A 576,716-nucleotide genomic window follows, 5' to 3' on the forward strand; every position below is an offset into this window, starting at 1 on the left:
AAGCTAATGATTCAAAACAAACCTGTTGGACTTTAACATGGTGTTGTAAGACTTCTTATTTTGATTATCAAAATCATGTGATTCTGACAAGTTAAGCAATCTTACCTCATAATTCTCGACCTGTCGGCATATAGCCTTTGCCATAGTTGACTATGCCATTGGAGCAAATTCTCAACTCCCCTTTATTGTTTTAGCAATGCTAGTGTAATCACCACTCAGATTATAGCCAATACAAGGCTTTTTGATCCTTTCTTGGGGCTTTCTTCATCCTTTATTGGGAAACTCTGTTTGCCAATCTTCCCTTTTACGTTTGGGGTGTACTCCCTCAAAGGGGCCATAGTGCTGAATAATATTTTCCTGATTTAATTCTGCTGTTAAAGGAAACCACTGCTTTCCTAAATGTTTGGTCATTTACTGTGGTATATAGGTGTGAGAGGGAGAGTGGTGGGCACATTGTTGGTTGCACTCTCCTATGGTAAAAGCTCATCGAAACCATCAGTGTCGCCAGGATATCTTTTAACTTGTCAGAATGTAGGACTTGATACTTATCCCCTTCATTGTTATTCAGGAGATGGAAGACAATTTAAAATTGGTTTCCACTTTCATTTTGGTTTTGTTTATGAACCTTGGTGCCTGGGACCTTGGAAAGACTTGTGACAAAAGGTTTCAGATCTTTTGGTTTGTTAGTATATATACATTTTAATGAGGTCTTACAACCCCTGAAATTAAAGACATGGGTTAAAAGGGATTGAAAATTCAATAATTCGTAAAAACAAAGTAAAAATGTGTTAATATTGCCTAACATGAATGACCCAGTAACACAGAGACTGAAAAGGCAGGAGTAAGAGAGGAAGATTCAGAATGTGCTTGCCAGGGAGAGAACACTTGGATTTGAAGCTTTCTGATAGGAAGACTACAAGGCTATTGGGACAGTAGTTAACAGTAGTTAACAGTTATAGGATTCAGTAAAATGATTAGTTTAATGAAGGTGCTACTGGAAGACTGTTTTGGGAACATATTTATTTGCTTTGAAGTTGAAGAATCAGTGAGTTTAGAGTGCAGGTTTTGCAATTCTTGGGGAGTGATACAAGTTGAGTGAGAAGCATCCAGTGAATGCTCAGAAATTCACTGGAAGGAAGCTGTTTGCAACTGTGCCTGTCTCAAGCGTGTCAAACTAATGGCAAATCTTCACTGGTCTAAATGTCTGTAAAGATATTGCTGTGAATAAGAATTGTCTTCTTGAGTTTGTATTGAGATCTTTCCAACTTTTTTCTCTGGTGTAACATAGTTTTTTTCTTGTTTTAATAAACATTTTGTTCTTTGTATTAAAAGTTCATCAGATCACTCCGGTGAATTTGTTCCATGTTTCTAGAAAAAGCCTATTAAGCCAGATCTGAGATCTGATTTGTCATGCATTAATAGCAGCTGAGATTGTAACACAGGTCCAACCCACAACTCCGTGATCCTCAGCATAAATAGGGCAAGGAGACAGGTCCCAAATTCACCTGGCCTGAACAGGCATTGAACCCCATGCTGTTGGCATCAATCTGATCCAATTGAGCCAACCGTCCTCTCAAGTAGTCCGAGTTTCTGTGGCAGCAAACACTTTTGCATCCATGCTGTAGTCTGGGGCTATGGATAGTGATGGTAGAGATTCCAATTTCTTTGCAGCACATGGCTGATCAGGAATCTCTCCCACTTTTACTGCCTGATATTGCCGTGTGTTAGAAGGATTTACAAGTTGACATTCAAATTTTTTGGCCACGTTATGAACACATCTTCCTTGCCCATCAAATCTTGGGGTGAGACTTGAACCCAGAGCTTCAGATTCAGAGCATGGATGCTACCCATTGAACCACAGGACATCCTAATTCAAATTATTATTAAGCATTCATGGCTGGAACTTTGTTCAATGCTGCACGATAACAAATAATTATTCTACAAGGATTAATATTGGTGGTAATGCAATGCAGGATATTTCAATGTAAACAGCATTTTAAAGTAAACGGTGATGTGTTGTGTAGGCTGGGTCTGGATGGACTGCGCTTGATGCAGTGTAGCAAGAGACAGACTTCCAACAGGATGAGATGCAACACGATTTTATTAAACAGCTAACTATTTATATATCCGACTGTGGGTTGACACTATGCTGACTTGACTGGAGATCTGAGGCTAGCCTGACCAGACTTGCTGACTACCACATGGTGTTTGCCTTGACTAATGTTCACGAGCTCTGACTATCCCAGAGGCTGGATCCCGAATGAGCGGGAAAGCTGGTGCCCTCTGGCTTTATAAAGGTCGTGTCCTGTCTGGTGATTGGCTGCTGTGTTCTGTGTGTTTACTGGTCATCCTGTGTGTCAATCACTGCCTGTCTGCACTCCATCATATACATGGATGTATATTATGACAAACGGAACACTAAAAATAGTGATCCTAATTTAGTGATCACTGACAAATTGATGACCATCTAATGATGACCGTGAAGCCATTGTCAATTGTCAAAAAAACCCATCTGATTTGTTAATGTCCTGATCCTGTCTGGCCCACATATGACTCCAGATCCACAGTAACGTGGCTGACGCTTAAATGCCCTCGGGATTGAGCAATAAATGCTGACCCAGCCAGGGGCACCCATATCTCACGAAAAAATGAAAAAAAAATTATTCGAGACTGAGATTAATAGATTTTTGGACAACAATGGGATTGCAGGATATGGGAGCATGTTGGGGGGGGGGGTGCAGTTCAGTCATAATCCTGTTGAACGATGCAGCTATGCCCAAGGGACTGCCTGATTTACAGATGCTCCTATTCCTTCGATGGGATTCTTCGTTTCTGAGACTAAGTGTTGATGCCAATAGGGGTCTAGTTTGAGGGCTATGGTGACGGCAGCATTGCCAATGGCTCCAAGTAGGTATTCAGGGAGCCCAGTGGTGCAGTCCATGGTGAAGATATGGAATCTGTTGAGGAGACATTTTAGGGTGGAAGGGATGTCGGTGCTAACGCCGCTGTGCGAGCATCATGGGTTTGAGCGGGGGGGGGGGGGGGAATGGATAGTGTAACGAGGAGGTGGAGGGAAGTGGATCTGGTCAAGGTGAGGGATCTGTATTTGGAGGAAAGGTTCGCCTGTCTGGAGGAGCTAAGGGAGAGGATAGAGCTGCCGAGGGGGAGTGAGTTCAGGTATCTGCAGGTTAGCGACTTTGCGTGAAAGTTCTGGAGGGGGTTCCCTAGGTTTCCGGGATACACCCTGCTAGAGCGACTGCTGCTTCCAGATGTGGAAGGGGAGCGATAAACTGGGAATATATACAAGTGGTTGGGGGAGCAGGGAGGCGAGCGGGTGGGAAGATCAAGGAGAAATGAGAAGCAGACTTGGGAGGAGAGATCAATTGGGGAGAAGGGAGTGAGGCACTGCGAAGGGTAAACGGGACCTCCTCTTGTGCAAGGATGAGCCTGGTACAGTTTAAGGTGGTGCACAGGGTGCATATGACTCAGGCAAGAATGAGTGGGTTCCTCCAGAGGGTAGCAGATGAGTGTGAGAGGTGTGGGCGGGGGCCAGCGAATCACGCGCACATGTTTTGGGGTTGCAAAAAATTGGGAAGTTTCTGGGCGGGAGTGCTTGCAGTCTTAGCCAGGATAGTGGAGGAGGAGGTGGACCCGGACCCTTTGGTGGCGATATTTGGGGTTTCAGAGAAGCCGGAGCTCATGGAGAGGAGGAAGGCCGATGTCTTGGCCTTCGCCTCACTGATTGCACGGCGGCAAATTTTGCTTGAGTGGCGGCCAGTACCGCCACCGGGGGTTGCGGCTTGGTTGGGTACGACTTCCTGCGATTAAAGAAGATAAAGTATGAGTTTACGGGCTCAGCAGGGCAGTTTTTTAGGAAAGGTGGGGGATGCTTGTGACCGTGTTTGAGGAGCTGTTCGTCGCAGGGGAGGGGGGGCGAAAAAGAGGAAAAATCTGTACAGACTGTATAGTTGATCGTTGGGAAGTATCTTTCCCGGGGTGTTTATTTGCTGTAACCTGTTTTGATACAAGTTTGTAATAAAATACATTTTGTTAAAAAGTCTTGATGCCAATGCAGTTTCCATGCACTTTCACAACAGCAAAGTTGGCACCACAGCTGGACCGATTCTGCTACTGTTAAGGGGCCACATGGAATACAATCGATTCCAATGAGAAACGGAGCCGGGTTCACCAGTTTCACAATTAACAGTCTGGAGACTGACAAGCTGCAACCGCATATACACACAGCACTCTCCACACACACCATTTCTTTTTTTAAATTATTTTTACGGGATGTGTGCTGCGCTGGTGAGGCAAGCATTTATTGCCCATCCGAGCCAACAAGATGGCAGTAAGACGCACAGCCCCAAGTTTTGCAGACGCAGAGCTGGAGACTCACCTGGGCGCCATGGAGGAGAGGAAAAAGAGGAGAGGGCACAGTTTAGTTACAGGGGCTAGGGCACAAATCTGTAAATATTCACATGAAACACCCGCTATCACTGTTACAACCTGCCTCGGTGCTCTGTCAGATGGGTGTGAGGGGTGGGCTGGTTTGGGCTGGCCAGAGCGGACCTTGTGGGTGGCCTGGGCTCCATACCCTCCCCTCACCCCGTGCCCCTGGCCAGTTCCCCCCCCCCCCCCCCCCCAGTTGGTGAATCTGTAGACGATCAGAGCGTCCCGTGCGCGTTGGCCCTGGCACACACGTTGTACGGCCTCCCGTGCCTGCCTAGGCCCCATGTCCTGCCCACTCTCTCCTCCCCAGCATCCTCCTCGTCGGATGAGGTCTGCCGTTCCTCCTTCACTTCCAGCACATCGGCCCTCTGCTGTGCGATGTTGTGGAGGACGCAGCAGGCCACCACGATGAGGGTGACCCTCTCAGCATCATACTCCAGGGCCCCGCCAGAGCAGTCCTGGCACCTGAAGCGCATCTTCAGGATGCCGAAGCTTCGCTCGATCACCGACCTGGTCGCTTTAGCGGGGTCTCCACATCAGTCTATGGCCTCTGGACAGGCGTCAGCTGCCACGACTGCAGTGGATAACCCCTGTCACTCAGGAGCCAATCCCCCAGCCTGGGGGGGGCATCTCAAACATGTCAGAATCGTCGAGTCTGCCAGGATGAAAGTGTGGTGCACACTGCCCAGGTATCGGGCGCAGAGGTGAATGATGCGCAGCTGATGGTCACATATAAGCTACACGTTCATCGAGTGGTACCCCTTTCGGTTTGTGCAGAGCGGCCTGTCATTTGCAGATGCTCGTAGGGGCCATGCATCCCATCAATCACCCCCTGGACCTGGGGCATGTCGGTGATGGCGGCGAAACCCACTGCCCGTGCATCCTGTTGGGCATTGAAATGGACGTATTGGGCCCCGTGGGCATATTGGGCAGTGATGGCACAGATGCACCGAGGTTTGTGGGACCCCGGACAGGTCCCCACTCGGCACCAGGACGGAACCTGTCATGTAGAGGTTCAGACAACCATCACCTTGTTGGCCACCGGGAGCGGGTGTCCTCCCCCATACCCCCGTGGTGCCAGATTATCTGGCAGATATGTCGTACTGTCCCCCTGCTCTGCTGGAGTCTTCGACGGCATGCCCGGTCCAACAGTTCCTCGAATGACCGGTACACACAAGGCCTCATGCGGCGCCGCCTTGGCACCTAATCCTCCTCGGCCTGTTGGGCGGGTCGCTCTCCATCCCAGGCAGCTGAGTCCTGCTCTGCTGCTGCCTGCCCCGCTGTTGCTGCTGCAGCTTCCTCCTCCTCAAGCAGCTCCAGCTCGTACAGCCACAGGTCTGCGGCGACGACTAGCAGGACACTTTGGATTCCAATATCCATTGTCTACAGTGAGTGGCCGGCATGATGGCATGATGCGTACCCCAGTGCCCAACCATGTCCAACGGGCTACATGGTGGCCGTGGTTGGAACTGCTGACTCTACCCCCGCATGTCCCCCCGCCCTCCCATCCCCGCACCGCTGGCTCCGCCTTTGCCCGACACTGTGGGGTACCATCGGCTGCTGCCCTCGCCAGGGCTATGCACCGCAGCCCCGTAGGGGCAACTTTGGGTGGGGTGTGCAGCAAGGTGGCTATAGTAATGGCGGTCCTTGTCTGGGCACCGCCCCAGTCCCGTGGGGGGTCACCCCGGCCGCTCGGTCTGTTCTCCCGTCACACCCCCTTCCCCGGCCCTGGCAGGCTCCCCCCCACCCCAGTCAGCCTGGCAGCCCACAGTCGCTCCTCTCCATGTCCTACCTCCTCTCTCTCACTCATCAGCCATGATGCTAGTTTCATGATTTTTGAAAGCACAAGTGAACTGCGCATCCGGGAATTCGGCCCTTCGGAGGTGGAGAATCGCGAGGCCCCAGAAAATACCGAGTCAGGCCCACTAATGATATGAAAACAGTATTTACTGTACATGCCTTCCGGTACGCATTGACACCGCTATCGAGGTGACGGAAAATTGTGATTTGGCGTCAAATCAGCAGCCGCCGCGATTTTGGCGTCGGAGCCGATTCTTTGCCCAATCTTGTTTCAGTGTCAGGCAATGGAGAATCCCGCTCTTTATGTTCTTTAGAAGATTGATTTACCATTGGCAATAACCAGATGTTACTGAAGCCCTGCCTTGGAGAATTTACTGAAAAGAGAGACCATTTGAGACCGGGGCAGCACGGTAGCACAGTGGGTAGCACTGTTGCTTCACAGCTCCAGGGTCCCAGGTTTGATTCCCGGTTTGGGTCACTGTCTGTGCGGAGTCTGCCCATTCTCCCTGTGTCTGTGTGGGTATCCTCTGGGTGCTCCGCTTTCCTCCCACAAGTCCCAAAAGACGTGCTACTCTGAATTCTCCCTTTGTGCACCCAAACAGGTGCCGGAATGTGGAGACTAGGGTTTTTTTCACAGTAACTTCATTGCAATGTTAAGGTCTTGTGACAATAAAGATTATTATTATTATTCTCCTGTTATATACACGTGTAGTATTATACAGCTATCTATCTAATCTTAACTTACCCTACCAAAAATGCTTTGAATGATCAGCATGGTGGCACAGTGGCATGGTGGCACAGTGGTTAGCATTGCTGCCTCACAGCACTGGAGACCCGCGCTTGGGTCATTGTCTATGTGGAGTTTGCACATTCCCCCAGTGTCTACATGAGTTTCCTCCAGGTGCTCCGGTTTCCTCCCACAGTCAAAAGATATGCAGGTTAGGTGGGTTGGCCATGATCAATTGCCCCTTAGTATCTAAACATTGGGTGGGGTTACGGGGATACTGTGGGGGAGTAGGCTTGGGTAGAATGCTCTTTCAGAGGTTCAGTGCAGACTCGATGGGCCAAATGGCCTTCTTCTATGGGTGGCATGGTGACACAGTGGTTGGCACTGCTGCCGCTGGTCACTGTCTGTGTGGAGTTTGCACTTTCTCCCCGTGTCTGAGTGGGTTTCCTCTGGGTGCCCCAGTTCCCTTCCACAATCCAAAGATGTGCAGGTTAGGTTGCTTTCCCATGCTAAATTGTTCCTTAATGTTCAAAGATGTGCAGATTAGGTGGGGTTATCTGGATAGGGCGGGGGCTGGCCCCAGCTAGCGTGCTCTTTCAGAGGGTTGGTGCAGACTCGATGGGCCAAATGGCCTCCTTCTGCACTGTAGGAATTCTTTGGTTCTAATGTTAGTAATGAGAAATATGGGTGTAATTCCAAATGAAACAAGGGGGGGTTACGGGAATACAGATTGCAGCAACAGAGGGAGGAAAATGGTTTAAGGAATACAGATATCGCTCCATATTGAGAGTGCAGAGATGAGTGAATGACGGACTCTCCAGGTGGCTCGATCCCCTCTCTGACCTCACAGCTTTAGCCCCATACTGGACTCTTCACCATCACTGAGAATTTCCAGAAGCAAGCCATTTGCTATCGCAGTGCTTGTCTTCCATATGCGCCTCCAGCCACCCTACATTATGGAACCCGATAAATATAGCTCACTATTGCTCCAAAATACAAAAGCAAAGTGCTGGAAATCGCAAGCAGAAAATGCAGGAAATACTCAGCAGGTCAAATCGCGGCTGTGGAGAGAGAAAGAAAGTTAACCGAGTCAGCTGGTCATTCCGTTCCCTGCTGCTCTGGGTGGGTAATCTGACACAGGGTCAAAGCATCATGGCAGCTGCCTGGGAACCTTGCACACACCTGCAGCGACATCTTCTTCTGGTTGATAGCCGGATGCCCAGAGCGGAAGTCATTGCATTTATCCAGTTGTGACTAGTCATGGCTGATGTGGAGGTGTCCGGATGCTAAGTCTGTGCAGCCCTGCATCTGTGGGAAGTCAGGCACAACTGCAAGTCTGAAGGGCAGCACGATGGCGCAGTGGGTTAGCACTGCTGCCTCACGGCGCCGAGGTCCCAGGTTCAATCCCAGCTCTGGGTCACTGTCCATGTGGAGTTTGCACATTCTCCCCATGTCTGCGTGGGTTTCACCCCCACAACCCAAAGATGTGCAGGCTAGGTGGATTGGCCACGCTAAATTGCCCCTTAATTGGAAAAAATGAATTGGGTACAATAAAGTTATTTTTTAAAAACTGCAAGTCTGAGTGCCTGCTCATTTTGACTGGCAGCATCGGTGGTTGGCCTGAAGGTCCTTCTTCTTGTGTGGCTGCCGGTTAGCCTGCTGGTGCCGCTACTGGTTGGCCTGTAGGTCCTCCTTCAGGCCCTCCTGCTGGTGCTGCTGCTGGTCCTCTTGCTAGTGTTGCTGCAGGTCAGCCTCCTGGTCCTCCTGCTGGTTCTCTTGCTGGTGCTACTGCTAGTTCCCTGCTGGACCTCTTGCTGGTGTAGCTGCTGGTTCTCCTGCTGGTCCTCTTGCTGTTGCAGGTCCTCCTGCTGGTCCTCTAGCTGGTGCTGCTGCTGGTCCTCCTGCTGCTGTTGCTGCTATTATTGAAGCAGCTGGTCCTCCTGCTGGTGTTGCTGCTGTTGATGATGCTGCTGGTCCTCCTGCTGGTGTTGCTGCTGTTGTTGATGCTGCTGGTCCTCCTGGTGGTGTTGCTGCTGTTGATGATGCTGCTGGTCTTCCTGCTGGTGTTGCTGCTGTTGTTGATGCTGTTGGAGGAGCGACCGACGACACCCCCCCCCCCCCCCCCCCCACCAAGCAGGAGAGCGCAGGATGCGACGAGCGGCGGCCCGGATCAAGTAGCGGGGACCGAAGCGGGGACCGATCGACCGACCTCCACCCGGCGACCACCACGAGGCAGGAACAAAGAAGGACTCCCGACCAGGACTCTCACCCAAAACAAATTCTCCTGAAAAGAATTTTATAAAAGAGGAAAAACAAAGTGGTAAAGGAGAGAAGGGAGGGGAAAAGAAAAAGGGAAGAAACAAACAAACAAAAAAAAGGGGGGAAGAAAGGGGGGGAAAAGGAAAAAAAGAAAAAAAGAAAGGGAAGGGGGGCAAAAAATGCCAGAAGGGAGCCAAAGCAGAGGGAGAAGGGGCACCAAAGGCAGACAGGGCAATGGGCGAGCCAGTTCAGACAAGCTAATCAGCGCATGAAGCGGCGGAACGGAAGTATCGCCGCATTAAAACGAGCTGGGCAGACAGGTGCATTCTCCCCCAGGGCCAGTGGGGGGCTGGAACTGGAAGGCAGCCTTTGCCGAGGCGCTGAGGGAACATCAGTAGGTAAACAAGGCAGAGGCTAGGGCAGACATAGAGGCCGCAATGCAGGCATCAATGGCCAAGGCCCTGACGGAGGTGCAGCATGCCTGGGCAGAGCAGAGGAGAAACTGGAGGCCCAAGGGGAGAAGCTGGAAGCCCAAGAGGCGACCATTAAGGAGCTGGAGAAAGCCGAGATCGACATGAGCGACCGGATCACGGCCCTGGAGAGGGAAGTGGCGAGACTGGGCACAACACAGGGGAGCCTGAAGGGCAGAGTGGACGACCAGGAAAACCACTCGAGAAGGCAAAATGTCAAGATAGTGGGCCGACCAGAGGGGATCGAGGGTAGAAACCCCACGACATACGTGGCCGCGATGCTGGACAACTTAGTGGGGAAGGAAACCTTTCTCAACCCATCAGAAATGGACAGAGCGCACCGGCCGCTGTGCCCGAAGCCCAAGGCAGGGGACCACCCGAGAGCAATTATAGCTAAACTCCACCGGTACCAAGACAGGGAAACAATCCTGCGTTGGGCCAGGAAAAGCAGAACCTGCAAATGGGAAGGACACTCCATTAGAATTTACGAGGACATTGGGGCAGACCTAGCCAGGAGACGGGCCGAGTTCAATAGAGTGAAAGCAGCTCTTCACAAGAGCAACGTCCATTTTGGTATGCTGTACCCAGCGAAACTCTGGGTCACATACCAAGAAAGAGAATACTTCTTTACACCCCCCGCTAAGGCAAACAAGTTTGTCGGGGAACACCGGCTGGAAAACTAGCAGCGAGGGTAGAAATGAGGGGCCCCCGGCAAGGGGCAACAACACGCCGACGGGGGGGAGGGGAGGGGGGAGGCAACGCCAGGCCCCCCCGCCCCCACCTCGGCGAGCACACCCTGAACAAAGAGCAAACCACTGCCCGAGGGACCGTTTCGGGGGGAGACCAGGCCCCAGCACAAGGGAACGAGAGTAGCGGAGAAGGGAGAGCAAGCGAGAGGGGTGTTGGGTAGGATAGGGGAAGAGCGGACAGAAAACCGCAGCGGCCAGGCAGGGGAGAAGCGAGAAAGTAACTCCCGAGAGAGGGGCCACCGTACTAGCAGGAAAGCTAGCGCCGGGGGCACGCAACAAAGCAGGGCCACAGTGCGCCCCCAGCAGGGGGGAAGGAGCCAGGCAGGGGGTGGGGGGGGACCACTCAACAGAGGCGGGAGAGCAAACGGGAATAGGAACAGGGGAAAGAGGGACAAAGGAGGGGTGTACGGGAAAGGGGGAAAAAGGGAGAGACCAGGGGGGTGGGGGGCACACATGGAGGGAGAGACCGGGGAGGGGGGACACAGGGAAGGACGGACAAACAAGGCTAGAACAGGAATTGGGCTACAAAGTGCCACAACCAAGGGCTCGAAACAAGGAATCGCTGCAAGCACCCACCCAGTACAGTCTCTGGGCGAAGGGAGACCCCAGAGTGCAGGGGACATCCCGCATGGCGGACGCACATTGGGCGGCCATGTCGGGTTCCCCCTGCACAAAGGGAAACCCCGGAGCGCAGGGACCCGACCGCATGGAGAGAGCAGCGACAGCGGCCATCCTGGACAGCCCCCTAACAAAGGGAAACCCCGGAGAGCAGGGGCACGTCCACCGGGTAAGTATGGTTAATCCCACAGGAACGAGGGGGCAGAAGCCCCCCACCAGGATAGTCACACGGAACATAAGGGGACTCAATGGCCCAGTGAAGAGATCCAGAGTCCTCACCCACCTAAGAAATATGAGGGCCGACATAGTTTTCCTCCAAGAGACACATCTGAGGGAGCAGGACCGACTGCGGGTAAGAAAGAGCTGGGTGGGACAAACCTACCATTCCTGCAATGGGACAAGGGCCAGGGGGGTGGCGATCTTGATCGGCAAGAGGACGATGTTTAGGGCGACAAAGACGGTTACGGACCTGGGGGACTACGTCATGGTCAGCAGGGCCCTGGATGGAGCACCGGTAGTACTAGTTAACGTGTACGCACCCAACCGGGATGACACGAGCTTCATCAAGAAGACCATGGCAGAAATCCCTGACATCGCGACGCACTGGCTAATCATGGGGGGGGGGACTTCAACTATGTGCAGGATCCAAAGAAAACCTCAAGCATGGCAAGGGAACTCAGTCACATTATGCAGCAGATGGGAGCGGTGGACCCCTGGAGGTTCACCCACCCAGGGGAGAAGGAATTCTCCTTCTTCTCCCCAGTACACAACGTATACACCAGAATTGACTTCTTTGTGGTGGGTAAAACGGTGCTTCTGAGGATAGACAAAGTGGAATACTCCGCAATTGTGATATCAGACCACGCTCCACACTACATGGACGTGAGGCTGGAGACGGGTAGGGCCCAACGCCCCACATGGAGGTTGGACGTTGCCTTACTAGCTGACAAGGCCTTCAATGAAAGGATATCGCGGGCCATAGCAGAGTACACGGAGAACAGCCAGAACGGGGAGGTCTCACCCTCCACATTCTGGGAAGCGCTAAAGGCCGTACTAAGAGGGGAAATCATAGCTTTCAAAGCGCCAAGAGATAGGGAGGAAAGAGCGGCTGGGCAGCAGCTGGTCGACTCCATACCGGAGGTAGACCGGAAATACTCCGAGGCCCCGACTGTAGAGCTCCTGGCGGAGAGGAAACAGCTACAAATGAACTTTGACCTGCTTTCCACCAGAAAAGCAGTGCACCAACTCCGCCAGGCACGTGGGACCCTATACGAACAAGGGGACAAAGCCAGCCGCCTGTCGGCACACCAGCTGAGAAAGCAGGCAGCCACCAGAGAAATTGCACAAATCAGGGATACCAGAGGCACGTTGGAAACAGAACCAGAAAAGATTAACAAAACCTTCAAGGCCTTCTACCAAGGACTGTACACCTCAGAGCCCCCAATGGGGGAGTCTGGGATGAAACGGTTCCTTGATGGACTGGATAGTCGTGGGGGAGGGCAGAAAACGGGGCTTGGAAGCACCACTAGCACTGGGAGAGATCATGGACAGCATTAGCTCCATGCAGGCGGGGAAGGCGCCGGGACCAGACGGGTTCCCGGCGGACTTCTACAACAGATTTGTGACAACAGATGTTCACAGACTCGCTAGCTAGGGGCACACTGCCACCCACGCTAGCACAGGCCTCAATCTCGCTGATACCTAAGAAAGACAAAGACCCAACGGAATGTGGGTCATACAGACCCATATCTCTGCTGAACGCAGATGCCAAAATACTGGCCAAGATTCCAGCCAAAAGACTGTGTACGTGAGGTGGTCACAGAGGACCAGACGGGCTTCGTCAAAGGTAGACAGCTTACCTCGAACATCAGGCACCTGCTGAACGTGATAATGACCCCCTCCGGGGAGAGAACACCAGAGGTGATCGTCTCCCTAGACGCAGAAAAGGCCTTCGACAGAGTCGAATGGAAATACCTCATAGAGGTACTGGAGCGGATCGGGCTTGGAACAGGGTTCACCTCCTGGGTAAAGCTCCTATACAAGGCTCCCATGGCGAGCGTACGGACCAACAATACCAACTCCCGATACTTCCAGATGCACAGGGGCATCAGACAAGGATGCCCACTGTCCCCGCTGCTGTTCACTCTAGCGATCGAGCCACTAGCAATCGCGCTCAGAGCAGCAAAAAGCTGGAGTGGGATCCGAAGGGGAGGCAGAGAGCACAGAGTCTCACTCTATGCGGATGATCTGCTCCTCTACATTTCGGACCCACAGAGCAGCATGGACGGAATCATCGTGCTCCTGAAAGAGTTTGGAGCCTTCTCAGGCTACAAACTCAACATGAGCAAAAGTGAGATCTTCCCAGTACACCCGCAAGGGGGGGGGGGGGGGGGGGGGGGGGGGGAGCACTAAAGGGGCTTCCATTTAAACAAGCCCGACACAAATTCCGCTACCTGTGGATCCAAATAGCCCATGACTGGAAAGAGATCCACAAATGGAACCTCACCAGCCTGACGGAGGAAGTATAAAAGAATCTGCAAAGATGGAACACACTCCCACTCTCCCTCGCGGGGAGAGTCCAGATGATCAAAATGAACGTGCTGCCCATGTACCACTTCCTATTCAGAGCCATCCCGATCTACATCCCCAAGGCCTTTTTCAAAGTGCTGGACAAACTAATCATGGTGTTCGTATGGGGGGGGGGGGGGGGGGCGGGGGGGGGGGGGGGGGGGGGAATGCTAGGATCCCAAAGAGGGTCCTACAAAAAACAAAATCCATGGGGGGCTAGCCCTCCCAAACCTACAATTCTACCATTGGGCGGCGACGGCCGAGCGAATAAGGGGATGGATCAAGGAGCCAGAGGCCGAGTGGGTGCGCGCAGAAGAGGCCTCTTGCACGGGGACCTCCCTCCGGGCCCTCGCCACGGCAGCACTCCCATCCCCACCCAAAAAACACTCCAGCAGCCCGGGGGTGATAGCCACCCTCCAATCCTGGAACCAACTAAGGCAGCAATTTGGCCTGACCAAAATGTCGGACAAGGCTCCCATCTGCAACAACCATAGGTTCACACCAGCGCTGACTGACGCCACCTTCAAAAGTTGGGGGCAGGACGGAGGGACACTGACAGTCAGGGACCTATACACGGACGGCAGGATCGCAACACTGGACGAACTGACAGAGAAATTTCAGCTAGCCAGGGGGAACGAGCTAAGGTATCTGCAGCTCAAAAACTTCCTACGAAAGGAGACAAGGATGTACCCACAACCGCCACAACAGACGCTACTGGAAGAACTACTGGACGCAAGCATACTAGAGAAAGGAAACTGTAGTGACATGCATGACCGACTGATAGAAAGGGCCGACACCGTACTGAACGTAACAAGAAAGAAATGGGAGGAGGACCTGGGGATTCAGATAGGGTGGGGACTCTGGAGTGAAGCACTGCATAGGGTCAACTCAACCTCCACGTGCGCAAGGCTCAGCCTGACGCAGCTAAAAGTGGTACGTAGAGCTCACTTAACAAGAACCCATGTGAGTAGATTCTTCCCGGAGGTGCAGGATAGATGTGAACGGTGCCAAGGAGGCCCGGCCAACCACGCCCACATGTTCTGGTCTTGCCCCAGACTTGCAGGGTACTGGACAGCCTTCTTCGAGGCAATGTCCAAAGTGGTGGGGATGAGGGTGGAGCCATGCCCGAAAGTGGCGGTCTTCGGGGTTTCAGACCAGCCAGATCTATTCCTGGGGCGGAGGGCGGACGCCCTTGCCTTTTCCTCCCTGATCGCCCGCCGTAGAATCCTGTTCGGCTGGCGGTCAGCAGCACCACCCAAAGCTGCAGACTGGCTGTCCAACCTCTCAGAATCTCTCTAAATGGAGAAAATCATCCGAAGGTCAGACAACAGCTTCCACAGAACGTGGGAGCCATTCACGCAATTGTTCCGGGACCTGTTTGTGGCCAACGAACAAGCGGAAGAATAGCCAGGTAGCCAAGAATCAGGGGAAAGTCGCCAAAGCATGAGAGCGAGAGATAGACGGGAGGAGGGGGGGGGGGGGGGGGGGGGGACACACAGCTAAACCTAAGAGGAAAGAAAGGCAAATCACAGGAGGGGGAGTTGGGGGGGGGGGGGAGGGGGGGGATAGATAGGGAACAAGAGAGGAGAACCAGGTAGGTGTGTTGTAAATAATTTTGCCAGGTGTACAGAGTTGCTGCTGTTGAGCAACTGCTATGCACAATACCCTACCAGTTATTCTACTTTATTTTTTTTTTATTATTTACTATTTTCTTTTCTTTGGTATGTTTGGGTGTGCCCTTTTCTTCTATATATGTGTATAATATATGTCTCTTATCCTGAGTACATAACAGTAAATATACTTTATTCCCAACCAGCAACGAGGTCTGGGTAACCACTGTTATCTTCTTCATGACAGATCACCACAAATCTTTTTTAAATTTAACCACTACATCTCAGATTTTGATTAAAATTGCTGTACTGGATTATCTCACCTGTCAAAGTCACTGGTGTGAATGAAAATTTCCTATGCCTTATAGTTTTTGAGTTATGGGGGGATGAAAATTAGGGAAATGTTATATACATGCATGATGTATCACAGAATGATGAAATAAAACATAGAAAAGATCACAGTCAATATAATCTTTTATTTTAGACATTTATGAGAATACATATGGGTCGAACTCTGCAATAAGTTCAATGGCCCCCGTGAAGTTTCCATTATTTGGTGAGCCCCACTTCTCATGACCTCTAAATGCCAAACCTCTTTCACTTAAAAACTTTATAACAGCTACAACTCTTTTCAGTACTTCAAAATAGTATGGTTTTTCATAATAAACACCTGTAATTTAACACAAATTCACCCTTTCATTACTTTTTCATACTTGTAAGATAGTATTAGCCTAGGCTATACGGTCATAGCCTACCTTCCGTTCACCTCTTCATAAAAACAATAGGTTTAGGCTAATCTAACACTATTTCACCTTTATTACTTACCTTACTTTTCTAAATATGACATTTATTTTTGAGTAGGGGTTCTCCGACCCCCACGCGGGGTGGGAGAATTGCGGGAGTGCCAGGCGATTCACGCCACGCCGCCCTGGCACCCGCACGCGATTCTCCCACCCCCCCCCAAAACGGCATGTCGCGATTTACAACAGGCCGCTCGGAGAATCGACGCTCGCCGTTTCAAACGGTCAAGCGGCGATTCTCCGGCCCAGAGGGCCGAGCGGCCTGCCTAATCCGACCGGTTCACGCCGGCGCCAACCACACCTGGTCACTTCCGGTGTGAACAGCGTGCGACCACTGCGTGTGGGACCTGTGGGGGGGGGGGGGGGGAGGGAGGGTCGAGCACCAGGGGGGTGCTCAGGAGGGGTCTGGCCCGCGATCGTGCCCACCGATCGTCGGGCCGGCGTCTCTAAAAGACGCACTCTTTTCCCTCCCCGCCCCACAAGATCTATCCAACCCCCGGCGGGTGACGTCATTTAAGCGCCACCTGCCGTGGCATTTACGCGGTGCCGCTTTGACGCGGGTGTTAAGGCCCGGCGCACGTAATTGACGCGGCGCCGCTCCTAGCCCCCTGGGGGTGGGAGAATAGGGGGCGTGGAGCGACCTCCGACGCCGGAGTGAAACACTCCGGTTTTCAATCCGCCGTCAGCACTTTGTCTCCCTTTGGGAGAATTGCGCCCTTTATCTAGATCGCTATCACGAGTGCTATCACGTTGAAAATTCACGTTAGCATTGTGATTGCCTTTTCAATGGCTCCCCTTTTTTGTCATAAATGTTAATAGTGTTTTAAATTATTTATAATTATTTTATATTAAATATATTTAGAGTGAAAATCCTTAATTTGAAAGTTTTTCATTTACGGCTAGCCTACATGATACTTTAATAACCTTTTAATTTTTATTTTAACTATTATTTTGTATTGAATTACACTATATTATTAATATTATTTTTTTTAAAACCCCATCTCATACAGTAGACCCAAAATTTTTAAGTAATGTGGACTAAAGTCGCTTCTGGGGCCCCTCCGGGATGAGGGGCCCTAAGATTAAGCTTCATTAGTTTGATAGTAGATCCGCCCCTGGAGGGAGTGGTGTTATATTTTGCGTGACTTTCTATTAATACAAATATAAATGTCCCAGCTAACTCTTTGTTTTTGAACGCAGTAGTTCAGCTGCTGGCGATTCATTACAAATATGTTGCGGAGCAGCGAGGAACATGAGAAGCATCAATTTTTTTCCGCTGAGTGTTGACAGGATATTAGTTTTAAGGGAATATTCAGTTCTTGGCGATGTAGAGTAAATGTTCATCTCTTGCTATAGTACAGTAAGGGGATGTGGCAGTAATCCCAGACAGCAGCTGGTAATGCAATCACATCCTTCACTTGGTGACTACCCAAACATGTGGATTCCAAAGCAGAATCCTGAAAAGCACCCGATGCTTAACTTTCCACTCATTTTCTCCTTAAAATCCTGTTGTGAGGTGTGTACTGCCTTTCTGTGCCCCAAACATTCATTGAACTGTGGGGAAAACAAAGTTAGTTGATCTATTATGGTACAACAAGGAAAATGTCTGTAGTGCAGCCACGGTGTGGTTGTAAGTTATTTTTGGCTTATGAGATCACTGTAGCATTAAGCACAACATGTAGTAATTTTGTTAGATGACTATAATAATTCAAGTTTTATTTCCACAGTAACTACTCCCTGACAGCAATCAGCAACGGGGAAGCTTCAAACGTCAGAAACAGCTCACATTTTATTTGCAGTCACACTAGCCCTCATTCATATCTTATTAACTCATTCAGGAACCGCGCCGGCTTCCCAATTGGACAAACGTGTTTTACATTTGGGAGCAAGGGCCACATTCTTGTCACAAAATACCCGACGGAAGAGATGAAACCCAACTGCGTCATGTAAACAAATGCAAAACAGTTGCCAAACCTGTTTTTCACAAACACAATGCTGCTTTAATAAATCAAAGCGGTGCCAATATCTGATAAATGCTCTTGTTGGGGGGGGGAGTTGGAAATCACTGTTTCTATTTACTGTCAGTAACTGTAGCCTTCCTTTGTTGTGGTTTGCTTTTGCCCAGATTACACAGTGATTACACACTGTGCTCTGTTTGCAACCTCAATGAATCAGTCATGTTTCTACTCCAGTGTGGCCGCGGTATTGCTGTTTCCATAAACACATGGTTTGTGTAAGTTAGGGTGATTATAAAAAAGAACTCTCATTTACGTACGGCTACTCACAGTTAATAGCACTCCAGTTACTGTGTGCTGTCTTAACCCACTGAAGACTGCAAGGATTTTTTTTGACGTATCAAAGTAACGTTGCTTCAACAGAGTAAAGTACAAATTAAGAGAGGTTTTACTGCTGCTGTGTAATGCATTGGTCAGACAGCATCTGGAATACTGTGTATATCATCTAGTCGTCCAGTCATGGGAAAATTTTATTACCCTTGAGAACACACAGGGTTGAGTAACACGAATGAGTTATGAGAAAAAAAGTTAAAGTAGTTGGACTTGTTTTCCCTTTGTCAAGAGGATTAAAGGGACCTAATTGAAATTACAAGGGGAAAGGACTAGTTTCAACTCTGGGCAGCAATCAGGGGATTGAAGTGGGGAGTGAGTCATCCTGCACCCCCCCAGCTTCCCCCCACCCCCCACCCCCCACCTCCCACCTCCCACCTCAAACACCCCCAGAAAGGGGAGAGGCTCAGGAGATTTTTTAAAATAAATTTAGATTAGCCAATTATTTTTTCCAATTAAGGGGCAATTTAGCATGGCCAATCCACCTACTCTGCACATTTTTGGGTTATGGGGGCGAAACCCACGCAGACACGGGGAGAATGTGCAAACTCCACACGGACAGTGACCCAAAGCCGGGATCGAACCTGGGACCTCAGCGCCGTGAGGCGGTTGTGCTAACCACTAGGCCACCGTGCTGCCCGGCTCAGGAGATTTTAACCAGCAAACGTAATTTGCATGCCCTAAAGCCAGAAAGAAAAACATCATCACTGACAATTTGGATTCTAAATTGATGGGTGTGGGACTGTGAGAGGAGGGATCAATTCCTCTTGGTTCACAGAGTATTTCTACATTTTATTAAAAGATTATTTACCTGGACATGGATTCTTCTTGCCATCAGAGTTTGCTGACAGGGCCGCATGGTAGCACAATAGTTAGCCTCACAGCGCCATATTTAAGAACTCAGCGAACAACTCAAATGAGTATGCCACCACTGTCACAGACTTCATCAGCAAATGTGTGGATGACTGCGTGCCAAAAAAAGCAGTACGGAGGGACCAACGTCCGCTCTGGCGCTTGGAGGTGGGGCTGCTGGCAGATGAGGAGGTGGCCGAGAGGGTTCGGGGGTGTATCGAGAGGTACCTTGAGGCCAATAACAACGGGGAGGTCCGAGTGGGGACGGTCTGGGAGGCATTGAAGGCGGTGATGAGGGGGGAATTGATCTCCATCCGAACCCATAGGGAGAGGGGGGAGCAGAGGGAGAGACTGATAGGGGAGATGGTGCGGGTGGATAGGAGATATGCGGAGGGTCCAGAGGAGGGATTGCTGGGGGAGAGGCGTAGCCTTCAGGCCAGATTCGACCTATTGACTACCAGAAAGGCGGAAGCTCAGTGGAGGAAAGCACAGGGGGCGGTGTATGAGTATGGGGAGAAGGCGAACAGGATGCTGGCACACCAGCTCCGAAAGCGGGACGCGGCCAGGGAGATTGGGGGAGTGACGGATAAGGCTGGGAAGGTGGTGCGGAGGGGAGTAGATGTTAATGGGGTCTTCAGAGACTTCTATGGGGAACTGTACCAGTCGGAACCCCCGGTGGAGGGGGGTGGAATGGGGCGCTTCTTGGACAAGCTGCGATTCTCGAGGGTGGAGGAGGAGCAGGTGGAGAGACTGGGGGCGCCGATCGAGCTGGAGGAGGTGGCCAAAGGGATAGGGAGCATGCAGTCGGGGAAGGCGCCGGGGCCGGACGGGTTTCCGGCAGAATTTTATAAAAGGTATTTGGACCTGTTGGGCCCCGTGTTGGTCCGGACCTTTAACGAGGCGGGGGGGGGGGGGGGGGGGGGGGGGGGGGGGCTTTGCCCCCAACTATGTCACGGGCACTGATTTCCTTGATCCTGAAGCGGGACAAGGACCCTCTGCAGTGTGGGTCATATAGGCCGATTTCGTTGCTGAACGCCGATGCCAACCTGCTGGCAAAGATCCTGGCCACTAGAATAGAGAATTGCATGCCCGAGGTCATTCATGAGGACCAGACGGGGTTTGTGAAGGGAAGGCAGTTGAATACGAACGTGCGAAGACTCCTCAATGTCATTATGATGCCGGCCATGGAAGGGGAGGTGGAGATAGTGGTGGCATTGGATGCGGAGAAGGCCTTTGATAGGGCTGAGTGGGAGTATTTGTGGGAGGTGTTGGAGAGGTTTGGGTTTGGGGAGGGGTTTATCCGGTGGGTGAGGCTGCTCTACGAGGCCCCGATGGCGAGTGTAGCCACAAATAGGAGGAGGTCGGAGTACTTTCGGCTGTACCGGGGGATGAGACAGGGGTGCCCCCTGTCCCCCTTGCTCTTCGCGTTGGCGATTGAGCCCCTGGCCATGGCATTGAGGGAGTCAGGGAACTGGAGGGGCCTGGTGCGGGTGGGGAGGAGCATCGAGTGTCGCTGTATGCGGGCGACCTGTTGCTGTATGTGGCGGACCCGGTGGAGGGGATGCCGGAGGTGATGAGGATTCTTAGTGAATTCAGGGGTTTCTCTGGGTATAAGTTGAACCTGGGCAAGAGTGAGTTGTTTGTGGTGCATCCGGGGATCAAGAGGAGGGGATTGGTAGGCTCCCACTGAAGCCGGCAGGGAAGAGCTTCAGGTACCTAGGGGTCCAGGTGGCGGGGAGCTGGGGGGCCCTGCACAAGCTCAACCTCACAAGATTGGTGGAGCAGATGGAGGAGGAGTTTAAGAGATGGGATATGTTACCGCTGTCACTGGCGGGGAGGGTGCAGTCTGTCAAGATGACGGTGCTCCCGAGGTTTTTGTTCCTGTTCCAGTGCCTCCCCATCCTTATCCCGAAGGCCTTTTTAGGAGGGTCAACAGAAGTATCACGGGATTTGTGTGGGCGCATGGGACTCCGAGGGTGAGAAGAGTGTTCCTGGAACAGGGCAGGGATAGGGGGGGGCTGGCGTTGCCCAACCTCTGTGGGTACTATTGGGCTGCCAACGCAGCGATGGTGCGTAAGTGGGTAATGGACGAGGAAGGGGCAGCATGGAAGAGGATGGAGGCGGCGTCATGTGTGGGCACGAGCCTGGAGGCGCTGGCAACGGCGTCGTTGCACTCCCTCCAATGAGGTATAACACGAGCCCGGTGATGGCGGCTACCCTCAAAATTTGGGGGCAATGAAGACGGCATAGGGGAGAAGTGGGGGGCTCGATGGAGGCCCCGATACGGGGGAACCATCGGTTTGTCCCAGGGAGCATTGATGGCGGATTTCTGGGCTGGCACAGGGCAGGGGTTAGGAGGTTGAGGGACCTGTTTGTGGAGGGGAGGTTCGCGAGCTTAGGGGAGCTAGAGGGGAGGTTTGGGCTCCACCCGGGGAACATGTTTAGGTACATGCAGGTGAGGGCGTTTGCCAGGCAGCAGGTGGAGGGGTTCCCTTTGCTGCCCCCACGAGGGGTTGCTCTCGGGAGTGTGGGTTGGTGGAGGGAGGATTTCGGACATATACCAGGTGATGCAGGAGGTAGACGAGGCCTCGGTGGAGGAACTGAAGGGTAAATGGGAAGAGGAGCTGTGTGAGGAGATTGAGGAGGGGACGTGGGCGGATGCCCTGTAGAGAGTGAATTCCTCCTCTTCCTGTGCGAGGCTTAGCCTCATACAGTTCAAGGTGCTGCATAGGGCCCACATGACTGGGACGAGGATGAGTAGGTTTTTCGGGGGCGAGGACAGGTGTGCTAGGTGCTCGGGGAGCCCAGCGAACCACGCCCATATGTTTTGGGCGTGCCCAGCGCTGGGGGAGTTTTGGAAGGGGGTAGCAAGGACGGTGTCGAGGGTGGTGGGATCCAGGGTCAAGCCAGGCTGGGGACTCGCAATTTTTGGGGTTGCAGTGGAGCCGGGAGTGCAGGAGGCGAAAGAGGCCGGTGTTCTGGCCTTTGCGTCCCTAGTAGCCCGGCGGAGGATCTTGCTCCAATGGAAGGATGCGAGGCCCCCAAGCGTGGAGGCCTGGATCAATGATATGGTGGTGTTCATTAAATTGCAGAAGGTGATATTTGCCCTGAGGGGATCAGTACAAGGGTTCTTTAGGCGGTGGCAGCCTTTCCTGGACTTCCTGGCGGAACGGTAGGGAAATAGGCCGGCAGCAGCAGCAACCCGGGGGGGCCGGGGGGTGGGGGGTGGGGGGCGGAGGGAGGGAGGGAGTGGGGGGGGGGGGTTGGATCGGTGGGAAGGAGAACTGTACATGGGTTTGTGTGATGCGGCGGGTGTTATCTCTTTCCCTTTTGTTGTTTGGGTGTTCTTTTGTTTTTTTCTTTTGTTTGTAGTTGCTTTTGAAGTTGGGTGGTTATTGTTCTTGGGGTGTTACCGCGGTTGTTTTGTTAATAGAGTTGAGGTGTTTATATTTTATAAAAATTTCAATAAAAATTTTTTTTTTTAAAGCAGTACGTACGTTCCCCAACCGGAAACCATGGCTCAAACACGAGATTGACTCCCTACTGAAGGACAGATCTGAGGCGTTCAAGTCAGACGACTCTGATCTATACAAGAAATCCAGGTACGACCTCCGCAAAGCCATCCGAGATGCCAAGAGAGAATATCAAACCAAGCTAGAGTCACAGACAGACTCTCGGCGGTTGTGGCAAGGACTAAACAACATAACGGGCTACAAAGCGAAACCGAGCAGTATCTCTGGCAGCAGTGCACCCCTCCCCGATGAACTTAATGCATTCTATGCTCGGTTTGAGCAGGTAACCAACAATCCGCGGTCGAATGCCCCAGCAGCCCATAACTCACCCATACCCACCATCACAACTTCCGAAGTCAGATCGGCCTTCCTGAAAGTGAACCCTTGGAAGGTAACAGACCCGGACAGGATCCCTGGTCGTGCACTCAGAGCCTGCGCGGACCAGCTAGCAGAGTTATTCGCGGACGCCTTTAACCTGTCCCTACTTCACTCCGAGGTCCCCACCTGCTTCAAGAAGACCACCATTATACTGGTGCCAAAGAAGAACCAGGCAAAGTGCCTCAATGACTACCGTCCAGTGGCCCTGACTTCAGTCGTAATGAAGTGCTTCGAGAAGTTGATCATAAAGCACATCACCTCCATACTCCCAGAACACCTCGATCCACTGCAATTTGCATACCGTTGCAACCAGTCAACAGCAGACGCCATTTCCCTGGTCCTACACTCATCCCGAGAGCATCTCGACAACAAGGACTCCTACATCAGACTCCTATTTATTGACTACAGCTCCGCCTTCAACACCATAATCCCAGCCAAGCTCATATCAAAGCTCCAAAACCTAGGACTTGGCTCCCCACTCTGCAACTGGATCCTCGATTTTCTGACCAACAGACCACAGTCAGTAAGAATGAACAACAACACCTCCTCCACAATAGTCCTCAATACCGGGGCCCCGCAAGGCTGCGTACTTAGCCCCCTACTCTACTCCCTGTACACACATGACTGCGTGGCAAAATTTGGTTCCAACTCCATCTACAAGTTTGCTGACGATACGACAATAGTGGGCCGGATCTCGAATAACGACGAGTCCGAATACAGGAGGGAGATAGAGAACCTAGTGGAGTGGTGCAGCGACAACAATCTCTCCCTCAATTCCAGCAAAACTAAAGAGCTGGTCATTGACTTCAGGAAGCAAAGTACTGTACGCATCCCTGTCAGCATCAACGGGGCCAAGGTGGAGATGATTAGCAGTTTCAAATTCCAAGGGGTGCACATCTTCAAAAATCTGTCCTGGTCCACCCACGTCGACGCTACCACCAAGAAAGCACAACAGTGCCTATACTTCCTCAGGAAACTAAGGAAACTTGGCATGTCCCCATTAACCCTTACCAACTTTTACAGATGCCCCATAGAAAGCATCCTATCTGGCAGCATCACAGCCTGGTTTGGCAACTGCTCGGCCCAGGACCGCAAGAAACTTCAGAGAGTCTTGAACACCGCCCAGTCCATTACACGAACCTGCCTCCCATCCATTGACATCATCCACACCTCCCGCTGCCTGGGGAAAGCGGGCTGCATAATCAAAGACCCCTCCCACCCGGCTTACTCACTCTTCCAAGTTCTTCCATCGGGAAGGAGATACAGAAGTCTGAGAACACGCACGAACAGACTCAAAAACCGCTTCTTCCCCACTGTCACCAGTCTCCTAAATGACCCTCTTATGGATTGACTTCATTAACACTACACCCTGTATGCTTCATCCGATGCCGGTGCTTATGTAGTTATACTGTATACCTTGTGTTGCCCTATTATGTATTTTCTATTATGTATTTTCATGTATTTTCTTTTATTCCCTTTTCTTCCCATGTACTTCCCATGTCCCATGATCTGTTGAGCAGCTCACAGAAAAATATTTTTCACTGTACGTTGGTACATGTGACAACAAACAAATCCAATCCAATCCAGAGATGTGGGCTTGTTTCTGGCCTTGGGTGACTGTGCGGAGTTTGCAGGTTCTTCCCGTATCTGCGTGGGTTTCCTCCCGGTGCTCTGATTTCTTCCCACAGTCCAAAGATGTGCAGGTTAGGTGGGCTGACCATGATCAATGCACAGGGTTACAGGAATAGAGTGAGGGAGTGTACCTAGGTAAGGTGCTCTTTGAGAGGGACAGTGTATACTCGATGGGCCAAATGGTCTCCTTTTGCACTGTAGGGATTCTATGCATTCTATGCAGGATGGAGACCTTACAGGCGGCTGCTGGGCCCACAGCACATCTCAGTGGTTCTGTGAGAATGTAAAACTGCCCATATAAATCAGGCACCGCTCCTTTGAGACAGTCATGTGGGGAGGCAGATTCAATCAAGACCTTCAAAAGAGAATTAGATCATTTGTGAAAACATTTGTAGGGGTGCAGAGAGAGGTGCCAGGGGAGTTGGATAAGGTAAGTTGCTCTTCCAGAGAACCAACCACGGATATGATGCGTCAAATTGTCTCTTTCTGTCCTGTAACCATTCTATGACATTTCAACGCGAGCACAGTCTGACAACATACCTCTTTATTCACCTGAAGAAGGAGCAATGCTCTGAAAGCTGGTGTTTGAAACAAACATGTTGGACTTTAACCTGGTGTTGTAAGACTTCTTACTGTGCTCACCCCAGTCCAACGCCGGCATCTTCACATCAGAACTTAGGCGAGTAAGGTGGTGTTGGTGTGTTGGGGCGGGTGGTGTTAATGGGTCAGGAACATGGCGCAAAACCCTCTCTACTATCATGCCCATTCCAGATGGTTTGATGTTATAATCATTCCTGATAATACACTGATCCAGTAAACTTGTTCACTGAGGAAAAATATCAAGAATACGGATTTTAAATGATTAAGTACGTCGCTGAGCATCGAGTGTTAATGCAACAGATGAGGTTAGAACTACAACCCAAGGGCAGTACGGTGGCGCATGGTAGCACTGCAGTCTCACGGCGCCGAGGTCCCAAGTTTGGTCCTGGACTCGACACGTTAGCTCTTTTCTCTCCCTACAGATGCTGCCAGATTTGCTGAGATTTTCCAGCATTTTCTCTTTTGTTTCAGATTCCAGGATCCGCAGTAATTTGCTTTTATCCAGTGGTTAACATGGGGGATGCTCCAGAGGCCAGAATTAGAGCAGCACAGATATTTCAGAGTGTTCTGAGGTTGGAGGAGATTATAGAAGCAGGGAGGGAGATTCCATGGAAAGATCTGAATACAAAGATGACAATTTTAAAATCAAGGCCAGGTCGGAAGCCAATGTAGGGGAACAATGTTATGGGGAGAAATTGGACAGGCTAGAACGTTTTTCTTTGGAGCCTAGGAGACTGAGGGGTGCTCTGATAGAGGTGTATAAGATCATGAGAGCCATGGATAGGGTGAATGCACTCAGTCTTTTTCCCAGGGTTGGGGAATCGAGAACTAGAGGCCATAGGTACATTGACAATGTTTAAAAGCCATTTGGACAGGAAAGGTTTTGAAGGATATGGTCCAAATGCAGGCAGATGGGGTTAGCTTAGATGGTCTTTTTGGTCGGCATGGACCAATTTGAACTCCATGTATATTGTATGAATCTATGAAACATAGGTTCATGGAACGTGGAGCGAATCAAGACGCAGGCCATTGAGTTTTGGAATCACCACAAGTTTGTTGAAGTAGAATTTTGGAGTCCGGCCAGCAGTGCATTGGAATAAGCAAGTCTTGAGGGAACAAAAGCTACCTATCTAATACTGAATGTCAGGCAAGCTGTCTGATAATTTTGAGATAGTGGAGGAATCAAGAGAGGTGATGGTGAGGGGAGGAGCTGGGTACGCACAGCATACATGTGAAAATTGACTCCGGCCACGATTTTGTCACCCGTTGCACTCAAAGGAAGAGGAATCTACTGCAAATCAAGATCTTTTGGGAATAAAACATGGAAATCTGCTCCGTACATCAACACCCAGGAAGGCAGCTGAACAAAACAGCTGCAATGCGGAATACCACATCAAGACTTGCCAAAGGACAGTTGGCCTTCTACTCCTTTGATTGTTTATCTTCTTCACAAACCGTAAAACATCTTGAAGTCTATTGTCTCATTCTACCATCTGCACTAGTATGTGTGTGGGCCCAGGGAATGTGTGTGACATATGAACAGTGGTTGTGATTTGCCTATTTATTTTTTTATTAGAGAAGTAGTGTGAATAAACTTATCTTATTTGTGATTCAACTCAGAAAACCTGTCTGGCTAATTCTTTAAAATTTGAAAGCACAGATATTGGGGCTCCTGTAATACTGGTAGAGTATATCCTCTCTAAATTCAAAAATCCCTTTTATTTTTAAAAAAGAATTTGGAGTACCCAATTCATTTTCTCCAATTAAGGGGCAATTTCGCGTGGCCAATCCACCTACCCTGCACATCTTTGGGTTGTGGGGGTGAAACCCACGCAAACACAGGGAGAATGTGCAAACTCCACACGGACAGTGACCCAGAGCCGGGATCGAACCTGGGACCTCGGTGCCGTGAGGCAGCAGGGCTAACCCATTGTGCCATCGTTCTGCTCACAACATCCCTTTTATATTGAAACTTGGAGTGATAGGATAGGGGAGTAATTTTTATCTCTTCACACACGACTGTAGCAATAGTGTTTTAGGTGACCCAGCCAGATTTGGAAGTGAGGAGTTAATCTAGTTGTCCACTACATCCTTCCGTGTCTGTGTCCCTTGGACTTTAGGGAGCAGGATGAGCAACGTAACAGGGGATTGAACAAGGTGAGAAAAAGAAATAGCTTGAATGGAGATCAGGGTATCAAAGGTGAAGGTTGAAGGTGCTGCTGAACAGATCGGTAGCTGCGCAAATGTTGTGGTGAATGGAAAGACAGAGACTGGACTGCTGGGATTTTGAGAGGGCAAATATAAGTGACTTAGGAGAGAGCTTTTTCCAGAGGAACATACAGAGGGAAGTAGGGCAGGTAGATGTGACTGGAGCATGCAACAAGGAAATGATCAGAGACAGCCTTATCTATGCTTGAGGGGGTAGCGACATCGCATGAAATTGCAAGGTCAAAGGTGGGGGTGGGGGGGGGGGGGGGGCTGTGAAAATGGATTGAGGGGACTATGTGGAGGGAGAGATTGAGTGAACCCAGAGAAGAGAGAATGTGATGAGTTAAAGTATGAGCCAAGTACTGGAAAATGGGATTATAGAATGGTTAGGTGGTTGTTTTTGACTGGCAGACATAATGGGCAGAAGGGCCTTTTCTATGCTGTATGATTCTATGACTCTATGACTCCAAATGGTGGAACTGAGGGTTTTACAGGCAAGGATTAAGTAACCAGCCAACCAGTCTGCTGTTCCCCACCTCCCACTGCTGCAGAATAGTCACTGAAATGAAATAGGTTCCAGCCAGAGTTAGTCCTTCAGTAGAGCAGAGGTGATGAATGAAGGAACATGGAAAAAAAATCTTGTGGCATTTTCCTTATTTTCTAAATATTACTAACATTTTTTAAAGCATAATGGGCAAATGTGCTTTTATATGTAATTTTTCAACCAATTGCCCTTATGCCTTCTTATTAATATTGTATTAAATGTAAATTTTTCAACAATCCTATCTGGAAATTCAAAGTCAGCACAGTGATGCAGTATTTGCAGACTTTGACTTATTTTTCAACCTTTATGCCTGTGCTAGACGAGTGAATTATCTTCAGAGGCAATGTGTCCTTCCATAACAGATACACAGGCTGTGGAATTTGATAAGATTTGAAAACAGGCACAAGGAACATGATGTGTGCTGCCTGCTCATTTAAATGATTGTGGTGTGCAGCCAGTTACTGAGAGTACCGTTGAATTACTGCATGCCACAACATAGGTGAGGCCAGCATGTGTTTCTGCCCTACCTAAAGGGCTGTTACATCGTAGTTGGAGCAGACACTGAGAGTCCACCTTGAGTCATTGTCACTGTTGATGATGACCCCTCTGCTGCAGTTGAGAAAACGTTTAGAATTGATCATGATCTGAACGTGCCACAAGAGCTCTATCAGCAGGCAGGCAGTAGTTCACATATCAGAACATGTCTCGCTTTGGTCCTGGCTTTCAATCTGGACAACTTGAACATTTCTTTCATCTGATCTTGTGCATAGTAATACTCCGTCTCTCACTTGGAAAGAGGAGGAAGGAGAGCATACAAACATACAAATCAGAAGAAGGAGTAGGCAACTCGGCCCCTCGAGCCAGCTCTACCATTCAATAAGATCATAGCTCATCTAATTTTAACCTCAACTTTACATTCCTGCCTACCTCCGATATCCTTTACCCCCATGCTCATCAAGAATCTACTTTTGCCTAATAGATATTCAAAGGCTTTGTCGCACCCACTTTTGAGGAAGAGAATTCCAAAGTCTCACAATCCGAGAGAAAAAATGTTTCCTAATCTCCATTTTAAGTGGGTGGCCCCTTATTTTTAAACAATGGCCGTAGTACTAGATTCTCCCCACAAGAGGAAACATCTTTTCCACATCCACCCTGCCAAGTCCCCTCAGGATGTTATATGTTTTAACCAATTGGCATCTTAGGCCGGAGTTCTCGGCTGTTCGCTGGTGGTGTCGGCAGCACATCCCGCCCGGGGTTTCCCAGCGGCGTGAGGTGACTTCAGTGGAAATTCCCATTGACAGCGGCAGGAGCAGAGAATTCTGCACCAGGGAATGGCAAGCCGCCTCCAGCCGCCGAGAAACACACAGCTGAGAGGCTGGAAAATTCCGCCCTTACTCTTCTAAACTCCAGCTGTTACAAGCCCAGCCTGAACAACCTTTTCTCATAAGACAACCCACCCATTTTAGGTATTAATGAAGAAGATGCCCTGCTTTACTCCACTCAGTATTTGGAAGGAGTCAGATGTCAGTCACATTGTAGATGATTCTTCTTTTCATTTCGCAGTGGAAAGATTCCACGGTTTGGAGTAGATTTGGTTAAGAAGGGTAGTCTAGTAACCAAATCAAAGACTTTGGTCAGCTTTACAAAAGCAACATGATGTGGCTCCTGCTGTTCTCTGAAATTTCTCTCTGTTCTCTCAGAAAGATCAATGGCCAGCTCTGAACCAACATTGGCTTTCGGGATAGACATCATTAGCAAGTTTTGTAGAAAATTGGACAGTGTCCAGGCTAGGACCTTTCCAGATACACACAACAGTGAACTGTTGTGTTGCTTGTTGCAATCTGACTTGTCACCTTTGTTTGTGAACCTGGTTATGATTTGGAAATCTCTCATTTTCTGGGGAACTTTATTATCCACATACTGATGATAAGCAAGAACATGTTGGGTGGCACGGTGGCGCAGTGGTTAGCACTGCAGCCTATGGCGCTGAGGACATGGGTTCGATCCCAGCCCCGGGCCACTGTCCGTGTGGAGTTTGCACATTCTCCCCGTGTCTGCGTGGGTCTCATCCCCACAACCTGAAGACGTGCAGGGTAGGTGAATTGGCAATGCTAAATTGGCCCTTAATTGGAAAAAAAAAGATTTGGATACTCTAAAGAACAGTTCATGTTGCAGCCTCAGCTACCCCAGTTATAGAGTTCTGCTGGCAATCCATCAGTTCCAGGTGTTTTCCCAAACAATATTTTTTTTAGCATTGTTATCTTCCATAGTCGAACAGCATCTGGTTCGTCATTAATTGTCTGGTCAAAAGAAACACTCATTTATTTCATTACGCTCAGATAAGTTCATAAGTTTATAAGATATAGAAGCAGTGTTCGGCTATTTGACCCATCGAGACTGTTCCGTCATTCAATCATGGCTGCTCTCATCCTGGCCTTAACTTCATCATCCTGCCTGTTCTCCACTACCCTTCAATTCATTACCCTTCACTACCCTTCAATTCAATTCAATTCAGGGCAGCACGGTAGCATAGTGGTTAGCATCAATGCTTTACAGCTCCAGGGTCCCAGGTTCGGTTCCCGGCTGGGTCACTGTCTGTGCGGAGTCTGCACGTCCTCCCCGTGTGTGCGTGGGTTTCCTCCGGGTGCTCCGGTTTCCTCCCACAGTCCAAAGATGTGTGGGTTAGGTAGATTGGCCATGCTAAATTGCCCGTAGTGTCCTAAAAAAGTAAGGTTAAGGGGGAGTTGTTGGGTTACGGGTATAGGGTGGATATGTGAGTTTGAGTGGGGTGATCATTGCTCGGCACAACATCGAGGGCCGAAGGGCCTGTTCTGTGCTGTACTGTTCTAAATTCTAAATTCTAAATTACCAATTAAAAATCTGTCTAACTCCTCCTTAAATTTAATCACTGTCCCAGCATCCACTACACTCTGGGGTAGCGAATTCCATAGATTCAGAACCCTTTGGGAGAAGTAATTTTGCCTCAAATCTGTTTTAAATTTGCTTCCTCTTATTCTAAGACAATGACCTCTCCTTCTCGAATGCCCCACAAGAGGAAGCTTCCGCTTCACGTCTCACAAATGTCTTGTATGGTTGCAAAAACACTTGGTTACCTTTCAACTCTATTCCTTTAGCTATAAATGCCAACATTCCATTCACTTTCTTTATTACCTGCTGTACCTGCATGCTTCTTCTCTGTGACTCATGAACGAGGACTCCTAGATCCCTCTGCAATGGAGCACCCCAAAGCCTCTCACCATTTAAGTTGCCTTCCCATTTTCCGGACCAAAATGCATGATCTCACACTTATCCACATCCGGGGCAACACAGTAGCACAGTGGTTAGCACTGTTGCTGCACAGTGCCAGGGTCCCAGGTTCGATCCTCGGCTTTTGTACCCAAACAAGCGCCGGAATAAGGCGACCAGGGGCTTTTCATGGTAACTTCATTGCAGTATTAATGTAAGCCTACTTGTGACAATAAAGATTATTATTATAAATTCCATCTGCCACATTTTGGCCCACTCTCCTAACCTATCTATATCCATTTGAAAGGTTCCTCACTGCAACTTACTGTCCCACCTAGTGGTCTACACCATGGTCGATAATTCTTTGTTTGGGAGTGATATCTCTTATAGTAATGCAGGGTGGAGTGAATCTAATGAGAACAGGGTCCATCAGCACCCATGAGACTGTACGCCAACAAGCAGTCAATAGCTTCAGGGAAGAATGGGAGGAATTTGGCAACAAGGAGGAGTTGTACCACCAGGTTATTCATGAAGGCCCTGCCTGCTCAACCTTGCCCCTCGCCTGAGGTGTGGTGAACCTCAGGTTAAATCATCACCAGTCAGTTCTCCCCCTCAAAGGGGAAAGCAGCCTATGGCCATCTGGGACTATGGCAACTTAACCATCACCTATGACACCTCATCTTCAAAGTCGCTAAATGAAGTTTGTTGATCACATACTTAACTTTGACAAAATATGCTTATCTTTCCCTTTTTTTTATTCCTGCTCGATAAACAACAATTCATTGAAACATTTCTGTCATAACCTGTATCCACATTATACTTACGGTGTCAGGGATCTCATATTCCCAGACTCCTTGGGGAATATGCGCTCCCCTGGTAAGGGGGCAGAGCAACTGGCATACTCCAGCCGGCATTCACTTGGTTAGATAGCACCGGGTGACGTGTATCCAGGGCTTTGGAATAAATCATTATTGTTTCCCTCAATTCGATGTGGTATCCCCGTTCTTGCAGATACAAAGATTTCCACTAATGAAGTTCACTGTGCTAACTAGGCTTATTCTCTCACATTGCAATAGGTTTCTCTTTGTGACTCATTACATTATCACACTTAAACCCCATGTATTGGTTTGCCACAAATCTATATTTAGGACAGAACAAACTGTTTTCTGTGTAAAGTGTGGTCACAGCAAAATTCATTGCAATTATATTTTTCTATGTGTTATATGACATCAAATTATTGAGATAAGAAGTGAGAAAGGGGATTAAAACATCAAAGTGCTTGGAATATTACCAGAAAATAGACAATGATGACTACAGGAACCACTTGCCTGCACCAGGTAATATTGTCACTTCAACTTTAAGTATTGTACAGTAATGGAGGAAGTTTTTTTGTTTGAGAATTGAAAATGTATTTCAGGATATTATAACGTGTACAGTTTAAATAATACTGTAAAAAATGGAACTTTTACACTTGATATATATGCAATATATATATTGGTGCATCTTATTTACCCTGGGAAATGGATGACATTGATTTCATTTATAGACCAACCCTGTATACCCCGTGCTTCAATTGGGCCACAGAACTGTTCCCTGTGAGACACCTAATAAAACTCCTACACTACAGGAGGAGGCCATTCAGCCCACCTGCACCAACCAATGAAAGAGCATCCTGCCCAGGCCCACTCCCCCACCCTATCCCAGTAACCCCACCTAACCTTTGAACAATAAGGGGCAATTTAGCATGCCTAATCCATCCAACCTGCACATGTTTGGACTGTGGGAGGAAACTGGAGCACCTGGAGGAACCCCACCAGACACAGAGAGAAAGTGAAAACTCCACAGACAGTCACCCGAGGCCGGAATTGAACCCGGGTCTCTGGCGCTGCGAGGCAGCATTGCTAACCACTGTGCCACCGTGCCACGCTTCATTTGAAGCCTATTTCTTAATTGTAAAATTAAGGTTAATAAACTGTTTTAAAATTATTTTAATTAATTGATTGAATTAAAAGTAAAACCATTGGCTGAAACCACAGCAGATGCTTTCTGATTGAGTCTGTGAATTCAAACAAAATAGTGGCTGGAAGAGAGAGAGATTATACACACTGGTGCATATGTGATACTGGATCCCCTTATATACCCTGCCAATGGAATCAATGAATAGAGAATTGGGCAAGGTGTGTAACCCGCAAACAAATTGTTATAAGATATGCCATGTTGCCCGACAGAAGCAAGGGAGGGCAACATATGTTCAATCGGCCATGGCAGACTAGCCTACCTCTCTTCCACTAAACATGGTGATATCATCAAGATTGGGATCTTCAAGATAGAAAATGCCTTCAAATCCCCAACACCAGCTGCAAAGAATTTGTTCTTCTTGCCCTATCACAGCCAACTGTTTATGTCAGAGACTTCAACAACCATCAGATAGACTGGGGCTACAATCAGGTTGATGCTGATGGTGCAAAAGTTGCAATTTGGGCCATTCAGAATAACCTCAATCTTACCCATGACCTCAAACAGCCGGGAACTTCCAACTCTGCAAGATGGAGATATGATGGGTCAGCTCAACACATGACAACCCATTTCCAACATCATACCTAGTCTTATATAGTTTCCCACACAGCCGGCTCAGGCCAAATCTGACCCACATCAGCCTGTAACTACCTATCATCACCAGCTGAAAGAAGAAGTGGAACCTATACAAAGTCAACCAGGAGAAGTACCGTGAGGCACTGGAACTAAGTGTGCTAATGATACCAATCCACATGGATTAGACATCCAGCTGCTTCTGCAAAGCTATCTACAAAATGACCACCAAATCCATTCCACAGGGATGTCTCCCAGAGTATACTTCTGACTCAAGGAGGAATGTGCTTCTCTTCTTCAATGCTACAAGGTCCTTGCCCAAAACACTTTCATTAAAATTGGTTTTGAAAATAACCTCAAAACAGGTGACGTTTTTCTCGGTCTCATGCCAACATGTGGCACAGTCTGGCACACTGGTCACGTTGTTAAAATCCCAAGAGTCCTTCCTCTGTGAGTTACAGGCGTCATTGAATTATTATTCTGAGATAGACGGTTCAGGGTGCACATGGGCAATGACACAAACACCTGGACAAAACAGTCCAATGGGCTTCCCCAGGGGTCTGTTCTAACCCCAACCCCTTTCAAACTCTATCGCAATGATTTGTCTCCAATCCGTCTCGGAAGTTAATTTATGCGGATTATATCTGCTGTGCCTTTTAGGCCCGGGCATTTTCTGAACAATAATGCTGAAAAGCTGACTAGCCATGCAAGACATGGCACCTTCAGCCCAACAACAACAAAACAGTCTCAAGTATATTCCACCTCCACAATGCCAGCGCCAAGAGAAAAATTAATATCTCTTTGAATGGTAAGAGACTGAATCACAAATTTAACTAAGTGTCACTCTTGATTGAACACTGACATTTTAAAAAATCTGAGCAAAAATCAAAACTCAGTAAACTTGCTGGCTCTTTATGGGGTGCAGTTTCTCGAACCTTAAGCATCTCAGCTCTTGTCATTGTCTACTCGACTGCAGAGTACTGTGCACGAGTACAGTGCAACACATACCTCATCAATCTTGTCGATAACCAGCACAACACAACAATGTGCATTGTCTCAGGAGATCTGAGAAGGTGATTCAAATGGCGGTTTATTTATAACCAAAAGAAAAGGCCGCAACGTAACATACAGCACATCAGTCCCAACTGGGACTACTAGTCATGCTGGTCCCAATCCAGGCCGGCTTTTAATGGTTGATTCGATGAGCCCCAGTTGAGGGGCCTCCGCCTATCAGCAAAGGAGCTTGTACTCCATGAGCCCCACGAGGAGATCAATCGGGTCATCCCCATTGGGCGTGTAAGGGATATTACACTCAGGTACCCTCCCACCTACCCCAACTCTCAGCCCTGAGCAACATCCCACCCCCTCACCTAAGGAAGGAGATTGCAACAAGAAAGCTCCTGGAGAAGGTTGACAGCAACCCAAACCTACCGCTCCACAAGGACCTTACCAATCCACCTGCTGCTCGCCTCCCATCATGCCACCCTGCATGGCTAAGACCACCATGCCAAGGAATAACCTTGGAGGCCCTGTGGCAGCAGGAATATAACCAATAGACATCCTCATCACCCAGCTTCAACCTGCCATACCAACATTGGGCACTCCTCAATCATTTCCGTACTGGTCAAGGTCTTGGTGCAGCAAATTGCCACAAGTGGGGCTTTGCAGGGAACCTGGCAGCAGCTGTGTGCACCTCAATCAATGACTCACATCATTGAAGACTGCCCTCTTATGTCACTCAGTGGAGGACACAGAGAACTGGGGAAGCTATTTGGCTTGGTGATCACTGCACACACTGCAAAATACAGTTTGTTAGGATCACTACCAACAAAAGTTGAAAGAGCAAAAAGGAAGGAGGGAAGAGAGAACACCATTTATATTGACAGAAATACAGCTCAGCAGCTCTGCCTACACAGAACATTGGCGTCAAAGCTAAGTGTGATGTACTGAGATCTCCGGTATCTAAGTCTACAAGGCCTGAATAAAAATAGTGTCAACAGGAACTTACTCTGGTGTTCAGAAATCTAATTAAAAGCGCAGTGGGCAAGGGCAGCACGGTGGCGCAGTGTCAGGCGCCGAGATCGCAGGTTCGATCCCGGCTCTGGGTCACTGTCCGCCTGGAGTTTGCACATTCTCCCCATGTTTGCGTGGGTTTTGCCCCCACAACCCAAAGATGTGCAAGGTTAGTGGATTGAACATGCTAAATTACCCCTTAATTGGAAAAATAAATTGGGTACTCTAAATTTTTTAAAAACACAGTGGGCTACTAGATAGATTAAACATGGAATTAACAAAGTAGAAATTTAAACAAGCTGGTTGCTAAATTATCATTGAACTTGTCCCATGTAATTTCCAATTTAAATAGCAAAAACGTAGCAAAAGCAATTTGAGGGTGGACAGTTTCCAGCATCAATAATTAATTGGTAGGTTGATAAATAATTAGAAGATTATTTATCAGGCACCATCTACAGAGTTCATGAAATTCTGACAAGGATGGCTTGCGGGGGAGGGAGTGGCATAGTGGTATTGGCACTGGACAACTATCTCAGAGACCTAGCAGACTCTGGTGACACCGGTTCAAATCCCCCCATGACAGATGGCGAAATTTGAATTGAATAAATATCTGTAATTAAAAGTCTAATGATGACCATGAAACCATTGCTGATTGTCGTCTTTTAGGGAAGGAAATCTGCCATCTTTACTTGGTCTACATGTGACTCCAGATCCACAGCAATGTGGTTGACTCTTAAATGCCCCCTCAAGGAGAATTAGGGATGGGTAATAAATGCTGGCCCAGCCTGGGCTGCCCACATCCAATGAAAGAATAAAGTTCGATCATTTCTTTGGAAGATGTTCCATGTTGTGGCAGAATTTTGTATTGAAGGCACTGACTTCAATGACTTATGTATATCTTTTGCTTGACATTGGTTAATCTTATTCTGTGTACAAGATCGCCTGCTGCTATTTAAGCTTACTTCAACTATTTTGCACTTGAAGATTACCAAGTATATCAAATGGTTTGAGTATTTCATTTCTGACTGGAAAGTCAGGAATTGAAATCCCGATGCTGTCTGTCAGCTTGAGTGAAGAGTGTGTCTTTCACAGAGAATATCTTCAAGCCTGTTCAAAAGACATTTTTACTCTGGAAGCTTCCCCTCTTATGTCAGCCAATCAGGCTTGGACCAATATCAGTTTCCCTTCTGGCACAGAATGTACATTTTCATTAACTTCCTGAATCATCTTTCTGTTTTGCCATCACTACTTTGCTTGGCCCCAGTTGTCGAAAACACTGAAGTGGTCTTTAGCAGTTTCCATCTGGCTGCTGCGTTCATAGAAGAATCTCTAACTTGCAAACCATAAAATCCCTCCACAATGCTCCTTTCATAAAGATGCAGAGGATAATTGGAATGGATTGTTGTGATTTTTGTCTTTCATTTACAAACTCTCAGGCTTTCTCTGATAACTTGTGTAACAGATGCTACCTTTAGTTCATTTTAAAACAAGATATGAACCAGGATTAAATAATTATCACAAGGCCATGTTGACCAGAGAGATAGCATGCTGGCGCAACTTGAAAAGGATGATATATCAAACATTGTTGAGACATGGGTGTCATTGTTGAAGCCGCCACTTATTGCTCATCCCCAATTGCTGAGAAGCCTCTGCTGGGATCTTTTCTTCATGGTGTTTTTGTACAACAAGGCGACTCATAAGCCCCTTCAGAAGGCAATTAAGAGTTAACCAAATAGGTGTGGGACTGGAGTCACATATTGGCCAGGCTTGTAAGAAGGGGAGGTTTCTTTCCCTCAAGTGAACAAGTTAAGCTTTTACAACAATTTAGCAGCTTTACAGTCATTTTTACTGACAGGCCATTTCCTTTCCAGATATTGTTCAAACTTATTTTAATTTCTTTCCACTCCTGTGTACTTGCATGGTTGAAGCTACACTACAGAGGGTCCACAAATGCATTTGATCGCTGACTTGTCAGGTATTTGTTAACTCTGCTGTGAGTTCTAGCACTGCAGCAGGGAGGAGAGGGGACAACTCCATTAAAATTTGGTGGAGGTCCTTCTGTTTTCCAACATGGTAAGATTTAATATAGACGATGCATAGTCTGGATGTAATGAGCAGAATTGATAAGGGGGAATTGATTGATATCGGGTCTAATTTTTAGGTTGGCAAGCACCTGAGTGTTACCGTATAACACGTTCCTGATCACTCTCAAAACCCACTGCCATTTAACAATCAATTGAATGTTGATTGGCAGTGGACAAGATTTCCATCCGCCCTTGGAGAACTATCGGCCAATCTAATTGGCCAACAGCTCTCCAACCCCTCCGGACACAGTGCTGCAGGGGCCAGAAGAGGTACTACAACGCTCTGTCAGGAACTAAGCCCCGGGATTGTTCCCAAGTTAAATCCCGGCACTGTCCCCAAGGTGGGTCCCAGGGGCAGAGTGGCTGGGGATGCCCTGGGGGGGTCTTCAAATTGAGGCACCTTCCCCCTTTCCCGTCTGTGATTGAGAAAAGTTGAAAATCAGAATGCCCTCCTACCCATTCTGCCATGCAACAGGCTAAAAATCATACTAATATTCCAGGTAATAGGGCAGAGAATCCCTTCAATTGCCTCCATAATTGTCGGCGAGTGCGCTGCCAATCCACGCCTGCGCTCGCCGACTGGAATATCGGGTGAATGCAAGATGACATCGGGATGCGCGGCTGACATCAACGCACAATATTTTAGGTTTTTCAGGATCAAGTATGCACCCACCCCCGATATGTTAAATTCTGCCCATTGTGTATTTAGTTTTTTGGAAAGCTTTTGGTAAGGTCCCACACAAGAGGTTGGTAAAAACAATTGGAGCACATGGGATTGGGGGGATTGGCATGGATTGAGAACTGGCTAAAGGACAGTAAACAGAGAGTAGGAATAAATGGGTCATTTTCAGGTGGGCAGGCTGTGACCAGTGACGGCATCGCAAGGATCAGAGCTTGGGTCCCAGCTAGTTACAATGTATCAATGATTTGGATGCATTCCAAATTTGTATATGATACAAAATTAGGTAGAAGTGCAAGTTGCAAGTTGTAAAGAGGATGCAAAGAGCCTTCAAGTGGATTTGGAGAGGCTAAGAAAGTTGGCAGATGAAATACAATGTGGAGAAATGTGAGGTTATCCACTTTGATAAGATAAACAGAAATACAGAATATTTCTTTTTTTTCTTTTGATTTTTTTTCTCTGATAAATTTAGCGGACCCAATTAACTTTTTCCAATTAAGGGGCAATGTATTGTGGCCAATCCACCTAGCCTGCGCATCTTTGGGTTGTGGGGGCAAAACCCATGCAAATACGGAGAGAATGTGCAAACTCCACACGGACAGTGACCCAGAGCCGGGGTCGAACCTGGGACCTCGGCACCGTGAGGCAGCAGTGCTAACCACTGTGCCACCGTGCTGCCATACAGAATATTTTTTAAATGGTGAGAGGCTGGGAAGTGTTGAACATCAGACGGAGTTGGGTGTCCTTGTTCATGAGTTACTGAAAGGTATCTTGCAGGTACAGTGAGCAATCTAGAAGGCAAGTGTAGCTGGCCTTTATTATAAGAGAATTTGAGTATAGGAGTAAAGATGACTTAATGCAATTACATAGAAGCGAGAACACACCTGAAGTATGGTGTGCAGTTTTGATCTCCTTACCTAAAGAAAAATATACCTGCCACAGATGGATTGCAATTAAGGTTCATCTGACTATTTCCTGGGATAGAGGGATTGTCCTTTGAGGAAGGTTAAACAGACTTGGCCTTTATTCTCTGGAATTTAGAAGAACAAGAGAAGATCTCATTCAAAATTCTTACAGGACTCGACAGGGTAGATGTAGGAAAGATGCTTCCCCCTGGCTGCAGGGTGAGTCTGGAACCAGGGGTCACAGTCTCAGAATAACGGGCAGGAACTGAGCTGAGGAGGAGTTTCTTCACTCAGAGGGTGGTGAATCTTTGAAATTCTCTCCTCCGTGGGGCTGTGGAGTTCAGTTATTGAGTATGTCCAAAACTGAGATCAATAGATTTCTACATCTTAAAATCATCAAGGGATATGGGGACAGTGCAGAAAAGTGGTGTTGAAGTAGAAGAATGGCAGAACAGGCTCGATGGGCTGAATGGACTGAATGGAATGGCTGTTCCCATTTCTTATCAGGGCAAGAACAAATAATATCAAACTTTCAAGATAGAAAAGTTGTTAAAGTATGAATAAATTACTTTGTATTCACCCATATTTAATAGAAAAGCAGCTCTACTTGATTCTCTGACTCTTTCCAAGATTCTAGACCTCTAACACTTAGAATGACAAGCACAGCAGAAGCAAAAGATTACAAGCAGCAGCATATTCCTCTACACGGAACACACCTTCCTGACTTGGAGCTATATTTCTGTTCCTTCACTGTCGTTGGGTCAAAATCCTGGAACTCCCTCCCTAACAACACTGTGGGTGTATCTACACCACATGGACTGCAGTGATTCAAGAACGCAGCTCACCACCACTTTCCCAAGGGCATTTAGGAATGGGCAATAACTTCTGGCTTTGTCAGTGACACTCCCTTGCCAAGAACAAGTGAAAAAAAGTAATTGGCTGATCGGAATTAGTACTAACATTGGCAAGTCTGGAGGAAGCAAAGGAAAGATGCATGGCATTAAGGGTAAAGTAGTAGCATGGATAGAGGATTGGTTAATTAATAGAAAGCAAAGAGTTGGGATAAATGGGTGTTTCTCTGGTTGGCAATCAGTAGCTAGTGGTGTCCCTCAGGGATCCGTGTTGGGCCCACAATTGTTCACAATTTACATTGATGATTTGGAGTTGGGGACCAAGGGCAATGTGTCCAAGTTTGCAGATGACACTAAGATGAGTGGTAAAGCGAAAAGTGCAGAGGATACTGGAAGTCTGCAGAGGGATTTGGATAGGTTAAGTGAATGGGCTAGGGTCTGGCAGATGGAATATAATGTTGACAAATGTGAGGTTATCCATTTTGGTAGGAATAACAGCAAACGGGATTATTATTTAAACGATAAAATATTAAAGCATGCCGCTGTTCAGAGAGACTTGGGTGTGCTAGTGCATGAGTCACAGAAGGTTGGTTTACAAGTGCAACAGGTGATTAAGAAGGCAAATGGAATTTTGTCCTTCATTGCTAGAGGGATGGAGTTTAAGACTAGGGAGGTTATGTTGCAATTGTATAAGGTGTTAGTGCGGCCACACCTGGAGTATTGTGTTCAGTTTTGGTCTCCTTACTTGAGAAAGGACGTACTGGCGCTGGAGGGTGTGCAGAGGAGATTCACTAGGTTAATCCCAGAGCTGAAGGGGTTGGATTATGAGGAGAGGTTGAGTAGACTGGGACTGTACTCGTTGGAATTTAGAAGGATGAGGGGGGATCTTATAGAAACATTTAAAATTATGAAGGGAATAGATAGAATAGATGCGGGCAGGTTGTTTCCACTGGCGGGTGACAGCAGAACTAGGGGACATAGCCTCAAAATAAGGGGAAGTAGATTTAGGACTGAGTTTAGGAGGAACTTCTTCACCCAAAGGGTTGTGAATCTATGGAATTCCTTGCCCAGTGAAGCAGTTGAGGCTCCTTCATTACATGTTTTTAAGGTAAAGATAGATAGTTTTTTGAAGAATAAAGGGATTAAGGGTTATGGTGTTCGGGCCGGAAAGTGGAGCTGAGTCCACAAAAGATCAGCCATGATCTAATTGAATGGCGGAGCAGGCTCGAGGGGCCAGATGGCCTACTCCTGCTCCTAGTTCTTATGTTCTTATGTTCTTATGAAAGCATGAGGCTTCCAGCAGCAGGTGAGCTGAGGTGGGGGCAGAAATGGTATGGAGGTCAAACTGGACCGTTTTTGTAAAGGAGACCTTAGTTTAGTGGTCAAACTCTTGCCAGCATCAACATGTTGGGATGCAAGTCCCTGTGCAGGACTTGAGCACATGCACTCCAATGGAGTCCTGTACTCTCATATTTACTATGGGACATTAAACAAAGGCCTGGTGTGCCCTCTGAGATGGGCATTAAAGATACCACAGATACACAGAAAAAAACAGGGGATGTTTCCTGATGTCCTGACCACATTGGTCATTGATTTCCTTGCTGTGTGCAAATCGGCTGCCCCTTTCCCTGCATTGGAATACTTCAATTGCTCTTCATTGACTGTGAAATGCATTGGAACACGAAGGGTGCCATATGAAACATCCTTTCAACATCATGTTCATTCAGCAGAGCAGCTGGGTTATGGAACATGGAAGCTGATGGCGTAAGATTTCAAAGCCCGACGATCCGCAAGGTCTGAAAATGAATACTGTGTGATGTAAAAAGAAGGCAACCGGAGAGAAAAAAACCTAACCACAGTTCAGCTAGGAAGGAATTGAAGAAGAATCTTTCTTTTATTTCATGAACGCCGTGCAGCAAAGTAGGATCTGACCATAGCCACAGCAAAGCCTGTCATCTAAAGAACATGTGGAATATGTTAAAATAAAAACTGGCATTTAATTGAACCCAGTCAATTGCAAAAGCTTGTCGCCAAGACCCACTGTTGCCACATGATTGGCCTTTGAGTTCATGAAACATTGTCAATATATTCTCTATAAGTAGTTCTGCTGGTTTAGTCATTAAACATTTGTGTCCAGTGATTTTTCTGGTTGTCCCAGCTGATTTCAGTGACAAATATTGTTATGTTGTGGCAATTTATTTCAATTAGTTGTGATGTATTTATTTTGCTTGCTCCTGTTACAGTTAGCTTATGCGATACATCTCATCTAGATTTGAAAGTGATACCACTTCAGGAGTATAGAATGTCTGTTGACACTGGCTGTCAGATTGGATGAGGCTATTAGAGTGGATCCTGTTGAGTAACTATTCTTAGTTGATGTGCCAAGGTTTTAGTCTCGTGAAGGTTTTTGTTCTTAGACGTCTCTGTAAATTTTCCAATCATATGAAGCACAAAAACTAATTTAATTAAATGAAAGCAAAATGCTGGAAATCTGAAATAAAAACAGAAAATGCTGGGAAAACTCAGTGGGCTGGACTCAGTGTTGATGCCGGGCAGGATTCGTGGACTTTCCCAACAGCAGAACTGGTGCCAAACCTGGACTGATTCAGCCACAATGGAGGGCCACCAGCGCCACATGGAACACAATCTTTTCTAATGAAAAACGGTGCGGGATTCGCCGGGTCCATGATGGATACTCGGGAGGCTGGCGAGCCACAGCCACATATACACATTACATTCCCCATACACACCATCCCAGCCAACAAGATGGCACTAATTGTGCTGGAGCATGCCCATACAGCTTATGGGTCGGCTGGGCCAGAGAGCACCCAGGGGGGTGACCTGGGGGGACACCCATACAACCCATGGCCCTAAGTTCAAAGTGGGCAGTCAGCGAACGGAGAATCCTGCCCAGTAGGTCTGGCAGCATCTGTGGAGAGAGAAATGGAATTAATGTTTGACTCTTCCAATTCAATTCAAACTGCTTGAAAAGCAGCATGCTGAAAATGATGGACATACTCAGCAGGTCGGGCAGTGGGAAACAGAGGGCTGGATTCTCCAATTTGGAGACTATGTCCACACACCGGTGTGGGAACCGTGGCGTTAACTGGCTGAAAATGGCCACCGATTCCCTGTTAGGCAGTGGCCTACAGCGGCCACGCCATGCCTCATGGCGGATGCCGCTCACAGACCCGGCCCATGAAATAGTCCCCCCCTTCGGCCTGCTCATGTGCTGTGGACCGCCCCACCACAATGCGCCGAGCCCGAATAATGTCCCCCCCCACCGTGGATAGGCTCTCCCAGACTGTGGTGGCGCTGGACGGAGTTTACAGCCGCCATGCTGAGTTCCCGACAGGTGAGATCATGAGAGACCCACGCCATCAGGAACTCGGCCAGTCAGGGCATTTGGGATGGTCCTCAGGTAATGGCCTGAGGCTGTGGATAAGTTGTGCGGTGTACTCCTAGAAGGGACGGAGCATTGCGAAAGTGGCACCGCTCCCGATTCGGACAGGAATTTTGATTCTCCGGCCCGTCGTCGAATGCAATTTCGGCGACCGGAGAATCCAGCCCAGAGTTCGGTTTCGGGCTAAAGACCTTTCAGCAGAACTGGGAATAGTTCGAGATGCAATGAGATTTGAGCAAGGGTCATGTGGGACATGGGCAAAGGGAACGTCTGGGATAGGGCGGATTACAGGAGAGATTGAATGACAGAAGGGGGCCGAAGGGAATGGTGATGGGGTAAGAATGACGCAAAGAAACAAAACATGCAGCGAGAGTAGATGTGTCACTCTCTGAAAGGAAAAAATAAGAGAAAACCCAAAATATGCAAAGAAAAGGAAACAAAACCCTACCCCTAAACCAAACCCTAAACCAAACCCAAACTCAAACCCAAACCCTAACCAAAACCGCGCCCCACCTCCGCGCCAGAGTATTTGAAGGTGGGGAATAGGTCTCAAAAAATAGGTGGGCTATCCATGCCTTCACTTCCACCTCTGAGCTGTCTCCCATATTGGGCAGGCAAATGGGTCACTCTTGAGCCTCTTGATGAATTAAGTGACCAATTAATGGTCAGTTAAGGGCCTCATTCGGCCTGCACTACAATTCGATGTGCAGCAGGGGAAGGATGAGATAAGGCTATCTGGCCAACAGCTTTCACAGCGAAGGCTGCTGTCAAGTAGAAAAGGAAGGTATAGCCGTTGGTGCAACGGGTCTGGCAGTGTCTGTGGTGGTGGGGCGTCAGGGGCGGGGGGGAGGGGCTGTCCCTGCCACCATGACCATACATCCATATATCATCCCCCCCCCCCCCCCCACCCCCCCCCCCCCCCCCCCCCCCCCCCCCCCCCGCCCCCAAAGATCCTACTCTGTGCCTTTATTCCTGCTCCCTGGCCTCTAACATTAATTAAAATAAAAGGCCACTGGAAGCTTGGGATCATGCTTGTGGACTAAACAGAGGTGCTCCAAAAACCATATCAGACTAATTAAAACTGTTGGATTATTTTGTGATCCTGAGTGTACAGACCACAGAACCATGGACTCAATTCTAGCTCTGTGTAGAATTTGCCGCTCTGAGCCAAGGCAGCAATGAGAATGCTGTAAGTGACCTCAATGTCCCCAGGCTGGGGAAGCTAAAACTGAGCCAGCATTTCCTCTCTGGATTATTATCTGGTGACCAGTGCTGGAAATGTGTATATGTGGACATCTGTGGGCAGATTGCCTCAAATTATTCAAACAACATTATAAAAAAAAATAAAGATTTCCTTTGGTAGAATTTGGAGCGAAGTTATAAACATGTTGCAAAAATACACATTTACAATCTCACTGGAAATAATAAGTCAAGGAAATCTTTGGTATTTCTTCTAAAATTATGTTCCATATAGCAACTCAGGTCCATTATTCTCTCATCTCGGCTCAGATTGGGCTCACCCCTGTTTTCACCTTCTCCCCATAGTTGCAGAACTACCTTTCATCTGAGATAAGTCCAAAGAATCCCTACAGTGCAGAAGGAGGCCAATTGGCCTTTCTAGTCTACACTGACCCTCTGAAAGAGCACCCTACCTAGGCCCAATCCCCTTACCTCTCCTAGCCTACACATCTTTGGACACTAAGGGACAATTTAACATGGCCAATCCACTTAACTTGCACGTCTTTCAGGACTTGCAGGAGGAAACCGGATAACCTGGAGGAAAACCACGCAGACACGGGAAAACATGCAAACTCCGCACAGACAGTGACTCAAGCGGGAATTGAACGTCGGACACTAGTATTGTGAAGCAACTGTGCTAACCACTGTGCCACCCATATTATTATTATTTTGTCAGAGTACAATGAAAGGTCATTGGCCTGAAACATTAACTCTGTTACTCACTCCAGTGATACTGCCAGACATGCTGAGGTCTTCCAGCATTTTCTGTTTTTATTACACTTCCTTGCATCCCTGTCAACTTACATATTCCTTTTCCATCCCAACCCCACATCCTTCTACCCAACCCCAGGAAAACCCCAGGTTTGTCCCCTAAGTCACAAACCACAGCACTTACACCATTTTGCAGAGACTTGTCCAAACGCACCCTCACTTTCAAATTTCATCTTCTTGTTACACTAAAAGCATTACTTACTCACACTCTGCTCATTCTCCAGGATAAAGCCCCAATCTCCACTCACTTCGCACTTAGATAGCAGCTTTGACCATTTTGCACCTCACCTGGCCAATGGTCAGGGACAGGAGAGTGTGGCTGGAAGTGAGGCAGGTAGAGGGATCCAGAATGTAGGGTTGCAGGAGCCTTAGTCCTTGTCCTTGTCCAACAGATTCAAGATTCTTGCTCCCTGTGTGGATGAGAGTGGGGTCTACGGGGAGGATGAGCAAACTGACCACAGCACCATGGTACAGGGAGCCATTCAAGTGGGAGGAGCGAAAAGAAATGAAGTCATAATCGGGGATAGTGTAGTTAGGGGCATTGACACTGTGACCAGGATCGAGAATCCCAAAGGTTGTGTTGCCTGCCTCTTGCTCGAGTTTGGGATATGTCATCTGGGAGAGTAAAGGTCCAGTTGACATGGTCCATGTAGGTACCAACAAAATGGGTAGAACAAGGATACAGGTTCTGCTGAAGGAATATGAGCAGCTAGGGGCTAAATTAAAAAGCAGAACCAAAAAGGCAATAATCTCTGGATTACTACCTGAACCGTGAGCTAACTGGCACAGGCTCACGAAGACTAAAGAGGTAAATGTGTGGCTCAAAAGATAGTGTGGGAGAAATGGGTTTGAATTCTTGGGACATTGAACTCGTACTGGGGAAGGAGGGAGCTGTTCCGTTGGAACGGTCTTGTTGGCTTCTATCTTTATTCATTTTAAGAACCACAATATGCAAGTGCATTCCGTGCATCGAACAAATGACCACACAACCAGTATTTAGTACAATTATAGTTTATTATCAAACACAGGGTTGGTTCTATACTTAATAATTTACACGCTAATACACATTAGACATATCTAGCAGTTTAAATGACGTTTACTTAACTTCCAAGTGACCGGCTCTGTGCAGGTTAGATAAGGGGCGCAATTCTCCCCTACCCGGTGGGGCGGGGAGTCCCGGTGTAGCGGAGTGGCGCCAACCACTCCGGCGTCGGGCCTCCCCAAAGGTGTGGAACTCTCCGCACCTTTAGGGGCTAGGCCCCCGCCGGAGTGGCAACCGCTCTGCCGACTGCCGCCAAAACTGGCGCCAACGGCCTTTGGTGCTATGCCGATCGGCGTCGAGGCTGGCCGAAAGGCCTTCGCCGGTCGGCATGAGTCCGCCCATGCACCGGAGCGTCAGCGACCGCTGGCGTCACCACCGGCGCATGCCCGGTGGAGGGGGTCTCTTCCGCCTCCACCATGGTGGAGGCCGTGGCGGCGGCGGAAGAAAAAGAGTGCCCCCACGGCACTGGCCCACCCGCTGATCGGTGGGCCCCGATCGCAGGCCAGGCCACCTTGGGGGTTCCCCCCGGGGTCTGATAGCCCCGCGCCCCCCCCCAGGAACCCGGGGGGCCGCTCACGCCGCCAATCCCGCCGGCACAGAGTTGGTTTAAACCACGTCGGTGTGAGACGCCTGACAGCGGCGGGATGCACGGCGATCGGCGCAGGGCGATTCCCGCTCCCGCCGATTCCCGGGCGGCAGAGAATTCCGGCCACGGCGGGGTCGGGATGTACGCCGGCCCAGGCAATTCCCCGACGCTGCGGGGGATCGAAGAATTCCGCCCAAGGTCTTCATCTAGTTCCTCACAAGTGGCGGCTGGAGGTCGTCTGGTACGTCTAGGCTGAGTGTCATCTTTCAGATGGAGATCACGGGTCCTTGAACTTGGCTGCATGATTTGCTGCAGTTGGTACACAGAAGCCAGTCCCAAAAGAGGAAAAATGTTGGTCGCGCAGCTCTTCTTATCGTTCGACCTTTCGCATTCTTTTGGGCGGTCCCAGGTAGGGATCCAATGGATCGATAGGATTTTGATCACTCTGGGGAGTGTAGCCATCTGGAATGGCCACTTACAACAAGAAACATGGACGTTCGCAAAGCCTAAAGGGAAATGTGGACAATGTAAGATTCAGGCAGGCACAGAGCCTGAATGTATATGTGTGAGCAAAGAATCCAGACAGCATCAAAACCCCCAACCGATTAGCATTTTGATGTCCCATCTCCGTAAAACAAAGGATTGATACTCAGGTAACCAATACAAGTCCAGACATTTCGGCGCCAATTCCTGCACTCAGGAAGCATAAGCAACATCCCAGCCATCAAGGCACTCGCCCCTTTACTGGCTCAGATCGAAGACAGTGATCGAGAACTACCAATTAATGGGATCCAAACCTAAGGACCGCCCAAAAGAGCGCGAAGAAACTCCCCAAGTATAAAGAGAGACACTGCCATGTGTTCGATCTCTTTTGGACCTGGCGCTCCGGCAATGTCCATCTCCAATCGTAGCACCGCCAGAAGCAAGTTCAAGTTCAACGCTCGCTACCAGACGGATGAGCCCAGCTGAGCAGCAGTTACTTCTCCAGACCCAGTAGATCCAGATTCGAACAACAGCCACTGTTCCTCTGACCTAAGCCGGGTGCCTGAAGTTAAGTACAGGTTGTCATAGTTAGAACATAGAACATAGAACAGTACAGCACAGAACAGGCCCTTCGGCCCTCGATGTTGTGCCGAGCAATGATCACCCTACTCAAACCCATGTATCCACCCTATACCCGTAACCCAACAATCCCCCCATTAACCTTACACTACGGGCAATTTAGCATGGCCAATCCACCTAACCCGCACATCTTTGGACTGTGGGAGGAAACCGGAGCACCCGGAGGAAACCCACGCACACACAGGGAGGACGTGCAGACTCCACACAGACAGTGACCCAGCCGGGAATCGAACCTGGGACCCTGGAGCTGTGAAGCATTTATGCTAACCACCATGCTACCGTGCATGCCCTAACACCTAACACCCATACTCCTAACACCTAGTTGTTAGGTGTAGTTTAACTAGTAGTGTTTATGTTGAATGTGTAAGTTAATCTTGTGTGTAAATAAAGTACCATTGATCTTGAACTAACTAACTGGTTGTTTGGCTCATTGATCGATACCTGGTTGAATCTTGTGGCGGTATCATTTGATACCTGGTGACTCTGAAAGCAATATAATATCATTATCTGAAGAAAGAAGTGCAACCTTACTGATTGCCATATTTATAGCAGGTAAAAAGGGCAACAGGAGACATGTGAGAGGTCTCTAGCAGGTGCATGTCGCTGCATAAGTTTGAGTTTATTGTTTGCAAATACACACACGCTGTGTCTTGTCTGTGTCCACAATTCCCATCATCCTTTGTGGGCGGCCATTTTAGATGGCCACAGTCATCACCTCAATCATTTTTAATTTTTAAAATAAATTTAGTGTAACCAATTCATTTTTTCCAATTAAGGGGCAATTTAGCATGGCCAATCCACCTACACTGCACATCTTTTGGGTTGTGAGGGCGAAACTCACGCAAACATGGGGAAAATGGGCAAACTTCACACGGACAGAGACCCAGAGTCAGGATCGAACCTTGGACCTCGGCGCCATGAGGCAGCAATGCTAATCACTGCGCAACTGTGCTGCCCCGTCTTTATCTGAATCATGCTGGCGAATCGCATAACCAGGGCGGTAGATAGGGCTTTGAACTAAACAGTGGGTGGGAGGGTTCAGTTGTATGGAGAATTAGAAAATAAAAGTTAAAGGAGAAGGTGAGAGTTAATGAGGACTTTAAACATATTAAGGGCGGGGGGATTCGCAGGAGAGGTTAGTAAAGTTTCCAAAACACGTAATAGAACACAGAGTATAGAAAGTGACAGGAATCTAACTTCAGGCACAGCAGATAAGGGGTGAACTATGAGAAGGAATGCGGTCACACGGTACTGAGGGCATTGTATCCAAATGAGCTTGTAACGCACATTGAAATTGGCGGGTACGATGTTGTGGGAATCACAGAGACGTGGCTGCAAGGGGATCTGGGTGGGATCTAAATATACAAGGATATGTATCCGATCGAAAGGACAGGCAAATGGGCAAAGGGGCAGGATTGTATTGTTAGTAAGAAATTAAATTAAATCAATAGCAAGAAACGATATAGGATCGGAAGGCATAGAATCTGTGCGAGTCGAGCTGAAGAATCGAAAGATAAAATGACCCTGATGGGAGCTAGATACAGGCCCTGAGCAGTAGTCAGGATGTGGGGCAGAAAATAAATCAGGAGATAGAAAAGGCATGTAAGAAAGGCAATATTACAATAATCATGGGGGACTTCAATATGCAGGTGGACTGGGAAAATCAGGTTGGTAGCGGATCCCAAGAAAAGGAATTTGTGGAATGTCTGCAAGATGGATTTTTGGAGCGGCTTGTGGTAGAGCCCACTAGGGAACAGGCAATTCTGGTTTTGGTGGGGCAGCATGGTGGCGCAGTGGGTTAGCCCTGCTGCATCACGGCGAGAGTTTGCAGGTTTGATCCCGGCTCTGGGTCACTGTCCGTGTGGAGTTTGCACATTCTCCCCGTGTTTGCGTGGGTTTCCCCCCCACAACCCAAAGATGTGCAGGGTAGGTGAACTGGCCACACTAAATTGCCCCTTAATTGGAAAAAGTGAATTGGGTACTCTAAATTTTTTATTTATTTTTATTTTTAAAATTCTGGTTTTTGGTGATGTGTCATGAGGCAGACTTGATTAGGGAATTTAAAGTGAAGAAACCCTAAGGGCACAGTGCTTACAACTGTTCCTCAGAACTCCAGGGTCCCAGGTTCGATTCTTTTTAAAAAATAAATTTAGAGTACCCAATTATTTTTTTTCCCAATGAAGGGACAATTTAACATGGCCAATCCACCTAACCTGCGCATCTTCGGGGTGTGGGGGTGAAAACCACGCAGACATGGGGAGAATGTGCAAACACCACACAGACAGTGACCCAAGGCCGGGATTCAAATCCGGGTCCGCACCGCTGAGGTCCCAGCGCTAACCACTGCGTCACATGCCGCCCCACCAGGTTCGATTCTGGCCTTGGGTGACTGTCTGTGCGGAGTCTGCATGTTGTCCCCGTGTCTGTGTGGGTTTCCTCTGGGTGCTCCGGTTTCCTCCCACAGTCTAAAAAGGTGCCGGTTAGCTGGATTGTCCATGCTAAATTGCCTCTTTGTGTTCAAAAGGTTAGGTGGGGTTACTGTGTTACGGGGATAGGGTGGAGGTGTGGGCTTAAATAAGGTGCTCTTTCCAAGGGCCGGTACAGACTTGATAGGCCTTTGTTGCACTCTCTCACTGGCAATAATATCCTTCCTAGGGTAAGGGGACCAAAATTGCACACAGAACTCCAGGTACGATCTAACCAAGCTCCTATACAATTGAAGCAAAATTTTAATTATTACACTTCTGAATTCGGTGATTGTATAATTAGATAGAACAGATGTTTTCCTGAATGGAAGACTCTCAGAATGCTTATAGTCATGGCTAAACATACAGAAGGGTGAGCACCAAGGCTTTCAGACACTGGCCTGTAGTTTCTCGGTTTATCCCTTCTTCCCTTCTTGAATGAAAACACCAACAGTCCGGATTTAAATGTTTACTGAGTGCAGATGCTACCATTATATTCTTCAAATATTTAAATATTTAAGCTCTGGGAAATGGACTTCTTTTAATAAGGACATGGGGAGTCCACACCGGGTAAAAATAAGAATGAAGTTTTATTTATAAACGCTATATATATGTATATATATATGCATTTCCCAGTAGACCCTTGTCTGGATTCCTGCTTTGTTGTGCCTTACTGGCCGACGTTATATACACTGGATAATTTGGCTATCCCATCCCTAGTGAGGGAGCTTGTACTCCACATGGAGCATGGAGAAGACAAATATATCCACCTCTTGGGTTTCATGCAGGATATTACACTTCTGTGATAGGTTATGTGAATGGGCTAGGGTCTGGCAAATGGAATACAATGTTGACAAATGTGAGGTTATCCATTTTGGTAGGAATAACAGCAAACGGGATTATTATTTAAACAATAAAATATTAAAGCATGCTGCTGTGCAGAGAGACCTGGGTGTGCTAGTGCATGAATCACAGAAAGTTGGTTTACAGGGGCAACAGGTGATTAAGAAGGCAAATGGAATTTTGTCCTTCATTGCTAGAGGGATGGAGTTTAAGACTAGGGAGGTTATGCTGCAATTGTATAAGGTGTTAGTGAGGCCACACCTGGAGTATTGTGTTCAGTTTTGGTCTCCTTACTTGAGAAAGGACGTACTGGCACTGGAGGGTGTGCAGAGGAGATTCACGAGGTTAATCCCAGAGCTGAAGGGGTTGGATTATGAGGAGAGGTTGAGTAGACTGGGACTGTACTCGTTGGAATTTAGAAGGATGAGGGGGGATCTTATCGAAACATTTAAAATTATGAAGGGAATAGATAGGATAGATGCGGGCAGGTTGTTTCCACTGGCGGGTGACAGCAGAACTAGGGGGCATAGCCTCAGAATAAGGGGAAGTAGATTTAGGACTGAGTTTAGGAGGAACTTCTTCACCTAAAAGGTTGCGAATCTATGGAATTCCTTGTCCAGTGAAGCAGTTGAGGCTCCTTCATTAAATGTTTTTAAGGTAAAGGTAGATAGTTTTTTGAAGAAAAAAGGGATTGAGGGTTATGGTGTTCGGGCCGGAAAGTGGAGCTGAGTCCACAAAAGATCAGCCATGATCTCATTGCATGGCGGAGCAGGCCCGAGGGGCCAGATGGCCTACTCCTGCTCCTAGTTCTTATGTTCTTATATACATGTGTATAAGCTACACATGCAGAGCTCTCCCCAAGTATGCATAAATGATGTAGGAAATAGGCTGAAACCAATGCTGGATTGTTGGATAAATGCACTAAAAATATCCAGTCAGATACTATTAAAAACTCCTAACAACTGACACACTATTGCATTTGGAATAGTCTTCAGCCTATTCTGCCAGAGTGTAAAACAAATGGAGAAAAAAATCGAGCCGCGCTGGCTCATTTCTGTGATCCTTTAAAATGAGAGCAAATGACTACAGGTGCTGGATATCTGCAGAAAAATCTTGAAATATTCAGGAGAGAAGGCATTTGTGGACAGGGAAACAGAGTTAACACTTTCATTTGATGACTTTTCAACGGAACTGGAGCCAGCTAGAGATATAACAGATTTTAGAGAAAGAGGGAGGGGAGGAGTGTGGGGGAACAAAAAGGAAGGTTCGTGTGAGAATGAGCAAAGGAAAATAGAGAAACAGAATGGGTGAAAACATAAGAACATAAATACTAGGAGCACAAGGGGCCAGGAGAACAGATTGAGAGGGTTACCGTTTAGGCTGGTTGAGGAAAATTTCTGGTATTTGGGAATCCAGGTGGCACGAGGCTGGGGCAGGCTGCACAAGTTAAATTTGGCCAAGGTGGTGGAGCAAATGAAGGGAGAGTTTCGGAGATGGGATGCACTCCCCCTGTCGCTGGCAGGGAGGGTGCAGACTGTAAAGATGACAATCCTCCCTAGATTTCTGTTTGTTTTTAGTGCCTCCAGATCTTTGTCCCACAGTCCTTCTTCAAAAGAGTAAACAGAATGATCATGAGCTTTGTCTGGGCGGGAAAGGCGATGTTGGAGAGGAACTGCAGCGAGGGAGGGCTGGCTTTGCCGAGTCTGATTAATTATTACTGGGCGGCCAACATCGCTATGATAAGGAAGTGGATGGTGGGTACGGGGTCTATCTGGGAGCGGGTGGAGGCGGCTTCATCCAGGGGCTCCAGCTTGGCAGCCCTGGTCACGGCTCCTCTACCGCTGCCGCCGGCCAAGTACTCCACCAGCCCAGTAGTGGTGGCGACCCTGCGGATATGGGGCCAGTGGAGGAGACATGTAGGGGAGACGGGGGCGTTGGTTTGGGCGCCAATCTGCGACAACCATCGGTTTGCCCCCGGGAGTATGGATGGGGGGGTTTCGAGTATGGCGGCGGGCGGCGGTGGGAAGGGTGAGCGATATGTTCCTGGAAGGGAGCTTTGCGAGTTTGAAAAGCTTGGAGGAGAAATTTGGGCTGGTAAGGGGAAATGATTTTAGGTACCTACAGTTGCGAGACTTTGTTCGTAGACAGGTACCATCTTTCCCACGCCTCCCGCCAATGGGGATCCAAGACAGAATAGTATCTAGGGGGGAAGAAGGGGAGGGTAGAGTCTCTGGTATTTATAAGGCGCTCATGAGGGAGGGAGGGTCCCAGACGGAGGAACTGAAACTTAAATGGGAGGAGGAGCTAGGCGGGGAAATGGAAGACGGGCTGTGGGCAGAGGCCCTGAGTAGGGTAAATTCGACCGCGACATGCGCCAGGCTCGGGCTGATTCAATTTAAGGTCGTTCACTGGGCCCATATGACGGTGGCTCGGATGAGCAAATTCTTTGGGATAGAGGACAAATGCGCTAGGTTTGCGGGAGGACCAGCGAACCACGTTCACCTGTTTTGGGCATGCCCTAAGATTAGGGGGTACTGGGAGGGATTTACGGGCGTCATGTCCCGGGTGCTAAAAACAAGGGTGGCGATGGGTCCAGGGGTGGCAATTTCTGGGGTTTCGCAAGACCCGGGAGTCCAGGGGGAGAAAGAGGCCGATGTTTTGGCCTTTGCTTCCCTGATAGTCCGGCATTGAATACTATTGGCGTGGAGGGACTCAAAGCCCCCGAAGACTGAGTTGTGGCTTGCGGACATGTCGAGATTCCTGGGTATGGAAAAAATTAAGTTCGCCTTGAGGGGTTCTGTACAGGGGTTCGCCCGGAGGTGGCAACCATTTATTGACTTCTTTGCGGGAGAGTGAGCGTCAGCAGGGGGTGGGGTTAGAGTAAAGTAGAGTAGGAGGGATAAAATGGTGGGTAGTACCGGTGAGAGAGGAGCGGGCTTGTGCAGTATGTTACGATTGAAGTATTGAAAGTACATGGATGTTTGCACATTTTTGCCTTTTTTGCTTTCTTTCTGTTGATGTCTGTAACTGTTTACAAAGCCAAAAACTACCTCAATAAAATTGTTTATTTAAAAAAAAATACTAGGAGCAGGAGTAGGCCATTCACCTCCTCGATCCTGCTCTCCCATTCAATACGAACATGGCTGATCTTATCCTCGTCTCATCTTCACCTTCCTGCCTGCTCCCCATAACCCTTCATCCCGCTGCTAATTAAAAAACTATCTATCTCCTTCTTAAATCTCTTTAATGTTTTGGCATCCACTGCATTCTGGGGTAGAGAATTGCACAGATTCATGACACTTTGAGTGAAGTAATTCCTTCTCATTTCTGTAACCCCATGGCCTAAAACTATGAATGTCCAACAAGGGGAAACATCTGTTCTAAGCCTACCCTGTCAATCCATTGAGCACCTTATATAACATAGTTAGATCTCCTTTCATTCTTCTAAACTCCAGCGAGTAGAGACCTAAACTGCTCAATCTCTCTTCCTAAAACAAGTCCTTCATCCCCGGAATCAATCTAGTCAACCTTCTCTGAACCGACTCTAATGTATTTACATTCTTCCTCAAGTAAAGGGACCAAAACTGTGCGCAGTACTCCAGATATGGTCTCTCCAATGCCCTATACAGTTACAATAGCACCTCCCTACCTTTATACTCTATTCCATTAGCAATGAATGCCAAAATCCCATTTGCCTTTCTTATTACCTGCTGCACCTGCATGCTAACTTCTGCGATTTGTGCACAGAGACACCCAGATCCCTCTGCACCAAAGCATTTTGAAATTTCTCTCCATTTAGATAATAAATTGACTTTTTATTCCTCTGACCAAAATGGATAACCTCACAATTAGCCACGCTAAATTCCATCTGCCAAATTGTGGCTCACTCACCTAACCTATCGATATCCAATTGTAAATTTCCTATTTCCTCATTGCACCTGCTTTGATTCCTATTTTAATATGTCATCTGCAAATTTGACTCTAGTACATTTTATCCTTGCATCCAAGTCATTAATATCGATTGTAAATAGTTGTGGCCTGAGGACCAAACTCTGCAGCACAACAATTGTTACGGCTTGCCAACCAGAAAAAGACTCATTTATCCCCACTCTCTGCTTTCTGTTGGTTAGCCAATCCTCTATCCAAGCTAATATATTACACCAATGCTGTGGGATCTTACCTTGTGGATTAACTTTTTGTGCAGCACCATATCAAATGCCTTCCAGAAGTCCAGATACACCACATCTACAGGAGTCCCATTACCCACAGACTGGTAAGCTCGAGGAGATACTTCATAGATTATCATAGAATTTATAGCGCAGAAGGACGCCATTCGGCCCATCGAGTCTGCACTGGCTCTTGGAAAGAGCGCCCTACCCAAGGTCAACACCTTCACCCTATCCCCATAACCCAGTAACTCCACCCAACACTAAGGGCAATTTTGGACACTAAGGGCAATTTATCATGGCCAATCCACCTAACCTGCACATCTTTGGACTGTGGGAGGAAACCGGAGCACCCGGAGGAAACCCACGCACACACTGGGAGGATGTGCAGACTCCACACAGACAGTGACCCAAGCCGGAATCGAACCTGGGACCCTGGAGCTGTGAAGCAATTGTGCTATCCACAATGCTACCGTGCTGCCCTACTTGTTAGGGAGGAAGATGTGTTGGGCATTTTGAAAAACTTGAGGATAGACAAGTCCCCCCGGGCCTGACGGAATATATCCAAGGATTCTATGGGAAGCAAGAGATGAAATTGCAGAGCCGTTGGCAATGATCTTTTCATCCTAACTGTCAACAGGGTGGTACCAGGGGATTGGAGAGGGGCGAATGTCGTGCCCCTGTTCAAAAAAGGGAATAGGGATAACTCTGGGAATTACAGGCCAGTTAGTCTTACTGCAGTGGTAGGCAAAGTAATGGAAAGGTTACTGAGGGATAGGATTTCTCAGCATCTGCTTGATTAGGGATAGTCAGCACGGATTTGTGAGGGGTAAGTCTTGCCTCACAAGTCTTATTGAATTATTTGAGGAAGTGACCAAGCATGTGGATGAAGGTAAAGCAGTGGATGTGGTGTACATGTATTTTAATAAGGCATTTGATAAGGTTCCCCATGGTAAACTTATGCAGAAAGTAAGGAGGCATGGGATAGTGGGAAATTTGGTCAGTTGGATAACGAACTGGCTAACCGACAGAAGTCAGAGAGTGGTGGTGGATGGCAAATATTCAGCCTGGAGCCCAGTTACCAGTGGCGTACCGCAGGGATCAGCTCTGGGTCCTCTGCTGTTTGTGATTTTCATTGATGACTTGGATTAGGAAGTTGAAGGGTGGGTCAGTAAATTTGCAGATGATACGAAGATTGGTGGAGTTGTGGATAGTGAGGAGGGCGGTTGTCGGCTGCAAAGAGACATAGATAGGATGCAGAGCTGGGCTGAGAAGTGGCAGATGGAGTTTAACCCTGAAAAGTGTGAGGTTATCCATTTTGGAAGAACAAGTATGAATGCGGAATACAGAGTTAATGGTAGGGTTCTTGGCAATGTGGAGGAGCAGAGAGATCTTGGGGTCCATGTTCATAGACCTTTGAAAGTTGCCAATCAAGTGGATAGAGCTGTGAAGAAGGCCTATGGCGTGCCAGCGTTCATCAACAGAGGGATTGAATTTAAGAGCCGTGAGGTGATGATGCAGCTGTACAAAACCTTGGTAAGGCCACATTTGGAGTACTGTGTGCAGTTCTGGTTGCCTCATTTTAAGAAGGATGTGGAAGCTTTGGAAAAGGTGCAAAGGAGATTTACCAGGATGTTGCCTGGAAAGGAGAGTAGGTCTTACGAGTAAAGGCTGAGGGTGCTCGGCCTTTTCTCATTAGAACGGAGAAGGATGAGGGGCGACTTGATAGAGGTTTATAAGATGATCAGGGGAATAGATAGAGTAGACAGTCAGAGACTTTTTCCCCAGGTGGAACAAACCATTACAAGGGGACATAAATTTAAGGTGAATGGTGGAAGATATAGGGGGGATGTCAGAGGTAGGTTCTTTACTCAGAGAGTAGTGGGGGCATGGAATGCACTGCCTGTGAAAGTAGTTGAGTCGGAAACATTAGGAACCTTCAAGCAGCTATTGGATAGATACATGGATTAATGTAGAATGAGGGGGTGTAGATTAATTTGTTCTTAATCTAGGACAAAAGTTTGGCACAACATCGTGGGCCGAAAGGTCTGTTCTGTGCTGTATTTTTCTATGTTCTATGTTTTCTATTAGGTGGCATTGTAATCCAGAGACCCAAAGTGCTCAGGGGTCCCAGGTTCAAATCCTATCACTACAGATCGTGAAATTTGAATTAAATACAAATCTGGAATTAAGAGTCTAGTGACCATGAAACCATTGTCGATTGTCACAAAAAAAAACTCATCTGGTTCACTAATGTCCTTTAGGGAAGGAAATCTGCCATCCTTACCTGGCCTGGCTTATATGTGACTCCAGTGGTTTACTCAAGGGCAATAAATGCTGCCCTAATAAATACGTCCAATGATCGAATTTTAAAAATATGCAGAGTCGACCGTATTGGGAGTCGCAAATGCAATAGACCAGATTGAAGTCAGTGGACGTGAAGTGCTGCCTCCCCTGAAAAGAGTGTTTAGGGCCTGAGATGGTGAGCAGGAAGGAAGTAAAGGTGTAATTGCATGGGAAGGTGCCGTCGGAAGAGAGTGAGATGTTGGGGGTGATGGAAGAGTGGACCAGGGAATCCCGCAGAGAACTCTCCCTGTGAAATGCTGACGGGGGAGTGAGGGGAAGATGTGTTTGGGGGTATCATGCTGGAGTTGGCAGAATTGGCGGAGGATGATTCTTTTAATACGGAGACTGGTGGGGTGAAAAGTGAGGACAAAGTGGACCCTATCCTGGTTCTGGGAGGGAGGGGAAGGGGTGAGAGCCAAGGTGCGGGAGATGGCTCGGACATGGTTGAACACCCTTTCGACCACAGTGGGTGGGAAACCACGATTAAGGAAGAATGAAGATACGTCAACAGCACCATTTTGGGAAGTGGCATCATCGGAACAGATGTGACGGAGGTGAAGGAACTGAGATAGAGTCCTTACAGGATGTGGGGTGTAAAGAGCTGTAATCCAGATAGCTGTGGGAGTAAGTGGGTTTGTAATAGATTCCAGTGGACAGTCTATCCCCAGAAATTGTAAGAGAAAGGTCAAGGAAGAGAGAGACGTGTTGGAGGTGGACCATGTGAAGGTGATAGAGGGGTGGAAATTGGAAGCAAAATTAATACATTTTTCCAGGTCCAGATGGGAATGTGAGGTGGCACCTAAACAGTCGGGAATGCTCCGATAAAAGAGTTGTGGAATAGGGCTGGAGTAGAACTGGAACAAGGAATGTTCCACATACCCCAAAAAGAGACAGGTAAAACTGGGATCCATGTGGATACCCATAGCCACACCTTTTGTTTGGAGGATTAAGGACATGTTAAAGGAGAAATTGTTGAGTGAGGGGACAAGTTCAGCCAGACAGAGTGAGTGGCGGTGGATGGGGATTGTTCAGACCTCTGTCCGAGGAAGACGTGGAGAGCCCTCAGACCATCCTGATGGAGAATGGAGGTATAGAGGGATTGGACATCCATGGTAAAGAGGAGACGGTTAGGGACGGAGAACTGGAAGTTGTTGTTATGATGTGGGGCACGGAGGAATCACGGATGTAGGTTGGAAGGGACTGGACAAGAGGAGAGAGGATGGAGTCAAGATAGGAAGAAATGAGTTCAGTGGAGCAGGAAGTGGCTGACACGATGGGCCTTCCGGAATAGTCCTGTTGGTGGATTTCTGGCAGGAGGTAGAAGCGGGCTGTCCGAAGTTAGAAGATTAAGAGGTTGGATGGAAGATCTCCAGAGGAGTTGAGGTCAGTGACAATCCTGGAAACAATGGCTTGATGCTCTGTGGTGGGGTCATGGTCATGGTCCAGGGAGGGGTAGGAGGAACTGTCTGAGAGTTGGTGCTCAGCCTCTGTGAGGTAGAGGTTAGTATGCCAGACAACAATAGATTCACCCTTGATGACAAAGGCAGGGTTGTACCTGAGAGTGTGGTGTGCAGCAAGTTCAGAAGGCGATAGGTTAAAGTGGGTGTGAGGAGCAGAGGAATTGAGATGAATTAAGAGGAATAGAAGCATTGCAGCTGCAAAAGTAGGGACAATTATGGTCATAATCTGAAATTCGTAAACTCAGTGTGAAAGATTATAATGTGCCTAAAGGTGAGATTCTGCTCCTCGAGCTTTATTGAGATTCACTGAAATGGTACAGGAAGCCGAGGATAGAGGGGGCAGAGTGAGAGTAGGGCAGAGAATTAAAAACACAAGCGACTGGAAGTTTAGGATAGTTAAGGACTGAACGGATGCATTCCAGCTCCGCAATCTGCCCAAGGCACAGGAGACTGCAAGATTGTAAGGTGAGCAGTGAATACAATTTACTAAAGGCAGGATTTTCTGCACCCCCCTCCCCCCCCCACCCAGTTTTCTGTCCCCACGCTCAGCGGTGTCTTGCCATTGGCTACCAGTGCAATCTTCCGGTCCTGCCAATATCTACAGTGTTTTGTGTGGCTTGCCCGCCCCTGTCACCAGGTAACCGATGGCAGGAGTCGCCTTTGGCAGGATCCAAAGGAGTCTTTTCCACTCTCAATTTGTAGCTTGGAATAGTTGAAATAGCTAGAGAGGAATGTCAGGATTATTGCAGGTCACAAAGGTAGGAACTTAAGGTTTTGTATTGGGAAGTCTAATTTGTTTCCTATTTGATTTGACATTAGGAATCAGGTTGGGAGGCTTCTTAAGATTTTACAGCCTTCAAGTTCTTAAAGGGAAAGATGACACTGCCTTTTTCTTGCTGCTGTTGTTACTTGCTATGTTCCATGCAGATTTGCCAGATCTTTTTAGGTTCTGGAAATAACATTTGTCATCTCAAGCTGTTATGACCAATAATCAATGAGCAGGCTATTGTCCAACCAGAATGGTGTGGAAGTCTGAATCTATTAGAACACAACAAGAGATGGATAGTGGTCTTTTGCATTTACCTGCGGATATTGGTTATCTTTTGTTAAATTGCAAATTTGGAGACGTGAAGGTTGGGAGTCCATTGACTCTGTGTTTGGAGTAATCTACAATCAATGGCAAGTGTAAATTCCACAGAGGGGTGCTGTCTGTGCATGTCCATTCAAGGGGGAGGTGAAGGGGTGGGATGGGATGGGAGGGGCGAGGACCCCACTCAGGATTCAATTAGGAACATTCTGGAAGTTTAACTTGAATTAGTCTGTGTTGATGTTTCAAAGGTCACCCTTAGCAACCACCTTAGCCACCTTCCAGGTGTCACTACACAAAGTATAACTTTTTTCTCTTTACTGCTCCACATCAGCCTGGGGCTGACATGGGGCTGTTTAGCACACTGGGCTAAATCGCTGGCTTTGAAAGCAGACCAAGCAGGCCAGCAGCATGGTTCGATTCCCGTAACAGCCTCCCTGAACAGGCGCCGGAATGTGGCAACTAGGGGCTTTTCACAGTAACTTCATTGAAGTCTACTCGTGACAATAAGCAATTTTCATTTCATTTCATTTCATCAGCCTACATAATCCTATTTCTAACAGTGTGTCTCTATACAACTTCTTTATGTTTTGTTTATTCTTTGGTGTTATAATTCAGATAGCTAAGCAGTGAAGGATAAACCTATACACTTACAAGCTTTGACTTACAGAGACGCACATCCTGCACCCCCAATCTCACCAGCACAGTGTCACAAGCTGTAAATGAACACAAGTATCGATAGTATCCCTACAGTGCAGAATGAGCCATTTGGCATATCAGGTCTACACTGGCCCCCTGAAAGAGCACCCTACCTAAGCTCATTCCCCCGTTCTATCCCGCTAACCCCAACTAACCTGCACACCTTTGGACACTAAGGAGCAATTTAGCATGGCCAATCCACCTAATCCTTACATCTTAGATCTTTAGACTATGAGAGGAAACTGGAGCACACAGAGAGAAAGTGGAATGTAAGGGATTTGTGTCCTTTCCATTTCCTGTTACGTATTTCCCATCGCTGATCTTCTGTTCTATTTGCCAGTTCTCCTTCTGGGAGAAATGTCCCTTCAACCGAGCTATTATTTGTTTTTCTCCAAATGAAGTACTGATCCTTGATTTTTCTTTGATTAAGAATGAACTTAAATACAGGGCTGGATTCTTCGGTCCATCAACCTCGTGTTTCACGATGGCGCGTACATTCACAGGCAGTGGGATTCTATCGTCCTGCCGGTTGTGAATGGGATTTCCCGGGCAGCACAGTGGCACAGTGGGTCAGCACTGCTGCCTTACGGCACCGAGGTCCCAGGTTCGATCCCGGCTCTTGGTCACTGTCCGTGTGGAGTTTGCACAGTCTCCCCGTGTTTGCTTGGGTTTCGCCCCCACATCCCAAAGATGTGCAGGCTAGGTGGATTGGCCACGCTAAATTGCCCCTTAATTGGAAAAAATAATTGGGTAATCTAAATTTTTTTAAAAAAGTGAATGGGATTTTCCCATTTACGTCAGCCCACAAGATGGGAAACTCGTGGATGGGGGTTCGCTGCCAGCGGGAAAAGAGAATCCCAACAAATGGAGAATTCTGGCCATCGCATGGGTAACATTTCCCAAATGGTTCCCAACTTTAATGTTGCGTACTTGCTCTATATCTAGGCCTGATTGTCCTTGGCGCATGTATCAACTGAAAGAAACCTTTGTTAAAAACATCCTTTTACACCTTTCGATAATTAATTTTCAATGTTCTCTTCATTGTTAATACAATCCTGTCTAATTTGTGAAAAAAATGCATTACTTCTCCTGTGTAATAATTCCAACTGTGAATATTGAATCGTAGATATCACGGGACAAATTTCATAGAACATAGAACAGTACAGCACAGAACAGGCCCTTCGGCCCTCGGTGTTGTGCCGAGCATTGATCACCCTACTCAAACCCACGTATCCACCCTATACCCGTAACCCCAACAACCCTCCCCCCTAACCTTACTTTTTAGGACACTACGGACAATTTAGCATAGCCAATCCACCTAACCCGCACATCTTTGGACTGTGGGAGGAAACCGGAGCACCCGGAGGAAACCCATGCAAACACGGGGAGGATGTGCAGACTCCGCACAGACAGTGACCCAGCCGGGAACCGAACCTGGGACCCTGGAGCTGTGAAGCATTTATGCTAACCACCATGCTACCGTGCTACCCCTAAGTCTATTTCCTCTGATGTCTGGGTGAAGCATGTCGAAGGAATTAGACATCTAGGGCGACACATCCTAATTAGAATCTAAACTATTCTGTTTTAGTCACCTAGATTTGATTTGCCCGTTTATTATGCCTGCTATAATTCTGTTTTTTTATGAACATTTTATTGAGGTATTTATGGTTTATAACAACAACAGAAGGAACAATGTACATACAAATACATAGTGCAAATGCCGTCTTCCTCCCTCACAGGTCCCACCTTTACTAACACTATACTCTGAACTTAACTAAACCCCAAACCCCCCCCACCGCTTTTCTGCTGACGGTTAATTTTCCCCAAAGAAGTCGATGAACGGCTGTCACCTCCGGACAAACCCGAACATTGACCCTCTCAAGGCAAACTTGGTTTTCTCCAAACAGTGAAAGCTAGCCATGTCAGTTAGCCAGGTCTCCGACTTCGGGGGCTTTGAGTCACTCCAAGCTAATGGTATCCATCTCCGGCCTACCAGGGAAGCGGTAAGCAAAGGCCAGAATGTCTACCTCTTTCTCCTCCTGGATCCCCGGGTCTTCCGACACTCTGAAAATTGCCACCTCTTGACTCGGTGCCACCCTTGTTTTTAACACCTTGGACTTGACATCCACAAACCACTGTCAGAACCCCCTAAGCTTCAGGCATGCCCAGAACATATGGACATGGTTTGCTGGCCCTACCGCACCTTACGCACCTACCTTCTACCCCAAAGAACCTGCTCATGTGGGCCACTGTCATGTGGGCCCAGTGAACAACCTTAAACTGTATGAGGCCGAGCCTGGCGCTTGTTGTGGTCGCGTTGACTCTACTCAACACACCCGCCCAGACATCATTCTCTATATCTCCTCCTAACTCCTCTTCCTTAATCGGGTCCAAGCATTCCTGTTTCTGCTTGGCGAAGCCCTCCTGTATGAACTGCATCAGTTGCTCCATCGACCGCTGAGTCGTCGAGCCATGACTCCGGTCGTCCACCACGCTTTCTCCAGCTGCAGCCTCAGCCCAAGCCTTCTCTGTTTACCGATATCTTCCTTTGCGAGCACTTCTGGTCCGCTTCTCCAAGCACTGATATAGGATTCCTCTTCACAATTGCCTCCACCATCAATTTACCGAATCAAATCTGACAAAACATCGGGGGAAAAGGACCAAAAGGTCTGACCCGAGTGGGAGTCACCAAATGTGCGACATAGTCCTTCATAGCCACCACCAGAAGTCTATAATTCTGTTTTTAATCAAACTGCCGATGTGGATCTATAACTACATGGCTTGGCCTTTGTTAGAAATCTAATATTGTGAAATCTGGAGCTGAATGTTTAATCAGGGCTCGGGAACTGGAAATTGGGGGTGCGTTCTGGGTTTCAAACCCACACAGGGTGCTTTAGGCACACCCACAGGGATTATCAAATCTCCAGACAATTAAAGAGCAGAGACTGGGCTCATTGGCAGCAGACAGGCTCCCGAGGCTGAAGGTCCAGTGAGAGACCCTCCAGATTCAGAGATTGATAATCCTCCTGGCAAAGTGGCAGTTGCTGATATGAGGATTCAGAAACAAAGGATAGTGAAGGTAAACTTAGTTTTATATTTAAAAAGCCAGAACTGCCTGGCTAGGACCCGGAGTCAGGCAACCCCCCGCCGTTACCGGCCAACTCCCAGCGGCCATAGCTGTGGTCCTGTGACTTTTATGGGTGGAGGGCGCCCCATGCATGATTCGGTACTCCCCCTCTGAGCCCACTGGATGGGTGCTGTTGCTGTTGTTTCGCATGGCCTCCATGACCAGCTCCATTGTGTTGACCCCTGTGCTCCTTTCGGGGGTCGGCGTCTCGCTGAGAGGGTAAGAGTGAGAGCAGCTAAAGGTGGGGAGAGAATGTATCATGGCCACTCATTTTCAGACCGCTCGTTGCTCCTTCAATGACAGGTTGGTTTTCTCCCACATTTTCTGCTGATAGACCAGTGAGTAGCAAATGCAGGGAGAAACTGTGAATGGCCGAGCCGTTCCTTGTGGATTTGTCACTTTGCTGTACTTTGAACAGTGAGTCTGCGAACCAGATGGAGAAGCTTGGTGGACTGAATTGTTTTTTTCCCCAATTAAGCGCGGCCAATCCACCTAACCTGCACATCTTTGGGTTGTGGGGGTGAGACCTACGCAGACACGGGGAGAACATGCAAACTCCACACAGACAGTGACCCAGAGCTGGGATCGAACCTGGGACCTCGGCGTCATGAGGCAACGGTGCTAACCACTGTGACACCACGCCGACCCAAAGGCAAATGACCTAAAAGAATTTCAAGTGTGATTGTTGATGTAATTCCGTCAACACTGTGTCTCGAGGGCAGCACGGTGGCGCAGTGGGTTAGCCCTGCAGTCTCACGGCGCCGAGGTCCCACGTTCGATCCCGACTCTGGGTCACTGTCCGTGTGGAATTTGCACATTCTCCCCGTGTTTGCGTGGGTTTCGCCCCCACAACCCAAAGATGTGCAAAGTAGGTGGATTGAACACGCTAAATTGCCCCCTAATTGGAAAAAATGAATTGGGTACTCTAAATTTAAAAAAAAAAAATGTGCCTCGGGTGGTTACACAGAACTATTTTGTCTGATTGCCTCAGTAATGTGTTCTTATAACTGAGCAGTTTTGCCTCAAGAAATACATTAGCTGCTGAGGATTCAGAAGCACAATGGTTATTCGCTTTGGAGAATTAAAAGCTGCTATCACTTTATCATTCAGTTTTACGTAACCGTCTAGCGTTGAACTCAAATTGAAAGTAATTTGGAAATTACTTGAAAACTACAGTGACTGAAAATATTCTGCAGAATGAGGAATGAAAGCACGAAACAAGGGTATGACGTAACGGAGATGAAACAGAGTCTGGTTTTGGTGGAGTTTCGCAGGGTGTTTCCCACACTTGCAGTGCCGAGAATGACCTCCCTATTAAACAGGACTCTGCTTAATTTCTGGGCCTCAGTGAGGAACGCCTGCCAAGGCTGCACTTCGGCTCATTTCCTTCACTAACGAGCTGCGGTCACCAGTGCAGGAAGAGATCGATGGCGCCCTGATTTCTCGACACCCCATCACGGTCTCTGGACCCCCCTCCGGCACCCCAATTTAACAATTTGGGCATCATCGAGCCCCCAGCACCTCACCTCATAAGGACAAGCCACCCCTGGGCACAATCTTTGGCATGGGCAAGATGCCACCTGGGTCCCTTGGCTCTGGCAGCCTGGAAGTGCCACCTGGGCACCCTGGCATTGTCAGGGTGGCACTGCCAGACTGCCAAGGTGGCATTGCCAGGGTGCCAGGCTGGCAGTACCATAATGCCTGGGAGGCATCGGAGGGTATCATCCTAACCAGAGCCTGACCACCCAGGGGCCCCCGATCACCTGGGAGACCTTCCCAAGTGCCAATACACCTGGTCCACGCTTGTGGAAACCAGTGTTAAACGGCTCCCGCTTGGGGTCTCCAAAGCAAGGCCATTAGATCCTGTACCTCAGGTAACTCCAGCGCAGACATATTCAAGTGAGACTAACTACTCCTTGAATATGTAAATTTGGATCCCACCCTCAATGGGCAGGATCCAGATCGCAACGTCTCACAAGATCTCGTTAGATGTCACGAGGTGTAAAAAGTGTTGTAAATCCCACGAGAGACCTCTTGCAATATTTACCAGCCACTTCACGCCCCGAGTCGGGCGCAGAGAGCCATTAGATCGCACCCGCAATGTAAAGCCAGCAGAAGGCTACCAGGAAAGTGTGGTGAACTTGGCCAAGAACACACTTGGGCGGCACAGTGGTTAGCACTGCTGCCTACGGCGCTGAGGACCCGGGTTTGAATCCCGGCCCTGGGTCACTGTCCCCGTGGAGTTTGCACATTCTCCCCATGTCTGTGTGGGTTTCACCCCCACAACCCAAAGATGAGCAGGTTAGGTGGATTGGCCATGCAAAATTGCCTCTTGATTGGAAAAAAAAATAATTGGGTACTCTAAATTTAGTTTTAAAAAACACACTAAAAAAACGGCTCGGAGAGTAGCAAGCAGGGTGACAGATTAACAGCTCACAGGCCAGATCAGCACCAGTGTGGAATCAAACAAGCTTCCACTGTGTGGTTCATCGCAGAAGGTCAGTTTCAGGAGAAGAGCCAGATGCGGAACATCAGACCTATCCAATCCAGTCTTAATTTGGTTGGTGAGCCTTGCCATTAAGACTGTGTTAACTCAAAGAAGCAGAATATAAATATATAATTTTGCCACAACCTCGGTCACTTATAAATGTCACCACAGTCCCAGAGGACCAGAGGCTGCTCTCCCTTTGGAGAGCTGACTGCTGGTGTTTTAACCTAAGGGTCGCCGCACCTCAGATGAGGGGAAATGTTGAAAGGCGGGGCATTCGTGAATGACCTCAAACGGTACGGGAATCAAAGTTGCGTTGTTGATGTCACTCCGCATCACGAACCAACCGTCCAGTCAACTGAGCTAACTGACCCCCTGGCCAATTGTAGCACTATCCTAACTAAAATCAGCTCTACTTCTGGTCTGTGAGGCTTTCTGCCCTCTCCCACTATTTTGTGTCAGATCTGGCGCAGGTCGGGTGGCTTTCCACTGCAACCCCAGTTGTGTGTGTCATGTATGGAAATGAGCGAAGTATAGCCTCAAGTTGGAGGCAGGGTTCAGGTTTCCAGCATTAATTGGATGACAAAAGGAGGAAAATTCTTCCTGGAAACCAAGAGTTCTTTAAGTGCTCGGATAGACTAAAGAAGGGGAGACAGATCTTTAAGGAAAGAAATCCCCTTTATCAGTGGTACAGAGACTGCCTGCACCTCCATGGTTGTAGGGGACACCTTGAGACCTGTTTTAAAACAAAGAACAAAGAAAAGTCCAGCACAGGAACAGGCCCTTCGGCCCTCCAGGCCTGCGCCGACCATGCTGCCCGTCTAAATTAAAATCTTCGACACTTCCGGGGTCCGTATCCCTCTGTTCCCATCCTATTCATGTATTTGTCAAGATGCCCCTTAAACGTCATTATCGCCCCTACTTCCACCACCTCTTCCGGCAGTGAGTTCCAGGCACCCACTACCCTCTGTATAAAAAAACTTACCTCGTATATCTCCTCTAAACCTTGCCCCTCGCACCTTAAACCCATGCCCCCTAGTAATTGACCCCTTTACCCTGGGAAAAAGTATCTGTCTATGCCCCTCATAATTTTGTAGACCTCTATCAGGTCGCCCCTCAACCTCCTTCGTTCCAGTGAGAACAAACCAAGTTTATTCAACCTCTCCTCATAGCTAATGCCCTCCATACCAGGCAACATCCTGGTAAATCTCTTCTGCACCCTCTCTAAAGCCTCCACATCCTTCTGGTAGTGTGGCGACCAGAATTGAACACTATACTCCAAGCGTGGCCTAACTAAGGTTCTATACAGCTGCAACATGACTTGCCAATTTTGATACTTAATGCCCCGGCCAATGAAGGCAAGCATTTTGCCGGAACTTCCCTCTGCGTTCAATCAGAAAGGCCAATTTCAGTCCTCTATCGACTCCAAACATGAATAACTTGATCCTGGTGAGAGGAGTAAAAATGTCAGGCAAGAATATGCCTTGATTATTGGTGGGGGAAGGGGGTGGGTGTATAGGGATGGAAAACATTATGCTGGAACTGATGGCATTAGATAGCCCCTGAAAATAGGCACTGGGATAGCGATGTGGATTTAACTCATGCCTGCTACTTTAGGTTCAAGTATGATACCAACTCATATAAGACAAAGACCAGAAGACATAAGAGCAGAATTAGGCCACTCGGCCCATCGAGTCTGCTCCACCATTCAATCATGGCTGATAGTTTTCTTATCCCCATTCTCCTGCCTTCTCCCCATAACCCTGATCCCCTTATTGATCAAAAACCTATCTATCTCTGTTTTAAAGACACTCAGTGATTTGGCCTCCACAGTCTTCTGCGGCAAAGAGGTCCACAGATTCACCAACCCTCTGGATGAAGAAATTCCTCCTCATCTCTGTTTTGAATGATTGTCCCTTTAGTCTGAGATGGTGTCCTCTGCTTCTAGTTGTTCCTACAAGTGGAAACATTCTCTCGACATCAACTCTATCCAGGCCACGCAGTATCCTGTAAGTTCCAATAAGATATGCCTCATTCTTCTAAACTCCAACAAGTGCAGACCCAGAGTCCTCAACCGTTCCTCATAGGGCAAGTTCTTCATTCCAGGGATCATTCTTGTGAACCTTCTCTGAACCCTTTCCAAGGCCAGCACATCTTTCCTTAGATACGGGGCCAAAACTGCTCGCAATGCTCCAAATGGGGTCTGACCAGAGCCTTATATAGCCTCAGAAGTACATCCCTGGTCTTGTATTCTAGTCCTCTCGACATGAATGCTAACATTGCATTTGCCTTCCTAACTGCCAACTGAACCTGCACGTTAACCTTAAGAGAATCATGAACAAGGATTCCCAAGTCCCTTTGTACTTCTGATTTCCTAAGCATTTCACAATTTAGAAAATATAATGGCAGTTTTTGGTGAATGCTAACCACACAGTGGAGTCACTGCACACCCTAACAGGGTATAAAATAGAGAGAGGCAGTTTTTTCTTACAACTGTTTCAGAGTATCTAGGAGGGTAAAACAGGCAAAACCATCTGAAGTTGACAAATTAAATCACCTTGTCAGACCATTCACAGCACAATTGTCCAGGGGATGTTACCTCTTTTGGACAATTGCTGGGTAAATCCTTACATGGGAACTTCCAAGAGGGATTCCCCAGTGCAACTTTGGGATACCCCTTAATCCAACACTGGGAAGGTAGGAAGTTATGGCACATTGTTTCACTGCTTGGAGCCAGTGACCTACTCAATCCCATTTTTTGGCTTTATTGTATTCATACTATGTATACGAGTACGCGGATCACACACTAGGGCCACCAGCTATATATAGAACATAGAACATAGACCAGTACAGCACAGAACAGGCCCTTCAGCCCTCGATGTTGTGCCGAGCAATGATCACCCTACTCAAACCCAAGTATCCACCCTATACCCGTAACCAAACAACCCCCCCCCCCCCAACCTTACTTTTTAGGACACTACGGGCAATTTAGCATGGCCAATCCACCTAACCCGCACATCTTTGGACTGTGGGAGGAAACCGGAGCACCCGGAGGAAACCCACGCACACACGGGGAGGACGTGCAAACTCCGCACAGACAGTGACCCAGCCGGGAACCGAACCTGGGACCCTGGAGCTGTGAAGCATTTATGCTAACCACCATGCTACCGTGCTGCCCAAATATACCATATGCCCAATATATGGTCGGTGGATAGCCCTCTTTGACGTGGACACCCTTCACTTTGCCATGGTAGCTCAAATGCAGATTGCACAGCGACTGCTGCAGAATGAAGGCATCATGACAGCTCCCAGTATACCAGGCATTGATCGGAACGATTCGCTGCTGATGGTTACACAGCTGGACATTAAGGAAATCTGATCTCTGAAGGTCACAGTACATGCAAGTTGACCTGTGCCATGTTCACAATGATGTGTGTGTAATCAATGGCATCCTGAATCATGTGCAATCCTACAATCAGCGTGAAGTTGTGTCTTTATTCACCTGCTGCTCTCTGTTGAAGGGGGATGAGCCCTCTCTCTCCTTTACACACCATACAGCAAACTGTGAGGTGTTTGAACATATGCATATTCCACCTGGGAGGAATCTGGCACATAGTGGTTCATAGCCGTGGTAATCCTTATAACCACAGTATGGTCTTTAACCTGCTTGGCACTTTCAACAGGTGGCAGACCTCATGAGAAGGAAGGCTTTACTGAAGCACAGATATCTCTCTCACACATTGTCCCTAGCTGAGGTCCTGGTAGGAGGATTGCTCCCTGAACACTGATATGGTGCCCTCCTGTGAGCGCTTTTTCTCTCCTACCCCTCTCTCTTACAGGAGCTTGTCAGTCAGGACATTCATCTACTTCTACTCTTTCTAACGGGATTTCCAGTTACTGCACCCATTTTGGGAGCAAGCTTTGGCAGAAACCTTGGAGTCAGGCCGACGTCCTTGGACCAAGAACATGACACATCACTCACTGGAGACTTTAAAGAATTCTACAAAGCATTAGGGCGGCACGATGGTGAAAGTGAAAATCGCTTATTGTCACGAGTAGGCTTCAATGAAGTTACTGTGAAAAGCCCCCAGTCGCCACATTCCAGCGTCTGTTCGGGAAGGCTGGTACGGGAATCGAACCGTGCTGCTCGCCTGCTTGGTCTGCTTTAAAAGCCAGAGATTTAGTCCAGTGTGCTAAACCAGCCCCTTGTAGCACTATTGCTTCACACCGCCGTGGACCCCGGGTTCGATTCCAGCCCTGGGTCACTGTTCATGTGGAATTTGCTCATTCTCCCCATGTTCACGTGGGTTTCAAGCCCACAACCCAAAGATGTGCAGGGTAGATGGATTGGCCACGCTAAATTGCCCCTTAATTGGAAAAAAAATAATTGGGTACTTTAAATTAAAAACAAGAATTCTACAAAGCATCAAAGATTCTAGAACCTGCAGGAGTCAAACAACTAACCTGAAGATTTCAGGAGGAGAACCTATTTATCAGTTGTACTTGATGAAAAGATGGTGTTACCAGGAGTGTTCAACATGGCATTGTTAGTGTCAAATCGGCACTGAAGGAATGTTACCAAAGTGAAGGAATTTCTGGGGGAATGTGAGGCTGCAGAAGCAGACGGGTCACACGGATGGTAGTCATATGTCTGTAAAGACAGATGACAGGCTGCACTTGTTAGCACAGGAGACTAAGTGGATTAACCTAATTTCACAAAAAATAAGTGCTGCACATCTAAATCTTGTGCTGTCTACCTTTGGTTACTTGGATAGCTGTTGCATGGTAAAATTCAGCACCAGTAATAAAGTATCATTATTGTATCTATTTGTGGACGTATTTTCTAGCTAACCTCGAGATGTATTAGTGGAAAAATTGTAAAACACATAGTGACATGCTTACCAAACTGAAAATAACTCATTTATCCCGATTCTGTTTCTTGTTAGCCAATCCTCCATCCATGGTGTTATGTATTCAAGTAACACTATGGGCTGATGAAATGATACAGTGGCATCAGCAGAGTGTTTCTCAGGCTTTTAGGGAGGTCACCATCTTACCTAGAAAGTCCATCTCTTAATAAACCTTGCATTAGGTTTTTTCTGAACTTAAAGTGTGGCACCACCATTTATTTTTCTCTTTGCAGCAGCAACAAATATAGAAGAGAAAACTGGTGACGAGGATTAGTATCATAAACAATAATCCACAAAGACTTGGAGGTCTGAAGAAAACCATTGTCAACTCTCGGGCTAAAAATCATCGATGTATTCATGGCAAGTACAAAAAGAAAGTTCAGAAGTAGAGAGGCGTGGCGACTCAATCGATTGATCGCAACCAGCGTTAATGCGAAATAAGAGTTTTGAAAATTAATCGGGACACAACTGAGAGTTCCTGGAGCATATTGCTTCAACAAAAGAATCAAAGTTTCAGGCGTACTTACTGCTTGTAGTGGGTAGAAGCAGCGGCGACCGCGAACGTGGCACGGTAAATGAGCTGCAGGAATGGGAAGCTAGAAGGTTGCCAACTCTGCAACCTACTGCTTGGAAACCGATCGTCCAGGCAAGGGAAGAACTAGTTTGCTGGTGGGCTTGGTGATTGTTTGCTTTCGGAAACTAAATGGAAGGAAGAAAAGCTGATGGAGCCCAATTTGGGAATCCGGGATCTGAAAAATGGTGGGGATGTATAAGACATGGAATTCTTATGAGGAAAGGTTCCAGTTGTATCTTGTAGCAAATCAGACAGCAGAAAACCTGTATGTTGCAACTTTACTCAGCTCATTGGACGAAAAACATTAATGTTGTTACAAAACCTCGCCCACCCAGCTAAACCAGAAGAAAAAAAACCAGCAAAGGGTTAATGACCTTCTTGGAAAGACATTTCTCTCCCCAACCGCTGCTGATAGCTGAAAGATTCCACTTCCATTGTCATGCACAAAAGGAAGGAGAAAGCATTGTGCAATTCAAAGCAACACTACATAAATTAGCCAAGCACTGTGAATTTGGTCAAACACTTTACGATGTATTTCGAGACAGACTGGTTTGTGGTCCCAGAAATGAAGCGATCCAAAGGAAATTGTTGACTTAAGGTGCATTATCCCTGAAAACTGCTGTAAAAATCACCACTTCCATGGAACTTGCAGCGAAAGAGGTTTCGTTGATTGGAGTCCGAGCAAATGTTCATAAGACGGAAACTGCTAAAAGCAGGTCTGCAAATCTTTGACCATGTCATCGCTGTATTCAAGTGGGACATTCAGCAGGAGAATGTTGGAATAAGGAGAATAAATGCAAAAACTGTGGTAAAATAGGCCACATTGCCAAGGCATGTTGGTCACGCCAACCTTCGTTAGTACAAAGGAAGTGTACCAAGAAAAACACAGCCAAGTCTGGTCGGGTTTACCAGCTATTTTTTTTAAAAATAAGTTTAAAGTACCCAATTCCTTTTTTTTCTCTAATTAACGGGCATTTAGCATGGCCAATTCACCTGTGCCACACATCTTTGGGTTGTGGGGGTGTGACCCATGCAAACATGGGGAATTCAAGAAAGACAAGAATGTGCATGTTCCACACAGTCATCTACAGCCGAAATTGAACTGGGTGTCCCTGGTGCTGTGAGACAGCCGTGCTAACTACTGTGACACCGTGTCGCCCCACGATTATGACTTCCACTGCAAGTCAAACAAGATTAGGAAATCAAAAAAGAATCTGATGAAAATTTACTAAATATCTTGGCCGGGACTCTCCATCGGCTGATGCCGGGATCAGGAAATGTGACTGGGGAAAAATTGGTTCCGACGCCGAAATCTTTGATTTTGATTTGATTTATTATTGTCACATGTATTAGTATACAGTGAAAAATATTGTTTCTTGCATTTAAAAAAATAAATAAATTTAGAGTACCCAATTCATTTTTTTTCCCAATTGAGGGGCAATTTAGCGTGGCCAATCCACCTACCCTGCACATCTTTGGGTTGTGGGGGTGAAACCCACGCAAACACGGGGAGAATGTGCAAACTCCACACGGACAGTGACCCAGAGTCGGGATCGAACCTCGGGCCTCGGCGCCGTGAGGCAGCAGGGCTAACCCTCTGCGCCACCGTGCTGCCCTGTATTGTTTCTTGCATGCTGTACAAATAATTTATACCGTACATAGGGAACGAAGGAGAGACTGCAGGATATACAGTGATAGCTAGCGTGTAGAGAAAAGATCAACTTAATACAAGGTAGGTCCATTCAAAAGTCTGACGGCAGTAGGGAAGAAGCTGTTCTTGAGTCAGTTGGTACGTGACCTCAAACATTTGTATCTTTTTCCTGACGGAAGAAGGTGGAACAGAGTATGTCCAAGGTGCGTGGGGTCCTTAATTATGCTGGCTGCCTTTCCAAGGCAGCGGGAATTATAGACAGAGTCAATGGATGGGAGGCTGGTTTGCGTAATGGATTGGGCTACATTCACGACCTTTGTAGTTTCCTGCACTCTTGGGCAGAGCAGGATCCATACCAAGCTGTGCTACAACCAGAAAGAGTGCATTTGTAGGAGTTGGTGAGAGTCGTAGCTGACATACCAAATTTCCTTAGTCTTGTGAAATCACGGCGGACACTGATTTCATGTCAAATCATAATTCGCCATCGCCTTGATAGAGGCATCAATGTGTTCCAGAATGCCGCGGGGTTCTTCCAGGCACCGAGTGGAATCCTGTTCGGGATCCTACAGACCTCGTTATACAGGTGCACCGCGCTGTCTCAGAGGCTTTACATGGCCAGTTGGCGCAATAAAAGCATTTCAATGTGGACTGAGCCCACCAGGATGCCCAAACTGTGGGGTTTGCTGCCATCGCTGAAATGCGCCGGGTCCAGGGGATGATCAATGGGATGCGTGTCGCGCTACAAACGTTACAAACAGGCCACTCTACACAAACCAAAAGGATTTCCGCTCAACGAACGTGCGGCTTATATGTGACCATCAGCTGCGCATCATTCATCTCTGCGCCCGATACCTGGGCAGTGTGCACGACACCTTCATCCTGGCAGACTCGACGATTCTGACATGTTTGAGACGCCCCATTGGCTGGGAGGCTGGTTCCTGGGCGACAGGGGGTGATCCACTGGGGTCGTGGCAGATGATGTCTATCCAGCAGCCATAGAATGATGCTGAGACCCACTACGACTACCCCCATGCAGCGACCAGGGGTGTGATCGAGCAATGCTTCGGCCTCCTGAAGATGTGGTTGAGGTGCCTGAATTTCTCTGGAGGAGCCCTCCAGTATGACATTGATTGATTTAATCCAGCACTTCCACTTTTTATTTTACATTTCCAGCATCCATAGTATTTTGCATTTACTAGGATATTGGATTGGATTTGTTTATTGTCATGTGTACTGAGGTACAGTGAAAAGTATTTTCCTGCAAGCAGCTCAACAGATCATTCAGTACATGGGAAGAAAAGGGAATAAAAGAAAATACATAATAGGGCAACACAAGATATACAATGTAACTACATAAGCACTGGATCGGATGAAGCATACAGGGTGTAGTGTTAATGAAGTCAGTCCATAAGAGGGTCATTTAGGAGTCTGGTGACAGTGGGGAAGAAGCTGTTTTTGAGTCTGTTCGTGCGTGTTCTCAGACTTCTGTATCTCCTGCCCGATGGAAGCAGGATATCCTGCTCCCTGGTTGGCTCTAGAATGTAATGCTCTAAGTAACTGCCCCGAATACACTCTGATGAACTTATTTTCTAGGCTACATTTGCCAATCTGAGTTTCCCAATCTCACCCACGATTATCGCAGAACCTTTCTTACACACCCCAAATTATTTCTTCCGTCATACTCTGTCCAACAGTATGTTAGGGGGCCTATAAACTACTCCCACAAGTGGCCCCCTACCCTTACTATTTCATTTCTCTACCAAACTGATTCTATATCTTGCTCTTTCAAGTTAAAGGGCGGGATTTTCCGAAGCCGCACCGGTTGGGAGAATCACCGGCCCCGCCATTATGTCACGCGACACCGATCCGACGCCGTCCCCCCATTCTCCCAACCGTCGAGAATGGCCCCGTCGAGGTCGGCGCCATGCCAGCGGGAGAATCGGCCGAGACACTCACAACAGGGATTCTCCTGTACCCTGGATGGGCCGAAGTCCCAACGGCGTGACTCCAGGTCACGCCATCGCCGTTCACACCTGGTAAATAAGGAGGAGCAAAGAGGTGAGCGCCCCCTGTCTCGGAGTGTCTGCAGACACAGGGGTGGGGGAAGGCTTCTCTGAGAACGCTGCCGCCAATCGCAGGGGGCGGGGGGGAAGGAGGATGTCTTCATGGAAGGCTTCAGACATGCCCGGGGGATGGGGGGGGGGGGGGGGGAGAAAGGAGAAGAGGAGGAGGTCGCCTATCTGTGGGTGGCACATTTCAGCCACCCTGCCATGGCAGGACGGTGACGAGGACACATCTGCAAGGTGTCATCTCGCTGATGGACAGAGGCGACTGGCGCACCGGTGAGGAGGATGGTGTGAACTGGCCGGTGGGGCAGACAGTGACCAGGGGTTAGGCTGGCTGTGTGTCTGCAGCGAGACCAGGCCACCGGGGCACACAGGTATCCCATGCCACCTGGCTGTCGAGGTGTCCAAGAACCACCGTGTAACATGTCGTTTCTCTGCCCCCCACTACCCTCCTGCAGGTCACCATGAATGCTAACCAGACAGCGATGTTCACCGCAGTGGTTGGAGCCGCTGCACTGTAGGTGGCCATCAGGCAGCGTAGACTGCGACGGCTCAGAGTGGCTGCTGCTGCTGAGAGGATCTCACAGGCATCGGTCCACAGGTGCATCCGGACCGTGACCGACGCCTTTTACGCCATCGCTGACAAGTACATTCAATTTCCTGAGGACCGCGCACAGCAGGAAGCACGGGCATGTGGATTTGCCAATGTGGCCGGGGTACCGATTGTCCAGGGTGTCATCGATGGAGTGCATGTTCCCATGCGCCCGCCTGCAGAAAACAGGGAAGTGGTCATGAAGAGGAAGGGCACATACTTGATGAACATTCAGGTGGTCTGGGACCTCCAGATGAGGATCATGCACGTGTGCGCAAAGTACCCGGGAGTGTGCAGGACGCCTACATTCTGGCGCAGTCGTTCATCCCCGCACTGTTCGTGGGACGCCCCCACCCCCCCGGCTGAGGGGCTGGTTACTGGGCGACAGGGGTGATCCGTTGAGGTCTTGGCTGATGACGCCAATACGGAGGCCCCAGGCCAACGTGGAGACCCTATACAATGAGGCCCATTCAGCACCCACCGCACTAATTTCACATCACCTTGCGACTGCGGCACTACGGGATTGCACTACATTGATGATTGTGTAAGCGGGTATGATCAGTGCCATGTTGAAAGATGACAGCCCGCTCCACGATGAGCTGTGAGCTCAGATTCGTTAAACAAAGTCTGACTCATGGCAATAGCTGAACCCTCCACCTCGGTGTTCGTCACGGACACTCCATCACATGCCCATGTGGGGTAGTTTAAAAATTCAGTGTAACATTGACTTTAATCGTGACATTCAGAGATAGATGCCCTAGCCCCTACAATTAAACTGTGCCCTGCACCCATGCCAACTAACTATGTTTCTAGCTTATTTGCCTTACGGGTCCTACCACTACGTCTAGGTGTATCCCCAGATGGTACAGCAGGACTGCTGAGAATCCCGCCCTGCGACGTGGCTACCCATTGGCACACGTTTCCTGGGGCAGCCTGGCCCATTGAAGCCGGGCCACTCGGCAGGCATGCTGTCCTGCCTGCTGCCCACCAGATGCGCCAGGCAGGGAATGGGGGGAGGCCGGGTGTTCAAGGACCCCCCTTGCTGGAGTTACCGAGGCAGGCCCCAGAACCTCCTCCTCCCTCAGGGAGCCTGGTGGCCCCCGGCACTCACTTGGGACAGACGTGCGATTGGAGACATGCGCCGTTGCACCACCGACACCTGCCGCTGCCAGTCCTGGAGGCCCGCTGTGGCATCGACCAGGGTCCAAGCAACGGAGCCCGGGGAGTGCGACATCCCTGTCAGGGATTGTGCAACCTCTACCTGTGAGTGCACTACACCATCCAGCACGTATGCCAGGCGGCCGATGCTCTCAGCGATGGACTGCTGGGTCTGTGCCATGGCCTGTTGAGACTGGGCCAGACCCCGGAGCGCGGCGGCAATGTTCTGTTGGCTCTGTGAGATGGCTGTCTGTGAGAGGGCAGCCCTCTCCTGGGCCACGGATGACACGTGCACATGAAGCCCAACAGATTGCAGAACCTGACAGATGGCCGAAAGTGTCCCCCATGGCCTCCACCGCGGACGCCACCCGTGCAGTGTTGGCCTGGGTGGCTGCGATGAGCGGCACCAATCCCTGCTCCTGGATGCAGACTGGAAGCTGGCCGTCATCCTGTTGTTCAGTCTTTGGGTCTCCATATGCATCGTGTCTCTGGGTGGGTCCAGTAATTCCAGGAACCCGGGAACCGTCAAGGCGGCAGCAGGGTGCTGGGCCTGGGCTGCCCTCCAACCACCACCTGCTGTCCCGGCCCGGCTGTGTGGTGCACACCAGTCCGTGACCCGGGAGCCTCACCACTTACGTGCCCAACCAAGGTGAGTGTATCTGGGATGGTGGATGTTGTGGGTAACAGCAGTGCCGCAAAATCGAGGTCCTCATCTGTCCAGAGGTCTGGTGTGTCCTGGGCCGAAGCAAGGCTCCCGCGGTCCATGTCATGTTCCGTGCCCGGTACTCCAGTGTTCCGGACTGAGAGGATGGCCCTTCTGTACGTCTTCCTACCACCCTCTGGTGTGCGTCCCTGGGTGCGACTGAGTTTCCGGATGGACGGCTGGGTCTTGCCCGAGACGACCCTGGACGATCGGCCCTTTGCAACATAATGATGTGGGGTTCGTTAGACACGCTGGGCCAGGTTACGGTGGTGGAGGGGGCACTGTGAGGGGGGAGAGGCTCGGGGGTGGAGATGACAGAGTGTGAGGGGGGAGGGGTGGAATGGGCAGGGTGTGAGGGGGGAGGGGTTCGGGGTGGAGTGAGCAGAGTGTGAGGGGGGAGGGGTTCGGGGTGGAGTGAGCAGAGTGTGAGGGGGGCAGAGTGAGAGAGGGGAGGGATGATGGGCTGAGGTGGGGGGAGGGGGTAGCCATGCAGTGTTGTCTCACTTGCTTCTGCGCCTCCGACCTGGCATGGTGCTACCACCCGGATGGCGGATCCCCCAGCGAAGTCCAGGGCCCTCTGCTCATGAGCGGTTAGGGGATGCAGCACAGGTGATCCCCCTCCGGTTCTCAGACGCTCACGGTGGTTGTAAAGCACCACAATTAGGCGGTAATCATCAGGGCGTGCAGATATGGGCTACATTAATGTTGGGTGGGGGGACAGTTGGAGCCACGCCATGGCATCTCTCAAGGGGATCGCTCTGCTCACGTGGGTCGTGTACAATGCTGTGCCCCCTGAGCATGTCCGGGGGGCGGGGGGGGGGGGGGGGGGGGGGGGGGGGGTTGGGTTGGGTTGGGTGTGACCTGGGGGGCACCCTCGTGGCACCTACCCTGGCAGCCCTCGTGAGGTCATGGAGCTTCTTCCAACACTGCTCCCGGGAGCAGGGGGTGTCCCCCACAGGGCTGACCGCGGTGCCAACCTCCCGCCAGCTGCGCCTAACAGTGCTTGGCGGTTGGCGATGCCCACATATTGGGCAGAGGATGGCCCTGCGTTCTTCCACAGCGTTCACAGTGGCGCGGGGACTCTGTTGCATTATCGGAGAATCCCACCCAAGGTCTTCACTGAACACTGAACTAATGCACCTACCCAGCTAACCACTGTGCCGCCTCTGCCATCCTTAATTGAGTTACTATGCCATCTTTTCCAAGCTTCCCATCATTGCCTTGACGGGTGCAACAGTCAAGTTGGACACCATGAAGGATAAAGTAGCCAGCTTAATTGACACCTCATCCACAAACATTCACTCCTTCCATCACCAATGCACTGTAGCAGTGTGTGCCACCTACAAAATACACTGGAGGAATTCATCAAGGCACCTTAGACAGCATCTTCCAAACCTACAGCCAATGCTATCTGGAAGGACAAGAGCCGCAGACACATGGGAACACCACCATCTGGAGGTTCCCCTCCAAGCCACTCATCATCCTGTTATGGGAGCGGCATTTTCAGAACCCTAAAATGTATCATGGAGTTCAACCAACCTCTCCCTTTAATGTATTGTTGCTTTTGAAGCACACGGTTTGGTCTCCAGGTGTGGTATTAAACTCATGGACACGTGGGTTTTTAAACACAAAACAATGTTTATTCCATGAATTCAACTTAACCGTTTTAAATAAACATTGGATCCCTTAATACCCCTTACTTCAAAGATAACCCTGAAAATAATACACTAAATAATCCCTCAAAATGCTCCTTCAAACCTCCAAAAGACTTAACACCTTTAAACAGAAACACATCAGGTTAAAGACATTACTATTACGAGTTTAAAATCACCCAAATGATTCGGAGATAGTCTTTCATGGCAGAGATCACAGCAGATCCAGCTCACTGCAAACACAGACACACCCAAGCTCCTTTTCTCAAAACTGAAACTAAAACTCCCAAAAAGCAGAAGTGATCTCAGCTCAGCTCCCCCCTCTGACATCACTTCAGTAATATAAGTTGCCTCATTTCTTAAAGGTACATTGCTTAAACATTCATTTCTTAAAGGTACTCTCACATGACAATCCCGACTCGGAAATATACCACCATTCTTTTCACTGTCGCTGGGTCAAAATCTTCCTCCTCCCCAAATCTCCCTCCCCAACAGCGCTATGGGTGTTCATACATCACATGAACGGCAGCAATTCAAGGAGGCATTTCACCACCAACAAACTCAAAGACAATTAGGGGCAGGCAATAATAGCCAGCCTAGTCAGCAAAGTCCATATTCCTTGAATGAATAAAAAAATGTCAAAATCTCTTCAACTTCAGTTTCCAGCCTGGGTCACGTTTCACCCATGTCTGTCATGCCCATCAGATCATAAATATTTATCTCTAACTGCACTCTTTTATTAAAAATGTTAGATGCATTCAGATACAGGGTCTTAAAACTTGTTTTAAATAGCTGTTTTCTGGCTCATCTGCTGGTGTACTCGTACGATTGTATATCCTGTCACACTGGAATCTACATAAATTGTTGCCCAGCTCCATTAATTTGTTTCTCTTTATTATACATCCTCTTGATGATTGGCCCCCCTTCCCCATTTAGTTTGAAGCTCTCTCTCTACATGGTATCTTTAATGTATTAAAACATCCCAAGGCACGTCATAGGAGCATTACCATGCAAAATTTGGCACGAGCCATATAAGCAGATGTTAGGATGTGACTAAAAGCCTGATCAAAGATTTAGATTTTAAGGAGCAACTTAAAAAGAAAAGAAAGGTAGTGAGATGGAGGGGTACATGAAGTGAACTCTAGAGATTAGGTCTACACAACCGAAAGCATGGGTGTTCAAGGGTGGAAGAAGGAAATTGGACACGCACAAGAGACCCAGAATTGGAGGAATACAGATAGTCTCATCTGAAGATTATTTATTGGGCAAGTGACTGAAACATGCCTCTGGAATTGCATTACAATAAGAGAGATGATAGGGCAGCACGGTGGCTCAGTGGATTAGTCCTGTAGCCTCACGGCACCGAGGTCCCAGGTTCGATCCGGCTCTGGGTCACTGTCCGTGTGGAGTTTGCACATTCTCCCAGTGTTTGCGTGGGTTTCGCCACCACAACCCAAATATGTGCAGGCTAGGTGGATTCGCCACGCTAAATTGCCCCTTAATTGGAAAAAATGAATTGGGTACTCTTAAATTTAAGAAAAAAAAATTAAAAGAGAGATGATGGGATGAGGAAAGTTAATTCAAAAAACAAAAACAGAGAAGCCCAGATTTTGTCCTTCTCTGCATACCAACCCATAATTTTGCACTCGGAGTGGACAATCGATTGTAAGCCAGCAAACAAGCAGGAAGGCACCCAACCTGCAAGTCATTATCAAGTCATTCTGTTAATGTTCATAAATTGCACAAGCTTTCTTTGCAAGATGAGATACCATCGAAAAGTATGTGTTAAAATAATACATTGCAATCATACTTTGAAATTTTTAAATTACCTATAAACTTGTACATTGCTGGTCCTTTAAAAGTATTTCCTCTTAAATGCTAGGAATACCTTTTCCAAGGCATTACTTCTTAAGGGCCACCAAAATTGCTGCTTTGGATTTTATTTTCCCTGTTCGCGTTTCTGCTCTCCTTTCTTGGCTAGTTTTTCTTCCAGTGGACCAATGTACAAAGTTCCTCATTTGACAGTCAAGACTCCATACACTATGTAGAGCATCTATTGCTAACACATTATCAGCCATGATGTTGGACAGTGTCAACCAATAACGGCTCTGAACCAGTGCTAACCACTGCACCACCACGCTGCCCCCAGCAGCTCCTTTCTTGCCCAATCTTTCGAATCAATTTGGGCAAGACTGTCCAATGCAGCGGGTCCCCGAGGTCTTATGTTGAGGGCTGGATGTAAGGAAGGTAAGGAAGCTATGCCCCCTTTTTAAAATAACGGCATAAAGATCCATCCAGAGAGAAGGCCCGCTTGTATGGTAAGTGGGGGATGACAGCATAATTGCACAGTGGTTAGCACAGTTGCTTCACAGCTTCAGGGTCCCAGGTTCAATTCCCGGCTTGGGTCACTGTCTGTGCAGAGTCTGCACGTTCCCCTCGTGTTTGCTCCTGTTTTCTCCTACTGTCCAAAGATGTGCAGTTTAGGTGGATTGGCCATGCTAAATTTCCCTAAGTGTCCAAAAATGGTTAGGTGGAGTTACGAGGATAGGGTGGAGGTGTGGGGCTAGGTAGGGAACTCTTTCTAAAGGCAGAATGGCCTCTTTCTGCACTGTAAATTCTATGATTTTATAATTTCAGGTCAGGAGTGGTAGGGAGTTGAGTGGGAGATAGAGGGAATCAGTAGTTTAATTACCCAGGAATCAGAAATGGTTTTAATGGTTCAAACTTTCCTGCACAACCATATTCTGATAAGTCAGTTGGAACCATCCGAAGCTTGAAGTTTATATTGTACTTTTGGATGGCTCCGATTGCAAGGCAATTGCCCAACAGACATTTGAACTTCCAGGGGAGTTCCCCAGTTATGATGCCCCAGAGCTCCGTTACAAGCCAAAGTATTTTCTGGCAAGTTTATTTACTCAGACACAAAAGCAAACAAAGTCTATTTAAAAAGAGTCTGCAGCAGAGATACGACCAAAAATACAGGAATTGTTGCTGATAAAAGCAGTGATTTCTCTAGAAGCATGCAGGATGGTAGTTGTGCACTATTTATAAGCAATTAATCCCATCAATTAATCCCAGTAGGTTCTTTCCTCAAAGAGTGGTTAGGGTGTGGAACGTTCTCCCAGCTATGGTCGTGGAGTCGAACACTTAAGGAACTTTCAAGGGGTTATTGGATTGGCATATGGAGTGCACTAGAATGATTGGGAGTAGGCTGATTTGATCTTAGTTTCAGACTAGTTCGGCACACATCGTGGGCCGAAGGGCCTGTACTGTGCTGTACCGTTCTATGTTCTATATACACAGCAGTGCAATATCCAGACACAATTCATGGTGGAGTTTCCCCCCACAACCCAATGATGTGCAGGGTAGATGAATTGGCCACGCTAAATTGACCCTTAGTTGGAAAAAAATAATTGGTTACTTTAAAAATTTTTTTTTTTTTTTTTTAAATACTTGCATTTTGGCCAGGAATAGTCGTCACTATATGCAGCCTATTTTGGTCAAGCAAGAGTAATCATGGCGCGACACCACTGTTTATTCAGCCTGTGAATAACATCATTGAAAATTTTGTTCTGGTAGAATCTGAAGCAGACAAACCTAGAAGAAAATTAAATCAAATGGGCACACAGCTATTATAAAAAAGGTAAGGATGAGACCAATTGTTATTTTAGAATTGGAAAGGACTGAGCTCCATCCAGAGTTCAAAAATATGACATTTAAAGATAGAAGGGAAGAGAATTGATAAACTTAGAATAAAACCCTTGGCCTGCATTATTTTTCATATACACACATTTTCATTCGAAAATAGAATAGTGCCAGAGAGCTGAGGTGAGCTAATGTCATTTCTATATTTAAAAAGGGTGTTGTCAGAAGTCCACAAAAGTATAAACCAGTGCCCTGGAGCCAAGACCATTTGATCAAATATACAGATATCATCCTGGCCAATTTATAAACATAACTATTTTTTAAACTGGACAAAGGCTTTAACGACTGAATATATGATGGGCAAGGACTGAAACAAAAGGAACTCTCTGGCATTCAGAACAGCTGTCACCTTGTTGTTATTTCTAAAGAAGCGCTAATGTCCCTGTGACCGCAGAGATAAAATCCCAAGAAACAGTACAGCAGCAATTTAGATTTATAACAAACCTTACATTTCTAACTTCAAATAAACCATTGTTTGCAGCAAACTACCCAGCCTTCAGAACAGTTATCACGACACGACACAACCCTGCCATGGCAATCTCTGCATGACTTGCCAGATCATCGACATGGGTACCACCATTACACGCGAGAACACCACCCACCAGGTACGCGGTACATACTTGTGCGACTCGGCCAATGTTGTCTATCTCATACGCTGCAGGAATGGCTGTCCTGAAGCATGGTACATTGGCGAGACCATGCAGACGGTGCGACAACGGATGAACAGACATCGCGCGACAACCCAACAGGCAGTAATGTTCCCTTCCAGTCAGGGAAACTTCAGCAGTCAAGGGAATTCAGCATCTGATCGCCGGGTAAGCATTCTCCAAGTCGGCCTTCAGGACGCGTGACAACACAGAATCGGCGAACAGAAACTTATAGCCAAGTTCCGCACACATGAGTATGGCCTCAACCGGGACCTTGGATTCATGTTGTATTACATTCACGCACCCCCCTCCCCCTCCCCCCTCCCAAACCTGGTCTGGGCTTGCGAAATCCTACCAACCATCCTGGTTTGAGACAATTTACACTTCTTTATCCTGGGATTACCCCTCTCTCTGGATATGCAAAGACTTAATTACCTGCAAATTCTCACATTCAAAGCATCGTCTTGAATCTTTGACTTTGTATATGTGTTCCTGGAACCTAACTCTTCATTCGCCCGAGGAAGGAGCTGCTCTCCGAAAGCTAGTGATTTGAAACAAACCGGTTGGACTTTAACCTGATGTTGTAAGACTTCTTACTGTGCTCACCCCAGCATCTCCACATCATTATAATTCTACGGTTAGGCCCTGGCCAACAGAGACAATCAGTCTACGAGGACAAAGGACCCTGAAACCGGTTTTTTAAATCAATGGCTGAAACAATTAACCACCTCAAGAATATAGACAAAGGAATATACATTCTTTCTCCAAATCCAAGTGAAGAAGTGATCTCCAGGTGAGAGAACTTGTTCCTTTGCCCTGTGGAGCTGCACAGCCCAGACTGTCATCGCCAATTAGCCAAGTAACAGCTCAGAATAAGGCTCCATACAGGTGAAGGTCTGGCTCCATCTACACTTTCTACTCTGGCTTCGGACCTGTACCAGTGCCTACATCTCATCACAAAAGTAATCGCTGCTGGAAAAGTGTATTATCTAGCATCAGTCTGCTGACTTTGAAATAATACATTGAAATCCATGAAACAATGGTTTCTGTAATTTGATTTGTAGTCGGATGAAAATTCAGAATTAAATAACAGTTCTGATAGACAGAACTTTACCCATGAGTTTCAATATGGCAGAATTATTTGCGATAGGAGTTTAATGGGCTGAATGGCTTGGGTCTCATTTTCTGCATTTCAGCTTTATTACTTAAAAAAGATACTGCTTCTATGAGTTGGCAATAAAGGCACATTTTGTCCAAATCAAGATCAGCAAGCACCATTTTTGAATGATTCTCACACCTGTTTCTACTGGAATTCCCAGTCATTTAAGGTACTAGAGTGAAATCACTCAGCTATCATTTATGAAGGAAACTTTTTTTGGATTCTCCAAATATAAAAAGGTTTTATGGCCTGCTGCATCATGTACATTTAAAGGCTAGAATTCAATGAGCCTTTTTAATTACTTTCTGTCCCCGGTCATGACACTTTGAATGGGTTGTGTGCTTTGACCTCTGTCTCTAGCTTTTCACATTTATAAAGTACCCTATTCCACCCTTTTTAGGCTTCAATTTGATGACTTCACATTTGCCTACTATCGAAATCCATTTGCCAGCTTTTCCCATTCAATTAATTTCATCAACATCTCTTTGCAATCTGATTCCAGCCACTAGACTGGTTACAATGCCATCTTTGTGCCATCTGCAAATTTGGATGTGGTTTTGGTAACCAAAGCTACTTGTTATCTTCCAAAGCCAAATTGACAATAACTGCTGATGGTTTGTAAATTTAATGCTTCAAGTTAAAATAAATCAACCAGAGAGGCTTAACTTCAGTGGTTAGCATTGTTGCCTCACGGCGCCAGGGTCCCAGGAACGATCCCGGCTCTGGGTCACTGTGTGGAGTTTGCACATTCTCGCCGTGTTTGTGTGGGTTTTGTCCCCACAACCCAAAGATGTGCAGGGTGGGTGGATTGGCCACTCTTCTGAAGTCAACCAACAAAACAGAAGAAAGGAAAGAAACTGAGGGACAAAGCAAAAAAAAAAAGGCCACTCCTGTTAGGGGCACTGCCTGAACATAACAAAGATCAAGGAAAACTTAAAAACATCAAATAAGAGTATAATTAAAGGAGTCAATAAAGCACCCAACCCCTGTGGTGCCCACAGGGCATGGAAGGCCTCGTTGGTGGCTGTGGGCACCACATGCTCCCTTTCCAGAGGCACTCGGCCGCAGGCTAAATTGACTCATAATAGGAAAAAATGAATTGGGTACTAATTTATTTAGAAAAAAAAGGAATGGCTTAACTTTCTTTTCCTTTTGAATTTAGATTTGCATGTACAAAGTATGGCAATCTGAAGCATTGTGCTTGGTGTACAATAGACAACATTCAAATCTTTATGCTCTGCAGTTCAAGTGTCGCCCTTGGCTTGGTGGTAGCACACTTGCACTTAAACGTCATAAGGTGTGTGTTTAAAGACCCAAGTACATAATCTAGATTTCAATGCAGTACTGAACGAGTGCTTTATAACGAAGCTGATCCCAGGGATGTCTGAAATCCTCTCTGATGTATGTAAAAGTACCCATGGCACTCTGTCGGAAAGTAGGCCAGGTAGAAATTTGGGCCTTTTGTTTTGGAGCTAGCCTTGGCCACAAACCAAAACACACACAGGTCTGAAGCTCCCATGAGAAAAATCAATTATAGGCCTCTAACAATGGCCCTCGGCAAAGCTCTGGGAGAAAGGTTGACTGAATGCCATTACAGTGGTTAGCACTGTTGCTTCACAGTGCCAGGGACCAGGGTTCGATTCACGGCTTGGATCAAGGTATGTGCGTAATCTGCATATTCCCCCCCCCCCTCTGCGTAGGTTTCCTCCAAGTCTCGAAAGACGTGCTTGTCAGGTGAATTGGACATTCTGAATTCTCCCTCAATGTCCTTGACCAGGTGCCAGAGTGAGATGACTAGGGGATTTTCACAGTAACTTAATTGCAGTGTTAATGTAAGCCTACTTATGACACAAATAAAAAGATTATAATACACTCGATTTTTTTGGCAATGGGGTGGTGGGTGTTGGGATAGAAACACTCCTGGTTGCCCTGCTTGCAGGGAAAAGCTAAATGAAAATACACATTTAAAAATTCACCTGCAGTGTGATGTGATAAAATAATCTTTTAGTGGGGCCTGATGCAGAAACAGGAAACCCAGACCAACAAGTCTAAACTCCCTGTTTGGCACGATTTCAAACCAAACTGCTTAACTTGGTAAATCGTGTGAGTAACAGTTAATACAACATGCAACATGACTCAAAACAGTACTGCAATATTTGATCACAGGGTCCCAGGTTCGATTCCCAGTGTCTGCGTGGGTTTCCTTCAGGTGCTCCGGTTTCCTCCCACAAGTCCTAAAAAACGTGCTGTTAGGTAATTTGGATATTCTGAATTCTCCCTCAGTGTACCCGAATAGGCGCTGGAGTGTGGCGACTAGTGAATTTTCACAGTAACTTCATTGCAGTGTTAATGCAATAATAAACTTGTGACAATAATAGATTATTATTAGTGCTTTTAGCTGATTTTCTAAAGCATATTATTAATTATCCTGAACGAAGACCAGATGATATTACTTGGTATCAAGATCTCCTAACCTGTAAAAAATTCCCAGAACCCTTTTATAAAACTGATTACGTATAGAACAACAATCACTTGAAGGTAAGCTACTTAAAGATTCACCATAGTCCCAGATGACCATAGGCTGTTTTCCCCTTTGAGGGGGGGGGGGGGGGGGGGGGGGGGGGGGGGGAGAAGAGCTGACTGGTGGTGATTTATCCTGAAGATCACAACACCTCAGGCGAGGGGCAAGGTTGAGAATGTGCGCCTTCATGAATAATTTCAGATGGTACTTACTTAAAAGACAGTTTCCCATGTGAAAGGATGAAATGAGGAGATGCCATTTGATATTGTCCCAACAGCCTCAGCTTTGAGTTACATAAATTTAGTTAACTTTGGATAACCAGTTTGAAAACCCCATATTCAAGCAGAATGGAATTATGGTAGTATTTAATGATCTAAATCTATTTACTTTAATAAAAGGAATTAAACATTCTCTTTGTTTTCCATATTTATTCTGGAATTTAAGAGAACTAAAGGATAACATTACTCAGTCAGTCCCCAAAGTCTTGGATCATTTGCAGAATGAGAATGCCAAAACTTTTGTAATGGCCATAAATTGTTCTAAATATCTAGCTCTAGTCAAACTATTTCTGAAAAATTGCAGGAAAAAATCCAGGAGACTGTAGTGTTTCCAACCAATACAATTGGATATGCATGGAAGTGTGCAGAGAAAAAAAACATTCACCCAGGTGTAGGAGACAACTCCAGCTTAAGACCAAAGACACAGGAGCAGAATTAGGCTATTTGGCCCATCGGGTCTGCTCTGCCATTCAATCATAGCTGAAATTCCCATTCTCCTTATAATCCCTGATCCTCCTATTAATCAAGAAATTGATTAATTGTTCTTTCATCATATGCTTTATCCCTATTTATCCCCATGGAGACTGGTCTTCATTGGCAATTTAGCAGAGGGGGAAATTCAAAATTGCGAAGTAGTAAACCAACGCAATTTACTGAAGAGATTTCCATTACAAAATAAGTGTTTGTAGAGTTGTTCCAGATTTTGAAATTAGGGAATGGTCTGAGAACCAGATTCAAACTTTTCTATGTTTGGAAGCTACGACAACAGGGAGTCCCTGTCCTTGCCTGTGGCAGGGTCACTTTACTCAAAAGGATAAACAATGCTACTGTGTTTCAATAGTACACAGCAACAGTTGTTGCTAACTGCGGGTAAAAGGATAAATACTAACAAAATTCAAAACATATGAAAAGTGAACCAACTGAAAAGAGAACCAACACTTTAAAATAATTCAAGCTCATGGAAATAAATAATTGAGTTGAAACAAGGCACCCTCAAAAGAAAAATGTTTTTCTTGGAGGTGTGCAAATGGGCAAGTGAAGGAATTGATGCACTATAACTCACCTGCCCAATAAGCATTACAGGTTTGTTTGTAGTGGATGACTACTGAACCAACAACCAAATTAGAGGCAGTGAATGAACATAAACAAGGCTGCCAGTGTGCACTGTATTTAAGTGATAAAAATTGTTAGCAAATATTATTTAAATCATTAAGTATTTTAAAAATTAAACAACAGTTGCCCAATTCCTACAACTTTACCATTAAGCCAATTCCACACCAGCTTGACTACATCATTCTATAGTCACAGATCACAGCACACGCTCTTCGATAGTTGCAATTCCCACAAGAATAGATGTACAATGTTGCATCCAACTTAATGAAAATAACTTGTTATGAGTAAATTATCCAATTGTACCCAATGCTTACACAAAGTAATTAGCAAATTGGGCGACATAAGCCATACACGGTCTTTAGGCTTGAGAGTTATGCTCCGAGATTACTATTTTTCAGTCTGCATATATCCTGTATTTAACAGAACTAGCTTCTGCTGTTGGAGGTGCAGGTGTCCGCTGAAAATGGATACACCCTTTTTAAAAACAAGCACAATTGAGCAACTGAATCTTCAGATACACATCATTTCAATTCATATTTTATTGTGCTTCAGAATTATTAATTTTTTTAAACTGATGGCATACTTACCACCTGCTAAGGTTAAATATAAGATCAGTACAGGAAGAGTACCATTAGTACATACAATATTTAGCAACACAAGGATAAGTTAATTATTCATCAGGTACTCCACAAATATTGTGGAACAGTTACCATTAAAAAAAAATCAATCTATTCAGAACAAGCAATCCTTAAGAAGCATGAAATCTCCATTTAGAAGTAAAGGAAACAATTTGTGCAAAGATTTGTTTCGCCAACTTGGGTTCCTCTTGACCATAAACATTCCAGAAGTAGGGACATGACAGCATAGAAGGACAGCAATGAGAAAAGTGATAAAATAGATAAAACAATTCTAGAAATAAATCGATACTCCCTGTCTGTGCATAACGTAGTACAAAAATTTATATAGTCCAAGTTTGACAAAAAAAAGACAAACCTGTATCCATTGCAACTGTTGCTAAAGTGAATTTAAATTCTATCACACGGTTGTTAAGAGTAGCAAAACACATTTTTTTGTTTTTTTTTAAACTTAGTTTTTTTCAAGGTTTATATTTTAATGTACAGTATCATGCAATGGCACTTTTTTTATAAAACATTAAAACCTTACTGTAGTAGTCTGCCTGCAGTCAGTACACTATTGACTGCTTTCCTAGCTCTCCTTTCCTCCAAAATAACCTCATTCACAAACCAAATACAAAGATAAGCAATGATTCGAAAACCTACTTTGCAATCCCTGTATTAAAGTTTATTTCTTTTAATTGTCCGTTGTTGCAACTCCGTACACTTCCAACCCTGTAATTCATTAGACAACTGCCACAATTTTACTGCAAAAAAAGTTACGGAGTAATCTTTAAAAACCATTAGTGATCTTCATGGTTGTCTCTGATATAGCAGCTAATCACTGATAGGTTCCTTTTGAAGGGTCAACGATCAAAAACAAGTTTCTCAAAATTAACAATTCCATTTTGAAGTTGATGGTCTTGAAAGTTTTTAAAAATTGTGTCACACACATGCAAACTCCAGAAACAACGCTTTGTTTTGAAAATTGCTGGACCCATAATTCTTCTGCAATGAAGTTGAATCTTCCCTATTGTATTCCTTCAGTTCAGATTAGCTGCAGCACAATACAACAGAAACTATTTCATATTGACCCATGCAAGATTTTTCCCGCTTCATCTACAAAGCCTTAACTGGGCCTCATCTTTCAGCCTCCATGGCAACATTAACCTTCTGTTCTGAGGTGGTTTGTTGGGACATTGCTGCTGGCCAGCCAGTATGTGGAGTTGGTGATGCTGGAGTCCACATGCCCTGCTGACTTGGGGGCGACATGGGCCAGCCTGAGTTGAAGTTTACAGGAGGAGGAGATGTTGCCATCGAGGCAATTGGGCTGCTACTGTTGAAGCTTTCTGAAGCTTTCAGCCTTGAGAACATCGTAAGTGCATCTGGAAAATTAGGAGGCGTTGCAGGTGTATTAGCTGGAGTGCACATCTGGAAAAATATAAGACAAAAGTCAAGACACACCTCAACTAATGACAATTTAGCAACTTCAATGATCAAACAATAAAGTAATTTCAATAGTACAGTAGAGTCAGTCCGCTGCAATTAAACTTTTCACATCTGTGCCATTTATGGGCAGCAATCACTTGGTTTGAGGACCCTGCTAGGGTAGGAAAAGGGGAAAGCAAACAATGGAGGAAGTCCATGCCCATTGTACACAACTTGGGAAAGTCAATCTGGCCACGCATTGTGTCAGAAATTGGATGCTCTTTAATTAACATAGCTATAGCTGGACAAAAACAAATCACTTATAGCAATAAGTTGTTCCAAATAAAATATTATTGAAGAGAGAAATGATGGTTGTTGACATTACTTGACTGAAACTGGAGCGAACTCGAACTTAAACTACTCTGCAATGACGTGCATGTCTCTCCCCCAGCCCCCACATGCTGGAAGTGAGGTAATTAGGAATTTTTATTTTTATTTTAAGAATACCCAATTCTTTTTTTTTTCCAAATTAAGGGGCATTTTAGCATGGTCAATCAACCTAGCATGCTCATCTTTGGGTTGTGGGGGCAAGACCCACGCACACGCAGGGAGAATGTGAAAACTCCACATGGACAGTAACCCGGCTCCGTAAGGCAGCAGTGTTAATCAGGAAATTCTAATACGTGGAGCAACATTCAAACTTCAGGACTGAACTTGACCAATGGTTCAGAATTGTACTTATCTATGGCAGCTGATACACACAGAAGGGCTATCCCAGGTCAATACTGAATTAGCTGGAGAGCTCAACAGCCTGAAATATTTGTGGGAAGCTACATCAGAAAGACATCAACTGGAGGGTAAAAGAGACACTGGGAACTTAGACAACAGACTGCCAGTTTGCCAACTAAATTACATTCATACTTTCCCGTTGGGCTGTAGGCATGCACATGGTCCTATTTCACACATACTGGTAATGAACAGAATGCTGGGATAGGTTAGATTAACGATACGAGAAATATTTATCTAAAACGCTGAGACTTGCTGTCCTATCATTCACAGATTAACTCCATCACCGATCCAAAGAGGACTTCATAACATGCTGTCGCTTTTATTTTTTTGAGGCAGGGATTTTGGTTTACATCTATGAATGGTTGCCAATGACTCGGTAACAAAAGAATTGCTCACAAATAGACTTCAGTACTATTTTTCCTTTCAAGAGGGGAGAATGGTATGCGCAAAGGAATCTTGAGTATCCATGGAAATTCAGACAGGTTTTCAGAAATATGAAAGATACTACACGAGAACCATTTTAGAAAGTGTAATTGAAATTACAATTACATAAAATAGTTTGCGATGTGGCTCTAGGGCTCCGTAAGTAAATGCATCGCCTGGAGATGCAATGAACAATATAGATCAAGATCATCCAAGATTTGATCCCTTGCATGTGTTAACTATTTAGGGGATAGAAAGAAAAGGATGGCCATGAATTGCTTACCAGAGTTTCTAATTTTGAGCTTCATCCAGACACCAAAGGTTTAAAATGTGCTGCAGGTGACATTTCCTACAATCAAATAGTCTCATGATACACTTGCTCTAACGTTTTTTTCCGAATTACATTCAGAAACAAGCCATTTCACTCAGTCAATGTTGGTATTTATTCAATTGATAAACAGTTGCACTAATCCCATGTGCCTGTCCCGTTTACATAACCCTTCCTTCAGCAACTTATCCACAAATGTTAACAAGGTCTCTGCCTTAATCAGTAACTTCAGCAGTGTGTTAGACTCCCCGATGTAAATGGCCACTGGGCCCTATGAAACTATTCTCAAGAAAGGGTCAGAAGTGAAAGTATTTCCCATTTGCAGTCAGAAAACTGGGGGTTGGGGTGAGGTAGGATCACTTTGAATTGAATGAAGTATATGCCTTGAAACTTGAAAGATGTAAAGTGTTCTCTTACTGTGAAAATTCCACCCCAACAGACTCTTGCTTTGGAAATTTTGCTTCACAATAAACATTTTTTGTGGCATATACAACACTAAGATAGATCAGTTGTTTGCTTGTGACAATTCACAAGACTGTCATGAAGTTTTCAGCTCATAAAAAAGTTTGAAAATGGGCATCAATACCAAAATAAACTGCTCTGTGAGAAATGAATGTCGAACCATTAATTAATTCTGTAGTAATTCAATAGTGTACAGCTCATTCCCAGTTTGGATATGAAGATTTATGTTTGACTAAAGATGCCACATGCATGAGTCATCTTCCCATGAAAGAAAACAACAATCATGAAGATTTTGTCCTATAAAATGTCCAAATCTACAAAGTAATTCCGCTTACATAAAGTTATATTTTTATTTTGCTTGTCACGGGAGTATAGACATACAATTGCAACGTAAAATGGATATTTGTGGCTTTGCCAAACCCTTTGCTTGCCAATCTACTGAGCTGTGAAATTATTCAATAAGCCAAATGTAGTGTTGTATTGCGTACAGGTGATCCAGGGCAATCTTGGCTCTGTCCCAAAGCCACCTGGAACAATTTTGAAATTTGTGCGAAATATGCTTCCTTGAACAGTTTACTTGTTTCAATCCTTTTACTAAAAACATATAGTCAGTTACTACCCACATTCAGTATGGATAAAGTATTTTGTATAATTTAATTAGAATGTTAAGGTAACAACTAGCTCCATTTCTTAAAAAGAGAAAAGTAGCAACATAAATATAGGATGCAACACATACAATATATTCCCTGAAAACACTGACTGCAGTTAGAACTTCAGCGATCTGAACTTTGTATCTAGTAAATTTATATTGCAGAAGAACCTAAAGAAATTGAAGTAAGTTTGTATATACTTGGGCTTATTCACAAGCAAAGTCGCCAGTGTGAAAATAACGTTTATTATGTTAAATAAGTCATCTTGGAATACACAATGTTTTGGCTAGGACAATATAATTATTTGATGCATCGGGTTTTAGTGTCTTAACAAGTGTTATGAAACATTTGGTGCATAAATTTGCAATTCCAACAGATGCCTCGCAGTTTTGTTTTGTCTGGAAACCACTTTTCACATCCAGCTCAAGTACAGTACAATATGTTCAGTGTAAAATTCACACCAACCCAGTATGACAAATATCACACCATAATCTCTCCTTGTTGCTGGGGCAACAACTGGAAAACTGGTTGTGATCTGGACATTGTACCTATATTTACTTTTTATAGTGCAGTGTATTATTTCAGGCTTGTTTTTAGTTAGATTGCTGTACGGATGGAAGTAACAGTCCAGTGAAAGATTTTTAAAGAACTTGGAACAGCATTATTGTTTTAACAAGATGCCCATCCTTCCCCTCTCCAAATACGTTTAATAATTCTTAAAATTAGCTTCTGTGTTCAAATTTCTACATGGATTCAGATTGGCCAAACATCAAAAATGGGTCTTACAACCTCAGCAGTTTTGAAAAGCTCTACTCCCATGTTATTGTTAAATGCAGGGTATTGCTGAACAGAAAATAAGTCCAAGCAACTGTAGCTACAGTTATCAATGCCCCTCTAACATCTGGAGAAAAAATCTGAATGCATTATGCATCACAGAAAAAAAAAATTCATACATGCACACTTCGGGCACAGCTGAAGTGCCAACCGAAGTGGGACGTTTATTTAACCACAGTTAAAAGCAGCGTTGAAAATGACTGTGTCTGAGGAAATTTTGTTCTGGTTAGGGACCCCCACCCCAGACATCATATCCAGATTGTCTCGCTAGTGGAATCCCACTCAAAGAGGAATGGTGAGACAAAAGAGAAACTTTAAATGTGCAGTAAAAACTTTTTTTTTTGCTATTGCTGGAGGTCACAATTTAGCAACCAAATCAATTAAAATGTTAAAAATAAGGAACCCAATGTAAATTTTTGAATTTTACATTTTGAATTTATGGATTCACATTTATTTACAAACACATCTGCTACAGATGGCCAAACAGCTCAGCCGGGGTGGATTGAAAATGTCATCCATAGCCAACTGCATTCACTGAACTTAATCCAGCAGTTGCTGGCTAGGTTACAAGGTGGAGTAGTGAGAGAACTGGTGCAACTGGTTTCTTTTCAGTCACTGATATAGTAGTTTGGAGGTGGCGAAGGTTGTAATCCACAAAATGAAAAAAAAAGTGATGTAAACACCAGCCATTTAAAAAAATGGAATTAAGTTTCCATTGTCGCGATAAACTGTAAACTATTTACAGGACTCGGCTCTAAGATATTGCACCTCACATGATGCACGGTTTTCCCCCCACAGCACAACAAAGCCAGCAATTATGAATGAAGGAATGAAGTGTGGTGACATTGCTTTTTTGAAACAAAAGCAGACAAAAAAACTAAAGGATAATCAACAGAAAGCCTTTGCACTGAAGAAATGGCATATGCTGGAGCATGGCACCATTGGTCCTGGCAGCACTTTGGTATCTTTCCATGTGCTTATTTTCACCTACATGGTCTAAACAGAAATGGGCGGAATTGGCTGGGAAAATAATAATAAGTATAATGCAGAGTTGCTATTAGATCCAGAAACTTGTGGCGAGGAAGAGATACCCAGTTAGTTGCAAATGACCTCAAACTGCTGGAGCCTTTGTGCTGCTCTGTGAAAATGGCAGGTCACGGTGAACCTCCCAATGTGCTAAGAAAATGCTGCATTAATTACCAGTTAAATTTACCACAGAAAGTTAGGGCTGGTACTTAAGGCCACAAGGACCAGTTTAAGTATGATATTTAGGTTTCTACGGTGCTATCCAACATCCCTGGCCATGAAAGGGAATAACTGTGTTGGCAGAGTCTCAATCCTACTGACAACAAATTAATCTCAAGAAACTGAACAAATTCAATTAATTTTATTTTTGTACTTTTTCTTTCTGTCAGAAGGGAGAAGGAAAAGGTCCAAAGGATTTGCTGCAAGACATCCCATCCCAGCAAATTCTAGGGCAATGCATTGTCCAAACATTAGCAAGGGAGCAGGCATCACAGGCAAGTCTGATTGCTTTTTTTCAGCTCCAATAAACACTTCCTTCAGGGAAACCTTTTCTGATTTTATCCTCCCTGGGTTTATCAATGTCACTTCCGACAGTGTTATCTTATTCTGAACTAAATGAGCTAATCCCACTCTCAGGATTAAACCTGGTCTTTATTGTTCTGGATGGTTCAGTTGCTGACTGATCAAAAGAATGCTTCATTTAGCTAAAAATTAACTATCTGGCATTGATATTTTTTGTTTTATAAATGTTTTTTATTCAGTTTTCATGTTTTATATTGAACAAATTACAAATTGTTAGAGAGAAAAAGAAAAAAGAACACGCAAAAATTAACATATATATTTACAGGTAAGCATCTTCGTAATAATAACTGTGGCCTCCCCCCCTTTAGCCGGCATACATATTTTACATTCCCCAATATGGCCGAGGCACATGTTTATTGGCATTTATTTAGTTTGGTTTTGGGCCTTAGCTAGCCATCAAACCCCCGTAACAAACCCGTAGCCCCCCCCTCCCGGCTACCTTCCCCCGATTCCCGTCCATTTTCCCCTGATTCTTGGCCACCCGACTATTCTTCCTCTTGTACGTTGGCCACAAACAGGTCCCGGAACAGTTGCATGAATGGCTCCCACGTTCTGTGGAAGCCGTCGTCCGACCCTCGGATGGCGAATTTGATTTTCTCCATTTGGAGAGATTCCGAGAGGTCGGCCAGCCAGTCTGCAGCTCTGGGCGGTGCTGCTGACCGCCAGCCAAACAGGATTCTACGGAGGGCGATCAGGGAGGCAAAGGCAAGGGCGTCCGCCTCCTCCCCAGGAATAGATCTGGCTGGTCTGAAACCCCAAAGACCGCCACTATCGGGCATGGCTCCACCCTCACGCCCACCACTTTGGACATAGCCTCGAAGAAGGCTGTCCAGTACTCCACAAGTCTGGGGCAAGACCAGAACATGTGGGCGTGGTTGGCCGGGCCTCTTTGGCACCGTTCGCATCTGTCCTCCACCTCCGGGAAGAACCTGCTTGGCATTGATATTTTAAACTGATCAATTTTGAAATGGTCTGTTAGGCCCATAACTTCCAGGTTCCTCAGCTTCACATTGAGAGGGCACACGATTGACGTGCTGGGGAATCCCTCCAGGAAGTTCACACGTTCGGGCCTACCCAGCAATTACCCAAAATACTACTGGACAATTGCACTGGGCTGGGAACCATCCGACAAAGCAATTTAAAATCGATAACTTCTGCCAGTTTTACACTGAAAGAATTAGCTGGGGGGAAAAAACTAACTCCAGAATAATCATTAAAAAAAACCCAGATTCAGCCTTGCATGCAATACCCCTGACACACGACCTCCCAGAAGGCCTTCTCCCTACTCCCACCCAGTCCAACCCAAGTAACCGTTGAAACCTGCCATCTCTCTTTAAATCATCCCTTTAAACATCTCCTTTATGGCAGCTAGTGCTGCAAAAAGGAGCATTCCTTTCTCTGCGCCCGTTACTCCAAACCGATGCAGCTGAGGGCACACTTCACTGCTCCCGCCTTATCCAGCCGGTGTGAAAAAGGTTGGGCAAGACAGGGGCTTCGGAATATCAACATTGGTAAGTTAATCAAAAGTGACAATCCGCCCGAGATTGTCACTGTGGAGGAAGTTATCGGCCTTAATTTCAGTATAAAAATGTAAATGACAGCAGATGCTGGGAATTCAAAACAAAAACAAACTTCTGGAAAGACTAACCATTCAATGAAAGGTTATCAACATCAACTCTATTTCTCTTTCTCTACAGAAGTTGCTTGACCTGAATATTTCCAGCATGATGTGCAAAGGAAAAGGATGGAAGTATTTTCAAATGAAGTGCAGGATGTATTGGTGGATTAATATGGAAATTGCCCATATGCAGCCAGAGCTGGATCACATTCAGATGTGAGCAGACAAGTGGCAATAAACATTCACGCCACACAAAGTGCCAGCCAATGACCATCTCCAACACAAGATAATCCAACCATCTCCTCATGACATTCAATTATATTACGAGCACGGAATCCCCCACTATCAAATTCCTGGCATGTCAGGGGTGCGATGAAATACTCTCCACTTGTCTGGACAAGTGCAATTCCAACACGACTCAAAAAGCTCAACACCATCCATGATAAAGTAGGCTGCTTGACTAGCAGCCATCCACCACCACGCCAAGCCTCCTTGACAGCACCTTCCAAACCCACAATCTCTACCACCTAGGACAAGGGCAGCAAATGTATTGGAACACCACCACCAGCAAGTTCCCGTCCAAGTTACACACCATCCTGACTTCAATCGATATCACTATTTCCTCACTGTTGCCAAGTCAAAACCTGGTACTCCCTTCCGAACAGTACTATACCTAAACTGTATAGACTTGTGTTGTTCAAAGTGGCATCACACCATCATCTTCTTGAAGATAATTACAGATGGCTAACAAATGCTGACCTTGCTAGCAACATGCATCTCATGAAAAAAATGTAAAGTCAAGTAAACATACACATCTTAGTACAGGGATTTGAATTGAAGCAAGCCATGGGGCAAATAATCCTGAACAGCGCACTCTAAAGGTTCTTTATATATTAAACAAGGGTAACGTAGCCTATTCTAGGCCCCACAATCCCCAAATACTTCATGGTGGACTGAGCTACTGAGATGCCTTTGTGTGCAACGGAGACTAATAAATTCCTTCACACTATTAACATTTGCAGGGTGTTAGGCATGCCTATAAATGGATGAATAAAACATTAGGGCCCAGATAAGTATCTTTACAAATATAGGCACCACAAAGCTTGAATCCCAAGGCACCACAGCCAAGGATAAATGCAACCTGACACTCCTTCAAGTTCTCATTCTTCCCATACTTGCCCAGTGCTTCCCGATGTGCCCATTTGAAGTTTACTATCTAAAATAGGGTAAATGTGCTGGTGCTTGCAACATTAGTGAGTATTGCAGACTGCTCAAAGGTGCCGGCTTCTTCTGCAGCAGTAGAACCATGTATTGTTGCTTGTGTGATACCCATCGAAAAGGAAAAGGTTTACAGTGCTGGCTGCGTAACATCCAAGAGAATGAAATGGCCTCAGGGACAGTACATGAATTAATAGGATAAGAAAAACTGAATAATACAGAACTTCTAAATTAAAGTGGGAAATCTAGGATCTAATGGGATAAAATGAAACCAGGAAAATGATTGGAACAATGGGTGCTCAGTGAAAGATGTTTCAGGTACAGGCTAGGGAGCCAAAACAGTGCTCCTTGGATGACGAATGATGAAACAACAAAAAAAAAAGAGGGTGCATGATGCATGTTAGATGAATTATTTAAGTGAGAACCAGGTGAAGTGGAATACATTGAGAGGGGAGAAGAGGGAAATAAGCCTAGCAAAGACAAAGATGAGAATTGAACAGTAGTTGACATAAAAGGAGACCCAAAATTTCCCACCAGCATGTAAGCAAATAAGAGCAGGAAATAAGAGTTGGAGTGGGTCCTATGCTGGGGCTGGTTTAGCACAGTGGGCTAAATAGAAGGCTTGTAATGCAGAACGAGGCAGCAGCGCAGCTTCAATTCCCGTACTGGCCTCCCCGAACAGGCGCCAGAATGTGGTGACTAGGGGCTTTTCACAGCAACTTCGTTCAAGCCTACTTGTGACAATAAGCGATTATTATTATTACAGACAAAGATGGCGGTAAACGCTTAGTGGCAGAGTGCAGGGTTAGAACAAGTTCTTTGCTTACTAAGAGGAATCCAGCAAAATATCAGCCGCATAGGGAATGGATAATGTAAAAATTGAAAAAGCATTGGAAAGACTGACCATGCTTAAAGTAAATAAGACACACGGCCTGGGATGGCTTGCATTCCATGTTGTCAAAGGAAGTGGGGATGGAGATATCGGAAGGACTTGTCTGAATCTTTCCTAAATATGGTGGAGATGTCAGAGGATTGGAGAATGGCAATAGGGTGCAAGGATAGTCCTAGCAAATGCGGGCCAGTCAGTTTATCAATCGGTAATCCATAATGCACCTGCTTTTTTCTGGGTTGGGTGGTAGGTAGTCGTGGTGCTCCCCAAGGGTCAGTGCTAGGACCACTGCCTTTATTGCAAAATATAAATGACTTGGGCTTATTAAAATACAGAGTAATATTTCCTGATGACACCAAATAGTGAGGAAAATGAGAACCACAGAACACAGATGGGTGAGCAGAATGGGCAGATGTAAATGCAATACAGAGATGTCCGAGGTGATCGGCAGAAGTGACAGGGAGAGGGGAGGGATTTAATTGTATAATTCTAAAGAATGTGCAGCTACAGAGGGGCCCAGTACGCATGTACATTAATCTTTGAAGGATGCAGGACATATTTAGAGAGTGATTAGCAAAGCATACCTGGGATCCTAGGTTTCACACATGGAGTCACAGTGAGTTCTACCGAAAAGAAAGAAACTTGTCAACTCATCATCTCTGTACCGACCATCAAACACCGATCTATTCTAATCCCATTTTCCAGTATTTGGTCCATAGTCTTGTATGCTATGGCATTTCAAGTGCTCATCTTCTTAAACGTGGAGGGCTCCTGCCACTACAACCCGTTCCGGTAGTGAGTTCCAGATTCCCACCGTCCTCTGAGTGAAAAGGATTTTGCTCAAATCCCTCTAATGCTCCTGCCCATATGCCCCATGGTTATTGACCCCTCTACAAAGGGGGAAAGCTCATTCCTATGTCCCTCATAATTTTATACACCTCAATCAGATTTCCCCCCCCCTCTGCTCAGAATATTAGGTTGGAAAGGTTGGAATTGCTCTTCTTGAAGTCAAGTAGATTGTGGGGAGCTTTGATAGATGTGTGTAAGTGTAGATAAGGTAGACCAGGAAAGATTATTTCCACTAAAACACGACAACTGTCACTGACCCGGAACTCGCTTCCCTCGGGTGTGGGGATGATCAGACTTCAAAAGGAAGCTGGAAAGACACTTGAGGGAAATAACTGGCAGGGCTATGGGGATGAACACGAGGAGTGGGATCGACTGGATTGCTCTGTGGGGAGTCAGTATGGACCCAAATGATTTATTTCTGTCATGCAAATGACTGTGACAACAAAGATTTTCAAGCCCAGAGAACCTGCACATTCTCACATTCTTCAGGCCCCCTGTGCTAATCATTTCCAGCAAGGTTTTTTCCAGGCTCTTTTTGGGAGAAGCCTAGTTATAGATTCGGGTAAGCAAGTTGTTACAAACTGTGCTGCAGAATGGGAAGTAAAATGCTGTAAGCTGGCCTGAGTGGGAAGAAAACCCTTTGGCATGCAGACATCGCCAATGTACTTGGTACAAGGTCATGGTGGAAATTCTTACCATAGTTAAATTGCTGTGCTCTTCTGTATTATCAGTCAGGTCCTCTGCCTTGTGGAAGCAATACAACACTTTGTACCTGTACCTTGTTCAGCTCACCTGCTTAGAGTCAAACAGTGCAATTTCCTCTCCAATTGCAATATGTAACTTTTATGCCATATTTGCCTGCATAATATGGTTTAAAAGTAATGCACTGGCTGTAAAGCCAGCCTTAAGAAAATGCAATTCAATATATTTCTGTCACATTTCTTCAGCGCCACCTCTACTAACCAATCAATATACTGGGGCTTTTGGATACGGAACAGGGAGAACAATTTAGAACAGTCAAACATTCAGCCATTAAAAAATAACATTTGTGTTAAACAGCTGGCGTTTTTAAGGCCCTACAGAAGCTTCCCCAAATAGTGAGCCCCAAATAACAAGTGTAATATGCATGAGGAGTTTGTTGTGAATACATAATTACAATTGATCTGAAAAATTTTGTGGGTTTAAGCATTTGCAAAGATTTCCGACTCAGCCTGAAAATGGTGTACGAAAGCCAAGCTTTTTCACTTGCATGCTGATTATTTATAATGTTACAAATATGGCTGCAGGCTTTTAGGTCCATTCTATACTTAGTACAAAACAAAGTCAGTAGGTACACTAAAACCCTTGGGACAGCTTCCTGGATACACATACAGAAAGCCATTATTTGACAAGATTTTTACAATATTGTTTCATACTGAATTTCCAACTGTCTCCATTATTTTACTTTTATAACTAACTTGTGGTAAACACCACAGATCTTTCCTTTTAAGATGTTGAATTCACAAGTCAAAACTTGTATGATACTGTCTGCATGGCTATCTTACGTTCCCAACTGCCTCCTTCTGCCCTGGAAGCTACTCACTATGTTTCCCCTGTGTGCAGTCTTGTCTCTGGATTGTTTGTGTCCTAGATACTTATGTTGGTTTCATAGATAAACTATTGTTACATTCTTTACATGTGCTCCCCCACCCCACCCACTTATGATTTCTACCCTCGAGTTTGCTTTTATCTCTGATGTGAAGAGAGAATAAATACATTTTCAAATTAAACCAATGACGTCTGTGCAAAAGGCATCACCTCCAGTTTGAAGGATAACACAAGGATCTTTGAAATTACAAAATGTACAAATTTATTTATAAAAAACAAACATGCCTGGACCTGTGTTATAAACAAAAAGTGGTAAATTAGGAAAATAAATCCTTTGTGCCAATTTGGTTGACTTAAACCTGTATTATTGGAGGTATATACCCCTACATCATTCACGCTTTATTCTCTGGAATGCATTTCCTCTACCAACTAGTTTAGTGCTGCTGCTGGTTTAAAATGTCTGCCACCACACTCCAATAGGATCCAACATTTAAACACAAGGCCTGATGTTACATCCTCAAAAATATGCTTTCATAAAGCAAAGACACAACACTCTGTTATCCAACGTTACACGCTACTTTGAACAACCATACACCATCTTTATTTACAATAGTAAAAATGTTCAACAGACTTGGTTGTATTGCTACAATCGGGATAAGTATGACCCTTATACAATTGCAACATTGCATGTTACCAAACTATACAAAGAATCTATGGTTCTAATGAACCAACTGGTGACTTAAATGCCAGTTTGATCTCCTTCAATTTAACATGTGTCCTCTACAGGTTCACCTAAAAATGTTGCAATCCTTATAAATCTGGATTTACAAGTAGCACACATTGCTTCATGTTATTCATACTTGATTACTTTTCTAGAAAATGTGCACCTTTCCTTGCCACTGTTGTTGCCATACTCACTGTCCAAGGACCTCAAGCAAAACTTAATGATTGCCACACAAAAACCTAATTTTGTGTAAGTGGATGTTCACATATAAAGGGTATTTAACACCAGCTAAATCTTCCTGTTTCTTTTTTTAAAATAAATTTAGTGTACCCAATCATTTTTCCAATTAAGGGGCAATTTAGCATGGCCAATCCACCTAGCTTGCACGTTTTTGGGTTGTGGGGGCGAAACCCACGCAGACACGGGGAGAATGTGCAAACTCCACACGGACAGTGACCCAGTAATCTTCCTGTTTCTAATGACTTAAATTGCTTTAAAGAACTGAATATTTTTATTGTTAAACTGAGGACTACTTCATCTAGTTTACTCTGCAGATAACTGAAGCATATGATTTGAAGAATCCACATTTAATCCACAACTTATTTGGAATTGACCAGGACAGTGATACGAGTGCCACAATCAGCCCAGCCCAGTGCCCTGGGATAAGGAAATATTTTGTGGACATGGTATGCAGCTTGGCGGTTACCACGCCCACCGCCACCCCCCAGTAATCAAGTATCAAGTGAATGTGCACATGCAAGACTGATTACTTAACCAAGAGACCAGAAAAACGTCACTGGATTGTACACTAACAAGGAGTCAATGTTTTCAGATGAACGACAGGAGAAAATAGGAAATGGAGAAAATAAAACCCTCAATGCCTTCCCCTGTGAAGAGTAAATGAGCGTAGTCATTTTGAATCTCTACAGTGCAGGAGTCCATTCAGTCCATTGAGTCTGCACCAACCCTCCGAAAGAGCACTCTATCTAGGCCCATAACCCCACGTGCATTGCGCAATCCACCTAACCGGTAGATCTTTGGACACGAAAGGACAATTTAACATGGCCAATCCACCTAACCTGCACATCTAATAATAATAATCTTTATTGTCACAAGTAGGCTTGCATTAACACTGCAGTGATGTTACTGTACAAAGCCCCAGTCGCCACATTCCAGCGCCTTTTCAGGTACACAGGGGGAGAATTCCGAACGTCCAATTCACCTAACAGCACATTTTTCGGGACCTGTGGGAGGAAACCGGAGCTCCCGGATGAAACGCAGAAACGTGGAGAACGTTCAGACTCTGCACAGACAGTGACCCAAGCCGGGAATCGAGCCTGGGACCTTGGAGCTGTGAAGCAACAGTACTAACCACTGTGCCACCGTGCTGCCCAGTCCATCTTTGGACCGAGGGGGGAAAACGGAGCACCCGGAGGAAACCCTCGCAGACAAAGGGAGAACATACAAACTCCACACACAGTGACTCAAAACTGGAATAAAAATCCGGGTCCTGGCACTGTGAAACAGCAGTGCTAACCACTGTGCCATGACTGCAACCTCCCAAATACGTGAACATGGGTGTAAGAGACCAGCAATGTTAGCTCAATACCTCATATACATGCTTCAGTGAAGGACTCAAAACTTTACTGAATCTTTGGGAAAGTGAGTATACAGTTCACTGTGTATCCCATGTCGAACAAGCAAAGTGAATTTTCAAATGAATTCTGAAGAAGCAAAACACACTAGAGTTTCACTAAAACTAACACTCATATTTCATGTTAATGCAGCTTCAGTCCAAACTGTCGGACAAAGATAAAAATTTGAATCTTCAGTTTTTTTCTAAATATAAATTCCATGACACGCAAATTTGTTTTCTTTTGAATGTTAGGCTTCTAAATATAAAAAAAGGAGAGGTTAAAAAATCAAAAATGAAAGTTTTTGATTAGAATAAATTATATTGCCCATCCAGAAGATAGACAATTAATTTTTTTCTTTAAAAAAAATGGTCTCTGTCACTTCATTTCCCCCTTCTCCATATACACTGTTCACCTTCTAAACTTTTTTCCAACAATATTTACATTTAAAAATTAATCAGTCAAAACTAAACCCAAACATCTGGCTTTTTGTAAATACAGAGTCCTTTGTATGTAGAAATGTCTCCATAAGTATTATTTGTTTATAGTAAGTTTCTACTTTATGAAGAAACCCATCTTTGGCCACAATTTTGATGATATATTTTTATGTCAATGAAAAGCAGCAGATGTCAATGTGTTTTGCTTTTTCACAGCAAGAAATCTGAATGGTAATCACATCATTTTTTTCATTTTGTCAGCCTTGCAGTTAATACACTAATGTCTAATTTCCAGCAATCTCAGACTCCTCTGGCAGATGAGACTAGGTTGCTTGAGGTCTGGCTTTATCTGATGCAACTGAAATGGCAGGCCACATCTGGTTCTCCAATAAGCACGCTATCACTTCCAAATCTAATGCCTCTATTCATAGAAATCAGAGTTTTCCATACCCAAACTCCAAGGAGAACAAAATTCAAAAACTCTCTACATTCTGCAGAAATTCTAAGACCTGGACAATCTCTCAATCACAGGAAGTTTCTAATTTTACCTAGCTCCTCCAAGCTCTTGCGTAACAGCCATCACACATTTTAAGACTCCACTTTACTAGAAGGCATCAATGCGTTTTGACCATTTGCACAGGAAAAGTTATTGAAACTAACTGCACTGTAAAGCATTATACTTAGACTAGCTTTGCACACACTATAAAGAATACAAAATGGAAGAATTGGCAATCATGTCTTTTTATTCCTTTGAAAAGTGAACTGTTAAAATGACAAAGTAATGGAATCAATGTCCACCTATTCTTACAACAATAGGTTGTTCCAGAAGCAAACTTCAAAACCTGGAACTGCCATTTCAGAGGGAATCCATTTTAGTTCAACTTCCTGACAAATGGGAAATGCCTGTGTTTACATGGAGGACTGTGAGAATTGTCATGTGGGGGATGGGAGAGAAACGGCTGGTAGGAAATAAACATGGCATCACAACACAGACATGCTGAGATTTGGGGTGATTAAAAACTTACTGCCCCCCCCCCCCCCACATCTTTTCATGCTGCAATTGACTTAAATCGTTAAGGCAAAAACATTGTTGCTTTTTCACTTTCTCTGGACACAATAGCTTGTGCATAGCTGCTAATGGTCTCTTAAAAGCTGCAAGTGGTGATTCAATAGAAATGAGGGCATGGCACATTTCAGGGACCCCATTTGTAGAATGTGAAGGAATACAATTCATGAGATTCCTCCTTTTAAGATTTTATAATGTATAAAAGTATTTTAGAAAGCACAATAATGCCAAAACATTTTACTAGAACTGTGAAGACTTTTTGTTTGAAATTCCCTTCTTCCACTGTTTAGAAAGTGAGTGTAATTTGGAAATATAGCAATGTGTACTTTAGTATGGGAAGAAAAAACAGGGTTTGTTCAAAATATCTCATTTTCTCCACAAGCTGAAACAAGATTTGTGCGGTAGTGATGTACATCATTTTTACATAGATAGCCATTGATAAGATGTACAACCCACCCCTCAAATAACTGCCTCAGTGCACACCAGACTTTCAAAACACACCAGTAGTTTTTCCTTCCAAACGAATTCATACAACTAAAGAAATGTCAAAAACTTTCTACTAGAGTGCAAATGAATGCAATATTAAACATAGATAAGGACTTTGCCACATGTTTGCGTATAACCGTGTTTTTTACGTTAAAATAGATTAGATTAAAAATGGCTGCGCCATAATCTGCGACTTTCTAAATACAATCTGCATGGCTAATAAAAACAGCCTCTTCATACTACTTCACTTCATTTGTAAGCACGTTTGAAGATTATATGGAAATATGTATTTAATTGCTGAACCACCAAAATGAATAACATTTTACGAAAATTAAAGTTATATATACACAGGCAGAATACAACATTTAAAAACGGGCACAATAGGCTATCAACTGACATCTAATATTTTATGGCACCAGATTAAGCCAAACATAACGACAAACCCTGCCACACACACACCGTCCCTTTCAAAAAAAACATACCCCAAAAGGGTGGCGTTAACTACACATGAAGTAGGTGCAGCAACAACTTGAAAATATTTAATTCTGAGGCTGAAATTAGTGTGCAGGAGGCTGAAAAAGGGGGGGGGGGGGGGGGGGGAAGAGAGAAAGAGAAGCAGTAGCTTGCAGAGAAAAATAAATAAGTGCATTTCTGGTGATCTTCATGAGGTTTAAACGTGGCGAGCGGAAACCATAACATTACGATCACAACATTAGACGGTGACAAACTCTTGCCACCAAACGCATTGACCGTCGATGGAGAAATGTGCGTGTGTGGGGGGAATGCGAGTAAAACATTGAGCATATTCCAATGGGGGAAAATGTGCATTTCGATAAGGAAGGAAATAAACACATTTAATGAACCCCACAAGGGGTGGGGGAAGAGGAATCTTTGCTAATACAGCCTCCCTCCCCGGTGTAGTGGCTGAGGGAGACCAGGCAGTCAGTGGGAGGCTGTAATCCGGCTTTTTGCTGTGCTGGGTCGGACATGATGAGCCGGCTCTGCCTCTGTTTATTTTCTGTCCGATCCCAACATGGCGGCGCCGGCCGGCCCCGGGGGAGGGAGAGGTAAACGCCGACCCTGGACTCCTCTCCCCTTCAGCACCCCCCACAAAACGCTTACCATCTGATGGTGATGATTGTACGGGACGTTGGCTTCCTGGAAGAAGGCGCTCAGGGCCGTCTACATGGAGAGAGAGAGAGAGAGAGAGACACAGGGTCAGTGAGGGGCTTGTGGGAGCTAGGTTTGAATCACATACCCTCCCTCATTATCACCCTCGGCCTTACCTCGAACTGCCAGTGCGCCGCCTGTAAGAGCTGCTTGGCCTGGTCGGCCGCACAGCCTGCGGTCAGCACGAACTGATTGATCATCACTTGGTGCTTCAGCTCGTCCATATTAACGGACATGGTGCCCGCGCTGCTCTGTCAATGTCTGTATTTGATAACAGTGCGTGTGGGGAGGGTGAGTGTCTGTCGGTCGAGCCGGCCTGTCTATCCCGCGGCTCCACTTGTTGTTGTTTTTCTCCCCGGGCCCGGCTCTAACGTGCTCCCACACACCATGGGCTCCCAAACACCAATACAAATATTTACCAAGGCGCTCAGACAGCCCGGCCCCGCCCCTCCGCCTGACTGACTGACAGTAACGTCACCCCAGTCCCACCCCCTCCGCCTGATTGACAGGTAACGTCACTCCAGTCTCCCCCCCCCCCCCCGACTGACAGGAAATGTCATCCTCCCGCTCCCTCCGCCTGATTGGCGAACCTTGATTGGCGGCCCACCCGCAGACTTCCACCTGATTGGTGGCCATGCCTTGATGGTCCCCGCCCCTCCATCTGATTGACAGTATTATTATGTGTCTTGCTCCTCCACCAAGCTGAGGAAAACGTCACCGCGGTCTCGCCACTCCGCCTGACTGATATCGGCCCGGCCCCGCCTCCCGACGGGCTGTGACCTGTCCAAGCAACCCACCCTCACCACTTGACTGACAGTTGACATCACCTGAGCACGCTGTCTGATTGGCGGCGGGTCCACTGGATTGCCCTCGACGTTACCACGCCGGCTCGGCCTGACTGGCAGTTAACGTCTCCCAGGCTCCGCCCCTCAGACTGACTGACAGTTAACGTCTCCCTGGCATCGCCCCTCGGGCCTGATTGACAGCGATGACGCCAACACCCGTTCTCCCAGCCACTTAAAATTAAAAATAACGCATTTCCCAACTCGCCCATCCTCCACACGATAAATCGTGCTCTTGCATGTCATGGAAATATGCTCGCTTCCCCTCCCTATTTCGCTGCTAGGTTTTTGCAAAACTTTTTTTATGATATGCCCCGGAGGAGAATGCCTGTGCTCCAAGGTGACGGCTGCCGTTTCCCCGGTAATTGCGCCAAAGCCGGGGGCGGGGGGGTGTTGGGGGGGCAGCTCGGTGACCGGCGGAGGCGGGACAGACTTTAATACAAATTGACCCATTGGGGATCGCGCGACAGAGTGGCGGTTAGTGAAGAGTGACACGTGAGTTAGTCACTCGGGCTCCCGGCATTCCGCTCGCCTCCTGCGGCATTCCCAGCTCGAGATGGGGGGGGGGTGACGCATGTTGATTGGCAGAAATCCGGATTCAATCAGGAGCCGAGTTGTGTGGGTATCTGACCATAAAAGGCAGCCTTCGAATGGAGAAAGTAAACACCGAAGCTGCACCAATGAGGAAAGCCGGGGGCGGGACCAGGACCAGGACGCTGGGCGGGACGAGGACGGTGGGTGGGGCCTAGATTAGGGGGCGGGGCCGAAGCTGGTTATTTTGATGAAAGCTGTGGCCACATGAACCGACTGTTACTGCACGGGTTGGATGTTGATTTGCAACCAGGGACGGTGTGGTAACATTAACTGAAACGCACTGTTGCAATAGTATTGCTGTTTGCTATGACAACTCAATCTGGTCTAACCTTCATCAGATTCCTAAAATACCTACATCATTGCACTCATCCCCCCACACTAATGTTGTAAACATTGCTGCATACACTTTCACAACCTCTGTATAAGGAACGGCTGCTGCTTGTGATCACACGGCAGGTGCTGATCCAGCTCAGTTTCCAACTTACTCTGAATATAATTCCTTTGACCTTGTACTGTGTATCCTGCACAGCTTGGCTTAGCTTTTGACGTGCTGACATTGCCTTTGGAATTGCATTGCCACTTTCATATAGTCTTTGTTCAACTTCTGTAGGACACTTAGATTTTGGAACTATAGAAATTTGACAAGACCTTATAGCATCCTGGCAATCTACATTGCTGTTATCCATTTATAAAACTATAAGAATTGCAAATCCAAATTGACAGTGCAACAGGCCAGAATCACTCGAGGGAGGGGATGGAAAGAGCCAAATATTTGGAAATCACCTGGGAAACCAACTAAAGCAATCTCGAAATGCACGGTAGCACAGTGGTTAGTACTGTTGCTTCACAGCGCCAGGGTCCCAGGTTCGATATCCGACTTGGGTCACTGTCTGTGCGGAGTCTGGCTGTGTGTGTTTCCTCCGGGTGCTCTGGTTTACTCACACAGTCCAAAGATATGCAAGTTAGGTGGATTGGGCATGCTAAATTGCCCCTTAGTGTCCAAAGGTCATGTGGGGATGCGGGGAGCAGGCCTAGGTAGGGTGCTCTTTCAGAGGGTTGGTGCAGACCGGATGGGCGAAATGCACTAGAAATTCTATGGTTCTATATAATCGGTTCTTTTTTAACTAGCAGATGCCTATGGCAGAGAGACCTGTAAAATCTCATAAACGTTGCAATGAGCATTTGAATGTAAATTATGCCTTGACTAAACTAGAGTGAGTACAAGGAAATTTAACCCAAATCCAAATTGGTTTTCCAATTTTGCCATCATTCGTATCATATAATTGAAAGCCAGACATTTGAGACTTTTGGATTTTGATGGTCTCACAAACTTGGAAGAAAATTCCCGATGTGTTTTGTGTGCTATAAATATTAATTACAGCCATGTTATTGCCATGTTGTTTTTGAAATCATAATATAATATTAATATGGCTGTAGTTCATGGTGCTCCTTTTCGGTGAAAACTGGACCTGGTCATTCGGAGAGCCGTTTGAATAGCCCTTGAGGATCTGAGTCACATCTGTTGAGAAATGTATTAATCGAAAGGTTTTGAAATATACATTTTCCTTGGCTCACCCTGGCAACTGTCTGAAACAGTATCAGACTGTTTTCAACCTCAGTGTTATATTTGACCCCAAAATGAACATCGGACCATATTTCCTTTCAGCGTATCTTCACATACACTTGTTTCCTTTTTGGGAATAGTGGGGGAAGTGGTGGAAGGATTCCCGAGCTGATCATCAGCCCATTGAACCGCGTTATGAACGCTCCTTCCATGGCCAACAAGTCCTGGTGTTAAACTTGAACCTGGAACTTCTGGTCCAGACATAGGGGGCCTACCCACTGTACCATAAGACCTCTATCTGACCAAATATCCATGCTATCACTAAGACCTCCGATTACCATTTAAGAAAAATTGCCCAATGCCGCTCTGCTTCAACTTATCTGCTGAGAAAAATCATTCATGCCGTTGATACATCTAGACTTGACGATTATCATGTACACTTGATTGGACTCCAACATTGTATCTTCCATAAATTAGAGGTCAATCAAAACATTGCTGCAGAGGTCCTTACTTGCACAAAATCTCATTAGCCCATTATCCTTGAAATCGCTGACCTATGCTATTCCCAGTCAAACATGATCTTGATTTTACGATTCATAGAATCCCTATAGTGCAGAAGGAGGCCATTTGGTCCATCGAGTCTGCACTGATCCTCTGAACGAGCACCGTACCTAGGCCCACTTCCCTGTCCTATCCCCATAACCCCAGTGAACCAGCACATCTTTGGACACTAAGAGGAAATTTATCATGGCCAATCCTCCTAACCTGCACATCTTTGTGACTGTGGGAGGAAACCGGAGCACTCGGAGGAAACCCACCCAGACACAGGGAAGAAAGTGTAAACTCCACACAGTCACTCAAGGCTGGAATTTAACCCGTGTTCTTGGTGCTGTGAGGCTGCAATGCTAGCCACTGTGCTGTCGTGCCGCTAAATAAAAGTAAAAACAATGGCATCCAACATGCCACCCAAAATTCTCATTCTTGTTTTCAAATTCGCCTTGACCTCACCCGTCCCTACCTCACAACCCTCCAAAATATTTACCCGGATCTAATTCTAACCTCTTGAGCATCCGGTTTGAATCTCTCCACCATTGATGGCTGTGCCTTCAGCTGCCTAGGCCTTCAGCTCTGGAATTCCCTACCTATTTATCTACCTACCTACCTGCCTTTCTTTCCTTTTTGAGAGGTTCCTTAAAACCTACTGATATGACCTTATGTGGCTCAGTGTCAAATTTTGTTTTATCTTGCTGCTATGAAGTGCTTTGGGATGTTTATTTATATTAAAGATGTGTTTTAAATATACATTGTTGTTATTATTGCTGAATCAATTGTGCATACATAATGACGAGTGCCAGTAGCTTCACTGTTATTTTGATGACAAATTGGGATCCTTGATTATTTTCCTAAAACATTCAATAAAATACAAATTCGTCCTACTTAATGGGCAGCACGGTAGCACAAGTGGATAGCACTGTGGCTTCACAACGCCAGGGTCCCAGGTTTGATTCCCTGCTGGGTCACTGTCTGAGCGGAGTCTGCACATTCTTCCCGTGTCTGCGTGGGTTTCCTCTGGTTTCCTCCCACAGTCTAAAGACGTGCAGGTTAGGTGGATTGGCCATGAAGAGAACATATGATTTAAAAAAATAAATTTAGTGTACGCAATTATGTTTTTCCAATTAAGGTGACCAATCCACCTAACCAGCACATTTTTGGGTTGTGAGGCTGAAACCCACGCAGGCATGGGGAGCATGTGCAAACACCACAAAGACAGTGACCCGGGGCTGGGATTGAACCCAGGTCCTGTGCCGTAGGCAGCAGTGCTAACCACTACACCACCGTGCCGCCCAAGGGAACATATGATTTTGAGGACTTCCACAAATGACGTGTACTGCAGGGCATAAACTATTTAACTGTCATTTATAATGTACAATATTATGGGTTTGCATCATGATAAGTTTATCTTAGCTTGCTTGTACCTTGTTCCTGGTATTACTGGTACCTCCTTCTGGATCCATTTCTTGGTTCAGCTTCACTTTTTATTGGCCTAATAAAATTAAGTCTAATCCAGCAGAACAATAATTATCCAAATTGATGAATAGGGAAACGCTTGTAATTTCTTATGAACTTTACTTCGGTAGCTTTTTAAAATAAGGTTTATTTTACTTCCAAATAAGTTTGGCCAAGGTGTGGCAGTGCACACAATGCAGTATGAGCAAAACGGTATCTTAAATGAATCCTTCATTGAGAAAGCCGGTCCTGTGAAAAAAAATGTTTACAGTCACATTTAATGATTCAGCAAATAGTTTCTGTGAGTAGCTGAGGCACGTGGATGAGGGCATTTTGTGTGTTTTCCAGTGACTCCTACTGGATGTGTTGCTACAGCATCCGGTCAGAGGAGTTGTGAGCTCCTGTCAACCCTTAATCAGCTTAATCTGACTAGCAAAATGCGACGGCTCAGATAAAAGGAAGGTTGAGCTGCTGGAGGACACCCAGAGAACTACAATCCGGCAGGGGCTGGGAACATACAGCCTTGTTCGCAGGAACAGGACGTGGAGGGCTGCAGTGCATCCTGGAGGTTGAAGTCTTTTCCGGTGGAGGCCGGGCCCCCGGGGGGGGGGGGGTGGTCACAAATCGCGGGCAGGAACTACAGCTCCCATATGTACTTGCGCTGCAAACTCAATCCCCATAGGAGCCCACGGCGGAACTGCAATTCCCGTAGGACCCCGCGTGCTCACCCTCCGGAGAGGGACTTCCGGCTGAGAAAGTTTGCGACGGTTTTATGACGGAACAGAAAATGTTCTTTTGTTGGGTTTTTTTCACCCTGGGAAGATGAATTAGTCTTTGTTTGACGAGGGCTTGGTGTTTTTGAAGAGGGAGCGGCCTCCTCGGGACAGTTTTATTAGAGTGTGGGTTTGTGAGGATTGAAGCGGCGGCGGGGGCCTGTGTGCGAGAGGGAAAGGCTTCACCCCTGGCCGGCCCGGTTTGGCTCGGCCTTTACTCTTCTTGCCTGCCTGCAGGCCACCACCCTCGCCCAGGGCTTCACTCACAGGGTCATCATGGGCTCGGTGCTCAGCCGGAGAATCGCAGGAGTCGAGGACATCGACATCCAGGCCAACTCGGCCTACAGATACCCACCGAAATCCGGTAAGGGCACCACCCGCCTGGGGACCATCTATCGCCCCATCCCAATCGGAATCACCCCGAATGATCCATTACCATCTGTCTGTGCGTGTGAACCTGTGCGAGCATTTCCAAAGAGGCAGCAGACATGTCTCTCTCCCCAGCATGTCATTTAATATTTTTGCTTGAGAAATTACGTTTGAGTGGTTGGATAGAGGCAGATGGCTACCAAGTGACAGATGGAGTATAGTATGGGGTCAGTATGAGGTTATTCAATTTGATAACAAGAATAGAGAAGCAGAAAGGTGTGGAATGTGCAAGGGATGATATACAGAGGGACTTGGATGTACCTGTATAAGAGGACAAAGTTAGTGTGCAGGCACAGCAAGCAATTCGGAAGGCAAATGGCATGTTAGTCTTTAGGTCAAGGCAGTTGAAGTGCAGGAACAAATATGTCTTGCTGCAATTGTGGAGGGCTTTGGTGAGACAGCACCTCCAAATCTGGCTTCATTCCTGATGTGAACTCTGTTCCCCTCTCAACAGATGCTGCCAGACCTGAGTATTTCTGTTTTAATTTCAGATTTCTGGCATCTGCAATATTTTGCTTTTATTCTGTAATACTGTGTGCTGTTTTATGTCTCCCTATCTAAGGAAGGATCTTCTTGCATTGGAGGCAGTACAGCAATGGTTCACACAAATGGTTCCTGGGGTCAGTGTGCTGTGCTTTGTGATGAGAAGCTGAGCAAATTGGGTCTGTACTCTGGAGTTTAGAAGATTGAGAGGTGATGTTATTGAAGCATACGGGTTTAGTAGGGTTGATACTGAAAGAACACAATGTAGATGCTGGAAATAATGAAATAAGCAGCAGGTTTGCCAGCATCTGTGGGGCGAAAAGTAAAGTTAACATTTCAGTTCTGTGACCTGCCATCAGAAGCCTGGCTGGGGGAATCTGGAACACAATGGGCATAGTTTCAGGAGTAAATCATTTAGCGCTGAGATGAGGAGAAATGTCTTCACTCGGATGGTTGTGAACCTTTGAAATTGTCTACCCCAGAGAGTTGTGTTTATTCCATAGTTGAATATACAAGGCTGTGGGCAGCACAAGTGGATAGCACTGTGCCTCACAGTGCCAGGGTTCCAGGTTCAATTCCTGGCTTGGGTCACTATCTGTGCGGCGTCTGCAAGTTCTCCCCGTGTCTGCGTGGGTTTCCCCCAGGTGCTCCGGTTTCCTGCCACAGTCCAAAGATGTGCAGGTTAGATGGATTGGCCATGATAAATTGCCCTTAGTGACCAAAAAGGTTAGGAGGGGTTATTTGGTTACGGGGATAGGGGGGAAGTGAGGGTTTAAGTGGGTCGGTGCAGACTCGATGGGCCGAATGGCCTCCTTCTGCACTGTATTTTCTATGTTCTATATTCTCTGTTCTAGATGCAGTTTCAGATATAGGGATGGAGTGTTTTGGGGACTAGGTATCAAAGTGGAGTTGAGTTAGGAGATCAGTTATGTTTGTATTGACTAGTGGAGCAGGCTGGACAGGCCATATGGCCTACCTCTCATATTTCTTACTTCTTATTCACTGTTTATTTTGTATTGGCTCAGTTGGGATTGATATCGAATTTGGTTATTTCAGCAATTGCATTGCTCCAGTATCCACAAAATTTTCTTCTTAATGTTCCTGTGTTAGTGACCAAATCATATTTTTCATTTTTGATCCTTCTGGATAGAGATTTTAAATATGATCACTCTGAATAAGACTGTGCAGTCTTAACCCCAATTCTGTGTGGGGATTTTGCTGATCATTCTGGTGACTTAGTATCCTGTTCAGGTTATTGAAATAATTGCCTTTAAACCAGCATAACAGGGTGCAGAATCCTGACTGGATTTAATGACAATACTGGCAGCAATTTTTGAAGGTGCTGTTGAAAATACCACTTCTCAGATATACCCTTAATAAAGTGATGGTCAGTTAACTGAATGGAACCTTGAATAGTGCTTTTGGCAGTTGTGTAAATGCAGAAAGTAGAGTTAACTTTAAAGTTAGTGTCTATACATGACACGTCATTTATCTACATTAATTTTATACCTGGTATCTGGAAAATAATATTCATTCGTATCTCGCATCTGTAAACATGTTTTAGATATTGCTGCAAGGGTTGATACAATTTTGGTTAAGCACAACAAAATCTCAAATAAGAACTGGTAACTTATGACCTATTTTCTCTGATCTTCTGATCCCAAGTGCTCTCCATCATGATAATTACTTCCTTCCATCTCCAAAACATTTCTTGCATCAGCCCACTTACTTTGAAATGCTTGTACATGCTTTTTAGCATCTCATAGACTTGAGTACTCTCACTCTCTGGATTGACCATACATCCTCCACAAACTTGAGCTGATATTGGTATACAAACCCGTACTAATTCTGGCATGTCTTGATGCTGTGTATATTCATCATATACATTTATGATCTGGAAGACAAAACTGAGGGCACTGCTGCTAAGTTTGCAGATGATACAAAGTTATGTAGAGGTACAGGTTGTGTTGAGGAAGCAGAGAGGCTGCAGAAGGACCCGGACAGGCTAGGAGAGTGAGCAAAGAAGTGGCAGATGGAATACAATGTAGAAAAGCGTGAGGTTATGCACTTTGGTCGAAAACAAAAGGCATAGTTTTTTTCTAAAAGGGAAAGGGCTTTGGAAATCAGAAGCACATGGAGACTTGGGATTCTCTAGTTCAGGATTCTCTTAAGGTTAATATGCAGGCTCAGTTGGCAGTTAGGAAGGCAAATGCAATGTTAGCATACTGTTGAAGACTCTGGTCAGACCCCCATTTGGAATATTGTGAACAGTTTTGGGCCCCGTATCTTAGTAAGGATCTGTTGGCCTTGGAGAGGGTCCAGAGGAGGTTCACAAGAATGATTCCCAGAATGAAGGACTTGTCATATGAGGAGTAGTTGAGGACTCTGGGTCTGTACCCAATGGAGTTTAGAAGGATGAGGAGGGGATCTTATTGAAACTTACAGTATGCTGAGAGGCCTAGATAGAGTGGACGTGGAGAATTTGTTTCCACTAGTAGGAGAAACTAGAACCGAGAGCACAGCCTCAGACTGAAGGGATGATCCTTGAAAACAGAGATGAGGAATTTCTTCAGCAAGAGGGTGGTGAATCTGTGGAATTTATTGCTGCAGAAGGCTGTGGAGGGCAAGTCACTGAGTGTCTTTCAGACAGAGATAGATAGGTTCTTGATTAAAAAGGGGTTTTGGGGAGAATGGAGATGACAAACATAACAGCCATGATTGAATGGTGGAGCAGACTCGATGGGCCGAATGACCAAATTCTGCTCTTGTGTCGTATGGTCTTATGATGCATCGGACATAAATATTTTCTTCTCATGTTTGTCTCCTTTTGTCTCTCTCCTTCCTTTCTCTGATAAGTTTCTCCACCCTGCAACCCTTGCTGCCAACCAATAATCCATTCATCTGACTCCAACCTCTTGGGTATCTCTTACTCTCTCCCACCATCTCCCCCAACATTTGCAGCTATGCCTTCAGCCACCCAAGTCATCATTATTGGTTGTCTCCCTAATCTCCTCTGCCACGTCCTTCTTCCTAAAATGCACCTCTTCAACCAAATGTTTAGTCCTCTCTTTTAATTTTTCTCTGGGTCAGTGTCCATTTTTCTCCTGCTTCCTCTGTTACGGAACTTGAGACATTTTCCCGTCTTAAAAGATTGTGTATACCTGCAAGTTGTAGTACTGAGTAGATGGGGGAATATTTTGTATTCATTGCATATAAATGTAATTGAGTACGCAAGCAAGTTTTGATTGATAAAGTGAAGTGTGGGGCGTGCAGTGGTTAGCACTGCTGCCTCACGGCGCTGAGGACCTGGGTTCGATCCTGGCCCTGGGTCACTGTCCGTGTGGAGTTTGCACATACTCCCTGTGTTTGTGTGGGTCTCAACCCCACAACCCAAAGATGTGCAGGCTTGGTGAATTGGCCACGGTAAACTGCCCCTTAATTGGAAAAAGAAAGAATTGGGTACTCTAAATTTATAAGAGAAAGTGAAGTGTGTGTGTGTGTACTCCTAAACACTGGTACCTCAGACTCAACATGATCAACTAGTCATTAAGGTATGCCCTTGTTATGGAAGAAAGGTTTGATGATTTTGAACTTGTAATGAATTTTGAAGTGCTAAAATGCATTTATGATGTACCCCTGAGTTCCACAGACCAGATAAATCCTAGGTTTCACCCTCGGCTCTGCTTAATTAGCTGGTTTCAATGGATGGTGATTGAGACTTTGCTATGTTGGAGGCAGTGGTGATGTTTGAGTTTCTGTTGCTTTCAGGGATGAGAAAATCATTCAGGTCTTCGCCTCTTCATCGCTCTCCAGTGCCTCCGACTGAAATGCATGTATGTGAGGATAGTTTGGCACCCTTGGAACCAGACCTGACTAGGAATCAATATCGTCAGAAGATAAAGCAGATAAATGAAAAATAATCATAAATGCTAGGAAGGATACCATAGTCATTGAAAGCATGTATAACGTGTCAGAACTGTACATTTTAAATGGAATTATTAGTACAAAGTTGCAGTCAGCATTTCTAGCTGTGCTTGATATTTAAATGGGATATTTTGTTAACTAATTTCCTCAGCTTTTGGTGAGTCACAGCAAGTGAAGGTCTCTGAATACTGGGTTGGTATCCAGCATCATATTTGGAAATGCAGGGGGCGGGGGGGGGGGGGGGGGGGGGGGGGGGGGTGCGGGGAGCTCCCATTGCATCTGGATGGGCTTCCTGGTAGGAAGTTTGAGTCCAGTAATTCACGTAAGACTCTTTGCAATGGAAATAACCCACACCATGATCTGCTGGTTTGAAAAAAGCTGTGGAGGAAATGTGTCTCTTCATGTACTGCTTCCGCTCTGACGAGTAAGAATAATTCTGGATAAGATGTCAAACATTAAAGTATTTCCAGTATTTTCTATTTTTCTTACATAACCGCGCATGCACTTGAACCTGATTGGCTTACAAGCTGGACAATTGGGGAATCTACCAATGCCCATGCAGTAAGCACATTTAAAAACTACAGCCAATAAATACCTACCGCTTAATGAGGGCAGGAACCAGTGAAACTACCAGCAGTTTTTATCAGTAACTCGTGGGCATAATACTAAAAATAACATTCCTCACATAATCATATCAGAATTGATAAACATAGCCGTGGTGCTGTCACCTTTATGCTTGCAATCTAGCCAGTAGTTTTTGTGTCAGGTCATGTTGTAGCCATCTAAGATGGCCACCTGCAAAGGACCATGGGATTATGGCCAACCCAGGATTCAGACAGATACAGAGCTTCTGTGTATTTGAAATGCAGGTAGCTAGACCTGATCGAAACCCCGGCTTGTTTGCATTTTAGTGGCCTGTTCCCCAGAACAATAGGACTCCAATCAAGAAACCGGTACAGCCACAGACTGATCGGCACCACTCCCTTTACTCAGAGAGTCCAACTGACAAGGTCAATGACCGCTAAGGACCCGCCCAGCCACCAAGGCACCCGCCTCTTTATTGGCAAAAATCAAAGGCAGTGATCGAAGCCTGTCAAATTATTGGGTTCAAGATTAAGGACCGCCCCAAAGAGCGTGAAACTCGGAAGGATAAAAAGGGACACAGCCATGTGTTCAGTCTCTTTTGGACCCGGCCTGTGCCAGCCTGTTTAATCCGGCCTTCCAGTCCAATTGCAGCATAGTGACAAGAAAGCCAAGATCAAGACCAAAGATCACTACCTGACGGATGAGCCCAGCAGGGGCAGAGCCACTTCTTCAAACCAGCCACGTGATCAAGATAAAGGCCATATCCACTTGCACAGTGCCGGTTGCCTGAAGTTAAATAAAGGTTAATGTAGTTGATAGGTGTAGTTTAACTTGTAGTATATTGTGCTTGCATGTCGAAGTAACCCTGTGTTTAAATAAACTATCTTTGAACTTGAACTGACTAACTGGTTGTGTGGTCACTTGACTGATATACGGGGAAAGCCTTGTGGTTCAGGAAGAGAAATAGAAACACCCACAGTATTGGCGAAGCTGTTGGGACATAACATCATATCATAAAAAGAGCCTCAGTATCATATTGGCGACTCTAAAGAGTAACATTATTATATTCCACTAAATTGGCAACAGTGTGGCCCTATCCCCAAAGCCAGGAGCAACATTATAGTGTTACAAATACAGCAGTTTTAATTCCTTTTTTTAAAGCCTTTTACAAAAGAAACCTCTGCCCTATTGCGCAAAGGTTTCTAATCCTACAATATGCATATACAACCAAGTGGCATTATCAGTGGGATCTTAATTAATTTACATTTTTATAATTTTGCTGTAGGGGCTGGTTTAGCTCACTCGGCTAAATCGCTGGCTTTTAAAGCAGACCAGCAGCACGGTTCAATTCCCGTACCAGCCTCCCCGGACAGGCGCCGGAATGTGGCGACTAGGGGCTTTTCACAGTAACTTCATTGAAGCCTACTCGTGACAATAAGCAATTTTCATTTCATTTCATTAGTGTTTTGTATTTTAAATTTTCCTCCCTCCGCTGTAGAAGTGGATTGCTTTTATTCGTCTTTCAACCACCGAGTTTGTCCATGCATAATTGGTCCTTGCTATCCATAGCATTTTGGCTTTCTGTTTATTAGACCTTTTTTTTGCATTTTTTTTGGGTGTTTCACATTTATTCTTTCATTGTGGATTCTATTTCAAAAAGAAAAGTGCTTGACTGGGGTTTTACTTGCTTGCCCAAGCCCATCTTCTGTGCTGTATGATACACGTGATGTACGCTTAGCAGACTTGGCATGCTCCCCCACTTCGAGCCCACTCCCAAGGAGCAGGTGGATGTGCTGCATCCATGTTTTTTTAAAATGTGGTTTGGGGCCATAAACGCAGCCTGTTTTCCAGCTCAATGTAAGCAGAACCACATGACAGCTGCTGAGATACTGTAAAATTGATGAAATGTGTTATATGTATTTTAAAAGTCGGCTATCTTAGAAGTAAACAATAAAATATTTATTTTTTAATCTGCCTTCTCTTCAGGCTCTAGTTTCCATCACTAAGAACAGAATAGAATCCCTACAGCGCAGAAGGAGGCCATTTGGCCCATGAGTCTGCACTAACTCTCTGAAAGAGCACCCTACCTAGGGTCAGGCCCCTACCCTATCCCTGTAACCCAGTAACTCCACCAAACCTTTTGGACACTAAGGGGCACTTTAGCATGGCCAATCCACCTAATCTGCACAATTTTGGACTGTGGAAGGAAACTGGAGCACCCGGAGGAAACCCACGCGGACAAGGGGAGAAAGTGCAAACTGCACACAGTCACCCGAGGCCAGAATTGAACTACTCTTCAATTTGCATTTTCTAGTTAGCTTTTTAATTCTTTAGTTTTGCTCAGTGTAACTTTAGAGTTGCACAGCCCCATATCATTTATCAGAAACGTCCCAAACAGTGCACTTTAAAATTTATCTTGCAGTTCAAATTGAGGCACGATCAATTGGACAAAGACGATAGTTGAATCCAACAGAGGCTTTATTGCTATAAGATGTGTGGCCTCCCACAGTAGCTGGTTAAATGGCTGCTAGCTGGAGTACACGCATATTTATACAGCAGGCAGGCACGACCATGTAGTACAGGTACTACCGTACATCACCTAATACAGGTGCAACAGTGGTTTACCACATTCACCCCCTATTAAAATTGAGTCCGGCGGGGTTGGTGGAGAACTATATACAACAATGAGTTAATATTTACAGTGTTTGATCAAAAAAAATGTCTTTTAAAGTCTGGTGCCAGTTAGAGATTTAACCGGTTCGGTGCCTTAATGTTCCGCTGAGAGCGACGTAGTGGTGTCGGCGATATCGGTGCTGCCCTGATGTTCGGTGACTCTGGGAGCGTGCCAAAATCCTCTTCATCCTCGGGCGTGGGCAGGGGAAGGACGGATGGTTCTGGTGGGGTTAATGCTCGGAGCGCCGGGGGAGGGGAGGGGGGCGCCGGCCCAGAGAGGTGGGTGTGTGTGGAACCTGCTGGTGCCAGGTCCCTGAGGGAGACAGTATCTTGGCGGCCGTCGGGGTACGCCACGTAGGCACACTGGGGGTTGGCATGGAGCAATTGCACCCTTTCCACCAACGGGTTCGCCTTGTGGAGTCGGACGTGCCTACGGAGCAGGACTGGTCCTGGAGCTGCGAGCCAAGTCGGGAGCGACACCCCAGATGTGGATTTCCTGGGGAAGGCTAAAAGATGTTCATGGGGTGTGTTGTTAGTACCGGTGCACAGCAGTGACTGAACGGAGTGGAGTGCATCAGGGAGGACCTCCTGCCAGCGAGAGGCTGGGAGATTCCTGAACCGTAGGGCCAGTTGGACGGCCCTCCATACTGTCCCGTTCTCCCTCTCTACTTGCCCGTTTCTCCGAGGGTTATAGCTGGTCGTCCTGCTGGAGGCGATACCCCTGCTGAGCAGGAACTGACGCAGCTCATCGCTCATGAATGAGGATCCCCTGTCACTGTGGATATAGGCGGGGAAACCGAACAGAGCGATTACAGTGTTTAGGGCTTTGATGACGGTGGCAGACGTCATATCGGGGCATGGGATGGCGAAGCGGAACCTGGCGTACTCACCGACCACACTGAGAATATACGTGTTTCAGTCGGTGGAGGGGAGGGGCCTATTGAAATCCACGCTGAGGCGTTCAAAGGGGCGGGAGGCCTTCACCAGGCGCGCACGGTCCGGCTGGTAGAAGTGCGGCTTGCACTCCGCACAGACCTGGCAGTCCCTTGTGATTGTCCGTACTTCCTCGACGGAGTAGGGCAGATTTTGTGCCTCAATGAAGTGGTACAACCGTGTGACTCCCTGGTGACAAAGGTTGTCGTGCAGAACCCGGAGTCGATCTACTTGTGCGCTGGCACATGTACCTCGGGATAGGGCATCTGGGGGCTTGTTGAGTTTGCTGGGGCGATACAAAATCTCATAATTGTAGGTGGAGAGCGCGGTCCTCCACCGCAAGATATTAGCGTTTTTGATCTTGCCCCGCTGTGTGTTATTGAACATGAAGGCTACCGACCGTTGGTCAGTGAGGAGAGTGAATCTCCTGCCGGCCAGGTAATTACTCCAAAGCCGCACAGCTTCAACGATAGGTTGGGCCTCTTTTTCGACGGATGAGTGCCGAATTTCTGATGCTTGAAGGCTGCGGGAAAAGAATGCCACGGGTCTGCCTGCCTGATTGAGGGTGGTAGCTAGGGCGACGTCCGATTCGTCGCTCTCTACTTGAAAGGGCAGTGTCTCGTCTACTGCATGCATCCCAGCCTTGGCTATATTGGCTCTGATACGGGCGAAGACCTGTTGCGCCTCGGCCGTCAGGGGAAAGTGGGTGGACTGAATGAGTGGGCGGTCCTTGTCCACATAATTCGGGAACCACTGGGCGTAGTACGAGAAGAACCCCAGGCAGCGTTTGAGGGCCTTGGGGCAGTGAGGGAGGGGAAGCTCCATGATGGGGTGCATGCGGTCGGAACCGCGCCCCAGAACTCCGTTCTGGACCAGATAGCCGAGTAGACCCCCAGAACCGGTCCCAATGTCCCAAAAATCTGAACCCTTCCCTCCTGCACCATCTCTCAAGCCACACATTCATCCTGAGAGAAGTAGTTCCTCCTCACAGTTTTAAATCTGAGGCAGCACGGTAGCATTGTGGATAGCCCAATTGCTTCACAGCTCCAGGGTCCCAGGTTCGATTCCGGCTTGGGTCACTGTCTGTGCGGAGTCTGCACATCCTCCCCGTGTGTGCATGGGGTTCCTCCGGGTGCTCCGGTTTCCTCCCACAGTCCAAAGATGTGCAGGTTAGGTGGATTGGCCATGCTAAATTGCCCTTAGTGTCCAAAATTGCCCTTGGTGTTGGGTGGGGTTACTGGGCTATGGGGATAGGGTGGAGGTGTTGACCTTGGGTAGGGTGCTCTTTCCAAGAGCCGGTTCAGACTCGATGGGCTGAATGGCCTCCTTCTGCACTGTAAATTCTATGAAATCTACTGCCTCTCAATCTATATCTGTGACAACTCATTCAAGACTGCCCACATGGAGGCACATTTGGTTTATGTTTACTATATCAGTCCCTCTTAGAATTTTATATACCTTGATCAGATCCCCTCTCATTCTTCTAAACTCTGGCGAATATGAGCCCAAACTGTTCCAGCTCTCCTCTTGCGTCAACCATTTCATCCCCGGAATCAATCACCTCTGAACTGCCTCCAACACCACCACATCCTTCCTCAAAGAAGGAGACCAACACTGGACACAATACTGCAGATGTGGTCTCAGCAACACCCTATACAATTGCAACAACGCTTCTCTACATTTGTACTCCAGTCCCTTTGCAATGAACGCTAAAATTCAATTTGTCTTTATTGCATGCTGAACCTGAATACAGACTTTCTGCGAGTCAGGAACAAAGACATCCAGTTCCCTCTGCCCAGGCGCATTTTGAATCTGCTTTCCATTTAGTTAATTTGCCTTTCTATTTTTTCGCCCAAAATGGATAACCTCACACTTATCCACATTAAACTCCATCTGCCAAATTTTGGCCGATTCTCCTACTCTATATCTGTCTTTAAACTCTATAACTCCTCTTCACGGCCTGCTTTCACACCCTTTTCAACATCAGCTGCCAATTTTGCTGTTACATTCTGTCCCTGCTTCTGGATCATTTATATAGATTGCAAACAGTTGAGGCCTGAGGACCGACCCTCTGCTTTCTGTCAGTTAACCAATCCTCAATTCAATCCCCTGCAACCATACCTTCTAGATCAGATTTTTATGCGGCACCTTGTCAAACGCCTTCTGAAAGTCTAGATATAACACATCCTCAGGTTCCCCATTATCTGCCTTGCTGGTTACATCCTCAGAGCTCTTGCAAATTTGTCAAGCATGACTTGCCCTCCATAGAATCATGCTTTCCAAATCTTCAGTCATCACCTTCTGTAGGAATCTACTGTGCGGTTTAAGTGTAGTCTCGTATACACTTCAAAACTCAGTAGAATTTAAGTTACACTTCTCGGATGCAAAATAAAAATCTTTTATTGTGTCTTTTGATTATCATTGAGAGACTAAGATCTTCTTGTGGTTCCAAATCAGATGTTCTCAAAGAGCCCTTGCCAGCAAAAGACTTTAGGAGAAATAATTGGCTTTGTGGTTTACAATAGATTTAACTTTCAAAAATACAGCAACGGTTCTTTGCTTAAAGCAAATCAGCTTGCGCGAACTTCAAGAGTTAGAGTGGAAAAATGAAAATACGAAATAAGGATAACGAGCAGTTAAGTGAAAAGTATAGAGTGATCCTGGATAGAAAATGACTTCCCGAACCTCTATGTTTAAGGAGAATGTTATCAGTCTGACTCCATCTGTTCCTACCTCTGCAATGTGCTGGTTGACTTGGATGGGTCTCAAATGATTTGATTGGATGGTTGGTTGTTAATCGTCAATGTGCAACATATATTCGGATGTGTTACATTTGTAGATGTTTGTGTGTATTGGAATGTGATATATCCTTTTAATCAATTCTGGTTTTCACTGGTTTATTGCTGACTGCTTTTATCTGAATTCTGAACAATGGTGTGTTCATGTAGTCATGGCGACCTTCGGTATGGCTGCATAGCTTTTGCTATTAGAACAATGGTCAGTTTCTGATATCAGTAAAATGTTGTATAAGCTTTAGCTAGCTTTATTGAATGTTTCAGATTCTGTGTTTTGCCTCTGCAAATTCTGCAAGCGGTGTGTATTTGTAATCTAAGTAATGCTTGAAGTTATATGATGAAATCTATTTTAAAATGGATTTTAAACTGGGCTTTAGTATTTGCATTAAAATAGCTAAATCGATTACCCTGTTTCCTATCAGATATAGCCAGTTTCCTTCACCTTCTTAATAATTGATTCCAGCAACTTCCCCGTAAAGTGACCAAACTAACCGGTCTATAGAACATAGAACATAGAACGATACAGCGCAGTACAGGCCCTTCGGCCCACGATGTTGCACCGACATGGGAAGTCAAAAACTAAAGGCCATCTAACCTACACTATGCCATTATCATCCATATGCTTATCCAATAAACTTTTAAATGCCCTCCATGTTGGCGAGTTCACATTGTATCCCACTATAGTATCCCACTTTTTGCCCCCTCCCTTTTTGAATAGGGGAGTCACGTTAATGTGTATCCAATCCACCAGGACCATTCCAGAATCCAGATAGTTTTGAAATATCATAATCAATGCATCCATTATCTCTGCTGCCACCTCTATTAATACCCTAGGGTACAGGCCATCAGGTCCCGGAGGTTTATCTGCCTTTAATCCAATTAGTTTATTTAATACCTTCTCCCTAACGATATGCCGTTGATATCCTCCTGCAGTGTACGACTATCCTCCTCACTATTTACCAGCCTACCAATTTTTGTTTCATCTGCAATTGTCTTGATTGTAACCCCTACATACAAGTCCAAACTATTACTGTTATGAAATAATAGACCTAGTATATTGTTTCTTGTGGTGAGATGAAGATTTATATTGTTGAAAAAAGGGGTTGGCATTGAAGAATAGCGAAAGAGATTCTAAGATCTGCTCCGTGATGTTTTAAGTATTTCTTGATACATTTTTGGAAAATGTGACAAGTAATGTTTTATTGGATCTGTGCCCCCTTCATCCCTCCTTCCATAAACCAAATCTGTAAATCTCAATACAGCAGCTCCAGCTGGGACATTAATTGCAGATTCTGTCCCATCTACTAATGATGTGGGATTTTACCATGTGGACCAAGAAATACCAAACCTCAGATTCCAGTGGCATTCAGCTTTACCACAAATCAGTGTAATGTGTAGTTACAATGATGTAACTAGTTCACATTCTGAATTTCCCTGTAAATTTAAAGCATAATGCATTCCTACTAGACTTTACAGCATCTATTTTTTGTTGAAGGTTTGGCATAAATTCAAGGCTCAATCAGACAAAAATAGATGTTGAGCCAAAAGAGAAATTGGGAAGCTTGGCCAAAGCCTGAGTCAAAAAGGTGCATTTTATAGTGAATGTTAAAGGAGGTGAGGGAGTGAAGAGAAGATGGGGTTCAGTGGCAGGTTAACATACATAGAATTACACAGCACAGAAACAGGCCAGTTGGCGTAACACAGTCGAAGGCGTAGCCACCAATGAAGGGATTAAGAGATAAGATTTGGACAAGAGGAAGAGGAGCAGAATGTTGTGGGATAGGAGTCAAAGTAAGGTTACAGGAAGTTGCAAAGATATGGAGAGTGAGGCCACGAAGAAACTTAAACATGGGGACGAGAACTTTAAATTGAGGTACTTGGAGCCTAGGTCAATGAGGGCAGGAGAGAAGATTGAGTATGTCACTGTGCAGGATAGGATTCCAATGGCAGAGTTGTAGGTAAGCTGAAGTTTAAAATGCGGAAGATGGGGGGGTCAGTCAGTCAGGAGACTTATGGAATACTTGTCTGAAGGTAACGAGCATCAAAATGTGTTGCCGATGGACTGTTGTAGAGGCATAGGTGTAGTGGGAAGTTTTGTGATGATGAAGATACAGGGCTAGTTCACCTCTGGATTGAATTGGGTGACCAGGTTGCCAACTGTATGATTTAACTTGAGTCATGGTTGAAGAATGGGATGAAATCCATGTTGAATGTATTGAGTTTGTGATGGCTTTGGTCTTGCCAATATTGAGTTGGAGGAATTTGTAGTTCATGCAAGACTGGATGTTGGACGAGCAGTTAGACCGTACCGGTGCAGTGTGCAGGTTGAACGGAGTGATGGGAAAGGTACAGTTGGGTGTTGCCTGTCTCTGTGTGGAAGCTGACCCCATGCCTTCAAAGGATGACATCAAGGCGCAACATAGAAATATAGAAAGCAGGAGTAGGCCATTTGGCACTTCAATCCTGCTCCGCCATTCATTACGACCATGGCTGATCATCCAACTCAGTAACCTGTTCCCACTTTCCCCCTGTGTCCTTTGATCCCTTGAGCCCCAAGTGATATATCTAACTTCTTCTTGAAAACATACAATGCTTTGGTCTCAACTGCGTTCTGTGGTAGAGAATTCTACCACTGTGGTAGAGAATAAAGGCTCGCCACTCCCTGGGTGAAGAGATTTCTCAGCTCAGTCCTAATGGTCCACCCATATCCCTAGACTGTGACCCCGAGTTCTGGACTCCCTCACCATTGGGAACATCCTCCTTGCATCTACCCTGTCTAATCCTGTTAGAATTTGATAGGTTTTTGTGAGATCCCTCACTCATTCTTCTAAACTCCAGTGAATATAATCCTAACCGATTTAGCCTCTCCTCATAAATCAGTCCCGCAATCCCAGGAATCAGTCTGGTAAACTTTATTTGCACTCCATCCACAGCAAGAGCATCCTTGCTCTGATAAGGAGACAAAAAATGCACAAAATATTCCAGTTGTGGTCTTACCAAGGCACTGTATAATTGCAGCAAGACATCCTCTCGTGTGAAGGCCATCATATAATTTGCCGTCTTCACTATCTGCATGCCTACTTCAGCGATTGGTGTACCAAGACACCCAGGTCTTGTTGCACATTCCCCTCTCTCAGTCTATAGTCATTCAGATAATATCCTGCCTTTCTGTTTTTTTACCATCAAAATGGATAACCTCACAATGTCCACAATGCACTGCATCTGCCAAGCATTTGCCCACTCGCTCAACTTGTCCAAATCATGTTGGAGCATCTCTCCTCACAGGTCACTCTCCCACCCAGCTTTGTGTCATCTGTAAATTTAGAGATATCACATTTAGTTCCCTCATCTAAATCATTAACATACATTGTGAATAGTTGAGATCCTAGCACTGATTGTGGTGCTACCCCACTAGTCATTGTCTGCCATTTGGAAGAAGGTCAGTTTATTCCTACTTCTTTTTCCTCGTCTACCAACCAGTTTTCTATCCATCTCAATCCTATATGCTTTAATTTTACACCCTAATCTCTCATGTGAGACCTTCTCAAAAGCATTCTGAAAGTCCAGATAAACCACATCCACTGCATCCTCCTAATCAACTCTACTCCTTACATCCTCGAAGAATTCCAATACATTTGTTGAGCCTGATTTCTCTTTCTTAAATGCTGACTGTCCGATCCTGCCACTGTTTTCAAATGCTCTACTATTAAATATTTTATAAAGGACTCTTGCATTTTCCGACTACCCACATCAGGCTGACTGGTCTATAGTTCCCTGTTTTCTCTCTACCTTCCTTTTTAAATAGTGCGGTTACATTAACTGCCCTCCAATCTGTAGGAACTGTTCCAGAGTCTATAGTATCTTGGAAAATGACCATCAATACATCCACTATTTCTAGGGCCACTTCCTTAAGAACTCTGGGATGTAGATGATCAGGCCCTGGGGATTTATCAGCCTTCAATCTCATCAATTTCTCATTTCCCATTAATACTTATTTCCTTCAGTTCCTCCCTCTCACTAAACCCTGCGTTCCCCAACATTTCTGGTATGTTATTTGTGTCCTCATGTATGAAGACATGAGGACAAAGTATCTATTTAGTTGGCCAACCATTTTTGTTCCCCATTATAAATTCTGACTGTACTTCGTGAAGGGCTGTTGAATGGGGTGATGAATCCCTCGAGAGCTCTGGTACCTGACGGTGGTGTCCATGGATGCGGAGAAAGCATTTGATCAGGTGGAGTGGCGGTACTTGTTCGAAGTTTTGGGAAAGTTTGGGGTTGGGTCGAGATTTGTGACATGGGAAGGGCAGCACGGTGGCCTAGTGGTTAGCACAGCTGCCTCACGGCGCTGAGGTCCCAGGTTCGATCCCGGCTCTGGGTCACTGTCCGTGTGGAGTTTGCACATTCTCCCCGTGTGTGTGTGGGTTTCACCCCCCACAACCCAAAAATGTGCAGGTTAGGTGGATTGGCCGCACTAAATTGCCCCTTAATTGGAAAGATAATTGGGTAAACTAAATTTATAAAAAAAAAAATTAAAAAAATTGTGACATGGGTGTGGTTTCTGTATGTGGCACCAAGAGCGAGGGTGAGGACGAATGATATGAGCTCAGAAACCTTTGACTTACACAGGGGTATGAGGCAGGGGTGCCCGCTGTCGCCGCTGCTGTTTGCGCTGGCCATAGAGCCGTTTGCGATGGCTCTCAGGGGGTCGGCAGAGTGGCAGGGGATAATGAGGGGACAGAGGGAGCATCGGGTGTCGCTCTATGCCGATGACCTCCTGCTGTAGGTTTTGGATCCGTTTGAGAGTACGGGAAAGATTATGGGCCTGTTGGGGCGATTTGGAGGGTTCTCGGGATACAAACTGAATGTAGGGAGAAGCGAGGTATTCCCGGTGAATGAGCTGGCATAGCGGGCTAATTTAGGGGGATGCCATTTATGGTAGTGAGGGACAGCTTTTGGTACTTGGGGATTCAGGTAGTGAGGGAATGGACGGGGCTCCATAAATGGAACTTACCGAAGCTGGTGATGGAGGCCAGGGAGGATCTTAAGAGGTGGGATACACTGTGCTTAACGTTGGCGGGAAGGGCCCAAGTGGTGAAAATGAATATTCTGCCGAGGTTCGTCTTTATCTTTCAGGCTCTCCCAATCTTTATACCAAAGGCCTTTTTTCGGAAAGTTGGCGCAACCATCTCTGACTTTGTATGGGCGGGGGAGGTGCCGAGGGTGGGGAGGACCCTGCTACAGAGGCAGAAGCAGGAGGGGGGGTTTGGCGTGCCAAACTTGCTTCATTGTTATTGGGTGGCGAATGTGGACAATGTGCGGTGGTGGTGAGAAGGAGAAGGGGTAGAGTGGGTTAGGATGGAGGAGGACACTGTTTGCACATTCTCCCCGTGTTTGCGTGGGTTTCGCCCCCACAACCCAAAAATATGCAAAGTAGGTGGATTGGCCACACTACATTGCCCCTTAATTGGAAAAAATAATTGGGCAATCTAAATTTAAAAAAAAAAGAAGATGAGGGATTTGTATTTGGACGAAGGGTTCACCAATCTGGAGGAGCTAAGGGAGAGGGTAGAGCTGCCGAGGGGTAGTGAGTTCAGGTATCTACAGGTTAGGGACTATGCACGAAAGGTCTGGAAGGGGCTCCCTGGATTGCCGGGATACACCCTGCTGTTGTGATTGCGGCTTCCGGATGTAGAAGGGGAGGGAAGAATTGGGATAAAATATATAATGCCTGGGGGAGCAGGGAGGGGGAAAGGGAGGTGAAGATCAAGGAGAAATGGGAAGTGGAGTTGGGAGGAGAGATGAATTGGGGAGTATGGAGTGAGGCACTGTGAAGGGTAAATGGGACCTTTTGTGCAAGGATTAGCCTGATAAGGTGTAGGGTGGTGCACAGGGTGCATATGACTCGGGCAAGAAATGAGTGGGTTCTTTCAGGGGGTAGCAGATGAGTGTGAAAGGTGTGGGCGGGGGCCAGCGAATCATGGGCACATGTTTTGGGATTGTGAAAAATTGGGAAGATTCTGGGCGGGAGGATTCTTAGCCAGGATAGTGGAGGAGAGAGTGGCGATATTTGGGGTTTCAGAGATGCCGGAGCTCATGGAGAGAAAGAAGGCCGATGCCATGACCTTTGCCTCTCTGATTGCACGGTGGCGAATTTTGTTTGAGTGGCGGTCGGCATCGCCACCGGGGGTAGCAGCATGGTTGGGTGACCTGAAATGAAAAATGAAAATCGCTTATTGTCACGAGTAGGCTTCAATGAAGTTACTGTGAAAATCCCCCTAGTCGCCACATTCCGGCGCCTGTCCAGGGAGGCTGGTACGGGAATCGAACCGTGCTGCTGGCCTGCTTGGTGCTTGGTCTGCTTTAAAAGCCAGCAATTTAGCCCAGTGAGCTAAATCGACTTCCTGCAGTTAGAGAAGATAAAGTATGAGTTAAGGAGCTCAGCAGGGAGTTTGAGAAAAGGTGGGGGATGTTTGTGACTGTGTTTGAGGAGCTGTTCATCACAGTGGTGGGGGAGGTGAAAAAGGAGGAAAATGTGTACTAACTGTACAGTTGATTGCTGGGAAGAATGTTTCCTGGGGTGTTTATTTGCTGTAACCTACTTTGATACAAGTTTGAATAAAATGCGTTTATAAAAAAAAAAATTCTGACTGTAAGATCCATCATTTGTCTTCAATTTTGTTCTCTTCATGTGCCTATAGAAGCTTTCGCAGTCAGTTTTTATGTTCCCCACAAGCATTCTTTATTTTCCTCTTCCTAATCAATCCCTTTGTCCTCCTATGCTTAATTCTAAATTATTCTTAATCCTGAGATTTGTTTTTTTCAGGCCAATTTGTATGCCTCTTCCTTGGATCTAATACTATCTAATTTTCCTTGTGAGCCATGGTTTGTCCACCTTTCTCATCTTATTTTTGCACCAGATAGGAATGAACCATTGAAGTTCACCCATGTGCTTCTTGAATGTTTTCCATTGCCTATCTCCCGCCATCCCTTGAAGTAATGTTCCCCACAGTGGCACAATGGTTAGCAGTGCTGCGACGCAGTGCCAGTGACTCGGTTTTGATTCTGGCCTTGGATGACTGTGTGGAGCTTGTATGTTCTCTCCGTGTCTGCGTGGGTTTCCCCCAGGTACTCCGGTTTCCTCCAAAGATGTGCAGGTTAGGTGGGATTACACAGATAGGGCGGGGTAGGCCTAGGTAGAGTGCTCTTTCGGAGGGTCGGTGCTGATTTTTTGGGCCAATTGGCCTCCTGTACTATACGGATTCTATGGGAGGTGGGGCTAAGGATAGATCCTTGGGAGACTCTGGTATGTATGGTGCAAAGACGCGAAGAGAAGCCAAATAAAAACTGCAAATGCTGGAAATACTCAGAAAGTCAGGTCGTATCTGTGGAAATAGGATTATGTTAATGTTTTGCGTTGCTTCAGTTAATGTTATTAGTCATGGAAATGTCATTTATGGATTTAATTATGGCTGTTTCAGTGTAGTGATAGGACATAAATGATGGGGGAGATTCAAACAAAATGCAAGGAGCAGCTGCAATCATTTAGGATACATTCCAAAATATATATCAGAATGAAATAAGGCAGAATTTCAATTGCCAAGTGCTATTTTTCACAAGTAACGCTTTGGATTTGCTAAGCAATTAGACCCCGTAGTACAATAATATACAATTTTCTCACAGCTTCCCCCTTATAAAAAAGACCCTGTACATGCACACTATCATCTTGTCTCTTTCCTCCCCCTCATCACCCTCAAAAAAAAACCCTTGGGAGCAGATACTATCGTGTACTCTCTACAGCCTGACTAAGATCAACTAACTCACAAATAGTACCAGGAAATGCTGGGTATTCTCACCAGGTCAGGTAATGTACAAGGTTTTGAACCTGACACCTTCCTGGTTTATACTGCTGAGCTGCTTTTCTGGATAAACACTATGCTATTTGGGGAGCACCGTTGGTGTTTTGAGCAACTAGGAACATACCAGCCTGCTCCCTTTGCTGTTTATTTTAAACGGCAATTCATCAAATTTTACATCAAAATCTCGAACTTGGGAAGTAATGATTGGCTGAATTGTTTTCAGTACCACAGCACGAGGAATTTTAATAAGCTGCAGTTTAATTATTAACGAGGAATTTTTCAATAACATCTGATGAAAATGACCATTGAAGGACGCAAACCGGTAATAACTAGCATTGAGCTAAAGGAGAAATGTGTTTCTCCTGCCTGGAAGCCGCCTTTCACTTTTTGTTCTATTGATCTGAAAGTGATCCTTCAACATCTACTTGGTATAATTTGGTTGTATTACTTTTTACAATTGAAGATGGGAGATTGTGTGTCAAATGAAATGGAGAAAAGCACTGGAGGTGAGATATTTTCTTGTTTTTGGGTCTTAGAATCAGATTCTATGGTAATTTAGGGACAGAAGCAGTCGGGCTTGTCAGTTCAACCACCACCGTTGTTTTCCATTGTAACTAATTAAAGCTCTATATTTTATTATAATTCCCCTCCCCATCCATGAAAGTGCTATAAAATATTTGCAGGTCACTGACTTGTGCATGTCTTCCTTTGCATCCCTTTTTGTCTGAATGCTTTTTCACAACCATTTCTGCTAGCTTAAAAAATTGACCTGTATTGATCATTAAAATACATTTCAGAAAGGTGAATCCAATGAACACAAACCTGCATCTGAAAAATGTTGCAAGTATACAGTACTGTATTTTTTTTTTTTTTTTCTTTTTTTTAAATTTAGAATACCCAATTCATTTTTCCAATTAAGGGGCAATTTAGTGAGGCCAATCCACCTACTCTGCACATCTTTTGGGTTGTGGGGGCGAAACCCACGCAGACACGGGGAGAATGTGCAAACTCCACACAGACAGTGACCCAGAGCCGGGATTCGAACCTGGGACCTCGGCGCCGTGAGGCAACAGGGCTAACCCACTGCGCCACCGTGCTGCCCTCACAGTACTGTATTTAAAAAAAACTTGATGTTACATGAAGCAGCCCATTTTACTGAGGAAAGCAAGTTAGATCTAGTAATGTGCACGTGTGTAATAATACGCAGTCTGGGCTGGGCTGTTTTGATTGGTTAGATGTTTTGTTTTTTTTAAATAATTTTTATTGAGATTTTTGAAAAATATATGACAGAACAATAATAACAATAATAAACACCCCTCCCGGCACCCATAACAACGCATATAATGAACCCCCCCACCCCCCAAACCCAATAAACAACAAAATAAATTAACAATAAATTAAATTAACATAAACAATCCCCCCCCGCCCCGGGTTGCTGCTGCCGCTGACCTAGTTCCCTATCTTTGAGCCAGAAAGTCGAGGAAAGGCTGCGCCTAAAGAACCCTTGTACTGACCCCCTCAGGGTGAATTTGACCTTCTCCAGCTTAATGAATCCCGCCATGTCATTGATCCAGGTCTCCACGCTTGGGGATCTCGCATCTTTCCATTGCAACAAGATCCTCCGCTGGGCTACTAGGGGCGCAAAGGCCAAAACACTTACCTCTTTCGCCTCCTGCACTCCTGGCTCCACCCCAACCCCAAATATCGCGAGTCTCCAGCCTGGCTTGACCCTGGACCCTACCACCCTCGACACCGTCCTCGCCACCCCCTGCCAGAATTCCCCCAGTGCCGGGCATGCCCAAAACATATGGGCATGGTTCGCTGGGCTCCCTGAACATCTAATGCACCTGTCCTCACCCCCAAAAACCCTGCTCATCCTCGTCCCGGACATATGAGCCCTGTACAGTACCTTGAACTGGATGAGGCTAAGCCTCGCACATGAAGAGGAGTTCACCCTCTCCAGGGCGTCCGCCCATGTCCCCTCCTCAATCTGCTCCCCCAGCTCCACTTCCCACTTAGCCTTCAGCTCCTCTACCGACGCCTCCTCCAACTCCTGCATCACCTGGTAGATGTCAGACACCTTCCTATCCCCGACCCACACCCCCGAAAGCATCCTATCCCTTACCCCCGCGGGGGCAGCGAAGGGAACCCCTCCACCTGCCGCCTAGCAAACGCCTTGACCTGAAGGTACCTGAACATATTCCCCGGGGGTGCTCAAACTTCTCCAGCTCACCCAGTCTCGCAAACCTCCCGTCAATGAACAGGTCTCCCAACTTCCTTATGCCCGCCCTGTGCCACCCCAAGAACCCGCCATCAATGTTCCCTGGGACAAACCGGTGGTTCCCCCGCAGCGGGGCCTCCACCGAGCCCCCCACTTCCCCCCCCCGTGTCACCTCCACTGCCCCCAGATCTTGAGGGCAGCCGCCACCACCGGGCTCGTAGTGTACCTCGTTGCAGGGAGCGGCAACGGCGCCGTTACCAGTGCCTTCAGGTTCGTGCCTCCACAGGACGCCATCTCCATCCGTTTCCATGCTGCCCCCTCCCCCTCCATTACCCACTTGCGTACCATCGAGACACTAGCCGCCCAATAGTACCCAGAGAGGTTGGGCAGCGCCAGCCCCCCTCAATCCCTGCCCAGCTCCAAAAAGACCCTCCTCACCCTCGGAGTCCTGTGCGCCCAAACAATTCCCATGATGTTGCTATTCACCCTCCTAAAAAAGGCCCTCGGAATGAAAATGGGGAGGCACTGAAACAAAAACAAAAACCTCGGGAGCACCGTCATTTTAATGGACTGTACTCTACCCGCCAACGACAGCGGCAGCATGTCCCACCTTTTAAACTCCTCCTCCATCTGTTCCACCAACCTAGTAAAATTAAGCTTATGCAAAGTCCCCCAACTCCTAGCCACCTGAACCTCCAGGTACCTAAAACTCCTCACTGCCCTTTTTAGCGGGAGCCTACCAATCCCCTCTTCCTGATCTCCCGGGTGTACAACAAACAGCTCACTCTTGCCCAGGTTCAACTTATAGCCCGAGAAACTCCCAAACTCAGCAAGAATCTCCATCACCTCCGGCATTCGCCCCCACCGGGTCTGCTACATACAGCAGCAAGTCATCTGCATAAAGCGACACTCGGTGCTCCTCCCCACCCTGCACCAGACCCCTCCACCTCCACGACTCCCTGAGCACCATGGCCAGAGGCTCAATTGCCAACGCAAAAGCAAGGAGGACGGGGGACACCCCTGCCTCGTCCCACTGTAGAGCCTGAAGTACTCGGACCTCCTCCCATTTGTCGCTACACTCGCCATCGGGGCCTCGTACAGCAACCTCAACCATTTAATAAGCCCCTCCCCAAACCCGAACCTCCCTAACACCTCCCACAAGTACCCCCACTCAACCCTATCAAAGGCCTTCCCCGCATCCAATGCCACCACAATCTCCGCCTCTCCTCCTACCGCCGGCATCATTATCACATTTAGCAGCCTTCGCACGTTAGTGTTCAGCTGCCTCCCCTTCACAAAACCCGTCTGATCTTCATGTATCACCCCCGGCACACAGTCCTCTATTCTAGTGGCCAAGATCTTCGCCAGCAACTTGGCGTCCATATTCAGCAGTGAAATTGGCCTATATGATCCACACTGCAAGGGGTCCTTATCTCGCTTCAGGATCAGGGAAATCAGCGCCCGTGACATCGTCGGGGGCAAAACTCTCTCCCCCCCCCTCCCATGCCTCGTTAAAGGCCCGAACCAACAGGGGGCCCAACAGGTCCGTGTATTTTTTATAAAATTCAACCGGGAACCCATCCGGTCCCGGCGCCTTCCCCGATTGCATGTGGCCAATCCCTCTAACCAGCTCCTCCAACTCGATCGGCGATTGGCTAGATGTTGATCTAGTCAAACTTTGTACCTATGGGGTGATAGTTGAGTAGAAAGATATTGTAGCATTTTACTCCAGCACCAGGGGGCAGTATTGGGAAGAGGTGGGAAGGCCTATCGGGGATTGGAAAGCATCTTGTGGGGGTGGGGGGTTAGGGGGGTTTTGATGTCTGGCATGGGTGGATGAATTACGGCATGAGAGCTGGGATGAATATGATAAGAGAGGGATGAAAAGGGTGGGGCTGGTGTGGCTTGAGCAGGATGGCATGGGAAGGATGGAGTAGGACGGGAATTTAAAGAAGTGCTGTTGTGGAAATGATATGAATTTCACCACAAACGTTTTCAGGTTTCGGGTCTCTGCACTATCAGAAGCCAGGTTTCCCTGGGTACATGAACGAGTAAGATTTCAAGCTCAGTTATTTTTCTGGGTTAGTGATCGCGGCCAGGGCAGCTACACGGGTGTGGAATATCTATTGACCACTGCCAAGCAAGGTGTTGGAGGCAGGAGGTGGGACACAACTTGTGACAAGACTTGGAATAAGCCAGTGCATTTCACCGCAAACAAATGTTATTTACTCGTCAAATGAAAGAGCAAATTATATCTGGAGTCCGTTCAGAAAAGACGATCCATGAACTGCAGCAAATAAGAATGACCAAAATTGCAGCAACATGTCCGGTTAGAAGCACGGTGAAATCTCCAGCAAAATGCAGAGTAGAGGATAGCTATAATATAGCAATATAAACGTTATTGTCGCAAGTAGGCTTACATTAACACTACAATTAAGTTACTGCTCTAGTCGCCACATTCCGGCACCTGTTCGGGTACATGGAGGGAGAATTCAGAATGTCCAAATCACCTAACAGCATGGTTTTTGGGACTTGTGGGAGGAAATCGGAGCACCAGGAGGAAACCCATGCAGACATGGGGAGAATGTGCAGACTCCGCACAGACAGTGACCCAAGCCGGGAATCAAACCTGGGACCCTGGCGCTGTGAAGCAACAGTGTTTTTGTGCCGCATACAAATCTGCATACAAAAAAAGCTGCATACAAATCATCCATGAATTCATCGCTAACAGTGTGATTTATAGTGGAATTCCCCTATCATGAAGTGGGCGGCACGGTAGCACAGTGTGCAGGTTAGATGGATTGGCCATGCTAAATTGCCTTGGTATCCAAAAATGTTAGGTGGGATGGAGGTGTGGGCTTGGGTGGGGTGCTTTTTCCGGGGGCCATGCCGACTCGATGGGCTGAATGGCCTCCTTCTGCACTGTAAATTATATGATCTGTATTGTGGCTAGCAAATGTCAGTTGTGTGTAGCATCGAGGATCTGACTAAGGAAAATTAGAAACAGCTTGGATTTCCACAGCATGTCCATGGATATTGAATGAGGATAGGGAAAAGCTGTGATTTGAATAACTTGGCAGAACCTTTGTTAAGTGTGAAATGTTAGGGTAAACCTGGTAGTGCCCACATGCCAATATAAGTGAATGACTTCAGGAGGAATACGTTTGGAAAAGAAAGAAATACTCCAAATTGCAGTATAAAATTGGTAGAACGCAAGATGTTTTAAAGGTTTCAAGTCAGGAGTGTTGCTGCTGAATGCATAAACTCTTGATAAATTTTTAAAAAATTTAGGGTACCCAATTATTTTTTTCCAATTAACGGGCAATTTAACATGGGCTATCCACCTACCCTGCTCGTCTTTGGGTTTTGGGGCCGAAACCTATGCAAAAGCGGGGAGAATGTGCAATCTCCACACGGATGTGACCCAGAGCCGGGATTGAACCTGGGACCTCGGCACCGTGAGGCAGTTGTACTAACCACGGTGCCACCGTGCTGCCCTGACTCTTGATAAACCTGATCTACAACTCTGCTGCCAGCATCCTAACCTTGTCTGATGCTCCTCCTTGTTTTCAAATTCTTCCCTGCCCTCCCCCTCCCTATCTCTGAATCCTCAGCCAGCTCTTCAATCCTCAATACTGGTCTTTTGCATAATCCCCAAATTTAGCCAATCCTCCATTGGTGGTTATGGCTTCCATCGCATTGGGACTCTCTGCCTCTCCTGGTGCTCCTTAAAATCTACCTCTTGACAAAGCTTTTGGGCACCTCCTAATGTCACCTTATTGATGCTATTTCAAATGTTTTTGACCACTCCTATGAAACTCCTTGGGGCGTTTTAATACATTAATGACACTAAATGGAAGCAATTTTTGTTGTCAATGTCAGCGAACAGCTTTAGTGGTAAAAATGGCATTGATTGGAAGATCCATTGCTGACTTTTCAGTGCTGTGACCTAAAACTTGTACAGCAAAACCTTTGAATTTTTACTCCTAATGTGTTGACTAGAGCTGAAATCCAAGTAATGATGTGTGGGTCATCTTGGTCTCCCTGATAATGACAGTTTTTGTTCGTTAAGTATAAAAAAAGGACAGTCACCTGACATGCACAAAATCAGTTTGTTCCATTCTACTTATTGTTGCATTTTCTAGTTTTTTAACAAGTTGCTACGTATCAACATAAATATCTAGCACCTTGTTAATATAGCTCAGTATTTTATTCCCCATATAATATTTAACCATTTACTGTAAGAAACATTTTAAGAGGCTGAAGTAGAAGAAAATGCCTCCCTACCCCCCCCCCCCCCCCCCCCCCCCCCCCCCAACAGCCCCACTCTTGCACACTACTATACTGAGCTGGTGAATGCAGCTCATAACAGATCGTTAATTAAAAGCACATGGAAATAGGGAATTGGATTTGAAATCCCGATGGCATTTACAAACGAGATTATGATTGTTTACTGGCAATATTTCAAGTTTTCAACAGCTCGTTCATTGAATTGCAAAATGAAAAAAACCCATTGGTAAAACATGATAAATGCTGAATCAATGATGCACCATCAAAATCTATTGGTTTTCAACGTGGTAAATTTGGATTAAGTTGATGTTTTAACCATTTAAATTCTGAAGATTTTTGAATGGGTTTCACAGAAGCGCACATCAGAATAATGCTGCCTGCTATTAAATAGAGTTACAGAGCAGCACGGTGGTGCAGTGGTTAGCATTGCTGCCTCACTGGACCAAGGCTCCAGGTTCGATCCTGGCTCTGGGTCACTGTCTGTGTGGAGTTTGCACATTCTCGCCATGTTTGTGTGGGTTTTTTTCCCCACAACCAAAAGATATGCAGGGTAGGTGGATTGCCCATGCTAAAATTGCCTCTTAATTGGAAAAAATGAATTGGGTACTCTAAATTCATAAAAAAAAGAAAAATAGGGTTATAAATATATCTGTGAACAGAAATTTGTACCTCCTATTTCGGTCAACAGGTTTGAATTATTTCTGTAAATATTAAAAATCCCAAATTGATGAAGGATGAAGTTGATTACTCAAAGTAAACAGTGCAGAAATGTTTTTAAATTAGTATTCCGTAAAAGAAATACCTTGCAGCAAGTGCGAAAATGCAGAAACGTGACCTTGGGTTCCCTGGTGGGCCCCTTAATGGTTCTGTTTGAAAAGCTATGATTATGGATAAGGATTACTGTGGTCCTGATTTATGTTTTTTTTTCCTTGAATTAATTGTACAGTAGTGCTTGGCTGAAATATTCTAATCTATATTTCGCATCCGTTTATTGCAGTATTCCAGCATGGGCTGATTTAACTCAGTTGGCTGGACACTGATTCATGGTGCAGAGCGTGGCCGGCAGCACAGATTCAATTCCCGTACTGGCTGAGGTTATTCATGAAGGCCCGACTTGCTAACCTTGCTCCTCGCCTGAGGTGTGGTGATCCTTAGGATAAATCACCACCAGTCAGCTCTCGCCCTCAAAGAGGAAAGCAACCTGTGGCCACTTGGGACTATGTCGACTTTAGTTTCTTTACTTTACTTTTTTTTATTTTTTTTTATTTTTTTAATTTTTTAAAATAAATTTAGATTACCCAATTATTTTTTCTATTAAGTGGCAATTTAGAGTGGCCAATCCACCTACTCTGCACATTTTTGGGTTGTGGGGGCGAAACCCACGCAGACACGGGGAGAATGTGCAAACTCCACACGGACAGTGACCCAGAGCCGGGATCGAACCTGGGACCTCAGCTCCGCGAGGCGGTTGTGCTAACCACTAGGCCACCGTGCTGCCCTTGTTTCTTTACTTTATTGCAGTAATCTAGTCATGATCATTATGGTGTTCAGGCCGGAAAGTGGATCTGAGTACACAAAAGATCAGCCATGATCTCATTGAATGGTGGAGCAGGCTCGAGTTGCCAGATGGCCTACTCCTGCTCCTAGTTCTTATGTTCTTATGTTATCTTCTTATGATCTCTCACTCTATTCAAGCACACAGACCAATATATAATTGATATTTGCGTTAATCAAATTGAACTTGAAATTTGTTTCCCATTCACAGTAATTTTATGAAGTATCAATATATGTATTATATTGGTAGCTAAGCAGATATAGTGTGGATATGTTACTTACGTTTTATGGTACAGGAAGAAGAAGCCTAGCTGACTTAGAGCTATCCAACCTAATTCCACTTTCAAGCATCTCGTCTGTCGGTTTCAGCACATCAAAGTCCACATCCAAGCTTTTGTTTTAAATGTAATGATGGTTTCTGCCCTTCCTATCCTTTTCAGGCAGAGTTCAATGGTCTTAGTACAACACCCGGGGATCCCTACTATGCACTTTTTTTTCAGTCTGAAACACAGCCATTCACCACTATGATAAAAGCAAAATTCTATAGATGCTGGAAATTTCTGAAGTCACATTCAACTCAACTGTTAACTCTATCCACAAATGCTGCTGTATTTTCAGCACTTTGTTTTCATCACTGTTTATTGCTACTTGCTGTTTCCTGTCTTTCAGACAACTTTGTGTCCGTTCTTCCGCTGTCCCTTTTATCCCATGCACTTCAGCTTTGCTGGTACGCCGATAATATGGAACTTCATCAAACATCGTTTTCATGTCCATGTATATATGGTAACTGTATTACTCTCTGTTACCTCATCAAAACAACTCCGCTAAAGTTAGTTGAACATGATTTAGCTTTGACAACCCTTGTTGGATTTCCTTAATGTATCCACATTTGTCCAATTTATTAGTTTTGTTTTTCCTGGATTATCATTTCTAAAAGCTTTCCCATCACCCAAGCTAAACTGACTGGCCTGTAGTTGCTAGGTTTTTCATGGCACTCTTTTGTGAGCAAGGGTGTAACATTTGTGCTTCTCCAGTCCTTTGGAACAACCCCTGTATCTCCTTACCACGATGAGTGGAAAGTCTTAGTTTAAAGGCTGGAGTTTTGCTTCAGTTTGCAAAAATGTGGCAGCTGTTGTTTGTGTTCAGCAGATGCTTTCAAATCTGTGCAGTAATGTGTAAAATGTTTACAATCAATTCCCAGCGTTATTGGAACTTCCCTGAAACTGCCAGTTATTTTCCATGACAAGAATGTTATTTTGTGTTTTTAAATAACAGTGATAGTTTTTGTGGAATTTCTCCCACCCTCCCACCTACCCAAAGCTTTGGTCCGGACTGTAACTTGTTTATATAACCTCATGTTGCTTTTAACTGTAGCATTGAAACTGTTGCATGGTGGTTAGAATCAATGCTTCACAGCTCCAGGGTCCCAGGTTCGATTCCCGGCTGGGTCACTGTCTGTGTGGAGTCTGCACGTCCTCCCCGTGTGTGCGTGGGTTTCCTCCGGGTGCTCCGGTTTCCTCCCACAGTCCAAAGATGTGCTGGTTAGGTGGATTGGCCATGCTAAATTGCCCGTAGTGTAAGGTTAATGGGGGGGATTGTTGGGTTACGGGTATACGGGTCACGTGGGTTTAAGTAGGGTGATCATTGCTCGGCACAACATCGAGGGCCGAAGGGCCTGTTCTGTGCTGTACTGTTCTATGTTCTATGTTGCTTCAATACCTTTATGCTGCTCAGTGACAAATTGCAGAATGAAATGGACATAAGCTGAATGTTTTGCTGGTTGGAGGGCCATCTGGCAGAGCTAGTCTAACATGCATAACATTTTGCTGGATGTGAAAGAGCAGCCAAAGTGAAGCAAGCCCAAAATGTAACTTAAAAATTTGAATCCAGCTCTGGCCATTGTGCTGCCATTCAGTGATTGACAAGAACTGAGTGTACCGCCAGCTGTTTGGACTTATTAAAAATCATCTCTTTGGAGGTCAAAAACTAATGTACATTATACTGTGTATGTGTGGAATTCTTTCTCACAATTCTCAGTGATGTAACCGAGTTGTGTAATTGTTGCTGCTGTTCATGGGATTTGTTATTCATTCCTGATTATTCATGCCTTTGAGACATTTAATTTTATTTCTCCTTCCTCCTCTGTGTAGAGCTCAACAGTCCAAGAGAAATCTTATCCTATGATTTGACCAACATGTTTTGTATTACCTTCAGTTCCATCCCAGACCATAAATTATTATTTTTTATAATGCACTCTGGAGCCATTGGGTATCAGTTTTAATTTGTAGATTCAATGTCTGCAGAACCTAGAAGTTTTTCTAGGAGAACACCTGACAAAATTTAAAAAATAAATTGAGTACCCAATTATTTTTTCTTTTCCAATAAAGGGGCAATTTAACGTGGCCAATCCACCTAACTTGCACATCTTTGGTTTGTGGGGATGAAACCCACGCAGGCATGGGTAGAATGTGCAAACTCCACATGGACAGTGACCCAGGGCTGGGATTCGAACCCGGGTCCTCAGCGCTGCAGTCCCAGTACTTTCCATTGCGCCATATGCTGCCCAAAGTTTGCTGACAAAAGTTATGGATTTATTTAACTCCAGGTCAATTTCAAGACTGTTCAGTGGTTATATATTATTATGATGATGAGGTGAACAGTTTAAAAAAAAAATAAAAAATCCTAAATCCTCTATCCAAGTTCAGGGATTTGTCATAAATTTGGCATTGGTGCGGGGACTTTTGTTTAATTACCTCAGCGGGAAGACACAGTAGAGAATGTGCCTAGCACATTCACTGACACTAGTCGTTCCACTATTGTAATTAATGGATTAGATATGTGAAGGAGGGTGACAGATGAATATTCCCAAACGCAAGACCAGTTATCAAATCTGAATTAACACAGTACTAGTAAATTAAAAAATATGATGCAGTTTATTTACTTGGCTACTTAAATATATTTTATATACCGTATGTATTAAATTTGGAGATGTGCATGTACAATCTGCTGGTGTTTTAACAACATAATATCACAATTTAATAGTGCCTTCCTGCATTTAAGACCTGCATAGCAACTTCTTAACATTTCTCGGAAATGTTAAGCAGAGAAATGGGGTATTGATCAAATTTGCAAGGCAAAGCACTCCTAATTATTGGCTTCCATAACCCATTGAAAAAGTTAAAATGTTGCTAAAACTGTGAACTGTGGCTAAAAGAGATGACTTGGAAAATGTCATACGTTGGAGACTGATTGCTGCACGTGGGCATTTGTTGGCTGAGTGCAAAGTTGGGCTCCCAAACGCTGGATAAGGTCTCGATACAGAGTGGAGGATATATTTGGATGTTTGTGGGAAGGGACGCCGTGGGTGTTGAAGGAGGCAAAACATGTTTTTGAAACCAAATTTCGAAGAAATTCTGGATTTTTTAATGCGGTGTAAAAATGTACTGTATATTTATAGGAGGATGGAATAGTTGTTGACAAAATAAGTTTATTTCACTGGAATATTTTGGATCGAACAGTCTAACGGAGAGGAAAGTTTTACACAATACATTTGGTAAATTAAAGTCTAAAATAGTTAATTAGAAAGGAGAAAAACTGAAACCCCAAATGAGGAGTAAGGGTAGCTAATTAAAGGAAAGAAAAGCAAGCAGGATGTAAATGACAGGAATGTGATTATAAAGATCAATTGTGTGAAAATAAGCGATTTTCATTTCATTTAATTTCATTGCATTTCATTGTGTGTAGTAAGTAAGCTGACTATTTTATGACTGTAGCAGTGTACAGTGTGATAGCCAATGTGTTCTTTTGCTTTGAAGGTGCAGCTGCATTTAGGTTTGTTCATGATCTTAAAAGACCGCAAAGTATAAGTATTGCAGATGAACAGACTGACTTTAAACTGGTGCAATGGTTATTTGGTAAGGGATATTTACCCAAGAGGCTGCTTTTTGGCTTCATCGCCAAGGGTGGAAAGAATTCTGAAATTTCTTTCTTGATACTTTTGATATGGTGAAATGTGGTTTCTGAAATTATGCTCCTGTGAATGATACTCCCAAAAAATTTTATGGGTTCATTTAATCCTTGTTTCCATAACTGTCTTGGGGACTTTCAGTGAGGGGACCAATTTATATCATTGTGTAGTTCGTTTGATCCAATTATTTCTGAATTATGTTAAATATTAGCGTATCCCCATTTTCAAATATTGAAAGAACTGTTTTACAGTATTGTTTGTAACTAGATTACTATTTGATATTGCAGGGAATTACTTTGCAAGTCATTTCTTCATGGGCGGTGAGAAGTTTGATACACCACATCCTGAGGGATACCTGTTCGGTGAGAATATGGATTTGAATTTCTTGGGAAACCGCCCTGTGCAGGTATATTGCATCTTCTATTATAGCCATTAAAGTGATTCAACAAACTAACCGTGTCAAACAAGAACTCAGTAAATGTACAGATCTTTGTGCTCACAGGAGGACATTGTTGTTTAAAAACACTTCTCATATGTTTTGGTCCTGTCCACAGCTGGAGGATTACTGGAAGGAAGTTTTAAGGTAATCTTTAAAGTGGTGCACGTGAAACTGGACCCGGGCCCTCGGGAGGCCATACTCACCAGCCGGAGTTGGAAACGGGTGCGGAGGCAGATGTTAAAGCCTTTGCCTCGTTGATCGCCCGAAGGCGAATCCTGTTAGGGTGGAGATCAACCTGTCCGCCCTGGCGTGACGGGGGGACCTGCTGGAATTCTTACCGCTTGAAAAAGTCAAATTTGAACTGAGGGGAAGGAGGGAGGGGTTCAACAATTTATGGGCGTTATTCATTATGCACTTTCGAGAATTGGATCACATCGAACATTAGGGGGATTGAGGGCTGGGCGGGTTCTGGGGGAGAGGGACTGTATGTGTTAATGGTGACTACGGGTGATTCTTGATTTCTTTTTGTCATTTGTTTATGTTAACATGTGTGCCAATGTCGGGTTTGGTGGGAGGATGGGATTGTTGTTATTGATATGGGGATTGACATTACATTTGTTCCTGATTATTGTTTATTGTTGGGTGTGAATTTGGGAGAAAATGTGAAAAAGGAGAACAAAAAATATTTTTAAAAAAAAAGCACTTCTCTTTCCCTCTTCTCCCACGCCTCTAAGATTAAATTCCATCCTTCTCGTTTCATTCTAAATACAGATAAATGCAGGTTCATAGCCAATAACTGAAGCTTGCAATTATGTAGTGCCTTTATTATAGTAATACATTGCATGGTACTCAGCGACAATTGGAAACAAACATCGAGCAATTGTGGGAGCAGGAATAATTGATGCGAGAGGTTTTGTGGAAATTACCGGACTTGGGCCAAGGAAACTGAAAACTCCATGACTGAAGATGGAACAGATGATGATGATGAAAAGTAGGCCCGAGCACAAGAAAAGTGGAATGTATGGGGACATGGATCTAGAGGGGGATGCAAAGATACGGAAGGAAGAGGCCATGGAAGAACTTGTGAATGGCGAGAATGATTTTCAGATTGATGTGTTGAAGGAGAGCTGATTAACTCAACAGGACAGGGTAATTTGAAGTTACCATCAGGAAAGAGCATCGGTAAGAGTTTTTGGACAAGATGTGATTTGTTCAGGATGGACTTTAAGCCAAGATGAAAGTCTAAGTGATAAAGTCATGGATAAGTCTTAATAATAGTAATATTTATTAGTGTCACAACAGGCAACGCTGCACTGAAGTTACTGTGAAAATCCTCTGGTCGCCCACACTAAGGTGCCTGTTCGGGTACACGGAGGGAGAATTCAGAATGCCCAATTCACCTAACAAGCACGCCTTTTGGGACTTGTGGGAGGAAACCGGAGCACCCGGACGAAACCCAGGCAGACACTGGGGGAACATGCAGACTCCGCACAGACAGTGACCCAAGCCGGGAATCGAACCCGGGTCCTTGGCACTGTGAAGCAACAGTGCTAATCACTGTCTTTTAGTGGCATCAATGAGCGAGGGAGAAATTAAGATAGATTATGCTTGGAGATGGTTTTGGTGATTAGAATGGGATTGAACAAGGTACCATGATTACTTGTTATTGGGCTTAGCCCTAATCAGCTGTCAGGGACATGAATGAAGTTGTGGACAAGGGTTGATTTTGGCACACGTTGAATGGGGTGGTTTTAATTGATTAAGTTTTTGCTATCCAGCATGTCATCAGGATGTTTGTGAAATCATATCTGCATATCTGCAAATGACGCCGCCAAGGGACAGCATTACAACAGAGAAAAGGCAAAACTCAGGAATGATGAACTGGGTGGAATTAAAATCTTTAATGGAAGATGTGCAAGCAGCATAGAAACAGTTAGAAGTTGAAAGAACCTGATCAGCTACCTCAGGAACTTTCATGTTGTGGAAACAGATGTGCGGCAGCAAATGAATAGCGGCAGTGCCTGACAATTTTGTGACTAGGTGAATGAATGTAAATGGTATGAGCAATTCCTAAAGTTATTTTGTAATAATTACTTAGTTTGAACCCTGTAACTTTCAGAATGATTGGGTACTTTGTACAGACATATAGTAACAAAACTGACTCACTTCCTGTACAGAGAGAAGCAGAGGCACTTCAGCTGCTTAGTCTAACATTTGTTTTTGCCTCCTTTGTTCCCAGTTACTTTTTAAACTGTGGGTCCTTTAATTCAAGGCAAAATAGTGTAGCTTGAGAAGGAGAATGTGACTTCCTACGAAATCTGCTTGGAGCCAAACCCGCGTACTAATTCTACTCCGATACATCCATGTGACCTGCTTGTTATGGAAACTAACTCAAATCAAAATTTACTGAAAGGTTAAACACCTTGACACAAAGACAACTGATTTTGCTATGTACATATTCAGACTTTAAGTCAGAGAGATTTTGGGAAGACCCACGGCAGGTGTTGGTATGCCAGACAGATAAAAAGGACAGCGTGGTTGTGAGAATGGAATCCCTGTTCAAAGAACAAAGCTTGTGGAGAATTGAAGACTGAAGGAGTTGCCAGAGTGCCATGCTTCTGGAATTCCATTGAATTATGCTCAGTAGTTTGAGTAAAAAAGACTTTGTTTAGAAGGACACTGGCGATTCACCCTGGTGGGGCAGGGAGAAGAATTTGAGACATAAAACAGCCCAGTGTAATGTATAAACATGGCTTAGGGTTTTTGATTATGTTAACCATTGAACCAGGAATACCTTTTCTGTAGTTTGTGTATTAGCTGCTGAATAACTAATGTTTAGTAAATGTTGATTTTAGCTTGTTTATTGCAATACAAGTTGTAAAACGTGGAATCTTGTCATGTGATCCTTTGGTTTGGTCACTGGGAAATTCATATTTTTTTTTTTGGTCTCGATGGGGATCTTAACAACATTTTGAATACTCTGTCTCTGAGTTTGAGTTTTGCATGTCTGCTGCCAACTAAAGCAGAAAGTGTTGGCAAACTTGTGTAAATGACTGACATGATGAATGAGCCTTCCATTCTTATTTTCAGACAAGTGTAGAATGCCAGTCGTGTCTGAAGGACGTTTTTGTTTTGGTTTTGCTCTGTGATTGAATTTCAGATGTTTATACTCTGAGTCATCATGGAAACACATTAGAAAATTCTTTAAAAGGAGGGATAGTATCAGCAGTTTGTTGTCTGGCAACATTTATTTTGTATACAATATTTTTCAACCTGTTTGTTCATTTTAATGCATTGAAACAGTTGAAGTCCATTGAGGATGGGTTTCTGTTGTTGGAAATAGGAACAACTAGGTTATTAATAGAACTCCAGTGTTTTGGCACCTATCACTACCTTTTGCGAGTCAAGTAAAGTTGGAATAGACAACTTTTAGGTAGACTGAAGTTCTCTTCAACTTTAAAAAACAATCTTTAATCTTTACTGTCACAAGTAGGCTGGCATTAACACTGCAATGAAGTTACTGTGAAAAGCCCCTAATCGCCACATTCCAGCTTCTGTTCGGGTACAGAGAGGGAGAATTCAGAATGTCCAAATGACCTAACAGCACGTCTTTTGGGACTTGTGGGAGGAAACCAGAGAACCCGGAGGAAACCCACGCAGACACTGGGAGAACGTGCAGACTCCGCACAGACAGTGACCCAAGTTCGCAATCGAACATGGGACCCTGGTGCTGTGAAGTAACAGTGCTACCCACTGTGTTACCGTGCTGATTAATGCTAGCGTAGTCTTACCAGTCTTTCTCTGCTACTTCACAAAATGTCCACCCAGAATATGAGTGTTGACCAACCATTCAACTGTAGAAACATCATTGTACATCTATAAACACTTTTTTTTAACCATGAGTCATTGGATAGCAATCAGGAGTAGAATCCCAACAGCGCCGCCCCCCCCCCAAAAAAAACCCCTTTAGCTCAGGTTAAGTCAATTCTAGTAATTTTACTGCTGGTTCAGCTAGCTCAACACACACCAGTGATTTTACTCCGACTAGCTAATTTGTGTAGTTCGGTTCTGAAGTAAGGTCTTTGCCAACTGAGACATTGGAACATCTGGAGTCAGCACTGCTTTGTACATTCTAAGTGGACAGTTTAAATAGCCAGAGGGAGAATCCAAGGTTTAGCTTGTTGAACTCTTCTCTGAGTCAGTCGGTTCTGGGTTAAAGTCCCAGCCCAGTGACCTGGAACACAAAATGTAGGCTGGTACTGCAGTGCTGAGGGAATTCTGAACTTTCTGAGGTGTTCTCTTTCTCACAGGAGATGTTAATCTGAGGCCCCACTTACCTCTTCAGTTGGGCATGTAAGATCCATGGCATTATTTCGGAGGATAGACAGGAATTCTTACCAAAATATATCACTTAATCAACATCATCAAAACAGGTTAACTGTTCATTACATGTCTGTTTGTGGCACCTTGCTGTGTCCAAATTGAATGCTACTTTTGTTTACAGCGGTGACTCCAGTTCTTAAGCATTTCATTGGCTGTAAAGTGAGCATTTCTTTCAGAATTTGTGCAATTTGATTTAACAAAATTATATATGTAACATTTTGGACTTGGTCAAAGTGGTGAAATATAGTGAAATGCTAACAATTTTCAGCTTGTAAACAATTTTCATTTTGAGGTAAATGCATCATTGTCAATTCATTGCACTGGGGATAATTACGTGTATTTTTCATGCTGATGCTCAAACAGAGAGTTCTGTTTCTTGTCCCATTTACAATGGAAAAGCTGCTGAATGGCAGCAAAACAATTAATATGAATGAGTCTGTTGCGCTCTGTGGCACCATATGTGTTCACATTCCACCATTCCTCGTAAGGAATTACACAGTTCTATCGATTTCTTTATATCCCTTCTCTGAGTCTCATATATTTCAAACAAAATCTTTGACTGAATAATATTGTGACACACTTGTAGACTAAAAACAACTGAAGGAACTGGATACTGCAAAGACTGTGTGCCCTGACAACAGCCTAGCACAGAGGTGGGCAAACTACGGCCCGCGGGCCGCATGCGGCCCGACAAAGGTTTTTATGCGGCCTGCCAACGAGGTGCCCGGAATCATAACCGGCATTTTTGAAAAGCCGGCGGGGAAAAGCCGCTGAAGTAAATGCGCTTATTCAATAAGCGCATTTACTTCAGCGGCTTTTCCCCAGTGGCTTTTCAAAAATGCCAGTTATGATTCCGGGCACCTCATTGGCGGGCCGCATAAAAGCGCGCGTAGTGGGGTGGATGAGTGGGGCTGTCTCATTGGTCGGTTTAGTTGGGTGTGCGACCAATAGGAGTCCAGGTTACAAACAATAAGCCTTATTATTGTTTGTAACCTGGACTCCTATTGGTCGCACACCCAACTAAACCGACCAATAAGGCAGCCCCACTCATCCACCCCACAACGCGCGTTTTTATCGTTGACTCGGCTAGGCTGTGCTTCTGTCAGTGTTAAGGATCAGCACAAGCAACTTGACACCTGATTTCAACAAACGGGTAAATGACTGCAGTCAGATGCATCATTCTCATTGACATTGTTCTGTCACTGAGTTACTTTGTTTTTCAAATAAGTGTGCTTTTTTTTCTTTAAAGACCTTTTATTTTGGCTATTTAAAATATTAATTATTTTACTTAATATACTATGCGGCCCTTTAAAATTGTGAATTTCTGAATGTGGCCCTTGCACGGAAAAGTTTGCCCACCCCAGGCCTAGCAGTAAAACCAAGGACTTGTGCTGCAGAACTAATTGCACCGAAGTGTTTCCAGGATCACTACAATGTTTGCAACTACCTGGCACAAAACACAGGACAAAGACAATCCTATTTTAAAATAAATTTAGAGTACCCAATTCATTTTTACCAATTAAGGGGCAATTTAGTTACGCCAATCCACCTAACCTGCAAATTTTTGGGTTGTGGGGGCGAAATCCACGCAAACACTGGGAGAATGAGCAAACTCCACACGGGCAGTGACCTAGGGCCAGGATCGAACCTTGGACCTTGGCGCCGTGAGGCAGCAAAGCTAACCACTGCGCCACCATGCTGCCCCAAAGATAATCCTACCAACTCTCCCATCAACATACTTTTGATCATCAGCAAAGTGATGGAAGGCGTTGTGGACAGTGCTATCAAGTGGACTTGCACTGCAATCACCAGCTTAGTTTTGGTTCCGATAGGGTCACTTGACTCCTGACCTCATTTTAGCCTTGTCCAAGCATGGACAAAAGAGCTGAGCTTGAGGTGAGGTGAGAGTGAGTACCCTTGACGTTAAGGTAGTATTTAACTAATTGTGGCAACAAATCAATGGGTGGAATTGGGCGAAAACGCTCTGCTAGTTGGACTCGTACCAAGCAGAAAGGAAGGCGATTGTGGTTTTTGGATGTAAATCCTCTCAATCGTACAACATTGTTTTAGGAGTTTGATATCATAGATATCATAGAATTTACAGTGCAGAAGGAGGCCATTCGGCCCATCAAGTCTGCACCAGCCCTTGGAAAGAAGACCCTACTTAAGCCCACACTCCATCCTATCCCCATAACCCAGTAACCCCATCTAACCTTTTTGGACACGAAGGGCAATTTATCATGGCTGATCAACTTAACCTGCGCATCTTTGGACTGTGGGAAGAAACTGGAGCACCTGGAGGAAACCCACGCAAACACGGGGAGAACGTGCAGACTCCGCACAGACAGTGCAGCAACTCACCAAGCCTCCTTTGGCAACAGCTCCTAAATCTATGACCTCGGCCATCAGAGAAGGACATGGGCAGCAGATGCAGGGGAACACCACCACCTGCACGTTCCACTTCAAACCCCACAGTATCCTGACTTGGAAGTATAACCTTCACCGTCACTGGATCAAAAACTCCCTTTCTAACACTCTTGCTACACATGGGTGAAGTGGACTATAGCGTTCAAGAAAGTGGCTCACACCTTCTCAAAAACAGTTAGAGCTAGGCAACAAATGCTGACCTTGTAAGTGATGTCCGCATCCCACAAAACACATTCCTAACTGAGTGTTTGAAGGGTTGGTTTTTAATTGGCTGTCCTTGTGCTCTTTGGTGCCTTCTTTTATAGAATTCAATTTAATAGAATCATATCGCACAAAAGGAATCTACTATTGTCTATGCCAGCTCATTCAAAGAGCTATAATTTGTACCACATCCCTACTCCTTCACCTTAGTAATTCAGAATTTTCTGTTACAAAGATTTATCTATCCAATTTTCTTTTGAAAGTTATCGTTGAATCTGTTTCCACTGTCTTTTCAAGCTGTGCATTCCAGATCATAATTTAAAAAAATTAATTTAGCGGACCCAATTTTGTTGTTCCAATGAAGGGGCAATTTAGCATGGCCAATCCACCTACCCTGCACATCTTTGGGTAGTGGGGGGGAGACCTGCGCAGACACCACACTGACAGTGGGGCCAGGATCAAGCCCGGGTCCTGGGTACTGTGAAGCAGCAGTGCTAACCACTGTGCCACCCTGCCACCCTCAGATCGTCATAGTTTTTTAGTAAAAATATTTTTCATTCTCCTTTTGCACATTTTCTCCCAAATTTACACCCAACAATAATCAGTAACGAATGCAATGACAGGATCTGCCTTCGGGCGATCAATGAGGCAAAGGCTACAACATCTGCCTCTGCGCCCGTTTCCAACCCCGGCTGGTCCGACACCCCGAATATGGCCTCCCACAGGCCTGGGTCCAGTTTCACGTGCACCACTTTAAAAACCTCTTTCCAGTAATCCTCCAGCTTTGGACAGGACCAAAACTTATGAATGTGGTTTGCGGGGCCCTCCCTGCAACATTCACACACATCTTCTACCCCCTCAAAGAGCCAGCTCATCCTCGCCCTTGTAAGGTGCGCTCTGTACACCACCTTCAGCTGTGTCAGCCCAAACTCGCACACGATGTGGAGGCGTTCACCCTCTGTGTTAAAGTTAATAGTAATTTTTTTAAGTCTCCGGTCAACGGCGGGCCGCCTACTGCCACCGAGAATCATACGGCGGTGATGGCAGAGAATCACCCCCAATGTCATGAACTATATATCACACAGCAGTTAGTGGTCAAGAAACGGACCCCTCTGGGGCAATAGTCTATGTATGCTTCCTGCTGGCCTGAAAAATCAACCTCTTTTTAAAAATGGTCTTGATTTTTATGTTTGGTGTTAAACTATAGGGTATGGATATTGATGTGACATTTTTTTTAAATCTTAGTTTCCATACGTGACACCAGCTGCTCATGAACCTGTGAAAACTTTACGCAGTTTGGTTAATATTCGAAAAGACTCTCTTCGCTTGGTCAGGTAAAAAAAAATTAATGCAAAATTTCTAAAATATGATTGTTTCATTTCTTCGTAGTCTAGTTTGATTATATCTATGCTGACTATTTTGTGTTGTAAAACAAATAATTACATTGTTTCTGCCAGATTATTGAGCAAATTGTCATAAAATCGTAATCATTGACTTCTTTTCAAATTACATATTCCTCCCCACCCCTCATTTTCCATATACAGATCATTTAACTGCAGCATCCTAGTTTTCAAGTAGGCATCTGCCTGTATAACTGGACAGTACAGTTTAATTATAAGTTGCTTTCCTTGCTAAACTGACCATCTGTTCGTGGAAAATTGCCTATTTGAGCTCATATTTAGTGTACTGTGGAAAGTTATTTTATTAATAACATTTTCTACCCAAACAAGTCAGGAGTAGAGATAAAGGGCAAATATAAGGCATGCAAAAGACCTTCGGAAGCCATATTACAACAACATTGATATTGAAGGCATGGACTTGAAGGGGCTGGTTTAGCTCACTCAGCTAAATCGCTGGCTTTTAAAGCCAAGCAGGCCAGCAGCACGGTTCGATTCCCGTACCAGCCTCCCTGGACAGGCGCCGGAATGTGGCGACTAGGGGCTTTTCACAGTAACTTCATTGAAGCCTACTCGTGACAATAAGCGATTTTCATTTTTCATTTTTTTCATTGTGGAGGGAGGGAATTACTAGTCCAGGAGGAGCGAAAAATGCATTTGACGCCTGAACTGCAAGCTAGGAAAATGGCTAGATTCGTAGAGATTCTTCCCCCCAAATAAGCTGGTGCTTCTGGAGTCCACATGCCAAAATCTATTAGTTATCCTTCAAATTCAAAAGGGGCTGGTTTAGCCCACTGGGCTAAATCGCTGGCTTTTAAAGCAGGCCAGCAGCACGGTTTGATTCCCGTACCAGCCTCCCCAAACAGGCGCCGGAATGTGGCGACTAGGGGCGTTTCACAGTAACTTCATTGAAGCCTACTCGTGACAATAAGCGATTTTCATTTTCATTTCATTTTTCAAATTCCATTATCAGTTAACAATCAGTAATCTTTATTAGAGTCACAAGTAGGCAATTAAGTTACTGTGAAAATCCCCGGGTTGCCACACTACGGCGTTTGTTCGGGTACACTAAGGGAGAATTCAGAATGTCCAATTCACCCAACAAGCATGTCTTTTGGGACTTGTGGGAGGAAACTACAGCACTCTGAGGAAACCCACGCAGACACGGAGAGAACATGCAGACTCTGCGCAGATGGTGACCCAAGCCGGGAATCAAACCCGGGTCTCTGGTTCTGTGAAGCAACAGTGCTAACCACTGTGCTGGCATGCCGCCCATCAGTTTTCTAATTCACCATAATCAGATTTAAGATCTATATTTGCTCTGATTTCCTGCTGATCTACCATTATAGTATCTGGTAGATACATTTTTCAGCTCGCCCTAAGCCAAAGAAAGACCTCTGCTTTCTTTTTGATTATTGGTTTGTTTTCTTCTTCCGTTTATTTTGACTTTATTCTGTTTCTGATTTAAAGTTGGTTGATAATTAAAGCCAAATCACTGTTTCAGTTATTGTAGTGGTTTCCTTTGAATTAAAATTCAGATTGTGTAAGGTAATTGAATCAAGACCTGTAAGAAAGATATGCCAGTAAAATTAGCAAGAATCATAATTGCTGAAAAAAGAGACATGCTAGCGAAGCTTTTTGTCTTGCACTCATCAGGACAGCTTAGAAGATAAACCGTTAACAGGAATACCAATTTATACTGCACGAGAGAAAAGTGCTGATTGGTTGGCAAGTGGACTCTGGTAGAGGAATAGCAGTGCAGAATTCAGCAAAGTATAGTTAGCTGCAAAGTTTTTGTTCAGCTTCAAACCAGGCTGGTCTAGTCGAGCCAAGGCATTGCCCTGGGGAATGACCCATGGAACGGCTTTTGTTTTGTTGGAAAAGGCATAATGCATGGATATGCTCCTTCTGTCTACGTAAATGCATAAATGAGACACACTGAGCCCAAGTGATAATTGCTGAAAAAAAGACATGTTGAAGCTTTTCGTCTTTCTCTTCAGGACACTTGGCAAGAGTACTAATATAAGGGGGAAACCACAAATTATACTGTATAAAAAGAGTGCTGATTGGTTGGCAAGTGGACTTTGATTGGTGGAGGCCTTAACATAGTTTCCCACAGGAACGCCGGGCTGGACAGTCACCTGAAGGCAGCTCATAGTGGACTTTGAAGCCTGTATTTCCATTTTGGAATCCGAAGAGACCATGTCACGCATGTCGATGTCGAAACATCCTTGGGGGTGTCACAACGGCTGGTCCGTTATTGGTTTGGGATGATCGAGGACAGGTCACACATAATGCACCTTATGAAAAAGCGGTCCCTGCAACTGAAGGTGATCCAGATGCCGTTTCATCAGTTGATCGCAAACTTGAACGTGGTAGGAAACCGGCCCTGTCCAACGGAAGACAGTCCCCGAGAGCCAGCGAGTGCTGTCCGTGAAGTTGCGGATGAATACTGCATCGCCAGATGTGAATTGCTGGGGCGGTTGACGCTGAACAGGGTTATGTCCTTGCAGCTCCTGGTTATGGCACACCGTTGCGCTGATATCGGGAAAGAGAAAGCCAAGGCAGGTACGAGGACATCGGCCCGTGAGCATCTCAACCAGGGCAACCCTAGTCACTTCCTGTGACATGATCCGATAGGAGAAGAGGGAACGAGCCAGCCTCGTATCCATTGAACCCAAAGTCTGCTTCCGGAGGTCCGGTTTAAACATCTGCATGGCTCGCTCTGCATAACTATTCGATGCTGGGTGGGACGGAGCAGTATGCACCCGTCGGATCCTGTTGGCCTTCAGGTACGCAGAGAACTCGTCACTTGTGAAAGAAGCACCATAAACCTCCATGAGTGCCATGCGTCAAGAAAGAGATATGCATGACTGCTCAACGGTTAAACAGGTGGTGGTCGCTGTCATTTTGTGGGCATCTAAGCTCTTGGAATGGGCGTCTAATACAAAAAGAACCATTGAGTCCAAGAACGGACCAGCGAAGTTGGCGTGCATTCAAGCCCAAAGGCGACCCGGCCACTTCCATGGGTGAAGCAGCATGGCCGAAGGGAGCTTTTAATTCTCCTGACAGACTGAACACTGCTGAGCCATTTTCTCTGACGGTATCCAAGCCCGACCACCAGACTTCGCACGGCAACATCTTCATTTTATTGTGAAGGTCTTTCAAGACTGGCTCTCGACTCTTTACCGGGATAACAACCCACGTGCCCCAAAGTAGAACACCGTCTTTCACACTCCATTCAGACAACTTTGAGGAGAAGGCCAGTAACTGGCTCGGCAGCTGTTGATGCTGACCACCATGTACCACTAGATGCAGCACCAAGAATGGAGTCCTGTCTGCTTCCAGTCGCGGACACTCAGTGCAGTGACCGGCAGGGAGACCATGGAATTCAATGTGGCAACCTCTTCATCCGATTGGACTGGAGGCCGCAGCATCGGCCAGCAAGGGTTGGCAGCTCAGTGCATCAACATTTGCAATGTGGGTACCCATCTATGTTCGAATGTGTACTGCAAAGCAGCCTGCAACAGGGCCCAGCACTGGATTCATGCAGAGGCAATGGGTAGAGATAGCTTTGTCTTCGTGGAAAAGACCTAGCAAGGGTCTATGGTCTGTAACAACAAAAATAGTGGCTCTAAACTTATTAATGACAATTTTTCACCCCGGAGACCACTGCCAGATGGGCCCCCCCCACATCTATGCGTGTTTGCATTCGGCTGCCGCTAAGAGTACAAGAGGCAAAAGCGATCAACCTCTACCAACCATCCGATGGGCCAGGATGGCCTCAATTCCATAAGGTGATGTATCACACATGATGATCAAAGGTTTGGCTGTATCATAGTAGGTTAGCACCCCTGAAGACGACAGTTGTCTTTTGACATGCCGTCAAGCACTTACTGGGCAGCACTTCACACCCAGGCCTGGTGTTCTTAAGGAGCAGATGCAAAAGAGCCAGTAAGGCCACGAGGATTCGGGACAATTCTTTCATAGTAATTAACCAACCCCAAAAACTAGCTAGGTTTTGTGACGTCCTTTGGTTTGGAGGCCATCCGGATGGCCCGCACTTTCTCAGCAACTGGGTGTAAGCCGCCCTGGTGTACCTGATACCCGAAGTAGGCCATCTCCTTTGCGCGGAACACACAGTTCACATGGCGCAGGCAGATGCCATATTCTGAGAAGCGCTTCAACACTGCCTCAAGGTTCTCCAAATGTTCCTGCTCGATAGCCCCCGTGACCCGTATGTCATCCAAATAACAGTGAGGCGCGGTAAGCCCTGTAGGATATTTGCCATGACTCACTGGAAGATCGCAAATGCCAATGACACCTGAAAGGCAGCTGGGTGTACTTGTAGAGTCTCCTGTGTGTATTTATTGTAACGTACTTATGGAGGACCCATTGAGTTTGAGCTGCACATTACTCATACCTAGCTTTGTGAATGAGCATCCACCAGACAACCTAGCATACAAGTCTTTGATGCACTCCAGCCTGGAAGCAGTATTGACTGTCAGTTTATAATCTCCACACAAACGGTTTCATGACAGGCACCACTGGTGCTGTTCAATCCGCAAAGCCTACATGCAGATAAATGTCAACTCTCCAACCAGTCGAGTTTGGTTTCTACCTTCTCAACCAAGTTTTGGGGATGCCCAGATGTAGCTGCCTGAGCCTCTGGGTCAACCTGGATCTTGGCTGTGACCCCTTTAATGGTCCCCAAGCTGGGCTGGAAGACTTCAGGGTATCTGCTGCTCACCTCGCACAGGCCACCTGAGACCACTTGGGGCATGTGCTGCCAGTCCCAGCACAAAGTGTGTAATCAATCTTGGCCCAACAGGCTAGGGCTAGGGCTATTTCCTTGAATGATGATGAGAAGGAGGCGAGTTGACTGGTGCACATAAACCACCAGAGTCAACGTCGCCTAAACAATATTCGACTGCTACGCTGTATACGCAGCCAACCGAGCCGTTGTGTCTGCCGAGGCCAAAGTCCGCATGCTGCACTTCATGCGGTCAAAAGTGCTCCGTGCCACAGCAGAAACCACCACCCCAGAAATCTGACTCCATGTTTAATAAATGGCCGTTCATCTGTATGGAACCCGATGGGCGCCACATGGGGCTCCGCCACATGATTCAACTGCATCGCGGCCTCTTCGTCCAACTCATCCAGATGAAAACTTCAGTCCCAAGACAGACGCCTACCCCTGCTGGGAGCCAGGACCGCTGAGGCCCTCTCTGCCGGCAGTTAGGCCTGAGCCTCAGCGGCCGCACGTCGCGCAAGCCTCTCATCACCCTCCAAAGAATCCGTGGACGCTTCCCACTGTGATGGCTGGGCCTGCGATCATAGACCAGAGTCTCCTTGGTGGTCAGATCAGGTGTGGGGTGTTGTGCAGGAGGGACTGGTCCCTTGGGCATTCGTCTGGGCTATATTCCTATATGACTCTCTCTTTGACTTCCATCCCATCCTCGCCGCTAATTTAATGAGGTCATGGAGAGTCCACACTGGTGCCGAACTAGCAGACTTTATATGACCCTTAATGAAGGAGCTTGTACTCCTCATCGGACACGAGGAAGACAATTGTTCCCATCCTGTAAGTTCTGTGCGGTAGGTTATGACACGGTATTCTGCTTGTGATCTCTCAAAGCAGTTTGCAATTGCTTTTGAAATGCAGTTGTTTTGTGCTCATTTGTAATAGGCTTTTTGTACACCGCAAGGTTCCATAAAGCAACAGGCAAGATAAACAACCAGATAATCTGTTCTGGTGGTTGTGGCTGAGGGAGATTTGTTGACTACAAATTGGGGAGAAGTTGTCTATTTCAAAAAATGACATTTCATCCCTTCTAGCCACATGATTGTGTTTCTAGGATCATGTTTAATGATGAGTAGACCTTAAGACATAGGAGCAGAAGCTCTGCCATTCAATGAGATCACAGCTGATTTGATATAATCCTCAACACTTTCCTGCCGTATCCCCATAATACTTGATTCCTTTATCTGTCCATCCCAACCTTGAACATAATAACCCTGTATAGCCCTCTGTGGCAAAGAATTCCACAAATTCACTACACTCGGAGTGAACAGTGAAGAAATTCCTCCTTATCTCTGTCTTAAATGGGTGATGCATACTCTGATATTATGCTCTCTGGTCAAACATCCTCCCAGCATCTACCCTGTTAAGCCCCCTTTTTGTCTTTTTGATCTTTTTGTCTCAATAAGGTTGCCTCTCATTCTTCTAAACTCCAATAAGTACAGGCCCAATCTATTCAACCTTCTTATAAGAAAATCTCTCCATACTCTGGATCAACCTCGTAAGCCTTCTCTGGACTGTCTCCAATGCCAGTATATCTCCCCTTAGACAAGAGGACCAAAACTGCTCACAGTATTCCAGGTGTGTTCTAACTGATACCGTGTATAGTTCTGGCAAGGCTTCCCCATTTTTATCCTCCATCCTCTTTCAAATCCATGCCAACATTCCATTTGCCTTCCCTATGACTTGCTGAATATGCATGCTAGCTTTGTGATTTAAGCACAAATACCTCCAAATTTATCTGATCTGCAGTCTTTCTCCATTTAAATAATATCCAGCTTTTTCATTCTTCCTACCGAAGTGCATAACTTCACATTTTCCTACATTGTTTTATCTGCCAAGTTTTTGCCCACTCACTTAACCTGTCTATATCCCTCTGTAGACTCTGTGTCATCCTCACCACTTGCCTTCCCATGTCTTTTTGCTATCTGCAAACTTGGCAATAGTACATTAATATATATTGTAAATAATTGTGGCCTCAGTACGGTTCCCTGTGGCACTCCACTAGTTACAGGTTGCCACCCTGAAAATGCCCCTCTTATCCTAACTCTCTGTTTTCTATCAGTTAGCCAATCCTCTATACATGCTAATATACTATCCCCAACACCATGGACTCTTATTAAGTAGCTTCTGAGGTTTCTATTAGTCCATTGTCAATTTCTTAATTATGGACGGGAGTATGTACAAAACTTGTTTTTCAGCTTTGATCAAGTGACTTTATATATGCTTCAAGGTAACATAGCCAGCTACAGAATGAGTTGTGGACATTTATTTCATGGCTATACTGCAAATAGAGAGGTGAAAATTTACTTTTCCAAAATTATGATTGTACAGTTCAAGTATACTGTGATGCTAATGCTCTCTTGCTGCAGGTGGTTGAGGGTAGATGGGACGGTATTTTATAAATAAAATTTAATTTAATTTTTTTCCCTCTAAACAAAAGTGTTTTGAGGTCAGCACAGGGCACTTAAATTTTGTCAGTTAATCCTTATCTAATTACAATGAACCGAAGTTGTTAATATCTGATAGTGTATGTATAAATGTGTTTATCCTCCTGCAGGTATAAAGATGAAGTTGACAGTCCGAATGAAGAGAATGCAAAGCCGAAAGTGCTATACAGTGTGGAGTTCACCTTTGATGCTGATGCACGTGTTGCTATAACAATTTACTGCCAGGCAACAGAGGAATTTCAGAGTGGTATGGCAGTGTAAGTTAATAACTCTTTCTAATTTTCAAATATCAGTCAAACATCTACAATCTAATGTATTTAAACATTTAAGTATGAAAAACTATTTCAATGTGTGTAAACTATGAGTTAGTGATATTTAATATATCACAATCCACTTTAAATTTAATTGGCACAATCCTATGCTTTACATTTATATGGCATCTTGACCTAAAAAAATACCCCAAGGCAGTTCAGAGACGTAATTTGATAAATAACAGTTGTGGAAATTTGTATTAGAAAGGGTGACCAGAAACTTGGTCAGAGAGGTGGGATTTGAGGAGAATCTTTTGAAAGATATAAAGAGAAGTAGAGTGGCAGAGAACTTAAGGTGAGAATGATAAAGCTTCAGGCCAGAGGGGCAATATAAAAATGCTTATAGTTTCATTACGATTCATTTCTTCAAAAAGTACCTTGGTATGTAAGACACAATTAATTGTCAAAGATAAGGAACCCAGAGACCTGGGTTCGATTTCGCCTTTGGGTGACTATGTTGAGTTTGCACGTTCTCTCTGTGTCTGTGTGGGTTTCCTCCGGGTGCTCCGGTTTCCTCTCTCAGTTCAAAGATGTGCAGGTTAGATGGATTGGCCATAATTGATGCGCGGGGTTACGGAGACAAGGCAGGCCAGACCCAATGGGCTGAATTGCCTTCTGCGCGATATGGATTCTATAAACGCATTAGTAACCGGACACAATATGCCATGTGTGATCTAACCAAGAATTGTTGTACCTCCGTGTTATTTATACGCTGCACTTCTGTCGGTTCCTTCTGTTCATTTTAAAAAATTCTTTGGGCAACAAATAATTTTTACAATACAGTCCACTCCTGTCATTCACGACCCCCCTCTATCGCAAATTTGTATAACCATGCATATGTAGTTGTCGATGTAATCGGAGTTTGTGGCCCCAAAACGTCACTTATCCGCAATTTAAAATATTGAACTCTCACCGTTTGCACGTTGTTTTCATGGAGAAAGCGTGCACTGTGCATGCACAAGTTCACTGTTCATAATGGCCATAATTTACGGCAACAGCCCCGCCAAACGGCCAGCTTTTGTTGCATTTATGTTAATTACTAGTTAAATTTGAGAATTTTACTGAGAACCATAGAATCCCTACAGTGTGAAAGGAGGCTATTTAGTCCATCGAGTCTGCACCAAGCCTCTGAAAGAGCACTCTCCCTAGTCTCACTCCCATGCCCTGTCCCCATAACCCCATCTAACCCACACATTTTTGGACACTAAGGGGCAATTTACCTAACCTGCACATCTTTGGACTGTGGGAGGAAACTCGCACCTGGAGGAACCCATGCAGACACTGGGAGAAAGTGCAAACTCCACACTGACAGGCTCACAAGGCCGGAATTGAACCCGGGTCCCTGGCACGGTGAAGCAGCAGTGCTAACCACTCAGTATTCTGAAAGGATTGACAGATTGGGACAGGAGGCGGAGTTGCTTCATTGGTTAAAGATGACAGCACGGCTGTATTAAGAAATGATATTGGCATTAAGAGCCAAAATGTTGAATCGATCTGGGTGGAAATAAAAAGAAGGGAAAAATCTCGGTGGCAGGCGTATTTTACAGGCCACCGAGCAATACTTCCAAAATGGGGCGTAGTATAAACCAAGAAATAAGGGGTTGTGAGGAGGGCATGACTGTAATCATGGCTGATTTTTAACATGCATATTGACTGGATTAATCAAATTGACAAGGGTAACCTCGAGGGAGATGTGGAGAAATATGTTATGGAGCCACCCAGGGAGCAGGCTATTTTAGACTTCGTATTATGTTATGAAGAAGGATTGATAAATTGTCTTGTTGTTAAAGATCCTATTGGAAGGAGTGATCACAGCATGCTAGAATTTCAAATTCAAATTGAGCGAGAGAAGACGGGGTGCCATTTTAGAGTTTTAGTGCTGGGAAGAAGTAATTAGACCAGTCTGGGCAAAGAGTTGGCCCAAGTAGACTGGGCACAAATAATTGAGGCTAGGACAGTTGAGGAACAATGGCAGATGTTCAGGGCAATATTAAATACCTCTCAATGAAAGTATACTCCTGGCACAAAGATGAATTGTAAAAGGGAGAAAAATGTTAAAAACATTCCATGGCTGAACAAAGTCAAAGAGAACACAAAGGCAAAAAAACTGGGGCATAGCATACTGCAAAAGCTAGTGGTAAGCTGGAAGACTGGGAGAACTTTAATGTTCAGCAAAAGGTTACTAAAATCGGAAGAGTTCAGATGAACTATGAAAGGAAACTAGCAGAAGACATAAACACTGATACCAAAAGCTTCTATAAGTATATAATGAGGAAGAGAATAACTAAAGTAAATGTTTAGTAGACTATCGGTTAATTAATAATGTGGAACACAGATGGTGGAGGCACTGAACCAATATTTTGCCTCTGTCTTCACTGTAGAGGAGAATAAATATTTTTCAAAACCTGTAGTTAATACAGAGGAACGTGGTGCAATAACGATCACTAGGAAGATGGTATTGAATAAACTAATGGGATGAAAGGCAAATGAGTCTTTGGGACCTGATGTCCTGTACCCTAGGGTATTAAAAGGAGATGGCAACAGAGATATTGGATGCATTGGTTATGATACTTCAAAATTCCCTGTATTCTGGAAAGGTCCAGGTGGATTGTAAGCATGCTAATGTGACACTCCTATTCAAAAAGAGAGGCAAAAGTTATGAAACTATACACCGGTTAGCTTGACTTCTATGGGCCGCACGGAGGTGCAGTGGTTTGCACTGCTGCCACACAGCGCTGAGAGCCCGGGTTCGATCCCTCCCCTGGGTCATTGTCCGTGTGGGGCAATCTAGAACGTGAGGTTACGGATATAGGTCGAGAGGCAGTAGATTTAAAACAGTTGAGGAGGAACTACTCGCAGAGGGTGGTAAATTTGTGGAACTCGCTGCCCCATGGTGCGGTGGAGTCTGTATCCTTAAATGGTTTCAGTAAGGAGATAGATATATTTTCTGATTTAAAACAAATGTGTGAAAGGAATATGGGCAATAGGTGAGGATATGGATTTGAGACCAGGAAGAGATCAGCCGTTATCTGATTGAATGGCGGAGCAGACTCAAAGGGCTGAATTGCCTTCTTCTGCCCTTAATTCCTATGTTACTATGTAACCACTGTGCCACCGGCCACCTCAAATAATGTGCTGGGTCTTGAAGGCTCTTCCTTTTTTTTAAGTATGTTTTTAAAAAATAAATTTATATTATTTGTTTTCAATTAAGGGGCAATTTAGCATGGCCAATTCATCTACCGCACACATTTATTTGGGCTGTGGGGGTGAAACCCACTCAAACACAGGGAGAATGTGCAAACTGCACATGGACAGTGACCCGGGGCCGGGACCGAACCTAGTCCTCGGCGCCGGAGGGCAGTCCTAACCACTGCGCCATCGTGCCGACCCTGTGAATGCTCTTCGTACTGAACTCATTTTCTAAGGTGCACAGACACTTAGCATGTTTTAAAAGCAGTTCAAATTAAGAATTGTTTAGTGAGAAGCTGGGAAGTGTACACCAATTAAGCTGTCAAGTTTGGTACTGTTTTTATGCCATCTTCAGTGATATTAAATCAGATACTCACAGTTGGAGGAGGACTAGATACTGTCAGCTATATTAATCACCAAATCACTTTAAAACTACAACAGGTTAGCTGTCTCTAAATTGAGAAATGCTTTTTAATGGAAAGAAAACAAAAATAAGCTACAAGTTAAAATCAGATTATAGTTACCACACAATACAGGGATGATATTCGAGTCCGGGAAACGTCTTGTCCTGGTCCAACGAATATATTTCAAACTGTCTTTACAAATGTTTTCTGCACTGCCTTGATTCTAGGACTTTGAGGCTGTTAGATGTAAAACCTGGCCTTCAGGCTTGGTGGCTGGAAACTGGCTTATCTGCTTCTGCCTGCTGGATGTTAACTGGCCTCCCTTGCTTCTGAGATTCCTCCTTGATTGTGCCTTCTGTTTGTTTGGCTGTCTGCCGCTATCAACCTTCTTGACTCCAGGCGTTAACATATGCATACTTCATTGATCCCCCCAACAGTCCTTTTAAACTGTTTCTACTCCTAACCCATTCACATCTGATTCTAATCTAAACTGTCTTCTAATCTCGTTACTGAGGGAGATGCAGCTCAGTGGGGTCTTACTCGCTACTGCTGTATCCAGGCAGATTTCTATCTGTTTCTGAACTTCTCTTATCCTATTATGTTTTGTTAACTTCGTTTTACTGCTGTTGCCTGGAAAATTCATGACATGGGTAAGGAGTAAGCAGCATGATAGTCGAAAGTCAAGAAATGAATGGTAGAAAAACTGAATGATGGCAGGGGGAGGAGATGGAAGGGGAATAAAGGAGAGAGAAATTATTGGCTCGGGTGTGAGATGACAGTCAAAATGTGTATGCAAATCGACAAGAAATTCAGATCATGTGAGATTAAAATTCATGGGATAGCAGCAGTTCACAGACCATTCAGCAGCATAAAACAGGATGTGAATTGGCAAGAATAAATTAGTGCTATCCGAGTGTAGAGTGAGAAGTGGACGGAATATAGAATAAATGTACAGAGAATAATTTCAGTAGAATGTTTTGGCTAAGGTAGCTCTGCAGCCATCAAAGAACAGAATTTAGTTTTGGAGAGTGTATTTTGGTCCAGAACCAGTAACGGCAGCACAGTAAAGCTGAGAAACCAGCAATGTACTCAAGTGCAGTTTTGAAGCTCTATATTAAGAAATTAACATAGAAAAATACAGCACAGAACAGGCCCTTCGGCCCACGATGTTGTGCGAACTTTTGTCCTAGATTAGGAACAAATCAATCTACACCCCAGCATTCTACCGTAATCCGCTTGAAGGTCCCTAATGTTTCTGACTCAGCTACTTCCACAGGCAGTGCATTCCATACCCCCACTACTCTCTGGGTAAAGAACCTACCTCTGACATCCCTGTATCTTCCGCCATTCACCTTAAATTCATGTCCCCTTGTAATAGTTTGTTCTACCCGGGGAAAAAGTCTCTGACTGTCTACTCTATTCCCCATATCTTATAAACCTCTTGTCAAGTCGCCCCTCATCCTTCTCCGTTCTAGTGAGAAAAGGCCTAGCACCCTCAACCTTTCCTCGTAAGACCTACTCTCCATTCCAGGCAACATCCTGGTAAATCTCCTTTGCACCTTTTCCAAACCTTCCACATCCTTCCTACAATGAGGCGACCAGAACTGCACACAGTACTCCAAATGTGGCCGTACCAAAGTTTTGTACAGCTGCATCATCACCTCACGGCTCTTAAATTCAATCCCTCTGCTAATGAACGCTAGCACAACATAGGCCTTCTGCACAGCTCTATCCACTTGAGTGGCAACTTTCAAAGATCTATGAACATTGACCCCAAGATCTCTCTGTTCCTCCACATTGCCAAGAAACCTACCGTTAACCTTGTATTCCGCATTCATATTTGTCCTTCCAAAATGGACAAACTCACACTTTTCAGGGTTAAATTCCATCTGCCATTTCTCAGCCCAGCTCTGCATCCTATCTATGTCTCTTTGCAGTCGCCAACAGCCCTCCTCACTATCCACAACTCCACCAATCTTCGTATCGTTCTCCAATTCAATGACCCACCCTTCAACTCCCTCATCCAAGTCATTCATGAAAATCACAAACAGCAGAGGACCCAGAACTAATCCCTGCAGTACGCCACTGGTAACTGGGCTCCAGGCTGAATCTTTGCCATCCACCACCACTCTCTGACTTCTATCGGTTAGCCAGTTCGTTATCCAACTGGCCAAATTCCCCACTATTCCAAGCCTCCTTACTTTCTGCATAAGCCTACCATGGGGAACCTTATCAAATGCCTTACTAAAATCAATGTACACTACATCCACTGCTTTACCTTCATCCACGTGCTTGGTCACCTCCTCAAAAAATTCAATAAGACTTGTGAGGCAAGACCCACCCCTCACAAATCCGTGCTGACTATCCCTAATCAAGCAGATGCTGAAAAATCCTATCCCTCAGTACCCTTTCCATTACTTTGCCTACCACCGAAGTAAGACTAACTGTCCTGTAATTCCCAGGGTTATCCCTATTCCCTTTTTTGAACAGGGGCACGACATTCGCCACTCTCCAATCCCCTGGTACCACCCCTGTTGACAGTGAGGACAAAAAGATCATTGCCAGCGGCTCTGCAATTTCATCTCTTGCTTCCCATAGAATCCTTGGATATATCCCGCCAGGCCCGGGGGTCTTGTCTATCCTCAAGTTTTTTGAAATGCCCAACACATCTTCCTTCCTAACAAGTATCTCCTCGAGCTTACCCGTCTGTTTCACACTGTCCTCTCCAACACTATGGCCCCTCTCATTCGTAAATACTGAAGAAAAGTACTCGTTCAAGACCTCTCCTATCTCTTCAGACTCAATACACAATCTCCCGCTTCTGTCCTTGATCGGACCTACCCTTGCTCTAGTCATTCTCATATTTCTCACATATGTGTAAAAGGCCTTGGGGTTTTTCTTGATCCTACCCGCCAAAGATTTTTCATGCCCTCTCTTAGCTCTCCTAATCCCTTTCTTCAGTTAAGAAAGTTATTAGTTTACCTTAATATTGAAAAAATTTAGTGGCTGTGCAGAGCCATGGCAGCGAAGGTGTGCGATTGTTATCCAACAGAATAGTCTTGTCACAAAATCAAACCATTCCTAACTATTTAAAATATTCTGTGGAGTTGCATATTGGGAATGAAGGTGCCGGACTGGAAAATGTGAGATTTTTCGACCAGGATATGCAAATATAATTTAGATCTTATTTTAAAATTACCCATTTTACCCTTATTTTTGCATACTATGGCAAAAAAAAGTTGCAATTGGGATGTAGAGTTGATTGCAGCATAGGAATTTTGCTGTAGTAAAGGTTGAGCAGCTGGGAGATGGAAACAGATATGCTGAGCCCCATTGCTGAGTCAAAATCCTGGACCCCCCCCAACCTTTATGTAGGGTGTACCTACTGGTGTGTGTCCCACTGTGGGTGTACCAGCATCTCGGGGACTGCAGGAGTTCAAAAAGGCAGCTCACCCACCACTTTCTCAAGGAAAATTAGGGATGGACAACAATTGCCGACCTAACCAGTGGCACTCAAGTTCCGAGAATTATAATTTTTTTAATTACTGGAAGGTGGGCAGTAATGTGACAAGTTTTAAGTGTGTGTTACTAAAATGTGGGATGTACGTTATGTGTAGATGCAACTGGTGCACTAGATTTTAAGGTCTTGCACCTGTGTATTGTTTTATGGTCCAAGTGGTTTGATTAAGAGTCCTGTCTGCTCATTACTGGAGATCTAATTTCTGTTCCTTAATAATTTTGGTGTTAACATTGAATATTGTGAAGAAGTGAGTCCCCTCAAACTTGCTGGGTTGAATACAAAGAACAATATAGCACAGGAACAGGCCCTTTGGCCTTCCAAGCCTGTACCGGGCATGATACCAACCTTGGCCAAAACCCTCAGCACTTCCTTCTGCCGTAGCCCTCAACACTCATCCTATCCATGTAATGGACCATGTTCTGTTGAATTGATACTCCCTTTTGTAATATAAATAAAACTCAAGAATAAGAGGGAGAGCAAAGAAACATGTTCAAATGTTTACTTGCTGGGAATTCATGTCCTAAGAACATAAGAAATAGGATTGGGTTGCACCATGTAGTCTTCTCTGCCATTCAGGACAATCGTTGCTTGTCTTCTGCCTCAACTGCACTTTCTTTCATACTCTCCATATTCCTTGATTCTCTGAGAGGTCGAAGGTTTGTCTATCGCAACCTTAAATATACTCAACAGTGGAGTACCCGCAACCTTCAGAGGGTGACAGTACCAATAATTCATAACCCTCTGAGTAAGTAAATTTATCAAGATCAACACCTTATCCTGAGACTGTGTTCCTGTGTTCTAGATTCCCCTTTTTTATCCACCCTGTCAAGCCCTCAGAATCTTCTATGCTTCAGTAAAATCTCCTCATTCTTCTGAGCTACATTACTACTATATTCAACACAATTTATTCAACTGTCATCGTAGGACCATCCTCTCATCCCAAGACCTAATTCAAACTGTCTCAGCAGAATCTCAATCCTAGTTCTATCTACTATTGTTGGCTGGTATGTGGGACATGACAATTGGATCCTTCCCACGATAACTCAAATTCGTCTTCAACTGCGAGGAACTGTCCTTGGCTATTCGGACACACTACCACATTCCTGTTCACCCCCCCCCAAAAAAACCTGGCTCCTGCACCGTGCTGATATAGTGAGTTTGTCCATCCACCTGCATTTTTTGCTCTTATCCACTCACATAGCAAGTATCACGTATGTGTTGGTTAAAGTTAAGGCCGGAGGCTCCTCCGTCACTGCATGCTTGAAAACGATACTTGCCTGCCTCACAATCACACCCTTCTGTTCCTGACCATGAACAACTCTCAAATTCTCCCTAACCCAAGGGTTATGACTGCTTCCTGGAACATTGTGTCGCGATAACCTGAAACTCCAGCTCAACATCTCTCAGCCAAACTTGTTCAAGCTGCAGACATACGCCGCAGAAACAGTTGTCTGAAATCGAAACCCTCTCCACAAACTTCCACATGTTGTACTTGCTGCACACTGCCTGCCCTGCCATTCCTCTCTATCCTTATTTATTTATTTCTTAGTTAACCAGTTCTAATTTAGTAAAGTAATAGCAAGTTCTAGTCTCCTAACTTAGAAACAAAATAAAACACTGACCAACGACTGATTGCAGAACAAAAAGAATAAAAATCCCCACCTCCCCCCTCTACACCAAATTCCCACTTCGACTAAATTTCTGACTTCATTCATTTTGTGAAGCACTTTGTTCTCGATCACTGTGTTCCATATTCTGTACATAAGCTCTCTATATAAGTAGACAATGTTTGCTAATGACTCGCACCTAAGTTACAATTGCTAAGTTTAGCTTTCTGCTACAGTAATTTAGCATTTATTCAGGCAACCACTTCCAGCTGTTACATAGTTAACTGCCGCTGACAGTTTCTTTGTAACTAGATATCGTAACTATCTTACAGTTTATTTTGCAGTTTCAAGTATTAAATCTCAACTTCTAAATTACTGCTTGAAATACTTTGCAAAGCGATCCCATTCACGCACAATTCCTACTTTAACACTCAATTGTGAAGCCTTCTGTTCCCTGACCAATGTGCTTTACATTGTATAGTTGCTGTTTGGTTTCTTACATTTACCAGTAACAGTAACTTATTCAAAACCGATGTGGGGCAGCACGGTGGCGCAGTGGTTAGCACTGCTGCCTCACTGCGCCGAGGACCCAGGTTCGATCCTGGCCCTGGGTCACTGACCGTGTGGAATTTGCACATTCTCCCCGTGTCTGCGTTGGGTCTTACCCCCACACCCCAAAGATGTGCAGTGGGTGGATTGGCCAAGCTAAATTGTCCCTTAATTGGAAAAAATATAATTGGGAACTCTAAATTTATAAAAACAAATTCAAAACCAATGCTGAGAGAACTGTTTAACAGTCTGTTAATGAAATGAATTTGGTAAGTCGAAGATTTGACCTTATTCTGTGCTTATTTTTATGAATTCAGGTGGGAGTAGTCTCTGTTCCATTTGCGTTGCAGGGTCTAGTAAGCAATTACTTTGGTACTCTGATCTAGAATCTGGCTTCTGCATAGCTTTACTTGTTCAGTTTGACTTTTGCTTTGCGGCATGGAGTGTAAATGTTGACTGAGGTACAAGGGAAATTTGGAGAAACTTGGGTTTGTTAGTGTTGAAAGGAACTGATGGTGAAATAAATTGCTGAGGGGTTATGTTTTTATATTCTATATTAAAAAGGTATGACAGCATTGTTGCATCATAGCGCCAGGACTCAGGTTGATTCCGGCCTTGGATGACTGTCTGTGTGGAGTGTGTACATTCTTCCTGTCTCTGCGTGGGCTTCCTCCGGTTGCTCCAGCTTCCTCCCACAGTCCAAAGATGTGCAGGTTAGGTGGATTGACCATGCTAAATTGCCCCTTAGTGTCCAAAGATGTGTAGGTTAGATGGGTTTCGGGAATAGGGCGTTGGATAGGGGCAGTAAATAGCATAAATGCAACAAATGCTGGCCGTTCAGAGGGGCTGTTACAATTGGGTCTAGATAACATGCTCTTTGGAGGGTCGGTGCAAACTCGGATGAGATGGCTTCCTTCTGCACTGTAGGCATTCTATGAAGTATTATTCATTAAACTAATTTTTATAACATCTATTTATTTTTATCACCGGTTAGTTGAATAATGTTAGATTTCAATGCCTCAAAGTGTATTCCACAGAGTCCTTGGTGCAGCATAGAAAGTTGAAATGTATGTTCCTGTTAATTTGCATATGTTATTATGCTGGCACTAACAGATCTTGATGTTTTAAATTTGGATTCATCTGCCAATGAATTAGCAATTCCAAGATCAATCATTTATATGCTACCAAAAATCCAGATGGGCAGAGTAAGAAATTATAAGAAATATAACGTATAAGCACAAATAGGACACAATTGCCTACACTTTGAAGAAATTGTCCCAAGTAGCTTTTTTATTATGTAGCTTTTTACTTTCTCAACTACATTTGAGTTTATTTTTGTTCTTTGGTCTAACAAATTGTGTGAAACACTTTGCTTCAATGTTGTCCAATCCATGAGCCCTTTTATTTAAAGGAACAACTTTGGGTGGCACGGTGGTGCAGAGGTTAGCATTGCTGCTTCACGGCATCGAGGACCCGGGTTCGACCCCGGCTCCGAGTCACTGACGGTGTGGAGTTTGCACTGTCTGTGTGGGTCTCACCCCCGCAATCCAATGATGTGCAGGGTTGGTGGAGTGGACACTCTAATTTGCCCCTTAATTGGAAAAAAATTGAATTGGGTACATTAAATTTGCACAAGAAAAAGAAATGAACTTTGTGGGCTTAGATCTTTGGTCCCGATGAAAATTTAAATTAAAGAGGAAGTCTTAACATTGGTTTCATTTTAAAATGGTCACATTTTGATAAACGTATGATAAACGTGATTGTTTTGTGTACCCTCCTGCAGTTGATCTTTTTGAATACTTGAACAGAGACATAGAAACAAGTCATCCCATCCCTCAAGCATTTTTCATCATTCAGTCAGATTATGGATGATCTGTACTGCAAATCCACTGTCCTACCTTTTGCACCACACCCCTTAATTAAAAAAAAAAATTTTTTAATTGAAATTTTTACAAAATATAAACAACTCAACTCTATTAACAAAACAACCATGGTAACACCCCAAGAACAAACCCCCCCCCCCCCCCGTGTTGCTGCTGCTGCCGGCCTATTTCCCTACCGTTCCGCCAGGAAGTCCAGGAAAGGCTGCCACCGCCTAAAGAACCCTTGTACTGATCCCCTCAGGGCAAATTTCACCTACTCCAATTTAATGAACCCCGCCATATCATTGATCCAGGCCTCCACGCTTGGGGGCATCGCATCCTTCCACTGAAGAAGAATCCTCCGCCGGGCTACTAGGGACGCAAAGGCCAGAACACCGGCCTCTTTCGCTTCCTGCACTCCCGGCTCCACTGCAACCACAAATATTGCGAGTCCCCAGCCTGGCTTGACCCTGGATCCCACCACCCTCGATACCATCCTTGCTACCCCCTTCCAAAACTCCCCCAGCGCTGGGCACGCCCAAAACGTATGGGCGTGGTTCGCTGGGCTCCCCGAGCACCTAGCACACCTGTCCTCGCCCCCGAAAAACCTACTCATCCTTGTCCCAGTCATGTGGGTTCTATGCAGCACCTTGAACTGTATGAGGCTAAGCCTCACACAGGAAGAGGAGGAATTCACTCTCTCCAGGGCATCCATCCACGTCCCCTCCTCAATCTCCTCACCCAGCTCCTCTTCCCATTTACCCTTCAGTTCCTCCACCGAGGCCTCGTTAACCTCCTGTATCACCTGGTATATGTCCGAAATCCTTACTCCTCCAACCCACACCCTCGAGAGCAACCGATCCCGAACCCCTCGTGGGGGCAGCAAGGGGAATCTCTCCACCTGCTGCCTGGCAAACGCCCTCACCTGCATGTACCTAAACATGTTCCCCGGGGGGAGCCCAAACGTCCCCTCTAACTCCCCCAAGCTCGCGAACCTCCCCTCCACAAACAGGTCCCTCAACCTCCTAACCCCTGCCCTGTGCCAGCCCAGGAATCCGCCATCAATGCTCCCTGGGACAAACCGATGGTTCTCCCGTATCGGGGCCTCCATCGTGCCCCCCACTTCTCCCCTATGCCGACTCCATTGCCCCCAAATTTTGAGGGTAGCCGCCACCACCGGGCTCGTGGTATACCTCGTTGGAGGGAGCGGCAACGGCACCGTTACCAGTGCCTCCAGGCTCGTGCCCACACATGACGCCGCCTCCATCCTCTTCCATGCTGCCCCTTCCTCGTCCATTACCCACTTACGCACCATCGCTCCGTTGGCAGCCCAATAGTACCCACAGAGGTTGGGCAATGCCAGCCCCCCCCCTATCCCTGCCTCGTTCCAGGAACACTCCTCTCACCCTTGGAGTCCCATGCGCCCACACAAATCCCGTGATACTCCTGTTGACCCTCCTAAAAAAGGCCTTCGGGATAGGGATGGGGAGGCACTGGAACAGGAACAAAAACCTCGGGAGCACCGTCATCTTAACGGACTGCACCCTCCCTGCCAGTGACAGCGGTAACATATCCCACCTCTTAAACTCCTCCTCCATCTGCCCCACCAACCTTGTGAGGTTGAGGACACCCCTTAATTTCTTGACCGAACAAAACTTTATCCATTTTCTTGTTGAAAGCACCAATTAATCTCCTTCAGTGTTCATAGCCTATGGGGATAAAATGTAGATTTTCACTACTCCGTAACAAAATGTACTTCCTGATTTCCCTCTTAAATGGCCTGCCTCATGGCGCAGTCGCTAGCACTGCTGCCTCATGGCGCCGTGTGGAGTTTGCATATTCTCCCCATGTTTGTGTGGGTTTTGCCCCCACTCCAAAGCTGAGCAGGGTAGGTGGATTGGCCACGCTAAATTACCCCTTAATTGGAAAAAATGAATTGGTACTCTAAATTTATATTTAAAAAGAAAGGTATGCCTCTAATTTTAAGATTGTACCCCAGCAGAGAAAATCTTCTTTGTCTATCAAATCTTTATATTATTTTAAATACCTCAAATGGATCTCACATTCACTGTCTAAACCTGATGGAATACAAGTAAATGTAGACAGCTGTTCTCATATTTTAACTATCCAAGCATCAGCAGAATTCTGGTGAATTCCCATCAAGGTCACTCTACTCTTCCTGAGATCTGGTCAAAAATATCCAGAGTACTTCAGGTAAGGCCTAAGCCAGGCTCTAGTCAACTTTAGCATAACTTCCTCCTCTTTATATTCCAATCCAACACTAGAACACGAAGCAACACATGAATTAGTGTAGGCCATTAATCCTTTCAAGTCTGTAAGATCCTATAATATCGTGGCTGATCTAATTGAGGCCTCAGCTCCACCTTCCTGTCTACCCGTCATAACCCTCAACACCTTGGTTGATCAAAAATCTCTCTAACTCCGCGATGAATTTATTTAATGCCCCAGCCTCTACTGCACTCTGGCGAAGAGAATTCTAAAGAGTAATGACCCTCTGAGAGGAAGGAAAATCACCTCATTACACTCCTAAATGGGAGACTACTGTTGCTGAATTATGTTTTTGTTTCCTGTAACCCTTTGTTACTGGAACACTGTGTACTCTGAGCTTTGCTATTATTCCCTTTTTCGTGTCTTTAGTTTTTTGTTGTTTTTTTTGGTGACCTCTTTTCTTTCTGCCACCCCGGCCCCACTTTATTGGCTTCAAGTCTTTTCTGTATCCAATTTATTCTTTCCAATAGGAACCTGATCCCAGTGATAACACTAGTGATTGGATGAAACAATACTTGAAAGCTTTCTCAAAGATGGGTTTAAGAAGAGTCTTGAATGGGAAGGAGTTGGCAGAGAGGCAGAGGTGTTCGGGCAGAAGGTCTAAGCAGCTGGAGCCATTACTGGAAAGAAGGGAATATGAGGGATCCTTCAGAATTTCTAGGAACAGAGGGATCTGGGATGATTGTAGAGTGAATGGAGAATTCAGAGTTGCGCGGGTGACTCCAGAGCTAAAAACGGAATAAAAATAAAAATTAAGAATACCCAATTCATTTTTTCCAATTAAGGGGCAATTTACCGTGGCCAATCCACCCACCCTGCATATCTTATGGGGCTAAACCCACGCAAACACGGAGAATGTGCAAACTCCACACCAACAGTGACCCAGAGCCGGGATTGAACCTGGGACCGTGGCACCGTGAGGCAGCAGTGCTAACCACTGCACCATAAAAAGGAATTTAAGCACGGTGGTAATTTTAATCAGCAATTGAAGAAAAATGGAAATCCAGCCAGAAGAGCATTTGAGCAGTTGAGACTGGAAGTAACAAAGGTACAGATGAAATATTCAGTAGGAGATGGGTTGATGCAGGGGTGGAGGCAAACAATGTTACTGAATAATGGGTAGTTGGTCTTTGTGATGCAGAACACAGGGGTCAGACCTCAGTTGGGGTTGAATAGGATGGTCAGATTGTGAAGTATCTAGTTCAACCTGAGATAGTGAAGGAGAGCAATGGCATTTATGGACACTAATATTCTAACTTTGGTTCTTAATATTTCTTTCTCCTCTTCTCCCATTTCTTACCTCTTTTTCATCATCTGTCTGGCTCAGAGCACACGTATATGACCGCATCCAAGCCTATCTGTCCTGCTCTTGATCTGGATGTTGGATAAGGAGCAGCCTTAGTTGATTTGCCCACTCTTAACGTGTCGGAAATGCAATCAGCCACTTCCCCTCTTCCACGGCTTTTATTCTGCACCTCCTAACAGAGTTCAGTAGATAACACTCACTAGCCACAGGCATGGCAACAGCTCCTTAATTTGTCATTTGTTCTAATTTTAGTTGAAAAATTGATACACTTTCCAGGCAAATGTATTGCACATATATATTTACTTCGTAACATCTATCACCATTATGTACAAAGCTTTGCAGATTTTTTATTTCACCAGTTTAAAACTATGCCATGGAATCCTGTCTCAATGGCCTCATGTGGACCTAAAAATCTCGGATGCCAGTTTTCAGCCAGTTCAGTTTACTCGCGTGACACCTAAAAATGTTTTTTTAATTTTAAAGTACATAATTAATTTTTTTCCAATTAAGGGGCAATGGCCAATCCACCTACCTACACATCTTTGGGTTGTGGGGGCGAAACCCACGCAAACACAGGGAGAATGTGCAAACTCCACATGGACAGCGACCCAGAACCGTGATCGGACCCGGGACCTCGATGCCGTGAGACAGCAGTGCTAACCACTGTGCCACCGTGCTGTCCGCATCGAGGAATGGTTGAGTGCACTGTAAGCACCAAAGTCTACAGACTCGGATATCATCCTGGAAATCTGATCAAAAATTTTTGACCTCAAATGTTCAGTCCAAAGATGTGTAAGTTAGGTGGAATCGCCGTGATAGAATTGCGCTTAGTGTCTAGGGGTGTGCAGGTTAGGTGGGATTATGGGGAAAGGGTGGGGGAGTGGGCCTAAGTCGGGGTGCTCTTTCAGAGGGTCGGTGCAGACTTGATGGGCCAAATGGCATTCTTCTGCATTGTAGGGATTCTATGGTAAACTAATCCTCTCTCCACAGATGCTGACAGACCTGCTGACTTTTTCCAGCACCTGTTTTTATTTCAGAAGTCCAGCATCCACAATATTCTCCTTTTCATGCAGTGCTGAAGACTTGTGCTCCAGAATTAGCTAAGCTGTTCCAGTCCAGCTACAATACTAGCATCTATCCGCCAATGTGGAAAATTGCTCAGATATGGTCTACCTATAAAAAGCAGGGCAATTACAATCTGGCCCCATAAGCCTACTCTCAAGTGTCAGCAAAGTGATGAAGGGTGTTATCAACAGTGCTATTAAGTAGCACTGACACAGTAATAACCTGCTCACTGCTCAGTTTGGGTTCAGCCAGGATAACTCAGTTTTAGACCTCATTACACCCTTTGAATTCAGTGATGAGGTGGGAGTGACTGCCCTTAGCATCAAGACAACAATGACTGACTGACTGTAGCATCAAGGAAGCCGAGTAAAATTGAAGTTCGGGGAGTGGGATGGTGGTGGTGGTGGTGAGCTCTCCTTTGGTTGGAGTTATAATAATAATGGCTTATTGTCACAAGTTGGCTTCAATGAAGTTACTGTGAAAAGCCCCTACCTAGCAAAAAGGAAGGTGGTTGTGGTTGTTGGAGGCTCGTCACCTGCAGGTATTCCTCAGAACAGTGTCCTAGGCCCAGCCATCTTCAGTTATTTGATGAAGACTTTCCTTCCATCAAAAGGTCAGAGCAGGCTCAGGGGCCATATTATCTGCTCCTATTTCCTGTGTTCTTATTGGATGTGGGAATATTTGCTGCTGATTGCAGTGTTTGGTCCAATTCATAACTCCTCAGATAAAGCCGTCCATGCCTGTATGCAGCAAGACCTGGACAACATTCAGACTTGGGTTGATATACAGCAAGTAACATTCGCACTTCACTGCACCCCATGTGTCAAGTAAAGATTATCTCCAAAAAGAAAATTAACCATTACCCCATGTTGTTCAATGGTATTGACATCGCTGAATCCTCTACCATCAACATCCTGAGGGTTACTGACCGGACTGGCGCATACATACTGTAGCTACAAGAGCAAGTCAAAGACTTGTACATCTCTGATGTTAATCATTTCACCATCAGTAGTTGCGCTTTCAATTACCAAGGCCCTAACTTCTGGAATTTTCTCCCTGAACCCCTCGGGCTCTTTCTCCTCCTTCATGAAGCTCTTCAAAACTACCTATCTTTGTGACTTGGTGCTGAATTTTGTTTGGTAATGCCCCTGTGAAATGCTTTGGGACATGTTACTGTGTTAAAGATATATAATTGTAAGTGGTTTCTGTGGTATTAACATCTGACTTATTTTATCCATGTTACATACCTTATTAGCAGATAACCAATAAGGAATGAAGGACGTAAGAGAAGAGACGCAAAGCAATTAAAACAACACTTGTGGGCTCTTTTTTGTTTCACCATTTTATCATCATATTGGCAAAAAGATTAAAATATGCATGGGCCATGCAAATATTGAGCTCACATGCTTCATGACTGACTGCTGCTTCTTTCAGGAACACAAGAATATAGGAACAGGGATAGGCCTTTCAGCCCATTGAGCCTGCTCTGCAACTCAATGCAATCATGGTTGATCATCCACTTCAATGCTTTTCCCCCACAATCTCCAATATCCCTTTATGTCATTTAGAAATCTGTCAATCTCTGCTTTAAACGCATGCAATGACTGAACTGCCACAACCCTGTGAGATAGATAATTCCAAACCTTCTTAGTAAAACAATTTCTTCTCATTTTAGCTCTAAGTGGCATCCCCATTTTTTTCTAATTAAGGGGCAATTTGGCATGGCTAATCCACCTACCCTGCACATCTTTTGGGTTGTGGGGCTGAATCTCATGCAGACACAAGAGAATATGCAAACTCCACACAGACAGTGACCTAGGGCCAGGATCGAACCCAGGTCACAGCGCCATAGGCAGCAGTGCTAACCACAGCGCCACCCTGCCGCCCTCTCATCGGACAGTCCTGATATCCCAGTAGCAAGTCTAGCGATGTTGCACTCCCTCTATGGCAGCAATATCCCTCCTAAGGCAAGGGGACCAAAACTGCACACACTATTTTAGGTGCGGTCTAATCAAGGTTCTGAAGCAAGACTTTGCTACTCCTGTAGGCAAACCCTCTTGTGATAACGGCTAACGTACTATTAGCCTTCCTAATTTCTTGCTGCACCTGCATGTTAGCTTTCAGTGACTTACTGACAAAGATACCCAGGTCCCTTTGTGCATCTACACTTCCTAATCTCTTACCATTTAATTGAGTCAGGCTTGGTGAATCTTCTGATGACTGAGGAGCCCAATTCTGCTACCAATGTGGATAACCTCACATTTTTACTCGTGATGTTCCATCTGTTGTCTTTTCTTACCCTTTATGTGAACCACAATCTGTTTCTTATATTGACCAAATGACCACACAACCAGTATGTTAGCTCAAAAACACAGTTTATTAATAAAACAAGACTTGTATCTCTATGCAATACTACACGCGGCTCCGTACTAAACTACACATAACGACTAAGATGACCTTTACTTCGAGTAACTTCGAGTGACCGGCACTGTGCGAGATAATCCTTTATCCGGGTCCACGTGTTCGGTTGGAAATTTGTTGGGTTTGTCTCAGCTGGGCTCATCCTTCAGGAATGGTCGCGGGTCCTTGAACTTGGTTGTTCTGCTGCAGTTGGTCACGCACAGGCCGGTCCCAAAAGAGACAGATCTCTAGTGCGCAGGGCTTTTTATCCTTCGTCTCTTTTGCGCCCTTTTGGGCGGTCCTTACTCCAGGTCCAATGGATCGATAGGGTTTTCAATCACCCTCAGCGATCTTAGCCAATTAGGGAATTAGGGGGCGGATACCTCGATAGCTGGGCGGGTCCCATTGTCCCAGGCACGTAGGCCTTTCCAAAGAAGAGGGGGGGGGGGCGGCGCCGGTTAGTTTTCTACTGTTGTAATGCCTTGATTCAAACTCTATTGTCCTGGGGGAATTGGTGATCGACTCTTAATGGATACAAGTTTCAGCCAAGTCTGGTTTCTTTGCACAATACACAGAGGCTGTGTGCCTGTCTGTGTCCCAAATTGACCACAATTTCCATGGTCCTTTGCAGGTGTCCATTTTACATGGCTACATTCTGTCCTCTTGATCCTGAACGTGAAGCGTGGTGGGTCACAGTCTTGATCCCATAGTCTACCTTATCAAGCCGGCCACTGGTCAGTCAGTTCAGGGCCTACTCTACTCTGTCCTAAATGTATTGCACAATTTTACCTAATTCATTAATATTACATACATTCATTAAACAATTCACTATAACTGGCTATTTTATATCCAAATTAAATTCATATAAATTAATTAAACTTAAATTCATACTAAACAGTTGATTGCTAACTAAACTTTCTATGCTACACTCGTGCTGCTGTTTTTACCTAAAGAACTTATCTATAACACAAAATCTACAAAACCTAAACAGCAGCACCACATTCTTTCTTCTTATCACATTTCATCGGTACAGAGGTATAAAGAGTCCATTTAGCAGCGGTTATCACAGTTTTGGAAGTTGTACATTCTTAGTAGAGTTCTATTGGATTCCAAAGAGGGGGGCTCGAACTGTGTATATATGGGGCCCGGAGGCGTTTGCCTTCAATTTACGGAGTTTGATTGTGAGGACTACATTATAGATTCCTGCAATCAGGAATTTGCAGGTCTCCATTGAGTGAGTTCCATTTTGCAATCTCTTCCCACCAGGTGGGGGGGTTCGGTCTCTATCTCCAACAGTTGTTGTGTGGTATCCTCACTGTCTGTGGGGTGGTGTTGCTCAGGGCTGGCTTGGGTCTAATTATGTGTATTGCCAAAATCCATTTAATGGTTGTCCCGGGACAATTTTGTCCTGATTCTTATTGTGTTCCCTGCAATTTTATTCAAACATCAATTTCGGGGCACTCTTCATAGTAAGTTCCCACCAATCTTCTGTTCCGGTTGTGCTAATGTAACATTTTGATGTGGATCTGTTGGGCTTTCTGTAAATTGTCCGTTGGTTATTGCACCCAATATGACACTTGTGTTCTTACACACCCAAAGGGTGCCACTCTCAAATTCCCCTGCACCTGGGGGATGGTACCACAGACCGCCGGGCTGTGGAATGTCTTGGGTATCTTGTGCTTGGAGCCCGGTAAGTGCGGCACTTATCCAGACAGAGATCATGGGTGTTGGGTTCATCCTGCGGTGTCTGGTTTCTGTGTAATCTGACGGAAATAAGCATAGTATCATGTCAGTTTTGTTGGTTAATATCTGTGTATGTTAGCCTCTCTCTCTCTCTCTCACTCTCTCTCTGAGTTCCAATTTCCCTTTATGATTGTCGCCATGTGTGACTCCCCCATTTTGTTTAAAAAAAAAAGATTTGAAGAGGTACTAATGCCTAAATGTGAAGACGTCTCAATGCAAGTATTCAAGTGTCTCACAGATTGTGTGGTTGATGCGAGGGGCTAGGAAGGAGCTGGGGTTGTACAACGAGATCATAACTTGCTGGCTGACTGCATACTGTATGTAAACCATTCCAGAGAGCATGATGAGAAACGTGGGGTGTGTGTGGGCCTCTGCAGGAGAAGAATGGGTAGGATCCCCAGGTAGGGCGGGTATTAGTGCCGTTACTCCACTACCTGGGTGACTGGGATGAACAGGAAGAATTTGTAGTCGTATTCTAGTGCCTTCTGCCATTGGTCAGTAGACCGTGTCTGACGGTTGAATCAGAGGAGTAATTACGACTGTATAACTGAGTGTTGCGCCGACATGGATTAAAACCATGTGTTGGAGAGAAGAGGAGGTTAAAGACAAGAAGACGGGCAGGCTCCATCAGAAATTTTGACACCTTAATTCTTGGGTAGTGTCCGTTTCTCATCATCTGGACACTCTCATATTTGCATCCATCAGTTCCGTTAAATCATTTCCCAGAAGGGGCCCATTGCTTAAATCATCACCTTCTCCTGGTTGCCAGACTTGTGTCTGCAGATTCCGGGCGGTAGCCGCTTAGGTCTGTGGATGGTCCGATTCGTCATGTCTTACCAACCTGTAGGAATTGTCATGGTGCCAAAAGGGAGCATCAGGGTTGTCGTGTGGTGGTGGGTCATCGCGAACTGGTGTACTGGAAGTGGATGCAATGTTGCTGTGAGTGGGCGTCGGAAGAGTCGTTGGGCGGGAATGGTCGTACAAGGGGTCGAGAAAATCCAAGGCGTCGTTTCGGGGGCTGGGGTAGCTGATGGCGGGGAGGTCGCTAGGGATGGTAGTCAAATCTGGGAGGCTCTCATCAGAGTCAAGTTTGAGGTTGAAACCTGTGATTATGGGCAGAGTCGAGGGAAGAGTGTCGTCCTGGGGGGGGGATTGGAGTGGGCATCGGGCTGAGTCGTCAGTGGGCAGAGTGTCATCCCTCCCATCACCAAGGCTGTGGTGGGTGTGGCTACGTTGTGATCCATATAGTTTGAGTTGGTTGGTGTGGAACAACCAGTCTTGGGGTACGCTATCTTGTACACAGAGTGGCTTACTTTGTCAGAGATGGAGTAGGGACCTGCGAATTTAGGGGCTAGGAAGGAGCTGGAGTTGTACAACGAGATCGTAACTTGCTTGGCGACATCATACTCTATAGGGTGAGCCTTTTTGTCAAAGCTGGCTTTACTCTGCTTTTTCTTAGCGCCTTGGTGGACAGCAGCAGCTAGTTAGCCAATCCTTAATCCATGCCAGTATATTACCTTCTATTCCATGTGCTTTAATTTTGCTAAGCAACCTCCTGTGGGGGACTTTATCAAAAGCCTTCTGAAAATCCAAGTATACGACATCCACTTCATCCCTTTTATCAGTTATTTTCATAACATCCCAAAACTCTCCCAACAAGTTCATCAATATGATTTCCCTTTCATAAGTTCATGCCAAATTTATCCATCTATGCCAAATCGGATCATTATCCAAGTGTCCATTTAGCACATATTTTATACTAGCTTCTAGCATTTTCCCTCCTCCTGATGTCAGGCTAACAGGTTTGTAGTTCGATGTTTACTCTCTCCCTCCGTTCTTAAATAATGAGCTGACATTTGCTACCTTCCAATCTGCAGGAACTGTTCCAGAATCTAGAGAATTTTCAATGATTACCAATGCGTCCTCTTTTTTTAACACTCTGGGATATCCCAGTCCCAGAAATTTATCAATCTTCAGACCCATGAATATCTCCAATAGAATCTTCTTACTAATACTAATTTCCTTCTGTTCTTCATTCACCCACACCCCTTGGATCTCTAATTCTGGGAGATTTCTTGCATCTCCCTCGGGGAAGACAGGCACAAAATAATCACTTTTCCACCATTTCACTCTTCACCATTATAAATTCTCCTGACTCTGCCTACACGTGATCTTAACCAAACGTTTCCTTTTTACATAGTTACAGCAGCGTTTGTAGTTTGTTCTTTTTTGCTAATTAACATTTATATCCTATTCTTTATCAGTTTCTTGGTCCTCCTTTATTGTATTCCAAGATGTTACCAACCCTTGGGTTTATTACTGTTTCTGGCAACTTTATAGGCCTTCTAATCTTATGCATTCCTGAACTTTGTTAGCCATAGTTGACTGACTTTTCTTTTTGGTTTTTTTGTGCCTTCAAGGAATGCATAATTGTTGTAAACTATGTAATAATTTTTTTAATGACCTTTACCTATGTCCATTACCTATGTACCATCACACACTTTAATGTATTTTCCCAATCCACTTCAGTCAATTTCCCCCTCATACATTCATGTTTTCCTTTATCAGATGTAACACCCTGGCTTCAGATTAAACTACCTAACTTTCAAACATCATGTAAAATTCTATCATTTTATTACCACTCATCCCTGAAGATTTTTTTACAACAGGATTATTGATTATTGACCGTTATATGATACTAGATCTGAAATAGCTGTTCTCTAGTCAGTTCCTCAACATACTGTTCTAGAAAACAATCTCTAACATATTCCAGAAACTCGTCCTCTAAGAGTCCACAGCATTAGTGGTCATTTAGCTTACGCAGTCTATATGCAGATTGGAATCACCCATTATTACTGTATTACCCATGCTACATGCTTCTCTAATCTCCTGATTAACCATGCACCACATTATCACTACTGTTTGATGGCTTCTAAACAACTCTTACCAATATTTGCTGCCCCTTGCTGTTTCTTAGCTCCACTCAAATGGATTCCACATTTTGTTCTGACCTGAGGTCCTCTGTTCCCATCCCTTATTATCAGTGCAACACCACCTCCTTTCCCTTTTTCCTTTTCCTTCCTAAATGTTGAATAACTTTTGAATATTCAGTTCTGTGTCTTGTTCACCCTGTAGCCATGTTACCATAATAGCAATGAGATCCACTATTTGAGCTTTTAAATCATCTACCTTGTTGTAAATGGCGTGTGCATTCGGAGAGTGTGCCGTCAACTTTGTCTTTTTAACATTCTGCATTCAGAGCCTAGACGATGCTAATCTTTCTTTTTCCTATCTTCTAATTTCGCTGGCTACTTTTCTACTTGTTACCAGCTTTACTTCCTTCCAATTTTAGCTCAAGTTCCCACCCGCCCGACAAGCGAGTTTAAACCCTCCACAACAGCACGAGCAAACCTCCTTGCGAGGGTATTAGTCCCATTTCTGTAAAGGTGTAACCTGTCCATCTTGTTTCCATGATGTGGAGATGCCGGCGTTGGACTGGGGTGAGCACAGTAAGAAGTCTTACAACACCAGGTTAAAGTCCAACAGGTTTGATTCAAACACGAGCTTTCGGAGCGCAGCTCCTTCCTTGGGTGAATGGTGAGGACTTTCTTGTACAGGTTGCACCTGCCCCAGAACCGGTCTGAGTGCCTGAGAAATCTGATGCTCTCCCTTCTGTACCTGTTCTCCAGCCATGTGATCAATCCTCCTGTTCCTATGCTCACTTGCACGTGACACAGAGTAGTTCTGAGGTTACTGCGCTCAACGTCTTGCTTTTAAATTTCCTTCCTAATTCCCTAAAGTATGTTTACAAGACCTGAACCTCCTTCCTACCTATTTTGTTGGAACCAATATAGACCTGACCTCCTGCTGATGACCATCCCCCAGAAGAATGTCCTGTAGCTGCTCGGTGACATCCTTGACCCTGGCACCGGGAGACAACACACTATCCTGGAGTCATGCTTGTTTGATCCCATGACTATTGGATTTCCTATCACTTTTGCTCTTGCACTCTTCTTCCTCCCTTTCTGTGCAGCTGAGCTAGCCATGGTGCCACAACTTGGCTCTGTCTGGTCCCCTCTGAGGAATCATTAACCTCACCATTATCCAAAATGGAAAACTGATTAGTCCATTACAACAATGATTGCACTTCAAACCTACTTGATTAGCTGTGAAGTGCTATGGGCTGTCCTAATGGTTGAGAAACGTGCTACAGAAATGCAATAATTGCAATAACAATTACATATTGTCAGCTCACTTTATGGCAACACTCATCTGAGCGCAAGCTTGTTGCATCTCTGGTACTTAAATAAATACTGAATTACTTGTTTTTATGGAAATTATTCATCAAAATAAAATAATTTAAGGTCAAGCACGGTAGCACAGTGGTCAGTACTGCTGCCTCACAGCTTCAAGGACCCGGGTTTAATTCCGGCCTCGGGTGACTGTGTGTGGAGTTGGCACTTTCTCCCCGTGTCTGTATGGGTTTCCTCCGGGTGCTCCTGTTTCCTCCCACAGTCCAAAGATGTGCATGTTAGGTGGATTGGCCATGCTAAATTGCCCCTTGGTTCCAAAAGGTTAGGTGGGGTTACTTGGTTATCGGAGTAGGGTGGAGGCTTGGGCTTAAGTCGAGTGCTTTTTCCAAGGGCCAAATTTACCTCCTTTTGCACTGTAGGGATTCTATGAAAGTTTTATGATCATCTTTTACAGTTTTTTTTGTTTCTGTTTTTGTGACTATTTATTTTGAATCGTATTTATTTGCAGAAAGCTACATATCTAATGTCAGTAAGTAGCCCCTTAAAAAGATGCTGCAAATTTATATTCTTGGGGGGGTTTGGATGTGCTTGTCAGATGATCCCAGCTCCGGGATACTCGGTACTGACAGTACACAGCTGTGTCCATCTGGCATTGTGCTTTTCAAACTGGGATATATCTCAGTTGCTATCTGGGGATAGAAAGAATACTCGCCAGCAGAAACTCCTGTTGAGCTGAATGCTACCTTTTTAAATTCAATGCTGTTTAGCACAAACATGGAAGATTGCTTATGCTCAAAAGTTCAGTATTCAGTTTGAAGTTATTCAGTGATAACACTGGATGTTTATATCTTTGGGTTATTAGGTAGGAGAAAGCTGTTATTATGTTTTTATAGCTGTGCTTTTTTGTTTGTTTTAGATATACATCAAAGCATCCTTACATGCATTCCGAGACCATCCATTACAAGCGAGGGGTGAGCCAGCAGTTCTCACTTCCTTCTTTTAAGATTGACTTCTCCGAATGGAAAGAAGATGAGGTAAATACTCCTTTTTGATTATCTTTCCTCTTAATCAGGATTTCCGTTACTTTATTTATTTTCTCCCCAAACCCCTTTCTCTTCTGAAAAACCCATGGTTCTAAGAGTTTGGTTTCATGCCTCACTTCATGCAGGCGTGCTTCACTTGTGAGCCAGGACTAAGTGCTGTGAGCTGCACTCCAGCAGTACAAGTCATCACTCAAAGTCAGAAACCTCCAGTTCAGTCATTCAGCTCCTGAAGAACGAGTAGCGTTTGGAATTAAATGCTAGTTTTGTCAGTGATGCACCTATCCCACAAATGAATGTTTAAAAGAAATTCCCATGATTGACACAGAATTGCAGGACACGATTTTATGCTTCAGGCTTTTCCTGAAATGAACCCACTAAAATCAACACTGACTAAACATTATTTAACAGGCAATCAATACACGAAGGGCTGGATTCTCTTGTCCCTGAGCCGCGTGTTTCTCGATGACATGAGCTATTCCTGCCGCTTGTCAATGGGATTTCCCATTGAAGGTACCCGACACCGCCGGGAAGTCTAACACAACCAATATACTTTGATACGTTTCTACTTTACGCTGCACACCCAGTAGTTACATAGCCTTGAAGATTGTAAGGACAATTCCTGTTGATTCCCTTATTTCCCATTTCTTTGTCGGTATCATGTATCTTCACCTCAAGGACTGCAGCGGTTCAAGAAGACAACTCGCCCACCACCTTTTAAAGGGCAACTGGGGATGGGCAATAAATGCTGGCTGAATCCAGTGACGCCCATATCGCGTAAACAAATAAAAAATAAATTAAAAATACATTTTTCTGTCTATTACGAGCGACAAGGTACTGGCATGGATAGAAGATTGACTGACTGGCAGAAGGCAGAGAGTGGGGTTAAAGGGGTCCTTTTCAGGATGGCACTGTTAGAGAGTGGTGTTCTGCAGGCGTCGTGTTGGGACCACAGCTATTCACAAATGTACATTAATGATCTATACATAGGAACTGTGGGTATTGTTGCTACGTTTGTGGATGGTGCAAAGATATGTAGAGGGACAGGTTGCGTTGAGGAAGAAAGGCTACCGAAGGATCTGGGCAGGCTAGGAGAGTAAGGAAAGAAGTGGCAGATGGAATATTATGTGGAAAAGTGTGAGGTTATGCATTTTGGGAGGAAGAATAGGCATAAGACTATTTTCTAAATGGGAAAAGACTTCAGAAATCAGAAGAACAAAGGGACTTGGGAGCCCTAGTTCAGGATTCTCTTAAGGCTAACAAGCAGGTTCAGTTGGCAGTTTGGAAGGCAAATGCAATGTTAGCATTCATATCGAGAGGGCTGGAATGCAAGAGCATGTTGAGGTTATATAATGCTCTGGTCAGATCCCATTTGGAATATTGTGAGCAGTTTTGGGCCCCGTATCTAAGGAAGGATGTGTTTTCCTTGGAGACAGTCCAGAGGAGGTTCACAAGAATGATCCGCGAAATGAAGGACTCTGTAGTTGAGGACTCTGGGTCTGTACTCGATGGAGTTTAGAAGGATGAGTGGAGGATCTCATTTAAACTTACAGGATACTGAGAGGCCTAGATAGAGTGAAAGTGTAGAGGATGTTTCCAGTAGAAGGTGAAACTAGAACCTGAGGGCACAGCTCAGACTGAAGGGATGATCTCTTAAATCGGAGATGAGGAATTTCTTCAGCCAGAGGGTGGTGAATTTGTGGAACTCATTGCCGCAGAATCATAGAATCATAGATGTTACAGTGCAGAAGGAGGCCATTTGGCCCATCGGGTCTGCACTGGCCTTTGGAAAGAGCACCCTACGCCTCCACCCTATACCAGTAACCCCACCCAACCTTTTGGAAACTAGGGGGAAATTTAGCATGGCCAATCTGGCTAACCTGCACAGCTTTGGACTGTGGGAGGAAACTGGAGCACTCGGAGGAAACCCTTGCAGACACGGGGAGAAAGTGCAAACTCCACACAGTCACCCGAGGCCGGAATTAAACCTGGGACCCTGGAGCTGTGACGCAGTAATGCTAACCACTGTGCCACCATGCAGCCCCAGAAGGCTGTGGAGGCCAAGTCATTGAGTGTCTTGAAGACAGAGATAGATAGGGTCTTGATTAATAAGGGGATAAGGGGTTAACGGGAGAAGGCAGTAGAATGGGGATGAGAAACATATCTGCCATGATTGAATGGCGGAGCAGACTAGCTGGGCTGAATGGGCTAATTCTGCTCCTATGTTCTTATCTTTCTGATCTATGGATATTTAATGGATATATACCTTTAAGTGGAGCAGAAGAAGTTAGGAACTCAAAGGTTGCAAAATAGTACACTGCTATGAAGATTTAGATTTTGATAAGAACATGGGGACATTTTGGCACCCAAGAACATAGAACATAGAACAGTACAGCACAGAACAGGCCCTTCAGCCCTCAATGTTGTGCCGAGCAATGATCACCCTACTTAAACCCACGTAACCCGTATACCCGTAACCCAACAATCCCCCCATTAACCTTACACTACGGGCAATTTAGCATGGCCAATCCATCTAACCCGCACATCTTTGGACTGTGGGAGGAAACCGGAGCACCCGGAGGAAACCCACGCACACACAGGGAGGACGTGCAGACTCCACACAGACAGTGACCCAGCCGGGAATCGAACCTGGGACCCTGGAGCTGTGAAGCATTGATGCTAACCACCATGCTACCGTGAGGCCCGAAGAGATTGGAGGATTTGGTTCGATTAGTTGGCTGGTAGCCAATGGATTGGCCAAAGACTGTATTCTGCCCAGCAACAGACCGTGATTGGGTCCTACTAGGTGGGATGTTTTCAGAGATATTAGGAAGGAAACAGAACCCCCTAATGCCGAGATTTTCTCTCTTTTGCTCCAAAAAAGGTTTCTTGTTTGCTGTGTCTGAATATGCAACAAAGTATTGAGATCCTGATATTTTCGAGGAATTAATAATTAATTTCAATTGTGTTGCGACTTCAGTTAAGGGGACTGGAATTTACTACACTCTACCCCATAGCGCCATAACCAGCTTAAGTTCCAAACTATCTCCAGCTTTTCAGCAGGCTCTCTTCTCCCTGCCATGCCAGGGCAAGTCTTCCAGTGTCTTTAGGAAGTTGTTTCATTCACCCGTCTCCTCCAAAAGGCTGCATGCTGAGTCAGTAGGAACTTCCAATAGATTTTTGTTGGGTAAGAGTGCCAGAGCAGATGGCTGAACAGCTGCTAAACTGAGTTGAAATACTGATTTGCGCTGATTTGATGGAATGAAGGAACACACCAAGGCTGAATGTCCTACTCTTGTTCATATGAAGACTGACAAGCATGGAGGAATAAACAAGCTGGATATGGGTAGGCAGGGCACAATTTCAAAAATTTGCACATGACCCAAAACTTGGAACTGTTGTGAACCGTGAGGAGTATACTAATAGACTTCAAGTGGACGTATGTGAGTGGAATGCGCAGAGAGGTGGGAGACAAAATTTAATGCAGAGAAATGTGTAGTAAGGCATTTTGCAAGGAAGCGAGGAGAGGCAACATCAAGGGGGAAATTCCAAAGTAGGTGTAGGAGCAGAGTGACCAGAGTGCTGAAGGTGGTAGGGCAGGTTGAAAAATCAGTTAATAAGCTTTATGGAATTCTGGGTTTTATAAATAAAGGCGAAGAGTACAAGGAGGTATGTGAACCTTTATAAAACACTGGCTCAGCCTCAACTGGATTATTGTGTCCAAGTCTGTGCCCTGCTCATTTGGAAGGAAGTGAAGACTTTAGCAAAGGTACTGAAAGAAACGGACACCAAACATGGCGGAAGAGTATGCCGATACACTTACAGAACCAAACCTGGAAGGACAGACGCAGATATCAGAAAATCCTCTTGGAGGGCAGCACGGTGGCACAGTGAATTAGCCCAGTTGCCTCACGGCGCCGAGGTCCCGAGTTTGATCCCGGCTCTGGGTCACTGTCCATGTGGAGTTCGCACATTCTCCCCGTGTTTGCATGGGTTTTGCCCCACAACCCAAAAGATGTGCAGGGTAGGTGGATTGGCCACGCTAAAATTGCCCCATAATTAGAAAAAATGATTTGGGCACTCTTAAAAATTAAAAAAGAAAATCCTCTTGGGGAATATGGTCTCTCTCAGTACATGCAGAGAATAGTTGAGAATGAAGAATGAATGTGGAGAAAGCGTTTAAGCAGAAAGTGGATCCGAAATCCTGTCCCAGTCTAGTGTATCTGGATCAAATGGTGGTACCCATTCTTTACAAGGCCTTTCAGTTCTCGCAAACTGAAGACCCCCCCCCCCCCCCCGGTCTTTGAATTCTGGGCTGATCGTCTTAGAACATAGAACAGTACAGCACAGAACAGGCCCTTCGGCCCTCAATGTTGTGCCGAGCCATGATCACCCTACTCAAACCCACGTATCCACCCTATACCCGTAACCCAACAACTCCCCCTTAACCTTACCTTACCTTAGAATGCAACCCTTAACCTCTTCTGAACACAAGTCAGTTTGAAGAGACAAATTAGCTTGCACACAGAACTGAAGACTTCAGTTCAATGCAGTTGAGAAGGGAGAATATCCCATTTTACAAAAACAATTAAAGGGAAAAAATGAATAAATGGAGAAGACCAGAAGATGCGCAAAGTGGCCCATTATCTAGAAAATGAATGATAACTGCAGAGCTTCACCATTTTCTGGAATTCATATAGTTTTTACATTGATTATTGATTTTAAAAAAAATAGATTTATGAGAGATGTTCCAGGGATTCAAGACTTAAATTATATGGCTAGATTGGCGAAACTGGGAATGTTCCCCTGAGAGCAGAGACGATGAAGAAGATTTGCAAGAGGTTTTCAAAAGAATCGTCTGGACAGAGCAGATGAAGAGAAGCTTCTTATTGACAGAAAGGTCAATAACCAGAAGTCACCAATATATGGTGTTTGGCCAAAGAACATGAGAATGCAACTTATTTTTAAGTGGCAAGTGGTTAGGATCTAGAATGTACGAACCGAGTGGGTGGTGGAGGGAGGGCCAGTTGTGGCTTTCAGAAGAGAATTGGATAATGATCTGAAGAGAAGAAATGCTGGGCCATGGGGAAAAGGCGAGGATGTGGGACTAGGCGAGTTGGTCTTTGAAAGCTGGCACAGACACAGCGGGCTGAAGGGCATGTGCTGTAACCATTTTATGACGATAAATACAATGGGAAAACAAATTTATTAATGTGCAGAGTAAATTAATCAGGAGAATGTCTAAATGTTTCACAACTGCCCCATATTTGCCAGACCGTTCTACTAGAAGATGTATATTTTAGGAGAACAGACCAAAAAGCATAATAAAATATTGTTTTTAAGCAGAGATTGTTCTCCTTAGACCAGTGGAGACAAAGAGGAGATTTAAACATTTTTTTTCCCTTTAATTGTTTTTGTAAAATGGGATATTCTCCCTTCTCAACTGCATGTAGTAGAATGCAAGTACTGTATCTGGTCTTCATTGTGATATAAAGTTTCCGGTGTATTGCAACACCCATTGTAAGTGCAGGATAAAAATTTATCTCCTGAGCAATTGATTTGAAAGTGCTTCATGAAATATACTTGTCAGTCATGTCAGGTCTACATAACAGGCCAACGGATAACGCAAATCGCATTTCAATGAACAAAATTGTTGCTTTTGTGTTTGTAACTGAGCAGAGATATTCTTTCTGTGGGATCTTGAACTTGATAAATAGAGGTATGCCGTACAAGAGCAAGGAAGTTACATAAAACCTTTATACATCACCAATTCATTTCCAGCTGGAATATTGTGTCCAGTACTGGGCATTGCACATTCGGAAGGATGTGAAGTCTTTGGGTAGGGTACAGATGAGATGTACAAAAATGATTTGAGGGATGAGGTATACAGTAACATGGAAAGACTGAGAAGCAGAGATTGTTCTCCTTAGACCAGTGGAGACAAAGAGGAGATTTAAAAGTGTTTAAAATCATGAAAGGTTTAGATATCATGGAATCCCTCAAGTGCAGAAGGAGGCCATTCGCCCCATCAAATCTGTATCGAGCCTCTGAAAGAGCACCCCCCTGGACACGAAAGGACAATTTAGCATGGCCAAAGGGTGGCATGTGGCGCAGTGGTTAGCACTGGGACTGCGGCGCTGAGGACCCTGGTTCGAATCTCGGCCCTGGGTCACATTCCGTGTGTATTCACCTAACCTGCACATCTTTGGACTGTGGGAGGAAACTCACGCAGACATGGGAGAATGTACAAACTCTGCGTAGACACCTAAGGCTGGAGTTGAACCCCGGCGCTGTGATGCTGCAGAGCTAACCACTGTATCGCCCTAATAGATAGGGAGAGATAGGTGAAAAAGAAGCTGCTGAATGGCCAATATCCGAAGGACAGAGATTTAAGGTGATTGGCAAAAGAACCAGAATATGAAGAGAGCCTTTTTGCTCAATGCGTGGTTAGAATTTAGACTTAGCTCTGCAAGTTTTTAAGGCAGTTCTGGAGGAAGAACAGAGGAGTTGAACTAACACTCATTGCTCCCCTGTTTGCTGCCCTGAGCCAGCTGTCTCTGCTGCAGGCACTTTCCCTGCCGATCCCCAAGGGCACTCTACCGCTTTTTGATAGGTGCTGGTTGTTATCTCCTTGCCTTTCTCTCCCCTCCCTAGGCCTGTCTCTGTGAGTGCACCTTAATGCCAACTGCCACAGCAGCCTTGCATGCATTTTCTATCTCTTTTTCCATCTCTCACTCTGTACTTTAAGCAAAACATGTACAATCAGTCTCCAGGTCTGAGCCGCGCTCATTGAAAGGCATCCCCGATTGACAAATCAACCTGGTCAATACTTTTCCTGACTCTGATGTGGTTTATAATAATCTTTATTAGTGTTACGAATAGGCTTACATTAACACTGCAATGAAATTACTGTGAAATCCCCTAGTCGCCACACTCAGGCGCCTGCTCGGGTACACTGAGGGAGAATTAGTAGATGAACTAATGGCACAGATCATCGTGAATGATTATGATGTGGTAGGCATCACAGAGACATGGCTGCAGGGGGTTCAGGACTGGCAGTTAAACATCCAAGGATATACAACCTATCGAAAAGACAGGGAGGTGGGCCGAGGGGGTGGGGTTGCCTTGTTAGTTAAGAACAAAATTAAATCTATGGCACTAAACGACATAGGGTCGGATGATGTGGAGTCTGTGTGGGTAGAATTGAGGAACCACAAAGGCAAAAAAACCATAATGGGAGTTATGGACAGACCGCCTAACAGTGGTCAGGACCAGGGGCGCAACATGTACCGGGAAATAGAAAAGGCATGTCAGAAAGGCAAGGTCACAGTGATCATGGGGGACTTCAATATGCAGGTGGATTGGGTAAATAATGTAGCCAGTGGATCCAAAGAAAAGGAATTCATGGAATGCTTACAAGATGGCTTTTTGGAACAGCTTGTCATGGAGCCCACAAGGGAGCAGGCTATTCTGGACCTAGTGCTATGTAATGAACCAGACTTTATTAAAGATCTTAAAGTAAGGGAACACTTAGGAAGCAGCGATCATAATATGGTTGAGTTCAGTCTGCAGTTTGAAAGAGAGAAGGCAAAATCGGATGTAATGGTGTTACAGTTAAATAAAGGTAATTACGAGGGCATGAGAGAGGAACTGGTGAAAATCAACTGGAAGCAGACCCTAGCAGGGAAGACAGTAGAGCAAAAATGGCAGGAGTTTGTATGCATAATTGAGGACACTGTACAGAGGTTCATCCCCAAGAAAAGAAAGATTATCCAGGGAGGGATTAGACAGCCATGGCTGACAAAGGAGGTCAGGAAATGTATCAAAGAAAAAGAGAGATCCTATAAAGTGGCCAAAAGCACCGGGAAATCAGAAGATTGGGAAGGCTACAAAAACAAACAGAGGTTAACAAAGAGACAAATAAGGAAGGAGAGGATCAAATATGAAGGCAGGCTAGCCAGTAATATAAGAAATGATAGTAAAAGTTTCTTTCAATACATAAGAAACAAACGTCAGGCCAAAGTAGACATTGGGCCAATTCAAACTGATTCTGGAAGGCTAGTGATGGGAGATGAGGAAATGGCTGGAGAACTTAATAAGTACTTTGCGTCTGTCTTCACAGTGGAAGACGTTAGTAATATCCCAAAAATTATAAAGGGTCAGGGGGCTGAGTTGAGTATGGTTGCCATTACAAAAGAGATGGTGCTAAAAAAGCTAAAAGGTCTTAAAATTGACAAATCTCCTGGCCCCGATGGGCTACATCCTAGAGTTCTGAGGGAGGTGGCTGAAGAAATAGCGGAAGCGTTGGTTGAGATCTTTCAAAAATCACTGGAGTCAGGGAAAGTCCCGGACGATTGGAAGATCGCTGTTGTAACCCCCTTGTTCAAGAAAGGATCAAGACAAAAGATGGAAAATTATAGGCCAATTAGCCTAACCTCGGTTGTTGGTAAAATTCTAGAATCGATCGTTAAGGATGAGATTTCTAATTTCTTGGAAGAGCAGGGTCGGATTAGAACAAGTCAACATGGATTTAGTAAGGGGAGGTCGTGCCTGACGAACCTGTTAGAATTCTTTGAGGAGGTGACAAGTAGGTTAGACCAGGGAAACCCAGTGGATGTGGTCTATCTGGATTTCCAAAAGGCCTTTGATAAGGTGCCACACAGGAGGCTGCTGAGTAAGGTGAGGGCCCATGGTGTTCGAGGTGAGCTACTGGCATGGGTTGAGGATTGGCTGTCTGACAGAAGGCAGAGAGTTGGGATAAAAGGTTCTTTTTCGGAATGGCAGCCGGTGACCAGCGGTGTCCCACAGGGTTCAGTGTTGGGGCCGCAGCTGTTCACCATATATATTAATGATCTGGATGAAGGGACTGGGGGCATTCTAGCGAAGTTTGCTGATGATACGAAGTTAGGTGGTCAGGCAGGTAGTGCTGAGGAAGTGGGGAGGCTGCAGAAGGATCTAGACAGTTTGGGAGAGTGGTGCAGGAAATGGCTGATGCATTTCAACGTGAGAAAATGTGAGGTCTTGCACTTTGGAAAAAAGAATCCAAGCATAGACTACTTTCTAAACGGTGAGAAAATTCATAATGCCAAAGTACAAAGGGATCTGGGAGTGCTAGTCGAGGATTCCCTAAAGGTAAACATGCAGGTTGAATCCGTGATTAAGAAAGCGAATGCTATGTTGTCATTTATCTCAAGAGGGTTGGAATATAAAAGCAGCGATGTGCTACTGAGCCTTTATAAGGCTCTGGTTAGGCCCCATTTGGAGTACTGTGTCCAGTTTTGGGCCCCACATCTCAGGAAGGACATACTGGCACTGGAGCGTGTCCAGCGGAGATTCACACGGATGATCCCTGGAATGGCGGGTCTAGCATATGAGGAACGGCTGGCGTTCCTGGGATTGTATTCATTGGAGTTCAGAAGGTTAAGGGGAGATCTAATAGAAACTTACAAGATAATACATGGCTTAGAAAGGATGGACGCAAAGAAACTGTTTCCGTTAGGCGAGGAGTCGAGGACCCGTGGGCACAGCCTTAGAATTAGAGGGGGTAAATTCAAAACAGAAATGCGGAGACATTTCTTCAGCCAGAGAGTGGTGGGCCTGTGGAATTCATTGCCGCAGAGTGCAGTGGAGGCCGGGACGCTAAATGGCTTCAAGGCAGAGATAGATAAATTCTTGATGTCGCGAGGAATTAAGGGCTATGGGGAGAATGCTGGGAGGTGGAGTTGAAATGCCCATCAGCCATGATTGAATGGCGGAGTGGACTCGATGGGCCGAATGGCCTTACTTCCACTCCTATGTCTTATGGTCTTATGGTCTTATGGAATTCAGAATGCCCAAATCACCTATTAGCTTGCTTTTCGCATTATCAAGCGAGTCATTTTTTTCCTACACGTAGTCTGGTTATTTTGGCTGAACCCCTTGAAACTTTCTTATCAATTCCAAGAGGGCTACAAATCCTGGCGGAGGCTCATTGCTCTAGTGAGGAAAGCCAAAGATCATTTAAGACCCTTTAATCATGTAAATTAGGGACCTATCACCCATTAAAGAACTGTGTGATCATCATTGGATTCTATAGCATATGCCTGCACAGACAGTCAAGGGTAAGTTTTTCTTTCTTTTGGGGAGGAAAAGACACATGCCTGAGGAGCCAGGCATGGCCTACTGCTCTCCAAACTCCAAGGATGTTACAACACTGCCACATGTCTCTTACCGTCTCTTTTCTTTCCCCCACTTCCCACTCTAGCTGAGGACTGCCACCAGCGAGATAGGTAGCCTAAAATAGGTCCAGGCCAGTTCATCCCCAAGTTATTCAAGTAAAGCCCGAAGACTGATTTCTGTCAAACGCAGGCTCTCGTTCTTTGGGGAATGTAGCCCTTGTAGTATTGAGACTAATTTCTACACTGCTGTTATTTTTATCACGGGCTATATGCAACAGCAGGAAACTGAGGCCAGAGCACATGGCTCCAGTATGGGAGGTAGCTGTGTCCAAAATGGCCTCCTCTGATTTTTATCTGCTAACCAAATAGTGTTCTTCATGGATTTTATACAGAAGGAGTTTGGCTTTAGCATTCATTTACAATAAAGAATCCAGGCTAATTTCTCCACACTGAATGATTTAGAGTGATTTAGTAGAAAGTACTGGGACAGTTCAGTTAAGATCTGTTTTGCAGCTGGTAGTGGGATGCATACAGAAAATTCAAAATCCGATCACTGTTTGGGAGAAATATAATATAAGAAAGGCAGTTGTTTTGTCAAAAAAAAACACAGGGTTAGGGATTGCATCTTACAAATGAAAGCACTTGACAAAGAGAGGGAACAGACTTGAGAGAAGCTATACAAATTAAATATTTCATTCAAAATGCTGAAGCCCCACCATGAATAAGCTTTGCAAAGTAATATAAAGTTTAGAGACATTAATGGCTGCTGTAAAAAGGTTTAACTTTAATAGAAGATAGATTGTTGGGACTTGAAATAAAAATAGAAAACACAAATATTCAGTTGATTGGCCAGTGTCTGTAAAAAGAACAGGCCTCAGAACTTAACTGTTGACCTAGGTCAAGAGTTCTGATTTTTTTCTAATCCTTAGATAGCACAATTTATGATCTGAAAATAATGCACTTTTAATTTCAGCACAACACTCTCACTGACTCTAATGTAGTCTTTTGTCAAATGTCTGATGCATGATAGTACTAACAATGAGAAACTATTTTCAAACTGAACCTTGTGCTGTGCAATCCCACAAAGGAGTAGTTACCTTCAAAATGATAGCCCTGGCAATGCTATGTCACCGTACTATATGCTTTAAACTTTTGTTTGAGCACAAGTATAGCTAACCCTGAAAGTGGTCAACTTCAAAGTAGCTCGCTAAAATGTTTTGAATAGCTTTGTATTACATATAAAAAAAACTATCCTTTGAGCTGGTCACATGGCATGATTTCATTGTCAAGAGTGGACTTATAACAAGGTTCTGATTATTTTTTGAGTACTGTTGTGTGTTCCATGCAGGCAATTAATGTTTCACAGCAAATTACATAAAAGCTAGAAGTTATTAAATGCCTTCACTGGATTGATGCCTTAACTAGTGTAATTAAAATGCAAGTACCGGAAATATTTGAAATTGTACAATGTAGATTGTTTAAGTTTTTCAAAAGAACTCTCAGATGTCACAAAAGTAGTAAAACACTACAAACTATTATTAGCAGTTGAACATATCTGAATCTAGACATAGGGCCCGGACTTTCCTTTTGGGTTTTCAAGACACGATCTGTGCCTTTTTGTGGTTTCCAAAATGCGCACCACACGCATGACTGACTTTCCCCTGGATTTTATTTTTTTCAAAACTGTTACAACAGTTTACAAGCCACAATGCAATGTGGGAGGAAGGTGGGTGAGGAGGCAGGCTGGTTCAAAGGCCTGAGTCAGTCCTCCAGGATAGCAGCCCAGGTCCAACATTGTTCTTGTGCCCCCTAAGCCTTCTTTCCCCATGTCTTTCTATGCCGCTATGTATCCTCCTTAACCACTCAACCCATATCCACTATGTCCAGTCCTCTGGGACCATGGGTGCTGGTGAAATGAATTAAACCTGTAACAATCTAATGAAACTCTTATTCTAACTTCTCTTACTGATATTTAAAAAAAAACTTTAGTTGCATGGAAAAAAAAATACCGTGAAGTGGACAGTAATTGTGCAAACAAAAAACATGTATTCAGAAACCACATCAAAAGCAGATTGTTATTTCAACTTCTTAAAATGGTTGCTTCCTGAGCAGCTGTGTCAACAGAGCTGCATACTGCAGTCACATTTGGAACTCAACAAAGCATTCAATGGCACAGCTATCAAAACATTAGCTTTCTGCTCCAGACCCTCTGAAATTGAAAGGCCAGGTGGTTAGATTTTTTAAACCTGCAACAGTCAGACAATTTCTTGGAAAGTAAAATGTATCTGGCCATTTAAATTTCAGCATAAAATATGACAGTTAATCAGAACATTTTTGTACAGTTTGAATGTATTATGACATTTTCTCTATTGGGAAAAGTACTGTAATGCATGTCAATACTAGCATAATTGTGGTCAATATAATTGTCAATGCATCCTTGTCAGACAGAACGTATGATCAATTACTGCATTTAAAAAATATATCTATATTACAATGCAACATCTATAGCGACATCTTAAAGTATCAAAATATTTAACATTTAGCTTTCAGAATGCTCCAGATTCCTTCACGGGCTTCCTGCAATAGCAACAAACTCCCCAAGGAGCTGTTTCTGAAACCTGCAGCAACACATGAAAATAGCATGGGGAAGGAAATTCAGTGACCATGATATTGCGCACCTAAGGCCTTTCCGACCCGTGAAAAGGCCAGATAGAAATAGCGTGGTGTTATAAGGGTTGTAAGGGTAGAGGAAGTTTGTTTTTGCAGTCAAAGTAAACGCAATTTCAGGTTTCCCGACTCCTGCCTTCATTGAAGTTGAAAATCTGTCCCATGGTGTTTCAAGAAGACCACAATGGGGAAGCACTTTCAGTAAATAATTGCTTCTAATTGGTTGCGTATTTTTAAGGTATCTTTGTTTTCAAAGGAAATCAAAGCTGAGGGACTCCTTCATAGAACGACAAGATTTATACTTTTTTTGGAAACATGTCCTTTTGATGTCAGGCAAAAGACCTGGTAAAGCTAACATTCATACTATCTTGTGGAAATTTCCAAAAGAATCACTACTTGACTGATCTCTGTGGGATGCCATTGTCTTCAGGGCACTGCCGCAAACTTCACTTCCTAGCTGCCCGCTCCATCGCTCACCACGACAACTCTGAGGCGAGACCAGTTTGTTCACATCCTCTGTTGTATTTGACCCAAAATGAGCTATAGACTGCATATCTGCTGCATCACCAAGGCAACCTATTCAACCTCTAATATCAACCCTGCCTGAGGTTATCTTCTGCTCAAAATCTCATCCGTGCCACAGTAACTTCTGGACCTGATTGTAGTGCTCTCCCTGCCAAAGTCCCTGTGTTGGCTCCTCATCTGGTAATGGTTCAATTAAAAAATTCATATCCTTGTAATTAAATATCTCCATAGCTTAACACTTTCTTTTCTCTATAACACCTCCACCATTACAGTTCTGTGACATCTCTGCATTCCCTGAATTGTGGCCTGATGTGTACTCCCAATTCTCATTGCTCCTTCATAGGCTGTGCCTTCTGCTGCCTAGGCCCTAAGCGTTGGAATTCCCTCCCAACGCCTCTGTCTCTCTACTTCTCTTTCCTGCATTAAGATGTTCCTTAAAAGATACTATCAAAGATACTCTGACCAAACTCTTTGTCATCTGTCCTAATTTCTCCTTTGGTGGCTTGGTGTCAAATTTTGTTTTGATTACTGCGCTGAGAAGCTTCTTGTGATGGTTGTACATTGATACAGGTGTGTTCTGAACTTCAATATCAGACTTCTTTATAAATAATGGATGTTCAAAAATGGATATGTACATTGCAGTTAAATTGTAATTATGCTTCAATGTCATGTTTGTGCTTCCTCTCTAAATATTTTAAAAGAAATGTATCTAAACTTTTCATCTTGCAGTCATTAGGATAGCTCTCACGAAATTACCAAATTGTAACAGAGGAACAACAATTTATACTGCAGGAGACTAGAGTGCTTCGAGTGATAAACCAGCTTTATTCCCTACGCTTTTGTTTAGATAAAAAAGTGCAACGTGTGCACATGTTCCTTTGTTTCGAACAGCCATTCCCTGGTTCATTCCCCAGAGCAATGCCTTGACCAATCAGAGTCAATCTGCCTGGTTTGAATTTGAACAAAGTTGGGGAGCTAATTGTTTTATGTTGCATTCTCCATGGCAACGTCTCCACCAACCTGAGTCGACTTCTCAACCGATAGATTTATTTTGACCATGTAAGCAGAGAGAAAATGAGGTTGTCTGACTGATAGGGCTCTAAACGGGCAAAATAAGTTGTGAGGAACTGAAGCTCCATCTAATGGTTTAGTTGGGGATCTATGCTAACTGACTTAATATTGGGAAATCCTATTTATATGCCACATAGGAGACTGACAGGAATGTTAATGCACAAAAAAAGTAATGTCGAACAATCTTGATGGGTTTTTTTGAAAAGCAAAATGATGTTAATTTGTTTCATATGTCTTGGAACCTATTTCAATTGCTATAATATTTAATTTGTGAACTCACTATTGGAAAAGATCATAGAGGCAGCACCATTTTAAAAAGTACTGGGATGTGCACTTGAAGGTTACAGACCAAAAACCAAAAGTGGGATTAGACTGTATGGCTCCTTGTCGCTTGCATATGTGATGGACCAAATGGTATTCTCCTGTGCTCTGTTTCTATGATTCTGTTTATATCATAATCCATTGTTTTAGACTTTGCAGTGTAGGTAAAGAGAAGCAATATCATTTTAAGAAAGTAAATACATTCAATCTATTTCTATCTGTTGTTGTAAGACTGATAACTATTTCTATCTGAGCATCATAGAATTGTGATTTATGGCTTTTGTCTTTGTAAAATGTTTGACAAGAACATCCATCTTTTTTTTAATAGTATGTTCATTCCGAAATGAATGTGAGTTTGACACGATTTCTGGTATACACTGAATTTTTTTCATCCTGTCTAGAACCGCGCATTTAAAAAATATAATTGCAGGGAGCTGTAACACATTTGTTCTGCATCCACTGTCAGCATTTATTTTCCTCAAATCTTTGCTCAACGAATTGCAATAAGCTCTGTGCTATAACTCTCGGAAGAACTACAATATACAGAGTTTTGACCATGTGATCTTTACTTCTTTGTATTTGTTGACAACTTGATATAAATGTTTATATAATTTGTTGAAGTACTTATAATTTCAATTGAAAACTGAGCAGGTATAAAAGCATAATTGCCCTTTTATATTAAAAATAGACTTCTGTCAACTTTTATGTGCTACATTCAAAACAATGGAGTATTCAGAATCTCTACAATATTCTTGACCTTTTAAACTATAATGGTCTTGACTTTCTGTAATGTTGGTTGCCCAATCTGTTTCCATCAGTTGTTTAGAAAGACTTTGTTTTGCTGAAAATAGTTTACCATGCAGAGCAAAGAACACTGGCTACAAACACATATATCCTAGAGGCAGAGTGCAATTTCTGTTTATGGCAAACTAGCAGTCATCTATTTAAATTATTTTTGTGTCTGTTATCTTGCTCACTCACAGTCACATGAATTACATGTTGCAATCCTGTAACTTTAACTGAAAAGGCTTGATCAGATTTTGGCCCAATTTGGAATTAAATTACTTGCGCCATTTTTGTTAAATATCGGGCATTTTGAGACATGTCAAATCTACATGGACAGCCTCATGTTGGGCACCTATTTATTGTCCACATTTTTTTGTTATAAACCAGACAACAGGAGTGAGCTTTAGAAGGCACATTGGGTCTGTGCTCTCTTTCCTGTGGTATTGAGACGGGGATCCACAATTAATTGCAATTGTTACGCCAACATTCTCTCTTTATCCGTGCTTGAGCTTAAACATTGAATATTGGTTGTTTACTGCATGATTAGAACATTGGATTTAAGCTCCCTAATACATCATTGGCTCTATTGACACTGAGCTCCACAGCCGGTGCAGTTCACGTACTAATAAATTTATAAAAAGCTGGGTGAGAATAACCAAGCCCAAGCCCTCCTAAATAACTCTGGATGAGTTTTCATTGATTCATTGCTGCAACACATAATTTAACATTCTGTTTATAATATTGTGTAAGAATGTACATATCTGTCACTTTCATTGTTCGTAATAAAGTATTAGCAGAGGTTTTTCTTTAAGTTTCAAATCTATCCTGCAGGTTAAATTTCTATGAATTGTTTCACATTTAATTCATTTTGGGTTATTAATTTAGACTTTGTGAGGAAAACAAAGACCGTTTTAAGGGATTTATGTCTGTATTGGTAAACATTAGAAATAAGGCATAGTTTTAAGTGTGTTTAATTTAATATTTCTGTTCGTAGAAAACTTATAGTCAGAAATCTATGCGTAGGGTTGGTTAAGTTCCAACTGTGTTTCTCTTGTGTTTAATGAGGGCTATGGTGTGAATGGTAAATAAAACAGAGGCATGCAGTATTGCTGAGCAACTGGGGTCTTGTAAGGTAGAGTTTAGTTTTAGCTGAATTTGTGGCCAATAGAATCTCTGGGGTGAACATTTGTTAACTCTGCCAGAAGAAAGACTGGACAGGATGGTGTTATGCATCAAAGAATATATCCCTGCTGGTAAAGAGTCTCCTGAAATGTAGTGACATCAGCAGAATGTTTGCGAAGGCTTTGCAGTTCACCTTAAATTGTTCGAGCAACATCTCTTAATAAAACCTCGCATCATGTTTGAAAGAATCCAGAGTGTGGGCACCTCCTGTACCTTTTGTGGCGAACAAAGACATATTAGTGTTGGGTGGGGTTACTGGGTTATGGGGATAGGGTGGAGTTGTTGACCATGGGTAGGGTGCTCTTTCCAAGAGCCGGTGAAGACTCGATGGGCTGAATGGCCTCCTTCTGCACTGTAAATTCTATGATTCTATGATAACAAAGGAGAGCTGCAAAGAAGCAGACTTCCTAAAGTACAAGTTACAGTCCAGACAATCATGGAATTTTGCCAGAAAGAATATTTAAGGTACCTGAAGTTAGGAGAATAGAGACCAAGGTATTTATCAGACGAATTCAACAAAGAATAAACCCAAGTGTCCCGAATTAAAAAGACAATTGCAGTAACCAGATTTAAAGTGGGATAACAAAGGAAAAACAAATGCCTGATGCCATTTTAATACAGTCTGGGAATCGAGAATGAAAGCAATTGTGAGCAGTTTGCACTGCAGTCGAGACGAAGACATCCTAAAGGGGCTGATGTGAAATCCCGGACTGAATTTGCTGTTAAAAGTGGAGCGAAAGCTTTGTTTAAAAATATCATTTGTGGAGCCTGGTTAGCAGGTTTCGATGGGCCTACGAGGCGAGCGAGGGGAGGGGGTGATTGATGCTAGGAGATGTTTTTTTCGAGAGGAAATGCGTTTTTGGGGGGGGGGGAAGGGGTTCGATGTTAATAAAGGATAGGGGCGGGTCAGGCTCATGGGGCAGGGCGCGGTGGTGTGACAATGCTGGATAAGAAAGGTGGGGGGGGGGGTGAGAGACACCCCGTTAGGGCAATAACGTGGAACGTGAGGGGCTTAGGAGGTCTGGTCAAGAGGTCAAGGGTGCTTGCGCATCTTAAAAGTTTGAAAGCCGATGTAGCAATGCTGCAGGAGACTCAATTGAGGGTGAAGGACCAGGTGAGATTTAAAAAGGGCTGGGTTAGTCAGGTGTTGCACTCTGGATTTGATGGGAGGGCTCGAGGGGTAGCGGAAATGTTCAGCAAAAGAGTACATTTCCAGATGGAGAATGTGGTGGCAGATCAGTGGGGTAGATATGTGATTGTGACGGGTGCTGGAGGGGAGGTTAGTGGCGCAGTTAAGTGTATGCGGCCCCAATTGGGACGATGTGGGATTCGCAAAGAAGGTATTTGAGACCATCTCTGGCTTGGACACGCACACACGAACTGATAGTGTGGGGGGGGGGACTGGAACTTGGTGCGGGAGCCAAGGTTGGAATGGCCACGGCCAAGCTCGCTGGTCCCATCGGGGGGGGGTGAAGGCGCTGGCTGGGCTAATGGTGGAAATGGGAGGTGTGGACCCTTGGAAGTTTCTGCACCCGAGGGAAAGGGAGTATTCATTTTTCTCAGCAGTCCATAAGGTATACTCGCGGATCGACTTTTCATGGTGGGGAAGGCTTTGCTGGCTGGGGTTAAGGTATCGGAATACTCGGCAATTGCAGTATCCGATCATGTTCCGCATTTGGTGGATATGGTACTGGAGAGGCGCAGAGGCCGGGGTGGAAATTAGATGTGGGACTTTTGGGGACCAAGTGTTCTGTGACAAAATTAAAAAGGTAATTGAGGAGTATGTAGGTTTAAACTGTCCGGGTGAGGTGTCGAAGGCGGTCGTCTGGGAGGCTCTAAAGGCGGTGGTGAGGGGGGAGGTGATCTCGTTTAAGGCCAGGGTGGACAAAGAGGAGAGGTTGGAGCGGCAGAAAGTAATAGATGAGATGTTGGAGGTAGATGGGAGTTATGCAGAGGATGGGGACCCAACAAAGTTGGAAAAGAGGAAGGAACTACAGGCGAGCTTTGACCGACTATCTACCAGGAAGGCGGTGCGCCAACTAAGACGAGCAAGGGGTGCAGTTTACGAATATGGAGATAAGGCGGGGCATCTGTTAGCAGGTCAGCTCCGGAGGGAAGCAGCGGCAAGGGAAATTGTGCAGGTGAGGGATAGGGCAGGGAAGTTGGTGGTGGCTCCGGATCTGATTAACAAGGTTTTTGGGGAATTTTATGAGGTTGTACAGGTCAGAGCCACCTGGGGGAGACCGTGAGATGCAGGAATTTCTGGATGGGTTGGAGTACCTGAGGTTAGGGGAGGGGAACAGGGCTACATTAGAAGGAGCGATAGTGGAGCAGGAGATAAAGGATGCGATTGGGAGGATGCAATCGGGGAAGGTGGCAGGTGGCGGATGGGTTTCCGGTGAAATATCATAAAAAAACTCAAGGGTAAGCTGGCACCCCTGATGGTGGGGATGTTTGAAGAGGCGATAGGGAAGGGGGTATTGCCACAAACTTTGGGGCAGGCATCGATTTCCCTGTTGCTAAAGAAAGATAATGATCCGACGGAGTGTGGGTCATATAGGCCCATATCACTTCTGAATGTGGACGCAAAAGTATTAGACATAGAACATAGAACAGTACAGCACAGAACAGGCCCTTCGGCCCTCGATGTTGTGCCGAGCAATGATCACCCTACTCAAACCCACGTATCCACCCTATACCCGTAACCCAACAACCTCCCCTTAACCTTACATTTTTTAGGACACTATGGGCAATTTTAGCATGGCCAATCCACCTAACCCGCACATCTTTGGACTGTGGGAGGAAACCGGAGCACCCGGAGGAAGCCCACGCACACACTGGGAGGACGTGCAGACTCCACACAGACAGTGACCCAGCCGGGAATTGAACCTGGGACCCAGGAGCTGTGAAGCATTTATGCTAACCACCATGCTACCGTGCTGCCCCCCTATTGGCGAAGGTACTGGCGGGTAGGCTGGAGGAGTGCCTCCTGAAGGTGATAGGTGAAGATCAGACGGGGTTCGTGAGAGGGAGGCAGCTCTTTTCAAACATTAGAAGGGTATTGAACGACGTTATGGCATCGGCAGAGGGGAAGGAAACAGAGGTGGTTGTGGCATTGGACGCTGAGAAGGTGTTTGACCGGGTAGAATGGGGGTACGTGATGGCAGTTCTGGAGCAGTTTGGAATTGGACCAAGATTTGTGAACTGGGTAAAGCTACTATATAAGGAGCCGAGGGTGAGTGTCATCACAAACAACATCAGCTCGAGATACTTTTCCCTCCACCGTGGGACTAGGCACGGATGTCCTATGTCCCCCCCTCTGTTTGCACTCGCGATTGAGCCGTTGGCCATAGCATTAAGAAGTTCGGGGGTATGGAAAGGAATAGTGCGGGGGGGGGGGGGTGTGGATAGAGCATAGGGTGTCCTTATATGCAGATGACTTGATGTTATACGTGTCAGAATGGAGTGTGTCGATGGGGGGGGGGGGGGGAACATTGGAGCTGCTTTGAGTGTTTGGGTCATTCTTGGGGTACAAACTAAATCCAGACAAGAGTGAGTATTTTGTGGTATCTTGGCCGGGGGTGGGAGCAGGGATGGGGGGGCTGCCATTCCGTTGGGCAGGGAATCACTTTATGTACCTGGGGTGCATGTTGCCCAGGAGTGGGGCAGGGAGGGGTTTCCACAGGTACAACATTTCTAGTTGGGTGGGGAGAGTGGAAGCTGATCTGGCCATGTGGGGTGGCCTCCCTCAGTCACTGGCGGGTTGTGTACAGGCGGTTAAAATGAAAGTGTGGCCGCGATTTCTGTTTATTTTTCAGTGCCTGCTGATTTTCCTGCCAAAGGCTTTTTTCAGAGAGATGGAGGGAAGGATTACGTCGTTCATATGGGGAGGGAAGGTGGCCAGAGTTAGAAAGCTGCTGCTACAGAGAGGAAGGCAGGCAGGGGGTTTGGGTCTTCCAAACCTGATGTATTTACTACTGGGCGGCGAATGTGGAGAAGGTGTGGAGCTGGGTTAGAGGGGTTGATTCCCAGTGGGTCAGAATAGAGGAGAGTTTGTGCAGGGGGTCAGGATTGAAAGCACAAGCAACAGCGCCGCTCCTGATAGCACCGGGGAGGTACTTGAGGAGTCCGGTAATAATAGCTTCATTGAGAATTTGGAGGCAGTTTCGCCAACACTTCGGGTTGGGGGGGCAGGGTCAAGGGACATGCTGATTCAGGGGAACCACAGATTTGAGCCAGGGAGGTGGGATGGAAATTTTTGGAAATGGGAGGAGAAGGAGATTAAGACACTAAAAGATTTGTTTCTTAGAGGCCGGTTTGCGGGACTGAAGGAGCTGGAAGCGAAGTATGGGCTGGAGCATGGGGAAATATTTAGATACATGCAGGTTTGAGATTTTGCCAGAAAGGAGAGAGTGAATGCCTCCACCTCGTGCGTGAGGTTGGGGCTGATACAGCTGTCGGTGGGAATACAGAGCACACCTCACGTGGACAAAGATTCTTTGAAGGAGTAGAAGATATGTGTGAACATTGAGGGGATGCCCCCGCTAATCATGTTCATATGTTTTGGTCCTATCCAACGGTCGAGGATTATTGGAAGGATGTTTTTAGGGTAATTTCTAAAGTGGTGCACGTGAAACTGGACCCGGTCCCCCCGGGAAGTCATATTCGGGGTGTCGGAGTGTCGAGGCAGATGTTGTAGACTTCGCCTCGTTGATCACCCGAAGGTGGATCCTGATGGGTTTGAGAGCAATCTCTCCACCCTGTGCCCTGGCGTGGCGGAGGGACCTGTTGGAAGTCTTGACTCTTGAGAAGGTTAAGTTTGAACTGAGAGGAAGGATGGAGGGGTTCTACAATTCATGGGCATTATTTATTATGCACTTTCAAGAACTGGATAACATCGAACATTAGTTTGGGGGGGGGGGGGTGGGGGGAGGGGGCCGGTGTGTGTTAATAGTGGCTATGGCTGATTCCTGATTCCTTTTTGTCATTTGTTTATGTGAACATGCAGGCGAATGTTTGGGGTTTGGTGGGAGGATGGGATCGTTGTTATGATATGGGTATTGACATATTTGCTACTGATTATTGTTTGTTGTTGGTGGGGGTAAATTTGGGAGAAAATGTGAAATGTGAAAAAGGAGGAGAATAAAAATTATTAAAACAAAAAAGGAAAATATAATTTGGATAACCTGGTCTAGATTTCTGAAAGCAAACCACTGAGGGAAAATATTGAGAGAAGATTTTAAAGCATGTTTTTGGAAGCGGAGTTTGGAATCCATCATCTGATTATATGGGGGGGATTCGGAGAAGAATCCACAGTCACTAACTTGGGTTCAGAATGGAGTGCGTGTATTTGACCACCGTCATCTTGAGTACTTAAAGGGACTTTGTATTGATGAGACCGTTGCAGCTTAAGATGTACTTTGTAATCCATGCTAATTTTAAAATCTGTACGTATTTGTTAAGATAAGGGTGGGGAGGGAAGAAGTATTGTAGCATAATCCAATTTCTTAATGTTTTATTGTTAAAATTAACTAGCGGTCCTGTGATCCTGTTCCTCCACGTTTTAGAACAAAATTAAAAGTTACGTTTATTTGAGTCAGGATTCCATTCTGGAATCTTCCTGTCCAGTTATAACATCAACTGGGATCATAAATTCAAAAGTGAATAGTTGCATTTTAAAGGATACTCTTTGCACCTGGAAAAATGAAAGTGCTGAAAATATTCAGAACGTCTGGCAGCATCTATGGAGAACAGAGTTAATGTTCCAGACCATGACCTTTCATCAGAAGCTTATAGTGAAAGATCACAACTTGAAACATTAACTCTGTTTTGCTCTCCACAGATGCTCCTATTGATTATTTCCAGCATCTTCAGTGTTTATTTCAGACTTCCAATGTCAGTATTTTGTCTTTGCACCAATAATAGTGGCCCATTCCTGCCCTCGCTGAATGAACTGTTGCTATAATTACACAATTATTAATTGCAGTTGAACAAACCTGTTTATAATTATATTCTTGACTATTCTTCTAAAGACTTTTGGACCAGTCTACAGATTTTTAAACGACAGCCTGGAATTTATGGAGTTTTCGGCATTGAACTGTCAATGTTTGCCATCGTAACCCTCTGATCTGATCAGTCTCGGGATTCGATGCAAGCACACATTAGCATTAGAGCCCTGAATTTGTCATATATTATTTACTGCTCTGACATATGTTGCATGATAGACGCTCTCCCTCCAGATCCAGCAATCAGTGAGATCAGTTGAGCTGGTAAGAACTCCCCCTTTTACACTCTGATATCACTGTTGAGCTTTGTTCACTGAGGTGTTTTTAAACAGATCTGAGTAATAATTATGGCTGAACAGCTAATCTGGCCCTGAAAAAGTAATTCTACATTTTCTTCCAATGCTTTTATTATGATTAATTCCGAGATTTTATAAATAATTTTGGATTAATTTATTTTATTTACAGTTTGTTTATAATATTTCAGCTACCAAAGCCCCCATTGTTAAGTCCCAATCTGTATTTTACTGTCTGTAAATTTTGTAACTGGAAAAGTGATTTGATTATTAGTGTGCTTCATTTCCTAGTGAGATTAGAGATGAGAGAAATACAGCACAGAACAGGCCCTTCGGCCCACGATGTTGCGCCGAACTTTTGTCCTAGGTTAATCATAGAATTTTGGACAATTTTTCATGGCCAATCCACCCAACCTGCACATCTTTGGACTGTGGGAGGAAACCGGAGTACCCGGAGGAAACCCACGCAGTCACGGGGAGGATGTGCAGACTCCACACAGACAGTGACCCAAGTCGAAATCGAACTTGGGACCCTGGAGCTGTGAAGCAATTGTGCTATCCACAATGCTACCGTGCTGCCCTTAAGAAGTTAACCTACACTCCCTTATTCTACCCTAATCCAAGTACCTATCCAATAGCCGCTTGAAGGTCCATAAATTTTCCGACTCAACTACTACCACAGGCAGTGCATTCCATGCCCCCACTACTCTCTGGGTAAAGAACCTACCTCTGACATCCCCTCTATATCTTCCACCATTTATCTTAAATTTATGTCCCCTTGTAATGGTGTGTTCCACCCGGGGAAAAAGTCTCTGACTGTCTACTCTATCTATTCCCCTGATCATCTTATAAACCTCTATCAAGTCCCCTCATCCTTCTCCGTTCTAATGAGAAAAGGCCTAGCACCCTCAACCTTTCCTCGTATGACCTACTCTCCATTCCAGGCAACATCCTGGTAAATCTCCTTTGCACCTTTTCCAAAGCTTCCACATCCTTCCTAAAATGAGGTGACCAGAACTGCACACAGTACTCCAAATGTGGCCTGACCAAGGTTTTGTACAGCTGCATCATCACCTCACGGCTCTTAAATTCAATCCCTCTGCTAATGAACGCTAGCACACCATAGGCCTTCTTCACAGCTCTATCCACTTGAGTGACCTGAGAATTGCTTACTGCAACTGGCCACTTGGGCAGCTTGATAACATAATTGCAGCTCTGCACTGGGAATCCCCATTAAACTACTTTAGAGAGTTAAAAATCTAATTGCAGAGATCACTGGGTCTCTCGGCTCTGCTTTCTTCCAGGTCAGCGGTGAATGCCCTTGCTTTGCTACTGACTGCGAAATCCAGGCCAATCATAGAATTTACAGTGCAGATGGAGGCCACTTGGCTCATCAAGTCTGCACCAGCCCTTGGAAAGAGCACCCCATCCAACCCCACACCTCCACCCCATCCTCGGACACGCAGTAACCACACCCAAGAGACACCAAGAGGAATATTATCATGGCCAATCAACCGAAACTGCACATCTTTGGACTGTGGGAGGAAACCGGAGCACCCGGAGGAAACCCACGCAGACACGGGGAGAACATGCGCAGAGGCAGTGACCCAAGCTGGGAATTGAACCTGATAACCTGGAGCTGTGAAGCAACTGTGCTAATCACTGTGCTACGTGCTGCCCCATGGAACTTCATTATAAAACCCAAGGAGAAAGTACACCAGAAGAAATGGAGACCGTGGGGACGGTTTCCTGCTTGCGTTGCTCCCGGCACATATCCCACTCTGCCAGGAAAATAGGCACTTTCCCGGGCCAATATGCTCCCGACCCACTGCAGCTGACGTAATCTGGTTCATGCTTTTGCTGGGCCTGAACTAGATTAGCATACTTAAATCAGCATTTAAATATGCTCGACGCGATTCTCCGAACCCGCCACTGCTGCCAGTGAGAACGGAGAATTTGGGGCTTAACCAAAACTCCATTCACTGCAGCTGGACTGGTGACTCCCCTGGTGTGAACAGACTGAGAATTATACAGCACCTCAAAACAACGGAAAGTGCTTCACAAAATAATTGCTTTGAAGTCACATGACAATTGCTGTGTAGACTATTTTTAAAGAATATCTCTATAGAGTATTGTTTTCTTTTGTAAATTTAGAGTACCCAATTCATTTTTTTCAATTAAGAGACAATTTAGTGTGTCCAATCCACCTAACCTGCACATCATTGGGTTGTGGGGGTGAAACTCACGAAAACACAGGGAGAATGTGCAAACTCCACATGGACAGTGACCCAGAGCCGGGATTGAACCTGGGACCTCGGCACCGTGAGGCAGCAGTGCTAACCACTGCTGTATAAAAAGTATCATTCATGCATAATTATGCTGTTTCTATCCAAATGAAATGTGCAGCATGTACAAACACTGGAGAACAAGTAGAATTATTTTTGTAAGTTCCAATGTTTTAATTTTATACACTGTTTCCGAAATGTGTGATGAAGCTGTGAAAGTACATTTCCTTTTATAAGTACAGGATGTTCTCTTTGGAATTGTCAAAAAATCTGAAACTTATTCCAAACATTATTGATCTTTGGCCTTAAGTTAATTCGTAAATAATTAAAACTGCATTTCCAGTGATAATGAACTTCCTGACTTGGAGCATTTTTATTTGCTTGACTGCAATTAAAAAAATAATATATAGTAAGGTTGCCGTGTAAAGTAAATTGAGTTTTGCTGTGAAATTTAGAAAGAAGTTTTCATTTGCATGTAAAATTTCAGAGTGTGCTAAAACTATTGGAACATTTGATATGTTTTAAGGGTACAGGTAATTCTTTTGATTACTGATAATTGCTTCACCAGGCTCAAAATTGCATCCTCTTTTAGCCTCTTCACTGAGCAACTTCATTTGCCCAGGTTTTAAGGGAGTAATGACTCTAACTGTCAGCTTTCGCTGCCATTGCTCCTCTGAAACTGTCAGCAGATTTTGCAGTCCATGCAATGCACAGTTAAAATTGGAAATCCAGAAGTTGCTGTTATTAATTCTACACTTCTCGATGTTATTAATTCTACACAGTGGGGTACACTGTTATATCTTCCAAAACTGCAATTAATTAGAAATTAATGAACTTGTGCTCTGAGGGCAACTTTCCTAGGGATTTTACAGTGAGACCATGTCGAGTGAAGCATAATTAGGTTCTTAGCGGCATACTAAGTTCAAAATTTCTGCTCAATACCCTCACTAGCTCTGAAAGAGTATGCTTAAATTTGTTGGTTCGGATTGCCTCCATTATGACCAAAAATTTCACATTTCTGAAATCATTTTTTTTTAAGGAAAACTTGATATTTTAGCTTTTTTATCCCACCAATATATCCCAATCAGTTCACTACCTGTAAAATTTGAAAGTTAGAAAGTAATAAATGTTTTTTGTTTTACCCCCTGTTGTCTGTGGGAATATTTCAATGTGACTGGTTGCTTATCCTGCTTAATGGCATCACTGTTGGTGGATGCCTCGTCATCCACTTAACCTGACACTAGAAACAAATGTCAGGAAAGACAAAGTCTGCATCAAGGAGATTGCCAGATCCTGGTGGGCAACTAGGCCAGCAGTGGGCACCTTTACTTCACTGCTGATAGCAACATCCAGTCCACTGATTTAAGGTTCCATCTTGAATTTCTTCTGTCTCTCTCAAATTTGTTGTTTCTGTCATCCTCCCTAAATCTCTAAATGGGGCTGGTTTAGCTCACTCGGCTAAATTGCTGGCTTTTAAAGCAGACCAAGCAGGCCATCACGGTTCGATTCCCGTACCAGCCTCCCCGGACAGGCGCCGGAATGTGGCGACTGGGGTCTTTTCACAGTAACTTCATTAAAGCCTACTCGTGACAATAAGCGATTTTCATTTTTCATTTTCAAATCTCTTCCCTTATCTAAGCAATCCAACCTGTATTTGCCTCGACCACTTTCCAGTTTCCACATTCTCACCTCGCAGAGTAAAGAGAAAAATACCTTTTTGTTTCAGAGTCCATTTAGGATTTTATTTTGTAAAATTTATGACTCTAAGCTTTGCAACATTAACTTCTATCTGCGATTTGATTTTTATTTATCTAATTCATTCCGTTTTCCCAACATCCCAAAAGCTTTAGGTTATTGAACAAATTATCAATGTGTTTCATCTTAGTATAATTTGCAAATTTTCATATCGACGACCTCTTGATGACTAAATCAAAATTATTAATCTACGTTGAACTGGCATTTGAACTGAATCTTGAAGGGCATCTCTTCCAATTCCAACCACTCTGATTTCCCTAATTAACAAGCTTTAATAATAGAATTCCTACAGTGCAGAAGGAGACCATTCCGGTTTGCACCGATCTTCTGAAAGAGCACCCTACACAGGCCCACTCCCCTCCCTTATCCCCATAACCTCATCTAACCTTTCGACCTGAAGGGGAAACTTAGTGTGGCCAATCTGCCGAACCTGTGCATCTTTGGGTAGTGGGAGGAAACCGGAGCACCGGGATGGAACCCACTTGGGGACAAGTGCAAACTCCACACAGTCGCTCAAGGTCAGAATTGAACCCGGGTCCCTGAAGCTGTGAGGCAGCAGTGCTAACCCACATGTGGTATCTTGTTGACATTTATCTTGTCAAAAACTTTCTTATGTGGCATATGAGTATAATGTGGGAAAATGTGACGGTGATCACTATTGGTAGGTAGAACAGAAAAGCAGAATATTTTTTCAACGATGAGGAAAGTTGGAATTCAGACAGATTTGTGTGTCCTCGTACATAAACAAAGTTAGCATGCAGGTGCAACAAACCATTAGAAGTCAAATAGTCGGGCTGCACGGCGGCGCAGTGGTTAGCATTGCTGCCTCATGGTGTTGAGGACCCGGGTTCGATCTCTACCCCAGGTCACTGTGGAGGAGTTTGCACATGCTCCCTGAGTCTGTTTTCATTAGAACGCCGGAGTTTGAGGTGGACATGATAGAGGTTTACAAGATTATGAGGGGCATGGATAGAGTAGATGGGCAGGCACGCTTTCCCAGGGTGGAGGGGTCAGTCACTGGGGGGCATAAGTTTAAGGTCCGTGGGGCAAAGTTTAGAGGAGATGTGCAAGGCAGGTTTTTTTACACAGAGGGTGGTGAGTGCCTGGAAAGTGCAGCCGGGGGAGTTTGTGGAAGCAGATTCTTTAACAGCGTTCAAAAGGCATCTTGGCAAATACATGGATAGGATGGGTTCAGAGGGATACTGCACTCGGAAGTGCTGAGGGTTTTGGTCAAGGGTGGTATCATGACCGGTACAGGCTTGGAGGGGCAAAGAGCCTATTCCTGCGCTGTACTGTTCTTTGTTCTGCATGGGTCTCACCCCCACAACCCAAAAAGATGTGCAGGGAAGGTGGATTGGTCACGTTAAATTGCCTCTTAATTGGAAAATAAAATTTGGTACTCTAAATTTATTTTGAAAAAGGAAGTCAAATTGCATTGTGGCCTTTATTGTAAGGGGCCTGGAGTGCACGTGTGATGATGCCTTGCTGCAATTGTAAGGTCTTTAGAACCACACCTGGACTGTTTCCATATTTAAAGAAAGATTTATTTGCATTGGAGATAGGAAAGCAAAAATTTATGTGATTGATCACTGAGATGAGGTGTCCTCATTTGAAGAGAGTCGAGAATTATCACAATTTAATCATTCAGCAACCACTATGCTGAGATGTTGAGTTTAATCAGAGATTACCAAGAAATGAAAATACTAGTTACAAAGCAAAAACATAGAACTGGCAAGTTGCAAGTACCGGTCCAGTCAGGCAGGCTGTCTGGCATGGATAGACAGCTTGCTCTTTTTCCACTTCTCTTACTGGTGCCCCAAGTTTTCTCGAACCACTCGGGTGTGTTGAACGAAGTTGTCTTTCAGAGTCCTGCACTGATCCTATCTAAAGTGTCTCACTTTATATCATTTACAGAGGTGGCTGCCTGGATGGGTTATTGTTGAGATATTTTTATCTTCTAAAGATTTACTTCATTTTAATATATCCTACAAGACGTAGAGTTTTTTGGCTAAACCCTGGTTTGAAAATCCCGCTTTTATTGCCATTCATCTGCCATTAGGGTTTTAAACCTTTGCATGTACCTCAGGCCTTCATCAATCACTCTTAGCTCATCTTTCCCCTGGTGTATGTCAAACTGTTCATTCTGATCAGATTCACCTTCGCAGTAACGTTCCATCTCCGGCATCAAATTAACTCCCAAATGATTTTGTTGTTGATATCTATTCCACTATTAGTTAGTTATATCTAAGACTGTTCGTAAGGCATGTAACAAATCGTTCATAATGGTTGAAAAAGCGCAGTGAAAAGTATTTCCTGCATACAGCCCAGGCAGATCATTCCATACATGAAAAAACCTCCGACATACATAAATGCACAATGTTAATAAAAAGATGTAAACATCGGGTGATGCATAGGGAGTGTAGTGATACACAGTAGAGAAGATGTGTGGAGAGATCAGTTCAGTCCATAAGAGGGTCATTCAGGAATCTGGTAAAAGTGGGCAAGAAGCTGTTTTTGAATCTATTAGTGTATGTGTTTTGTATCTTCTGACCGATGGAAGAGAGAATAACCAGGGTGGGAGGGGTCTTTGATTATGCTGCCCGCTTTCCCAAGGCAGCGGAGACGCAGGCTGAGTCAATGGATAGAGGCGGATTCACATGATGGACTGGGCTGTGTTCATGACTCTCTGTAGTTTCTTAAGACTTGGGCCAAGCAGTTGCTATATCAATCTGTGAAGCAGCCAGATAGGATTATTTCAATGATGCAGCAGTAAAAATTGGTAAAAGTGGACTGGACTGGTGGCAATTGGCCGAAACAATTACCTGGTGGCCTTCAACATTGACAAAACGTGAGGTATTTGTCCACACAAATGACAAAGACCATTTATTTTAAAGACAGTTCCCAGGAGCAGTCCCATAGTCGAATAAGCTAACAAAAGAAATAGTCACAGCCCCACCAGTTTGGATGGATCTTCAAGATTCATCTTTGCATTAATTATTTCCATTTCTAAGTTTTCATTATCCGGGCAACTATGGAGCAGCAAGGTAGCACAGTGGGTAGCACAGTTGCTTCACAGCTCCAGGGTCGCAGGTTCGATTCCCGGCTTGGGTCACTGTCTGTGTGGAGTTTGCACGTTCTCCCTTGCCTGCGTGGGTTTCCTCCGGGTGCTCCAATTTCCGCCCACTAGTCCTGAAAGACGTGATGTTGGTAATTTGGACATTCTGAATTCTCCCTCAGTGTACCCGAACAGGTGCCGTAGTGTGGCGACTGGAGGCTTTTCTCAGTCACTTCATTGCAGTGTTAATGTAAGTCTACTTGTGACAATAATAATAAAGATTATTATTATGCTGGCTCACTCAGATCAGCTGGAAATTTTCAAGGCGATCTCTCAGCCTATCAATAATATAAGCTAACTGGTCTGTAATTCCCTGGTTTCCCCCGTCACGTTTTTTTAAGTAGCAAAATGACGTGTGATTTTTGAGTTGAAAGGTACAATTCCTGAACGAGAAAATTTTGCAGGTTTATGGTTCGGCCACCTGCGAAGTTCTCACCAACTTTCTTTCAAACCCTGGGCTGTATTATTAGATGAAATAGGACGGGAAGGGGCTTTTGTGGAGAATAAACCATGTGTGGGCCAAATGACCTGTTTGTGTGCTGTAAATACTGTCTGGAATTCTCCATCTGTTGGGATTCCCTGTTCCACTCCCGGCAGCACATCCCCACTGCAGGTTTCTAGGTGGCAGAGGGTGGCTTCAATGGGAAATCCTGTTGGCAAGCGGCGGGAAGATAGAATCAGGAAATTGGAACCTGGTAAAGTGATAGGAGGGCATCGAAAGAGTCGCAGATGTCACTGAGGGGGAGACATGATAGTCAAGGCAGGAAAAAAGCGAAGCTGCTCAGCAAGGCTCATCCGTCTGGCAGCGAGCGTTGAACTTGAACCTGCTTCTGGTGGTGCTGCAATTGGAAGTAGAGGTTGCTGGGGTGCCAGGTCCAAGAAAGGCCGAACACATGGTAGACTCTCTTCTTATGCTTGGGGGTTTTCGCGCTCTTTTGGGTGGTCCTTCAGTTTGGACCCCATGAATTGAATGATCCCTGATCGCTATGTTCGAATCGAACCAATAAATGGGTGGGTGCCTTGATGGCTGGGCGTGTCCCAAGCGGTCATTGACCCTGTTGTTTATGCTACCCTAGTACAGGGAGTGGTGCCAAAATGTCTGAGACTGTACCGGTCGCTCGAGTAACCAGTCCTTTGCCTGGTGCAGATGGGCCATCAAATGCTAATCGGTTGGGGGTTTCGATACCGTCTGGATTCCTCACTCGCAAATATACATTTCAGGCTCTGAGCCTGCCTGAATCTCGCATTGTCCCTTTTTCCCGAACTTTGCGACCTTCACTGTTCGTGGTTGTAAGTAGCCATCCCAGATGACTACAGGTGGAAAGTCGAGGAAAGATCACCAGAGGAGATTAGGTCAGTGATTTTTTTTTGGAAACTATGCTTGATGGTGGAGATCACTGTCTGGGTGAAGTTGGAGGAAGTGTCGGTGAGTTGGTGTCCAGGCTCTGCAAGGTAGAGGTCATCTTTCTAGACAACAACAGCAATGCCCTTGTCAGCAGGATGTTAGCAACCTGAGAGAATGGAATACAGCAAGTTCAGAGGGAGACTGGTTGTTAGACTGAGCAAGTGGTGCAGAGAAATTGAGACAGCCGTGTCACATGTGCAGTTCTCAATGAAAAGATTAAGAGTGGGGAAGAGCCAGAGAAGAGGGGTTTCAGGTGGAGGGAGAATACTGAAGAAGGGCGAAAGGGACAACTGGTCGGGAAAGGATTCCTTTCCAAAGAAGTGGGCATGGAGGTGAAGGCTACAGAAGAAGAGCTCAAGTCATGGTGACCTCAAAATGCATTAAAGTGAGATGCCTGGGAAAAGGACAAATGGTTCCACGTCATCGAGCGGAAGGCTAGAGAGTATTGGTAATACTCATTCAGTTCATTATCCCTTATCAGGTTGTAGAAGCATAGTGCTGGTCATTGAAGTGATTTCTACTTCCACAGGCGAATGAATTCATGAATTTCAGCAAGCATCTTAATTGAACAAAATTAAGTAAAAAGCCGAGCACAGTTTTGTATGATAGTTATCTATTTGTGCATTTATCCAACGATGGCCCTTTGTCCAATCTGACTAACTCTAAGAATAATTATCCCACTAGTCTTGTTATGAAAATAAAACCTTTAGCAGATTCCTGTAAAACAAAACTTGCATATTAACCTATTCCTTTACCTGTTTTAAGTTGATTATATATACATTTCTATTCTAACCCTATTTCTAATTTCTAACCGTGTGTTGTCCTATGTTGAAAGGTTGACTAGATTGGGCCTGTAAATTTATAAGATTCTGAGGGGACTTGTTAGATCCTGAGAGGGTATTTTCCCATGGCTGGGGAGTGAAATCAAGAGAGTACACTCTCAGCATAAGGGGCTGATCATTTAACACTGAGACGAGAAGGAATTTCTTCACTGAAGGCTTTAATGCTCAGTTTTGCAGCATATTCATAGATATCATAGAATATACAGTGCAGAAGGAGGCCATTCAGCCCATCGAGTCTGCACCGGCTCTTGGAAAGAGCATCCTACCCAAGGTCAACACCGTTACCATATCCCCATAACCCAGTAACCCCACCCAACACTAAGGGCAATTTTGGACACTAAGGGCAATTTATCATGGCCAACCCACCTAACCTGCACATCTTTGGACTGTGGGAGGAAACCGGAGCACTCGGAGGAAACCCACGTACACATGGGGAGGATGTGCAGACTCCACACAGACAGTGACCCAAGCCAGAATCGAACATGGGACCCTGGAGCTGTGAAGCAATTGTGCTTTCCACAAGGCTACCGTGCTGCGTGAATTTGATCGATTTTTGAATTCCTGGGGAATTCAGGGCTGTGAGGATCAGGCAGCAAAGTGAAACAGATCAACGATCAGCCGTAGCCTTAATGCATGTTGGAATAGGCTTGAGGGGCATATACATTTGATCTTGTGTTTTATAAAGTCCGTCATCACTATAATTCTGTCACACTTTATACTTCCTCAAAGAACTGAGAGGTTTGCCAAACACAATTGCCTGTACTTCTATCTATTTTTAAACTCCAGATATTGCATAACTTTGTCCTTAACATTTTTCATATCGCAGGGTTTAAATCAATTGGCCTGTAATTATCCAGATTTGTCCTCACCATCGGACTTTTGTGCTTTAGCAACCTTTAATCTAACTAATTTATACATAATTTTCTTTTCATGAAACAGAATACTGCCCATCTTAACTAAAAGATAAATTGTTTTCTTTGCAAAATACATACTAAATGTAAAAAGTAAAATACTGTGGACGCTGGAATCTGAAATAACACAGGAAATGCTGGAAATACTGAGGTCTGGCATCATCTGTGGAGAGAGAAACATAGTAAATGTTTCAGGTCCATGAAACGGGCATTTTCATGGATTTGTTTCTGATTTCCAGCATCAGCACTATTTTGATTTTGTATTACCCTCAATATATACTTTTTAAAAATGAATTTAGGGGACCCAATTCATTTTTTTTCCAATTAAGGGGCAATTTAGCATGGCCAATCCACCTAACCTGCACACCTTTTGGGTTGTGGGGGCAAAACCCACGCAAACACTGGGAGAATGTGCAAACACCACACGGTCAGTGACCTAGAGCAGGTATCGAACCTGGGATCTTGATGTCGTGAGGTAGCAGTGCTACCCACTGTGTAACCGTGCTGCCCTTCTCTTAATATATATTTAACAATCAGGGAAGGGGGCAATAGCACGAGAAGGAAGCCTTCTTCGAGTCAAATAGCAAAGAAAACAGCAATTTGTTCAGTAGATGAATTTTTGAACATTGTGCAATCCAGGCTGAATTGCTGAGAAATGAAAAACATAGTACAATGGTGGTACGTTTACATTGGTAATTTCCATTTGTATATCAGTACGCACATTTATTATGTAAAATATAACTGTCAGGAAACAAGGTTTTGTATGATTCTTAATATTTCTTCATAAAAATACACCTTGCTGTTGCTCTGCAGTCCTGCACGCCAGTGTTTCCGTCCACCTCAACTGAGGTGGACAGATATTCTTATCGGTCTTTCTCAAATTTGTCCTAGTCTATTTTGGCTTTCTGTTTAGCTGACCGCTTGACACATGTTAAATTTCAAAGTCCTAGGGTTAACTTTTAACAGTGAAAATATAAGGACAACACTTTTATAAATTAATTTGCAATAATATACAGGCTGTTTCCTGTGGTATCACTCATAGATAGAGGACATTTTAGCTGGTTCAGAAGAATTTATCATGCCATCTCTAGAGCAAACATTGGCAGATGTTGCAATATTATCTACGGAATTCAGTAGACTGGAGATGTTACAGCATTACCCATTTATTTCAATGTCATAAGTGTTTACAATCAGTCAAACTGAAAAAGAAACTTCAGTGAATATGTTAGATAGATGTTTTGACATTTTCAATTTTGCAGGACTTTTAAAAGTTTTGTTTGAAACTTAAAATGATTTTTATCTTGGTTTTTGACTGTTCTTTTGTTTTACCTTTTAGATAAACTTTGATCTAGAGAAAGGAGTTTTTCCTTTAGTCATTCGGGCAGTAGTTGATGAAGTGGATGGTAAGTAGCACTCTTTGATATGGTGGAATTCTAAATTTTTAGATTGGGGTAACATTAGATTTTTTAAAAAATGCATCTGTGGAAGGATGTAACTTAACAGGTTTTCAAATATATACTTCCTGAAGAACGTTGAGATAGTGTGGCAGTAGATTGACGTATTGTGCTCTTCTATTACGTTTCGGGTTTAGGTCTGCATTGGTGAGTTCCTCATGCTAGCCGAGTTATTTAAATTTGAGTAACTATTAAGTATATATTATTTCCACCCGTTATCGTTTGTGTTAACACAATTCGTCCATTATAAACATTGGACAGTGAATTATCTTTTGAGACTTTGACATAAAAAGTGAATAGCTATTGTCTTGAGTCCAGATCATAGATCATAGATCATAGATCATAAAACATAGAACATAGAACAGTACAGCACAGTACAGGCCCTTCAGCCCCCAATGTTGTGCTGACCATTTATCTTAATCTAAGATCAACCTAACCTATAGCCCTTCAATTTAGATCCTAAAACTATTCTGGATTGTAACATTGCATTGCTATCTTGAGTACATTTGAACCGACAGCCTTCTGACTAGAGGACAGAGTGTTAACATTGACATTTAAATATTACTTACAACCCCATGAGCCCTTTTAGTGTACACAAATCCTTTTGTGTGGTACCATATTGAATGCATTTTGAAAATATACTAGATCCACAGCTTTTCCTTTATCTAGCTATCCTACTTGCTGCATCTTCAGAAAACACCTGTATATTTGCCAAACCCAATTTCCCTTTTATAAAATCATTTTGACTTCACCTAATATTATGATTTTCACAGTCGTCTGCTATCACTTGCTTAAATAATGGATTCTAGCATTTTCCTTCCTTATTTGAATAATGCATTTGCTACATTCCAAAATACCTGGGAATGTTTCAGAATCTAAGGCGTTTTGGAATATCAATGCATTCACCATCGCTTCTAAAACTCTTAGGATGTATGCATCAGGCCCAGTCAATTTGTTCAGAAAATCCCATTAATTTTTAAATCCAGTACTTTTCCTTTAGTAATATTAATTGCTTTAAGTTCCTCACTCTCATCCAACCTTTGGTTGGCTTCCACTATTTTTTGAAATTTTGTTTTGTCTTCTATTTTTAAAAGTAAATTGAGAGTACCCAATAATTGTTTTCCAATTAAGGAGCAATTTAGCGTGGCCAGCCCACCTACTCTGCACATCTGTTTGGGATGTGGGGATGGAACCCATGCAGACACGGGGAGAAAGTGCAAACTCTATGTCATGATATGCAGATAATGATATACAGACAAGCAGCTAATGAACACAGAGAACACAGGGGCCTCACGGTAGCATGGTGGTTAGCATCAATGCTTCACAGCTCCAGGGTCCCAGGTTCGATTCCCGGCTGGGTCACTGTCTGTGTGGAGTCTGCACGTCCTCCCCGTGTGTGCGTGGGTTTCCTCCGGGTGCTCCGGTTTCCTCCCACAGTCCAAAGATGTGCGGGTTAGGTGGATTGGCAATGCTAAATTGCCCGTAGTGTAAGGTTAATGGGGGGATTGTTGGGTTATGGGTATACGGGTTACGTGGGTTTAAGTAGGGTGATCATTGTTCGGCACAACATCGAGGGCCGAAGGGCCTGTTCTGTGCTGTACTGTTCTAATTCTAAAAAACAGGACATGACCAATGAGCAGGCAGGACACTCGAGTGGTATCTCACTATAAAAGGCACGAAGCACTCACACTCCGCCTCTTTCCACTGATGAACATCTACAGAGTGAGTCAGGGTGTATGTACAGTATCACACCTCCAGCACGTGGCTAAGAGCTAGTCTGGTTCAGTCAGACAGAGTAACCACACTTAGGTTAGCAGAGAGTCGAACTCAAAGAGAACTGTGCAAACTGTGCTACTAGTTCAGTAAATCAGATTGAACTAACTTTAAGGTCTGGAGTATCGTTTGGTTAAAGCTGCATCCAGTTGCAGACTGTTATCCCAGAGTACATAATGCATCACTTTACATGGACAGTGATCCAGGTCCGGGATCGAATCCGGGTCCTCCGTGCTGTGAGGCGGCAGTGTTAACCACTGCACCACCGTGCAGTCCTGTTTCGTCGTCTTTTGTAAATGCAAATGGAAAATATCTTTTTAATGTCTCTGCCATTTCCTTATTCCCCATTTCTCATCTCCGCTTCTGTTGCTACTTTATCTTTTGCTGCTCTTTTTAAAAATATATTTGTAGAAGCTCTTAAAATCTGTTGTTCTATTTCTTGCTGACATATTCTCATTTTCTTTTTTCTTCCTCCCTCTGTCACTTTTTGTTCAGCCTTTGCTGGCATCTAAAACTCCCTATCCTCAGGCTAACTATTCTTGACAGCATCAATTATGTTCCTTTAATACTGTACACAACCTCTTGGCTAGCAATAAATGGGCCACTTTTTCCATGGTGATTTTATTTTTCGATTGATAGTATATCTGTTGAGAATGAGGAAATGCTTATTTCAATGCTTGCCATTACTATTGTACAGACATTGTTTAATCTGCTTTCCTAATCTACCTGAGTCAATTTGCATCTCATGCAATCATAATTGGCTTTATTTAAATTTAATACTGTAGTTTCAGACTCCATTAATCAATTTGAAATTCTATCTTATGATAGCTCTTCCTTGGCAATTCTTTATTATAAGATTATTAATTAACCCTGTGTTATCACACAAGACCAAATCTGAAATACTCAGTTGCCTGTTTGGTTCCACGATGTAGTGATCGAGGAAACTGTTTTGAATTCCATGAACTTGTTCTCCAAACTGCTTTTGCCAATTTGATTTGTTCAGTCGACATGAAGATTAAAGACCCCCATGATTGTTGCATTGCCTATGTTGCCTCTTCATGATGTCCAGCAGTAAACCCACTGTCTGTTCAAAATGTCACCTGGAATATTTAGTACACAGTCTCGTAATAGAATACCTCTCTTCCTCTCTTCAGTAGTAGCAAGAGTTGAGCATTTTCCACTGACCTTTCTTGTTCCCCCCTCCTCTTACTGAGGTGCAGATCGACAGATGCCAGGAGCCCAAATGTTTATGGTGAATGTCAGATGATTCTTCAACTGTGGCTGGGGGAAAAATTATAATGATGCATTATCCCCTCTGCAAACAACCATGGATATATACATCCAGAAAGGTTTGCTGCACAAGGAACTTTGGAATCTTGCCCCACCTTGCTCATGCAAGGTCACTGAATTCACTTGCAACATCAATGGTGCTACCCCAACAGAAACCAGCTAATTCAGTACAAACCAGGGATTGAATCGAAGGTCTTGCTGCATAGTATGGCAAATCTATCTATACAGGCTGTTGGGAACGTCAAACCATATGTCTGGTTTAAAACCATGTTCATCCTTGTTTAATGATCATGAATCATTCATTCTTATGAACACAAATGTCAGTTCCAGCTAGTTTAAAGTTTTATTATAAGAACATAAGAACTAGGAGCAGGAGTAGGCCATCTGGCCCCTCGAACCTGCTCCGCCATTCAATTAGATCATGGCTGATCTTTTGTGGACTCAGCTCCACTTTCCGGCCCGAACACCATAACCCTTAATCCCTTTATTCTTCAAAAAACTATCTATCTTTACCTTAAAAACATGTAATGAAGGAGCCTCAACTGCTTCACTGGGCAAGGAATTCCATAGATTCACAACCCTTTGGGTGAAGAAGTTCCTCCTCTTCACCCAAGTAGCGTCTGTTGTGTCTGTTGTGGCGGTTGTGGGTACATCCTTGTCTCCTTTCGTAGGAAGTTTTTGAGCTGCAGATACCTTAGCTCGTTCCCCCTGGCTAGCTGAAATTTCTCTGTCAGTTCGTCCAGTGTTGCGATCCTGCCGTCCGTGTATAGGTCCCTGACTGTCAGTGTCCCTCCGTCCTGCCCCCAACTTTTGAAGGTGGCATCAGTCAGCGCTGGTGTGAACCTATGGTTGTTGCAGAAGGGAGCTTTGTCCGACATTTTGGTCAGGCCAAATTGCTGCCTTAGTTGGTTCCAGGATTGGAGGGTGGCTATCACCACCGGGCTGCTGGAGTGTTTTTTGGGTGGGAATGGGAGTGCTGCCGTGGCGAGGGCCCGGGGGGAGATCCCCATGCAGGAGGCCTCCTCCGCGCGCACCCACTCGGCTTCTGGCTCCTTGAGCCATCCCCTTATTCGCTCAGCCGTCGCCGCCAGTGGTAGAATTGTAGGTTTGGGAGGGCTAGCCCCCCCCTGGATTTTGTTTTTTGTAGGACCTTCTTTGGGATCCTAGCATCCCCCCCCCCCCCCCCCCCCCCCCCCCAATACGAACGCCATGATTAGTTTGTCCAGCGCTTTGAAAAAGGCCTTGGGGATGTAGATCGGAATGGATCTAAACAGGAAGAGGAACCTGGGCAGTACATTGATTTTGATCGTCTGGACTCTCCCCGCGAGGGAGAGTGGGAGTGTGTTCCATCTTTGCAGGTCCTTTTTTACTTCCTCCGTCAGGCTGGTGAGGTTCCATTTGTGGATCCCTTTCCAGTCACGGGCTATTTGGATCCCCAGGTAGCGGAATTTGTGTCGGGCTTGTTTAAACGGCAGCCCCTTTAGTGCTGCCCACCCTACTTGTGGATGTACTGGGAAGATCTCGCTTTTGCTCATGTTGAGTTTGTAGCCCGAGAAGGCTCCAAACTCTTTCAGGAGCGCAATGCTGCTCTGTGGGTCTGAAATGTAGAGGAGCAGGTCATCTGCATAGAGTGAGACTCTGCTCTCTGCCTCCCCTTCGGATCCCCCTCCAGCTTTTTGCTGCTCTGAGCATGATTGCTAGTGGTTCGATCGCTAGGGCGAACAGCAGCGGGGACAGTGGGCATCCTTGTCTGGTGCCCCTGTGCAGTTGGAGGTATTCGGAGTTGGTATTGTTGGTTCGTACGCTCGCCATGGGAGCGTTGTATAGGAGCTTTACCCAGGAGGTGAACCCTGTTCCAAGCCCGAACCGCTCCAGTATCTTTGAGATATTTCCATTCGACTCTGTCGAAGGCCTTTTCTGCGTCTAGGGAGACGATCACCTCTTGTGTTCTCTCCCTGGAGGGGGTCATTATCACGTTCAGCAGGCGCCCGATGTTCGAGGTAAGCTGTCTACCTTTGACGAAGCCCGTCTGGTCCTCTGTGACCACCTCAGGTACACAGTCATCTAGCCTTTTGGCTAGGAATTTGGCCAGTATTTTGGAGTCTGCGTTCAGCAGTGAGATGGGTCTGTATGACCCACATTCTGTTGGGTCTTTGTCTTTCTTATGTGTCAGCGAGATTGAGGCCTGTGCTAGCGTGGGTGGCAGTGTGCCCCTAGCTAGCGAGTCTGTGAACATCTACCGTGGATTCTTTTGTAGAAGTCTGCCGGGAATCCATCCCCGCCTGCATGGAGCTAATGCTGTCCATGATCTCTCCCAGTGCTAGTGGTGCTTCCAAGCCCCGTTTTCTGCCCTCCCCCATGACTGGAATGTCCAGTCCATCAAGGAACCGTTTCATCCCAGACTCCCGCCTTGGGGGCTCTGAGGTGTACAATTCTTGGTAGAAGGCGTTGAAGGTTTTGTTAATCTTTTCTGGTTCTGTTTCTAACGTGCCTCTGGTACCCCTGATTTGTGCAATTTCTCTGGTGGCTGCCTGCTTTCTCAGCTGGTGTGCCAACATGCGGCTGGCTTTGTCTCCGTGTTCGTACAGGGTCTCACACGCCTGGCGGAGTTGGTGCACTGCTTTCCTGGTGGAGAGCAGGTCAAAGTTCCTTTGTAGCTTTTTCCTCTCCGCCAGGAGCTCTACGGTCAGGGCCTCGGAGTATTTACGGTCTACCTCCAGTATAGAGTCGACCAGCTGCTGCCTAGCCACCCTTTCCTCCCTATCTCTTCGCGCTTTGAAAGCGATGATTTCCCCTCTTAGTACGGCCTTTAGCGCTTTCCCAGAACGTGGAGGGTGAAACCTCCCCGTTTTGGTTGTTCTCCGTGTACTCTGCTATGGCCCGCGCTATCCTTTCTTTGAAGGCCTTGTCAGCTAGTAAGGAATTGTCCAACCTCCATGTGGGGCGTTGGGCCCTGCCCGTCTCTAGCCGCACGTCCATGTCTGTGTCCCCCCCCCGGGATTTCTGCCATGGTCGTCTTGTTGAAGCTCGTGTCGTCCCAGTTGGGTGCGTTCACGTTAACTAGTATTACCGGTGCCCCATCCAGGGCCCCGCTGACCATGACGTACCGCGCCCCCGGGTCCGTAACCGTCTTTGTCACCCTGAACATCGTCCTCTTGCCGATCAATATCGCCACCCCCCCTGGCTCTTGTCGAATGGTAGGTTTGTCCCACCCAGCCCTTTCTTGCCCGCAGTCGGTCCTGCTCTCTCAGGTGTGTCTCTTGGAGGAAGACTATGTCGGCCCTCATATTTCTGAGGTGGGTGAGGACTCTGGATCTCTTCACTGGGCTGTTAAGTCCCCTTACGTTCCAGATGACTATCCTGGTGGGGGGGCTTCTGCCCCCTCGCTCCTGCGGGATTAACCATAGTTATCTGGTGGACGCGCCCCTGGTCTCCGGGGTTTCCCTTTGTTAGGGGGCCGTCCAGGATGGCCGCTGTCGCTGCTCTCTCCATGCGGTTGGGTCCCTGCGCTCCGGGGTTTCCCTTTGTCCCGGGGGCACCCGCCATGGCCGCTTACTGTGCGTCCGCCACGAGGGTAGTCCCCTGCACTCTGGGGTCTCCCTTCGCCCAGAGACCGTACTGGGTGGGTGCTTTCAGCGGTTCCTTGTTTCGAGCCCTTGGTTGTGGCACTTTGTAGCCCTGTTCCTTTTCTCGCCTCGTTTGTCCCTCCTTCCCTGCATCCCCCCTCCCCGGTCCCTTGCTCACTGTGTACCTCCCGCCCCGGTCTCTCCCTTTTCCCTCCTCCCCCGTATACCCCTCCTTTGTCCCTCTTTCCCCTGTTCCTTTCCCCGTTTGCTGCCCCGACTCTGATGGGTGGTTCTCCCCCCCCCATCCCCTGCCTGGCGCCTTCCCCCCTGTTGGGGGCGCGCTGCGGCCCTGCTTTGTTGCGTGCCCCCGGCACTAGCTTTCCTGCTAGTACGGTGGCCTCCCTCTCGAGAGTTACTGTCTCGCTTCTCCCCTGGATCCATAGAACCTCTAAATGAATTCCTGAGTTATGCCGAAGGCTATAGTCATGATTGATTTCAATAGCTATTATCATAGTGGAGGTGTAAAAAGTTCAAGGTAACTTGAGAAGTTCTAGAAAGCTGGTATCATTGGAATAGGCGTAGGCCAGTTTCACCTTGAGCTTGTTCCACCATTTGATGAGATCCTGGCAGAGCTGCGGTTTCACTCCGATACCATAGTGCCTTTGATTTGCCAAAATATTTCAATCCTAGATTTAAAATTAAAAATTGATTTTGCATTAATTGCTGTTTGCAGAGTTCCAAACTTCTACCGCCCTTTGTGTGAAGACGTGTTTCCTCATTTAATTTCTGAAAGGTCAATCTCTAATTTTTAGACTTTGCGCAAGGTTCCCTAACCAGTGGACGTTCCTATGTACCCTATTTGTTCCCCTCAATATAAACCTTGATCAAGTTATCGGGTGGCACCTTGGCACAGTGGTTAGCATTGCTGCCTCACAGCGCCAGGGACCTGGGTTCAGTTCCGAAGTTAGGTGACTGTCTGTTGAGTTTGCACTTTCTCCCTGTGTCTGCGTGGGTTTCCTCCGCGTGCCAAAGTCCAAAGATGTGCAGGTTAGATGGATTGGCCATGATATTGCCCAAAAGGTTAGGGGGGGATTGGACTTGGGTAGGGTGCTCTATCGGAGCAAGGGCTGGTGCAGACTCGATGGACCGACTGGCCTCCTTCTGCACTGAAGGGATTCCATAATTCTATGATACTCCTTAACCTTTTGAATTGCAGGAAATGGAGCTCAAGTTTGTGTAATCTCGCTATGTAATTTAACCCTTGGAGACCAGCTATCATTCTGGTAAATCTACACTCGACACACTCTAATTCTAGACTCCCGCTGAGTCCAATTCATCCTTCCTGAGGTGTGGTGTCCAGAACTACTTCAGGTGGCCGAACCAAGGCTTTGTATAATTGTAGCAGGACTTCTACCTTACCTTGTATTCTAGTCCCCTAGGAATAAAGTCCTTGGGTAGCACAGTGGTTAGTACTTTGGCTTCACAGCGCTGGCGTCCCACATTTGATTCCCGGCTGGGTCATTGTATGTTGGGAGTCTGCACATTCCTCCCGTGTCTGTGTGGGTTTCCTCCGGGTGCTCTGGTTTCCTCCCACTAGTCCCGAAAGGCGCGCTGTTGGGTCATTTGGACATTCTGAATTCTCTCTCTGTGTACCCGAACAGGCGCCGGAATATTACAACTCGGGGATTTTCACAGTAACTTCATTGCAATGCAAGCCTACTTGTGACAATAAAGATTATTATTACAAATAACAAAGAAAGAACAAAGAAAAATTACAGCACAGGAACAGGCCCTTCAGCTCTCCAAGCCTGCGCCGATCCAGATCCTCTATCTAAAACTGTTGCCTATTTCTAAGGATCTGTATCCCTCTGCTCCCTTCCCATTCATGTATCTGTCTAGATACATCTTAAATGATGCTATCGTGCCCGCCTCGACCACCTCCGCCGGCAATGTTGTCCAGGCACCCACCACCCTCTGCGTAAAGAACTTTCCACGTATATCTCCCTTAAACTTTTCCCCTCTCACCTTGAACTTGTGACCCCTTGTAATTGAGTCCCCCACTCTGGGAAAAAGTTTCTTTCGATCCATCCTGTCTATACCTCTCATTATTTTGTAGACCTCAATGACGTCCCCCCTCAACCTCCATCTTTCTAATGAAAATAATCCTTATCTACTCGACCTCTCTTCATAGCTAGCGCCCTCCACACCAGGCAACATCCTCGTGAACCTTCTCTGCAACTTCTCCAAAGCATCCACATCCTTTTGGTAATGTGGCGACCAGAACTGTATGCAGTATTCCAAATGTGGCCGAACCGAAGTCTTGTACAACTGTAACATGACCTGCCAACTCTTGTACTCAATACCCCTTCCGATGAAGGAAAGCATGCCGTATGCCTTCTTGACCACTCTATCGACCTGCGCAGCAACCTTCAGGGTACAATGGAACTGAACACCCAGATCTCTCTGTACATCAATTTTCCCCAGGGCAATTTCATTTACTGTATAGTTCGCTTTTGAATTGGTTCTTCCAAAATGCATCACCCAAAATGCATCACCTCGCATTTGCCTGGATTGAGCTCCATCTGCCATTTCTCCGCCCAACTCTCCAATCTATCTATAATCTGCTGTATTCTCTGACAGTCCCCTCGCTATCTGCAACTCCACCAATCTTGGTATCATCTGCAAACGTGCTAATCAGACCACCTATACCTTCCTCTAGATCATTTATGTATATTACAAACAACAGTGGGACCAGCACGGATCCCTGTGGAACACCACTGGTCACAGTTCTCCATTTTCAGAAACTCCCTTCCACAACTACTCTCTGTCTCCTGTTGCCCAGCCAGTTCTTTATCCATCTAGCTAGTACACCCTGGACCCCATGAGACGTCATTTTCTCCATCAGCCTACCATGGGGAACCTTATCAAATGCCTTACTGAAGTCCATGTATATGACATCTATTGCCCCTCCCTCATCAATCAACTTTGTCACTTCCTCAAAGAATTCTATTAAGTTGGTAAGACATGACCTTCCCTGCACAAAACCAAGTTGCCTATCACTTATGAGCCCATTTTCTTCCAAATGGGAATAGACCCTATCCCTCAGTATCTTCTCCAGCAGCTTCCCTACCACTGACGTCAGGCTCACCGGTCTATATTACCTGGATTATCCCTGCTACCCTTCTTAAACAAGAGGACAATATTAGCAATTCTCCAGTCCTCCGGTACCTCACCCGTGGTCAAGGATGTTGCAAAGATAACTGTTAAGGCCCCAGCTTCCCTCAGTAACCTGGGATAGATCCCATCCGAACCTGGGAACTTGTCCACCTTAATGCCTTTTAGAATACCCAACACATCCTCCCTCCTTATGCCGACTTGACCTAGAGTAATTAAACATCTATCCCTAACCTCAACATCCGTCATGTCCCTCTCCTCGGTGAATACCGATGCAAAATACTAGTTAAGAATCTCACCCGATTTCTCTGACTCCACGCATAACTTTCTTCCTTTGTCCTTGTGTGGACCAACCCTTTCTCTAGTTACCCTCTTTCTCCTTATATATGAATAAAAGGCTTTGGGATTTTCCTTAACCATGTTTGGTAAAGATATTTCATGGCCCCTTTTAGCCCTCTTGATTCCTCGTTTCAGATTGGTCCTACATTCCTGATATTCTTCCAAAGCTTCGTCTGTCTTCAGTCGCCTAGACCTTATGTATGCTTCCTTTTTCCTCTTAGCTAGTCTCACAATTTCACCTGTCATCCATGGTTCCCTAATCTTGCATTTTATCCCTCATTTTCACAGGGACATGTCTGCCCTGCACTCTAATCAACCTCTCTTTAAAAGCCTCCCACATATCAAATGTAGATTTACCTTCAAACAGCTGCTCCCAATCCACATTCTCCAGCTCCTGCTGAATTTTGGCCTTCCCCCAATTTAGCACTACAGTATTATTATTAAGTCAAGCTTTTGATTAGCCTTTTCGATTATTCCCTCCACCAGTTCATGACATTGTTGTATCTGTCCAATTCAGATACTTTTGACCAGTTTACTTAAAGGTTTTACCTAGCTGTCTTTTAATAGCGCGGAGAACAAAGGTCAAACACAAGTATAAATTCAACAATCTTTATTAAACACACAATTAACCCAGAAATGAACCCAAAATATATAATATGCGAAACACCCAAGATTCGGTCCTACTACCCACAAAGATGGCTTGATTGAACTATGGGTCTGATTCTTGAGACCCTCTAGTAGTCCATCGTCACAAAGGTGACTATCACTGCAGCTTCTTCCTGCCTTCCTTCTATGATGTCTCTCTTATCTCTGCCTGCAGTCTTCGCTGCTGATGTATCTCGGGTGCCTGTTTTTATCCCCCTCCCTTTGCACTTTCCTCTGGCTTTCTGCCAATGATGCCTTGCGAGGTGGTCTCAGCACCCAATGGTCTGGTTGATGACCGTTTGACAGGACACCTGAGCCCGCCCTGGTGGTGTGGTCTGCACATAACCTGTTCCCATACAAGGTAAGCAGAAACTCTTTGAGTGCCCGAGAGTCTAGCTTAATCTAGGCTGTGGACAATAGACCAGTGCATATCTATAGGGTGCGATGGTCTCTTGATAGATGATTGACAGGGCAGGTCCAGACATGCCCAGGCAGCCTGTCTGAGTTTGTATATTCAAGCTCGACCATGTCTGAATTCCTAGCAGGCCATATGCTGGAGGTGACCGTACTTTAATTTAAAGTGTCCATTTTTTGTTTGATTTAGGATATCCAATTTTAATTGGGCTCAAAAGTAGGCCCGATAGGTGATCACAACATTCTAATGATCTATGTATCTGGAATTTCAATTCATTTTCCATTGTCTCTAGCTTTCCACCACTTTGAAATTGCTCTCTTATTTTATTTTTAGCCAAAGTGGATGACCTCACATTTGTCTACATTGAAATCTATTTGTCATAGTTTTGCCCACTTGGTCTGTCGGTAGTGCTGTAATTTTATATATATTCCAGAGACACAGCAAAAACTGCTGCCATTTTTTGTGCCACTGGCAAACTTGGATATGTGGCTTTCTATCCCATTGTCTGAGTCATTAATGAATACAGTGAATAATTGAGGTCCCATCACAGATCCTTGCGGGATTGTCAGGCTGGCCACTCCATGTTCTGAATGACTTGTCACTGCATTGTGTGCTTCTTCCATTCAACCTTCCCGTTTGCCGATCCTGATCCATTATTTGAGGTGATGCTCCTGTTCTTGCACTTGCCCAATGTTTACATTACCATCGTTCCAAGTTTACATTGTTCCGATCACTGAGAGATGGCAATGGGCAGTAATCTCCTCGGTGTACCTAATCACGGTATGTCTTGAGGTCCTCCTCAGAGGTGAGCTGTTTCTAAGATGTTCAGTGCTTTGACAGTGTTTTGGGTTCACCTTGCCAGAACACACCAAGTCTTGAAAAAAATGAAAATTGCTTATTGTTACAAGTAGGCTTCAAATGAAGTTACTGTGAAAAGCCCCTAGTCACCACATTCCGGCGCCTGTCCGGGGAGGCTGGTACGGGAATTGAACCGTGCTGCTGGCTTGCCTTGGTCTGCTTTAAAAGACAGCAATTTAGCCCAGTGTGCTAAACCAGCCTCTAAAATCGCCTATTGTCACAAGTAGGCTTCAAATGAAGTTACTGTGAAAAGCCCCTAGTCGCCACATTCTGGCGCCTGTTCGGGGAGGCTGATACAGGGAGGCTTGCTCGCAACACTGCGGCTGTTGACCTCTCCAGTGACTTCCAACCATGCCTCCTTTGTTTTCCTGTCTGGCTTGTTCCTGCCATTCTCAGGAAACAAAATATGGTGGCTAGCTCGCACCACCCCTGTCATAACCACCGACGAGATGCAAATGAATCTTAGGGCTGTCCTGACAGGCCAGACTCTCATGGCACCCACAATACTGCATGTCTCTTCCTGCATCCACTTTGAAAACTGACGAGGACACTTCAGTGGGTCTTGTCACTTCCAGTTCCCACTTAATCCTCACACCACCGCAAGTAAATGATCGGATATCGGGAGGTGACTCTAATCGGTGCCTCCTGCAAAATACTTTCAATTGATCGGTGCATTCTAATCTCTACCGGGATCAGGACCCGGAAATGCTTCTGACATGGGGTGTTGCCAGGATCAGGAAAATCCAGTCCAATAAATTCCATGTTTTGTCCTCAACAGCTCAATCCGATCCTTAAAACAGCACATTTGTTTTTTTTTTTGTTTTTTTTAATTTAAAATTTTTTTTAAATTTTATTTTTATTTTTATTTTTTAAATTTAGATTACCCAATTATTTTTTCCAATTAAGGGGCAATTTAGCGTAGCCAATCCACCTACTCTGCACATTTTTGGGTTGTGGGGGTGAAACCCACGCAGACACGGGGAGAATATGCAAACTCCACACGGACAGTGACCCAGAGCCGGGATCGAACCTGGGACCTCAGCGCCGCGAGGCGGTTGTGCTAACCACTAGGCCACCGTGCTACAGCACATTTGTAAATGAATCAGTACAAAACTTGTCAGCAAATTAATCTATTGTGCATGAAGCGCCTAAAGTTAGTTTGTTTTCTTCCCTTTCATTAATTTTCAAACTTTTATTCATACTACTTCTTCCACTTGAGCCTTCACTCCATTTACTTGTTTAAAGTCCCTGTAACTGTGCTTTTTATCCTTTCCTCTAGAAGGCCAATTCCCAACAGCACTGTTCCTTCCTGTCCCAATAACGGTGCCAGTGCCCCATGAAATGTAACCTCTTACCAACACCACTTCAACTACATATTCACCTCCCTAATCCATACACCAATTTGCATATAGCTCAGGTAATAATTCAAAGATTACAAACCATTTTACTCCTCCATTTTCATTGCAAGGAATTCTAAGGGGCTAGAGTGTAGGACTAGCTGGGTTGTTTGTGCTGAACGTCAGCATGAGTACCATATGGCCCTTGTTTGCCCCCATCTACCTTCTCTCCCATCTACCGTCCCTGCCTCCCAATCTTCCCTCCCACCCCCCCATAAGACCCTAAGACATGAGGAGCAGAATTAGGCCACTCGGCCACTTAGGCCACATAAACAAATAACAAAAAGTAATCGGGAATCGCCCATAGTCACCATTAACACATACAGTCCCCCTCCTCCCAACCCCCTAATGTTCGATGTAGTCCAATTCTCGAAAGTGCATAATGAATAACGCCCATGAATTGTAGAACCCTTCCATCCTTCCCCTTAGATCAAATTTGACCTTTTCAAGCGTTAAGAATTCCAGCAGGACCCCTGCCACGCCAGGGCACAGGGCGAGAGGTTGATCTCCATCCTAACAGGATCCGCCTATGTGCGATCAATGAGGCGAAGGCTACATCATCTGCCTCCACACCCGTTTCCAACCTTGGCAGGTCCGACACCCCGAATATGGCTTCCCGAGGGCCTGGCTCCAGTTTCTGTGCACCACTTTAGAGATCACCTCCTTTCTGGCAAAGTCTCGAACCTGCATGTATCTAAATATTTCTCCCTTCTCCAGCCCATACTTCGCACCCAGCTCCTTCACTCCTGCAAACCGACCCCAAGAAACAAATCTTTTAGTGTTGTAATTCCTTTTTCCTCCCACCTCTGAAAATTTCCATCCCTCTTCCCTGGCTCAAATCTATGGTTCCCCCGAATCGTCATTTCCCTTGACCCTGCCCCCAACCCTAAGTGGGGCGAAATTACCTCCAAATTCTCAACAAAGCAATTACTACCGGACTCCTTGAGTATTTCCCCAGGGCCGTCGGGAGCGGCGATTTGCTGGCACCTTCAATACCGACTCCCTACACAAACTCTCCTCCATTGTGACCCACGGGGAGTCAACCCCTCTGACCCAGCTCTGTACCTCTCCACATTTACCGCCCAGTAATAATACATCAGGTTTGGAACACCCAAACCCCCTGCCTGCCTTCCTCTCTGTAGTAGCACCTTTCTAACTCTGGCCACCTTCCCTCCCCATATAAACGAGGTCATTACCCCTTCAATCTCTCTAAAAAATGCCTTTGTTAGCAAAATTGGCAGGCATTGGAAAATAAGCCAGAAATCGCGGCAACACGTTCATTTTAACCGCCTGTACCTGACTCGCCAATGACAGAGGGAGACCATCCCACCTTGCCAGATCAGCTTTCCCTCCCCCCACCTAACTAGAAATGTTGTACCGATGGAGACCCCCCCTCCCTCTCCCCCCAATCCTGAGCAACCTGCGCCCCCAGGTATCTAAGCGAGTCTCTGCCCGAGGGAATGGCAGCCCTCCCCACCCCTGCCCCCACCTCCGGCTGAGGCACCACAAAGTATTCACTCTTCTCTAGATTTAATTTGGACCCCGAGAAAGACGCAAACAACCAAAGCAACTCCAGTATTCCCCCTATTGACACACTCTGTTCCGACACATATAATAACAAGTCATCGGCAAATAAGGACACCCTATCTTCTAGACCTCCCCCCCTGCACTATTCCTTTCCATACCCCCGAATTTCTTAACGCGATGGCCAATTGCTCAATCGTGAGTGCAAACAGCAGGAGGGTATAGGATGTCCTGTCTAGTCCCACGGTGGAGAGAAAAGTAATCCGAGATGACGTTATTTGTGCGGACACTCTCCCTCCCGCCCCCCGCTCTCCCATGTGCCCTTCCGCCCCCCCATCTCTTCCCTCGCCCCCCCCCCATCTTCCCTCCCATCATCTCTTCCCTCGCCCCGTCTCCTCCCTCGCCCCCGTCTCCTCCCTCGCCCCCGTCTCCTCCCTCGCCCCCGTCTCCTCCCTCGCCCCCGTCTCCACCCTCGCCCCCGTCTCCTCCCTCGCCCCCGTCTCCTCCCTCGCCCCCATCTCCTCCCTCGCCCCCCCATCTCCTCCCTCGCCCCCCCATCTCCTCCCTCGCCCACCCATCTCCTCCCTCGTCCGCCCATCTCCTCCCTCGTCCGCCCATCTCCTCCCTCGTCCGCCCCACCTCTTCCTTCATTCCCCCCTTATCAAATAAACAGAGTAACAAATATTTCAAATGTTCTATCCCATCTTGTAAATAAGAAGTATCTTCACTATATCTTGATGAAAGTAAATGCTGAACTTTAAATTTAAACTCATGTGCAATAATCCCCAAACAGGCGCCGGAATGTGGCGACTAGGGGCTTTTCACAGTAACTTCATTTGAAGCTTACTCGTGACAATAAGCGATTTTGATTTCATTTCATTTTCAATAATTCTGGGCCAACATCATCTACTTAATGCAACAAATAGCTGAGCTATGCAAACTTGGAGAGTCTAAGGTCATTTGTCAATGCTGATTTAGTTGATCCTAGCTGCGGTGTTCCAGTACATTTCCATGCACTGTCCTCTGCTGGAATTGTGCATGTAGAGTTTGATGGGTTGTATTACACTTGGCTGTGATAAAAGTGCTTACGGACAATTGTTGCTTATTTTCTTGCATGAACGTTAAATCGATCAGGAAAGGCGATGAGGGCAGAAAACTGACAAAAAAGTAGAGATTTTTTCAAATGCCATGTTTCGAGATGTCTGAATGAATTCAAGATTTACTGATTTTAAATTACAGCTGATAGTCTTCCCAAATATATTCTATATTCATTTCACTAGTGAAACTGACTTTAGATTTAGTTTGCAAACATAATTGTGATTGGATTGACTTCAAAAAGAATTAAATATAAATTAGTTTAATTGATAAATTTTGGATTAACACTCCTAAAAAGGAAATGCTTTTTTGCAAATTTTAAAATTGCTACTTGTTATAATTCAGTGAACATCGCAATAAATGTGATTTAATTTTCTATTTCAGAATACTCTGGGCATGCGCATATTCTTTTGGCTGCAATGGAAAAAGTAAGTAATAATGGCAGTGTATTCAACATCGACCCAGTCAGTCTGAATTTACTGTATTCGTAATAATTCCATCAAGTGGATCAAGAACTGATTTCATATTTAGAAGGTTTCAAGTTATATTTATTCCAAGAAATTCTACCTGAAGCATTGCATATTATAAGGGTCCTCCCTGATGATTCCCATATTTCCCCTTTATTTTTGTTTGCCATTATCATTTTGATCCATGCGTGCTTAATGGACATGTATCGTTAAGTCGAGCCGCAGAGACAATGAGGAATTCAAAAAGTTGCAACATAGTATCGTGGAGCTAGTTTTTGAGCAGCAGAAATCAGACTTTGTGGCACCTGAGAGATGGGGTGGAACTGGGTTCGATTGTTTGGCTGGTGGCCAATGAATTGGCCAAAATGCTGTATTCTGCCGGTAACAATAAGGTAAAGTCGCCATAGTCCCAGATGACCATAGGCTGGTCTATGGCATCCCTCCTCTGAGGGGGATAGCTGACTGGTGGTGATTTAACCTGAGGATCACCACAACTTCGGCGAGGGGCAAGGTTGAGAAGGTGGGGCCTTAACGAATAACCTCAGCCAGTACAGGAATTGAACCCACGTTGCTGGCCTTGCTCTGCAACACAAACCAACTGTCTAGCTAAATGAGCTAAACCGGCCCCAACACCCAATAACAGATAGTGATTGGGTTCTATCTGAGTGGGATGCTTTCCCACCTTTTACTTATTATTTTACCCCACTGTGTGCATGTGTATAGAGGGTGGGATGAGTTTAAATGGGATGGGTTTAGGAATTGGATAATAGTCACCCGTTGAATTTGCTGTATATTTAATTACAATTATTGTTATTAATAAATTTAAACTTAACTTAATTATGTTTAAATTTACAAACCTGGTGACTGCAGTTAATGGGCAGCCAAGGGCCAAAGACTTTGGGTGTTTTTCTAAGAAATATGAATTAATTTCAATAGTGTTGTGACCCTTGGTCAAGTGGGCCGCACGCTAGCCCAGGGGAGCATAACACAATAAACAGTATTTTTTCACCCTAAAGGAGGCGTGTCATTCATGGTAGCTTTCATTAATTTGCACAATTTTAGATTTTGGGGTCATAACATAATTTGGGGACTCAGACCCGTGATCTTTGGAACGGTTGACTGTGACGTTTGGGTTAAATTAAAAAAGAGACGCCAGGTTTGTAGTGATATAACAGGATGGCTGTGGAAACTGCCAAGGGCTTTTTTCAGGGATGCAACTTGTCTTTGGTTTATTTGAAAGGGCTTTGTAAAGGCAAGTTAGTCGAATTGGCAGGTGAATTAAAAATAGCGGTATCAGCTAAAGCCAGGAAGGTAGAGATAACTGAAGTGATTATTCAGCATTTATGAAAGAAATACAAAAACACGGTCTGGGTCAGGGTAACCATCAGTAGAATTAGCTAAAATCCAATTACAAATGAAACAATCAGTGTTGCAGCAAAAATAAAAAGAAATTGAGATGCAGCCAAAAGAAGCTTTTCAAATGGAAATTGGAATGAGGAGGTTGGAATTAGAGAGACAGGAAAAAAAAGCAAAAGAGAGAGAGTTCCAGCTTAAGGCACTGGAAATTAATAGGGAGCTGCCGACTGCTAAAAGGGATCCAGTGGCGCCATGTTTAAATTGATACAGACCCTCCCAAAGTTTGACAAGAAGGATGTACAAAACCTTTTTGGAGCATTTGAGAAAATAGCAATAGAATTATGATGAGGTAAAAAAAGGCTATTCTGGGTGCACATGAATTGGTTCCCAAGACATATGGGCAAAAATTTAAGGAGACAGCAGGGCAGACGTATGCTGAATTTGAAAGGGTTAAGCAGAACAATTTTGATAGATGGGTACGAGCACTTAGAGTTTAAACTACTTACGAGGCTCCGAGAGAGGTCATTCTCTTAAGAGGAATTTAAGAATTTCTTACCCTCTATGATGAGAACCCATGTTGAAGATCAAAGGATGACAACAGCATAAATTATGGCTGACGATTATGAGCTGATCCATTAATTTAGTCCTTTGTTTCATCGCCTCCATAATTTTGAAAACGATAGGAAATGGGGTAGTGAAAAGCAAATAAAAGTGGAGAATACAACAGGACAGACTGTAGCTTAAACTGAACTTGGGAGATGTACAGGGTTTTGTGTAAGGGGACGATCAGCCCATTTTCATCAACTGATGTAGCCAAACCCATAACTATTTTAAGGGACACAGGTGCTATGCAAGCTCTCTTACTGGAGAAAGGTTTGGTTTTCCCATCAGAAAGTTAAATGAAAACTCAGGTATTCGTGAATGAGATAAGCGGAGGTTATATCCCAGTTCCATTGTATAAAGTGCAATTGGTGTGTGATTTAGTCAGGTCCAGTAGTTATCGGAGTGGTTAAGAAGTTACCAGTGGATGGAGTAGGCTTACTTTTGGGGAATGATTTGGCAGCGGTGAAGGTTGTAGCTTCACGCATGATTACAGAGAGTCTGAGGGAAGATAAAAGAGACAGAATGGTTACAGGAACAAATTCCTGATATTTTTCCATCATGTGTGGTGACCAGGGCAATGACTAAACAAAGTTCAATACCGAAGATTAAAATCATGCCGCAATCTGATGGTAGAGTAGCCAAAACTATTCTTGAGAATAACGGTAATTCTGATTTAAATGTTTGGTAGGACTTCCTTAATTGGGTCCCAGGAAGCAGATCCAGAGACACATAGACTAACACAGTCAACTCTTTCAGAAGTTGAAGCTGAGGGGGTTCCAGAGTGCAATTACATTAAGAACTGAGTTCTGATGAAGGAGTGGAGACATCCTCATAGACCTGGGGACGAGGAATAGATTGTTGTTCATCAGATAGCGGTACAGCCCAAACATCGTAGGGAAGTACTGCGGGTAGCGCATGAGATACCAATGAAGGACATGTGGAAATTCGGAAAACTCGGGCTTCAGTCGACAAACATTTTTCCTTGCCAGGACTGCACAAAGATGTAATGCAGTCCTGTCGACCCTGTCATATCTGTCAGATTATAGGTAAACCACAGCATGTGATTAAACCCGCACCGTTAATACCCATATCAGAGTTTGAAGAACCATTTAGCCGGGTATTAGTAGATTGCGTAGGACCGTTGCCTAAAACAAAGGCAGGGCATCAGTACATTCTTAGTCGTGGATATGATTACTCATTTTCTGGAAGCTATACCTTTAAGAACCATTACAGCTAAGGTAGCGGAAAAATTGACATAGCTTTTCAAACGAAGTACAATCTGACCAGGGTTTCAACCTCATGTCTAAGATTTTCTAGGACATAGTTTGCAGTTTGGGTATCAAACAGTTAAAATCAACCGCTTATCATCCACAAACTCGGGGAGCTTTGGAGCGATATCATCAAACTCTCAAAATCATGATTAGGGCCTATTGCCATGGTGGTAAGGAGGGTGTGTAAGGTAACTTACTTAATCAGTATTCCAGACTGTATGAAGAAGAACTGATTGTGCCATAAAGAAATATGATTTTAGGGAGGAGAATGGACAGGGAGAAGTGTGTCAGATGGTACAAGAAGTGGAAGAAGACTAATGGGAAGAATGAGACAGGAGAAGAGATAAACAGTACACAGAATGCCCCCACCCCCCAGTAGGGCGATTTACAAATATAGACATATTAGGACAATTAGAGGCCCAGTTCGCCTATTTGGAAGAAAGACAGCTGAAAGATCTAATAAGGATACTGAAAAAATATAGGCAAACTTGTAGGGAGACAGCAGGGTGCACTCTGTTAACTAGTCACAATATAGACATTGGAAACTCTGAGCCAATAATGCAACACCCATATCGGCTGAAGACATGAAAGCCGATACTCCAGGAGTAATTGGAGCTCGGTATGTCTGTTCTTGGCCTGCTGCAATGTTCCAGTGAAGCGCAACGCAAACTGGAGAAACAACGTCTCATCTTCCGGTTAGGCACGCTACAGCCTTCTGGCCTGAACATCGAATTCAACAACTTTAGATGATCAGCCCCACCTCGACCCATTTGTTTTCATTTCATTTTAACTGTCTTTTACCATTTCTATCTTTCTTAATATACATTTAATTCCCCCCCCCCCCCCCCCCCCAATCTTATCCACCTTTCCTGCACCTTTCTCCTCTTTGCTTCCCCCTTCCCCTCCCCCACACCTACAGTTCATCCTCTGATGTTAGTTTCCCTGCTGTTTGACCTTTCACATCTTTTGTCCTCTCTGGGGACTGCCATTAACACTCTTTCCTCTTTGTATCTGTGGCCATTAGCACCCGATTTCCCTGGGTTTCTGTGGCTATGACTCATCTTTCATTCTCACTCCACAGTATAAATATTTCCCACTTTCTCTGTCTGTTAGCTTTGACAAAGAGTCATCAGACTCGAAACGTTAGCTCTTTTCTCTCCCTACAGATGCTGCCAGACTCGCTGAGATTTTCCAGCATTTTCCCTTTCGTTTCAGATTCCAGCATCAGCAGTAATTTGCTTTTCTCTCACTGGTAGTATTCGTGCCTTAGGTGGATGCAGCCACGCATTTCTGCTTAGATTACTGGAAAATGAATGCCATCACCAAAACAGATTCATATCCAATTCCAAGATTGGAGGACTGCATTGATAGAATATATAGTGTCTCCTTCCTGTCAACTCAGTGCGAGGGAGATATTTGCTTTTCTAATGCCCCAAGAGTTGTTTCAATGCAGGGTACTGCTGCTTGGACTTAAAATTGCACCAGCAACATTCTAACGGCTTGTGTCCCAAGAAATGGCTTGAGTGCCGAACTGGGTGGTCTACTTGAATGATGGGCAGCACGGTAGCACAAGTGGATAGCACTGTGGCTTCACAGCGCCAGGGTCCCAGGTTCGATTCCCTGCTGGGTCACTGTCTGTGCGGAGTCTGCACGTTCTCCCCGTGTTTGCGTGGGTTTCCTCCGGGTGCTCCGGTTTCCTCCCACAGTCCAAAGACGTGCAGGTTAGGTGGATTGGTTATGATAAATTGCCCTTAGTGAACAAAAAGATTAGGAGAGGTTATTGGGTTACAGGATGGAAGTGAGGGCTTAAGTGGGTCGGTGCAGTCTTGATGGGCCAAATGGCCCACTTCTGCTCTGTATGTTCTGTATTCTATGTAGTAGGGGTACAGTGGAAAGAACAAATGGAGGTGCTATTCAAGCAACTGGAGTTGACCAGGCTAGTAATCAGTTGGGCGAAAAGCTAGTTTGCCAAGGTCGCATATTTAGGCCATGTGGTGGGACAGGGGCAAGTGGTTCCCAGAATGGCCAAAGTAAGGGCATTGACGGACTTCCTGTTCCCAAAACAAAATGGGGAATTGAGGTTCCTGGAATTGAGGCTACTGGAAATTTATACCAAACTTCACTACTATAGTGCCACTGTTGACAAATGTGCTGGGGAAGCAAGTGGAAATATTGTGGTCTGCAGACTGCCAAGCGGTGTTTGAGAGGTTGAGGGCCATCTTAAGCAAACTGGTGTTATCTGCCTCAGATTTTTCCAGACCATTTAAAATGGCCACTGATGTCAGTGACCTGGCATAGGGGCAGTGCTACTACAAGACAACAATGCAGAAATTTAGCATCCATTAGATATTTTTGAAAAAAACCCTAAATCTGTGCCAAAGAAAGTATTCCATCATTGAAAAAGAAGCTGTAGCGTTGTTGCTAGTCCTTTAGCATTTTCAAGTATATGTCCGGCATGACAATAAACAATACTTAGTTTATACGGACCATAATTCGCTTATGTTTATAGAAAAGTTTAAAACCCGGAACGCAAGGTTATTACATTGGAGTTTACTATTTTTACAGTTATATGATATTGTACACATCCCGGAAAGGACAATGTGATTGTGGATACTTTGTCAGGGGCTTAGGGGCTGTCTAGTTGCATGTAGAGACGAGGAAGATAATTTATATAATAGGGTTGGATTGGTGTTTGTGATTTTTGTCTTCCATACCTCATAATGAAACATCCGTGCTCTGATGTTTCTTCCCTTTTAGGGAGAGAGGTATGCAAGGGTTCTTCCTGGTGATTCCCGTGCTTCCTCTGGTTCTTTTTGCCGTTATCATTTTGAGCCATGATGCTTAATGTTTAACAGAGAGAATGAGGATTTCAAAACGTTTCAAGATAGTATCTGGTGCTAGTTTTCGAGAAGCGAAACTCAGACTTTTGGCACCCACGAAACGGGGTGGGATTCAGTTCGATTGGTTGGTTGGTGGCCAGTGAATTGGCTAAAGGGCTGTATTCTACCATGTAACAGATGGTGATTGGGTCCTACTTGAGTGGGATGATTTCCAGAGGAAAGCAGAATTGGAGACCTGGACAGTCAAGAGAAAAGGATCTGCTCTCTTGTTCCAGAAAAGCTGCTTGCTGTATTTCTGAAACTGCAGAGACCTGAATGAATCTCTGGTGAAAACCATTACAGACTGGAAACCGAAATCTCGAGCTGAAAGCCTTCAAGGAAGGTCTGCTAGAAGCAACCATATAAAACAAAGACTCATCTTTTCACTTTTACTTATTTTGTACCCCCTCTTCTCCCTGCTGTGTTTGCCTGTCTTGTGTGTGTTTCTGTGTGTGTATATACATAGAGGGTAGGACGAGTTTAAGTGGTGGGATTAGGAATTGGATAATAGTTAACCTGCATATTTAAATCTAGTTATTATTATTAGTGAACTTAATTGTGTTTAAATTTACAAACCTGGCAGACATCCAGTTGCGGCGATGGAGTGCTAAGCAGCACGTTCGGTAGCTCCCGCTATTTTTGGACTTTCGGGCTCTTTTCGGGCCCGCAACGGCGCTGATTCGACCTTTCCCCAGGTGGGAACGCAGTCTCTGTGCTTGGCGGCCGGTGGATGGGCTGGACTAGAAGTGGAGCAACCAGAAAATCGACTTTACAGCAGAAGAAGGTGCGAGGCAGAAAGGACAAGATGGCGGCGGGCGGGGAACCAGCAGCGTGGCAGCAGTAGGCGTGGGAGCAGCAGGAGCTGCTGCTGCGCTCCTTCCAGGAATTAAAAGCTGAGATCCTGGAGCCGTTTAAGGCATCGCTGGACAGGCTCGGGGCGACTCATACGGCTCAGGCTGCGGAGATTCGGGAGTTGCAGCAGAAGGCTTCGGAGAATGAGGACGAACTCGTGAAGGTGGAGTCGCACGAGGTGCTTCACAAGAAATGGTTGGCAAGGATGGAGGAGATGGAGAACCGCTCCCGCCGGAAGAACCTGTGGATTTTGGACCTCCTGGAGGGGCAGGAAGGTTCGGATTTGGGGGCCTACGTGGTCCTGATGCTGAACTCGTTGATAGGTGCGGGGTCAGTCCGGGGACCTCTGGAGCTGGAGGGTGCCCATTGGGTGCTGCTGCGGAAGCCCAGGCCGATCGAGCCGCCCAGGGCGGTGCTGGTCCGCTTTCAACGCTTGGTCGACCGTGAGTGTGTGCTTCGTTGGGCGAAGAGGGAGAGGAGTAGCAAGTGGGAGAATACGGAGATCAGGATCTACCAGGACTGGAGTGCGGAGGTGGCGCAGAGAAGGGCTGAGTTTAACCGGGCGAAGGCAGTGCTCCACAAGAAGGGGGTCAAGTTTGGCCTGTTACAGCCGGCATGCCTGTGGGTCACTTATAAAGACCACCAACTTTATTTTGACTCCCTGGAGGAGGCCTGGACTTTTGTCCAGGCAGAGAAGCTGGACTTCAACTGAGGACTGGGGGCTGGGGAACGTTGTACACAGCCCGGAGGCTTTGTCCTCCTTGATATCCTTTCGCTTTATCGGTTCTATTGGACGATGTTTTTTGCTGTTCTGCTTTTTCTTTTCTGCTTTTCGGGACTGTTATCTGTTTACTTGGGTGTTTTTTATTTTTATTTTATTATTTCACTGGTTGAGAGTTTGGGTGGGGTTCGCGGCCCTGTTGAGTCATGTGCCTGTCTTCGCGCGTTTTGGGTCGGGGGGCGGGGCTTGGGATGGAGGCGCGGGCTTTTCTCCCGCGCTGGAGAAGCAGGGGGCGGGGTCGACATTGGGGGAATAGTTGTGTGATACTGGGGAGGGCCATTGGGGTGGCGGGAGCAGCCGGGGTCAGCAGGAGTCGGCTGACTTACGGAAGTACAATGGAAGGAGTTACGCAGCTAGGGGGGGCCCTAGCTTGAGGGGGGGGGGGGGGGGGGGGGGTAACCGGTGTTGCTGCTGGAATGGCCAAGGTGCTGGAGCGGGTAGAGGGGGTCGGGATGGGGGTCTGTCGCTGTGGGGAACGGGCTGAGCGGGGGTGCCGTTGGCACATGGTGGATTACGGAAGGGTGATGGCTAGTCGACGGGGGAGGGGGGGTAGGTGGCCCTCCGATCCTGCTGATCACCTGGAATGTTAGGGGACTGAATGGGCCGGTCAAACGGTCCCGCGTGTTCGCGTGCCTGAGGGGGCTGAAGGAGGATCTGGCCATGCTTCAGGAGACGCACCTGAAGGTGGCGGATCAGGTTAGGTTGAGGAAAGGGTGGGTGGGCCAAGTGTTTCATTCAGGGCTGGATTCAAAAGGGGGGGGGGGGGGGTGGAGATCCTGGTGGGGAAGAGGGTGTCGTTTGAGACATCGAGTGTGGTGGCAGACAGCGGCGGGAGGTACGTGATGGTGAGTGGCAAGCTACAAGGGGAGCGGGTGGTGCTGGTCAATGTATACACCCCGAATTGGGATGATCTGGGTTTCATGCGGCGCATGTTGGGCCGGATTCCAGATTTGGAGGCGGGGGCCTGATAATGGGGGGGGATTTTAACAGTGCTGGATCCACCACTGGATCGATCCAGTTCCGGGACGGGTAGGAGGCCTGCGGCAGCTAAGGTGCTGAGGGGGTTTATGGACCAGATGGGAGGGGTGGATCCATGGAGGTTCGTGAGGCCGAGGGCCAGGGAATTTTCATACTTCTCCCATGTGCATAAGGCCTATTCCCGGATCGATTTTTTCGTTATGAGTAGGGCGCTGATTGCGAGGTTAGTAGATGCTGAGTATTTGGCGATAGCCATTTCTGACCATGCCCCGCATTGGGTGGACCTCGAGCTGGGGGAGAGGAGAGGGACCAGCGCCCGTTGTGGCGCTTGGAGGTGGGGCTGCTGGCGGACGAGGATGTGAGGGGGCGGGTTCGAGGATGTATCGAGAGGTATCTAGAGGCCAACGATAATGGGGAGGTCCGAGTGGGGACGGTCTGGGAGGCGCTGAAGACGGTGGTTCGGGGGGAGTTGATCTCCATTCGGGCCCATAGGGAGAGAGGGGAGCAGAGCGAGAGGGAGAGATTGATGGGGGAGATGGTGAGGGTGGACAGGAGGTACGCGGAGGCCCCGGAGGAGGGATTGCTAAGGGAGTGGCACAGCCTCCAGGCTGAGTTCGACTTGTTGACCACTAGAAAGGCGGAGGCTCAATGGAGAAAGGCACAGGGTGCGGTGTATGAGTATGGGGAGAAGGCGAGCAGGATGCTGGCACACCAGCTTCGTAAGTGGGATGCGGCTAGGGAGATTGGTGGAGTTAAGGATCGGGGAGGAAATGTGGTGCGGAGGGGGGTAGACATTAATGGGGTCTTCAGGGACTTTTATGAGGGACTATATCGGTCTGAACCTCCGGCGGAGGAGGGTTGATGGGGCGCTTTTTGGACCGGCTGAGATTCCCGAGGGTGGAGGAGGGACGGGTGGAGGGTCTGGGGGCGCCGGTTGAGCTTGAGGAGCTGGTCAAAGGGATAGTGAACATGCAGTCGGGGAAGGCGCTGGGGCCGGATGGGTTCCCGGTTGAATTTTACAAGACGTATGCAGACCTGCTGGGCCCCTGTTGGTTTGGACCTTTAACGAGGCAAGGGAAGGGGGGGTTTTGCCCCCGACGAGGTCTCGGGTGCTGATCTCCTTGAATCTTAAGCGAAAGAAGGATCCCCTGCAGTGTGGGTCATACAGGCCGATCTCACTTTTGAATGTGGCGCCAAGTTGTTGGCAAAGATCTTAGCCACAAGGATAGAAGATTGTGTGCCGCAGGTTATCCACGAGGATCAAACTGGGTTTGTGAAGGGGAGGCAGCTGAACACTAATATACTGAGTCTCTTAAACGTTATCATGATGCCGGTGGTAGAAGGGGAGGCAGAGATAGTGGTGACCCAGGATGCGGAGAAGGCCTTTGATAGGGGGTACTTGTGGGAGGTGCTGGAAAGGTTCGGGTTTGGGGAGGGGTTTGTCAGTTGGATGAGGCTGTTGTATGAGGCCCCGATGGTGAGCGTGGCCACGAATAAGAGGAGGTCGGAGTATTTTCGGTTACACCGAATGTCGAGGCAGGGGTGTCCCCTGTCCTCCCTACTTTTTGCGCTGGCAATTGAGCCCCTGGCTATGGCGCTGAGGGAGTCGGGGAATTGGAGGGGGCTGGTCCAGGGTGGGGAGGAGCACCGAGTGTCGCTCTATGCGGACGACCTTTTATTGTATGTGGCGGACCCGGTGGGGGGGGGAATGCCGGTGGTGATGGGGATTCTCCGGGAATTTGGGGATTTCTCAGGGTGTAAGCTCAACTTTGGGAAGAGCGAGCTGTTTGTGGTACACCCGGGGGACCAGGAGGGGGGGATTGGGAGGCTCCCACTGAAATGGGCGGAGAGGAGCTTCAGGTACTTGGGGGTTCAGGTGGCCAGGAGCTGGGGGGCCTTGCACAAGCTTAACCTCACAAGGCTGGTGGAGCAAATAGAGGAGGAGTTTAAGAAGTGGGACATGTTGCCGCTGTCTCTGGCGGGTAGGGTGCAATCAGTCAAGATTACGGTGCTCCCGAGATTTCTGTTCCTGTTCCACTGCCTCCCCATCCTTATCCCGAAGGCCTTTTTCAGGCGGGTTAACAGGAGCATTACGGGGTTTGTGTGGGCACACGGACTCCGAGTGTGCGACGGGTGTTTTTGGAGCTGGGCAGGTATAGGGGGGGAGGGGGGGGGGGGGGGGGCTGGCGCTGCCCAACCTCTGTGGGTATTATTGGGCTGCCAATGCAGCGATGGTGCGTAAGTGGGTAATGGACGGGGAAGGGGCAGCATGGAAGAGGATGGAGATGGCATCCTGTGTGGGCACGAGCCTGGAAGCGCTGGTAACGGCGCCGCTGCCGCTCCCCCCAACGAGGTATACCACGAGCCCGGTGGTGGTGGCTACCCTCAAAATTTGGGGGCAATGGAGGCGGCACAGGGGGGAGGTGGGGGCTTCGATGGGGTCCCTGATACGGGGGAACCACCGGTTTGTTCCGGGGAGAATTGATGGCGGGTTCCTGAGTTGGCACAGGGCAGGTGTCAGGAGGCTGGGGGAACCAGTTCATAGACGGGAAGTTTGCGAGCTTGGGTGAGCTAGAAGGGAAGTTTGGGCTCCCCCGGGGAACACCTTTAGGTACATGCAGGTAAGGGCGTTTGTCAGGCGGCAGGTGGCGGGGTTCCCTCTGTTGCCTCCGTGTGGGGTCCATGACAAGGTGCTCTCGGGGGTGTGGGTTGGAGAGGGGAGGATCTCTGAAACGTACCAGGTGATGCAGGAGGTAGACGAGGCCTCGGTGGAGGAGCTGAAAGATAAATGGGAGGAGGAGCTGGGCGAGGAGATTGAGAGGGAACGTGGGCGGATGCCCAGAAAGGGTGAACTCCTCCTCTTCGTGTGCGAGGCTTAGCCTCATACAGTTTAAGGTACTGCATGGGGCTCATATGACCGGGACAAGGATGAGTCGGTTTTTTGGGAGCGAGGACAGGTATATTAGGTGCTCAGGGAGCCCAGCAAACCATGTCCATATGGTTCCATTTGGGGAATTTTGGAAGGATGTAGCAAGGACGGTATCGAGGGTGGTAGGATCCAGGGTTGATCTCCTGGCAGAGCGATTTAAAAAAGAGGTCAGCAGTATTTGTTCTTTGCCAATGACGGGCGTTAATTTATTTTTTCTCTTTTGTATATACGGCGGGGGGGGGGGGGTCTGTTCTTTTTGTTCTTAGTATTTTTTGTTGTTTTTTTTGTGAAAATGTGAAAATTTGAATAAAAATTATTTTAAAAAAAATAAATAAAATTACAAACCTGGTGACTGCAGTTATTGGGCAGCCAAGGGCCAAAGACTGGATGTTTTTCTGAGAAATATTTATTAATTTCAATTGTGTTGAGATCCCAGGTCAAATGGGGCTGGAATTGACCATACACTAGCCTACACTATAAACAGTATTTTTTCACACTAGAGAAGGCTTATCATCAATGATAACTTTCATTAATTTGCACTCTTTTGGATGTGCAACTGCTGTTTCTGTGTCTTACTTTATAATATTACGGATTGAAACAATATTTGGAAAAAACTAAAATTTATTTTGCCAATTTTCGTATTTATTTTCTAAATTAGTGATGATGACTCCAGTTGTTTTGATATATAAACTGAGCTCCTCAAAAATGGTTGTCGCAATATCAATCGAAATAGTAAATTGTATGAAGCAATATATTATTCCAGGTGATAATGTTGGAAGTCAAAATTAATCGTGATTTAAAAATATACTGATAATCAGGGCATTGAATATAAAAATTGGCAAGTCATGTTGCAGCTGTACAGGACCTTTGTTATCCTCATTTGGGATATTGCATATAATTCTGGTCGCCACTCTACCAGAAGGATGTCGATGCTTTGTGGAGGGTACAGAAGCGGTTTACTAAGATGTTGCCTGGTAAGAAGAACATTAGTTATGAGGAGAGGTTCGATAAACACTGTCTGTTCTCATTGGAATGACGGAGGTTGAGAGGCAACCTGATAGAGGTCTACATGATTATGACTGGCATGGACAATGGACAGAGTGGATAGTCAGATGCTCTTTCCTGGGGTAGGAGAATCAAGTATTAGGGGACATAGGTTTAAAGGGGAAATGTTTTTGGAACTGGGTTATGGGGATAGGGTGGAGGTATGGGCTTGGGTAGGGTGCTCTTTCCAAGAGCCGGTGCAGACTCGATGGACCAAATGGCCTCCTGCACTGTAAATTCTATGAAATCTGAGACGTGCGAGGCAGGTGTTTTACCCAGGTTGGTAAATATATGGAATACGCTGCCTGGGGAGGTGGTGGGAGCAGGTACGACAGCGGCATTTAAGGGGCATTTGGACAAATATATGAATAGGGTGGGAATGGAAGGATACAGACTGGAATGTACCTGATTCCAGTGCAGGCAGTTTTAGTTTAGACAGGTACCATGGTCGGCGCAGGCTTGGAGGGCCGAAGGGCCTTTTTCTGTGCTGTATTATTCTTTGTTCTTTATCAGGAACCTATAGAAATAGTGGATAAAGTAGAAAATGGTAAATTAATAAGTAAAATTGGGCTGCATTATTTTGAATAATTCATGTTCGGACATTTGTGGCAAAACAATCACAAATGCATATAAAGATTAAACAATGACACAACTGAAATAATGGAGGTTATTTATTCTGGATCCTTGCATGATGTATCTGACGTTGTAAAATTCTGCTTACATGGCTTTGCATTTATTATCGCATCAAAATTCCAGACTTGGTTGAAGGCCTGCAGTATTTTGTTTCAAGTAATAAACCGTAAACCAGTTTCAGTAGAATCTGGTACATAAAAAGCTCCAGTACGATTATATCCACAGTAATTGTTTCCAGAATGTGAAGAAACATGATGCAATATTTTAAAAACTATTTTCATTTCTGGCTAAGGTATGGTGCACATTTGAGGAATTTGTAGATAATGTTTTCTGTACTGTTGAGAGCAGAATAATTGTTGACGGGCTCTTTATTAGCCTAATGCACCTCACTAAAATTTAATTGAGCACTTTGGTGTGTGTATTACAAAATAAAAGTAGCCATGATGTGAAGATGCCGGCGTTGGACTGGGGTGAGCACAGTAAGAAGTCTTACAACACCAGGTTAAAGTCCAACAGGTTTGTTTCAAACACGAGCTTTCGGAGCACGGCTCCTTCTTCACCTGAAGAAGGAGCCGTGCTCCGAAAGCTCGCGTTTGAAACAAACCTGTTGGACTTTAACCTGGTGTTGTAAGACTTCTTACTGTAAAATAAAAGTAGACAGTGATAGCTCTAAAACTGCGGACAAGTCTGTCCGTGTAGTAGTTATATCATGTTAGCTGATCACGTACACAGCGTAATTATTTTTCAGAATTAATCTCAAAACCTTTCTGCAGTAATCCACGGGAGGCAGGAGTTCCGTCACCACACCAGTATTTATTTACAATAACGATATTACAGGAGCAGCTACAAACAGTGCTGCTAGCAGTCCAGTCAACTTAAGACTGCTCACAAAGCCTACACAGGTGATTATATGGGCCCCCTCAATGAGCTATCATTGAGGGAGCTCATACTCCAATTGGCCAACCAATAAAGCCAATTGGAGTTCATTACACTTTCAATATTACATTTTATATCGTGCATTCATGTACAACACACCATCGCTGTCTCTCCCATAAGTATTTTCATTTGTAATCTACATCTGGGTTTCACTACCAGTTTCCAAGACAAAATGGTGCTTGTTTTCTGTGAAAATAATGGAGGACCACTTTACAACCATTTATTTTTCCATATGTACCTGATTCCACCTGATTTTCAAGCCAAAGTTCAATTCACTGTGAATTTAAAATCCAAGTTACAATATATAGTTTGAGCTGTAAGGTGACAAAACGTCACACCCGCAATCACAAAATGCATTGGTTTGGGTGGCAGAGAGTTTGTTACTAGTCACCCTTTCTTTATAAAGTTATTCTGCCGTTATTAGTTACAAGTTTGCTGAGAAACACAGCATTCGGCAGGCAGCTGCTTTCAGCAGAGTTCAGCAGGGAACATACTTCAGTTCAGCAATGTTTTGTTAAAAGTATAAATATTTCTGGAATTCCATTTGGAATAGTGATGTTTCAGACAAAGGTTGGAATGGTTTGATTCTGACAATATTTGAAATTGACTACTTTAAAGGAAACCTTATGAAGCATGATCTTAAGTGAGAACATATTTTGTTATTTTTCTTCCATGTGGTTTCTTTTGTTAAAATTACATCAGATGTTTACTACTAACATTACCACCCATTGAATAATTTTCTTAAGGGTGAATTACAGAACGTTAAATTTGAGCTGCAATGCCTTGATTTAAATTAATCTCTTCCATACAAATTTGAAGGCCACTTATCAAAAGTGGTGATGGGAGAAGGTCATGTGATTCCATTTTGTAACTGATCATGGAAAACTTGTGAGAATTTTATTTACACATTTTGCTATTTGTGGGTGACAATGATGAGGTTGCTTTTCTCATTCAGGAAATTTCATTTCCCAAGCTTATCTTAGTATTGATTCACAGTGTGCTGAAGACTTACTATAGGTGATCAACATAAAAACATTTAAAGAAAAAATAAATTTGGGTGGTGAGCAGCTTTCCTCGTTTTTAAATGGGCTTTCAAAAGTGGTCAAATGCTGAAAGAAAAGCAGCATCTATTAATGCTATACTGACAGTTTAATTATTTGCATTGACAGTCAGTGCTATTATAGAAAACACAAACCAGGCTGTCCCTCTTTGTTCTACCCCGACCCCTTCAGTCCTGCAAAAAAGGGTAATGACCTGAAAAATAACCATGGCTGGAATCTTCCGAGGAATGGTAAAAAAGATAGGATTGCCCCTCCGTTCCTACTTTCCCATGCCATGACCGAGCTTCACATTTAAGGCTGGGTCTTCTGATCGTGGCTGCTTCAGAAACGTGAAGCGGTTTTCCCACTGAACTGCTTCCTCAGGTGTAGTATCTTCGGGGGAACACCAGCCGAACCCTATTTTAATGGCGCGAGCTGTTGTAGCCTGGTAAGTGTTCGCTAAAGCACTGAAAAGGTCTGGGACAAAAAAAGAGCTTTTCAGTCAGTGAGTGAGTATTTGAATGGACAAGTGAATGCGTAGTTGTCTAAGTGGGCAGGTGGGAGGTGGATTGGGAGGGGCCGTCACATTAGGAGCAGGAATATGTGGTTGAGGGGGAGTTTGGGATTTGTGGGGGAGGGGAGAGTTGGGTGGTGGGGGCTAGTCAGGGCAGGGGGGCTGAGGGGAGGGAGTCAGTGGTGGGGAATCAGTTGTACAGTTACCCAGGAGTTAGAGTAGGAGTTCTCTGTTTTTCTGGGGAACTATCCAGATAATTAATTTAGAACTGTTCAAAGTCTTCAAATCTAGCTTGAAGTTGGAGGGTTATAGAGGGCAGTGGAACTGACCATTGAATTTCAAACATTCCATGTAATTTCTAAGAGTCATTGCATCGGAACTTAGGCAGGATCCCAAACAGCATCTCGAGGGTACATCTGGTCTCTGACTATCTGAAGACTGCAAAATCTAGGTCCATGTTTATAGTAACTACAACATTAGAAAATTTGATTCTGTGAGATTGTGTTTGTTTCATTTCATTAGACAGATTTAAGTATTTATGTGTTATGAAGTTATGCAGTAATATTTTGATCAATGCAGTTTTTTTGTATATTTTTAACTCCGGAAGTACATAACATTTGAATGATGAGTTGCAGCTTGGTTCCAGGTTAGCCCTCGTGTTAGAGTTTTGCGTTCAAGCCCTACTGTAGAACTTTAGCACATATCTCGAATGAAACAACAGGGGAATCCCTGGCAGGGTTGTATTATTAGCCATGTTAATTTGCAAAAGCGGTCTCGAATAGATTTCTAATTGGTCCACTTGGAAGACAGGGCGCCCCTTCCCTTTCCAACCCCCCCCCCTCCCCCCTACCAAATCAATTTAACCATGTTGTGTAATATAATCCAGTTAGTATCCGATAAAGGCCCCAAAACGTGCAGTAATGCTATGGCTTTCAGAGAACATACAAGGCTCACATTCCGGGTTAGGAGCATTCGCTCTCAGCACACAATATTCATGCTACCTACTTCAGAGAAGTTACAGTTCACACAATGTATTTCAGAGATTGCACAGTACTCATACTGCTGAGTTCAGATGGCAAGGGGTGAGGGATGGAAAGAGTTCAACTTGAAAATTGTGATGTAGCGGGACTGGAAACCAATAACTAACAAGCACAATATGATGGCTATAAGAGCTACAACTTAACTCCTTCTTAAAAAACATCTAATGTTTTGGCCTCAACTGCTTTCTGTGGCAGTGAATTTCACAGGCTCACCACTCTCTGGGTGAAGAAATTTCTCCTCAGTCATAAAAGGTTTACCCTGTATCCTTAGTCTATGACCCCTGGTTCTGGGCACCCCCACCATTGGGAACATCCTTCCTGCATCTACCTTGTCTAGTCCTATTAGAATTTGATAGGTTTCTATGAGAGCCCTCCTTCATTCTTCTGAACTCCAGTGAACACAATCCAACCAACCTAATCTCTCCTCGAACGTCAGTCCCCCCCATCCCAGGAATCAGTCTGGTAGACCTTCTCTGCACTCCCTCTAGAGCAGTGGTTCTCAACCTTTTTTAACCCATGGACCCCTTTTCCTCTTAATTTTTTTGTGGACCCCCATAGCCATTCCACAGAAAAAAAGCTTCTTATATTTTACACTAACAAAAAAGTAAAGGAATTGTATCAAATATTAAAGAAATAGTAAATGATTATGCTTTATTTTGAAGGAAAACTAATTTATTGCAAATAAACATATTTAACAATTAAATTCTATAGAGCATTATGTACACTAGTAAATAATTCATAATAATTCATAATAAACCATTTTAAGATAGGCCTAAGTGAGTAATTAACATCCTTCCCCAGGTGAGGAGACCAAAACTACACACACTATTCCAGCTGTGCCCTCACCAAGGCCTTGTATAATTGCAGCAAGGCATCCCTGATCCTCTCTCTATGAAGGCCCACATACCATTTGCTGCCTTTACCGCCTGCTGCACCTGCATGCTTAGTTTCAGTGACTGGTGTACAAGGACAGCCAGGTCTCATTGCACATTTCTCCCTCTCATGCCATAGCCATTCAGATAATAATCCGCCTTCCTATTTTTGCTACCAAAGTGGATAACTTCATATTTATCCACATTATAGTGCATCTGCCATGCATTTGTCTAATCACTCAGTATTTCTCCCAATCTATAAATTCTATGAAATCACACTGAAGCATCTCTGCAACCTCCTCACAGCTCATTCTCCTAACCAGCTTTGTGTCATGTGCAAATTTTCAGATATTACATTTAGTTCCCTCATCTAAATCAGTAATATATATTGTGAGTAGCTGGGGGACAAGCACTGATCCCTGCGGTACGCCACTTGTCGCCGCCTGCAAGTTGTAAAAAGACCAGTTTATTCTTACTCTTTGTTTCCTGTCTGCCAATCGGTTTTCTATCCATCTCAATGCACTACCCCCGATCACAAGCGCTTTAATTTTAAATGCTAATGTCTTATGTGGGACTTTGTTGACAGCCTCCTGAAAGTCCAAATAAATCTCATCCACCGGCACCCCTCATCAACTCTACTAGTTACATCCTCAAAACATTCCAGTAAATTTGTCAAGCTTAATTTCCCTTTAATAAATCCATGCTGACTCTGTCCGATTCTACCACTGTTTTCCATGTGCTTTGGTATAAAATCTTTTGACAGTGGACTCTAGAATTTTCCCCACTACCAGCATCAGGCTGACTAGTCTATAATATAATTTCCTGTTTTCTCTTTACCTCCCTTTTTAAACAGTGGAGTTACATTAGCTACCTTCCAATCAGTAGGAATATTCCAGAGCCTGTAGAATCTTGGAAGATGACCACCAATGCATCCACTCTTTCTAGGGCTACTTCCTTAAGTACTCTGGGAGGTAGATTATTATGCCTTGGGGATTTATCAGCCACCAGTCCCATTAATTTCTCCAACACCTTCTGTACTAATACTGATTTCATTTCAGTTCCTCCTCCTCACTAAATCCTGTGTTCCCCAACATTTCTGTTGTTTAAAAAAAACCCAAAGAATATTACAGCACAGGAACAGGCACTTCAGCCCAACATGCCTCCACCGATCCAGATTCCTTATTTAGACCTACTCCTTATTGCTCAAAGGATCTGTATCCCTCCACTTCTCGCCCGTTCATGTGTCTTATCAAGATGCATCTTAAACGTTGCTATCGTGCCTGCCTCCACTGCCACCATTCTCTGCGTGAAAAACTGTACCTGCATATCCCCCCTAAACTTTCCCCCTGTCCTCTTGAACCTGTGCCCCCTTGTAATTGAGTCTTCCACCCTGGGAAAAAGCTTCTGACTATTCACCCTGTCTATACTTCTCATAATTTTGTCGTCCTCAATCAGGTCTCACCTCAGTCTCCATCTTTCCAACGAAAACAATCCAAGCTTATTCAACCTCTCCTCATAGTTAACACCCTCTAGCCCAAGCAACATCCTGGTAAACCGTCTTTGCACTCTCTCCAAAGCATCAAGTCCTTCTGGTAGTGTGGCGACCAGAACTGCATGCAGTCTTCCAAATGTGGCCTAACTTAAAGTTTTATACGGTTTCCTCCCACAGTCCAAAGATGTGCAGGTTGGGTGGATTGGCCATGATAAATTGCCCTTAGTGTCCAAAATTCTATGATTAACCTAGGACAAAAGTTCGGCACAATATCGTGGGCCGAAGGGCCTGTTCTGTGCTGTATTTCTCTATCTATCTATCTACAACTGTAACATGACCTGCCAACTCTTGTCTCAATGCCCCAGCCGATGCGTTCCTGCCCACCGTATCCACCTACATGGCCACTTTCATGGAACTATGGACCTGAACGCCCAGATTCCTCTGTATGTCATTGCTCCTAAGGGTTCTGCCATTTACTGTATAATTCTCACCTGAATTGGATCTTCCAAATTGCATCACCTCGCATTTGTCTGGATTGAACTCCCATCTGCCATTTCTCTGCCCTCTCTCCAATCTGTCTATATTCTGCTGTTTCCTCTAACAGTCCCCTTCACTATCTGAAACTCCACCTACCTTAGTGACACTTGCAAATTTACGAATCAGACCATCTACATTCTCGTCCAGATCATTTATATAGTGGTCCGAGCACTGATCCATGTGGAACACCACTAGTTACGGATCTCCATTCTGAAAACTCCCTTCCACTGCTATCGGTGTCGTCTGTTGCCAAGTCAGTTTGTTATCCATGTAACTAGCACACCCCGAAGCACATGCGACTTTACCTTGTGTACCAGTCTACCATGTGGGACCTTCTCAAACGCCTTACTATAGTCCATGTCGACGACATCCACAGCCTTTGCCTCGTAAATTAATTTTGTCACCTCCTCAAAAAATTCTATCAAGTTGGTAAGACATGACCGTCCCCACACAAAACCATGTTGCCTATCAAGTCCATCCGCTTCTCAATGTGAATAAATCCTATCCCTCAGTGTCTTCTCCAACAGCTTCCCCACCACTGACGTTGGGCTCACCGGCCTATACTTACCTAGATTATCCCTGCTTCCCTTCGTAAACAAAGGGTCAATATTGTCTATTCTCCAGTCCTCTGGAACTTTGCGTGGTCAAAGATGATGGAAATATATCTGTCAACGCACCAGCTATTTCCTCTCTTGCCTCCCACAGTAACCTGGGATATATTACATCCAGCTCAGGAGACTTGGTGTACCTTACTGCATTTTACGATATCTAACACTTCCTCCTTTATCATGCTGACATGTCCCAGAGTATTCATACAGCCATCCCTAACCTCAACATCAGTCATGTCCCCCACCTTGGTGAATACCGATGCAAAGCACTCATTGAGGATCTCACCCACTTCCTATGACTCCATGCATAACCTCCCTCCTTGTGCTTGAGTGGGCCTACACTTTCCCTAGCTACCCTCTTGCTCCTTGTATATGTATAAAAGGCCTTGGAATTTTCCTTGACCCTGCTTGCCAATGACAATTCATGGTCCTCCTAACTCCCTGTTTGAATTTGTTTCTACTTTCCCTATATTCTTCAAAAGCTTTGTCTGTTTTTAGTTGCCTAGACCTTGTGTATGCTTCCTTTTTCTTTTTAATTAGTCTCACTCTTTCCCCTGTCATCCACGGTTCTCTAATCCTGCCATTTAATAATAATCTTTATGATTGTCATAAGTAGGCTTATATTAACACTGCAATGAAGTTACTGTGGAAAGTCCCATGTCACCACATTCTGGCGCATGTTCGGGTACACAGAGGGAGAATTCAGAATGTCCAATTCACCTAACAAGCATGTCTTTCGGGACTTGTGGGAAGAAACCGGAGCACCCGGAGGAAACCTACGCATCCACGGGGAGAACGTACAGACTGCGCACCGACAGTGACCCAAGCGGGAATCGAACCTGGGACCTGGCGCTGTAAAGCAACAGTGCTAAACACTGTGCTACCATGTCGCCCCATTTCTGTCCTTCGTTTTCGCAGGGACATGCCTGTCCTGCACTCTAATCAGTTGGTCTTTAAAAGACTCCCACAAATCAAATGTGGATTTACCCTCAAACAGTCGCTCCCAATCCACATTCTCCAGCTCTTGCCGAATTCTATTGTAGTTGGCTGTCCCCTAATTTAGAACCCTCACTCGAGGACCAGTCTTGTCTTTATCCATGAGTATTCTAAAACGTGCGGAATTCTGATCACTATTCAAAAGATTTTCCAGGGTGGCACGGTGGTGCAGTGGTTAGTACTGCTGCCTCATGGCGCTTAGGATCCGGGTTCGATTCGGCCCCGTGTGTGGAGTTTGCACATTCTTCCCAAGTCTGCATTGGTCTCACCCCCACAACCCAAAGATGTGCAGGGTAGGTGGACTGGCAACGCTACATTGCCCCTTAATTGGGGAAAAAAATTAATTCGGTACTCTCAATTTATTTATTTTTAAATTCGAAAATTTTTCCCTTCCTGAAACTTTGGTCACGTGGCTGGGCTCATTCCCCAATAGCAGGTCCAATAAAGCCCCTTCTCTGGTTGGACTATCAACATACTGTTTCCTTTCTGGACACATCTAACAATTTGCTCTCCATCCGAACCCCTGGAACTAAGGGAGTCCCAGTCCCAGTGGAGGAAATTAAAATAACCCACCACAACAATTCTGCTATTTTGACACCTTTCCATATCTGTTCCTCTGTATCAAGCTGGCTGTTGGGAGGCCTGTAGTTCAATTCCAACCTTGTGATTGCACCCTTCCTATTTGTGAGCTCTACCCACAATGCCTCACTGCAGAATCCCTCCATGATGTCCTCCCTCATCCCAGCTGTGATATGTTCCATAACCAGTAATGCAAGCCCCCCCCCCCCCCCCCCCACCAACTTTCTGCTATCCCCTCTGTCTTGTCTAAAACATCAATACCTGGAACGTTAAGCTGCCAGTCCTGTCCCTTCTTCAACCATGTCTCCGTAATAGCAGCAATATCATAATTCCCCTAATTATGATATTACTGCTATTACGGAGCTCCATACTAACTTAAACCCTTCCGAACCACATTAGCAAACTTCCTGGCCAGGAGGATATTTGTGCCCCTCCAGTTCAGGTGCAACATGTCCTCCTTGTACAGGTCCCAACTATCCTGGAAGACATCCCAATGATCTACATGTCTGATCTCTCCCCCCGGCACCAGCTCTTTAGCCACGTGTTCAACTGTAGTATCTCTCTGTTCCTAGCCTTACTAGCCTGTTGGATGGGGAGTAACCCTGAAATGACTACCCTAGAGGTCCTACTTTTTAGCGTACTACCTAACTTCCTGTAATGTCGCTCATCCCCAGATGGGGGATCTCACAACTAGATTACCAATTATTCCTTTCTCATTTCACAATACCCAATCTAGGACTGTTCTCTAGTTGGTTCCTCAATGTGTTGATCCAGAAATCCATCCTGTATATACTCCAGGAATTCCTCCTCTACAATATTGTGACTAATTTGATTTGCTCAATCAATGCCCACACCTACTCTGATTGTGTGTCATCAAGATGTGCTCTCTCCCACTGCTCGGTCGCAAAGCTCACTGATTCATTCCTGATGTATGGTTAGGTGGATTCTTGAGCTGAAGTCATCTACCTGAGTCATTGCAGATTTCTCTCAAAGACATCGACTTTAGAACATAGAACTGTACAGCATAGTACAGGTCCTTCAGCCCACGATGTTGTGCCGAACTAGATTAGAAACTAAGATCAAATCAACCTACTCCCAATCATCTAGTGCACTCCATATGCCTATCCAATAACCGTTTGAATGTTCCTAAAGTGTCCGACTCCAGTACCATAGCTGGGAGTGCGTTCCACGCCCCAACCACTCTGAGTAAAGAACCTACCTCTGACATCCCTCCTATATCTTCCACCATGAACCTTAAAATTATGCCTCTTTGTAACAGCTACATCCGCCCGCGGAAAAAGTCGCTGAACGTCCACTCTATTTTTCCCTCTCATCATCTTATACACCTCAGTTAAGTCACCGCTCATCCTCCTTTGCTCCAATGAGAAAAGCCCTAGCTCTCTCAACCTTTCTTCATAAGACCTACCCTCCAATCCAGGCAGCATCCTGGTAAATCTCATTTGCACCCTTTCCAATGCTTCCTCATCATTGATGTAATGAGGTGACCAGGACTGCACACAATACTCCAAATGTGGTCTAACCAAGGTCTTGTACAGTTGCAGCATAACCTCACGGCTCTTAAACTCAATCCTCTGTTAATAAATGCTAACACACTGTAGGCTTTCTTCACGGCTCTATCCACTTGGGTGGCAACTTTCAGAGATCTCTGGACATGAACTCTGAGATCTCTCTGCTCCTCCACGTTCTTCAGAACCCTGCCTGTAACCCTGTAATCTGCATTCAAATATGTCCTCCCAAAATGAATCACCTCACAATTATCAGGGTTAAACTCCATCTGCCACTTTTCAGCCCAACTCTGCATCCTATCAATGTCTCTTTGCAGCCTACAACAGCCCTCCACATTATCCACTACTCCACCAATTTTGGTGTCATCAGCAAATTTACTAACCCAACATGCCTCCTTACTTTCTGCAAGAGCCGACCATGGGGCACTTTATCAAACGCCTTACTAAAATCCATGTATACTGTTGCTAACTGTTGCTTTTACTTAATTGCTCTGTTTAATAACCTTTGTTTTAGAGTCGCCAGGTATCTTTCTGATACCACCACGAGGTTCAAAGCCAAGTGCTGATCAATAACTCAATACACCAGTTAGTAAGTTTCAAATCAAAACACATTTATTATACACACAGTCAATCACTATTCATGCATAAAACTCTACTTACTAGACTATCACTACAACTAAAGGCCTATACTTAGCTTTCAAATGGCCCACCAAGTCAGAGGAACAATGGCCGTTGTCCGGTTCTGAGTCTGCAGGCTTCAAGCTGGTATGGAATAGTAGCTAGGAGTGCCTATCTCGTAGCGTGCGTTGACTGCAGACTTATTTGGTTGGTGCAGCTGCTAGGCAGGTTGAGAGTCACGGTCAAGAGTTCTTTGAGAGCTGCCAAGAGATCCTGCCAAGAGAGTGAACTGAACTTGGGGACTCTACTTTATAGTCCCCAAGGGTTTTGCGCCCTTGTGGGCGGGTTCCGGACTTGGTCCCAATCGATTGGACCATGTCCCAATCGTTTTTATCGCTTTCCTCCAATACCGGAGGTGTTCCCTGATCGTTGGGAGGGCCCTATGTGTCCGTTGGCCTGCCTTTGTCCTAGCTCTCACTGGCGCCGGGGAGTCTGTCTTGGTCCCGATTGATTCAATGTTTCTAATTGTTCCTGGGGATTGCTCATTAGTATGTAGATGGCTATTGGTTTCGGTTCTGTCTGGGTTCTGCAAGTCTTAATACACAGGAAACCTTGCACCTGCTTGTTTTCCTGTGGCTGGCCAATTTCCCTGTATTCTTTGCGGGCATCCATTTTGGAATCGGGAAGTGGCCACGCCAGGTGGCTACAATACGACATCAACTGCTGTACCTTCATCTATGTACTTAGTTACCTCCTCAAAGAATACAATCAAACTTGTGAGGCAAGGCTTACCCCTCACAAATCCGTGCTGACTCTCCTGGATTAAGCTGTATCTTTCTAAATGATCATAAATCCTATCTCTCAGGACCCTTTCCAATAATTTACCTATGACCGAAGTGAGACTAACCGGTCTATAATTCCCAGGATTATACCTATTCCCTTTCTTGAACAATGGGACAACATTCACCTCTCTCCAGTTTTCTGGCACTATTCCTGTAGACAGTGAGGAGCTAAAGATCAAAGCCAAAGGCTCTGCAATCTCATCCCTCGCCTCCCAAAGAATCCTAGGATATATCCCATCAGGCCCAGGGGATTTATCTATCCGAGGGCTTTTCAAAATTTCTAACACATCTTCCTTCCGAATATCTACCTCCTCCAGCCTACCAGCCTGTATTACACTATCCTGCTCAACAACATGGCCCCTCTCCTTTGTGAACAGTGAAGAAAAGCATTCATTTAGAGCCTCTCCTATATCTTCAGACTCCATGCACACGTTCCCACTACTGTCCTTGACCGGCCCTAACTTCACCTTTAGCCTTGGGGTTTTCCTTGATCCTACTCGATAAAGACTTCTCATGCCTCCTCCTAGCTCTCCTGAGCCCTTTCTTGAGCTCCTTCCTAGCTATCTTGTATCCCTCAAGTATCCTCACTGAACCTTGTTTTCTCATCCTGACATCAGCCCCCTTCTTCCTCTTGACAAGACATTCAACCTCTTTTGTAAACCATGGTTCACTCACACGACCATTTCCTCCCTGCCTGACAAGGGCATACATATCAAGGACTTGCTCCTTGAACAAGCTCAATTGTGCCTATCCCTGACAGTTCCTGATTCCATCTTATGCTCCCCAGTTCTTGCCTAATCGCATCATAATTACCCTTCCCCCAGTTATAAACCTTGCCCTGCCGTATGTTCCTATCCCTCTCCATTGCTATAGTGAAAGTTATCAAATTGTGGTCACTATCTCCAAAGTGCTCTCCCACAACCAAATGGCCCGGTTCATTACCCAGCACCAAATCCAATGTGGCCTCGCCTCTTGTCGGTCTATCCACATATTGTGTGAGGAAACCCTCTTGCACACACTGGATAAAAACAGCCCCATCCAAACTATTCAAATTATAGTGATTCCAATCAATACTTGGAAAGTTAAAGTCACCCATGACAACTACCCTGTGACTACCACACCTATCCAAAATCTGCATTGCAATCTTTTCCTCCACATCTCTGTTACTGTTTGGGAGCCTATAGAAAACTCCTAACAAAGTGACCGCTCCTTTCCTATTTCTAACTTCAGCCCGCACTACCTCAGTAGACAGATCCTCCTCAAACTGCCTTTCTGTAGCCATTATACTATCCTTGATTAACAATGTTACTCCTCCACCTCTTTTACCAACTTCCCTAATCTTACTGAAATATCTAAATCCCGGAACCTCCAACAACCAGTCCTGTCACTGTTCTGTCCACATCTCTGTAATGGCCACAGCATCGTAGTCCCAGGTACCAATCCATGCTTCAAACTCACCAACCTTTTCCTGATGCTCCTCACATTGAAGTAGACACACTTCAAACCACCTTCATGCCTGCAGGTCCACTCTTGTGACCTTGGTACCTTCCTCAGTACTGCACTACCCTCAACTTCCTGAACTCCAGAACTAAAGATGTGTTCTCTCCCACTGCTCGTGCACAAAGTTCACTGATTCAATCCTGATGTATGGTTAGGTGGATTCTTTCGCTGAAGTCACCTACAAGAGTCATTGCAAATTTCTCTCAAAGACATTGACTTTCTGCAGATCGTGGAGGTAATTGCTTGTAGCCTTGTTACTTGGAGGTATGTTGCTGCTTTGGGGATGTGAAAAGAAAAGGGCTTGGGGACTTTATGATGTTGAAATCTTCAGCTGTTCGGGCATGGGTTGCTGCCTTTCTGCTACTGCTGTTTCTGCAGTTGTGTCTTTAGGCAGATAGCACTTACATTTTAATTAGCGAGGCCAACAAGGCAGCTGTACTCTTGGATTTCTCACCGCTTCCTTGCAAATATGGTGTTGGCTTAAGTAAATTAGCCACGACCTCGACATTAAGACTATTACTATTTTGGTTTCAAAAAGACCCATGGTTGGGTTCATGATATTGGTAGTGACACCGCTAGTTTGGAATGTGTCCATTTGATACAGTGCAGCAGGTTTTGAATGCACGGATCAAGAGTCAGGTGACCCTCGGCAGCCTTCATTTACAACAGGGGTGGGCAAACTTTTCCGTGCAAGGGCTGCATTCAGAAATTCACAATTCACAAAGGGCCGCATAGTATATTAAGTAAAATAATTACTTCACCCGGTTATGATTCTGGGCGCCTCATATAGAACATAGAACAGTACAGCACAGATCACCCTACTCAAGTCAACGTATCCACCCTATGCCAGTAAGTAACCCAACAGCCCCCCCCCCCCCCACCCATTAACCTTTAAAAAAAAAATGTTTTTTTTTTTTAATGACTTGGTGGGCCGCAGAAATACCTTTGGCGGGCCGCATGCGGCCCGCGGGCCGTAGTTTGCCCACCCCTGATTTACAACCAATCATCCATTTTAAAAAATCAAGTCAGCTCCAGAAGAGTCCACCCTTAAATGTAGTTAATGTTTTAAATGTTATGAATATGGCATGCATTTCCCAGACATGACAACTGGAATAGTTGAATCCAGCAAATGCCATATTAATGTGTGTAATATAATGAATGTGGATAGCACTACAGAATATATTATCATTTTTAAGGGATATACCCATAGTTTTTCTAGTCTCTTCATGTAACTGAAATCTTTCATCCCTAGTAGAATTCTAGTAAATTTTCTCTGCTCCCTAAAACGTTGACATCTTTCTTAAAGTGCGGTGCCAAGTGTTTATAAAGGTTTAGTTTGCCTTCCTTGCTTTTGCACTCTGTTTTTATGAATAAAACTAATGATCCTACAAGCTATTTAACTTCCTTCTTCCTACCGAAAGCTCTCTGCACCTCTACCTTCTCCTTCTAGCTTTCTCCTTCAAACCCAGCTTTTTGAGTAAGCAACCTGTCCTAATCCCTGTTATGTACCTCAGTGTCTGATTTTGTTTCATAACACCCCTGTAAAATCTCTTTTGATGTTTTACAACATTAGAGGCACTATCCAAATGCAAGTTGTTGTATACATGCTCACTCAGTGTGCCAACAGCTGCTTACTCTCATTACTAGTATGGGTGTCAATTCTGATTGTCAGTCCTTCATGGCACAAATGAATGACCTACCACAGTTGATTACAAACGAGCATGTTTTCAGCTTTTTGTTTCCTGCTGTAGTAAGTTTTTGGTTTCATTTACTAAAAAGGCTTGTTTCTGCTATGAAGGGATTGGTTTTCTTTCATGTGGAAGAAATGGATAGATTGTTGTTTAATCAATGTAGACGAACAGAATCATCTGGGATTGTATTGTTGACCTGGAAATTCTACTCCAAAAGGTTAATATTGTTGATTTCAATACGAAAACAATTCTAAGCAGGAATTTGAAACAAATCAAAATTCTTCGAAAAGCTGTGTTTTTTCCCCCACAGCACAAACAGTAACTTAAGATTTAGGATCTGCTAGGGGGGTGTGTGCGGATAAGATTTGTATAAAACAGACTAAATTTGCTATTCATTTTTCTGCCTGAATCTGCAGCTCTTAAGGATAATTGGCCTATTACAGACTCTTGTTGCATGCAGGTTTCATGTACTTGTAATCGCTGAAGATGGAAATATTGATTACAGGGGTCTAGGTTTGTATATAGGAACTGCTGTTTGACTTTTAAGAGAGGTGGTTGGAAATCAACATGAAACACAAATGAAATTGCCTTGTAGCTTGATAGTACGATATTTATGGGCTTCTAAAACAATAAAATGCATTCAAGTATTGAAATACTGCAGAAACAAGTTGAGGGTGATATCTCAGTACTGATAATTTTAATTTATCCCATATCAATTTCTTTTCATTGGAATGTGGATTGTTTACATGGGCAGTCACTAATTTGTTACGTTTTGATGCTTAATTAGCAAATTGCTCCCCTTTCTCCCTCTCCCCACTCCACTCTTCACCCCAAACAAAATCATACGCATGTAATTGTTTGACTGTCTATAAAAATAGAGTTTAGTTTACAGCAATGTTGAATAGACCTTCACTTTAAAATGTAAATGTTTTTGCTTCAAAGATTGCATGCAACATCTGGTTAGTAAAGTGTTTTGCTTGGAACTGTGTGGCCTGGGTCTTAACCCTTTGAATCATGCCTATAAAGCAACCAGCTTGAGAGTATGAATTGTTCTTTGTTGCTGTATAGTGACTGCTTTGTGTGCAGTGTTTCATGTGCTACTCTGCCATAATTCTCTGGATGATAAAAATATAGCTGTCTCCAGAAGTTTCTTGAAATAGAATTATTCTGAAACAAAGGTGATGGGGCGGTGAAATATTTTGACTGTAATAACCTACAGTTTGCTTAGTGATTAGTCAGAGGCAGGAAGCATATCAGTACTGATAAAGGAAGAGATATGTCAGTACTGATAAATGAAAGGTTGCACGAAATTCAATACACCATACAAATAAAGCTAAAAGCAGAATGAGAACTTGCGCAACAACTGATGACCAAGCTGCCAAATCAACGTGGCCTGTGGTGAAGTACTGTGCAGCACAATAATTAAAGAACAAAATTATTAAAGTAAGTGATTAAAGAATAATCGTAGTAGGATGCAAACTTGTCCCATGATTTGCCACGTAATCAGTTTGGCTTTCTTTTTGATTGCGTGAAGGACGGTCAATTTCTCAGAGGTAAAAGAAAACCAATGGAGAATGGATCACCTCCCACCACTCCAGGATATCACCTGGAGAATATCTTGCACTACTCCAGTTGATGCTTTGTGAACCAGATTCTCTACTCAACCTTTTAGTTGGATAATTAATTTGCCAATAATTGCAGCAGCTCTGACATCTTTATGCATTAGGAATAGACCAAGCCTCGCATTGAGTCTGCTCTGCCCTTCTATATGATCATGACGAAATAGGACTTCGCTGTAACATGTAAATGTTTTTGCTTCAAAGTGAAGCCACTTTCCTGCCTGCTACCCATACGCCTCTAGTACCTGAGGGATCAAGTCTTAAATATGCACAACAATGGAACATCATGGGCCTCTGAGGTAGAGAATATTGAAGATTCACGACCCTTGAGTGCAGAAATTTCCCCTCACTTTAGTCCGAAGTGACTGACTCCTCCTCTGGGACTGTGCCCATGTGTTTCCAATACCCAAGCCAATGGAATCTACCTCTGTGTCTACCCTGTCAAACCCACATGTTTCAGTGAAATCGCGTCTCATTCTTCTAAAGTCCAGAGAATGTAGGCCCAATTTACGCAGATTCTAATCATCCACCCTCTTATCCCAGGAACTAATCTAGTGAACGCTTGCTTGCTGTATCAACTCTTAAGTATGGTATTTGCTGTGGTCTCGCCAAAGCTCTGTACAATTGTAGCAAGATTTCTTTATGCTTGAGCTTCAACCCCATTGCAATAAAGACTAACATGCCATTTGCCGCCTTAGTTGCTTTTTAAAAATTCAGTCATGGTATGTGGTTTCCCTTGTCTGGGTCACCATTTATTGTCCATCCCTCATTGCTCTTGAATTAAGTGGCTGGCTAGATCATTTCAGAAGCTACCATGTTCCTGAGGATCTGAAGTCACATGTACGCCAGACTCGGTAGAATGGCAGATTTCATTCTCTTAAAGGGCATTAGTGAACCAGATGGGTTTTTGCAACAATCGACAATGGTTTTATGGTCATCATTAGACTTCTAAGGGCAGCATGGTGGCGCAGTGGGTTTGCCCTGTAGCCTCACGGCGCCGAGGTCCCAGGTTCGATCCCGGCTCTGGGTCACTGTCCATGTTGAGTTTGCACATTCTCCCCGTGCCTGCGTGGGTTTCGCCCCCACAACCCAAAGATGTGCAGGCTAGGTGGATTGGCCACACTTAATTGCCCCTTAATTGGAAAAAATGAATTGGTACTCCTAAATTTATTTTTAAAAATCAAATCATTAGACTTCTAAATTCCAGATTTTGATTGGATTCAAATTGCCCCTTAATTGGAAAAAATGAATTGGTACTCCTAAATTTATTTTAAAAAATCAAATCATTAGACTTCTAAATTCCAGATTTTGATTGGATTCAAATTTCACCACCTGCAGTAGTGGGATCCGAACCCCGGTCCCCATAACATTCACACTGGCCTCTCGATTGCTGGTCCAGTGACAATACCACTACACCACCACCTCCGCAAAGAGGTACATCTTGCTGTACCTGTGCAAACGTTGTGAACCTTGTACGACTCCACCTATGCCCACGAATGTCAATATTTACAAGTTTCACCCCTTAGTCTGCTTTCTATTCTTATGACCAAAGTTAATAACCTCTCACACTTCCACACATGAATCGTCTGCCAACTTGATTTCCTTGTAACTACTTCATGTCCTCTCCACAGCTTCCATTTCCACCTAGCTTTGTATCAATAGCAAACTTAGAACATAGAACAATACAGCACAGAACAGGCCCTTCGGCCCTCGATGTTATGCCGAGCAATGATCACCCTACTCAAACCCACGTATCCACCCTATACCCGTAACCCAACAACCCCCCCCCCCTTAACCTTACTTTTTTAGGACACTACGGGCAATTTAGCATGGCCAATCCACTTAACCCGCACATCTTTGGACTGTGGGAGGAAACCGGAGCACCCGGAGGAAACCCACGCGCACACGGGGAGGACGTGCAGACTCCGCACAGACAGTGACCCAGCCGGGAACCGAACCTGGGACCCTTGAACTGTGAAGCATTTATGCTAACTACCGTGCTGCCCACTTGAATACATTACTCTCTGTTTCTTTGTTTCCTTATTACTGAATCCTTGCCGCGCCACGTGGGTTACAGCCTGCCAACTTGTAAAATGCCCAGCTAATTCTGACCCTTTTTTTCCTGTCCATTGGCCAATCCTCTGTCCATTCTATTACATTGCTCCCAACTCCATGGGCTTAATTTTCCCCTTTGAGGCGGGACTTGTGAGCTGGGAGAGTTCCCAACGTTGTGATCTTGCCTCCTGTTCAGCATAACTCTCCACACTATTTTTGTGGCAGGGACTGGCTGAAATCAGGATAGTTGCCTCTCAAAGAGGCCTAAGGCAGGTATGGAGGCCAGCGATACCAATGCGGGCAGGTTAGAAGTCAGCAAGATGGAATATAGAAACATAGGACTTGGGAGCAGCAGTGCACCATTTGGCCCTTTGAGCCTGATCTCTTTCCGTAACCCCCCTCCCCCCAATTCAATAAGACCATGGCTGATCTGATTGTGATCCCAACTCCACTTTCTATAACACTTGATTCCCTTATTTATCAATAATCTATCTCTGCCTTGAATAAATTCACAAGAGAATTCCACATTCTAACAATCCTCGGAGAGAATAAAATTTTCCTCATCTTCATCTTTTAACTGAGTCATAGAATTAGAACATAGAATTTACAGTGCAGAAGGAAGCCATTTGGCCCATCGAGTCTGCACCGGTCCTTGTAAAGAGCACCCCAGTTAAGCCCCACACTTCCACCCTATCCCTGTAACCCCACCTAACCTTTTTTTTGGACACTAAGGGCAATTTAGCATGGCCAGTCCACCTAACCTACACATCTTTGGACTGTAGGAGGAAACCGGAGCACCCGGAACAAACCTACGCAGGCACGGGGAGAATGTTCTGCCTCCGCACTGACAGTGATCCAAACCGGGAATCGAACCTGGAACCCTGGCGCTGTGAAGCAACCGTGCTGCCCTGGTCCTCTTATTCTTAAACTGAGTCTCCGAGTTCTCATCTTCTCACAACTGGGAACATACCCCCGGTATCCACCCAACCAAGTCCCCTCAGGATCTAATATGTTTAAATCAGATCACCTCTTATTCTTCTAAACTCCAATGGGTACAGACCTAATCTGTTCAATCTTTCCTCATAAAATAAGCCCTTGAGTCGAGTGAATCTTCTCTCAACTGTTTCTCATGCAATTATTTTTTTCCAAATAAATGAAAATCACTTATTGTCACAAGTAGACTTCAAATGAAGTTACTGTGAAAAGGCCCTAGGAGACCAAAACTCTGTGCACGTTCCCATTGGCCTCACCAATGTCATATACAGCAGTAAACTTTTCTATTTGTATGTTCCGTTCCCCTTGCAACAAATGCCAACATTCCATTTGTCTTCCTAATCATTTGCTGTACCTGCACACTAACTGCTTGTGTTTTGTGTATCAGGCCACCCAGATCTCTCTGCACCACTAAGTTCTGCAATCTCTCATCATTCAAATGGTATACTGCTTTTCTACCTGCCAAAGTAGACAAGTTTGCTTTTTCTCAGATTATAATCCATCTGCCGAATTTATACCCACTCATGTAATCTGTCTTTTTATCTTTGCAAATTCTCTACATCCTCTTGACAACTCACTTTCCAACTATCTTAGTGCCATTGCCAAATTTAGCTACCATACATTTGAGCCTTTCATCTAAGTCATTGATATATAGATCATATAGAATTTACATAGAACATAGATAGAACATAGAACAGTACAGCACAGAACAGGCCCTTCGGCCCTCAATGTTGTGCCGAGCCATGATCACCCTACTCAAACCCACGTATCCACCCTATACCCATAACCCAACAACCCCCCCCCCCCTTAACCTTACTTTTATTAGGACACTACGGGCAATTTAGCATGGCCAATCCACCTAACCCGCACATCTTTGGACTGTGGGAGGAAACCGGAGCACCCGGAGGAAACCCACGCACACAGGGGGAGGACGTGCAGACTCCACACAGACAGTGACCCAAGCCGGAATCGAACCTGGGACCCTGGAGCTGTGAAGCGATTGTGCTATCCACAATGCTACCGTGCTGCCCACTGATATAGCTTGTAAGTAGTTGAGGCGCAGCACTGTTCCCTGTGACACTGCACTGTTGCAGCTTGTCAACCTGAAAAGGGCCCATTTGGCCCTACTTTCTGTTTCCTATGAGTTAACCATCCTCCTTTCATGCTAATATGTTACCACCTGCACCATGAGCTCTTGCTTTGTGATGTGGCACCTTATCAAATGCATTTTGGAAATCTACATTCACTGCATCTACTGGTTCCCCTTTATCCACCTTCTACTTTCTCAAAAAACTCTTATTAATTATTTGAACATTATTTCCATTTCCCAAAGCTATGTTGTGTCAGTCTGATTACTTTGATTTTCTGCGTATCCAGCCACAGCCTCCTTAATAATGGATTCTAGCAATGAATGGATTCCAACAATTTCATGTGAACAGATCTTCGGCTAACTGGCCTGTAGTTTCCTACTTTAAATTCCTATTTAAATACTTATCGAACTCTTAATTTTTTTTGTGATGGCCTCATTTCTTTAATAAAGGTGTTATTAGCTATTTTCCAAATCACTGGGACACTTCCAACATCTATGGAATTTTAGAAGATTATAAGCAACGCATCTACTATCCCTGCAGCCATTTCTTTTAAGACCCTAGGATGCAGGACATCTGGTCCTGGGGATTTGTCAGCCTTCCTGTCTAATAGTTATCCCAGCACTTTCCTTAGTTGTGGTAATTGTTTTGAGTTCCTTCCTCATTACCCCTTGATCAAGTGAAGTTTTCTAAGTGTTCTACAATGAAGGCAGACACAAAATGCCTGTTCAAATCTTCTGCCATTATCAATTCCTCAGGCACTCTGGAGGACCAGCATTTGCTTTAGTTATTAAATATTAAGAATAACCACTAATTGTCACAATTAGGCTTCAATGAAGTTACTGTGAAAAGCCCCAAGCAGTAAGTGCTGGGAAGACTCCAGTCTGGCAGCATCTGAGAAGAGTGAAATTAATGTTTGGAATCCAATATGACTCTGCAGAACTCAATCTAGATTTTGTTCACTAGTTTTATGGGTGGCACAGTAGCACAATGGTTAGCACTGTTGCTTCAGAGCACCAGGGACCCGCGTTCGATTCCAGGCATGGGTCATTTGCTGTGCGGAGTCTGCACGTTCTCCCCGTGTCTGCGTGGGTTTCCTCTGGGCGCTCCAGTTTCCTCCCACATGTCCCAAAAGATGCGCTTGTTAGGTGAATTGGACATTCTGAATTCTCCCTAGTGTACCCAAGCAGGCACTGGAGTGCGACGACTAGGGGATTTTCACAGTACTTCATTGCAGTGTTAATGTAAGCCTACTTCTGACACTAATAAAGATTATTATTATTTAGTTACTCTTTTCCTATTTAAATACTTATCGAACTCTTAATATTTTTTTTGTGAGGGCCACGAAGAGTCCAGAACGAGTTTGTTGAGTCAAACAGAAAGTAACTTTATTTACAACAATATGTACACAGTATCAGCAGTTCACTACTGGTTCCCTCTCTATCCGGTACCACACTGGCCAGCTCTATTTATTGATTGCCCCGCCACCCGCTTGTTGGAGGAGCTCGTATTCCTCAAGTAGCATGGGTAACCTCTTGTCCACAGCCAATAGGATCCGGGAAGGTTATAAAACTTTTATATTACTAGCCAGCTAACTTTTCATTCATCTTTCACCCTCTTTTTGTTTTAGTCATTCGTTGTTGGTTCTTAAAATATGACCAATCTCCTGTACTGCCACTAGCCTTAGATTTATGTAATTTTTCTTTCAATCCTTCACTTCCTACTTTCAGCCACAGATAGAACATAGAACATTACAGCGCAGTACGGGCCCTTCGGCCCTCGATGTTCCGCCGACCTGTGAAACCATCTGAAGCCTATCTGACCTACACTATTCCATTTTCATCCATATGTCTATCCAGTGACCACTTAAATGCCCTTAAAGTTGGCGAATCTACTACTGTTGCAGGCAGGGCGTTCCACACCCCTACTACTCTCTGAGTAAAGAAACTGCCTCTGACATCTGTCCTATATCTACCACCCCTCAATTTAAAGCTATGTCCCCTCGTGTTGGTCATCACCATCCGAGGAAAAAGACTCTCACTGTCCACCCTATCAAACCCTCTGACTATCTTATATGTCTCTATTAAGTCACCTCTCAGCCTTCTCCTCTCTAACGAAAACAACCTCAAGTCCCTGAGCCTTTCCTCGTAAGACCTTCCCTCCACACCAGGCAACATCCTAGTAAATCTCCTCTGAACCCTTTCCAAAGCTTCCACATCCTTCCTATAATGTGGTGACCAGAACTGCACGCAGTACTCCAGGAGCGGCCGCACCAGAGTTATGTACAGCTGCAGCATGACCTTGTGGCTCCGAAACTCAATCCCCCTACTGATAAAGGCTAGCACACCATATGCCTTCGTAACAGCCCTATTAACCTGGGTGGCAACTTTCAGGCATTTATGTACCTGGATGCCGAGATCTCTCTGTTCACCTACACTACCAAGAATTTTGCCATTAGCCCAGTACTCTGCATTCCTGTTACTCCTTCCAAAGTGAACCACCTCACACTTTTCTGCATTAAACTCCCATCTGCCACCTCTCAGCCCAGCTCTGCAGCTTATCTATGTCCCTCTAACCTATAACATCCATTAGCACTATCCACAACTCCACCGATCTTTGTGTCACCTGCAAATTTACTAACCCATCCTTCTACACCCTCTTCCAGATCATTTATAAAAATGACAAACAGCAGTGGCCCCAAAACAGATCCTTGCGGTACACCATTAGTAACTGAACTCCAGGATGAACATTTGCCATCAGGAATCTTCCTTCTTACTGGAATAAATCTTTGCTGAGAGTTATTAAAAGTGAGCCTGCACAGTCATGACAATGGAGAGCCGTTTATTTGTGACGCATCTGCCGATATGTGAAGGATGGCTGAACTCTGGCTGGAGTGAGCAGTGCCCTTGTCAGTGCATGTGTGTGTTGGTGGATCTGTATATTTTTGTATGCTTTCGTATTAATTCAAGGGATATGGGCATCGCTGGCTAGGCCAGCCTTTATTGCCCATCCATAATTGCCCTCGAGAAGCTGGTGGTAAACCGTCACCATGAGCTGTTGCATCCGTATGGTGTAGGTAGACTCACAATGCCTCTGGGGAGGGAATTCCAGGAGCTTGACACAGTGAAGGATCAGTGGTACATTTTCATGCCAGGATGGTGAGTTGTTTGGGGAACTTCTAAATGGTGATGTTCCCATGTGTCTGCTGCCCTTGTCCTACTCGATGCTAGTGGTTGGGGTTTGGCAGGTGCTCTCAGAATCCTTGGTGAGTTCCTGCAGAGCTTCCTCTAGATGGTATTCACTGTTGCCACTCTGTATCAGTAGTGGAGGGAGTAAATATTTGTGTATGGGGTGCCAATTAAGAGGGCTGCTTTGTCCTGGATGCTACCCATCTTCTTGAATGTTGCTGCACTCATCCAGGCAAGTGAAGAGTATTCCATTGCACTCCTGACTCGTGCCTTGTGGACAAGCTTTAGGGAGACAGGAAGTTTAGTTACTCACCACGGGATTCCCAACCCCTGACTTCCTCTTGTAGTCATCATATTTATATGGCTAGTCCAGTTCAATTTCTTGCCAATGATAACCCCCAGGATATTGATAGTGTGGGGTTCAGCTCTGATTATGCCATTGAATGTCAAGGGGTGATGGTTAAATCCTCTGTCATTGGAGATGGCTTTTGGCTGGCACTTTTGTGGCATGTGTGTTACTTTCCACTTGTCCGCCAGCCTGGATGTTATCCAGAAATTGCTGCATTGGACATGGTCTGCTTCTGTATGCTGAAAATTGTGATTAGCCAACTTATAACCTGGTGATTGAAGGAAGGTAATTGATTAAGCAGCTGAAGATGATTGGTCTAAGGTCACGACCCTGAGGAGTACTGTGGTGATGCCCTGAAGCTGTGTTGATTGACGTCCAACAACCACAATCATCTTCCTTTGTGCCAAGTATAACTCCAACCAGCAAGGAGTTTCCCCCCTGATTTCCATTGACTCCAATTTTGCTAGGGCTCCTTGATGCCATACTCAATCAAATGCTGCCTTTATGTCAGGGCAGCTTCTCACCTCACCTCTGGAATTAGGCTCTTTTGTCCATTGATGGGACTCTTATTTTTCTCTTCTAATAAGAATTGGTAGTCTGGTTGGTGAGATTCAAAAATATGACTTTATTGTAAGGCACTTGACTGGTATACGAAATGGCCTTTTGGCGATTACAAAATGAATAAAACAACTGGCAGCTTGCCGATTACACTTGAATATGACGCTAGCCATTTGGTGATTACAAAAGAATAAAACCTTAGAAAATAAATATCAAAAAAGACAGATAGCATGGAAGCACACTGCAAAGCATAAGCACAAAATAAATCACTAAACGCAAACAAAACGGATGAATGATTCAAGAATTCAGGAACAAAAAACCCATGAGGTCCTATTTTTAAGGGAACTCTTAACCATGGTTTAACCCCTCCTTTGCGTTCATTGGCTTCTAATCTTTAGCTGGGACCGCCCGGTTTCTTCAAATGAATGTATGTTACTTGGTGGATAACCTGTTAATCAAACTTTGGACAATACTTGAGATTGATTGGAGCCTATCAAAGCTAGCTTAGTGTTTGTGTGTGCAGCCTTAGGATAAGCATTGAGTTACTATTCAGGTATTTCTCACACTTTGCCATCTTTTATAGCTTGCCGGAAATGAAACTCACTAAAAATTGATTTGTTGGTTACACAAGGAACACTTCTCAGTTTTGAATATGATGGTTAATTCATTATGTGAGAAATGACTGCGTTCCCACATTCAGGGCTAGTCTTAATATTTAGCTTATTGGTTATATGCATTCAATTAGTCTCTATATGAATACAATTAAACTCTTATCTCCCTTGTATGAACAAGGCTGTAATGGTGTCAGGAGTGGAGTGACCCTGGCGGAACCCAAACTGAGCATTCATGAGGTTATTGCTGACTAAGTGCCAATTGATCGCACTATAGATGACTCCTTCCAGTACTTTATTAATGGTTAAGATTAAATTGATGGAGTGGTAATTTGCCGATTTGGATTTGTTTTGCTTTTGTGTACAGGACACACCTCTGGACAGTTTTCCACATTGCCAGGTAGATACCATTGTTTGTAGCTGTACTGGAGCTGCTTGGCTGGGTGACATGACAAATTCTGGAGCACAGGTCTTCAGTACTATTGCTGAATAATGCAAGGGCCCATAGCTTTTGCAGTATCCAGTGCTTCAGTTCGTTTATTGATATCACATGTAGTCGAATCAATTAGCTGAAGGTCTGGCATCTGTGATACTGGCAAACCTCTGGAGGAGACCAAGATGGGTCATCCACTCGGGCTTTGGTTGCAAATGTTTCAGCCTTATTTTTGTGCAGTGATGTGCTGGACGTCCCCATCATTGAGGATGAATTATTGTGGAGCCTCCTCCAGTAAGTTGTTTAATTGTCTGCTACCATTCATGTCTGGATGTGAAGGATTACAGAGCTTAGATCTGGTTGTTGGTTATGAAATGTTCAGCTTTATCACTTACTGCTTATGCTGTTTGGCATGCGAGTAGTCCTGTGTTGGGACGGCACGGTAGCACAGTGGTTAGCGTGGTTGCTTCACCAACACCAGAGTCCCCAGGTTCGATTCTGTCCTGTGCAGAGTCTGCAACGTTCCTCCCCGTGTTGCATGGGTTTCCTCCGGGTGCTCCGGTTTCCACCCACAAGTCCCGAAAGACGTTTTTTTCGGTGAATTGGATATTCTGAATTCTCCCTCAGTGTACTCGAACAGGTGCCGTAGTGTGGGGACTATGGGATTTTCACAGTAACGTCATTGCAGTTTTAATGTAAGCCTACTTGTGACAATAATAAAGGTTATAATTATTGTAGCTTCAACCGGGTGACACCCAAATTTTAGGGATGCCTGTAGCCGCTCCTGGCCTGCTCCCCTGCACTCTTGGTTGAACCAGAGTACCAACATCAGGAAGTTTATGTAACCCTTCGGTGTGTTATATGAAATATCTATTCTTCAGTTCCAGCTCTATATCTAGCTGTCTGTAATTTCTCTTGCTAAGTGTGTACATGTGTCTGCAGACTTGTCTGGGAAGAGACAAGTTTACGTTGTTGATATTGTGAATCGTCCTACATGACTAATCATATGTACGAAATGATTTTATACACTAGATTTTTCAGAACTGGCATTAATATGTTTTCTTTCCTAGCTTGCTGATGACTTTATTCATTTATTTTACAGCATGTCGATGGAAGTTTTTCTGTGAAGCCATTGAAGCAAAAGCAGATTGTAAGTAACCTGTAAACATCATTGTATCAGAATAGTGACGAGCAAGGTTATTAAACTATTTGAGTTAATTTAAGTGCAGTTAACATAGAAACAAGGAGCAGGAATAAGGCCATTCGACCCTTCGAGCTTGCTCCACCATTCATATGGTCATGACTGATCCTCTATTTTAATGCCATTATTCCTGCTTTCTCCCCATGCCCCTTGATGCCATTAACATCTTTAAAAAAATATATCTCTTTCTTTAATACATGAAGTGATTTAGCCTCCACAGCCTTCTGGGGTAGTGAATCCCACAAGTTCACTGCCCTATGAGTGAAGAAATGTTTCCTTATCTCAGTCCTAAATGCTTCCTTATTTTCTGGGCCAAAACATGCTGAACAAGAAAACACTCCTGAATATAATTCAGAAACTCTTCACCTCTTCCTAAACTTTACACTGTTACTATTGGTCTATATTAGGGTAGGTTATGTCATCCATTATCACTAATCTATAGTTTTTGCACCTCTCTGTAACTTCCCTGGAAATTTACTCTTTCTTTCACAGTAGTGGTAACTTATTGAATAGACTCAGTAGTGAATTGGTACCTCTCCTGTTTCTTAATTCTAACTAAAATAGATTCTGTCCTTTACTCCGGAGTAGAGCCTGGGGTGTCTTTATATCCCGATTGCTTTCTCTATGGCAGCACCTCAGCCAATCAGAGCCAACTTTTCAGCCAATCACTACACTTTTCTCCTGGAGTATAAATTGTTGTGATTATTTGAAATTTGGCATTTCTGCATTTGTCCTGATGATTGCAAAATAAAAACTTGGGCAACATGCCTCTCTTTTCAGCAATATTCAAGTTGTCTACTACCAAGCGACTGTTAATACAAAAATTAGGTGATTCAGACAGAGCAGAGCAAGTATCTTCTGATTAACCATTTGCTTGCACGGTGTTGCTGCTGGCCATCTGATTTCCTGCCTCTTCCCATCCTGCCTGCCTCCATTCTGCAAGTCCATTGGCAAACCCTGCCAATGTTGCTGCAGTGGAGAACTGGTTCCTGCCTGTGTGCAGTGCCCATGACAGCTCACCTCTGGCCCAATGCATGGCTTTCCATTTCATTAATGAATCATGCCAGTTGGACGCAGAAAGCGATGGGGGGGGTTCCCACCCCAGATTGAAAATCAAGCTCGTACTGTTTTTCACACTCCGAGCCATATTCCATTGTAAGCCCAGTTTCAAAGCATAATTTGGAAAAACACTGAAAAGGCACCTGTATGAAGCACTGTTAGCACATGCATCGGATATCACAGTTTGGATTGTGATTTGGGTTCAGATTTCAAAATTCCTCAACCATTGGTGTTAATTAGTCAGCACCATGAGGTGTGTGAAGAATAGGAAAGAAGTTGTATTATGAAATTACCTGTAATTTACCCAATTCTCCTTTCTAGAAATCTAAATGCAGATGGAAATAATTGCAATTTTTCCTAAGCTTAGTGACTGCTAATAAAAGTTATACTTGTTTGACTAAAAATAGTAGATCAAGAATTAATTAATTGTGAATTTATTACAAATGATACAAGAAAATAGCCATTGAATAATGCGACTTTTAAAATATTTTTAATTACTAGAATAAAATAAAGCAAATTATCAAACAGTTAAATTTAATGGTAGTGGTAGCATGAAAACTATAGCGATGAGGGCAGCAGGGTAGCATGGTGGTTAGAATAAATGCTTCACAGCTCCAGGGTCCCAGGTTCGATTCCCGGCTGGGTCACTGTCTGTGTGGAGTCTGCACGTCCTCCCCCTGTGTGCGTGGGTTTCCTCCGGGTGCTCCGGTTTCCTCCCACAGTCCAAAGATGTGCGGGTTAGGTGGATTGGCCATGCTAAATTGCCCGTAGTGTCCTACAAAAAGTAAGGTTAAGGGGGGGTTGTTGGGTTACGGGTATAGGGTGGATACGTGGGTTTGAGTAGGGTGATCATGGCTCGGCACAACATTGAGGGCCGAAGGGCCTGTTCTGTGCTGTACTGTTCTATGTTCTATGTTCTATGAATGTGGAGAGGCTGTCAGTCCAAATTGTCCTTTTGGCATAATTCAGGGGAAAAAATACTGGATAAAGCAATTATATGGAGATTCAAATTTAAGAAAGCAGTGGAGAATCCATAGAATCCCAAAGTGCAGAAGGCCATTCGGCCCATTGAGTCTGCACCGACCTTCCGAAAGAGCATCCTACCTCAGCCCACTGTCCTGCCCTAACCAGGTAACGCACATTTTTTGGACACAGCATTGCCAATCCATCTAACCTGCTCATCTTTGGATTCCATTAATAAGTCTTTTTTATTCAATTGCTCAGACAACACTTCTTTAAAATATTGTTTCTGGCTGTGGAACTGATGACAAATTCCATTGCAGCAGTTGGGAGTATTATTCACAGTGCCAGTTGGGTAATATTATTATTGGTGTCTGCCACCTGTGGGAGACTTGTAGTAGGCAGGGCCGGCTCAAGGCACCAGCAACTCGGGCAGTCGCCCGGGGCGCCATGTGCTAGGGGGCGCCAGAGACTCGGGTCCCGCGCATGCGCAGTTGGGCAGGTGCCAACCAGCGCATGCGCGGTGGCCGCCCTCCCCCAGGGCAGCCCTCCCCGCTCGGTCCGCCCTCCCCGCTCGGTCTTGCCCCCCCCCCCCCTCGGGTCCGCCCCCCCCCCCCCGGCCTGGCCCCGCCCCCCCAGGCCCGCCCCCCCCCCTCGGGTCCGCCCCCCCCCCTCAGGTCCGCCCCCCCCCCCCCCCCCCCGCCCCCCCAAGGGCGCCGAAGTTCAGCTTGCCCGGGGCGCCAGCAACCCTAGGGCCGGCGCTGGTAGTAGGGAACAAAATAGTACATTGAGACTAAATTTCTAAGCTTCTATTGTCTTTAGTTTCTTTAACGTCAACAGACTTCCTCTGGTCAGAGGAATGCTGAATGTGTTATTGGCGGACCACATCTTGGGTCCCACAAACTTTTTTTTCAGTGCTTTTGTGGGACATTGTCTCTGTCACACAATATTCTCTCTGTAACACACTTCACAACCATTGGCTACTGAAGACCATACTGTGCGTTTTGAATACCCGATGTGTACTAAGAACTAATAAAAATGTACAACTAGACAGGAAATTTCAAGTTCCAGTTTGCAAAGTTGGGGATCTTGGCAATATCAAAGGTTACCATGATCTTCATTATGTTTGGGGACGTTTATTCGCCAAACCACAGTGAAATGCTGTGATTTTTTACTATGAGTAGGGCACAGAGGCAGGCCGAAGTATGCCTCAGCTGGAATGAAGATCAAACCCCATGCCGTCAGCATAACCTGACCTGCACGCTAGCCACCTAGCCTGCTGACATAACAGGCTCCTCCACTATGGGAATGGCAAATCCCAAACCTCTGTTGCTTTGTAGTTCCAAATAATTCAATCCATGGGTCTTTCACATCACTGTGCCATATAATCCCGACAGTGCAGAAGGAGGCCATTCTGCATATCAAGCCTGCACGGAGCCTCTGAAAGAGCGCCCTACCTATGCCCACGCCGCCACCCTATCCCATAGCCCAGTAACACCACTTAACCTTTTGGACACTTGAGGGCTATTTTCGCATGGCCAATCCTCCTAAGCTGCAAATTTTTGGACTACAGGAGGAAACCCAGGCAGACACTGGGAGAACATATAAACTCACAAAGATAGTCACCCAATGCCAGAATTGAACCCGGGTCCTTTGCGCTGTGAGGCACCAGTGTTAGCCACCGTGCCGCCCAAATTTGTGCATGAATTTGAGAATGTTTTAGTGTTCAGAATACACGTCATCTGGATTTCCGGTGGCAGCTATGAAGGAGTAGGTCACACATTTGGTGGCTCCCGCTCGGGTTGGACCTTTGAACCTTTTTCCCTGATTTTCTGTCGGACTTGATTTGGTAAATTGATGGTGGAGGCAATTAGGAAGAGGAATCCTACATCAGTGCATGGAGAGGCGGACCAGAAGTGCTCGCAAATGAAGAAATAAGCAAACCGAGAAGGCTTGGGCTGAGGCTGCAGCGGGAGAAAACATGGTGGACGACCGGAGTCCTGGCTTGACCACCCAGCGGTCGACAGAGCAGCTGATGCAGTTCATACAGGAGGGCTTCGCCAAGCAGAAACAGGAATGTTTGGACCCGATTAAGGAATCGATTGCGCGGCTGGAACTGAGACTGGCTGCTCAAGACCAGGCGATCCAGAAAGTGGAGAAGGTACTGACTGAGCAGGAGGAACATCAAACAGCAGTGGAATTGGAGGTGGGGGATGCTGAGAGACCAGCAGAAAAGGCTTCTGGAGAAGGTGCAGGACCGAGAGAATAGGTCCCGCCGGCAGAACTTGAGAATCATTGGTCTCCCGGAAGGGTCCGAAGGAGCGGACGCTGGGGCATACATAGCGGGCATGTTCAAGAAGTTACTGGGGAATGGGACGTTGTCCCGACCCTTGGAGGTGGACAGGGCTCACAGAGCGCTCATGAGGATGCCGCGTGTGGGGTACCCCCTGAGAGCAATGGTGGTGAGATTCCACAGATACCTGGACAAGGAGTGTATTTTACGGTGGGCCAGGCAGACACGGAGCTGTAAGTGGGAAAACAGCATCCTGTGTATACACCAGGATCTGAGTGTGGATGTGGCCAGGAGAAGAGCAGGGTTCAACCAGATAAAGTCGACCCTTTCCAAGAAAAAGGTTAAGTTCGGACTGCTGTATCCTGTCTGTCTTTGAGTCATGTATGAGGAGCAACATTTTGACTTTGAGTCGCCCGAAGAAGCGATGGACTTTGCTAGAAGGAAAGGGCTGGTGGCGGACTGAGGTCTTTGAACTTTGCTGCAGCGCTCATGTTAAAAAGTTTCTTGCTTTTTGGACATTATTTGTAATGCCTTCTGTATTGGCTTGGGGCCTGCTGCAGAGCTGTGTGAGTTAAAGTTTGCATTTCACTGATGGGGGATGGAGGTGTAAATGTTAGATGTTGGATCTTCTGTTTGATTTCTTTTGTGTTTCTTTCGGGCATTTGTGTTGGGATTCTTTTTCTTTTGCATGTGTGTGACCGAGGGGGAGGAAGGGAGGGAACAATAGGTGGGAAAATGTCTGGTGACATGGATGGGGGTCACCAAGCTAGCTGGGCGGGCTAGCTCACGGAAGCGCAGTGGGGGGTGAGCAGATGTTATGCTTGTTGAAGGGGGGTGGTTTGCATAGTGCCGTTACGGGGGGGGGGGAGCAATGTTCTGCTGGTGGGGGAGGGACTTTTGCTGATGGACAAAAGGGTTGGGGCTGCCTGGGGGGGGGCCTGCGGATGTGTGGGGTGCAGGCTGGAGACTGGCCCAAGAAAGGTGATGGCTGATTGGGGGGGGGGGGGTGTAGGTGGGTGCTAATAAAATCTGATCAAATGGAACGTAAGAGGGTTAAATGGGCCGGTTCACAGGGCACGTGAATTCGCGCATTTGAGGGGACTGAAGGCAGACGTGGCAATGTTACAGGAGGCGCACCTTAGAGTAACTGATTAGATTAGATTAAGGAAGGGACGGGTCGGACATGCCTTTCACTCAGGGCTGGACTCTTGAGACGAGAGGGGTCTCGATTCTGATTAACAAGCGAGTGTCATTCGAGGCGGGAAGAATAGTTGCGGATGTGGGATGCCGTTAGATTATGGTTAGTGGGAAGCTGGAGGGGCTGTCGGTGGTACTCGTGAATGTGTAAGCGCCAAATTGGGTTGATGTGGTGTTCATCAAAGGATGCTGGGGAAGATCCAGGACCTGGATTCGCACAAGTTGGTCATGGGTGGGGGGCACTTTAACGCAGTCATTGACCCAGGGCTAGACCGCTCGAGGCCAGGCAGGGCGCCAGCAATGGCAAAGGAGCTAAAGGGGTTTATGGAGCAAATGGGGGGGGGGGGGGACCCATGGAGATTTGGGCAGCCGAGAGTGAACCCATGGAGATTTGGGCAGCCGAGAGTGAACCCATGGAGATTTGGGCAGCCGAGAGTGAAGGAGTTCTCCTTCTACTCGCATATTTTTTACTTTCTTTTACTTTGATGTTGAGATGCCCGCGTTGGACTGGGGTGGGCACAGTAAGAAGTCTTACAACACCAGGTTAAAGTCCAGCATGTTTGTTTCAAACACTAGCTTCCTCAGGTGAATGAAGAGGGTTGTTCCAGAAACATATATATAGACAAATTCAAAGATGCCAGACAATGCTTAGAAAGCGAGCATTTGCAGGTAATTGAATCTTTACAGATCCAGAGATAGGGGTAACCCCAGGTTAAAGAGGTGTGAATTGTCTCAAGCCAGGACAGTTGGTAAGATTTCGCAAGCCCAGGTCAGATGGTGGGGGATGAATGTAATGCGACATGAATCCCAGGTCCCGGTTGAGGCCGAACTCATGTGTGCGGAACATGGCTATAAGTTTCTGCTCAGCGATTCTGTGTTGTCGCGCGTCCTGAAAGCCGCTTTGGAGAACGCTTACCCGGAGATCAGAGGCTGAATGCCCTTGACTGCTGAAGTGTTCCCCGACTGCAAGGGAACATTCCTGCCTGCCGATTGTCGCGCGATGTCCGTTCATTCGTTGTCGCAGTGTCTGCATGGTCTCGCCAATGTACCACGCTTTGGGACATCCTTTCCTGCAGCGTATGAGGTAGACAACGTAGGCCAAGTCGCACGAGTATGTACTGAGTACCTGGTGGGTGGTGTTCTCGCGTGTAATGGTGGTATCCGTGTCAATGATCTGCACGTCTTGCAGAGATTGCCATGGCAGGGTTGTGTGGTGTTGTGGTCGCTGTTCTGAAGGCTGGGTAGTTTGCTGAAGCAATAGTTTGTTTGAGGTTGTGCAGTTGTTTGAAGGCAAGTAGTGTGGGTGTGGGGATGACCTTGGCAAATGTTCATCTTCATCGATGACGTGCTGCAGGCTGCGAAGAAGATGTCGTAGTTTCTCACTCCGGGAAAGTACTGGATGACGAAGGGTACTCTGTCGGTTGTGTCCTGTGTTTGTCTTCTGAGGAGGTCGGTGCGGTTTTTTGCTGTGGAGTGTTGGAACTGTCGATTGATGAGTCGAGCGCCATATCCCAATCGTACGAGGGCATCTTTCAGCGTCTGTAGATATCTGTTACGCTCCTCCTCGTCTGAGCAGATCCTATGTATATGGAGGGCTTGTCCATAGGGGATGGCTTCTTTAATGTGTTTAGGGTAGAAGCTGGAGAAATGGAGCATCGTGAGGTTATCCCTCGGTCTTAAAAAACCATCGTACAAGGTACGCCAAGCTTTTGACGCGACACGACGGACTTCCTGCAACAACTCAGCACTCATGGACCAGTTGAACCAGGAACATTCCTCGCCACAATGGACGTCTCGGCACTCTACACCAACATACCCCATGACGACGGCATTGCTGCAACAGCCTCAGTACTCAACACCGACAACTGCCAATCCCCAGACGCAATTCTGCAACTCATCCGCTTCATTCTGGATCACAACGTCTTCACCTTCGACAACAAGTTTGTCATCCAGATGCACGGAACAGCCGTGGGGACCAGATTCGCACCTCAATATGCCAACATCTTCATGCACGAGTTTGAACAGACCTCCTCACCGCAGCAGGACCTTCACCGACGTTATACACCAGATACATCGATGACATTTTTTCCTTTGGATCCACGGCGAAGAATCACCTGAACGACTACACAATGACATCAATAAGTTCCATCCCACCATCAGGCTCACCATGGACTACTCTCCAAAATCGTTTGCAGTTCTTGGATACACTCACACTCCATCAAGGATGGTCACCTCAGCACTTCGCTTTACCGCAAGCCCACGGATAATCTCAACGATGCTCCACTTCCCCAGCTTCCAACCCTAAACACATTAAAAGAAGCCATCCCCTATGGACAAGCCCTCCCTATACACAGGATCTGCGCAGACGAAGTGGAGCGTAACAGACATCTGCAAACGCTGAAAGGTGCCTCGTACGAACGGGATATGGCGCTCGACTCATCGATCGACAGTTCCAACGCGCCACAGCAAAAATCGCAACCGACCTCCTCAGAAGACAAACACAGGACACAACCGACAGTACCCTTCGTCGTCCAGTACTTCCCGGAGCGGAGAAACTACGACATCTTCTTCGCAGCCTCCAACACGACATCAATGAAGATTAACATCTTGCCAAGGTCATCCCCACACCCCCATTACTGGCCTTCAACAACCGCGCAACCTCAAACAAACCATTGTTAGCAACAATTACACAGCCTTCAGAACAGCGACCACGACACCACACAACCCTGCCAGGGCAATCTCTGCAAGACATGCCAGATCATCGACACCATTACACGTGGTAATACCACCCACCAGGTACGCAGCACATACTCGTGCGACTCAACCAATGTAGTCTACCTCTTACGCTGCAGGAAAGGATGTCCCGAAGTGTGGTACATTGGCGAGACCATGCAGACACTGCGACAACGAATGAACAGGCATCGTGCAACAATCACCAGGCAGGAATGTTCCCTTCCAGTCGGGGAACACTTCAGCAGTCAAGGGCATTCAGCCTCTGATCTCCGGTAAGCGTTTTCAGACACGCGACAACGCAGAATTGCCGAGCAAAAAACTTATAGCTAAGTTCCGCACGCATGAGTTGTGGCCTCAACAGGGATCTTGGATTCATGTCGCATTACATCCACCCCCCCACCATCAGGCACTGGACTTGCAAAATCCTACCAACTGTTCAGGCTTGAGAGAATTTACACCTCTTCAACCTGTGATTATCCCTCTCCCTGCATCTGTAATGATTTGATCACCTGCAAATGCCTGCATTCCAAGCATTGTCCAGCATCTCTGACTTTGTCTATATAAATGTTTCTGGAACATACCTCGCCATTCACCCGAGGAAGGAGCCGCGCTCCGAAAGCTCGTGTTTGAATCAAACCTGTTGGACTTTAACCTGGTGTTGTAAGACTTCTTATTATCCTTTTAAGTAACTCTCCGCAATCTATCAAGGTCAACTCATGCCTCATATCCTCATAGTTCCCTTTATTAAGATTCAGCACCCGAGTCTCCGAATCAACTACTTCGCTCTCCATCTTGATAAAAAATTCTATCATGTTATAGTTACTCATCCCCAAGGGGTCTCGTACAGCCAGATTGGCAATGATACCCTTCTCATTACACAGTATCCAGTCTAAGATGGACTGCTCTCTAGTTGGTTCCTCCACATATTGGTCAAGAAACCATCTCGTATACACCCCAGGAATTCCTCCTCTACGGCATTGTGGCTAATTTGATTTGCCCAATCTATGTGAAGATTAAAATCACCCATGATCACCGATATTCCCTTCTTACATGCATCGCTAATTTCTTGTTTAATGCCATTCCCAACCTCACCGGTGCAGTTTGGAGGTCTATATATGACATCCACTCATGTTTTTTGTCCCTTGGTATTTCTCAACTCTACCCATACGGATTCCACATTGTCAGAGCTAATATCCCTTCTCACTATTGTGTTAATTTCCTCTTTAACAGCAGTGCCACATCATCACCTTTTCTTTTATGCCTGTCCTTCCTAAATACTGAATACTGTTCATCCTGCAGCCATGTCTTCGTAATCCCAATTATATCATGGGGCAGCAGGGTAGCATGGTGGTTAGCATAAATGCTTCACAGCTCCAGGGTCCCAGGTTCGATTCCCGGCTGGGTCACTGTCTGTGTAGAGTCTGCACGTCCTCCCCCCTGTGTGCGTGGGTTTCCTCCGGGTGCTCCGGTTTCCTCCCACAGTCCAAGATGTGCGGGTTAGGTGGATTGGCCATGCTAAATTGTCCGTAGTGTCCTAATAAAAGTAGGGTTAAGGGGGAGGTTGTTGGGTTACGGGTATAGGGTGGATACGTGGGTTTGAGTAGGGTGATCATGGCTCGGCACAACATTGAGGGCCGAAGGGCCTGTTCTGTGCTGTACTGTTCTATGTTCTATCACACCCATTTATATCTATCTGCGTGCCTGATATCTATTGGAGAGAGCAGAGAAGAGTGATGGTGATGAATCCGCAATTTAGGAACATAAGTAATGAAAATAAACTCCAAACTGAGTTTATTTTATCTCTCAAAGTGGTGAATGCAGTTTGCTTGATTGATTGCATTCTCAACCGGCACATTGGTTCTTCAATAAATGAACTGTAATTCTGAACTAGTACTAACTTTAATAAATCTACAATGGTAGAAAAGTAATATCAATACGATAATATCTAATGCAGGCTACAAAATAAATACCTAAACCGTAGTGTTAAATAAAAATGAAACAATTTGAACAGTTTAATTTTAACATTTTCATTATGTTTTGATTATGCCCTAATTTAATAATAATAAACTTTATTGTCGCAAGTAGGCTTCCATTAACACTGTGATGAAGCTACTGTGAAAAGTCCCTAGTCGCCACACTCCGGCGCCTGTTCTGGGACACAAAGGGAGAATTCAGAATGCCCAAATTACCTTACAGCATGTCTTTCGGGACTTGTGGGAGGAAACCGGCGTACCCGGAGGAAACCCACGCAGACACAGGGAGAATGTGCAGACTCCGCACAGGTAATGCCCAAGCCAGAAATTGAACCTGGGGCCCTGGAGCCATGAATCAACTGTGCTAACCACTGTGCTACCGTACCGCCCTAATGCATTTTTGGTAACCATTGATAGCTTACAGAAACTAGTTTGCTTTGAAGTTATAAACTTGCAAGGCCCCAATTTAAAGCACAAATGGTTGGAGAAGTTAGTGTTTCAGGATACTCTTCTCTTTCTCGCCATGCTTGCACTTGTACAAAGTTAAATTGTACTGGTTCAATAAAACTCAAAAGTCTCACTCATATTTGTTTTTAAAACTGATGGGATATTATTCGGCCATCCTAAACCCTTCTTTAATCATGGAAGGTAGGAACAGGAGATAAGGTTCAATTCCGGCCTTGGGTGACTGTGTAGAGTTTGCACATTCTCCCTGTGTCTGCCTGGATTTCTTCCAGGTACTCTGGTTTCCACCCACAGTCCAAAGGTGTGCAGTTTAGGTGGATTAGCCATGCTAAATTGTCCCTTTGTGTCCAAAGATGTGCGGGTTAGTTGGAGTTGCAGGGATTGGGCAGGGGAATAGGCCTGATGGGGTGCTCTTTTAGCAGGGTTGGTGCAGACTCATTGGGCTGAATGGTCTCCTCCTGCACTGTACGGATTATATGGCTTGTATAACCATTCAACTTGATCAGCATGATCTTTATCTCCGCTCCATTTACTTACTGTTGTTCCCATGTTCTTTAACACCATCACCTAACAATAATCTATCCATTTGCACTTTCTCACCGTGTCTTCGTTGGTTTCCTCTGGGTCCTCTGATTTTCTTCCACAGTCCAAAGATATGCAGGATAGGTGGATTGGCCATGCTAAATTGGCCCCAGATGGGGGTTTGGGCCTAGGTAGGGTGCTGTTTCAGAGGGTTGGTGCAGATTTGATGGGCTGAATGGCCTCCTTTTGCACTGTAGGGATTATGTGATCCCCAGCCTTGAAAATTTTGATTGTCCCAGCACCAGGGCACCAGCATTAACTTTGTACATATTGAGACTCTTCTGGTTTTGAGAGGCTGAATGAAACCTGGTGTGATTCTGCCATCTGCTGTTAAAACCTGTAAATGCGCATGATAATTCCGAAAAAGCAAATGCCACTTGTGCCATCACTAAACATGTTTGCCATTTATCATGAATGAGGCCCCCTCTTTTAAATTATATTGACATATATTGCTTATAATCATATTGCAATCAATATCCAAACTTTTGTCGAGTGGGAAAATAACCTAACTCTGGTAGTTATGCTAATATTTTACATTTTTGTAGAAATTTTCCACAAAACAAAAAGTGCAGGTAACACTCAACAGTCCAGGTAGCATCTGCGATTAGAACAGCCAAATTACATTTCAGTTTTTAACTATTCATCAGAACTAGTAACAATTACAGATAAAGTACATTCATAGGACAGTAAAAGGAAGGGGATGAAAAACAGTTGCTCAGACATACACTAAATTACTTAAATGCAGAACACGAGCTAGTTAGACAGCGGATATGATCAACATCAGGCAACAGAAAGAAGCAGAAGGCCATAAGATATAGGAGCAGAAAGACCATTCTGCCCATCAAGTCTACTCCACCATTCGATCATGGCTGGTATGTTTTTCATCCCCATTCTCCTGACTTCTCCGCATAACCCCTGATCCCCTTATTAATCTATCTCTGTCTTAAAGACACTCAGTGACTTGGCCTCCACAGACTTCTGCGGCAATGAGTCCATCAAATTCACCACCCTCTGGCTGAAGGAATTTCTCGTCATCTCTGTTTGAAAGGATCGTCCCTTCAGTCTGAAACTGTGCCGTTGGATTCTGGTTTCTTTACTAGTGGAAACATCCTCTCCGCATCCATTCTATCCAGGTCTCTCGGTATTCTGGAAGTTACATTGAGATCCCTCCTCATCCTTCTAAACTCCATTGAGTATGGACTCAGAGTCCTCAACCGCTCATGTGACAAATCCTTCATTCTGAGATAATTTTTTTAGTTTTGGATTTGTTATATTGTCAGTGGGAGGCTAAGTATGCAACCTTGTGGGACCCTGGTATTGAGGACTATCACGGAGGAGGAGTTGTTTATCCTTACAGATTGTGGTCTATGGGCCAGGAAGTAGAGGATCCAGTTGCAGAGGGAGGAGCCAAGTCCTAGGTGTTGGAGTTTTAATATGAGCTTTGCTGGGATTATGATGTTGAAGAAGGAGCTGTAGTCAATGAGTCAACCTTCTCAGGACCCCCTCCAAGGCCAGCACATCCTTTCTTAGATATGGGGTCCGCAACTTCTCACATATTTCAGATGGGATCTGACCAGAGCGTTATGCAGCATCAACAGTATGTCCCTGCTTTTGTACTATAGCCCTCTCAATATGATACTAACATTGTATTTGCCTTCCTAACTGCCAACTGAACGTGCATGTTAACCTTAAGAGAATCCTGAACTAGGACTCGTGGACCCTTTGAGCTTCTGATTTCCAAAGCCGTTTCCCATTTAGAAAATAGTCCATATCCCATTATTTCTCCTGCCAAATGCACAACCTCACTTTTTTCTATATTGTATTCCTCCTGACGCTTCTTTTCTCACTTTTCTAGCCTATCCAGGTCCTTCTGCAGCCTCTCTGCTTCCTAAACACAACCTGTCCCTCTACATATCCTTTTTAAGAAATCTCTTTACTGGCATTTTCAAAATTACATACATTGCTATTCGTTTTCATTTATTGTACAGTCACAAAGGTATCTTCTTCGGTTTCTCTAATTACAGTCTGTCGCCCTCTGGCTCAGCATACAGCCCCCCTCCCCCTTTTTCACTGCTGCTCCCCATTCTTTCTTGCTGGGTTTTGCTACCTCACCTTGCTCCCTCACTTTCTTCTTTCTATCTTGCCCTAGCTATTTCTCCCTGGCTACTGGCTATTTATTTATTTATTCATGTGTTAGCCACAAACAGGTCTCGGAACAGTCGGGTGAATGGCTCCATGTTTTTTGGAAGCCATCTTCCAACCTACGGATGGCCAGTTTGATTTTCTCCATTTGGAGAAATTCAGATAGGTCGGACAGCCAGTCTGCAGCTTTAGGTGGTGTTGAACACCTAAATTGACCTCTTAAAGAACAAAGAAAAGTACAGCACAGGAACAGGCCCTACTGCCCTCCAAGCCTATGCCGACCATGCTGCCCGCCAAAACTAAAATCTTCTGCACTTCCTGGGTCCGTATGCCTCTATTCAAATCCTATTTGTGTATTTGTCAAGATGCCCCTTAACTGAGCCCTCCGCAAAGTCCTCATCGTTAATCTGCACTCACTTTCCTCCTTTAACCTTGGTTTTCTAATTTTCGATACAACTGAACCCTCCACCCTACTATTTTACATTAAAGCCCTATCCATAGCCCTAGTTATGCGATTCACCAGGTCCCTGGTCCCAGCTTGATTCAGGTGAAGACCGTCCCATCAGAACAGTTTCCTCTTTCCCCTGTACTGGTGCCAATGTCCCATGAATTCAAACCCATTTCTCCAACACCAACCTTTGAGCCACACAACTGACATGGAAGCAGCAAAGAATGTGCAGCTATCTGGTTGGATGGGACCAATGTGAAATGGGAACAGGAGAAACGTGCGAAGTGAATGAAATTGAAGTCTGACTATTAAAGTCAATAGTAAGGTTAGAAGACTTCAAAACGTATGCTAGGAAGATGCTGTTCCTTGACATTGGAACAGTGTTGAAAGTGAGAGATTGTAGGAGCAGTGAATAAAAATGGCAAGTTTCAGGCAACTCTGGGTAGCATTTATAGACAGAAGTTTTTTTTCAAAACTAGTTGCCTAACCTCCCCTTCTGTGGCTCGTGTCAATTTTTATTTGATAATTGTTCTTGGCAGAGTTTAACATTATGTAAATTCTAGTTGTTGTTGTTGTAGTAGGGTTCTGGACAATGTTGTGAGAGTGTTAATGGATAGGAGGTGTATTCTGTGTTGTTTTCATTCAAGAGATGTGGGCACTGCCGGCTCAGCCAACATTTATTGCCCATCCCTAATTCCCTTTGAGAAGGTGGTCATGAGCTGCTTACTTGAACCCTGCAGTCCAAGTAGTGTAGCAACACGCACAGTATTGTTAGGGAGGGAGTTCCAGGATCTTGACCCGGTCATATATTTCCATTTTGCAGCAGAAGGTGCTGGAATGGTGGAAGAGTAACCACTATCAACATTCTGGGAGTTAACATTGACCAGATACTGAACTAGATTTGCCATATAAATACTGTGGCTACAGCGCAGATCAAGGCTAGGAACTCTGCAGTGAGTAATTTACTTCCTGACTCTCCAAAGTCTGTCCACCATCTACAAGGCACAAGTCAGCAGTGTGATGGAACCTTCCCCACTTGCCTGGATGATTGCAGCCCAACAACCCTCAAGAAGCTCAACACCATTCAGGACAAAACAGCTTAATTGGCACTCCATCCACAAACATTCACCCCTCGACCTCTGGTGTACAGCAACAACAGTATGTGCCAACTACATCAGTGTTTTTCAAACTTTATTTCCGGAACCCATTTTTACCAACTGGACAACCTTCGCGACCCATGCCAGGCAACCTTTAATGTGACAAGTGAGCCTGCTTGGTCCTCATGATCTCGCCTGCTTTGAAACGAAATGAAATGAAAATTGCTTATTGTCACAAGTAGGCTTCAAATGAAGTTACTGTGAAAAGCCCCTAGTCACCACATTCCGGCGCCTGTTCGGGGAGGCTGGTACGGGAATTGAACCATGCTGCTTGTCTGCCCTGGTCTGCTTTCAAAGCTAGCGATTTAGCCCTGTGCTAAACCATTTGTCATTCAGTGTTACATTTCTGCTAAGGACTTCAGCTGATGATTTAAGCTCTCGCTGAATTAGAAAAAAATTAGGAGATTTGTCCTCAAACACGCCATGCTTTAAATGCCTCTGAAGGTTTGAGGGTTTTAAACTCTCATCTCCAGTACTACCCTGCATGTAACACACTTGGGCTTTGCATCCTGATTTGCACTGGCACAATTAACAAAGCCATACCTCAAGAAATCATCTTTATACTGCTTTGTTCCTGATTTCAGGCTTTTGTTGTTTAAAACGATCCATCTTCAGTTCTTCACAGTCCTGTTGCCTTGCTTGCTCACAGCCAGAAAATGGATGAATCTCTCCTGCATCATTCTATTTAAAAGCTGGCCATGGTCAGCATTCTCAATTTAAAAGCGATCGTGGTGTCCCCGATCGCGGCAGAAGCTTCCGACACCTGCTCGTGACACACCCGCGGGTTTCGACTCGCAGTTTGAAAAACCCTGATCTACATATAGAACATAGAACAGTACAGCACAGAACAGGCCCTTCGGCCCTCGATGTTGTGCCGAGCAATGATCACCCTACTTTAAACCCACGTAACCTGGATACCCGTAACCCAACAATCCCTCCATTAACCTTACACTACGGGCAATTTAGCATGGCCAATCCACCTAACCCGCACATCTTTGGACTGCGGGAGGAAACCGGAGCACCCGGAGGAAACTCACGCACACACAGGGAGGACGTGCAGACTCCACACAGACAGTGACCCAGACAGATATGATGCATTGTAGCAACTCACCAAGGTTCCATAGACAACAAACTGAAATGGCCTTTGTCATAATATACACCAATATAGCATGGTGCAGACACACACACTGATGGACATACACTAGGACCAATCAACATGCACAAACACTGCAGCCAATCACCAGTTAGAACACACTCACTATAAAGACAGAGGGCATCACTTTTCCCGCTCATTCGGGATGCAGCCTTTCAGAAGCACAAGAGCTTATAGTTTACAGCACAGACTCTCACCACGTGCTGAGTGATTAGACTGGTTAGGATAGGCACAGGTCTTTAGTTAATCTAACATCGTGTTAACCCACAGTAAGAGTATGTTCAACAGTCTATAGTTTAATAAAATAGTGTTGTACTATTTTAAGTGTTGGTGACCTGAATGTGTTTCACGGATTCAGAGCACCCTACACATCAGCCTCGATAGCCGATTGACCACCTCCTATATTGTAATGAATCTATGGCTCTGTAACATTTTGCATAACTTTTGGGACTCTGCCAGAATTCAATTCAAAAGTCGCAGAATATTTCACTCCAGGAAATAAGTACATCTCTGATTTCATCTCATCAATTGCCTTTCTGTTGGTCTTTCCTGTAGGTTGACCGAGTCAGCTATCTGTTACAAGAAATATACGGCATTGAAAATAAGAATAACCAAGAAACAAAGGTACCTATTTCCTGATATCTTCCACTCGACTTTGTATTTCATAACTGCACTGGATGAAGTTCAGTATTAGATTTTTAATATTATGAAGTCTAAGCTCTCTTTTTCTAGTTTCAGTGGGTATTTTTTATTTAAAACCCCTCTTTTCAGTATTTACAAAAATCGAAGTGCAGTTAGCAATAACCAAAGTTACATTCTCCACAGTAAGTGATTGTTTAAAAAGCCTAAAGCATATCAGTTTTTTGTTAAGTAGGATCCAAGAGTAAATTTATTGATTGTTTTGTTCGATATTGATTGGGGAGGGGTGGTTATACATTTGCCTCTTGTGTCCTGGTAGAGCATGTGATAGTACTTGTTAAATTGCATAGGGTGACATTTAATGCCCCTGCCTCTTTCCTGTACCATATAATGTGGCAGAAAGGCTCAGGCAGGAGACCCTGTTGCCTTCCCGACTCCCCACAATTAAGTCTGGGTCAGGAAAGCTCGAGGACTGGCTCCCATCCAGATGTTGAGACACATAATTCACAACTAAAGGACTCGCCAGCAGGGGCCATGCCATGTGGGCAAATTGCCAGGTAAACCCTGACCAGCATACTGGCAGCCTGGTCAAGGGTGTCTTCTGTACACTGACTATCCCCCTAACAAAACGGGGACCTGCCTGACTAGCCCTGGTGAGTCTGCTCCACTCATGTGCACTATGGGGTTCCAGAATCACAGCCACAAGCAGTAGATCCAGCTTGCTGTTTCAGCTGACAAAGTGTAATTGGGAAGAATTCAGGGAATGCCCTTGGCGAGCAAAACATGCTTGATAAATGATTAAATATTTAGCTGTGAAACAGTGTGAAAGCAATGATTTGCTTTTGTACAGTATTTGTAAAATATCTTTCTTTGCAGCCTTCGGATGATGAGAACAGTGACAACAGCAATGAGTGCGTTGTGTGCTTGTCTGACCTCCGTGATACTTTAATCCTTCCCTGCAGACATCTGTGCTTATGCAGTACCTGTGCAGATACACTACGGTACCAGGCTAATAACTGCCCTATCTGCAGATTGCGTAAGTATGACAGCATGTTTACAATCACAAAGCAAACATTGTTGAAGGTCAATGAACAAGAATTTACAAATAACATTTAGTATGCTTATTTTTATGTTTTTAAAGCTGCTCCAGGTAAAGTGTCTCAAATCAGGCAACCTCAGAACCTCGTCTGTTCTGCATTTTGGAACTTGTTAGTTTGCAAAAAAGAACCTAATTCAAAGACTAGGGTACACATGAAATCAAGAGAATAAGGTCCCTTAGAATATATCCTGAAGTGTTTTTTATCCATGTGAGTTTCTAGAACACTTTCCTGCCAAGGAACGACACCTATTGATGCTAACGAATCTGGATCTGATATATTGATTTCATTTTCAGATACACTTCTTACTTGTAATGTAGGCTGATGAATTCTCATTCTCTGCTTCGTTTTAACTTTTATAGTCTTCTCTTCAATGGCACTGCTATTTTTATCCTTGTGGGAAAATATGCTCCCGTGTAGAATATATAGTTAAATATTCTACCTCATTGGACTCTGCAGGAATCTTTGCTTTTCCTGGACAGAGTGATCCATTTTATTGGCCAGTAAGATCGACTATGCGAGTTGGGGCTTGGGGTTGGGTCAGGCGGATCGGGCTGAACTGGGTTAGATGGAGGGGGTTAAGGGACCACTTGGAGCATGGAAAATGTCAGGCGCTTGAAGCGGACAACTGCCTGGCACGCCATCATGTCAATGTAGCAACTCCCTAAACCAGTAAGCTTTTTCTCTCATTTCATAGGACTTAAAATTCTAGCATGGCCCATTTAAAACAATTGTCCCATTCTTGGATAACTGGAAGAAAATTTTGTAAAGTATTTCTAAAACTAGAATTTAACAGATGTTTGTCCCAAGTAATGTATAACATCCCGAATTTGTGCACTGTTACATCTGGTATCCCCAACAATCTATCACTGGCCCCTACTATTTCTCAAATGCATGCTGTCCTTCGGCATCATCATCTGAAAACTCGTTTTCACATGTATGCTGACAGCACTGCATTCTACCTTGTCACCATCTCTCTCAATTCCTCCACTGTTGTATATTATCACGCTGTTTCCCCAACATCCAGACCCCCACAAGCAGAAATTTCGGCAATTAGCCATTTGGGAAGTGCAAAGCCATTAACTTTGGTCATCTTGATGACTCCGTTCCTTAGCTGCAGATTTCATTCCTCTCCGTGGTTTCTGCCTGAGGCAGCCCAACTGTTCATAACCTAGTCATCTGACTTTCTGACCATGTATCATTTTTATCTCCCTTACATCGCCTGACTTTACCCCTGCCTGAATCATAGAACATAGAACAATACAGCACAGAACAGGCCTTTTGGGCCCACAATGTTGTGCTGAACTTTTGTCCTAGATTAAGAACAAATTAATCTACCGTACTCCATGTACCTATCCAATGGCCGCTTGAAGGTCCCTAATGTTTCCGACTCAACTACTTCCACAGGCAGTGCATTCATGCCCCCACTACTCTCTGGGTAAAGAACCTACCTTTGACATCCTCCCTATATCTTACTCCATTCACCTTAAATTTATGTCCCCTTGTAATAGTTTGTTCCACCCGGGGAAAAAGTCACTGACTGTCTACTCTATTTATTCCCCTGATCATCTTATAAACCTCTATAAAGTCATCCCTCACCCTTCTCCGTTCTGAAGAGAAAAGGCCTAGCACCCTCAACCTTTCCTCGTAAGACCTATTCTCCATTCCAGGCAACATCCTGGCAAATCTCCTTTGCACCTTTTTCAAAGCTTCCACATCCTTCCTAAAATGAGGCGACCAGAACTGCACACACTACTCCAAATGTGGCCTTACCAAAGTTTTGTACAGCTGCATCATCACCTCAAGGCTCTTAAATTCAATTCCTCTGCTAATGAATGCGAGCACACCATAAGCCTTCTTCACAGCTCTAGTGGCAACTTTCAAAGGTCTATGAACATAGACCCCAAGAACTCTCTGCTCCTCCACATTGCCAAGAACCCTACAATTAACCCTGTATTCCGCATTCATATTTCTCCTTCCAAAAAGGACAACCTCACACTTTTCAGGGTTAAACTCCATCTGCCACTTCTCAGCCCAGCTCTGCATCCTATCTATGTCTCTTTGCAGCCGACAACAGCCCTCCTCACTAACCGCAACTCCACCAATCTTCGTATCGTCTGCAAATTTACTGACCCACCCTTCAACTCCCTCATCCAAGTCATTAATGAAAATCACAAACAACAGAGGACCCAGAATTGATCCCTGCGGTACGCCACTGGTAACTGGGCTCCAGTCTGAATATTTGCCATCCACCACCACTCTGACTTCTATCGGTTAGCCAGTTCGTTCAGCAACTGGCCAAATTTCCCACTATCCCATGCCTCCTTACTTTCTGCATAAGCCTACCATGGGGAACCTTATCAAATGCCTTACTAAAATCCATGTACACTGCATCCACTGCTTTACCTTCATCCACGTGCTTGGTCACCTCCTCAAAGAATTCAGTAAGACTTGTGAGGCAAGACCTACCCCTCACAAATCCGTGCTGACTATCCCTAATCAAGCATTGTCTTTCCAGATGCTGAGAAATCCTATCCCTCAGTACCCTTTCCATTACTTTGCCTACCACCGACGTAAGACTAACTGGCCTGTAATTCCCAGGGTTATCCCTGTTCCCTTTTTTTTGAACAGGAGCACGACATTTGCCCAATCCCCTGGTACCACCCCAGTTGACAGTGAGGACGAAAAGATCATTGCCAACGGCTGTGCAATTTCGTCTCTTGCTTCCCATAGAATCCTTGGATATATCCCGTCGGGCCAGGGGGACTTGTCTATCCTCAAGTTTCTCAAAATGCCCAACACATCTTCCTTCCTAACAAGTATCTCCTCGAGCTTACCAGTCTGTTTCACACTGTCCTCTCCAACAATACTCATTTGTAAATACTGAAGAAAAGTACTCGTTCAAGACCTCTCCTATCTCTTCAGACTTAACACACAATCTCCCGCTACTGTCCTTGATCGGACCTACCCTTGCTCTAGTCATTCTCATATTTCTCACATATGTGTAAAAGACCATGGGTTTTCCTTGATCCTACCCGCCAAAGATTTTTCGTGCCCTCTCTTAGCTCTCTTAATCCCTTTCTTCAGTTCCCTCCTGGCTATCTTGTATCCCTCCAGCGCCCTGTCTGAACCTTGTTTCCTCAGCCTTACATAAGTATCCGTCTTCCTCTTAACAAGACATTCAACCTCTCTTGCCAACTATGGTTCCCTCACTCGACCATCTCTTCCCTGCTTGACAGCCATGCATATCAAGGACACATAGTATCTTTTCCTTGAACATGTTCCACATTTCAATTTTGTCCTTCCCTGACAGCCTATGTTCCCAATTTATGCACTTCAGTTCTTGTCTGACAGCATTGTATTTACCCTTCCCCCAATTGTAAACCTTGCCCTGTTGCACGCACTTATCCCTCGCCATTACTAAAGTGAAAGTCACAGAATTGTGGTCACTATCTCCAAAATGCTCCCCCACTAACAAATCTGGCCTGGTTCATTACCAAGTACCAAATCCAATATGGCTTCTCCTCTGGTCGGATAATCTACATACTGTGTTAGAAAAGCTTCCTGGACACACTGCACAAACACCACCCCATCCAAACAATTTGATCTAAAGAGTTTCCACTCAATATTTGGGACGTTGAAGTCACCCATGACTACCACCCTGTGACTTCTGCACCTTTCCAAAATCTGTTTCACAGTCTGTTCCTCCACATCTCTGCCTCTATTGGGGGGCCAATAGAAAACTCCCAACAGGGTGACTGCTCCTTTCCTATTTCCGACTTCAACCCATACTACCTCAGTAGGCAGATCCTCCTCGAACTGCCTTTCTGCAGCTGTTATACTATCTCTAATTAACAATGCCACCTCCCACCTCTTTTACCACCCTCCCGTATCTTATTGAAACATCTATAACCAGGAACCTCCAACAACCATTTCTGCCCCTTGTCTATCCAAGTTTCTGTGATGGCCACCACATCGTAGTCCCAAGTACCGATCCATGCCTTAACTTCACCCACCTTATTCCTGATGCTTCTTGCGTTGAAGTATACACACTTCACCCCATTTCAGTGCCTGCAAGTGCTCTCCTTTGTCAGTGTTACCTTCACCACTGCCTCACTACATGCGTTTACGTCCTGAACATTGGCTGCCTGGACCACAAATCGGGTTCCCATTCCCCTGCCAAATTAGTTTAAACCCTCCCGAAGAGTACCAGAAAATCTCCCTCCCAGGATATTGGTGCCCCTCTGGTTCGGATGCAACCCATCCTGCTTGTACAGGTCCCACCTTCTCCAGAATGTGCTCCAACTATCCAAAAACTGAAGCCCTCCCTCCTGCACCATTCCCGCAGCCATGTGTTCAACTGTACTCTCTCCCTATTCCTAGCCTCGCTATCACGTGGCACCGGCAACAAACTGTAGATGACAATTCTGTCCTGGCTTTTAACTTCCAGCCTAACTCCCTAAACTAGTTTATTACATCCATACCCCTTTTCCTACCTACGTCATTGGTACCAATGTGCACCACGACTTCTGGATGTTCACCCTCCCTCTTAAGGATCCTGAAGACACGATCCGAGACATCCCTGGCACCTGGGAGGCAACAAACCAACTGAGAGTCTCGCCCGTGCCCACAGAACTGCCTGTCTGTACCTCTAACTATTGAGTCCCCTATAACTAGTGCTCTCCTAATCTCCCCCCCTTCCCATCTGGGCCCCAGAACCGGACCTCGTGCCAGAGACCCGGTCACTGCAGCCTCCCCCTGCTGGGTAATCCCCCCCAACAGTATCCAAAGTGATATACTTATTGTTGAGAGGAACAACCACAGGGGATCCCTGCACTGACTGCTTCCTCCTCTTCCCACCTCTAACTGTTACCCAGCTACCTTTGTTCTCAGCTGTAATTATGTCCCTGTAGCTTCTATCTATCGCCCCTCAGCTCCCCAAATGATCCTCAGTTCATCCAGCTCCAGCTGTAGTTCCCTAACACGGTCTGTGAGGAGCTGAAGTTGGCTGCACTTCCCGTAGGTGAAGTCAGTAAGGACACCGGTGGTCTCCCTTACCTCGAACATTCTGCAGGAGAAACATTCCACTGCCCTGCTGCTGAATACCCTTTCTATATTTTTGTTACCTCTGGGCTTGTCTATTCTAGGCCAGCCTCCCAGATAGTGCTTGCCATAAACTTGAGGTCATCCTAAAATTTGTTGTACATGTCCGTACTTGTGCCAAGGCCCCTACACCCATCACTGCTAAACTCTCAGACCTGCATTGAATCCTTCTCAAGTGATTGATCTTAAAATTATCATCTTTGTTTTCAAATCTCTCCTTGTCCTCACCCCGCCCTATCACTGCAATCTCCTCCAGCCCCACAACCCTCTGTAATCTAATTCTGGTTCCTTGAACATCCCAAATTTTAATTGCTCACCCAATATTGGCTGTGCCGAGGCCCAACCTCTAATTCCATCCTTACACCTCTATCTCTCTACCTCACTTTCCTCCCTTAAGCCATTCCTTAAAACCTACCTCTTTGACAACATTTCTACAACCTACCTCTTTGACCAAAGATTTTAACTATCTGCCCTAATATGGCCTTGGTGTCAAATTTTGCTTTAATGCTCCTGTAAAACAATTTGAGATGCTTTAATATGTTAATGGTGCAATATAAATGTATGTTGTTCGAGGGGTTTTATATACCCAATCTACATTTCACTATATGGATCAGATGTTTAGCTAACTCTGCCATTATTAACCAGTATTTGGTAGATACAACTACTAACTAGCCCAAGTGGCCAGCTTTCACGTACGAGCCAAGGCAATGAGCATTTATCAGATATTTGCATGTGAAGAAGGGTGATGTGGGGGAAGGGGAGGGCAGGCAGCATAATAGTCAAGCAAGATTTGTATCCAGCATCTGCACAAATGTGTTTTCCAGCAGGGTTTCCTGGATTGCATAAAGGTATAGAAATCTTATTCCTTTTTGAACTTCTCTCAATTTATGGGCACTGAAGCCAAAAGCTGTACCTTCACTACGGCCCTGGCAGAGATATAGTAACATTGTTAAGAACAGGCATTGCACCTGCATTCTTCCTGCAGTCTTCTTGTTGGGTGTGGCTGAGTAATTTGCCACGCACAGTCATTTTCTTTGCATTTATGATCTTCAATACTATTCCACTATAAAAATATTTACCTGCTTTAAATGTACAAAAAAGCAGGTAAACTATGCATTGGGTGTATCGGGCAGAATAACTTAAATAGGCAATTTGACACCGATGACGCCGGCCGCGCATGGGCAGGTTGGACAACGCCAACCCGCGCATGCGCAGTTGGTGTCTTTTCCCTCAGCCGCCCCGCAAGACGTGGCAGCTTGATCTTGCGGGGCGGCGGAGGGAAAAGCGTGCGTCTGTTACGGACGAACGGCCCGCGATCGGTGCCCACCGATCGTGGGCCTATGCCCCCCCTTGGCACGGCCGTGGTACTGCCGTGCCAATCGGGCCCCCAGATGCCCCAAAACGGGCATTTGGTGCTCGTTTCACAACGGCAGTGAGCAGGTGTGTTTGCTGCCGTGTTGAAATGGGCGTGAAGGCCCGGCCGCTCAGCCCATCGGCCTCGGAGAATCGCCGCTCGCCGGTTATTACGGCGAGCGGCGATTCGTGGTGTGGGTTGGGCGTGGGGGGGGGGGGGAATAGCGTGAGGGCGTGAAAAATGTCGGGAGGCCCTCCCAATATTCTCCCACCCAGCGTGGGGGGCGGAGAATCGCGCCCAAAATCTCTGTACGTGTGAATTTTGATGTCAGCCAGGTTTCTTTGCTAGAATTCATGAAAAACGTCTCTTCCTAGCATTTCGAGCATTGTTGCAGATCCGAGCTGTGAGGAAAAAACCCGGGGCCTTGTCACCGGTTTCATTTAGTCCTGTCTTGGCACAGACGATGGACCATGATGACCATTCAGTAAGTCCATCAGTTGTTTACTTAATCATCTTTACTTTAAACTTGCCACCAGAGGAACAAATGGTTGAAAATAAAAGGGTGGAATAAGCTTAGCATATGTTTTACATCAATTTTTTTCTCTGCTTGCAAAAGTAAAACTCTTGGATCAGTTTCTTGGCAAATAATTACCTTAAAAGTTAGGTCTTACCTTTTTATACTTCAGGTGTTTTTGTTTGCCTCTTTTTCCTCTCTTATTTGCAAAGATTTTGAGAGCAATTATTTGCTAACATGGCTCTTCTAAACCTTTTAGGCATCTGAGCACATCCCTCCCGGATTTGAGCCAGTTTCCTTACTGGAAGCTTTAAATGGACTTCGATCACTTTCTCCATCCATCCCTTCTGCTCCCCTATATGAAGAAATCAACTATTCTGGAATTGGGGATGGCTTGTCTCCATCTGGCAGGCAGCTGTCAGCAATAGACAAGATGGTAGATAATTGTCCCCAAAAGCCCAAACTGAGCAAATCCTCAGAAAGGTAAGTCCAACAACAACCCTCTCATCAATTTGATCTTGTTTATCATGAGGAAATTCTAAATCTCTCTTAACAGTTTTAATGAGTTCAACTGGTTTATGGAACTTACATGCACCTATTTTGGCATTCTGAACCTCTGTGGTGCGTTCCTCCTTTCAATGTTATATCATTTTCATGTGGAAACATTTTGTAAATGAGACTATTGCTGATATTAATCATTGTTTATGATTTGTGAAAATTATTTGAAAGCAAGACCTCGGGCAATTTTTAAGTCTTAAAGTAAAAATTAAATTTTTTTGTTGATTAAAAAAAATCTTGGCTGAGATTTTAAAATGATGGATGGCCCTCCTGGTGACAAGCAGTGTAAATGGTGACAGGATCACATCCAACTTTGTTACCAGGTTAGAAATTGGAGCAAGTAGCATCAGTGACGAGAGAAATAAAATTGTATGTTTAAATCAAAAACCTGAATTTTATCATACTTTTTTTTGTATATATTTGTGTATAAGGAAAATAGACGGAATAAATTACGCAACATACCAAAAAAAAAGCAGAGAAGATTGTGTGCGTAGCTCTGCACTGGCCAAATTGACCTGATGGCATTTCAAAAAATATTTACACCCAGATCTACATTGTTTACATTTGATAATGAAGGGTCTCTAATTTAAAATTATATGATAATTTAGCAGTCTGCGGTCACCATCTTCTCCGATACAAGAAGAGGACGAAGAAAAGCTTTCAGAAGATTCCGATGTTCTTTTACAAAAGAATGGGCCACAACGGCCAAATGAATCAAGCTCACAAGAAGTAAGTTACTATGGGAAGCTGTTGGGATCAGCGAAAAGAAAAATTAACTTAAATGGCGTTATTTAGCCAAGGAATTTTTTTTTATATAAATAATTTTTATTGAAATATTTACAAAATACAAAACATAAACATCTTAACTCTATTAACATACAACCACGGTAACACCCCATAAACAATGCCCCCCAGCTTCAAGAGCAACTTCCAGATCCAGGCCTCCACGCTTGGGGGCCTCGCATCCTTCCATTGGAGCAAGATCCTCCGCCGGGCTACGAGGGACGCAAAGGCCAGAACCCCGGCCTCTATCGCCTCCTGCACTCCCGGCTCCACTGCAACCCCAAAAATTGCGAGTCCCCAGCCTGGCTCGACCCTGGATCCCACCACCCTTGACACCGTCTTTGCTACCCCCTTCTAGAACTCCCCCCACCGCTGGGCACGCCCAAAACATATGGGCGTGGTTCGCTGGGCTCCCCGAGCACCTAGCACACCTGTCCTCGCCCCCGAAAAACCTACTCATCCTTGTCCCAGTCATGTGGGCCCTATGCAGCACCTTGAACTGTATGAGGCTAAGCCTCGCACAGGAAGAGGAGGAATTCACTCTCCAGGGCATCCGCCCACGTCCCCTCCTCAATCTCCTCCCCCAGCTCCTCTTCCCACTTCCCCTTCGGTTCCTCCACCAAGGCCTCGTCTACCTCCTGCATTACCCGGTATATGTCCGAGATCCTCCCTCCTCCGACCCACACCCCCGAGAACACAGTATCCCGCACCCCTCGTGCAAGGGGAATCCCTCCACCTGCTGCCTGGCAAACGCCCTCACCTGGATGTACCTAAACATGTTCCCCGGGGGGAGCCCAAACTTCCCCTCTAACTCCCCCAAGCTCGCGAACCTCCCCTCCACAAACAGGTTCCTCAACCTCCTAACCCCTGCCCTGTGCCAACCCAGAAATCCACCATCAATGCTCCCTGGGACGAACCGATGGTTCCCCCGTATCGGGGCCTCCATCGAGCCCCCCATTTCTCCCCTGTGCCGTCTCCATTGCCCCCAAATTTTGAGGGTAGCCGCCACCACCGGGCTAGTGGTATACCTCGTTGGAGGGAGCGGCAACGGCGCCGTTACTAGCACTTCCAGGCTCGTGCCCACACAAGACGCCGCCTCCATCCTCTTCCACGCCGCCCCTCTTCGTCCATTACCCACTTACGCACCATCGCTGCGTTGGCCGCCCAGTAGTACCCACAGAGGTTAGGCAACGTCAGCCCCCCCCCGTATCCCTGCCTCGTTCCAGGAACACTCTTCGAACCCTCGGAGTCCCATGCGCCCACACAAATCCCGTGATACTGCTGTTGACCCTCCTGAAAAAGGCCTTCGGGATAAGGATGGGGAGGCACTGGAACAGGAACAAAAACCTCGGGAGCACCGTCATCTTGACGGACTGCACCCTCCCCGCCAGTGACAGCGGTAACATATCCCATCTCTTAAACTCCTCCTCCATCTGCTCCACCAATCTTGTGAGGTTGAGCTTGTGCAGGGCCCCCCAGCTCCCCGCCACCTGGACCCCTAGGTACCTGAAACTCTTCCCTGCCTGCTTCAATGGGAGCCTACCAATCCCCTCCTCTTGATCCCCCCGGATGCACCACAAACACCTCACTCTTGCCCAGGTTCAGCTTATACCCCGAGAAACCCCCGAATTCCCTAAGAATCCTCATCACCTCCGGCATCCCCCCCCCACCGGGTTCGCCACATACAGCAACCGGTCGTCCGCGTACAGCGACACTCGATGCTCCTCCCCACCCCGCACCAGGCCCCTCCAGTTCCCTGACTCCCTCAGTGCCGTGGCCAGTGGCTCAATAGCCAACGCGAAGAGCAAGGGGGACAGGGGGCACCCCTGTCTCGTCCCCCGATGCAGCCGAAAGTACTCCGACCTCCTCCTATTCGTGGCTATACTTGTCATCAGGGCCTCGTAGAGCAGCCTCACCCACCGGATAAACCCCTCCCCAAACCCAAACCTCTCCAACACCTCCCACAAGTACTCCCACTCAACCCTATCGAAGGCCTTCTCCGCGTCCAACGCCACCACTATCTCCGCCTCCCCTTCCACAGCCGGCATCATAATGACATTGAGGAGCCTTCGCACGTTTGTGTTCAGCTGCCTTCCCTTCACAAACCCCGTCTGGTCCTCATGTATGACCCCCGGCACACAATCCTCTATTCTAGTGGCCAGGATCTTTGCCAGCAGCTTAGCATCGGCGTTCAGCAGCGAAATCGGCCTATATGATCCACACTGCAGAGGGTCCTTGTCAGGATCAAGGAAATCAGCGCCCGTGACATAGTTGGGGGCAGAGCCCCCCCTCCCTTGCCTCGTTAAAGGTCCGGACCAACAGGGGGCCCAACAGGTCCAAATACTTTTTATAGAATTCAGCCGGAAACCCGTCCGGCCCCGGTGCCTTCCCCGACTGCATGCTCCCTATCCCTTTGACCACCTCCTCCAACTCAATCATAGAACATAGAACAGTACAGCACAGAACAGGCCCTTCGGCCCTCAATGTTGTGCCGAGCCATGATCACCCTACTCAAACCCACGTATCCACCCTATACCCGTAACCCAACAACCCCCCCCTAACCTTACTTTTATTAGGACACTACAGGCAATTTAGCATGGCCACCTAACCCGCACATCTTTGGACTGTGGGAGGAAACCGGAGCACCCGGAGGAAACCCACGCACACGGGGAGGACGTGCAGACTCCACACAGACAGTGACCCAGCCGGGAATCGAACTTGGGACCCTGGAGCTGTGAAGCATTTATGCTAACCACCATGTTACCCTGCTGCCCCAATCGGCGCCCCTAGTCCCTCCACCTGCTCCTCTTCCACCCTCGGGAATCGCAACTTGTCCAGGAAGCGCCCCATTCCACCCTCCTCCACCGGGGGTTCAGACCGGTACTGTTCCCCATAGAAGTCCCTGAAGACCCCATTGACATCTACCCCCCCTCCGCACCACCTTCCCAGCTCTATCCATCACTCCCCCAATCTCCCTGGCCGTGTCTCGCTTCCGGAGCTGGTGCGCCAGCATCCTGCTCGCCTTCTCCCCGTGTTCATACACCGCCCCCTGTGCTTTCCTCCACTGGGCTTCCGCCTTTCTGGTCGTCAGTAGGTCAAATCTGGCCTGAAGGCTACGCCACTCTCCCAGCAATCCCTCCTCTGGGGCCTCCGCATATCTCCTATCCACCTGCACCATCTCCCCTATCAGTCTTTCCCTTTCCCTCTGCTCCCCCCTCTCCCTATGGGTTCGGATGGAGATCAATTCCCCCCTCATCACCGCCTTCAATTCCTCCCAGACCGTTCCCACCCGAACCTCCCCGTTATCATTGGCCTCGAGGTATCTCTCAATACACTCCCGGACCCTTCGGCCACCTCCTCATCTGCCAGCAGCCCCACCTCCATGCGCCAGAGCGGACGTTGGTTCCTCTCTTCCCCCAGCCCGAGGTCCATACAGTGCGGGGCATGATCCGAAATGGCAATGGCGGAGTATTCCACTTCCTCCACCCTCGACACCAGCCCCCTGCTCAGGACAAAAAAATCAATCCTCGAGTAGGCCTTATGTACATGGGAGAAAAACGAGTATTCCCTGGCCCTTGGCCTCGCAAACCTCCAAGGGTCCACCCCCCCCCCCCCCCCCCAAAAAAAATCTGGTCCATAAATCCCCTCAACACCTTAGCCGCCGCCGACCTCCTACCCGTCCGGGACTTGGATCGATCCAATGGGGGGGTCCAGTACTGTGGTAAAGTCTCCCCCCATGATCAGGCCCCCCGCCTCCAGGTCCGGAATGCGGCCCAACATACGCCGCATGAACCCCGCATCGTCCCAATTTGGGGCATAAACATTCACCAACACTACCCGCTCCCCCTGCAGCTTGCCACTCACCATCACGTACCTCCCGCCACTGTCAGCCACCACCTTCAACGCCTCAAACGACACCTTCTTCCCCACCAGGATCGCCACCCCCTTACTGTTAGCCAAGGAATTTTTGATTATTATTAGAGAATTAAGAAAAAGTATAATTCCATGACTGAATTTGCAAACTTTTAAATTAATTAATTTGCGTTCTTTAACACTCAGTCACAGGTTGCAACTAGGTCGTGAAACAGTTGGTGATTGCACCTGGCATGTAATTAACTGAGCATTGCAAATCAGTAAGTGGGAGAAATTTCCTATTTCAAGTTCTCAATGAATAAAAGGAACCTGAGCTAATTGTAATGTTTTCAAGTTAAAATTATTATTCAACTTCAACTTCATTCTTCCTTCCTTACCCCATCCAAAAATAAATGTTAGGACTTCCGTGACGGAATTCCAATATAATGGTAATAGCAATATATAATAGCAATACCATGAAAAAAATGTTTTCATTTGGTCTCGGGATGTTACGTTGCTGACAAGGCCAAGAATTTGTTGCCTGTCCCTAAATGTCCACTTCAAAGGACAGTTGAAACTACATTTCTGCGGGTCTGGAGTCACAGGTGGGCCACACCAGGGAAGGGTGGCACATTTCCTCCCCTGAAGGACATTAGTCAACCAAGATGAGATTATCTGGCAGTCCAGTAGTTTCATGATTATTATTAATGAGAATAGCATTTTGTTCCAGATTTGTTAATTAAGTATATTTAAATTCCATGAGCTGCCATAGTGGGATTTGAATTCCTATTTCTGGAGCATTAGTCTGGACCTCTGGATTTCTAGCCCAGTAAGCTAAACACTGTGCTACTGTCCTCTTCAAGGATAATTAATGTTGAATGGTAAGGTGAGATAGTTTCCTGGAATTATGCTGATATAGGCCTGGGGCGGGATTCTCCGCCACTCCACAGTTCTGCCCCGATCGGCCAGTGGGATTCTCCGTTACGTCAGCCCCATGCCGTCGGGAAACCCCCCGGGCGCCGGCATAACTGAGAATCACGCCGACAGCGAATCCCTCCCCTGGATTTTGTGGTCAGCGACAGTAGGAATTGGGACTCCCCACTTGTAGAAGTACATTTTAAGTAACAGAGAAGTTGTTTGCCAGCATTTTGATATCTAAGTAGGCTCCTCAATTGAGGCCATAGGAGTGGAATTTAAAGACAAAATTGAGGTAATCACTTTGCTTTGAGTGCACTTTAGGCCCCCGAAACAGTCAGGAAGAGATAGAAGAGCAGATTTGTGTGTAAATCTCAGAAGTGTTAGTAGGGGACTTCAATTTTCCCAATGTTGATTGGGATAGACAAAGTGTGAAAGGCTTAGAGCAGAATTCTTAAAGTGCATCCAAGAGCACTTGTGTGGCATGGTAGCACAGTGGTTAGCACTGTTGCTTCACAGCGCCATAGTCGCAGGTTCGATTCCCACTTGGGTCACTGTCTGTGCGGAATATGCGCGCTCTCCCGGTGTCTGCGTGGGTTTCCTCTGGGTGCTCCGCTTTCCTCCCACAGTCCAAAGATGTGCAGGTTAGGTGGATTGACCATGCTAAATTGCCCTTAGTGTCCAAAAAGATTAAATAGGGTTACTGGGTTATGGGAATAGGGTGGAGGTGTGGGCTTAGGTGCAGACTCGATGGGCCGAATGGCCTCCTTCTGCATTGTGAATTCTATGGAAGAGAGCTTTTTGAGTCAGCATGTAGAAAGTCCTACAAGAGAGGGTTGGTATTGGATTAAATTTTCGGGAATGAAACCAGGCAGGTGGTCGAAGTGTCAGTGGGGGAGTATATTGGTGATAGTGACCATAACAGAACATAGAACATACAGTGCAGAAGGAGGCCATTCAGCCCATCGAGTCTGCACCGACCCACTTAAGCCCTCACTTCCACCCTATCCCCGTAACCTAATAATCCCTCCTAACGTTTTTGGTCATTAAGGGCAATTTATCATGGCCAATCCACCTACCGTGCACGTCTTTGGGCTGTGGGAGGAAACCGGAGCACCGGGCGGGAACCCACGCAGACACGGGGAGAACGTGCAGACTCCGCCCAGTGACCCAGCGGGGAACCGAACCTGGGACCCTGGCGCTGTGAAGCCACAGTGCTATCCACTTGAGCTACCGTGCCGCTCCTTGTTAAGATTTAAGGTAGTTGGATCTAAAATTGGTTTCGACGCAGAGGGTGATGGTCAAGGATTATTTTTATGTCTAGACGCCTGTGTCCAGTATTGGACCACAGGTCATTGCTGGGTCCCTTGCTGATTGCAGTGTACATTAATGACTAGACGTGAATGTGGGAGGTACGACCAATAAGTTCGTAGATGATGTGACAATTGGTGGTGTGGCAACGAGTGAGGAGGAAAGCTTTAGATTACAGGATGATATAGATGGGCAGAACAATGGCAAAACGAAAATAACCCTGAAAAGTGTGAGGTAATGCATTTTGGGAGGACGAACAAGGCAAGGGAATACACAATGAACGGTAGGATGTTAGGAAGTGCAGAGGACCAGAGAAATCTTGCCGTGCATGTCCAAAGATTCCTGAAGGGCAGATAAGGTGGTTAAGAAGGCATATGGGATACTTGCCATTACTAACTGAGGTATGGAATATAAGAACAAAGAACAATACAGCACAGGAACAGGCCCTTCGACCCTCCAAGCCTGTGGCGACCGTGTACCTGCTTAAACTAAAATCGTATGCACTTACGGAGTCCGTATCCTTCCATTCCCACCCTATTCAAATATTTGTCCAAATGCCCCTTAAATGCCGCTGTCGTACCTGCTCCCACCACCTCCCCAGGCACCGCATTCCATGTATTTACCAACTTTTGTAAAACACTTGCCTCGCACATCTCTTCTAAACTTTTCCCCATGCACTTTAAACCTAAGCCCCACAGTACTTGACCCTCCTACCCGAAGAAAGAGCATCTGACTATCCACTCTGTCCATGCCACTCTTTCAGGTCGCCTCTCAACCTCTGTCATTCCAGTGAGACCGGACCTAGTTTCTCTAATCTCTCCTCGTAGCTAATGCCCTCCAAACCAGGCAACATCCTAGTAAACAGCTTCTGTATCCTCTCCAAAGCATCTACATCCTTCTGGTAGTGTGGTGACCAGAATTGTACACAATATTCCAAATGAGGCCTAACTAAAGTCCTGTACACCTGCAACATGACTTGCCAAGTGTTTTTTAAAAACATTTTATTGAGGCATTTATGATTTTATAACAATAACAGAAGAAACAGTGTACATACAAATGCAAACATAGTGCAAAGGCCATCTTCCTCCCTCACAGGTTCCACCTTTCTTACAACCTAATCTAAACGAAACTAAAGCCCAACACCCCCCCCCCCCCCCCCCCCCCACCCCCTTCTGCTGACAGTTAATTTTCCCCAAAGAAGTCGACGAACAGCTGCCACCTCCGGACGAACCCTGACATTGACCCTCTCAGGGCGAACTTGATTGTCTCCAAACAGAGAAAGCTAGCCATGTCAGTGAGCCAGGTCTCTGGCTTCGGGGGCTTTGAGTCTCCCCAAGCTAATAGCATCCGTCTCCGGGCTACCAGAGAGGCAAAGGCCAGAATGTCTGCCTCTTTCTCCTCCTGGATTCCCAGATCTTCTAACACCCTGAAAATCGCCACCTCTGGACTCGCTGCCACCCTTGGTTTGTAAAACCTTGGACATGACATCGCAAACCCCTGCCAGAATCCCCTAAGCTTCGGGCATGCCCAGAACATAAGAAAGTGGTTCTTTGGACCTCCTGCACATCTTGCACAACTGTCTTCTACCCCAAAGAACCTGCTCATCCAGGTCACTTTCATGTGTGCCCGGTGTATGACCTTAAACTGTATCAGGCTGAGCCTGGCACATGTTGTGGACGTGTTGACTCTACTCAAGGCATCGGCCTAGAGACCATCCTCTATCTCTCCTCCTAACTCCTCTTCCCATTTGTGTTTCAGCTCCTCGGTCTGCGTCTACTCTGACCCCATGAGTTCCTTATAAATGTCCGAAGCCCTCCCTCTCCCACCCTCATTCTGGAAACTACCCTGTCCTGTATTCCCTGTAGGAGCGGGAAGGTAGAGACCTGCCTGCGTAGGAAATCTCACGCCTGCAGGTACCTAAACTCATTTCCACCCGTCAATTCAAATTTCTCCTGGACTTCCGGTGGCAGCTATGGAGGAGTAAGTCGCACATTTGGTGGCTCCCACTCTGGTCAGACTTTTGGACCTTTCCCCTGGACTTTTTTCCGGTTTTAAATGGAAAATTTGTAGGCTGAGGCAATTGGGCACTGTTTCATCCCATCGGTTTCTGGAGAAAAGGACCAGAAGTGCACGAAAGGGCAGAAACAAGAAGTCAGTAACAAGCTGTGTTGAAGCTGCAACGGGGGACAGTATGGCCGAGGGACGGACCCCTAGGGTGGCAGCACAGCGACCAACGGACCCAGTGATGCAGGCCATTCAGGATGGCTTCGGCAGGCAGAAGCGGGAATGCTTGGAACCGATCAAAGAATCAATTGATCGTCTGGAGAGCAGAGTGGACACCCAGGACTGGGCGATTGAGAAGGTGGAGAAGGTGCTGCTGGTACAAGAGGAGCACCAAACAGCAGTGGAGCTGGAGGTGGGGATGCTTCGGGAACAGCAGAAAAGGCTCCTGGAGAAGGTGGAGGACCTTGAAGACTGGACCCGTCGGCAGAACCTAAGAATAGCTGAGCTCCCGGAGGGAACAGATGCTGGAGCATACGTGGCAGGTATGTTCGCAAAGCTGCAGGGGAGGGGGCATTCTCCAGACCGCTGGAGGTGGACAGGGTGTACCAGGAAGCCGCGGGCGGGGGTCCCTCCGAGGGCAATGGTAGTGAGATTCCACATGTTCCTGGACAAACAATGTATTCTTCGGTGTGCCAAGCGAACGCGGAGTTGTAAGTGGGATAACAGCATCCTGCGGGTGTACCAGGACCTGAACGTGGAGGTGGCGAGGAAGAGGGCAGGCTTCAACCAAGTCAAGGCTTTTTTCTTTTAAGAATCAGGTGAGGTTTGGTATGCTGCATCCGGCACGTCTTTGGGTTACGCATGAGGACCAACGTCACTATTTTGAGTCGCCCGATGAGGCACTGGACTTTGCAAAAAGAAAAAGACTGGTGGGAGTTTGAGAACTTTCGGACTTAGTGACAATATGTTGGCCTATATTGGACCCTTTTTCCTTTTCTGTTTTTCTGTGGGGGTTTTTGTTTGTTTTTCTTTTCTACCCCTTGGCTTCTGGTGGGGTTGGTTTTTCCGGTTGTTAAATTGGGCTGTGCCTTCTTGTATTATTTTGTGCCATTTTTTTTGGAGCTCTGTTTAGGGGAAAAGGAAAGGGCGGGGGGGGGGGAGTCAATTTTCCGTTTCGTTTTTGGTTCTTTGTCTGGGCAGATGTTGGCAATGTTCCTCTTGTGTTTTATCTTGTGCATTTTTATTGATGTGTACTTTTGTGGGATGGAGACGTGCCTGTCTGGGTTTTGGTGGTTGGTGCCTTTGTTTTTTGTGTTTTCTTGCTGCTGGGTGTTTGTTTGGGGATTGTTGGATGAGGGAATTTGTTTACAGGAGCGGGAGGAGGTGGAAGACTTCTTGGCGCTGGAGGCGGGGGTCACCAAGCTAGCTGGGTGAGCTAGCTCACGGAAGCACAGTGGGGGGTGTGAATACGCTTAGTTTACTAGTTGGGTTAGGTTTCAAAGTAGTATTGCTGGGGGGGTGGGGGGGGGGGGCGGTAGGGGGAGCTTGGGTTCAGCTGACATGGGTAGGACTTTGATGGAAGGTCACTGAGGGGGTCGGGGGTGGGGGCCGCCACGGGGCGGGCCGGAGGAAGTGCAGCGCATGGGCTAGAGGCGGGACCAAGAAAGGGGATGGCTGACCAGCAGATGAGGGGGGCACCTGGAGACAGGGATTCCCCCTCTCCCCACTGCTGTTTGTGCTGGCGATAGAGCTGCTCGCAATTGCTCTGAGGGCCTCAAGGGGTTGGGCCGTGGGGGGGTGGAGCGGGGGGAGCACAGAGTCTCGCTGTACACAGATGATTTACTGTTGAAAGCCTCAGACCCAATGGAGGGGACCGAGGAAATTATGGGCCGGTGCAGACTTGATGGGCCGAATGGCCTCCTTCTGCACTGTACATTCTATGAAAAAGAGCAAGTTGTTTGTGGTTCAGGCGAGAGGTCAGGAGAGGCGATTGGGGGAACTGCCGTTCAAAGTGGTAGGGGACAGTTTCATGTACCTGAGTATCCAAGTGGTGAAGGATTGGGACAGGCTAAATAAATTGAACTTGGCCCAGTTGGTGGACCAGATCAAGGAGGATTTCTGGAGATGGGATGCGTTCCCGTTGTCTCTGGCGGGTAGGGTGCAGTTGGTAAAAATGATGGTCCTCCCGAGGTTCCTATTCGTCTTCCAATGCCTCCCCATCTTCATCCCGTGGCCCTTTTTTAAGCGGATCAATAAGATTATCGTGGGCTTTGTGTGGGGGGGGGGACAAGCCCCCGCGGGTGAAGAGGGCAATGCTCGAGCGGAGTTGGGGGGATGGAGGGCTAGCGCTGCCGAATTTCAGCAATTTTTACTTGGCGACTAATATAGCTATGGTGAGGAGGTGGCTGGTGGGGGGTGAGCCGGCATGGGTGCGCATGGAGGCGGCTTCTTGTAAGGGCACAAGTTTGGGGGCGTTGGTAATGGCGCCTCTGCCGTTCCCGCTGGTGCAGTACTCCGCCAGTCCAGTGGTGGTGGCGGCCTGAGAGTCTGGGGGAAGTGGAGGAGACATGTGGGTGCAGAGGGGGCATCGGTGTGGTCCCCATTCTGCGATTACCATCTTTTTTCGCCAGGGAGGATGGACGGTGTTTTCCGAATTTGGCGGAGAGCGGGGATTGAGAGGATGGGGGATTGTTCTTGGAAGGAAGCTTCCCGAGTATGAGGGCGCTGGAGGAGAAGTTTGCATTGGCTGGGGGAAATGAATTCCGATATTTACAGGTACGGGACTTTCTGCGGAAGCAGGTACCACCCTTCACACTCCTGCCGCAAAGGGGGATTCGGGATAGGGTGGCCTCTAGAGGATGCAACGGAGAGGGGAGCGTTTCGGACATGTATAAAGAGCTTATGGGTTCGGAGGAGATACAGACCGAGGAGCTGAAGCGAAAGTGGGAGGAGGAGCTGGGGAGGGGGGGGGGGGGGGGGGGGGGGGGGGGAGGGAAGAGATAGAGGAGGGCCTCTGGGCGGACGCATTAGGAAGGGTCAATGCTACCGCAACTTGTGCCAGGCTCAGCCTGATCCAATTTAAGGTTGTTCACCGGGCTCACATGACAGTGGCCTGGGTGAGCAGATTCTTTGGAGGATAGGTGTGCAGGGGGTGCCAGCGAACCATGTCCACGTGTTCTGGGCATGTCCAAGGTTGAAGGGATTTTGGCAGGGGTGTCCACAGTATTAAATATGAGGATGGCAATGAGTCCAGAGGTGGCGATTTTTGGGGTATCGCAGGACCCGGGAATCCACGAGGAGAAAGAGGCGGGGGTTCTGGCCTTTGCTTCCCTGGTAGCCCGGAGGCGCATATTGCTGGCATGGAGGGACTCAAAGCCCCCGAAATCCGAGACCTGACTTTCAGACGTGGCAGGCTTCCTCTGCCTGGAAAAAATAAAGTTCGCCATGAGAGGGTTTCTGCTGGGGTTCGGCCGGAGGTGGCAACCATTCATCGACTTCCTTGCAGAGAACTAATCGTCAGCAGAAAGGCGGGGAGGGGGTTAGGTTGGCTAAGGTTAGGGGGGTAAGTAATGGCAAGACCTGTGGGAGAGGGAGGTGGAATTTACACCATGTTTATATTTTCCTTGTTATGTATATTGTTGATTTTGTTGCTGTTAAAATGCCAAAGAAATACCTCAACAATATGTTTATTAAAAAATTCAAATTTCCCCTCCAACTCCCTCAGGCTGGGAAAGCTTCCCTCTATAAACAGATCTCCCATCCTCTCGATCCCTGCTCTTTGCCATCTCCGAAACCCTCTATCCATCCTCCCCGGGGAAAACCGATGGTTAGCGCAGATTGGGGACCACACTGATGGTCAGCGCAAACAGCAATGGAGAGAGGGGGCATCCCTGCCTCATCCCCCAGTGCAGCCTAAAATAGCCCGATGTCAACCTGTTCATCCGTACGCTCACCACAGGCGCCTGTTAAAGAAGCCTAACCCAGTCGCTGAAGCCCCGTCCAAACCCAAACGCCCCAGCACTTCCCACAGATAGCTCCATTCCACCTGATCAAATGCCTTTCCGCGTCCGTTGCGACCACTACCTCCACGTTCCTACCATCTGGGGGCATGATGATCACATTCAGCAGCCTTCTAATGTTGGCTGCCAGCTGCTTGCCCTCAACGAATCCTGTCTGGTCCTCCCCAATGACGTATGGAACGCAGTCTTCGATCCTAGAGGACAAGATTTTGGCCAACAGTTTGACGTCCACATTTAATAAGGAAATCGGTCTGTAGGACCTACATAGCTCCAGGTCCTTCTCTCGCTTAAAGATCAATGAGATAGTGTCCTGTGACATCGTCAGGGGAAGCGCCCCTCGCTCCCATGGCTCCTAAATGTCCTCGTCAATAGCAACGTAACATTCCAGAGAACTTTTTATAAAACTCCACTGGGTGCAAGTCCAGTCCCGGTGCTTTTCCCTCTGCATGGCCTTCAGCCCTTCTGCTATTTCTTCCATCCCGATCGTGGGCACCAGCCCCTCGACCAACCATTTGGCAACCTTCAGGAACTTTAAGAATTGCCTCAAACCCTCCGGCCCAGCTGGGGGTTCCGACTCATACAGCCTGCCATAAAACTCCCTGAACGCCCTATTAACCCCTCCTGAATCTCCGACCAGGTTCCCATCCCTGTCCCTTACTTTCCCAATCTGCCTGGCTGCCTCCCGCTTTCTGAGCTGCTGTGTAAGCATTCTGCTGGCCTTCTCTCCATATTCATATACCGCCCCCCTCACCTTCCTAAGCTGCTCCACCTCCTTCCCTGTAGTTAAGAAGCCAAATTCCGCCTGTAGCCTCCGTCGTTCCCTTGAAAGTCCTGCCTCTGGGGTCTCCGCATATCTCCTGTCGACCTGTAGTATTTCCCTTATCAGTCGGTCCATCCCTGCTCTGTCTATCTTCTCCCTGTGGGCCTGTATTGAGATCAGCTCCCCTCTGACCACTGCCTTCAGCGCCTCCCAGACCTTTGCAGGCAAGACTTCCCCCGTATCATTAACTTCCAGATAGTTCTGTATACATTTGCCCACCCGCCTGCACACCTCCTCATCCGCTAACAGTCCAACATCTAATCTCCAATGCGGGCGTTGGCCACCCTCCTTGCTCACCTGTAGGTCCACCCAGTGCGGGCATGATCCGAGACCATGATCGTTGAGTACTCTGTCCACTACCCCCGTCAGTAAAGCCCTGTTCAAGATTAAAAAGTCGATCTGGGAGTACACTTTATGCAAGCGTGAGCAAAAGGAGAACTCCTTCACTCTTGGCCGCCCAAACCTCTCCATGGCCCCCCCCCCCCCCCCCGGATCTGCTCCATAAACCCCTCTAGCACCATTGCCATTGCTGGCACCCTGCCTGTCCTTGAGCTCAACTGGTCTAGCCTTGGGTCAATGACTGTGTTGAAGTCATCCGTTCCCCAAATGACCAAAGCATGCAAATCCAGGTCCGGGATCTTCCCCAACATTCTCTTTATGAACTCCACATCATCCCAATTTGGCACGCATACATTCACGAGCTGGCAGCCCTTCCAGCTTCCCACTAACCATGATGTAACGGCCTCCCGCATTCGCAATTATTCTTCCGGCCTCGAATGACACTCACTTATTAATCAGGATCGCGACCCCTCTAGTCTAGAATTTAGTTTAGTCTAGAATCCAGCCCCAAGTGAAATACCTGCCCGACTCTCCCCCCCCCCCCCCCCCCCCCCCCCCCCCCCCCTCTCTCTCTCTCTCTCTTCTCCCCTCCCCCCCCGGAGCTTGGCCACATGTATGCAAAAGTAAACTATCCCAGCCCAGTTAACCGAAAGAAACACAAAGAAAAGCAAAAACCCCACATCGAAAATTCACACCTCCATTCCCCATCAGTACAAATGCTAACTTTAACTTGCACAAATATGTGGTAGCCCCTGGATCAATACAGAAGACATTACAGATATAGTCCAAAAACAAAAAGTTTTTTAACGTGAACGCTGCAGCAAAGTTTAAACACCTCAGTCCACTGCCTGCCCTTTCTTTCTGGCGAAGTCCATCGCTTCCTCGGGCGACTCAAAGTAGAAATGTTGCTCTGATAAGTGACCCAAAGATGACCCGGACACAGCAGTCGAAACTTCACCTTCTTCTTGAAAAGGGTCGACTTTATTTGGTTGAACCCGGCCCTTCTGGCTACGTCCCCGCTCAGATCTCAGATCTCAGACAGGGGTTGGTTTAGCTCACTCAGCTAAATCGCTGGCTTTTAAAGCAGACCAAGCAGGCCAGCAGCACGGTTCGATTCCCGTACCAGCCTCCCCGGACAGGCGCCGGAATGTGGCGACTAGGGGCTTTTCACAGTAACTTCATTGAAGCCTACTCGTGACAATAAGCGATTTTTCATTTTTTCATTTCATCGTGGTCGAAAAGCAGGATGTTGTTCTCCCATTTGCAGCTCCATGTCTGCCTGGCCCACCGTAAAATATGCTCCTTGTCCAGGTACCTGTGGAATCTCACCACCATCACCCTCAGGGCGGGCGGGGGGGGGGGGGGGTGGGCGTCACCTACACGTGGCTTCCTCACTAGCGCTCTGTGAGCCCTGTCCACCTCCAAGGGTCAGGTGAACGTCCCATCCCCCATTAGCTTCTCGAACAAGCCTGCTACATATGCCCCTGCATCCACTCCTTCGGACCCCTCCGGGAGACCAACGATCCTCAGGTTCTGCCGGCGGACCTATTCTCTAGGTCCTCCACCTTCTCCTGGAGCCTTTTCTGCTGGTCTCTCAGCATCCCCACGTCCACCTCCATTGCTCAGTTTGCTTGTTTGGTGTTACTCCTGCCAAAGTCAGTGCCTTCTCCACTTTGTGGATTGTCCGATCTTGAGCATCCAGTCAATGTTCCAGCCGAGCGATCGATTCCTTAATCGGGTCCAAGCATTCCTGTTTCTGCTTGGCGAAGCCCACTTGTATGAACTGCATCAATTGCTTCGTCGACCGCTGGGTCGTCGAGCCAAGACTCCGGTCATCTGCCATGCTTTCTCCCGCTGCAGCTTCAACCCAGGCCTTCTCTGTTCGTCTATTTCTTCCTTTTCCGAGCACTCCTGGTCAGCCTCTCCATGCACTGATGTGGGATTCCTCCTCACAATTACATCCACCATAAATTTCCGAGTAAGATCTAAAGGTCCGACCCGTGCAGGAGTCACCAAATGTGCAACCTACTCCTTCATGGCTGCCACCAGAAGTTCGTGACTTGCCAATTTTTATATTCAATGCCCCGACCGATGAAGGCCAGCATGCCGTATGCCTTCTTGACCACCTTATCCACATGCATTGCCACTTCCAGTGTCTACCTGCCAGTACTCGCAAGAGTTCTACCATTTATTGTGTAATTCCTACATGCATTAGACATTCCAAAGTGCATTACCTTAGACTTGTCTGGATTAAACTCCATCTGTCATTTCTCCACTCAAGACCCCAACCAGTTTATATCCTGCTGTATCCTCTGACAATCCTCTTCACTATCCGCAGCTCCACCAATTTTTGTGTTGGCTGCGAACTTACTAATCAGACCAGCTTCATTTTCTTCCAAATCATTTATATACACCACGGACAACAAAGGCCCCGGAACTGATCCCTGTGGAACGCCACTAGTCACAGCCTTTCATTCAGAAAAGCACCCTTCCACTGCTACCCTCTGTCTTCTGTGCACAAGTTAGTTCTGTATCCAACATGCCAGCTCTCCTCTGATCCCATGTGACTTCACCTTTTGTACCAGTCTACCATGAGGTACCTTATCAAAGGCTTTACTGAAGTCCATGTATACAACATCTACTGCCTTTCCCTCATCTATCATCTTTGTCACTTCCTCGAAAAACTCAAATCAAATTAGTGAGGCGTGATCTCCCCTTCACAAAACCACGCTGCTGTCCATTTGATTTTTGATTTGATTTATTATTGTCACATGTATTAGTATACAATTAAAAGTATTGTTTCTTGCATGCTGTACAAACAATGCAAACCGCACATAGGGAAGGAAGGCGAGACTGCAGAATATAATGTTACAGTTATAGCAAGGTATAGAGAAAAGATGAATTTAATACGAGGTAGGTCCATTCAAAAGTCTGATGGCAGTAGGGAAGAAACTGGGCGCGATTCTCCGCTCCCACGCTGGGTGGGAGAATTGCAGGAGGGCCGCTCTGGCACCCCCCGCGATTCCCCCCCCCCCCCAAACGCGACACGCGTTTTTCCCGTTTTTCACAGCGAACCGCGATTCTCCGGCCCGGATGGGCCGAGCGGCCTGCCGTTCTCGACCTGTTCACGCTGTTCACGCCGGCAGCAACCACACCTGGTCACTGCCGGTGTGAACATGGCGCAAAAGGTGAGTATTGGACCTGTGGGGGGGGGGCAGAGAGGGGATCGAGCACCACGGCCGTGCTCGGGAGGGGACTGGCCCGCGATCGGTGCCCACCGATTGTCGGGCCGGCGTCTCCAAGAGACGCACTCTTTCCCCTCTGCAGCCCCGCAAGATCAAGCCGCCACGTCTTGCGGGGCAGCGGAGGGGAAGACGGCATGCGCGGGTTGGAGCCGGCCAACCTGCGCATGCGCGGCTGATGTCATTAGGCGCCGCCGGCCACGTCATTCTCGGCGCTGCCTTGACGCCAGCGTCAAGGCCCAGCGGCCGAGATTTACAAAAGGCCGCTCCTAGCTCCCCGGGAGGGGGGGGAGAATAGGGGCGAGGAGCGGCCTCCGACGCCGTCGTGAAACACTCTGGGTTTCACGACAGCGTCGGGCGTTGCGGGGAATTCTGCCCACTGTTCTTGAGTCGGTTGGTACGTAACTTCAAACTTTGGTATCTTTTTCCTGACGGAAGAAGTCCATCACTAATAAGTCAATTTGTTTCCAAATGTGAGTAAATTCTGTCTGAGAATCTTTTCCAATAATTTCCCCACCACTGACGTAAAGCTCACAGGCCTTTAATTTCCTGGATTATCCCTGCTGCACTTCTTAAACAATGGAATAACATTGCCTGCTCTCCAATCCTCTGGAACTTCACCTGTAGCCAGTGGGGATACAAAGATTACTGTCAAGGCCCCATAAATTTCCCCTTTTGCCTCCCTCGATATTCTGGGGTAGATCCCATCAGGCCCTGGGGATTTATTTACTTTAATGCTTTTTAAGATGCCCAACACCACCTCTTTATTAATGTCAACTTGGTTGAATAAGGTTATGATGGTGATGTATAAAACTCTCCTTCGGCCACAGGTAGAATACTGTGTGCAATTGTGGTTGCCTCACTATAGGAAGGATGTAATTGCATGAGAGAGGGTGCAGAGGAAATTCACAGGATGTTGCCTGGGAACATTTCAGCTCCAAAGAGAGGCTGATTGGTGGGATTGTTTTCCTAGGAGCGGAGAAGACTGAGGGAGGACCTGATTGAGGTGGAAAAAATTATGAGGAATATAGATAGGGTAGATAGGAAGGAACTGTCCCTTTAGTAGAGGGGTCAATAACCAGGGGTCATAGATTTTAGGTGAGGGGCAGTGGATTTAGAGGGATTTTGGGAAAAAGCTTTTTCACCCAGAAGGTTGCTGCCTGAAAGGGTGGCGAGGTGGGAACCCATACAACATTAAAGAAGCATTTAGATAAGCATTTGAAACACCATAGCATACGAGGCTATGAACCAAGTACTGGAAAATGGGATTAGAATGTGTGGGTGCTTGATGGCCGGCACAGACACAATGGACTGAAGGGCCTCTTTCTGTGCTCAAAACTCTGACTTTACTTGCTATACCTGCATTCTAGCCTTTACGCTTCGAGTCCTCTGTATCTCAGAGTTCTACATTCTCTCACCATTTAGATAATACGCTTCTCTTTAATTCTTTCTCTCAAAATGGACCGATTCACATTTTCCCATATTGTACTCCCTTTGCCAGATCTTCCCCACTTGCTTAACCTATCTATATCTTTTTGTAGCCCCCTTCTGTCCTCTTCACAACTTACTTTCCTACCTATATTTTATGTCATCAAGTTTGGCAACCATCCCTTCATCCAAGTCATTTATATAAATTGTAAATAGTTGAAGTCCCAGCAGTGGCCCCTGTGACGCACTGCTCGTTACATTTTGCCAACCAGAAAAATACCCATTTAAGCTTACACTCGGCTTCCTGTGAGCCAGCAAATCTTCTACCCATGCCAATATTTTACCCCTTATACCGTGAGCTTTTATTTTTTGCAATAACCTATGATCTGGCACTTTATCAAATGCCTTCTGGAAATCTAATTACAGTACATCCCTTTATCCACAGCACATGTTATTTCCTCAAAAAACTCCGATATGTTGGTGAAACATGATTTCCTTTTCTCTAAGCCATGTTGACTTCGGCCTGATTACCGTGAACTTATCCAAGTGCCCTGCTGTAGCTTCTTTAGTAATAGCTTTGAATGTTTTCCCTACGACAGATGTTAGGCTAACTGTCCTCTAGTTTTCCACTTTCTGTCTCCCTCCGTTTTTGAATCATGGAGTTATATTTGCTATCTTTCAATCAAGTGAGACCATCCCTGAATCTAGGAAGCTTAGAAAATTAAAATCAATGCATCAACTGTCTCTCTAGCCACCTCTTTTGAGACCCTAGGATGAAGTCCATCAGCACCCGGGGCTCTTGTAAGCCCACAACTCCAATAATTTACTCAGTACCATTTATCTGATGACTGTAATTTTCCTGAGTTCCTCCTTCCCTCACATTTCCTGATTTAGAGCTGCTTCTGGGATTTACACGTATCCTCTAGTGAAGACTGATGCAAATCCTTATATTCTGTCCAAACTTCTGACCCTGCACGTATCTTTACACAATTATATTATTTTTCTTTAAGTTTGATACTATCTTCTAATTTTTCTAATTAACCGCAGATAGCCCATGGATTTTTTCTTTTTTTTTTCTAAATTTAAAGTGCCCAATTCATTTCCTTTTCAATTAAGGGGCAATGTAGCCTGGCCAATCCACCTACCTTGCACATCTTTGGGTTGTGGGGGTGAGACCCACGCAAACACGGGAGAAAATGTGCAAACTCCACACAGACAGTGACCTGGGGCTGGGATCGGACCCTTGTCCTCGGCGCCATGAGGCAGCACTGCTAACCACTGCACCACCGTGCCGCACCCCCCCCCCCCCCCCCCCCCCCCCCCCGCCCATGGACTTTTTCTTACTCATTGAAATGTATCTATTCTGTATATTCTGAAATATCCCCTTTAATGTTTGTCATTTCATTTCTATTGACCTATCCCTTAACCTAATTTGGCAATTCACTTTATCCAGCTGTGCTTTCATGCCCTCATAATTGCTCTTTGTGAAGTTTGCAAACATAGTCTCGGACCCACTCCTCTCTCCCTCAAACTGAATTCACTCATATTATGGACATTGTTACCTCGGGCCGCCTTCACTGTGAGATCATTAATTATTCCCATCTCATTGCAAAATACCAGATCTGGTATAGCCTGCCCCCTGGTTGGTTCCAGAACATGCTGTTCTAAGAAACTATCCTGGAAACATTCTATGAACCCTTCTGGCACCACCTCTGGCCTGCCCTGCTCAAAATCTCAACATTACCCAACTGCACATGGACAGAAAAGGCTGCACTCCCCGGCTCACCAGGTCTGATTCCCTGAGACCCAAGCTCCTGTCTCCTGGGGTGACAGCTCGCGGTGGAGCGGGAGGGAAGGATTTGAATTGGGATGGGGGGGGGGGGGGGGGGGGGGGGGGGGGGTCGGTTTCTACGGGGTTCACTTGTTTGCAATAACTCCCCAATCGTACATCACCTCAGGTTCTAGAGACTCAGCCATATAGTTAAAAGGTGAATTGGTGAACTTGGGGACATAGCCTCAAAATAAAGGGAAGTAGATTTAGGACTGAGTTTAGGAGGAACTTCTTCACCCAAAGGGTTGTGAATCTATGGAATTCCTTGCCCAGTGAAGCAGTTGAGGCTCCTTCATTACATGTTTTTAAGGTAAAGATAGATAGTTTTTTGAAGAATAAAGGGATTAAGGGTTATGGTGTTCGGGCCGTAAAGTGGAGCTGAGTCAACAAAAGATCAGCCATGATCTCATTGAATGGCGGAGCAGGCTCGAGGGGCCAGATGGCCTACTCCTGCTCCTAGCTCTTATTTCTTATGGTACATTATATCTGTGATTTTTGAAAAGGGTGGATATAACCCTTAACTCATGGACAGTCACCACAGGCTTTTTGCTCTTAAACAGAAATAATTTAGTGCGGAAAGTGAGTGAAAGTTACTTCAGATTTTATGGTGTTGGAACGTTTAGAATAGTCACTTTGTGTTTAATCAAATAAAGTACGTGCAAGCTTCCGTTTAATGTCAGAATATATACCATGGGCGGTGCGGTGGCACAGTGATTAGCACTGCTGCCTCACAGCACCAGGGACTGGGGCTCAATTCCGACCTTGGTGAGGATGACTGTCTGTGTAGAGTTTGGACGTTCTCCCCGTGTCTGTGTAGCTTTACTCCGGGTGCTCCGGTTTCCTTCCACAGTCCAAAGATATGCAGGTGAGGTGGATTGACCATGCTAAATGGCCTCTTAGTGTCCAAAAGGTCAGGTGGAGTTATTGAGTTACGGGGATAGGTGCTCTTTCAGAGAATCGGTGCAGGCTCGATGGGCCGAATGGCCTCCTACACTGTAATGATTCTATGATATTTCACAAAGAATGTTCAAAGATTTGCTTATGGCATTATTGTCGTGAGGTTAGAAAAGGTTGGGAATGTGATATTCAGCAAATTCTGTTGAAGCTCTGACTTGTCAACTATATGATAACCAACACGAGTTTCTGTTTTTTTTTTAAAGAGTACTACGCTTGCAGAATCCCCAGAAAAATGCACACAAAATGAAGGTGAGATTGACAGAACAACACCAGCAACAATGTGCGTGAATGTTTATACGTTGTATATCATAGCACTTTTAATATAATAAAACTTGTAAGTAGCATAGAAGCAGACCATCGTGGTTGTATCTGTGTCTCCACTTTGAAAGACCAATCAAACTGTCTCAATCCCCATCTCTTCTAATGGCTGCAAATATTTCCCCTTCAAGTATTTTTGCAATAATTTTTGCGAGATTTTTATTGCTTCCAGCACCCTTTCTGGCAGCGCAATCAACAGCATCATATCGCACTGCATACACAATGTCATGTTGCCTCTTTCTTTCTAATTATCTCCTAAATCTGTATGTATCCTCTTGTTCAAGGGGCTGAATGGCCACCAACTAATTTGTATGTTTTGTATATATCATATCATTCCTTCTGCCAATGGAAATTAGCAAGTAATGCATCTCCTGACCACCGCCCCTCTCCCCCAAAGCCTGCCCATCATCTACAAGGCCCAAGTTAGGTGAGTGATGGAATACTCACTCTATCCTTGCCTAGATGAGTGCAGCTCCAACAACACTCAAGAACATAGAATCCCTACAGTGCAAAAGGAGGCCATTCAGCCCATCCAGTCTGCACCAACCCTCAAGGAGCACCCCACCTAGGCCCACTGCCCCCACCCTATCCCCATAAGCCCACTTAACCTGTACATCTTTGGACATTAAGGGGCAATTTAGCATGGCCAATCCACCTCGCTTTCCCAGCACCTTCTTTAAAACTGATCCCTCTGTATTTTCTCAGAGTGACTAACATGAGCCACAGCAAGTGATGTATTTTCACATAAAATCACTATTACTACTTTTAAAGGATCTTCATTGTGTCATTTGTATTTTAACTTTTCACCTTTGTGTTCTTGAACCTTATTTTAAAAAATAAATTTAGAGTACCCATTTCTTATTTTTTTAAATTAAGGGGCAATTTAGTGTGGCTAATTCACCTACCCTGTACATCTTTGGGTTGTGGGGGGTGAGACCCCGCAGACACGGGGAGAACGTGCAAACTCCATTCCGGTCAAACCCAGGTCCTCAGCGCTGTGAGGCAGCCAGTGCGCCACTGTGCCACTCCTGAATCATAGTTTTAAGCGCACTCACCCGCACACACACTTTTCTCTTCAGTCAGCTAAATCTCTCTCTGATTTCAACCTTCTCTGCAGGAAAGCGCTTCACCTGCACTTGTCACTTTACCTAATGCAAGATACTTTGTGTGACCACTGTACCACAATGCCAATTTGCTTTTATGTAATGCTCAGAACATTGATTTAATTCACTGAGCATTACTATATAGATCATATTTTTAAAATGTCCTTTATCTGATAATCTTGTCTCCTTGTGTTTCTGATTATGCTTGGAGGGGCCTTCTATCGTTGCACGAGTCTTACAAACCATGCGATAACCATAAACCGTTGGGATGCCAGTATTGATTCATTCTAAACAGGTCTCTGCATGGCAGCCACTTCAGTTTTTTACTTTAACTCTGAAAATGTATGAGTCGGGAAGCTTGGAATGTGGCCACGAATAGCAAACATTTACATCTGTTAAATTAAATCCCCTCGTACAGTAAAATACTCCAATCCTGTTTTGCTTAGCCGTGACCAATAATAGACCTTTAAAGGAGTTGATGCCACCAAATTATGCTTACCCCAGAATCATTGTTCCCACCATGTACCTAAGAGTACCGACAGCTCCAAAATGCTAATGAGTTCTCTAATGAACTACTTTTACAGAATGTAGGAGGCCTGACATAATAATGACCTACAGTAAATTGTAATTCTTTTTTGAAAGCTATACCATGAAGAGTCTGGCTTTAAAGTTCTAGGGACAATTTAAAAAAAAAAAAAAAAATTGCATCATTTCTGTTTTTTAAATAAAAGTAAAGACAGGGGAGATCAATTTTGACTTTGGACCTTGTAAATAAATGAAAATGGGGACAGAAGTCTAACAGACAATGTTACTTATTTTGTATTATCGGCCAAAGACTCCCAAAATTACTCCCAAAATGTCAGAACTTGGTTTTCAGTGTTGCTGTATGGATCTAGACTGGTTTACAGTGATTCCTATCTCTTTATTTTCTTCCAGTTGAGCGAACTAGCTCTGAGGAAATCGTACAGGATGACAACAATGAGCACGGTAGCCATGCTATAGAAGATGGCGATACTCCTCTCGAGCTGACTCTACCAGGTACTTGCCCTTTATCTTTTACTAATTATATTTCTTCCATATATACTCTGGATTTAAGATTTTGCTTTACTTATGTATTGGGACTGAATGAGTGGTACCCCTACGATCTTTACCATGTCTCTTTATCAAACATGAAATACTTTTACAGCCTAAGTGAATGGATGTATTTCGTAAGTGATCATGTAAAGTAGGTTGTTGTAACAGCAATTTCTTGCGTATAACAATCGCTGTAACAGCAATTTTTTTTTTTTTTCATATAATGATTGCTGTATTTCATTACATGTGTTATTGGAGATGTTCATGAGAGATATTCCAAAGTTCCATAAAAGTGCAAGTCTCGGTCTTTCTCACATTCTCCCTCTGTCATATTTCTCTCTCTTCCTCCCAAGTTATCCAATCAGCCATACAAAGTCGAAAGGTCTTATTGTTGACCTCTGGTCTGTGGTAATGATGCTGCAATTGGCCACAGTCTCCTTGGGTTAAAGAGAGGAAAATCAGTAAGGGCTCCAACCATTGTCCAGCAATCCACGTAGAATCAGTACTGTGCTTGACAATAGTGCCTCTCCCTCCTCTGATTGAATAGCCTGCTAACACTCACTGTGATGGGCTGTGGGAGGGTAACTGGTAGCTGAGGCACAGTCACATCTGCAAAGCACCAATACTGTCCAGAAGAAATAAATAGTTGGGAAATTGACAAGTCTGGCCTCAGCTTGCTGATCTTCCAGTGATCACTGAACAAATGCAGTGGTATGAGAAATCTCAATAAACAGTTACTGGCTGCTGTGGTAATCCTGTTTTATGTTATTTTATCCTTTAACAACACCTATACCCCCAACAGCTGTAAAATATGTTAAATGCTTCTATGATTTCTTGAATGCCGTCAGCCTAAAAATCTGTAATAGAAAACTCTTTCCTATCTAAGATGCAATCTTTCTGGCTTCCACAAATGCTACTGTGCTGTGTCCTTTCGTGTATGCATTGTTACATTAAGCCTTTGATCAAAAGTTTATTATTTAGTTCCATGTATGATATGTTGGTTTAAAGAAAGAATCAGACAATCTTAATTCCACAGTTGGTAGACATGAAATGCCCTACCAGAAATAGTGCTGGAAGCGGAATTCAAAATAGCTTTTCAAGGGAGAATGGGTAAATATTTGATGAAGCAAAATGTACAAGAGTATAAGTAAAGGTCACCATATTGGAAATGCATCTAAGTGAATATTACTTAGCGAATTGGCTGAGGCACAATTGACCTCTTCGAGCCCAGTAAAAGTCTATGATTCTACAACCTTTACTAGTTCTTGCTCTCTCTCACTAACTCTCTCTCTTTCACTCTCTCTCTCTCTTGCTCTCCCTCCCCCAAGTGAGAATCTAGAGTACTTTGTAAAAGATTTAAGGACCCTACTTCATTGCTTTATGGAAGAAATTCTACATTTAATTGTCCTGAGATTGTTTCTAAACTTTTAATTCATTCTGTGATCATTTTAATTTGTGTCTAAGTGTTACGTCTGGCTAACCAATAGAAATAATCTTTCACATTTACTTTATTTACAACTCGATCTTCTAATTAATATATCTGGAATTTCTTCAATCTTCAGTACAAGTTAGCTCTTCCCTCTTATTAGACTTACCCCAGTCTCCTGTTACCCACTTGGTGCTAATTTACTTACGAAAGGTTTTTCCTCTCCTCTTACACCTCTTATCTGTTCATTTTTCCTCATTTGTTTTCTTGGCCTTCCTAATATTTCTTTTTGCAGATTTTCTACAAATGTTTTACATTTATTCTTTGTTTTTATTTTTTTTATCTGATCTGTGAAGAGATGAATGTTTTTTTTTGTTCAAATTTGGCCATATCTTACTTTCAATCCTGTAACTCCAACCTTGATACAGTAGGATTTCCTTTCCAAGGCACATTTAATTTGTATGCTTTTCATTTCTTTTATCTTTCATTGCTTATCAATGTTTCTTTGCGTGAATATTTTCTTTTAATCTGAGGAAGATCACTTTTTACCTTGATATATTTTACAGTTTGGATGAAAACTGTTGGAACGTTTTAATTGGAAGTAAATTGGAAAATCTCATCACTTTCTGCCACCACCTATTTTATTTCTGTTAACTGTTCATCACAAATCCATATTACATAGAATATACACAGAAACAGACCATTCAACCCAACCAGTCCACGCTGGCATTTATACTCCACTCTCATCCTTCCTCATCCAGCTCCATCGGTATAAATTTGTGTACCCCTTCCCCCCTCAAATATTTGCATAGCTTCCCCTTAAATAATATTTGCCTCAGTTACTCAATGTGGTAGTGAACGCCGCATTCCTATTGTGTCGGATGTACAGATATAAAATTTCTAGCTCCACGATCCGGACCTTTAAGAATGGTTGCGAGGACATTGGATTTTCGGTCTGGATGGGTTAGGAGATTAGGATCAGCGTGGATAACGTGGGACAAACTGAGGAGGATGCAGTTTTCAGAGGGGGTTTAGGCGGAAGATCTGCCTCGGGAGTCCAACGCTGTGCCCGTAGTTTAAATATAAAGAATAAAATATGGAACAGCTCACCAGCCCCCTCCCCCTAGTGTTTTTAGTGTTTCCACGCAAGCCTTGTCACTGAACAGGGGCACTTTTAAGAGAATGTTTGACGTCATCAGTAGTTTGCGTGGGCAAATGGGCAGTCTTTGGTTTGGTGAAACCTCCAAAGCCTATGGACTCAGCTTGAATCCACCACATAAAAACTGGCAACGAGATAGGTGAACAGTGTTTGTGGGCACCCGAAGAAATAATAAATAATTGAAATCGGCGCTTCATGAAAACTGGTGATGGGGAGCTAAACAATATTTGGTGTCACCGGAGGAACCGAAAAATCTGAACTGAACAACCTTGGGCAGAAGCCCGCCCTGTGCTCCACCCAAAACGGACTCGGTAGCTGTGTGTAGCAAGTACCCTGCAACAACAAATTTAGAGCTGGGGTTACAAAACACAAAAGGAAACAGATTGAGCTCAGGTTGTGCAGCAGATCTAAAAGTCCCAACATTCCTGAGCATAATTGGGGAGAGGTGACATTTAGCCTCCTGAGGAGTCTAGTATAACCAGAAAAGCCAACACAAAAACATACCAAGAAATAGTGAAACTTTTGAGAGCCAATATTCACCTAAACCTTCAGTCATCACAGAAAGGATTAGGATTTATATACGCAACCAAGAAGGAGGTGAATCGGCTGCACAGTTTGTAGCTACCCTGAAAAGACTGATTGAACACTGCATTTGGGGATGTGTTATTGATGCCATTGAAGATGGATATTAGTCTGTGGTTTAAGGAGCGAAGCTACTCAAAAGTGTACCAAAGAGAACCTGACCTTAAAGAAAGCCTTGGAAGTTGCTGTATCCATGGAATTAGCAGCCAAAAAAGCTCAACAGTTGAGTTCAAGCAGAAGAATTCACAAGGCGGTGGTTTTTAAAATTAATTTAGAGTACCCAATTTTTTCCCCCCAATTAAGGGGCAATTTAGCTTGGCCAATCCACCTAACCTGCACATCTTTGTTTTGTGGGGGTGAAACCCACGCAGACACTGGGAGAATGTGCAGACTCCACACGGAGAGTGACCCGGGGCCAGGATTGAACCCGGGTCCTCAGCGCCTTAGTCAGCAGTGCTAACCACTGCGGCGGCTGAAGCTTCGATGCAAACGTCGACTCTCACTTGCCATATATGTGCAAACGCCAGGCACTCAGCAACAGATTGTTGGTGCGAAGACAGCATGTCCAGAAATTGTGACCGAAATAGCCACGTTGCACATGCTTGTTGGAAAAAGAAGCAAGTTTCAGTTGAAAGTTGCAGGAAGCAAGAGTTGAATAAAACAAATGGTAAGCTGAATCAAGGAAAAATTGTCCACGTGGTACGAATAAGTTTGTGAGAAGGAACTCGAATCAGAGTCCAAATACAGCTGTCACTAAATGTACTGGCTATTGGTGTCGCAACAAACTGACATTGGGTCGCAACTTTTTAAAAATTCATTTACGGGTTGTGGACGTCGCTGGTTAGGCCAACATTTATTGCCTATCTCTAGTTGCCCTTCAGAAGGTGATGATGAGCTGCCTTCTTGAACCTCTACAGCCCCTGAGGTGTAGTTACACCCACAGTGCTGTGAGGGAGGGAGTTCCAGAATTTTGCTCCAGCAACAGTGAAGGAACGGTGATACGTTTCAAAGTCAGGGGGGTGAGTGACCTGGAGGGGAACCTCTGGGTGCTGTGTTTCAGATACTGATGCTCTTGTCCTTCTAGATAGTAGCAGCCATGGGTTTGGAAGGTGTTGTCTAAGGGAACTCTGGTGAGTTACTGCAGTGCATCTTGTAGATGGTACAGACGGCGGCCACTGTTCATCGGTGGTGGAGAGTTTAAAATGTTTGTGGAAGGGAGAGCAATCAAGTGGGATGCTTTGACCTGGATGGCATCCAGCCTCTTGAGTGGTGTTGAAGCTGCACTCAACCAGGCAAGTAGAGACTATTCCATTACACAACTGGCTTTTGGTGGCTAAGCTTTGGGGGGTCAGGAGGTGGGTTACTCGCCTTGGGTTCCTAGCCTTTGACCTGCCCTGGTAGCCATAATATTAATATGGCAAGTCCAGTTTAGTTTCTGATCAATGGTAAGCCCCCAGGTTGATTGTGGGGAATTCAGCAAAGGTAATGCCATTGAATGTCAAGGGACGATGGTTAGATCCTCTCTTGTAGGTGAAGGTCATTGCCTGGCATTGTGTGATGTGTGATTGTCTGACTGAATGTAACTTACCACTTGTCAGCCCAAGCCTGGATATTGTCCAGGTCTTGCTGCATTTGGACATAGACTGCTTCATTATCTGAAGAGTTGCAAATGGTGCTGAACATTGTGCTGTCATCCGCAAACATCCCCAATTCTGATCTTATGATGGAAGGGAAGTAATTGATGAAACAGCTGAAGATGATTGGGCCTAGGACACCACCCTGAGGAACTCCTGCAGTGATGTCCTGGAGCTGAGGTGATTGACCTCCAACCATTAAAGATCTTCCTTCAGTTGGTGAAGATGGAGTTGGACACTGAGGCAGCTATCTCACTGGTGCCAGAGACACCATATCTCCTATATATTGCTCTGCATCCCTGAAAGGTAATGTTAAAATGTACACTGGAGAAGTGGTTCCGTTGAGGGGCCGTATTGATATGACAGTGCAATTAAATGACCAGACGGCAGATTTGTCCATGCACATAGTCAAATAGTCAAAGGGAATTATTCAACACCAATGGGAAGAACTTGGCCGGAAAAGATTAGATTAAATTGGGCCGAAGTAAATCTCAGAAGCATTCAGAACAAAGTCAATGAATTAACAGCGTAAATAGAAACAAAAGGGCATGATTTGGTGGCGATTACTGAAACATGGTTACTGGGAGACCAGGTCAGGGAATTAAATATTCAAGAGTACGCAGTATTTTGGAAAGTTAGGCAGAAAGGAAAAGGAGGTAGCGTAGCCCTGTTGGTGAGGAAAGGGATCAGTGCTGGAATGAGAAATGACATGAGCATTGGAGATCAAGATGTCGAATCGGTCTAGAGAGAAATAAGAAATAGCAACGGGAAGAAGTTTTTGGTAGGAGTAATCTATAGGTCCCCAAACAGTAGTTCCACAGTGGGGCATGATATAAACAGAAATACTGGGGGCTTGTAAGAAAGGGACAGCAATAATCATGGGTGATTTTAATAGGCAATAGACAGGAAGAATCAAATTGGCAAAGGTAGCCTGGTAGTATTAGAGATTGTTTTTGGAACAGTATGTTGGGAACCAACCAGGGAGCAGCCAACTCTGGATTTGGTATTGTGTAATGAGGAGGGATTAATTAATTACCTCATGGTTAAGGATTCTCTTGGGATTAGTGGCCATAGTCTGGTAGAATTCAAAATTCAGTTTGGGGGTGAGAAAGCGGAGTCCACACTTGCATTCTTGAATTAAACAAAGGAAATTACATAGGCTTGAGGACAGATTTGGCCTGAGTAGAAGGGCAGGAAGTCTAAAAGGTCGGACAGCTAATGAGCAGTGGCAGTTGTTTAAGGAGATACTCGACTCCTCACAACTAAAATATACCCCAGTGAGTAAGAAAGATGGTAAGAGCATCCATAGCTAAACAAGGAGGTCAAGGACAATATAAGGACAAAAACTAAGTTATACCGTGTTGCAAAGGCCAGTCGCAGGCTGCAAGATTTGGAAACCTTCAAGCATGAACAAAGTGTTACTAAAAATGTAATAAAAAGAGCTAAATAAATTATGAAAGAAAGCCAGCACAAAATATCAAAAAGGATAGCAAATTCTTCTGTAAGCACATAAAAGGGAAGAGAGTAGCTAAAGTAAATGATGGTCCCTTGGAAGATTAAACCGGAGAGTTAATAGTGGGGAACAGAAATGGCAAAGATGCTAAAGCAATACTTTGTCTTGGTTTTCATGGTGGAGGACACTAGCACCATTCCTATAGGAATGGGCAGTTCAGAAGTAATAGAAAGGGAGGAACCTGGAACAATCAGCATCAATAGGGAATCTGTACTCAACAAACGAATGGATTGAGGGCAGACATGTGCCCCAGGCCTGATGGCCTATATCCTAGGGCGTTAAAGGAAGTGGCAGCGTAGATAGTGGATCCATTGGTTTATATTCCAAAATTCCCTGGATATGGGAAAGGTTGCAGTGGATTGGAAAAATGCCAACGTAACACCCTTATTCAAAAGGGAGTGAGGCAGAATGTGGGAAATTACAGATCAGTTAGTTTAACATGCGTTGTTGGGAAATTGTTAGAAGCAATTATCATGGAACTAATATCAGGATATTTGGAAAGTCAAAACGCTATCCGTCAGAGTCAGCATGGTTTTATGAAGGGCAAATCATGTTTGACTAATTTGCTAGAGTTCTTTAACTGGAGTTAAGGCCAGGATTAGATTAGCCATGATCGAGTGGCAGAGCAGACTTGATGGGCCAAATAGTCTTATGCTACTCCTATATTTTATGACTGATTCCAAATCAGGCCTACCCAAAATCTTGCAGAAACATGCCATTGTCTTTGATGGTGAATTGAGAAGAATGAAGGATCTCTCACTAAAGCTGAAGATCAAGGAAGAAAGTCAGGTGAGATGTTTAAAGGCTAAGGCTTAAGAAGATTCACGCAATGCTGGTCCGAGACAATGCAAGAGCTCCAATGCGACTGCTTGGAGTCAGTGGACTGATTCATATTCAAGAACTCAGTGGCCAACCTGGACAAGCATGCCACCACAGTCACAGACTTCATCAGTAAATGTGGTGAAGATTGCGTCCCAAAGAAGGTAGTACGTGCGTTCCCCAACCGGAAACTACTCCCTACTGAAGTCCAGGTTTGAGGCGTTCAAGACCGGCAACCCTGACGTATACAAAGGGACGCCAAGACACCATACCACACTAAGCTAGAGTTACAGACGAACGGCACTGACTCTTGTCGGTTGTGGCAAGGCTTAAAGAATATAACGGCTACAAAGCCGAGTAGCATCTCCAGCAACAGAGCACTCCTCCCTAATAAACTCAATGCATTCTATACTTGTTTCGAGCAGGAAGCCAACAAACTGTTGTCAACTGCCCCAAGAGATCAACACCCATACCTACCATCACAGCCGTAGAAGTCTGAACGGCTTTCTCGAAAGTGAACCCATGGAAAGCAATGGGTCCTGACGAAGTCCCGGTTGTGCACTCAGATCCTATGGGGACCAATTGGCTGATGTGCTTGCAGACACCTTCAACCCCTCCCTACTCCATTAGGAGGATCCCACCTGCTTCAAAAAACCAACCATCATACCGGTCCAAAGAAGAACCTGGCAATGTGCCTTAACGACTATAATCCCATGGCCTTGACATCTATCATTATGAAGTGTTTTGAGAGGTTTGCCATGGAATAGTAGAATCCCTACAGTGTCAAAGAAGGCTGTTCGCTCATCGAGTCTAAACTGGCCCTTCGAATGAGCACTCCACCCATGTTCTCTTCCCCCGTCCAAACCGCCCTATCCCCATAACCTCATAACCTAACCACATCCCTGGACATCTGAGGGGCAATTTATCATGGCCAATCTACCTAACCTGCACATCTTTGGACTGTGGGAGGAAACCGGAACACTCGGAAGAAACCCACGCAGACACGAGGAGACCGTGCAAACTTCACACAGTTGCCCAAAGCCAGAATTGAATCGGGGTCCCTGGTGCTGTGAGGCAGCAGTGATAACCACTGTGCCACTCTGCCACCGCATATGATGTGTCATGAAACACATGGGGCAGCACGTTAGCATGGTGGTTAGCATAAATGCTTCACAGCTCCAGGGTCCCAGGTTCGGTTCCCGGCTGGGTCACTGTCTGTGCGGAGTCTGCACGTCTTCCCCGTGTGTGCGTGGGTTTCCTCCGGGTGCTCCGGTTTCCTCCCACAGTTCAAAGATGTGCGGGTTAGGTGGATTGGCCATGCTAAATCGCCTGGTGTCCTAAAACGTAAGGTGGGGGTTGTTGGGTTACGGGTATAGGGTGGATAAGTGGGTTTGAGTAGGGTGATCATTGCTCGGCACATCGAGGGCCGAAGGGCCTGTTCTGTGCTGTACTGTTCTATGTTCTACATCAACTCCATACTTCCAGAATACCTTGATCCATTACAATTTAGTTAAGTGGGGTTACTAGGTTCCGGGGATAGGGTGGAGGTGTGGGCTAAGGTAGGATGCTCTTTCCAAGTACTGGTGCAGACTCGATGGGCTGAATGGCCTCCTTCTGCACAGTAAATTCTGTGTGTGTGTGTGTGTGTGTGTGTGTGTGTGTGTGTGTGTGTGTGTGTGTGTGTGTGTGTGTGTGTGTGTGGAGCTTGCACATTCTTCCCGTGTTTGCATACTGCCACAATCAATGAATTTGCATACTGCCACAATCAGTCCACAGCAGACACTATCTCCTTGGGCCTGGAGCATCTCGACAACAAGGACTCCGATGTCAGATTCCTATTCATTGACTACAGAGTCACCTCAACACCATAATCCCAGGCAAGCTCATATCCAAATTTCAAAACCTAGGACTTGGCTCCTCCCTCTGCAACTGGATCCTCAACTTCTTTTTTTTTCCCTTAAGTTTAAAGTACCCAATTATTATTTTATTCCAGTATAGGGGCAATTTAGCATGACAAATTCACCTACCCTGCACATCTTTGGGTTGTGGGGTTGAGACCCATGCAAACACGGGAAGAATGTGCAAGCTCCACACACACACAGTAACCCAGGACTGGGATCGAACCCGGGTCCTAAGCACTGAGGCAGCAATGCTGACCACTACGTCACGGTGCCAGCCGAATCCTCAACTTCTTGACTCATGGACCACAATCAGGCAGGATAAACGACATCACCTCCACGGTAGTCCACAATGCTGGGGGTCACCTCCATGGTAGTCCACAATACTGGGGGCCCACCCAAGGCTGCGTACATATCCTCCTACTTAGAACATAGAACAGTACATAGAACAGTACAGCACAGAACAGGCCCTTCGGCCCTCAATGTTGTGCCGAGCCATGATCACCCTACTCAAACCCACGTATCCACCCCATACCCGTAACCCAACAACCCCCCCCCCCTTAACCTTACTTTTATTAGGACACTATGGGCAATTTAGCATGGCCAATCCACCTAACCCGCACATCTTTGGACTGTGGGAGGAAACCGGAGCACCCGGAGGAAACCCACGCACACGGGGAGGACGTGCAGACTCCACACAGACAGTGACCCAGCCGGGAATCGAACCTGGGACCCTGGAGCTGTGAAGCATTTATGCTAACCACCATGCTACCCTGCTGCCCTTAAATGACCGCGGCAGGACTCGAACCTGCAATCTTCTGATGTCGTCATCAAATTCACCGAAGTCAGACGACTTATCCATTAGGCCACGAGGCCACTGTATACAGTGTATACTGTACTCCTTATACACACACGACTGTGAGATAAAATTCGGAACCAATCCATTTACAAGTTTGCTGATGACACAACCAGAGTGGGTCGGATCTCAGACAATGATGAGTCACAGTACAGGAGGGAGATAGAGAACCTAGAGGCAACAATCTCTTCTTCAATGTCAGCAAAACTAAGGAGAGTTGGTCATCTACTTCAGGAGAGTCATTCACACCCCTGTCTGTATCACTGGTGCCCAGGTGGAGATGATTGACAGCTTCAAGTTCCTACGTGCAGGAATCAGTACTGGGCCACCCACATCGACGCTACGACCAAGAAAACACAACAGCGCCGCTACGTGCTCAGGAAACTAAGGAAATTTGGCATGTCCACATTGACTCTCACATCATAGAAAGCATCCTATATTGCTGCATCACAGCTTGGTTTGGCAATTGCTCGGCCCAAGACTGTAAGAAACTACAGAGAGTTGCAAACACAGCTCAGTCCATCATGCAAACCCGCCTCCCATCCATTGACTCTGTCCACACCTCCCGCTGTCTTGGCAAAGCAGGCAATATAATCAAAGATCCCTCCCAGCCGGGTTATTCTCTCTTCCAACCTCTTCCGTCAGGCAAGTGATACAAAATTCTGAGAACATGCACTAACAGATTCAAAAACAGCTTCTTCCCCACAATTACGAGACTCCCGAATGACCGGCCCTCTTATGGACTGAACTGATCTCTCTAAGTAACTTCTGTACTATTGTAGCACTATACTCCTTATGCTTCACTCTATGTCTATGTATTTACATTGTGTATTTATCATATGTCCTATATTTTTCATGTATGGTACGATCTATCTCAATTGTATGCAGTACAATGCTTTTCACTGTACCTCTGTAGATGTGACAATCAATCTAAATCTAAAGGCTAGGTCAGTGCTGTACATAATCAGACCTAAGGTAGAGGCAGAATTTGAATGGCTGATCAAAACCAGAGTCCTTGAATCTGGTAATGTGAGTGATTGGGCTATACCGATCATACCCGTGATGAAAAAAGATGAATCAGAACTTTTTTGTGGTGATTTTAAAGTCACCATTAATCCTGCATTGTGTGCAGAGCAGTATCTGCCCCCGATTGATGACTATTTGTTGGGTTGGCTGGAAGCCAAGATTTTGGTAAAACTGGTTTAGACTCGATGAGCGAACAGCCTTCTTTGGCACTGTAGGATTCTACGATTCCATGGCCAACCTCTCAAAACACTTGCTAATGATAGATGCCAAGGCCATGGGATTATAGTCGTTAAGGTACATTGCCTGGTTTATCTTTGGACCAGAATGATGGTGGCCTTTTTGAAGCAGGTGGGATCCTCCTAATGGAGTGAAGCATGTCTTCAAATGAATGTGGATCAGGATTCACAACCGTTTTTGACGATAAAAAGGGTTATTTCAAGAAAAAAGATTACCATTTGACATTACTCCAGTGCCATTGTTGTTCCAACAAACCAATGGATAAAATCTTAAGTGAATTAAATGAAGTCCTGTGTTACCTGGATGACATCTTGGTGGCTGGAAAGAATGAGGAAGAATATAATAATCTTTATTAGTGTCACAAGTTGGCTGTGGGAGGAAATCCATGCAGACACGATGAGAACATGTAGACGCCACACAGACACTGACCCAAGCTACGAATCGAACCTGGGTCTCCGGTGCTGTGAAGCAACTGTGCTACAACACCTCTGCCACACTCCAGAGATTAGAAGATTATGGATTAAGAGTCTGAAAAAAACAATTGTGAATTTTTCCTATCTTCAATTGAATATCTGGGCCATGTTATTGATGTCAAGGGACTGCATAAGTCGCTTTCAAGGCACCAACTGCTCAGAATGTTAACCAACTTTGGTCTTTCTTTGGTTTAATAAATTACATCGGAAGGTTTCTCCCTAATCTGGCAACTATTTTAAACCCTTTCACAATCTACCGTGTCAAAATAAAAAGTGGAAAAGGGATCGATGTCAGAAAGCATTCGTGCAAGCTAAAGAGGCTTACTCAAATCAGAAGGCTTGACACATTTTGATCAAAATTTACCCCGCAACTGAAATGTGATCCCTCACTTTAAGGGACTGGGGAGGTTGTTTCCCACAAAATGTCCACAAGTGAAGAAAAGCCGATAGCCCTCAAGTTGAGGATGTAGCATAAAGAGGAATGATGCTCAGATAGAGAAAGGAACCCTCGGAATCATTGGAATAAAACTGTTCTACCAATTCCTATATAGTTGGAAAATCACTTTATTGACAGACCATCATCCAGTAACAATGTTTTTTGGACCTCATACCGGGATTCCATCACTGCCAGCCAGCAGAACGCAGAGGTGGGTATTGCTCTTGTCAGCACACACTTTATGTATCATCAGTCAAACCTTCATGGGAATGCAAATGGACTCTCCTGACTACCCTTACCAAATATTTCACTGATAAAGTTTGTGTGGAATTCCACCCAGGACTTTAGGCAGATTGTCTCTTCTGGGGAATGAGAGTCGTCATTATTATTCACCATTATTCAGAAATTATGTATTAAACCATTACACGAAGGCCACTGAGATGTTGTAAGGAGGAAGGAGATCGACAGGAGCTATTTTTAGTCACCGAGGCTAGATGTCGAAATCAAGGAGAAGACTGGAATGTACCAGTCTTGCGCAAAAGTGTGGAACCTGCTGCCATTCGCCTCTTTGCACCTGTTGATTACTTCAGACCATTTGAAGCACACATTTTTCTCATTGTAGTCTATGCCCATTCGAAATGCCATCATGAAGTCAACGTCGGAGAAACCAATTGAGATTTGAAATTTTCAGCAGATTTGTTTACCCTGAACAACTGGTGAGCAATAATGGACCGCAGTTCATATCTCGAAGAGTTCATAAACTACTTGAAAGAGAATGGAATTCAACGCTTTGGTACCGCTCCTTATCACATGGCCACAAATGGGCTGGCAAAACGTTTTGTACAGACGATGAAACATTTGTTAACCGTAACCAGCGAACAAGGTATATTGTTTAAACGTTTGAATCAATTCCTGCTCGGGTATAGGAATGCAGTGCATTCAACAACCAAGTTTCTCCAGCATTGCTAATGGTTAAACATCAACTATGTACAGCATTCGATTTGGTAAAGTGGATTCCCGCTATCATCATAGCACAGACAGGACCAATCTCCTACACTACAAATCCGCCAGAAGTAGAGCTGAAAAGTCCATATCCATATGTGCCAAAAAACGACCTGGGCCTTCCTGAGAATCAATTAGGGAAACCACACTTCATTTGCGAATCAAGCACCGAGCCAATCTCCAATCACTCCGTCGACTCCAGTTAAGATAATGACTGACGACATTCCTACCAAGCTAAAGACACCAGGAGGTTGCAGCAAGTACTAAAAGCAGACGCCTGATGTTCGTCAGAAACACACACACAATGGCGGCCATGGAACGTCTGATGTATTGATTGTTGTTGATTGATTGTTCATGGTGCTAATTGATAATGTTATACTGTTTATTGTGTCAGGGACCTTTGATTTAAAGGGGGAGGAAATGCTGTGACTTCAGTGCTTTTTGTGTTTCCTCACAAGTGGCCCTGGAACTGAACAGGGACACTTTAAGAGCTCGCTTGAGCGATGTTATCTCTCATTGGCGTGGGCAAATGGGTCGTCTAACATCGTAGCCTATAGTGTTAATATCTTCCCAATAAAGCTCTATGTTTTGGTTCAACCTCCAAGGCCTGCAAACTTAATCTTGAATCCACCACACCTGCTCTCCCCCCCCCCCCCCCCCCCCGCGCACACACACTCCCCATGCCATACCTATGCCACCTCATGCCTCTACCCTCCACATAACCCCCCCATACACTCCATGCCACTCTATGTCCCTGCGTCCACTCGCATGGCTCATTACAGCATCTCTACCAATGTAGTGCAACTCATGCCTTCCCCATGACCTCACCCTTTGCATTTGCACCTATCGTAACAACTCACCTGGCATCTATCCTGGACAGGCATAAGGACCAATGCAGAGATTAGATAGAATAAAGTTCTATCAAATAAAATTGAAGCTTCACTATATTGGAAAAAAAACTTCTCATAACCCAATTACTACATTTACATCCCTTCAACTACAAAAAGCTTTATAAGAAAGTGCACCAATACCTGACAACAACAAGCAGTGGAATTTATAGTCCAACATGAAAGAGCTTATTACTATTTGTATCTGCCAATCAGATGGTGAATTGATAAGCGCCCTTCTGTGATAATGGATGGTTGTGAAATTAAGCATGCGGCGCTAATCCAATAGTAGAAACCCTCAAGCTTCTGTCAACAGACAAAATAAAATAGCAAGCATTAAATTTTTCATGTTTTCAGGGCTTTTATATGCTTTGACAGCTTGACAACGCCCTCTAACAGATAATTTTTGTAGGTTCTTATGTTTCCAATGAATTTGATAGCAATGGGTTAAAGCACATTTTGCAAACATTTGTGCATACCGTTAACAATTTCAAGGTGTACCTGACCTCCCCAAAGTGCAGCTTATCTCCCCCAAAGATCTGCCGGGACGATATCCAAAGGGGTACCCTAACTATCCAAACGAGTCCATAAAGCTCAGACCTGCTCTTACTGGGTTTGATTCCTGCCGTGGGTGACTGTGTGGAGTTTGAACGTTCTCCTCGTGTCTGCGTGAATTTCCTCCGGGTGCTCCAGTTTCTTCCCACAGTCCAAAGAATGTATAGGTCATGTGGAGTTGTGGGGAGTGGGTCTAGATAGAGTGCTCTTTTGGAAAGTCAGTGCAGACTCAATGGTCCGAATGGTCTCCTTCTGCACTGTAGGGTTTCTATGGGTACCTGGCCTAATCTAAATACTGTGGGTTTCACACTCCTGGCCTATCAAAATCACACTTCAATGGAGGCAGCTGATAATTTAAATGGCCAGCTGCCCCCATAAACTGCATATATGCAAACCCTGCCCCGACTTCAATCACTCTCTCAAAAATGAGAAGAGCCTCTCTGCCGTGGCGAAAATCTGGGCTACTGTGTCTCCTCAATTAAAATCTTTCACAAAGGCACGTATTGGGTCACCCCTTGGCTTTCTCTTTTCAAATGTAAAGAGTCTAGCCTGTTCATTCTTTCCTGATAATTAAAAACACGCATTTTTGGTATCATCCTTGTAAATCTTTTTTACACCCTCCCTAGTTCCATTATATTTCTTTTTTCACTACGGTGACCAAACTGCCTGCTTTACTTGTGGCCTAACTTAAGGTTTACTACAATTTATCTACTTTTTAATTCTCTAGAAATAAACTCCCAATGTGCTTTCTTTATGGTCTTATTAACCTGCATCATGACTTTGTGATTTGTGTGATATCTTTTCATTTTCTTAGTAAAATGTTAAACCCCACACCTCTGTTGAAACTCATTTGCCATTTATATGCCCGTTCTGTGCGTTTAGTTTCTTGCAGTTCTTCTCTGTGTTGACTATTCCCCCAAATTTATGTTTTTCAATCCAAAGTCTAAAATGTTGATGTGAATTGTGAACAACCGTAGCCCCAGTGCTGCTGCTTGTGGGACCTGTTTCCCACTTGCTGCCATTCTGAATAGCTACCCTTTAACCCTACTCTCTGCCTTCTGTTTTGCAATCAACTTGCTACCCATTATAGAACATAGAACAGTACAGCACAGAACAGGCCCTTCGGCCCTCAATGTTGTGCCGAGCCATGATCACCCTACTCAAACCCACGTATCCACCCTATACCCGTAACCCAACAATCCCCCCTTAACCTTACTTTTATTAGGACATTAAGGGGCAATTTAGCATGGCCAATCCACCTAACCCGCACATCTTTGGACTGTGGGAGGAAACCGGAGCACCCGGAGGAAACCCACGCACACAGGGGGAGGACGTGCAGACTCCACACAGACAGTGACCCAGCCGGGAATCGAACCTGGGACCCTGGAGCTGTGAAGCATTTATGCTAACCACCATGCTACCCTGCTGCCCCTATGCTACTTGTTTCCTGACCCTGCATGCTCTGGCCTTATTTATTATCCGTTATCTTATCAAAAGCCTCTAGGAAATCTGGATGTAATACATCCACTATAATACATTGTGACTTTAAATAGAAATTAAACATCTTCCATTCGTCTTGATTCTGCAAATTTAAACTCCAGGAGCTGAAGAAATTAATTGCCCTTAATAAAAATGAAAGCAAGAATTACACAATCTTTCCTCCTTGGGAAACTTCTTAGAACAGAAACCTTTACTGTGACAGTTTAAATAGTTCTGTTCCTCCCACCAGCTAACTGTGGCCAATTGACTGATTTCAACATAACATTCAGAGAGACACATTAAGCACAACTATCCTTGTACTGCATGATTTTTAATGTTTCTGCACACTGAAAATTCAGGATAACAGCATGAAACTTAGCATATCAGAAAAACGTTCATTACGTTTAAGTTTGCAAATATTCCCAAGATAATGGCTGGTAATACATTTCATCCAGATTTCCTAACCTGTGAAGTCTGTATCGTGGTAAGCAATTTATTTGCATAATTTCAGTTGGCCCAATTTGCACAATAGCTGAATTGAAAATATAAAACTGTGATGTTGCAAGCTTTAGTGAAACCAAATCCTCTGATGTTTTGTCCCTATATTCAACTGCTTTCCAACAAATTTTTTAAAAATGTTTATTTTTACACATCATTTATGAAGACTTTTTATGTTCCATTTTTGTGTGTTCTTTGTTGACTTACCTCCATGACCTATCTAATATATCCTTACCTTTCTATCCATAATTTTGCTGATTTGGGCAGCTCTGGGTCCTGATTCCTGCTCAATTGGTATAGAAGAGTAATTCTGGTATGTTAACACTCTTTACTGTTTTCCCTTTGTATGAATTTGAGTGCAAGTCAGTTATTGTGTTTTCACTTGTGTGCATAAAAACGGTTAAAATAAATTCGAGCTGTCCTTCTTGGGTGACCCTTTCCAGGCGATAACGTCACAGCCTCCCCAGCCCCCTAACTTCTTCCAGCTCTGAAACCTTGTCACTTTGCAGTTTGTACTCTTTGCCTTGTCTAAATGCAGCTCTTTCAGAAGGCCAACCTGCTGTTGCTATGGTACTCTTCAATCCCCCTCCTGATCACTCAGCTCCCCTATTAATACTCCCCTTCCACTGCCACCCATCATAAACTCCCAATTGTCCGAAATGTAGCTGTCCCCAGTTTCACTGGTCCATCATTTCCATTTTTGTTGCCTTATGTTATTTCTGTCTCCAATGCAATAGTAAAATCTTGTCTCCAAATCCCTCCATGACTTTGCTGCTCCCCCTCTCTCATGCATCAGCATTGGCTGAAAGAGCCATAGTCAATTTGGCCCTACTCTCCAACAATCCTTCACAACACCCTCTAATCTTTCAACCTAACCTTCCACTTCCCCCTCGCATAGTCTTTGTGGATTAGACACCTTTTGAGATGGAGTCCCTGCTTGCAGTCCTCTCCTAAGTTTCTGATTAGCCGGTTCCAGGGTTCCGGGTTCGATTCCCGCTTGTCTGTGCAAAGTCTGCATGTTCCCCCCGTGTCTGCATGGGTTTCCTCTCGGTGCTCCGGTTTCCTCCCACAAGTCCTGAAAGACGTGCTTGTTAGGTGGATTGGACATTCTGAATTCTCCCTCGGTGTTCCCAAACAGGCACCGGAGTGTGGCGACTCGGGGATTTTACCGTAAGCCTACTTGTAACGCTAATAAAGATTATTATTATTTCCTGTTCCTTGCATGGGAAGGGCAGAAGTTGTTGATTACTGCTGTGCTTCGTTTCAAAGCAGTGACATTGCTGCTCAACCAGTGCTAATAAACTTCAAAGCCACAACCTGTCCATCACCAAGACCACCTTTGCTACATCACTCGATTACCCCCTCTTGCCACAGAAACCTGTTATCCATGAGGTTGGCAATTTTAATCTTCATTATTGCAGTGGGCAATTAGGGATGGACAATAAATGCAGGCAAGCCAATGATGCCATAAAGAAATAAAAGTCATACATCACCTCCTCACTTCACCCTGCTGATAGAGAACCTACAGGAGTCTTGGCCCACCTCTATAGAATTCCTTCCTGAATTTCCACTTGTCTTTCCAATATTTATAAACCTCAACAAAAATCGTCTCTTACACCGTGAATTATAGTCTATTTCCTTTATCTACCTTTTTTTCTCTTTTTCCCCCAACCCCCCTCTTTCCAACAGCCCCTCAAACCCCCCCCCCCCCCCCCCCCACCCAACCTAAAAGCCCATTGGGACATTTTCTACATTGAAAGGGAACCCATATTCTGTGCTATCTGTAACTTCAGCATATTTGAAGCATTTGTTTTTTGATTTTCGCTTGATAATCCAATCAAAATTTTTAAGACAATGTCCTAAAGATACATTGTATGTGATGCACATTTTGAACTGAGTTGCCACAAACAGCACTCTGTATGCTGCAGTACCCAAAATACACGTTCTGCTATTCCAAATTATGCCTCCATTGAAACCAAACTGTAAACAATGAAGGCCAGCACTGGTTAAAAAATACAATGGACTAATGTCTGCTGATACTTACGAAATAAAATTTTTGTGAATTAATAGATTTTCTTCTTTCATTCTGTTGGAAGTGGAGAGCAGAAAATTAGTACCCAGAAGATGAGAAATTCTTAGTTTGTCTTTAAAAGGCTTCACCAATTACACTTCAAAAAAACATCAAAATTTCTGTTTGCTTACCATACTCAGTGGGTTTATTTTAACAAACGATGCCAAACCTATCCAGAGTTTAATTGAGCCATAGGGATAGGCACCCTCTCCGTTTTGATCCTAGCTTTGCACTAGTTGATTATTTTGAGTTGAGGTGCAATAAAATTTGACATTTAACTTCATGAAAGCCAAAATCAGCCTGTTACTCAGAAACTCCTGCTCGAAGGATGGGCTTGTGTAGAAGCAAAGACAGAATGAGTTTGTGTGTGATGGCCTCCATGATCAAATCGTTTGGCTGGTATTCATTGTCCACATAAATGAATGAAGAATGGCCGCCTGGGATGGACATTGGAGTGTTATTAGCTGCTGTGTGACTGCCCATTCATGAGAGGTCCATTGGTGACTTTGCAGTTGGAGTTCAGCACACAAAGGCCCCTATATAACTGTAGCTCATCAGAGGAATACTGCTGATTTTGATGTAAACACTCCAGCACAAGGAGGGTCATCAGTACCTGTGTAACTGCCACAGGGACCTGTGTAACTATGGTGCACTAGTGCCTGAGTGATTGTACCCCTGTACTAGAACTTGTGCAAATACCATCAGGATAGATGGGTCACTATTGAATGTTTAGCAGCAATACCCTGGTCCAGAGGTGTGCTGCCTGTGAAAATTTACCCAGTGTGGAAGAACCGTCAATGCCTCTGAAACTATCGCAGGAGGGGGTGAACTTGGCAATGTAAAGAAAACTGAGTCATTTTGTTTTCTGACTGCTGTATGCTGCTCGTTACAGGTTCAGTCATTTCTGAATAATTTATATAATCTCCTGATTCTGAAAAGCTCATATTTTTGATTATTAACTTACGATGTTCTTGGCTACACTGAAGAACTTGTGTCCTGTATCTTAGAATAGATTTTGTTTGAGGTACTTTACACTTCCACCTGGGGAGACATCTCACGTTCTACAGGTCTCTTCTATGCTCTCTCTGTGTTCTGGTCAATGTTCAGTTCAGCCTCTGAAGACAAGGCCAGCATTTTCCTGACACAGGGTAAGTCCTGACCTCAGGACCAAGTAGTAGGTGAGGAGGAGTCAGTGGATGTGATTTATTTTTACTTTCAGAAGACTTTCGACAAGGTCCCTCTTAAGAGATTGTTTAAAGTAACGTGCATGGAATTGGGGGTAGTGTATTGGGATGGATAGAAAACTGGTTGATATCAGGAAACAAAAGAGTAGGAATAAACTGGTCTTTCCAAATGGCAGGTGGAGTACTAGGCCTATGTTATTAATAATATATATTAATGATTTAGATGAGGGAACTAAATGTAATATCTCCAAATTTGTAGACCGTTGGATGGGAGAGTGAGGTGTGAGGAGGATGCACAGATGCTTCAGTTTGATTTAGAAAAGTCGAGTGAGTGGGCAAATGCATAGCAGGTGCAGTATTATGTGGATAAATGTGAGGTTATTCACTTTGGTAGCCAAAACAGGAAGGCAGTTTATTGTCTGATGAGGTACAGATTGAGAGGGGAGAATACGCAACAAACTTAGTCCTTGTATAGCAGCACGGTAGCACAGTGGTTAGCGCAGTGCTTCACAGTGTCGGGGACCCGGTTCGATTCCTGGCTTGGGTCACTGTCTGTGCGGGGTCTGCACGTTCTTCCCCCTGTCTGCGTGGGTTTCCTCCGGGTGCGCTGCTTTCCTCCACAAGCCCCGAAAAACGTACTTCTTAGGTGAATTGGACACTGAATTCTCCCTCAGTGTACCCGAACAGGCGCTGTAGTGTGGCGACTAGGGGATTTTCACAGTAACCTCATTGCAGTGTTAATGTAAGCCTACTTTCGACAGTAATAAAGATTATTATTATACACCAGTCGCTGAAGGTAAACATGCAGGTGTAGCAGGTAGTAAAGAAGGCAAATGGTATACAATAAAAACAGAAAATGCTGTAAAATCTCAGCAGGTATGAAAGCATCTGTGGAGAGAGAACAGAGTCAACATTTGAGTCAAAGCTGACAAAGAGTCATCCAGACTCGAAATGTTAGCTCTCTTCTCTCTGCAGATGCTGTCAGACCAGATGAGATTTTCCAGCATTTTTTCCTGTTGTTTAAGCTTCCAGCATTTGCAATAATTTACTTTTGACTTGAGGCAAGTGTTAAGTTGGCCTTCGTGGTGAGAGAATTCAAGCCCAGGAACAGGGATACTTTGCTGAAATTATACAGGACCTTGCTGAGGCCATGCCTGGAATATTGTGTGCAGTTTTGGTCTCTTTATCTGAGGAAGGATGTTCTTGCTATAGAGAGAATGCAGCAAAGGTTTACCAGACTGATTCCTGGGATGGGAGGACTGGCATATGAGTATAGAGTCGGTGAGGGTAATATTAGCTGGAGTTTAGAAGAATGAGGGGGAATCTCATAGATACCAATACATTTCTAATGGGATTACACCGGATAAATGCAGGAAGGATGTTCCGAATGATGGAACATTGTGGGCGGGATTCTCTGTCGGCTGACTCCAGAATCGGGAGACACAATTGGGCGGAGAATCGGTTTTGACTCCGAAATCGTGGCGGGTGCCAGTTTCACTCCAAAACGCAGTTCTCCGTGCCTCGATGGCGACGTCAATGCGTTCCACTCCTCACGTATAGTAAACGCCGCTTGCATATTATCAGTAGGCCTGACCCGGTATTTTTCAGGGCCTCTCCAATTCTCCGCCTCCACTGGGGCGAATTTCCAACGGCGAGGTTCCTTTGTGCTTTCAAAAATCATCAAACAGGTGCTGTGGCTGCTTGAGGGGGAGAGATGGGGGTATGGAAAGTGTCCACATTAGTGTGCTGACAGTTGTGCCGCTGGCTGGGGGGAGTAGCAAGGGATGGCCAAGAACTGGGCTGTGGGGTTGGGCAGATGGGTCATTGTTGCAGCCTGCAAGGCAGCCATACAGCTGCGCACGCCGCTGACTGCCCACTGTGAACTTAGTGCCATGGTTGTATGGGTTTCCCCCAGGCCGCTCTCCCCCTGGTACCCTCTGGCCCCAGCCAACCCATCAACAGGATGGGCATGCTCCAGCGCAACCAGTGCCATCTGGTTGGCTGGAATGGTGTGTGTGGGGAGAGAAGTGTGTATGTACGGCTGCAGCTTATCAGGTTCCTAAGTGTTTATCGTGAATCTGGCACCATTTCTCATCGGAATCGATTGTGTTCTAGGTGGTGCCGTTGCTAGCCCCTCAACAGTCGCTGAATCGGTCCAGGTGTGGCGCCAGTTTTGCAGTCGCAGAGCTCTGCGATTCCTGCCCGAGCGTCAAAACGTAATCTCAGGAACAGAGAGTTCCGCCATGTTTTTTTTAAAGAAGGAGTTAGACATAGCTTTTGGGGCTAAGTGGATCAAAGGATATGGAGGGAAAGTGAGAACAGGTAACTGAGTTCGATGATCCGCCATGGTTGTAATGAATGGCGGAACAGGCTTGAAGGGCCAAATGGCCTACTCCTCCTATTTTCAAAGTTTCTGCATCGTGTACTCACAGACCCCATGGGCAGCCACTGGGAACCTGGCAGCAGCTAATTAAGAGTTCTCTGTTATCAAATGAAAGACAGTGAACTCGCTTCCCTTGTTGCTCGCCCAATCATTGGACCAGCAGCTCTGCAGCCTCAGCAGTAACATCCAAGAGAGGGGGCCGCTAACAAGGGTATACCTCCATTTGCAGGCACCCTTGAGCGAGAGATGACATATTACTTTTCCATCAGGACAAGGTATGCAGACCCTGGCAATCAGAGGGATAACCTCTCCAGTGGCAGCACTGGAGCTGCAGTGGCGGCCATTGTCGGTGGGGCTCTCCTTGAGCCATGGAACCTCCAGGAACAAAGACCCTGCTCTGAAGTCACTAAACGGTCACTTCCATACAGCTGCCAGCCTCTCCACATTGCAGGGTTTTAGGGTTGCTGCTCCAGGAAATTGGCCACCTACCTCCGACTGGTGGGCGGCCAAGTCCTTGCCAATAAAAGTGCCTAGTGGTGGGACAACATTGAGGAATCACCAACCGGCTCCCCAACATTTTACCAACCCACCCTCCTCCCAGCCTATCGCCCTGGGGAAATTAGTAAAATCCAGACCCTGGTGGTAGAATTTGAGGTGGTGTACAGTCCATATTAGCAATTACCTATTATTGCATTAAAGAGATCCAGTAAGTGGGGCATGAATGAACTACTGGCTAATTTGTACAGTGGGTTTGTAAGTATGAAATTGTGGCTCTGAAGACTTTTATATAATAATTACACATCTATTGAACATGACCTGTGATCAATTTGTTATTTCTCAACTATTAGTTTACCATTGTGCAGGACTATTCAGATTTATAAATTAATGAACAACTTTGCATATAAATACTATTAAAGAAATTGAATTTCAATAGTGAAACTTCAGAAATCGATTGCCATTTCTATCAATCGCCTTTTTATGATTTGCAAATTGTGATTGACTGTTAAAATTTTGACAATTTCTGACATAATTAAAGGAATACTCTAGGGGCCATTGGAAAAACTACCGTACTTTATGGTTGTAATTGTCATGTTTTTTTTGCAAACATCTTTTATTTGTTCCAAATGCAAACAATCATTTTTATTTTGTCACCATTTATTCTCCATGTATCAAGCTGTGGTACTATTTTCCATTCCTTCTCTCAAATTTGCAATTGACTTTAAGTATGACTAGCAATGATATACAGTGCTGCGGTGCTGTGTAAATGCTTGATTGTCTCGTGCTGAGCCTATTGTTCACCTTGTGCTGAAACAATGAAAATGTGCATCATCATTCAAAGTATACCCAAGTAACAGCCAATCATATAGTTTCTGGTGCTGCCCCCTAAAGGGGGCAGCACCAGAACATTCTATAAATGTTCAAGAAATGGAGTACCTTGTGATTTCTATCTCCAGCTTCTACTCTTGAATGAGCAAACCCATTCCTTATCACCCCCCAACCCCAACCAAAAGACTTCTGATGTCAGTCAGAAATTAAAAGCAAATTCAATTTGTTTAGTCATGAATGTTTTAGCTGTCTCAGAATATTTTCAATATATTTACACACAAATACTTAAATGAAATGAAAATAGCAGCACAGCTGTGGTTACTAACTACAGGAACAGTATTAGGTTATTTCCCCCTTGACATTGCCTTTGAATAATTTATTTAAGAGGCTTACTCAAAGATGCATCTCAACTAAGTATAATCAATTTTTTAAGTGAGTTAAATGATGAGAGTAAGATTGATTATTTTGCGGGCAGATGACAAGTTTGTTTTAAAGAGGTACTATCTTCATGAAAAAATGTTTTGAATCTTTTTTTGTTCTCAAATATGAAGTAATATAAGTCATATTGTCATGCTTGCTTACCCATGATAAATTGGTAACTAGCTCTTTATCGTCCCAAAGAGAACAAATATTTGTCAAGCATGTAAATCAAAACCATGGCCCTATATGTTATTGAATGTGAAGCATCATAGCCACTTGGCTAAATTATAGTCGCTTAAAATGTGAGATGTTTCTCAGTTGTGTATTTTTCTGCAGGAACCTCAGACTCGACTGAAAGCCTGAAAAGCCAGAGCACCAACAGTTCATCTCAGCCTCTTCTTGCTGCCTCCAATTCTGTTCATATAGAGGATGAGAACCAGGTTCCTTGAGATTTTGAACCAACAACAGAATGACCAATTGCATGTGCCATGTAAGCTCTACTGTCCCTGTGTCACAGACTTGTCTTCATGATGTACTTAACTGTCTTCTTTTGAACTAGCTCGCCATGCTTCATGTTATAATTTGACATTTGCAACATAGATCTTTAGGGGGCATGTGACTCAAACTTGTTTCTTCTTGTGTACTCATTGACTTTAGCAGTTTGACTAATCTATTTCAAACAATGTTCATACTTCTAATTTGTAATGGTTATCATTCTGTTCCATCTTTAAAAGCACATTCTGCAGCAACAAAAATCACTGGTTAGGCACTTTAATCTTAATTACTTTCTACGAATTGCAGAGAAAACCAAGACCGTTCAGGTTTTCATTTTTTTAAACAAAACAATATTAACACTTGGTAGGTTAGCTGAGAAATTAAATTATACAAAATTAAAGTATCATATCCAAGACATTTATTTATTCATGACTCATGATTCATGTCATGTCATGATTCATGACACTAAACCTATATTGAAGCTGTTTTGAGATTTTTGCAACATAGGAACTAACATTTAATGATGCATGATTGGTTTAAAGAAACTTACATTTATTAAAGAGTACCACAAATGTCCTACATTTGTACTTTGGACAGTATCTACTTTTATCACCTGTGCAGAATGATTTTTTTTCTCTCGCTCAAGTTCCTTTTAAAAATTTTGTAAGTTTCCAAACGTGCTGTACTGTTTGGCTTTATTCTTCCGTGTATGTTTGTGAACTGTCTGAAGCCCAATGAACTCATGGAAACTAAACCATGTTTTAGGAAATTGTGTACTATAGGACCAATATTTCAGGCCATTGAAATGTGTACAGGTGATTATTTTCCATTGCAACTTGTAAAGTATCTAATTTCTTCTGACTGACTCCCTCCACACATTAAAAGTGTTGAGCATAATCTGCAGTAGTATCATAATGCATAGGTTTGGATACCTTGTTTATCTGACTACTATTGTGGTATTTCCTGCACTAACCTACACATGAGTGTGGCAGTGAAGTACTAAGGATTTGCAGCAAATATGGCCCATCGGTTTGCTGAATTTTGGAGCAGCTAAAGCTTTAGCCTTCAGTATGCCATTGCTTGGGTTTTACATTGCACCAAACTATTCTAATTGCATGAAATTTTACTCTATCCTGTAATCTAATTTTCCCCAAAATTGTTTCTTTAATAAGTGATGACATTTAATTATGTCAGTTTAACTTGGCCTTTTTGATTAAAATCTTCACACAGCTGCATAGATGTAACTGCTGAGATTTCATGCTATTGCTACTATGCATACAAGCGTTGAATTTCTCCTTAAAATAGTTCTACACTAATTGTTGTTGGTTGATTCCCTTTTGTATGCTCATTCTATTCCTTAACCATTTAACCAGTTTTCATTAGATTTTTATGAAGAACAACCTTGATATCAAAACAAATGGTAAAAATATGCAAGTGAATTTGAGGGCAGAAAAATAATTTGTCATAGCAAAAATGTTTTAATGTTTTTATTCAGTGTACACCTCCAATAGCTTAAATATGCTGACTCCGATTGTACCATAGTCTCTTCACAACTCCATTCAGCTCTACAAAAGGGAAATGGTTAGCATGTGTGTAAGGTTCATCCACACTCCGCAAAATGTGTGTGTTACCTTTTGCCATATTCACATCATTCTTGAATATTACAATTTTTGGTCATGCTTAATACTATTCAGGTGACGTTAATACGCTTTATTCATTCAGCTCCATCTGCTGACATGGTGTCTTTACTCTGTGCCTTGTACCTGATCTTATGATGAAAGTATTTCTTTAAAAATAATTTGTCATTTGATCTGGTGATTGTGATTCAGCAAAATCTGGAAGTTTAAACTGTTTTGGATGAAAATACAAATTTTCTATATGCTGTACTGTAAATAGTTGCTTAGTTGAATGTATTGTGAAATGACATTGAAAACACACACGGACAGCATAAAGTGGGTTATCCTGCAGAATCACATTGGAGTCTTGTCTATTGTAGATTTTAATATTTAGTCGTTCATTTCCATAGAGCTTCATTGCTGCATTGATTAAAGAATGAATCAAGTGCACCCTTTTAAAAGATTGAAAAATGTCACTGTAATTTCATATAAATGTGATTTTGCATTTGTTTGTAGTATAATGTATTGTAATAAAACGTAGTAAGCAACACAAACAGGTTTTTAAGTCTATATTTTAACTACATGTTGAAAAGTATTAGGTGGGTTATCCCTAAAACGCAGCACCCGATCAAGGTAAATGCAGAGCATTTCAGCATTTAAATAATATGTTGCACTTTTTAATCACCTTAGTAAACTCCATGACCAAATAATGGCAATGGGTAGAGTGGATAAACCTTCTAACTTGGGGAGAGAGCTGCAGAATTGTTGTGGCTGGATAATTTTGCTGTTTGAATACTTAACCTATCCTAAATCACTTTATGGTTCCTTTGGTTTTAATCCAGCAGGTTTGTTTGCACTTGTACAATTGTACCGGTGAAACTAAATCCACATAAACAGGCTTTAAATGTAAAAAATAATGAAGTGTGAAACACTGAAGGTAGTTGAACTGCTTTATGATGTCACAGGAAGTTGCTGTGACATCAGTACAGTTATTCTGACATAACCAGTTGTATCTTTGCAATAGAATGTGGGATCCCAAATATTAACATCCACTGTTAAAATACATGGAGGCTAGGATTTTCCCTTAACCAGCCGAAATCCCCCAAATATTTTTGGTCTAATCATAACAGAGATAAATAAGCAGGAGCCAAATAGCTGTTATAATTTTCCATGGCATCCTATTACCAACCCACTCCTTAATGAACAGGAAAAAGTACATTGAAAACAGAGGTAAGGAATTGCTGGATTTTGTTGTATGCTTTTGAGGTTCAACCTTTCTTCCTTATACTCCTGCCCATGCTGTCCTAAAAGTAAAACACCACTTGTAGATATTTGCTGTCATACCTTTGTGAGATTTTTCAAGCTAACATCTCAGAAGTATGGGGGAAAACCACAACAGAAACACTCTGTGAATAGGTAAGTACAGTGCAAGATCCATATTGGACTGGTTTCTGCATGGATGATTGGTCTATTATCAGCTGCTGCTGGTTATATCTGGATGTGTTTGCATTGCTTATAAAATATTTCAGAGTGAAATGTTCCTTGGCAAGTGCATGATTTTAAAAACATTGCAACAATTCCTAGTGGAGCCATGACTTGCCTGTTGCAATGCATCCTGTACCTTTAGGGGTGGTGGTGACGTAGTGGTATTGTCCCTAGACTGGTAAGCCAGAGACCCAGAGTAATGCTCTGGGGACCCAGGTTCAAATCCTGTAGGTGGTGAAATTTGAATTCAATAAAAATTCGGAATTAAAAATGTCTCATGAAGCCATTGTCGATTTTTGGAGAAACCCATCTGTCCCATCGGGAAGGAAATCTGCCGTCCTTGCCTGGTCTGGCCTACATGTGACTCCAGACCCACAGCAATGTGGTTGACTCTTAACCACCCCCTCAAAGGCAGTTATGGTTGGGCAATAAATGGCGGCACAGCCTGTGACAAATTTTAAAAAAATGTAGGTGCTGAATATAAGTGACTGTGAAAGAATTGGTACGGATTTTGTTTAGAGTTATATGCATTCTGCAATACAGTGCAGCTGCACGTTGGATATGTGCTGGCTGAGAAATTCCTGCTTATGTGGTTAAAAATGGCTAAAGATTTAATTTGCAGGAGCCACTGGTTTAGGGTGTGAGGATTTGTGTACATTTTATACATTGCTACATCTGCTTTCATTTTAAATGCAGCCAACTGTATTTCCAAGTACTATTCAGTTCAGAAATTGGCCCAGGAAATCATGTTGAAAGAATGGGCGATCCGATTGTGAAGATCTATTCCAGAGAATGATCCTTTCAAATTGCTGAAACGTGTAGCAGGTGACTTTTGAATCTATGTTTCCCAAAGCTCTCTGCCACTGGGGATTTCCTCACCTTATTTATGGATCTGTTGTAGACTAATGGCTGAAGATTGATTGCCACGTTTAGTCACCAATTCCCCTCATGTGACTGCTAGGATGATAGAAGGCAAATTATATGGACCTTGGTATAATGTCACCTTGCAATTCCTGTGCTCCTGTTCACAATGCCTTGGGAAATAATCTGGTGATTTACAATATAAAAAAGGAATCTTAACTATGCAATACATGAGTATTTTGCTAGGGAATAAAATGGGAAGATCCAAAGATGTGCGGGTTAGGTGGATTGGCCATGCTAAATTGCCCGTAGTGTAAGGTTAATGGGGGGATTGTTGGGTTACGTGGGTTTAAGTAGGGTGATCATTGCTCGGCACAACATCGAGGGCTGAAGGGCCTGTTCTGTGCTGTACTGTTCTATGTTCTATGTTCTATGTAGAGCACCAGATCTTGAGCTGGTGTAGGAGTAAAACATATTTTACTCCATGTAGTATCCTATTTAGCACATTTGTATCTAGGTTTTTTCTTTATAATATTTTAATGGACTGTGATAGTGACCTCATAATGGTTCATTATTGAATAGTGTGAGAAGCTACTAAAAGATTTAGAGTTACAACTCTGTGAGTAAGAAAGTTTCATGTTAATGTTGGTCACAAGGGGAGTTGTTTATTGCTGAGAATGCGAGAAACTAATAGTCCTTGCACAATTCAAATACGTTTTTTGCCTAGTAATTAAATTCAGCATTGCACGAGTTGTATTTATCCTGGTACTTTACCCCTCCAACAAATAGCTACTTGCGTCTTGTGAACATATCCAGAATGAAGAAAAGTGTTCGAGCCGGTTTGGTAAAAACAATCAAGAGGTTTCTTGCTTTCATCTCTGGAAGATATAGAGAATACAATGTGGAGAAATTAGGGTATAGTTATCCATATACCATGCAGCTGTTCTTCTTTGAGCAGAAAAGGTTAAAGGGGGATTTCATAGAAGCATTCAACCTCTTGGCAGATATGATGAAGTTGGCAGGAGAATCAGTTTGTAAAAGAATACTGATTTTAGATCATTGTCAAAAGCACAAACAGGTTTTTTTCCCATTATTCAGTGGGTTATGATCTGGAGAGGAGTGCCTGAAATGGTAGTGGAAGTGAATTCAGTGGAAATTTTGGAAAATCTTTGGATAAACATTTGAAGGGGCGAAGATTGTGCAGGGCAATGGGAAAGAGCGGAGGACTGTGACTAAATGAATAGCTCTTTGAGAGCACTGGGGTGAATGACCTTCTTTAGTGATATCAGATTCCATGAGGCTACATTACATTGGGTAGCAAATGGTGATGATGATGTGATTAATTTTCACCTTATTGCGTTTAGTGGAGGATGCACCACCAGATTCATGTATGTATGATTGCTGTATATAGCCAGTGCAGCTGTTGAGTGGCTGCACACCTCACCAAAGGTGCTAAATTCATTTGAGGCTTGAAACAGAGATGTATTCTGGCTGAAGCAGATGCTGCAACTACTTGTGGAAAAGTGCCTGAGCGGAAATAACAATCAATTATAGCTAAGAGAGGGCAGCACGGTGGCGCAGTGGGTTAGCCCTGCTGCCTCACAACACCGAGGTCCCAGGTTCGATCCCGGCTCTGGGTCACTGTCTGTGTGGAGTTTGCACATTCTCCCCGTGTCTGCGTTTTCACCAAAACAGCCCAAAGATATGCTGGCTCGGTGGATTGGACACGCTAAATTGCCTCTTAATTGGAAAAAGTGAATTGGGTACTCTGAATTTATATTAAACTAAACTATGGCCAAGAGGAGAGATAACGTACTCCAAAGTTCTCTGACATTACCTTGGATGCCATAGTTGTGGAGGAGGTGAGATGCGATCTGTCCACAAGATTCCCCTCAGACAGACTTGCTAAATGAAGCGGCATCAGATAGTTGGATGGTCAACATTAGGGGTCTAGCCCCATGGACCTGAATGCTGTGTCTCAAAGTTCAATAGCATCATGAGTGGTCATAGTTGCGCTTGCATCTTCAAATACCATAAACCACCAACTGCAGCACAAACCCCAGGAACTTCTCAACTCGAATGACTGCAAGGAGCTTGCAGGAGTTGAGTAGCAATTTACATAGGGTTATTCTCAGATCTTGGAATCCATTCTTTCCACTAGTATTATTGCAATTGCAGAGCCAATCATGACACAGCATCTGATGGCCGATGCCTCAGCTTCTATCACAGCAGCCTGGGGGAGTTGCTGTGGCTCCCTGGAGCATGAACCTATTTTCCTCTGAGGATGACAGCATTTGTCCTCCCACCATCGTCACTCTGCCAGTAATCTCGCTCTCAACCTATCGGTCCAGTCTCCTGCTAAGAGGGTGCAGACAAAGCCAGGGATTCTAGGACCAGAGGTTCTCCAGTGTATTCCGCAAGGCCATCTTACCCACTGAATTAGTACTCTTCCACCATAAATACTATAGCCATAAGAGTAACACTATGACGAGCAACGGCACATGAATAACAAACACTGAAGGAATGCACAAGGTGGTTTAGTTGACGATGATGCAATATGGCATAATTTCATTTATAAATTTGATTTGGAATGTTTTTCTTGTTGGCTTTTATTTTTGCATTGTGCCCAAACATGAAATTGAGTATAATTGGGAAGAATTGGACTCATAGTGAATTGGAGTTGCGTTTACCGGTATCACAGTTGGGCGAGGCAATCGCAAAGAACCTGGCTAGAAAGTGGCAATATTGGTTGCCTCTTCGCTTTTCCTTCCTCCAGTTCTTCCTCTTCCCTTTCCACCTCCTTTTCTTCCTTCTCCTCTTGTTCCACAGTTGGCTGCCATTTACCTGTTGGCAAAGGCTGTCACTTCATGATGGTGAGGTTGTGCAACACACAACAGGCCACCAGGAAATTTACCTGTACTCTTAAAGTATGCAGGGCTTCAGCAGTGTGGTGCAGGTACTGTAAGCATTGTTTCAGCACACCAATCACTTACACTCATGCTATCCTCAATATCATCCTGGACCTTGGGGAAGTCTACAATCTTTGTGAATCCGTCTGCTCCCTCTGCCCAATTCTGGCAAGAGGGAGATTGAAATATATTCCAGCATGCTACCGTCAGGGGCCTCACGGTAGCATGGTGGTTAGCATCAATGCTTCACAGCTCCAGCTCCAGGGTCCCAGGTTCGATTCCCGGCTGGGTCACTGTCTGTGTGGAGTCTGCACGTTCTCCCCGTGTGTGCGTGGGTTTCCTCCGGGTGCTCCGGTTTCCTCCCACAGTCCAAAGATGTGCAGGTTAGGTGGATTGGCCATGCTAAATTGCCCGTAGTGTAAGTTACGTGGGTTTAAGTAGGGTGATCATTGCTCGGCACAACATCGAGGGCCGAAGGGCCTGTTCTGTGCTGTACTGTTCTATAAAAGCAAATTACTGCAGATGCTGGAATCTGAAACCAAAAGAGAAAATGCTTGCAAATTGCAGCAGGTCTGGCCGCATCTGTAAGGAGAGAAAAGAGCCAACATTTCAAGTCCAGGTGGCCCTTTGTCAAAGCTCTTTTCTCTCCTTACAGATCTGCCAGACTTGCTGAGATTTTTTCAGCATTTTCTCTTTTGGTTTGAAATGTATTCCGGCCTCCTGGAACAAAGGGTCTGAATCATCTCCCTTGGGCAACAGTGGACAACAAACGGAAAAATGTTACAAATATCACCTGCTCCAGCCTCAAAGGAACTTTACATATTAAAGTTTATGGCTGAGGTCACCTTTTTATAGTCCGTGCAATGCTGTCCTCTCCCTCCCCTCAGAATGCAGTTGTGGCCACATCAGTTGGCAGATTTCAGTGAGAGCAGCCTTACTGAAGTGGAGAGTTCTGACACACTGTTCCTCGCTGAGGTTCAGTTCAGAGAATTGCTCCCTTAACACCCTGGGTGGATATGGACTTCTCTTAAGAGCCCTTTGTCCCCCTCCTCCAGCCGCTTACAGTAACAACTTGCATTGAAATAGTACCTTTTGAGGCAGCACGGTGGCACAGTGGTTAGCATTGCTGCATCACGGCGCCGAGGTCCCAAGTTCGATCCCGGCTCTGGGTCACTGTCTATGTGGAGTTTGCACATTCTCCCCATGTTTGCGTGGGTTTCGTCCCCACAACCCAAAGTGGATTGGCCATGCTAATTTGCCCCTAAATTGGAAAAAAAATGAATTGGGTACTGTAAAAAATTTTTTTTTAAAGAAATAGCACCTTTAACATAAAATATGCCCCACGGTGCTTTACAGGAGAGTTGTCAAACCTGATTTAGATGCTGAGCCATATATGGAGCTATTAGGACAGCTAGCCAAAAGCTTGGTCCAAGAGGGAAGTTTTAAGAAGGATCTTAAAGAAAAGTGGAGAGGATTAGGGAGGGAATTCCAGAGCTCAAGGCACAGCTACAAATAATGGAGCGATTAAAATCAGAAATGCTCAACAGAGCAGAATTGGCAGATTGCAGATATCTTGGAGAGTCGTAGGGCTAGAGGACATACAGCAATAGAGGAATTTGAGAACCAGCGTTCAAATTTTAAAACCGAAGAATTCCTTAACTGGGAACACACGAGAGATGGGTAAACGAGACCTGGTGCAAGGTAGGATATGGAGTTTTCAGTGCCTTCAAGTTTATGGGGCATAGAACAAGGGAAGCCAAGAGGGCATGGGATTGTCCAACTCTAGTGGTAACAAAGACACTACGTAGCACTTTGGCAGCCGGTGAACTCGGGTAAGGGCGGAGCCACTTGATATTTGTTGCGATTTCCAAGGAATTGCCGCAAAGCCCAACAAGAGAAAACTGCTGGACAAGATTTCACTTTTTATTAATTTTGCTCTAGCAGACATCAATATAATTCTAATTTTTTAATACATTAAGGATATTTTGAACAGAGGTAAATTTCACTTTAAAATAGTCAATGCAACAAGGATATATCTCACCAAGTTACAAGCACTCTCATTGCTTCCAGTACAAATGTGGGATCATATACAATCTCTGTCTGTTCAATTCAATCTCTACTCTGTGGGGGGGGGGGGGGGGGGGGGGGGGTCTCTCTGCACACTTAATTATTTCAGCCTTGTGTCGCATTCACTAGCAGCCATATTCCAGCTGAAGTTCCCGGACATGATTAACACTGACAAGGTGCACAAAAACAAAAAAATCTCTCACCTGGGTTCCAACAGTCCTGATGGAACAGACCCCCCCCCCCCCTCCCCCGAGGTTCCCTTATCTAACTGCTTTAGACAATTTACTGGGCTCTAATGAGATAGCAGCAATTATCTTGTCCAACCCACAGTCCCTTGCCCTTCCTGTCTTCACATCTCAGTTCTTTCCAACTGTGTGACACGCACACCATAACACAATCCCTGTTCTGCTCAGCGACCTGCTTGAACTCCAGGATCTGTTCATAAAATGCCAAACAGAAAACTTCCATTTCGAGAGATCCTTGCTTGTTTTTCTTTCACGTGTGTGTGTGTGTGTGTTCTGAACTCCCAAACAGAAAACACAGGTTGACCCAACCCCGCTACACATGGGAATGGGAATCTCTTGAGATTTGATGTTACAATCTGGAAACCAATCGGCCCTCTTTCAGAATACTCTCCAGTTCACCTGATCTTAAAGGGGCATTGCACAGAAAGAAAATACATTAATGGTTTTCCCAAAGCACATGGGTGGTCATATGTTACAGAGATGGTAGTAGGTTTTCTTAACGATGGGCTAAGTATGTGATATTTGTTGCGATTTCCAAATCTTATCTCAAAATTGATGTCGAACAAAGAACAAAGAAAATTACAGCACAGGAACAGGCCCTTCGGCCCTCCCAGCCTGCGCCGATCCAGATCCTTTATCTAAACCTGTCTCCTATTTTCCAAGGTCTACTTCCCTCTGTTGCCGCCCGTTCATATACCTGTCTAGATGCCTCTTAAATGATGCTATCGTGCCCGCCTCTACCACCTCCGCTGGTAAAGCGTTCCAGGCACCCACCACCCTCTGCGTAAAAAACTTTCCACGCACATCTCCCTTAAACCTTCCCCCTCTCACCTTGAAATCGTGACCCCTTGTAACTGACATCCCCACTCTTGGAAAAAGCTTGTTGCTGTCCACCCTGTCCATACCTCTCATAATTTTGTATACCTCAATCAGGTCCCCCCTCAACCTCCGTCTTTCCAACGAAAACAATCCTAATCTACTCAACCTTTCTTCATAGCTAGGCTATGTTGCAAAGAATCTGGTTGAGCTTCAGGCAGTTGCCATGGAGAGAGAATGATATTTGTGGTGGGAACCAAGGACAATGGGTGGGTTTCTCCGTCCCGCCAGGCCAAATTTCTGCTTCAGTACGCCCCGGGATTCACTGTTCCGCCGGCTGGTCAGTGGGGTTTCCCATTGTGGGGCAGCCCCACATAGAACATAGAACAGTACAGCACAGAACAGGCCCTTCGGCCCTCGATGTTGTGCCGAGCCATGATCACCCTACTCAAACCCACGTATCCACCCTATACCCGTAACCCAACAACCCCCCCCTTAACCTTACATTTTAGGACACTACGGGCAATTTAGCATGGCCAATCCACCTAACCCGCACATCTTTGGACTGTGGGAGGAAACCGGAGCACCCGGAGGAAACCCACGCACACACGGGGAGGACGTGCAGACTCCACACAGACAGTGACCCAGCCGGGAATCGAACCTGGGACCCTGGAGCTGTGAAGCATTTATGCTAACCACCATGCTACCGTGTTGCCCCACGCCATTAGGAAATCCCCAGGCTGCCAACAAAATGGAGCATCCTGACGGCGGAGAATTCAGCCCAATAGCTTCTGTCTTCCCAATACTTTGTTGGAGAAGCTTTCAGCTGATCCAGTACTAGATGTTGGACAGCAGCTTAGAAACAGTGGAGGTCAAGAGAACTAGCACTGAAATAGAGCTGGGTATCATCAGTTACATACAGTCGGTGCACTATAAATGGGTAATATTTAGGGGGGGGCCCTAGCTTGGGGGGGAAGAGGGGGGGATGGGGAGAGTTGGGGGGTGGGGGGAAGAGGGGGGGATGGGAAGAGGGGGGGAAGAGGGGGGATGGGGAGAGGTGGGGGGGATGGGGAGAGGTGGGGGGAAGAGGGGGGGATGGGGAGAGTTGGGGGGGAAGGGGGAAGAGGGGGGATGGGAGAGTTGGGGGGCGGGGGAAGGGGGGGGATACCGGGTTGCTACTGGAATGGCCAAGAAGGAGCTGGAGCGTGCAGAGGGGATCAGGATGGCGGTCTGTCACTGTGGGGAACGGGCTGAGCAGGGGGCGCGGGCACGTGGCAGACTACGGAAGGGTGATGGCTAGTCGACGGGGGAGGGGGGCAGGTGGCCCTCAGATCCGGCTGATCACCTGGAATGTGAGGGGACTGAATGGGCCAGTCAAACGGTCCCGCGTGTTCGCGCACCTGAGGGGGCTAAAGGCAGACGTGGCCATGCTTCAGGAGACGCACCTGAAGGTGGCGGATCAGGTCAGGTTGAGGAAAGGGTGGGTGGGCCAAGTGTTTCATTCGGGGCTGGATGCAAAAAACCGGGGGGGGTGGCGATCCTGGTGGGGAAGAGGGAGTCGTTTGAGGCGTTGAGTGTGGTGGCAGACAGCGGTGGGAGGTACGTGATGGTGAGCGGCAAGCTGCAAGGGGAGCGGGTGGTGCTGGTCAATGTATATGCCCCGAATTGGGATGATGCGCGTTTCATGCCGCGCGTGTTGGGCCGGATTCCAGATTTGGAGGTGGGGTGTCTGATAATGGGGGGGATTTCAACACGGTGCTGGATCCGCCACTGGATCGATCCAGTTCTAGGACGGGTAGGAGGCCTGCGGCGGCTAAGGTGCTGAGGGGGTTTATGGACCAGATGGGAGGGGTGGATCCTTGGAGGTTCGCGAGGCCGAGGGCCAGGGAATTTTCATACTTCTCCCATGTGCATAAGGCCTACTCCCAGATCGACTTCTTTGTTTTGAGTAGGGTGCTGATTGCGGGGGTAGTAGATGCTGAGTACTCGGCGATAACCATTTCTGACCATGCCCCGCATTGGGTGGACCTCGAGCTGGGGGAGGAGAGGGACAGTACCCGTTGTGGCGCTTGGAGGTGGGGCTGCTGGCGGACGAGGATGTGAGGGGGCGGGTTCGAGGATGCATCGAGAGGTACCTGGAGGCCAACGATAATGGGGAGGTCCGAGTGGGGACGGTCTGAGAGGCGCTGAAGGTGGTGGTTTGGGGGGAGTTGATCTCCATTCGGGCCCACAGGGAGAGGGGAGCAGAGAGAAAGGGAGAAATTGGTGGGGGAGATGGTGAGGGTGGACAGGAGGTACGCGGAGGCCCCGGAGGAGGGATTGAGGGAGCGGCGTAGCCTTCGTGCTGAGTTCGACTTGTTGACCACCAGAAAGGCGGAGGCTCAATGGAGAAAGGCTCAGGGTGCGGTGTACTAGTCTGGGGAGAAGGCGAGTAGGATGCTGGCACACCAGCTCCGAAAGCGGGATGCGGCTAGGGAGATTGGTGGAGTTAAGGACCGGGGAGTAATGTGGTGCGGAGGGGGGTAGACATTAATGGGGTCTTCAGGGACTTTTAGGAGAGACTATATCGGTCCGAACCTCCGGCGGAGAAGGGGGGGATGGGGCGCTTTTTGGACCGGCTGAGATTCTCAAGGGTGGAGGAGGGACGGGTGGAGGGACTGGGGGCGCCAGTTGAGCTGGAGGAGCTGGTTAAAGGGATAGGGAACATGCAGTCGGGGAAGGCGCCGGGGCCGGATGGGTCCCCGGTTGAATTTTACAAGGCGTATGCAGACCTGTTGGGCCCCCTGTTGGTTAGGACCTTCAACGAGGCGAGAGAGGGGGGGACTTTGCCCCTGACGATGTCTCGGGCGCTGCTCTCCTTGATCCTTAAGCGAGACAAGGATCCCCTGCAGTGTGGGTCATACAGGCCGATCTCACTCTGAATGTGGATGCCAAGTTGTTGGCAATGATCTTAGCCACGAGGATAGAAGATTGTGTGCCGCAGGTTATCCGCGAGGATCAAACGGGGTTTGTGAAGGGGAGGCAGCTGAACACTAATATACGGAGGCTCTTGAACGTTATTATGATGCCGGCGGTGGAATGGGAGGCGGAGATAGTGGTGGCGCTAGATGCGGAGAAGGCCTTTGATAGGGTCGAGTGGGAGGTGCTGGAAAGGTTCGGGTTTGGGGAGGGGTTTGTCAGTTGGTTGAGGCTGTTGTATGAGGCCCCGATGGCGAGTGTGGCCATGAATAAGAGGAGGTCGGAGTATTTTCGACTATACTGAGGGACGAGACAGGGGTGTCCCCTGTCCCCCCTACTTTTTGCGCTGGCAATTGAACCCCTGGCTATGGCGCTGAGGGAGTCGGGGGATTGGAGGGGGCTGGTCCGGGGTGGGGAGGAGCACCGAGTGTCGCTCTATGCGGATGACCTATTGTTGTGTGTGGTGGACCCGGTGGGGGGAATGCCGGTGGTGATGGGAATTCTCCAGGAATTTGGGGGTTTCTCAGGGTATAAGCTTAACTTTGGGAAAAGCGAGCTGTTTGTGGTACACCCGGGGGACCAGGAGGCTCCCACTGAAAAGGACGGAGAGGAGCTTCAGGAACTTGGGGGTTCAGGTGGCCAGGAGCTGGGGGGCCTTGCATAAGCTAAACCTCACAGGGCTGGTGGAGCAAATGGATGACGGGTTTAAGAGGTGGGACATGCTGCCGCTGTCTTTGGCGGGTAGGGTGCAGTCAATCAAGATGATGGTGCTCCAGAGGTTTCTGTTCCTGTTCCAGTGCCTCCCCATCCTTATCCCGAAGGCCTTTTTCAGGCGTGTTAACAGGAGCATTACGGGGTTTGTGTGGGCACACGGGACTCCAAGGGTGAGACGGGTGTTCTTGGAGCGGGGCAGGGATGGGGGGGGGGGGGGGGGGCTGGCGTTGCCCAACCTCTGTGGGTATTATTGGGCTGCTAACGCAGCGATGGTGCGTAAGTGGGTAATGGACGGGGAGGGGGTGGTATGGAAGAGGCGGGAGATGGCATCCTGTGTGGGTACGAGCCTGGAAGCGCTTGCAACGGCGCCGCTGCCGCTCCCTCCGACGAGGTATACCACGAGCCCGGTGGTGGCAGCTACCCTCGAGATTTGGGGGCAATGGAGGCGGCACAGGGGGGAGGTGGGGGCCTCGATGGGGTCCCCAATACGGGGGACCACCGGTTTGTTCCGGGGAGAATTGATGGCGGGTTCCTGAGTTGGCACAGGGCAGGTGTCAGGAGGCTGGGGGACCTGTTCATATGACCGGGACAAGGATGAGCCGGTTTTTTGGGACCGAGGACAGGTGTATTAGGTGCTCGGGGAGCCCAGCAAACCATGTCCACATGTTCTGGGCATGCCCAGCGGTGGGGGAATTTTGGAAGGGTGCAGCAAGGACGGTATCGAGGGTGGTAGGATCCAGGGTCAATCCAGGCTGGGGACTCGCAATATTTGGGGTTGCAGTGGAGCTGGGAGTGCAGGAAGCGAAAGAGGCCGGTGTTCTGGCCTTTGCGTACCTAGTAGCCCGGCGGAGGATTCTTCTTCAATGGAAGGATGCGAGGCCCCCAGGCGTGGAGGCCTGGGTCAACGATATGGCGGGGTTTATTAAATTGGAGAGGGTGACATTTGCCCTAAGGGGGTCAGTGCAGGGGTTTTTCAGGAGATGGCAACCATTCCTGGATCTCCTGGCAGAACGGTAAAAACAAAAGGTCAGCAGTAGCAGCAACCGGGGGTGGGGGGGGGTTGTCTCTTTGTTTTTGTTTTGGGTTGAATATCTGTTTTTTGCCAATGACGGGCGTTAATTTATTGTTTCTCTTTTGTATTTACGGTGGGGGGGGGGGTTGTTCTGTTTTTTTTTGTCCTTAGAATTTTCTGTTATTGTTTTCTTTTTTTGTGAAAATGTGAAAATTCGAATAAAAATTATTTTAAAAAACAAAAAACCAAATGGGTAATATTGAGCTCCGAGCATTTGACCAATGAATGTCAGGTGCTAGATATAACATGCTGGAGAGGTTGACCTATATTTTTACTTTTTGTTGGCAAGTATTGCCTTGTGCAAGTTCACAAACCACACAAAATTCTGATCTGTCCCCTTCTAAACCATGAAGAAAAGCCTTGAGCAAACAACTGAATGAATTCAATAATGATATCTACTTTGTGAAAAAGGCTTAAGGTACACTGCATAGCTTGTTTGTTAGGATTAATTTAAAGAAGGGAGTCCATATTTCTGTGTGATTGTATGTAATTAATCCAAGTGAATCCAATACAAAGATTTGCAGTTCATAATCTAAATAAGATTCAAAAACTCCAAATCTCAAGGTGTTATCAGTAATGAACAGAGGGGAGAGATAGACGCACATTTTATGTGAGGTGATGCTTTTTCTTTAATCCTTTATTCCTTTATGTCTTTTCATTTTTTCCATTGATTCTTTTCATTTAATACCACTGAATCACCATTTTACAGGATTAGAATTGATGTGGGAAAAAAGTTGAACTATATATAGATCTAATTATTATTTTGGAATCTTTGTGCAAGACCTCTGGCGAGTTTTAACTTTACCACGAAGGTAGTACCAGGTGGAACTCTTTAACATGACGATGGAAAAGACAAACAAAATGACTTGATAGCGTCTGTTTATTTTTTTTAATTGGCCTCCTCAGAGATACAAAGTATGATTGCACATTTTCTATCTCCTAAAAGATACCTTCTGTCAGTCAAAAGGTGATCAGGGGGGGCAGCACGGTGGCGCAGTGGTTTGCATTGCTGTCTCACAGTGCCCAAGTCCCAGGTTTGATCCCGGCTCTGGGTCACTGTCTGTGTGAAGTTTGCGCATTCTCCCCGTGTTTGTGTGGGTTTCGCCCCCACAACCCAAAGATGTGCAGGTTAGGTGGATTGGCTATGCTAAATTGCCCTTAATTGGAAAACAAATAATAATTGGCTTCTCTAAATTTATTTTTTAAAAAGGTGATTAGAGGGGCAAAAAGAGACCCTAATGAAAGCTGAGCTGCAGACAACAGTTACTCGTCAGAGGAGCAATAACAACCTTAAAAGATGCAAATGGATGCAAAATAGGTGCATGACATTTCCTCTTAGCATTCAGAGGCAAGGAATGAACATGGAGTTATCCCGGCATAATGTAAAAGGTGAAATACGTAGATGGGCTAAAAGAGCTGAAAAACATCCACAGTGTCATGAATTTGCCTAGCAACAGCAATAAAACAAATTTAACAAAACATAATGGGATGCATTCTGCCAAGAGCAGCAGTAGCCAGAATTCCAAAGGACAGATGAGACGCGACTCTCCCAATAACGAGATTATCAGGACATTTTAGATAAGAATCCGATGTGACTAGTTTGAGTGGAAACAGTTTACCTAGGCGATTGAGAAGATCAATGAGGTGGAATTTGATAGGGGCAGACAGCCAAATACACAAAAGGCAGAATCAAAGTACAACCAAAGTATAATTGCTAGCAGACTCCGAAGCAAGAGAGGCCTGTTGACATCTCGCAGGCTCAGAAGCAATTAAGCCAGTTTCCATAGCCTGAAGTTCAAGTTGACGTTCAGGCCACCAAACCTGAAGTTCAAGTTTTACTTCTAGCAGCCTTGACGTCTTCGAGCCAAGGCAGTGCAGAAAACCTTTGTAAAGGCAGTTTGGCTATCTTCGCTGGACCAGGACAAGACGTTTCCCAGACTTGAGTATCATCCCTTGTGTAACAACTATAAGCTGCTTGGAGTTATTTAATTTGGATGTTGTTTGGGGAAATGGGGATGTCTTAAGGAGCTCAGGGGTTGAAAACATATTTTGGAACAAGGGGTATGTTCTACATAAACTGTGTGTAAAGTAACTTCAAACTTTGGGACGCTCAGAGGGTCCACACTAAATATTCAGATGTGTTTGAGCTTTTTTGAGATGGTTGCCCTCCCTTTAATCAAAGGCCAATCAGTTTAACATCAGTAATTTTTAAAACTTTGTATAAAGTATATATACTTTATAAAGTATATAAAGACAATATACTTTAATTGTCTATAGTAGAGTAGTCCTGTTCATGTGTATGTGTCTTTACTTTAATAAATAGTCTTTAACAATTGTTACACAATGACTGGGCTACCAATTCTCACTGGGGTTTCACTTGTCTCTTCATGCCATTACAAAAACAAATTATACATCCCCACGAACCGGTGTTCCAAGTTGGAAGGTTAAGTTCACCTTGAGTGGGGCAATTGAAGGGTTCCATAAGAGATGGGGTCTATTTATTCTTCACTTTGAAGAGTAGGCCAACGTCCGCTGCTGAGGGGAGGGGGGAGTTTGGAAGGTTGGTATGGATGGGAGAGTTATTTTTCGAGTCATGTGTATTGGCTAGTAGGGGTTCTTCTGTTCTTTTTGCTTTGTGTTTTTTATATATAAAATGTTAAAAACTGAATACAAATATTTTTTTAAAATGGCATTATAGAGTACAAGAGCAAGGAGGTTATGTTGAACTTGTACGAAACACTCATTAGACCTCAGCTGGAATATTGTGTACAGTTCTGGGTGTCACACTGTAGGAAGGTAATGAACGTATTGGAGAGAATTCAGAAGTGGTTTTACAAGAATGGTTCCATGGATGAGAAACTCCTGTTAGGAGGATAGATTGGAGACGTTGGTACTGTTCGCCTTGGAGGGAAGGAGGCTCAGAGGAGATGTTCAAAATCACGAGGGGGCTGGACAAAGTCATTCTGGAGAAACTACCCACTCGTAAAGGATGAAATGAAATGAAAATCGCTTATTGTCACAAGTAGACTTCAAATGAAGTTACTGTGAAAAGCCCCTAGTCACCACATTCCGGCACCTGTTCGGGGAGGCTGGTACAGGAATTGAAGAATAAGAGGGCCTGGATTTAATGTGATTTGCTAAAGAAGCAAATGTGACGTGAGAGAAAACTTTTTCACACGAGTGGCTCAGGTCTGGAACACACTGGCTAGAAGTGTGGTGGAGGCAGGTTCATCCGAGGCATTCAAGAGGGCATAAGACGATTACTTGACTAGAAACCATGTGCAGGGGTAAGGGGGGGGGTGGGGAAGGCAGGGGAATGGTACTAAGTCATGATGTTCATTTGGAGAGCCAGTACAGACACGATGGGCTAAATGGCCTCCTGCGCTGTAACAATTTGGTGATATGACTGCAGGAGAATGATGCGAGTGAAACCTGGACATGCAATTAATTAATTAATTTTGTCCAGAAAAGTGACTCCGGGGCCATCCAGTGTACACAAAGTGAGTTCAAAACAAAATGTAAAAAATTTTCCCCCCTTATTACAAGAGAGAAGTCGGGGAGGAGGCTAAAGTATCCAAATGGTGTTCAATGCAAGGAGAAAGAAGTATGTAACATTCCAGTGATTACTTTGTGGAAGTCCTCACCAAGGAGGTTGCATATAGAACAGTACAGCACAGAACAGGCCCTTCGGCCCTCGATGTTGTGCCGAGCAATGATCACCCTACTTAAACCCACGTAACCCGTATACCCGTAACCCAACAATCCCCCCATTAACCTTACACTACGGGCAATTTAGCATGGCCAATCCACCTAACCCGCACATCTTTGGACTGTGGGAGGAAACCGGAGCACCCGGAGGAAACCCACGCACACACGGGGAGGACGTGCAGACTCCACACAGACAGTGACCCAGCCGGGAATCGAACCTGGGACCCTGGAGCTGTGAAGCATTGATGCTAACCACCATGCTACCGTGAGGCCCCATATGCTCTAGCATGCAATATCCTGTGGTCTTGGGTGTTTGCTGTTCATAAATAGGGCATCTGGATTGCTCAACAGCTGAAAAATAGTAAGTTCCTCAGATAGATTAAGCAGACCGCAGGGTATTTGCAGAGACAAATGTAACTTACTGATGGTCATGTCAACAGTATCAATTATTACCCAGGGAGGCTAATTCTAATGGATTGGGATCTGGAAAATGGAGCTTCCCCACTGACTGGGTAACAAATCACTCTCTTTCCCATTGATTATAAAGTGAGTATGAATACGTCAAGCCAACAAACAAGACATGGAATCATGAGGAATTAATACACAAATTACATCTAATGACTATATACATTTGAAAACGATTGTGAAAATAATTGTGAAAAATGTCACTGGGTGGAATTTAGTGTTTGATTTAAAATAACAATTTAGTAATTTCTCTCTTCCAACATGCACCTGATTTGACAAAGGTTGTCAGAAAAATTAATCAGTAAAGTTTAAGAAATCTTTATGGTTAGTGCCACATAGAAATAGAGTGAGCACCAATAAATTCTTTGCATCCTTGATGAGAGAGTTTTGGATAGAAAGAGCAAGTGTCCAGCCTTCCTTTAGGGGTAGCACAAGTGGATAGCACTGTGGCTTCATAGCGCCAGGATCCCAGGTTCGATTCCCTGCTGGGTGGGTCACTGTCTATGGGGAGTCTGCACGTTCTCCCCTGTCTGCGTGGGTTTCCTCCGGATGCTCCAGTTTCCTCCCACAGTCCAAAGATGTGCAGGTTAGGTGGATTGGCCATGATAAATTGCCCTTGGTGACCAAAAAGGTTAGGAGGGGTTATTGGGTTACGGGGATAGGGTGGAAGTGAGGGCTTCAGTGGGTCGGTGCAGACTCGATGGGCTGAATGGCCTCCTCCTGCACTGTATGTTCTATGTTCTAGTCAACTACTATCCAAAGTGTGTAAAATACTTGGATCACTTCAAAGACTGGAAGAGCCCTATACGGTAAATCTCACCCCCACAAATAATGATTTACCAGGTGAGCAAATAATCCTAGCTTCAATACTTGGAGATAATAGGGCACAAACTAATTTTTTTTTAAATTCCTGCAATTTTCCATCCGTCATTTGAAGTTAGTTCAAACTATTAATTCCCCAATAAGCAGTCAAAGCTGTCATTATGCCAATCAAAGCGTCATTACATCATCCATGCCAGCTGTTACCAAGGCAACTGTGAGCTGGAGGTAATGCCATGGTGTCTTTTTTCTTCCATGGCAAGACTTCTTGGCCTATTTACCAGGGGCCTGCATTTAGCAGACTACTATAAATCTCCACATTAAGATCCAATAGTATCATTTATGAAATATTGTGGGCTGGATTCTCGTTTCTGAGACTAAGTGTTACATAGAATATTTACATAGAATTTACAGTGCAGAAGGAGGCCATTCGGCCCATCGAGTCTGCACCGGCTCCTGGAAAGAGCACCCTACCCAAGGTTAACACCTCCACCCGATCCCCATAACCCAGTAACCCCACCCAACACTAAGGGCAATTTTGGACACTAAGGGCAATTTATCATGGCCAATCCACCTATCCTGCACATCTTTGGACTGTGGGAGGAAATCGGAGACCCGGAGGAAACCCACGCACACACTGGGAGGATGTGCAGACTCCGCACAGACAGTGACCCAAGCCGGAATCGAACCTGGGACCCTGGAGCTGTGAAGCGATTGTGCTATCCACAATGCTACCATGCTGCCCCAAGTGTTGACGGCAACAGAGAGTCTGTGGACTTTCGTGTCAGAAAGTCTGCACCACACCTGCTCCGATTCTGCTACCGGTGAGAAGCTAGCACCGGCACCGCATGGAACATCATCGAATTCCTTGGAAAATGGTGGGGGATTCGCCGGATATTCGCCGGATCTATGATGGACACTCGCAGGGCTGACAAACTGTAGCCGTGATTAAATCCCCCCCCCCCCACACACACATACACACACATTAGCGATGCCAAAAAGATGGGACAGGTTGTGCTGAAGCGCCCATACAGCTGATGGGCTGGCTGGGACCGGGGTTCACATAAACAACCCAGGATACCAGGTTTAAAGCGACCTGTCAGCAGCGTGGGCGACTACATGGCTGCCTTGCTGGTTGCAGTAATGGTGTTGCGTACCTATCCACCCCAACCCCACAGCCCACCTCCTGGTCACCCCCACTACCCCTCCTCCCACCCCCCGGCAGAAGCCCCCCAGCCAGTGGCACGACTGTCGGTGAAGAATGGCGGTGCTGGACACTGTCCATACATTCTCTCTCACTCTCACTCTCTCTCTCTCTCTCTCTCTCAGCAGCCATCACGCCAGGTTCACGATGTTTGAGAGCACACGTGGACCTCGCCGTCGGGAACTCGGCCCATTGGAGGTGGAGAATCGCGGGTGGGCCAACTAATGATATGTGAACGGTGTTTAAACTACGCACAATATGCGTCACATTGATGCCGTTTTCGAGGAGATGAAGCATTGTGATTCGGCGTTATACTGGCGTCTGCCACGATTTCAGCGTCGGGAGTTATTCACCGCCCGATCGCATGCCCAGATTTCGGCGTCGGCGAACAGAATTCTTTTAGAAATGTTTGATTATCTTAAAACTACCTTGTGTTGAGAATTTCACAGCAGCTTGGGGGTCTCATTGCAGTATAATTTGGATAAGTGTGAAGTTATTCATTTTGGAAGCAAAAACAGGAAGACAGATTACTACCTGAATGATTGTAAACAGCGCCGGCCCTAGGGTTGCTGGCGCCCCGGGCAAGCTGAACTTCGGCGCCCTTGGGGGGGGGGTGGGGGGGTGGGGGGGCCATGGGGGGTGGGCATGGGGGGGGGGGGGCCGAGGAGGGGCGGGGCCGAGGGGGGGGGGCGGGGGGCGGGGCCGAGGAGGGGCGGGGGGGCGGACCCGAGGGGGGGGCGGACCCGAGGAGGGGGCGGGGGGGCGAACCCGAGGAGGGGGCGGGGGGGCGGACCCGAGGAGGGCGGACCCGGGGGGGGCGGACCCGAGGGGGGGCGGACCCGGGGGGGGCGGACCCGAGGAGGGCAGACCCGGGGGGGGCGGACCTGAAGGGGGGGGACCCGAGGGGGGGCGGACCCGAATGGGGGCCTGGGGGGGCGGACCCGAGGGGGGGGCGGACCCGAGGGGGGGGCGGACCCGAGGGCGGAGCGGGGGGACGGACCCGTGGGGGTGGGCGGACCCGAGGAGGGAGAGGACCGAGCGGGGGGGGCAGGGGGGCGGGGCCGCCCTGGGGGAGGGCGGCCACCGCGCATGCGCTGGTTGGCACCGGCCCAACTGCGCATGCGCGGGACCCAAGTCTGGCACATGGCGCCCCGGGCGACTGCCTGAGTTGCCGGTGCCTTGAGCCGGCCCTGATTGTAAATTGGGAACGAGGAGTATGCAGCGGGACCTGGGTGTCCTTGTGCACCATTCGCTGAAGGTAAGCATGCAGGTGCAGCAGAAAGGTAAAGAAGGCTAATGGTATGTGGGCCTTCATTGCAAAAAGCTTCGAGTATAGAGGCAGGGATGTGGTTGCCGCAATTGTACGAGGCCTTGGTGAGGCCACACCTAGAGTATTGTGTGCAGTTTTGGGTGTCTCTGAGGAAATTTGTTCTTGCTCTCGAGGGAGTGCAGCGAAGGTTTACCAGACTGATTCCAGGGATGGCGGGACTGTCACATGAGGAGAGATTGACTAGGTTAGGATTGTTCTCGCTGGAGTTCAGAAGAATGAGGGGGGATCTCATAGAGACTTATAAAATTCTACAGGACCAGACAGGGTAGATGCAGGGAAGATGTTATGTTACCAATGATGGGTCTGTCCAGAACCAGGGGTCACAGTCTGAGGATTCAGGGTGAACCATTTTGGTCAGAGATGAGGAGACACTTCTTCACACAAAGAGTGGTGAGTCTGTGTAATTCATTACCACAGGAAGTAGTTGATACTAAAACTTTGAATGGATTCAAGAGGCGGCTGGATCTAGCACTTGGGAAGAATGGGATCAAAGGCTATGGGGAGAAAGCAGGATTAGGCTATTGAGTTGGATGATCAGCCATGATTGTGATGAATGGCAGAGCAGGCTCGAAGGACCAAAAGGCCTCTTCGTGCTCCTACCTTCTATGTATAGAACATAGAACAGTACAGCACAGAACAGGCCCTTCGGCCCTCAATGTTGTGCCGAGCCATGATCACCCTACTCAAACCCACGTATCCACCCTATACCCGTAACCCAACAACCCCCCCTTAACCTTACTTTTATTAGGACACGATGGGCAATTTAGCATGGCCAATTCACCTATCTTTGTCTCCGTATAGGCTGAGGATTTGAAGAACCAGTCGAACGTAACGTTCAGAACAACCACTGAGATGATGGAGTGGAGATATTGCTCTTAAGGTTTTCATATAAGCTATGTTCCCATCTCGCCTGCTGTTTAAAAATCTGGAAATCCCTTTGACGTGGATGTTGGAAAATGCGTGATTGCTGATTTGGTCCCTCATTACCTGAAGCCATTTGTTTGTTAAATGCAAACTGTCAGGTTTATTTTGCTGCACCCTGTGAGATATATTTCAGAAATCTGTAAAACTATTTTAATTCATGATTCTTATTATGGCTTCTGTTTTATAGCAGCAATCTCTATTCCATAACCATCAAAGTTAATTCGGGAACAAGAACGCAAAATATTTTCTCAAATATGAAAGCTCACCTTCACAAATAGCTTTGTCAATGTGTGTATGTCAATAATATAAATTTAGAGAGAGAGAGATGTACACATACACCATATGTACAATTTCAAAGGTTTCTATTGGTGATTCATTACATAAACAATGTAAAACATAATGGCAATATTTATGCTTTAAATTGTTAGATATATTAGATGGTGTGGTATGAAGAGGCAAGAGGGGCCTCACGGTAGCATGGTGGTTAGCATCAATGCTTCACAGCTCCAGGGTCCCAGGTTCGATTCCCGGCTGGGTCACTGTCTGTGTGGAGTCTGCACGTCCTCCCTGTGTGTGCGTGGATTTCCTCCGGGTGCTCCGGTTTCCTCCCACAGTCCAAAGATGTGCGGGTTAGGTGGATTGGCCATGCTAAATTGCCCGTAGTGTAAGGTTAATGGGGGGATTGTTGGGTTACGGGTATACGGGTTACGTGGGTTTAAGTAGGGTGATCATTGCTCGGCACAACATCGAGGGCCGAAGGGCCTGTTCTGTGCTGTATGTTCTATGTTCTATGAGTTCAGCTTTTTCACCGACACACCTTTAATGGTTCAAACTCACTCTGCACAGAACTCTACAGATCACCAGATCCAGAGGCCACCTAAAGCCCCTTTACATATCAGTGTCAATCATTGAACACTTAACATAAATGAGACAACTAATTGCAATGTATCTTAACCCATTACTTAACAGTCTCCACTTCCTTGGAGAAAAAAAACAATAGGTGAAAACAAAATTTCAAGAAACTAAAATTTCAAGAAACGAAAACACACACCTGATTCCCCCCCTTTTTTTTGAGTGGAAAAAAAACCTCACAGAAGCAGGCGCCCTTCATTCACAATATCTAAAAGTTTCTGTGAACTAGCCCCTCTTTTCGTAAAACAGTCTGACAGTTGATAGCTACTGTCAACCCATTTAATTTTTGTTATTTCCCCTCTGTCCACCATCTGCTTCAAAGTTGCGATGTCTATCCGTAACCTCTTTTTATTGACACTTTTTGTAGAGTGCACATTTTCCCACAGGGATTTATTGTCAATGTGACAGTCAATAGGTATATTACCCAAATCCCCTAATCCCCAAATTTCTGTCAATATCTGACTTATATAAAGGGCCATATCCACCGCTTCCACGAAACTTAACATCTCAGCAGCTAAAGTGCTTTTGACCACTCTCCTTATTTTCTTCGTTTCCCACACAAGAGGGCAACATTTACCATTGTTCCCCAAAAGAAAAATTATAAAACCTCCTGCGCTTGAAACTCCATCATATAAATTTGCATAAGACGCATCACTATAAACTATGAGTTTCAAATGCCTACGGTCACCTAAAACCGGGAACTTCAAAACACACTCCTGCATTTTTAGTTTGGCCAATACTTTATTCGCTCTTATTATGTCTTCCACTTTGGGATCATTCAGTTTTGTACTCAACTCTAAGACATCAATACTCACGTCCGGTCTAGTCTGTCTACCTAACCAGTTCAGTTGCCCATTTAAACTTCGCAGTTGCTCTTTTTCTATCTTCGAAACCATTGCGTCTTTTTGTGAAACCCGGCCACGACTAATTGCTATTGGGCTGATGCTTTCCAAATAAGATTGCTGACGTAAAGTTGCCCCTAACTTAGTCTGTCCGATTTCCAAACCAATATATTTAAATGCACCGGAAGCCTGACTTCCAACCCTGAATTCTGTCCTCAAACCAGAGATTACAATAGCTTCAAAATCACTAGTCCCACCCCACAAAAAATCATCGACATGCATCATAAAGATGCCAGCAAGATTTCCTTTATAGTGCCAGTAAAACATTGCAGGATCTGCTTTCAACTGGCAACAGCCTAACTTTAACAAGACTGACCTCACCGAAAAGTACCACACTCTAGATGCATCATTTAATCCATATACACATTTGTTCAACTTCCGCAGTACCCCTTCTGTGTTGGCTGCTTCTTTAGGAGGACGGAGAAAAATGTCTCTCTGGAGCTGATGTCCCTACAAAAAGGCAGCTTTTATATCTGTAGATTTGCATTCCCATGCCTTTGTGGCTAATAAAGCCAAGATGATCTTTAAAATAACCTTTCCTGCTGTAGGTGAATCTACCCTTAAGTCCTGATCATCTAAGTTTTCTTCAAATCCCCTTGCCACAAGCCTGGCTTTTGCCTTATAAGTTCCATCTGGAAGAACCTTTTCTGTACAAATCCATCTGTGGGATAGAGCTTTTTGTCCCCTATCCGGTACTTCCGTGTATACCCCAAATTCACTCCAACTATGCAATTCTTGCTGTTTAGCATCTTTGATAACTTTTTCATCTAATTTATTTGAAGCTACCAAAATCTCACGTGCATGTGGGCTTCTACTGCTATTAGTATTTGTAGTCTTACTCCTGTTCCAAGATCTTGATAAACTACGTCCCCTCTCCTGCCTGGTGTCTCGTTCTGTACTGCTACTGCTTGATCTTTCTCTTCTGTAGCGAGATGTCCTTTCAATAGTTCTCGACCTTTTCCTGCGAACCTGTTCACTATCCGATGTACCATCTGAATTGGCACTACGTTTCTGTGCCCTCCATTTTTGAACTTTGTTTTCCCAATCCCATTGTCTTAACTTCCTCCCCTGAATGCTGTATATTCAACCAATGTTTATACTTTCCGGTGACCTGCCCTGCTCTACTAATAACAGTTGCATCCTTCCATTGACTAGACCCTTCAGGCAAGTATGTCACTTTTGTACCAATCTTTGGCAGTTGCCCTTTCGGAAAAATGGCCTGATTTAATTTATCAGATGTGTTGTGTTCCTCTACAGAAACCCTGCCTATATCAGTTAACTGGTCCTCATAGTTGTGTAACACATGCGTACCAGATGACTCTGGTTCCTCATCATGTCCGTCTGCTCTGTCTAAATTAGAACATTTGTAATCGGTACCCATTATCCTTGATGAATGTACCCTAACAGTTTGATTACCATGTTGCAAAATAAATGTTTTGCCAACTATGCCTATGATCTTCCCTGGGCCTTTCCATTCATTAGAATTGTCTCTCTTATAGTATACCATGTCTCCTTGCTGAAAAACGGCATCTGATGGCCGTACATTATGTCTTAAAGCTCTGTGAATTCTTTCAGAGACTTCTGCTTCCAAAAAAGCTTTTCTACTGCTATGTAACGCGTTTAAATGTTCAGCAAAACCTGAGCTAATTGTAGTCCCTTCCCAAGCTGGAGGCTGGTCATTCAAAATAGAGGGAATTTTAGGATTTCTACTAACCACTAATTGATAAGGACTATAGCCCCCAACCATCTGCAATGAATTCTTTGCATGTACCGCCCATGCTAAAGCTGAATTTAGCGTGCAGTGTGGTCAGTCTCCCAAAATTTTCCGAAGCATGTCATCGATAACAGCATGATTTGTTTCACAGACACCATTACTGAATGGACTTTCTGCAGCCGTGTTCATAACTCTGATATTCATGTTTTCACACATATCCCTAAACTCATCATTAGCAAATTCTCCCCCATTGTCCGTAAAGAATTTTGCTGGTGGACCCATTCCTGTCCACAATTTGATCCAGAATTACTCTCTTTTCTTTACTTCGTACAATCGTTGACTGACTAAATCTGGTTGCTAAATCTACAAAATGCAAATTAAATATATTATTTGCTTTATCCCAGATCTTAAGGTCCATGGCCACAATGTCATTAACATCCCTGACCAAAGGTAGGGTTACTATCGGTCACGCTGGTGTCCTTCTGTACTTCCTGAAAACTTCACAGCGATCACTAACCTGTTCTATCAGTTTAGTATAGTCGTCATCCCTTACCCCTGCATGCTTTAATAAATTTTTCAGCCTCCGAGGAGACGGATGTGCAAATTGCCTATGCAGTTTTACTACAACAAGCTTTTTATCATCTAAAGTCCCATTATCAACTGCCATTAACACATCCTTAACCACTCTACTTGAAATATTATTTGTCAGTAATGGAATAAAATAGTGTCCCGACTGTGTAAATTGTAAGTCCACCGTCTTTCCAAAAACTGTTGCCTTATCCTGTTCCAGATCCAGCTTAATGTGTGCTTTCTTCATCGACGGTCTACTCAGAAGTAAAGGTATCTCACTTGATACAACATCCGTGCTAATGAAATGGTTCATTCCAGCAATATTGCAAGGGATCACCACTCTTTCCAGTGACTTCAGAGTATTATCGTTCCCCAAACCTGAAACTTGTGAAACTTTTAAATTCCTTAACCTTGTTACGATTTTCAGCATCCAAGGAGTCCAGATAACATTTTAACCAGTCAATCCCACACACAGTAGATGTGCAGCCACTGTCCAATACAGCACAGTTAAAGGATTCTGCAACCAACACTCTCATTACTGGCGTAAAACAGCTTGTTAATAGGACAATGCCTTCTTTCTGGTCACTATCTTTTTCCTCTTCTGACTCTTCCATGTCATGTGTCGCTTCAAATACTCTATCATAACAGGTTGGACAGTTGAAAGGATAATGGTATTGAGAGTCACATCGAAAACATCGATTTATCATGCCCTGTGCATTTCTGGGGTTCATCCTCCTATTGTAGGTTCTAACTGGGTTTCTGTCTTCATAATTTCCTTGTCTCGGTCTTCTTTTATAGTCTTGAGGCCTGTTTGTAGCCATACGATTTTGCCATCCTGTTAGTAATGTATCTTCCATATTCTGCCTTATAGCAGGCTGACCTATTTGGGTCATCAGAGCCATTGGAATCGAATGTTTCCCCAGAAGTTTTTTTAAAGCTGTTGTCATCTGTTCGAATAAGGTATCGTTATCCGTAAACTGAACTCCTGTCAAAACCAGGAGCCTATCCATGTTGCTCCCTCTAGCACAGTCAAGTAATTTAAAGGTCAACACAGACTGTGGAAATTCCAGCCTGTGTTTCTGCAGCCTTTTATATAGTCTGCCAAATTCCATTATATAGTCTTCCATAGATAAATCCTCCATTTTCCGGAATGTATCAAAATCCGACCATGCTTCATACGCACTTAACAAGTCGTCTTTCTTCTAAATCTTATCCATATAAAGTAATAAAGTCGCCAGACCTTCTTCTGAGTCTAACTCTTCCAACTCCAGCTCAGAAAGCACTTTGTTTCGGATTTTACTGCCATATGGTAAAGAAAGAGCCAATGCCATACCTTGTTTTCTCTTTCCTAAAGCAGTCACCTTAGTCCACATAACTACTGCACTTCTCCATTGGTCGTATGATTCCCTTTCAGAGAATAAGGGAGGATAATCATAACCAGCCATCTTCGTTCTGGGTTCAGCCATGTTTCCCTTTTTGTTTTCACTCCTTTGTTTGATCTGGAAAAATTGTATCTTTCAAGTCTTCACATTTACACATTCTCTGCTACCAATTGTTAGATGTGCTAGATGCTGTGGTATGAAGAGGCAAGAGTTCAGCTCCTTTTTCACCAACACACCTTTCATGGTTCAAACTCACTCTGCACAGAACTCTACAGATCACCAGATCCAGAGGCCACTTGAAGCCCCTTTACATATCCGTGTCAATCATTGAACACTTAACATAAATGAGACAACTAATTGCAATGTCTCTTAACCCATTACTTAACATAAATTTGTAGATATTTATGTTCAAAATAACCTAGAAGGCTTCACTTCCAGTCTGTTGAATAAGTCCCCTGGTCTGTTCACTTATTCTTAGCCTAGCCAAACAGATACACTGAAGCGCACAGCCAGCTGACAATGCAGAGTAAAAGAATAGAGTAAAAATATTAACAGGAGTCCAATGCTAACTCCAGTGGTATGATATGTATTGTCTCAGATGTAACCACACCACCCCATCCATCTTCACATTCCAGAATTTCAACATTGCAAAGTAAGTAATTCCTCTTATGTATGATTCTGTTTTCCTAGCGCTGCAAGTTCCTCATCTGACTAACATATCCAACAGATGCTTATTAGAAAAAGCTATTTTCCTGCTGCTCCATTTTTTATCCTTTATTTTTTTTCTTTCCTTTCTAATAGTTGCTCTTAGCCCAATGCTCCTTTTGGGGCAGCACGGTAGCACAAGTGGATAGCATTCACAGCGCCAGGGTCCCAGGTTCCATTCCCCGCTGGGTCACTGTCTGTGCGGAGTCTGCACGTTCTTCCCGTGTCTGTGTGGGTTTCCTCTGGGTGCTCCGGTTTCCTCCCACAGTCCAGAGACATGCAGGTTAGGTGGATTGGCCATGATAAATTGCCCTTAGTGTCTAAAAAATTTAGGAGGGGTTATTGGGTTACCGGGATAGAGTGGAAATGAGGGTTTAAGTGGGTCAGTGCAGACTCGATGGGCCGAATGGCCTCCTTCTGCACTGCATGTTCTATGTTCCCCCACTGTGGTCGACTATGCAAATCTGTAAGTCGGGGAAGCGAGATTACTGAGGCGCCATTACAGTGTGATATGTAGTCTACATCCCTCCATTCGTACAGGATTGCTATGCTTAAGGATTTATGATGTGGAGATGCCAGCGTTGGACTGGGGTGAGCACAGTAAGTAGTCTGACAACACCAGGTTAAAGTCCAACATGTTTGTTTCAAACACTAGCTTTCGGAGCACTGCTCCATCCACACCCGAGTGTTGTAAGACTACTTAAGGATTTAGGCACCTTCAACCTGGAATCCTGTTTGATCTCCATCTCTTCTGAAGATGTGACTGATGGCAATTGCTGTGCTTCACTCCTGCAAGCCTCATAGGCATTCTTCCGGTGTGAATTTAAGCAGTGCGTGTATGTCAGCTATTTGACTGAACAGTATCACAGTTGAACGCAGTAGTACCCCATGCAGACATTCCAGCCGAGTTCACTGGCTAGCAGTTTAGAAATGGGCACCCTGGCTGATTCCTTTTCTCTTTCGCACCAGCTGACTCAGACTGAGTAAAGCCTTGCCTGGTATAATATTAAACCTTTCTGGGTTACTACCAAGAAAAGCCTTCACCTGTTAGAAAGCTTAATCTTTGGTACAATCGGCAAAACAGTGAAGAACCGTACACACTTTGGTATTTTTGGAATATAATAACTGGAGATTATTGAGGGAACATTAAACTTGTCAGTTCTTTTGTTAATGCGTGAATGACACAATCTTTTCAGGTCACGCTAACCTTTCTCATGGGGGAGTGGGAAGTGTCTTTTTCTGGTCTGAGCCTCAGATGAGTTCCTAATTTACTGTCTAATTATTTATCATTCAGACTCCGATAAACTCCTACAGATGGAATCTTTTATTCAGTGTATGCTTCCAAGAAGCCTGGTGATAAATCTACTCAGTCTGTCATCACCACCACTCTCACATTTTAGTCTGATGCTGCAGTTATGATACGCTTTATAGTAATAATGCTCATTTTCTTAGCATAACACCATGACACCTATTTCTAATAGTCACCTCCTTCTCACTTTAAAAAAAAACATATTTATTACAAACATGTATCAAAGCAGGTTACAGCAAATAAACACCTCGGGAAATATACTTCCCAACAATCAATTATACAGTCTGTACAGATTCCCCCCCCCCCCCCCCCCCCCCACCCCCTGCAATGAACAGATCCTCAAACACGGTCACAAACATCCCCCACCTTTTCTCAAACTCCCCTGCTGAGTCCCTTAACTCATACTTTATCTTCTCTAACCGCAGGAAGTCGTACAGATCACCCACCCGTGCCGCTACCCGCGGTGACGATGCCGACCGCCACTCCAACAAAATTTGCCGCTGTGCAACCAGTGAGGTGATGGCCACAAAATCAGCCTTCCTCCTCTCCATGAGCTCCGGCTTCTCTGAAACCCCAAATATCGCCACCAAAGGGTCCGGGTCCACTCCCTTCTCCACTATCCTGGCTAAGACCTCGAACACTCCCACCCAGAAACTTCCCAATTTTTCAAAACCCCAAAACATATGCACATGATTCGTTGGCCCCCGCCCACACCTCTAACACTCATCTGCGACCCCCTGAAAGAACCCACTCATTCTCACCCGAGCCATATGCACCCTGTGCACCACCTTACACTGTACCAGGCTCATCTTGCACAAGAGGTCCCGTTTACCCTTTGCAGTGCCTCATTCCCTACGCCCCAATTGATCTCTCCTCCCAACTCCACTTCCCATTTCTCCTTGATCTTCACCACCCGCTCCCCTCCCTGCTCCCCCAGCCACTTGTATATCTCCGCAATTTTTCCCTCCCCTTCACATCCGGAAGCAGCAGTCCCTACAGCAGGATGTATCCGGCAACCTAGGGAACCCCCTCCAGACCTTTCGTGCAAAATCACTAACCTGCAGATACCTTAAGTCACTACCCCTCGCAGCTCTACCCTCTCCCTTATTTCCTCCAGACTGGTGAACCCTTCCTCCAAATACAAATCCCTCACCTTGACCAGCCCTACTTCCCTCCACCTCCTGTACACACTTTCCATCCCCTCTGGCTCAAACCCATGATTCTCGCATCCCTTCCATCCTAAAATGCCTCCTCAGCTAATTCCATATCTTCACCGTGGACTGCACCACTGGGCTCCCTGATACCTACTCAGAGCCATTGGGAAATCTGGTGTCACCATAGCCCTCAAACTAGACCCCTTACAAGATTCTTCCTCCATCCTAACCCACTCTACTCCTTCTCCTTCCCACCACCTTGTCCACATTCTCTGCCCAATAATAATGAAGCAAGTTTGGCAACGCCAACCCTACCTGCTGCCTCTGCCTCTGTAGCAGGGTCCTCCCACCCTCGGCACCTTCCCCGCACATACAAAGGTCTTTGGTATAAAGAACGGGAGAGCCTGAAAGATTATCAAGAACCTCGGCAGAATATTCATTTTCACCACTTGGACCCTCCCTGCCAATGTTAAGTACAATGTATCCCACCTCCTAAGATCCTCCCAGGCCTCCACCACCAGCTTTGTTAAGTTCCGCGTATGGACTCCCGTCCATTCCCTCGCTACCTGAATCCCCAAGTACCTAAACCTATTCTCGCTACCATAAATGACATCTCCCCTAAATTAGCCCGCTGTGCCAGCTCATTCACCGGGAACACCTCGCTTTTCCCTACATTCAGCTTGTACCCCGAGAACCCTCCAAACCTCCCCAGCATGCCTATATTCCTTCCCATACTCTCCAACGGATCCGAAACATACAGCAAGAGGTCATCGGCATAGAGCGACACCTGATGCTCCCTCTGTCCTCTCATAATCCCCCGCCACTCCGCCAACCCCCTGAGAGACATCGGCAACAGTGCTATGGCCAGCGCAAACAGCAGCGGCGACAGCGGGCACCCCTGCCTCGTACCCCTGTGTAAATCAAAGCTTTGTGAGCGCATTTCATTGGTGCCATAGCAACTGCACCCATGCCACAAATCTCGGACCAAACCCATACCTTCCCAAAACTTCGAACAAGTACCGCCACTCCACCTGATCAAATGCCTTCTCTGCGTCGAAGGACACCACCACCTCCGGTACCAGAGCCCCCGACGGATTCATCACCACATTCAATTGCCATCTTATATTACTCGTGAGCTGCCTGTCCTTCACGAAGCCTGTTTGATCTTCTGCAACCACTCCTGGGACACAATCCTCCATCCTCCCCGCCAACTTAGCCAGTACTTTCACATGGGTGTTCAATAGTGATATGGGTCTATACGACCCACATTCCACCAGATCCTTCCCTTTTAGGGGGATTAGTGTGATTACTGCTGCGTCATCGTCTCTGGCAACTCCCCCTTCTCCAGTGCTTCATTAAACATCCCCAACTGATGTGCCAGGCCCGTCGCAAATTTCTTATGGAATTCTGATGGGTACCCATCCGGCCCAGGGGCCTACCCCGACTTCATACCCCTGATACTATCCAGCACCTATCTCAGCTCCAGGGGCTCCTCCAATGCCTGCCTGCCTATTTGCTTCCTCCATCTGGGGAAATTCCAGCTCATCCAGAAACCACCCCATGTCCCCATCCTCTCCTCCCAGGTCCACCTCATAAAGTCCCTGGTAATACTCTCTAACTGCCTCATTTATCTTCCCTGGCTCTGACACCACATCCCAAGCACCAGTCCGTAACGTCAATATTTGCCTGGATGCAGCCTGCCTCCCCAGCTGGTGCGCCAGCATGAGGCTCGCCTTCTCCCCATATTCGAATTGCACCCCTCTTGCCCTACGCAGTTGCCCTACCACACTCCCCGTTGTCAGCCTGTTAACTGCCCCTGCAACATTTTCCTCCTCGCCAATCCCTCCACGGTGGGCACCCTCGAATATTCTCTGTCCACCTCCACTATCTTGCACCCTGGATGGTCATGTTCCGCCCTCCTTTCCTTATCCACACGAACCGTAACCAAAATATTTTCTCCCCGGATCACTGCCTTCAGTGCTTCCCAAAAAATGCCTGCCGACACCGCCCCATCATGATTCAACTCCACATAATCCTTAATCGCTGACCGCCCCTTATCACAAAAACCTCCATCCGCCAACAACCCCGAGTCAAACTTCCACACCGGCCTCTGCTCCCGTCCCGTTCTGAACCGAATCTCCAGCCAATGGGGTGCATAGTCCGAGATAACTATCCCCACATACGCTGCCCTCTCCACCCCAACCAAAATCTCCCGACTCACTACAAAGTAATCAATCCTCGAATACACCTTATAAAAATAATTTTTATTGTAATTTTTTGAAAAATGTATAACAACAGAACAATAATAATAACAATAATAAACACCCCCCGGACACGTAACAACGCATATCACGAAACCCGCCGCCCCCCCCCCCCCCCCTCAAACCCAATGAACAAAATAAATTGAAAATAACTTAAATTAACATAAACAATGTCCCCCTGAAACCCTCCCCCACTTTCCCCCCCTCCCCCCCTCCCCCCCCACCCCCGGTTATTGCTGCCGCCCTAGTTCCCTATCGTTGAGCCAGAAAGTCGAGGAAAGGCTGCCGCCGCCAAAAGAACCCTTGTATTGACCCCCTCAGGGCGAATTTGACCTTCTCCAGCTTAATGAATCCCACCATGTCATTGATCCAGGTCTCCACGCTCTGAGGTCTCTCATCTTTCCATTGCAACAAGATCCTCCGCCAGGCTACTAGGGACGCAAAGGCCAAAACACCGGCCTCTTTCGCCTCCTGCACTCCCGCCTCCACCCCAACCCCAAATATCGCGAGTCCCCAGCCTGGCTTGACCCTAGACCCTACTACCCTCGACACCATCCTCGCCACCCCCTGCCAAAATTCCCCCAGTGCTGGGCATGCCCAAAACATATAGGCATGGTTCGCTGGGCTCCCCGAACACCTAATGCACCTGTCCTCATCCCCAAAAACCTGCTCATCCTCGTCCCGGACATATGAGCCCTGTGCAGTACCTTGAACTGGATGAGGCTAAGCCTCGCACATGAAGAGGAGGAGTTCACCCTCTCCAGGGCGTTCGCCCATGTCCCCTCCTCAATCTGCTCCCCCAGCTCCACTTCCCACTTAGCCTTCAGCTCCTCTACCGACGCCTCCTCCACCTCGTGCATCACCTGGTAGATGTCAGACACCTTCCCATCCCCGACCCACACCCCCGAAAGCACCCTATCCCTTACCCCCCGCGGGGGCAGCAAAGGGAACCCCTCCACCTGAACATATTCCCTGGGGGAGCTCAAACTTCTCCTCCAGCTCACCCAGGCTCGCAAACCTCCAAACTCTCCCAACGTCCTTATGCCCGCCCTGTGCCACCCCAGGAACCCGCCATCAATGTTCCCTGGGACAAACCAGTGGTTCCCCCACAGCGGGGCCTCCACCGAGGCCCTCCACTTCCCCCCTGTGTTGCCTCCACTGCCCCCAAATCTTGAGGGTAGCCGCCACCATCGGGCTCGTAGTGTACCTCGTTGGAGGGAGTGGCAACGGCGCCGTTACCAGTGCCTTCAGGCTCGTGCCTCCACAGGACCCCATTTCCATCCGTTTCCATGCTGCCCCCTCCCCATCCATTACCCAATTGCGTACCATCGAGACATTAGCCGCCCAATAGTACCCAGAGAGGTTGGGCAGCGCCAGCCCCCCTCTATCCCTGCCCCGCTCCAAAAATACCCTTCTCACCCTCGGAGTCCTGTGCGCCCAAACAAATCCCGTGATGCTGCTGTTCACCCTCCTAAAAAAGGCCCTCGGAATAAAAATGGGGAGGCACTGGAACAAAAACAAAAACCTCGGGAGCACTGTCATTTTAACGGACTGTACTCTACCCGCCAACGACAGCGGCAGCATGTCCCACCTTTTAAACTCCTCCTCCATCTGCTCCACCAACCTAGTAAAATAAAGCTCATGCAAAGTCCCCCAACTCCTAGCCACCTGAACCCCCAGGTACCTAAAACTCCTCCCTGCCCTTTTTAGCGGGAGCCTACCAATCCCCTCCTCCTGATCTCCCGGGTGTACAACAAACAGCTCGCTTTTGCCCAGGTTCAACTTGTAGCCCGAGAAACTCCCAAACTCAGCAAGAATATCCATCATCTCCGGCATTCCCCCCACCGGGTCTGCTACATACAGCAACAAGTCATCTGCATAAAGCGACACTCGGTGCTCCTCCCCACCCTGCACCAGACCCCTCCACCTCCCCGACTCACTGAGCGCCATGGCCAGAGGCTCAATTGCCAGCGCAAAAAGCAAGGGGGACAGGGGGCACCCCTGCCTCATCCCACGGTAGAGCCTGAAGTACTCGGACCTCCTCCCATTTGTCGCTACACTCGCCATCGGGGCCTCGTACAGCAACCTCACCCATTTAATAAACCCCTCCCCAAACCCGAACCTCTCTAACACCTCCCACAAGTACCCCCACTCAACCCTATCTAAGGCCTTCTCCGCATCTAATACATAGAACATAGAACACTACAGCGCAGTACGGGCCCTTCGGCCCTCGATGTTGCGCCGACCTGTGAAACCATCTGAAGCCTATCTGACCTACACTATTCCATTGTCATCCATATGTCTATCCAGTGACCACTTAAATGCCCTTAAAGTTGGCGAGTCTACTACTGTTGCAGGCAGGGCGTTCCACACCCCTACTACTCTCTGAGTAAAGAAACTGCCTCTGATATCTGTCCTATATCTATCACCCCTCAATTTAAATCTATGTCCCCTCGTGTTGGTCATCACCATCCGAGGAAAAAGACTCTCACTGTCCACCCTATCTAACCCTCTGACTATCTTATATGTCTCTATTAAGTCACCTCTCAGCCTTCTCCTCTCTAACGAAAACAACCTCAATTCCCTGAGCCTTTCCTCGTAAGACCTTCCCTCCATACCAGGCAACATCCTAGTAAATCTCCTCTGAACCCTTTCCAAAGCTTCCACATCCTTCCTATAATGTGGTGACCAGAACTGCACGCAGTACTCCAGGTGCGGCCGCACCAGAGTTATGTACAGCTGCAGCATGACCTTGTGGTTCCGAAACTCAATCCCCCTGCTTATAAAGGCTAGCACACCATATGCCTTCTTAACAGCCCTATTAACCTAGGTGGCAACTTTCAGGGATTTATGTACCTGGATGCCGAGATCTCTCTGTTCATCTACACTACCAAGAATCTTGCCATTAGCCCAGTACTCTGCATTCCTGTTACTCCTTCCAAAGTGAACCACCTCACACTTTTCCGCATTAAACTCCATCTGCCACCTCTCAGCCCAGCTCTGCAGCTTATCTATGTCTCTCTGTATCCTATAACATCCTTCAGCACTATCCACAACTCCACCGACCTTCGTGTCATCTGCAAATTTACTAACCCATCCTTCTACACCCTCTTCCAGGTCATTTATAAAAATGACAAACGGCAGTGGCCCCAAAACAGATCCTTGCGGTACACCACTAGTAACTGAACTCCAGGATGAACATTTGCCATCAACCACCACCCTCTGTCTTCTTTCAGCTAGCCAATTACTGATCCAAACCGCTAAATCACCTTCAATTCCATACTTCCTTATTTTCTGCAATAGCCTACCGTGGTGAACCTTATCAAACGCCTTACTGAAATCCATATACACCACATCAACAGCTTTACCCTGATCCACCTGTTTGGTCACCTTCTCAAAAAACCCAATAAGGTTTGTGAGGCATGACCTACCCTTCAGAAAACCGTGTTGACTATCGCTAATCAACTTGTTCTTTTCAAGATGATTATAAACCCTATCTCTTATAACCTTTTCCAACATTTTACCCACAACCGAAGTAAGGCTCACAGGTCTATAATTACCAGGGTTGTCTCTACTCCCCTTCTTGAACAAGGGGACAACATTTGCTATCCTCCAGTCTTCCGGCACTATTCCTGTCGACAAAGACGACATAAAGATCAAGAACAAAGGCTCTGCAATCTCCTCCCTGGCTTCCCAGAGAATCCTAGGATAAATCCCATCTGGCCCAGGGGACTTATCTATTTTGACATTTTCCAAAATTGCTAACACCTCCTCCTTTTGAACCTCAATTCCATCTAGCCTGGTCGACTGAACCTGAGTGTTCTCCTCAACAACATTGTCTTTCTCCAGTGTAAACACTGACGAAAAATATCCATTTAACGCTTCCCCTATCTCCTCTGATTCCACACACAACTTTCCACTACTATCCTTGATTGGCCCTAATCTTACTCTAGTCATTCTTTTGTTCCTGATATACCTATAGAAAGCCTTAGGGTTTTCCTTGATCCTATACCACCACAATCTCCGCCTCTCCTGCCGCCGGCATCATTATCACATTTAGCAGCCTTCGCACGTTAGTGTTCAGCTGCCTCCCCTTCACAAAACCCGTCTGATCTTCATGTATCACCCCCGGCACACAGTCCTCTATTCTAGTGGCCAAGATCTTCGCCAGCAACTTGGCGTCTACATTCAGCAGTGAAATTGGCCTGTATGATCCGCACTGCAAGGGGCCCTCGGCCAAAGCGGGCGCTGGTCCCGCACCTCCCCCATCTCCAGATCCACCCAATGCAGAGCTTGGTCCGAAATCGCTATAGCCGAATATTCGGCATCCTCCACCCTCGGGACCAGCCCCCTACTCAGGACAAAAAAAATCAATACGGGAATAAACCCTGTGCACGTGGGAGAAAAAAGAGTACTCCCGAGCCCTCGGCCTCCCAAACCTCCAGGGATCCACCCCTCCCATCTGGTCCATAAACCCCCTCAACACCTTGGCCGCCGCCGGCCTCCTGCCTGTCCTAGAACTAGAATGATCCAGTGAGGGATCCAGCACCGTATTGAAGTCCCCCCCCCATGATCAGGCCCCCCGCCTCCAGGTCAGGAATGCGGCCCAACATACGCCTCATGAAACCAGCATCATCCCAATTTGGGGCATATACATTTACCAACACCACCCTCTCCCCCTGCAGCTTACCGTTCACCATCACATATCTGCCGCCACTATCAGCCACCACCTCAGACGCCTCAAACGCCACCCTCTTCCCCACCAGGATCGCCACCCCCCGGTTCTTCGCGTCGAGCCCTGAATGGAAAACATGCCCCATCCACCCCTTCCTCAGACGAACCTGGTCCGCCACCTTCAGGTGAGTCTCCTGAAGCATAACCACGTCCGCCTTCAGCCTCTTCAGATGCGAAAACACCCGGGCCCGCTTAACCGGCCCATTCAGCCCCCTCACGTTCCACGTGACCCGCCCCACTCCCCCGCCGACTAGCCATAGCCCATCGACTGCTCGCCCCTGGCCAGCACCCGCCATTCGGCCCGTTTCCCATGGCGATAGAACCTCACCCCGACCCCCCCCTGACCCGCACCAGCTCCTCCCTGGCCAATCCAGCAGCAACCCGTATCCCGCCCCCCCCCCCCCCCCCCTCCCCCCCCAAGGCTAGGACCCCCTCCTAGCCGTGACGGTCCCTCCATAGTACTCCCGTGAGCCAGCTGACTACTGCTGACCCCGGCAGCTCCCGCCCTAACTCCGACCCCTCCCGATATGGGGTCACCCCCCCCCCCCCCCCCCCCCCCCCCCCCGGTCAACAGCTCCTTGGCACCGCTCCAGCGCGGGAAAACGGTACTGATATCCATGCCCCTTGCCACCAGCTCCACCCCCCTTGTCCTGCAGCGCAGGAAACCAGAGGAAAGCCCGCGCTTTCCCACTGCCCCACCCCACCCCCTCAACGCAGCTACCAAATAGCAGTCCCAACGCATCCACCAACCCCATACAAACAAAAAAAACAACCACAGACCCCAACACCCCCCTTAAAACACAAAACCATAACCAACACCATCCGAAAGCAGAAAAAAACCCAGAATAGAATACACCTTATAGACGTGTAAAAAGAAGGAATACTCCCTCTCCCTGGGTTCTGAAAACGCCATGGGTCCATCATACCCATCCTCTCAATAAACCCCCCCAGTTCCCCTGCCATTTATACCCTACCCATCGACCTGGAGCTCGACCTATCCATTCTCGGCTCCAGGACACAGTTAAAATCTCCTCCCGTGATCAACTGGTGCGTGGCCAAATCCGGGATTGCTGCAATCCCCTCATAAAACCCACATCATCACAATTTGGGGCATACACAATTACCAAGACTACCGGTGCCCCTTCCAATACCCCACTCACAATCATATATCTCCCACCCAGATCCCTCACCTCCTTCGCACTCACCAATCCCATTTTTTTGCTCATTAAAATCGCCACACCCCTCCATTTCAAATCAAGCCCTGAGTGAAAAACCTGCCTGACCCAGCACTTCCTTAACCTAATCTGGTCCTTCACACAGAGGTGTGTCTCCTGCAGAAACACATATCCACAGCTTTTAAGCTCTTGAGTTGCACGAACACCTGAGACCTTTTAACCGGCCCATTCAGTCCCCGTACGTTCCACTTTATCAACCTTGCCAGAGGCTTGTGCCTCCAATCCCCTCTACAGTCCGTCATTTTCCCCACTTAACTCCTGCCCCCTTAATTCCACCCTATACCTAGCCCATCCCAGATGGCCCCTTTCTCCGCCCCTGACCATGCCATCTCTCGCCCCCTGCCATGTCGCAGCAACCTACCCCCTCCCATCGGCCACCCTTCTCGGCCTTCTCCCCCACCACCTCACTTCTGTTCACCAGCATAACCTGCTAGCACGACCGACCCTGCCAAAAGGCACCTCCCAATGGTGCCTCTTCCCTTCCCTCCCCTCCCACACCCCCACTCCTCAGCTCAAGAAGAAGGCCTCCTGCTGGCCTTACCCTCCCCCACCCAAACAAGGACTTCTCCTGAACTCCAGGTAGCCTTCTCCAAAAGCAAACAAACACATGTTAAACACAAACAGTCCCATAAAACAGGAGGGGGATGGGAACATCCATCCCCACATAAACTTTTCACCCCTCCAACTCCTTCCAATCTCAACATTGAACAGCAAACCCCCCCTCCCCCAATAAAAAGATGAAAATCCCCCAATCCCTACACCCACTTCAAACATGCCTCCGACCATTACATAGTGCCAGCACCCCGGTTCCCAAGCATTGTTCACTCCGTTCTCCCCCAGTTTATGCTCCTTAATGAAGTCTTCGGCCGCTTCTGGGGTCTCGAAATAATGCTCCGAACGTCACCCATAATTTCGCCGGGTGGAGCACCCCAAACCTGATCTGCCGCCGGTACAGCACTGCCTTGGCCTTGTTGAAACCTGCCGCTGTTTTTCCAACTCGGCTACGATGTCCTGATAAATTCAGACGTTAATCCCCTCCCAGTCGCAGCTACATTTCCCCCTGGCCCACCGCAGAATTTAATCTTTCTCCACAAATTTGTGGAGTCTCGCAATCACTGCTCACGGCGGCTCCCCAGCTCTAAGCTTCTGCCTCAGTTACCTATGTGCCCGGTCCACTTCAAGCGCTTTATCTAGCACCCCTTCTGCTGCCAGCCCAGCCAGCATCTTCAAGACCTGCGTTGTGGCATTCACACCTTCCACTCCTTCAGGCGGGCCCACTATTTGCAGGTTCTGTCTTCTCGAGGTATTCTCCTGCTCTCAACCTTTGCTCTCAACGTTTTACAGAAGTCTCCTGGGACCTCCACCTCCAGAGTCACTACACGATCACTGTGGTCTGAGATCACTCCTTCAATCTCCTGAATCTGTGACCCCTGCACCTCCAAACACCTCTTCACCTGTTCCAGAGAAATCTTCAGGGGTGCCACAGCTTCTGCAGTGGCCTTTGCCTGATCCTCACAAATTTTGTTCCTCTGTTTATGGAATTCCTTCTTGATAAAAGCCATCAGCTCCTGTATTTGGGGCCTTGCAGCTTGCCCCTCCCGTGCCTGCGTGCTGGAAGGCTGTTGCTGCAGCACAAGATTGTTTCAATTTTCAGCCAAATCTCTCTGTTTTCTGCCGGGTCTGGTGACCAGCAGACCACCAGAGGGTAAACTGCTCCTCTAACATTCACCTACGCCTTTTCATCAAAACTCCACCCAGTTCTGTGTAAAAAGAGCTCTTTTCTGTGACTTTAAGCAGTCGCAGCCCTGTATGTGACCACTCCATAGTCACAACCGGAAGTCTCCGTCACCTCCCTTTCACAACTGCTGTTCTGTTGGGCCATGTTAGGTGTTTGGATGTCTTTATGTTAATTAGATTTAGATTTATTGTCGCGTGTGCCGCGAACAGTGAAAAGTATTGTTCTGCGAAAAATCGAGGCAGATCGTTCCATACATGAAAATCATAGGACATACGATTAATAGGCAATGTAAATACACAGACAGAGACATTGGGTGAAGCATACAAAGTACAGTGCTACAACGGTAGAGAAGCTACATTGAGAGATCAGGAGCGAAATTCTCCGACCCCCCGCAGGGTCGGAGAATCGCCCGGGGCCGCCGAAAATCCTGCCCTCGCCGTGGCAGAAATCCTCCGCCACCCGGGAATTGGCGGGGGTGGGAATCGCACTGCGTTGAGCGGAAAGCCCCCTGCTGCGATTCTCCGGCCCGCAATGGGCCAAAGACCCACCGCTGGGAGGCCTCTCCAGCCGCCGTGGTATGAACCACCTCTGGTGGCGGTGGGATTGGTGGTGCGAGCGGGCCCCCGGGTTCCTGGGGGGGTCCACACGGTGGCCAGGCCCGCGATCGGGGCCCACCAATCGGCAGGCGGGCCAGTGCCGTGGGGGCACTCTTTCTCTTCCGCCGCCACGGCCTCCACCATGGCGGAGGCGGAAGGGAATCCCGCAGCACGCATGCGCCAGTGGTGACATCAGCGGCAGCTGGCTGCTGACGTCACCACCGGCGCATGCGCAAACCGACGAAGGCCTTTCGGCCAGCCCCGGCGCCGGGTGGCAAAGGCCGTTGTGCCGGTCTTGGCGCCAGTCGGCGTGGCGCCAACTGCTCCGGTGCGGGCCTAGCCCCCAAAGGTGCGGAGAATACCGCACCTTTGGGGAGGCCCGACGCCGGAGTGGTTGGCGCCACTCTGCTACGCCGGGACCCCCCACCCCGCCGTTGAGGTGAGAATGCTGCCCCAGTTCAGTCCACACGAGGGTCATTCGGGAGTCTGGTAACACGGAGAAGTATCTGTTTTTGGATCTGTTAGTACGTGTTCTCAGACTTTTGTATCTTCTGCCTGATGGAAGAGGTTGGATGAGAGATGACCCTGGTGGGTGGTTTTCCCCTAAAGGTGGAAAGATGTGGTTGTGGTAATGTCACTGGACTTGTAGTCCAAAAGCCCAGGCTAATGATTCGGGAACATATTCAAATCCCACTACGGGCAGCTGGTGGCATTAAAAATCCATTAATAAATCAATCTTGAATTGAAAACTAGCGTCAATAATGAAGACTGTGAAACTATCAGACATTTTTTAAAAAATCATTCAAGGGATATAGGTTCCGCTAGCTGGGACAGCATTTATTGTTCATCCCTAATTTCCCTTGAGAAGGTGGTGGTGAGCTGCCTTCTTTACCGCTGCAATCCATGTGGTGTAAGTGCTAAAAGTAAATTACTGCGGATGCTGGAATCTGAAACAAAAACAGAAAAACATGGACAATCTCAGCAGGTCTGACAGATTCTGTGGAGAGAGAAGGGAGTTAACATTTTGAGTCTGGATCACTTTTTGTCAAAGCGCTTTGACAAAGAGTCATCCAGACTTGTAATGTTAGCCCCCTTCTCTCTCCACAGATGCTGTCACACACACAGTGCTGTTAAGGCGGGAGCTCCAAGATTTTGACACAACTACAGCTAAGGAACGATCATATATTTCCAAATTAGGATGGTGAGTGACTTGAAGGGGAACTACCAGGTGGTCGTGTTCCCATGTATATGCTGCCCTTGTCCTTCAAGATTGTAGTGGTTGTGGACTTGGAAAATGTTGTCTAAGGAGCCTTGGAGAGTCCCTGCAGTGAATATTGTAGATTGGTGCACACTGCTGCTACTATGTGTTGGTCGTGGAGGAAGTGAATGTTTATGGAAGGGAAACCGATTTAGCAGGGCAGCTTTGTGCTGAATGGTGTCAAGCTTCTTGAGTTTTGTTGAATCTGTACTCATCCAGGCAAGTGGAGAGGATTCCATCACACTCCTGACTTGTGCCTTGTAGATGTTGTACAAGCTTTGAGGAGTGGAGATGAGTTACTCACTGCAGGATTCCTAGCCTTTGACTTGCTCTTGTAGCCACAGTATTTATGTGGCTAGTCCAGTTGAGTTTATCGGATATTGTACATTTTGAAGCCTTCGGCGGGGGCTGGGGGCATGAGTTGGTTTCTGGATGGGCTGGAGTATATGAGGGTGCATGAGGCAAGGGTGTAGGGGCAGGGGGCCCCAATTGGAGTGGGGGAGGTGATGGATTGTGTGGGGTCGATGTAATCGGGGAAGACCCCGGGCCCAGACGGGATCCCAGCGGAGATTTACTCGAGGTTTTGGTTGGAGCTGGGGCCCCTGTTGTACAACGAGTCAGTGGAGAGCTTCCTCCCACGCTGTCTCCGGTTTCTGTCTCGCTTATTTTAAAGAAAGACCAAGTGCTGGAAAAATGTGGGTTGTACCGCCCGATATTGTTGTTAAATATTGATGCAAAGCTATTGCCGAATGTGCTGGTTGTGTGGATAGAGACCAGTTTGCTTGGTGTGATAGTGGAGGGTCAGGTGATGTTTGTGAAGGGGTGGCAGCTATCGCCAATGTTCTGATGCTATTCAATGTGGTGATAATGCCCTCCATGGGCCGGGAGGTGAAGGTGATTGTGTCAATGGACATAGAGAAGGCGTTTGACCATGTGGGCTGGGCGTACCTCTTCGAGATGCTGGGGCGGTTCTGGTTCGGGCAGGGATTGACTAGGTGAGATTGTTCTAAAGGGCTCCTAAGGCAAGTGTATGGACCAACAGTATCCATTCGGAGTATTTTGGATTGTACCGGGGGACAACTGGGGTGCCAGCTCTCCCTTCATTCTCAGCCTTAGCAATTGAATCATTGCCAATGGTACTTGGGGTTTGAGGGGGTAGTGGAGCATTGAGGGGCAGGAGCACCAAGTCTCTTTATATGTTGATGACCTCTTGTTATATATTGTGAACCCGGTTGAAGGTTTCAACAGGATTATGGGGATTTTGCGGGAGTTCAGTCTTTTTTCGGGGATAAGCTCAACATGGGGAAAAGTGAGGTATTCCCGATCAACGCCCGGGGGCAGGGTTGGAGTTTAAGGAGGTTGCCGTTTCGGTTGGCAAGGGGTGAGCTTTCTGTATGTTGTGATACATGTGGCACAGAGCTGGACCCGACTGCACAAGTTGAATCTGGCAAAGTTGGGGGAGGGAATGAAGGAGGACTTTAGGAGGTGGGATGTCGTTGGCTGGAAGGCCAATGGACGGTAAAGATGGTGTTGTTGCTGAAGTTTCTGTTTGTGTTTCAGAATCTCCGATTTTCATGCCCAAGACTTCTTAATAGGGTGCATAAGATGATACTGAGTTTTGTGTGGGCGGGTAAGCTTCCCGGACTATATAGAACATAGAACAATACAGCGCAGTACAGGCCCTTCGGCCCTCGATGTTGCACCGACATGGGAAGTCAAAAACTAAAGGCCATCTAACCTACACTATGCCATTATCATCCATATGCTTATCCAATAAACTTTTAAATGCCCTCAATGTTGGCGAGTTCACTACTGTTGCAGGTAGGGCATTCCACGGCCTCACCACTCTTTGTGTAAAAAACCTACCTCTGACCTCTGTCCTATATCTATTACCCCTCAATTTAAGGCTATGTCCCCTCGCGCTAGCCACCTCCATCCACGGGAGAAGGCTCTCACTGTCCACCCTATCTAACCCTCTGATCATTTTGTATGCCTCTATTAAGTCACCTCTTAACCTTCTTCTCTCTAACGAAAACAACCTCAAGTCCATCAGCCTTTTCTCATAAGATTTTCCCTCCATACCAGGCAACATCCTGGTAAATCTCCTCTGCACCCGTTCCAAAGCTTCCACGTCCTTCCTATAATGAGGCGACCAGAACTGTACGCAATACTCCAAATGCGGCCGTACCAGAGTTTTGTACAACTGCAACATGACCTCATGGCTCCGGAACTCAATCCCTCTACCAATAAAGGCCAACACACCATAGGCCCTCTTCACAACCCTATCAACCTGGGTGGCAACTTTCAGGGATCTATGTACATGGACACCGAGATCCCTCTGCTCATCCACACTACCAAGAATTTTACCATTAGCCAAATATTCCGCATTCCTGTTATTCTTTCCAAAGTGAATCACCTCACACTTCTCCACATTAAACTCCATTTGCCACCTCTCAGCCCAGCTCTGCAGCTTATCTATGTCCCTCTGTAACCTGCAACATCCTTCCGCACTGTCTACAACTCCACCGACTTTAGTGTCGTCTGCAAATTTACTCACCCAACCTTCTGTGCCCTCCTCTAGGTCATTTATAAAAATGACAAACAGCAACGGCCCCAGAACAGATCCTTGTGGTTCGCCACTCGTAACTGAACTCCATTCTGAACATTTGCCATCAACCACCACCCTCTGTCTTCTTTCAACGAGCCAATTTCTGATCCACATCTCTAAATCACCCTCAATCCCCAGCCTCCGTATTTTCTGCAATAGCCGACCGTGGGGAACCTTATCAAACACTTTACTGAAATCCATATACACCACATCAACTGCTCTACCCTCGTCTACCTGTTCAGTCACCTTCTCAAAGAACTCGATAAGGTTTGTGAGGCATGACCTACCCTTCACAAAACCATGCTGACTATCCCTAATCATATTATTCCTTTCTAGATGATTATAAATCGTATCTCTTATAATCCTCTCCAAGACTTTACCCACAACAGACGTGAGGCTCACCGGCCTATAGTTACCGGGGTTATCTCTACTCCCCTTCTTGAACAAAGGGACCACATTTGCTATCCTCCAGTCCTCTGGCACTATTCCTGTAGCCAATGATGACAAAAATCAAAGCCAAAGGCTCAGCAATCTCTTCCCTGGCTTCCCAGAGAATCCTAGGATAAATCCCATCAGGGCCCGGGGACTTATCTATTTTCACCTTGTCCAGAATTGCCAACACTTCTTCCCTACACACCTCAATGCCATCTATTCTAATAGCCTGGGTCTCAGCATTCTCCTCCACAACATTATCTTTTTCCTGAGTGAATACTGACGAAAAGTATTAATTTAGTATCTCGCTTATCTCCTCAGCCTCCACACACAACTTCCCACCACTGTCCTTGACTGGCCCTACTCTTACCCTAGTCATTCTTTTATTCCTGACATACCTATAGAAAGCTTTTGGGTTTTCCATGATCCTACCTGCCAAAGACTTCTCATGTCCCCTCCTTGCTCATCTTAGCTCTCACTTTAGATCCTTCCTCGCTTCCTTGTAACTATCAAGCGCCCCAACTGAAACTTCACGCCTCATCTTCACATAGGCCTCCTTCTTCCTCTTAACAAGAGATTCCACTTCTTTGGTAAACCACGGTTCCCTCGCTCGACCCCTTCCTCATTGCCTGACTGGTACGTACTTATCAAGAACACGCAATAGCTGTTCCTTGAACAAGCTCCACATATCCAGTGTGCCCAACCCTTGCCGTCTACTTCTCCAACCTACACATCCTAAGTCATGTCTAATGGCATCATAATTGCCCTTCCCCCAGCTATAACTCTTGCCCTGCGGGGTATACTTATCCCTTTCCATCACTAATGTAAAGGTCACCGAATTGTGGTCACTGTCTCCAAAGTGCTCACCTACCTCCAGATCTAACACCTGGCCTGGTTCATTACCCAAAACCAAATCCAATGTGGCCTCGCCTCTTGTTGGCCTGTCAACATATTGTGTCAGGAAACCCTCCTGCACACATTGTACAAAGAACGACCCATCTAATGTACTCGAACTATATCTTTTCCAGTCAATATTTGGAAAGTTAAAGTCTCCCATAACAACTACCCTGTTACTTTCGCTCTTTTCCAGAATCATCTTCGCCATCCTTTCCTCTACATCCCTAGAACTATTAGGTGGCCTATAGAAAACTCCCAACAGGGTGACCTCTCCTTTCCTGTTTCTAACCTCAGCCCATACTACCTCGGAAGAAGAGTCCCCATCTAACATCCTTTCCGCCACCGTAATACTGTCCTTGACTAGCAGCGCCACACCTCCCCCTCTTTTGCCCCCTTCTCTGAGCTTACTAAAACCCGGAACCGGCAACAACCATTCCTGTCCCTGCTCAATCAATGTCTCTGAAATGGCCACAACATCGAAGTCCCAGGTACCAACCCATGCTGCCAGTTCCCCTGCCTTATTTCGTATACTCCAGGTATTGAAGTAGACACACTTCAAACCACCTACCTGAACACTGGCACCCTCCTGCGAAGTCAAATCTGTGCTCCTGACCTCTATACTCTCAATCTCCCGTACCCCAAAACTACAATCCAGGTTCCCATGCCCCTGCTAAATTAGTTTAAACCCCCCCAAAGAGCACTAACAAATCTCCCCCCCCCCAGGATATTGGTGCCCCTCAGGTTCAGATGTAGACCATCCTGTCTATAGAAGTCCCACCTTCCCCAGAAAGAGCCCCAGTTATCCAGAAATCTGAATCCCTCCCGCCTGCACCATCCCTGTAGCCACGTGTTTAATTGCTCTCTCTCCCTATTCCTCGTCTCACTAGCACGTGGCACGGGCAACAACCCAGAGATAACAACTCTGTTTGTTCTCGCTCTGAGCTTCCATCCTAGCTCTCTAAAGGCCTGCCTGACATCCTTGTCCCCTTTCCTACCTATGTCGTTAGTGCCAATGTGGACTCCCCCTTAAGGACCCGGAAAACACGATCCGAGACATCACGTACCCTTGCACCTGGGAGGCAACATACCAAACGTGAGTCTATCTCGCTCCCACAAAATCTTCTATCTGTGCCCCTGACTATTGAGTCCCCAATTACTAATGCTCTGCTCCTCTCCCCCCTTCCCTTCTGAGCAACAGGGACAGACTCCGTGCCAGAGGCCCGTATCCCATGGCTTACCCCTGGTAAGTCGTCCCCCCCACAAGTATCCAAAATGGTATACTTGTTACTCAGGGGAACGACCGCAGGGGGTCCCTGCACTGACTGCTTCTTCCCAGTCCCTCTTACAGTTACCCATCTATCTCCAGTCTTTTGTGTAAGTACTTCCCTGAAACTCCTATCTATGACCCCCTCTGCCTTCCGAATGATCCGAAGTTCATCCAACTCCAGCTCCAGTTCCCTAACTCGGTCTTGGAGGAGCTGGAGATGGCTGCACTTCCTGCAGGTAAAATCAGCAGGGACACTAACGGCATCCCTCACCTCAAACATCCTGCAGGAGGAACATTGCACTGCCTTCCCTGCCATCCCTCTAAGTTCCAACCAAGTTCTGGTTAACAAATATAAAATAAATAAAAAATAATAATATAATATAGCACTTACCTGCTCACACCAATGGGTCTTATTATTAGGTTAGAGGAGGAGGGCTGGTGGGAGACACTACACGTGTAGTGTCTCGGGTTTCCTCTCCACCAGAATTTATTGGCTAGGGGGAAAAAAAAAACCTTCCCAGAAGTCCCCGGGTCATACTTCCGGTTCCCGCCTTATATTAAAAGAAAAACAGGATCGGTACCGGCTGGCTCCCCCTCTCGTGCTCTTTTGAAAGTCCCGGCTGGATCTCCCTCTCGCGCTCTTTTGAAAGTCCCGGCTGGCTCACCTCTCGCGCTCTTTTGAAAGTCCTGGCTGGCTCTCCCTCTCGCGCTCTTTTGAAAGTGTTTCTGGATAGGGATAGGCGGGCGGGGGGCTGCCGATGCCAAATCTGCAGGATTATTATTGGGCGGTGAACATACCTGGTTCAGAAGCGGGGGGAGGGGGGGGGTGGGGGGTGGAGGAGAGGTCGGTGCGAGGATGGTTGGAGGAGGCTTTGTGTAAGGGGAGTTTGAGGGCGCTATTGTTGGCACCTCTTCCATTTTTGCCAGCCAGGTACTCCACATGCCCGGTGCTAGTATCAGCATTGAGGGTATGGAATCAATGTCGGCAGCACTGAGGATGAAAGGCCTGTGAGTGTCGATTTGTGGCAACCATAGGTTTGTTCTGGCGGTGTTGGATGTGAGGTTTCAGAGGTGAATAGGATATTTCTGGGACCTGTTTGTGGGGGTAAGTCTACGGAATTAGAGTAGCTTGAGGAGGTTTACTGGCTACCGATGGGGATTGGATTCAAGTACCTGTAGGTGAGGGACGTCTTGAAGAAGGAATTGGGCTTGTTCCTGCAGTTGCCACCTCCAGCGCTACAGGACAAGTTTCTGTCCAAGGAGGAGATAGGCGAGGGCAATGTGTCAGATGTATATAGGGAGCTGATGGAAAGGGAGGGTGCCCCGGTGGAGGAGGTCCAGCGCAAGTGGGAGGAGGAGTTGAGAGGGGCGATGCAGGCTGGGGCGTGCAGTGAGGCACTGCGGAGGATAAACTCATCCTCTTCTTGTGCAAGATTGATTCCCATACAGTTTAAATTGGTGCATAGGCCTCATATGACAGGATATAGATGAACCGTTTTGTTTCCGGGGTGGAGGAAAGGTGTGGGTGGTGAGCAGGGGGACCAGCAAACCATGTCCACATGTTTTGGGCTTGCCTGAGGTTGGAGGGGTTCTGGCAGGAGTTTGCCAACTTAATGCCAAAGATGTCAGCCGCAAGGTTTTGGAAAGTGGCATCATCAGAACAGATGTGATGGAGGCGAAGGAACTGCGAGAGTGGGATGGGGTCCTTAGAATATGTCGGGTGTGAAGAGCTGTAGTCAAGGTAGCTGTGGGAGTCAGTGGGTTTGTAATAGTTTTTAGATGACAGTCTATCCCCAGAAATTGAAATAGAATGATCAAGGAAGGAAAGTGTCGGAGATGTACCATGTGATAGAGAGGTGGAAATAGGAAGCAAAATTAATACATTTTGCCAGGTCCAGAAGGGAACAAGAAGCAGGACTGAAACAGTTGCTGGTATACTGGTAAAAGAGTTGTGGGATGGGGCCAGAGTAGGACTGGAACAGTGAATGTTCCACATACCCCATAAAGAGACGGGGCAAAATTAGGGCCCCTATGGATACCCATACCACACCTTTTTGGTTTGGAAGAAATGAGGCAAGTTAAAAGAGAAATTGTTCAGTGAGAGGGCAAGTTCAGCTAGATGGAGGAGAGTGATGGTGGATGGGGATTGATCGGGCCTCTGTTCAAGGAAGAATGAAGTGCCTTCAAACCATCTTGGTAGGGAATGGAGTGATTGGACATCCATGGTGACGAGGAGGCGGTTAGAGCTGAGGAACTGGAAGTTGTTGACCAGGAAGAACAGAGCTGAAGGTTCTGGGAGAACGAACAGCTACTTTAAAGCACAGAGAGAAAGTAATTACTGATGCAAGTAATGTAAGTTTTCATAGTCCCAAATGATCATCTCTTTGAGGGGGAGAGCTGACTGGTGGTGATTTAACATGAGGATCACCACACCTCCGGCAAGGGGCAAGATTGAATAACCTCAGCTGGTACAGGAATTGAACCTGGGCTGTCAGTTTCACTCTGCATCATGATCCAGCTGTCCAGCCAACTGAGCTAAACCAGCCCCCAAATTACTGAAGCGCTATATTGAATTCAAAATCAGAGTTGTTCATTTTTAAAGAGAAAGGCATGAATGGAATTGAATTGAATATAATTTGCAGATTAGAAGAAATGAAGAATGGTGAAGATCAGGCAACCTCAGAGCAGAATTCTGAAGTTAGCTACAAGATCGGGAAAGATAACACACTCTTATTATACCAGGCTCAGAAATGAAACCAATTTGCCTATATGCACTCAGGAAGGTTTCACATCCTTTATTTTCAAAGATAAAGAAACAGATTGACTCGATGCTAAGAGAAGGAGCCATTTCACCTGTAAAAGAGCCAATGAGCCAGTGATCTGGGATGGTGCTGATTCCAAAGCCAAACGATTCCATAAGAATATGTGTTGATCTCGCACCGCTTAATAGGTCGGTGAAAAGAGAAGTCAATTCAATGATACCAGTAAATGAGAGTTTAGCTAAATTAAGGAAGAGCTCAATATTCTCCAAATTAGACGCTAACAATGGATTCTGACAAATATCACTAGAAGAGGAGTCCAACCTTCTCATGATGTTCACAACACCATGTGGATGATTCTGTTTTAAGAGGTAACCCTTTGGAAAAACATCATCCTTAGTAATATATCAAAAAACCATGTTACAGGGCTCACAAGGAGCTGTTTGCCACATGGATAATGTGTTGATACATGGACCCACTCATGTAGAATGTGGCATGCGAGTGAGATCAATGCTGAAAACACTACAAGAGGCAGGATTGGCACTCAACAGGAAGTGTGAATTTTCACTTGATTATTGGCCACACAGTGAGTGAATGAAGAATTAAGGTTGATCCATTGAGGGTCAGAGTCATAAGAGAATTTCCAGCCCTTAGGAAGATCATGAATTTACAAAGATTCATTAGATTGCTGATTCTAAAAGACTTACCAGAAACAGAAGAAATAATTGCGGCTTGTAGGAAAGATGCTGGCTAATTATAATCTGCATATAGACTGGACAAATCACATTAGCAAAGGTAGAAGATGAGGTTGGAGTTTTCAGGCCTGTTTCTTTGAACAGCAGATGCTACAGCTAACCAGATAGCAGGCCATTCTAGATCTGGTATTGTACAATGAGACATGATTAATTAAGGGCAGCACAGTAGCACAAGTGGATAGCACTATGGCTTCACAGCGCCAGGGTCCCAGGTTCGATTCCCCGCTGGGTCACTGTCTCTGCGGAGTCTGCACGTTCTCCCCGTGTCTGTGTGGGTTTCTTCCGGGAGCTCCGGTTTCCTCCCACAGTCAAAGACGTGCAGGTTAGGTGGATTGGCCATGATAAATTGCCCATAGTGATCAAAAGGTTAGGAGGGGTTATTGGGCTACAGGGATAGGGTGGAAGTGAAGATTTAAGTGGGTCGGTGCAGATTCGATGGGCTGAATGGCCTCATTCTGCACTGTATGTTCTATGTATGTCTGTGTAATAACTTCATAGTGAAGGTGGCTGTGATCTTAATATGATTGAATTACACAGCCAGTTTGAAGGTGAGAAGACTGGGCCTAGGGCTACTGTTATGAACTTAAATAAAGGCAATTATGAAGACTGAGCTAGCAAAGCAAACTTGGAAATTAAGTTAAAAGCAAATTATTGTGATTGCTGGAATCTGAAACAAAAACAGAAAATACTGGACGTCTCAGAAGGTCTGACAGCATCTGTGGAGCGAGAAGGGAGCTAACGTTTTGAGTCTGGATGAGTTTTTGTCAAAGCCTTGGCTCACCATCTTCTCAAGGGCAATTCAGGATGAGCAATAGATGTTGGCCTCACCAGCAACGCCCGCATCCTGTAAAAGAAGAAAGAGAAATAAAGTAAATTAGCACGGGCAAGACAAATGTAATGCATATGCACAACAACTGTTTATAAATATGAGAAAAGCCAATAAAAAGATTTTCAAAAAATAATAATAAAGAGAATCGAAAATTTTTCCCAGTTCTGATATAAACATTTGAAACTTGAAACATTTATTCTGGTTCACTTTCCACAGATACTCAATATTACCAATATTTTCTGTTTTTATGTAACACATAGAAATGATTGAGATACACGTCTCATGTTTAAGTGAATTTTTGACCAATAATAATCATATGACCATGGTATTCATTCCAACAATTTACTGGATAATTGCAGTGTATTCTCTGAGATGATTTGCCTGCTAACCACGTGACCAGGTGGTTATAATCTGATTATTATAATTGGGTGACACTCAATGATTTAGTACCTACTGACCTATTGTGTTGGGTACCAGGCTTGTGGAAGTGCAGGTCATTGGAGTGACTGTGTACTGGGATTCCTATGTTCCATTTACGTTGTTCTGATATAAACGAGACATGAGTAAGTTTAAGAACTGTACATTTGTAACTTTGGTCAATGGTCAACTCAGATTGATCAATGATCAACCTTACAATGATCAATTCTTTCAGCCAATTTCTGGAAAATCATTCATCCGGGTGCTCTGGTTTTCCCCCCACCCCCACTAGTCCCGAAAGATTTGCTGTTAGATAATGTGGACATTCTGAATTCTCCCTTAGTGTACCCGAACAGGCGCCGGAATGTGGTGACGTGGGGCCTTTCACTGTAACTCCATTGTAGTGTAACCCTACTCGTCTCAATAAAGATTATTATTATTATTAATTGGTCTCAATAGTCCAAATTGGATAGGAACTGGGGAATGTGATTTGGGAGTGGCTATTTGAGGGCAAATCCATGTGGGAGGCTTTTAAAAGTAGTTGATTGACGAGCAGGACAGGCATGTCCTCGCAAAAATGAAGTTTGAAATGTCACGTTTCGGGAACCATGGATGATGGAAATTGCAAGCAAAGGAAAAAGGAAAATAAAATGACAAGTCTAGGCATCTAAAACCTGATAAAGCTCTTGAGGAGTTCAAGAAAGTAGGAAGGAACTTAAAAATGGAATTAGGAAGGCTAAAAGGGTCATGAAATGTCTTTAGCAAACATGGTCAAGGAGAGTCCCAAGGCTTTTTATAAGAACATAAGAACTAGGAGCAGGAGTAGGCCATTTGGCCCCTCGAGACTGCTCCACCATTCAAAGAGATCACGGCTGATCTTTTGTGGACTCAGCTCCACTTTCCGGCCCGAACACCATAACCCTTAATCCCTTTATTCTTCAAAAAACTATCTCTATCTTAAAACCATTTAATGAAGGAGCCTCGACTGCTTCACTGGGCAAGGAATTCCATAGATTCACAGCCCTTTGGGTGAAGAAGTTCCTCCTAAACTCAGTCCTAAATCTACTTCCCCTTATTTTGAGGCTATGCCCCCTAGTTCTGCTTTCACCCGCCAGTGGAAACAACCTGCCCGCATCTATCCTATGTACTCGCTTCATAATTTTATATGTTTCTCTAAGATCCCCCCTCATCCTTCTAAATTCCAATGAGTACAGTCCCAGTCTACTCAACCTCTCCTCGTTCAGCTCTGGGATTAACCTAGTGAATCTCCTCTGCACACCCTCCAGCGCCAGTACATGCTTTCTCAGATAAGGAGACCAAAACTGAACACAATACTCCAGGTGTGGCCTCACTAACACTTTATACAATTGCAGCATAATGTCCCTAGTCTTAAACTGCATCCCTCTAGCAATGAAGGACAAAATTCCATTTGCCTTCTTAATCACCTGTTGCACCTGTAAACCATGTATGGTTTATGCATGTATTGGGAGCAAGAGGGTAACAAGAGAAAGAGTAGGCACACTTAAGGACAATGGAGGGAAGTTATGCGTTGAACCACAAGAGATGGGTGAAATCCTTGATGAGCACTTTGTACCGGTATTCACCAGCGAGAGGGACATGATGGATGTCGAATTCAGGGATAGGTGTGAGAACATTAATATATCAAAGGATGAAGTGTTGAGTATCCTAAATTGCATTAAGGCAGACATGTCCCCCGGGCCAGTTGGGATCTATCCCAAGATACTGAGGGAGGCAAGGGGAGAAATGGCAGGGGTCTTAACAGATATCTTCACATCCTCTTTGACCACAGGCGAGGTTCCAGAGGACTGGAGAATAGCCAACGTTGTTCCCTTGTTTAAGAAAGGAATCAAGGATAATCCATGAAATTATAGGCCGGTGAGCCCGACATCAGTGGTGGGGAAGCTTTTGGAAAAGATACAGAGGGACAGGATATATGCACATTTGGAGGAAAATGGACTAGTTAGTGACAGGCTGCATTGTTTTGTATGGGGAAGTTCATGTCTCATCAACTTGATTGAGTTTTTTGAAGGGGTGACAAAGGAAATTGATGAGGGAAGGACTATTGATGTGGTTTATGTGGACTTTAGTAAGGCTTTAACAAGGTCCCACATGGCAGACTGGTACAAAACTAAAATCACATGGAATTCAGGGTGGGCTGGCTAGATGGACACAGATTGGCTTGGTTATAGAAGACAGAGAGTAGCAGTGTGAGAGTATTTTTCAGAATAGGGATCAGTGCTAGGACCTCTTGTTTTTTGTAGTATATATATGTAAATGATCTGGAGGAAAATATGGGTGCTCTGATGAGTAAGTTGTGGATGACATGAAGATTGGCGGAGTTGCTGATTGTGCCGAGGATTGTTAGAGGATACAAGAGGATATAGATAGATTGGAGATTTAGGCACAGAAATGACAGGTGGAGTTTAATTGGGACAAAATGTGAGATGATGCATTTTGGAGGATCAAATCTAGCTATGAATTATACTGTAGAACCCTTAGGAACATTAGCATACAGAGGGATCTGGGCGTGCAGGTCACAGTTCTCTAAAAGTGGCAACACAGGTGGCCAAGGTGATTAAGAAGGCATATGGTATGCTTGCTTTCATCAGCTGGGGCATTGAGTACAAGAGTTGGGAAACCATATTGCAGCTATATAAAACTTTGGCGAGGCTGCATTTGGAGTATTGCATGCAGTTCTGGTCACCATATTATCAGAAGAATCGGAAGCTTTGGAGAGAGTGTAAAGAAGGTTCACCAGGATGCTGCCTGGTCTCGAGGGTGTTGGCTATGAGGTGAGGTTGAATAAACCAGGATTGTTTTCACTGGAAAGACAGAGGCTGAGAGGAGATCTGACAGAGGTCTTCAAAATTGACAGGCATAGACATGGTGGATAGTCAGAGACTTTTTCCAAGGCTGAAAGTGTCAATTACAAGGGGGCACAGGTTCAAGGTGAAAGGGGGAAAGTTTAAGGGAGATGTGCAGGCTAAGTCTTTCATGCAGAGAGTGGTGGGTAGAAGCAGGTACTTTAGCAACATTTAAGAGGCATCTGGATGGGTACATGAACAGGGAAGAAATAGAGGGATATAGAAACATAGAATTTACAGTTCCAAAGGAAGCCATTTGGCTCATTGAGTGTACCGGCTCTTGGAAAGAACACCCTACTTAAGCCCACACCTCCACCCTATCCCCATAACCCAGTAACCCCAATTAACCTTTTTGGACACTAAGGGCAATTTATCATGGGCAATCCAACTAACCTGCACATCTTTGGACTGTGGGAGGAAACCGGAGCACCAGGAGTAAACCCACCAAGTCATGGGGAGAACGTGCAGACTCCGCACAGACATTGACCCAAGCCGGGAATCTAACCTGGGACCCTGGAGCTGTGAAACAATTGTGCTATGCACAGAGAGGTGTTGCTGAAACCCTTTGTCTGATTGATGAACAATGCTATGGTGGTGATGCGAGTGGTATGTTCGATTAACAGATTTCCACTGTCAATCCAGAAATACATTCTGCCTACCGCATAATTGAACGTGTATTTCAGTGCCGGTGTGGTGCCAGTATGTTCCAATGATTGGCTGATTGAATCGAACAACATATTCCTCCAGTTGTACATAATAGGCCCAGAACGCACTCAAACAGTCCGCGCTTGTAAAACCCAAAACAAAATGTCTACAATTCGATGCGATTCCTTGATTGGGCAACACTTGCTGAACAATGCTGAGTGCGCTAATAGGTACCATAATAACCAACTTTGATAATCAGTCCAGTTTCTAATGTGGCTCATTTACATTTGCTGGAAGGGGCAGACATTCATAGACATGATCACTGCAAACAAGAGGAATATGTTCAAATCTTGCACCTTTTAGAATTATTTGCGACCATGGATAGCCTATTATTCCACAGTGACCGATATGGAGATAGCAACCAAAGTCAACTTGCCACCCAATCCGCACTCCCTTTCCACTGTAGTATAAATTATTCTGATTATTTGAAATTTGGCACTCTTGCATTTGTGCTGATTGCAGGATGAAAAGCTTTCACAAGTCTATTTTTCCAGCAATATTCGAGTTCTGTATTACCAATCAACTATTTAGAACAATTCATTCATTAGAATCCTTTGGATGTACATAAATTGGTCGGTTTCTGGTCTGGATGTGCTTTGATTCTGTGTTTGTTCAGAATAAGGCTTCTCTTGCTAACCACATAATCAATAATACCATGGAACTAATGCAGAGCCATAACCAACCAATGTGATATACCATGCGCAGCCAGGATAACGTAGGGAGACGTATGTAAATGCAAAATTATTTTGACAAAGCTGCAATTAAAGCTCTTGCCCAAATTATTTGCTCCTTATTCCGATCGAAAGTGCATGGGAAGTGTTTGTTGGCCTGTGGAAAATCAGGTGTCTCCTGTCCAACCCCTGGCTCTCGGTTAGATGTGGGACATGCTGTACCAGGGCATCCCGTGTTAGGAGAGGGAGCAGTGCCAGGGGTAGGGGATGCCTAAATTTCCTCATTCCCCTCCTCCTGCCCCAATGAAAAGAAACTTTAACCTGCTTGCTTCTCTTCACACTCTGTGGTGACTCCCTTCTTCAGGCCTGAGTTAAAATTGCAGATTTGCAGAAGGTGTCAACCTGTCTTGGGAAAGTGGCTTAGCTGCCCATCTAATCGCACACATACAAGTCCTGCTGGACAAGATCCAGGAGGCTGGAGGATTATTAATTACCTGGAAAATTTTAACTGTCCAGCCATCAGGATTTCATCAGCTGAGTAGGGTTAAATATCACCCTGCTAATTGTTGTTTCTCTTCCCTAATCTATGGGTGCACAAGGCAGACTTTCGCCTGTCCCCAGAACAGTGTCTTTTTAACCCCGGGACAGGTCATAGGCCCATCACCAGAGGCTTATAGCGTGAGGCGTGCTACTCCACATCAAGTGTGGCGGTCCAGGAATCTCTCCTGCTCTTACCAGCTGCCATGTTAGAAGGACTTGCAGGTTGATGCCCACCCTTGTCGGCCATGTTATGAACGCACCTTCTTTGGCCATCAAGTCCTGGGGTGGGACACGAAACTGGAGCTTCTGGCTCAGAGGCAGGGATGCTAATCACTGTGCACCACAAGAACTCATTCCCCCCCCCCCCCCCCCCCCCCATCCCCACTTCCCCCTAATTGCTAAATACTAAATAATAAGTGCTCGGATGCTGAACATTACATTTTGTTTCCAGAAGGTGGCAGCCTAGACAGTCCATGTGTTATTCTGCAGTTGCTTTTCTTGCAAACAGGAAACCTTTCAAATGGCAACGAAAATGAGGATTTCAGCATCCATCCATCCATATGTTATTTTAGATAATTTGTTTTAAAAAAATATTTTTGAAATGTAACATGCTGGTTACTCTGGCATAAACTTTGAAAATGGTAAATAAAAATAAAAAATGCTTTGACACACCACTGGTTTCCTGAAGTAATTGCTGCAAACGCCTTTTCATTTGGGAATTAATCTAGACCGAATCGACACGTGGCTTTTTTCTTCCAAAATAAAGAATAGAAAAAACATTGTAATGGACCCCACTGACCCTTGAACTTATCGCTTTAGTTCCAATAAGATCTGCATCTGTTTTAGCAGCTGATCATTTTGATGGCCCCTCGGCAAACTTAACTGTAAAGAGAAAGAAAACGGAGCCACTACCATATTGTAATGTTTTGTCTCAAATATTGTGCAGATTTGTGGAAAAGAGGCTTCGATCGTAAAAGCTAGACTGACATCGCAAATGTATCGATGAACATGAAAAGTTGGCAGGCACAGCATGTTTTACCAAAGCAACTTTGATGAAAGATCCACACACAAAATGTTAATCAGTCTTTTCTATTTACAACCTCTGACCAATCTGTTGTGTAATTCCAACCTCAGAGTCTCGAGTATTTTAAGTTTATTTCTCTTTTTGTCACATTCTGCAAGTATTTGGGAAAAGTTTCTTTAAAATTAAAAAAAACACTCTCCTTCATTAATTTCACTGCTATATTTGAGTAGAGCTAGCTGTCTATTTTGTTAAGAGGCTCCCATACCTTGTGTGTTATTCCTGAAGTGTGTCTGATATCTGCCAAATGCATGCGTCTGTTCTTTTCTATTAGAACTTGAGACCATCCCAAACACATCCCATTTTGTATATCAAAATTTATAATAATAAACAAGTAAAATCCCATTTTATATTTGAAACATCTGCCATTCGTAACCCCACACAATGAAGTCCGAACCTGAACAGTAGGGCAGCATGGTAGCAGACGTGGCTCGCACTGTGGCTTCACAGCGCCAGGGTCCCAGGTTTGATTCCCACTGGATCACTGTCTGTGCAGAGTCTGCACGTTCTCCCCGTGTCTGCGTGGGTTTCCTCCGGGTGCTCCGGTTTCCTCCCACAATCCAAAGATGTGCAGGTTAGGTGGATTGGACATGCTAAATTGCTCTTCGTGTCCAAAAAGGTTCGGAAGGGTTATTGGGTTAAGGGGTGGGTTGGCGCAGACTCGATGGGCCAAATGGCCTCCTTCTGCACTGTATGTTCTATGTTCTTATCCTTTGACAAACATCAGTGATGATGTTGAGATGCCGGTGTTGGACTGGGGTGAGCACAGTAAGAAGTCTTACAATACCAGGTTAAAGTCCAACCGGTTTGTTTCAAACACTAGCTTTCGGAGCACTGCTCCTTCCTCAGGTGAATGAAGAGGAAAGAGCAGTGCTCCGAAAGTTAGTGTTTGAAACAAATCTGTTGAACATCAGTGAGCAATGCCAAGAGAGATCATTCATAATGGATTAAATCATCCTGATGTAACTACCCAGTTGTGCCTCAGTTAATGACACACTTGTCTTTGGGCTACTCAGTGCTGGGTTCCAGCACCAATCCAGAACTGGATTGTGTGGGGTTACGAACTGGAGCACAACAATCAACGTTATTGCTTCCAGTGTAATACTAAGGGAATGCTGCACTGGCTGAAGTGTTGTCTTTCAGTTGAGACTATAGTCTGCCTGTTGAATGGATATTTCAAAAAATTCCATGGCACTATTTTGAAAATAGAAGGAATAGGGGTTATCTCTGATGATCATTATCATATTGTTTGTGAGAGCTGGATGCTGGAGCTGCACTCATCCAGGCAAGTGGAGAGTATTCCATTACACTCCTGGCATGTGCCTTGTAGATGGTGGACAGGCTTTGGGGAGTAAGGAGGTGCCACAGGATTCCCAGCCTCTGACCTGCTCTTGCAGCCACAGTATTAATATGGCTCGTCCAGCTCAGGATGTTGATCGTGGGGAATTCAGTTATGGTAATGCGATTGAATGGCAAGGGGAGTTGGCGAAATTCTCTCTTGTAGGAGATGGTTACTTGTATGGTGCTAATGATATTTATTGATATGAATCATCTTGAAACATTTATCTGGTGGTTGTGAGAAGCAAGTATTTCTTTTCTTTCGACATTTGATTGTGCATTTGACTTGTCTGCTGCAGGTGAGTCTGATCGAGAATATGAGGGTCATGTAAGTTCATTTAATTTGGGGAGTGTAGTGATTAGTTGGATAATGTGTATTTTTGGGGGATGGGGGGTGATATCAGGCACAGTTGGTTTGCCTGGTAATGTGGAGAGGGAAGGGGATGGATGCCAGAGGGAGAGTTTGTCGATGGTGTGAATTTGGTTGGGAGTGTCTAAAGGGGAACCCATGCCAAGGAGAGATGAATGTGCCGCACAATGGAGAGGGGGCAGTTCATTTGAGAGATGGTGTGCGTGTCCCTGGGCGAGGGATGGCAGCTCGGGTTGTCTGGCTGGCTGGAAGTGTGCAGTTTGGCGACGCTCCCTCACTTTGCTGCTCTGCCTCGCGTCATTGGGAGCAGTGAAAGGTGAAACCTGGAAACGGGCGGCCAATCAGCTGACCGGGATCTGTTTAAAGGCTTTTATAAAGTGAGTGAGCAGCCGTGTGAAAGGAGAGGTGACACTAACAGCGACCCTGCAAAACTGTGCAGATGTGACACCCATTTGATCAAACCATATAGGGGGACTGAAGGGGGCTGCAAACCAGGAGGCTTTTGATGCCAACTCAAACCCCTCCCCAGGCAATAAGAAGCATTTTTATTATTATTGAAAGAAACAAATTGAAGAGCATTTACTCCGAAGACCTTTCTCCTGGGGAGCTTGTGTTTTTACTCGAGGATTTCAGAGCACAGTAGTGCCAGGTGAGGATCTGAACACTTGTTCTGAAGGCAACAGGTTCTCGGCAAGAAAGAATAACTGAGAGCAGACTGCAAACTCCAGGCGGCTTGGGGAGACAGTGTATCTCGGGCATTGTGAGTGATTGAGTAAATGTTAAGGGGATGCTTTACAAAGATCAGTGCTGTTAAAGGAATGAAATATTAATTATTTTAACACAATCCCCACTAGTCTCCCCCCCCCCCCCCCCGCCCCCGCTGCAGTTAGAGACGGGGTGTAATTTTCTGCTACTTTTTAATCCGAGAGAAAATATTCGATGCATTTGAAATTTGGATGAAGAATGAAATTCCAGTCCATTGCCTCGCAATTAGCGAATTTACTGCAAAGTTTAGCAGCTTTATTTAATCTTGCTTTACACTGGTTCTTTTTTGAACGCTGTGGTGAATAATTTTATTTTGCATGTTTATAATTCTGCATGATTTTCTTTCCTTCATTTTTTCCGCTCAATCACTAACGAATCCTTTCGATTTCACAGTTTTAAACAGGGAGCGAGTGAGTGAAATCACTCGCTTCTATTTCAGAGCCCGACTGTGAACGATGCCTGTACTGACCACACCAGAAATCGCCACCAAATTTAAGGAGAATTGGATGATGCTTCATCCGGAGGACCAGGAGAATGTGAACGGGGCCGTGAACCTGGACGACAGCCTGACCAGTCTCCAGTGGCTGCAGGATTTCTCCATCCTGAGCGCCAACCTGGAGAAGCCCCCCAGTGCTCAGCATCACTGCAGGCAGCATGTGCCCGGCTCGGATGCCCCTGCCTCCCCCCCAGCCGGCGACACGGCTGCCACCGGGATGCCACTCGGCCTGGGCAAGCCCACCTCGGCGGTGACCGGCACCAAAACCTTGGTCCAGGCTCACCATCCTTCCCAGAGCCCGGTCGAGGATGTAGACTACAAGACGAATCCCCATGTCAAACCGCCCTACTCCTACGCCACTCTCATCTGCATGGCTATGCAAGCCAGCAAGAAGAGTAAAATTACCTTGTCCGCTATCTACAACTGGATCACCGATAATTTCTGCTATTACAGGCACGCAGACCCGAGCTGGCAGGTATGTTGGGCAGTGAGCGACTCTTCAGACTTGATTTTTCCTGTTTACTTGAATTGGTTCAACTTTTCATAATAGACTGTTTAACATATAACCATTATTTTCTGGTTAGTGTAATTATAAAAGTACGTTTTACAGCATATTTATACACTATATATATTTATAAACTATTTATATTTCATTATATACACTTTTTAATACTATTTAGATACATATTTATACACCATATATACACAATTCTACATTATATTTATATACCACATACATATTTCTATACTGTTTATACTAATTATATACCTATTCATATACTATTTAAATACATATTCATATATTATACTATTATATACACAATTCTACACTATATACTATTATTTACATATTTTTATACGAATTATATACACATTTCTATACTATTTACTATGCATTATTTATATGCTATTTTCTATGTCCACATTTGCAATGTGAATTATAATGGGTTGAAGGTGGCAGTAACAGGTGTATGATGAGAATGGTGTGATTCTGTGGACATTCAGCTTGCTGCTTCACCCTCCTTTCAAGCTTAACTGAGGCGGTCCAAAATTCATATTGGGTAAAAGTCACAGGGCAGAACTCAAGTCAGTGTGCTGCTGCTGCTGTTTCTCACCACCGCTAACCGTGACTGCTAAATTCTTCAAAAATGTGAATATTAATAAACACACGTTGCTGAGGAAACCCACTGGGCAGTTAGTGGCTGCAGATCGTGGTCTCCTCGGCTCCCTGGCTCAGTGCACAAACATATCGGGGTTTTTTCTCAGTATTGTGTATGTAAAATGATATGGAATTTTGCTGAAAACTGCGAAGGATCAAATGCAGAAATTGGTTCTTTTGGTGTAGGCAAGTCACCTGATGTGACACACTGATGTGTTGCTCAGTGTTAAGTGTTTTTTTTGGAATAGTTTTTGTGCTTGTTTTGACTGATGAATGTGAAAGAGTCACATTAGCATACTTGGCACCCTTTCCTTAGGGAAAGTCAGTAAGGGGGGGGGGGGGGGGGGGAGGAGAGAGAATCTCAGCATGTAATGCGATGACATCATGGTGTTTGTCTAACTTTACTGATTGGTCCAATAGCAGGACTATGTCACCCTTAGTTCCCCCATTCGTGGTTGAAATAAAATGTGAAACGAAGATTTATGCTACATTATCCAACTGATTAAAACATAAACAGTGTGATCTTCCCTGAAGAATATTGATTGGGAAAGGACGTTGACCAGTGCATTGTATACTGCTGCTGCTAGAATGGGTTGAGCAAATAACTGGTAAATGGAGGCAAAAATTGGTTTAATTGGAATTATCTTTGGCAACACAGTTGTATATGCTGTATAGTTCTAGCCTCTTAAATATACCAGGGGGAAGAAAATTAAAGACATCAATATAATATAGTCAGTGGTAAGTTCAATGCAGAATTCAAGAAAAAACCTTCTTTACCCAGGGAATAGTTGGAACGTGGAACTTGCTACCAGAAAGAATGGTTGAGGCAGATGGAATAGATGCATTTCAGGGAAATTGAGATACACACAGGAGAGGGAAGGAAATAGAATGATGGAATAATACAGCACTGAAGGAGACCATTGAGCCCATCAAACTTGTGCTGGCTCTTTGGTACAGCTATCAGATTAGATCAGTCCCCCTGCCATTTCCTCATTGCTGTGCAATATTTTCCCCTTCAAGTACTGCCCCAATTCCTTTTTGAAGGTTAGTATTGAATCTGCTTCCACCTTGCATCCAAGCAATGCATTCCAGATCACTGCAATTTTTCCCTCCTGCCCCCTCTTTTATTTTTTGCCGATTACTTTCAACCTATCTTCTGATTACTGTGCCTTGTCCTACTGGCAATAATTTCTTCACATTTACTCAGGCACAGCCCTTAATGATTTTGAACACCTTGATTAAATCTCCCATTCCACTTCTCAGCTCTGAGGACAACCCCGATATTTAGCCTCCCCGTCTAACAGCTATAGATTACTTACAGTACAAATGGAGGCCATTGAGCCCATGCCAGCTCTCTCTGGAGTCATCCAGTCAATCCCAAATTCATTTCCCTCGTGTCCATCCAATTTCATTTTGGAATCATTGATCATCTCCACTTCCACCACATTCTGAATCATCAAGGTCTAGGTTAATACCACTTGCCGCATAAATTTTCTTCACCCCCGCCCTCGCACATCTCTTACCCGAAACATTAAACCTGTGCCCACTTGTCCTTATACCATCATTAATGGGTGCTATTTCACTTAGTCTCCTCAGTACCATCTCTAGACTTTGACTTCCCTGAATGGCACAGTATTCGCACTGCTACTTTACAGTGCCGGAGACCCGGGTTCGCTTCCGACTTGGGTCACCGTCTGTTTGGAGTTTGCACGTTCTCCCCGTGTCTGTATGGGTTTCCTCTGGATGATGTGGTTCCACCCACAGTCCAAAGATATGCAGGTTAGGTGGATTGGCCATACTCATTTGCCCCTAAGTGTCCAAAGGTTAGATGGAGTACGGGGGTAGAGTGGGGGAGTGGGCCTGGGTGGGGTGCTCTTTTGGAGGGTCGGTGCTGACTTGATGGGCTGAATGGCCTCCTTTTGCACAGTATGGATCCTATGAATTGGATAAGATACTGCAGCTACGACCCACCCAGGTTTTATGAATGTTTAGCAAAGCCTTCTTTCATGTGTTCTCTATGCTTCATTTGTTAGAACCAAGGATCCCGTATGCCTCTTTAACAGCCTTATCAACTTGTCCTCAAAGATTTATCTATGCACTGTCCCAGGTCTCCCTATCCCTGCACAGCCTTTAAAATTATATAATTTAGTTTATATTGTTTCTCCTTAATCTTCCTACCAAAATAAATTACTTCACTTTTCACTATGTTATATTTCAACTGCTACCTATCTGCCCATTTCACCAGTCTATGACCTTTTGAAGTGTGTTAGTACCCTCCCCATTGTTTGCTGCATCCCCAAGTTTCAAGTCAACTGCAGATTTTGAAATGATGTCCTGCATGCCCCAGCTAGATCATTAATATACATCAAAAGATTCTTCCACACTGACCCCAAGAGAATGCCACAGCACACATCCCTCTGGTCTGAAAAACAACCATTCCCCACTATTCTCTGCTCTCTGTCTCTGAGCCAATTTCAAATCCAGCTATCATTTTCCCTTCATTTCCATGGGCTGCAGTTTTGCAAGAAGTCTATTCTGCGGTATTTCATTAATCTTTTCAAAGCCCATATATACAACATCAACCACACTACCCTCATCAGCCCTCTCTTATTTCATCAAAGAACTCGATCAAGTTAATGAATAGAGTTTCGATGTTAGGGTTAAATGAAGCAAAGCGGGAAGGGGTAGGTGTGGAACATAAATTAACAGAGACCATGTGGACAAGATGGCTTGTTTCTTTGCTACGCATTCTATTTGATTCAATGGAATATTTGTTTCTTCTCCTCTCACTCAGATTAATGCATTGTTGACACAAGGAGTTTTTGAAAAATAAATTTAGCGTACCCAATTCTTTTTTTTACCAATTCAAGGGGCAATTTAGCATGGCATATCCACCTATCCTGCACATCTTTGGGTTGTGGGGGTGAGACCCGCACAGACACAGGGAGAATGTTCAAACTCCGCATGGACAGTGACCCGGGCTGGGATCGAACCCAGGTCCTTGACACCATGAGGTAGCAGTGCTAACCACTGCACCACTGTGCAGCTTGTGACACAAGGAGTTTTAATGTTGATCTGTACTCAATTTCCATGTAGGTTTTGCAAACCTTACAGACAAAAAGGTAAAATTAATTCTCTTCCCTGTTACATTGGGCATGCTGTTTTGAAGCTCAAGTCATGAACAGGAGGAATATCGTCGGATGCACTTGGGACATGGACAAGGTGGATAGGGAGCAGCTGTTCTCCTTAGTTGAAGGGTCAGTTAAGAGGGGACGTATGTTCAAGGTGAGAGGCAGGAGGTTTAGGGGGGGATGTGAGGAAAATCCATTTTACCCAGAGGGTGGGGACAGTATGAAATGCAGTGCCTGGGAGGGTTGGTCGAGGCAGGTTGCCTCAAATCCTGGATGGGCACTTGGCACATCATAACATTCAAGGCTATGGGCAAAGTGCTGGCAGATAGGTTTAGGTAGGCAGGTCTGGTGTTTTTCATGTAGCAGTGCAGACTCGATGGGCCGAAGGGCCTCTTCGGCACTGGATTTTCTGTGATTCTGTACAATATAATGACAAGATGTACTGAATATAAACTGTAGATAAGGGGCTCCACATCATCTAAACTCAGAGTCTAGCAGCTAATAACAAATGTAAATGGTCATAAAAACTGTCCGTTAATCATTTGTGTGTGTATTAACTTCTTATGATTTAGTACTCCCATTTCTAACTTTAATTTCTTGCACCTTCCAGTCACACAATAGTAATGGAGCTTATGGACTGTAAAGTGATATGGAGAGTTTTCCTTTCACATAATGGCAAGCTACCCATACCTAGAACATAGGCAATTTCACCTCTAATTGTTTCCCAATCACAGGTTGTTTTGTTTCAGGTTAGAGAGGAACAGGAAATAATTATCCTGAAAATGATCTATTTTCCTTTCCTCTTGTTCAAAATGTACCTTACTTGTTCTTCTGACTCAGCTCAAGACTCTTTGGATTAAGAGAGTAGACAACCCGCTCCCCCCCCCCCCCCCACCCCCCCACCCCCAGGCCTCTGCCAGCATCACTCCTTAGCGACCAACTAGAAATACAGCATTATACAAAGGACTGCTTGACTGTCAATGGTAGACCATCCAAGATTTAACTTAAAATCGAACTTCGTACGGTTCACGATTAGAAAACTTTGACTTAATATTCAAAAAATATTTAGAACTGAGAAAAGTATTCTCGTTGTTTCTCACTGAACTGGAGGAGGAGAATATTGTAATTTCAAGCAGTTTGGATTTGATCCAGATTTTACTTTATGGACCGTAATTTCACCTATCTTTAATTGAGAGGTTCGTATTATGAAGAGCTAGTTGCTAAGAAATCATGTTTGGAGTTTCCTGTTTGATCTCTTATGTTTTGCCAGAACTTTAATTTTATTGAATTTGCTTCCCGTCTGTAATTTATGCGTCAATGCTCAAACATCAACCCTCATTGTGTGCATGTGTGAAGAGGGCATCACTGACTGAAGTAGAAATTTATAACATTCAGAGGATAAGAAGGTTCAGTTCTGTTTTCCTCCCAAGATGTTCATTAAATATATAATTTTTCTAGAGTAATATTTTAATAATCTGAAGCTCTGATTGTCTAAATAGAAATGATCAGAAATATTAAAACAGCAATCCAAATCCAAAATCTTGGCAGCTGGGCTTGCTGGAAGATGATTTAACAATCTGAAACAGCGTGGAGAAGCAGCATTATTATGCATATGTATCCATAACTGGACTTCTTCCAAGGCTGCAGTTGTGATTTTGCATCTTAACTTTGCTTCTCTTGTAGCCTGCTAGCTGGATGGGTACCATTAGTTCTGAACGCCAAACAGTGCAACTCTTCACACCATTTCATTTTTCCGGTGACCATTGTAACATAGAATTTACAGTACAGAAGGAGGCCATTCAGCCCAACAGGCCCTTGGAAAGAGCACCCTACACCAAGCGCATGCCTCCACCCTATCCACGTAACCCCACCTAACCTCTTGGAGACTAAGCCACAATTTAGCATGGCCAATCCACCTAACCTGCACATCTTTGGACTGTGGGAGGAAACTGGAGCACCTGGAGGAAATCCATGCAGACATGGGGAGAACTTGCAAACTCCGCACAGTCACCAAAGGCTGGAATTGAACCCAGGTCCCTGGACCTGTAAGGTAGCAGTGCTAACCACTGTGCCACATTATGTTTTTTTGTGGGGCGAAGGACTAGAAGAATAATGAGGATTAATCCTAATGGGAAGTGCATTGTACTTTAATGGAGAAAGTTTCTTAAAGGCTTGGAACAATACAATTGACCAGTAAAACTTACAATAAAGACATACAACCAACACAGATCTATTCTGGATTATTTCAAATGATTCTGCCTAAGTGCAAGTGATGCTTTTTTTTTTAGATTTTCTAAGCATATTCCTCCCCCACCACCCACAACAATTTTCTCCCTCCGTTTTCTTGCTTGGTGAGGTATCACTCCATTAACATTGGTTTCCGGGATGCGATCTGAGGGGGATGGGTGGAAGTTATTAGAATGATTTAAATTTGGGGGCTTGTTGTTGAATCTAAAACCCAAATGATCAGAAAGCCGAGATTGTACAAACTGCAGCCTGGGATTCTTGTCTTTAAACCAAAAGCAGCTGAGTTTTATTTGTAATTTTCTGCTGGTTTGTCCTGTTAGAATTTTGTACACACAAAGGTTTAGAAATGGTTGTTCATTACATTATTGACTCAACGATGGATAAAACCTACACACCACCAATAAAGTCTATTAATATCAACAATTCCAAAATTGTGAAAATGAATGGGAACATGGATTTAAACTTTATGATGCTATCCGGTGCACCTATGTAGCAATTGAAGACAAACAGCTTCAGTAAATCCAATGTACTTGACTTGTAATCTGTTTTGAGTTTGTGTTATCATAGAGTCATCTACAGCACAGAAACAGGCCATTCAGCCCATCAAGTCTATGCCGGCAGTCTGCAGAGCAATCCACTTCCCTCACATGCCCAACCAATTTTCCAATTTGCTTTTGAAATCATTGATTGCTTCTGCCGCTACCGCCATAATGGGCAGCTCATTCCAGATCATTACCATTCATTGTGTAAAAATGTTCTTCCTCACATTCCTCCTCCATCTCTTGCCCAAACCTTTAAATCTGTGTCTCCTAGCCCTGTACTGTCAGCTAATGGGAACAGCCTTTCCTCATCTACCTTATCCAAACCAGACATTATCTTGCTACATCTCTGTACAGTCTCCACAATCTCCTTTGCCCCAAAGAGATCAACCCCAGCTTTACCAATCGAACTTTGTCGATCAAATCCCCATCCCCGGAACAATTCTGGTAAATCGCCCTCTCACAGACCCTCACATCTGTGCTGACCAGAACTGGATGCAATAATCTATTTGGGACCTAATCAGAGCTTTATAAATGTTCTGAATAACTTCCCTACTTTTGTACTGAATATCTCCATTTAGGAAGTCCAAAATCCCATTTGCTTTGCTGACTACTCCCTCAATAGGTCTTGCGTAGGAACCCCCAGGTGCCTTTGTTCCTGTATGCTCATTAAAATGTGTCTTTAAATCTCTAAGGCATCTCCTTATCCCTGGTGCTAAAATGCAACACCTCACACTTCTCATTGACTACCTGCCTGCCCATTCGGCCAGCCTATCAATGCTATCATCCTCTCACCACCTGCTGCATCGTAGGGATTCTATGATTTGCCACACCTCCAAGTTTGGTATCATCAGCAAATTTTGAAATTGTACTCCTTCATTATGAATATCTAGCACGGTATGGGACAATTGGGCGTGGCCGTTTTGGCGCGGCCGTTTGGACGCAGCCGTTTGGGCGCCATGGGACAATTGGGCGCAGCCAATTTGGCGCGGCCGTTTGGGCGCAGACGACAGACATTTTTTTAGTTTTTGGCTATTATGGCCAAAACGTCCGGCGCCAAAACAGCCGGCGCCAAAACGGCCGGCGCCATAACGGCCGCGCCACAACGGCCGCGCCCAAATGGCTGCGCCAAAACGTACCTAATCCTATCTAGCATCATGTTCACAATCTTAAAGATGGCACGATGGCACAGTGGTTAGCACCGCTGCCTCACAGCGCCAGGGACCCAGGTTCAATTCTGGCCTTGGGCGACTGTCTGCATGGAGTTTGTACGCTCTCCCCGTGTCTGCGTGGGTTTCCTCCGGGTGCTCCGGTTTCCTCCCACAGTCCAAAGATGTGCAGGTTCGGTGGATTGGCCATGATAAATTGACTCTTAATGTCCTGATGTACAGATTAGGTGGGGTTACGGGAATAGGGCGGGGGAGTGGACCAGTTTCTTTCAGAGGGTCGGTGCAAACATGTTGGGCCGAATGCCATCCTTCAGCTCTGTAGCGATTCGATTCTATGACAGAATCCCCATAGACACCGATAACTTTCTAATAAGAAAGGAATCCCTCCATGCCAATGTAAAGAAAACTATGAGATGGGATTTCACTGTTTTAAACTATTGCCCAAGCCAGCTAAAATCAACATAATTCAACCATTAAGTAACAGATGAAGGATATTTCAAATAAAAAGGTAAATTTTGCTTTGGTACAACAAAGATACATGTCACAGTTACAAGCACCCATATTACATCCCACACAAATGTGGGACCACATGCAAACTTACAATCTTTCCAACGTCTATAAGACCCCTCACATTCCACACAACCAGTTGGGCCCTTGAGCTACAATCCTATCTGAAGTCCTTGTGCATGATGACCACAGACAAGGTACAAGAAAAGGTTACTGCATATCTGATGTCACAGAATCCCCAGAGACTCCATTCTCTGAACCCAAATCCATTATCTCACACTTCTCCAGACTGAATTCCATTTGCCACTTTTCTGCCCATCTAACCAGTCCATTGATATCTGTCTGTTGTCTTCAGATTGCATCCTCACGATCAATCATGTGGCCAGATTTCATAAAATTTGTAGCCCCTACATTTGAGTCTAAATCATTGATATATACCACAAACAGTATGGAACGCAGTACTGAACCATGCAGAGCTCCATTGGAAACACATAAACACACTCATTGACCATTACTCTTTGCTTCTTGCCATGGAACCAACTTTGGATCCAACTTTCCCTCAGCTCCCATGGACTTTTACTTTTCTGACTCATCTGCCTTGTGTGACATTGTCAAAAGAAAAACCTTGCTCAAACCTGCCTAGACTATGTCAAATACATTATCCTTGTGACCTTTTTACCACCTCAAAAAATTAATCAAGTTCTTTAGGCATGACCTGCCCTTACCAAATCCATGCTGATTGTCCTTGATAAATAAATAATGACATTTTAAATAAATAGATGCTTTTTTAAAAATAATGATTAATACTGCTGCTCAGATTTTTTCTAATAATTTGCTCACCACTGGGGTGAGGGAGTCTGGTCTGTAATTACCTGATCAAACTATTTATGCCAATGAAACAATGGTACAATGTTAGCAATCCTCCAGTCCTCTACACCAGGCTTATGGCCAGAGAGGACTAGAAAATAATGATTAGAGCCTCCACTATTTCCTCCCTTGCTTCTCATGACAACCTGGTGAATCGTCCATTTTCAAAGATGCCAGGCCCCTTTGTATTTCTCTCTATGTTTATCCCTTTATATGTTTTGCACTTCTCTTAACTAGAATGCCTGCATTATGCTCCTATTTTGTGAAGGCAGATGTAAACTATTCATGAAGAAACATGCCTGTCTTTTCCCAAACAGGGGCTGGTTTAGCTCACTCAGCTAAATTGCTGGCTTTTAAAGCAGACCAAGCAGGCCAGCAGCACGGTTCGATTCCCGTACCAGCCTCCCCGGACAGGCGCCGGAATGTGGCGACTAGGGGCTTTTCACAGTAACTTCATTGAAGCCTACTCGTGACAATAAGCGATTTTCATTTCATTTTTCATTTCAAATACCTTTTTGATCTCTAATAGTTCCATGCTGATTCTTCATGTTTTTAGAAAACATCTTTCATGTATTCAATTCACAGTATTTAAAAAACCCTGCAAAATTAATGGCTACTAATTATTTTAAATGCTGATACAAATATTTCTAAACTAAGTGATTTGGAGTGTCGATGTATAATTGGATGAATTTCGAACTATTCATTGTACAGAGAGTATTTTGTGAGTTTCATTTGGTCCAGCGATAAACAGTATCAAACAAGATATTCTACCAAGAGCAAGGACTGGTGGGACCCAGGGAAGGATTTACTTTGTTATTATGCCAGAAAAGATCTGGTTCAGCAGAAGGGTGCTGGCAGCTCACTCACGAGTTGGGTTTGCTGTCGGATGCTAATTCATTAGCGTTTCTGTTCATGTTCTGCACCACTTATTGTGATTCCGACAGTTCAATTATTCTTTGGCTATGGAAAAAAATTGATATCAGGTGGTAGGAATTTGGGCGATGAGTCTCTTATAGGACAGCTGACAGCTAACCAATTCTATTGAGAAGGATTGTATTGAGCAGTGTAACAAGATACAGTAACATGACACCTGGTTTGGTAATGTATCTTGCCAATGACAGAAGACAAGGATTCCACTACCAGGGTCATTGTCTTTCTTTTACAGTGACATAATTCCAGCTACCCTTTGCAATAATGATGTCCAAACAATGAAACAAATGGCTAAAGGCCCTGCATAAAACATGTGATGGATCCCGGTAGGAGACACAAACCTAGTCTAAAATAATTGTGATCAGGATATGACACAACGCTTTAGATCCCCGCCCCACTTTTTTTTTTGCCTTGAGGTTTAAACTGGCCCATGGCTGGCATAATGTTTCTTCTCGTAGTAGAACAAAGAATGTCAGCAGCATGCCATAACTTGTGATACATAAAGTTCACTAGGTGCAGGGGCACAGCTGATTAAGATTGAATTTAATAATACAACAGGAAGTGCAAGCATCATCCTGTCAAGTCAAGATACCGCGCAGTACAGGCCCTTCGGCCCGCGATATTGCGCCGACCTGTGAAACCCCTCTAAAGCCCATCTACACTATCCCCTTATTTTCCATATGCCTATCCAATGACCATTTGAATGCGTTTAGTGTTGGCGAGTCCACTACTATTGCAGGCAGGGCATTCCACGCCCTTACTACTCTCTGAGTAAAGAATCTACCTCTGACATCTGTCCTATATCTATCTCCCCTCAATTTAAAGCTATGTCCCCTCGTGCTGGACATCACCATCTGAGGAAAAAGGCTCTCACTGTCCACCCTATCTAATCCTCTGATCATCTTGTATGCCTCAATTAAGTCACCTCTTAACCTCCTTCTCTCTAACAAAAACAGCCTCAAGTCCTCAGCCTTTCCTCGTAAGATCTTCCCTCCATACCAGGCAACATCCTTGTAAATCTCCTCTGTACCCTTTCCAATGCTTCCACAGCCTTCCTATAATGCGGCGACCAGAACTACACGCAATACTCCAAATGTGGCCGCACCAGAGTTTTGTACAACTGCAACATGACCTCAGGGCTCCGAAACTCAATTCCTCTACCAATAAAAGCTAACACACTGTAACATGCCTTCTTAACAATCCTCTCAACCTGGGTGGCAACTTTCAGGGATCTATAGACATGGACACCGAGATCTCTCTGCTCATCCACACTACCAAGAATCTTACCATTAGCCCAGTACTCTGTCTTCCTGTTATTCCTTCCAAAATGAATCACCTCACACTTTTCTGCATTAAACTCCATTTGCCACCTGTCAGCCCAGCTCTGCAGCTTATCTATGTCCCTCTGTAACTTGTAACATCCTTCTGCAGTGTCCACAACTCCACCGACTTTAGTGTCATCTGCAAATTTACTCACCTATCCTTCTACGCCCTCCTCCAGGTCATTTATAAAAATGACAAACAGCAGCGGCCCCAAAACAGATCTTTGTGGTACACCACTAGTAACTGGACACCAGTCTGAACATTTCCCATCAACCACCACCCTTTGTCTTCTTCCAGCTAGCAGATTTCTGATCCAAACTGCTAAATCACCCTGAATCCCATGCCTCCGTATTTTCTGCAATAGCCTACCGTGGGGAACCTTATCAAACGCTTTACTCAAATCCATATACAAGACATCAACTGCTTTAATCTCATCCACCTGTTTGGTCACCTTCTCGAAGAACTCAATAAGGTTTGTGAGGCACGGCCTACCCTTCACAAAACCATGTTGACTATCTCTAATCAAATTATTCCTTTCCAGATGATTATACATCCTATCTCTTATAAACCTTTCCAAGACTTTGCCCACAACAGAAGTAAGGCTCACTGGTCTATAGTTACCGGGGTTATCTGTACTCCCCTTCTTGAACAAGGGGACAACATTTGCTATCCTCCAGTCTTCTGGCACTATTCCTGAAGACAAAGATGACTTAAAGATCAAAGCCAAAGGCTCAGCAATCTCCTCCCTAGCTTCCCAGAGAATCCTAGGATAAATCCCATCCGGCCCAGGGGACTTATCTATTTTCACACTTTCCAGAATCGTTAACACCTCCTCCTTATGTACCTCAAGCCCTTCTAGTCTAGTAGCCTGTAGCTCAGTATTCTCCTCGACATCATTGTCTTTTTCCTGTGTGAATACGGACGACAAATATTAATTTAGCACCTCTCCTATCTCCTCGGACTCTACGCACAACTTCCCACTAATGTCCTTGACTGGCCCTACTCTTACCTTAGTCATTCTTTTATTCCTGACAGAAAGGTTGAAGAATGGTGAATTGTCTTTCACCATCAAGTGTTAATCGTCCTGACTATTTCCAGTTCTAATTTGGATTATCAAATGGCGCCCAAACGTATCCCTCATCGATTAATCTTTAATTTGCTGTTGACTTTTGTTCATAGACAAAAATGTTGTATAATTTTGCGTTTTACCTTGAACTGCATAGAACGTTTTGATCTTTAAATTGCAGATAGTCCGTACAATGACCACAATGTACTGACTGTGCAAACACCTGCCATTGTATCACACTTGTCACCTCCATACCTATCTGTTACTGATTTCTGCTCCAGTTGTAAACATATCAAATCACATCACTGTTTCTGGATTATCCCATTCATTCAAAGACAGATGTTAGGAGACTGACGAAGATTGGGTGATATAAAGTGATGTTATAGTGGAAATGAAGTGTCAGGGCAGGATTAAAGTCATGGTGGAATGCTGTATAAAACGTAATATTTTATTTTAAACCTGATGACGCAGACTGTTGCACATGTGTAGTATTTCTGACAGTGACTGATATACCAAGATGCAATTGTCAGGGTTAGGATTTGTGAATACATTTGCCACAAAACATCTCCCCATTTATGTGTGCTGTATTATGAAAGCACTTATGAGTTTTAGCGATTTCAATATTTTAGAACATAGAACATAGAACAGTACAGCACAGAACAGGCCCTTTGGCCCTCAATGTTGTGCCGAGCCATGATCACCCCACTCAAACCCATGTATCCACACTATACCCGTAACCCAACAACCCCCCCCCTTAACCTTACTTTTTATTAGGACACTACGGGCAATTTAGCATGGCCAATCCACCTAACCCGCACATCTTTGGACTGTGGGAGGAAACCGGAGCACCCGGAGGAAACCCACGCACACAGGGGGAGGACGTGCAGACTCCACACAGACAGTGACCCAGCCGGGAATCGAACCTGGGACCCTGGAGCTGTGAAGCATTTATGCTAACCACCATGCTACCCTGCTGCCCCTAAGAGTTACTTTTCTTTTTCTAGCATCTGTAATCAGGGGGAGACGGTGGTCTTGTGGTAATGTTTCTGGACTCGCATTCCAGAGGCTTAGGCTAATGCTGTAGGGACTTGGATTCAAATCCCACCATAGCAGCTGGTGACATTTAAATTCAATTAATTAAAAATACTGGAATTGAAAGCTAGTGTCCGTGATGGTGACCATGAAACTCTCATTGATTGTTGTAAAAACCCATCTGGTTCACTAATGTCCTTGAGGGAAGGAAATCTGCCGTCCTTACCTGGTCTGGCCTACATGTGACTACAGACCCATAGTAACGTGGTTGACTCTTAACTGCCCATCTGAAATGGCCTAGCAAGCCACTCCAATCAAGGGCAATTAGGAAGGGCAACAAACTTTGGCCTCACCAGTGACACCCACATTTTATGGATAGTCAGAAACTTTTTCCCAGGGTAGTGGGGTCAATTACTAGGGGGCATAGGTTTAAGGTTTAGAGGAGATGTACAATGCAAGTTTTTTTTACACAGAGGGTAGTGGGTGCCTGGAACTCGCTGCCGGAGGTGGTGGTGGAAGCAGGGAAGATTGTGATGTTTAAGGGGCATCTTGACAAATACATGAATAGGATGGGAATAGAGGGATACGGACCCCGGAAGTGTAGAAGCTTTTAGTTTAGATGGGCAGCATGGTCGGTGCAGGCTTGGAGGGCCGAAGGGCCTGTTCCTGTGCTGTATTTTTCCCTGTTCTTCGTTATGAAAGAATAAGTTAAAATTAAGCATGTTTCAGATTCTACTGGTGCAGTGTTATTGTGCAGAATACTACAGGAATTAGATGGCCTCAAGCACACAGTGGCACAGAATCACAGAATCTTTACAGTGCAAAAGGAGGCTATTCGATGCATCAGATCTTCCACTACCTCACTGAAAGAGCATTCTTCCTATCCCTCTCGCCAGCATTATCCCCGTAATCGTGCACATTCTTTCTTTCCAGATAGCAATCCAATTTTCTTTTGGCTGCCTTGATCAAACCTGCCTCCACCACCATCTCAGGAAGTTTATCCCAGACTTCACCACCCTCTGGGTGAAAAATAAAATCCTCACTTCTCTTTTACTTCTTTTGCCAATTTTGAATCTGTGCCCTCTCGACCTTGATGATCTCTCAGTGATTTGTGGACCTGTGCGCCCAGATTTCTCTGCTTGTCCATACTCCTAAGGGTACTGCCATTTACTGTAAAATTCCCACCTGTATTGGACTTTCCAAAATGCATTACCTCACATTTGCTGCTTTAGGGCAGCAGGGTAGCATGGTGGTTAGCATAAATGCTTCACAGCTCCAGGGTCCCAGGTTCGATTCCTGGCTGGGTCACTGTCTGTGTGGAGTCTGCACGTCGTCCCCCTGTGTGCGTGGGTTTCCTCCGGGTGCTCCGGTTTCCTCCCACAGTCCAAAGATGTGCGGGTTAGGTGGATTGGCCATGCTAAATTGCCCGTAGTGTCCTAATAAAAGTAAGGTTAATGGGGAGGTTGTTGGGTTACGGGTATAGGGTGGATACGTGGGTTTGAGTAGGGTGGTCATGGCTCGGCACAACATTGAGGGCCGAAGGGCCTGTTCTGTGCTGTACTATGTTCTATGTTCTATGTTCTATCTGCCATTTTTCCACCCAAGTCTCTAACCATTAATCGATATACTGCTATACAGAGTACAGTGGTTAGCACAGTTGCTTCACAGCTCCAGGGTCCCAGGTTCGATTCCCAGTTTAGGTCACAGTCTGTGCAGAGTTTGCACTTTCTCCCCGTGTGTGCGTGGGTTTCCACCGGGTGCTCTGGTTTCGTCCCACAGTCCAAAGATGTGCAGGTTAGGTGGATTGGCCATGCTAAATTGCCCTTAGTGACCAAAAGGGATGGGCGGGGTTACTGGGTTACAGGGTTGGGTGGAGATGTGTCTTAGATTAGGGTGCTCTTTCGATGGGCCGGTGCAGACTCGATGGACCGAATAGCTTCCTTCTGCACTCCAAATTCTATAATTCACAGCTCCAGGATCCTAGGTTTGATTCCTGGTTTGGGTCAGTGTCTGTGTGGAGTCTGCACGTTCTCCCTGTGGCTGCGTGGGTTTCCTCCGGGTGCTCCGGTTTCCTCCCACATGTCCCGAAAGGCGCGCTGTTAGATGAATTGTACATTCTGAATTCTCCCTCTGTGTACTCGAGTGCCTGAGTGTGGTGACGAGGGGCTTTTCACAGTAACTTCATTGCAGTGTTAATGTAAGCCTACTTGTGACAATAAAGATTATTATTATTATATATTCCACCCGCAACTTCACCAATCTTTGTGTCCTTTTCCTCCAAATCATTTATATATACTATGAACAACAAAGGTCCCAGCACTAATCCGTATGGAACACCGCTACTCACAGATCAAGATCATGAATACTTCTCTCAAATATCCTCTGAGCTTCCTTTTCTACAAGGAAAACAGTCTCAAACTCTCCAATCTTTCCTCCTCGCTACAGTTCTTTATCCCTGGAATCATTCTTGTGAATATCCTCTGTATTTTCTCCAAAGCCATAGGCATTTCTCCATTGACTCATTTTCAAAGTGCACTGACATGTAAGTAAAGTCCCAGATGACCATAGGCTGCTTTCCCCTTTGAGGGGGAGAGCTGATTGGTGATGGTTTTACCTGAGGATCATCACCCCTCATGCGAGGGGGAATGTTGAGAAAGCGGGGCCTTCATAAATAACCTCAGCTGGTATGGGAATTCAACGCACGCTGTTGGCCTCACTCAGCTGGTGGATGTCGGGATGTTAATCCAGAGAGTAACCAATCTTTCATGTACCTTGCACAAGTGGCCGTACCCCTGCCGGCTAACTGGAAACTCAGGTGTTTTCATTGGGAGCATCAGAGTAAAATCTGTCCCCTAGACACCTTACACCTTCTAACACAGGTACTGGGTTGTGGAATATTAGCAACACTGCCTAATTCTTGCTATCATTTGAAGTGGCTGAAAGGCAGAGTTTCTCAAATGTTGATGAGACGATACAATTTGTCAACATATCACAGGAGTGATTATAATGATGCTGTTTAGATTGAACAGAATCCATGCGTAGCACAGTGGTTAGCACAGGTGCTTCACAGTGCCGGGGTACCAGGTTTGATTCCCGGCTTGGGTCACTGTCTGTGCGGTGTCTGCATGTTCTCCCTGTGTCTGTGTGGGTTTCCTCCGGGTGCTCCGGTTTCCTCCCACAAGTCCCGAAAGACGTGCTGTTAGTCTGCACGTTCTCCCTGTATCTGCGTGGGTTTCCTCCGGGCTCTTGGTTTCCTTCCACATGTCCTGAAAGGCGTGCAGTTAGGTCATTTGGACATTCTGAATTCTCCCTCAGTGTACCTGAACAGGTGCCAAAGTGTGGTGACTAGGGGCTTTTCACAGTAACTTAATTGCTGTGTTAATGTAAGCCTACTTGTGACACTAATAAAGTACATTAAATTGTGATCCGAAATTTGAATTTCAAGATTACAGTAAGTTATGGCTGAAACTCTGGTGAGCCTCCAATTCTCTGGTACCTCTGCTTTAATCTGCAATCACCTTTTCCAGTCAAAATGCCCTAGTTCTTCATCAGGTCAGCATTTTTACCATCGATATATTCTGATCTGTTTCCCTAATTATATCAAACCACGTTATGCTGCGATCACTGATGGTGTTCGCGAGATGATCTTCTCCTGTAATACTCACCACTTCGAATACCATAGAATCCCTACAGTGCAGAAGGAGGCCATTTAGCCCATAGAGTCTGCACCGACCCTCTGAAAGAGCACCCTACCTAGCCCCACTTCACAGTCCCAACCCATAACCCCACCTAACCATTTGAACACTAAAGGGGCAATTTAGCATGGCCAATCTACCTCACCTGCACATCTTTGGACTGTGGGAGAAAACTGGAGCACCCAGACGAAACCCACGCAGACACGAGGAGAACGTGCAAACTCCACCACAGACAGTGATCCAAAGTCAGAATTGAAACCACGACCCCGGCGTTGAGGCAGCAGTTCTAACCACCGTGCCATCCCACACTATTTCCGAGAACCAGATCCAACACTGCCCCCCCCCCCCCCCCCCCACCTTGTTGGATTGGCAATATATAGATCAATAACACGTATCACATTCATATATCAGAAGTTCCTCTTCTTTGCTATCTTTAGCTCTAGCTCTATATTTCTCCCCAGTCTCTTGTAAGATAATTAAAGTTGCCTAGTATCATTGCTCCAATTTCGTTACTGCCCTTTAAAATTTGCTGACAGGTTTGCTCATCTTTAGCCTTCTCCTGTTTGGAGTTCTGTAAAAAAAAGTCACAACAATATACAACAGCTTCTTCGAGTCAATAGATTTAGTCCTAGGATGATCAAGTAAACCCTTTCATTTGGAACTGTAACATCCTTGATCGATATTGCCACAATTCCTCCTCTGTTTCCTTCTCTAGTATTCCTGAATACCTGATAACCAAAAATATGAATAACTCACTCCTGTCTATTGCTTGAGTAACTTCATTGCAGTGTTAATGTAAGCCTACTTGTGACAATAAAGAATATTATGTTCCATGCGGGGGCTAGATCTACCTTTAACATGGTTTCCTAGCTTTCCTGGAACTTGCCAGGTAAGATGAGTTGAGAGGACCGTGAGATTTAATGGGGCTGAGCAATTGTTAAATTTTGCGACATGACAGTTCCTTCCTTATTTTAGTGAGAGGACTTTGCTCACAGGACCTGGTATGAATGTGTGCTCTCGCTGTTTTGGAGACGAGTTCTGCTAGCTTGGAGTTTTCTGCCTTTGATCTTCACTTCCGAGCGGTTGGCCTTCTCAGCAGCATGGGAGTTGCTTATGCAGCTCTACCGTGGACCCCTGACAAGAAAGAAGCATAGAGGCAGGATCAGGACCACCATCCGAATCCTTCCCTTCCAGACGACAAACACAGAACTCCAGCTCGCAGGAGGAGATGGCCCCAAGTCAGGGTTTGCACGTAGAGGATTAGTTTTCTGGACATGACTGAGCACCAGTGTCTCCGGAACCTCCAGGTTTCTTGTGGTTGCTGACATATAAAACCTCCAGGAAGAAGACCTTTTTGTACAATAGATGAGTCCTCATTACCAGTGGTGGCAAGGCCCTTAAATTCTTCATCTCCGTCTCCTTCCCAGTATTTGTTGGAGACATTTGTCCAGTCACTCAATCTGCTGCCTGTAAACATAAAAACACAGAAAATAGGTGCAGGAGTATGTCATTCGGCCCTTCGAGCCTGTACCACCACTCAATATGATCATGGCTGATCATGCAAATTCAGTATCCCACTCCTGCTTTCTCCCCATACCCCTGGATCCCTTTAGCCACAGGGACCACATCCAGCTCCCTCTTGACTGTATCCAACAAACTGGCCCCAACAGCTTTCTGTGCTAGAGAATTCCACAAGTTCACAACTCTCTGAGAGACGTTCTTCCTGATCTCAGTCCTGAATGGTTTGCCCTTATTCTTAGGCTGTGAACCCTAGTTCTTGGCGTCCTCAACATCGGGAACATTCTTCCCACATCTAGCCTGTCCAGTCCCATCAGGATTTTATATATTTCTATGGGGCCCCGTTTCATTGTTCTAAACTCCAGTGAGTACAATCCCAGTCGATCCAGTCTTTCTTCATATGTCAGTGCTGCCATCCCGAGAATTAGTCTGTGAACCTTCGCTGGACACCCTCAATAGCAAGAATGTCCTTCCTCAAACTCGGAGACCAAAACTGCACACAATACTCAAGGTGTGGCCTCACCAAGGCCCTGTATAACTGCAGCAAGACATCCCTACTCCTATACTCAAATCCCCTCGCAATGAAGGCCAACATGCCATTAGCTTTCCTCACCACCTGCTGTACCTGCATGCCAACCTTCAGTGACTGTTCCACCATGACACCCACATGTTATGGCCCAGGGTTTAGAGAACCCCAAAGTGTATCATAGAGATCACCTGACCCACGACCTTTACTAGATTGTGGTATGGGGAGTACACGGCCCACTCTACAGGAGTGGTGCAGCAGAAATGGAAAAGTAATTTTTAAAGCAAAACAATGTTTATTCTATGAACTCAGTTAACCTTTTTAAAACAAACAGTGAACATCTTAGCAACCATCAATTCAAATACAACCCCCAAAGAATACAACACTCTAATTAATCCTTAAACTTTCCTTTTAACATCCATAACACAAAAATCCTTTTTACAGAAGCACATCAGGTTTAAATTCTCTACTGAGAACAGTTATTACTCTGAATTCACCAAATGATAAAGCGATAGTCTTTAGATGACAGAGAGATCAAAATTACACCTTCTTTGGCTAGCTTCAGCTTCAACACTAAAAGAAAACCAAAAACACAGACACACCCAAGCTTAACTGTGTCACTCTCCAACTTAATGAATAATTCTACTATATTACGGTCACTCTTCCCTAAAGGATCTCGCACCACGACTTTGCTAATTAATCCTCTCTCATTGCACAATACACAGTCTAGGGTGGTTTGCTTTCTAGTTGGTTCCTCGACATATTGGTCAAGAAAATCATCCCTTATACATTCCAGGAAATCCTCCTCCATCGCATTGCTACCAGTTTGATTAGCCTAATCAAAATGCAGATTGAAGTCACCCATAATAGCTTCTGTACCCTTACTGCATGCATCTCTAATTTCCTGTTTGATGCCATCCCCAACCTCACATCTACTGTTTGGTGGTCTGTACACAACTCCCCCTAATGTTTTTTGCCCTTTGGTGTTCCGCAGTTCCAGCCTTACAGATTCTGCATTGTCCAGGCTAATATCCTTCCTTACTATTGTGTTACTCTCCTCTTTAACTAGTAACGCAGAAGCAAGTGCTTCTTCCAGGGGACGGATGTCAGGACTGGCTCTCATGTCCATTTTTTTTTAAAATGGGCAATTTAGCATGACCAATCTACCTACCCTGCACATCTTTGGGTTATGGATGTGAGACCCACACAGATACTGGGAAAATGTGCAAACTCCAGGCGGACAGTGACCCGGGGTCAGAATCGAACCAGGGTCCTTGGTGCCGGGAGATAGCAATGCTAACCTCTGCGCCATCGTACCGTCCTTGTAACATTTATCCATACTGTTATTGATGAGGCTAGCCAGGATGAGAACGGTGGCTGGGCTCCTACAGGTTCAGGGGCTTATATAGAGTGAACACATGTGGCAAACAAGATACCCTCAGAACAGCTGTCGAGAAATATAATTGAATTTCCTGGATACATTCTCTCCACACACTTCAAATTCTTAAATATCTCTGTCAAGATTCTCTTCTGTCGTGAGTTGTGCGTAGACAAGCTTTCCAGGTAGCTCTGCTCACCATCTTCAGGAATCCACCTCGCTGCTTCTCATCCATAAATAGGTTCATCCTGGTGGACCATAACCCTGTCAGAATGAGCCATAGCAACACTCCAGTATTGTATCATCAGTGGGAATGCATCCTTTTGCTGATGGGGTTAAACAATTTCTTGTTACTCTGATCAGTCTGATCTTCCTTCATGAAAAATAATTATATATTACAGGAAAGATATAGCCGGCCCCTTGTCCCAATATCATCTTCTGTAGCTTGGCTTCAAAATTGTTGATTGGCATTGAGTTTTTTAAGTGCTTTGCTATGTTTAAGGTGCTGTATAAATGTAAGTTGTTGTTGCATTGTGCTGTGGTCAGCGTAAAGTCGCTGAAGAATCCTACCACCAGCCCTCCTCGTCCTCCCCGAGAGTGGTGCAGGAAAGGATCATAAAGCTGATCCCTAGTGTCAAGAGAATTGAGATAGGGAGGGAGGGTTAGCAAAGGTCAGACTCTCCAGCCTAGAAATGTTGCACGTAAAGTGTTATACAGAATGGAAAATCTTAATCCACAGCAGCATTTTAGTTCAAACTAAAGAGTTGTTGTTAGCATACATAGATACATAGAAGATAGGAGCAGGAGGAGGCCTTTTGGCCCTTCGATTTTTGCCATTCATCACGATCATGGCTGATCATCCAACTCAATAGCCTAATCCTGCTTTCTCCCCATAGCCTTTGATCCCATTCTCCCAAGTGCTATATCCAGCCACCTCTTGCAGCAATGCTGTTACAGTGTTCTATATGTTCATTGAAAAATGAGCCCCCATTTAAAGCCCCTCCCCTGCCAACGCCACCCTTGTGCTGAACTAGAGTGAAGGAGAATAAAATTCGTACAGTTATCTACTGCCCGATGCTCGTTATACTTGTGCCATGTACATTTTAACAGGTGTATTGTGAATTTGCACCAGAATGATAGAATTCAAACGTTGGCAACCAATTATTTAATTTGGACCTGACTCTGTTTTAACTTTTGGCAACCCCATTGGTTCTTGCTTCCAACCTTATCAGCAGCTCCAAGCGCAAAGGAATAGCAGGCCTAGAAGAAGATTTAAAAATTAAGTTAAAATTTAATTTTTAACACATTTCTCGGAGGGCGTGAAGGGTGGGGGGGGGGGGAGAGAGAAAATAGGATCGAATTTTTTCAGGCCAGGAAAGGAAATCTGGGGGCCTCAGAAATCCCACACCTCAGGCATTTGCAACGGCCATCCCATCTCCCCACCCCTCCTACCACCTCCCCCCAACCCAGCATTTGGCTGATGGTTGAGGGCCATTCCTGACAGACAGTGGCTATGACCTCCTTTTATGCTCGTTTTATAGGATTAAGGTTTAACTGGCTGAAATGAGGCTTAGAAATTGTAATGTACAAAGCTTTCAGACCTTCACCCCCTGGCCTCACCTTATCTGACTTAAAAATCAGGCTACAATGTGCCACTAATGTCTCGTGTGCTGAGAGGAGCACATTCAGTTCAGTCATAACAGCCATTTATTTAACTTTGTTCCATTTTTGCCGTAGTAGTTTGATGCAAGTGTTTTTCAATACTTCGGTCACTAGCCTCATGTTGGTAACTAAGATGCAAAACATAAACGATTGCACAAAAATAAGTAATAATCATTGTCGGTTTTCATTTAAATTCTTTGGGATGTGGGCGTCGCTGGCAAGGCCAGCATTTGTTGTCCATCTGAATTGCCCTTGAACTGAGTGGCTTGCCACACCATTTCAGAGGGCAGTTAAGAGTCAACTGCATTGCTGTGGGTATGGAGTCACGTGTCGGCCAGACCAGAAGAGGATGGCAGATTTCCTTTCCTAAAAGGACATTGGTGAAGCAGAGGGGTTTCTACCAACAATGGTCTCAAGGTCGCCATTACTGAGACTAACTTTCATTTCCACATGCCTGACACTTGTGTGCTGCGATTGTTACTTGCCACTTGTCAGCCCAAGCCTAGGTATTGTCCAGGTCTTTAGTAGTTAGAAGTAGATATATAAAACTTGCAAAATAGGAGCAGGAGTAGACCATTTGGTCCCTCGAGCCTGCTCTGCAATTAAATAAGATCATGGCTGATCTGATTGTAACCTCAACCCCACATTCGCCTTCCCTCAATAACCTTTGACTCCCTTGTTAGCCGAGAATCTATCCACTTCTGCCATAAAATTATGCAATGGCCTGCCCAGTTAAAGTAAAGATCGGATTAATTAATAAACTGGATTCACTGCAAGCTCAAATTGTTCTTTGATTGCAACAGAACACTGTCCTCACCCATTGTTATCCATTGCTGCTTCTTCCCAGTTCCCCAGGGAGATCTTTTTTGCCTCTCCAGGTTCTTATCTGGAGCTTTTCAATTGTTCCGGCTCAGTCTCTCCCACACAACATGAACAATAATTCCCAGTATTCGGATAATAGCCTATTTCAGACAGATCTGGATTCATCTGCATGGTGGGAGCCCACTGTCTAAAATAAATCTGCACCAGACGTACCTCTCCTGACGGGAGCCGGCACAGGTGTTTAATGGCTGGCACAGACACGATGGGCTGAAGGGCCTCGTTCTGTGCTGTAAAACTCTAACTCTCTGATTAAGGGTCTTGTCCATGTCTCCTCGGTGTTTGAGATCAATTTGTGTGTTGAAGCAGCAGTGCTAACCACTGTTCCACCCTAGCTGTGTTCTGATGGAAAGTATCTGGAGAAGATTACTTAGAATGAGAAGCGATTTAGGTTGCATACAAGGTTGGGATTATTTTGGATTTTGGCAGAAAGCGCCAAGAATTGGCGTGCAGTTTGGAAGCATATTTTGCGCTCAATATGTCTTCGTCATTGCATTGACACAGAATCTGTAGTTTCACGTCAATGTAAGACATCTGACTTCAGACTGGTTTCATTTGCGAGGCACAACAGGAAACCAATTTGAAGCTGGGTTCTCAAAGCTCGATAATTGTAAAACTGGAAAGCAAAATTCCTAAACAGTAAATTTTGACAAAAATAAATGACCTGTTATTGATATCAAAATATTAGCAGAATTTGGATGTCAACTTAGCATGTGCTGAAGTTTACTTTGAGTGGTGTCGAGCCAACGGTTTCTTAAAGATGGCAACCGAGACAACAGACATTACCTGTAGCAGAACAGTTACATCCATAAAAGATATTTTGGGGCAGCAGGGTAGCATGGTGGTTAGCATAAATGCTTCACAGCTCCAGGGTCCCAGGTTCGATTCCTGGCTGGGTCACTGTCTGTGTGGAGTCTGCACGTCCTCCCCCTGTGTGCGTGGGTTTCCTCCGGGTGCTCCGGTTTCCTCCCACAGTCCAAAGATGTGCGGGTTAGGTGGATTGGCCATGCTAAATTGCCCGTAGTGTCCTAATAAAAGTAAGGTTAAGGGGGGGGTTGTTGGGTTACGGGTATAGGGTGGATACGTGGGTTTGAGTAGGGTGATCATGGCTCGGCACAACATTGAGGGCCGAAGGGCCTGTTCTGTGCTGTACTGTTCTATATGGCAGGCTAAATAATGTTTGCAAATTCTTCAACAATCCTGACACACAACAGACTTATTATTCTGATGTTGCATCGGTGTTAGTAAGATTATAATGATTGAAATTTCAATATATTTAGATCATACAGTACCTCAAAGTGATGCTGATCACGAACGTGCACCAAGTTCTTTCATTCAACACTCTCCGTACCCACACAACTGTATTGGCACGTGGTCTGGCAACATCTTCATTTTTACATATTCTTTTTGTTTACAAATCCCTTCATCAGCGCTCCTCTCTATAACCTCCTTAAGCTCTGGAACCCTACAAGATCTCTCCATTCACACCGTCTGAAAGCCAACACATTAAACAGTACAATACTCCCTCTCACTCCAGCTCTGAAATACTTAACCTGAAATTTGAACTCAAATACTCGGGTGTGGCCTGAAACCACTATCTTCTAACTCCGAGGCAAGTATGCTAAGACTGAGCTGAATAGATGGTAGTGTGATTGTTCCAAACAGAACCTTGTATTCACTTCCAGAGCATTCCCAATAGGTTATATTTATTCTTTAAACAATAACATTGAAATTAATTTTGTTGAAGTTATGCAAATTATGTATCATTTACCTCCAAAATGAATAGGGTATTCTTGATAGTGGGAAGATTCAAAAATATTGTAATTAGATCATTACAACACTAAAGATGTTTAAGAGATTTGCCGCTAGTACAAAGTATGAAACAATTATGATGGTGAAAAAGATTGTGAGTAAAAGGGTTGCTTGGAGATGTGAGTATCTGTGTGTGTGTGTGAATGTTTATATGTCTGTGTGTGTTTGTGTGTGTGTGTCAGTGTGAGTGCCATGTCTGTGTGTCTTTGTGTGTGTGTGTCAGTGTGAGTGCCATGTCTGTGGTGTGTCTGTGTCGTGTGTTTGTGCGTGCCATGTATGTGTTGTGCACATGTTAGCAGAATGGACAGGCAGGTGTTAGCTGCAATATGTATAATTAGGCAATAGTGCATTTTAAAGAAAAAGTAACAAATTGAAGCTTCCATCTAATGGAAGAGCTGGGAAGGCTAGAGATCTGCAGAGAAATCTAAGGGATTAAGTGTTGGGAATAATAACAGAACTATTTGTAGAATTTTGGTTTCACAAACAAGAACATAAAGTACAGAAGTGAAGATACAATATCAATTTATACAGAATGTTGGTTAGTCTACAGAGAAAGAAGTTCATGCTGTTTTGGGGTTCCCATTGTAGAAAGAAGATCGAAGTCATAGAGAGCGATTAGCCAGGGTGACTCCAAGAGTGGAAAGAAAGCGTTGATATTATCATAGAATTTACAGTGCAGAAGGAGGCCATTCGGCCCAGCGAGTCTGCACCGGCTCTTGGAAAGAGCACCCTACCCAAGTTTAACACCTCCACCCTATCCCCATAACCCAGTACCCCCACCCAACACCAAGGGCAATTTTGGACACTAAGGGCAATTTATCATGGCCAATCCACCTAACCTGCACATCTTTGGACTGTGGGAGGAAACCGGAGCTCCCGGAGGAAACCCACGCACACACGGGGAGGATGTGCAGACTCCACACAGACAGTGACCCAAGCCGGAATCGAACCTGGGACCCTGGAGCTGTGAAGCAATTGCGCTATCCACAATGCTACCGTGCTGCCCACAATGCTACCGTGCAGCCCTTTTGTGAGAGTCATAGAGTTATAGAGGGCCACTGCTCGAGCAGAAATGACTGGGGTGGTTTCAGAATGTTTTGAAATAGTTTTAATAGTGCAATTGAGAAACTCCTAAGCTGGGAGAATCGCGTGCTTTACCACAGGGAATATTTCACCTAGGAACAGTTGCCTCTTTTGAGGGAAAAATAAATAAATACTTGAAGGAAAGGAAGAAAAAAACAATGTTGTAAGAGAACAGAATAGTACGATTAATTTTGGATTGCTTTAGCTAAGAAATAACGAGTATGGAAGGAGTGCAGCAAAGAATTGATGCCTGGGGATGACGAGATTGACATATGAGGAGAGATTGAATCGGTTAGGATTATATTCGCTGGAGTTTAAAAGAATGAGGGGGGATCTCATAGAAACCTATAAAATTCTAACAGGACTAGACAGAGTAGTGCAGGAATGTTCCCGATAGTGAGGGTGTCCCAAACCAAGGGTCACAGTCTAAGGATATGGGGTAGACCATTTAGGACTGAGATGAGGAGAAATTTATTCACCTAGAGAGTGGTGACTCTGTGGACTTTTCTACCACAGAATATAATTGAGGCCATACATTGTATTTTTCAAGAAGGAGTTATATACAGCACTTGGGGCAAAGGGGGAAAAGAAGGAACAGGTTATTGAGTTGGATGATCATCCATAATCATAATGAATGGTGGAGCTGGTTCGAAGGGCCGAATGGCCTCAATCTGCTCCTATTTTCTATATTTCTATGAGTGGCTTTCAATTTCAATGGTTCAATGATCTAAATACTTTTTAAAAAAATTTTTTATTACATTTTTAACATTTTAAATATACAACATAACAAAAATAATACAACAAAAACCCCCAAACTTCCCCCACCTCCTTTCTCCAACACCACAGCTGAATTTAATATTGAAGACTAGATTATTCCTGCAAACCTAGGGTTAAAGTATTATTGTAAAGAAGTAGTTTGTTAGCACAGTGGGCTAAACAGCTGGCTAGTAATACAGAACAAGGCCAGCAGCACGGGTTCAATTCCTGTACCCGCCTCCCTGAACAGGCGCCGGAATGTGGCGACTAGGGGCTTTTCACAGTAACTTCATTGAAGCCTACTTGTGGCAATAAGCGTGTATTATTATTACATTGATGTACCTTTGGTACAACTTTTTTTATAGGCCTTTTTAAGTAACAATAATTGATTTAATACTATGGTATAGATGATTGTTATTTGAGTAACTTATTTTTTCCATCTTATTTACAGAATTCAATTCGTCACAACCTTTCTTTAAATAAGTGCTTCATGAAAGTGCCAAGACAGAAGGATGAACCTGGTAAAGGAGGTTTTTGGCAGATCGATCCACAGTATGCTGATATGTTTGTTAATGGGGTGTTCAAAAGGAGACGGATGCCTGCAACTCATTTCAGCACCCTGAAACAAAGCAAACTACCATCTGTGTCTACATCTGAAGTCTCATTAAATCCATCAACTCCCTCTTTTCTCTCTTACTCTGGGCCTGGACATACACCTATGCGGTACATGGAAAATTCTCATGGTAATCACATTTTCAACTCCTCGGACAACCAACGAACTGCAAGCAAACGCAAGCAAGCCTTGCCAAAGCGAACAATGAAGATGGCCAGGACTTCCAAGTCTCCACTACTGGCTCACGATGATCGAGAATCTGAATCGCTCAAGGGAGACTTTGACTGGGCCTCCGTCTTTGATGACGTGTTCAATGCAAACGGGAGCAATTTTGAGGACCTAGACATCAATGCAGCATTGAACTCACTGGGTACAGAGCTGGATCTTACTGTCCAAGGAAGGCACATTAGCCCACAGTCTAAATGGTGCTCCATGGGAATGGATCAGGTTCTTGCAGAAACTACTAGCCAGACTTCCCAGTTTGAAGATTTTACTTTCTTCTCAGATGCTCAAAGGCATCCATGGGAGGAGATGAAGGAAGAGTTCCAAGTGACCCCATTGGATATAGATCAAGGCTTCAACTTCTATGAAGGATTCTTCAATGAACTGCATCAGTGGGAAAGAGGAGACACCTTTCTGTGACAAGACTATGTTCCCCAAATGATCAATCTTGAACCATTTGCTACATTAGCATTAATGCTCTTGATTATTGGAAATGTATAGCTTACATGAAGTTCCTTTATAACTGTTGAAGAATGACCCATTTGTTATTTTTTATTGTTTATAATTTTTACACTGGAATACCATTTAAGAGATTTCTGTCATGGTTAAAAGTAAACAGTCTGAAATTCTTAATAGTTTAAGATCATACCATTTGATTATACAACAGATTGTACCACTAGAGGTGCACAATGCTGCAATATTTCGAAGGGATGTATCGTCAAAAGCTATTTGCCATTTCAGATTCTTTCTTTGTTCAAAACCGAAAATTGCTCAATTGCACTTGACACTTTGGAAGACCATGTTGCTGAGGTGAAAATATTAAGCCAATAGTCAAGTCAAGCAAGTGTACAGCAAGCAGAACTATGATGGCATTATTTGAATACTGTCGATTAGGAGCTAGCTAATTCTTAACTGGAATTGTTCGTAAGAGCTAGTTGATCCAAAAATTGTACATTGAAGTATATTGCACTTAAAAACTTTACTCCTAAAAATGACTAATCCCAACTTGTGTAAAATTGATTTCCATTTCTATTCACTTGCAGTTGCAGTGTTTTGCCATATGAACTTGAATTGGAAAAACAGGGCTAAACTAGAGGTCATTTCAAGTTAATTTCCCGCTTTTTCTTGACTTGGCTATTGAATGAATGTTAGGCCTTGGTTCAATGGCTTCATAGAATCAACACTCTTTACAGGATGTAAGGCACAGTTTTGACCATATATTTTTCCATAAAGTACTTATTTTACTCCGATGTATTAGTTTTAAAAGTGTAGTTTTGTGGAATTGATTTGGTGACTAACCCGAGTTAAATTCTCAAACAGAAGGGACGTGGGTAAGATTTGATACAAATATTTTTTGGAACTGCCCTTAATCATGACATACTCAAAGCCCAAATGATTGGGCACCAAAAAGGGCAATTGTGCTTGCTACATATCTTACAGTGAAGCAAGCATCTTGGGCTGTCTCCATTAGCATGGATCTTTACAGCAACAAAATAAACTGTAATCAAGTCATCTTGATTCTATGCAGAACTCCTTTCCTCATTGTGCTGGAACTGCTGCCTTTGCAATGAAGCTATGAAGGGTTTTCATCCTTTGCAAAGAGCTGCTATGTAATTCCGAAGATGAAGTGAACAATGTCCACTGAACTGTGTAACTTTGCCAATCTCTCTAACTCGTGAATGCAGACTAGAGAAAAACTCATCAATCTTTGAGCTGAATGGATAAGTAGTCACTGTTAGATGCTTGTTTTGTAAGAAGAAACGTGTGTTTGCTTGGGGTCATTCTGTTAACTGACCAATGGAGCAAATCACCCATGTTGTGCAATCTCCCATTTTCTATTCTGGTTAAATGCTATTTGCCTCACTGCAATAAAAATTGTGGGGTTTAAAGCACATATTCTGGAGTTTTATTTTAACAACTATTGTCCTTCATTTTCCTGGTTGGAAACAAATGCTATTTTGGAATATCAGCATCACGAAGAACATCTGATAAAAAAATTAGAGAAGATAGATAAGCCATAATAATAGATAGATTATATAATATAAACCAAAAGTGTGGGATGGAAACTTGAAATTGTTTGATGTGGATTAGCGTGATTGATCCAGGTCTGAATCCATCATAGCACTAGAATTCCCCACCGAAATACTCTCCGAATGATCTCATGTGATGGTTATTTTACCTAGAGTTGTTAGTGTTTGTGCGATAGGTTTTTTAAAAAAAATTTAGATTACCCAATTATTTTTTCCAATTAAGGGGCAATTTAGCGTGGCCAATCCACCTACTCTGCACATTTTTGGGTTGTGGGGGCGAAACCCACGCAGACACGGGGAGAAGTGTAGCATGGGGGCAGCAGGGTAGCATGGTGGTTAGCATAAATGCTTCACAGCTCCAGGGTCCCAGGTTCGATTCCCGGCTGGGTCACTGTCTGTGTGGAGTCTGCACGTCCTCCCACTGTGTGCGTGGGTTTCCTCCGGGTGCTCCGGTTTCCTCCCACAGTCCAAAGATGTGCGGGTTAGGTGGATTGGCCATGCTAAATTGCCCGTAGTGTCCTAATAAAAGTAAGGCTAAGGGGGGGTTGTTGGGTTACGGGTATAGGGTGGATGCGTGGGTTTGAGTAGGGTGATCATGGCTCGGCACAACATTGAGGGCCGAAGGGCCTGTTCTGTGCTGTACTGTGTTCTGTGTTCTGTGTTCTGTGAATGTGCAAACTCCACACGGACAGTGACCCAGAGCCGGGTTCGAACCTGGGACCTCAGCGCCGTGAGACGGTTGTGCTAACCACTAGGCCACCGTGCTGCCCTTTTGTGTGATAGGTTTGATCATCACAATGAAGTACTATGTCAAACAGAAAGGATATGAGTGTGATTTGGAACAATGATATTTGGAACTGTATATAGCCATGAGAAAGCCAAATGGATGTGGGAAAGGTCAACTATATTTGCTGTGTATCTTAGACTCCAGCAAATATCTTGGGTTGTCTCCTTTTAAATGAGGTCTGCTACCATGTGTGATTACTCAGATTTGCACAATCCTACATGATGGCGAGATGATTTTGAGCTGGACCTTGGTTACAATTCTCATTAGGTGGCATTGTCAGTGTTTAACAGCTAGCCATTTGAATAGACTTTGAGAAAATGCTCTTTTCAGATCCAATGTATCATATCTCACGCTAAGTCCAGGAGTGCTGGGATTCTTCGAAATGTTGTTACTTTAACTCAACTTCCTCAGCAATGGCACACAGATTTTAGCCCAGCACTGAAAAAAATCAGCAATTCTTCTGAAAGTTAAACGCAGAATATATTGGCAAGGATAACATTAGGATAGAGGTTACTACTGCTATATGATGTACCGGCTCAAATAGTGCAACCACTGTGATTTCTTGCACTGACTGTGAACACTGCGATGTATTTGACTTTTCCCTTGAAAATTGCATGAAGTACGGGTTTGAGACTCTTAATAAAAAATGACTTAGGAGTATTAGCCCAGTTATTTAAATACAGACTTTGATCTCTTTAAAGCAAAACATTCAAAGCATCTTAGGGAGACTGCATGAATTGTATAGTCTCAGTCCTTTACTAAAGAAGTCAGAGTGAGTGAGTTGCACAAAAATATGGGTTACATTCCTCTTTGAAGGGGGAACTTTGAATTAATCAGGGAAGAAAGAATTTTGAGCACAAAGGGAACATAATTTTTTGTGAAATGGGTTAACTCACCGGAGGCAGGAGATCAAACTCGGGACTTTCTTGCTCTGTATAGTTCACCATGGGAGCAAATTGGAGACGGTCTTCAAGATGTGACATTTTCCACGGAGTCGCTTGGGGAGCAAGTCTTATCATTTTTCCTCCAATTTTAGAGGTAGTCAAACATTAAATACCTGCATTGTTATGTACTCTCCTTGCACAATTATATTCTTTTATTGGATAAAATGTCCTAGGTTGGGACTGATATGTACTTGCAATAAAGACAATGATGGCCTAAAGCTATTAGCAGAATATTAAAAAAAATCTGAACTCAAAACATTACCTCAGGCACACTACTGTATTATTTTCAATAGACCATTTCTAAATTTGCAACAAGTTAATTGGACTCTATTTTACCAAATAAAGTGACGAGCCTTCCAAGTGTCTATGTATATGTATTAAATTACAGATATACTATCCATTTTCACTTCCTCATTAATTGCATTCAAATTAGCCCATAACTTGTCTGGTGAAAACGCAGTTAAGTAAACAAAAAGTCTGATCCTTCCTCAAATAAAGTCATTCTTTTAGATATTAAAATTAATCTATTCTCTAATTATTAGGTTGAATGGAAACTACATTGAATTAAATTAGGGGATGGTAATGAAATTTAAATATGGAAGCAATCAGTTAGAAACTGTAGTCATTGGAGCAAATCTAATCCATTAGAAGAACAAATAGAATTTTGTTAGACAGCTTTTTAAGGGCAGATCTTGGTCTTTTATTAATTTTATGCATTGCTCAGTTAATGATTTAATTAATCCGGGAGGAGCGGGTTAGTTTGGTAGGCTGTAATAACCAAAAAGAAAAGGACGGTGAACTTATTATCTTAATATATTTCACTAACTTCTACAATAACTTCAGCTCTCTCCTAAACCCCTGCTGTTCAAAATTTTAGATTTGCCTTAGGTATTTGTCAAAGTTTAGCAGCATTGCTTGCACCCAAAAGTGAGATGAGAGAGGGACCCCCATATACCATGGGGCAGCACGGTAGCACAGTGGTCAGCACAGCTGGTTCACAGCTCCAGGATCCCAGGTTCGATTCCCGGCTGGGTCACTGTCTGTTCGGAGTCTGCACGTCCTCCCCGTGTGTGCGTGGGTTTCCTCCGGGTGCTCCGTTTTCCTCCCACAGTCCAAAGATGTGCAGGTTAGGTGGACTGGCCATGCTAAATTGCCCTTAGTGTCCATAAAAGGTGGGGTTACTGCTTAACAGGGATAGGGTGGAGGTGTGGGCTTGGTGGGGTGCTCTTTCCATGGGCCAAATGGCCTCCTTTTGCACTGTAGATCCTATGATCCCCATTGTTTATTCGGTCTAGTGCAATGGGGTGTTGGACATCATGGTTGAGGATGCAGATGTTAGATTGTCACACATGGAGAAAACATTCCTGCCCATCCCGGTCCACAGACCTAAATACACTCATCTCATAATCCAATGTTCCTTGTCCTCTACTTGGATGAGTTTCAGGAGGCCTGGCTGACATTAATTCCAAAAAATAAAACCCGAAAAATGGAATTTAGAGAATTTAATTTCTCAACCAGCCTGCTGGGAGCGGATTGGTTATCTGCCCCTGACCGGTCTTAAAGTTAAGAGTTGGTAGGACTCAGTGTGAAACTTCGAAGAATTTTTGCTTCCCATCCAGTTCAAACCCTTCAGAAAATGCTGGAAAATCTCAGCAGGTCTGGCAGCATCTGTAGGGAGAGAAAAGAGCTAATGTTTCGAGTCCAGATGACCCTTTGTCAGAGCGTTGACAAAGGGTCATCTAGACTTGAAACATTTGCTCTTTTCTCTCCTTACAGATGCTGCCAGACCTGCTGAGATTTTCCAGCTTTTTCTCTTTTGGTTTCAGATTCCAGCATCCACAGTAATTTGATTTTATCCAGTTCAAGCCCTTACCTGTTACTGGGGTTAAAATTAAACCCCCGGGTCTCTTACATCACAGGAATTTACAATCTTCTGTACTTTAGCTGGGCTGTTGTCCGAACCCACGGCCTTTGCAATATCGACCGGGCTCAGCTGTTTCATGATGCTGTATGGCTGAATTGGCTGAAGACTGACATCTGTGATTCTGGGGATCTCTAGAGGAGACTGAGATGGATCATCCACTTGGCGCTTCTGGCTGAAAACCATCGAAAACGCTTAAGCTTTGTTTTTTTTTGTACTGACATCCTATATCATTGAGAATCGAGGTGTTCATAGAACTTCCTCCTCCAGTTTAATTGCCCTCAGCCATTTCATCCACACACTGCATTTAGCCCCTGAATTGATGGTAATTGCACAATTACATGATGGGGGGGGGGGGGGGGCGGAGAAGAGCGAATGTGGAGGGAGGTGGGTGGGGTGTCATAATATCCTAATAGTTGGACTTGGATATAGTTCCCTTCACAAGTTTTTCTATGTGAACTACTCAAGTCTTTGTTGGACAGAATTGAGGAACATTTTGGTTGGACAAGGTCAATGTTTAACTTTGAAGCCACTTTATATGACTGAAGTGGATATAATTCCTGTTTTCCTTTATTTCTATGTGTTTACAGTTATAACATTTGCAAGTTGTTACCCTTCCCTAATGGATGGACAGCGTTGTGCCCTGTTCCTACTTTCATTGGACTCTTATTGCAATCCCAGACCAGACCCCAACAGTGGTTAGGATACTGGACAGAAACCTCAATATTTTATTTTAATTTTGTCAGATTCTCTCCAGGAGTGATTTCACAAAGAAATGGTGTTATGGTATATTAAAACACCCTATTACTAACACAGTATTAAAATATCTTTAACATCACACACAAAAAATAGCTTAAAATTAGTTACCCCTTAAACAATGCTAAGCAATACAGTGACACAATAATCCTTAATTGCTATCTTTATTCCCACTCAAACAACAACAAAAACCATTTCAACTCTCAGTCCACTCTTATACCATTAAACCATGAGTATTTGCCTTAAAGAGATGTTCTTTGAGAAATAAAGATCTTTTGACACTGCTTTAAAGAAAATACCTGATTCCTGTCTGAGGCATGCAGTAACTCTGGCTGTATGTCTTCAGAAGATGTTTCCCAGCTTGTTTCGGCCCCCCTTTTTCTCAGACAAATCTGCATTGCTTTAAAGACTGTTAAGCTCTTTTAACTGAACTGCAGCGAGAGCAAAGCTGTTTGACCTCTGGTCACAGCTTCATTCAGTTCAGGACTGAGCTGCTTTCTGTAGAGATGCATGATGCCTTGGCTCCACCAAGCAACAACACCATCTTTCCAAGTTGAAATCTAATGAACTCCACAGGGAATACCCTTAATCAAAACAAAACAAAACAAAACAAAGCCCAAGACTTCTACGATGGTGAAATTGCATCCCTGGCTCCCAAAGTATACTAGCCTTTCAAACTAGAAGTTCTTTTAAACCATGACTGCAGCAGTCAAACACACTCTAACTCAGGCTTTTAATCCTTACTGCACCAAATACAAAGAAGAACAAAGAACGTTTCGGCAAAGGAACAGGCCCTTTGGCCCTCCAAGCCTGCACCAATCATGATGCCTGTCTAAACTAAAATTGTATCCCTCTTACCATCCTTTCCATGTATTTGTCTTAAACGCCACTACCTTATCTGCTTCCAGCACATCCCCTGGCAGTGCGTTCCAGGCACCCACTACCCTCTGTCTAAAAAAACTTGCCTCGCACATCTCCACTAAACTTTCCCCTTGCACCTGAAACCTATGTCCCCAAGTAATTGACTTGTCCACCCTGGGAAAAAGCATTGGACTCCACTCTGTCCACGCCACTCATAATTTTGTAAACCTCCAACAGGTCGCCTCTCAACCTCCATCGTTCCTGTGAAAACAATCCGTGTTTATCCAACCTCATAGCTAATACCTCCCAGACGAGGCAATATCCTGCTAAACCCCTTCTGTACTGTCTCAAAAGTGTCCACATCCTTCTGGTAGTATGGCAACCGGAGTTGTACACAATATTCCAAATGTGGCCTTACCAAGGTTCTATACAGCTGTTGCGTGACCTGCCAATTTTTATGCTCAATGCCCCGGCCAATGAAGGCAAGCATGAATATACCCTTTTGACTGCATTAATAACCTGCATTGCCACTTTCAATGATCTGTGGACCTGTATGCCTAGATATCTCTGCCTGTCAATACTCTTAAGGGTTCTGCCATTTACTGTATAATTCCCACCTCTTGTTCCAAAATACATTACCTCACATTTATCCGGATTAAACTCCATCTGCCATTTCTCTGCCCAAGTCTCAAACCGATCTGTATCCTCTGACAATCCTCTTCACTGCCAGCAGCTCCAACATCCTTGTATCTTCCGCAAACTTACTAATCATTTTCCTCCAAATCATTTCTATATACCATGAACAACAAAGGTCCCAGCACTGATCCAGGCCGAACACCACTGGTCACAGCCTTCCATTCAGAATAATAATAATACCTATACTACAATACATCTGAAATTCTTACATTCATCACAGGCTATAGAGTGACGCTAAGAATGAGTTAACCGCCCACACTGTGGCTACACATTAAGCCTCTTGAGCTCTGGATTTTCCAGCTGGTATATTGTGTGAAATAGTGGTAGCCTCTCAGCAGCAGGCCTGGCCACCACCAGAGCTGTAGACTCTGCTCAATGGGACATTGTGTTAATAATTGGCCACAACCGGAGCAGTTTCCATTGCTGGGTTGGGGGAGGGGATTTCTCCCTCCTTTCCACAATCTATTCAGCCCTGCCTCATAGTTTCCATTTGTTTTTGGGGGTTGATGACTGGGAATGGAGGTGCCCTTGTGCATCCCTACTCATGTCAACAGCATTCACCTGGTAAAAGGGTTGCCAAGTTTTCTGTCTTGGATGGCCTCCTATTGGCCCAATCTTTCTTTCTTTTAAAAAAATTTAAAGTCGGCCCAATTCATTTTTTTCCAATCAAGGGATAATTTAACGTGGCCAATCCACCTACTCTGAACATCTTCACGTTGTGGAGGTGAGACCCACGCAGACATGGGGAGAATGTGCAAACTCCACATGGACAGTGACCCGGGACCAGTGTGCCACCGTGTTGCCCAAGGCCCAATCTTTCTTAATGGGGTGGGGCTCCAAAATGCAGCCATTTATTTGGCCGGTTCCTCCAAAATATCCCTGGCATTTGTGAGCTCCCAATCTGCATTTCATGCCAACGGGATTGGGACCCAGGAATGAAACTTCTGCTTCTGGAATCTGATGCTCTTTATGCTCCTTATGGCTGAAAGAGGTGGGGACAGGCAGCACGGAGATTGTCAATCCCAGCTCTCCCACTCAGTTATTCTGGTTTATGACTGGTGTATCGAAGTCCAGCCCTGTACCTTTCTGCCTTACAGCATAAACCACTGAGCAAATCTGACCCCACATCAATGTTCCACATCAAAGGTAACTACGTAAAATAAGAGCTCACGGTGTAGGCGGTGATATGTGAGCAGATAGAAGATTGGTTAGCTAACAGGAAACAGAGAGTAGACATGAGTGGGTCATTTTTGCATTGCCAGATGAGAAGAGTGGAGTGCGATAGCCATCAGTGCTGGAGACTCAAAGAACAAAAGATATTGCAGTACAGGAACAGGCTCTTCGCCTCACCAAGTCTGTGCCAATCCTGATTCCTTATTTAGACCTACTACTTATTGCCTTCATTCCCCTCCCGTTCATGTGTCTATCAGGATACATCTTAAACGTTGCTATCATGCCTGCCTCCACCACCTCCACTGACGAGGTATTCCAGGCACCCATCATCGGTGAAAATCTTTCCCTGAAAATCTCCCTTAAACCTTCCCCCCTCTCACCTTGCACCTGTGCCCCTTGTAATTGAGTCTTCCACCCTGGGATAAAGCTTCTCACTATTCATCCTGTCTATACCTCTCATAATTTTGTAGACCTCAATCAGATTACCCATCAGCCTCCGTCCTTCCAACGAAAAAAAATCCAAGTTTATTCAATCTCTCCTTTTAGCTAACACCCTCGCGACTAGGCAACATCCTGTAAACCTTCTTTGCACTCTCTCCAAAGCATCAATGTCCTTCTGGTAGTGTGGCGACCAGAACTGCATCCAGTATTCCAAATGTGAGCTAACTAAAGTTTTATACAACTATAAAATGCCCTGTCAACTCTTGTATTCAATGTCCCGGCCGATGATGGTAAGCATGCCGTATGCCTTCTCAACTACTTACAATTCATACCAATTACTTGGATGACAGGATTGAGTGTATGATTGCTAAATTTTCTGAAGACAGAAAGATAAGTTGAGGATGGTGGCACAGTGGTTAGCACCGCTGCCTCACAGCGCCAGCGACCCAGGTTCAATTCCGAACTTGGGTGACTGTCTGTGTGGAATTTGCAATTTTCCCCCATGTCTGCGTGGGTTTCCTCTGGGTGCTCTGGTTTCCTCCCACAGTCCAAAGATGTGCCGGGTAGGTGGAGTTATGGAGACAGGGTATGGGTGTTGTCTAAGGTAGGGTGCTGTTTCAAAGGGTAGGTGCAGACTGCCTGGGCTGAATGGCCTTGTTCTGTGCTTTAGGAATTCTATGGTTCTATGTCGTATGTTGTGAAGAGGACATAAGGAGTCCGCAAAGGGACAGAGACAAGTTAAGTCAGTGGCAAAGATTTGGCAGATGGTATGTAATGTGGGAAAATGTGAACTTGTCGACTTTGACAGGAAGAATAGTAAAGCAGCAAATTATTTAAATAGAGAGATTGCAGAACTCTGAGGTATAGAGGGATCTGGGTGTCCTGGTACATAAATAACAAAAGTCAGTATGTAGATATAGCATGTGATTAAGAAGGCAATTTGAATGCTGCTTTTTATTGTAAGGGAAATGGAAAATGGAAATAGGGAAGTTTCACTCCAGTTGTACAGCGTGTTGGTGAGGCCACCTCTGATGTACTGTGTACAGTTTTGGTCTTATTATTTGGAAGCTGTTCAGAGTTCAACTGATACCTGGGATGGAAAGTGTATCCAATGGGGAAAGGTTGGACAAGTTTGGGCCTGTATCTATTGGAGTTTATATAAATGAGAGGTGATCGTATTGACCCATATAATATCCTGAGGGGACTTTATAGGGTGGATGCTGAAAGTATAAATGTACAAAAGGAGGTTTGGGGTGAGAGACAGTGGGGTTAGGGTGAAGCAAGAGGTTCATGGCTATGCCATTTGTAGATTGAATATGATCACAGATGGTAGGATGTGGGTGAACTGGGATTTGAGAAGGTGTGTTAGGCAAGAACAGAATATCATCCTTTGATGGCTTCAGCAATGCCATTGATGGTAACTTCGGTGACATCCCCTCCAGTTGACCCCTGCCCCATTTCCACCATTGGGAGGAGCTCATGCAGCCATGCCTGAACCCTGGCAGTTTGTGGCTGTTTCTGCCTCCAGCTAAACACCACCTTGTCCTGAAAAAGAGGGGACAATGTATCAGTGAGTGTGTTGCAATGTGTTTGGGTTATATTCTTGTCAGAGTTGAATAACTGCCACTTTGTATGAGATATGAGCGTGAGGCTTGCGAAGGAGACACATTCTGAGTGAGTGAGACATATCCAGAGTGGGAATGGGAACTTGGTAATTTGGTGCAGTGAGGTAATTTGGCACGGAGTGGGAGAAGGTGCTTTTTCCCCACCATTTTGTTTCCTTTCTTCTGGCTTGTAACTGTTAATCTGCAGGGAGAGAACCAGAGCGCATCCTGGGAAGGTAAGTCATTCTTATTTCCTTTTCAAATTGTGTGTGGAGGGAAAACTGTAAGTGACATCACAGTAAAGCTGTGACCTGATTGGCTGGTTGGGAATCTGTTAAATTTGAAAAAAAAAAATAATATTGCAAAAAACATCTAATTGATTAACTAGATAATGGAGTAACTAAACCTGAGACCAGTGAACGATATTTAGCATTTGATTTTACAGTAAAAGTCATCTAGCGTTAGGACGATATAGTTAATTGTAACTCAATCTAACAATATTACAAGTGTTTATTTTAAATTAATTAATTAGTACTTAAATGTCACTTAGCGGGGTGCAGTGCTCCAACTGTGAGATGTGGCAGATCTGTGGCGCTTCCAGCGTTCCGGTCGACTACATCTGCAGCAAGTGTAACCAATGGCAGCTCCTCGCAGACCGCGTGGTTCAGTTGGAGCAGCAATTGGATGCACTTAGGAGCATGCAGGTGGCGGAAAGCATCATAGATAGGAGTTATAGAGATGTGGTCACACCCAAGGTGCAGGCAGAGAGATGGGTGACCACCAGAAGGGGCAGGCAGTCAGTGCAGGAATTCCCTGTGGTTGTCCTCCTCTCGAACAGGTATACCACATTTGATACAGCTGCAGGTAGGAAAACAGCAGCAGCCAGAGCAGTGGCACCATGACTGGCTCTGATGTTCAGCAGGGAGGGTCAAAGCGCAGAAGAGCAATAGTCATAGGGGACTCTATAGTCAGGGGCACAGATAGGCGCTTCTGTGGACGTGAGAAAGACTCCAGGATGGTATGTTGCCTCCCTGGTGCCAGGGTCCAGGATGTCTCAGAACGAGTAGCGGGCATCCTGAAGGGGGAGGGCAAACAGGCAGAGGTCATTGTATATATTGGTACTAATGGCATAGGCAGGAAGGGGCATGAGGTCCTGCAGCAGAAGTTCAGGGAGCTAGGCTGTAAGTTAAAAGACAGGACCTCTAGGGTTGTAATCTCGTGATTACTCCCTGTGCCACGTGCCAGTGAGGCTAGAAATAGGAAGATAGAGCAGCTAAACATGTGGCTAAACAGCTGGTGTAGAATCATAGAATCATGGAATTTACAGTGCAGAAGGAGGCCATTCGGCCCATCGAGTCTGCACCGGCTCTTGGAAAGAGCACCCTACCCAAGCCCACACCTCCATCCTATCCCCATAACCCAGTAACCCCACCCAACACTGAGGGCAATTTTGGACACTAAGGGCAATTTAGCGTGGCCAATCCATTTAACCTGCACATCTTTGGACTGTGGGAAGAAACGGAGCACCCGGAGGAAACCGGCGCACACACTGGGAGAACGTGCAGACTCCGCACAGAAAGTGACCCAAGCCGGGAATCGAACCTTGGACCCTGGAGCTGTATAGCAATTGTGGTACCCACTATGCTACCGTGCTGCCCTGAGGGGGATGTAGGAGGGAGGGTTTCCGTTATCTGGACCACTGGGAGCTCTTCCGGGGCAGGTGTGACCTGTATAAGAAGTACGGGTTGCATCTAAACTGGAGAGGCATAAATATCCTGGCCGCGAGGTTTGCTAGGGTCACACTGGAGGGTTTAAACTAGTATGGCAGGGGGGTGGGTACCGGAGCAATAGGTCAGAAAGAGAAAGCATTGAGGGTGAACTAGGGAATAGGGCCACTATGGCTCTGAGGAAGAGCAGACAGGGAGATGTTGCTGAAAACAGTGGGACTGGTGGCCTGAAGTGCATATGTTTTAATGCAAGAAGTATAACGGGTAAGGCAGATGAACTTAGAGCTTGGATTAATACTTGGAACTAAGATGTTGTTGCCATTACAGAGCCCCGGTTGAGGGAAGGCAGGCTTGGCAGCTGAACGTTCCAGGATTTAGATGTTTCAGGCGGGATAGAGGGGGATGTAAAAGGGGTGGCAGAGTTGTGCTCTTGGTTAGGGAGGACACCTCAGAGGGCAGTGAGGCTATATGGAGAGAGATCAGGAATAAGAAGGGTGCAGTCACAATGTTGGGAGTTTACCACAGGCCTCCCAACAGCCAGTGCGACGTAGAGGAGCAGATAGGTAAACAGATTTTGGAAAGGAGTAAAAGCAACAGGGTTGTTGTGATGGGAGACTTCAACTTCCCCAATATTGACTGGGACCCACTGAGTGCTAGGGGCTTGGACGGGGCACAGTTTGTAAGGAGCATCCAGGAGGGCTTCTTAAAGCAATATGTAGATAGTCCAACTAGGGAAGGGAGTGTACTGGACCTGGTATTGGGCAATGAGCCCGGCCAGGTGGTAGAAATTTCAGGAGGGGAGCATTTCGGGAACAATGACCACAATTCAGTAAGTTTTAAAGTGCTGGTGGACAAGGATAAGAGTGGTCGTAGGGGGAATGTGCTAAATTGGGGGAAGGCTAATTATAACAATATTAGGCAGGAACTGAAGTACCTAGATTGGGGGTGGATGTTTGAGTGTAAATCAACATCTGACATGTGGGAGGCTTTCAAATGTCAGTTGAAAGGAATTCAGGACTGGCATGTTCCTGTGCGGAAGAAGGATTAATATGCCAAATTTCGGGAACCTTGGATAACGAGAGATATTGTGGGTTTCGTCAAAAATAAAAGGCATTTGTCAGGGCTAGAAGGATGGGAACAGACGAAGCCTTTGTGGAATATAAGGAAAGTAGGAAGGAACCTAAGCAAGGAATCAGGAGGACTAAAAGGGGTCACGAAAAGTAATTGGCAAATAGGGTTCAGGAGAATCCCAAGGCTTTTTACACGTACATAAAAAGCAAGAAGGTAGCCAGGGAAAGGGTTGGCCCAAAGAAGGACAGGCGAGGGAATCTATGTGTAGAGCCAGAGAATATGGGCGAGGTACTAAATTAATCCTTTGCATCAGGATTCACCAAAGAGAGGGAATTGGTGGATGTTGAGTCTGGAGAAGGATGTGTAGATAGCCTGGGTCACATTGAAATTCAAAAAGACGAGGTGTTGAGCGTCTTGAAAAATATTAAGGTAGTTAAGTCCCCAGGGCCTGATGGGATCTACCCCAGAATACTGACAGAGGCTAGAGAGGAAATTGCTGAGGTCTTGACAGAAATCTTCAGGTGATGTCCCGGAGGGCTGGAGAATAGACAATGTTGGTCCTTTGTTGAAGAAGGGTAGCAAGGATAATCCAGGGAACTACAGGCCAGTGAGCCTTAAGTCAGTGGTAGGGCAATTACTGGAGAGAATTCTTCGAGACAGGATCTACTTCCATTTGGAAGCAAATGGACATATTAGCGAGAGTCAGCACGGTTTTGTGAAGAGGAGGTTGTGTCTCACTAACTTGACAGAGTTTTTTGGAGAGGTCACAAAGATGATTGATGCAGGTAGGGTAGTGGATGTTGTCCATATGGACTTCAGTAAGGCCTTTGACAAGGTTCCTCATGCCAGACTGGTTCAAAAGGTGATGTCACACGGGATCAGGGGTGAGCTGGCAAGGTGGATACAGAACTGGCAAGGTCATAGAAGGCAGAGAGTAGCAATTTTCTGATTGGAGGACTGTGACTAGTGGTGTTACGCAGGGATCAGTGCTGGGACCTTTGCTGTTCGTAGTATGTATAAATGATTTGGAGGAAAATATAACTGGTCTGATTAGTAAGCTTGCAGACGACACAAAGGTTGGTGGAATTGCGGTAGTGATGAGGACTGTCGGAGGATACAGCAGAATTTAGACTTGGACGGAGAGATGGCAGATGGAGTTTAATCCGGACAAATGTGAGGTAATGCATTTTGGAAGGTCTAATGCAGGTAGGGAATATACAGTGAATGGTAGAACCCTCAAGAGTATTGACAGAGGACTTCCGGTGGCGGCGATGTCCGAGTGAGCCGCACATTCGGTGGGCTCTCACTCCGGCCGGGCTGAACAGCTGATTCCCCACGATAGCGGGACCACGGGGGCGGCAGAAAGGCTGCCGTGAAAGAAGAGGAGAGCGGGCTGCAGCAGATGGAAGTGTGGGAGGCCAGCAGGTGAGGAAGAAAGAGAGAGAGAGAGACGGAGGCAAGGAGGAAGCTGACCTGAAGGGTAAGATGGCGGACCCACGGACCTTCCTTCCTCCAGGACAAAGGGAAAAAAAAGTTTGGAGTTGCTGAGGAGGGACAGCGTGGACCCACTTCAGATGCCCAGGAGGTAAAATTCAAGGAGCTGGGCGAAGGAAAGCGGCAGCGAAGGCGCTGAGGAGCGGGCTGCGGCACATGGAACAGCGGGATTCCAGAAGGCAGAAGAAGAAGGAGAAAAAGGGACAGAGACAAGGACCTGAAGAAAATTACCTGGGACCTAAGATGGCGGACACACGGACCCCGGACTCAGCAATCCAGCTGGCGCTGGATAACACGCTCCAGGTAATGAAGTCCAGTTTTGAAGCGCTGAAGCGGGACAGCTTGGACCCAATCCAGAAAGCGGTGGATCAGCTGAACCAGAGGCTGGACGCCCAGGATGTTAAAGTTAAGGAGCTGGGAGAGGCGGTGGAGGAGCAGGCGGATGCGCAAACGGTTGCAGCGCTAGAAGTGGACGGCCTGAAAGAGCGGCAGAGAAGACTGCTGGACAGAGTGGAGGATCTGGAGAATAGAGTCCGCAGGAACAATCTGAGGATGGTCGGCTTCCCGGAGGGGGCGGAAGGAGCTGATGCTGCAGCGTTTGTAGCAGACCTGCTGAAGCAGCTGATGGGGGCCGAAGCCTTTCCGCGACCGCTAGAGCTGGAGGGGGCACACAGAGTGCAGGCAAGGCAGGGGCGGCCGGGCGGACCCCCCCCCCCCCCCCCGCCCGATGGTGATTAGGTTCTACAGGTTCGTGGACAAGGAGCGGGTGCTGCAGTGGGCAAAGAGCGCCAGGAGCAGCACGTGGAACAACAGTGTTCTCCGCATTTATCAGGACCTAAGCCAGGAGGTGGCTCAGCGGCGAGCAGCCTTTAAGAATGTCAAGGAGGTGCTGTTCAAGAAGCACGTGACGTTTGGTCTCCTGTTCCCAGCCCGGCTATGGGTCACGCACCAGGGTCAACACCACTACTTCTCCGAGCCCGAAGAAGCGATGGAGTTTGTGAGGGACCTGGGGCTGGTCCCGAAAGGAGGCCCCAAGGACGCGAGTTAGGGCCCGAGGATTTCTGTGGGAAGGAACGCCGAATGTGCCTGGACTGCTGCTCAACGGTTTGCTGGGCCAAGGGGGCCAAGCGGAACATTTGAGACTCTTTCCTTTGTTCATGGACATTTATGTGCTTTTTCTCTTTTTTCTGTGGTTTTTTTCTTTTTTTTCCTGTTTGGGCTTTTTGTGCAGCTCGCGGAAGACACTGGAGCCGGCTTGCCCCAGTGGGTGGGGAGGAGGACGGGGAAACAAGGGGAATGGGGCAGGAAGGCGCCGGAGTGTTGAGTCACCGGGCCAGCAGATTGGCTAGTCAAGGAAGTCAGATGGGGGGGGGGATGTTACAGCCAGTAGATGGCAGGGGTGGGGGTATCGGGGGATGGGGTTAGGGGAGGGGGGGGTTGTTCTGCTGATGGGAGAGGGACTTGAAATAGGCACTGGAAAGGAGGTCGAGGGTGGAGGCAGCCAAAGGGCGGGCCAGGAATGGCGCGACGCACGGGTCAGGGGCCGGCCCGAGAAAGGCTATGGCTGACCAGCGGGGTGGGGGGGTGGGATGTGCCCCCCGACCAGGCTGATCACCTGGAACGTCAAGGAACTGAATGGGCCGGTTAAGAGGGCGCGGGTGTTCGCGCACTTGCGGGCCCTGAGGGCGGACGTAATTATGTTGCAGGAGACACATCTGAAAGTGTCAGACCAGATCAGGCTAAGGAAGGGCTGGATTAGCCAGGTCTTCCACTCGGACTTGGACTCGAAGTCCAGAGGGGTGGCAATCATGATCAACAAGCGCGTGCAATTTGAGGCAGAGGGCATATCTGCAGACAGGGGGGGCAGATACCTGATGGTACGGGGCAGACTGGAGGGGAGAAGAGTGGTGCTGGTGAATATATATGCCCCGAACTGGGATGACGTGGACTTCATTAAAAGAGTGCTGGGGAAGATCCCGGACTTGGATTCTCGCAGGCAAATAATGGGAGGGGACTTTAACATGGTCCTTGACCCGACTTTGGATCGGTCGTGTCCCAGAACGGGTAGACTCTCAGCAATGGCAAGGGAGCTGAAAGGGTTTATGGAGCAAATGGGGGCAGTGGACCCCTGGAGAGAGGGACAGCCAACAGGAAGGGGCTACTCGTTTTACCCGCACGTCCATAAAGTATATTCTAGGATAGATTTCTTTGTACTAAGCAGGGACTGTATGGGGGAGGTAAAGAACACGGAATACTCAGCAATTACCATTTCAGACCATGCCCCGCATTGGGTGGACCTGCAGTTCGGGGGAGCGAGCTATCAACGCCCGCAATGGAGGCTAGATGTGGGACTGCTGTCGGAGGAGGGGATCTGCGAGAGGCTTCGGAAATGTATAAAAAATTACCTGCAGGTGAATGACACTGGGGAGGTCTCAGCGGTGACCGTGTGGGAGGCGCTAAAGGCAGTAGTGCGGGGGGAGCTGATTTCAATTGGGGCCCACAGAGCCAAGGCAGGCCGGGCAGAGATGGATAGATTGGTCAGGGAAATGGGTCGGATAGATGAAGAGCACGTGGAGTCCCCGGGGGAGGTTTTACTCAGGGAGAGGCAGAGGCTACAGGCGGAACTGGGGGCACTATCCACGAGCAGGGCCGTGGAACAGCTTAGGAAGGCGAGGGGAGTGGTGTACGAGCATGGGGAAAAGGCTAGCAGACTGTTAGCGCAGCAACTCAGGAGGAGGGAGGCGGCCAGGGAAATAGGTAGAGTGAGGGACGAGGGGGGGCGCAAAGTGGAGGATCCGGCAGAATTGAATAGGGTATTCCGGGACTTCTATCGTAAGCTGTATACTTCGGAGCCGCCGGAAGAACCGGAGGGGATGAAAAGGTTTCTGGACGGGTTAACATTCCCAACAGTTGGGGGGGGGGGGGGGGGGGGGGGGGCGCGAGTGGAAGAGCTGGGGGCCCCGATTAGAGTAGAGGAGGTATTGGGGGGCCTAAAGGCCATGCAGTCGGGGAAGTCCCCGGGGCCGGATGGATACCCAGTAGAGTTTTATAGGAAGTTCTCTGAGCTGGTGGGCCCGGTCTTGGCGAGGGTTTTCAATGAGGCAAGGGACAGAGGGACCCTGCCGCCGACAATGTCACAAGCCACCATATCTCTGATATTGAAGCAGGGTAAAGACCCGGAGGTGTGCGGGTCCTACAGGCCAATCTCCCTGATTAATGTAGACGCCAAGCTCCTGGCAAAGGTACTGGCGGGTAGAATGGAGGACTGTGTACCGGAGGTGATTGGGGAGGATCAAACGGGGTTTGTGAAAGGTTGGCAGCTGGCGGCCAATCTGAGGAGATTGCTCAATGTGATAATGATGCCCCCGGCGGGTAGAGAGGTGGAGGTAGTGGTGGCAATGGACGCCGAGAAGGCCTTTGACCGGGTGGAGGGGGACTATCTATGGGAGGTGCTCGGACGGTTTGGGTTCGGGGAGGGATTGGTGGATTGGATCAAATTATTATATCAGGCCCCGAGGGCCAGCGTCAGGACCAACAGAGAAGTGTCGGAGTACTTTAGGTTGTACCGAGGGACCAGGCAGGGCTGCCCGCTCTCCCCGCTGCTGTTTGCGCTGGCCATAGAGCCGCTGGCGATTGCGCTGAGAGCCGCAGAGGGTTGGAAGGGGATGGTGAGGGGCGGGGTGAACATAGGGTTTCTCTTTATGCAGACGACCTGCTCCTGTACGTGTCGGACCCAGTGGCCGGGATGGGAACTATACTGGGAATGCTGAGGGAGTTCGGCCAGTTCTCAGGATACAAATTAAATACGGTCAAGAGTGAAATGTTTGTGGTCCAGGCAAGGGGCCAGGAGAACAGATTGAGAGGGCTACCGTTTAGGCTAGTTGAGGAAAATTTCCGGTATTTGGGAATCCAGGTGGCACGAGACTGGGGCAGGCTGCATAAGTTAATTTGGCCAGGGTGGTGGAGCAAATGAAGGGAGAGTTTCGGAGATGGGATGCACTCCCGCTGTCGCTGGCAGGGAGGGTGCAGACTGTAAAGATGACAATCCTCCCTCGATTTTAGTTTATTTTTCAGTGCCTCCCGATCTTTATCCCACAGTCCTTCTTCAAAAGAGTTAACGGGCTGATCATGAGCTTTGTCTGGGCGGGAAAGTCTCCGCGGGTGAAGAAGGCGATGTTGGAGAGGAACCGCAGCGAGGGAGGGCTGGCTTTGCCGAGTCTGGTCAATTATTACTGGGCGGCCAACATCGCTATGATAAGGAAGTGGATGGTGGGTACGGGGTCTATTTGGGAGCGGGTGGAGGCGGCTTCGTGCAGGGGCTCCAGTTTGGAAGCCCTGGTCACGGCTCCTCTACCGCTGCCGCCGGCCAAGTACACCACCAGCCCGGTAGTGGTGGCTACCCTGCGGATATGGGGCCAGTGGAGGAGGCATGTGGGGGAGATGGGGGCGTCTGTCTGGGCGCCAATCTGCGACAACCATCGGTTTGCCCCCGGCAGTATGGATGGGGGGTTCCGAGTATGGCGGCGAGCAGAGGCGGGAAGGGTGGGTGATATGTTCCTGGAAGGGAGCTTCGCGAGTTTGAGGAGCTTGGAGGAGAAATTTGGGTTGGTAAGGGGAAATGATTTTAGATACCTACAGTTGCGGGACTTTGTTCGTAGACAGGTCCCATCTTTCCCGTGCCTCCCGCCAATGGGGATCCTAGACAGAATAGTCTCTGGGAGGGACGAAGGGGAGGGTAGAGTCTCGGGTATTTATAAGGTGCTCATGAGGGAGGAAGGGTCCCAGACAGAGGAACTGAAACTTAATTGGGAGGAGGAGATAGGCGGGGAAATGGAGGATGGGCTGTGGGCAGAGGCCCTGAGTAGGGTAAACTCGACCGCGACATGTGCTAGGCTCGGGCTGATCCAATTTAAGGTCGTTCACCGGGCCCATATGACGGTGGCTCGGATGAGCAAATTTTTCGGTATAGAAGACAAATGCGCTAGGTGCGCGGGAGGACCAGCGAACCATGTTCACATGTTTTGGGCATGCTCTGAGCTGAGGGGGTACTGGGAGGGATTTGCGGGGGTCATGTCCCAGGTGCTAAAAACAAGGGTGGTGATGAGTCCAGGGGTGGCAATTTTTGGGGTTTCGGAAGACCCGGGCGTCCAGGGGGAGAAAGAGGCCGATGTGCTGGCCTTTGCTTCCCAGATAGCCCGGCGACGAATATTATTGGTGTGGAGGGACTCAAAGCCCCCGAAGACTGAGTGGTGGCTTGCGGACATGTCGAGTTTCCTGGGGATGGAAAAAATTAAGTTCGCCTTGAGGGGATCTGTGCAGGGGTTCACCCGGAGGTGGCAACCATTTATTGACTTCTTTGCGGGAGAGTGAGCATCAGCAGGGGGGTGGGGGGAGGGTAGAGTAGAGTAGGAGGGAAAATATGGCGGGTAGTACCGGTGGGAGGGGAGCGGGCTTGTGCAATATGTTACGGTGGAAGTATTGAAAGTACGTGGATGTTTGCACATTTTTGCCTTTTTTGCTTCCTTTCTGATGATGTCTGTAACTGTTTATAAAGCCAAAAACTACCTCAATAAAATTGTTTATTAAAAAAAAAGAGTATTGACAGAGAGATCTAGGTGTACAGGTCCACAGGTCACTGAAAGGGGCAACACAGGTGGAGAAGGTAATCAAGAAGGCAGGCGGCATGCTTGCCTTTATTGGCCGGGGCATTGAGTATAGGAATTGGCAAGTCATGTTGCAGCTGTATAGAACCTTAGTTAGGCCACACTTGGAGTATCGTGTTCAATTCTGTTCGTCACACTACCAGAAGGATGTGGAGGCTTTAGAGAGGGTGCAGAAGAGATTTACCAGGATGTTTCCTGGTATGGAGGGCATTAGCTATGAGGAGCGGTTGAATAAACTCGGTTTGTTCTCACTAGAATGACGGAGTTTGAGGGGCAACCTTATAGAGGTCTACAAAATTATGAGGGGCATAGACAGAGTGGATAGTCATCGGCTTTTTCCCAGGGTAGAGGGGTCAATTACTAGGGGACATAGGTTCAAGGTGTGAGGGGCAAGGTATAGAGGAGATGTATGAGGCAAGTTTTTTACACAGAGGGTAGTGGGTGCCTGGAACTCGCTGCCGGAGGAGGTGGTGGATGCAGGGACGATAGTGACATTTAAGGGGCATATTGACAAATACATGAATAGGATGGGAATAGAGGGATATGGACCCAGGAAGTGTAGAAGATTTTAGTTTAGATAGGCAGCATGGTCGGCACAGGCTTGGAGGAGTGATGGGCCTGTTCCTGTCTGTACTTTTCTTTGTTCTTTGTTCTTTGAGTGTGCGTGGAGAATATCAATGTTAGATGTGAATCTAGATGGACAGAGGTTGTGTGCAAGCATGTGATGAGGATGTGGTGAATGAAGCAGTGTGTGAGGCTAGTGGTGCAGTTGGTAGAATTCAGAATGTAAGGATACATTCACTCAGCTCGACCACTAATGTGAGGCCAGTAAGCTTCTGCGGCACAACATTCAGGTCATGAAAGCAGGGCGCTGGCATTGACCACCTGCCTTCTGAACATTTGGCTGAAGGGTCGCCTGGTCCCCCTGGGGGAAGAGAACCTCTCTCTCCTGCTGACCAATTGCAGCTACTCCATGGCATCTGAGAACCTGGGAGCCATAAACTGTTGCTCCATTTCTGCTCTTTCCTGGAGATCGTCAAATCTTCTCCTCGCGTTTTCAGCCTCTCTTGCAGCCTGAATGCTTGTCCCCTTTAAGAAGTGCAGTCTGGCTTGAAGTGTAGTGCGCAAACATGGACCCCCTGCTGAGATGTGAAGAATGTTGCAATGTCGCAGCTATGGGAAGGAGCAGGCAGCGTGTTGTTCTGTATCACTCCAATCGAGCGTGGGGTAATTGTGCATCGCAATCCCTGTGCCCGATTTCAGGCGTTTTCTGGGGTTTTACCAATACCAGGAGAGGGTAATAACAATGTCAGAAGTTTACATAAACTGACTCCATTACAAATGTGGACATTTACATTTCAGAAAAATTGGTACGCACATGCAAGTTCTTTCTTTCATTATAGATGCTGCAATGGTAACCTGTTCCCTCTGAGAAAAGGAATACTTCCTGCATAATGACCTGACCTTGTGCTTATTTATAGTATGGGAATGTGCTCCATTCCCAGCAACACTGTTCATTATTTTAATACACCTCAGTTTGTACCTGAAAAAATAGTTTTATCATTTATGAAAAGAAGGGAAGCATTGGTATGTGTAATTGAAAATGTTTGGTTCGATCCCTGCCTCGGGTCACTGTCCGTGTGGAGTTTGCACATTCTCCCCGTGTCTGCGTGGGTTTCACCAAAACAGCCCAAAGATATGCAGGGTAGGTGGATTGGCCACGCAAAATTGCCCCTCAATTGGAAAAAAATAATTGGGTATTCTAAATTTATAAATAAAAAGTAATTGAAAATGTTTTTTGCAGAAGATACTGAAAGAACAACCTCCAGAAAGGAGTAAATCTCAGAGCAGAGTTGAATAGAGTTTTAATAATAGTTTGTATCTGAAATATAAACATGCCTTTTTTTAAGATGCTGATTAACCTGTGCTTTTCTAACAATTTGTATTTTTGATTCGGCAGCGTCTATGATGAAAGGACTGTAAATGTTGGTTAGAAAAGCCAACCAATTCTTGGACTTCATTCTGATCTTTTCTGCTTAAGTTTCCCCAGTTACCTAAAACACGTCATTTGCTTGTATACCTTTTATGTGGGTATTTGGAGTTAATTCAGGGACGCTTTGGAATTCAGTGTCAGCGATAGAAATCATAGAACGTTATCATAGAATTTACAGTGCAGAAGGGGGCCATTCGGCCCATCAAGTCTGCACCGGCTCTTGGAAAGAGCACCCTACTTAAGCCCATGCCCTATCCCCGTAACCTAGTAACCCCACCTAACCTTTTTGGACACGAAGGGCAATTTAGCCTGACCGATCCACCTAACCTGCACATATTTGGACTGTGGGAGGAAACCAGGGCACCCGGAGGAAACCCATGCAGACACGGGGAGAAAGTGCAGATTCAGCACAGATAGTAACCCAAGCCGGGATTCAAACCTGGGACCCTGGAGCTGTGAAGCAACTGTACTAACCACTGTGCTACTGTGCTGCCCAAATGTATTTCACGTCTTCAGATTTCCTTGAATATTCAAATTATTAAACTCTCTCGATGTAAATTTAATGGCACAGTTCTATAGAGTATGCATGACCTTAAGATATGGGAGTTGAATTAGGCCATTTGGCCCATCGACTCTGCTCCGCCATTCGATTATGGTTGATATGGTTCTCACCCCTATTCTCCTGCCTTCTCCCCATAACCCCTGATCCCCTTATTAATAAAGAACCTATTTATCTCTGCCTTAAAGACTCTCAGTCACTTGGCCTCCACAGTCTTCTGTGGGTATGACGTCCACAGATTCACCACCCTCTGGCTGAAGAAATTCCTCCTCATCTCAGTTCATCCCTGCAGTCTGAGGCAATGCCCTCGGGTTCTAGTCTCTCCTACTAATGGAAACATCTTCTCCACATCCACTCTATCTATGCCTCTCTGAACAGAGGGACCTGGGGGTTTAGACAGAGACGGGTGGTTTCTATTAGTTGACGGTACAAGGACTGGGGGTGGGGGGGGGGGCAGATTTTAGATTTTAGACAGGAAATACAGGGGGATTGAGAGGAAGAGCATTTTCAGCCAGTGAATGGTAATAACCTGGAACTTGATGCTCGTGAAGGTGATGGAAGGTGAGGTAACAATTTCAAAATGAAATTGGATGGGAACATGAAGGAAATAAACTTGCAGGGGTATGAGGCTAGAATGGGCAATGGGACTGACTGGATTGCTCTTCCAGGAGCTGGCATAGGCTCAATGGGCTAAATGGCCTCCGTCTGTGACCTAAATGATTCCATATCCCTGACAGATTTCTGAAATCAATGTCCTGACTTCTGCTGTTATTCCCCTTTTCATTATTGAAAACAATTTCACCAAATAGATATTTATTTCAAACAAGAATACCTGCCTATTAATGGTGCCTGTATTACTACAATTAACAGGCTCGTGTTTCAAAATACCCACTTCTGTTCCGCTGCCGACAAAACTGATGATCCCACCCAGGCCCATTTTGTGCAAGGGGAAAGAGCGACCAGCGTTAATACTACATCCCTTCAAGAATGAATTCCCTGGCCAGTCTAACCAAGTGTGTCAGTAATTGTAAACAGACTTGACCTCTTAAATATCACCGATAAATGATTTACAGAGATATCAGCTATTCAGTCATTGAGCATGAGATTTTCAAATGGGTGAAACTTCTCTAAGGCTCGTGAAAACAATTTCTCCAAGGTTCTACAAATAATTACTACAATTTAATGTGACATTTATTATTACAGCACTACTTTAAATCTCCATGCCCAAGCTATGCAAGCTAGTGTCACCTGTACCAAACAGGGAGCAACTGTGCCCCATAAAGATAGTCACAATTTGCAGCACTGATAGCCCATCTCTTTTGAGTACAATGCATCAATTATAAAGTGAAGTATATTAACAGGAATGCCTCTTCCACTTCCATGCTTTTGCAATAACACTATAAACTGTCATCGTGTTGTGGGGTTCAGATGGGTGGAGGGCACAAATTATAACATAGAACCATAGAATCCCCTAGAAAGAGGCCATTTGGCCCATCGAATCTGCTTCGGCCCTCTGAAAGAGCATCTTACACAGGCATTAGGCCCAGTCCTCCACCCTATCCACATAAGCCCACCTAACCTTTGGACACTAAAGGGCAATTTTATCATGGCCAATCCACCTGACCTGCACAGCTCTGGACTGTGCAAGGAAACCGGAGGAAACCCACACAGACAGGGGGAGAACTTAGAAACTCCACACAGGCAGCCACCCAAGGCCAGAATTGAACCCAGGTCCCTGATGCTGTGAGGCAGCAGTGCTGCCCCATGGGGTATGATGTCAGTGCAGTCACTGAGACATGGGGCGCGATTCAGTGGCCTCATTGCGCTCGACTGAGAGTGCAATGAGATCGATGAATAGTGGGAGGGGCTAAAAGCGAGGACCATGCCGGACACCAAACTGGTCCATTCCCTTAGGTGAAATCAGGATCCTGCCATAGCGTGGCGAGAAACCAGTTCAGCCCTATTTCCATACAATTAATGGGAGCCACCACATATCCAATGCCCTCCCATGATTCAGCAGCCTCCCCAGCAAGTGGTAATGCTGGCTCCGATTAGTACTCCTTTTAACAGGAGCAGGGACCAGCACCTGATCCAGGTAATGTCATGTGCAGGTGTCAGGTGTATAGGGTCTGGGGTCCAGTGAGCAGGGACCCCCGCTCTGGCCGGGTGTGCGTGGGCAGGACATTCCAGATGTGGGGGAGGGGATGGATCAAATGGGAATGTAAGGTCCGGGGTGGGAGCCACCGCTGTTTGTCAGTCTCACACCCCTTCGCAATTCCTTACAGGTATTGAACGGTATGGACGATATTTTGGACACCACGGAACTTGCCCCAGCCATGCTGCTGGCAGGCCAGGTGGCAAGGCAACAGAAACAGCGGCAGCAGCAGTGTCAACAGAGGCACGAGGCAGTGGCCCTTGTGTACGGCCCCACCCCATACCCTGAGGATGCCGCTCCCCATCAGGCCAGGATGAGACCCAGAGGGGGGAGGCCCACGAGGACTCAGGGTGTACAAGCATGCTGATCCTTTGAGCAAATAACAAACAGCTCGTGCCGCAGGAGACTCTGCCTCAACAAGCAGATGGTGCAGCACAGGACTCGGTGCCACGTGGAGGAGGAGGACACCTGCTGTCCGTGGCCATCAACGTCACTGCAGCCCTGAGTTTTTATGCATCGGGATTCTTCCAGGACTCAAGCGGGGACATGTGTGTCATCTCTCAGGCTGCAGCCCACATGTGCATCTGGCAGGTCACGGATAACCCGTTTGTCCAGGCAGAAAATTATCTACACTTTGACAAGCCCATCAAGATGCCTAGGCAGCAGGATTCCCCTCCATCCCTGGGGGTGGGCCTACCCAGGACTCTCATGCCTGGGGAGACGGGGAAAGGGTTTGGTGGTCGACCCACATTGTGGAAGAAGGTGACAAAGGCGTCATACTGATTGTGGTGAAGAAATTTTAATGTATCACATATAAGTGTCTACCACTAGCCCATTCTCCCAATGGTGCCACCCCACTCTTCCCACCAACCCCTCGCCCCCTCACCCCCACTACTCCCCCAATGCACACTCCCCCTCCCCCCCTTGCTGCCTACCTACCCCCGTCTTACCACAGTTCTCCCAAGTGCCCTCTCAGTGATCTTCCTTGCTCTATCGCTGCGTGTAGATATTTCCCCAGGATGCACATCGAAGATGGAGGCAGCTTGGTGCATACCACATCCCATGGCCTTCGATGCCCATGGCAGGCGTACTCTAGAGCAGGGGTGGGCAAACTACGGCCCGTGGGCCGCATGCGGCCCGCCAAAGGTATTTCTGCGGCCCACCAAGTCATTAAAAAAAAAAAAAAAAATTTTTTTTAAAAAGAAAATTCTTTTTTTTTTTTTTTAATTTTTTTTTAAGGTTAATGGGGGTGGGCTGTTGGGTTACTTACTGGTATAGGGTGGATACGTTGACTTGAGTAGGGTGATCATTGCTCGGCACAACGTCGAGGGCCGAAGGGCCTGTTCTGTGCTGTACTGTTCTATGTTCTATATGAGGCGCCCAGAATCATAACCGGGTGAAGTAATTATTTTACTTAATATACTATGCGGCCCTTTGTGAATTGTGAATTTCTGAATGTGGCCCTTGCACGGAAAAGTTTGCCCACCCCTGCTCTAGAGGCTCTTGAGCTGCAGGGTCCACATAATTGAAGGTGACATATGCACAGCCGTGCCACCCTGTGCCATGTGCTGATTGCGAGACACAGCGTCATCAGCGGGATGGAACTTAAGGGAGATGGTGGCCACCATCGCCACTCCATGGGACAGGTCCGGTTGACAACCAGTGCTCCCTCCTCCTGGTAGTTGCTCACAGGGCCCTGGGGTTCACCTTGGGATGGCAGGGCAGCTGGATTGAGCCCTGCCTGCCCCTGCGTCATTGGTCAAGGGGTGTTTTTCTGACTGGCAGACTGTGTCAAGTGGGGTCCCGCGGGGATCAGTGTTGGGCCCCTTGCGTTTGTGGTTTATATAAATGATTTAGACATGAATGTAGAAAGGGTGATCAGTAAAGCTTATGATATGAAAATTTGTGTGGTGGTAGTGAGGAGGATAGCCTTCGATTACAGGAGGGTATAGATGGGCTGGTCAGTGGCAAATGGAATTCAGTCCGGATGAGTGTGAGGTGATGCACTTGGGCAGGACAAACAAGACAAGAGAATACATGATAAATGCAGGACCCTGGGAAGCACCAAGGATCAGAGGGACACCGATCCCTTAAGGTAGCAGAGCAGGTGGATACAGTGGTTAAGAAGGCATTTGATATTTACATAGATAGAATTTACAGTGCAGAAGGAGGCCATTTGGCCCATCGAGTCTGCACCGGCTCTTAGAAAGAGCACCCTATCCCCTACCCAAGGTCAACACCTCCACCCTATCCCCATAACTCAGTAACCCCACCCAACACTAACGGCAATTTTGGACACTAAGGGCAATTTATCATGGCCAATCCACCTAACCCGCACATCTTTGGACTGTGGGAGGAAACCGGAGCACCCGGAGGAAATCCACGCACACACGGGAAGGATGTGCAGACTCCGCACAGACAGTGACCCAAGCCGGAATCGAACCTGGGACCCTAGAGCTGTGAAGCAATTGTGCTATCCACAATGCTACCATGCTGCCTTTATTAGCTGAGGCATAGAGTTTAAGAGCAGGGAGGTTGTGCTGGCATTGTACAAAATGTTGGTTAGGCCACAGCTAGAGCATTGTGTGCAGTTCTGGAATCCACAGTATAGGAGGGATTTGATAGCACTGGAAAGGGTGTTTACCAGGATATTCCTTGGAGAGTTTTAGTTATGAAGAGAGATTGAATAGACAGGGGTTGTTTTCCTTGGAGCAGAGAAGACTGAGGGGTAATTGTGATGTATAAAATTAAGAGGGGCACAGATAGAGTAGACAGGAAGAAACTTTTCCCCGTGGCGGACAAATCAATGGCCAGGGAACATAGATTTTCAATAAAGAGGGGATGTGAGGGAAAATCTGCTCATCCAGAGAGTGGTGGGAGTCTGCAGCTTACTGCCTGAATATATGGTGGAGGCAGAGATTCTCATAACGTTTTGAGAAGCATTTAGAGGTGCACTTGCCATACCAAGGCTATGGGCCAAATGCTGGAAAATGGGATTAGAATAGTTAGGGTTGTTTTTGATCAGTGCAGACGTGATGGGCCGAGAGACCTTTTCTGTGCTGTATGACTAACACATTAAAGAAGCCATCCCCTATGGACAAGCCCTCTGTATACACAGGATCTGCTCAGACAAGGAGGAGCGTAACAGACATCTACAAACGCTGAAAGATACCCTCGTACGAACGGGATATAGCACTCGACTCATCGATCGAGAGTTCCAACGCGCCACAGCAAAAAACCGCACCGACCTCCTCAGAAGGCAAACACAGGACACAACTGACAGAGTACCCTTCGTCGTTCAGTACTTCCCCGGAGCGGAGAAACTACGACATCTTCTTCGCAGCCTTCAACATGTCATCGATGAAGATGAACATCTTGCCAAGGTCATCTCCACACCCCCACTACTTGCCTTCAAACAACCGCACAACCCCAAACAGACCATTGTTTGCAGCAAACTGCTCAGCCTTCAGAACAACGACCAAGACACCTCACAACTCTGCCATGGCAATCTCTGCAAGACGTGCCAGGTCATTGACATGGGTACCACCATTACACGTGAGAACACCACCCACCAGGTACGGGGTACATACTCGTGCGACTCAGCCAACGTTGTCTACCTCATACGCTGCAGGAAGGATGTCGCGAAGCGTGGTACATTGGCGAGACCATGCAGACACTGCAACAACAGATATCGCGCGACAATCGCCAGGCAGGAATGTTCCCTTCCAGTCAGAGAACACTTCAGCAACACTTCAGCCTCTGATCTCCGGGTAAGCGTTCTCCAAGGCGGCCTTCACACCGAGCGACAACACAGAATCGCAGAGCAGAAACTTATAGCCAAGTTCCGCATGCATGAGTACAGCCTCAACCGGGATCTTGGATTCATGTCGCATTACATTCATTCCCCACCATCTGGCCTGGACTTGCAAAATCCTACCAAATGTCCTGGCTTGAGAGAATTTACAGCTCTTTAACCTCTGATGATCCCTCTCTCCAGTTGCTCTGTCTGGATCTGTAAAGACTTAATTACCTGCAAGGACTCGCATTCAAAGTATTGTCTTGCATTATTGACTTTGTCTATATATATGTTTCTGGAACCCACCTCTTCATTCACCTGAGGAAGGAGCTGCGCTCCGAAAGCTAATGATTCAAAACAAACCTGTTGGACTTTAACCTGGTGTTGTAAGAATTCTTACTGTGCTCACCCCAGTCCAACGCTGGCATGCCCACAGTATGATTTTGTGACTCTATAACTCTATGAGTTACCCTGAACCAAATCTCAAGTATTTTATTTTTTAAAATTAAATTTAGAGTGCCCAATTAATTTTTTCCAATTAAGGGTCAATTTAGCGTGGCCAATCCACCTAGCCTGCACATCTTTGGGTTGTGGGGGCGAAACCCACACAAACACGGGGAGGATGTGCAAACTCCACGCAGACAGTGACCCAGAGTCGGGATCGAACCTAGGGCCTCGGCGCCGTGAGGCATCAGTGCTAACCACTGTGCCACCGTGCTGCCCCCAAGTATTTTCTGAACTTAATTTGAGTGCCTGAATTGGATTTTACAACTAACCAATGACTGAAACTCTTGATTGACACAAGTCCGAGGTAGGGTTGTGCAAACTCAATGGACCGAATAGCCTCCTTCTGCACTGTGGGGATTCATAGAACATAGAACAGTACAGCACAGAACAGACCCTTCGGCCCTCGATGTTGTGCCGAGCAATGATCACCCTACGTATCCACCCTATACCCGTAACCCAACAACCCCCCCCTTAACCTTACTTTTTTAGGACACTACGGGCAATTTAGCATGGCCAATCCACCTAACCCGCACATCTTTGGACTGTGGGAGGAAACCGGAGCACCCGGAGGAAAACCACGCACACACGGGGAGGACGTGCAGACTCCGCACAGACAGTGACCCAGCCGGGAACTGAACCTGGGACCCTGGAGCTGTGAAGCATTTATGCTAACCACCATGCTACCGTGCTGCCCCTATGATTCTATGGATTAAACCTCTAATATCCCTAATATATTCGCACAAAATGTGTGAAATGATCAGCAGCGTTTGTGAAGAAAAACACAGATTTATTTCAGGCTGGTGACCTTACTTCAGAGCTGGAAAACGTTAGAGGTGTAGGAAGCTTTAAACAAGGACAGAGATGGGGGTGGGGGTGGAGGGCAGGAAAGATTAAATGTCAAAAGGGACGATAGTACAAGGTAATAGGAAGGTGCTGATACGATCAGTAAAGAAACAGGAAATTGGTCTAGAGGAGGTGTAAATGAGAAGAACCAAATGATCAACCAACAGCTGCTATTCAAGAAAATGGAAGAAATCTGAAACTGTTGAATTCAGTGTTGAGTAAATGACCCAATCACAGGATGAGGTGTTGTTCTGCTGAGCTCCATTGGAACAGTATAGGAGACCAAGGATAGAGAGGTCACTGTGGGAGTGCAAGGGAGACAGGTAGCTGTTACATCGGCTGTCTGAACAGAGATTTTCTTTCGAAAAGTGATCACTCAATCTGCATGTGGCCTCCCTCTTATAAATGAATCTGGTGGGGCGGCACAGTGGCGGAGTGGTTAGCACTGCTGCTTCATGCTGCTGAGGGCCCGGGTTCAATCCTTGCCCCGGGTCACTGTCCGAATGGAGTTTGCACATTCTCCCAGTGTATGCGTGGGTTTCACCCCCACAACCCAAATATATGCAGGCTAGGTGAATTAGCCACACTAAATTGCCCCTGAATTGTAAACATTTAAAAACAATTAAGGTATCTACATCATGAGCAGAGAGGAAGATTAGCCATTCCATTTTCAATCGGTGCTGGTTTAGCACAATGGGCTAAACAGCTGTCTTGTAATGCAGAACAATGCCAGAAGCTCAGGTTCCTCCAAAGGTGGACCATGAATGGCAATTGTTGAGTGGATATTGGAAGCAAAGTTGATGATGAAATGTTCCAGTTCAGGAAAGAAGAGTTGAGAGCAGGAAGCAGCCTCAATATAAACTGGGAGAAGAGGTGAGGGAGCAGACCTGGAACAAAATGTAAAAGTGTTCCACGTATGTGCCAATGTAACAGGCAGCCAAGACAGGTCTCAATAGCGACATCTTTGATTTGAAGGAATTGCATTGAGTTAAAGGAAAAGTTTAATGTGAGAACTAGCTTTAAGGGTCCTTCCTGTTGATCTCCATTTTCTCCTTTCTTTTGTTTCTATCATTTTGATCCATGGATGCGTAATGGACATAAAGCTTTAAGTTGAGCAGGGGGAATTCAAAAGTTCTAAAAAAGAACACTGTTCTAGCTTTCAACAGCAAAACTCAGACTTTTCAGCACCCGAGAGATTGGTTGGCCAAAAGGCCGCATGCTGCTCGGTAACAGGCAGTGATTGGGTCCTGACTGAGTGGGATGATTTTCAGAGAGCCGGGGGAAGGACAGTTGGTCCCTGGATGCTCAGACGAAAGGACCTGTTCTGCCTCCCCCTTGTTTTTCTCCAGAAAAGCTGCATAGACTGCTGTATTTCTGAAACTGCAGAGTCTTGAATGAATCTCCAGTAAAAATCATTATAGACTGGAATCAGAAACCTTGAACTGAAAGCTTGGACTGAAGAAAGATGTGCTGGACAACAACCATCTGAAACAAAGACTTTAAACTCTTTTACTTATTATTTTACCCCTCTCTTCTCCTCTCTGTGTTTGTCTGTCATCATGTGTGTGTGTAGAGGGTGGGACGAGTTTAAGTGGGGGGGGGGGTTAAGAGTTGGATAATAGTTAACCTATTGTATTTGCTGCATTTTTAATTATAGTTATTGTTATTGATAACATAAATTGTGTTTAACTTTACAAACTTGTTGTCTGTAGTTATTGGGAGCTAAGTGCAAATAACTTTGGGTGTTTTCCAAGGATTATTTATTAATTTCAATTGTGTCGCAATTCCGGGTCCAGTGAGGCTGGAATTGACCACGCACTAGTCCTGGGGGTCATAACAAAGCTAAGGCAGGTAGAGGAAGATGCTGGTGGATGAGTACTGTTTGGGCCTCTGTTCAAGAAAGAAGCAGAGAGCCCACAGGCCAACCTTGTGAAGGATGGAGGAGGAAGGAGCAAGGGAGGGGAAGAGGACATCTCTCGCTGACCTCCATTTTTATCTGTTTTCCTCTACCATGGGATCACCTGGTTTAATTTGTGGCAGGGATACATTAAGCATGAGGCAATAATCAATGTGGTTCATAGATCATAGAATTTACAGTGCGGAAGGAGGTCATTCGGCCCAGAGAGTCTGCACCGGCCCTTGGAAAGAGCACCCCACCCAAGCCCGCACCACCACCCTATCCCCATACCCCAGTAACCCCACTTAACCTTTTTTGGACACTAAGGGCAATTTAGCACGGCCAATCCACCTAACCCGCACATCTTTGGACTGTGGGAGGAAACCGGAGCACCTGGAGCAAACCCACGCACACACGGGGAGAACGTGCAGAGTCTGCACTGACAGTGGCCCAGCGGGGAATTGAACCTGGGATCCTGGAGCTGTGAAGCAGCTGTGCTAACCACTATGCTACCGTGCTGCCCATGGTTGTGTGGAGTAAATGATACCAAACAGTTGGCCTTTTCCTGTTCAGCATTTTCCACCAGAATGCAACACTTTAAGCAGGAGTGGACTTTCAGTGGGACTGCTGCTAATCCTCATTCCAGATTTAATATAACAGTGGGGATTATCATGGCAACCCAGAATGAACTTGGCCTGACTCTACGATATCCTACCTCTGACCTCTGATCTCATTGGCAGAGCCATCAGTCACCATGTTCCTGAAGTCTGAGGCTTTCCCCCGCCTAAAACCTTTCTGCTGAATGGCTGAATGTACAGTAATATTTTTGATTTGATCCTTTTCTGTCCAGTGTCTATAGATGGTCCAGATTGATGACAGGAAGTTTTGTTCCATGAAAGTTGCCATGTAAATAAAAGCTGTTTTAACTAAAATCATCAGTGTTGCCTACGATTACAGTCTGATCACATCAAAGGACTGATCCTGCAATTATCGATAGATGGAATCAAACCATGGGATCACTCTTTCAATTCGATTACTCAGGTATTTTCCAGCATTTCAAACTTTTTATATCCCCAGTCTGTGCGATATTCCACAACATGGGCGAAATTCTCTGCAGACCATCGTAACGCCGATTTCCGGCGAGCAAAATTGGTGTAGATGACTCCGGCGTGGGGGCCTTCTTTTAGGCGGCTATTCTCAGTTCCTGGAGGGGCCAGCAGCGGACTGACGCGATACGCGTCAGTTTCACCAGCTGCGGAAGTGGTGAGACCCGGCGTTTTTGGTGGGGGAGGAGGAGGAGGAGGAGGAGAGAGACAACCCGGCGTTTGGGGGGGGAGGAGAAGAGAGACAGACCGGCATTTTGGGGGGGGGGAGGAGGAGGAGAGAGACAGCCCGGCATTTGGGGGGGGGGGGAGGAGGAGAGAGACAGACCGCCATTTTGGAGGGGGGGGGAGGAGGAGAGAGACAGACCGGCATTTGGGGGGGGGAGGAGGAGGAGAGAGACAGACCGGCATTTGGGGGGGGGGGGGAGAGAGAGACAGACCGGCATTTGGGGGGGGGGGGGGGGAGAGAGAGAGACCGGCATTGGGGGGGTGGGGAGGAGGAGGAGAGAGACAGACCGGCATTTTGGGGGGGGGGGGGGGAGGAGGAGAGAGACAGACCGGCATTTGGGGGGGGGGGGGGAGGAGAGAGACAGACCGGCATTTGGGGGGGGGGGAGAGAGAGACAGACCGGCATTTGGGGGGGGAGGAGGAGGAGAGAGACAGACCGGCATTTGGGGGGGGGGGGGGAGAGAGAGAGAGACCGGCATTGGGGGGGGGGGGGAGGAGGAGGAGGAGAGAGACAGACCGGCATTTGGGGGGGGGGGGGAGAGAGAGAGAGAGACCGGCATTGGGGGGAGAGGAGGAGGAGAGAGACAGGACCGGCATTTGGGGGGGGGGGGGGAGGAGGAGAGAGACAGACCCGGCATTTGGGGGGGGGGGAGGAGAGAGACAGACCCGGCATTTGGGGGGGGGGGGAGAGACAGACCGGCATTCGGGGGGGGGGGGGAGGAGAGAGACAGACCCGGCATTTGGGGGGGGGGAGAGAGAGACAGACCGGCATTTGGGGGGGGGAGAGAGAGACAGACCGGCATTGGGGGGGGGAGGAGGAGGAGAGAGACAGACCGGCATTTGGGGGGGGGGGGGGAGAGAGAGAGACAGACCGGCATTGGGGGGGGGGGGGAGGAGGAGGAGAGAGACAGACCGGCATTTGGGGGGGGGGAGGAGGAGAGAGACAGACCCGGCATTTGGGGGGGGGGGGGAGGAGAGAGACAGACCCGGCATTTGGGGGGGGGGAGGAGAGAGGGACAGACCGGCATTTGGGGGGGGGGGGGGGAGGAGAGAGAGACAGACCCGGCGTTGGGGGGTTTGCGGCGTTGAGTTGAGAGGAGAGGGGGGGAGGGGGTTTGCGGCGTTGAGTTGAGGGGGGGGGGTTTGCGGCGTTGAGTTGAGAGGGGGGGTTGCGGTGTTGAGTTGAGAGGGGGGGGGAGGGGGTTTGCGGCGTTGAGTTGAGAGGGGGGGTTTGCGGCGTTGAGTTGAGAGGCGGGGGTTGCGGTGTTGAGTTGAGAGAGGGGGGGCGGCGTTGGAGGGGGGGCGGCGTTGGAGGGGGGTAGGGGTGGTGAAGGGGGTAGGGGTGGTGAGGGGGGGGTTGGGGTAGGGGCAGCGGCGTGCAGAGGAGGGAGGCGACGGATGCCCGGAGCCAACGCACCGTCGCCCCCCCTCTGCACGCAGCTGCCCCTACCCCAACCCCATCCCCTCACCACCCCTACCCCCCTCCCCACCACCCCTACCCCCCTCCAACGCCGCACCCCCCCCACTAACGACGCACCCCCCCCACTAACGGAGGAGGAGAGAGGGGGGGGTGGGTACCGGCCTTCAGAGGGAGGGGGGGTGTGGGTACCGGCCTTCAGAGGGAGGGGGACGGGGTGTGGGTACCGGCGTTGAGGGGGGGGGGACCCGGCGTTGAGGGGGGGGACCCGGCGTTGAGAGGGGGGGGTTGCGGCGATGAGGTGGGGGTTGCGGCGTTGAGGGTGGGGTTTGCGGCGTTGCGAGAGATGGGGGGGGCGGCGTTGGAGGGGAGTAGGGGTGGTGGGGAGGGGGGGTAGGGGTGGTGGGGAGGGGGGTAGGGGTGGTGGGGAGGGGGGTAGGGGCGTTGAAGGGAGGTAGGGGTGGTGAGGGGGGGTGGTTGGGGTAGGGGGCAGCGGCGTACAGAGGGGGGGGCGACGGTGCGTTGGCCCCGGGCATCTGTCGCCCCCCCCTCTCTGCACGCCGCTGCCCCCCCCATTCCGCAACACCCCCCAGATGCCGCAACCCCCCACCCCCCCCCCCGATGCCGCAACCCCCCCGATGCCGCAACCCCCCCCCATGCCGCAACCCCCCCCGATGCCGAAAACCCCCCCCCGATGCCGCAACCTCCCCCCCGATGCCGCAACCCCCCCCGATGCCGCAACCCCCCCCCCCGATGCCGCAACCCCCCCCCGATGCCGCAACCCCCCTCGATGCCGGAACCCCCCCCGATGCCGCAACCCCCCCCCATGCCGCAACCCCCCCCCCCGACACTGAACAGCGTCAACCATCATCAATGGTTGACGCCGTTTTAAAGCTACTGTGATTTTCGTCGACGTGACCCGTGGCCACGTCGGCGGGACTTCGGCCCATCCGGGCCGGAGATTTGTGGAAACAAAAATATAATGAAATCCCGCCGGCGCCAGCTGTTTTCAGAGGCTGCCGGCGGGATTTGCACAGCGCCGGTTTTTGGCCGGTCAGAGAATTAAAAACCCTGCGGGAGCGGGATTAACGCCACTGCCGGCCGATTCTCCGACCCTGCGTGGGGTCGGAGAATTTCGCCCCAGATTACATATTAAAGTAAAGTCACCATAGTCCCACATAACCCTTTGAGGGGGAGAGCTGACCTGTAGTGATTTAACCTGAGGATCACCACACCTCAAGTGAGGGGCAAGGTTGAGAAGGCGGGGCCACCGTGAATAACTTCAGCCAGTATGGGAATTGAACCCACGCTGTTGACCTTGCTATGCATCACAAACCAGCTATCAACCAAATGAAGTGTTAGCACTGCTGCCTCAGAGCGCCAGGGATGGGTTCAATTCCGACCTTGGGTGACTGTGTGGCGTTTGCATGTTCTCCCTGTGCCTGCATGGGTTTCCTCCGGGTGCTCCAGATGGGCGTGGCATGGTAGCACAGTGGTTAGCATGGTTACTTCACAGCTTCAGGGTGCCAGGTTCGATTCCCGGTTTTGGTCACTGTCTGTGCGGAGTCTGCACATTCTCCGTGTGTCTGCGTGGGTTTTCTCCGGGTGCTCCGATTTCCTCCCACAGTCCAAAGTCGTGCTGTTAGGTAAATTGGATGTTCTGATTTCTCCCTCAGTGTACACGAACAGGTGCTGGAGTGTGGCGACTAGGGGCTTTTCACAGTGACTTTATTACAGTTAATGTAAGCCTACTTGTGACGATAAAGATTATTATTATTATTTTTCCTCCCACTATCCAAAGATGTGCAGGTTGGATTGCAGGTGGATTGGATATGCTAAAACTTGTTCCGTGGCATCCAAAGATGTGTGAGTTAGGTGGGATTGTGGGAATAGGGTAGGGGAGTGGGCCGAGGTAGAGTGCTCTTTCAGAGGGTCAGTGCAGGCTTGATGGGTCGATTGGCCTCCTTCCGCACTGTAGGGATTCTATGGAATCCTTATTGAGCTTTATTTTTCTTTACACTATGATGGAGTTAACAATGATGAATGTTTAACCTTTACCAATGTATTTTGATTAATTATTAAGCAATACAAATTATGTTTTCCAACTGCTCTTCAGTCTATAATATATAACACATTTGTTGTCGGTATATTCAGTAACTGCATTGTTATGAATGGATAATGGGGAAAAGCAACTGCAATATTATTATGGAGAAAATAAATGTATTCATTTCAACTCGCATAAGCCCAGTTAGATAAATGTATTACAGAACAAAGGACTCGGAGTGTAGAAAGGCACCAGATGTGACAGTGCATTCCAGAAAGTATGAGGGCTGCACAAGAGAGATGAGCTGGTATCACTCGACTGGGTTCCTTTCTGTGAGTGAAATATTAATGGGGACTCGCTAACATCGAGAAGAGGGAGAGAGAAGCAAACAAGTGATTAAAAAGTCCATTGTATAATAACAAGGCACAGTTAATGTCAATTTTTTTTTAGTTAAATACAAATTGAAGAAAATAGCTTGCTTTTCTACAATGTTAATCAAGTAGAAGTTATGTTCACTAATCAATAAATATATACAAAACTCATCAGCTTAAAATATTAATTGATCCGATTCTATTCAAAACCTCCTGTGTCTTTTCAACATTCCCAGTTGCTTTCATTTCAGCGTTCCAGTGGAGTGATTTTCTTACTTTAATTTCTGTTGATATAAACAAGCGTTGTTGTTGGGTACAAGGTAACTTAAATGCAACAGAATGATCTGTAAGAGGATACAAAGCGAATGGTTTCTAATAGTAATCTTCCCCCAGTATCACTGAGCATCTAATACACTCTTGGTTAATGAGAATATTTACACAGTAGAGTAGCATCACCAGCTGAGTCACCTCTGACCCCGCGTTTGGAACAAAGTTCATCTGAAATGAGATCATACAATGCTTTCAACTGGGAGCTTCAAAAAAAGATTTCCCCGACTAGAAATAATTATGCACCAGAATGTGTTCTTTCTTACTCACCATGTAAAAGTGTTTTTGTGAGATCTGACTATAATTAAATGCTTGAAAAAGATATCTCGGTTTGAACCGATTCGAGTCTGAAGTGAAGGTGTTTTCTAAACGAAATTGCTATTGTGTTGTATGGCAGTCAACCCATTATTGCCTTTTCAGAATTTGGAACCACTAAGTGGCTCAAAAATTGAACAATCCAGCCCAAGTTTCACACAAATTCTTGTCTTGATCATAGATAAGTGCCAAAAAAATGGCCAAGATATGGATTGTTAATGTAGGCAATCTGGTTATAATATTCTTCAATTAACTCTTTAAGGTTCAGTGGGCAAAGATTCCTAAAATGGGTGCCAATTATAACGCAGTGGGTAGCCTCTCGCCGCTCAGACAGAAGGTTCTGGCTTCAAAGTTCCATTCCAGGACTTAAGCAAAATCAAATCAAAATTGACACTCTAGTCAGTACAGAGGGAGTGCTGCGCTGTTAAGGCTTTCACTGAGAGTTTAACTCGAGGCTTCGTCCGCCCTCTCCGCTGGAAGTAAGAAGATCCATTGGCACTATTTAGGAGAAAAGTGGGATTGTTATCCCTGATGTCCTGGCCAATATTTGCCCCAAAATCAAGGTCGCGTTAAACATTACCTGGTCAAATTCCTGTTTATGGGGGTTTGATGTGGCAGACTGGCTGCCGTGTTTCCTATATTATAAAAGTGATTATACTTCAAGTTCGCCATCAAGAACAAACTTGTCAACCGACTCTCCGAGCTCTCAGTCGGCATCAACGAGCGCCTCATGACTCTCCGTCTACAACGTGCAAAGAACCAGCAGGCAAATGTCGTGAGTGTCTACGCCTCAACTCTTGATGCCAATGACAAGTCCAAAGAAGTATGGTGTCCACCATGGACACCATACTCTCCAACATTCCTAAGGAAGATACGATCACCCTCAGGGACTTTAACGCCAGGGTTGGAAAGGACACCCAACTCTGGAAAGGAACTATTGGAAAGGAGGGAGTTGGGAGTTGCAACTCCAATGGGATTCTCCTGCTCACCAAATGCACGGAACACCAGGTTGTCATCACTAACACAATATTTTGGCAAAAAGACAAGTTCAAGACTTCCGGGAGACATTCATGATCAAAGCACAGGCACGTGATTGACTTTGTCATCAATCATGTGACCAAAAAGATGCCAAATTATCACCAAAAAGATGACCAGTGCAGATGACCTCTGGACAGATCACCAGCTCATCGATTCCTATATGTCCATCAATATACACCAGAAGAAGCAGAAGATGAAGAAATAGCTCAGAAAAAAGATCAGCATTGAGTGGCTTCAAGAACCAAGCATATTAGTGAACTTCCAACAATGTCTTCTCCATAGCATTTGTTCTGATAGAGTGGAGTAAAACTGGAAAGAGATGAAGACAGCCATAATCTCAAGCTGTGAAGAAACCATCGCTACAAGACCAGGAAACACCAAGACTGATTGGATGAGAATGACCACATCATCCAAATCCTCATCGATAAGAAGAGGAAAGCTCTCCGCACCTGGCAAAATGACATAGCCTGCAAGGCAAAGAGGAGAACACATCAATAAGCCAAGGTGGCAGTACAAAGAAGAACTAGGGAAATCAGGAACTAATGGTGGACTGAGAAAGCTAAGGAGCTGCAACTCCTCGCTGACCAGCACGACATCTGGGGTTTCTTCAGTGCCACCAAGGCAATATATGGATTCAACACCCTTGACCTCAAACCGGAGTAATGATAGATCCCTTTTGAAACACAGAGAAAGCATTGGCCTTTTGGTGGTGAGAATACTTCAAAGAACTCCTAAACTGCGATACAATCACAGATGAGGATGTGTTTGAGGATCGCCAAAGACACTTCAAAAGTCTAGTCCTTCATTGGCTGTAAAGCATTTTGAGATTGTGTGATGTTGTGAAAGGTGCTACATAAATGCAAGTCTTTATTTTAAAAAAAAAGTCCTTTGTATCAGAATGTGATTTCTGCAATGTGATTTAACTCGGTTTTGTTTTGGATTCTAAATACTTGTGTACACATGGCAGGCAGAGGTTATTGAATGGCCCATCCTTTGAAATGCACGTTAACAAACTGATTCTAAATGGTACTTGCTTTTAAACATTGCCACTCGGAAGATGATATTAACAGGTGAGCAATTTATCATTGCAAATCAACCAGCAGATTGTTAGAATATAAAAGCTAACTTTACGATGTTTCACCACTCTGATGGTGTTTTATCTTCCTTTTGTACATCACGTCAGTGGTTGCTATATGAGAGTCAGATTACACTGATGCACTGCAACTGTCAGTGAGCCTAGTCTGTATAGGTAGAACGATAACTGCATGCTAGAAGTAAAAAATATAAAGAGAAAATGGTGGAAATGTGCAGCAGACCATTCAGCATCCGGATGGGAAAGGAAAGGTTAATGATCAGATGTGATCTTCACCTTTTGTGTAATTATGCAAAATGTTAGAACTTAAATGAAATTTAATTTGTGGCCAGAGTTGTAAAAGGAAGGCTCTGGGTTATATTACAGCTTTCTCCCTCGAGATCGCTCAATATAATTTACCCTGCAGAAAACTTACTGGCAGCATGGAGTTTCTATTTATTTATTCAGCAGGATATGGAATAACATGGGGGGGAAGGTTTCCTTTGTGAACAGCATGTAGCAAATTCAGAAACCGCAAAAACCTGTCCTTTATAAAAAAAATGTCTCTGTGATTTTACCACGTTTTGCAATGTGAGGAAATCTTCTCCTAAATTTGGAATTAAGCATCACCCTTTTAATTTTACAAAATCTCGACTATGGTTAGCCATATTCACGAGTGTTTGACCTTTCACTGGAGAACAATGGAGGTTTTTTAAGTTGCACTTTCTCATGAATAATAAGAACAGATGACCATAGGCTGCTCTCCCCTTTGAGGGACTTTTAAATAATAATAATAATCTTTATTGTCACAAGTAGGCTTACATTGCACTGAAGTTACTGTGAAAAGCTCCTAGTCGCCACATTCTGGCACCTGTTTGGGTACACAGAGCGAGAATTCAGAATGTCCAAATTACCTTCCAACTTGTGGGACTTGTGGGAGGAACCCAGAGCACCAGAGGAAACCCACGCAGACACGGGGAGAACGTGCAGACCCCGCACAGACAGTGACCCATGCCGGGAATCGAGCCTGGAAACCTGGCGCTGTGAAGCCACAGTGCTAACCACTGTGCTACCATGCTGCCGTAGCCTCAGGATCAACACCACAAGCGAGGGGCAAGGTTGAGAAGGTGGGCCTTCATGGAGAACCTCAGCTGCTACGGGAATTGAACTGTGCTGTTGGTCTCGCTATGCATCGTGAACCAGCCGCCAACCAACTGACCTAACCAACCTCTCCGAATAATATATACGGGTAGTTTATAGCAGAGTTTGCTGGTGATGGAATTACTTTTCTCTTTTTGCTGTGGCGCTTTCCAGAAAACTCTTTCTTTATTTAAATAGAGTTGCTCTCTGGGCCCCAGACTGTTATTCAGCCTGAGATGGGGAGGTTCAAGACAGCCTCTTCTTCCCGAAAATTTTTATTACATTGCAATGTGAACAGATTGGCGTGGTCTTACAGCTAAATTTCAAAACTGAAGTGGGAGATAACTTTGAACATATTTCAGTGGCAGGTTGGCTGTGGGGAGTCGGGGGGGGGGGGGGGGGGGGGGGGGGGTTGTGCTGGTATAACAGGAGAGTGGTTGGCAAGAACAGGACAGGTGATCAAACTCTGCTCCTGCCAGGCATGTCATGAACTTGAAAACGAACTTTCTAAACTCCCTTTTACATTCCATGAACTGAGAAAGGGCGTAAGGAAGTGACTCGCTGGCTTTTGGAAGGTGCATATTGGGTTGTATTCTCTGACAGCTCAGGCCTTATGACAGTATGGTGGATTAAGGTGTGGCTCCCGAGGGTGTGCGGGGAGTTCGGATGCGCAATGTTGACACTGATGTAGGAGGATTTTGGGGGAAGAAAATTTTACATTTTTAAAAGAAAATTTATTCAGATTTTCGGAAAAGTAACATTATGTTGCAAAGTGTGTAATCCATTACATTGCTTTAATGTTGCCGGTTTATTTTGGTTGTATGCTCTAATTTCAGTGCTGAAACCCACCTGAAAATGATCAACCATCCGCTGATCGATAGATATATGAACTAGAAACAAGTCATTTACTGCTGTTCAGTGCAGCTCCAGTCTCACAGATATTTCAAGATTTACATGTGGATAGTCCATAATGAACCAATGATAATAAAATTGGACTATAATATTCCACCATCGATGTTCTCAGAACAATGTATATTGGATTCTAGCAAAGTAATAGAGTTACAATGGCTTATTTTTATTGAATGTTTAAACAGCATTGATGTAAGGTGATCAATCAGCAAATTCTGCTTTATAATCATGTTCAATTAGAGCTTATTAAGTGTTATTATTTGCCGTTATGCTTGTTGCTGAGAATGATGTGTTTCTTCCAGGAGGTGACAGTCAGCAGTTGGATCCCATTGCAACAGAATAGGTTTTGAGCTCCTGTTTTATTGTGTAAAATGTAGAAAGACCCCACACTGTTTGGATGGCGGAGAGTTTGAAAAGATGAACTCAACATCTCATACAGCTGAGTTCAGTTTTAACCAGACCATGTTTGCCCAAATGGATGATGTTGCCATTGGGATTTCCTCTCGCAATAATCTTTGTCGGTTTCCATGAGAAACACATCTTTGGTGGAATGACAGCTAATCTCCAACCCCTTCCATGTATCTGATATAAGAACATAAGAACATAAGAACTAGGAGCAGGAGTAGGCCACCTGGCCCCTCGAGCCTGCTCCGCCATTCAATGAGATCATGGCTGATCTTTTGTGGACTCAGCTCCACTTTCCGGCCCGAACACCATAACCCTTAATCCCTTTATTCTTCAAAAAACTATCTATCTTTACCTTAAAAACATTTAATGAAGGAGCCTCAACTGCTTCACTGGGCAAGGAATTCCATAGATTCACAACCCTTTGGGTTAAGAAGTTCCTCCTAAACTCAGTCCTAAATCTACTTCCCCTTATTTTGAGGCTATGTCCCCTAGTTCTGCTTTCACCCGCCAGTAGAAACAAACTGCCCGCATCTATCCTATCTATTCCCTTCATAATTTTAAATGTTTCTATAAGATCCCCCCTCATCCTTCTAAATTCCAACGAGTACAGTCCCAGTCTACTCAACCTCTCCTCATAATCCAACCCCTTCAGCTCTGGGATTAACCTCGTGAATCTCCTCTGCACACCCTCCAGCGCCAGTATGTCCTTTCTCAAGTAAGGAGACCAAAACTGAACACAATACTCCAGGTGTGGCCTCACTAACACCTTATACAATTGCAACATAACCTCCCTAGTCTTAAACTCCATCCCTCTAGCAATGAAGGACAACATTCCATTTGCCTTCTTAATCACCTGTTGCACCTGTACACCAACTTTCTGTGACTCATGCACTAGCGCACCCAGGTCTCTCTGCACAGCGGCATGCTTTAATATTTTATCGTTTAAATAATAATCCCGTTTGCTGTTATTCCTACCAAAATGGATAACCTCACATTTGTCAACATTGTATTCCATCTGCCAGACCCTAGCCCATTCACTTAACCTATCCGAATCCCTCTGCAGACTTCCAGTATCCTCTGCACTTTTCGCTTTACCACTCATCTTAGTGTCATCTGCAAACCTGGACACATTGCCCTTGGTCCCCAAGTGAGTACATTCACATATTGCAATGTGTTTGCTACATTTAAATCCACAGCAGTATGTAATAATTTCCTTGCACACCTTAATGAGCTCTGTCTGTGCTCAAATCTGCCTGTAAAATGAAGCAGTTAAATTAGCTTCCTTTGCTTGATGTGCTCGTTGACAAATCTGCAAATAGTTTATCTGATACTTTTCACCTAAAACCTACCTTTACTGGTCAATACACATATTTCCAAACGCTATAAGATTGATCTTATCAACAACCTCATAAACAGTGCCTGAGCCATTTGCTCGCCATATACCAAGGAACTGCTCATCGACTTCAGGAAGCAATGCACGATACCCCCCACCCCCGGTCTACATCAATGGCTCTGAAGTAGAGATGGTCGATAGCTTTAAGTTCCTGGGGGTCACCATCACCAACAGTCTGTCCTCGTCCACTCACGTTGATGCAACAGTCAAGAAAGCCCAACAACGTCTCTACTTCCTACGGAAACTACAGAAATTTGGCATGTTTGCATCGACTCTCACATCCTTCGACAGATAGCATAGAGAGCATCCGATCTGGCTGCATTACAGCTTGGTATGTCATCTGCTCTGTCCAAGATCGCAAGAAACTGCAGAGAGTGGTGAACTCAGCCCAACGCATCACACAAGCCTGCCACCATCCCATTGATTCTGTATCCACCTCCCGCTGCCTCAGAAAGGCAAACAGCATTGTCAGAGACCACGCTCACCCAGGCTTTGCCCTCTTCCAGACCCTTCCATCAGGCAGAAGATACAGAAGTCTGAAGACTCGTACATCCAGACATAGGAACAGCTTCTTCCCTACAGCTACAAGACTCCTCAACGACACTCCCTTGGACTAATCTGTTCCCTGTAAGAATGCCTTATGCTGCTCTTGTTTGGCCTCCTGTTTCGCACTGTAACCAGTCACTATTTGTTGATGTACCATTGTCAATGTACTCTGTCGATTATTCTTTTGTCTACTATGTAAGTACTGTGTACGTTCCCTTGGCCACAGAAAAATACTTTTCACTGTACTTCAGTACATGTGACAATAAATATCAATCAATCAGTCAATATGGGTTTGATGCTGAAATATGGAGCACCAAAGCCATCCTGCGGGATAATGGCTACCCTGATCAAATCATCTTTTGTTGTATATCACACACACTCCTGAACGGGCTCAAGGCCACCACTTTTGGCCCTGAAGAGAGCCCAGTGTACCCTGGAAGGACAAGGTATCTCAAAAGAATTTGAGCAACAGGTGAAGCCAAACGTACCATTCTGCTACTATGCAGCAGCAACATGAGTGGTATTCGCCACCAACAGGATGCTACCGTCAAGCCAAAAAGACGTTCTTCCCATGACACAAATGAGTAATGTGGTAGATGAATTTCAGTGCCAGGTATGTAGGCTGTATGTCCCAACATCCCTTTGACTGTTTCCAATACACAAAATACAGATCGTGCCCAACCAGCCCGTGCTTGCAAAATTCAAAACAGAGTGTCTAACATTAGATGTGATTCTGTGATTGGACAGCACTTGCTAAACATTCCTGGTAACCATTTTAAGATTATCAGTCAGAACCACAGTGCGGTTCCCTTATGCATGCTTGAAGCTACTTATATTCAGAGTTAACAGCCTGGTTTGAATTCAAACAAAGGTTTGGCAATTAACTGTTCTCTGGTATGTTCTCCATGGCAATAAAAGTCCACTCACCAACCAATCAGCACTCTCTTCAAATGCAGTATAAATAATTGCTCCCTTTACAGTTGGTCATCTTGCGATTCTGTGCTGATGAGTACAAGATGAAAAGCTTTGACAATGTGTCTCTTTTTCAGTAATTCTCAAGTTTTGTACTAGCAAATGACTATTAAGAGTGTAATGGGGAATTTCTATTTTGTAGTTTCGAGTATAATTTACCAACTGAATAGTGTTTAGACATTGTAGATTTAGTTTGTTTATTACAGGAGAAGTCTTAAAACATTGAATCTTGTGCGATCCTTTCATTCTCATGGTCATGTCTTGGACCATGTATGATTCTTCAGTCAGCACAGGCGATATTGTCTGCAAACTCCAGGTTGTTAGCCAATGGGATAGCAAAGTTTTCATCCAGCATTGCCTTTCTCATGATGAAATCAGTAACCACAGGGAAGAGGAATGGGGAGAGGATGCAGCCTTACCGTACTCCTGTGATGATGTTGAAGGAGTCCGTGGTGTCTGTGCTCGTCTTGGCACAGCAAGTGGAGTCACAGTATAAGGCTTTGAAGAGGTTATACTACTCTGGGATGCTATACCGTCTTACGATATACCTGAGTGACTGCTGATGCTGTCAAAAGCCTTTTTGAAATCAACAAAGTTGATAATAAGTGACTTTGCTGTTTCTGAGCATAATGGTCTGCTTGTTGCAAGATCTGCCAACACGGAAACCTGTCTACTTTTCATCCTCTGCTCTCAATCTGTTTGGGAGCACTATGCTGAAGACCTTGCCAAGTATTGACTGCAATGTTATATGCTCCAAAGACCGACCAACAGTCTTGAGATTAGCGACGCCAGGGTTGGTCTGCACATTAGTTGTGAGAATGTCAAGACAATGACAATCGGATGGCAACAAGGCCCACACGTCCCACCTCATCTACATCGGACAACAGAACATTAAGGGCATCAACCGCTTCCCTATTGGGAAGCAAAGGCTCTGGAGAGGCTGATGTAAAGTTCGACGTATACGAAGAATCAGCAAAGTAGCATTCCTCTTCTGTGGGCTTTATACAGTCTGAGGATCGAAGACCATCACTATGGGGGGCACAGTAGCACAGTGGTTAACACAGTTGCTTCACAGCTCCAGGGTCCCAAGTTCGATTCCCGGCTTGGGTCACTGTCTGTGCGGAGTCTGCACATTCTCTGCGTGGGTTTCCTCAGGGTACTCCAGTTTCCTCTCACAGTCCAAAGATGTGCAGGTTAGGTGGATTAGCCGTGCTAAATTGCCCTTAGTGTCCAAAAAGGTGGGGTGGGGTTACTGGGTTACGGGGATAGTGTGGAGGTGTGGGCTTAGGTAGGTTGCTCTTTCCAAGGGTCGGTGCAGACTTGATGGGACAAATAGCCTCCCGCTGCACTGTAAATTCTATGAACACTGCTATGAAGCTACAATCTAAATATTCACAGTTGTACTAACTGCAATCAATACCAGTGTGATATGACAGGCAACAGCAAAGATGTCACGTAAATTGGATGTCTTTCACTGAATTGCCTACATAAGATACTGGGCATCACTTATTGTCACAAGTAGGCTTCAAATGAAGTTACTGTGAAAAGCCCCTAGTCACCACATTCCGGCGCCTGTTCGTGGTGATACAACTTCACTGAGGAAGTGTTGCAGACTGGTCAGAGGCGTCTGTGGGGTATCATGATGGTGAGACAACGGAAGCCGACAGGACATGCCCTTTGCCTTCTGAATGTATGCAGTACCAGAGTGGCAGTAAAATGGACACCACCAGGCAAAAGAGGACGGTGTCGACCAAGGAGGACCTGATGAAGCACATTTAAGGAGAATCTTCAAGAGCAGGACACCCCTGGGACTGGAAGTGGTTGATGTCCTAAAGAGATTGTGATGGACCAGGGCCAGTGGCGGAGTCTTGTTGTCCATTGTCCCCTTTGGGACCAGAAGACTAAGTCTAAGTGAATAAGATCCTTTTCAAATACAGAGGTTGAAAACGAATACATTGGGATTTGCTAGAGTTTTTGTTTACTCATTTATAAGTTAAAATGGCTAAGTCTAATGCTGAAGCATTCCTCAAGATAAATGATCTGTCTGTGAAGACCTTGCTACCATTAACAAAGGTTAATTTGAAGGCTGTAACTGGAAAATTTAAAATATATTTAAAGCTAGGCATTAAAAAGGCAGAAATTGCTCAACTATTGGCTTAACATCTGATCCTTAAGGATATTTTGCATCAGCCTTTAGGTGGAAGATACATTGAACATCCCATTATTACCAAAGAATACGGGGAAGGAATTAAATATCATCACCATCACTAGAAAATCTAATGGGGCTAAAGGCAGATACGTCCCTGACCCTATTGTCTTGCATCCTAGGATCCTAAAAGAAGTAGCTATAGGGATCGCGGCTGAATTGGTTGTAATTTTTCAAAAATCCTTGAATTTTGGAGCAAGTACAGCTAATGTACTTTATTCAAAATGACTTTATTCAAAAAGGGAGGGAGGCAACAAGTGGGTAACTATAGGCCGATTAGCCTAACATTTATTGTTGGAAAAGTGTTGGAATCAATTATTAAGAAGTAAAGCAGCAATTTTGAAAATCATAATCTAATCAAGCAGAGTCAGCATGGCATCATGAAAGGGAAATTGTGTCTGACTAATTTATTAGAGTTTTGAGGAAGTCTCAACCAGAGTGGATAGAGGGGAACCAGTAGACCACAGATAATGGACCTGGGTGGTCCTTGATGATGAGTTGGCTTTAACTCCTGGTTTTGATCAGAAAGGAATATTTGCAGAGTACCTAAATTTAGTGAGGAAGCAGTTGAAATGTATTTTGTCTTGTTTAAGAAAATTGCGACATAGTGTCTAGGAGAGGTCTGGACAATTTTATGACTAAGTCCTTTGGTTGGAAAAGCAGCGGAGGTTTATTAGACTCTTCCCGATGAATTGTCAATAGATGACGATACAATTAAGACTGCCATGTTTATAAGAATCTTTATTGTCACAAGTAGGCTTACGTGATTGATATGTGAGTTCATTCCAGAAGTTCATAGGCAAAAATTTGGAAATCTGAGGATATTGAATCGGATGTCTATGGAATTTACTAGAGAAATGGAAATGGTATTTTTCATAGAATCCCAACAGTGCAGAAGGAGGCCATTCATCCCATCGAGCCTGTACCAACCCTCTGAAAGAGTACCCTACCTCAGCCCACTCCCTCGCTCGACCCTGTAACCCCACCAAATCTGCACAACTCTGGATACTAAAGGGAAATTTAACACGACTAGCCCACCGAACCTGCACATCTTTGGACTGTGGGAGGAAACCGGAGCAACCGGAGGAAACACACCCAGACACGGGGAGAATGTGTAAACTCCACATGAGACAATCCCCCAAGGCCGGAATTGAAACTGGGCCCCTGGTGCTGTGAGGCAGCAGTGCTAACCACTGTGCCCCCATGTCTCGCTCTGTGATTTTAACTCAGTAATTAACTTCTTTAATAAAAACATCTTTATTAAAAATAAGTTAACAACTCCACTAAAATACTGCAGCACAAACAACATTTGTTAACATTGCAAAATGTAATTTCTAGGTTTATATTCCCAGGTATGTCAATGAAAGTGTATCCTAGCCTTGTTATTAAAACATAAGCTTGATGGGAGAGGCTTATTAATAGAGGAGTTCAGTTGCATACTTATTTATAGTTAATGTGGAGAGATTGAACAAATATAGTTTATCCAATATATAAAGGAGCTTCAAGCTGTAGAATAAGATGCAGACATTTTGAATAAACATGTAGATAATTACAACTATTATAGTTTTCTCTTATAAATGGATTGATTATTTAAATGAATGCAATCATTTAAATGTTACTTCTGTTGTTCGAACATTCCCCCCCCCCAGTAATTACAAAAAGAAGAAATAGGTTAGCACCCGGCATATTCAACAAATACATGTACACATTCCTCCCCTCCACCGAACCAACCCCCCCCCCCCCCCCCCCCCCCCCCCCTCAGGGTTGCTGTTGCTGTTGCTGCCAGCCAATTTTCCTACCATTCTGCCAGGAAGTCCAGGAAAGGCTGCCACCGTCTAAAAATCCCCTGTACTGATCCCCTCAGGGCAAATTTCACCCTCTCCAATTTAATGAACCCCGCCATATCATTCATCCAGGCCTTCACGCTTGGGGGCCTCGCATCCTTCCACGGAAGCAAAATCCTCCGCCGGGCTACTAGGGTCGCAAAGGCCAGAACACCGGCCTCTTTCGCCTCCTGCACTCCCGGCTCCACTGCTACCCCAAATATCGTGAGCCCCCAGCCTGGCTCAACCCTGGATCCTATCACACACGACACCGTGTTTGCTACCCCATTCCAAAATCCCCCCAGCGCTGGGCATGCCCAGAACATATGGGCATGATTCGCTGGGTTCCCCGAGCACCTAGCACACCTGTCTTCGCCCCCGAAGAACCTGCTTATCCTCGTCCCGGTCATATGAGCCCCATGTAGCACCTTGAACTGTATGAGGCTAAGCCTCACACAGGAAGAGGAGGAATGCACCCTTTCCAGGGCATCTGCCCACGTCCCCATCTCAATCTCCTCACCCAGCTCCTCTTCCCATTTACCCTTCAGCTCCTCCACCGAGGCCTCGTCTACCTCCTGCATTACGTGGTACATGCCCAAAATCCTCCCTCCTCCAACCCACACCCCCGAGAGCACCCTGTCCCTTACCCCACGTGGGGACAACAGAGGGAACCCCTCCACTTGCCGCCTGGCAAACGCCCTAACCTGCATGTACCTAAACATGTTCCCCGGGGGGAGCCTAAACTTCCCCTCTAACTCACCCAGGCTCACAAACCTCCCATCTACAAACAGGTCCCCCAACCTCCTAATACCTACCCTGTGCCAGCTAAGAAACTCAATGCTCCCTGGAACAAACCGGTGATTCCCCCGTATCGGGGACTCCATCGAGCCCCCCACCTCCCCCCTATGCCGTCTCCATTGCCCCCAAATTTTGATGGTAGCCGCCACCACCTGGCTCGTGGTAAACCTCATTGGAGGGAGCGGCAACGGCACCCTTACCAGCGCCTCCAGGCTCGTGTCCACACAGGACGCCATCTCCATCCTCTTCCATGCTGCCCCTTCCCGTCCATTACCCACTTACACACCATCACTGCATTGGCAGCCCAATAGTACCCACAGAGGTTGGGCAGCGCCAGCCCCCCCTCCCCCCCCCCCCCCCCCCCCCCCCCCCCCCATCCCTGCCCCGCTCCAAAAACACCCTTCTCACCCTCGGAGTCCCATGCGCCCATACAAATCCCGTAATACTCGTGCTGACCCTCCTAAAAAAGGCCTTCGGGATAAGGATGGGGAGGTACTGGAACAGGAACAAAAACCTCGGGAGCACCGTCATCTTGACTGACTGCACCCTGCCCGCCAGCGACAGCGGCAACATGTCCCATCTTTTAAACTCCTCCTCCATTTTCTCCACCAGCCTTGTGAGGTTAAGTCTGTGTAGGGCCCCCCAGCTCCTAGCCACCTGGACTCCCAGATACCTAAAGCTCCCCCCTGCCCTTTTCAGTGGGAGCCTACCAATCCCCTCCTCCTCATCCCCTGGGTGCACGACGAACAACTCACTCTTACCCAGGTTGAGCTTGTACCCTGAAAAGCTCCCAAACCAAAGGTCACATTCTTGACATATATGGTACAGACCTGGTTTAGCCATTCAGCTATTGGTATATCTAGTGGGACTACATTGGATACATATCCTCTGTCCAAACTGCTTACTATGCTTGGATTATCCCTGAATGATAACTTGCTGCTTCTTCTCTTCACTTCTGACCAAAGATGACCAAGGGAGAGAGATTCAAGGAACTAGTCAGTAGTGAAATGAAAAAAATGAAAATCGCTTATTGTCACGAGTAGGCTTCAATGAAGTTACTGTGAAAAGCCCCTAGTCGCCACATTCCCGTACCAGCCTCCTGGACAGGCGCCGCAATGTGGCGACTAGGGGATTTTCACAGTAACTTCATTGAAGCCTACTCGTGACAATAAGCGATTTTCATTTTTTTCATTTCACTACTGACTAGTTCCTTGAATCTCTCTCCCTTGGTCATCTCCAAGCCATGCCTCCCCCGTTCTGCCCCACCACTGCCCTAGCCAATAACGTGCATCTTTCTTTAGTTTCTCTATCTCGCCATGTTTTCTCTGAGCTCATCTTCTCCACGGGGCCCACCTTCTGTGCTCCTAACTCTATTCCCAATAAATTGTTGACATATTTTGTGGAGGAAATACATTTGTTAGATTGATCTAGAAGTAGCACGACAGGGCTCTGGTGTTCAAGTCGATTGTAAGATTTCACCATGTCCAGGGTCTTACTGACTATACCTATATCATCTGCCACTACCTCATGAATTGTAAAGACATCCACTCCATTATGTGCAACTTGTAATCATAATAATTGCTTATTGTCACAAGTAGACTTCAGCGAAGTTACTGTGAAAAGCCCCTAGTCGCCACATTCCGACACATGTTCGGGGAGGCCGGTACAGAAATTGTACAGGCCTTGTTCTGCATTACAACCCAGCTGTTTAGCCCACTGTGCTAAACCAGCCCTTATGCGACAACCAGCAATCAACATGCAGTTATGTGCTTGCTTTCCTGGCAGATGCATTTATATTGAGTTAATCCACCATCTCCCCATAGTTTGATATTGTAGAACCAATGAAAGGTTGCATGCTCAATAACTGGTGTGCGTGGAAACTACCAGATCTGAAGATGCGTGAGTTATAATTTTCCAAAGTTTGCTGGATTCAGGAATTGCACCTTTGGAAGATTGGAAATGTCACTCCATTATTGAAGAAAGGAACAGGGAGAAAACAGGAAATTACAGATCTGTCGGTTTATATATGTTTCATATTTTCATAGATCATACAGTGCAGAAGGAGGCCATTCAGCCCATCGAGTCTGCACCGACCCACTTAAGCCCTCAGTTCCTCCCTATCCCCGTAACCCAATAACTCCTCCTAACCTTTTTGGACATTAAGGGCAATTTAACATGGCCAATCCACCTAACCTGCACTTTGGACTGTGGGAGTAAACCGGAGCACCCGGAGAAATCCATGCAGACATGGGGAGAACGTGCAGATTCCGCACAGTGTCCCAGCGTTGAATCGAACCTGGGACCCTGGCGCTGGGAAACCACAGTGCTATCCACTTGTGCTACTGTGCTGCCCCATGATTTAATCAATCATGGGGAAGTTACTGAGCCCTGTTATGTTTGCATGCCAGCTCCCCGGGGTCCCTCGTCTGGCAAGCAGTGTCTGATCGAGAAACCCAGCTCAGCACAGGAGGTGTCCGTTGACTGCCGCCGTCCTTGTAGCAGACCTCCCTCCATCCTGACCTCCCCCACCTGCCATCATTCACCTGTGGCCTGGATCGTTTGGTGTTTTCTGGGCATTGGGTAGGTGCATTGCCAGAAGAAGCCATCTTCTCTCCAGTGGCGCTGTCAAACAATGAGGTGTTGCCAGTCTCAAAGCTTTCAGGGGCAGGATTTCTACCACCATAACCCTTGGGGGGGGGGGGGGGGTGCAGCACGGTGACACAGTGGTTAGCACTGCTGCCTCACAGCGCCAGGAACCCGGGTTCAGTTCTGAACTTGGGTGACTGTCTGTGTGGTGTTTGCACGTTTCCTCTTACAGTCCAAAGATGTGCAGGTTAGGTGGATTGGCCATGAACTATGCGCGGGGTTACAGGGATGGGGCGGGGCAGTGGGCCGAGGTAGAGTTTGGAGGGTTGGTCAAACTCGATAGGCTGAATGGCTTCCTTTAGCACTGTAGGGATTCTATTTTATGGATTCTTCTTCAGATCTGATCCTGGGGAAGACCCACTGCTACCCAATGATTGGCACTTAATATGAAGGCGTGTCTTCCCAAATGTCAGCAACACGGGTCTTGCTGGATCTCCAGTCAGGAGCTAAGACTAATGTCGCCGACATTAAGTTCTACCCAAAATGACTTCGCAGATTGACAATTATCAATTAGTCGAAGACAATCCTCACAGATTTGTTAAGGTTAGGTCTAATTAATGTAATGTGAATATTTTAATAAACTGACTCAGGAAGGATTGCTTTTGGATGGTGTTGATAGACAGTTCCAGAAGTAATTTGAGAAAGTTCTGCACAATAGGTTCGAAGCAAAAACAAGAGCACAGGCATTGTAGCTGGGTTACCTTGTGACATGGGTCAGAGTTTGGGTCAGAGGTCAGATTATCAAAAGAAGACTGGGCAGGATTCTCCGTCGGCGGGGACCTCCGTTTCGCCGGCAGCACACTCACGTCCGCAGATTTCCCGACAGCATGGAGGTGCCCACAATGGGAAACTCCATTGGCCGGTTGCTGAGATGGACATCCTGCTGCTGGCGGGGGGAGGTGCCGCACCAGAATACGGGTGCGGCGGGATGGAGAATAGCGCCCATGATGTTTTAATGTGCTCATTTGAACTATTTGGAAGCTACGTTCTCCATTCCCAATATTAATTAAATTCAAGTAAGGGATGAGATCCTACCCGTTTAGCAGGACTCATTTTCTAATACCAGTCTCTAGTCATAAGATTCATTTCTGGTTAACCAAACTGAGATTTATTTGATGTAATGGCCAACTGACAGCAGTAAATATTATCAACATTACTGAAGTATGATTCACTTACTCCTCAGTGAATGTTATCAAACCATGTTCGAACTGAGCCCAACCTCCCAAAAAGGGAGCATTTAATATATTCGATGCTAATCTTTGGAAAAAGGTACGAGTGCCATCATTCTTTTGTACAATTTACGTATTTGTTTTCAGTTCTCAGGTTTGCAAACGTGCAAACTCCACTCAGATAGTCACCCAAGTTCGGAATTGAATCAGGAAAGGATGAAATAAACCAAGAATGAAAATAAGAATAAATTAGCAATGAGATTAGCAAGGAATATAGAACAAAGAGAACAAAGAACAAATAAAATTACAGCACAGGAACAGGCCCTTCAGCCCTCCCAGTCTGCGCCGATCCAGATCCTTTATCTAAACCTGTCTCCTATTTTCCAAGGTCTACTTCCCTATGTTGCCGCCCGTTCATATACCTGTCTAGATGCCTCTTAAATGATGCTATCATGCCCGCCTTTACCACCTCCGCTGGTAAAGCGTTCCAGGCACCCACCACCCTCTGCGTAAAAAACTTTCCACGCACATCTCCCTTAAACCTTACCCCTCTCACCTTGAAATCGTGACCCCTTGTAACTGACACCCCCACCCCCATAAAGATCACTAACATTCCTATTTCTATTTGTTACGTGTAAACTGTGAATGTTTCTCTCGCAGTATTAATATGTAGTGAGCATCAGTTGCAGCTACATTCGTTATTCCCACTATTTGTACAGCATCATTCGGATTAAACTTGGCATCTCTGGGGTAGAATTTACTGTTTTTTTTGGGTGGTAAATTGGGGCAGAGGACGAAATACCTGTGATACATTCCAGCCACTCAGTTTAAACAGTAATTAAAATTAACAAATGAATTAATTCATTTGTTTCTCGATTAACCAATACAACTGGCAGATAGAATTTGGGTGGGCACTTTGGCACTCGAAGCCTACATAATTAATTTTTAAGATAGGCCAATCAATGGGCAAATTGTGCTGTTAAAGTTATTTAATTATGCAAAAAAGGGCACACTAGTTTTGGCACTCTGATTGCCATTGTCATGTATTAATGGATAAAGCTTGTAGTGGCACACAAGGCCGGTGCTAGGAATTGCGGGCCCAATTAGAAAAGTGATGGCGGGGCCCCTACTCTACAAAAGTAAAAATTTATGTATGTTTATATTTCGTGTAGTATGCTTGTCTTTAACCAAAAAAAACATAAAATGCTTGATATACTAAAATTTTGAAACTTACTTACCCGGGCGGAAGGATTTGGCGGCGCAGGGCTGAAGGATTTGTCGACGGTAATGCGGTGCGTTCCCCAAAAGTAAAAACTACCCTATAGTTCCTCTTAGAATACAGAAAAGGCTTCAAACGGTAACTCTGTCGCCGCTGGCGCGGGGCCCCCTTAAGGTGCGGGGCCCAATTTGATGAAATTGGTCAAATAGGCTTAAAACCGGCCCTGGTGGCACATACTAGAACCAGTTGCAGCAGCAAATGAGTAGCAGTACCAAATTTCATTAAAGGATCCACTGAAGGCTGCTTCAAAATAGCTTGGGAAGTTTGGCCTGAATGAGCAAGAGTTCTCCTAGGGGCCCCCAGAAGATTAGTGGCCTGCTACCAGCCCATCCTTGCTCTCTCCTCCACTGGGGGCTTCGTTCCACCATCGCCCCATGCCAACAGGCCCAGCCTCCTCCACTGCCCTCAATCCATGCAGGAGCTGGCCAATCTTCAACCTTCCAAAAGCACCAGGCCGAAGCTGACCCGTTTGATGCACACAGCCTGTTAGTTAGATTCAAAATGATTTGGGCCTCTCGATGGTGACTTTGGGAGTTTCCTGCTGATCCACCAATAAGCTTGCATCTGCATTGGGCTGAAATTTCTACTTGCTTCTTATGCTTCAGTTCCGAGCTCAAATACTTTCACAGTATGATTTCTAACACAGCAATAAATCGAGACAAATTTCCCAACTATTTCAATCATGATGAAACCTGAAAAGTTGCTCGACTATTTGGCTTGTTTAGATAACCGTGTGACCTGGATTTAATGTGGGCGATGGGAAGAGAATGTGCGATAACAGAAGTGGGCGGCGAGTCTGAATGCTTGGGAGACATGGAAACCTGGCCCGTTTTAACAGCTGGGCCTCATTTGCATAAAGCTTCCCAGGTTTCAACCCAATCAACATGTGAGCGACCATTTACATAACACAGTCTCCATTGAGACACCCAGCAGTACTGAAACAGTTATTGCTCATTTTCAAGGTAGATTACAGTCAGTCAAGGGGCAAGTCAGTCAGCACAGACACGATGGGCTAAAGTGGCATCTTTCTGTGCCGTTAGCCTTCTATGATTTTATAAGTCTCAGGAAGCATCAACTGATGATAAATTGTCTCTTAATGATAGCCTAGAGAGGCACAAGGTGGCTCTTAGATTCACTGATGTCTCCTCGGAGTCAATGCTACCTGTAGTGAGGCCAAGGAGAGATATATTTCCTCCCAAATGGGAAAGCAAAATCTAGGCCCAGATTTCTGCTGAGTCAGGAAACATTAAAAAATGGCGGGCAGGATCTGAATACAGATGCCCTTCCCCCATTTCTGGCAAATCTTATTGCCAGCAGGGCAAAGGGAATGGGGCATGAATCACAAAGGCATTCAAAATAAGTGCTGAGTTCAAACTGACCCCAAATTAGCTGATCCAATGGCCTTAACCTGCAGTATGGAAACCACAGTTATATATAGGAGCCATAAATGCTCATGAAAGGCAGATTTATGGTACGGTTAAGTGTCATGATCCGAAATGACTTAATCCCCAGACCGTTAAAAATTGAAAACAAAAACATGCTGCAGCTTTCAGTTGGAGTAAAAAAAAACGTACCACTGCTGGAGTGCATTGATTGACAAGCCATCTGTATAGCTTATTAGTCCTCTATTACTATAGTTTACATAGATTTCATTATTGATATTTCTCAAGGGTTGCTATTAGAGCTTAGCATATTATAAATACTTGGCTGAGTTTCAAAAGCTCCAAAACCACTAATCGCAGCAGAGGGCTGAATTCACAGTTTGACTGAATGTTCTAGACTATGGAAGGATTAACTGTCTAAAGTGTCTTTGATGTGATTAGTGAATAAGAGTTTTTTTGTTTTTGCAATAGATTGACCATTAACTTTTTGGAATGGGTTCCATGAATGAGAGGTTTTTCAAAATCAAGTGTGCATGAGTATGAACTCTCTGTTTGAACTTTTTTCCCCATCTCACATGTCCCCTGATGTCTGCCCATAATGGAAACAGGATGCATGACTATCAAAAGGGTATAGGTGGACTTGGGGTATGAAGGGGTATGGAGATGGCATGGGCACATTAGCGGGTATGAGGGCTAAGGGCTACAGGTCCTATCAACCTTCAAATACAACTGGATCAAAATCTCAGAGACCTGAGGTGGCCTTCTAGCTGTGCATTTGGGGTTGTAATATCCAGCTGATTGTTTCCTTGTGAACTGCATTCACTTTAATCACTTTGGTATGCACAGTGTTTTCAAAATAACTTTTGTATCTGCCTCCTCCTCATCCACTTCTCCCCTCCAATAAGGTGCAGCCAATTAATTCTCATGTAGCTTTTACCTTGCTTCGCTAAAAGTCATTCAGTGCTCACAAAAAGAACACTGACTACACATCACAGCCCACAAGACCTGAGGGTTTATTTTTCCAGCTTTATTCACATAGCGGCTCCATCATATATGACAATTGTGCCAATTCATTCCCCGTTAGAGCTCCCCTAGTGATACGGTTGCTGAGATCCATGGGCGCGATTCTCCGCAAATGCGGCGAATCGTAAAGGCTGCCGTGAAACTGGCCGTGTTTCACGGCAGCCTCGCGCACCCTCCCGGGACCCGATTCTCCCCCCTGGTCGGGGCTAGCAGCGGGGCCCCGTGAAGCATGGCATCGCGGCCTTAGCGACCGTCGCTAAGTCCGCATGCCAAGCGTCACGCCGGCTGACGCGCACAATGATGTCAGCCGCGCATGCGCGGGTTGGACGGCTCCAACCCGCGCATGCGCGGGGCCGTCATCTCCCTCGGCCACCCTGCGGACTGATCCTGCGGGGTGGCGGAGGGAGAAAGAGTGCGTCTGTTATGGACGCACTGCCCGCGATCGGTGCCCACCGATCGCGGGCCCATGCCCCCCTTGGCACGGCAGTGGTACGGCCGCGCCAATCGGGGCCCTCGATGCCCAGAACGGGCATGTTGCGGCTGTTTTTACGACAGCAGAAAGTAGGTGTGTTTGCTGCCGTAAAAACGGCCGTAAAGGCCTGGGCACTCGGCCCATCGGCCTGGGGAGAATCGCTGTTCGCCGTAAAAAACGGCGACCAGCGATTCGTGTCGTGGGGCAGCCGTGGGGGGGAGAATAGCAGGAGGGCGTGACAAATGTCGGGGACGCCTTCCCGCTATTCTCCGACCCGTCGTGGGCAGCGGAGAATCGCGCCCCATGTTTTCCTGTGCAGCTGCAGTTATGATAGCAGTGGTGCCTGTTGTTTACTTTACCTCTTGGCAGTCAGAACCTCATCATTGCAATAAGCTGCCAGAATGACCTTTGCTGCCATATGGAAATTGGGAAGGGTGAGCCTATTTTAACCCCTTCTCTGACCCTAATCTTAGAGCCATAGAATTCCGACAGTGCAGAAGGAGCCCAATCGGCCATCAAGTCTGCCCGGGCACTTTGAAAGAGCACCCCACCCAGGCCCACCCTAGCCCTATTGCTGTGACCCCGCCTAGCCTGCACACTAAGGCACAATTTAGCATGGCTAATCCACCTAAACTGCACATCTTTGAACCCTGGGAGGAAACCGGAGCATACGGAGGAACCCAGGCTGACGCAGGAAGAATGGTGCAAATTCCACACAGACAGTCACCCAAGGACGGAATTGAACCTGGGCGCTGTGAGGCAGCAGTGCAAACCACTGTGCCATGTTCCACCCCTGCTGATTGAGGTTGGGGATGGGACTGGAGGTCAAAATCTAAGTCACTGGAGATTTTTATTATTAAACCCTGAGTCTAAAATACTAACACTAGGATAAGGAGCTTCATTTAGTTCTGTAAAGGCTCAGACATGTTCAAAACAAATGTCCGTGCACAGCAACTATATCTTATGATCTATAAGACATATTTTTTACATGTTGCCTATATGATTTTACCGTCATCGTAGGTCATTTGGCAGCATTAGAGTCATAGGGCTGGATTCTCCGATCTTGCGGCTATGTCCGGAGGATGCGTCTGGTCTTACGACCAAAACGGCGGTGCCGTCACCGCACTGAAGCTCTGTCTGGTGGAGGGCTAGCAGCCGCATCATGTAAAGCACTTACTTGCCGATACGGATGCAGAATGGCCGGGTCCATGGCCGCTCATGCGCACAACATGGCACAGGCCGCGCACGGACCCTGCCTGCCGAAAACTGCCCCCTATAACTCCCATCGCCAGCCCCGGACCACCCCTCACCAGTCCCCCCAGACCCCTCCGAAGCACCCCCGCCAGCGGAACGGCTCCCCTCCCCCCCGACTGTGGCGGCACTGAGCACAGTCTGCAGTCGCCACGCCCGGTTTACGGAAATTGAGAGGACACACGATTGATGCTATCGGGAAGTCGGCCCATCGGGGGTGGAGCATAAGGGGAGGGCCTCAGGTTATGTTCTGAGGCTGTCCCAATGGCTTGCAGTGTACTCCTCGAGTCCACCGGTTTTGAGGGGCAGAGCATTGGAGATTGGATTGGATTGGATTTGTTTATTGTCACGTGTACCGAGGTACAGTGAAAAGTATTTTTCTGCGAGCAGCTCAACAGATCATTAAGTACATGGGAAAAAAAGGAAATAAAAGAAAATACATAATAGGGCAACACAAGGTATACAATGTAACTACAGAAGCACCGGCATCGGATGAAGCATACAGGGTGTAGTGTTAATGAGGTCAGTCCATAAGGGGGTCATTTAGGAGTCTGGTAACCGCGGGGAAGAAGCTGTTTTTGAGTCTGTTCTTGCGTGTTAGAACATAGAACATAGAACAGTACAGCACAGAACAGGCCCTTCGGTTCTGTTCTCCGACTTCTGTATCTCCTGCCCATGGAAGAAGTTGGAAGAGTGAGTAAGCCGGGTGGGAGGGGCCTTTGATTATGCTGCCCGCTTTCCCCAGGCAGCGGGAGGTGTAGATGGAGTCAATGGATGGGAGGCAGGTTTGTGTGATGGACTGGGCTGTGTTCACGACTCTCTGAAGTTCCGTGCGGTCCTGGGCCGAGCAGTTGCCATACCAGGCTGTGATGCAGCCCGATAGGATGCTTTCAATGGTGCATCTGTAAAAGTTGGTAAGGTTTAATGTGGACATGCCAAATTTCCTTAGTTTCCTGAGGAAGTATAGGCGCTGTTGTGCTTTAGAACATAGAACATAGAACAGTACAGCACAGAACAGGCCCTTCGGCCCTCAATGTTGTGCCGAGCCATGATCACCCTACTCAAACCCACGTATCCACCCTATACCCATAACCCAACAACCCCCCCCTTAACCTTACTTTTATTAGGACACTACGGGCAATTTAGCATGGCCAATCCACCTAACCCGCACATCTTTGGACTGTGGGAGGAAACCGGAGCACCCGGAGGAAACCCACGCACACAGGGGGAGGACGTGCAGACTCCACACAGACAGTGACCCAGCCGGGAATCGAACCTGGGACCCTGGAGCTGTGAAGCATTTATGCTAACCACCATGCTACCCTGCTGCCCCTTTCTTGGTGGTAGCGTTGACGTGGGTGGACCAGGACAGACTTTTGGAAATGTGCACCCCTAGGGATTTGAAACTGCTAGCCATCTCCACCTCGGCCCCGTTGATGCTGACAGTGGTGTGTACAGTACTTTTCTTCCTGAAGTCAATGACCAGCTCTTTAGTTTTGCTGGTATTGAGGGAGAGATTGTTGTCGCTACACCACTCTACTAGGTTCTCAATTTCCCTCCTGTATTCTGACTCGTCGTTATTCGAGATCCGGCTCACTTTGGTCGTATCGTCAGCAAACTTTAGATGGAGTTGTCACGCAGTCGTGTGTGTACAGGAAGTAGAGTAGGGGGCTAAGTATGCAGCCTTGTGGGGCCCTGGTACTGAGGACTACTATGGAGGAGGTGTTGTTGTTCATGCTTACTGATTGTGGTCTGTTGGTCAGAAAATTGAGGATCCCGTTGCAGAGTGGAGAGCCAAGTCCTAGGTTTTGGAGCTTTGATGTAAGCTTGGCTGGGATTATGGTGTTGAAGTCGGAGTTGTAGTCAATAAATAGGAGTCTGATGTAGGAGTCCTTGTTTTCGAGATGCTCTAGGGATGAGTGTCGGCCAGGGAAATGGCGTCTGATGTGGAGCGGTTGCGATGGTATGCGAATTGCAGTGGATCAAGGCGTTTTGCAAGTATGGGGGTGATGCGCTTCATGATCAACCTCTCGAAGTACTTCATTATGACTGAAGTCAGGGCCACCGGATGGAGTCATTGAGACACTTTGCCTGGTTCTTCGTTGGCACCGGTATGATGATGGTCTTCTTGAAGCAGGTGGGGACCTCGGAGTGGAGAAGGGACAGGTTAAAGATGTCCGCGAACACCTCTGCCAGCTGGTCCGTGCAGGCTCTGAGTGCCCGACCAGGGATCCTGTCCGGGCCCGTTACCTTCTGAGGGTTCACTTTCAGGATGGCAGATCTGACTTCGGAAGCTGTGATGGTGGGTATGGGTGAGTTATGGGTGAGTGCTGGAGCACTCGACAGTGGATTGTTGGTTACCTGCTGGAACCGAGCATAGAATGCATGAGTTCATCGGGGAGGGGTGCGCTGCTGCCAGAGATACTGCTCGGCTTCGCTTTGTAGCCCGTTATGTTGTTTAGTCCTTTCCACAATCGGCGAGAGTCTGTCTGTGACTCTAGCTTGGTGTGATAGTCTCTCTTGGCATCTCGGATGGCTTTGCAGAGGTCGTACCTGGATTTCTTGCAAAAACGATGCTGTCCCCGATTTCGGCGTAAAAATGGATTCTCAGGCCAATCGCGACTTTGGCGTCGGCAATCGGAGAATTCGGCCTCCAGAATTTTGCAAGACAGAAAGCGGGTCTTCAGCCCATCACGTCCCTGCTGACCATCAGCACCTAACTATTCTAATCCCATTTTCCTTGTTCTCAGTGGTAGCTCTCGTGTCTTTATGTCAGAAGTTTAGAGGCTCTAACCTCACTCAAGAAATTGTTGTACTGAGAAGATACTGTTTGCGCATAAAAAGTGAAAACAAGGCCTCGTCCTGATACCTGTTTGGATCTTAGATATTGTTTGAAGAAGAGTGGTAGAGTTGACCTGTTGGATCTCATCAACATTTGTCCTTCAACCAGATTATCTGGCCATCTATCTGACTTCTATTTGTGGGAAGGTTCTGTGTCCAAATTGGCCACTCTTTTATAATGTTGGCTCCATTTTTAAAAGTATTTCAGTGGTTATGAAACGTTTGCTGAGCCTTGTGGATGTGCAAAATGCAAACTGACTGCATGTTGGTTCTTATTTTCATCAGCCACATTTTCAAAGGTGACATTGAACCAATCACCACTGGGAAACACAACGGACCCAACATTGTCTAAAAAGAGAAATGCAGTATTAACATTTAGGCTGTGGACCCTTCGTCAGAACCAGTAATTCAAAATGTGCCAGGTCTGTTGACTCTTCAGTGTCCCTTTGGGTTATTTCTGTGGTTACTACCAAAAGGAGGGATGAAATGAATCTCCCCCATTCTCCCTCTCCAGGTCTGACTGTAACACGGTTTTGTTTTTGTGAATTTAGAGAGGATGTACTTTGCCAATATGGTGGGGCTCCCAGTTTACATTTTCAGTTTGTAAATAATTAGAAAGTGTTCTGAGTTTAGAAAAGAACAAGATAAGTTTATTGAAACTATTTCCCGAACGAAAAAAGTAAATCATACGTAACACAAACTTCCCTGGGCCCACAAACATACCAGTGCAGGTGGCAGAATTAGAGGATAGCTGAAAGATTGTTTTACAGTTCGTGAAGAAGATAAAACAATAGAATGTACGGTTCATGGAGATTCCATGTTCCGGCTGTTTCAGTTAGTTATCTTCCTGGATATGGAGTGGATTACCACATTTTATTCCTAAAAGAGTGGCGTGAACCACTCCGGTGTCGGGCCGCCCCAAAGGTGTGGCACCCTCCGCACCTTCAGGGGCTAGGCCTGTCCCGCAGTGGTTGGTGCCCGGCCAGCCGGCGGGATAGGGGCCTGACGCCATGCCAACCGGCGCCGAAGGGCCTCCGGCTGCCGGCACGAGGTTGGCGCATGCGCGGGAGCGCCAGTGCTTGCTGGCATCATCCCTGGTCATGCGCACAGGGATTTACTTCCGCACCGGGAATGGCGGATGACCACGGCCTCCGGTGTGGAAGGAATAGAGTGCCCCTACGGCACAGGCCTGCCTGCAGATCGGTGGGCCCCGACCATGGGCCAGGCCACTGTGGGGGCACGTCCCAGGGCCAGATCCCCCCGCGACCCCCCAAGAACCCCGGAGCCAGCCCTCGCTGCCAGGTCCAGCCGGTAAAGGACCAACTGTAAATTACGCCAGCGGGCTGGACTTCGGCCCATCGCGGGCCGGAGAATACGGACACCCCGAGGGCCCATTGAGTCGCGCCGGACCCTGCCATTCTCCGAGGCGGGCGGCACGACTCACACCGGGCCAGTATTTTGGGGGGGCGGGAGAATGGCAGGGGCGGGATTCACGCAGACCCCCGGTGATTCTACCACTTGACGGGGGTCGGAGAATCCTGCCCATTGTCTTGATCGCTCTGGCTTGATAAATAGATATGTAGGGCCGGATTCTCCCATTTGGTGGCAGAGCGTCCATGCCATTGGAAAGGCCTTCATGTTTCACGACGGCGTGAACAGGCCATTGGGAGTACCGATTCTGTCCCTGACAGGTGGCCAGCATGGTGCTGGAGCGCTCCAGCTCCCATCCCGGCTCGAACTGTGCGCTGCGGGATCCGTGCATGCGCAGTGGTCGCCCACACGCGCCGGCCCCGATGCAACATGGCGTGGGAGTTCAGGGGCCGGCGCGGAAGAAAATAGGCCCGGGAGGGAGAGGCCGGCCCACCGGTCAGTGGGCCCCAATCGCGGGCCAGGCCCCATCGGAGGCCCCCCACGGGGTCGGAGCCCCCCTCCCTCCCCCCACAGGCCGTCCCCCTGAACCAGTACGCAAAGCTCCCGCTGGCTGCGACCAGGTGTGGACGGCGCCGGCGGGACTCTGCCTTTTTAGAGCGACCGCTCGGCCTATCCAGGCCGGAGAATCGGTGGCCTGGCCGCATACAGCAGCCCGCGACTGGCGCCGTGCCAAATGCGCCGCCGGCAATGGCGCCGATTCTCCGCTCCGCAGAGAATTGTGTGCCGTCGTCGGGGTGGCATGGCCCGGTTGCGGGGATTCTCCGGCCCAGCCCCGGGATGGGAGAATCCCGCCCGTAAAGTACTTTGCTGGCTATATACTCCAGAGAATTTCTATTCGTCCATGTCTACTGAAGCCATTGTTTGAGAATAGGTGATTACATTCAGAAGTGTAACGCCAACGGGGCATGGGGTCTTTCACATGCCCACTGGGTTGTGTCTTTTATTCCCATCTGGAAGGAACTTTTTAAAATCCTTTTCTGATCCTGGTTTCCTTTTAATGCCTGTGCTGTTGGTTGTTTTCAAAACTGGTGTTGAACTGAAACCCCACTGCTGCAGGCTGCTGTTTGAACTGACCCAGGTACACTCATTGATGCAGTGTACTTTATGGAATACCCCGTGATGTCCTATTGATGGACTTGACTAGCAGTCAATCCCCTCTTCTGAAAATCTAGGGAAATTTCAGTTTTCAATTGGGATTAGTAGAGCTTTCCAGAAGATTCTGGAGCCAAAGGCAGGTTCAATTTTTACTTTTAGTTTCATTCTGAGAAGGAGATGGGCAGAAGCCTGTTGAATATCTCTCCCAGAAAGGGTGGAACTTCTCTCTGTGATATCTCAGCTGGAGTCAGCAGGCCTGGACACTCTATCAGTCCTGTGCAGGTTTAACTCCTCTTTAATATTGAAAATATTCTCTATCCAACCAGGCTCATGAAGGTTTAACCCCTGGTTTAAATGCTGCAAGCCTTCTTTCCAGCAGGCCTGTGCAAGGTAAACTTCTGTGAGAGTGGCTGGGAAAAGCTCAGGCTGACAGCTCTCCTATGAATTCCCAAAAGGGTCCTGAACTCCAGGCCCCTTTCTCTCTGTACCACAGTCAGAACAAAAGACCAGACAAGCAGCTGAAGATCAGAGTGGATGGTGAACCTGCTATAAATCAAGTAGAGAATTCCAGTACTATCTCAGTCAGACTGAGAGTCAATCTGGTGGAGGCCTGTACAAGTGAAGGTGACCCTCTAAAGGAATCCCTGCAGCCCGCGAGGTCTAATTGAAGGCAGATTCCATACGAGCAAACCACCTGATGATTTCAAGATCATCACTACAAAGACTACCACCTCAGGAGAAAAGGTTCATCCCAACCCTTTTAATCCCTGTTATTTTGAACCTTTCCTATCCCCTCCACCATGTGTCTGCTTCGTGTGTGTCTGGATGGAGGGTGGGATGGGGTTTGGGGAATATTCAGATTAGGAGACCATTTTTCTATCATTTCCATTACATGTTTATCTCTTCCCTTATTATAAATAAAGTTTTCTTCAATGCTTTACTTATAAATATGGTGCATGTGAGTCATTGGAGCCGTCAAGGGTCAAAGTTCTCAGGAAAATATATGAATTATTAGTTAATTCACTTATGTTGGGACTCCAGAGCCTTTGGGGCTAGAATTGACTATGCACTCAGCCAGGGCATCGCAACATCCCACTTGGTGGAATGCAAGCTTTATATTGTAGCCGTTTGGGCAGTCTCTGTTGTCTTTAGAGGGTTTCAATTCTTTTTAAATCCAGCCAGACAGAGAAAATGAGAAATTGTGGGCAAAATTCTCCATTGGCTGGTTGCCAAAATCGGGAAACGTGATTGAACGGAGATTAGGTTCGGACGCCAAAATCGCGGTGGCCGCCGATTTGACGGCAAATCACAATTCTCCGTCACCTTGCCAGCGGCATCAATGCGTTCTGAGACGCACTTACAGGAAACACTGTTTGCATATCATTAGCGGGCCTGACCCAGTATTCTCCGGGGCCTCTGCGATTCTCCGCAATTCCTCCACTGAAGGGCTGAGTTCCCGATGGCGAGGTTCACTTGTGCTTTTACAAGTCGTGAAACCAGTGTCGTGGCTGCTGAGGGAGAGAGAGGGGTACGGAAAGTATCCAAAATTGCCATAGTTTGCTGACAGTTGTGCCACTGGCCCTGAGGGCTTCTGCCAGGGCCGGAGAGAGTGGCAGGGATGGTCAGAAGGTAGGCTGTACGGTCGGGGTGGACGAGCAGGGAACACCATTGCCACAGCCATGCAGCTGCGTACGGCGCTGACAGCCCACTGTGAACGTAGGGTCACGGGTCATATGGGTGTCCCCCCAGGGCACACCCCCCCGCCCCAAGGTGCCCTCTGGCATCAACTGACCCATCAGCCGTAAGGGCACACTCCAGCACAACCAGTGCCATGTTGTTAGCTGTGTTGTGTGTGTGGGGAGATTGTAATGCCAGCACGGTAGCATAGTGGTTAGCACTGTGGCTTCACAGCGCAAGGGTCCCAGGTTCAATTCCCAGCTGGGTCACTGTCTGTGCGAAGTCTGCACGTTCTCCCCGTGTCTGCATGGGTTTCCACCAGCTGCTCTGGTTTCCTCTCACAATCCAGAGATGTGCAGGTTAGGTGGTTTGGCCATGCTAAATTGCCTCTTAGTGTCCAAAGGGGCTGGTTTAGCACAGTGGGCACCGTTTTTCATTGGAACCAGTTTTGTTCCATGTGGCGCCTTAATAGTAACGGAATCGGTCCAGATACGGCACCAGTTTTGCTGCTGTGAAAGTTTTTTAAAAACGCACATTCCAATAACACTATGACATGGTCCACATGAAATGAAACACCTTCAAAGTTTTCATTCTGTACATTTATCATGGAGCCACTGGTAAGAGATTAGAGATTCATGCTTTTTTTCAACTTCAATATGCTTCTTTATAAATCATTTATTCAGAGCCACCTCTTTAACATGACTAGAATGATCCGAATTCCTTTCAAATTCTTTGCTTCATGAAGAGGAACATCCCTCCCCCACCCTCACCCCCCACAATGTATTTCACCACACAGCGTGAGCAGCGCTCACAGAATTGACACCGTATAGGTCCTTGCTAATACAAGAATATCCAGAGATCTATGCCAGGGGCGAGCACCCTACCACTTCACCAGCTGGCTGTTTGCTTATTCTGAGGTAGTAAAGCAGTTTGCTATTCATTGTGGGTTTGACTGTTTCAACCTGGAAGTGTCACTTCAAATTAATATGCAATTTGACACCGGCGAGAAATGAATGGAGGTGAAACGGCTTCTGCTCCAGCCGTGCGAGACGGGCTGAGGGCAAATCAACAGCTGGCTTTTCACCAAGTCCAATGTTCTTTATGCTGAGGTTTACAGAACGATAGTTCAAGCTCTCCTCCTGCTCTCACTGTTGCTTGTACTTGATTTGGAATTTTAAACCTGGGCAATGTGTTCCACGTCAATGGAATACAGAGAGGGCGGAATTTTTCCAAAATTTGGCCATGTGTCAATTTCGGTGAAAAATCCGGCGTGAATCGTGCCGGCCCTGGCAGCGCGATCCGGACAGCAATTTTTAGGCACTTTCGAAAAACTATTCCCCCACGTGAAAAACGCCATGCTTCTGGCACAAAGCATCTGATTCAACCACTCCAGGTACTTTAATCAAGGCAGTGTTGCATTTAAACAGCTCCACAGCACTTGTTCACAATCAAGCCAGGAGGATGGCAGTGAAGAAGACTGCTCCCCTCTTCATGGCAGAAGCCCCCACCCGTATGCTTGATGCCACGGAGGAGGAAAGGGCAACAACTCACCCTCAGGCTGGCCAGAGACCCTCCAGTAAGATCACAAACCCGCCCTGGGAGATGGTGGCTGCACTGATGAGTGCCAATGCCCTCCACAAGAGGTCAGGGGTTCAATGCCACAAGATGAACGAGTTACTCTGATCTGCCAGGGCAAGTGTTCCCTGTATCCTCACCTTGATTTCACCCCTCGGAATGTAACCTTGATTCCACATGCTGCCCCCTCACAGGGCTCCAGCACCGGACCTTCCACAAACTTCCTCACACCGGCCGGTCGCAACCCCTCCCTGCTCACACATCATGCCCACACACACCAGGTTTCATCGCTATCTGACCCGCCAGGCGGCCATGCTAACACCATCTATTTGTGTTCCTGTAGGGGAAGCTTTCTCACAAGCACCACGAGCGAGGGAAGATGGGCGGTGGGATGCCAGAGCTGAAGATCCGCAGTCAATTTGAGGAGAGAGCCCTGGAGCTCACAGAGGAGAAACAGCAGTGGGTCTTTGCTGAGAGCGAGATGGGCCTGTGAGAGAAAATAAGGAGCCATTACACCTTCATCCAGAAGGCCAAACTCAAGTGCGTTTTGTGTATCCCAGATCATTGCCCTGCCCACATGCTAATACCATGTCCTTTTCCTTTCAGGAACATTACCACTGCCCACCCTTGACATAACCTCGGAGGAGATGTCAGAGAAAGAAGAAAGAGAAAGAGAAAGAACGGAAGAAGTGTCACGCCTTTAGCCCATACCATCCACTAGCACAGGGTCACACACTTCACTGGCAACCTTAGCAGGCAGATTTCTGGGTCACTATTTGGTGAGCACCACACTGCGTTTGATACACATCAGGTGGTGGCAGGAACGCCCCACGGATTGGACAGTTGGAGATCTGTTGGATCTAGGACTCAGCTGTGCTCCAGCCAGGTGCCATGGCTCTGGACATGTTCATCCCTCTGCTACCTAAGATGCAAAGGCAAAGCCACATATACCAGGAGGGGATGTCAGCGACACCCCTGCGACTGCAAGGCCAAATGGAGGACTCCCAATGTCTTCTGTCACAGGAGATGGTGCCGGCAACCCAGGCCAACACTGTAAAGACAGTGTTCTCAGTTGAAAGCCTGGGGCTCAAAGTCTGGGCCGAGCTTTGTGAGTGTGCCGTCACGGAATCCGCCTCCTGAATGATTGTTACCTAAGTGTCAAAATATATGGTGGGAAAAGCCTGCAGTGGAGTCAACAGTCTACACACCACATTACCCACCTGACTTGAGACTTAGTTAAAAAATGAGAAAATTCCGCCCACTAACTCCAGATTCAGTCTACATTTGCAATATAACTGAGTGTTGATTCAATGGTTACCATGGCATTAAAACGAAAAAAGGAGCAAGGCAGACCTTTGATTATTTGTTAACCTTCTTGTTACATAACCAGTTTGTCATGATATGCAAACAGGGGCTGGCTTAGCACGCTGGGCTAAATCGCTGGCTTTTAAAGCAGACCAAGGCAGGCCAGCAGCACGGTTCAATTCCTGTACCAGCCTCCCCGAACAGGTGCTGGAATGTGGCGACTAGGGGCTTTCCACAGTAACTTCATTGAAACCTACTCATGACAATAAGCGATTTTCATTTTCATTTTTCATTCACATGCAACCAATGAACACTCAGAATAGGACACAACCAATGGGCAGTCAGGACACTCAGAGTTGGCATCACCACAAACGGACATGGCATAAACACTATAAAAGGGATGAGGCACTCACACCCTGCCTCTTTCCACAGATAGACATCTAGAGAGTTAGACAGGGTTGATCAGCAGCATCACACCCCAGCACGTGGCTTAGAGCAAGCTGGTAGAGTTAGACTGAGTTACTACAGTTAGATTAGCAGAGAGTCGAACTCATTTGAGAACTGTGTTAATAGTTTCATAAACACATTGAACTAATTTCAGAGTCTGGAGCATCCTTTAGTTAAGACTGAATCAAGCAGCAGCCTGTGTCATCTGAAGCAACATAACACAACATGATACCAGGAGGGACTGTTCAATCTATTTAGTTCAACTCAGCAAGATCCGTGACAACCAGCTACTGAATAAAAATTAAAATTGCTTATTGTCACAGGTAGGCTTCAAATGAAGTTACTGTGAAAAGCCCCTAGTCACCACATTCCAGCACCTGTTCGGGAAGGCTGGTACGGAAATTGAACCATGCTGCTGGCCTGCCTTGGTCTGCTTTCAAAGCCAGCGATTTAGCCATGTGCTAAACCAGCCCCTATAAAATACAGGCATAATAGACAAGACTCAGGCTCCTCATCAGCTCAGGACCTCCGGCAATCTTAGTGCCAACTGGCGATCATTCAAGCAGAAATTTCAACTATACGTGGAAGCATCCGACCTCAATGGCGCGACCGATGCTCGGACGATAGCTCTTCTACTCACCACTGCGGGTGACCATGCGATAGAGATCTTCAACTCCTTTCACTTTTTTGAAGGGCAGGACAAAACAGATTACCAAACCATCCTGGACAAATTTGACAGCCGCTGCAAGATGAACACCAACAAAATCTTCGAGCGCTACATCTTCAAGCAGAGGATGCAAGGTAAAGACAAATCCTTTAACTCCGATCTAACTAATCTCAGACTGCTAGTGCAATCCTGCAACTTTGGTGACATCACTGACTCCATGATCAGAGACCAAATTGTTTTTGGAGCCAACTCTGATCCTCTGTGAGAGCAATTGTTGAAAATCAAGCACGTGACACTGCCAGTCGCGATTGAAACGTGTACTGTGCATGAGCACGCTAAAAATCGCTATTCACAGTACAAAACGGCAGAAAGTGAAAAACAAGCCTCCCACGGGGTGGAGAGTGTTCAGGCCATCTCCCGGATGCAGTGCCTCCATGTTGACGAAAGTGGTCGTTTTGCACGCTCTTCTGGGGCCCAACGCAATGCTATCGGGAACACAAAGCGGCCGAAAACCGCAGTGCACAGGTGCAGACGTCCGAGAACCGCACCGGGCATGCGCAACGACGCACTGAGCGTCATGCCAATGTCATGACGTGTGCAAACTGCGGCACCGCCCATTTTAAAAAAAAAACTGCCTTGCAAGAGGCAAACGATGTTTAAACTGTGGGAAACCAAACCACTATGCAGCCCTGTGCAGATCTGCACCACCAGTCAGGAGTCAGCACTCCCAATTCCGATAGCGGCGCATCAGAAGTGTGCAACACCGAATGCATGACTCTGATCCAGGCAGTGCGACGGATCCAGATGATGAATACCTGGACAGAACTTACCGAGTGGGCATTATTACAAAGTGCGAATACGCCACACCTGACACATCGCGAGTCCAATCAATCCTGGCCGTGGATTCGGAGGACGAATGGCATGAAGTGATGAAGGTCAACCACTGCCCCATCCAGTTCAAACTGGACACAGGTGCCTCCGCCAACCTGATTTCGCAGGTGGACTTTAAGAGAATCAAGAAGCCCCCCACAATCCTTCCAGCTGACTGCAAACTCCTGCACTACATTGGAAACGCAATTAAGGCACTGGGGGCCTGCCATCTGCAGGTGTCCGGCCGACACACACAAGCAAGCTTACGCTTCGAGATTGTTAAACCAGACAGGGCGTCCCTGCTAGGTGCGCCACCCGCAAGCAACTGAACCCCATTCAAAGGGCCTACACCACGACGCCGTCCCATTCGGATCCTCAGGCCAGCATCAATGACATCCTAACCCAGTACCCAGATGCATTTAACGGGATGGGCACGCTGCCATACGAGTACAAGATTCTACTCCTGCCTGATGCCAAGCCAGTGGTCCACGCACCATGATGTGTCCCTGCTCCACTGAGAGAGCGCCTGTAAGCAGAGCTCACGAGTCTACAACAAAAAGGCATCATTTCCAAGGTCACTGAACCAACCGACTGGGTCAGCTCAATGGTGTGCGTAAAGAAGTCTTCGGGGGACCTACGCATCTGCATTGACCCCAGGGATCTAAACAAAACCATTATGCGGGAACATTACCCCATCTCAAAGAGGGAAGAAATCACGAGTGAGATGGCACATGAGCGCTTCTTCACAAAATTGGACGCATCCCAAGGACTTTGGCAAATCCAACTTGAAGGATCCAGCAGAAGGCTCTGCATCTTCAACACGCCTTTTGGCAGATTCTGCTACAACCGAATGCCATTTGGCATCATCTCAGCATCAGAGATTTTCCATCGCATCATGGAACAGATGATGGAGGGAATAGAAGTGGTTGGTGTCTACGTTGACGATATCATAATCTGGTCCACAACCCCAGAGGAACATGTGTCGCGACTCAAGAAAGTATTCCGATGCATACATGAACATGGCCTCAAGCTAAACAGATCCAAGTGCTGTTTTGGGACATCCACACTGAAGGTCCTGGGTGATCAGATTTCGCAACACAGTGTGCGCCCAGACACAGACAAAATTAAAGCCATCGAGGCAATGCAAGTCCCCGAGGACAAGAAGGCAGTACTATGCTTCCTGGGAATGGTCAATCTCCTTGGCAAGTTCATCCCGAATTTGCCAGCACATACTATGGCCCTACGCAACCTGGTGAAAAAAAATCAACTGCCTTTGAGTGGAAGGCGGAGCGCCGAACAGAGTGGCTGGAGCTGAAAGCCAAGCTCACCGCTGCACTCGTCCTTGCATTCTTTGGCCCAGACCGAGAGACCAAGATATCCACAGATGCGGGACAGGATGGCATTGGGGCGATTTTGTTTCAAAGAGACGACACGTCATCCTGGGTACCAGTAGCATATGCGTTACGGGCAATGACACCCACTGAGACCAGATATGCGCAGATTGAGAAGGAGTGTTTAGGTCTTCTCACCGGCATCCTCAAATTTCATGATTATGTCTACGGCTTGCCAACATTTACTGTTGAGACGGGTCATAGGCCTCTGGTTCACATTATCCAAAAGTACCTGAACGACATGACGCCTCGTTTGCAGAGAATTCTGCTCAACTCCGAAGGTATGATTTCAATTTTGTATACACACCTGGCAAGGAGATCCTCATCGCCGATGCATTGTCCCACTCCGTCAACTCACCCAGTGAACCACTGGAGATCATCCAACACATTGAATTGCAGGTACAACTGTGTGCAAACACTCTCCCGGCAACAGATGAGAAGATCGTTTTCATCCGAGAAGGGATGGCCAAAGACCCCATGTTGTAGCGAGTCATCCAAAACCTCAGCAATGGCTGTCAGAAAGGGCAATACCCTCAATTCTACAATGTCAAGGACGACCTGACACTGATCGACGGCATCCTGCTCAAGTTGGACAGGATAGTCATCCCGCTACATCTCCAGAACATGGTGCTGCGGCAGATTCATGAGGGACACCTGGACGTAGAAACGTGCAGACGCAGTGCCCAGCAAGCTGCCTACTGGCCCGGCATCAACCAGGACATCACGGACATGGTCCTGAACTGCGAAACCTGTCAGAGGTTCCAACCAGTGCAGAGCAAGGAGACGCGCCAACCACATGACCTCGAGACCTGTCCGTGGTCCAAGGTTGGCATTGACCTATTCCACGCGAATGGTCGCGACTATATCTATATCATAAGTCCAGTCTCTGAGGCTTGCATCTGATCCTCGTCAACCGTCGGAGAGGTGGTGGAGGGGATGATGGTGTCTTGAACCTTATATTTATGCCCCTTGTAACAGCTACATCCACCCGAGGAAATAGTCTCTGAACGTCCACTCTATCTATCCCCCTCATCATCTTATAAACCTCTATTAAGTCGCCTCTCATCCTCCTTCACTCCAAAGAGAAAAGCCCTAGCTTCCCCAACCTTTCCTCATAAGACCTACCCGCCAATCCAGGCAGCATCCTGGTTAATCTCCTTTGCACCCTTTCCAATGCTTCCACATCCTTCCAATAGTGAGGTGACCAGAACTGCACACAATACTCCAAATGTGGTCTCACCAGGATCCTGTACAGTTGCAGCATAACCCCATGGCTCTTAAACTCAAGCCCCCTGTTAATAAACGCTAACACACTATAGGCCTTCTTCATGGCTCTATCCACTTGAGTGGCAACCTTCCATTGTTGTTCAATTGTGTTCCATTAACTTTGCTGGGGACATGTGAACCTCTGGGATTGATGTCCGTTCTGTACTCAGAACAGCTGGTGAGATCCCATCTTTCTGACTGGCCAATTGTAGTGAAGGAACAGCTTTGCTAGTTGTTTGCATATACTGCAGTTGCACCAGTACAGTTGGTCATTTGCTTTCACTGCATACAATCGAGGTGACAACTTCTTCATGCATGTCCCAAGTTTCAACATCGGCTGACCTCTGTCACGAGTGCTGAAAGTTTGCACCCTGACTGGCTCTCCAATGTCCAGCTCTAGCAATGATTTGGCAGTCTTATCAAAATGAAATTTGGCGTTTTACTGAATGAAATTTGGTTTGAGCTGAATTTTTTTACTGTCACTACTTCTGGTTCCTGTAGGTTTTTTGCTATTGAAAGAGCAATTAGCTTGCAGCGTTACATTAGTCTTCGGACGGGGCTACTTTCCATGCCTTCAGCTGGTGAGTTTCAACACTTGATGATTGCCTTGTATACACCTGAGTTGGATTAGTTTGATTTTTTTGGTGGTTCCTTTGATGATTTTCACTGTCACCTCATGATTTAGGATAGTGTGGAGATGATGTGTAGTATTGAATTTCCTAATTATTTGTGGAAATGCTGTATTCTTCACTCGTGAACTGAGGGCCCTTGTCACTTATTACAATATCTGGAATGCCGCAATGACTGAAGTGTGCTTTCAGGCATTCTGCTATTTCTCCGTAAGAAGTCTTACAACACCTGGTTAAAGTCCAACAGGTTTGTTTCAAACACGAGCTTTCGGAGCACGGCTCCTTCTTCAGGTGAATCATTCACCTGAAGAAGGAGCCGTGCTCCGAAAGCTCGTGTTTGAAACAAACCTGTTGGACTTTAACCTGGTGTTGTAAGACTTCTTTCTGTGCTCACCCCAGTCCAACGCCGGCATCTCCACATCATGGCTATTTCTCCTGGCATCATTGAAGTCAGCTGGTCTAACTCCCAGCAGCCAGAATAATAGCGGACAGTGATAAGATAATCAGTTCCTGCCAGAGTAAAGAGGCCTATTCCCAGTTTCATCCAAGGTCTGTCTGGGATGTCATGCATTATCAACAGCTCTCTAGCTTGTTTAGCTTGGTCTTAGATTTGCTTAAGCTGAGATGAATGGCTGTGTGTACCATCTATGATCTGGAACTCAGGATCTTCATTCTTGCCATTGTATTGAACTCTCAGCTTAATGTGTCTTCTGGGAATGAGTATCGTGCCATCATTCAACCTCAACCTTACTTTTGAAGGCTTCATTTTTAGATTTCCATGCTGTGCCATTTCGCATAGGCCAGTGTAGATCATGATGTTGCATTGTCTATCTGACACTTCTTGTTCATGTGATGCTCTTCTTCTGAAGTCATCATTGCAGCAGTTACAAACCATTTATCTCCTATAGACTTGATGGAACCAATCTGTTGTATGGTGTGTAGAAATTTACCAGATGCTTTTGCTGATACTCTACTGGTCGTCATTACAGGCCTGTTTTGCATCTTTCTAGCCCAACATTTGTGTGTGAAATGATTGATCTTCATGTGGTTACAACACTTCTTTCCCACACTGCACCATTCTTCTTTTCATTTGCATGATTTCCTCTGCAGTATTTGCATCTTGTCTTTAATCTGCGATTATGCTGCTCTGTCGATCTGTTATGTCTCTAAGCATAATGTATCTCTTAGTCAAAGGAAACATACAACTGATGTTTTATGAGCTCGACATTTCTACACATGTCTATTGCTTTCCTGAATGTAAGTATCTCTTCTTGCAGTAGACTTGCTCTCAGTGGGGTTATCATAAGGCTAAGATAGTTTGATCTTTAATCAGATCATCTTTTATAGTTTCCTGAATGCACATGATTCTGAAGCTGTGCTGCAGGAGTCACACATTGTTCTTTAGGCCCATTTGCACCTTGAGCTCTAGTGTTGAACATGTAGTGCTCATAAGTAACATTCTTGTATTCAAGGCATTCATAATCTCAGTTGTATGTTTCCTTTGTTCGCCGGACAGATTTAGAGTGCAACACAATTTGTAACAGTCCCTTCTCAACAGTGTTAGATGTGTGGCTACTGGATCAGTTCCGGCTTGTTAATTTAATCTTTTGAGAGCTCATAAATTTGCCATTTGTAGTGGAAAACCAGCCAGTTCTTCCAGCCTGACCGTCGTACATGGTTCATTTTCTGCCCCTGCCTCCAGGAGAAGGTGGCACACAACCGCAGGGAGAGAGAGCAGACTGGATGGGGGCCGCTGTGGAGTGGTAGGATGGTCCGCAGAGTGGGCAGTTGCCAAGGCGGAGGTCACCGTTGAGAAATCAAGTGAGCCCCCTCTGAGTTGCGGTGTCCCTCTGCCACCTCCATACCACCGCACCGCTCACACACCACCCCTCCACCATATCGCCGCACCACCCCCACACCACCCCTCCACCACCCCACCCCAGCACCCTACCACCTCCACACCGCCCCCACAAATCCCACCATGATCTAACCATACATCAGCTCTTGTGTCTTGCATGATCATGTGGCGATGATGTGGTCTCTTCTGGTGCGCCTGCCCCCATCCACAACCCCAGGGCACATCGAGCAACATGGCAGGCTGTGAACTCCCAAATACCAGCCTGCGACACCGCGGAGCAACAGTCCAGGGGATGACACTGACTTTCCATTGCAGCTGTTTCCAACACCCTCCACCATCCCAGAGCCACACACCTCGGTTGGTCATTATGATGAAGAGGCTCCTGGGGCACTATCTGGTGTGCACTACACACATGCAGTGCTCCATCAGGTGGAGATAGGAACCCCAAAGGGGTGGACCATCGGAGGGTAGCCCAACCCCAGGGACTAGTTGCCACCCATATGGGTCTGGGGCTTCTAGAAAGGCCGTTCCCATCGACCCTGGAGTTGCAGATACTGGTCCAGGGACTACACGAGGGGTGTCAGCAACTATCCAATGCCTCTAGGCGCAGTTGGAGGAGTCCAACCGCCTGCAGGGTTGGTGGAGGTGATGCCGCCCATGCGTCCCACCCAGGCCAACACTGGATGGGTGGTGTCCATGGTGAAGGCCTTGGGGCCAAAGGTATCGGCCATTGGTCAAGATGTCCAAAGTCTGGGACACTCTGTGCGGGTGGTGCCTGAGGCAGATGACAGGGATGCCCTGTCACAGGCAGCCATGTACCAGGGTCACCTGGACACTGCAGTGGTGCTCCAGAGGTTGGCCCAGTCACAACAGGTCAAGGCTATGGGCGTTGATCGCATTGCTTGGGTGTTGGCATAATCTGAGCCAGTCACAGAAGGACATGGCACAGTCCCAGAGGGAGATGGCCCAGTCCCTGTACTCAATGGCTGCAAGCGTTGAGATCTTGGTTGAGAAGAGAGCGGGGCTCCAGTACTGGCAGCACCAGGTGGCGGGGAGAACCCAGAGATCACTCCCGCTAGACCCCCTTCCCAAGGAGTATCCCGGGGGCCATTGGGCACCCCAAGGGAGGAGGAGGTGATGGGCCCGTGCCGGTGACCCCCGCAGGGGAGCTGCCAGAACAACACAGTTCCTCAGATTCCCCCCCTCCTGTCCCTGGCACATCCAATGGCAGCAGGCAGAACAGGGTGGCAGCAAGCCACCTGACACCTGAGAGACTGTCGGGCCAGTCCAGGCCTGGTCGCTCCAGAGGACAGCTACCAAATGGAACCCAGGCCACAAAAACCGCAACAGGCCGTCTCCATCCCTGAGATACTGACTGGGGAACTATCTAGATGGAGCATTAGGGCCTATAAGACCAGAAAACTAGACACCAGTTAAGTTGACACGGGAGCAGCACATAGGATAGCAACAGGGGCTCGTGCACAAACCTATCAAAACAAGTTCACCTGTTTGCAATAAACACCTGTTCACAAATGTTCCAACCTGCCTCGGTGCTCTGTCGGAAGGGTGTGAGGGAAGGGCTGCAGACATGGTGCTGGGGGTGGGTGAGGGGGGGGGAATTCTGGGGAAGGGAGTTGTGGGGGTTGGCCGTTGGAGATAAGCACTGGCTTGGGCCTCCAGCTCGGCTCCTTCACATCACCCTAATACCCAGACTTGCCACCTCTCTCCCCCCTCTCCCTTACCCAGGACCCCAACCACACCTCCGCCACCCCAAAGGTTCGATGCGACCGTTTGATGGAATGTCCAGGTTGCATGCAGGGATCACCAACTCGGATGGTGGGAAGTGCTACAATGGACTGGAGTCAGACGTTGTTGAACAATGTGGAGCTCATCGCAGTCATCATCCTCCGTCCCATGGACCAGACCCACTGTTACTGTCAACCCAGAGCCCATGTTGTAAGGCCGGTAGGTATCATGAGGGGGCTGAAGATGGTGTGTTGGTGGAGCGGTGGACAGGGAGGGGGTGGTTTGCTGGGGGTGGGTGGTGGTGGGGAGCTGGACATGGGAGGGGGTGGTTGGCCGGGGGTGGGTTGGAGGTGATGGAGGGGTGGGCAGGGGAAGGGGTGGTCGGCTGAGGGTGGTGGTGGGGGGATGGACATGGGAGGGGGTGGTTGGCTGGGGGTGGGGGGGAGGTGATGGAGGGGTGGGCAGGGGAAGGGGTGGTCGGCTGAGGGTGGTGGTGGGGGGATGGACATGGGAGGGGGTGGTTGGCCAGCAGTGGGGGGGAGGTGGACAGGGGAGGGGTTGGTCGGCTGGGGGTGGGCTGGAGATGGTGTGGTGGTGGAGCGGTGGACAGGGAGGGGGTGGTCGGCTGTGGGTGGTGGTGGGGGGGGTGGACATGGGAGGGGGTGGTTGGCCGGGGTTGGGTTGGAGGTGGTGTGGTGGTGGTGGGGTGGACAGGGGAAGGGGTGGTCGGCTGGGGGTGGTGGTGGGGGGGTGGACTTGGGAGGGGGTGGTTGGCCAGGAGTGGGGGGAGGTGGTCTGGTGGTGGGAGGGTGGACAGGGGAGGGGGTGGTTGGCCAGGGGTGGGGGGCGGGAGGTGGTGCGGTGGTGGGGGGGGTACACAGGGGAGGGGGTGTGGTGGCGGTGGAGGATGTTCGTGCCGCCATCGGCCAGGCCCCCAGTCAGTGCACCTGGAGGCGAGCAGAGCATCCTTTGTACAGCGGCCCTAGTGCACATGTTGTGCAGCTTCCAGAGACCGCCCGGGCTGCACACCCTGCTCATCCTTGCTCTCCTCCGCATCCTCCACATCGGACGAGGCCTGGCGTTCATCCACCTCCTCACCACTCTGTTGCGCAATATTGTGGAGGGTGCAGCAGGCCACCATGATGTTGGAGACTCTCCTAGCTGGAGTGCTCCTCTTGAGAGGTCCAGGCACCTGAACCACATCTTCAGGATGCCGGTACACCACTCGATCATGGCCCTGGTCGCGGCATGGGCGTTTTTGTAACGGTTTCCGCGGCAGTCTGTGGCCTCTGGAGAGGCATCATCACCATGACCACAGCGGATATCCCATGTCGCCCAAGAGCCAACCCCTGAACCGGGAGTGCACCTTGAAGGTGAGCCAGGATGATGGCATCGTGCACGCTGGCTGGGTATGGGGCGCAGATGTACATGATGTGCATCTTGTGGTCACACACCACGTTCACAGAGTGGAACCTCTTTAGGCCAGCCCCTCTGGGTGCTCATAGGGGGGCATGTGTCCATGAATCACCCCCTGGACATGGGGAAACCCAGCGATGGCGATGAACACCACTGCCCAGGCAACCGGGTGGGCTCTGTTCACATTGGAGCTGAGATATTGCACTGATGGGGCAGATAGGGCCTCTGTGATGGTGTGGGTGCACCTGTGCACCGAGGTCTGCGAGATCCCAGACAGGCGCCCACGCGGCCTGGAAGGACCCTGTGGCGAAAAGGTTCAGGGAGACCATTAACTTGATGGTCAACAGGTGTGGATGTCCTCCAGCATACCCCCATGGTTCCAGTTGTGCCATGAGCTAGTAGACATGTCATGCGGTTTCCCTGCCCAGCCAGAGTCTTTGACAACACATTTGGCCCGGCAGGTCCTCCAATGACAGCCGCTGCTGGTATACACAAGGCCTGCGCAATCACGGGTCACGGTGGGTGGTCAGTGGTGTGTGGAGCAAGATGGCTGGCTTGCAGGCCGCGGGAATGGCGGTCTGTGCCTGAACACCCTGGTCCCGCAGGGACATCCGAACCCCACAGCCCATCCCCTGGTTACCTCGTCGCTGCTCCGCCCCCGGCCGTGGCATACGCGCCACCCCCAGCCAGTCCTGCCGGTGGCAGCCCATGGTCACACCTCTGGGAACATGTCTTACCTTCTGTCTCTCCTTCAGCAGCCACGGCGCCTGTTTTCCGATTTTAAATCCCACAAGGGAAGCTCGCCATCGATAATTCATCCTGGCGGAGGCGGAGCATCATGAGAGGTCCAGAGAATACAAATACCAGGGCAGGCACGTTGATGATTTGCCGATGGCGTTTACTGTACAATTTGCAAGTCCACGCTGGCTTATTCGGAACAAGCATGATTCTCTGCCCAATTGCGTTTCGCGATTCTGGCTTCGCTGGAAGGAGAATCCTAGTCTCCGAAACAGAGAATCCTGCCCTAAGTCGTGATCATAGATATCATAGAATTTACAGTACAGAAGGAGGCCATTCGGCCCATCGAGTCTGCACCGGCTCTTGGAAAGAGCACCCTACCCAAGGTCAACACCTCCACCCTATCCCCATAACCCAGTAACCCCACCCAACACTAAGGGCAATTTAACATGGACAATCCACCTAACCTGCACATCTTTGGACTGTGGGAGGAAACCGGAGCACCCGGAGGAAACCCACGCACACACGGGGAGGATGTGCAGACTCTGCACAGACAGTGACCCAAGCTGGAATCGAACCTGGGACCCTGGAGCTGTGAAGCAATTGTGCTATCCACAATGCTACCGTGCTGCCCTCATGCTTCTGTGCTGCCCTAAATGTGATGCTGGGACTGAATTGCGTGTGCTTCGCATTCCCATTGGGGGCGCAATCCAGTAAGACATGCAAATGGGTCAGCACTGTGCTGGTGCGTATTCAGAGCAATTCACGGCCCAGCGGGCGTTCTAACCGCTGGGCCAGAGATGGTGCTAAAGAAACTGACAGCTGGAGCTGCTTTTAAAAGCTCCACTTACCACACACTCACTGCAGCCACGAAGAAGGCACAGAGAAGACCTGCCCCCAGAGGTCGGGTGTCCGAGGTGGACCCACAGCTCCATGCCAATGAGGAGAAGAGGGACACCCTCTTCCCCAGGGTGGGCCGCAGAATCAAGCCCGGCCCCTTGAACACCGCCTGGAAAGCTTCAGCTGGAGGAGACAGCTGGTGATCAGGAGCTCAGGGGGCCACTCGTGAGGCCTCTTCCCTGAGAGGGGCAGAGGACTAGGGGGGACTCCAAAGGCCAAAGGTCTTTGGTTGGGATGAGCTCTGCTGATTCCCTGCTTCCTCTGCAGTGGGACAGTGCTTCTGATTGAACTTGGCTCACACCCATCACCTTGATGATACAGCTGGGGTATGAGGGTATCCAGACGGGTGGCCTTGATAGCCTCCCAAATGACTGGCGGCTTTCTGAGCATTTAAAGGACACAGTCAGCACTCAGCAGTGTGAGCAGTGAGGAGCCTGTAAGTAGCACTGAAGGGGTGCGTTTAAAAGACAGACTGCAGCAATGGTGGTCTGAGCCAGGCCACGCCGATCCCGAGGGGACATCCCGAGACCACAGACTCCACTGCCTCCGTCCTGGGCAGCCACCTCCCAGTAGGCGCACCAGTTTTCAATGGTTTTTCAGTGTTTATTTAGCCTCCCGAGACCCCTCCACAGCCATGGCGTCCAGTCCCTATTTGTAAATATTTATAGTAATTCACGCCCATGAGACTTGCTTCATCATCACGATCATTGAAGTGTCCAAGCCGCTAACCACATTTAAATGCATGCCGATGCTGGTTTTGCATGTTCCCGCTAGCGTGTGGTGCAAACTTCATTTTTGCCACCAGGGCAGGACTGGAGCATGGTGCCCAAATTGGACTTTAATTTTTGCTGAACGCCCGATTCTCCGCCCGATCCCAATTTGTGTTTCCGGCTTTGCGAGGTGTCGAGACCAGCCCAGAGGGCGGGATTCTCGGACACCCCGCCGGGTCAGAGAATCCCCGGGGGACAGTGTGAATCCTGCCCCTCCGCTCCGATGCCGGCTGCCGTATTCTCCGGCACAGGTTTTTGGGCGGGGATCACGCCACACCGGTCCGGGGCCGTTGGTAACGGCCCCCCCCCCCCCGGCAACTCTCCGGGCCCCAATAGGCCGAGCAGCTGCCGGTTTCTGGTCAGTCCCGCTGGTGTGGATTGGACATGGTCCCACACGGCGGAGCCTGGCAGGTAAGTTGGCTGGTGCAGTCCTTGGGGGGGGGGCATGGGGGGATACGGCCTCGTGACCGGGGCCCACCAATCTGTGGGCGGGCCTGTGCCATGGGGCACTCCTTCCTTCCGCGCCGGCCATGGCGCGGAGAAGGCACCCCCCTGTGTATGTGCGAGAATACGCTGGTCGGTCTGCGCCTGCGCTGAACCACACCAGCGATTCTGCGCATGCGCTATCTCGCACAGTCCCTTCGGCGGCGGCTGATGCGGCGCCAACCCCATCGGCGCCGGCCTAGCCCCCGGAAGTGCGGAGAAATCCGTAACTTCCGGTCGGCCTGACGCCGGAGTGATTCATGCCATTTTTTACACCGCCGTCGGGCCATCGCGGAGATTCAGGAGAATCCCGCCTAGAGTTTCCAAAGAAGAAGAGTCAAACGGACTCAAAGCATTAACTCCGGACACAATTCTCCCAAAAGGGAACAAAGTCCCCTAGTGAACACGTTTAGCTGCATGTTTCACAGCATCTACAGTGCGGAGAAACACATGGCTATTCAACATGACTCGCGTTGAACAAGGGGCTTGAACGGGGGACGCATGGCCGAGGCCCGTTTTGTGCAATGGGGAGCTCCGCAATTCTAGGGCATGAAAGGGCATGCAGCTGGGGGCCTCCGATCCCCTAGGAGACCCACAAGCATGCCATTCCGTTTGGTCCCCGTTTGTGGGGACCTATGCTGACCGCCGCTCGCCCGAGGCAAAGGGGATGAATCCCAAAGCCTCAGGTAGCTCGGGAATCTGCACATTACAGTGAGGCTTACTGTTCTGCTCTAATATATAGATTTGTTAAAAAGTGATCCCGCCCATTGTGAGCGTAATTTACATCGCAAAGTCTCAGGAGATTGCGTTGAATCACGCGAGGCTTCATGACCAGGGAATCCCAGGAGCAGGGTCTCCTGGCTTTTGACGACCAGGCTGCACTGCGGCGATTTGCCTTTCTGGTACTGGGTGGCTGTTGGATCGGACCCTCTGTTTCTCTCATCATAGACGTTGCCAGACCTACTGAGCTTTTCCAACATTTTCACTTTTTATTTCAGCTTGCAAGAATCTGCCGTATTTTGCTTTTATTTTTGGAGTCCCTCATGCAGAATATGACTAAAATACATTTAGAGTAAATGCAAGGTTAAACAATTGACAAGTAAAGAACAAAGAACAAAAAAAGTACAGAAAGGAACAGGCTCTTCGGCCCTCCAAGCCTTCGCCGACCATGCTGCCCGTCGAAACTAAAATCTACACTTCTGTTCTATTCCCATCCTATTCATGTATTTGTCAAGATGCCCTTAAACGTCACTATCACCCCTGCTTCCACTACTCACTCCGGCAGCGAGTTCCAGGCACCCACTACCCTCTGTGTAAAAAAACTTGCCTCGTACATCTCCTCCGGACCTTGCCCCTCGCACCTTAAACCTATGCCCCATAGTAATTGACCCCTCTACCCTGGGAAAAAGCCTCTGACTATCCACTCTGTCTATGCCCCTCATCATTTTGTAGACCTCTATCAAGTCGCCGCTCAACCTCCGATGTTCCAGTGAGAACAAACCAAGTTTATTCAAGCTCTCCTCATAGCTAATGCCCTCCATGCCAGGCAACATCCTGGTAAATCTCTTCTGCACCCTCCCCAAAGCCTCCACATCCTTCTGGTAGTGTGGCAACCAGAATTGAACACTATACTCCAAGCGTGACCTAACTAAGTTTCTATACAGCTGCAACATGACTTGCCAATTTTTATACTCAATGCCCCAGCCAATGAAGGCAAGCATGCCATATGCCTTCTTGACTACCTTCTCCATCTGTGTTACCCCTTTCAGTGACCTGTGGACCTGTACACCTAGATCTCTCTGACTTTCAGTACTCTTAAGAGTATTCACTGTATATTCCCTATCTGTATTAGACCTTCCAAAATGCATTACCTCACATTTGTCCGGATTAAACTCCATCTGCAATCTCTTTGACCAAGTCTCCAAACAATCTCAATCCTGCTATATCCTCTGACAGTCCTCATCACGATCCGCAATTCCACCAACCTTTGGGTCGTCCGCAAGCTTACTAATCAGACCAGTTACATTTTCCTCCAAATCATTTATATATACTACGAACAGCAAAGGTCCCAGCACTGAACCCTAGTCACAGCCCTCCAATCAGAAAAGCACCCTTCCATTGCTACGCTCCGCCTTCTATGATCTAGCCAGTTCTGTATCCATCTTGCCAGCTCACCTCTGATCCCATGCGACTTCAAATGCAGCTAGACATTGATCTATTTAAAATGATCGAAGATTTAATTGTAGAGAATTCTACACTCAGAGAAGCGTATGTTGTGACCCACTCAGTAATGATAGCTGAAACAGTCAAAGTGTGAATCGAATGCTTTCAATAAGCTAACACAAAGCAATGACTCAGCTATTAAGCCTAATTTTGCCATGGGGTTCTTTTGGACTTAATTCAGTTTTTTTATATAAGTTCAGAGTACCCAATTATTTTTTTTCAAAATAAAGGGCAATTTAGCGTGTCCAATCCACCTAACCTGTGCATCTTTGGGTTGTGGGGGTGAAAACCACGCAAACACAGGGCCGAAAAATGGCAGATGGAGTTTAACCCTGATAAGTGCGAGGTGATTCATTTTGGTAGGAAAAATTTGAATGCGGATTACAGGGTCAACGGCAGGGTTCTGAGGAATGTGGAGGAACAGAGAGATCTTGGGGTTCATGTCCATAGATCTCTGAAGGTTGCCACTCAAGTGGATAAAGCCGTGAAGAAGGCTTATAATGTGTTAGCGTTCATTAACAAGGGGCTTGAGTTTAAGAGCCGTGGGGTTATGCTGCAACTGTACATGACCCTGGTGAGACCACATTTGGAGTATTGTGCGCAGTTCTGGTCACCTCACTATGGGAAGGATGTGGAAGCATTAGAAAGGGTGCAAAGGAGATTTACGAGGATGTTGCCTGGTTTGGAGGGTAGGTCTTATGAGGAAAGGTTGAGGGAGTTAGGGCTTTTCTCTTTGGAGCGGAGGAGGATGAGAGGCGACTTAATAGACATTTATAAGATGATGAGGGGAATAGATAGAGTGGACGTTCAGAGACTATTTCCTAGGGTGGATGCAGCTGTTACAAGGGGGCATAACTATAGGGTTCAGGGTGGGAGATATAGAAGGGATATCTGAGGTAGGTTCTTTACTCAGAGAGTGGTTAGGGTGTGGAATGGACTCCCTGCTGTGATAGTGGACACTTTAGGAACTTTCAATCGGTTATTGGATCGGCACATGGAGCACACCATAATGACAGGGAATGGGATAGCTTGATCTCGGTTTCGAACAAAGCTCGGCACAACATCGAGTGCTGAAGGGCCTGTTCTGTGCTGTACTGTTCTATGTTCTATGTAAGAACCATTATTGGGATATGCAATATTCTGCTCATGAATACGACATTATTCAAGGTAAATCCTCTAATTCATATCCATATTTCATTGTTTCTTTCAGTAATTGAGACGTCTTAATCACCGACATGGAAAAAATAAATATGCTCAGTCGAGTCCTTGCATGTCCTTTTGCATAAAGTTTCAACACTCCGAGATAAATTGCTCTGGTCTTTCTTATTGTCGTTGCTAATCTTTGGCATACCACAGTGTGTCTGTGAGTGTATGTGTGTGTGTGTGTGAGACAGTGAGTGTGTGTGGGTATGTGGGGGAGCAGCAGATCAGGCAGACTAGACATGCCTAAACTTGCTCAGAGTACCAAGCCTTCTGTGTTCTTTTGAAGAACTAATATAAAACCAGTAAAAAGGCTGAACAAATACTAGGATCATTGAACACAAATCCAAGTATAATTATTCTGGCAAGCAGCCCAGATCAGGCCAGTCAGCTGTGCTTGGTGCCTTGTGCAGTCGTAGGTGACCAATACCAACAGCCCCCCCCCCCCCCCCCCCCCCACCGCAACCATCCCCGTCACTGAAAGCTAAAAGATCCAACTGGAATAAAGCAGTTTGTGCATCCAGTAATAAATAATTAATGTTTCATTTGTAAAATTAGACCTCCAGTGGCTCAATCCGCACAAAACGTAGACAACCAGAGCGAATCCATGATGAGAGAAATGGAACTGGTCCCACAGTTTCCCGTCAGCTCTGGGCCAGCACTCATCCCATTTACTTGGAGCTGATGTTTAAAAAACATTCTCATGGTCGGCAATGGAGCATCCTAAATTGTTCAAAGTTTGAAATTAATTTATGTTTAGATTTCAGTTTTGACTTTTATCCTTTTGAGTGGGGAGAGTTTGCTTGATGAGTTAATCGACGGAGCTGCTTGTTATAAAAGACCATGGGCTGGAGGCATTTCTGAGGCTAAGCATAAGCGCCAGCGGAGGAACTGCGGCGTTTTACGCCGGAAAACGTCGCCGCCAAACCGTCACCGATCCTGCGACTGGTGAGGGGCTAGCAGTTATCCCACGATAAAAACGGCTGGAGAATGGCTGGGCCCGTGGCCGCGCATGCACATGGCGACGACCTGCAGCGGCTGCGCCGTAAAACATGTCCCCGCACCGCTACCCCCCCCGCCACCTCCGGCCAGCAGCATGGCTCCCGGCCGACCGTGGTGGCCCAGGACACAGTTCGCAGCCGCCACGACTGGTTCCCGACCACGATGACCAGAAGTGAACCGTGCCGTCGGGAACTCGGCCTATCGACAACAGTGAACCGCGCAGGCCCCGGAGAATAGAGGATGAAGCACAGTAGGGCAACATGATAGCACAGTGGCTAGCATTGCGGCTTCATAGTGTCAGAGTCCCAGGTTCGATTCCGGGCTTGGGTCACTGTCTGTGTGGAGTCTGCACGTTCTCCCTATGTCTGCGTGGGTTTCCTCCGGGTGCTCCGATTTCCTCCCACAGTCCAAAGATGTGCAGGTTAGGCGAAGTGGCCATGATAAATTGCCCTTGGTGTCCAAAAAAAAGGTTAGGATGAGTTATTGGGTTTCGGGGGTATGGTGAAAGTGAGGGCCTAAGTGGGTTGGTGCAGACTCGATGGGCCGAATGGCCTCCTTCTGCACTGTATGTTCTATGAAGTTCGCTAATGATATGCCAACGGTGCTTAAATGCCATGCCGCAAGCAATGCATTTACGCATTTTTGGGGTGTCGGCGGATCCTGATTTGGCGTCAAACCGGCGCCTACTGCGATTTTGGTGTCGGAGGCTATTCGCTGCCTAATCGCGTTTCGCGATTTTGCTGTCAGCTGACGGTGAATCCCACCTCAAATTGGGCAGGAAACGCAGGTGAGGAGACAAATCACACACAACCTTTGGTCCAGGGTGTTTAGCAGAGTTGGGAATGTGAATGCTGTAAAAGAATAACCACAACAAAAAAAAACTTTAAGCAGGAATATTAGTACTGCTGATGCTTCTTAACAGCATCCATTTTTGTAGGTGTTTTTTGAATCTGGAGAGTGCTTTTCAGCCTTCAATCAGAATCCAGTCATCCTGCCTGACCCTGATTAGGAATAGAATGGAAATATCTCTGGTTATGCATGACATAATCAGCAGCGGCAGCACAAGGTCACGTCACCCTGACAATGAATTTCAATCAAATGCAGTAAAGCACCTCCTCCTTGACTGCACCCAAGGAGCTTGCCTGCTCCCCACACGATGGGCACCTTGCCAAGGGACTGGAGATTATGAGTATTGATCCAACCGACATTCAGGGTAATTTTGTGCTGTTAATGCACAAGTGTATTGGTTACTAGATTTAAATGAATTTTAAAGCACTATGCAATTGTGGCATCGATCAAAAAGAACCACCTCAACTCTATTAGGTTCAACCCCATGTTTTACAAAGTGTCTTAAACTACACAAAATTGTTGTCACACAGTTCCTGCAAACTGGAGTTTCTGCCGACTAAAGTTCTCAGTGTTTTTCAAACAGTATTAATTTCAAAATATGTTGATTATTACATGAGTGGAGCCACTGCATAAATTGTAAAAAATGCAAGCTGATTCTACTCTTTAAAAAGAACAGGATCTGAACTGTAAATTCTGGGGGGGAAAAAAGAACAAGCAAGATAGATAGATAGAATTAGATAGAACAGTACAGCACAGAACAGGCCCTTCGGCCCTCGATGTTGTGCCGAGCAATGATCACCCCACTTAAACCCACATACCCGTAACCCAACAATCCCCCCATTAACCTTACACTACGGACAATTTAGCATGGCCAATCCACCTAACCCGCACATCTTTGGACTGTGGGAGGAAACCGGAGCACCCGGAGGAAACCCACGCACACACGGGGAGGACGTGCAGACTCCACACAGACAGTGACCCAGCCGGGAATCGAACCTGGGACCCTGGAGCTGTGAAGCATTGATGCTAACCACCATGCTACCGTGAGGCCCCAAGCTGTTTTAGAAGCTGATCTAAAATCAAATCTAACTCCACGGGTGGTAGTTGGTGTAGATGACAGGTGTCTTGTATGTTGGCTGGAGAGCAGGCGAGAACTCCATGTCTCCTCCCTTAGGGAAGGCCTGCTGTATTATGTGCCAATCAGATGGGTCTTCCCCCGGATCAAGGAACCCAGGGGCAGAATCCTAACCCCCGAGAGCTGCCAGTCAATCAGAGGCCAGTGGATGTGTATTACAGGCAGCGGCAGTGGGAGCAGTGGCAGATGCTGGCAATGCAAAGGACTAGAAGTTGTCATGTGAGAGTACCTTTAAGAAATGGGTGTTGAAGAAATGTACCTTGAAGAAATGGGTGTTTATCAGTGATGTCAGAGTGTGGGTGGAGCTGGGCTGCCTGTCAGCTTTTTAATTTCGTTGTAGGCTGTTTGATGCAGGGTGTGTTTTAGTTTTGTTTTCAGTGTTGGAGCTGAAGCCAGACAGAGCAGGTGTATTGTTGATCTCTCTGCCATGAAAAGACTATCTCTTGATCATTTGGTGAATTCAGAATTATAAATGTTCTCAGTAGTGAATGTAAACCTAATTTGCTTCTGTTAAAAGGTGTTTCTTTTGTCTTCTGGATGTTGTTTGGGAAGTTATTAAGGATTACTTAGTGTTGTATTCTTTGGGGGTTGTATTTGAATTGATGGTTGTTAAGGTGTTCACTGTATGTTTTAAAAAGGTGAACTTGAGTTCATAGAATAAGCATTGTTTTGCTTTAAAAAATATGTTTCCATTTCTGTTCTACCACACCTGTAGAGTGGGCTGTGTGCTCCCCATACCACAATCTATTAAAAGTTGTGGGTCAGGTGAACTCCATAATACACTTTGGGGTTCTCTAAACACCAGAGGCCCAGATCGTTGAGGGGTTTTAGGTCAATGGTGAGTAAGAATTAATTGCACAATTAAGAGCCTCAATTGGCATTGGGGTGGGAATGTTATCCATTAGCCTTCCCATCTCAGACGTAATTGGAGCAGAGAAGTGAAGACAGTGAGGTCCCCAGTTGTCACAATCCTGCCCATTGAATGCCTCAACCTCCACTTTCACCTCAGGGGGGTGGGTTGAGTCCGCCAAGAAGCTTGGCGCGGCCACTACAGGCCGCTGCCGTGTGCACGCGTGGCCACGGACCTGGAAATGCCCAGTGCTGTATTGGCAGCTAAATCTGGGAGCTGTACGCTGCCTCCCTGGTAGACCCAGCAAAACAGAGAATCGGTGGCCATTTTGCACCAGTTTTCCTGGCATAAAACACCACCGTTTTCACGCCGGCGTGGGGACTTAGTCTCTCAAATGTAGAACCCAGCCATGCTATTTTAAACTAAGCAATATAGTTAATAATTGTGTTTTATTTTACTACTGTTGCATGAACCCTTCCTTTGTGACTAGGAGGCCTGGCACACATCCACATCATGGCTTCAGTCACCACTGACTGGGGGCAGCAGGGGATATTGGGAATAATAGCACAAGCATATTCAGCAGTATGGGCCAGGAACAAGCAAGATTGTGGGAGCCTGGAGGTGACTCCAGTCACCATCACCGGAGACCCACACCCACCGCATAAGCAATATCTCATAAAATGGGAAGCGACCGAGGCAGTAAGGGAGATAGTGCAAGAATTGGAAGCTCAGGGGATACTAAAAGAGACCCACTCATCCACTAACTCCCCAATTTGGCCGGTGAGGAAGCCAGACGGCTCGTACCGACTGATGGTAGATTACTCCAGCTTAAACAAGCACGCGGTAAGGGAATACCCCATTGTGGCAAATCTGCCCATATTTGGAATAACCTTCGCCCAAAACAGAATGTGTTCTCAGTCTTAGATATAGCCAACGGGTTCTGGTCTATTCCAGTGGGGGAAAAGCATCAGGACAAATTAGCTTTTACCGTAGGGGAAAAACAGTATACGTGGACTAGATTACCCCAAGGCTTTCACAATAGTCCGTCCATTTTTCATAGGCACATGGCCGAGGTGGTCGTCCAACTGAATCTTAGTGGGACACAGAGAACCATACTCCAGTATGTAGATGACATCCTAATAGCTTCAGTAGGGGAGCAAGACCACATCATCGCCCTCACCCGGACCTTAGCAACCATACAGTGAGTTGGCCTTAAGATCAACCCCAGGAAGGGGCAGTTAGGGTGGGGAGAGGTGGTATACTTGGGATACCACATTAAACATGGGGAGAGAAAGATTCCAGGGGATCAGAAGAAAGCTATTTTAGAAATGCCAAAACCCCAGACCATAAGAGTAGTTAGGCAGGCATTAGGGACATTCAACTACTGTATTGGAACTTTATCGAGAATTACTCCGAGTGGCCATTGCAAGGATTGACCAGGGGAGGGAGACAGTCCCAGGAGCGAGTCAAGTGGGGCCCCAGAGCAAGACACAGCCTTTAACAAATTAAAGCAGACCCTCACTTTAGCCCTAGCCCGAAGGTTGCCAGATTCGACGAAACCTTTTCACCTCTACTGTGACAATCAGGGGGGACATTATACAGCGGTGGTAGGTCAGAAACACGGGGACAAGATGCGGCCAGTAGCCTATTACTCATGTAGACGGGGTCCCGTGGTGGCAGGCTGACATCGATGTGCGCAGGCCCTGGATTGTGCCACGCGGGCAATAGAGGCAGCAGAAGCAGTGACTCTCTTATTATCCGTTATCCTTTACTCCCCTCATTCCATAGTACAGCTACTAGAAGCAGGGAAATTAAGAGCAGTTTCAGATAGTCGCCGAGCTAAATGGGAAAGCATTTTACTCCCGACAGACAAAAGAATCCAGATAGTTAAAGATTCAACCCTTAACCTTGCGTCCATGATGGTTAAAGAAGGTACGGCGCAAAATTATGTGGAAGAGGTCGATGAGAGCGAGACTGGAAGGGGAAGATGTATGGGAATTATTTGTGGACGGGTCCCGGAAATATCATGAGTGGGTGCCCCGTACCACATGGGCAGTAGTGAATCAAATAGGCACGGTACTAAGGGGAAGCCAGATTCCGGGGACTTGGTCAGCTCAGGTAGCAGAATTAATTTCCCTCACAGAAGCCTGAAGATTACCAGCAGAAAAGATGGCGAACATTAATACAGACAGCCGGTATACTTTCGGAGTGATCCATGACTATATGGTAGCTTGGGCTAGGCGAGGTTACATAACTTCATCAGGGGGGCATGCTCAACATGAACAGCACATACGAGACCTGGTAGAAGCAGTTAGAGCCCCAGCAGAAGCCGCCGTAATCAAAGTAGCTGCCCATAAAATGATACAAACCCCACAACAGCAAGGCAATGATTATGCGGATAGGGCAGCAAAGACCCTTACTGAGCGGATCCCCGAGGGACCAGGGCAAGTAGTGTCAGCCATTGCAGCACCTGAACCAGACCCAGACAGCGTGGGAAGGTTACAGGCAACAGCAGGGGAGGAAGAGAAAGAGGAGAGGGAGCGAGAGGGGGCAAAACACGATCCAGATGAAATCTGGAGAAAGGAGGGGTGCGTAGTTGCAGCCAGATGTATAAGGCAGACATTATTAAAGGTTTTACCATGGAATAGCTCACATTGGTAGGGACAAAATGATTGAACAAATGTATAGGTGCTGGTGGTGGAAAGGGATGGGTAGAGAGATAGTAATACAGTCTGCGCCCTGTGCGAGCCAGGGAGATCCCCAAAAATAAGAATGAGGTTTCAGCCCAGACCGCAGGGGCCATGGGAGCAACTGCAGATAGATTTCACCGGACCACTCCCGCAGTCACAAGGTAAAAGATACTGCTTAGTTATTATAGACAGATTCACCCGGTGGGTGGAGCCATTCCCCTGCAGGGATTGGACAGCAGGGACAGTGGCCAGGATATTGGCAGAAGAAGTAATTCCGCGGTGGGGAGTCCCACTGCAGCTAGATTCAGATCAGGGCACTCATTTCACGGGCAAGGTAATGAAGCAGGCTTGTGCCCTACTAGGAGTCAAACAGTGATTTCACGTCCCGTATCACCCCCAGAGTTCTGGCATGATTGAAAGGACAAACCGTACCCTTAAGAACGGTCTGACAAAAGCTTTAGCAGACACAGGACAGGGTTGGGTAAAGATTTTACCTGCCGTACTCCTGAAAATGCAAGTCACAAAGCAAGGGGGAAAGGACTAACACCATTCGAATTAATGATCGGCAGAGCTACGGCACTCCCAGAGGACATGGTACCAGGGGGGGCAGAGAACTGTAATCCAAGTGGGAGAGTGTTTAAATTCATCAGGCTCCTAGCGGAGCAGCTGCACAGTTTAAAGGGAGAAATGATAGACACACAGAGAGTGACATAGGGGGAGAAAGAAAAGGATTAGATCTGCAGCCAGACCCCAAAGGCTGGGGACAGATTAAGGTACTTCCAGAAAGGGCAGGCTTACAGCCCAGATGGGTGGGACCGCATGGAGTGATTGTTGCTGGGGATATATGTGCCTCAATTGAAATGAAAGGCATGCCGAAGTGGAAGCATTATACTCAAATTAAAGTGTACAAGGAACCAAAGGAGGTCTTACTTCTCCCGGTTATGAGGGGTTCATACTATCTTTGGTTACAGATTCCTGCTTCCGTGGATATGCCGAGGACAGACCTGAGAGGCACCCACGGTATTCATCAGCGACCACACATGCTTGTACCTGGGGCAATATGTGCAACTCCCCACAGGAGGAACTGGGGAATAGATAAAGAAACCGACCATGTGGATCTCGGAGAGGGTCACACCGGACAGCCATCGAACCCAAGTGATCACGACCGTATGGGGAAGGGCGGTGGCAGAGCGCACAGTTTTGGTGCCCCTTGAAAGACCCGGTACACCCATCAGACTCAAAGATCCAGGCTGCGACTGGGTCAACGCCAACTGGGGGACAAACAGCATTAAGTGACCCACAGGATGGCACTTTCTGAAGACACGTGCGGGAGGAGGGTGGATTCCCACCCCTTCCGACTTGGGACTAAAAACTGAACTGGACACTTGTGGACATTTGCTCATAAAGAGGATTTATGATGTACACACGGGTTTGGGAATGTGGGGATATACATGCAATGTAACAGGATCACAAGGGGAAACTTGGGTATTTGGGACGTATTTAAATAGAACAGCCGGATGGGCCAGTCTGCCCCACTTAGTGTGGGAGCCTGGCCTTGGAGAATTGTACTGTCAGGAACATTGCACAATGTGATAGACAGATTAGGATGTAAAGATGTACGACGCTACAATCTCAGCACTTGTGGATATCAAAAGCCTACGAAATGCCCCCATGTGGTTGAACTTCCCCCGGACGGGTTAGTTAGGATTGGGCAGCCAAAGGTACTACTACATGATGTCACCATGGTGTCGCTGGAAGTCACATATAACGTTACAAGGTTATCGGACGTTTTGCGCTCAAATACTATAATCACCCGAGCGCTATAATTTGGACAATGACCAGACTGCAGGAAGCCATAGCGACTATACCTTCAGGATCGCCCCAGAATCAAAGTTATACAGGTGCAGCAAACGCATCCTAGGGGACGTTGGCGGGTGTTTGGCAGCGCAAATTCTGTTATGAATTCAGCACAGTTAGTGGAGGCCAACAGTTATGCCTCCTGGGTAGAAGCCGAAGTAGCAAAGGGGCTGCAGTATGGAGCTTATGGAACTGAATATGCACTGACTGCCATAAACCTACAAGGAAAAGGACTAGTGTGAGTCTTAGATATGCTATCAGCAGGAATAATTAACATCACAGAAGAGCAAGCGAAAGGCAGGGCTTGCGATACATTGGCAAGAGATGCAATTGACGGTATCAAAGCTGACATCACAGACTTATAATTTGGAACCATCCCGCGGCATCTGTTCACCTCCCTACACAGGCTAAATCTCTTTAATTTACATAGGGACAGACATGAGCTTGTGGTCACTAGGCCAGGCAACGAACCAATTGACGGAGGGATGAGATTCATAATGGCAGTCCCTCAGGAAAGTCAAACAAAGAGCACCTTTGAGGACAGTTACAAGTTTGAATCCCTGGGGCCAGTATAGCAGGGGTGGGTCTATCAAACTGGATCCAGGGGGTATATTTCACACAGCAAAGGTTTGGCATACATAAACACTGCTGTGTGCAGTTCAGAATCAATACATTATTAGCGTGTGTGCTTGTAAAACCCTCAAGCCACTGTCTAATACCAACAAAGTGATGATCAACATACTGACTTTACGGGAAGCCTTCAAAGCTACACAGGTGGGGCCGACACAGTGATGCTTCACAACACCGGAGACAGAGATCATCTCAGGGGGTTTGGTCAGTGGGAACAGCCATAGCTTCTGTTTGCAAGTCACAAACTCAATGACAGTGGGAGAATTTCATCTGCCAGGGAGCACATCAGGGTATTTATTTGGAGCCTGGTGGGATGATTCCCTGTACATTGACAAGACACAGGGCAGTATAATTTGTGAGGCAATGAAATGCGCCACAGAATTAGGCCAGGATTATACCAGGCAGTCTGCAGAACAAACTAGCAAGGGGAGAATTCAGGTGAACTTAGCGCTCCAGACCGCCATCAAGATAGGACTCTCAGGGGCACACCATTGGTGGGACATATTCCAAGGGAGTCGTTCAGCAGGCGTATGGGAAACAGTTGAGGTTAGGGATAACCCTGGGGACATGTGCTGGACTGATATGGGCAACAGTTATATGCTGCAAGCAAAGAAAGGCAGGGGAAAGGCCAATTGCCCCTCAGTACATCCCAATGGCGTTCGTCCAAAATGGGGGATGGTGGAGAAAGGAGTGGCTGAAATTTACAGCCATGTTGTTTAGGACACGTTCCATGGAACCAGAGGGCTGGCCTCCCGATGGGATCAGGTACGGTTGGTGTCTTCAACAAATAAATAAAACGGTAGGAAGTCACCCATGGGCGAGCAGGTGTGATGAATCCACAAGACAGCTATAAAATATGTTTTCAACCGAAGGAAGTACACAGAGAGAAAGGATTGTTTTTATGGCTTCTTGGGTATGTATATTACCAAGAGCCGTCGGGGGGGGGGGGAGTGTTAGCGGAAGAAATTGCTATATGTGTCAGGGTTGGTAGAATAGGGGCTGGTTTAGCTCATTCAGCTAAATCGCTGGCTTTTAAAGCAGACGAAGTAGGCCAGCAGCACGGTTCGATTCCCATACCAGCCTCCCCAGACAGGCGCCGGAATGTGGTGACTAGGGGCTTTTCACAGTAACTTCATTGAAGCCTACTCGTGACAATAAGCGATTTTCATTCATAAAGATGTCTCAAAGTATTGTAATAGCACAGGTCAAAGGCAAACCAGCAGGCAAGGGGTTAAACATATACCAAGGGAAAACCAGCAAGCAAGCGGTTAAAGTCACCCACATTGGAAATGATTTAATAATCTCAAAGAGCATTTGAATAAGAAAAGGGAAACACAGGAGGTCCCAGTAAGTCGAAGGGATCCATTGTCCAACACATTCGCACCTCTTCTAGAAGTTAAATATCTTAAGCACAAACCCATGAGATTGTAAGGAAACATTGTATTCTTTAATTGTTTTCCCATTATAGGACCAGAAAATATGCATACTGATCACTTTGTATTGTTCCGAATGATTCAGTGACGTCAATACCTGCTTGTGACTCCGAAGAACTTTAAATATATATGCATGTAATTCTGAGGGCAGGCAGAGCTGACTTTTGCGAGCTAGAGGATAGTCGCAGAATCTATCTCTCCTGTGTGCACACAGTTTTTCCGAATTAAACAAAGTTTTACCAACACCAAGCGGACGAGAACAGACTTTGAGGTTTTTCTTCCCTCCACCAGGTAGGATACTCTTTCAGGAGGTAGGTACAGACTTGATGGGCCAAATGGTCTCCTTCTGCACTGTAGGGAGTCTATGGAATTCTAAGAAGACCTGCAATTTGCAATGTACTGTAATTAAGTGTACACTAAAATGTTCCTAATTATGTAATCCCTTTATTATCTGCTTTTGTTTGAATGATTGTCTGTAACTATGCTATGAATTATAATTACTTGTTTTATTTGTATTGTCATCACAATTTGGCACCTGCCACCATGATGATGTTTCAATAAAGCAATTATCTATCTCTATCTCCTTACAGCGCTATGGGCAGGGATAAAGGACAGCATTCACCCAATCATTTATGGGTATTCAGCACTCACTAGAGCATTTAATTGAATTGATTACTAGCTGTGGGTGTAGGGGATGTGAGGGAAGCCATGTACAGCCTGGGACAGAGCACTGAATGGCAGACCGCAGCTTCTTGGACAGGATTCTCCATCAGCCAACAATGGAAATGGGAAACGCGATTGGCGGAGAATCGGATCCGATGACGAAATCATGGCAGGTGCCAATTTTATGTCAAGTCACTCTTCTCCGTCACCTCGATAGCGGCGTCAATGCATTCCAGAACGCACATAGAGTAAACAACGTTTGCATATTGTTAGCGGGCCTGTACTGGTATTCTCCGGGGCCTCCGTGCTTCTCCACCTCCGATGGACTGGATTCCTGACGGCGAAGTTCACATGTGTCCAACATCGCCAGTGTTTGCTGACAATTGTGCCGCTGGCTGGGGGCTTCTGCCAGGGCCGGGGGGGAGTAGCGGGGGTGGAGGGGGGGGGGGGGTGGCCAGGCGGGAGGCTGTGGGGTCTTGGTGGATGGGCACGGAACACCATTGGCACAGCCTGCTAGTCTGCCATGCAGCTGCACACACCGTTGATTGCCCATTGTGAACTTGAGGCTTGATGTTGGATGGGTATCCCCCTAGGCCACCCCCCTGGGAGCCCTCTGGTCCCGAGCGACCCATCAGCTATATGGGCATGCTCCAGCGCAACCAGTGCCATCTAGTTGGCTGGGATGAATGTGTGTGTGTGTGTGTGTGTGTGTGTGTGTGTGGGGAGTGAAGTGTGTATATACAGCTGCAGCTTGTCAGCCTTCCGAGGGTCAATCACAGACCCGGCAAATCCCGCACTGTATCTCATTGGAATCGATCATGTTAGACATGGTGCCGGTGCCTGGCCCCTCCACAGTCACTGAATTGCTCCAGGTGTGGTGCCAGTTTTGCTGTCGTGGATGTCTATCAATCCTGCCCCGGCATCAACACACGGGCGAGATTCTCTGTTTCCCAACGCCGATTTCGTAATTGCCGATCGGGCAGCGAATCCATTTTTACGACCGAATTGGGGGTGGTGCCTGTTTTACGAAGATTGCGCATGCTCCGCCCCCTCCAAAACAGGGTAATTGCGGCATGCGCCGCACGCCGTTGAAACGGTCTCAGGACATCACCCGTAGGCCCTCCCCTGGTGCTCCGCCCCCGATGGACCAACTTCATGACTGCGGGGTTAACGTGTTGTCCAGCCATGGGAGAACCCGCGTGGTGGCTGTGGACTGTGTCACAGTCGGTTGGAAGCTGTGCTGCTGGCTGGGGGTGGGGACGGGGGGACGGGGGGACGGGGGGGGGGGGGGGGGGGGATGGGGGGGGGGACGGGGGGGGGCGGGTTTCAAAAGTACTGGGGGGACTGGTGGGGGGTGGTCAGAGGGTGGCGAGGGGGTGTCCAATGGGGCACTATCTGGCAGGTCGGGTCCACACACGGCCGGCGCCATGTTGTACGGCGCGACTGCTGCCGGTCGTCGCCATGCGCAAGCGCGACCACGGACCCGGCAATTCTCCGGTTGTTTATTTTGTGGAGGCCGGCCATTTTATGTGGTGCGACTGCTGGCCCCTCACCGGTCGGAGGGTCGATGCTGGGGCGCCGCCGATTTTTCCCACGTAAAACACCACAGATCCTCCGGACATAGCCTCAAAATCGGAGAATTTAGCCCTTAGTCTCAGAACATAGAACATACAGTGCAGATGGAGGCTATTTGGCCCATCGAGTCTCCACCGACCCACTTAAACCCTCACTTCCACCCTATCCCCGTAACCCAATAACCCCTCCTAACATTTTTGGTCACTAAGGGCAATTTAGCATGGCCAATCCACCTAACCTACACATCTTTGGACTGTCGAAGGAATCCCGTGCAGACTCCGCACACAGAGTGACCCAGTGGGGAATCGACCCAGGGAGCCTGGCGCTGTCAAACCACAGTTCTAATCACTTGTCCTACTGTGCTGCCCTAAATTGAACAGAGAATCCCGCCCCGTCTTTCATATTAATATGTGCTTGTGCTGAGTCCTTTGCTGGGAATAAATGAAAATAAATCGATAGAAATATAACTGGGGTGAAGGTGTCTTAGTCCGATGTTTGGCTTAGATTCAGAATGCTAATGACCACAAACACTGGCAGTGACCATCAAGACATCAAATTCCATAGAAACAATGCCAAATTAACTAAGGGGAATGTCTTACTCAATTTCCTGTGACCAGATACAGAATGCGTTGGTGTTGTAACGTTTCGAGTCGGTATGGCTCTTCCAGTTTTTGTTTCAGATTCCAGCATGCGCAGCCATTTATTTTTATTTTAGTACTGTCCGGGTTGTGGTTTGAATCCGTGTCATGAATATTTCTTTCGCCTCACTTCATCTCAAAGAGTAACAGCAGGGAACTTGCAATTGACACTTACAAATCTAATGTGCAATTGCTGGAGGTCTAAGCTCACAGTGACACCTTTGGAGAGGAAGCTGGGCTATTTTGGAAATCAATGTAGAAGGAAGTTCACTGTCCTGGGAAAGTTAAGAAGTGCAATTTAACATACCAAACCTTAACCACCTTGTAACGTCTTTTAATCCTTTTCACTTCAGATATTTAAATTTTAAATGTGCTCAGGAGATAGCTGATTCAGTGGTTTTGAATGACCAGGAACTGGGGTGACTAAGTGTGAAAAACCATCATGCGCTTTCGGTGAGGGCATGTGCTTGTAATACAAGGGTCTCCTCAAACATTAAGATTTAAAAAATAACTTGTGAAGAACAAACAGTTGCAAAGCTTGTTATTAACAAGATGAATTGAAATCACATTTCCCTAAAAAGATCTCAGCTTCACTTCACTGCATTTGAATGCATAACATTCAATTTATAATCCACTTAAATGCAAAATAAATGACTTTATGTTAAACGCTACGGCGTGAATCTAGTAGGCTGAAATCTTCAATAGTTACATTACTTTGCCGACCAGAGCTACTCTGTTTTACCGTTGTTGCGAAATTTAACTTTTATGATTTTTACTTGATCACAACTACTTTGCTGATGTGTTCATTTCAGCCTCTGCAGTTTTCAGAAGTCAGCTTGTCATACGGTTAACTTGTTGACTGCAAACTAATTTGGTATTCTCTGACAGAAATCGATCGTCAGTTTTTGGAAGCTTCTAATCTTTATCATTGGTCTTGGGATGGGAGATTAAAACCAGTTTTTCAGAGGTGGGGGAAGCAGGGCGAACAATTGAATTGCACTTAAACTATATTTCACTATCATTTTAAACCTAAACCAAATATAATTAAACTTATTTCTGGCGACTTGAAACAATTATGTGCATTTTCCAATAATTGGCACTGAGCTTAAAGGCAGTTCCTACAAATTGTGAAGGTTTTGAATTGTGATGTTAAAGTTAACAAGTTGCCATTAATCCAATGAAGTTGTTGTCCAGTTTCGATTTCTACACCCCGGCTATTTATGATTGTGGTTGAGACGGGGCTGAGTGAGATGCGGTAATGATGGAGGCTTCAAATGTAATAGCAAAGAATGTGTTTGCTAAAAAAATGCTCCCCTATCTGACAGACGTTGTAATCTCCCAAAGTGCAGAGAAATGTCATCGTTACTCTACTCTCGGGAAGCTTATAAGAATAGAATAGAACAGTACAGCACAGAACAGGCCCTTCGGCCCTCGATGTTGTGCCGAGCAATGATCACCCTACTTAAACCCACGTAACCCGTATACCCGTAACCCAACAATCCCCCCATTAACCTTACACTACGGGCAATTTAGCATGGCCAATCCACCTAACCCGCACATCTTTGGACTGTGGGAGGAAACCGGAGCACCTGGAGGAAACCCACGCACACACAGGGAGGACGTGCAGACTCCACACAGACAGTGACCCAGCCGGGAATCGAACCTGGGACCCTGGAGCTGTGAAGCATTGATGCTAACCACCATGCTACCGTGAGGCATATGATTCTGATCAAAGTGGTTTCTTATAGCTATCCGGAAAATATTAAAATAATTAAAATCTCTTCTAACTACTGGGTAACTATTGCGGAGACCCACACTGGCCCTCTCACAGGATTCACCCACAACCTGACCCCGCAGAGGACTCCCCCAACCTCCCGAACTAGCCAAATTCCTCGTGGACCACCCCATACCCTGCTCCCCCCAATCTATAGCAATGATTTGGATGTGAGCATAAAGGTAATATTTCCCAGTTTGCCGATGACACAGAATGTTGTGAGTTGTGAGACAGATCCAAAGAGTCTTCCAGGTGATTTAGACACACTAAGTGAGTGGACAAGTTTTGTGGTCACAGAGGAGTCAGGTACGCGAGTAGAACAGGCCTTGTGAGGGATATAGCAGCAAGATCATGGCTGGATTCTCCGATTTGAAGACTAAGTGCTGATGTCGGCGTGGGAACAGTGGTGTTTTACGCCCGACAAAATGGTGCGAAAACTGCACCGATCCTCCATCTAGTGGGGGGCTAGCAGGCGCGCAGCATAAGCTCCGGCTTTAACTGCGGAAAGGGCCGGAGAATTGCTGGGTCCGTGGCCGCGCATGCGCACGGTCTGCAGTAATGCCCCCCTTTGGCCACCCCCGGATCACCCCCCCCAGTAACCCCAGCCCCCGCCAAAGCCCCCCTGCCCGCAGACTGTGGCGGCGCTGGACTAAGTCCGCAGCTGCCAAGTCGGGTGCATGAAAATAAATAGCATGAGTGACCCATGCGGTCAGGAACTTGGCCCATTCGGGGCGGAGCATCTCGCCGCCGATCTCGACGCAAATGGAGATTCTCCAGCCAATCACCGAATGCGATTACGGCGTCGAAGACCGGAGAATCCTGTCCCTTAGCAAAGGAAAGAAATACTTGCCAAAGAGGGAGTGCAACAAAGATTCAACAGGGATGGCAGGATTGTCCTAATAGAAGAAATTGTGGAGATTGGGCCTGCATTCTCCAATGTTTGGAAAAATAAGAGGTAATCTCATTGATGCACACAAAATCCTTTCAGGACTCAACAGTGTAGAGACAGGAAGGACCTTTCTCCTGGTTGCGTGGGTCTAGAACCAAGGGCGCAGCTCAGATTAAGGCCTTTTCGGACTGAGATGAGGTGTAATTTTTGCTCAGATTCTGGTGAATCTTCAGAATTCTTTGCCCCAGAGGCCTGAGGAAGATCAGCCATTGAGTATGTTCAAGACAGAGATCCATAGATTTCTAGTTATTAAAGTTATTAAGGGATATGGGGATAGTGAGGGGAAATGGTGTTGAGTTTGATCAGCCATGGTCTAGTAGACTGGAGGTGGAGCAGATCCGAGGGGCCAATGGCCTACTCTTGCTCCCATGTTACTAAACAACCACCAATATATATGAATGGGAAGTGAAAGACATTTATTTAAGTCTATATTATTCAGCAGTCTGATCTTCTTGTTTTTATTATCGGTCTCACAGTGGTTAGCATTGTTGCTTCACAACGCCAGGGTCCCAGGTGTGATCCCTGGCTTGGTTCACTGTCTGTGTGGAGTCTGCACGTTGTCTCCATGTCTGTGTGGGTTTCCTCCGGGTGCTCCGGTTTCCTCCCACAAGTCCTGAAAGATGGGCTGTTAGGTAATTTGGACATTCTGAATTGTCCCTCTGTGAACCCGAACAGGTGCCAGAATGAGGCGACTAGGGGCTTTTCATGGTAACTTCATTGCAGTGTTAATGTAAGCCTACTTGTGACAATAAGGATTATTATTTTTTATGTAAAAGTTATATTTTTAAGTACAACTTTTATCTAAAACTAAATAAAATGGAAACATTATTACAATGTTTTTCATTCTGCCACTCTGTGATTGGTGTTGATGAAAACATTCTTCATCAGATAAAGGAACAACTATGACCATTACTTTAAGGAGTTAGTGCTTTTGGTAGCCCTTGCCCGATATAGTGCAGGGCAGGAGAGGGATTCCTGTCCTGGACCAACAGTACTAGTATTTCTTGTTCACATAGAATCCCTACACTGCAGAAGGAGGCCACTCAGCCCATCAAATCTGCACCGACCCTCTGAAAGTCATCGCAATCCCCCGACCTATTCCTGCAACCCCACCCTAAGGGGCAAATTTAGCACGGCCAATCCATCTAACCACTACATCTTTGGACTGTGGGAGGAAACCGGAGCACCCGGAGGAATCCCACGCAGACGAGGGGAGAATGTGCAAACTCCACACAGACAGCCACCTGAGGCTGGAATCGAACCCTTGGCACTGCGAGGCAGCAGTGCTAACAATTGGACCACTTAGACTGACAGGAACTTATCAAGTGATTGCACTGTCCAACATTTCTATATCTTTGTTTGGATACTATTGTGAGTTATTAACAACACTAGCCGAGAAAATAAACTGTAATTGTTTTCATTCCGTCCGTCCCCCCATTTTAATTCGAAATAGGTTCGCTATACAAATAGAAAACAAACTGCCTTACTCCTTCCTCTGATGGTAGAAATGGTTGTTTGGGACTTCGGCTGTATTAAGAGGCACTAATAAAGCATTCCACTTAAAATTAAAACTTCTTCCTTTGCCTATTTTAAGCCCCTCGCCACTCCTCTCCAGCGCCCTTTGCCTTTTGCAGTTCTCAGGATGTAGCTGCCATCCATTATCTTGTTTCATTCTTCATGTGACAGTCTAGTGAGTGTTGGCAGGTTATTCAACAGCAGGAAGCCATTGCCAGTCCAATCCTGTCCTTATCCGATCGGATTTTCATAGTTCCTATCAGGACCAAATGGAGTCGGGACCAGGAAATCAATGGCTGCCGAGCGGGGTGGCCTAAATTTCAGCATCCATTCCCACCTTCAGCCATTTTCATGAGGGCCAGGAGGACCAGGCCATGAAGAAGGCATTTGACAGCTTTGTGGACTCATGGAAATCCCACCCCAGGGAAGTCTTTTGATTTTCAGGGACGCAGCATGGTAGCATAGTGGTTAGTACAGTTGCTTCACAGCTCCAGGGCCCCAGGTTCGATTCCTGGCTTGGGTCACTGTCTGTGTGGAGTTTACACATTCTCCCCGTGTCTGCGTGGGTTTCCTCCGGGTGCTCCGGTTTCCTCCCACAGTTCAGAGATGTGCAGGTTAGGTGGATTGACCATGCTAAATTGCTCTTAGTGTCCAAAAAGGTTAAGTGGGGTTATGATGTTACAGGGATAGGGTGGAGGTGTGGGCTTGGGTAGGGTGCTCTTTCCAAGGGCCAGTGCAGACTCGATGGGCCGAATAGCCTCCTTCAGCATTGTAAATTCTATGAAATCTATGAAATTAGCAGCTGTTGGATTTGACCCCAGCTCCATGCAGCCGTGAACCGTGGATTGGAGGTGGGAAGAGTTCAAATGATAAGTGAAATAGTTAGCCTCCTTTACAGTCCACCATGAAATACAACCACATAAGTTGTACCTGTGTTCACCAAACTGAGATATGACAGTGCTGAGTGGAAGATATAACTATCCCTTAAATAATAAGTTTGCCAGATTGTTATTTCTGTCAATAGGCAAGCAGTCAAGTTAGAGATCCACTTTGCAAATGTGGAAACATCTTCAGTTGAGTTAATCAAGTTGTTCTAATAAATAAAAGATAGAATATATTTTATATTATTGAAATGGTAGCCTAGCGTGATAACCAAGAATAAATGTTTAATCTTTTCCCATTGCTTTTACGTAGTTAATCTGGATATCTGTTGAGATAGCAGTTCTGAAGTCTGTTCGTTTCTTCAGGAAGATTTAAGGGCTTACGACTGTAATACAACTGCCTAATTTTTTACAAGTGCTTCATATTGTTTACACAATTGGTTTGAAGTATTTATTTGTTTAATGAAAGAGTTTTTTGGGCTATTCAACAGCTGCCACTCTTATAATAGGACTTGCAAGTCCTGTTCATTTAGTAGATAATGGCTTAAGTGGATGAGGCAATGGAGGGCTGAAGGTTTAGGAGTGAGGATGAAGAAGGTGAGGATGTGGTGAATGAGAGGATGATGGGGTGAGGGGAGTATGGGTGAGTTTCTGAGGGTGGGGGGTTAAGGAGAGATGGTGGGAAGAGAGGGTGAATGTAAAGGGATGAAGGGCTGAAGGTAAGTGGGTGAGGAGGGTGAGGGTGTATGGTGAGGGTCAGAAGATTCAACCATATGTGGATAAGCTGCTGATTGCCTGGCAAGAACTGGACCAAGGCTTTTGGTGAGCAGCCTTTTAACCAGCCTACTCTGGAATCAACCCAGCTCTACACCCTCCAGCAACAGGCCCACCTTCAGATCCCCTCAAGTCTGGATCCCTGGGAGATGCTGCCTGCCAGCAATCTTGAGACAGAGGCATAATTGCATAATTGCGACAACAGGATTAGTTCTGTCTGCCGATTTCCCATCGCCAACATGAAAATCGAGCTCTGGGAGCGAGAAGCTTACTCCTTTCCCACTTCCATTGTCCTGAGGAAAATCCCCAGCCTGAGATTGATTAACAGAAATGGAATTGAATTGAAGACAATCCTGAACTCCATTCTGAAGAGGGCTGGTTTAGATCAGTTGCTTAGATAGCTGGTTCATGATGCAGAGCAAAGCCAGCAGCGTGGGTTCAATTCCCATACTGGCTAAGGTTATTCATGAAGGCCCCACCTTCTCAACCTTTCCTTTTGCCTGCGGTATGGTGATTCTGAGGTTAAATCACCAACTGTCACCTTGCCCCTCAAAAGGGAAAAGCAGCCGATGTTCATCTGGGACAATGGTGACTTTACCTAGTGAAGTTACCTTTTGCCCTCAGCTCTGACCCTTTGGAAGATTTATCCATCTAGTTTATGTTTTGGAAAAGTTGCGCCTCTGGGTGTTTGACCCGCAGAATGCATAGGCTACCACTTCAAGGTGCAGCAAGAGGCCTGTTTATTTAATTGACCAAGCCTCACTAACTGGGTAGCACTGTGGTGCAGTGGTTAGCACTGCTGTCTCATTGCACCAGGGACCCAGGCAAAATTCTGGCCTTGGGTGTCTGTCTGTGTGGAGTTTACACTTTCTCCCCCAGTCTGCGTGGGTTTCCTCTGGGTGCTCCGGTTTCCTCCCACAGTCCAAAGATGTGCCGGTTAAGTGGATTGGCGATGATAAATTGCCTCTTAGTGTCCAAATGTTAGGTGGGCCTATCATAGATAGAATTTACAGTGCAGAAGAAGGTCATACGGCCCATCGAGTCTGCACCGGCTCTAGGAAAGAGCACCCTACCCAAGGTCAACACCTCCGCCCTATCCCCATAACCCAGTAACCCCACCCAACACTGAGGGCAATTTTGGACACTAAGGGCAATTTATCATGGCCAATCGGCCTAACCTGCACATCTTTGTGACGGTGGGAGGAAACCGGAGCACCCGGAGGAAACCCACGCACACACGGGGAGGATGTGCAGACTCCACACAGACAGTGACCCAAGCCAGAATCGAACCTGCGACCCTGGAGCTGTGAAGCAATTGCGCTATCCACAATGCTACCGTGCTTGTTGCTATATTTATCTGGTTATAAATATGACAGTCAATATGTCACCTTCCTTAATCCTAATTATGTTTGTTCTAGAGTCGCCAGGTATCTTTCGATACCGCCACAAGGTTCAAACCCGAATACTGATCAAAGAGCCAATACACCAGTTAGTTAGTTCAAAGTCAATACTATTTATTTACACACACAGTAATATCTACTCATGCACAAAATACTACAAACTAAACTATATCTAACGCTAACGCCTATACTTAACTTCGGGTGCCCACTCAGTCAGAGGAACAATGGCTGCCGTTCGGATCTGCAGTTGTTGGGTTCGAAGAGGTGACAGGAGAACAGTTAAGGTCGTCCATCTGGTAGCGAGCATTGACCTTGGACTTACTTGCTTCTGGTACAGCTGGTGGACGGGTCTCTCCGCTTTGAGAGCCGAGTCCAAGACAGCTAATCTCTCTCGGGGCCTTCTTCTTATACCCGAAAGGGCTTCACGTGCCTTTGAGCGGGCCTTGAACATGGCCCCAATTATTTAGGCCATATCTTGATCACTCGTATTGATCTTGACCAATAAAGGGGTGGGTGCCCTGATGCCAGGCGTGTCCTAGATGGCCGTTGGCCTTGCTTTGTTTACGCTTTCGGTGTGGGGAACTGGCGCCGGGGTGTCTGGAGCTAGATCGGTTGCTTGAGTGTCTTTCCTTTGTTCCTGGAGATGGGCCATCAATATAGAACATAGAACATAGAACATAGAACAGTACAGCACAGAACAGGCCCTTCGGCCCTCAATGCTGCGCCGAGCCATGACCACCCCACTCAAACTCACGTATCCACCCTATACCCGTAACCCAACAACCCCCCCTTAACCTTACTTTTATTAGGACACTACAGGCAATTTTAGCATGGCCAATCCACCTAACCCGCACATCTTTGGACTGTGGGAGGAAACCGGAGCACCCGGAGGAAATCCACGCACACAGGGGGAGAACGTGCAGACTCCACACAGACAGTGACCCAGCCGGGAATCGAACCTGGGACCCTGGAGCTGTGAAGCATTTATGCTAACCACCATGCTACCCTGCTGCCCCTAATAATATGTTAATTAACCTATAGTTTCAGTCTCGTCTGGGAGTTGCCTTCTCCAATATGCATACAGGCTCTGTGCCTGCTTGCTTTCTTAACATTGTCCATATGTCCCAACAGTCATTACAATCATCCATTTTGCATTCTGGAAGTGGCCATCCCAGATGGCTTCAGGCTTACAGGGATAGTGCTGGGGAATGGGCCTGGGTGGGGTGCTCTTTTGGAGGGCTGGAGCAAACTCGACGGGCTGAATGGCCCGTGCAGTGTAGGGATTCTATGATACTATGACAAATATATAGGGCCGCCTATCTGAAATACACATTTCAGTCAGCTAAGTATCGACCAGCCTGGAGGACATCTGGCCTGCAGGCAGGTCTGCCAATAAGGATTACTCAAGACGGCTTAGCAAATAGCGAAAGAGTCGTGACCATGTTAGAAGTGGGAATCATTTTTTTAAACTCTTTTTGTCAACTGGGTTTTACTGGGAAAGGTTAATTTTCCTCTCTGCCCACACTGTGAAAACAGACTCACTGAGGCAGATTCAGGACATTTAGCCCTCTCATCAAACAAAAGTAAAATATATAGCAGCTCAGACAGGGGCACACCATCTCATGATAGGTTCTTTGCCAATAGTTCAGCTATGATAGAGCACTAAAGAGTCAATGTGTGACAGCCGTGTTGATAGCACCGATGTCCCATTGAAAAGGGGTGACTGTTATCTGCACCAAACACACATTGACTGATGTCTGAGGATGCCACTCTGTAAATCCCAGGGAGCATGTCCATTTTCAGAAAACATTGATTTCTGTCACAGTTACTTGTTCTTAGATTATTAATGTTTCCTGGAACCATCCCAAAGGATTGTAATTGCCCTGTGCAACTACAGATTTCAAACGCCTGGGATCTGTGAAGGAGTGAAATGGTTGATCCTGTGTTTAATGAGTTTTGACAGTGGGAGTGAGGCAGAAAAACATGTGCACCTTTCCTAGTTTCCTGCCGTTAATGCTACATGCCCTGAAGAATTGGAGTTTGGAAGAATCTGACCACTCAACACAAACCCAAGTAATTTTGAAATTAAAACAATTTGAATTGGGCTGTCGGATTGCCACACTGTACCAACTTGCCTGCGCAAAACCTTTTCCGCCCTTGCCTTGCCGATCTTCCTGACTCAGGCTGGGTAACAGTCAGGCAGTGCAGCTTCACACACAAGGCCCAGTAACAAAGTCTATCAGAGTCAGAGTGAAGACACCAGTTGCCGGAGAGCAGTTAAGTTTAACAGATTGAAACTGAGGAGCCAGGGAGGTGGTCAGTCTGGAAGATGTATGTGGTTAGGATTTATGGAGGGAGGGGCAGGGTCAGAGGTCGGGTGTGAGGTCCGGGGTGTGCGGCCGCATTGTGTCTGGTCGTCTTCTCCTGTCCCCATCACTGACTCTTTCCTCCTGCCCCTTCCCTCCTTCACTCTCCTCTCCTGTCGCCATCGCTCACTTTCTCCTCCTGTCCCTTTCCTTCGTTCACTCCCTCCTTCTGTCTCCTTCCATCCTTCACTATCTCTTCCTGTCCCCTTCCCTACTTCGCTCCACCCTATATCGCTCTCCCTGCATCGCTCTCTACTCTGTCGCTCTCTCCTCTTTCCCTTTCCTCTCCTCTTTCTCCCCTCCTTCAACCTCTCCTCCACTTATTTTCTCTGTTGTCCTTTGTTTTCCCTTCCTTTCCTCCCTTCACTCCTTCATTCTCTTCACCTGGACCTGTCCCTGGTTTCTCCTCTTCCCGTCTCCTCTCCACCTTTTTGCTGATTTTCTGCTATAGTTGCTCCTCCTCCTCATGTGGCAGTTTCAAAGGTAGCCTTTAGGGAGTTTTAATGGTTTCTATAGAAAGTCCCTATGGATTCTCTGCTGGGTCACTGTCTGTGCGGAGTCTGCACCTTCTCCCCATGTCTGCATGGGTTTACTCCGGGTGCTCCGGTTTCCTCTCACAGTCCAAAGACATGCAGGTTAGGTGGATTTGCCATGATAAATTGCCCTCAGAACATAGAACATAGAACATTACAGCGCAGTACAGGCCCTTCGGCCCACAATGTTGCACCATCCTGTGAAACCCTTCTAAAGTCCCTCTACACTATTCCCTTATCGTCCATATGCCTATCCAATGACCATTTGAATGCGTTTAGTGTTGGCGAGTCCACTACTGTTGCAGGCAGGGCATTCCACGCCCTTTCTACTCACTGAGTAAAGAACCTGCCTCTGACATCTGTCCTATATCTATCTCCCTTCAATTTAAAGCTATGTCCCCTCGTGCTGGACATCACCATCCGAGGAAAAAGGCTCTCACTGTCCACCCTATCTAATCCTCTGATCATCTTGTATGCCTCAATTAAGTCCCCTCTTAACCTTCTTCTCTCTAACGAAAAGAGCCTCAAGTCCTTCAGCCTTTCCTCATATGTTCTTCCCTCCATACCAGGCAACATTCTTGTAAATCTCCTCTGTACCCTTTCCAATGCTTCCACATCCTTCCTATAATGTGGCGACCAGAACTGCACACAATACTCCAAATGCGGCCGCACCAGAGTTTTGTATATCTGCAACATGACCTCATGGCTCCGAAACTCAATTCCTCTACCAATAAAAGCTAACACACCATACGTCTTCTTAACAACCCTCTCAACCTGGGTGGCAACTTTCAGGGATCTATGGACATGCACACCGAGATCTCTCTGCTCATCCACACTACCAAGAATCTTACCATTAGCCCAGTACTCTGCCTTTCTGTTATTCCTTCCAAAATGAATCACCTCACACTTTTCTGCATTAAACTCCATTTGCCACCTGTCAGCCCAGCTCTGCAGCTTATCTATGTCCCTCTGTAACTTGTAACATCCTTCTGCACTGTCCACAATTCCACCGACTTTAGTGTCATCTGCAAATTTACTCACCCATCCTTCTACGCCCTCCTCCAGGTCATTTATAAAAATGACAAACAGCAACGGCCCCAAAACAGATCCTTGTGGCACACCACTAGTAACTGGACACCAGTCAGAGCATTTCCCATCAACCACCACTCTTTGTCTTCTATTAACTAGCCAATTTCTGATCCAAACTGCTAAATCACGCTGAATCCCATGCCTCTGTATTTTCTGCAATAGCCTACCGTGGGGAACTTAGTGACCAAAAAGGTTAGGAGGGGTTATTGGGTTACGGGGATAGGGTGGAAGTGAGGACTTAAGTGGGTCAGTGCAGACTCGATGGGCCGAATAGCCTCCTTCTGCAGTGTATGCTCTATGTTCTATGTTCTATAGGGAGCTTAATGATAATCTTTATGGAGTCTATAGGGAGTTTTTGTGGAGTCTATAGGATGCTTATAGGGAGCATGGCTATGTTGCAGTATAGTGCTGCAGCCAGTGATGGTAAAACGTACAGCACTTGTTGAAAATATTCTCCAAAGCATAGCCAAGGTAGCTGAACAATATGAAATAAATCACTCCAAAACCCATAAATCTAAACGTGCGACTGACCTAAATGGAGCTGCTGCACTCTTGAAATATTGGTGTTGCCGTTTACCTCCTGAATATTAGTGACATGTTTTATTGAGCAAAGGTAGGAATAAGCAACGCTTCAGGACAGCTTCAAAAAAGAAGTCAGACTCAAGCACAGTATCTTAGTGCCAGCCTTTGTTTACCAAGACTAATGATGTGAACGCAGTGTCAGATTTACAATATCATCAGGCACACCACTGGCGCCACACCAACCGGCGCCAAAGGGAGTTGGCACATGGGCGGGAGCGCCAGCGTGTGCTGGCATCATCCCAGCGCATGTGCAGGAGGGTTCTTTTCCGCGTCGGCCATGGCGGAGGACCACAGCGGCCGACGCAGCAGAATAGAGTGCCCTCACGGCACAGGCCCGCCCACGGATCGGTGGGCCCTGATCACGGGCCAGGCCACTGTGGGGACATCTCCCAGGGCCAGATCCCCCCGCAACCCCCCCCTCCTCCGAGGACCCCGGAGTCGCAACCAGGTCGCGCCGGCAAATACCTGGTGTACCATATGAAATAAATCACTCCAGACGGGACTGGCTGAAAAATGGGCGTCCACTCGGCCCATCGCGGGCCGGAGAACGGAGAATTGCTGGGGGGGCCGCTGTGAGCAGCCACCGACCGGCATGGCGCGATTCCTGCCCCCGCCTAATCTCCGGTGCTGGAGAATTCAGCAGCCGGTGGGGGGGGGGGTCGGAGAATCCCGCCCCATATCTTTATTTCTCATGAATTAAAATCATCACAAGGCCAAAATTCAGACGCAGGCTGTGGTGGAAATGCATTTGACAGTGTTTATGATAGTCTTTTCACATCAGCAACTTCAGCAACTGTTTCTTCACTTAATGGAACTGCAGGCTGGCACTGGCTCTTGGTGTGTGTGTATGTGTGTGTATGTGTGTGTGGGTCTGTGTGTGGATCTCTGCCTTGTTACCCTACCATCCTACAAGATGGTGCACATTGACAAACAGCCATTTAAAGAAGAGAGGAAAGATATGGGAAACTAAATAGGCAAAAATAAATGAAAAACTCATTATTATGCTCAGTCTTGAATGACTTCAAAGACAAACTAATTTTAGCAGCCAAGCTGTGTTAGCGCCAAAACTTACCGCTGTTCAAACAGTCCTTTCTTTATAAAATAGGCACTGTGCTGCATACAGACCCCACCAGTCCTACAGTCGTAAAAGCCCATTGTTTGCAAGCTTTTCTTAGTATTTAAATCCGGGAAAAGCCTTTATTATCTCCAAGGAAATTTGACAACCTGCCTTTAAAAGGGCAGTTTTCATATTCCTTTACTACAGAAGACTGTTTTGTTGAATTCCCCATAGCTCACTGCCAAGAAATAGCTCAATCAACTGAACTGAGAAGAGACAAGCTCTCACCCATGACAAATTCTGAGATAATTGAACCCTGCGTTTAAATCCATAGATATGTAAAAGAATGCTGGGATTCTTTTCTAGTCTGGTGTCAGTTGAGTCTAGCCGCACGTTTACAGTTCCCTGCTACCACTTTTGTTGGAGTTCAGTTTCTCAATTCCCCTCCAGAATTAGTAACGCCAAAATATCTGCGAGTGTAGTTCATCCCATGAAGGTATCGGGGGTGGGGGTGGAAAAGAGAGGCTGGGCTTATTAAAACTTGAACTCACGCTGTGAAATCATTTGACTCACTTTATTACCACCCTTCTGCGGTTATGATATACTTGATGTTGGGCTTGTTGACACTTCAACAGCATACTGTATTAACTTCTTCTGCGCCAGTATTGATTGTGTTCAGATCCTGTTTAAAATAAATATTTATAGGTTTTAACGTTTCAACCTCATTTTTTTGGTGTGACACTTGAGCTTGGGGAAACCTTATACAGTGAATGAAAGTCACCACAGTCCCAGAGGACCATAGGCTGCTCATGTCTTGAGTGAGAACTGGCTGGTAGTGATTTAACCTGAGGGTCACCACACCTTAAGATTGAGAAGGAAGAGCCTTAATAGATAACCTCAGCTGGTACGGTAATTGAACCTGTACTGTTGGCATTGCTCCACATCACAAGCCAGCCGCCCAGCCAACTGAACTAACCAATCCCCTATTGATAGGTAATAGACATTAGATAAACATGCCTTTTACATCTATACTGGATTTAAATTGAATGGCCTGATGGATGTTATTTCGTAGACAGATTGCTCAATAATTAAAATAAAGGAATTTCCACTCCACTTTGGACACAAACTGCACTTGAAAGTTTGCTGTTTTTCCAAAGTCAAGTTATGGGTCAGGTTTCTGCCCAAATTAAGTTGTGTAATTCCAGATATTGGCTGAATTTTTGAACTCTGATGGAGGCTAGGCACAGTGACAGGTTGGCACTGAATCCTGTGGCACTGGTTGGTGTGCCAGTTCCCCAGTCCCATCACACTCGGCCCGCCGCCAGAACCATTTTCCTGGAGATGGGATGGAAAGGGAGCAGTAGGGCTGCCCGCCATCAGACTAATGGTAGCCAACTGACTCACTTAAAGGCCTTTTGAAGTCTATTGTCACCAGTAGATCGCGGGAGATTTGGAGCCATAGAAATTGAAAGAATACTGCAGTTAATTTGAGTCCCAATGGCATAGAACATAGAGTGGAGAAGGAAGCCATTCGGCCCATCGAGTCTGCACAGACCCACTTAAGCCCTCACTTCCACCCTATCCTCGTAACCCAATAACCCCTCCTAAACCTTTTGGATGCTAAGGGCAATTTAGCATGGCCAATCCACCTAACCTGCACATCTTTGGACTGTGGGAGGAAACCGGAGCACCCGGAGGAAACCGATGCAGACACGGAGAGAATGTGCAGACTCTGCACAGACAATGACCCAGCGGAGAATCGAACCTGCGACCCTGGCGCTGTGAAGCTACAGTGCTAACCACTACCGTGCTGCCCACTTAACACCTTGGGGCGCAAGTCTTCAAGCATTTATGTGTAGATGATGATGACAGTCTCCTATGAGAGGTGGAGTCTCCTCTGGCATTGCCCCTCTGACCTCTGCAGGTAATTCTCCTGCAGACACTGGAATTCATGAGGAATCTTCATCTAGCACTGCCCACTGCCAACCCATCTGTCCTAGTGTGACTCTGACTGCTCTTGCAGAGATTGCAATCGTGAGACTGCTGCATGGATTATGTGTCATTGTGCATCTCTTCCAGTGCTGGTGGGTGCAGTTGGACTGGGTGGTTCCATTTTCATTCTTCCAAAATTCTCCTCATGCTGGGTGGTGCTGACCTTCAGCTCCTCAGATGTGAGCTTCCTCCATGAAGATTTATCATTCAGGTCCTCAGAGCTGCTCGTCTCTGTCTAAACAGATTTTTGTTTATCTGGTTCCTCTGTCCTGGACCTTATTTTCATGAGAATCAGATCAACTTTCAGGCCGCGATCCAACGGTAGCGCTAGCCATGGGCGCAAATCCCGTAATGGCCACGAAATCTCACGAGAGGCCCAAAACGGGATTTGCACCAGCGAATTCTTGGGCTAGGATTTTCCCTCACCCATCTCCAATGGCAGGGTCAAGTCATGCCCATGAAGGGTGTAAGCCCTATGAGCATATTGTATAATAATTTTCAATCTTATTATAGGGTTTAATGCTACTACTTCTGCCCTCACCGTATCATCCCACCTAACCAATGAGACGTCACGCCGGCGTGAATCAAAAATGATGACCATGCTGGAGCCACAAAGGTAGGTACAGCCCCTGGGTGGTGAGGGAGGCCGGGGGATGCCCTGTAGGTTGGCCATCATGCCTGTGTCTAGATGGGGGTGGGATAGTTTATTTTCAGAGCTGATTGGGGCGCCTTTTAAAGATAGGGCCCCAATCTCTGTGGAGCCGGCCTTGCCAGCTCTATCAGTCCTCGCCCCACCAACACGATGGCGCAACCACGTGCCCAGATACACAGCCATCTTGAAACTCTGGAGTGAAAACTCGGCTGTGTAGCTGGAAAGTTACACACTGGTTTGCAGACTGAAGCTGACACTCTGACAGCTTTTGGGAGAATTCCGCCCTCGGAACCCAATGATAGGATTCTGAATGCACAGGAGACCATTAAATTCACAAGATATCATTTACTTTGGGATGAGAGACATGCAGATTTACCTCAACATGCGTCACAAGTGCCTTCATTGTCTTCCCGCTGCTGTGGGCAAGTCGCCTCTCCACCCCCTTTGTGCTGTTAGACTGCTTGGTGTGTTAAACTGTGGAATCAAAGGACAGAATCCTGTGCTGTCTCCTCATGGTGAATTTAGTGGCAGCTCAGATGGTAGAGCGGCAGGCAATGACCCTGTCTCAATCCTGCCTGCACCCCGCTTAAGCTCATGGCGGGAAGGCCTGTGGATGATCTTAATGCCCACTTAAGGGCCTCATCTGGTTGCCGCTGGTATTAACCTAGCAACAGGTGGAGCATTCACCATGTGGGGAGTATGACAAGCAAACCCTGTCATGTTTACTTCAAGGGGGATCCTTAGTTCAAAGGCATTCAGTGCCTGATCAACGGACCCAGTATCAGGAAGTGGGAAGACCATAGAAAACCATATCTACTCTCCTTGCTGCTGTCCCCACTCCCTTGTAACCTCCATCTCACTACCCATTCATGTCATCACTCTACTGTGCCTGGGTTACTTCTCAATCCGAGGCCTTGGGTGGATGTTGTCCCGCCTACACAGATTCACAGAAAGATGATATCCACGCCTTCTTGTCAGTGTCTGCTGAAAGGAGCACTTTGAAAACCTCCTGAACATAGACTCTGTCTTCAATGCAAATGTCCTTGACTCCATCGCACAGCATGCTACCCACCACCAACACAGCACAACTCCAAACTGGCACGAGGTAGAAAAGGCCATCTGACAGCGAACAAATAGCAAGGCATCAGGAGCAGATGGAATCACCACTGAAGCACTAAAACATAGCGGAAAAGCATTATTGGTTTGAATTCATGACCCAATTTCCCTTATCTGGAAGGAGAACATTCCAGGCAATCTCAGAGACGTCGTAATCATGACCAGCTTCAAGAAAGGTGACAGGTCCGACTACAGTAACTGCAGAGGAATTTCCCTGCTGTTGGCCACAGGGAAAGTCATTGCAAGAGTCCTCCTTAATCATCTTCTCTCTGGGGCTGAAGAGCTCTTCCCAGAGTCCTAATGCGGATTCCGTCCACTAAGGAACACAACAGGAATGATCTTCACCACATGGAAACTACAAGAGAAATGTAGAGAACAGCACCAACCCTTGAACATGGCCTTCTTTCACCTCACAAAGGCCTTCAAGGGATTATGGAATCTCATCCTCTGTTTAGGTGGTCCCAAAGTTTTGTCATCATCCTCCGCCTGCTCCACAATGACATGTAAGCTGTGCTACTAAGCAACAGATAAACCACAGACCCAATTCACATTTGGACTGGGATTAAGCAAAGTTGTATCAAATTGACGCTCTCCTCAAACTTCCTTGCTGCAATGCTCCATCTCACCTTCAGCAAGCTTCCCACTGGAGTGGAGCTGAACTCTGAACAAACGAAAATGTGTTCAACCTCCACTGCCTGCAGACGAGATACAAGGTCATTCCATCCTCTGTCATTGAACTACAGTGTTCAGACGATGTTTGCATCTGCGTACACTTAGAGGCCGATCTCCAAGCCATCGTCAATACCTTTATATATGAATGCATGGACCTACACTAAACATCATAAGACAAAGGTCCTCTACCACCCTGTCCCCTCCACACAGCAGTGCATCCCGGTTACCAAAATCCACGATGAGGCCTTGCACAGTATGGACCAGTTTCCATACCCTGGGAGGACATTGTCCACAAGAGCAGATATTGATAACCAGATTCAACACCGTCTTCGATGCGCCAGCACAGCCTTGGGTCGTCTGAGGAAGAGTGTCTGAAGTTCAGGATCTCAGACCAGCACCAAGCTCATGGCCTAAAGAGCAGTAGTGATACACGCCATGTGCAACAGGCACCTTAAAATCCTGGAGAAGTGCCACCAGCGCTGCCTCTGTAAATCCTTTCAATCTGTTGACAGGATAGATGCACCAACGACCGTGTTCTCACTCAGACCAACATCCCCAGCATCAAAGCATTGACCACGCTCGATCAGCTCTGCACATTGCCCGCATGTCTGACATGGCACTCCTGAAACAAGCACTCTACTCTGAGCTTTGATACAGCAAGTGAGCCCCAGGGAGGCAGAGGAAACGCCTCACGAACAAGCCCAAAGCCTCCTTGAAAAGTGCAACATCCCCATCGATACCCGGGAATTCCTGGCCCAAGACCACCCAAAGCAGAAGGAAAGCATTGGGAAGGAGCTGGACACCTCAGGTTTCATCACCAAGAGAAAAGTGACATCAAGCATCGACAGTGAAAGGAGGACGTGGCAACACTGTCAGCTCACCCACCCGCCGCTCCAACCGCTATCTTTGCCACCTGCGACAGGGACTGTAGGTCATGCATTGGACTCCTCCATCATCTGGGAACTCATTTTCAGTGTGGAAGCAAATCATCCTCAACTCTGAGGGACTGCCGAAGAGATGTGACTGACACCAACTATTGATGAAGGTGATAGGTTGGCAATATAAAGAAAGCAACTCAAATAAAGTTGGAATAAAATTGAGACATAATGCTCCATAATAAAATAACAACTTCAGGATGTCATGAGAGATTCCCCACCCTGCCTAACAGTGAGACACTTCATTCAGACCAGCATCCCGAGCACCGAAACATTGACCATGTCCGATCAGCTCCATTGGGCGGGCCACATCGTCAGTATACCTAACACCAGACTCCAGAGCTAAGCACTCAACTTGGAATTTAGACACAGCAAGAGAGCCCCAGGGGGGGCTGAGTGAATTGTTGTAAGCAATGCATTTAGAGAAGATTTAGCAGAAAAATGTAATGAGGGGAAGGCTTTATGAAGGGAATTAAGGACCAGTGGGACATGAGGCTAATTGGAAGGCAGATGGTATACTGGGCGTTATTGTAAGAGGATTGGAGAACAGGGATAAAGATGTCTTGCTGCAATTGGTTTTGGTAAGACCACATCTGGAATACAGTGTGTAGTTTTGGCAGCGCCGGCTCTAGGGTTGCTGGCGCCCCGGGCAAGCTGAACTTCGGCGCCCTTGCGGGGGGGGCGGGGCCGGGGGGGCGGACCCGAGGGGGGGCGGACCCGAGGGGGGGGGGGGGCGGACCGAGGGGGGGGGGGGGGGGGGGGGCGGACCTGAGGGGGGGGCGGGCCCGAGGGGGGGGCGGACACGCGGGGGGGCGGACGCGGGGGGCGGACCCGAAGGGGGGGCGGGGCGGGGGGGCGGACCCGAGGGGGGGGCGGGGGGGCGGACCCGAGGGGGGGCGGACACGCCGGGGAGCGGAATCGAAGGGGGGGCGGACCCGAGGGCGGGGCGGGGGGGCGGACCCGATGGGGGGGCGGGGGGGGGACTGAGCGGGGGGGGGGGGGGACTGAGCGGGGGGGGGCGGACCGAGCCGGGGGGCCGCCCTGGGGGCGGGCGGCCACCGCGCATGCGCTGGTTGGCACCGGCCCAACTGCGCATGCACGGGACCCGAGTCTCTGGCGCCCCCGAGCACATGGCGCCCCGGGCGACTGCCCGAGTTGCCGGTGCCTTGAGCCGGCCCTGAGTTTTGGTCCCCACATTTCACAAAGGATACTTGCATTTGAGGCAGTACAGCGAATATTCACTCGATTGGTTCCTGGGATGAGGGTTTGTCCTGTAATGAGAGACTGAGTAAACTGGATTTATATTCTCTGGAGTTTAGAAGAACAAGAGGCAATCTCATGAAACCTTTAAAATTCTGAAGGTGGACGCTGAGTGATTATTTCTGCTGGTCAGAGAATCTAAAACACGGGGCTCCAGTCTCAGGATAAGGGACCGATCATTTAGGATTGAGGTGAGGAGCAAATACTTCACTCAAAGGATGGTGAATATCAGCACAGAGGTTAGCACTGTTGCTTCACAGCACCAGGGACCCAGGTTCGATTCCTAGCATGGGTTACTGTCTGTGCGGAGTCTGCACATTCTCCCCGTGTCTGCGTGGGTTTCCTCCCACAAGTCCCGAAAGATGTGCTTGTTAGGTGAATTGAACATTCTGAATTCTCCCTCAGTGTACCCGAACAGGCGCCAGAATGTGGCAACTAGGGGATTTTCATTGCAGTGTTCATGTAAGCCTACTTGTGACACGAATAAAGATTATTATTCTTCTTATCACTGGTATTCTCCACCCCAGAGGGTTGTGAGTATTCCATTCTTGAATTAAAAGCTTGTATAGAACTTGAGTATTGCTGAAAAAAAGAAATACCCTATTGAATCTTTTTGTCTTGTACTCATCAGAACTATTTGCAAATTTACCAAATTGTAAAGGGAACAGCAATTTATACTGCATGAGAAGGGAGCTGATCGGTTGGCATGTAGAAAACAAAGGTAATTTTAAGAGATTCATATTTGCATTGATAAACTTTTGGAATAAGATGTTCTTTTAAGTGTGTTTAATTAAATCTTTCTATGCCTAGAAGGGTAAAAGTGAGAGTTAGATTTATGCTGGACAAATGTGTTTGTATGTGTGGGGGTTGGTTTCAATTCCAACTGTGAATCTATTGTGCTTTGAGAGGGCTATGGCGTGAAGAGTAAATACACCAGCAGTAGTTGCTCGGCAACAGGGGCCTTGTAAGGTAGAGAAACGTTTAAGTTTTAGTCCAACTAATTTGTTTGCATTTGGAGATGGGTAGTGAGAGAGAAGGCGGCTCTCACAGCTCTGTTGGAAGCAGTTGGTTTTAGAAGGCTGAAGAGGGAACATCTGTCTCAGCCTTGCCAGAAGAAAAGCTATACTATGTAGTACTGGTTACGAAAATAGACGCCGGAAGCCTAAAGTTTAGATAGTTAAGGAAACTAGAGAAATGAAGAGAAGTTTCCAACAAGTCTGGAGTTAACGGAACAGAGAAAAATGGGAACCAGAACAGATTGCTTTTCAGTAAATTCACAGAAAGTTGAAAAGGCATTGGTTCATGAGAGACCAGAAAGATATCTGCAGTGGTGCTAAGGTTTGTGAGAAATTACCACAGTTGGGAGACATTGGGCGAAATTCTCCCATCGGGAGACTAAGTGCCGACGCCGGAGTGAAAACCGGGGTGTTTCACTCCGGTGTCGGAGGCTGGTCCTCGCGCCCTATTCTCCCAACTCCAGGGGGCTAGGAGCGGCGCCGCGTCAATTACGCGCGCCGGGTCTTGGTGCCGCATCAAAGCGGGGCCCTGTAAATTATGTGGCCGGTGGCGCATAAATGACATCACCCGCGCATGCGCAGGTTGGCCGGCGCCAACCCGCGCATGCGCGGTTGCCGTCCTCCCCGTGGGCGCCCCGCAAGACATGGAGGATTGATCTTGTGGGGCGGTGGAAGAAAAAAGCGCGTCCTTTAGAGACTCCTGCCCGCCGATTGGTGGGCACCGATCACGGGCCAGCTGAGCGCCCCCCTGGTGCTCGATCCTCCCCCCCCCCACCCCCCACAGGCCGCACACTCAGCGTTCGCGTGCTGTTCATGCCGGAAGCGACCAAGTGTGGTTGGCGCCGACGTGAACCCGTCGGATTGGGCAGGCCGCTCGGCCCATCCGGGTCAGAGAATCGCCTCCCGCCCGTTAGAAACGGCAGAGCAACGATTCTCCGAACGGCCTATTGTGAAACGCGGCATGCCGTTTTGGGGGGGGGGGGGGGAGAGAATCGCGTGGCGGGAATCGCCTGGTACTCCCGCGATTCTCCCACCCGGCGTGGGGGTCGGGGAATTGCGCCCATTATTTGAAATAATTAAGAAATAACTGGCTGGACCTTAGAGTTTGTGTAAAAACCTTTATGACAAAGGAAACCTGAAGGGGGAGACGTAAAACCTGAAAGCGAAACCTTGATGGAAGCAGCGGAGCAACAGCATAATTTATAAGAAGATTTGAAAGTGTGACTTTTGAAAGCGGAATTTGAAATCACTCAAGTGGAAACTGGAGTTCAGCAACACAAGGTGGTGCATCTAATAACTAACGGGGGCGGGGGTGGGATTGAAAGCCATTCGGCCCATCAAATATGCACATGACATTTGAAAGAGCATTCCAGCCAAGCCCACTTCCCCATCCTATCCCAATAACTCCTTCATCTAACCTACACGCCCCTGGACACTACTGTGCAATTTGGCATGGACAGTCTAACTAACCTACACATCTTTGGACTGTAGGAGCAAACCGGAGCACTGGGAGGAAACCCACGCAGACACAGGGAGAAAGTGCAAACTCCACACTGACAGAAAGATAAGGCTGGAATTGAATCTGGGTCCCTGGTATCTCTGTGAGGCAGCAGTGCTAACCACTGTGCCACTGTGCCACCCTTATTTTTTAACAATTTAACCTCTATCCCCAACCTATCATCCGGGGGTTCTTCCTCCTCCTCCTCAGGGAGTGGTGGCAAAACATTGGGTGGAGGTTGACTGAAGAGATTTCTCCTATAAAAAATAGAGATAAGTAAGGGGGTTAGTGGGCTTCCAAGACCCAGCCATATCAGCGCTGTTACAAGATGCTAATTAACCGTTCGAATATCCAACATGAATGATTAGACCCTGAGGACATTACACTTGAATGATCATTTGAAGCTTCCAATTTGAACTTTGTTGGGGTTTCAATGTCTGGACGATATTAACCAGCTTCATTGAACAGTAAGAGAAAAGTAAATTACTGCGGATGCTGGAATCTGAAACAAAAACAGAAAATAGAGGACAGTCTCAGCAGGTCTGACAGCATCTGTGGCGAGAGAAGGGAGCTAACGTTTCACGTCTGGATGAGTCTTTATCAAAGCTTTGTCATTGAATAATACCTACCTTCATTAAACTTCCAATAGCCATGTCCCCTTTTCTATCTGATTGGTTCTTTTGCCATCTTACTAGACCCAAATCTTCCTCCAATCCCACCTCTTCCTAACTCCTGGATGTCCAGCTGTCCATAACTTCCTCTTCAAAAGAACACAGGGCTTTCAGATTTGGGACTCCCCGATGATGGGCTTCCTCGGGGGTGCTGTGGACTCACTTCTCCTGAAAAGATTTCTAAGTGCGGTCAGTAATAATTTCAAGCTCATCCAATCTATTTGCATGGGGAGGCCACCCTCCATTTTTGCTTTCACTCATTGAGCCGATGAGGAAAATTTTGTAAAGGTACATAAATTTTTTTGAAAAGGTTGAGGTGTGAAGAAAAAGAAGAATTTACTGAGCATAAACAGCAATATTAAATTGATAATATTATGGGCAGTGACTGACCTGGTTTCTGTATATCGTCATTAGCAGGCACATCTGAGGACTTGCTAATGTGGAGGTAAAAGGGACAGACGTACACTTGGCGCTCTTTTTTTGCATTGTTGTTGGCCAGCATTATGGGCTGAAAATGAGAAGCAAACTAATGCACAAACGTAGAAAGCATGACTCGGGGGAGCATTCCTGCTCCACCTGGGCCATAAAATGATGCCCTAAAAAGTATTTACCTGCTTGATTCTGCGGCTGTTGCCTCCCTTTAGCTGCTGGACTTCCCAAGTCTAGGAAAAGATGGGGTGTGGTGTAGTATTAACTTTGAATGGCTGCTAAGTTGTCAAGAATGGAGTCTTATGGGCAGCACGGTGGCGCAGTGGGTTAGCCCTGCTGCCTCACGGCGCCGAGGTCCCAGGTTCGATCCCGGCCCTGGGTCACTGTCCGTGTGGAGTTTGCACATTCTCCCCGTGTCTGCGTGGGTTTCACCCCCACAACCTAAAGATGTGCAGGGTAGGTGGATTGACCATGCTAAATTGCCCCTTAATTGGAAAAATGAATTGGGTAGAGTAAATAAAAAAAAAATGGAATCTTATTAACAAATCATCAATACAAACCTGCCTCTCCGAGTGGATTTCTTGGACTTAGAAGTTCCCAAACACGCTGTGGTCAAATCCAAATTGTATTCAGAAAGATTTAAGGCTCAGAATCACAGAATTCTAACAGACGGGAACAGCAAGTAATTAGGAAACAAATCATATTAATAAGTAAAGTCGCCATGGTCCCAGATGACTGTGGGTGGTTTTAATCTTCCAGGGGGACAGCTGACTGGTGGTGATTTAATCTGAAGGTCACCACACCTCAGGGAAGGGGCAAGGTTGAGAAGGAGGGGTTTGGATAGCCTCAGCTGGTACAGGAATTGAACCCGCACTATTGGCCGCGCTCTGCATCACAAACCAGCCATCAGCCAGCTAAGCTAAACAGGCCCCCTACCAATGATATATTAGCTTTCAAATTAAATAATGGATTGTGAGTGCCTCCGGCAAGGCCCGTATTTATCACCCACCCTTAATTTACACTTTTTTGTACAGCCTTCCTAGACAGTTTTCATGTCACTGTTTGATACAATTGAGTGGTTTGTAAGGATATTTCAAAGGGCAGTTAACAGTTAACCACATGAATAAAGAAAAAAGACGAGTACAGCACCGGAACAGGCCCTTCGGCCCTCCAATCTGGCGCCGATCATGATGCCTGTCCAAACTAAACCCTTCTGCACTTCCGGTGTCTGTATCTATTAATTCTCGTCCTACCGAATTCCCGCTCAACCTCCGTCATTCCAGTGAAAACAATCTGAGTTTATCCAAATTTTCCTCATAGCTAATAGCCTCTGGACCAGGCAACATCCTGGTAAACCTCTTCTGAACCCTCTCCAAATCCTCCACATCCTTCTGGCAGTGTGGCGACCAGAATTTTACACAATGGATCTGAATGGGCCTGAATTGACATGGGGACCAGACTGGGTAAGGATAATACTTCAGCAAACTAGTTAGACTTCTATGACAATCTGGCAGTTTGTGACAATCACTACTAAGACTAGCTTATCATTGTAGATTTATTTTGTTAATTCATTAAAAAAAAAATTTAACAGCTCATGTGTTGTGGTTTTTATTTCTCTGGATTACTAGTCCAATAAGATAACCACAACGGGGCAATTTAGCTTAGCTAGCCAGCGTGTGGTTCAGAATGATGCCAACAGTGTGAGTTTGATTCCCATTCCAACTGAGGTAGACATGAGGCTTGCCTCCTCACTTTTCTCTGAGAGGGGAACACAATGGCAAAGGTAATGGCAAGCCACCAGTGACAAAATCTGCCAAGAAAACAGCTCAGCATGAATCATCAACTGACAATGAGTCTTTGGTCAGAACACAGATACCACATCAATACAACCACAATGCTATTGCAAGGAGGTGGAATGCATGCATAAGGAGCTTGTGGTATTATCATAACTATCAGCATTGCAAGGGTTATTGTAGTGTCGAGAGTAGCCACTAGCGGGAGCTACAGTTACAACTATATAAGTCAGTGATGCTAGACCTTAGGCGGGGAGTGTTTGCAGGAGTTAGCTAGTGAAGGTCAGAAGAGCAGATAGTGAAACTAAGGTTAGATTATAGTTTATATCACTAGTGAGTTAGCAGTAGATGAGTGTAGTTAGATGTTATTGATCAATTGTGTATTCTTAAGGACTATGTGTCCAGTTTAGTAGTGGAATTAAAATCGTTGCGCTGTTTAAGTTAAACCTATTTTGTGGTCTTTGTGAACACTACGCCATCCTGAAATAAGCAACCTAAAGAACACCACAAAGCTCTTGCTACAATTATTCAGAGGAGTACCATGGCTTGACCTCCTAACATAAGGAATGATAAACTTGCTTTACAGGATGTGCAGTGAAGATTCACTTGATTGACTCCTGGCATGGTCAGGCTATTCTTTGAGGAGAGAATGAGTAGAATGGACCTCTCTTCCCTGGAATTTGAAAGAATTAGAATTGCTCTCACAAAAGTATAATGTTCTTTTAAAGTGCGTAACAAAGTCAATGCTCTGAAGGCTGTTTTCTCTGGCTGGAGGGTCTAAAATTAAGGGGTGTGGTCTCAGGATAAGGGGCCAGTCATTACAGAGGGCTGTCATACTTTGGAATTCTCTGCCCCCTGAATGCTCAGCCATTCTTGTATATTCAAGACTGAGATTGATAGATTGTTGGGCATGAAGGAGATCAAGAGAAAGGGGTTTTGAGTAGGAAAGAGGGGTTGCTGTCGCAGTTCAACTATGATCACATTGAGTGGGGGAGCAGCCTCGAGGGGCTGTATTGGCCCTGTCCTGCTCAGATTTATTATGTCTTTATAAAAATAGACATGATCATGGGATGATGGCGGCATGGTGGCGCTGTGGTTGGCAGTGCTGCCTCACAGCACCAGGGACCTGGGTTCAATTCTGGCCTTAGGTGACTGTGTGGAGTTTGCACATTCTCACTGTGTCTGCGTGGGTTTCCTCCGGGTGCTCCGGTTTCCTCCCACAGTCCAAATAGGTGCAGATTTAGCAACTAAGGACTGGTTTCGCACAGTGGGCTAAATAGCTGGGTTGTAAAGCAGACTAAGGCCAGCAGCGTAGGTTAAATTCCCGTACCAGCCTCCCGAACAGGCGCCGGAATGTGGCGATCAGGGGCTTTTCACAGTCACTTCATTTGAAGCCTACTTGTGACAATAAGCAATTTTCATTTTAATTTTTCATTTTCATTTTCAGGTTAGGTGGATTGATTATGCTACGATTGCCCCTCAGTGTCCAAAGATGTGCAGGTTAGGTGGGGTTACAGGGATAGGACGGGGTAATGGGCCAGGTCGGATGTTCTTTCAGATGGTCGGTGCAGACCCGATGGGCCGAATGGCCTCCTTCAGCACTGTAGGGATTCTATGGTTCTACGATTAAGGGTGGGATTTGCATATTTGCCCCATTTTCTCCCACTCATTGTAGGGAGGTTAATAATCCTCATGGAGAGTCGGCTCATTGGGTGTTGCACTACATTTTGAAGTTGTTAAAACCTGCTGTATATAAATGCAAATTATTTCTTTATCAACATCACAAAACATTATAACCGTGAGAAAGATTGTTGCATATCCATTTGTTGCCTTCTGTACTTTCCGAGACAAATGTGTGTGCAGCTCCATTGAAGAAACCAAGTAATTGGAGACAAAGAGAAGCAAAATGGTTCAAGTCAGACAGAGAGAGATATTACACCCTGGACTGATTGGGAGCAATTGATTTTCGGGTTATGTCTGATCTTAGAAATAATTTCTGAGTATATTCTTGTGATTATATTGAAAGCGTTGTGAATTGAAATGAAATTACTCTCAGTGTTCGTATACTTTTCTTACAAGGTTCCAAATAAGGCACACACTTCCTGTAACTATTTCACTGGCAATTATTTCTGTCAGCTTAAGTACCACAACTGAAAATGTCTCTCAGAATAGATCCTGTTCTAATATTGGACAATATCTACAGGTCCAATTTCAGTTGCATTTATTTAATGGAGGAGGTGAATTTTCAGATTAATGATTCCATGTAATCCTACCCTCTGTATATTAAGGAGCCAGTGTGCTTTGGTAATACGGCGTAATCACCATTTATCAGCAAAATTGAAAAGAGTCATGAAATTAATATCCAGCGGCTAAAATCCTTATGAATGAGGATGTGCTCTCCAGACAGGCACTCTGAGGGCATCTTCAGTGAAAGAGCCTATCAATGCAGATTGAGCAATGGTATTTGTGAGGGAATTAACAATGCGTGTGCAGCTGACGAGCATCTATAATGATCCTTCTTGACTAAGCTTTAATGCTTTTGTTACAGCAACCATCTCCATTTCTAATGATATGCTCTTATTTTTCCAACAGGTTTAATGATTTCAAAGTTAGACATTAAAGACCGTCTTGCTTCTAATTTAGAACTGGGCCAATCAGTAATAGAAATCAATTTTAAATAACTTCTTAAAAGTTACTTTGGAAGATATCTAAATGGGTGCTTTAAGTTATTTTAATTTCACTTTTTATTTGTTACTGATTTACTCCGCCTAGTATATGCTGTGCACTGGATCAATTTAATATTTAGATATTTAGGATTGGTTATTCCAATCTATTTTTCTCTCTCTGATGTCCTCCTAGCATTTCTGGTCAGTGATCCTTCAAGTGTAGTGGCCGGGTGGCAAAGTGGCGAGCACTGCTGCCTCACAGCATCAGGGATTCGGGTTCAATTCCAGCCTTGGGTGACTGCGTTTGCATGTTCGCCCCATGTCTGCGTGGGTTTCCTCAGGGTGCTCCAGTTTCCTCCCTCAGTCCAAATATGTGAGGTTAGCTGGATTGGCCATGCTAAATTGCCCCTTAGAACCCAAGGTTGTGCATGTTGGGTGGGGTTATGGAGATACGGCAGGGGAATGAGCCTAGGTCAGGCCCTTTTTGGAGGTTCAGTGCAGACTCAATGGGCTGAATAGCGTCCTTCTGTACTATAGGGATTCTATGATACATTGGATATCAACGTGCTATTCAACTTTGGAAGCATCCAGTCTTGTTCTGTTTTGATACCCACATATTGAAAAAATTATCAGCGAATTCAGTGAATTCCACAGATTTATAACCCTTTGAGAGAAGTTACAGGCGGGATTCTCTAATCCCGCAGCAGGATGTTCACGCCGTCATAAACGCCGTCGCGTTTTACGATGGCATGAACGGGCCGCTGCAGGACTAATTCTGGCCCCTACAGGGGGCCAGTATGGTACTGGAGTGGTTCACGCAGCTCCAGCTGCCGATCCCGGCACGAACTGTGCGCCGCGGGATCCGCGTATGCGCAGTGGCACCGGCGGCAACGCATGCATGCGCAGTGGCCTCCTTCAACTCGCTGGCTCCGATGCAACATGGCGCAGGGCTACAGGGGCCGGCGCGTAGGAAAGGAGGCCCCCTGCTAGAGAGGCTGGCCTGCCGATTGGTGGGCCCCGATTGCAGGCCAGGCAACATCGGAGGCCCCCCTCCCTGGTGGTCGGAGCCCTCCCCCCACCCGCCTTCACAGACCACCACCCGACTCTTCAATGCCGAGTTCCCGCCGGCTAAGAGCAGGTTAGAACAGCGCTGACTCGTTTTTTTTATTCACGGCCGCCTGGCCCATCTGGGCCGGAGAATCACGGGGGGGGGGGGGGGGGGGGGGGGGGTGGGCGTGTGGAGCGGCCCGCACCGGTTCTGCGCCAACCATGTCGGTGCCAATGGCGCTAATTCTCCATTCTGCGGCGAATGGCGTGCCGGCATCGGGGTGGCGTGGCCCGGTCACGGGGATTCTTCATCCCGGCCCAGGAATGGGAGAATCCCGCCCGTTCCTCCTCAAATCTGTTTTAAATTTGCTACCTCTTATTCTGAGATTATGACCGCTTGGTTTAGAATGCCCCACAAGAGGAAGCATCGGCTCCATGTCTACTTTATCCATACCTTTTTGCATTTTGTATACCTCAATTAGATCTCCCGTCATTCCTCTAAACTCGAGAGAGTATAGGCCTAAACTGTTCAATCTCTTCTCATATGACAAATCCCTCATAGAGTCATAGATATTTACAGCATGGAAACAGGCCGACCGGCCTAACTGGTCCATGCCTCCCAGTTTCTACCAGTAAGTTAGTCCCACTTGCCTGCATTTGGCCCATATCCCTCTATACCCACTCTGCCCAGGTAACTGTCTAACTGCTTTCTAAAGGACAAAATTGTACCCGCCTCTACCACTGCATCTGCCAGCCTGTTCCAGATGCTCACCAATTTCCCCTCTGGTCTCTTTTGTATCTCTCTCCTCTCACCTTAAACCTATGCCCTCTCATAGATACATAGATACATAGAAGATAGGAGCAGGAGGAGGCCTTTTAGCCCTTCGAGCCTGCTCCGCCATTCATCACGATCATGGCTGATCATCCAACTCAATAGCCTAATCCTGCTTTCTCCCCATAGCCTTTCATCTCATTCTCCCCAAGTGCTAGACCCAGCTGCCTCTTGAATATATTCTCGTTCTAGACTCCTCTACCTGAGGGAAAATATGTTGATTATCTACCTTATCAATGCTCCTCATTATTTTATAGACCTCTATAAGATCACCCCTACGCTCCAGGGGAAAAGGTCCCAGCCCATCCAGCCTCTCTTTATAACTCAGACCATCAAATCCTCGTCGCATCCTCGTAAATCTCTTCTGCACTCTTTCTAGTTTAACAATCCTTCCTGTAATAGGGTGACCAGAATTGAACACAGTATTTCATATGTGGTCTTACCAATGTCTTGACAACTTCAACAAGACGTCCCAACTCCTGTATTCAATATTTTGACCAATAAAATCTTGCATGCTGAATGCCTTCTTCACTACCCTGTCCACCTACGCCTTCAAGGAGCTATGAACCTGTATTCCTACATCTCTTTGTTGTGTAATTGTCCCCAACTCCCTACCATTAACTGAATAGGTTCTGCCCTGATTTGATCTACCAAAATGGACCACCTCACATTTATCCAAATTAAACTCCATCTGCCATTCACCGGCCCACTGGCCCAATTGGTCAAGATCCTGATGCAATCTTATATAACCTTCTTCACTATCCACTATGCCATCAATCTTGGTGTCATCTGCAAACTTATTAACCATGCCTCCTACATTCTCATCCAAATCATTTATATATATCACAAATAACAGTGGACCCAGCACCGATCCCTGAGGCATACCGCTGGTCACAGGCCTTCAGTTTGAAAAACAACCCTCCACAATCATCCTTTGTCTTCGCTCACCAAGCCAATTTTATATCCAATTGGCTGCTTTGCCCTGGATTCCGTGAGATTTAACCTTTTGCAACAACCTACCATGCAGTATCTTGTCAAAGGCCTTGCTAAAGTCCATGTAGACAATGTCGACCGCACTGCCCTCATCTACCTTCTTGGTTGCCCCTTGAAAAAACTCAATCAAATTCGTGAGACATGACTTTCCCTTTACAAATTTCATCTCTGGGATCGATCTAATGAACCTCCTCTGAACTGCCTCCAATGCCACCACATCGTTCCTCAAATAAGGGGACCAAAATAATCCCTCCCTCAACATCAGCAAAACTAAGGAGCTGGTCATTGACTTCAGGAAGCACACCCTTGTCTGCATCGATGGTGCTGAGGTGGAGATGGTTGACGGCTTCAAATTCCTAGGTGTGCACATCACCAACAATCTGTCATGGTCCGCCATGTCGACGCTACAACCAAGAAAGCACAACAGTGCTTATACGTCCTCAGGACATTAAGGAAATTTGACTCGTCCACATTGATCTTACCAATTTTGTCAGATGCACCATAGAAAGCATCCTATCTGGCTGCATCACAGCCTGGTATGGCAACTGCTTGACCCAAGACCATATGAAATTACAGAGAGTCATGAACACAGCCCAGTCCATCTCGTGAACCCGCCTCCCGTCCACTGACTCTGTTTACACCTCCCACTGCCGTGGGAAAGCGGGAAGTATAATCGGGGTTATTCTCTCTTCCAACCTCTTCTTTTGGGCAGGAGATACAAAAGTCTGAGAACGCGCACTAAAATGTCTAGAAACAGCTTCTTCCCCGCTGTTACCAGACTCCTGAATGACCCTCTTATGGACTGAACTGATCTCTTCACACGTCTTCTCTACTGAGTAGTACTACACTCAGTATGCTTCACCCGATGTCTGTGTCTATGTATTTACATTATGTATTTATCGTATGTCCTAAGTTTTTCATGTATGGAACAATCTGTTTGGAAGTTGCAGAACAATACTTTTCACTGTACCTCGCAACAAGTGACAATAAATCAAATCCAAATCCAAAACTGTGCACAATATTCCAGGTGTGGTCTCACCAATGCCTTGTATAGTTGCAACAATTCTTTACCTTAATACTCCATTCCTTTGGCTATAAATGCCAACATTCTATTTCCTTTCCTTATTATCTACAGTACCTGCATGTTAGTTTTCTGTGACTCATGCACGAGGACACCCAGATCCCTCTGCATTGGAACACCCCGAAGTCTCTCCCCATTTAGATAAAACGATGCCTTCCCATTTTTTGACTAAAATCCATGGCCTCACACTTATCCACGTTAAACTCTACCTGCCACATTTTGGCCCATTCTCCTAACCGATCTATATCCATTGGTAAGATTCATATTTTCCTCATTGTAACTTACTGTTCCACCTATTTTGTGTCATCTGCGAATTTGGCAAACAACCATCTATCTCTGTATCCAAGTCACTAATATAGATAGTAAATAACTGGGGCCCAAGGACCGAACCCTGTGGCACCCCACTAGTTACATCTTGCCATCCAGAAAAAGACCCATTTGTCCCGACTCTCTGTCTAACTGTCCGTCAGCCAGTCTTCTATCCGAGCTATTAAGTTACCCCTAATTCATGTGTGCTTTAACCTTGTGAATCAACCTTCTGTGCGGCACCTTATCAAATGCCTTCCGGAAGTCCAGATATACTACATCTACAGGATCCTCAATATCCACTTTGCTTCTTACATCTTCGAAGAACTCCAGCAAATTAGTCAAACATGATTTCCCCTTCATAAGACCACGCTGACTCTGATGGATAGCATTTTGACTTTCCAAATGTCCTGATATTACCCCCTTGATAATTGTTTCTAAAAATTTCCCAACAACAAATGTTGAACTAACTGGTCTATAATTTCCTTCATTCTGCCTCCCTCACTTTTTGAATGAGGGAGATACATTAGCATTTTTCCAATTCCCTGGAACCTTTCCCGTGTCTAGGGAATTTTGGAACATTATAACCAATGGATCCACTATCTCCTTTGTCACTTCCTTTAACACCCTCAGGTATCGGCCATCCGGCCCTGGGGTGTCTGCCTTCAATCCCAAGAGTTTGTTGAGTACCGTTTCCCTATTGATGCTGATTGTTCCAAGTTCCACCCTTTCTATTACCTCCGAATTGCCCGTTCCTATAGGAATGGTACTAGTGTCCTCCACCATGAAAACTGATGCAAAGTATTGATTTAGCATCTTTCCCATTTCTG

The 576,716-nt window shown here is 46.1% G+C and overlaps 3 protein-coding genes across 7 annotated transcripts; 2 read left to right on the forward strand and 1 right to left on the reverse strand.

Annotated features, from left to right (window-relative positions):
- Positions 1 to 90,582: 90,582 nt before the first annotated feature.
- LOC119978296 (UBA-like domain-containing protein 1) lies at positions 90,583 to 109,312 on the reverse strand. The gene is made up of 3 exons (XM_038819816.1): positions 108,992 to 109,312; positions 108,828 to 108,887; positions 90,583 to 92,106 (listed from the first exon to the last, which is right to left on the reverse strand). The coding sequence occupies exons 1-3, from the start codon at positions 109,109 to 109,111 to the stop codon at positions 91,816 to 91,818; spliced, it is 471 nt and encodes a 156-aa protein (XP_038675744.1). The 5' UTR covers positions 109,112 to 109,312; the 3' UTR covers positions 90,583 to 91,815.
- A 5,289-nt stretch (positions 109,313 to 114,601) lies between these two features.
- Positions 114,602 to 355,485, forward strand: LOC119977973 (E3 ubiquitin-protein ligase MGRN1-like). 3 transcript variants are annotated; one of them, XM_038819223.1, is made up of 17 exons: positions 114,602 to 115,019; positions 146,656 to 146,774; positions 155,064 to 155,152; positions 162,577 to 162,723; positions 187,881 to 187,998; positions 222,661 to 222,727; positions 239,239 to 239,282; positions 279,435 to 279,482; positions 296,251 to 296,319; positions 297,211 to 297,370; positions 304,263 to 304,372; positions 304,662 to 304,885; positions 305,569 to 305,689; positions 326,665 to 326,710; positions 328,819 to 328,920; positions 345,704 to 345,749; positions 353,157 to 355,485. In XM_038819223.1, exons 1-16 carry the CDS (start codon positions 114,932 to 114,934, stop codon positions 345,742 to 345,744), a joined length of 1,593 nt encoding a protein of 530 aa, XP_038675151.1. In that variant the 5' UTR covers positions 114,602 to 114,931; the 3' UTR covers positions 345,745 to 345,749; positions 353,157 to 355,485. The 3 variants fall into 3 exon arrangements, with proteins under 3 accessions (XP_038675151.1, XP_038675149.1, XP_038675150.1); XM_038819221.1 differs by lacking the exon at positions 345,704 to 345,749; XM_038819222.1 differs by lacking the exons at positions 114,602 to 115,019; positions 345,704 to 345,749 and adding an exon at positions 143,127 to 143,184.
- A 383-nt stretch (positions 355,486 to 355,868) lies between these two features.
- Positions 355,869 to 445,799, forward strand: LOC119978939 (forkhead box protein J1-B-like). 3 transcript variants are annotated; one of them, XM_038820883.1, is made up of 3 exons: positions 355,869 to 356,161; positions 415,691 to 416,268; positions 443,524 to 445,799. In XM_038820883.1, the coding sequence occupies exons 2-3, from the start codon at positions 415,753 to 415,755 to the stop codon at positions 444,325 to 444,327; spliced, it is 1,320 nt and encodes a 439-aa protein (XP_038676811.1). In that variant the 5' UTR covers positions 355,869 to 356,161; positions 415,691 to 415,752; the 3' UTR covers positions 444,328 to 445,799. The 3 variants fall into 3 exon arrangements, with proteins under 3 accessions (XP_038676811.1, XP_038676810.1, XP_038676809.1); XM_038820882.1 differs by lacking the exon at positions 355,869 to 356,161 and adding an exon at positions 414,928 to 415,292; XM_038820881.1 differs by lacking the exon at positions 355,869 to 356,161 and adding an exon at positions 414,928 to 415,181.
- The last annotated feature ends 130,917 nt before the right edge of the window (positions 445,800 to 576,716 follow it).

Source organism: Scyliorhinus canicula, chromosome 15 (assembly GCF_902713615.1).
Source record: "Scyliorhinus canicula chromosome 15, sScyCan1.1, whole genome shotgun sequence".
NCBI classification, from domain to species: Eukaryota; Metazoa; Chordata; class Chondrichthyes; order Carcharhiniformes; family Scyliorhinidae; genus Scyliorhinus; species Scyliorhinus canicula.

Excerpts from the sequence above, each read along its gene's own strand:
- LOC119978296 (XM_038819816.1), bottom strand. The coding sequence starts at position 109,111 with ATGTCCGTTAATATGGACGAGCTGAAGCACCAAGTGATGATCAATCAG. Across the intron at positions 108,888-108,991 it reads CGGCGCACTGGCAGTTCGAG|ACGGCCCTGAGCGCCTTCTT; the intron begins GTAAGGCCGAGG and ends CTCTCCATGTAG. Across the intron at positions 92,107-108,827 it reads ACAATCATCACCATCAGATG|ATGTGCACTCCAGCTAATAC; the intron begins GTAAGCGTTTTG and ends ATATTTTTCCAG.
- LOC119977973 (XM_038819221.1), top strand. The coding sequence starts at position 114,932 with ATGGGCTCGGTGCTCAGCCGGAGAATCGCAGGAGTCGAGGACATCGAC. Across the intron at positions 305,690-326,664 it reads ATGAATCAAGCTCACAAGAA|AGTACTACGCTTGCAGAATC; the intron begins GTAAGTTACTAT and ends TTTTTTTTAAAG. Across the intron at positions 328,921-353,156 it reads TCTCGAGCTGACTCTACCAG|GAACCTCAGACTCGACTGAA; the intron begins GTACTTGCCCTT and ends ATTTTTCTGCAG.
- LOC119978939 (XM_038820883.1), top strand. The coding sequence starts at position 415,753 with ATGCCTGTACTGACCACACCAGAAATCGCCACCAAATTTAAGGAGAAT. Across the intron at positions 416,269-443,523 it reads ACGCAGACCCGAGCTGGCAG|AATTCAATTCGTCACAACCT; the intron begins GTATGTTGGGCA and ends TCTTATTTACAG.